The sequence below is a fragment of the Schistocerca nitens genome, chromosome 2, assembly GCF_023898315.1.
Source record: "Schistocerca nitens isolate TAMUIC-IGC-003100 chromosome 2, iqSchNite1.1, whole genome shotgun sequence".
NCBI lineage: Eukaryota > Metazoa > Arthropoda > Insecta > Orthoptera > Acrididae > Schistocerca > Schistocerca nitens.
In genome coordinates this window covers 494,109,450-494,654,813 of record NC_064615.1, presented here as the reverse complement: position 1 = coordinate 494,654,813, position 545,364 = coordinate 494,109,450, and the positions used below count along the sequence as shown (strand labels likewise).

Sequence of the window (545,364 nt, the reverse complement as noted above, 5' to 3'; positions counted from 1 at the left end):
GTCAACAGCATTCCCGCATCTGTGGCTTCATGTTCTGCCAGTAGTCACCACATCAAAACTGTGAGACATCCGTCGGTACTCAATCAAGATTTCGCCTCTCATCATGGACGGCCATGTACACATGCTCCAGATCTTCCACTTCAGTTTTCTCCCATCCAACAGATGCCTTTTGGTAGGTTCCCTAAATTACCCCCACTGTCGAAAGAAAACCGTCAGACCTGGGTCGCCCCGACTGACAACCTCTCCAACCTTCACAATATTATGAACAATGACTCATGCTTCATCTGTTTGTAGCCATCCTCACGAACATATGGACTCAATCAGTGATTTAGTTCTGTCCCCACTCACTCAGCGCAACTACTGTATTGCAAACTCCACCATCACTGAACGTTTATCACACTCTCCATCTGAGGTGTTACATCATATCATACATGAAGAGAACTTGGTATCATGGAACCAGTCTCAGTTATGGCGATGCTTATGTGCATTTTTCGATCTAAAATTCATGCCAGACATTATACTGTGGACCTCGTGGCTTGTCAAACTTTCATAGTAACTACAACAGCAATTGCTATCTCATGCCTCAGATCCATTGGAGGCTAAGCTGTGGCTCGCCAGCCAAGCTTAGAGCATTCTTTGGCACTACACCTACTCACTAACAAGGGCGCCAGTGAGTAGAGCAGGGTTGATACTGGTGACTACCCCTCCCCGCCACCTCCATTTCAACTGGCCAACAAAGGTCATGTGAGAACACACATTCAACTTCAAGATGACATACAGCCACTTGGTGGCAGCCTCTGCGCACTACCTGCACTGAGCACCTGACCCCCATTGACCTTGGTCAAAGTTTCTTCTGGCCACATGGCAGAGTCCACTCATACTCCAACAGATGACATACAGGCAGCACAGAATATACCTCATCCTGTGTGTTCAATGTGCTTGTTGACAATGCAGCAAAAAACTGCTGACCTCCATGCAAATTTCCAAAACTCTTCCCATGGACTGTTTTAGGTGCACTGGCCCATGCTGCCTCCTCATCAGGCCTCACAAAGCAACAGTCAGTGTATGCAACATCTGTGTCATGTGGTTGTCTGTGTGTTGGGGCTGTACCTCAGGCCTTAAATATCTGACACTGGCGCAAAGGCCAGTATCATTTCCATTGCATTGGCCTTTTGTCACATATCACTGACCAAACTGACTTTATATGCTGTGAACAACTTCAGTACCAACATTCAGGGCTCTACAGACATTCAAGTGTAACTCATACCTGGCCTCAGTTTTACATGGAGCTTCCACAGCGCAGAAGTCGATGAACCCATGTTAGATATTGATTTCTTTAAACATTTTGGATTTTTCCCTAACATCTATGATGCAACATTACTAAGTCACGCTTCCAGCTTCCTGATCCTACACTCATTCTGCCCTTCTACACCATTTTCCCCCTTAAACGACTCTCTCCTCAGCTCTCTTCCTGAACGCTCCTCGCTAGGCATGACCCAAGAATGACCTTGGAGCCCAGACGACAGGCATCATGTATGCTAATGGCTAAATCCACCACTGCACTGGTCGAGGTTACACTTGAGCATTCTGCTTATCATGATTTACGGGTTCTTAATGACGCTCTTTGCCAGTGGATTGATGTAGCATCCATGAAATTGGCACGGGTTCATCTGATATTTTGCCAGTTGTCCAATGCAGTTTCAGCAAGCCCAGCAATGATTCGACAGCTGACCCCTCACCCCCTGTGGCATTGTCATCTACACATCTGTCTCAGGTCATTGACATTGTGCCTCCCGCTTTGCTAACGGACAGTATCGTTCCTACCACAGTCTCGAATGATGCCCTGGTAGCTGTCATTAGTGATGGTACTGGTCACAACATCAACACTACAGAGGGTCCCTCCTTTCAACACAAGGCTCTGTGCCTCAACCCAAGCAAACAGAGCCATACTAAAGCTAATGTCAGTGAGCTATCAAATAAAGGCATCATTCGACTATCAGCTAGTAATTGGTCTTCTCCCATACACTATGTCCAAAAGAAACGCAAGTCGTTCCCCCTCTCAAGGGATTACAGGGTCCTCAACGCCCACACTGTCATCGACAGTTATCCAATACCTAACATTCAGGACTTTGGTCAACACCTCAATGGTGCATGAGTGTTTAGCATACTCAATTGCCATAAGATGTGCCCTCAAACACTTATTTTCAAAGACGACATTCCTGAAACTGCTATAATCAATCCTTTCGGACTGTTTGAGTGCTGTTTCATGCCACATGACCTCAAAAATGCGGCTTAGATATGGCAATGCTTCATCAGTTCGATATTGTTTACGCTTCCATTTGCATATGCATGTCTGGACAACATTCTAATTTTTCCCTCTGCTGTTGAGGAATATGAACAGTACCTGACTCACATCATGAACATACTTCATAACAGTGTTGAAATCAGCCATGGTAAATTCCAGCTAAGTAGTCTATTATAGCATATAAGCCAAAGATATTCGACCAACATCCAACCACGCTGAATTTATTTGTAACCTCTCTCTACCCATGGACTACCGCAAGCTGTGCAGATTCCTAAGCATTAAAAACTTCTACCATTGAGGCCACCCCCCCCCCCCCCTTGCTGCCTCCATGCAAACCCACTCACTGACACTCTGATAAGGGAAAACACATTGTGTGTGAGGAAAGTTTTATGGACAGACAAGATGCTTCAAGTCTTCGACAACCTTAAGACCTCCCTGTCCTGTACTATCACCATAGCTCACCCAATACCTGATGCCCACATCTCAATCACTGCCCACATGAGTGATATATCAATAAGCATGATGCTGCAACAGTATGTCTGTGACACCACTGAATCTCTCAGCTTCTTTCCCAAAAGACTCTCACCTGCCCAGTGTAAATGGTCAATGTTTGACCATGAACTCGCTGCAGGGCCCAATGCCAGTATTCTATGGACATTAGCTACGTACTAGGCTCTGACAATGTGTTCACACACTATCCATCCAGGATGAACATTATTATACCTCCTATTGAGATGGAAGAACTAGTGTGTGTACAAACAAGTGACACCATGTTGTCAGATGTGCTCAAGGGCATGAATGGCTCATTGACTCTCGATCCTCGCCCCCTACCCATTTTCCCCATCCCTATCATGTGTAACACCTCGATGGGTAGCCTCTGTCTAGTAGTACTCCCACCTCTTTGGCAGGCAGCATTTACAAAACTACACAGTCTGGCACCCCCTGGCATCAAAGCCACTACCAAACCGCTCACTGAACGATTCGTCTGGCCAGGAGTCAAGAATGCCTGCCGCAAATGAAAGCATGCTTGCATCTCTTACCAGTGGACTAAAGTCAGCAGACATGCACAGCCTCGTCTTGGGACGTCTGAAATCCCAAAAGGGTACCTGCAACATGTACGCATCGACATGATTGGCCCACTTCTTCCTTCTGAAGGCTTCTGCTATATACTCTCCATAATCGCTCGGGTTACGAGATGGATCGAAGCCATCACACTAACTGATACCACAGCTGATACAGCCACCCATGCTTTCGTCTATTTCTGGATTTCTCCTCCATTACCACTGACCAGGGCTGTCAATTTTAGTCTTCACTGTTTGCCACACTTCGGAAACTTTCTGATATTGACAAATTACACACCACTGCCTATCACCCACGGACCAGAGCATTGGCACTGCATCCTCAAAGCGGCACTCTAGTCCCATGGTAGTTCTGGTCAGAGGCACTTCCATAGATCCTCCTCAGAGTATGGATGCCACCCACAAAGAAGATTTACAAGCTTCACTTGCCAACATATTCTATGGCGAGCCCCTAATCATTCCCACTGAGTTTGTTGAACACAGTCACCTCCAAAATGATGACGTGCTCCCCACACTGCTCGAGTGTGTACACGATCGTATTTCCCATATCCACACCCTTCCATCAAGACCTTATTCCATACCATGAGTCTTCATACAGAAATATCTCGCACACTGTGACTTTGTCAGCCTATGTGATGACTATGTCTATGTCTCTCTCCAGCCATCATACTCGTGTGCTCACAAGGTCCTCAGCTGAAGTCAGAATACGTTTGACATTTGCTTCAATGACAAATGTCAAACAGTTTCTGTGAATAGATTGAAATTCCCCTCATCATTGGGGTGGATGCCCCCTCCCAAAAATACCTACAGAGGCATCTGCCACAGTCAAGGACTCTCTTTCCTCTGACGATTCGATCATTACCTCTCTACAAAATACAGCATCACGGATATACTATGATGTTGCACCTCCATGTGATTCCTTGCTCTCCAGGTCACCTACTCCTAAACCCATTGTGTTTACCATCAACATCACTGGCATCAGTCTGGATGACCTCTCTGTTGAGGTTCAAGACCATGCCATCTTCATTTTCGCAGTCTCTTCATCAGCGCATCAAGATGCCTAAGCAACAACTAATTGGTGGCTATTGAGCTCCTTCAAGCTCCCTGCAGATGCTGACCTTGACCTCCTTGCAGCAAAAGGCCTTGGAAAATGGAACACTCTCAGTCACCATCGCCCACTGATGGCAGTTTCTGATCTTCTGTTCTGATCCTTCACTACTGGAAGGAAGGTGGGGGGCTCTGTGGTGACTATCGATCATAAGAACATTAACTATGTTGTTTAACTCATATGCTCTTTTACCAATGTTCTTTGCTTCACTTCTGTTCACAGATTTTCGCATATTTGTTCATTGTGTTATTGCTTTTAGTGAATAAAAGTTTTCTATGCTTAATCGAGTGTTGGTGATTTCTGACTCCCTCATCAGATGACTAAGGGACTGAATTTGCCACAACTTCTCTGTTAGCACTTGGTGTATGACATTAAACTCTCATATTTTTCTAGGTATCTGTACGACAGGTAAATGTAGTTCATTGACATCTTCGTTGTGGCCGAGCGGTTCTAGGTGCTTGAGTCCGGAACCGTGCTGCTGCTGCGGTCGCAGGTTCGAATCCTGCCTCGGCTATGGATGTGTGTGATGTCTTTAGGTTAGTTAGGTTTAAGTAGTTCTAAGTCTAGGGGACTGATGACCTCAGATGTTAAGTCCCATAGTGCTTAGAGCCATTTGAACCATTTGAACCATTGACATCTTCATACCATTGAAGTTAAACCTACACATATCAAAAAAAGTTTTGCATCGCCCCAAATCCCAGAACTCATGAAGACAGACGTTGACTGTGGATATTGTATCACACACTGTTCAAAGATGTCACTAAACCCGCCCAAACATGTAAACAACCATGAATGAGCAGCGCCCAACGGAGGCGGTCTTGACAGCCGATCAGTTCCAATCATTCCACCAGGAAGGAGGTACACAGCTCGTGTTGTCTGGAGTTCAACCATGCCTAGACGGTTAATACCGCGGCTCGATCGCGTCCACATTGTTACTTTGCATCAGGATGGGCTCTCAGTAAGGGAAGTGTCCAGGCATCTCGGAGTGAACCAAAAGGATGTTGTTCGGACATGGAGGAGATACAGAGAGACAAGAACTGTCAATGGCAGCCTCGTTCAAGCTGCCCAAGAGCTACTACTGCAGTGGATGACCGCTACCTACGGATTATGGGTCGGACGAACCCTGACAGCAACGCCACCATGTTGAATAATGCTTTTCGTGCAGCCACAGGACGTCTTGGTACGACTCAAACTGTGCACAATAGGCTGCATGATGCACAACTTCACTCCTGACGTCCATGGTGGGGTCCATCTTCGCAACCACGACACCATGTAGCGCAGTATAGATGGGCCCAACAACACGGATTGGTATCACATTCTCTTCACCGATGAGTGTCGCATATGCCTTCAACCAGACAATCGTCAGAGACGTGTTTGGAGGCAATCCGGTCAGGCTGAACGCCTTAGACGCACTGTCCAGCGAGTGCAGCAAGGTGGAGGTTCCCTGCTGTTTTGGTATGGCATTATATGGGGCCACTGGTGGACATGGAAGACGCCGTAATGGCTGTACGATACGTGAATGCCATCCTCCAACCAATAGAGCAACCATATCGGCAGCATATTGGCGAGGCATTCGTCTTCATGGACGACAATTCGCGCTCCCATCGTGCACATCTTGTGAATGACCTCTTTCAATATAACGACATCACTCGACTAGTGTGGCCAGCATGTTCTCAGACATGAACCCTATCGTACATTGTAACCTCCCCCTCACTTATCGACCTTAATGACAGTGAAAAATTAAACCGCATGTACCTAATATAAATTTGGGAAAAGCAATCGCCACCGAAGTTAATCTGTCGGTAAAGAGGGAGGAAGAGTTACATCTAAATGAAAGGAAAAATGCAAATGAAATTGGTGGAAATTAATTTTGAAAAAGGGTAAAGTTAATAAAGAAAGTAAATGTGCAGTCGTTACATTAACAATTAACTGGCGTTAATTAGATATTTGAGATTTGGGGAAAATTACGGTCGCCAGTCCTATGGACAACTGCTATAATAACTGAAAAAGAAAGGTTAATGCACATAGAATTAGCACTAAAAGCGTGGCAAATGAAGGTTGACACGTGTTGTGTGAAAACTGAATGTTTGTCAGAAGTAATAAATTTCGCTAACTCTGATTTAATTTAAAAAAAGGATGAATAAAACCGGAAAATTGAAAGCTAATTTAGTGAATGAAATTAATAGTGAACTTTGTTTCTGAAGCATTAAGAAATTAAATTAAATAAGGTTAGTCTTGGGCTACCTCAACAATCATCTCAAAAGCAACTTGAATCTATGCAATTTAGAAATAAGAGATTTAACTTTGAACTTGAATTAAATGATTTTGAACAATTAACAATAGTAAAATTTAGTACATACCAAGCTGAGCTGCAGTCACAAGTAAGCTAAAATATGGTAACAAAACTCGCACTCTCAATTTTTGCTTGTGTAATCTAAATATAGTTCTCAGAATGAGATTTTCACTCTGCAGCGGAGTGTGCACTGATATGAAACTTCCTGGCAGATTAAAACTGTCTGCCCAACCGCGACTCGAACTCGGGACCTTTGCTTTTCGCGGGCAAGTGCTCTACCATCTGAGCTACCGAAGCACGACTCACGCCCGGTCCTCACAGCTTTACTTCTGCCAGTATCTCGTCTCCTACCTTCCAAACTTTACAGAAGCTCTCCTGCGAAACTTGCAGAAGTAGTACTCCTGAAAGCAAAGATACTGCGGAGACATGGCTTAGCCACAGCCTGGGGGATGTTTCCAGAATGAGATTTTCACTCTGCAGCGGAGTGTGCGCTGATATGAAACTTCCTGGCAGATTAAAACTGTGTGCCCGACCGAGACTCGAACTCTGGACCTTTGCCTTTTGCGGGCAAGTGCTCTACCAACTGAGCTACCGAAGCACGTCTCACGCCTGGTCCTCACAGCTTTACTTCTGCCAATATCTCGTCTCCTACCTTCCAAACTTTACAGAAGCTCTCCTGCGAACCTTGCAGAACTAGCACTCCTGAAAGAAAGGATAATGTGGAGACATGGCTTAGCCACAGCCTGGGGGATGTTTCCAGAATGAGATTTTCACTCTGCAGCGGAGTGTGCGCTGATACGAAACTTCCTGGCAGATTAAAATTGTGTGCCTTGGAAGGTAGGAGACGAGATACTGGCAGAAGTAAAGCTGTGAAGACCGGGCGTGAGTCATGCTTCGGTTGCTCAGATGGTAGAGCACTTGCCCGCGAATGGCAAAGGTCCCGAGTTCGAGTCTCGGTCAGGCACACAGTTTTAATCTGCCAGGAAGTTTCATATCAGCGCACACTCCGCTGCAGAGTGAAAATCTCATTCTGGAAACATCCCCCAGGCTGTGGCTAGGCCATGTCTCCGCAGTATCCTTTCTTTCAGGAGTGCTAGTCCTGCAAGGTTCGCAGGAGAGCTTTCGTAAAGTTTGGAAGGTAGGAGACGAGATACTGGCAGAAGTAAAGCTGTGAGGACCGGGCGTGAGTCGTGCTTCGGTAGCTCAGATGGTAGAGCACTTGCCTGCGAAAGGCAAAGGTCCCGAGTTCGAGTCTCGGAACAGAGGTGATGCAACACTTTATTTGATATTTGTATTAAGATTTAATCCATAAAAGAGAAATCTAAATTACTACCATGTGTGGGGACTTGTCTGTGTACATCACGTCTTTGTGATAATGACTCACCAAACATTTGTTTGATTTTGAATAGGGCATTTTTTTAGGATAATGTTGTAAGTCACTGAGAAGGATGGCCAATATGTTTCAGTACTATTCTCAATACTCCATTGTTAGCTCTGGTTATCTCCTTTTGTCACAGACATATTATTAGTGTGAAGCATAGTTTCCACAGAGATTAATACAAAGAACGAAATTTTAACAGAAGAACAGTAACACATAAGCAACTGTTTCTCACTTACAATGATTCCTAATTTGTGAATGATGAAACCACTTTTAATAGCTTGCTATATACCTGCTGAGTGTGTGGCTACCATGTCAGTTTGGGATCTAGCTGTATGACGAGCTGTGTGAGAAAGCATGCAGAGAATCACTGAGCTAAGAAGGCGGCGGCTTTCCGTTTGTGGAATAAATTGGGATTGTCACGTGATGATGCTGCATCTTATCAGATATCGAATTAGGCATACAGCTGGTACTGAAGGTGTCCACATTGTTGTTTTCCCACTTTCCGAATTACTGGGTGGAGATCACGAATACACAATTGTACATACAAATGAAGCACTTTATTCGCAAATACACCATACAGCTACAGCAGGTACTCATTCAATAGCGAGTGAGACCAGAATGAGCCAAAGATCATCAAATCATACACCACAGTAGTTCTTGTCAAAGTCGATAACCATGTGTTTGATATTGGTAGTCGGCACAATTACATCACTGAGTGTGTGATAGAAAATATAGCATCAGCTTCAAAGATATTTAAAATATGGATGTCATGTGAAAAAAATTAAAAGTACCCATTATGCGTACTTTCTTTCCCACCTCAAATATGGTGACATATTCTGGGGTAGTTTGGCAGCAGTTAAGCTAGTTTTCAGAATACAAAAACATGCCATTAGAATCATAAAGGATGTAAACCTAGAAACTAGTGTAGGCCCCTGTTTGAATATTCTACTATATCTGTGTAAGTCTCGTTTCTTAAAACTTTAATACTGGGCAAAGAATAGCAGACTATTTAAACAGTGACAGCCATCACCCCAGCAATTTTGATGTTATTGTTCTAGTTACTATGATCTTCAGTCCAAAGGCTGAGTTGATGCATCTGTCCACACTACTCTATTTTGTGCAAAACTCTTCATCTCCGAATAACTACTGCAACCTACACCATTCTGAATCTGCTTACTGTATTCATCTAGCATAAACTATATAAAAATAAGTAAATTCCAACAGGTAATATAAAACAACAAACACAAAATAACAAAGAAATAAAGCAAAATGAGAATAAGCAAGTAATACGGGAGTATGCAAGTGTAGCATACATATTAGCAGGTGTTTCAGAATGGTACAGCATGAGCAGCCGGGTGTTCTCTGAAGCTGGCTGGGTATGGTCATGTGATGTCAATTACCGGACCGAGATCTCTGCATAGCCAGGTGTTTACTCTTCCACAGACATACAGTACTGTACTGGCAAAGGCGCATCTGATGTCTGATGACCCCATATTATCTCAAAAATTGCCAAGTAGTTTGTGTGTGGTAACACAACGATTTTCTGAAAACGAAATGACATTGTAAGCTTTACAAGGTAATCTAAAAAAGTTCTGCACTTGAAGTAATATTTGCATACTAGTTTAGTTTAACATGTAAATTGTACAATCTTGTTATGAGAAGAACATCAAGTTACACAGAGACACTTCTAGAGCAGACTGTAGTTTTGATGAGAACACTCAACACTCTTGTTTTCTCCTTATTTATATAAAAAAATAACTGCCTAAAACCAGACTCATAATTTACTTTCGTGTACCAAGATCTGATTGTTCTAGGAGATGGTAAATCATTATTAAACTTCAATCTAACAAAGTCTTAGCAGACCGGTAATGTAAATTATAGCAAATGAACTCAGATCGGAATCGCTTGCTTACATGGTTATCAACAGTCTGTGCTGATTTTTCGAGCAAAAATAAACGTATGACAATAAAGAATTTTTGACGTTTCAGGACTATTTCCGTTAAGGACCTTATCTTCGACAAGTACATCAATAATTTCTTTGTCCACCTGTATTCACTTGTCATTTCGCCTAACCTTCTGCTGTAACAGTTTTATTTTTTTTTCTTTGCACCCAGTAACTCTGTGCCCCCCCCCCCTTTTGCATGGTGATGGACCTGCTACATCAGGCCCATCACAACTTGATAATAAACTGTAAAGTTTTGTAACCAGCACCTTCATGAACAGGAGGTTACCTTGAGGTGACCATTTTCTGAAAATATAACAGATACTAAGAAAGTACAGAGGGACAGCTCCTTCTCGAAGTCTCCTTGTCCGTCCAGTTATATCCAAGTCTTCTGGACGAAAGTGCTGTAACAAACCATCTGAAGCATTTGTAAGTGACCAGCTGGCCCCCGAACTGTTTTTACCCAGGTAACCTTCAGAGATTTCCTTTTTGAAATCTGAAATATCTTAGCAATTGCGAGATAAGAATCAATAATAACATAATTATTAGCAAGGTACCATTGGTTAAAAATACATCACTAAGTGACATTTGTCAATACTAGATTCTTAGAACTTTTTGAAATATATATAAACTATTGAAACACTGCTGATACTTCAGGTAAGACAAATTTTAGTGTACTTATTTAGGCTTACATTCAGTACAAAATAAAATATACATTTGGTATCATCCGCAGAGTGAGGGCTCATGCAGTAGTTGGCATCTCACAATGGCACGACAAACTGCTGCCAGAAACATCAATAAATCGGGGATGTTGGTGTGGGCATGCCCCTTTATGTTTCGTTATACCATTGCAGCTGGAAAGCTATTTACGTATGAGGTCAGTGCCATGCAGCTACAGTCTCTGTGCAATCAGCAACCACTTGTAATCTTCACTTACTACGACAGTATCATCTTAACACAGATATGACGGCATACTAATAGAAGAGTTATTCAGAACTTTGTATAGTAGGACTTCACTGGACTTGCTGGACTGCTAAATTGATTTTGCCCTTCACTGTGTTTTTGGTTACTGTGGATTAGAAGTTAACACATTTAACAGAATCTAAATGGACTTGAATGCTGCAATAATTTAATTAAATATTGGCCCTGTCGTTATTGTAGTCAATTGTTGATGGGTGATTAGTATATCATCGTGGAACTGATCTTTTATAAAAATTGTGGCACAAGTTTATCGAACATAAATAGGACAAACAACACAAGTAAAGCATGATGACAAATAAATCATGATCTGTTGGCAACACAAATACACTGAAGAGCCATAGAAACTGCTACATCTGCCAAATATTGTGTAGGACCTCTGCGAGCACACAGAAGTGTGGCAACATGACAGGGCATGGACTCGATTAATGTCTGAAGTAGTGCTGGAGGGAAATGGCACAATGAATCCTGCAGAGCTGTCCATAAATCCGTAACACTACGAGGGGGTGGAGATCTCTTTTGAACAGCACACTGCAAGACATCCCAGATATGTTCAGTAATGTTCATGTCTGGGGACTTTGGTGGCCAGCAGAAGAGTTTCGACTCAGAAGAGTGTTCCTGGAGCAACTGTGTAGCAATTCTGGACGTGTGGGGTGTCACATTGTCCTGCTGGAATTGCCCAAGTCCGTCGAAATGCACAATCGACATGAATGGGTGCAGGTGATCACACAGGATGCTTACGTATGTGTCACCTGTCAGAGCCGTATCTAGACGTATTGGGGGTCTCCCATATCACTCGAACTGCACACACCTCACACCATTACAGAGCGTCCACTAGCTTGAACAGTCCCCTGCTGGCATGCAGGGTCCATGGAGTCATGAGGTTGTCTCATCCGACGAGGCAACATGTTTACAGTCATCAACAGTCCAATGTCGCTGTTGACGGGCCCAGGCGAGGTGTAAAGCTTTGTTTTATGCACTCAGCAAGGGTACACGAGTGGGCCTTCTGCATATTGATTATGTTTCCTGACACTTAGCATTGAAATGCGCAGCAATTTCCAGAAGGGTTGCACTTCTATCACGTTGAATGATTCTCTTCAGTCGTCATTGGTATCATTCTTGCAGAATCTTTTTCCAGCCACAGCAATATCGGAGATTTGATGTTTTATCAGATTCCTTATATTCATGGTACACTTGTGAACAGGTCATATGGGAAAATCCCCACTTCATCGCTACATTGGAGAAGCTGTCCCCCATCGCTCATGCACCGACTATAACACCACATTCAAACTCACTTAAATCTTGATAACCTACCATTGTAGCAGCAGACCCGTTCTAACAACTGCACCAGACACTTGTTGTCTTATATAGGTATTGCCGATCTCAGCGCTGTATTCTGCCTGCTTACATATCTCTGAATTTGAATACGCATACTTATACCAGTTTCTTTGACACTTCAGTGTGGATGCAACAAATAGTTAACACTCCACTGGGTGGTGATTGGTTGACAAAGACTAAAGTTTGCCTGATTAAACTGTTTACTCTGGCGCAAAATATGGATAACGCAATCTGAAATTATGTAACACTGAATACAAGTCCTCAGCTAAACTAAGTGACGTGCTTTTGTATCCTAACATAGACCATCTCAGAGCCACCATAAATGTTACATTCCACTCTAAAATTCTTTTGAGAGCCTAAGACTTCCAAAAACCTCAGCAGGCAGAGTGACGACACCACCAAGTGGCTCCCTCGATACTGTTCTGCCCATGGTGAACATGGAAACTAGTAGATAAATTCAGTAGGTGCTAGCTCAGTTTTGCATAAACTAGCTCACTCACACATTTCACTCACTCCTTCAATAGCTCACAAAAGCTTACCCAGAACCTACTGAATTTATCTACTATAATTCAATCTTCAGGTCTAACTCACATAATTTCATTTAAAAAAGCCTATTTTATATTAAATTACCTAGAAAAATTAGTAAAAATTAATATTTTTTCATATCACATTCACAAATTATAATATTATTTTTATAAAATGTAAGGATAAGAAAAAAAAATAAAACGAATTTTGGTGAATGTAAATAAGTAAATAAATAAATAAATTCGTTATCAAAAAGACCAAAATTTTCACAGAAGGAATTCCAGATCATGAAATTCATTAAAAAATTCATTCTCAAAAAGTGCAAAACGTTTCCTGTCAAACGCCTTTCACTTGGTTATTCCTATAGACCGAGCATCCAGTCTCTGACCGTCTGTACGTCAGCCCATCATGGAGACCTGACTCTGTGTTAACAGAGTGCTCCTTTATCCTGGGCTGAAACACACCATCCACTCTTTAGGACATACCTTAAACCAGCCTGTGGGATGGTGATGAATCATAAAGAAGCAAGAATGGAAAACGCTTTGTCAAATGCCTAGCTCGTCCCACACCACTGACACACTGATTACTTCGTGAGATAATGTCCAAAATCCTTAGTCTACATACTTGGTTAAGAGGTTTGACAGAGTATAGAAGCTTGAAGATTCGAGTGACAAGTACATTCGAATAAACACTACTTTCATCAGTTTACTGCAGATGTAAATAAATTATTTTCTTTACATTTTCGTATTTTATTTGAAGTGGTGAAATTGAAATAATATGTAAAGCTCCTCAAAATAAGATCTAAAAAGAATATTATATGTTAAAATTGAAATATATTCCCATATTGTTTTAAAGGGCGAGTGCTCTGAATGAAGTTATGAACTGCTTAGGTAATGGTGCAAGAGAATGTGTATGCAAGATTAAGACAAGTCAGTTAGCAAGCGGCCTTATCTCTGATGCCAGCACTGATGGAAGCATTGCACTAGGTCTGTATTACCTTACTGCCAGATAAAAAATGTGCTCTAAACTCTCAAAGCTGTCAGTTACCTGAGAAGACTCACACAGGCAAGACGTATATTGTTTTGTATGGTTGCATGAAGGACAAGCATCGATCTCATGCAAATATTAACCCTTTTTGAAAATTCAGAATGCTAACATATTCTAACTGATGCACTATATTTTTTCAGTTTGTATTTTTTCTATCTTTCTGAAAATATTGCAAAATGAATTGCAAACATGAAGTTAAGAGTTCTATACCTTTTTCCAAATTTCTAGTCATTTATATAGTTAAAAATTTTCAGTAAGTGTTCTGTGTTGTGCATTGTAAGTTAAATTTTTCTTACCATACATTGTTACATACACTAAAGTATCTGTGGGAATTTTTTCATTAAAAGTTCCACAAAATTTCATAGTCTTTTCTATGAAGATACAATATTCTTTCTACGAGTTGTGTTATTCAAATAGATAGACTATTTCGTTCTTAAATTATGTGAAATTATGTAAGTGTCTGATTTGAGTAGTGTCTCTCGTTTAAAATCGAGAAATGCATAGTATGATTTGATAAAATTATTTGGTGGATTAATATTCCACATCTCCAATGGGAAAATTTCATTTCTTCCATTTTTCAAGTATATATTCTGTAGATTAACTTAGTCGAATAATGAAGAATCAAGTAATTTCTATTTTTAAGATTTTTCTGAAATGTGACAAATATGAAATATGGTATATCAGATTCTGCAGAGTTATATAATTTTTTTCATATCAAGTTCGAAATTAGTCTTCCAATTCAATCCTGCAACTTCCACAGTTTGTAGTTCATAAAAAGATATTTGAATTTTTTATAATATTTTCTCGTTTTTTTAACTTCTAAGGTGATTCATATTGAACACCTTATACATAAATTTCCATCTATTCCATTACAAGGTTTCCTTCCCTAGGAAATGTATCTTCAATTTCAATACTAGCATTGCATCTCCATAACTAGAAGACCTAGGAAAAATAACTGTTAAATATGCTTCCCACATAATTGCTTCATAACCTCTAAAAATCCACCAAGTAGTCAAAGTGGATAAAGTACTTCGTTTTTCTTACTCCTAATTTTTCCATTACTAAGAATATGTCCTTCCAAGCTTATTTTACCAGTAACAGATGAAGTCAAATATGACATAGCTCTTGATGAAATGCAAGAATGTTCGGTCCCAGATAAAATATTATTTCCTTTCTTTATAGTCAGAAAACAAAACAGTTTGAAACATAATTACTGACTAATGTTTTTGTTGGATTTTCTCTCGTACATTGGATAATCTGATTCTGATCCATTTGGATTAGCTACAATAATTCTAAGCCATCTATCACAAATATTTAGTTCAATATCTCCGTCCTTATTGCGATCATTTAAATTATTTTTTGGTTTCTCATTCACAGAGAATGAGTAAAATTGATAACTCTCGATTTTGGTCATTATTTATGAATGATAAATTTATTAAATTTATTAAAACATTTATAAAACAACTCTTACACAAGCACCATTAAAGTCAACCAGATTGTCATATTCAGCAGTTATAGTAATCTCTAAATACTGAATAGGATAAAAAATAGAAATATCTATGGGATAATGTGGTTCATAAATTATTGGTCTTCCACATTCAGCATTTGGTTTAAAAGAAACAACAATATTAGTTTCTCTATAAAAATGATCAGTTTGTTTAACAGACAATCCATTAGCAAAATTAATATTTATATTAATCAGTTCAAATGGAATAATTTTAGCAACATCTTCAGCAACAGTGTTTCCTTAGCTTCAACAACCTGGTAACTAAATCATACTATACTAGCAATACTATCTTTGATATCCATGTATAATTTTACATCATTTTTGATAACAGTTCTATTTAAAATCTCATCTGCTTTAATATGAATATTGGGATTTTTCGAATGAATAATTTTTTCTAAATTTTTTAAAACCATACTGCCTATAGGTATTTCTGTCGTTTTTCATTGCAATATAGTTTATTATTTTTCAGTGTAATATTTGGAGTTGAGAAAGTTGAATAAAAGCCAACTAATGTAACATTTTATAAGTTTCTCTTCTTGGGGTGGTTAATCTTTTTTTGAGAATTGATGACTTACCACTTTGTTAAAATAATTTACTAATTTTTAACAATAAAAATTTACTTAAATAAATGACAGATTGGGAACCAAAAATAAGAATTTCAGAGAAGAAATTAAAAAATGAAAGTGGTAAAATGTTAACAAATTCTATTCGATGTACAATCATAGGACCAAGTGGTTGTTGAAAAAATACATTATTTATCCACAGTTATATTCTACCTCCAGGATGGTTGAACAGAAATAAAATTAATAACTTGTATATTTATTGAAAAAAGCTTAGATCAGTGAAAATACCAAGAATTTATAAACAATTGTAAAAAATTTGAAAATAAAATTAATGAAAAAATTACTACTATAATGATGTAATTATTCCATTAGACCAATAACTTCATAATTCAGTAGAAGATTTTGATGACTTCATTCTTGACACTTAGGATATACTTAGAGAATATTTTACTAGAGGAAGACATGAAGGAAGTGATTGTCATCATTTAGCCCTAACTTATTCAACAATACCAAAACAATTACAGATAATCTTAGTAGATGTCATAATCTTAGTAGATGACACAGATTTAAACCATACGTATCATGAGTTCATTGGAGGTGATTTAAAATTTGATGATTTTAAAGAAATATGTAGTAAATGTTAGAATCATCAATTCATGTTTTTTATGATTGACATGACTATAAAACCGAATGAAGTTAAGCTAAGAAATAAGATACAGAATTTCACAACAACATAAACAAAAAAAAATTGGCTAAAGCCAGCTCTTGCTAGTGTATGAAAATTAAAAATAAACTTAAACATTTAAAATGTTGAATTAATGTTTTTTCATCTGTATTAAATGTATGCAAAATACGACACAGAAGTTGTTAAAAAACTAAACGAAATAAAAAGAAAGCTGAAGAACTGAAAGAAAATTTAGAGAAAACAACCATAAACAGAGTATGAAAAATATAAGAAAGAAGATCAATCAGTTATTCATGGTATTGAAAAGTAAAACAAGGAACCAATGGACTAGGTGATAACATTTTACGAGCTATTGAAGAAAAAAGCCAAGGTGAAAAACAGAATCCATACCATCATCATATAGATTTTGGAAACATACCAGAAATTATATCTTATGAAAGTTCACGAGATGATTATACACTAAGTGAATCTGAAATACAGGACCTGTTGGAGAAGTATGAAGAAGAGACTAAATGTAAAAGAAAGAAAGGTACTGCTAAAATAATAATGGATAGTGATATTATAAAAATAAATGTTTGTTGAAGAATATTAAATTATATTAATTATAGTAAAGATGAAGATTCTGGATTGAAACCTGTTGGTATATTTAAATATGTCAGTAAATTACCAGTTGAATTCAATGGAGATAAATTAATTATTGGCAAAAGCACACATGAAGGAACAGATACATCATTGAGCCTTTTAACTGAAAAACAGATGATTCAGGTGAAAAATTAGATTTGGCTAACTATGCAGATATAATATTCAGAGGCATTATATTCTGAAAGTAACACAAATAAAATAAAATCGAGTAGTGCTAATAAATACAAATTTTTGCTAAAAAGAATTGTTGATGGCTTTTTGTCAAACTAAAGAAGATCAACTATTAATCAGATTATTCAGAAATTAGTTCACCAGAGAAAAAGGGTAAATATCTAGTAAAAAAAATTTCAGAAGAACCCATCATATATGTTTCAAAGAATAAGGTTAGAGATTTAATCGATAGATTAACAGTAATTCATGAAGAAGAATTACCTGGAAATAAAAATTATCATAATGAAAAAATTGGAATAACACAGATTTTATTATTAATAATACAAAAGGAATTTCATATTTGATTAGATTTTTCATCTTCCAGGCTACTTATACTGTGGACCTGAGACCAAATTAAAAGAAAGACTAGCAAGTGGGGATCCACGAATTAATCAATTAGATGACGCTTGCAAAAAACATGATATTGCCTATAGAGATAATAAAGATTTAGAAAAACGACATCAAGCATATGAAGAACTTCAGTTAACTGCAAAAGAAAGAATGCATGCAAGTAATGTCAGTAGGAGAAAAAATAGCTGCAATTGCAATTAGAGGAATAATTTATGGTACGAGAAAATTAGGTATGGGCTTAGGTGTAGATGAAAGTGGTTGGGGACTATAAAATTAATATTTTTTTCTTCTAATAAAATTTATTGCATTTTAAATGAATGTAATAAATGGCACAAATACAAACAACATTGACAATAAAATATATATTGGAAGTACAGCTATAATGTTATACAGAAGAAAGGCTATTTATCGTGATAAGGAATAGAAAAACTATTTTCGCCCATAGGAGAAATTTGAGAATTGAGAATTCTACAACTGAATCTGTAAGGTATGTTGTTGTTTCATCAAGGAAAGAACTTAGAACTAAAGAGCATAATGAGATGGAAAAGTATGATAATTCAACTTTATTGAATGTACTTTTGGCATATTCTTACAACTGTCAGAAGACACAAGACCGAGATAAAAGTCGTAAATTTAGAAGAGATTATCATCATAGACATATGCAAGATTCAGAGTGGTATGAAAATGAAGAAAATAAAAATAACTGAGAATGAGAATATATTGTACTAAGCAAAGCTACTGAAAGAACTTTTTCTTGAGCTATGTAGAATAAAAGTACAAAAATTAGTAATCCTTATAAATTTTATATATATATAAACGAATAAGTTTTCAATCATTATACTTTGCTAGCAAATGACAAAACTAAACCAAAGTCAATTAAATTTAAACTGAATACTGAACATTTTTACCTGATGTTGAAAAAACAAAGAAAGAGAAAAAAACTGGTGGAAATTAACGTGTTACATTAGGTTTTCCTGTTGTGAAAAAGATTATCGAGTATCTAACAAAAAAGAACGAATGTTCTGGACTAACACAACATGGAGGCGGATTTCTTCCATTACTATTAGCTGCATTACCATACTAGCAACATTTGGTTCACTTGGTGATGGTTCTGCAGCAAACGCAAATGCAAGTAATAAATAAATACAAGCTGGTGAAGAATTAAAAGAATAAAGGCATAATCTTGCAGTGGAAAAGAAAGGTGTTGGATTTAGAAAAAAATTTCAAAAATATATGATAATCCTTTCTCTAATTTATAAATAGGAATATTTGCTAAGGAATTAAAAATTAAATATTTAAAAGGTTTTATTATGACTGATGAACTTCCTAATAAAGCAAAAAATTTAGAATGTGGAATAGTTAATATAAACACATCTGATCATCATGGTACTCATTGAACTTGTTACTGTACAAATAATTATAAAAAATTGTATTTGATTCATTTTGTGGAAATATTCTAAAAGAATTGGATAAATATTTCGATACAAGTTAGCTGTACTGTAATGGGCAACGAATTCAGAATTTTGATGAAGTAATATGTGGTCATTTGCGTCTAGTTGTCTTAAAATTGCTGTCCAGCAATTATAAGTTTCATGGTATTTAAATTTAATGAATGTACATTTTTGGAAATAAGGCACAGCCTAAAGGTAACATGATTAATTGTCACATATATTAAGAAAACATAAACAATGAATTAGAACCAATAAATTGAAAATTTAATTGAACAATGTCGTGATGTTTAACATAACGTTTTTAGAGCAACTAAAGGGTTTATTGTTTATAAAGGTAGTTGAATTGTAGGTATAAAGTTTCCAGTAAATGGTTAGGATGCTGTTACGAATAATGCTTAGAAACAGAATATGTTACAGAAGCTGAATATACATGTATTCTAACACAATTCGAAAAATATGTCACTTAAACACATTTTAATCAAAAATTACTCAGATTTATCAAGATAATTTTACCAATATTCGAAGTATTGATGAAAAAATGTAATGCACGCATACAGATGTTACATTTGATTTAGATAGGTGTAATAGAATAGAAAATAAAATATATGTTAGATAAATAACTGAATTTACTTTTAAGACTAGAAATTTACAAGCCATACACAATTTTTAATATGATTTAATGCTTAAAAGAATTAGTGTTATTGGTAATACTACAATCAAACATTCGGACTTTGATGATTTTAATATTACAGAAAGTGAATCTGATAAACTATGTCAAATAAATAGTAATTATCAGGCATTAATGGTACACTTTCTAACTGAAAGATTAAAGTATAAAGTAGACACTGTTGAAGTTGATGTAAAATTAATTGTATTTGGGGAATTATATTACATTTAATTAAATTTTTCTTCTGTATAAACGGAAAACGATATCCACTGTTCAAAGTATAAAAAATTTAGTGAAACACATAATCCTCACAGAGTTACAACTAAAAATGGAAGAAAAAGAACCGAAGGTCTTTGTACAGTGTGCAAATTAAAAAGAGTACATTCATTAAAAAATTAGTAGATGAAGTAGTTTTCTCTGAGACAGCCCACTCGGGTATTCGTGAAGAAATTATTAATGAATTACATAACAGATGGAGAAAATATCTTGAAAGGAGAAACATAATTTTTGTCGGTATAGACAATTTAGAGCACGTAGGTCTAGTCGAAATGGATTCAGGTAATTGGAAAGGAATTACAAAAATAAATAAAGGATATAAATATTTATTAACTGTTATAGATTTTTTTTCAAAATTTGATTGGGCTATTCCAGTTACAGATAAAACTGGTCAGAATGTTGTTGATGCTTTCGGAAAAATATTGACGTCTAGGAAGCTAAAAAATTTACAAACAGGTAATGGTAAAGAATTTTTATAACAAAGATTTTAAAGGAGTGACGAAAAAATAAAGTAATTATCAGTATTCAACTTTTACAGAAATATAAGCACCTGTTCTTGAAAGACTTAACAGAACACTTAAAGAGAAGACGTGGAAAAATTTTTACTTACTAGGACTGAACTAGTTTCGAAATTACTTTATGAATACAAAAACACAAAACATAATACAACTATTGTTGCAGCTAAGGATAAAAATAAATTTAAAAAAGAAGATAAAGTTAGAACCCATAAACCTAAAGGACTTTTTGAATAAAATATACAGCGAATTGGTGCAGAGAGATTTATGAAACTGTATATGTTTTTCATTCTAATCCAGTAATATATAAATTAAAAGATTTGAATGCAAAAGAAGAAAAGGAAATTTTTATGTATATGAATTACAGGAAACAAAATATCATAATGTATCTCTTGTTGAAAAAGTATTGAAAAAGAAAGCACACAAAGTATATGTTAAATGGGTGTGTTTTGATAGTTCACTAATAGTTGAGTAAATAAAAACAGTATTATCTTATAAAAATTTTGTATAAATGGCTACACTAAGAATGACAAAAGGTGCACTTTTATTGTTTCTCACTATATGTTATCCTAATGCAGATACAACAATATTTATGAATCATTTAGCCGATCAGAAGTTGTATTACTTATATTATATGAAAGATAATGAAATTTTTATTGAACATGAATGCTTTAGAAAACTAATAGCAGGCTGAAGCCTGCTTTAGCTGGTACTAATTATCAATCATTAAAATTATTTAAAAATTCAGTTCTGTCATTCCTTATAATAACACCTACAAAAAATTGAATTTTTGTAAAGGGGATGAACAGGAGGGGTTTGTTTCTTAAATGATCCATCATCGAAGTTAAGTATAATAATCTCTTAAGCCTTTCCTCTTGTTGCAATATTAATTTTGTTAATTCTAATTATCGAAAACTCTTACTATAATTAATATAAGATTATGCACGAATTTTATATCAGTCTGCTATTTGTTTTAATTCAACAACTTTCTCTTCCTCTAAATCTTTCAGAAATAGTTTTCGTAATACCAGTTTACAGTTTTTTATTAAATCTACTACTTCCTCTCTATGATAGTTATAGTATTTTTCTATTTTTAAAGTCTTTGTAAAAGCCAGATGTTTTATATTTAACGATTCTATTTCCGAATGTTTAGGATACACGAGTTTCTTCAAATCGATACGATTGTTTTATATTTTACCAATACATTCTATTAAATCTAGAGTAAGAATAACCTCTTATGTTTAAGTCTATTGCTATTTCACATAATTATAAACATTCCATCTTTAAAAGTTCTTTATTCTGTACTTCGTATTGTTTATGTGTCTTACAGAAGTTGTTATAACTATCTGCTAATTCTGTTAAATTGTTGCCCATTTATATTAATAAATTTTAATTAAAAATTGAATTACAGTGGGAGAACTGAAGTGGGGTACCACTGCTCTTATTTATTAAAAAGTTGAATTTTGGGAGGCAGACGAATAGACAGGTTTAAAAGTACAAATCAATTTGATGAAGATTTCTAGTGTCATTGACCAATTATTTTTGTGTATATTTATCCACAATACTGAAATATTTCAGACAGTAGATAATCCTCAAATTTTCTTTCATTCTTTGGTATAAATTTATTGAGTTAAGATAATATTCAAGTCTTAACAATTCTTTACAGTTTAGATGTCTGTCTCCAGTTCTATATTACTATCTTCTCCTTTCTATTCTAATGACATAATAATCATATTCACTATAACTGTCGAATAATTTTAGAGGAACAAACATATGTCTCAAATTAATATCTTGAGTTGGTGTAACTACATGTGGTTGTATTTCTCTAATTATTTAATTTTTCTCATTAATTTGTAGTTTTAGTTGTTAACATTGTTGTTCTTCTTTTTTTATTTATTTTCAAATTCTGTAGCTAGTTGTTAAGATTGAAAGACTTTATATTTTTTGTATAGTTAGAATAATCAAGAAATATTTCCTCAGGAAGATGGTGACGATAATTAATTTCCTTGGCTACATTAGTTCTTAAACTCATTATAAGAGCCTTGAAGTTTTTAACAGGTAATAAAATCCAGATTTTTTTGTGTACATTATTTGATTTTATTTGTTTAGCTTCGTTTTGAATATATTCAAATTCTAAAGCTAATTGGGCATTATATTTTGTTTCAGTATAATCAATATAATAATTTTTAAGTATTTTTATCAAATATCTTTGAAAACTCCTATAATTTTCGGCAAGGATGCTTATCCTGGCTGCAATTCCATAATAAATAAAACACACAGTATCATTAGTTATTAATAGATTCTTTTTCTCAGACAATGGCACCAAAGTATATTTAAACCAACTAACTGAATTTCATTCATAATTCTCTTTCTGAATAAATTCGAATATATTCATCATATATCTTCCTGAACTAGTGACAGCTGCATTAGATGTACTTGGAACAGCAGTCATTTAAGAAAAATAATATTTATTATCATTTTAATTTTTTCCAATACAAATTTTGGTTTTTCTCATTCTTCTTTCAGTTGTCATAATATTCGATCCTTCACATTTTATGTAAATTATTTGGTGTTATTTTTTATAGATTGTCAAACTTATGACAAACTGGAAATCAATATTATCCCTGGGCTGTAAATCTTTACATACCGAAAATATTTATAAATAATGCTTAAAATTTCGAGAGGGGAAATTTTCCCCCTCCAGACTACCATACAAAAAAGATTATATGAAATTAGTCCTGTATTTCTCGATTTTTCAGAGTTTGGCTTTTTGTATCTGGAAATTATCTGCAAAGAGCATCTTGGATTTCATAACTAAAGTATATAGACCTGGTTCAGTGATAAATTTTGTAGAACTTGTAAATATTTTGTAGCGTTGTTTCACCACTACTGAATTTTTTCTTTTTTACAATATTTTCTTTAATTGTTTTAATTGCTTTTCGAGGTCGATTATATCCTAAAGGATCAGCAACTTGATTGGCATAAAACTATAGATTATTGTATTTATCAGTAATCATAAACACGTGCCTATTATTAAATGTAAGCTTGTTGTTGATTTGATCTATAATCGACTCAATTTAAGAGAGAAAATTTTTATTAAATTTTTAATTTTTTAGATTTAAAAATTACTGAATACAATCTTGGTTCATTAATAAACTTCATATCTGAATGTAAATATAGTTGCTGGCTAAGTAATCAACATAATCACAATGTGGCAGGAAGTTTTTCCTATCTGGAATTCGTTACAGAAAATATAAAATGTCATTTGTATTTAATATAATCTTTTTTATTTTCGTTTAATGAAATATAAAATATCACGTGTCCAAAATTTGCACATGGTAAATATTTACCACCTGGAATTTCATACAGATGAGATAAAATAACATTAGTAATCAATATAATGTTTTTCCATTTGTTTAAATTTTTCAGGGGCTACATATTTAGAACCTGGAATTCCATACAGAAAAATTAAAATATTATTTATAGTCAACATATTTTATACAACTTCCGACAGGTCAATAATTTGCCCTGTGAAAATTTAAAAAACACCATGTTAAATTTTATATAATTATAGACCTGGAGTTTATCTGCATCTGAAATATTATAAAATCTACGTCATTGGAAGATTAATAAAAATTATTTCTAATAAATCTTGAGTCTAAATGGTCTGAAAGTATACAAATTTAAAGCTCGAGCGAAACAATTAGCATTGAAAGCTTATTCACAAACGAGGAAACAACAACTTATTGATCGCCTTTCTGAGACTAATGCAACTTTGCTGCATGATCTTATTGAAATAAATAACAAAAGCAGTGAAGGGAAAAATGGTACTGTAAAAGAATTAAAAGATAATGAAAAAGAATAAGAAATTAAAGGATATTCTAATATGTAAAAAGAAAAAGTATTGCACTGATTAATTTTAATTTTGATAATTTACATCTTGAGGAATTGTATGAAATGCATTCAACAACAACTGAAAGATATAACAATAAATTTGATGAGTATATTAAAATATATGATCCATTTGGTGAATTTGGATCAAAGTATATATCAGGACATTATGGATTATCTGTATATTTTATGACAGAATTTCAAGATAAATTAGATTCGAACCTTATATTAGCACTACAACACAATTTTCCTGAAGATTTTATTAGTGAAATTCAAGATAAAATTAACCCTTTGAGTGCTGTACCAGCACGTGTGATTGGCTGTGTCAATCTGTGTATCTGCACTGGTAGCCACTTACACAGACTACTGTGTGTGCCTGAGCTCTTTACTCGGCTGTCTTCGCTCTGGCCTGAGTATTTCTGGAACCACAGCAGTCGTGACAGTCTTGCAGTTAGTGTGATAGCCGACATTACAAATAAATGCAGGATATCTCGATACTTATTCCATAGCTTTGAATCTGGAGATGAATTGCTTGACAGACCTAATGTACACTGAAACTGCTTACGCTGCTAACATGTAACTCCACATCAAAGGCTTTGTTTCCTTTGTAATTAGTTCTTGAGAATCGTTATAAGGTCTCGCTACACATCTGTGTTTTATTTGGCATGTTAATACTTAATTATTAGAATTTTGTACGCAACTTACGATGTAAGCGCTGTAGAATCCGTAACGACCTAACATTGACATTCTTCTGTACTAGCGCAATAATTCTTTTTATATGGGTCGCAATTGTTATCGTACAGGCGAAATAAACAATGATTTATAACTTTTGTTTAGGAATTAGATAAGGAAATACTCAAGTTCCTAAACTACCTAATTGAATGTCACCTTTAATTCCTAATGAACTTTTGTGCTTCAGAAACAGGTGAGTGTGTGCAACTGACCAACATGTGCTGAGATGGCCTTTCCAAGTGTAGGCCTAGAATTTTTTCATAAATCCAGTCTCCTGGAAAAATAGGACAGCAATCCGTTACTGAATATTACTAGAAAATTGGAGCCTGGGTTACGATAAAAGATATTTATTTAAGTGGCGACTAGTTTCGGGGAAACCCATTTTCAAACAATCATGCCAAAAAGGAATGTGATAAACACATTATAGCTGTTAATAAAACTAGAATATCGATAGCTATCCATCTTCTATGGTTTTATTAACAGCTACAAAGTGGTTGTCACAGTCTTTGTTTTAGATGGTGGTTTGAAAATGGGATTCGCTCGAAACTAGTGGCTGCTTAAATAAATATCTTTTACCACAACCCAGGCTACAATTTTGTAGTAATAATAATTCTAGAAGTTTTTGTTTAATTAATGATATTTGCACTAAGTTTAAGGTTTAACTTCTACCTAGGAGTTATGAAAGAATTCATAAATTTGTACTTAGTTTTCATTTTTGCACGTTTTGTATGAACATTTGAAGCATCCAGTCTGTGTTTGTCAGCACAGACTGAATGTTTCCCATGTTCGTGCATAAGTTGTTTGTCAGCAATGTATTTCATCTGGAGAGGCTCTTCAAGCTCAGATAATTCGCTGACTTTTTTTTTGCGCACTTATATTTCCCATCCTTTCTCATCCAGACTTTGGACCAGCAATGGCGAAGTTAAAAATACTTTTTTTAATTTTTGTAACTATTTTAATTTTTTTAATTTTTAAGTAATTTTTTCAGAAGTATGGGCTTCATTTCATCTTCCAGCTGTAGCAACTTGGCTAAAAGTTCATCTTTGTGTGGCATGTTTCAACACATGGGTCAACATTGCATGTTTTGCATTCATATTCCGTTTCTCAACACACATTGTGTTTCGAGCAAACTGCACATATAAGCCATAGCCCGCGTTTCTTGGACTGCTCACTTGGAATGACATGTGGAAAGTGCTTCCCAGCAAAGTGAAGAGGATTCTCGTCATCAGAGCATATTCCTTTCCTACCTCTTCTTCGTTCTGTAGCAAATTTTTCCACAAGTTCGCGTACCAGACATAAATGAAAATCTGCTAATAATGTTTTGCTCCCTGTCACCGATCTGTGAAGAGTGTGAGCATTCAAAATACAAAGTTACACAACATGAAAATTTTTTTGTAACATTTAATATACAGGGTGATTCAAAAAGAATACCACAACTTTAAAAATGTGTATTTAATGAAAGAAACATAATATAACCTTCTGTTATAAATCATTACAAAGAGTATTTAAAAAGGTTTTTTTCACTCAAAAACAAGTTCAGAGATGTTCAATATGGCCCCCTCCAGACACTCGAGCAATATCAACCCGATACTCCAACTCGTTCCACACTCTCTGTAGCATATCAGGCGTAACAGTTAGGATAGCTGCTGTTATTTCTCGTTTCCAATCATCAATGGTGGCTGGGAGAGGTGGCCGAAACACCATATCCTTAACATACCCCCATAAGAAAAAATCGCAGGGGGTAAGATCAGGGCTTCTTGGAGGCCAGTGATGAAGTGCTCTGTCATGGGCTGCCTGGCGGCCGATCCATCGCCTCGGGTAGTTGACGTTCAGGTAGTTACGGACAGATAAGTGCCAATGTGGTGGCGCTCCATCCTGCTGAAATATGAATTGTTGTGCTTCTTGTTCGAGCTGAGGGAACAGCCAATTCTCTAACATCTCCAGATACTGTAGTCCAGTTACAGTAGCACCTTCGAAGAAAAAGGGACCAAAAACTTTATTGGCTGAAATGGCACAGAAAACGTTCACCTTAGTCGAGTCACGTTCATACTGAGTTGTTTCCCGCGGATTCTCAGTGCCCCATATACAGACATTGTGACGGTTGACTTTCCCGTTAGTGTGGAAAGTTGCTTCATCACTAAACACAATCTTTGAAACGAAAGATTCATCTGTTTCCATTTGAGCAAGGATAAAATCACAGAAATCGATTCTTTTAATCTTATCAGCTGCAGACAGTGCTTGAACTATTTCAGACGATAAGGTTTCATAACTAACCTTTTTCGTAGGACTCTCCATACAGTTGATTGTGGAATTTGCAGCTCTCCGCTAGCTCTGCGAGTCGATTTTCCTGGGCTGCGAACAAATGCTTGCTGGATGCGTGCTACATTTTCATCACTCGTTCACGGCCGTCCAGAACTTTTCCCTTTGCACAAACACCCATTCTGTGTAAACTGTTTATACCAACGTTTAATACACCACCTATCAGGAGGTTTAACTCCATACTTCGTTCGAAATGCACGCTGAACAACTGTCGTCGATTCACTTCTGCCGTACTCAATAACACAAAAAGCTTTCTGTTGAGCGGTCGCCATCTTAGCATCAACTGACGCTGACGCCTAGTCAACAGCACCTCAAGCGAACAAATGTACAACTAAATGAAACTTTATAGCTCCCTTAATTCGCCGACAGATAGTGCTTAGCTCTGCCTTTTGTCGTTGCAGACTTTTAAATTCCTAAAGTTGTGGTATTCTTTTTGAATCACCCTGTATTTGTGCACAGATGCAACAGAGCTTAATAGCATATCGGAGCAGTCTATTGCTCCCATGTTTGCATTGTAATCAACAAAACATTGCTGCTTCATTACTTTTTCGCCAGTCTCCTGTTTGTCTTTCCCGTGTCACGCATTTCTGTAGTGTTGCAGGTAGTCAGCATGAACACTTCTCTCCTGTCACACCACTTGATGGCAAGCATTGTGTCGTTGACATGAACTCAACTTCTCCTTGTTTCAGTTCGGAAAGTTGCGCCTCTTCCTACATACAGTACCGCATGCTGCTGTTCTCTGGTTGTGAAGTCAGAGGAACAAAGTTGGACTTGTATACCAATTGTCGACATACAGAGTATGTCCACGTTCAAGGTATGGCTTCATTAGTGTTGCCACAATATCACCAGATTTCCCCAAATTATGGACTTCAATTTCTGTCGTGCATGTGTATATAATGAAATCCAAGACGTACCCAGTTTTACAGTCACACAACACGAATGTTTTGATTACAAATCTACTTCGTTTCGAAGGAATGTATTGTTTAAAAGATAAGAGACCTTAGAACAATAATAGGCTCTCATCGACACAGAGCTTTCTGTATCGATTAAATGCATTGCGGAACGCCACACGAACTGTATCAATTATTTTCCTAATTCTAAACAAAATGTCATCTCCACAATTGGCTGAGTTGTCACTAAAATGGAACATTCTCAAAAGTAACGTAAAACGGTCACAGGACATAACTTCGCCAAAAATTGGAGTATTCAGAAGTACATCGCTGGACCAATATTTCTTTATTCTCAGCTTTTTAACACGAGCCATGAGAAGCCAAATACCAATGAAGTTATACATTTCCTCAAAACCTGTATCTTTCCAGGTGGAAAGTCGAGAACGTACTGATTCCGACGTATTTGCAATGGTGAAAATGAAAAATCGGTTTGTTTCAAGTGCTATAAATTTCAACAGATCTTCTGATAGAAGTAGCATGAAAAAAAGACAGAACGCTTGAATCAGGCGCTAGTTGGCAATTATGTCCTGAAGATGAGTAATCAAATGCATGTAGTGCTGGACTGAAATCACGTCTTTGCCAATCAGATTTCTCATTCTCACTATGGCATGGCCTTTTACGAATCGATTTGTCTTCACTTTCAGAATCGGAAGAAGAACTGTCCTGGCGAGCTCTACTAGGTGAAGTACATGGAGGTGTTTTACTACAACATTCTTCTGATGAATCTTCGTCTTCACTACATTCATTGAAGATGCCACACCCACTGTCACTGTCACTCCTTGTCAGTATCTCTTCGTCAGAGCAATGACGACGATGTACCATTTGTCTGTGGAACTCAAAAGTGACAGCACTCTAAAAATCCTTATGACACAGCAGATAGCTAAACGACACGGCACAAGCAGAATACAGAAGATCACACGAACCAGCTAGCACGAATGTCTAACAGCAACTGCAAAATTCGTAGCAGAGTGTTTCCCAGATAGCAGGGACAGTGGCAGAGAACAGTAAATAGGGTACATCCATCCCAGGTAGTGCAAGGGACAAAATAACTTGCGACAGGCTGGAATGCAGCCCTGAGTGGCTATTGACGTCCGCAGGCCCACAGGCAGTGGAACCGGCTGTGGTATAAGCCACATTAGGACTCAAGTAAGGGCCAGGCCACGTGGCGAATGCTGTCTGCAGGGCCCACGGGAAAGCCCACTTCAGCTGCAAACAACATCTGCAGGCCCCACGGAAAGATGGAGTGCCGCAGCATATCACGTCTGCAGTACTCAAAGGGTTAATTGGGAACTTTTATAAAGATATACAACATTATTTGAAAATTTATGAGAGAATTTAAAGACAGATTAAACTGGACTTTAATATCATATTGTAGTTTAAACATTTACTTCATGAGAAACTTTCAAGACAAATTAGTTTCTGTAGTTATCACAGATTAAAAAAACGATCTCTAGATTTTGTAAGAGTATTTCGAGATAGAATAGATTGGGAGGTAATATCATAATGTAAAATGCCTAAAAATTTTACCAGAGAATTTCAAAACAAATCCGATTGGACTTTTACATAAAGAAAAGAAAACTTATCTAAAAAATTTATAAATGAATACCAGAATAAAGTAAACTGAGAAGAAATATCAAGCTGACAAAAATTATCTGACAAATTTATGACACATTTTCAAGATTAAATAGGGATGAAATATCATGTAAACAAAAATTTTCTGAAGATTTTATTTGAGATTTTCAAGATAATGTAGATAGGGATTATATATATCTGATGTTTTTATGAGAGAATTTCAAGACAGTTTAAATTGGGATGACATATCACCTTTACTAAATTCATCAGGCGATTTTATAATTGAATTTAAAGATAAAGTTAACTGGATACATATTTTAAAATATAAAGGACCATCTGAATCTTTTAAACAAAAAATATTAAAATCATACTAAAGGCTGATGGAACAATCTGAAGATTACAAGTGTTCTATATGCTCAAGTAATGAAAATTATCAATTTGTAAAAACGGGCTGTAATCAGTTTTTTCATAAAGAGTCTATCGATGAATAGTTAAAAAACAAATTAAACTCCAATGTGTAGAAATTTTATTAAAAGAGATAATGAAAAGTTTATTAAAATTCAAATTGATGAAGATTTATTATATGTTGATGATGTTTATGGAGATGGTGATGATGATACTTGGGATTAAATTAGTCTTATAACATTTTACTTTCTCACAAATCTAATAAAATTCTTCTATATAAGTGGAGCATGTTCAAATAAAAGTTTTGTAAATATTTTACTGCTGAGAAATCAATTAATAATTTTAATTCACAGAAATACACAAAAGATGGATATAGAAAAATGTGTAGACATTGTGTAAATGAATACCATGTAAAAAATTACAACAATAATCGAATTTCTTGTGTATGTGAAAATAATATTTCTAAATATAATTATAAAAATCATTTTCAACAAATTCCAAGTGAAAAACATTCAAAAGTATGGTTGCCAATGAAAAATGTAATGATTTTCAAGAAATTAGAAATTTAAGTTGTTTTTACGTAAATCCTCCACATAAAAATAAATATAATATTAAATATAAAAATGTACTTTAGAATATATTAAAAATGAGACACGACATTCATCTTGTACTTAATATTTGAATATATGTTAAATAGGAAATCTCAGAACTATAAAGAATTTGATATCTTATTTTTTACAAACCAATTAATTTTTAGAATGAGATTTTCACTCTGCAGCGGAATGTGCGCTGATACGAAACTTCCTGGCAGATTAAAACTGTGTGCCCGACCGGGACCTTTGCCTTTCGCGGGCAAGTGCTCTACCATCTGAGCCACCGAAGCACGACTCACGCCTGGTACTCACAGCTTTACTTCTGCCAGTAATCTGCCAATTAATTTTTGTTTTCTATAAATAAGAGGACCAAAATGGAGCATTTCATGGTTATTCAACTTTGTGATCATTGTAGAAGAAATAATTTGAATGGATATAGCAAATTAAATAAAGCCTATCTAATTAGATTTATTAAAAGACTTCAAGTCACCTTATTGTAACATTAAAAATGATAAATAATGAAGGTAAACTACTGAAAAAGAATTTTCACTTTCTAATGACAGCTTTGACAAAAAAATTAGAACTAACAATGAAGATAAAGCATTAACAAATATTTGCATTTTCTAATGACATGTTTGAGAAACAAAAAACTAAAACTACTAATAAAATATTGTTTCCTTTTTATACTAATTTATTTGAGAGACAGAAATACAGTTCGATATTATGTAGTTTATACTGAATGTGCAAACAAATTACAAACTCTAAATTTTGAAAATAATATAAACTCTATTGAACCTAATCATTTCTTGACTTCAGTAAATTAGCAGAAATTATGAAAGTTGTAATGGATAATCTAAAATACATCGTGAATCGAAAATATTTTTAAAGCTTTTTTGTGAGTACCAAATGCAAACAAACAGAAATATTATGGAATTTCGGTTCCTGACAGAAAACTATAGGATTACAAATAAAAGAGAGTTAAATACAAATTTAAGATTGGTAAACAAAATATTTTATCAAACGCGGACGTTTTTCTAGCAGGTGGATCAGGATGGACATTAAATAGAACTATTGATTTACAACTAGGCATTAACAGATATGTTCCACTGAGAGGATTATCATGCATCAAATTATCAGCAAAATAAAACATAAAAAAGTAATAAGAAAAAATATTAAAATCAAAAATGTTTTCTATGGGGTATAAAATGTGCATTGCATCCTGTAAATAAAAAATCAGAAAGTCACGAAATATAAAAATGTTGGTCTTGATCTTGATCAGAAACTTGAAAGTTTTGAGTTTCCTGTAGTGGTTCATCAAATTGCAAACATTGAAAATAAAATTAACTTATATATAAATGTTTTTTGTTTGATGAAAAATATCAAATGTATTCATTAAAAATTACGAAACGTAAGGGCGAGATATAAATAACCTTCTTTATTTCAAGAAAGTAAATAACTCATACTATTGTGGTATAAAAAATGTATGTACGCTTGTTTTGAGTCAAATTAACAATCATGAAGAAGTAAAACTTGTGATATTCACTAGTAAATAAAAATTAGATAATCACACTTCAAGCTGCTTAGTTAACAAACTATTAAAAGGAAAAATACCAAGGAAAGGTTCCTACATAAGTTTTAAAAATTATCGACATACACAGAAAGTTTCATTCATTATTTATGATGATTTTGAAAGTTTACTATTGAAGGTGGATAACTTTCAACCGAATCCTGAAAATTCAATTATAATGAAATATCAAATACATGAACCAAGCGGATTCTCTTATTATATTAAATATGTAAATGGACAGATCTGGATTAAGATCCTGTTGTTTATAGAGGGCCAAAATATCATAAAAATTTTATTCAATGTATAAAAAAAGGGGTTCAGGAAATTGGAAGAATTTATTCTGAAATTGAAGAAATGAAACCATTAACTCTTGAAGAACAATCAAGATATAATAAATCAAAAGTTTTTACATTGTGTAAATAGAAAAGTAACGACATATTTTGTTTTGCCACTGCCAAATAATTGATTAAAATGAGTCTTCCATAACATGTACACATCGAGCTAAAAATATAACATTGAAGTATTTTAATTTTTAGGTGTCGTGACAGTAAAAGGACATCATCATCAACAACATCTAAGTTAGTATTACTTCCCCAGCAGATAAGTAGTGATAAACATACACAGGGTGTCTACGTGGACAAGGAAAAAAAATTCCCGGATTTTCCCCAGATTCTCCAGCCAAAAACACAGTTTCTCCTGGATGAAAACACACTTTTTCCGTGTTATTGACAGTATATTTTCCCCCGGAACTGTAAAACTTATCAATCCTTTTGAATGGTTATGTTTTTATACACGGGCAAAGAATTTTCTGGCACTTTAGAAATTTAAAGTCAGGGAAGAAAACCCCCTTTGGAAAGATTTTTGATGTGCAGCAACATGTACGCTGTATGTTTTCGTTTTACGAAAGTATAAATTCGAATTCCACCGAACACCGCATGTTACTTTCCGAACCATTGTAATCGCTTTAGTAACCCAGTCACAGCTCATGTCACGTGATCTCGCCAGCCCATGCAGCGAATATTCAGACTCCAGCACACGTGATGTAGTCAGCTAATAGTAACAACATTGTTAAATAGCGCAGAAACAGGAAAAGTTAATGTTTTAAATTAATATACATAGTGTTGCTACAAGAAAAGCAAAGCTTTCACACATAACATTGGTCTCTAAGGTTAATAAGTTGCAAGAGAAGCTATGCTTTCACATATAATGTTGACATTTTTTGTGCGAGTTACAGTTTAAGATATATCACACAAATGTGCCAGTAAAAATTTTAACCGAGTCCAGTGAATTGTCCTTAAAGTATTCCACAAATAAATTAGCTACCGCAGAGGAGAGAGAGATTCCCATACCACTACATCAATTTGCTCATAATAACGACATGAATGTCTGACCTTCTGGGCTCGAAATACTTCTAAATGGTTCGTCATCAAACGCTCTATGATTTAAGAAATTCATCATACATTCTCGCATATAGTTCACCTTGCGTAAAAGGAAATTTACTTTTTTCAAACCATCATTCGCAATATTTTCCCGCGACCTGTTAGAAATAGGTTCGTTTCAGTAGTTGTCAGAGAGCGGCAGATAACAGGCGCCACCGCGCTTTGGCAGCTGCTATGATGCAGGAAGCCCATATGTTCTTACGTGTAAATCATTAAAAGAAGTTACATTATGTCATAAAAGAAAAAAGACATCAGAGGATACTCCAAAAGCATCGGAATTTCGTGAACGATACTAAAATGGCACATTTAAAGTGCATACTTAAGGAGCACATTCACATATCCAGATTCTCAATGAAGTAGGCCTCGACCTGATATTAAGTTTTTCAGTGTGGGTTTCGTCATGTAAATTTTCTTGGAGTACCAGTACTGTATTAACTCATTTTTGATTCTTTATTATGGCGTAATGCCACAAGTGCTACAAGATGAAAACGTGAACTTGAAATGGAGTGAGCAGTTGAAATTAGCCAATAGTGTGGAACCAAACACTTCGTTTCAAACATATTGACTGCCTCAGCGTAAAAGGTTGATAAAAACTAAATTTCTTTAGCAAACCGACAAAAATAACTACATTGTTCTACACGGCGATTAACGCATGACTGTCAGAAAAGAGGAAAAAAATAAAATCTGAAACTAATAACATATATTTGCCTTCCGTAATTATGTGAACGTATTTTAATTCACTTGATAGCTCCCAGTTACAGAAATCCATTTTGTTTTCATTTGACGTAAGAGCAGTAAACGAAGAGGAAACAGCAAAATCACTAAATGTAAACACGGGTCACGTGGAGACTACACAATTCCTCACTGTAACTCTATCTGCTCAGCGCACCAGCCCCCGATCTACGATATTTCCGAACCAGGGCATTACTAAGACCCCCGCCCCCCTCCCTCGAGCGTTTGAGATACGACGTCGAAACTAATTTTCAAAAAATATGTTCATTTTGTAGCGGACATCTTTCTGAAGAGTCTGATACATATGTCTGAGGAAATGTAAGACACGTTATTTGGTCTTAAGTGTGCCAGAGTGCAGTGCCACCTCTCTTCATACAGCATTCTTCTATCGCACGTCACTGTATTTCGCTCCCTGGAATTGAAGCATGTATATTTTGTACTGATGCCAGCAAACTATAATCAGGACAGTGGAAATGAAAATGTCCTGTGGTGCCTCTCCTGCTCCCAGTCGCCCAGTTTGATATCCTGCCCCCTTTTTTTTTAAAAAAAAAAACTCGCAATTAATACTGGATGGAATTATTTGTAATCGGGAGAACAATAACTCTTTAGAAAATTTGCACTCTTTATTGCCTGTTAGCTAAGAACTTTCTGTTTTAAGTGACATAAAATTAAATATAGGATACATAAAACCAGTAAAGACAATAGACGAGCAAGACACTACACATTTCTTCAATCCTTAGCTCCTAGCATTGTTTTCTCTCTAATATTGTTACAGCTTTACATGGCGTGCTTTCCTTTCTGCGAAAGAATCTATTACCTCATCAAAGTTCGGCAACGTTTAGCTACATGAAAAATTGAAATATCGTTCTCTAATACAGAGTAAGCTATTAATACAAGTAGTATCCAAGACTAGTGTTGTTTCTCGAACTGATTACGTCTATTTTGTCAGTGTCTGCTTGATAAAACAAAATAGGCCTTTCTAACACTGCAGAAATTGTAACACACACCAAATAAACGAGACTGTTTTTGCACAAACGGTAATTTTTATAACACGACAGAATATAATTCATGAAGACCAGCATAAAATGCCTATTATGCCTACTACAAGCAAAAAGCTTTATATTAGAAAATAGTTTCACATTTCATGCATACGCTACAGTTTCTCAAGCATGAGATCAAAAAGCAGCAGTATGACATTTTTATGTAAATTTGTAATCGTCATTATCTTTCCTAATTTGTGTGGCGTCCCTGTTTCTTCTCCTTCCTCTTTCTATCAAACAATTTTGTCATGACTAATTCTTGAACTATTCTTGCCTTTGTCAAAACTTTACGCCGATTAACTCCACTAACCCTGCCAGAATCACCGGTTTAGTTATTCCTGATCAGGTTAGGCGTTTATATTTTCGTACAAACCTACTTCCAGGATAGAACTTAAGCGGCTGCTAGACGGGGACTTTACAACTGGCCTTTACTAGTGTAGCGATCTCGCCAAAAATTTTCTGACAAAATTTCATTTTCTTGGATACACCGAGAAGATAGTACGTAACCTTTCTTACCTGTTATTCCTGTTAGTCGTTTATTTCCACTCTGGTAGTCTGACTATGGATCGCTTGTCATTCGCAAACCCAATCAACAACATAATCAGACAGCGATTGGCGTTCACTCGTTCGGCTTTACTCCGCTCAGCTCGTATAGCCCGGTCCCCTTTTGCCTGCAGGAAAGTTTAGTTCTAGATGTGACGAGGATTCCCCTGGCAGACATCACGTACACTGTGCACGCATTAAAAAATCAACTTATGATTCATTCAGAAATCAACGTACAGAATGTGTTCAGAAACCAACAGGGATGCGTTTCAAAATCATATGAGTAATCAATAGTCCAACGTGGGCTGGATGCTAGGCACTTTGTGAAACATGGTTTTTTCTCCCGATGAATATGAACGTGGCGCTCCCCTCCCCCCCCCCCCCCCCACGCAATTGTCTCACGGGTCAGATACCTCGGTTAGCCGCCGCCGCCCCCCCGTACTCTCACAGATCCGTGCCTGATGCGCATATGTGAATCTGGCAGCTTGGGCGCGGCAGTAAAATTTTTCCCGGTTGCATCTAGCTGCCTGCTGCGACTGCTTACACAGCCAACAGCCACATTTCTGTAGCCAGAAGGGGGAGAAGGTACAACTGTACCTCATGCGCCACTCAACTGTGCATGCGCATAAGCCCACTCATGACTGCTAAAACGCATCTAATGTAAACAGTTGTGACGTCACGCTCATCGGAAGCAATTTGTTGTTATGAAGCATTGCATAGTCTTCCTAAAGCCTTTGACGCATTTTGCTGTTGGCAAACAGCTTATATGAGCACTGTGTTTTGTTGATGTATATGGCACATTTCCTTTGCAATTTATGTTTTATTTTCCTATTTTTTTCTCGTTCTCGTTTTATTGTTGCAGTATTATTGTGCAGTAGAAGGATAGAGTAATATCCTTTGTTAGAGTATCGATTCTTCAAAATTACAAAAATTTAACTCAAAACTAAAACAACATAAATTCTCGGAATTCTAAAAAATTCCCGGGTTTTTCCCGGTTTCTTCCCGGATGAATAAATTCCCGGGTTTTTCCCGGATCTCCCGGTTGTCCCGGGTCGTATACACCCTGATACACGACAACTTTAATAGCGAATGGTCTAGTTCCGCATGACAAACAATTCCTCCTCTACATATCACAAAGCCATAATTTGCTCTACACCGTTACCAGCAAGACAACTAGGAGTCACCTTTGCAGTCTCAGAATTACTATTATTAGATTTTTCCATGTTCTTAAAATACTAATAAAAATCTCTGAGGTGAGTTGTGTGTTTGACAACCGTGGTAACTACACATAACAAACATATTTCCAACACCACTAACATGGCTGATGAAACAACTAGATGAATCGACAGTCATATCCTTTCTGCCATTAGCAGATCATTATAGGACCTAATACCCTATTTTTTAAAGTAGAGGATCGAGGTTTTGCATCCTACCATTACTAAATAATCCATTGAAACTTCCGCCTTTCACAACATGTACACATCTAGCTAAAAAATATATCTTAGTATTCGAATTTTTGGAGCCAACCAGAAAAGACATCATGATCAGCACCAACTGCACTAGTATTACTCCCTCAGTGTAGTAGCAAAAAACCATCAGACAAAGACCATGATGGCAATACTTCCTCTCACATGATCTTCGAAGTGTGATAGGTATTGCACTACATTGTGTGCCCTGTGATGTGGATACCAAAGCTTCATGCTGTAGGAGGAGGGCAGGGGGTGCGTTCCAGCAATGACAAGCAACATGCATAGTGTTAGTCTGCACACCAAAAACGCATACTTAGCCGTGTATGTTTGTTAAAGTATCAACCCTGATGTGAGATGCAGCTCCAAAAGCTGATATGGTAGATTGAGGCCTTGCAACCTCGCATGGAGGGGCATCATAATAAATGAAAGACTTTGATACCAAGAACTAAAATGTGTGTGTTGATAAATTATTACTTGTAATCAACACCTAAGTCCTCACTGCCACTCTTATGCATCCATTGTAACAGTAGTAAATGGCTCAGAATACATTATTATTTATATGAGCACTCACCAACAGTGCGAGTTTAGATAATTGATTCCCATATTAAACAACTGAAATTATAGACAGGTGGATAATATTCTAGATATGTCAAACATAATTGCTTTGGGCAACCACTGGTGAAGTATCAGTGCAGCAGTACTGCAGCAGCAGTGCAGTAGGGAGTCGCATATTTAGCTTTCATATTTGTTTTGTAGTTTGATTCTTAATTTCTTTCCGAGTATTTATGGGCTTGCATATTTAAATACATAAAGTCCTTGCGTATTCTCGTATTTGAGAGGAGTAATATTGCTTATTAATAACTGTTAAGTATAAATTCATGGAGTCGTTAGTCAGTTGTTTGTTTTGGACAGCCAGTGCTTTCTGTTTATTTCGTAGAGTCAGTTAGCAGCAGAGGCCAGTGCAGTTTCATCTGTGCTTGCGGAGTGACGTGTGCGAGCAGCAGTAGCAGAAACTAGTCGTTTATTCAGTTTTTCGTATTAGTTCCGCAGGTTTAATTCAAATTACAGTGTGTGTTTGTGTGCTTGCGTGTTGAAATTTTTCGGATCTTTGCGTATTTCCGAATTAGAAAGGGGTAGTATCAAATTTTAATAACGGTAGTGTAACATAGCGTAGGCGGTTGTCATTTGTACTAAGACAGGGGTAGGATCGCATTGTAATATCTGTATAGTGGCGTAGTCATGGTCATTCGATTGCTTAGTTCGTAAGTAATTGTTCATATATTGCAGCTCAATCTGGCGCTGGTGACGCAACTGTGCAGTCGCATATTGTTGCTTTATTTGTCGCAACTCTATACGTCCAGATATTAGCAGTAGGATGGATAGGGTGTGTGCGTGCTGTGTGCGGGCGCAGGAGGAACTGGTCGCGGTTCGCGAGCAGCTGAGCGTGATGTTGGCCACGGTCAGCGGCCTTCAGGCTGCTGCCTCGAGGTGCAGCGACGGCGGAGGGTCTGGCGCGTCGCTTGAGACACCCCAGGTGTCGCTTGCTGCGTCCGCTGACTCAGCCGCCGAGGCACCTTCTAGTGTACCCGGCGCAATGGGGCCGCCCTCACCTCAAGGTGAGTGGCGGACTGCAACGCGTTCGCGTCGCTCGAGGCGGAGGGTCAATGTGGAGGTTGGCCAGCTGGCCCCACCCATTCATCCTGTCAGTGGGCAGGTGGCCGCTCCTTCAGCAGGGCCCGAGCAGGCACACGGGGGTAAAGGTTTGTTGCTTATTGGGAGCTCCAACGTTAGGCGGGTGATGGAGCCCCTAAGGAAATAGTGTACAAGACTGGAAAGAATTCCAATGTGCACTCGGTATGTCTGCCGGGGGGCCTCATCCAAGATGTGGAGGTGGCCTTGCCTGCGGCTATCGAGTGTATGGGGTGAAGTCGTCTGCAAGTAGTTGCTCACGTCGGCACCAGTGATGCCTGTCGCTTGGGTTCTGAGGCGATCCTCAGTTCATATGGGTGGCTGGTGGATTTGGTGAAGACCGCTGGCCTCGCACGCGGAGTGCAAGCAGAGCTCTCTATTTGCAGCATCGTTCCCAGAGTGGATTGGGGTCCTTTGGTTTGGAGCCGAGTGGAGGGTCTCAACCAGAGGCTTCGTTGACTCTGTGACGGTCTTGGCTGCAGATTTCTAGACTTACACTATTGGGTGGGGAATTGTAGGACGCCCCTAGATAGGTCAGGGGTGCACTACACAAAGGAAGCAGCTACTCGGGTTGCAGAGTGCCTGTGGCGTGCACATGGGGGTTTTTTAGGCTAGGCAGTAGTGCGAGGTTTCCTGATGAACACTCACCAGTCGACGTGCAGGGAGGGAAATCAGGACACGATCAGTGTAATGATACTTCAGCTATTAAGATATTAGCAGTAAATTTTCAGAGTGGTCGGATAATGTTCCTGAATTTACTGCCCTCCAGGAAGCATGTGGTGCGCAAATTATTCTCAGGACTGAGACCTGGCTGAACCCTGAGATACGAAGTTCTGAAATATTTAGTGAGGGTTGAAAAGTGTATCGGAAAGACAGATTAGACACCATAGGAGGTGGTGTCTTCATTGCAGTTGACAAAAATATTGTGTCTACTGAGGTTGAAGTAGAGTGTGATTGTGAAGTTATCTGGACACGTTTAACAGGGCTAGGAGAAATAAAGTTAATTGTTGTATGTTATTACCGGCCACCAGGTGCTACAGAAGAATGCTGAAGATTAGACTGGTAGATCACATAACTAATGAGGAGGTATTGAATAGAATTGGGGAGAAGAGGAGCTTGTGGCACAACTTGACTAGAAGAAGGGATCGGTTAGTAGGACATGTTCTGAGGCATCAAGGGATCACCAATTTAGTTTTGGAGGGCAGCATGGAGGGTAAAAATCGTAGAGGGAGACCAAAAGATGAATAGACTAAACAGATTCAGAAGGATGTAGGCTGCAGTAGGTACTGGGAGATGAAGAGGCTTGCACAGGATAGAGTAGCATGGAGAGCTGCATCAAACCAGTCTCAGGACTGAAGACCACAACAACAACAGGTTCCACCATGACAGTTCTAGAATCATTCAAAGGGAGTCTACACTCTGTATCGCAGAGGTACCCAGATCATGCTATATTAGTTGGAGGGACTTCAGCCTACCTAGTATAGACTGGGATGTCTATGGATTCATTACAGGTGGTACAGAGAAGCTGTCGTGTGAATTACTTTTGAACACATTATCCGAAAACTGTCTTGAGCAGCTAAATCGACAGCCAACGCGTAATGGAAATATTGTGGACCTGGTAGCCACGAACAGACCAGACCTCATCGACAGTGTCAGTGTTGAGACAGGGATTAGTGATCATGATGTTGTCATGACGACTATGGTTGCGGAAGTTAAAAAGTCGGTCAAGAAGGCTAGGAGAGTATTCTTACTAGAAAGAGCAGATAAGCAGTTGTTAGCATCCCACTTAATAAGTGAATCGACTTCATTTACTTCCGGTACGATGGACATGAAAGAATTATGGGCAAATTTTAAACACATTGTAAATCACGCATTGGAGTAGTATGTGCCGAAAAAGTGGGTTACGGACGGAAAAGACCCACCGTGGTTTAACAGCGCAATTCGGAGAATGCTCAGGAAGCAAAGACAGTTGCACTCGCGGTACAAGAAAGATCGGGAGAATGAGGACAGGGATAAGTTAGTAGAGATTCGTGCTGCTGTAAAAAGAGCGATGCGCGAAGCATACAACCACTACCACCGTCATACCTTAGCGAAAGATATTCCTGAAAACCCAAGGAAATTCTGTTCTTACGTAAAAGCGGTAAGCGGGTCGAAGGCTTCCATCCAGTCACTCTCTGATCAGTCTGGCCTGGCAACGGAAGACAGCAAAACGAAAGCTGAAATTTTAAATTTAGCATTTGAGAAATCTTTCACGCAGGAGGATCGTACAATCATACCGCCGTTTGAGTATCGTTCAGATTCCCGTATGGGAGACATAGTGATAGACATCCCTGGGATTGTGAAGCAGCTGAATGGGTTGAAAATAAATAAATCACCAGGTCCTGATGGGATTCCAATTCGATTTTACAGGGAGTACTCTACTGCATTGGCCGGCCGGTGTGGCCGAGCGGTTCTAGGCGCTTCAGTCTGGAACCGCGCGACCGCTACGGTCGCAGGTTCGAATCCTGCCTCGGGCATGGATGTGTGTGGTGTCGTTAGGTTGGTTAGGTTTAAGTAGTTCTAAGTTCTAGGGGACTGATGACCTCAGATGTTGAGTCCCATAGTGCTCAGAGCCATTTGAACCATCTACTGCATTGGCTCCCCACTTAGCTTGCATTTATCGCGAATCTCTTGCCCAACGTAAAGTTCCGAGCGACTGGAAAAAAGGGCAGTTGACGCCTGTATATAAGAAGGGTAGAAGGACGGATCTTCAAAATTACAGACCAATATCCTTAACATCGGTTTGTTGCAGGTTCGAATATAATGAATTTCCTTGAGACAGAGAATTTGCTATACATGCATCAGCACGGCTTTAGAAAGCATTGTTCCTGTGAAACGCAACTCGCCCTTTTTTCACATGATATCTTGCGAACCATGGATGAAGGGTATCAGACGGATGCCATATTCCTTGACTTCCGGAAAGCGTTTGACTCGGTGCTCCACTGCAGACTCCTAACTAAGGTACGAGCATATGGGATTGGTTCCCAAATATGTGAGTGGCTCGAAGACTTCTTAATTAATAGAACCCAGTACGTTGTCCTCGATGGTGAGTGTTCATCGGAGGTGAGAGTATCATCTGGAGTGCCCCAGGGAAGTGTGGTAGGTCTGCTGTTGTTTTCTATCTACATAAATGATCTGTTGGATAGGATGGATAGCAATGTGCGGCTGTTTCCTGATGTTGCTGTGGTGTACGGGAAGGTGTCGTTGAGTGACTGTAAGAGGATACAAGATGACTTGGACAGGATTTGTGATTGGTGTAAAGAATGGCAGCTAACTCTAAATATACACTCCACTCCTGGAAATTGAAATAAGAACACCGTGAATTCATTGTCCCAGGAAGGGGAAACTTTATTGACACATTCCTGGGGTCAGATGCATCACATGATCACACTGACAGAACCACAGGCACATAGACACAGGCAACAGAGCATGCACAATGTCGGCACTAGTACAGTGTATATCCACCTTTCGCAGCAATGCAGGCTGCTATTCTCCCATGGAGACGATCGTAGAGATGCTGGATGTAGTCCTGTGGAACGGCTTGCCATGCCATTTCCACCTGGCGCCTCAGTTGGACCAGCGTTCGTGCTGGACGTGCAGACCGCGTGAGACGACGCTTCATCCAGTCCCAAACATGCTCAATGGGGGACAGATCCGGAGATCTTGCTGGCCATGGTAGTTGACTTACACCTTCTAGAGCACGTTGGGTGGCACGGGATACATGCGGACGTGCATTGTCCTGTTGGAACAGCAAGTTCCCTTGCCGGTCTAGGAATGGTAGAACGATGGGTTCGATGACGGTTTGGATGTACCGTGCACTATTCAGTGTCCCCTCGACGATCACCAGTGGTGTACGGCCAGTGTAGGAGATCGCTCCCCACACCATGATGCCGGGTGTTGGCCCTGTGTGCCTCGGTCGTATGCAGTCCTGATTGTGGCGCTCACCTGCACGGCGCCAAACACGCATACGACCATCATTGGCACCAAGGCAGAAGCGACTCTCATCGCTGAAGACGACACGTCTCCATTCGTCCCTCCATTCACGCCTGTCGCGACACCACTGGAGGCGGGCTGCACGATGTTGGGGCGTGAGCGGAAGACGGCCTAACGGTGTGCGGGACCGTAGCCCAGCTTCATGGAGACGGTTGCGAATGGTCCTCGCCGATACCCTAGGAGCAACAGTGTCCCTAATTTGCTGGGAAGTGGCGGTGCGGTCCCCTACGGCACTGCGTAGGATCCTACGGTCTTGGCGTGCATCCGTGCGTCGCTGCGGTCCGGTCCCAGGTCGACGGGCACGTGCACCTTCCGCCGACCACTGGCGACAACATCGATGTACTGTGGAGACCTCACGCCCCACGTGTTGAGCAATTCGGCGGTACGTCCACCCGGCCTCCCGCATGCCCACTATACGCCCTCGCTCAAAGTCCGTCAACTGCACATACGGTTCACGTTCACGCTGTCGCGGCATGCTACCAGTGTTAAAGTCTGCGATGGAGCTCCGTATGCCACGGCAAACTGGCTGACACTGACGGCGGCGGTGCACAAATGCTGCGCAGCTAGCGCCATTCGACGGCCAACACCGCGGTTCCTGGTGTGTCCGCTGTGCCGTGCGTGTGATCATTGCTTGTACAGCCCTCTCGCAGTGTCCGGAGCAAGTATAGTGGGTCTGACACACCGGTGTCAATGTGTTCTTTTTTCCATTTCCAGGAGTCTAGATAAATGCAAATTAATGCAGATGAATAGGGAAAAGAATCCCATAATGTTCGAATACTCCATTAGTAGTGTAGCGCTTGACACAGTCACGTCGATTAAATATTTGGGGGTAACATTGCAGAGCGATATGAAGTGGGACAAGCATCTAATGGCAGTTGTGGGGAAGGTTGATAGTCGTCTTCGGTTCATTGGTAGAATTTTGGGAAGATGTGGTTCATCTGTAAAGGGGACCGCTTATAAAACACTAATACGACCTATTCTTGAGTACTGCTCGAGCGTTTGGGATCCCTATCAGGTCGGATTGAGGGAGGACATAGAAGCAATTCAGAGGCGGGCTGCTAGATTTGTTACTGTTAGGTTTGATCATCACGAGAGTGTTACGGAAATGCTTCAGGAACTCGGATGGGAGTCTCTGGGGGAAAGAGGCATATAGGCAGTCATTTTTCCCTCGTTCTGTTTGGGAGTGGAACAGGGAGAGAAGATGCTAGTTGTGGTACGAGGTACCCTCCGCCACGCACCGTATGGTGGATTGCGGAGTATGTATGTAGATGTAGAACACCATCAGTTGATTATCCATTTTGATAACAAAAACATGTGATTAAACACTCCAGATGACCGCACTTTCGGTCATAACCTCTAAGTGTGGTTGCTAATACAGCCTTTTATGTGAACAGCACAAAATCTGTGGTAGTGTGGATACAATTTTATTTTCTGCCTGGATGAGAGCTTACTAATGGAAGGAATATCATTAAAAGACACTTTACCACTTTATAGCAACAGAATAATTGCCGAAAGTTTTAAATAATAATATATGACAGTAAAATACATAACAGCAAATGGGTACAAAAGTTTGCAGGCAGGCAGATATAACTACAGGGTGGCGCATGATAAGTCACCTGATTTGTTTTATGAATACCACACTTGTTGTTGGCGGCATTTGTATTTTATTGATGGAAAAGTAAAGAATACAGCTTGGAAATACAACCTAATGAATCACATGTTCAGCATGACTGCCATTTTGGTTTACAACTTCTTCAAGTCATACAAGTGCACTTGTGACGACTCCCTGACACAGATCTTCTGGAATGGCGCGGCATAACTCCACAAAGATGGCCCTAAGGTGCACTGCATTTTCGGGTTTTCTGTAGTACACCTTCTCTTTAAGGAACCCCCAAGGGAAGACGTTAGATGGGTAAATGTCTGGGCTGTGGGGTCTGGAAATCTGTTTTACAATACCCTAAGGCCAAGTCTTCCATGTAGGAAATCAAGCACAACGTAGACAGTATGGGGACGTGCTCCATCTTGCATGAACTATTGTGTCTTCAATGGAAGACATGAGGTTCAAAATGGCTCTGAGTACTATGGGACTCAACTGCTGTGGTTATCAGTCCCCTAGAACTTAGAACTACTTAAACCTAACTAACCTAAGGACATCACACACATCCATGCCCGAGGCAGGATTCGAACCTGCGACCGTAGCAGTCCCACGGTTCCGGACTGTGCGCCTAGGGAAGACATGAGGCCATGAGTTGGGGAGTGAACTGGTTCCGGAGCACGTATAAATAGCTTCACCAGTTACTGTAGCATCAAAGAAGAATGGACCGATGATTCCATGGCTTGATATCGTGAACCACACGCACACTTTCTCCCCATAGGTGTCTTTTGTATGCATTATTCGTGGAGGTTCACCTGCCCAGAATTGAACGTTCTGTTTGCTCACAACACCATTAACGTAAAAATAAGCTTCGTCAGAAAACTATGTGTTGTGTAGGTATGCCTCTAGGGCTTGCTCGATTGCTCACCTTGCAAACTGCAGTGTCTGCTCCTTATCTCTCACAGTTAGCTTATGCGCCATGGTCATCTTGTATGGATAGAGTAGAGTCAGCACCCCCGTGCTGGTAGAGTGGGGTAAGATTGCGCTGTAGGTAAGACTGCGCGAAGCTTGTATTTCAGTTTTAGTAATGCAGCAATTGGCTACTCTGCAGGGCACGAAGTAGCCTCTGTGGCTGACCCTTTATTGCCGTAGTTTGATTTTTGTCCTGGTGTTAACGGCTGCGCAATGCGGTAAGAACTGTTTTACGTTATTTTCATATAACATTTTATGTTCCGGAAATAAGCTATAACTCAGGCAAAAATGGGATTATCAATTTTAACTTTATTTCATTGTGTACTACGATGCATTGTCAGTCTTGTGGTATATTCCTACAAAGCGTTTCCATGTGCAATCAAAAGCTGCAGTGTCGTAGTGCGGGGCAAGTTTACGCGTTATAGGTGGGCAAAACTGCGCAGTGCGTAATCTTACCCCATGCATTATAATTATCAGATTTTTCATAGACCTAGAAATATTTATGAACGTTGAGGTGCATATTATACATCGACAGTAGTCCTCTAAGAATCCTTTTTTATATTTTAGCGTCTACAAAAGGCAAACCGAATGGAAACTATGCTCTCCAGAAATGCTGGAAGCTGCAAAAGAGGGCGTGAAAAATGACAAGTCTATACGACAAATAGCGAGGGAATTTGGAATAAGTGAAGCTGCCCCCAGAAATCGCCTTAAAGAGGGAGGAGGCCCTTGCAAATTTACTTTTACCTCTATGTTTTTTATTTTGAAAACTTTTGCCTATGTAGGGATAAGCTTAAAATTAATACTCCCACCCCTACCTTTTTCAGGATTTTGGAGTAAATAAACTGGGAAGATTCAGAAGAACTTTTAATGATGAACAGGAACTGGAACTTGCCAAACACTGCAGATCTTTGGACAAATGTTATTATGGTATGACTCTGAAAGATTTCAGAAGATTAGTTCATGACTACTCTGAAAGGAAAAACATAAAAACAAAATTTGACAAAAACACTAAGATGGCTGAAAAGGACTGGGCTTAGCCTTCGGATCCCACAGAAAACTAGTCTCGGACGTATGATGGGGTTCAACAAACAGCAAGCGAGCATCATCTTTGATAATCTTTCGTCGCTGATGGAGAGATATAAATTTGAACCTCGTCGCATATATAACATGGATGAGTCAGGAATTACAACTGTTCCTAACAAAGTTCCGAAAGTGATTGCAACATGCGGCAAGAAGCACATAGGCAAAATAGCATCTGCAGAAAGAGGTCAGCTGATAACGGTTGTATGTTGTATGGGAGCTGGGGGGAGTTACATCCCTCCAGAAATAATATTTCCTCGGAAAAGGATGAAGGAGAGTTTGAAGAACGGTGCCCCTCCTGGGTCACTAATGATGTATTCGGACACTGGATACATCAACTCATATTTGTATCTCACATGGCTACAACATTTTGAAAAACATACACAGCCAACAGAAGATAATCCAGTCTTGTTAATTTTGGACAATCACTCGTCACATTTGAGTCTGAACGCCGTTCTTTACCGTAGGGACCATGACATTCAAGTGCTTACCATTCCTGCACACAGCAGCCACAAAATGCAGCCACTGGAATGCTGCTTTTTCAAGCCACTGAAGGACTTTTATTCACAGGACTGCGACCAGTGTCTCATTAACCACCCTGGGTATGTAATGACGCAAGAATGTATCACTGAATTGTTTGGAAACGCTTATCAAAGGACGGTCACAATGACGGTGGCAACAAAGGCGTTCAAGATATGTGGCATTTATCCAATCGATCGTCACATATTCACCGAGGAAGATTTCCTGCCTTCGACTGTTACAAACCAAAGTGACAAATTTAATGATGCATCCACAGTTGAAACTGCATCTCTCCAGAGCCAAAGTTCAGAGACATCTACAAATGAACCACAACCAGGACCAAGTACCTACGTTTTCCCGAAAGAAACAATTCCTTTGCCAAGAAGAAAAGAGTGCAAAAAAAAACAGTAGTAAGGAAAGAAGTCAGAAATAGTATCTGGGACCCCATTCAAGAAGCAACTGGAATCCTAATCAACAGAACAAGAAATAAAGGAACCAAAGAGGAAAGTGTTTGATTCTGATCAGCAAACAAAAAGAAAGCAAAGCAAAACTTAAATACGTCTAGGGAAAATTGACAAACTTTTCACTGTCCAGGCTGTACTGAAAAATACAATAAACCACCAACAGAAGACTGGATTCAATGTCTCAAGTGCGAGGAGTGGTGGTATGAATCCTGCTCTTGTTATGAAGATTCTGGACACTTCATTTGGGATCTCTGTTAAAAAGGTTTTCGTCCGACTGGAATATTTTTGCCTGTTTTTGATGAAAGGCCTAGATTTGTTCATTAGGTCAAATATTGTATCAACAGTAACTGTTATATGCTGAGAAACAAGGTATATTACGTTTATGTACGCTATAAATTAAATAAAAGACGAAGAACTACATGACACATATGTTTTTCTCATTTGATAATAATGCGCAAATTTATCCCATTAGAAACGCACTCTTACCCCACGGTCGGGTAAGATTGCGCATTTGCATTACTTTTTTTACTACTAAGTGCGAATTGCAGTTTAAATTGTTTCTATGACTTTCGGACTCTGTCATATAACAAGCAAAATTCAGGTGAAATGCCACTTAAAATATACTTGTAATTTGTGACGTTTCCTTCAGTATATCGCTATTTAAACCTTAAGTGCGCAATCTTGCCCCACTTTACTCTACAGGCGAAGGTTGGATTGAATAATTTTTTTGTACAGATCAGCGTGAAATTCCCAACTCGGCACTGGCTCTTCTTGTTTATTTACTCGGACTACGAGTCAGAGCCATTCGAACTGCTTCAGTGATTCACGGCTAATGTATGGGGTACATGCATGTGGCCACTGACACTCCAAAACAGATCCAGTACCTTCAAAGTTTTGGTGTAATCTGCGTATTGTCTGAGGGCTGGGAGCCCACTGTGTGCCAAAATGAGCATGAAACCTTCTCTGTGTCAATGTGAAGCTGTTCGTCGCTGTGAACAGTAACACAATCTTCGTCTTTTGTGGGAGGGTAAATCGTCCTTCGTCCGCCATCGCGGCAAACTGAAATGGCGGATTAACAACTGAAATGATGAACTAGCAACGACTTCTGGCGTAATTTCCATGAACTGCAAGAAGTTGAACGCACAATTGGAAAGCTATTGCCCCAATAGTATACTTGTATGATCAAAATTCAATCCGCTGACATATCATGAGCCACCATCAAGAGCGGCCCTGCTTGTGGGTGCTGCACAGTTGCGGTGCTCTCATTGGTGCTACCTGTGGATCCAGTGTGGGGGCCGGGCGACGCCTCTGGTAGCAGAGAGCTGACAGCAGAGCAGTATCTGGATGTCCCTGACGATTCAGCAGCAAAATAGTCGTGACCTAGTGTACAGCATTGTACCAAGGACACTATGCTGGTATTATGAGTGCTGGTGCCGTAAGGAGATGCGAATCATACGGATTATTTCAAGATGTGTGGCGGTGGATACTTTAACCAGCAGCGATTCGCTCATCTAAGTTCGTCCCTGCAGTCTCTCACTATAATTACCACTGTATCTATATTAATTGATTGATGTATTAACTCTCCTTTGAACAGAGTGATATTTAACTCTTCTTTCTTCAAGGAGAAGATGCAGCATCCAGCTCTGTGATAAAGAATGCAGTATAAATATAATCATAAATAATGTCACTGTTTGTTCCAAAGTTAGTGGGTTATCATTTTCTGGATGAAGCAATTAAGAAATGAAAGAAACAGCCTCTCTTCATAGAAGTCATATTGTAAACATTTTAAACAACTATGTGTTGTTGTATGACATACATGCAATATGTCCATCCAAAATCAAGGACAGGAGAAGACAGATAGTTCAGGAATGGAAAATCTGATATCAGCTTAGGGAAACAGTAGAATACAGATATATGTTCATCCTTCTTTTTGTACATATCTCTTTTTGGTGCATGGATGTTTATATTGCATTTTTGCCTCACACAGTGTTTCAATACTTATTAAATGACAAATACTATGTTAAACCAAAATAAGATTTATCACTACTGCTCTCGACTGTTTACTGGCATTGTCCATGATTAGTGGACAATAGTATATAGTAGTGATGCATTTTACAAATATACATAACATAGATAATCAAATTTAACATGGAAGTACCACCTAAACCACTCTTTGGCATAGTTGGGAATCAAATTTCTTTATGTGGCCAAGTTTATATCGTACTTATTCTTTGAATCCGTCGGCTTTATTATATTAGAATTAATTTACATGAAATTTACATTATTCAGATTCTGAGAGATCATGTCTCGACTAAGGGCATGACTGAAATAGTCCTCTTTGCTCTGTGATTGAGGTTTAATCGCCAACCTTAGTTTGTATGGCTAAATCTCCACATGTCAAGCGGTGTTCATTGTGTATGTGCCTTGCGGTATCATAGGTGCAACTATGGATAACAGTTCAGTCTTGGGTCTATAACTTTGTAGATGATGACAAACTGCACATCATTACAACATGCAGAGGGGTTGCCAAGTAGGATAAGTACACATTGATGTGTGTTTAGCTGAAAAGTTCGATGCCACAGTGGAGAAGCCATAATGTTCTGACCATGGTTATGTAGACTACATGGTCCATTACGTATTTCAGTGTCCAAAAGACCATCCCATATCTTTGGCATCAAGTCGAGAGCTCACCATATTCCAGGTAAATTCCATAAAGTACCTGCTTAAATGCCTCCTACATAGTGACGTTGGGCATCAAACGCCACTACAAAGGGACTTAGAACGTTTTTGACATTGTAGGCGCGCGCAAGTTTGATCGCTACTTCAGGCGAGAGCGTATGCCTCATTCAACACATGCTAAACATATGATATATGGACAGTTTTTCTTGAAGTCCCTTTTCAGTTCACATATGTTAAACAACCTTTTCTTATACAGTTTTCTTTATATGTATTTGGCCAAGTCTGTAACATTTTTTTGACTTACATAAAGAAATTAAAACATGACTTAAATCTGCTCCTTATAACTACACAAATGTCATTTTAATATTAGCTGACATGCAGGATCCAATACATTTTCTTATATACAGGTTTACACATGCATCTGTCACATCATTTTCGATGTTTGCACAAAAATACTAAAATACAACTGCATAACATTTAAGAAGTCGTTTTCGCCTTCAAAATTACTCAGGCAATATTTCTGTGACAAGCTATTTCAGATTAATTAATTAATTACCCATTTACGTTTATGAGTTTTATGATGAGCTAGTACTCCCTTTAACTCTGAAGCTCATGATGTAATATTTGTTTACACAACTAATTTGCAAAACATGTTACATGTCAGGACTGAAAAAACAACATAGAGATATGCAATCTGATGCTATCCATGAACTATTAACTCAACCGTTTCCAACAGAAGAAACATAACTCTTAGCTACACCTCTAACAAATTTACCTGATGGTGGTCTACAAATCTACAGGGAGTTGTGAAAAGGAATGGAAAGAAGCATTTAACATCTGTCGAAATCCTTCGTTTGTCAAATAACGCCTCCCGTAACCCAGTAGAAATAATTAATTACTTATGTCTAAAGGAAAAATATATTTTGCATTAACTGCAGTGATCATGTAACACTGATTGTCTTAGTGTTAATGCCAAGCTTACTGTGATCGGCGTGGCATTAACATCTCTGTTACTACTACAAATTACGATGCGTGACCGATTTTGCGCTCTCTATTGTTTTAGTTCCTTTCTGTTAGCCTCTCGAACTATCAGATTCTATCTTGTCAGACATTTTAGTTCTAGTGAGTTCTGTTTCTTAATATTGTAATTATTCCTTGTGCCTTATGACATATCGTGCATCGCAATTACTGCGATATTATTATTTCCACCATGATTTCCTCTGCTGATGAACATTCTAATTTCTAAACAGGACTAAACTTTGTAAACAATAACTAATTTTCACCATAAGTTGTTAAATTCCATTGTGTTTTCTTTACAGAAAATGTCTGCCATGAAACTTATTAATGTACGAAACAGTTTTTCTAAATAATAATCTGAATTATTGTATAATAAAACGGGGATGGTTTTCACAAAATTATTTATTAGTTAGATTTCCAGAGTTTCAGATATTCTATATTTCATCGTTAGTCGACCCCACTTCTGGACACTAATAAGAAAAAATATTTTTCTTAGCAAAGCTCTACCCTGCTCTTTAAAAGCTAGCCGGTATACCAGCCAAAAAACAATATATTTACCGCTGAATGACTTCTTCCAGAACTTCGCTACAGAAATTACAAAAGGTAAATTACATGTTACTAACTTAACTTATAAAAGTTATTATTTACTGTCAATACAAGTCGTCTCAATTGTAAAATATTCTCTCTATTTAACAAGATTTAACATTCTTTTAAGTAAAATATAAACAGCAAGTTATATTTTATTGGTGCACAAGTGAGTGGCCATGATTTAGTATATCTTGCAATTTTGTGAAAACCGGATTTCTCTTGATCTCATACGAAAATTTTATTCTTTTTCGTACTACAATCTGATGTACTCCATTATGAGCTGCTGCAATCATCAACTCCATGTATTCGAAACCAGAAAGCAACTAATAAGGTAAAGTCACACAAATGAATTTTTTATTTTTTGCTCTGTCAAGTTCGTAGTTTTTTCTCCAGAAAAAATTTCTTTTGATTCTCAGAAGTCAAATCGTAGTTAGAAATAATATTAATCAGTGAATTTTGGAAGAAAGTGCTACGGAAAATCAAAATTGTCAAAAGCGACGCAAGATTGTTTTTTCGTGTGCAAAAGGGAACGCGAAATGGCCGACTTGGCCAAGCACTGATAAATGAACGTCGCATCGAGGAAAATTGATTTATTCATTCTTGTGAATTATTATTGCTGTGATTATTTTGTGTTAATTTTAAAAGCATATTTCCGTGTGAAAATTTTTTTTGCTTTGAATAATTTTTAGTTATGGTAAAAGTAGGAAAGACAGATAACTTTACATCGGTAAATATTGATAGCGAAGCAGAAAACAATAATGATTCTTTAATAGATATGATCTTTGAGCCATTAGAAAACCCACTACTTGATTCGAACGTGGCAGCGAATTTAGAAAACGCACAGCCAAATGCCGACGCTAATATAGGCGCCGAGCAGAGCGAACGAGAGACAGAAAAAGATGCCATCTCAGCCGTAACGGATGCAAGCATTTCTCTAGACCCGCTTACCGCTTTCTTACAAAAACTTGAAATACGCGATCGACAGCGTGATCGCAAGCAGGAAGAGCACGATCGCAAGCAGGAAAAATGCGTTCGCGAAATTAGAGTCGAACTAGGCACAATTAAATCCGAGCTAATTACAATGAAGGCAGCTTACCCTCCAATTTTAAATCAACTCAAGAAACTTGAAACTGATGTTAGCTAGTTGAAAACCTCTCACGATGAGGTAAAGACGAACGTGGAAACTTAACTTCTACAGTCGTCAACATTAAGCTCAACAACCAGAAAATCCTGGACGAACAATAGATAGTCACAGAAAACAAGTAAATAGAGGTATATCCAATTGGATAGCGGACAAGGAATCTGAAATTGATTCTAAAATAACTGTAGCAGTCAACAATGCTGTGCAGTGTGTACGCGCAGAGATGTGTTCCGGCGCGGAAGCAAATTACGATGAAGTACGTAATGTACATTCCGATAAAAAAGACACCAACAAAGAAAATCCTACGTGGAAGCAAGAGATAAACACCCGCATAAGGAACCTGGAAAGGGTTATGTCAAATGATACCAGATCGGAAGCCGGCCGAAGTGGCCGTGCGGTTAAAGGCGCTGCAGTCTGGAACCGCAAGACCGCTACGGTCGCAGGTTCGAATCCTGCCTCGGGCATGGATGTTTGTGATGTCCTTAGGTTAGTTAGGTTTAACTAGTTCTAAGTTCTAGGGGACTAATAACCTCAGCAGTTGAGTCCCATAGTGCTCAGAGCCATTTGAACCAGATCGGAAAATAATTTTCCATCACATTGTGAAAATCCTATCATTGACATTAAACCCACTTATAGGAATAAAAAGTATTTCAATCACCCGATATAACGCCCGTCCAAGCTAAAAACGAAGATGAACCGTCTGCTAGAACCACCAAGATAGAACAAAGTTTGTTGAAACATCGTCGTTTCCAAACTTTTTCCGAAGACAAGAAGTCAGTCCACCCCATTGTCTTCATATGAGCGTTCAAGAACATTTTACCCCGATGTTGGACGGAGTATCAGAAGATACAGTTCGTTATGTCGCACATCACACGTGATGCAACTCTGTGGGCGAGCGAAACGTCAGAAGTATGTGACACATTAGCAGACTCTGAAAGAGCGTTTCTTTCTAAATACTGGTCCGCAGATATTCAGGAGCGATTGCCCATAGAAGTGTATTCGCCCGAATTATACAAGCCGCGGAAGGGAAGCTTGCGGAAATACTTTGAAAGATATATTGCGAAGGCGAGGTATTGGTCGGATCCAATTTCTCACAAAGAAGTGCTCAGCATACTAAAGGCAAAACTCCCTATCCACCTAAGAGAAAAGCTTTTTAATGTACCGGATGAGGACTTGGAACAGTTTCTGCCCGTGATCGACTCGCTCGATCTCATCCAAGAAGACGTTAAGTCGTATCAGGCTTATACCAACAACTGCAATAGCTATCACAATAGTGATAACACTAACGTCAATGGCGGTAACAAGCAACACCAGAGTGGAAAGAACCAGTACGCAAAAGTGAACGCAGCTGCCTATAATTAAAATAACCACCCAGCAAATGAACCAAACACAAATTACGAAAATAATAATTGGAATCATAACAACGGTAATCCGGCAAACGGAAGAATGGTAACGGAATTGGTTACAATGATCCCACCCACAAAAGGAAAACACCATGGAAAAAAACAATCGGGAAATTCCTGTGATAATAGCAGTAATGTACCGCTCCAGCAAGGGGCAGAGACAGGAACAAACGTAGCGAAATCCTAATCATGGAAATGGTTGGCCTAACTAACAGCCAATTTTATGGTTTGGGAATCCAACGCAACACATGATGCAACCCATGCCTGTTATTCCGAACCCGAATAGCTACAATAACCGTGACAACAGCTGCCCTAAAACGAATCGCGTATGCGAAGTCGTAGAGCAGGATACCAATCCACAACAGTTAAACTATAACCGACCGTTCTAAACAGCCTTCCTAGTGCGGTCGTATTCTAAAGTGGAGGCAACTTCAAATCTGACCAGAACACATTGAGGCACAACGACGGTGTGGATATCAGGGGAAAACTTTTTACGAGAAAAAAAAAAAAGGTTCAAATGGCTCTGAGCACTATGGGACTCAACTGCTGTGGTCATAAGTCCCCTAGAACTTAGAACCACTTAAACCTAACTAACCTAAGGACAGCACACAACACCCAGCCATCACGAGGCAGAGAAAATCCCTGACCCCGCCGGGAATCGAACCCGGGAACCCGGGCGTGGGAAGCGAGAACGCTACCGCACGACCACGAGATGCGGGCTTTTACAAGAGCCGAATGCATGCAACATACGGAAGATTATGCTGTGCAAGCTGCAACGGAAGTTTCAATAAATGGTATCAGTATGGAAGCTATAATAAATACAGGAGCAACAACCAGTGTCATGAATTACGCATTATACAACGGAGTAAATCGCATAAGGAGACTTCCCGTTTTGCCCGTGCAAAACTGCCGCGTTTCGGGGCATTAGGCGCATCTATACAATGTGTGAAGCAACAGGTGCAGGCCGATTTGGTAGTAGAAGACGAGCATATACAATGCCACAATCATAAAAAAATTTGTCGGTTTCCTGCATTCTTGGCTGGGATTTTCTGCGCAGTAGGGACGAAATGATCCACCTACGGGCGGGAAAATGTGTAGTTACAAATAATCGTAAAAGAATTGCACTGCAGCTCATCAAAACTCTGAGCGTGCACGACAGATACTGCCGTAACTTTGCTGTAAAATTAGTAGGTCCACGCATACTACACTTTGCGGAACAATTTGAGAAGACAGAATTCCTGCATTCGAATGATTCAGAATCAGCCATACGCAGTAATCTTGCCACTATCAAAGCGAAAGTATCAGAATCATCCTATCTGGAAAACCTACAGAAGGAAGAGTTGGCGAATCTCAATTCAGGAGTACGCTAATATTTTTGAGTAGAAACCCGGCGTAACAAAACACTTTTGAGTATGACAAGGAAGTTGCCCCACATCAGACATTTTGCAGACAATAGTAAGCCGAACCATGGACTAAAAAGGAGGCTGTAAAGGCGGAAATTCGTCAAATGTTAGGATGGGGAATCATAAACCCTCATACTCACCGTACAGCAGTCAGTCCCATTTTAGCGGTTTCTATACCGGGGAGCAAAATAAGATTAGTACTAGACGCACTGATAAGGTGTACATAGGAATACAAACACTTCCTACACTTCTTGAAGTGAACTTTATTACTGAAATGTGATTCAGTTTTGATGTGTATATAGTGTACATAGCTAACGACCAGGATGTTACTAATGCATTCTATTTTTCAGTACTTAGATTTTAAGTTTGTATTTTTTGAATAGAGTGAAATATGTACTACTTAGAGAAGTGATTAATCATTTAACAAGCCAAGTCATTTTATTCATTTTCTTGGCGAGATTTGCGTAGGCATTACTTGTTTGTTTTTCATTAAGATAAACTTATAAGTTACAGAAAGAAATTCATAGATCTTCTGCTCTTCTTTTAAAATCAATTATTAGTACTTAAAGAGTTTTGATGGCTCTGATGAACGTTTTCATTTTCTATAGTCATTTAACAGTAGATTCTCAATTTATGGTGATGTATAGTTCTAAGTATGTTTTATATTTGTCTTAGCGTAGGAAAGTCTCTAAGGAGAATCAAAGGAAATGACTTCCTTTTTTTTTACTTATCAGAACATACATGATTCATATGTGTAAGTGATAGCCAATTGGCTTTTCCTTTCTTTGCTTTTGCTTTCCACCAGTAGGTATAAAGCCGCGAGTTTTTTATCTCTTGGCTGAGCAAGGCTTCATTCGTGTGAGTACAGTTATGCTTTTTGCGTAAATATGTAAATGAGTGTAATCCTCAAATGACTGAATGTTGTAAACTTCTTGTGTGAAATTCGTGTTAGTTCTGGACGGTAATGATGGTCTAATGATCAGCATTTGTTACTGTGAAACTTAACGATGAGACCTCCATCGCGTGGGTAAATTTTGTGCACAGCAAGGGACTTTCACATGGACTGTGTTAACTAAACTTTCAGTGGAACTTATATGGGACAATCCACGATGAATGCGTCAATAGAGACTTCCACCATAAAGCATGTTAGTGTATTTTCCTATGGACAAATGTTGTCATTCCATGAGAACTTTACAATAAGGCATAGTTTATCACAACTAACTGTGTGTTGTGTTATAAAAGTTTAGGACTTGTGAACAGTGTAATCACGTTTGGTTTTGTGTGGTGACATTTCTCCATACATTGCTACGTGTAAACTGCATGAAGTGCTTGTTTCAGCGAGCAAGGACTGTGTGAAGACCAGATATTGATCTCCGAACCATGTACGTTAGTCTGGTGAACCGAAGACAAGTATGATCTTTGGACAGAATCCGTACCGGAACTGCAATTTCGATCTACTTGTGAAAGACTGTGTTTCGTAAGTGCATCGGAACACTGAGTCGACGTTTTTGCTTCGGCATGAACATTCAAATATCAGCCGCGGTCTGCGTCGAGATAACCATTATTGACAACTTACCGCAAGGTGGGCGGAGCAACCCAGTATCCGCCGAACCACTTATAGTGCAGCTCCGTGCGTAACGGTAGTCTGTCGCGCCCAGCATAACTTAAAATGCACCGCGAGGATGACAAACTTAAGGATTCTGGATTTGTATAACCACCTGACTTACCTTACAGGACACTAACATCTGAAAATACAATTTTTATAATATGTACCCGACCTATTTCATGTACATCGCCACCGACCTGACATCCCTCCTTAATAGGCAGCGACGCAGGGAACTGCAAGAGTTCCAGTCCATTCCGAAGGAAGGAAGGGAGGAAAGTTGCATCCGGGGGCCGAGGGTGGATTGCAGCCGATTCATCACCACCTATCCAGCATCCGGGGGGTAAATCCATCTTTAGTACCTTTATATGTAGGCCCCTGGACGACGATTCTATACTTCATAACCTTTGTATCAGCACTGCAATCAACATCCTACAATCAACCAACGCCATGAAGACATCGAGTATGCTTTGCACTATATAGAGTCATTCTAAAAATCAGACTACATCTGACCAAAAATCTGTCTGTAAAGTAAACTAACACCTAACTCAAATTATTCAGTACACTCACAGTAAAATTCACGAACGCATTTATTTGACAAAAAAATATTCTGTAACAAGTATCTTGTGTAACAGTAACATCGCTTCTAATAATGTTTTTGCATTGTATAAAATACCTGAAATATTTAAATTTTCTTTCTTGAGCCATAATAAACTATCACATATATTACTATTTCACAGTACTAAATTGAAATACTTAAGAAGTTTACCTAAGTTATCTTCAAATTTAACCGAGATATTTTTCGAGGACAAAAATGTATTTCACAATTTATACAGTTTTATCGTAATGAAATATTTACTATAAAGATTTTCTCTTTTGCAATAACAATTCGATTATCCTAATGTGACGTGTATATGATTCATCTATAAGATAGAAAATACTTGAATTATTTAACTCACTCGCATATACAGCTGTAACCAAACTAAGAATGTTGTATCATTAAGCGATAGGAAAATGTTTAAATTTGTTGAGAAAACATAACGTTGTATATGACACCTATGCTTCCAAAATATTATGTAACTATTATAACTACTGTACTAGAGAACCTTTTGATTTTCTTTGAAATAACTAAGTAAATTATTGAATTATATAATTTTTTAACCAAGATGGAATCCATAATAAAAAATGTAAACTATCTTTGTGAGATGTGTGTTCCTCGGCTCACAGGGACGGTTTTTTTCTCTCATATTGGGTTTTGTTTTTCCCGGTTCCCCCTCTGCAAAATGGGTGAGCCCATCCTGATAACAAAACTGGCAAGTTAATATGAGGACACACAAAGCAGGAATGAGCAGCCAATGAAGGCTTGTACAAATAAGTGACTAAAGACATGTAAACCCGAAAAGGATTGTAATCGTCTACACCAGGAAATGTTATTTTAAAATTTCAATTACAAATATCATTTTAAAATACCAGTCCAGGGGGCGATGTGAAATAATGCGTCCTGTGACCTGGTAGAAATAATAAATTAGTGATGTCTAAGAAAAGATATATTTTGCGTTAACTGCAGTGATCATGTAACGCTGATTGTCTGAGTGTTAATCCCAAATTTACTATGATCGGTGCGGCATTAACATCTCTGTTACTACTTTAAATTACGATGTGTGACAGATTTTGGGCTCTCTATTGTTCTAGCGCCTTTCTGTTAGCCTCTCGAACTGTCATATTCTATCTTGTCAGACATTTTAGTTCTAGTGAGTTCTATTTCTTAATATTGTAATTATTCCTTGTGTCTTATGACATATCGTGCATCGAAATTACTGCGATATTATTATTTTTCACGATGATTTCCTCTGCTGGTGAGCATTCTAATTTCTAAACAGGACTAAACTTTGTAAACGATAACTAATTTTCGCCATAAGTTGGCAACTTCCATTGTGTTTTCTTTACAGAAAATGTCTGCCATGAAACTTGCAAATGCACGAAACAGTTTTTCTAAATAATAATCTGAATTATTGTATAATAAAACGGGGATGGTTTTCACAAAATTATTTATTAGTTAGATTTGCAGAGTCTCAGATATTCTATATTTGATCGTTAGTCGACCCCACTTCTGGACATTAATAAGAAACAATATTTTTCTTGGCAAAGTTTTACCCTGCTCTTTAAAAGCTAGCCGGTATACCAGCCAAAAAACAATATATTTACCACTGAATGGCTTCTTTCAGAACTTTGCTACAGAAACTACAAAAGGTAAATTTCGTGTTACTAACTTATAAAAGTTACTATGTACTGTCAATACAAGTCGTCTCAACTGTAAAATATTCTCTGTATTTAACGAGATTTAACGTTCTTTCAAGTAAAATATAAATAGTAAGTTATATTTTACTTCTACACATCATACAATAATTGAGCAAAATCTTTGTGAATGCTTTCTTTAGTTTTCCAACAAATTTTTTACTCAGTGTTTGCAGCACTATAGGTAAAGTTCTAACATGATTGTGTCATAGAACTTTATTAATGTCATTTGCTTAAAAATGCCTGTAATGATTATACTTCAGTTTACTTCATTTATACTGTTCACTGTGGGCTGCAGCTGCTGTGTACTATTATATATATATATATATAACTCAAAACTTACAGTTCGACTGTAGGAGACTACTTCTGCAGCTGTAAGTGCTGCCACATGTGTATGTAATTCTATTTTTAAAACAACCACAAAAACATTGATTACTAAACAAAAAAAAATTTCATGGACATATCTCATCAAAGCATGATGAAGCGTCTTGCTGTGGAGTCTCACTTCATCATGTAGTTTTATTTTACAATACTCAATCAATACATTTTTTCAGTTGAGTACATGATTATAAAGTGGAGGACTGTTTGACACGTGTTTATTCAGCTCAAGGTAAACATCATCCCTTATATTCTGTAAAACTGAGGTAACTAATTTCTTAAAAAGGATTTTTCACGTTTAGAATGGACATTTGTCTAATACTTTCTTGCCCATTTTGCAAAGATAAACATGACCAGTGGATATAATAGATAAGCCACCTCTGTTTTTTCTGTTCGAGATACCAGTACCTGTACTATAAATTTTAGACCGTGGAGAAATTTTTCAAATGCACCACTCCAGTTTTTTGTTCAGTTTCATAGCGAAATACAAAGTGTAAGAAACTGGATGACTTATGTAAACACAATACATTTAATCCATGTAAGGGCTGAGCAGTTTTGTACTGCAGCTACTGCTCTCACCATAGCTCTTTCTAAAGTCATTAGCAAAATCTTCACGTATTTATCGACAGAACTGAACTACGTTATTCATTAACACTTTTTCATCTGAGCATTCTCTCCGATAACGTATATTTCCGCGATAACTATACATTTCAGCAGACTCAAAGAATACACATTTGTTGTAATACACTGCAATATCAGTATGACTTGACTGTACAGCACCATTTGGGTATTGTTTAGTATTATCGGACGCCTTCGGTTACATGTCCACATAAACGAGGCTTAGTTCCGCATTTTTCCATCGGGATTTGTAAAATAAACAAGTAATACGTAAAATTTCCTGGCAGATTAAAACTGTGTGCCTGACCGAGATTCGAACTCGGGACCTTGCCTTTCGCGGGCAAGTGCTCTACCATCTGAGCTACCCAAGCACGAGTCACGCCCTGTCCTCACAGCTTTACTTCTGCTAGTATCTCGTCTCCTACCTCCAGAGTTCGTGTCTCGGTCCGGCACACAGTTTTAATCTGCCAGGAAGTTTCATATCCGCGCACACTCCTCTGCAGAGTGAAAATCTCATTGTGGAGGTAATACGAAGTTTGTAAATCCAATGAATGTGTTCTAAGTTATAATAAAAATCACATTATAATCTTAAATTTTTAAAACTAATATCTAATATTAATAAATAAACAGACTCATCAGTCAGCAAAGTTTACGACTGGCTTTGAGGGCAGAAAACTCGTTGATCATATCTTCATATATCAGATGGCTTCAGTTAGGAGGTCGGCTTCGATGTGTGGAATGGACAAGGCGTTCCCTCTCTCCTCAGACAACGTAGAACGTAGGTAAGTACGATTTCAGTCTTTTAAGAGCCGAAAACGAGTGTTCTGCTGAACTAGTTTGTAAGAGCCTTTCATAGAAATATTCTAAGAACAATGTCAACATTCGGAAACACGGACTGTAACCTCTCTCTTTGCAAAAAGTTTTGCTCATTTCGACTGGTATATCACTAACCTCAGAAGATTTCAAAATTTCCACGAAATGTACATATTCACTAGTGAAGGAAGGCTCTAAATTTGTGTCGTATGACGCTTAGAGGTTTGCTGCACGTTCAGCAAAATCGTCAGGTGAACCGTTCTTAAGGTTACTGAAAACTTTAAAGGAGTCCAACAGTGATCTATAGCTTTCCCTCCTACTCACTAATTCGGTGTACAAGTTGTCGAGTACTGGGAGAAATGTTTAGAATCTAAATTTTTCCCTTCCTGTCAGAAAAACATCTTCAGAGTCCGATTCTTCATCATCATGAAGTTTGAGTTTTCGTGATCTTTTATACATGCACTCATACTCTATATCAGCCACAATCTCAATTGATTTATTTTCACTATAGTCAAATATGCCGCGAATAGATGCAATAAATCCTACAAGTGATTGATATAAATCGTGCACTATTTTAGCTTCAATATTTACACTATTAAATCTCTGGAGTATGTCCTTCCAAACTGTCATCATGAATACTGTTTCTAGTCTGCTGAGTTGAGTCAATAAAGCTGAAGCCTCATTTCACACAAGTGGTTTTTAAAACGCATTATTGGCAATATGCGTGAGGACATCGATAACGCCCTCCCAGTTTTCATATAGACTTACACACGTTTCCTCTCTTGCTGACCAATGTGTTTTTGATAAACTTTTTACTGTTTTGCTTCCTGGTTTCATGAAAGAAAGAAGTTTATCCCAGCACTGTGTAGATGCAGAGAAAGAATTATGAAGGTTTTTCATAAACTGAAAAATTAACATGCTTCCCGACAACAGCTTGCAGCACTAGTGCCGACTAAATTCAAAGAATGTGCTGCACAAGCCACAAAATACGCTTTCGGATTTCGTTCTTTAATGTGTGCCTCCAAAACCAGTGTAGCTTCCTTACATATTGCTTGCGTTGTCATATGACTGGCTCTACAGTCAGTAATATCAATGGAATTTGTAGACAGGACTTTTAGTACGGCTCCAGCTAAGTTTTCGGACTTGTGTCCTGGGTTTGGTAAAAACAGAAGGAAACGTTCAACAGGTTCACCATTCTCGTTCACATATCTTAATATGAAAGAGAATTGATCAATATGTGAAGAAATATTTGGCCTGTTTTATTTCACTTATGATAATTCTTTTTATTCGTTCAGAAAGAAGCTCCATTATTTCATCACAGATTGTTGAAGAAAGATAACTTGTATGTCTCTGCCCTTGATTTCCATATCGTTCAATGTGCTCTGTGAGAAAAGGATCAAATTCGGCTATAAGTTCAAGAGACATCATAAATTGACCGTTATGTAATGAATGTAATTTTTCAGTGTGTGTATGTAGGGGAATTCCACGACTTGTTCGCTTCTTCACTACTGCAAGCACACTTTTCTACACACTGCGCCAGTACATTTTTTTATGTCTCAACAGATTACTCTAAATGGTTATCTATTGTCCCAAGTGACTTTTTTCTCGTTAAGAGTGATTCTGCTATAACATTAGTAGCAATCGCGGCCTTACCTCCAAACAATTTACATGGCGCAAAAAAAAAAAAAAAAGCACCAGTGCTAAAGGTGTATCCTAGAAAACCATGCAAAGTTGATTCACCATTTAAAAGTTTATGGTAAAATACATTTTTGTTCAAGTATCTGGTTTTATCTCCTATTGATCTTGATTTAGTAAAATCAGCGTTACAATTTTGATTAATACCACGTGTTAAGAGAATGTCGATTTTTGATTCATTGACACACCATTCTGCAGGATCGCCATCAACGAGGTTATTTCTTTTTGTAATATCTGACTCGGCACTTAGTTTTTCGTGAAACTCGAAATCAGGAACAATTTGCTTTTCTTCATTTTTAACTTTTGTTTCGTCTGTATTTATTTCTTTTACAACAGCTGCAGTGCCAGATGGATCATTCATATTACTTGAACTCGACGTCGAACTAGCAACATTTTTTGCGAAAAATTTATCTGCTCTGCCAAGCGTCTTTAGAACGTTGGCTTCTCGTTCTAACCTTTCCTTCGATAAATTCCGAAATGCCGCCCCACTTAATTTTGCACGTTTGCTTTTTTCATTGTTATTCATGTTAAGGTACTTAGAAAGTTGTCAACCAACAGTCGAAACAAAGGAAAAAAACTGTAAAAGGAAAGAAAGAAATAAAGACGGTATCCAGTTCCAATCGTACTACACCGCACATGAACACAAAGCTTTTTACTTTAAACACGGCACACGAGCACAAAGACTTTTCCTGTAAACACGGAGCGATGAAATGAACAACTCGGATACTCGACTTAACTGTGCTATTAAAGAACGGCAATTCAGAATTATTTATTTTCATTGTCGCCTGTTTCTCTGTTGTCAGTGAACAGTAGAAGCACACCTGTTGGCTGGAATTCGTCCTGTAAAGAAAACGGGACAGTCCCTCTTTTGACTTCTGTTTCCCGCGTCGCCGGAATGTTAGCTGGGACGCAAATATGTTCTGAATATTCTTGACACTGTCCGTCTAATTTAAAAAGCAAATAATTTTTGCAGTTTCTTACAGTGCGGTGTTCTGGATCGACTCTTATCCCACTTATTCTTATAACATTTTAGTGGTTTATGTGGACAGAGAAGACAGGCTACAAACAAAGTCTAACATATGAGTCACGAAACTCGGAGAGATTTTCTGCAACTTCGCTACTGCAGCGCTTCCAAGCGGCAAGGCTGTATAAACAAAGTACTGCCACAGCAGAGTCTAACATTTTAGCACAGGTCACAGTCTTAGGCTCTGGTACTGCGAAACGATTTGTGTATTTTGTGTGTATACGGACTTAAGAAGGGTGTTCAAAATGCGGTCGTATTTTGGCTCTTGTTGTGGCGCTGTAAATTGTAACACCAACAAAAATATAATGCGAATCTCTCTCTCTCTTCCGATTTCCAGAGGATGCTGAGAGGTAAGTAAATAATGTTACGAATAATATACTCATTTTAGGATGGCTAGTTATACTTTTAAGCATGGGAGAAAATGTTTAACATTTCCATTCACTCATAATCAGAACTTCGGCTCTTATAATAATTGTGAAATCTTTACCGCCACTTCATGATGTCATTATTGTATGAAAATAATACCTGGAAGTTTTCCCATTGGAGGTAAGCAATTGGCAACTTTTCAGTAGGGCCTACTTAGTTTCGTACTTCAATTTTAGACAAAATTTTTAGGGCTACATATCGGTCTATTTTTACGGTTATATATCAGGTTAAGTACGGAAGCGTTTCGTTGCAAGTAATTAATGTAAGTGATATATTTTATTTCATGAAGTAATCTTTTATTTTCACTGCACAGGAGCAAGAAGTGGCTAATTAATACGAGAAAGGCCGACCTTATGAAGAAGGATACACAATACCTGTATAAGAACATTAGAATTTGTGCTCTTCATTTTGAGGCAAGCCAGTTCATGAATTCACACAAGAAGAAATTAGTGTGGAATGCAGTACCACCATTGTTTGATGTTCCAAACCAGCCCCCAGCTGTTTCACTCAAGTGTAAATTGCCAAATAGATTCACTGTGTCAGTGTAGAAAGATCAAAAAGCCACATGCTCTGCAGATGCCAGTAACGAAGGTGAATCAATTGCATCAGTGAGTGGCGTCAGACTCCAATACAGAGGCTGCACTAGTTGTTTCAAGTGTGCCAGTAAGTTCATGAGAAGAAGAAGTAGGTATATTAAATGCAACAACTGATCAGCTGAAGAAGCAAATTAAAGCTGCTGAGAGTGATCGTGCAGACAGTTTAAAAAGTACATGTACCACCCAAGAACTACAGGAAGAAATGTGACAGCAGCAAATGTGGCTAGAGACAGGCAGATACTTGAAACCATAGGCTATCGATATCTCACAAAGAAAGCCTTACATCTTGTCTTAAACCAAGTTAGGGTGCCTGTTAAAGGAAAATGTGAGCTTCGTTTTGATGACAAAATAAAGGTGTTTGCTCTGAATCTGCTGTATTGCACTACTCTTGCATACAAATATCTGTCAGAATATTTTCATCTTCCATCAGTTAGATCTCTGCAGAAATATGTGGAAAGTATAAAACTAAAATGTGGAAGTCATGAAAAATTTTTTTCGTTTATTAAAGGAGAAAATTAAGCACTTTTCTGAAAGTGAAAAACTTGTAAATCTATGTATGGACGAAATGACATTAATGTCAAATTTACCATACAACATTTCATCAAATGTTGTCACTTGATTTGAAGACTTTGGTGACACAGAAACCCCACAAATTGCCAACAGTGTTTTAGTTGTCATGATAAATAGTTTGTTTTCCAAATTTAGGCAGCCATTGTCATATTATTTTTGTAATGAATGTGTGACAGCTGATGTATTAAGTAAAATATTTTTTACAATTGTATGTAGTTTAAGAGAGGTTGGTATTACATTTAAAAGCTGTGTGACTGACCAAGAGTCAAATTTCATTGAGTGGAGAAAATGTCTGGGTGTGACCTTTCGTTACTTACGAGGCAGAAAAGATTTAATTCTTTTATCACACTCCTCACCTCTTGAAGAGTATCAGAAATAACTTATTTGAGTACAATATTTTCCATGAAATGGACAATGGCAACCTTGGTACAGCTTTTTGGGAAGACATACATTTGATGTATGACAGTGACAGTAGATGCAATTTCAGGTTAGTGTCTAAGTTTGAAAGGGTACTGTACCGCCCGACATTGAAAACAGGTACAACATTCTTCGTTATTCTTGTCAGAACAACATATTTTTTCTAATAATAACTCAATTTCAATTAATACAGTGATGCCGGATACCAGTGTGGGAAAGAATGACAATTTATTTATTTAATTGATCACATGTGCACTGCCACAAAATAAATCCCTACATCCAGTTTGGTGAGATCTGTGAAATGAATGAATGACTGTATGGTCGTCTGCTAACTGCAGATAGTGAATGTGAATATATGATCATCTTTGAGATGGTACTTGGGTCACCTTTGGTGGGACCAAAGAGATGAAATTTACCTGAGCTCTGAGCACCTGAAATGTGGCTGACCAATACGGTAGCAAGGTGCTCCCCCACTTCGGCAGAGGTGCGAGAGGACCTGAAGAACGGCCATGTTGCAGCACTCTGCCGCTGGATCTAGTGTTGGTAAGACCTGTCTTAGGTGTGCGCCATAAGGACGAAAGAGTGGAGACATGGTATGCATGTGAAATACTTAAGAGTAGTTTAGAATTATCATTTCTCTATTTCAGGAACTTTTGTGGGGAGAATTAAATGTCAGGCAGGTAATATTAATGGTATCGTAGTAATCTTCAGAAGTGACCAACTGTCACAATGAAACCACATGTAGCAATAAGTTGAAATACTTCCGAGTGCTTAAGTTAAGCTGAATTACTAATGTGTGTACTATAAGTTGGAAATATTTAAGAAATGGCGTGTGCAGGACTTGAAATTAGAGACGAGCACTTCCACGTGGTGAGTACTGTGTGAGTCTCAATCTGTGTATGAGACAAAGGATAAAGAGAAGTACTCGTCCATGGTATCAGTTGAGGACTCGCGTGTGTGATGAATATGTTCTTAATATTACTTTACGTGTTATGTTTCCGTGTGACGCTTGATTCAAACTATAATACTCTAAGAGAGAAGCAAGGTGGGTCAGCCGTCTATCCAGCAACGCCACTTGGCTTGCATTGCATAGGAAGACGTGCATATAACGTCCAGAGTTCGTAGCAGGAAAGAAAAGTTACGAAGTGGGGCAGTGTCGTATGGAACTGGGATGAATACTAATTGAAGTGGGAAAGCTGAAAGTGATGTGATTATAATGTTGTGGCTATTCCTTATGTTGTATTCCATGTTGCAGTGTGGTGTATGTCATGTAATTTAAGTATGTGTGGTTTGCATGGGAGAGTAGCAAGGTAGTTTAGAGGTAGTGGGTTATGCATGTTCCTTTTGTACCGCTCGGTCTGGAGGAAAGTTTCGTGATGATGGTTGTGAGAGTCGAAGTGTGAGATATAGCAAAAGATCCACCATCCTATCCAGAAAGTGCACTGTAGCGTTAAAGAATTGCGAGACCATAAGATAGAGAATCACCAATGTAAAGCCATGCCCTCTGGGCGGAATTTCTCATGTGTTATTGTTGTAGGTTATAGAATTTGTGTGTTTAGGTTATAGAATTTATCGGAATAAGTAAGATAGTGAAAAGAAAAAGATTGGTGGCATTTTCCTTCGAATTGTATGTTGCCATGATACCCAGAATTTATAATGTGTACGCCATTCATATTCAGTGCGATGGCCATGTGTTGATCAAAGCCGTTAAATAAAAAAGAAAATGTGGTATTGCCAGTGCATAGTGAACAGTCAGAGTTGTGTAAATTACTAATAGTCAGATGTGCGTTTCCGTTGCGTAATATTCATACAGAAGAATAATTTGTAACTTAATTGTGAGTACTAGAGTTCATGTTACTCGATAAATAAGAATGAATCCACTCGCTTGGCAGACCACTCATCTTGCAGGCCTGACTGCTTGATGCCACAGTATGAGCAAGGCATGTGGGTGCCTCTCAAGTTAACTAAGATAGCTGTAGAGTTGCCATCATTTTCAAAGATGAAAATTAGCACTGCTGCATGTGTGCTCAGTCATACAGTAGCAGCTACAACCGCTTATGCTACTGAAGACTGTTGTAAAAAACAGAGCTAAGTGTTTGACATTTTTAATTGTTGCAATTTCAGAGGACCTGTAACTCTGAAAAATGGCATTAAAAGTGATTCAGAGCATTTGACAATCTTACTGAGATTGAAACCGTGGATTAAATCCCGGAAATTTGTTGACAACAGTGCTAAAGATTGTACTGAAAGAATCAAATGCAAAAAAGGTTTGCTGATAAATGTCTCTTCACTGCAGTTGATGGTGAATGAGCTCACTGCAGGAAATGACAAGTACCTGTTAATGAACAAAGTAAATCAAGATGGGTTGGAGAACTTTTTTGCAACTATCAGGCATAGAGGAGGGTCCTGTAGCAATACCTCTCCAAAGGAATTTACAGCTGCATTTAATAATGCCACTCTGGGTAAGTTAATGACATGTCCATCCGTCATCAGTAATTGTGAAGGATTGGATAGGGGAAAAGCAATTTTAGATGTAAAGGCTGTGCAGAGTATTGAATCTCCTGTGTGCTACAATTTTGAGAAATCTGGCATCCCAGTCCTGCCGTCTGTAGGCAAACCAGTAGACTAAGGAGAAGAAAACAGTCATAGGTATGTTTGTGGCTTTATCGTGAAAAAAATCTTGTTAATCCATCAATGTAAAGTATGTTCTGCCCTTCTAACTGATGGTAGCAATGCTTTGGATAGCAGTAATAAACTCTAGGAACTACAAAGATGATACTTTTGACACTTTAACTATGTGCGGTGAAGAGCTGTTCAATTTTTTGGCAAAGTGTGAAGCTGTGTTCGCTAGAAACTTTGAGATGTATGCTCATCAATATCAATGTGGAACCATGATAGTAAAGCATGTAATGGAAGTTGTAGGTTTTCCTGAAGGCTGCTGTGAGGGAACAAATTTGCTGGTTGTAAAATACTTTGTAAGATTCATTCTGAAATTCAGTAATGATGAGCTGTCACAAAACAAGAAGAAAAATATAAAATACTTACAGCTCAGGCATTTAGGATGCTAATTGATATCACAAATGTTTTGAGAGCAAAATTAAATCTGTTTGCTCTGCAAATTATGTAGTTGTTTATTTGTACCCATATGTCCTATTCCTGTCCTTTTAATGCTGCTGATTTTTTAAAAATAGAAATGAGGTATGTCAGTGGATAGCCAAGTTTTAAACGCTGTGTCAGATTACATGTGGTCTGTACCTAAATTTTTCTTAAATACAAGGGAATAATAGAAGTTGGGATTAAGTGAAGGATAAATTTATTTAATGTCTTTTGTCCAAGTTTGTAAAATAGCATAAATCTCACAGGAAGTCGCTTCACACTTTTCTGGTGATTTTCATTTGGTGCACATATTTTTCCAACGTTTATGTATCTGCTTTGTGTCTGGGTTCTACAGGTAGTGGGCAGGAAATGAGATTTATGATAAACTTACGGAAACAAGTGCTAGCTCTAGGTTAAGAAATGCACATAAATAGATCGTGTCTAGTTATGAATGTATTAAAATAAATCTGAAATCTGTTAAAAAAACTTGTGAAACGAATTACAATCGGCGCACAGCATCGTAAAGTAAGCGAAGTATATGGATATAAGCATAATCAAATCCTTTTAAACGTAAACACGTCCGGTTACATCTCATTTCCCGCCTTCAACGATTTTAGACGATACAATTAACGACTATGCTGCTACTGTGAAACCTATGTATTACACTGCAATGACATTTTATTAGTATAGACTGACAGTAAGAAGAGATGGAATATTACTTTATTATTTTAATTACGTTTTCCTATTCATATTGGAAAATTCACCACTACGTTAACTGACAAGGAAATATGGAATTAACAGCATTAAAAATCTCAAGTTCTCCGTTTATAACATGCCATTCTTCTGTTACTGCATTTCCGCCGCTTGGAGTCCTTCAGCTGTCAAAAGGTTGCACACTCTGCCTATAGAGTTTCGCGACTGTTTATTTTAGACTGTGCTACAAAGTTTAAGTAGTCTTGTTGGCAGTTGATGCGGTGTGTTGTCATTTGTGTGAACACTGCTGTTGTGTCTACACACAAATGCACCTTTTGTTCCAACATAAAATAAAAATAACCTTTCCTCGAAGGAAAAAAGTTTAGTCACGAAATTTAATATACAATTTGCAATATCTATACAAGATATTACATTACACAAAATATTACATGACACTTAATTTTTTTTCAGGGGGGATGGGGAAATTACCCACTTACTATATCCCAAAATTCATCTAATAAGTAGAAGGAGCTGCCATTCAGAAATTCTTTTAATTCCCTTTTAAATGGCTATTAGGTAAGTGACCAAAGACTTTGTGGCAGCAAATTTACCCCTTTCTGTGCCAAAGTTAGATTTAACCTTGAGTAGTGAAGATCATCCTTTCTCCTAGTGTTTTAACCATGTACATTGCTATTACTTTTGAATTCGTTCAGACTGTTGATAATAAATTTCATAAGTGAATATACATGTTGTGAGGCTACAGTGAAGATCCCTAGCTCTTTAAATAAGTGTCTGCAGGACGACCTTGGGTGAGCACCAGCAATTATTCTGATTACACACTTTTGTCTAATGAACACTCTTTCACTCAATGATGAGTTACCCCCGAATATGATGCCATACGAAAGCAGGGAATGAAAATAGTGATGGTAAGTTAATTTACTGAGATGTATATCACCAAAATTTGCAATGACCCTAATAGCATAAGCAGCAGATCTTCAGTGTGTTTTTCCCAGTTCAACCCCTCATCAATGCATACACCTAAAAATTTTGAATATTCTACCTTAGCTACCGAATTCTGATCGAAGTCTATATTTATTAATTGTGTCATTCCATTTACTGTGTGGAACTGTACTTACTGTGTGGAACTGTACATACTGTGTTTTGTCAAAGTTTAATGAGAGCCCATTTGCAGAGAGCCACTTAATGCTTTTCTGAAAAACATCATTTACAATTTCATCAGTTAATTCTTATCTGTTGGGTGTGATAGTTATACTTGTATCATCGGCAAAAAATACCAGATTTGCATTTTGTGAATATAGAATGGCAAGTCATTAATATATATTAAGAACAGCAGAGGACCCAAGACTGAACCTTGTGGCACCCCATTCTTGATGTTCCCCAGTTCGAGAAATCACCAGTTGTTTGTATATTATGTGAAATGCTTATTTCAACTTTCTGCACTCTTCCAGTTAGGTATGATTTAAACCATTTGAACGCTCTCCCATTCATACCACAATACTTTAGCTTATCTAGAAATATTCCGTGATTTACACCATCAAAAGACTTTCAGAGACCACAAAAATCCCAATGGGTAACTTCCAGTTACTCAGAGCATTTAATATTTCATTGGTGAAAGTATATATAGCATTTTGCGTTGAAAAACCTTTCTGGAAACCAAACTGACATTTTGTTAAAACTTTATTTTTACAAAGGTGTGAAGCAACTGTACAGTACATTAATTTCTCAAGAATTTTGGATAACGCAGTCAGAAGACAGATTGAACGGTAGTTTTTGACATCAGACGTATCCCCTTTTTTATGCTGTGGTTTAACAATGGCATACTTCAGTCTATCTGGGAAAATACCCTGCTTCATTGAGATATTACATATGTGGCTAAGAATCCCACTTATCTCTTTGGAACAAGCTTTTATTATCCTGCTGGAAATGCCATCAATTCCATGTGAGCTTATATTCTTGAGAGAGTTTATTTTCTTCCTAACTGCAGAAGGAGCAGTGGGTGGAATTTCAATTGTATCAAATTGTGTGGGTAAGGCCTCTTCCATTAACTGCCTTGCTTCTTCTAATGAAAATTTAGATCCTATTTTCTCTACAACGTTTAAAAAATGATTATTCAAAATGTTTTCGACTTCCGGTTTGTAGTTTTTCAGCTTTCCATTCATTTTGATGGTAATGCTGTCATCCTGTACTCTTGGTTGCCCTGTCTCCCTTGTAATAATATTCCAAATTGTTTTGATTTTCTTATCAGAGGTATTAATCTCAGACATGATGCACATGCTTCTGGACTTTTTAATAACCTTTCTTAATGTAGCGCAGTAGTTTTTATAATATTTGGCTGTTTCTGGGTCATTACTCTTTCTAGTTGTTAGATACAGTTCCCTTTTGTGGTTACAAGATATTTTTATTCCTTTAGTAAGCCAAGGTTTTTTGCATGGTTTCTTATAACTAGATTTAACTACTTTCTTGGGGAAACAGTTTTCAAATTCTCTTACAAGTGTATCATGAAATAAGTTATATTTTAAATTAGCATCGGGTTCCTTGTACACCTCATCCCAGTCTAACTGCTGAAGATTTTCCCTAAAATTTCTAATTGTTGAGTCATTAATTGAATGCACATCTTTGGAGGGTAGTTTTGAATTACTGAATGGAGCTATGTCACATACTGCAACTAGTTGAGCACCATGATCAGAAAGGCCATTCTCAACAGGACAAGAATTTATGTTTTTAAACTTATCTTGGTCTATAAAAGTGTTATCTACCAATGTGCTGCTGTCCTTTATTACCCAAGTAGGAAAATTAATGACAGATGTCAAACTGAAAGAATGGAGGTACTGTGCAGGCTGCAGCACAATAAATGAGACATATGAAGTTGGTTTTTTCTTCCTTTTTCAAACTAAGTAAATAAATAAATAAAATTTTTAAACTGTTGAGAAGTGTATTTCACACATTATTAGATATTCTGCTTATGTTCTTTCCGTATAAACATGTGTTTAAAAATATAAAACATTCCCAGTATCAACATGTTTTTTTAAACAGATGTCATTAAATCAAAGCTCAGATACTGAAGACCACAGAGCTTTCACATTAATTGCAATAATGGAGGGTTGACTTGATACTTCCCCATAATTTCTACAAGAAATTTAAGTACAGTCGGGGTTTACTTACTGAGGCCCACACATGTTATAGTATTAAAGAAACTGCTGATTAGTTTATCACAGCTTTTTGGGGGTCCCGGTATTTTCACGGGGAAAATATTTTATGGTTAAATAGAAGCCAACAATATTCTTGGAATAATAATGTTTCAAACATTGTATTGCAGATTACCATCCTGACAGCTTACTTCAAAATATTTTGAACAATCATGAAGATGATACCAGACAGAAACCCAGTATTAAATTTCAATTCAGTCACCAAGTAAACTATGTATATTTCCAAGCTTGTATTGTGGAATTTCGTTCAAAAGACTCATTTAAACTAGCAAGTTGTTTAACAATATTAAAAAATTTTGTCGTCTGTAAGCTCAATTATTTTGAAACGTAATAGGTTAAAATGAGTACAGAGCAAAAAATGCCGCCCCCCTTAACGTACTGGCCCTAGGCCTGTGCCTAGTGGGCCTATTTGCAAATCCGCCACTGTGTTTGAGAAGAGGAGGATAGGACAGGCTTCACACATGTGCAAGGTGAGGTGCTTCTTACGTAACTTTCATTTAGAGCAGATTCGTGTTGTAAGTTTAACGCCTTGTAAGGAGAAGAACAACGAAGCTTATTTGTTTCGACTGTAGGATCATGAAATCCTACTCTAACAACGAAAGGAAATATGTCAGTGAGTCAAGTGTGTGAAAAACTCGTAATTATTATTATTTATTTTCATAATATTTTACAAAATAATGCGATTTTCGACGTAGCAAATGTTGTTTTTATTTAACTAAAATAAAGTCAGGCTATTTTTATTCCACTGTTATAGGTGCCTGCAACAAAAAAGTTCAGATCACACAACATTTACAAGCATTTGCTCAGAAATATAAAAGTGTCTAAAAGTATCTCAAAGATCGAAACAACTTCTCTATTAGCATTCTCTGTAAGCGGAAGTGGAAATGATGCCAATGATAATTCCTTGAAAGATGTCTGAAAAGCATAGTTTCAGCCAACATCCCTTCGAACACTACTGGAAAAATATTCCGAACTAAAAGTTCCTGATCAGAAAACACAACAGACCTCCACCCTGACGTCCAATGAGCTCTCATTTGACACTATTGATGTCGAAAATGGCGGCTGTTTGGAGCCAGTGATATGCAAGCTACAGGGCGTCAGTCTTGGATCTGTCCTTGAAGCAATCGATTTGTAACAGTCGTTGTGTCACTGTGGTGCCAACTGCTACTAAAATTGCTGCTGCCGATGAAGTAGGCTGCACTGGAGCCACACGCCGAACACGATGGTTTTCCCTCTCAGTAGTACCAATGCCTATATGGAGCCCAGTCTTCTAGCGACTGTACATCCTTGTGACCACCACTGCCAGCAATCATGTGCAGTGGCTCTATTCCTCCCAAGTCTTTCTGCAACGTTGCAGGAGGAACAGCCACCTTCATGTAGTCCTAACGACCTTGTTGAAACTCAGTGAGGTGTTGACAATGATACCTTTGTCGCCTTAAAGGCACTGACTAACATCAACTCAGCAATTCCTATCTCAAAGTTTTTTTGAACGCTCATTGCATCTGCAGGATCTCCACATCTCGGTGATGGGGTAAGGTTTAGTTTTCACCACTTTATCACACTCGTAAGTGCTACAGGTCCGTAAGTCTCTCCTGCAAGGGTTTGTTTCTTTGTTTGTAGTGTTTCATTTCTAATTTCCTGTTCAGCTAATCCTCTAGTGACCCCACATCCATGTCAGGATTTTGCTCTGGTAGTACCTACTTCTCGCACATGACACATGACATGTTGGAGTTGGTCTAATTTTTCATAATTTTTTTTTAGACCTGAGTTTATTTCTACAGGAGGATCCACATTGAGCTAATCATGCAGTGTCTGGAAACGCTTGTACTGTGAATCCCTAAGTATCCACTAAGGGACTTTATTTTGTAGTATCTGGATTGTTGTATTTGGTTCTTGCTAGCGAGGCCCCATGACTTGCTCCCATATCGGATTTTCGATAGTACATGGCCTTGTAGAGCCTAACTTTCGTTTAGATGTTGAGCTACCTGCTGCAGGACAGTGGCATTAGTTCCCTCGCCGTGCCAGAAGCTTTAAGCTTTAGGTCCATTGTGCCTCCCAGTCCATTGTGACTCCCAGATACTTGGCAACTGAGTTCTATGGCACCTCATGTTCCTGGACAGTAAGGTTTCTGTCTAGTTTGCTGAAGTATATTGCCATTGTTTTGATTGGGTTAATTTTTTTCTTGTCTGCAGCACTCTGCATTGAAGTTTAACTGTGTCTGTAGTCTCTTGTTATTGGCATTATGTGGGTTTCCACTCATGTAGTACGCAACGTCATCAGCAAACTTACCAGTTGAACGTTTGCAGTCGTTGGCATGTCGTTGACGTAGATTGTAAACGAGTGGTGATAAGACCGGGCCTTGTGGGATCCTGGACTCTACGAGTCTGACGTTCGATCTGATGCCTTCAGTTTGCACTCGCATTTTTTTGTTTGAGAGAAATCTCGCTATAAGTTTAATATAGTTGTCTAGGAACGTTGTTTGGTCTCATCTTACGTAACAAGTTCTCAAGCCATACCTTATAATAGGTCTGTGCCACGTCTAGGAAAACAGAATTGGTCGAGCTTGTGGTATTGAAATTCATCATGACATGTTCCATAATTCTTAACACTTGGAGCTCCGCTGAAATCCTCCGCTGGAACGCATGTTGCTCTTGTCAGATCGTCTCATCTTCAGTTAAAGTGTCCTGTAGTCTGTCCTTAATGATTCTTTCGAAAGTTTTTCCAGAGCTGCTCAGTAAACAGTCAGTCTGTGATTGGTAGGTTGAGTTAAGTCTATCATTAGATTTGGAATAGGAATGACGTGTGCCAGCCCCCTTTTTTCCGAAAAGGTGCAGTTGAGCCAGCAGCTGTCCCCGGCAGTCTCTTCATTTGTTCATTTGATATTGCCTCCAGACCAAATGCTTTGTTTTTCGCAAGATTCTTTAATTTGTTCCGTACTTCGCTGGATGTTGTTAGTCGAGGTGCGTTCCTGGTCTATTGTATGGCTTTCTATTGTGCTGTTCGGTTAGTTATTATTTCGTACTCTCTTTCCCGGATGTCCAGGTCTTCCTGTATCAGTCGATTTTGTGTTGCAAAAGCGTTAGCAAAGGTTTGTGCTTTTTTGAATGGGTCTTTCGTGAGTCTGTTGCCAGTCTCCAGCGGATGTTTTGGGTTTTTTCTCCGTCAGTCTTCTGACAAGCTGCCACTCACAACTGGTTTGTGGCAGATAGTTCGACATCTTGTCTTCCTATTTCTCAGTTTTCAATTCCAACAGTCCCTCCTGTAGTTCATGTTGTAATCTACTGATGTTCCATCTGACACTGAGGTCTCGAAATTATTGTCACCTCTTCCTGATTCTATTTTCCCAGTATCTGAATTCTTGTAGTAGTGGAAGCAAGCCTCTTCTCGCAGTCTCTCGCGTATAATCGTAGTATTGGCCTCCTTGGTCGCCTTTAATATCTTTTTGGTGAGGTAGTCGATAGCCATACCTATATCTTCTTTAGATGCGACGTTTACAGATGGTCTGACGTTGTTGTTCATGTATCTGCTGAGTCTATTCGAATCACTATCAGTCGCCTTCCAGCGCTCTGGGTGATTTACAGGTCTTTGGATTTTCCCAATTGCTGTGTGGTGATCAGAAATAACGTCCACCACTGTCATCACTCGAGGTCACCGTCTAAGCCTTTAAGTATCGCTAGTCCAGTACATCAGGTCGATGACTGGTTGCATTCGACTATTTATAGGCTTGAGAGGTCCCCATACAATGGCGTCAAAGTTTTTCCTTCGGATTAGCTGGGCATTTCGTCTTAAATAAGCTACTACCAATGTTACGTGTCCTGTTGTTGTCCAGGTGGTTGTTGCCATTGCCTCAAGTTGTTGCAATGGTTGCAGCCTTTTTTCCTGATGCTTGATGTTGTTGCAAAGGAAAACTGCCGTTCCACTTCCTCTTACATTTTGTTTACCGTTCTATAACTGTCATTTTCGGTAGTCGGGAAGTTTCATACATGCAGAGATGTGTTTCTGTTAATAACAGAGCGTCAACATTGTTAGTGGAGAGGAAGCCCTGTAGTTCTCCTTTCTTGTTTCTAGCTCCACTCGCATTCCAGATGCAGATCTTAAATCCTCCGTTCATCTTCATTCCATGGCGTGTGGTACTTTTAGTCAGCAATGTTCACTAGTTCTTCAACTAAGATAATAGTGGCAGCTACTTTCCTCAGCCTCCTGTTGCCCGATTTTTGGAACAAGATGCCGTTTTTAAGCGAGGTTAACAGTTTATCCCTGATAAGGCTTCACCAACTTCCAGTTTTTCTGTGTTGTTGTCTCGAGCTGTTGCCATCTCTTCTTCCCAGTTGCTAAGTACACTTGAATACAATCTTCCTCTAGAGAGCTTTCTCCTTGATGTACACTCCTGGAAATTGAAATAAGAACACCGTGAATTCATTGTCCCAGGAAGGGGAAACTTTATTGACACATTCCTGGGATCAGATACATCACATGATCACACTGACAGAACCACAGGCACATAGACACAGGCAACAGAGCATGCACAATGTCGGCACTAGTACAGTGTATATCCACCTTTCGCAGCAATGCAGGCTGCTATTCTCCCATGGAGACGATCGTAGAGATGCTGGATGTAGTCCTGTGGAACGGCTTGCCATGCCATTTCCACCTGGCGCCTCAGTTGGACCAGCGTTCGTGCTGGACGTGCAGACCGCGTGAGACGACGCTTCATCCAGTCCCAAACATGCTCAATGGGGGACAGATCCGGAGATCTTGCTGGCCATGGTAGTTGACTTACACCTTCTAGAGCACGTTGGGTGGCACGGGATACATGCGGACGTGCATTGTCCTGTTGGAACAGCAAGTTCCCTTGCCGGTCTAGGAATGGTAGAACGATGGGTTCGATGACGGTTTGGATGTACCGTGCACTATTCAGTGTCCCCTCGTCGATCACCAGTGGTGTACGGCCAGTGTAGGAGATCGCTCCCCACACCATGATGCCGGGTGTTGGCCCTGTGTGCCTCGGTCGTATGCAGTCCTGATTGTGGCGCTCACCTGCACGGCGCCAAACACGCATACGACCATCATTGGCACCAAGGCAGAAGCGACTCTCATCGCTGAAGACGACACGTCTCCATTCGTCCCTCCATTCACGCCTGTCGCGACACCACTGGAGGCGGGCTGCACGATGTTGGGGCGTGAGCGAAAGACGGCCTAACGGTGTGTGGGACCGTAGCCCAGCTTCATGGAGACGGTTGCGAATGGTCCTCGCCGATACCCCAGGAGCCACAGTGTCCCCAATTTGCTGGGAAGTGGCGGTGCGGCCCCCTACGGCACTGCGTAGGATCCTACGGTCTTGGCGTGCATCCGTGCGTCGCTGCGGTCCGGTCCCAGGTCGACGGGCACGTGCACCTTCCGCCGACCACTGGCGACAACATCGATGTACTGTGGAGACCTCACGCCCCACGTGTTGAGCAATTCGGCGGTACGTCCACCCGGCCTCCCGCATGCCCACTATACGCCCTCACTCAAAGTCCGTCAACTGCACATACGGTTCACGTCCACGCTGTCGCGGCATGCTACCAGTGTTAAAGACTGCGATGGAGCTCCGTATGCCACGGCAAACTGGCTGACACTTGACGGCGGCGGTGCACAAATGCTGCGCAGCTAGCGCCATTCGACGGCCAACACCGCGGTTCCTGGTGTGTCCGCTGTGCCGTGCGTGTGATCATTGCTTGTACAGCCCTCTCGCAGTGTCCGGAGCAAGTATGGTGGGTCTGACACACCGGTGTCAATGTGTTCTTTTTTCCATTTCCAGGAGTGTATCTTGGTGTTCGGTTTCACTCATTATCGATGTGCTGGCGTTTGTCGTCACAGTTGGTTCTGTCGCCTTTGTTGGTATCATTATTTTCACTGCAGGCGAAGTTATAGCTTTTGGTTTAAATTGGTTCATGCCTTGTGGCCTCGGATGCCCTCCCGAGCTTTCTTCCATCCTCTCCAATTTCCTGGATGACCATCCTCTTTGCACTTTACACATTTGGCTTGTTTATCCATTGGTTGGGTACAAGCTTCACTATTATGTGATCCTCAGCAGTAGTTTCCTGCGTCCGTCTATCTCTGGCAATTTTTACACCGAAAGAGGATCTCTCTATTGTGACTTTCATGCAACTTACATATTTGACATCGTACGTGACATCTAGTTTCTGACATTTTTGTAGAATAGCCGTAAATACAGGTTGCGGAACCAGTTGTCCAGCTTTGGAAACCTTTTTGTGATACTGGTGCACTTCTCGAACCATGTAACCTTTGTTTTCTACTTCCTGTAGGGTTCATGTTTCTTCTGTATCTGGTAGCAGTTATTTAATGACCACTTTCAATTCCATTTTGTATGGTTGTTGGTGGGCATAGAATGGTATTTTGTTGACTCGGCAAAAATTGAATCCTCCTGCATAGTCTTCCGTGCTATCGAAATTGTACGATATGTTGTCTCCTCTGAACATCGCTCTGTGGTGCCCTTCCATCACGTTTTTGATGGCCTTTGGAAGTTTTGTATGGTTTGCGTCGTAGTGGATGACCAGTGGCGGTACGCATTGTTTCTTCTCAGCGCTGTCTTGTGGCTCTGTGGTTCAGTTGGCTCGTTTGAGGCTGTTGCCAAGGCGTCGTATTTGTTCGCTGATTCGCTGTTTATCTTCCTTTATTTCGATTTTTGTGTCCTTCGTGCTGTCTTGCGATATATGGCTCTCCGAGGAGAAACTTTGATGAATTTGGTTGGCATCTTCTTGCTCTTCCATTTATTCATGTGAGTGTGAAACGTCGCTCGACTTTCCTTCGCTGCATTCCCCTGAACTGCTTTTGTCCTGTAGAAGGTCTTATTAGATTCTTCTAATTTCATCTAAGGCAGTTTTTATTCGTCGCCGTCTCGCTTCTTCTGCTTCAGGTTTGTTTTTTTCCTTGTGTAGGTGTTAGTCCCTAATGGTCTTTGACATAGTTTCACCTACAGGCCACGGACTGACCCCACCATAGCAGGGGCCCTGGACCTGAGCTTTCCCCGTAGCTACGTGACTAAGTTCTAGCTAATCAGGAAAAATCTCTCGTTTGTCACATCCTAACGTTCTACAACACGTCGTAAAAGTAGAATCACGACAGTTGTTGTGCTGTATGTGCTGCTCTATGTGCTGGCAGGACTACAACCTGACTGATGCGCTCACGACCGTTACAACGTGTACTTGAAGCAAACCTGAGTTGCATCTTCATAGTGATGCTAGTCATGTGTACTGGTATAAAATTGGAATAGACAACATCTTTCAGATTTAGAAACATGCCTACCGACTTTCGTTTATGGCGCAGCGTCTTGGTGCCGCGATCTTTTTTTTTTTTTTTTCCTTCTGTCTGTGCAGTAACTCATTCCAGCGTTTTCTTAAAATGTATTTTATATTAGTAGTGAGATGTCACTAAAGTGAGAATGCACCGTGATAAGCAGATGGTCTGATGAATCAACACTGCCCCAGACAACAGATCTCTGTCAAATGGTAGTTAGTTCAGCCCTGTCGCTAGGAGTGTTCGCCAAATGAGAGGATATAAACCTGAGGGGCCTATTTTCTTGTGATGTACTATAGGAAAACTGATTTCTTTAACTGTGGAAAGAACAATATACCCGTGTGTATATCAAGATATAAACATAAGTACAGCCCCATTAAAATAATTTCGTACCTTTTAGTTTAATAATAATGGGTAGAGACAAGCAATTTTCCTATTGGCATGCTCTGTTGGAGTACACACATCAGAAGGTTTACCACTCTACCCAATTACTCACGACAATAGCAAGGCATTTGTTTTGTAAACGAAAAACGCCTTCTCTTGCTGCACTGTATTTTATTTTCCCAGACACGTTTCGCTTTTTTTCACTTTAAGGCATTATCAGTTGGATCTACTTTTTCCTTTTGTTTTTCTATTCAACTCCATTTCAACTACTGAGGAAAGAGCCATTCACTACGTAAGACCGTGATCCAATATTTACTTCTGCATCGACAGCTGACCGTCCTTTGTCATTTGCTGTGCAAGGTTTGGTTTCAGTTATAACCTGAAGAATCCATATTTACACAACTGACTTCTCCGTGACAAGGCCAAAGATTTTTAACTTCAGGAAAGAAAATTTTATGTTGAGTGCTTTCGTTGTGTCGTTCGTACTGGAGGCGTTGTATTAAAAGAGTAGAAAATAAATTTTCTACTAGCGTCAGAAGATCAGTGCCATTTACGAACGCTAGCAATCGATTGACCGCTCAAAAAATGGAAATGAACATATGGCATCGTTGGCCAGGAGGCCCCATTCTGGGAAGTTCGGTTGCCAAGTGCAAGTCTTGCTTCATTCGACGCCAAATTGGGCGACTTGTGCGCCAGTGATGAGGATGCAATGATGATGAGAAAACAGAACACACAGTCGCCGAGTGGAGAAAATCTGCAGCACGGTCGGGAATCGAACCCGGGGTCGCTTCCATGGGAGGCCATGACGTTACCACCCAGCTAAGCACGCTCAAAAACCTATTTATACGTCTGTTGAGTTTCGGTACAATATTTGCAGAGTTTTAGGTGTTCTTTATATAATCGAATGTTGACAGACTGCCTCTATGATAGCATTGTTGGAGACTACACAGAGTTTTAACGGCTGCAGTGATTAATTTTAGACACACGCCAGTACATATATTGTGGAACAGTGTGTAGGATATCAATGGAGGCAGATTAATTGTCCAAAGTCTACTATATTATTCTGCAGTAGTATAAAGTTATGACACCATCAATGTTATGTTTTTTCTTGTCCGAATTCGTAAATCAATTGCATGAGAATGTACACTTAAATTTTTCGTAAATTACTTTTCAAATTGTCTCCCTGCAGTGCAATTTCTTCGAATTAATGCCATGTACTAAGCATTGGTCTAAATGTCTAAACTATTATGTATTTTATTGTTATTAAAATCACAGGCCTCTGTGACACTTTAAAAATGGGAGAAACTGCAACTCAAATTGTACCCTCGATGAGCACCTGTTCTGACACTCTCGTAGGGTCATTTCACATGGTCCGGCTACCAAGTAGCCAGTTTTCACATCAACGCGCCGTAGCATGTCCCAACACTACATGACAGGGTGTACCGACAGCAGCATATGAGACTTCCCCAAATTTGACAGAGCTAAACAAAAGGACCAAAATAAATTAGTTGCGTGGGTATTCCTTTATAGATGCCCGAAGAAAAGAAGAAATAGAATGCAGAGGCTTCATCCAATACGATACTGGGACATTCTTTATTCTTTTTGAGGACATGAGAAAATGTGGTGATAAATTTTTCAACTATCTTGAGAAGAATATGGAAACTTTTCATGCTCTGCGTGTAAAAGTAAAGGATTAAATCCAAAGGCACAACACATTCAGAAAATGTTATCTATACACATTTTGGCAGTCACAATCAGAGGAAACGAATCATTTTAAATTTTATTGTAATTTCTATTCACATTCCAAAGGACTTTATTATATTAGAAAGGATCATGTAGCTCAAAGATATTTAAGAATGAAAGACATATGCATTAAAATATAGACTAAAATTGTAATAGCCAAAATTAGTAAATACAAAACAACTTTTAAGAAAAAACTAGAAATAACTTTTTAGGTATTGAATGAATTAAGTGATGAGGTTTCAGAGTGGTATGAAACAGCAGACGACATGTAAAATGTTCCTGTGAGGACTTTGTAATGGACTGTAGTGTATGGCGGTGGCCTCCCTGTGCTGGTGGTGTCCATGGGATGTGCATTTACTGGCTTTGTGTTTAATGTCAGGAACGATTTGTAACACCATCAGGTGGAATGTTATTACTTCATCGTCGGCAGAGCAGTCTAATGACGGAATAACCTCACTGAAAAAAGTATGTCGATCTGGATTTTTCATCAACATCTTAATTAATTCAAGTTCAACTGGGTCGAGTTTGCTTTCTTTCATTTTAAGTAATTTTGGTTTCTTAAATGTATCTAGATCCATTACGTCAAAACCGTGTAACAAGTATAACTTCACACGAAAGTACACTCAGATTGTGAAGACTACGACAACGAACTTCTACGGATGTGAACGCCAACAATGCTCTGTAGCAGCAGCACGGCAACTGTGTGCCATTTAGCCGGCACCAGGCAAGAATGAAATGTCTCATACAATGTACCTCCCGACAAAACCATGTACTGGCGCCGTTTAGATGGTAGCAGTGCTGCTAAATCAGCTTTTCTGTGCTAATTCTGGCTTTTTATTTCTTCAGCAGGCAAGTGAGTGATTTAATGTGGGGTCCAGAAAATTGTCGTTTTTAACAATCACTTTTCCAGCTTTCTATTCTTTGACTATAGGAAAGCACTGAAATCCATGTTGATTAAAGAAAAATTATTTGCACTGAACTGAGATTTCAAAATATGCTTCAGTATCTCATGAAAATTTATTACAATGTTGAATTAAAAAGCACAACAAAGCAAACTAAGACTGTGTTGATATGTGTTGTGGGCATGTCAGCATACACATACATAAGACCAGACACGTAACTATGAAATACAAACATGTGATAGTCATTCTGGAAATGCTGTTGCAGTACTGATGTCATCAGCAAAATTTCCCAACTTCACGATAATGAAATAAATTGTTCTAAGCAAAGTAGAATTTGATTTATGCAGAATGAATCAGAAGTGAAAAGAAACCCCCTAGGCCATTAATAATATTGCACAATTTTACCTGAAGCGTAGTAGCCCTAATGTTGAGTGTCTGGGGACAAAATTGAAAGATTGTACCATAATATTGACAACATCAAAAACTTTTGAAACACTTTGCGCTGCCCAGAGATATTGTGCTGTCTGTGGACAGCATTGACAATATCCTTGACACTGTCTTGCGCACTAGTATTTGGCGGTGAGTGTGGGAAATTTAAAATGACTGCAAAACAAGGGGGGAGAACATTTTTATTAGAATGCATAGAGCTCTACAAATCGGTGCTGCACAGACTCAATGTTATTGTACAACATTACTGTGCACTCTAGAGAGAATTTCAATAACATTGAGCAATATAATTGCACGTTATTACTGCAGGTCTAGGAGCCTCTACACTCTTCACAGCTACAATAAACGATGTGCTAGCGACTGAACTGGAGAAGAATATTGAACTTCTATTCAGTGCAATATAGTTAGATAAGTGCAAGAAATAATCTAATATTACAGTGCAGGTATTATGAAGTTTGTCCTGTAAGTCCCTAGCAGAAGCATTATTTGTATTTTTACTGTGAGAAAAAAGCCATATGAAAGAAGCCAATACGACTGTGTTTATTTACACACATTTTTGCATCAAAATATTAAGGTTTTAAAAATAGGATAATATTTTATATGCATATAGAAATAAAATGTCAGAATGTTGTATCTCCATTTTCATCCAGAAATCCTTTCTCTAGTGAGATGCACAAGGCCCACAGGTGAATTTTTATTCTTTTGTGCTTTCCAAAAGCACTGCGTTTTTAAATATCTGCACATTAGTCATAGGGCAAAGAGGACGCCAGCGCGTTTTGTTAGTGTGGGTTGCCTACATCAGGGGCAGGTATGTACCCAGGGGCAAACCTATTATTCTCCTTTGATTGACAGGTTAGTAACCTACGTTTATCTTTGATTGACAGGTTTTTAAAATATTGTTCTGCTAAAAGGATCCTACCTTTTGATTGATAGGTCCTTAATCTATTGTGCCCCTGCCTCCTCCCACTCCCACCTGAGGAAACCTCCAACCCAACCCCCTCCCCCTCACTGCTACTGGCATACTTCCAGTTCTGAGTTATTGGAACAGCCCCTCTCACTCTTATCAATTTTATTGACTACTTAATTAAACTGATCAATTAATTAACCCCTCCCCCTCTTGTAAGCTCTCTCACACCTTCCCACCCGTAAATTGGCGGGAAAAAGACTCAGTTGATCGGACATTTGGAGGGAATTCGATTACAGTGTATGGAATATTGTTTAAACAATTTAGACAATTTATGGAATATTGTTTGATTATTTATGGCAGTGTATGGAATATAGTTTATTTAGTTAAAGAATTTGTCTGGAAATCGGTTGCAGTGTATGGAATATTGTTTAAACAATTTAGACAATGTGTGGAATATTGTTTATTTAAACGATTTATGGGATTCGAATTAGTTTTCGGGGGTTGGATTTCTCATACTCGTCATTCACTGCTGTTTGGAAAGATGCTGGTCTTGTAAGAGGTAATTAAATCGATCGCCTTTCTTTTTATTCCGACCTCACAAGGAATACCATCATGAAACACACATCACACGTAATTACACAGTAAAAAACATTTCGTACACGAAGCACACACCACCCGTCATCCCCTGTTCACTGGACTGCACAGAATGCCACCGCACACGCTGCCAGGAGTCAGAATGCACCGGTGGCCCCCACGAAGTGACGACGCGGCCATCAGCTGCCGAATAACGCATAGCCGTCAGTTCGGGTCTCGCAAGGATGAGACAGCTGCATCCCTTTCATAATTGACACCTCGAAATACCTGTTGTAACACGTGTTCACCTAGGCACCGTTGATGGCGCGATGACGCGTAGCCTTTGTACCTGCAGTCCAGCGAAATGTTTGCATAGCGGATCACTCTCAGCGAAATATCTGCATAGCACCTGACGCTTGCAGGTACAGGTAAAAGGCTATCAGTGTTGTACTGACATCACACGTCTATGTAACTAATAGCTAAGTCTCCCTCTGGCTGCACGGTAGAAACCTTTTGCAATGCTCCCTAGAATAAAATAGGATGCATTCTTCCTAGCAATCCTAATGGGACAGCCCATCCATTACATATCAGCCCCTTCCTGGAAATCTTAAAGTGACACAGAAATAGTTAATGATCGCTTTTGTTGTTGTTTTAGGAGCTTTTGTATGTCTCAGCTTGTCTGTGTGGAGATTCTTGTCCTAACAGGACCTGTTCACGAAAATAGCCCAGAATAACACCAATTACTTTCTTCCTGGTGGTCCTAATGAGACCTCACGTGTTCCCTTCGTGGTAATCGTGACATCCATACTTTCAACATACGTTTCCGAAACGGTAAACGTTCTTACCACTAAAAGCCTTCATCATGTCTGTGCACACTCATAAAAACACTGTTAATCATAAAAGCATTCTTGTTGTTTGGAACAAGAGCACTGTGTAAGCACAGTCGGGGGAAATCAGAACGATTACACAAACAGAATTCGCAGCACTGTCCTGCAGAAGAGAAAAATGGCGGGAATTTTCGATGTCCTACAGCTACTGTTCTGGAGATGTCCTAATGTCACAGTGGCGGATGAGTGACATCATCCCAGAACTTTCCATAGATACCTGGCCTCCATCTTGTTCGAACCAGTTTGTAGAGGCTGCTATGCCCCAGCACAAAGGACGTCTTGTGAATGAATGGAGTATTCTGATTGGCTCTTACTGAATTTACTGATGCTACTTGTGTGGTAGCACTGTCCGCCACTTTCTTCTGCAAACAATACTTTCAGCGACAAAACTATTTTGTACAGATAGCCATATTGCACCGACAGTTAAACCTCGCAAAAGTGGCCTACAGATTCTTAAATACACTCCTGGAAATGGAAAAAAGAACACATTGACACCGGTGTGTCAGACCCACCATACTTGCTCCGGACACTGCGAGAGGGCTGTACAAGCAATGATCACACGCACGGCACAGCGGACACACCAGGAACCGTGGTGTTGGCCTCGAATGGCGCTAGCTGCGCAGCATTTGTGCACCGCCGCCGTCAGTGTCAGCCAGTTTGCCGTGGCATACGGAACTCCATCGCAGTCTTTAACACTGGTAGCATGCCGCGACAGCGTGGACGTGAACCGTATGTGCAGTTGACGGACTTTGAGTGAGGGCGTATAGTGGGCATGCGGGAGGCCGGGTGGACGTACCGCCGAATTGCTCAACACGTGGGGCGTGAGGTCTCCACAGTACATCGATGTTGTCGCCAGTGGTCGGCGGAAGGTGCACGTGCCCGTCGACCTGGGACCGGACCGCAGCGACGCACGGATGCACGCCAAGACCGTAGGATCCTATGAAGTGCCGTAGGGTACCGCACCGCCACTTCCCAGCAAATTAGGGACACTGTTGCTCCTGGGGTATCGGCGAGGACCATTCGCAACCGTCTCCATGAAGCTGGGCTACGCTCCCGCACACCGTTAGGCCGTCTTTCGCTCACGCCCCAACATCGTGCAGCCCGCCTCCAGTGGTATCGCGACAGGCGTGAATGGAGGGACGAATGGAGACGTGTCGTCTTCAGCGATGAGAGTCGCTTCTGCCTTGGTGCCAATGATGGTCGTATGCGTGTTTGGCGCCGTGCAGGTGAGCGCCACAATCAGGACTGCATACGACCGAGGCACACAGGGCCAACACCCGGCATCATGGTGTGGGGAGCGATCTCCTACACTGGCTGTACACCACTGGTGATCGTCGAGGGGACACTGAATAGTGCACGGTACATCCAAACCGTCATCGAGCCCATCGTTCTACCATTCCTAGACCGGCAAGGGAACTTGCTGTTCCAACAGGACAATGCACGTCCGCATGTATCCCGTGCCACCCAACGTGCTCTAGAAGGTGTAAGTCAACTACCCTGGCCAGCAAGATCTCCGGATCTGTCCCCCATTGAGCATGTTTGGGACTGGATGAAGCGTCGTCTCACGCGGTCTGCACGTCCAGCACGAACGCTGGTCCAACTGAGGCGCCAGGTGGAAATGGCATGGCAAGCCGTTCCACAGGACTACATCCAGCATCTCTACGATCGTCTCCATGGGAGAATAGCAGCCTGCATTGCTGCGAAAGGTGGATATACACTGTACTAGTGCCGACATTGTGCATGCTCTGTTGCCTTGCCTGTGTCTATGTGCCTGTGGTTCTGTCAGTGTGATCATGTGATGTATCTGACCCCAGGAATGTGTCAATAAAGTTTCCCCTTCCTGGAACAATGAATTCACGGTGTTCTTATTTCAATTTCCAGGAGTGTACATCTCACATTCTGACCATCCTGCTGTGTAACGCCGACGGAGGAAACTGCCGCCGTAATCGCGGTCCATGACTGCAGCTGCGAAAGAGCATCTCAGTCAGAGAGAGGCCTACGGGGCATGCACGACCCCACACCCCAGGAGGATATGAGTGGTAGAAGTTCGAACGCTATTAATACTCCCAGCGCAAACATACGTCGTATTGAATTTTCTCAAATTTCCACACAGTATACACACGACTCACACGGTCCTGTTGGCGATTCAGCACAAACTTGGTATTAATTCACTATTCACCTGTCCAGGGGGAGCCACGAGCCAAATTATCATCACCCAGAGGCTTTCTTAGACTCTTGGAACCGGTCTACGAAGGATGGGCAATTCCTAGCTCGAAACAAAGGCGTCCGCTGAGATGCTGTTGCTGGCTCCAAACTGCTTGCTTGCTGCTGTGCTGTCCACTGCCATCTCCAGACTCACAAGAATATTGGGAACCAGGCACATATTTATCAGTGTAACTATAATTAAATATTAGGATTGCTGCCGAAGTTTGACACCAAGCAATATACTGGAAATGTCTCCTCTTGATGGACATGGTTCTGGAACGAATCACAATTTCTATAGCACACACGTATTTCCACGTAACAAAAAATATTTCATTCCTCTTATGGCTATCGAAATGGTGAATCTATACCTCCCTCACGATAGGACAGACTGTAGCGACTACCAGATACTTGTACGTACACTTCGAAGACTGTTGTACAAAGGCGTCACTGTTTCTGGCCCTGACCTGCTTGCTTGCCTGCTTTCTACGCCCATATCCAGACTCTGGAATTACAAGGACACATGTACTTTCACATGGTTTGCCGGAATATTATACCATTTATGCGACACTTCTGGATATCAAGCACATAGCAATATCGCTTTCATAGCAGTATCGTTTGCGCCATATCATTCCGAAGATATAGACTGGAAATTATTTATCTAAAAATCCGAAACTTTATCAAGGTGTTGCATGCTGTAAACAACTGAGTATTTGGAAACTTATCCCATCTGCGAAGATCTTGTGAAAACTCGAAAGCAATAGAGCGAATTGATTTTTCCACTTGCAAATATCGGTGTCAGTGATGTAGCAGATTCCAAATCATCCTTATAATTTACAAAGTTAACTAACGTGTTCCTCAGGTCTATAGAACCTGTAACCTCCCCGTGATAATATTACAATAAAAAATGTAAATTCAAATGTAGCCATATATCGTTAAATTGAAATGAAGCCAAACGTAACCTCCTTGCAAAATTAAAGAATAATAATGGCCCAAATGTAAACTCCCCACAAAATTAACGTTAAGATGATTGCTCATTAAACCCACAATAATATTAATTAAATAATGAACCATGAACTGAATGTAACAACTCAACAGCAATAATTAAACCTGACAAATTTTATAAGGGCAGCAGCGCTGACCTTCGGCCCTGTGAAACAATTAAATCTGATAATTTCTTACCTCAGTAAAACTGCATCTATATCTGCTCTTATTTTTCGGCACAGCTCCGTGCAATGCTGGCCTATATTTAATTTTGATTCTTGGAGGGAATGCTTAGGAAATACACTCCTGGAAATTGAAATAAGAACACCGTGAATTCATTGTCCCAGGAAGGGGAAACTTTATTGAGACGTTCCTGGTGTCAGATACATCACATGATCACACTGACAGAACCACAGGCACATAGACACAGGCAACAGAGCATGCACAATGTCGGCACTAGTACAGTGTATATCCACCTTTCGCAGCAATGCAGGCTGCTATTCTCCCATGGAGAAGATCGTAGAGATGCTGGATGTAGTCCTGTGGAACGGCTTGCCATGCCATTTCCACCTGGCGCCTCAGCTGGACCAGCGTTCGTGCTGGACGTGCAGACCGCGTGAGACGACGTTTCATCCAGTCCCAAACATGCTCAATGGGGGACAGATCCGGAGATCTTGCTGGCCAGGGTAGTTGACTTACACCTTCTAGAGCACGTTGGGTGGCACGGGATACATGCGGACGTGCATTGTCCTGTTGGAACAGCAAGTTCCCCTGCCGGTCTAGGAATGGTAGAACGATGGGTTCGATGACGGTTTGGATGTACCGTGCACTATTCAGTGTCCCCTCGACGATGACCAGTGGTGTACGGCCAGTGTAGGAGATCGCTCCCCACACCATGATGCCAGGTGTTGGCCCTGTGTGCCTCGGTCGTATGCAGTCCTGATTGTGGCGCTCACCTGCACGGCGCCAAACACGCATACGGCCATCATTGGCACCAAGGCAGAAGCGACTCTCATCGCTGAAGACGACACGTCTCCATTCGTCCCTCCATTCACGCCTGTCGCGACACCACTGGAGGCGGGCTGCACGATGTTGGGGCGTGAGCGGAAGATGGCCTAACGGTGTGCGGGACCGTAGCCCAGCTTCATGGAGACGGTTGCGAATGGTCCTCGCCGATACCCCAGGAGCAACAGTGTCCCTAATTTGCTGGGAAGTGGCGGTGCGGTCCCCTACGGCACTGCGTAGGATCCTACGGTCTTGGCGTGCATCCGTGCGTCGCTGCGGTCCGGTCCCAGGTCGACGGGCCCGTGCACCTTCCGCCGACCACTGGCAACAACATCGATGTACTGTGGAGACCTCACGCCCCACGTGTTGAGCAATTCGGCGGTACGTCCACCCGGCCTCCCGCATGCCCACTATACGCCCTCGCTCAAAGTCCGTCAACTGCACATACAGTTCACGTCCACGCTGTTGCGGCATGCTACCAGTGTTAAAGACTGCGATGGAGCTCCGTATGCCACGGCAAACTGGCTGACACTGACGGCGGCGGTGCACAAATGCTGCGCAGCTAGCGCCATTCGACGGCCAACACCGCGGTTCCTGGTGTGTCTGCTGTGCCGTGCGTGTGATCATTGCTTGTACAGCCCTCTCGCAGTGTCAGGAGCAAGTATGGTGGGTCTGACACACCGGTGTCAATGTGTTCTGTTTTCCATTTCCAGGAGTGTATTATTTAACTTGCAATGAATCTTTTTCTTTAAATTAGTTACTTTATAAAAGGTTATTATTGGGGCATTTTTTTAACAAATTAATTACAATTAACATACGTTATTAGCTGAGCGCAATGCTGCTTCATTACCTTCTACAATAATACACATCGTCCACCACAATCCTGACCAGATTCGGAAGAACAGCACGCCGTCGACGCATGCTGACGCCCGCTCAGTACAACCGTCCACTCGCTACATGCAACTGCACCAGACTGCTACTACTATCCAACCGTCTACTCTCTCTGCCCACTCGCCACACACTACTGCTGACTGATTACTACTGCAGACAGAGTGCAACTCGCAACTGAACACTCGCGCGGTCAAGTGCAGACTAGCAACGATAAATAACTCTCTGGTCAGAGATTCTGTCATGCCTCGCCATCGCTGGTAATGAATACATATGAAATGTACGCGTTTCATAACCCTCCACTGGGGGGGCAAAAATTTGGCAGCGATGGTGAGTCATTTGGACTTGCCATGAGCAACAAATTTTTTCTTAACTAACTAATTTTACAGTCACAAAATATACAGATACATAGGTGTAGAACATGAAGTAAATATAGTGCACATGCACTAAGTACAGAACATATCAGGTAATGACAAAATATATATACAATGAGTACAGAACATATCAGCAAATCACAAAAAAAATGTATATGCAATGAGTAGAAATCATGTTAACAAAATGACAAAAGTGCACATGCACTGTAGTTCAGAACATATTTGCAAATCACAAAAATGTATAGGCCATAAATACAAATCATGATAACAAAATGATTTTTTTTTTACTATGTCACAAGAATTAGGATAGGAAAGGGAAGGATTGCGTCATGGTTGTAGCACTTTAGGTTGCAAGCAGCTGCACTGAAAGTCCATATCTTTCTACAGAAGCACAACACCAAGTGAGGCAATCTAAAGTTCTTTTCCCAGAAGTATTAATCAGCGTAGCCAAGACACTGAAATGCCGTAGTAATATTCCATGTTATCCTTTTGGTAGTACATTAGGTACACCAAACAGTGGGACCATAATAGCATCTCATCGCTCATTGTGGTGGACAGCATGTCGTATCAACACCACGTTCTTGTCTGTTACAGCAACGTAGAATTAGTGCAAAAACCAAATATAGTGCTCCATGATCATGAGGATATACAGGACAAACGGATATTGCAGTAATTCCAGGTAATTAGGTTAGAAGGTGAAGGACATTAAGTCACATACTAGTCTTCATTGAGAATTACACTAGTAATGGGTGGCACTCATTGCCCGGTCATTGAACATTTCTGTACCATGTACGGAGTATTACAGAATAATGTTCATGAGTAACTTTACAGAGAACATTGGCACTCACTGCCTAATTACAAACCATCAGAAGTCATTTACAGAGAACATTGGCACTCATTGCCTAATTACAAACCATCAGAAGTCATTTACAGAGAATATTGGCATTCATTGCCTAATTACAAACCATCAGAAGTCATTTACAGAGAACATTGGCACTCATTGCCTAATTACCATCAGAAGTCATTTACAGAGAACATTGGCATTCATTGCCTAATTACAAACCATCAGAAGTCATCATTGAAAATGAGTTAATAAATGGCATAATTAATCTAATTATAGTAAACATTGTCCTCATAGTTCATCTTATTACATTAATCAGTGGCATTCATTTGCCAGTTACAAAGCATTTTTTTGTGCTAGCAATGCATTGCGTTGGGTTCGATAATTAATAACAATATTTGCTTTTGAGTTATTGCTGCAAATGAAGATGTGTAACGTCATTAGTCATGAGTCAGCTCTATCAAGATTATGAAACAAGTAGAGTATATGTAATCACATTCATAAATGACATGGGTTTAATGAACAACTGCTTACAGTACATTAATTTCATGAATAATTTCTCCTGAAAAATATACAAAAATGGATTATTAGACTGAAAGAAGAAACGCATTTTATGCTGAAAAGTAGTGAACTTCGAATTAACAGGTAGTGAAATGTGTAAAAAATATGTTCCCTAGCTGTCCTTTCCAAAACCTTCAGTCATCATACTATGCAATGCAACACATACTGACAAAACGAACTGCAACAAATACTTAAATAACTACAGAGCATAAATACATAAACTTCAACATCATCCTCATCTGTAAAGAAAAAACTTCATTATCCATCACTTCATTATCATAACTCCATTATTATCATCACCAGTAAAGAAAAACTTCATTATTCATAGTAGCATATTCTTCATCATTATTCATCATCATTCATTATCATCTGCAAAAAAGTCACTTCATTATTCATTATACAATTATTCCTTATTTCTATCATATTTCATCACTAAAACTAAGATGTGAAGTTCCGTCTGACAGCCTGCATCAATCGCTTCGTATTCTGAAAGAAAAAATTAGTTAAGACTGCTATTCTACGATGTGTATAGTATATTCTTGTTAATCTTGATCCATTTACTCTTCCTCATAAGGTTTTTGCATCTTCTTTCGTTCATTCCGAAGGTGAAATTCCCATTCCTGTTTAATTTATTTCTTTTACACATTATTTCTTTCTGAAAATGATGAACAAAGATTAACGTCTTGCATTTAAATCATATACACATTAAATAAAAACTGGTTTATAGTAACATAATTGAGCATACAGCATACCATGACAGAAAACATAATATGTCAAAAATATAGATAGTGTGCAGGTGCAAAAAATGTACACAGAGTATCACAATGTAGCAGCAAAAAAAAAAGTGTAAAATAATCACGATGTTAAGATATCATAAGGCAAAAATGTCAAAGTCAACTAGTGTTTGTTATATCGTAAATATTTCATAGTGCATACAAACAAAACAGGAAAACAATCATACATACATGAAAAATGGAAAATGTGCACGGTCTGATGTGTAACGACAAGAAAAGCGACCTACTAACCTTACCTTGCCGGGCACTTGCCAAAAAAAAAATACAACAATCGTCAGTAAGTAGTCACATAAATATAATTACATAAGTGGTCATAAAAATGTGTAAGTTCATCTGGAAAATAAGCACGGTCTGATGTGTAACGACAAGAAAAGCGACCTGCTAACCTTACCTTGCCGGGCACTTGCCAAGAAAAATACGACAATCATCAGTAAGTATTCACACGAATATAATTGTATAAGTGGTCATAAAAATTAGGAAATGGCACTACAGCATGTTAAATCATAAAGTATCTTCATTCAATAAAAGGTTTAATATTCGATATGTGGTGGTTTCCTTTGGATTTTCTGGTTCTCAAAGTTTCGACGTGTACAACATTGGGGTGAGGAATGCTGCGAATCCGATATGGACCTGCGTATAGAAGTTCAAATTTACTGCACCTACCTTTTATTTTGTTGGATAAATAGTGTGTACGTACTAATATCTTCTGTCCAACGTGAAAGTCACGGCGTGTACAAACCTGTTTTTGTTGTCTTCTCCGGCGCTCTGCGGCACGTTTGATGTTGTTCGGCGCAATGTCAATTATTTCATGGTGTCGTAGTCGACGAGATGTAGGAAAGTTTACTAATTCTTTAATTTTGTTATGTGGTTCAACATTTTTCAGTATAACAGACGGAGATAGCGTAGTCGATTCATTCGGTATGGAATTAATTACATCCTGGAATGAGTGTATGTGTGTGTCCCAATCAATATGTCTTTTATGGCAGTAGCGGCGAAACAGAATGTCATTGCCCGCATCTCGTGGTCGTGCGGTAGCGTTCTCGCTTCCCACGCCAGGGTTCCCGGGTTCGATTCCCGGCGGGGTCAGGGATTTTCTCTGCCTCGTGATGGCTGGGTGTTGTGTGCTGTCCTTAGGTTAGTTAGGTTTAAGTAGTTCTAAGTTCTAGGGGACTGATGACCACAGAAGTTAAGTCCCATAGTGCTCAGAGCCATTTGAACCATTTGAACCAGAATGTCATTGCGTACAGTGTAATGGTTTCTAATCGTAACATTATTCCTATCTTGCCAAAGGTGTTTAATTTCTTTCCACGCGTTGTCTTTATTCTGCTCTTGTGCTATGTCCTGTAATGACGACGAAATGAAATTTTCAAATGCAACTTGTTGAATGTACATGACGCTGAAATTTGCTTTGCAGGAGTTGGTTGCGATGTCTTGCTGATTGTTGCTGAGAGAACGGGATAGTGCATCTGCTACAACATTTTGTGTGCCGGGAATGTGAACTATTGTAAAATTAAATTCCTGCAAATAAAGTTTCCATCTGCTTAATCTGTCGTGTGTAAATTTAGCCGAAAGTAAAAAATTGTATCGCTCTGTGGTCTGTGTAAACGGTAGTGTGTCTTCCATAAAGAAATTGCCGAAATCTCGTAAAAGCCCAAACAACACATAATGTTTCCAGTTCTGTAACAGAATAATTTCGTTCAGCAGGTGACAAAATGCGACTCGCAAAAGCGATGTTTTTAATTACTGTAGAACCATCTTCTTCAATTTCCTGAAAAATATGAACGCCTAAAGCGGTGTTAGAACTGTCGGTGGCAATGGAAAAATTTCTACAAAGATCTGGGTACGATAAAAGTAGTGCATTCAACAAAGCATGTTTCAGATAACGTTATCGTGAAGAAGATTCTGCGTGTCAAAATTATTGCTTGCGTTACTGGAATATACAACCTGTACTGTATTTAATCAAATTCCATCTGACGTGCTATTATTTTCAGGAGAATTCTGTGGCATTTCGACTATTTGAACTGTTCTGTTATTTCTTCCAGACGTATTACGTTCTGGATGATACCTACTGTCTGGTTCATTCATGAGAGTATGTTGTTCCTGATCATTTTGCTGCTGGTAAGACCGACTGTTATTAAATGTACGCTGAAAATTGTGCTCATTATTTTTACGTCTGTCATGATAGTCATTTCTATACGGTGCATTGCGATAGGAATTGAAGTACTGTGTTTTCTGCACGTAGTTATTTCCTTGCTGCTGTGCGTTACTATTTGTTGGAGCTGAGACTATACGTGCACGCGGCGAAACATTAAAGCTAGGTTGACCTTGTACATTACATTGTTGGTTAGGTATGCTAACCGGTTGGTTTTGTTGCTATTGCGGTGAAAAACCTGTATTGTTACCAAAATGCGTTCGCTATTGCTGATAATTTTACACATACTGATGATTAAAATTTTTTTCTGTTATTAAAGTTCTCGTGTTTGTCATTTCTGAAGCGTCTAATGAAAAATTGTCACTTTCGGTATAATTTGTCGTATAAGGTTTTCTTTACTCATTTTTAATCCTAGATAGAGCAATAGTTAAAGAGCTGTTTTGATAGATATAAAGGATAGTAGAAGAGAAGGCAGCAGTGCAGAAAACTAAAGATGAAACAGCACTACTACAGCTCAGGGCCCTGTGCACGCTACGGCACATACTCATTAAAGCGTAATGAATTCCTTGAGGTCTATTACGTGCTGCAAATAAATTTTAGCTTTTGCGTTACATGCAATGGCGGTAAAAATTCAGAAGCAAATTGTTGTATCCATGCTAATTGTAGTTTCTGCATTACACGCAATGCTGTTGAAAATACAAAAGCAAATTGTCGTATCCAGTTCAAAGCGTGTACCTGTGCTCTGTCATTTTCAAATACCTTAGATTTTTTTACACATACAAATTGCTTATAATCAACGTTCTCATCACTGAATGTGTGAACAGGTTCACGATTGTGTGAGAATCTGTTTGTCTGTGTCATTTCAGATTTTAAGTCACGTAGCTTTTCAGATTTTAATCGCGTATTTTCTGTAAATTACTTTAAGTTATACTGGCTGTCTGAGTGCGACAAACGTTCAGAACGTGCCGCACGCTGTGACGCGTTAGTAACTGAAACATTTTTCATTTCTGTTACTTTAATACGTTCGTCAATGTAGCTGATCTGTTGCTCAAATTTCTTATCGACTTCCGTATTCAGAGTGTGTGAAACTTCTGGTGACTTTAAATTAAACTTGCCGCGTAACTGTGTGGCGTTTTTAGGACATTGTTCAGCGACTGCACTAATTTCGTCTCTATGTGATTCTGTTGTAGCTGCATGTTTATTATCTAATTCTTGAGCAACAGATCTAGTTTTTTCACTACTATTACTAGCACAAGCCTTAATTTCGTCACGTAATTGTCTTTTAGTATCATAATATTGCGCGGCAATGGCTGTAATCTGCTCATTAAGCTGTTTATTCCGTTCACTAAGTTGTTTGATTTTTTTTATTAATGTTGTCTTGTTCTTCATTCGACTGTTTATAACTTTCATTAATTAGATCATGTTGTTTGAAACGGTTTTCCTGTATTTCATTCATTAGTAGTAATATTGCCCCAATTTGATCCCAGCCAAAATTATCGGCTCTATTCTCTGTGCTGTTTGATGGCGTACCTGCAATTGTCACGTTTTGTGTACCCATTCGGTCATTTTGTGATTCTTGAAAATGTTTGCTAATCGGATGTGCACTGTTAGTCACTACACCAGAATTAAATAAATCTGCTGTACTTTGAGTACACTGTTCATTTTCATTAGAAAAATTTGTCTGTTCATTACGTAAATTATGCAAACCGGTTGTGTTGAGCTGGGCAGCGCTCATTGCAACAGAACGCCACGCGTCATCAATTGTCGTTAAATTAACAGACGACACAATAGAATTTGTCTGTTCATCACTAGGATAAAAATCAACATTAGTGGTCGGTACACACTGATTGCTGTAAATGGAGGATTGTCATCATTACACTGCGTGTCGCAAGTACTATGGGTCAAGTTGTTTAAGTCGGTTATTTCACTCATTATACCTCGCGATGTACTATTAACAGTTTTTCGCGGCATTTTTACACAAATCACAATTATTCACAAATGAAACAAAGACAATACAAAAATCCAACAAACACTATTACAACAAAGAGCAACAAATTGCCGATGATCTGTGAAATGCGTTGCGCCAAGTGCTAATTATATTTAAGTAAATAAGAGCAGATATCTGACTACTTGTCAGAAGATTCACAAAGAAATACGATCCTGGTCCGGATGTCGCCAAGTTTAACCTCCCCACAAAAATTTTAAAAGTCAATAATAGTGAAATTGTAACCTCCCAGCAAGAATATGAAAGTCAATGTTAAGTGAAATGTTGTCTTCCCACAAAACTGGATAATAAAAATGAGCAAAGCGTAACCTCCTTGCAAAATTAAAGAATAATAATGGCCCAAATGTAAACTCCCCACAAAATTAACATTAAGATGATTGCTCATTAAACCCACAATAATATTAATTAAATAATGAACCATGAACTGAATGTAACAACTCAACAGCAATAATTAAACCTGACAAATTTTATAAGGGCAGCAGCGCTGACCCTCGGCCCTGTGAAATAATTAAATCTGATAATTTCTTACCTCAGTAAAACTGCATCTATATCTGCTCTTATTTTTCGGCACAGCTCCATGCAATGCTGGCCTATATTTAATTTTGATTCTTGGAGGGAATGCTTAGGAAATATTATTTAACTTGCAATGAATCTTTTTCTTTAAATTAGTTACTTTATAAAAGGTTATTATTGGGGCATTTTTTGAACAAATTAATTACAATTAACATACGTTATTAGCTGAGCGCAATGCTGCTTCATTACCTTCTACAATAATACACATCGTCCACCACAATCCTGACCAGATTCGGAAGAACAGCACGCCGTCGACGCATGCCGACGCCCGCTCAGTACAACCGTCCACTCGCTACATGCAACTGAACCAGATTGCTACTACTATCCAACCGTCTACTCTCTCTGCCCACTCGCCACACACTACTGCCGACTGACTACTACCGCAGACAGAGTGCAACTCGCAACTGAACACTCGCGCGGTCAAGCGCAGACTAGCAACGATAAATAACTCTCTGGTCAGAGATTCTGTCATGCCTCGCCATCGCTGGTAATGGATACATATACCAGCAAACGTGTCTTCCACCTGTCTTTCCCTGTTAGATGCACACACCACAATCGATGTTTTTTCAACCAAATAAAGGAAGGAAATGTGCAGAAGCAGTTAGTCAGACAATTTACGTGGGAGAGAATAATGGTCCAGCGCAAACAAACATCCGTACTGAATCTTCTCAAATATCCATGGAGAACACACGCAATCACGAAGGATACTGAGTATTAGTTCGCCGTCTGGAGGGCGACACGGTTAGGTCAGCTACATTACCGTACCCCATCCGGTCTTTCCATTAGGATGGCTCCTGCTGTTAGTGGGAAAGGTGAATTATTCCCACCACAGGCCACCAACTCCGCGCACCATGCACCCCCAGACAGAATCGTCCAAGGAAACTGGCTACGTATATATTTGATCACTGTACTTACAATTAAATATTACGATCCCAGTCTCTTATATTACATTTGACAATGAGCAAAGTATCAGAAATACCCCCTGCTGCTGGCAGTGGCTCTGGAGACAGAGATATCTGTACTATTGTTGTGACTTGTCGTACTTTTCCAACTAAAAAAAAAAAAATCTTTCATTCCCTTTGCTATCGCACTATACCATATCACATCCTAACCTTCCTTATGACTGGACATAGTCATTTCCTTTACACATGTCCGAACACACATCCTGATGCTCAAGGCGAACCTATCATGCATCCCCTACTACTAATTATAATAATTCGCCAATAACTGATTGCTGGCGATACGAAACAATGCTGAGTGAAAATCAGCGATGGGTGGACATGTCTCATAAGTTTTTCCTGCGAGTGGTACCACTGTGTCTTACAAAGAGAGGTGTAATCGTCTTACAAGCCGCCAGACGTTAAAACACGATCGCGACGACCATATTACTGTCAAAAGTGGTCTTTAATCTACAGCTGCTCACCATTATCCATGTTAAAAGCTGGACTTGCTTCATAAATGGAGGTAGTGCAATACCTCCAAATGAAGTGGTTTTTTCAGACAAATACCGAGACACTGAACATAGACAGTGAGAGCCGGAGTATATATTATCAGACCAACGGTGCAACTTCGTAATAAAATTACCTAATGTAGAAAGTAATTTGGCTAAGGAATGTTGTATGAAGCCGGTATTTGCAACTTCCTCATACTACCACTGGATATTTCTCTAGTATTTGTAACGAAAAAAAAAATGGTTCAAATGGATCTGAGCACTATGGGACTTAGCATCTGAGGTCATCAGTCCACTAGAACTTAGAACTACTTAAGCCTAAGTAACCTAAGGACATCACACACATCCATGCCCAAGGCAGGATTCGAACCTACGACCATAGCGGTCACGCGATTCCAGACTGAAGCGCCTAGAACTGCTCTGCCACACCAGCTGGCTATTTGTAATGCATTCAGTCTCTATGCCACATCAGAGGTTCGGTGATATATCCACTGGATTATAGGCGATGGTTGACTGAGAAGGATCACAAGCAGTAAATAGTGTGCTGATTGAGGTCGTAAGAAATGTATACTAGCTTTTCAGATCTCTAGTGCTACATCTTCTTGTAGAAATGATATCTGTGATTTGGAATCAAGTCTTTCCATTCAACCACATACCTACATTATATCCAATGGAGAAGTCTTTTAATTATTACAGCCACTAGTATATCATAGTTCTGGCACTCTCATGTCTCGAAACAAGTCACCCTTTTCGTACCTATCTGCTACAGTAAAATTTTAGATGGTTCCTATGCCTCTTGCAACTGCTGCTATTTCTGCACCTTTGCACATGTGATCGTTCCAATTTAAGTCAGAACTGAGAAGAAGTCAGAGAGAGCTATATCTACCACCTTCTGCAAACTGTGTAGAAACAGAGTGACCTGGGTTAGTGTGACAGGACCGTATTTTGACCATTCGTTGGAAATGCAAACATGTTGTCGTAGCACTGCCAACAGTGCACGATGTGCAAGGTCAGCACCAAACAAAGTCCACTTCTGCAACACGAGGTAGTGTAAAAGACAGTACAGAACTGAGTGAAGTATGAGTACTTTGCTACTGCATTATGGTGCACTCCCAAACTACATACAGGTTCCGCAGTCCAAAGCAGATCCACGTCCCTCAGAGCCCATTCACTTCTATCACCCCAACATGTCATCATCATTATTCTGTACCGTCAAACAGAGAATAATTACAAACTATAAGAGCTCCCAGAATGAGATTTTCACTCTGCAGCGGAGTGTGCGCTGATATGAAACTTCCTGGCAGATTAAAACTGTGTGCCCGACCGAGACTCGAACTCGGGACCTTTGCCTTTCGCGGGCAAGTGCTCTACCAACTGAGCTACCGAAGCACGACTCACGCCCGGCCCTCACAGCTTTACTTCTGCCAGTATCTCGTCTCCTACCTTCCAAACTTTACAGAAGCTCTCCTGCGAACCTGGAGAGCTTCTGTAAAGTTTGGAAGGTAGGAGACGAGATACTGGCAGAAGTAAAGCTGTGAGGGCCGGGCGTGAGTCATGCTTCGGTAGCTCAGTTGGTAGAGCACTTGCCCGCTAAAGGCAAAGGTCCCGAGTTCGAGTCTCGGTCGGGCACACAGTTTTAATCTGCCAGGAAGTTTTATAAGGGCTCCACTAAATTCATCTGACAGAAAATTCAGTAAGATTTTTACTGGATCTCTCTCCTCTCATGTATCAAAAACAAATACCGTCTGTGTGCCAGCATCGAGCACATGTGATGATCCTATTAAATATACAGGTCTTGACCTATTGCACAGACCAGAGTAAAGTTGCATTGCCTGTACTGTAGGAGGATGACCATATCCCACAAACTATACCATAAATCGCAAGAGATGCTCCCTGCAAACCTGTGTTATTGTTTGAAACATTGTTTTTTTCTGCTGTAACACGCTTTCTACACTGCCATACATTTTGTTTTTACTGCCATGACTTCGAGGTCTGTATCAGGTTCTAAACTGACATTAACATTGCCTCTCACAGAAAACTAGACGTCAGTCGGTATAAATCATGTTGTTGTTGCTGCTACCATAACACACCACACACACTGGATGATTTTAAATAAAAGACAGTTACAAAATAAGCGAACAGGAAAAGTATGGTGGGGTTCTGGAGCGTTCCCAAACTGCTGTCCGAAGGTGATTGATGACCTCTACATTTAAACTCACCTGTCACAGTGATGGTATAGCTGATGACTCTGTGTTCCATTTCGATTGATTCCTCATATTGCAGTCATGTACACAATCACTGTCATTGTGCTAGCCATCCCTGGAAGGTGTTACCCCTCCACCAAAACTCCTTCTCCATCTCAAATAAGTGATGTCAGTCAATCATTATGAGGTAACCAACAGCGTACCAGTGGATGGATGGGATGGAAAAGACGCCATTGATGTACTGTAATAAAAAGCATCACAGTTGATAGTGAGTACAATTTTAGCAATTTTACAGTAATTTCAAGACCGACCAATGATGCGAAAGCATGCTTCCCAATTTCAGTATCATTGGAAACCCTCCTTCTCTACTTTGCGATTGTCATTGCGAATGTAGATAGATAACTGTGCAGTATGTCCATTCATTGTTAATTCTCGAATATATACATCATCAAAGTATACCAGACAGTGATCTACATATTTCTAGCACCTCGAGCATAGTGCATAATGTATGGTCAGTCTCTATGGAGATGGGAGTCACAGGGCATTCTCGCAGTCTGAGGATAAATCTAGAGGGGAGGTGTGTTTACTGGAGGGGGAGAGGTTATTTAATTGATCATTTTAATTAAGTAGTCAATCAACTGATAGTAGTGGCAGGATGTATTCCAATAACTCAGACCTGAAAAGCCTTGAATCCCCTAAAACAATGTTCCATACACAGCAATCGATTTCCCTCCAAATGACCAATCAATTGAGTAATTTCCACGAAATTTTCTGGGGGAGGAGGAGAAGGTGGGAGGGGAGGGGTTTACCAGAGGGGGAGAGGTTATTTAAGTAGTCAATCAGATTAATAATAGTGACAGTGGCTATTCCCATAACTCACACCTGAAAGTGTACCTGTAGCACTGAAGAGGGGTGGGGGTGGGGGGAGGGGGAACAATAGGTTAAGTGCCTGTCAATCAAAGGGAAATGGGGGTGACATGGAAAAGCACTTAACAGAACAATAGGTTAACTCAGACCTGAAAGTGTACCTGTAGCAGAGAGGAGGGGGGGTTTCCTGAGGGGGAAGGGAGTGGGAGGTGGTGGGAGAACAATGGGTTAAGTGCAGTGACATGGAAAACCACTTAACAGAACAATAAGTTAAGGACCTGAAAATCATGTTTTTAACATCTGGCGGCTCGTAAGACGATTACGCCTCTGAAACTTCCTGGCAGATTAAAACTGCGTGCCCGACCGAGACTCGAACTTGGGACCTTTGCCTTTCGCGGGCAAGTGCTCTACCATCTGAGCTACCGAAGCACGACTCACGGCCGGTCCTCACAGCTTTACTTCTGCCAGTATCTCGTCTCCTATCTTCCAAACCTTACAGAAGCTCTTCTGCGAACCTTGCAGAACTAGCACTCCTGAAAGAAAGGATACTGCGGAGACATGGCTTAGCCACAGGCTGGGGGATGTTTCCAGAATGAGATTTTCACTCTGCAGCGGAGTGTGCGCTGATATGAAACTTCCTGGCAGATTAAAATTGTGTGCCCGACCGAGACTCGAACTCGGGACCTTTGCCTTTCGCGGGCAATTGCTCGACCATCTGAGCTACCGAAGCACGACTCACGGCCGGTCCTCACAGCTTTACTTCTGCCAGGAGAGCTTCTGTAAGGTTTGGAAGGTAGGAGACGAGATACTAGCAGAAGTAAAGCTGTGAGGACCGGCCGTGAGTCGTGCTTCGGTAGCTCAGATGGTAGAGCACTTGCCCGCGAAAGGCAAAGGTCCCGAGTTCGAGTCTCGGTCGGGCACGTAGTTTTAATCTGCCAGGAAGTTTCATATCAGCGCACACTCCGCTGCAGAGTGAAAATCTCATTCTGGATTACGCCTCTCTTTCTAAGACACAGTGGTACCACTTGCAGGAAAAACTTATGACACATGTCCACCAGTCGCTCATTTTCGCTCAGGATTATTTCGTTTCGCCAGAAATAAGTTATTGGCAGTGGCAGTGGCCTGTGGGAGCAATGATTCACGTTTCTCGATAACGGCAGGAGCCATCCTAATGGAAACACTGATTGGGGTACAGGATTGTAGCTGACCTAACCGTGTCGCCCTCCAGAAGGCTGAATAGCAAACTAATACTCAGTATGTGTTGGATATCCTTCGTGATCCTGTGTGTTCTCACGGTAGCCAGAAACAGTGACACCTTTTTGCTGAGGGGAACCGACCCAGCCTTTGTACAACAGTCTTCGCAGTGTATGTACAAGTGTCAGGTGGTCGCTACAGTGTGTCCCTCCCGCCATTTTTCTCTATGGAAAGTTCTGGGATGCTGTCACTCATCCCCCCCCCCCCCCCCCCCTGTGGCATTAGGACATCTGCAGAACAGTAGATGTAGGATATCGAAAATTCCCGCCATTTTTCTCTTCTGTAGGACAGTGCTTCGAATTCTGTTTGTGTAATTGTTGTGATTTCCCCCATCTGTGCTTAGACATGCTCTCTTTCCAAACAACAGAATGCTTTTATGATTGACAGTGTTTTCACGAGCGTGAACCGACATGATGAGGCTTTTAGCAGTGAGAATGTTTACCGTTTCTGAGGCATTTGTTGAAACAAAGACGTCAAGATTTCCACGAAGGGAACACGTGATGTCTCGTTAGGACCATCTGTAATATTGCAATTGGTGTTATTCCGGGCTATTTTCGTAAACAGATCCTGTTAAGAGAATAATTTCCATGCAGACAAGCTGAGATATCACGAAAGCTCCTAGAACAACAACAAAAGCGAGCGTTAACTATTTCTATAACACTTTAAAATTTCTGGAAGGGACTGATATGTAATGGACTGGCTGTCCTATTATAGTCACTAGGAAGAAGGCATCCTGTATTACTCTGGGGAGCATTGCAAAAGGTTTTTATAGTGCATCCACAGGGAGTCTTCACTGTTATTTACATAGAGGTGTGACATCAGTACAACACTGACAACCTTTTGGCTGCACCTGCGAGTGTCAGCCACTATGCAAACATCTCACTGAGAGTGATCCGTTATGCAAACATTTCAGTGGACTGCACGTACAAAGGCTATGCGTCATCACATCAGCAACGGTGCCTAGGTGAACAGGTGTTTCGACAGATATTTCTCAGGTGTCAAGTATGAAAGGGATGCAGCCATCTCATCCTTGTGGGAAGTGAACTGACACTTGTGCATGGTTCGGCAGCTGACTGCCGCGTCGTTACTTCGCGTGGGCCGCCGGTACATCCCAACTTCTGGCAGCATGTGCGGTGGCTTTCTCTGTGGTCCAGTGGGCAGGGGACAGTGCATGGTGTGTGCTTTCTGACCGAAAGATTTTTAACTGTGTAATTATGTGTGATATGTGTTTCATGACAGTATTCCTTGTGTGACTGAAAAAAAAAGAAAGGCGATCGATTTAATTACTTCTTACAAGTCTTGCATCTTTCCAAACAGCAGAGAATGATGAGAAAGAGAAATCCAACCCCCGAAAACTGACTTTTTACTAATAAACAATATACCTTTGAATTTCCCTTTGTGAGATCCATCCTCACAACAGCAGAGCCCCCAATTTCCAGGTTGTGAAGAGAGGGGGAGAGGGGAGGGGGGTCGATTTTCTGAAATTTTTTTAAAATAAATAAATAAACTATATTCCATACACTACCTTGAATTCCGTAAATCATTTAAATAAACATTATTCCACACATTTTCTAAATTGTTTAAGGAATATTCCAGACACTGCAATCGATTTCTGGACAAATTCTTTAACTAAATAAATAAACTATATTCCATATACTGCCATAAATAATTTAACAATATCCCATAAATTGTCTAAATTGATTACACAATATTCCATACATTGCAATCGAATTCCCTCCAAATGAGCAATCATCTGAGTCTTTTTCCCGCCAATTTCCGGGTGGGAGGGTGTTTACCAGACTGGGAGGTGTTAAATAATTGCTCAATTTAATCAACAGTCAATCACATTGGTAAGAGTGAGAGGGGCTATTCCTATAACTCAGACCTGAAAGTGTACCAGTAGTAGCGAGGGGGAGGGGGTTGGGTTGGGGGTTTCGTGAGGGGGGGGAGGGGGGGAGGGGGAACAATAGATTAAGGACCTGTCAATCAAAAGGAAGGATCCTTCCTGCAGAACAATAGGTTAAGGACCTGTCAATAAAAGGAGAACAATAAGTTTGCCCCGAGTGCATACCTGCCCCTTGATGTAGGCAACCCACACTAACAAAACGTGCTGGCGTTCTTGTTGCCTTACTACTTACATTTTCTCTCCAGTTACTAAATCCATTAAATTGAAACGCTGAATGTGCACTTAAGATATGATGCAAAATCCTGTGGAAGAATTATTTTCTGAAGTTGTCTTAAACTGATTAACAATGCTGATGTGAGTAAATCTGAGACAATTATTTCTTGAGGACTTGATTCCAATGTAAAAATAGAATTCCATCAATATAATGTCAGTGTAGATTATATTTTGGCTTTATAAAATTTGATCAACTTGTTCTTCATACAGTTGGAGTTGTGTAACAATTGTACCTTGCTGCATTTTCGTATACAACCTTCTCCTCAAATACCTTACAGAGTATTATTATCGCAAAATATTACCACATTTGATTTCATCTCTGTTTGTGCACACATTTAGCTTATTTCCTTTTGGAGAGGAATGAAGTATTAATGCAGGCTGCAGTTCTCTCGGTGTTATTTTATAATAATGTGCATTTAGCAAGTAATAACCGAATTAAAAAAACGTGAACTAAAGTCAGGAGCTTCTTAAGAGTGTAGTTTTCCTGCTCACCAACAAAAAACTATACCGGTACTTACAAGAGAATGGTCCAATACGACATGTCGAAGCCTACACAGGAAGAGCACAACAAAAGAAATGCACTGCCAAAATTTTAGCTGCTAATAGGCACTGCAAGTATTTTGCAAAAAATGTTGAAGTTAACACTTTTTGCAGCACAAAGAAGCGCTTATAATAGCGGTTTGCACAGCCCTACCCGCCGAGCGCGTGACACAACGAATCACTCACGCAGCGCCCCGTAGTGAAATTATCCAGAGTTCACAGATACCATTTTTAAGAACCTAAAGCCTGGTTTACAATGGAGCGAATGGAAGGGAACATGTGCGAATGAGCATTTGCAGAAAATTCACTACCATTCACTTGTATATGGGTAGAATCGTTTATACTAGAGGGAACAGAAAAGAACATGAGGTAGCAAACATTGCCTATGAGCACAGTGTTATTAGTTTTTAGTTTTTGGAGCTAATATTTGGTATACAGCTCTATCTTGTTAGAGCCACAGTGTGGAACTTTGCTATTCAGTGAGGATTATTTTGCATGGCGAGCGCACTGTACTTGACAGAGTATGCAAAATGGCGCAGGGACGGAAGAATTTAAGTGTCTCAATTTGTATAGAAGCGTGACACGTGTGGAGATCGTGCACTTTCCATGGAATTGGATCTCCATTTCTCCTTAGTACTGGTGCAAAATTTTCCTTGTATGTTGGCTGCCATTTTTTCCTGGCTTCTCATTACCACTGAGGGGAAATTTATAAACAGAACACTAATTACCAACTACTCGTGTAAGGTCTAATGGCAAATCGCGCACTTCATGATACAGAGAGTGCAGGATCATATCCTGTTCAGACCATAACTTTTTCACTATGGTTTTTAACCAAGCATTCACTTCTCACAGATGTTGGAGTGGGGACGAAAAACCTGTGCTTAGGATTCTGCATTAAACTGCAGGTCTCCGTTTCCCGATTAGGCAATTGAGAAAGGTTAGTGACACGTAAGTAGCTGCAGTGGCATCCAGTTGAAAGACCTGCAAGAGGCCTACCAGGTACACCAGACAGAATTCTCTTTTGCTCTTGCTTGTTGGCCTGCTTACTCCAGTGAAAACCTTGCTTGAACTATACAAACATGTTTTTGAATAACTTCATATCGACAGTTCAATCCTTGCACATGTAATTCTAATAAAAGTGGCTAGCAGAGAAAATAAAATCATGCTAGTGTTTGATGTCACAGACGACTTCCATCAATGAGGACTTGTAATTTATTGAAATGAAATGTGTCTTGGAGCACTAGACTTACTAACAATACCTGCAAGCCATTCTTTATAGTAATATTTTAATGTCGTACATTTGACTATCGGTCTTTGTTTATTCCCTATAATCGTCACAAAAATGCTAAGTGGCTATTGAAGGACAAAAACTAACATTTTTCTTGTACCAGGCACACTGGACACAGGAAAAATCGATGCCGCTAGGCACTTCACAGTAACCATATGACCCCGGCCGTTGTCCAGCATACCAGGCTCACTTGATCAAATTAGTGAAATGTGGCGAAGAAAACTAGTAATGCACAAATGACTTGAGCTTAAGAATACTGTTCCGCTGATAAACCTGATAATTTCCTGAAACATGCTATCCACTATCGAAAAAATTCTTTATCGAGAGGTTCCAGGCGGAATCCATATTACATCTACAGACTTTTTGTCGTCCTCCACAAAAACAAAGACGTCTCTTTGTCCGGACCATAAATCCAGCAGAAGCAAAGAATTAGTTTCTGCAGCTGGTAGGAAAACGTTTCGAACGAAACGTAATTATTCTTTCCCATTTTTCCAGATTTTGATATTTCTATTACAAGATTTTTGCAACTAAGCTGCCCATTATTTTTATTTTTGGTCCTAATCTGTCTTGCGGATCTTGAAGACAGATATACAGCTGCTGAAAAACTGAAATACTAATCACTAGCATTCTCGTAAAAATGAAATGTCGTGTGACTAGGGCCTCCCGTCGTGTAGACTAGTCGCCTGGGGTAAGTCTTTAGATGACGCCACGTGGTTGACTTGCGTGTCGATGTGGATGTGATGTTGGATGAGGAGGACAACATAACACCCCGCCGGTAATGGGGCCATTTTGCACGGCATTCCGTCGCGCTGACCTCTCAACTATCGGGGCGGACGGCATTCTCGTCTATGAATGTGTCATTCCATTCATTGATTGGGCAACCGACTCCGTCATTTTTCACCCCGCATTGATAAAGTGCGGTGTGCGTGCAGTTCATTCAAGAAACCTGACTGATCAGCATTATAAACAGCAGTTGCGGGTATAACAGCAAGAAGTTTCGTCTTTATGTCAGCTATGAAATTCTCTATAGCATTGTGTATCACTGGCAGCTGCTCTACAAGTTTACGTGACGTAAACGTGGTAATTTTGCGACTTCCTATTCTGTACGATTTCTTGAACCTGCATAGTCAGGTTCACGAAGCTTGGAAATTGCCAATGTTCATGTCAGATGCAATTCAGAGGGGCCCCTCTCGTAGATCTCGGTAACGGTGCATAGCCTCTCACAAGCAGTTTTAAATTTTTCGAACAGTTTTTCATTCAGATGGTTTCGAGTTTCCGTTTGGCGCATATTTCTTAGTTTGTGTATCTCATTTTTCCATTAGTATAGTTCACGCTCCGATTTTACGAAACAAAAACGCCTTTGCACACTGCGTAACTTCAAGCGTTTTTCCCTGCCTTCGTTTAACCAATATTTCACTGCCTTTTCTTTGTCGCTGAAAGCTGTTGCAGTGCGTGATTTTCTTTTCTTCTAACCATTCTTCTAATGCATTCACAATTTTAAACGAAATGTCGATATCATTCGAATGAACGTAGAGCAAATCAACTAACAATTGACACATATGTACGTTCTCAGGAGAAGCAGGTGACTTCGGCAGGAAACCACGTTCTTCATATTTCACCATTGCTAAATTGAGAACGTTAATTGGATTCCACATTACTGTGAAACTGGAAGAAAAAAAAGGTGCTACTTAGAGGCATGCCTTACGAGAGCACAATAAATATTAATTCAGCTTTATCTGTATTGTCAGTACTTACCAGTTCTGCAAAAAGCAACTGATAATTTGTAATAGATGGTACTTGAGTGGCTAATTCGAGAGAATACTAATGTGTCCTGTAGTCTCAGAAACGAACGGTGAAACACGCGCCCGCGCGCGCGCCTTGATGCGCATGCGTAGTTGCTAAACCGCCACTAGGGGTGTACATTTCTACAGCCGCCTGGTGCGCTACGAATTTGGCAATTTTCAGCTATTTTTCTTTGTAACACTTGTAGTGCCTCTTAATAGCTAAATTTTTGACAGTGCATTTCTTTCAATGTCTTCTTCCTCTATAAAAAATTTCAGTGTAGGTTTCGACATGTCTTGTTGGGTTGGGTCATTCCCTTATTATAGCGACAGTAATATTTTAAGATGCGCTTAATTTTAATTGACGTCGGCGAATTCCGCCATGAGCAAGTTGGCTGTTTACCTCAGGCGCAGAGGGAGAAGTAGCACGGCCACTGCGGCATTAGAGGATGTGCAGTGGAATGTTTTATTGTCTTACACTTTTGACAATTCTAGGGCATGCGCGACTCTTAGCGATCAAGTGCTAAGGTATAATTTATGAACAGAAACAACTGAGTGTGGCAGCAATATGAAGCAGAGAACACTCGACACGAAGTGTTCCGAATGGTGCCGATATTCAACACGTACTTCGGGGCCGGCGCCAACTTTTCGCGCCTTTACTGTAGTTAGTCTATTAGGGCTCATAACATACTAATTTACGTAGGTTACCAATTAATCATAAGATCGTTACATACGCTGCCGGAAGTGACTCCCACAATATCAATATTGGTTCTTGAGCAATGAAGTCTGACGACCACTACATCCAATTTCGCAAACTTCAGAAATACTACTGGTTTTTCGGTGATCTTATTTTCTGAATGTTTGATAAACAAACATTTATACTTTCGCGATGCAGAATTTTGCCGCTGCTGTCAGCAGTTATGGTAGGAACATACAAGGGATAGGCAAAATAATTTGCACAGTGGTAGTAATGGAATGGTTGTGTTTGACGGTCAACAACGCAGGTAAGGCACGTGTCCCGTTGGACTGTGCATGTTCAGTACGGACCAGGCATCAGTGCAGGTTGTTTACGAGTAAAGCACACTTTGTATTTGCATTCGGTGGCCGAGGTCAACGTGCAATGAAAGACCAACATAGTTCCAAAGAGGGCAGATTGTGGGGGCCCGAGTAGTTGGGGCACCAGCAACCGAGACAGCCAACTTATTGAAATGTTTCAAGAGCAACTGTTTCAACTGTCATAACAGCCTACACAAAACATGGAAAGACATCGTTGTGTAAACGCAATGGCGGGCACAAATCAAAACTAAATGACAGACGTCATTGTACACTAACACGAATTGTGTCAAACTAACACAAAACAATGGCGGCTAAAATGACTGCAGAGCTCAATAGCCATCTTCGAGACCCTGTATCTATCGACACTGTCTGCTGAAAACTTCATAAAGCGAATACTCATGGTCGAACTGCTACACCGAAACCATTAGTAACGACAAACAACGCAAAGAAGAGTAAATCATGGTGTCAGAAGCATAAATCGTGGAACGCTGTTCAGTGGAAACACGTCATTTGGACCGACGAGTCAACGTTTTCGTTATTTCTAACGTCGAGCCGGGTTTAGTCTGGAGAACGCCAAAAGAAGCCTACAATCCTGATTGCTTGATTCCAGCGGTTAAGCACAGACATGGATGTGTGACGGTGTGGGCAGCCAGATCACGGTATTCAACTGATTGCATCATTACTCTCAAGGGCCGTGTTATAGCCCGCAATTATGTGAACATTTGAGGTGATCAGGTGCACCCCATGATTCAAATGTTGTCTCCCAACAATGATGCCATATTTCAGGACGATAATGCAACCATTCATACAGCCAGGACAGTACAATCATGGAATGAGGAGCATCCAATTGAACTTCAGCATCTTCCCTGGCCAGCATAGTCACCGGACTTGAACATTATCGAACCCTTTGGGCAGTATTGGAGTGCAGACACTGGAACAGATTTCCGCCTCCCCTGTCACTACAGGAGTTAGTAGAGGTTCTGATCGAAGAGTGGCATAACATTCCACTGGGGACTATACAATCGCCACATGCCAGTATTCCAAGAAGAATCACAGCTCTATTATGGGCAAATGAGAGTCCAACCCCTTACTCCATTCCCAACTAAGTAAAGGCATTAACATTATTTTGCCTATCCCCTGTAAGTTGTGCCCATCCCACATCCAGTTTTTTTTTTGCGCTGATCTATCATGTATCAGAGGTCTGACTATAGATTGACATCATAGCCATTCCACATAACTATCTCGCTCTTCTTAAAAATTATCACTCATTTGTTACACTTGTTGCCAGCACACTAAAAACTGCCTGCTTTGTGCAGGATGATGGTGAATATCCGCATAAGGTATCTTCTGGAATCAGTAGGTTATCTGTGTACATCGTTTGTCTATAAATCAGGACACTGAGGAAAGTCAAACAGCAAGTATTCACTCCTTCCACAGTGAATATTTTAGGACGATAGTTGAGATACAAGGGGAAATCCAACAGCTCTCCTCATGTTGCCAGACAATGGAAGTATTACCCACACCACGAAGGCTATTTGACAATTCTGCAAAACATTCCTCTGAGACCTTTCGCAAACCTCCATTAAGATATTTGAAGCCAAAGAATAATCCATTTACTCCGCCTCTTTACCATAGCTTTCTTTCAATTGAAACAAATTCAGCTGTTGAAATTGTCTCACAACTCTGCTGTCTGGTGGTAACTGCTATTCTAGAGCCGCAATTTCTGTATAGCGAAATAATAAGATATCAAAAGTCACCAATAGATCTGTTGAAGAAATTATTATATTTGGAAAAGTTCCATAAATTGTGCGCAGTCCTTCAAGAGTGGGTCTTTCCTAAAATGTGTTGTAATTTCTTAGACAACTGTGCCGATATATCGGTTGGTGACCCACGGTGGCACCGACAACGGTCGGCTGACACCATCGCCAGAATCACCCAATAACATCGGCCATCAGCTTGGTCATAGAGCGTCCGATCTCTCTCGTCAGTTTTGGCAGGGTCAAGGAGGTTAGGTCAGAATCTATTCCATATATGAAGCAGGTTAGATTTTAACCTCTTAGGGTGGGGTGGGTACCACAACGCCTCTGTGCTTGGATACGAGTGCTACAAAGCGTCTTCTGTTATTAAAGAGAAGCCGTATGCATGTGAATGAGCTTTCCCGTCTCATAAAGAACGTGGCGAGTATTACATACACTGTCCTCAGTTATCGGATTAACTAGACAAGTTTTACGAATATATGATATGACGGCAGAAACGTTCTGTTATATACTTGGGATAATTCGTGGTGACTCTGAAAAGCAAGTTATAAACACACTGTTTCGGCGTATTTATTTAAAGTTGTGCAGATGTGGTCAGTTAACCTGTCCTTTAGCACACGAGTGAAAGACAAGCATGAAGTGTGACGTAAGATATTCTGAAAACGCAAGCACTTAAAAGTGAAAATACGAGCGTTGACTGATAAGTAATGCCTCCACCCTCGTACCTTTTCAACAGTTGGCAGCATTGGTATGCGGCAGGTAGTGGCGTGTTCCGTAGCCTCTTCTCTACAGCTCCAGTTGGCGAGAAGCCTTAGCATCGAACGGTTGTGTCGTTACAGTGTAAAGTACGGAACCCTGTGCTGACCGTCAGTCAGTGCGTTTTGAGCAACGTGCAGGTATTGAATACTTGACAGCAGAACGTGTCACCCCAAAGGATATTCATCGGGAATGAAAGCAGTGTATGGTGATTGTGTTGATGTGAGACTGTGCGTCGTTGGGCGAATAAGTTTAAAGGTGTTGAGGCGGGAACATCTGACCTGCGTGACAAACCAAGAATTGGACGTCCTGTGACAGCAACCACCAACTTTCACAAGCAAAATGTTGACAGATTGATTCAGGACGATCGTCATATCACTCAGAGAGAAACTGAAAGCACACTCGAGCATTTAACAACAACGTTTGGGTCACATTATTGCTTTGCTTGCCTATAGGAAGATCTGTACACGATGGCTATCCCGGATGTTGACTCCTGGCCGGCCGGGGTGGCCGAGCGGTTCTAGGTGCTTCAGTCTGGAACCGCGCGACTGCTACAGTCGCAGGTTCGAATCCTGCCTCGGGCATGGATGTGTGTGATGTCCTTAGGTTAGTTAGGTTTAAGTAGTTCTAAGTTCTAGGGGACTGATGACCTCAGACGTTAAGTCCCATAGTGCTCAGAGCCATTTGAACCATTTTTTTGTTGACTCCTGAAATGAAAGCACACAGACTTGAAATTTGGAATTGTTCTCGCGTGCCGAGAACTAAGGTGACACCTTTCTCCATTCTGCTTTCACTCTTTGATGAATCTCCTTTGGGGTGACACCTTCTGCTCCCAAGAATTCAATGACCCCACGTTGCTTAAATCGCATTGACCGACCGTCTGCGCAGGGTTCCATAATTTACACAATAACAACACAACCGTTCAATGCTAAGGGTTCCCACCAACTAGAGTTGTAGAGAAGAGGCTACGGAACAAGCCAATACCTGCTGCATACCAATTGTTGAAGAGTTAACGAAGGTGGAGGCATTACTTTTCAGTCGACCCTCATACATACCGTAGACCACTTCATATTGACAGAATCACAACCCTACTGGCCTAAAACGCCTTTATGCAGTAATAATAATTTGTAGACAACTAATAACAACCTACCACATAAAAGCTCCAGTACAGTAGCTGTAAGCCTATAAGATAGGCCGCCTGTTTCACTTGAACAAATTTATTTATGCCTAAAATTTCCAATAAAGATTTTGTCTATTTGAAGTTTCGAATAAACCTGTGATATCAGTCCATACATCCCAAACTATATTTTCACAATCAGGATCCCACAAACTCCCTTTCTTGGACTATACTTACCAGTTTCTCATGCTAGATATTTTGTGTTCGAGAATGTCGGTCGATTTGACTGAAGAAAACAAACTGATCTGAATTTCACCGACTGTTGGCTGATGTTTGTACACTCGGGAGATACGATCAGCTAGAGTGTGATTGCGCACTTAGTGGGATTTAAAAAGATCGGCCATCTCTGGAATACACCAATATCAGAGCTACTCTGACTACAACCTAATGGATCCTTGGTAGGCCAGAAATTATGTGGTAAAGGCATTATTGGACTCAGTTAGTTTGAGTTCCTAAGCTGTGAAGAAATTCGTTTCACAGTTTTCTAGGTGGACCCGGTAAACTATGGTGGTGTTCCACTCTTGATTAATCTTGGCGCTTTCAAGGAGAGGTCCCCAGCGGTGGGTTCGACATTTGAAACCCATCTATATATAGGTGATATAGGTTAAGATACCTTGCAGCCATTCACCCCGTTGGTCCCTCGTTTGCGAGTAATCAACCAACAAAATTCGGTATTTTACGTGATGCTCAATAGCTTTAAGGAAGTAGAATTTTCTAGACTGTTTGCGTGTTGCGATAGATACAGTAAGACCTTCCCGTGCAGTAGCTTGTGGGTTCGGATCTTGTCAGGTGCATTAATTTTTTAAAGTGTACCGAAATGGCTTTGATCATTAATTCTATTCGATTGACTGGCTTAAATGTAATGTTTTATTTCTATTCCTTTCACATCGTTTTACAGGGTGTATAAGCGGACAAGTAAAAAAATTCCTGGGTTTTTCCCGGTTAAAAATAACTTTCTCCCGGGTGAAAACACACTTCTTCCATCTTAAGTGGCAGTATATTTTTCCCCGGAACTGCAAAACTTATCACTCCTTTGAATGGTTATGGTTTTGGACACGGGTGTAGAATTTCCCGGCACTTTAGAAAACGTAACTCAGGGGAAAAGACGTTTTGGAAATATCTTTGATATGCAGCAACATGTATGCTGCGTATTTTCATATTACGAAAGTACACATTGGAATTCCACCAAACACCGCATGTTACTTTCCGAATCACTGAAATCGAGATTGCGATGCGCTTTTGTAAGGCAGTCATAGCTCATGTCACGTGATCTCGTCAGCCGACGACAGCGAATATTTAGAGCATAGGACATGTGATGAGTCGGCCAATAGCAACATCATTGTTAAGTAGCGGAAACATACAAGCTAATGGTTTAAATATACAGTGTTGCTACAAGGAAATCAAAGCTTTCACATATAATATTGGCCTCTAAGGTTAATAAGCTTCAAGAGAAGCTAATCTTTCACATATGATGTTGATTTTTTTGCGTGTGGTACACTAAGATATATCACACAAATGTGCCAGTAAAATTTTTAATAATGACATAAATGTCTGATCTTCAGGGTTCGAAATTCTTCTAAATGGCTCGTCATCAAGAGTTGATTTTTAAATGAGAGAAATTCATGGTACATTCTCGCACATAGTCCAACTTAAGTTAAAGGATAATTACTTTGAAAGTAAGGCTTTTCACACCAGCATTCGCAATATTTTTCCGCGACCTGTTAGAAATAGGTTCGTTTCAGCAGTTGCCAGAGAGCACCAGGTAACAGGCAACACAACGCGCAGCTACCATGACGTAGGAAGCCCGTATGTATGTACATGTAAAACATTAAAAGATCTTACATTATGTTGTAAAAGAAGGAAGACATCACAAAGTACTCTAAGAGCATCAGAATTTCGTGAACCATACTAAAATATGCACATTTAAACTGCAACTTAAAGTACACATTCGTATGTCCAGATTCCCAATGAAGTAGACCTCGACCTGATATTAAGCTTTTCAGTGTGGTTTTCGGGGTGTACATTTTCATGGAGCACCAGTACTGTATTACATCATGTTTGGTTCTTTATTATGGCATAATGCAATACTTGTTAGAAGATGAAAACGTCACATAAAACGCAGCGAACAGCCAGTACTGTCGAATTAAAAATTTCGTTTCAAATACATTGACTGCCTCTATGAAAAAGGTTAGTAAAAGCCAAATTTGTTTAGCAAACAGACAAAAATAACTTCATTGTTCTGGAAGGCGATTAATGCTTGACTGTCAGAAAAGTGGAAATAAAATAAAATCTGAAACTAATAATGTATTTTAGCCTTCCGTAATTATGTGAATGTATTTTAATTCACTTGTACCTCCCGGCCACAGATATCCGTTTTGTTTTCATTTGCGTGAAAGTAAACGATGAGGAAACAGCAAAATCACTAAATGAAAAATGGGTCACGTGCAAACTACCCTGAGTTATACTCAGGTTGCTCTGCGCATCAGCCCCATATCTGCGATATTTGCGTACCGAGTCCATACTAAACAAAGTCGAATTTTCAAAAATATGTCCATCTTGTAGGGCACATCATTCTGAAAGGTTTGAAACATAAAACATATGTGTTCGAGAAAATGTAAGACATGTCAATTGGTCTTAAGTGTGCCAAAGTGCAGTGCCACACCTCTTCATGCAGTATTCTTCTATCGCACGTCACCGTATTTTGCTCTGTTGAATTGAAACATGTTTATTTTGTAAGCGATGCCATCAAACTATATTCAGGACAGTGGAAATTGAAATGTTCTCCGAGTCGGTCGGTTTGACAGTCTGGCAGGCAATTCCATATCAAATCAACAATTGCTAAAACCGGACCCTCTCAGATTTTTTTGAAATTAAGTATGCATATATTACTCATAAATCATGACACAAATTAATTTTTTCACATTTTTCTGACGAAAAGTTCCTGAGTAATGGACCTTCAAAAATTGAAAAGATGACAAATTTTTGATTCGCGGAGCAATGTTGTTTTCTTTACAACTCGTGTTCTAATTAAGCTAGAACAATAAAATTTACTTCATTGGAAAGCTCTTTTAAGGAGCTTTTATATGATACCAAATATCATTAGTTTAATACATATACACAAATTGTTAAAAAAAACATTCTTGAAATTTCCCAAATTTTGAAAAACTGTATTTTTAAAATTCTCAAAAAAATATATGTGAAAGATACACTTTACATCTACATATTCTGAAAGTTTCAACTTGGGATGAGCATGGGATCACAATCAAAAGCAATTTTACGTTAAGGGTGGTGCTTTCAAAATTCGTAAAAACTAATTTATTTTAGATATTAGGCCTACTTCTCACCAACTGTATGTTGTTGTAAAATGTGGAAATTATAAATAACTTATAATTGACAAAACAACATATGTTTTATGCTTCTGTAATTAATATATACAAAATGAAAACTTAAAAAAATAAATAAACAAACACAGAAAGATGAATACCTGAGATCAGACCTAAATTCAGTTAGTAATTACTATTATTTACAAATAGGCGTCCTATTAGTGCACTTCTTCATACTTCGAACTGATCAGTCTGTTGCACATCAACATTTTTGCAGTGGAGAACTTATATGTTCGCCAAATAGCAGTTTGAGGGTTCACGATTGCCACTACTTCCCTACTGCTTATGGAAAGAATGTCTGGATGACTCGGAAATGTAAAAGATGGTGACGGTCCATGTGGATGTAAGAAACTAACTGTGATTTCATCCTTCTCCTGATTTTTTTCAAGTACACAAGTTAACCACCAGTGTCCATTATAATCACAAGCAACATATCCTTTTATGTCTTTGAACGGTATTGTATCACGGTCAGAAACTGTCACCAGTTCAATTTTACTATCATCAGAGTTTGAATACACTTTTGTTATTATTTTGCCCTTGTTAAAAGGAATAAAAGTGTTAAGTTTTTGTGTCCCTACAATTTTGCAGCATTTCTCAAATCTCTCCATAAGTTTCATTTCTTCATTTTTGTGATCTTCTTTAGTAGCATACTTGAAGTTCATCCCTTCTATGTTATCCTTGACAAACATATAAAGTTGTTTTGATGTCATTATTTGATCACTGTATGGCCGTTGCAGACTTGCTCGAGCTGCAAGTCATTTAACTGTTCCACCAACACCATCACTAGCTCCCTTCCCATGTGAGGTGGCTGAAAAATGCCATTCAGCTTCAGTTTGGAAATCTTCTTCATGATGGCACAGGTTGATGAAGTTCTTCCTATTTTTATAATGAGCTGCTTCTCCATCAGAGAAATAATATATTTTTCTTGGTTTTTTAGAGAATTTAACATTCAGGAAGTCCATCAAGTACGATTGGAAGAAATGCACAGCAACAGTGTCATGTGTTAGGCATTCTGATATGATTACAAGACTTGTGTGGTCGAGTTTGTTCCCATCCTTGTAATAAGCAACAATGGGATGAATCGTTGCTTGCATGTTTGTCCAGTGATAGCCTTGAACTTCCTCCTGGATGACAAAGGAGTAATTCTCAGAAAAGTCACAGATCGCTAAGACCTCGCCTTCTTTAAGTTCATTTCTTAGTCTCTTTTGGAAGGTTGATTGTTGACTAGCAACAAATGAATATCGTGTAAGGAATTTTAATTTATCAAAAAACAATCAATAAAGTGGTCAGATGATTTTATGATTGTTTCTAGAGATGTGTGATCAACAGAACTCCATTGCTGATAAGTTATATTATCAATATCATTAGTATTCAACAAATCTTGTAAATATGTCTTAAATGTTTCTGGGCCAGGGCAAAATTTACATTCACCAAAATGACAAGCGGGTAATGACAGATTACATACAACTCTTGCGATGCAGTCTTTGTAAGTTTTTATTGGATTATCTTCATCCTTTGTCAGCTGTGGAATGTTACATCCAGTCAGCATGAGTTTGAAGTTTTGATGGGTAGTACACACACAGACACTACGTGTACCACTACTTCCAGCTAAAATACAATTTTTGGGACGTAGGTCTGCAAACTTCGAAAATCCAATGTGGAGCTCTGGACGGTTGTCTTTAAAGTTCGGGTAAATTTCTTTCAAATTACTTAAAACAAGCCGTTTTTGTAATTGCAGTTTTTCTCTGTTATCTTTCACAAGCACAAAATCTTTTTTCTGAGGCATTGTACTGCTTATCTCATCAGGACAATAAAAGTTTCTAACAAAATCAGCAGTTGTTTGATCAAGAATTTTGCCAGGTTTTGAGTTTGGTGAAGACAAAATTCCCTTGGCCTTCACCAAACCTTTTACTCTTCGAGCCATGTGATTTGTTGCGTTAAATTCATCCTGGAGCCTCTTAACACTCCAGCTTTTAGGTAAAATGGTAAGAATTTCCATCTGTTTACTTCGAGATGTACATGTATGAAATTTATCTTTTAGCTGACTGATCATCTCAGATTCTGCATGATCATGTACCTCTTATTCTTTTTCGGAAGCAAGCTGTAATACTTTTGTTTGAATTGTTGAAGTTAATTTAATTAGTTTTTCCTTAGGATATTTTGCTTCACACAGTCGTTTCTTCTTAATTGGCGATTCACCAACGGACTGCAAAGGAGCATTCAACCTTTCTGAGACCTCACTTGCTGCAATGTATTGTACGTCACTATTACATAAAACCTTTTCACTTAATTGTTTCACGACAGAATACAGTAGATCATCATCATTTTCTGTGCTAGACGTATCACAAATTTCTACTCGTGCAATTTTTTTATGGCAGTTGTCACACACTTTTTGATTTAAAGTTAAGAAAGGTTTTCTTGTTGTCATCCATTGTGAAACAGGCCGTAAGTTTTTCTTGTGGTTATTGTGGCCCTTTTCATCAAATGGATTACAGCACAAAGCTGAAATTTTAGGCTTTTTATATTTCTCAAGTGAACAAACTAATTTAAAAAAATGTTTTTCAAGTTGAATGCTCCAGCTTTCTATATTCAATACTACACAATATTACTTCTCTATTCTTTCACTTCCTGTAAAAAAATATTTCATTATGTTAACAGTATGCAAACATTAACTGGTTGTAGGCATACAATCTTACAGACCCTTGTGATGTTTGTACAAAAGTACCTGTAAGCTAAATTCAAAACACATTTCAGAGTTAATCACATACTTTCACTACAGCTGCCTCACAACAAAAGAATGTGTGGGTCACTTTCAACAATAGGTGAAAATTGATGACAATATTAACCAGAGATAAAATACTGATTAGATTGCAGATAGTAACACCAAAGAATCATTTTATATCTAATCTTTAAAATGAGAGATAGCTTCCTTTATTTCTTTTCTTCCCATGGTTTTACAGCTATTAATAAATAGTTAGCACTAAAATGTAATAAGCAGTTATTCATTTCAAAAGTACAATTTGTGGACCATGTAAACAAAATCTAACACTGTAATATTTTCATGTGTAGCAAAATAGTCACCTATCTGACTGTGATTTTGGAGAATTGTGGTAAACATAAAATTGCTTTTGATGGTGATCCCATGCTCATCCCAAGTTGAAACTTTCAGAATATGTAGATGTAAAGTGTATCTTTCACCTATATTTTTTTGATAATTTTAAAAATACAGTTTTTCAAAATTCGATTAATTCAACAATGTTGTTTTTATAAACAATGTGTATATTATATTAAACTAATGAAGTTTGGTATCATATAAAAGGTCTTTAAAAGAGCTTTCCAATGAAGTAAATTTTATTGTTCTAGCTTAATTAGAACACGAGTTATAAAGAAAAGAACATTGTTTCGAGTCCAAAAATTGTAATTTTTTCAATTTTTGAAAGTCCATTACTCGGTAACTTTTTATCAGAAAAATGTGAAAAAATTAAATTGTGGTACTATTTATGAATATTATAGGCATACTTAATTTCATTTAAGTTCAAGAGGGTAAGGTTGAAAACGATGGTTTCATTTGTTGATCTGACGTGGAATGACCCTGGCCCTCTTTTTTATTTTTTTTAAACTCGCCATTAATAGCGGATGGGATTATTTGTAATCGGGAGAACAAGAACTCTTCAGAAAATTTGCACTCTTTACTGTCTATTAGCTAATAACTTGCCATTTTGTGTGACATAAAATTATATATAGGATACATAAAACCAATATAGACAAGAGACAAGCAAGAAAATACACAATTCTTCAATCCTTACCTCTGTAGTGTCCCTTCTGCAATATTCACCATTAGCAAGGTGAAACATAAATAAAAATGACTGTATGTGACTCAAAATGAATTGCAAACATTGATTTATCCGCGAAAGGTAATAACACTAACTGTAAAAATATACAATATAGATAGATAGATGCAGAAAATACATTATTTTTATTGTATGAGATTATAATGTGTAACTAATTAAAAGAAGTATTATCATCTTTGTAAGAGTTAAAACACAATGCAATGTTCATTCTGGTGTTAACTGGAATAAGGTACGCAAGCTATTGTGCTGCGCTAGAATTTGTTTCTGTCGTAACGTAATTGCAAATATCTAATGGTGTAAACTGTGTCCTAGTAAGAATATATTAGTATAAAGTGATCTCCGTGTGTTATTTCAAGAACCTACGCCACATTTATCTTATGAAAAGAATATTTAATGAAAATTATTTAGCATGTTTCCAGCTGCTGCGGAGCGAGTAACAGTGATCTCTGACTGTTAACAATTAGCCGCCATTATGCGGTACATTTAAAAATATTTTTTCACAGCACAATGTCTGATAGCCGGAGTGGAAGAAATTATGTTAAAATATTCAGTGAGATTAATTGAAGGAATCCAGTGAAATAATTTTATTAAAACTTGTCTATTTTCTGTGATAGTAATAATTTCAGAGCTTAATACTACACTATTGCATTTACAGTAGTAATTTGTAGGGAGCCAGGCGCTCGGTAACACCAGATACAATCCGTAATTGGCAACCTACGAAATTCATTATTTTGCTTATTATCTCTCTTGCATTTTTTTTTTGAAAGCTAAATGTACAAACTAACTTAACTAAAAATCAGTAACAGATCACGATAAATCAAAGGACAAACAAATTTACTAGAAGAGTGTTTCCTCTAAATAAATAGTTACTTTATTTTTTTATAAGATATAATACGTCCTAACCTTTTTTTTTCTCTCTAATCTTGCTACAGCTTTACATGGCATGCTTTCCTTTCTGCGCAAGAATCTATCGAGGCGAAGTGTCGCGACTGTGATGTTAGACTGTGGCGATACTGGTAATTTGTATCTTGCTTCGCTTTTTTCACCTGGGTTACAAATAATCCTGCATAATAATATTAGGTTTTGTTCGCTACATTTCGAACAAAACCAGTTCATGAATGCAGACAACAACAAACTCGTGTGGAATGCAGCATCCACACTGATTGACATTCCAAATAAGCCACCACAACTGACGATGAAGAGGAAACTGCCACAAAGATTCGACAGTTTTTATTGCCATTTCAAAAGTTATGAAGACAAATTTGGAAGCTTGGTTATTTGCATTGAAACTGTTTGTTTATTTTAAGGGATTGTGAAAATCAGATGGCTTCAGTTTTTGATGAACATTCTCACAAGAAAAACTGTTATGAATTATATGTGGACTTGTTGATGGCTATCCCAAGTTTTCCTCCTGGATGTTGTAAAGAAACTAAGCTGCTGTTGATCAAGATATTTGTTAAAGTGAGACTCGTTTACCGGCTCAAATATTGGAATCAAGACTTAGTTTCTAACAACAAGAAAGCAAATAAGAAACTGAAGAAGTTGGCTCATTTGGTCTGCTGATTTCTTTGGTATGTATTTCATTCACTTCTCTTGTTAGTTACTTAATTGTCCTTGCTTCTTTCGTGTCATGACACTATTTTGTTAGCATCTTGTTCACTGACAGATTGTTTGAAAATTATTCAAATATTTGGTTTTTCATGAAATTTAATATAATCAGCTCATTATGTTTTCAGCATATTTCTCCCACTATTTTGCAGCTGCTTGTCCCACATAGAATAATATAAAGATGAAGCTCGTACTTGTGGCAACAGGCGACAATGACAAACACAGTAGGCCCACAGAACGATAAACGAGCTGTCGATAGCTTTTGCATGTAGAGGTGCATGTCTGTGCTTCTTACATGTGAATCTGTGTGTTTATATTCTTTTGATATCAACATGGTAAGCTGCAATTCTGTCCAATGTCACAAGTGTTTCTTCACGAATGTGTTGTAGCTTGCCACTCTATTCATGGTTTTTGTCCACACTTGCGCTTATTTTAGAATCATTTTAGAAACATATATGCCTTCTGATACTACACAAACCCTTGGAGGGAAGAAAATAACTCAAATAATTAGGAAATTACGTAGGAAATGGATGCAAACAAACATTATGCTTACGACGCGTCTGACGTTCACGTTACCTGCCGCTTGGAGCGCTAGTGTCGCTCCATCAGTCACACGGCAACAAATTTTACAGCAGTGAGTGTCGCGACTGTTATGTTAGACTGTGGTATCGCTGTGGCAGCAAGAAATGACACACAGAATTGCTGAACTCTAGCGTGCTCATTTGCAAATGCTTACAACAACTGTGGCACGCCTGTTAGGAACGTGTACGGTAATGAGAACATTACGTTCAGTTCATATCAACAAAACAGCGATTCGGAAAGAGAAAACATACAATTTACAGAAAGCATTCCTATTCATAATCCCGTGGGGGCAGCTTCTACTTCCACAAGCAATAACATTGATGAAAGCTTAATAAAACACAGACAATTCGAAGTATTTAATGCGGAAAAGAAGACAGTGCATCCGGTAATCTTCATAAAAGGATTCCGAAATGTATTACCGAGTGCCTGGAATGAACGCCAAAAAATTCAGTTCATAATCGCACAGATACAAGGCGACGCTGCCTTATGGGCAAATGAAGTCATAGAAAATTGCCATAGCCTGGCACAATTTGAAAAATCTTTTGTAGACAGATACTGGTCTAAGACTATTCAAGAACGCCTGAGGACTGAAGTATACAGCCCGCAAATGTACAATCACAAACAGGGTACACTACGTAAATATTTTGAAAAATATATCAACAAAACTAGATATTGGGATGACCCTATATCAGCCCGTGATGTGATCAGAATCTTAAAATTACGATTGCCCGGTTATATACGAGACAAATTAATAAATGTACCCGAAAATGACCTGGAACGGTACTTGTCTGTGCTGGACGAAATCGATCTCTCCCAGGAAGAAAATAGGATAAATAAAGACCGGGAGAACAGTAATGGTTCACCACGCAAGTTTAAAAATGGCAACAACAATTCCAATTTTGGAAGCCACGGAAATGGAAAGGAAGATCAATCCCCACAACAAAACAGGAAGAACGGAAACGGTCAACCATCGTACAATCAAAAACATAGATGGGAAGATAGAGGACATCCCGGCTACAGTAACAGTAATATTAACTACAATAACAAACGTCGAAATGAAGGTCAATGGCCGCAACAACGCAGTAGTGCCAACCGCACTTACCCGGTGCAGTGGATGCAAACTTCTATGCCACCACCACCGCCTCCTAACGGTAATCAGTACCAGTGTGACAAAAGGAATTCTATGCAGAATACTAATGCAATACCACAAACATGGACAGACTCGAATAGCAGCGTAAGGATAGTAGAAATGCCCACTGACGGAAACCACCATAGTGCAAGACTGCCAAATGAACAACGGCCACAATAAGCTCCCAATTGATGGTCGGCGAAAAAACAGGGGGCACACCTATAAACAATACCCAAGATAATATATTATTACTGAGGTACCAAGATGGAAACAGTACACAACATGATTTACTTATGGAACCAAAACAATGTAACAAAAAAGAAATAACTGAAGTACAAACCATCATAAAAGCTAGAATTAATGAATTGCCAGTAAAAATATACATAGATACAGGTGCCACTACTATGTTATGAGCTATGATCTATTCAAAACCTTGAGCCAAAACCGCAACTTACCGACATTTCCTGTACAAAACTGCTGTGTCATTGGAGCCATGGCAGCATAAGCACAAAACGTTCAGTATCAGGTGCTGGTAGATTTATGCCTAGGGGAAGATAACGTAAAATGTATCTTTCTCGTAGTCAAAGGATTGAGAATAACCTGCATCCTGGGGGGGGAGGTTTCCTGAGCGAGAAGAAAGCAAAAATTGATTTCTCCAGCGGGAAGATCTTCCTACTGAATGAAAATAAGCAGATTTTACTGGATTTAATATGAACAGTAAGTACACCCGGTAAAGATTACCTGAGCGCACGAGTAAAAAGCGACGAGATGCCCATATTTCAATTAAGCAGCAATTTAAGGGGCCAGGGAGAATATTATTCGGACGTAGCTCACAGCGAAACGCTTCGCTGGACCGAAACCCTTAACAACAAAGCACAAGAATCATGTTGTCTAACTGAATCCCAACGAAAGCAGCTCACACTGTTATTGAATAACTACAGTGATGTTTTCTCTGAAAAACCTGGAATCATCAAAGGGTATATGTACAATATAGATGTGTTTCCCCATGCGATATTCTGCCAAGCATCATATGCAGTACCGTGGACGAAAAGGGAGGCAGTTAACAAAGAAATACAAAAAATACTGCAATGGGGTATAATAGAATCATCCCTTTCGCCGTACAGCAGTCCGCTGGTAGTTGTAGCCAAGCCAGATGGAAAAACCAGACTTGTCCTAGACGCCAGGAACATTAATAAAATTATAGTACCCGTTAGGACGAGACCGGTGAATTTAGAAGAACAAGTACAGAAATTCTATGGAGTCAAATATCTCACCTCGATAGATATGCGAAGTAGTTACTGGCAAATCCCGCTAACCAAGGAATCTAGAAAATTCACCGCCTTCATTTTCAATAGAAGGAGTTATCACTTCAAAGTGTTACCTTTTGGACTCAACGTAAGCGCAGGCGTATTCATTGCGGCATTGGACCAAGCGCTAGGTGCAGACTTATTAGAAAAAGTTACTCTTTACGTGGATGACCTTCTAGAGGCCACAAGCACATGGGAAGAACATATATAAATCCTGGAAAGTGTGTTAAAAAAGCTAGCAGAAGCAGGAATAACTGCAAATCTTGAAAAATCAAAATTTGGGAGGGCTCAGCTTAAATTCCTTGAACACATCATATCACCTTCCGGAATAATGCCTCATACCAAGAAGATACAAGCGATCAAAGAATTCCCACAGCCCACAAACAAAAAACAGTTAAAATCATTTATCGGACTAGTCTCCTTTTTCCGACGTTTTGTGCCGAATCAGCTGCTCAACAATGAAGCCTTGCTCAACTTATTGCAAAAAAAGTCACATGGAACTGGTCCGCAGACTGTCAGCAAGCTTATGAAGAGATCAAAGGAGCCTTAGTGAATGCACAAATGCTCTATCATCCTGATATGACCCGGGATTTTTGTATAGCCACCGACTCTTCACCCTATGGTTTAGGAGCATGTCTGTTTCAAGTATAAAAAACCAATGGGAAGAGGGAAATAAGAGTTATAGCTTTTGCCAGCCGAGTGCTTACTCATGTGAAAGAGCATATTCGGTGACTGAAATGGAAGCACTCAGTGTTGTATGAGCTCTGCAAAAATTTCATTATTATGTTTATGGCAAGTCAATTAAATTGTTCTGTGATCACCAAGCCTTACGCTTCCTATTAACCTGAAAACTATTACATGCCAGACTAGCCCGTTGGGCATTAATACTATAGGAATATAATTTAAAAATTATGTACATAAAAGGGAAAGATAATGTCATTGCGCACGCTTTATCACGTCTACCAGTAGGCATGTCACAGCTAAATGAAATGATCGAGCGAGCATCAGAATATAAAGTTTTATTAATGACGCCGCAACCATACCGTCGCGAATATTTGCACCTGTGCAATAATGTAGGACAGCTGCAAGACGAAGATCATACCTGGACGAAAGTGAAACGATCACTAATATCAGAGCAAGCTAACAGCGAAAATTCGCGGTACAAAGTGGAGAACAACATATTGGAGCACAGAAATGACACTGCCTCAGAAAACTGGTGCGTGTGTATCCCGTACAAATACATACAAAATTTTATCTGGTACACGCATTACGCATGGGGACATGTAGAAATACAGAAGTGTGTAGCAATAATACAAAAGTATTGTTACATCCCGAATAGTAAACGTGTGGTCCACAAGATATTACGAACGTCTGACGTTTGTCAGAAAGCTAAAGCCAACAATAGAAGCAACAAAACAGAACTGCATCCAATTATTCCGATACAGCCACTTCAAATTGTGTCAATGGACATCGCAGGACCATTACCTACGGCTCGCAGTGGAATGAAATATGTATTAGCTGTTTACGATACCTTTACTAAGTATGTGAAATTGTTTCCAATGAAAACCACTACTGCCAAACAGATGATACAACGCATATCAAAAGAATTCATACCGAAAACAGGAAACCCACTAAACGTTCTAACAGACAATGCTTGATAATTCACTGGTCAACTGTTGAAGGAGTTTCTACGTGACCAAAACATAAAGCATATATTAGTTGCACATTTCCATCCGGAAGCAAGTCCCGTAGAGAGAATTTTTTGGGAACTCAACAGATTTATCCAAACATATACTCATCAGCAACATACAAAGTGGCCGGAATTGTTACCCATCTTTGAAAATATAAACAACAATCCAACTCATCCAGCTACCGGATACACAGCCAATGAGTTATTTAGTACTGCAGAACTAAATGAATGGATCATGCCGCTACCAAAATTGCCGCGCACAGATAAAAGGCAAGAGGATAAACTGAAGGACGCCATCAGCAACATGACGAGCTGCGCTAGTCAACGGAAGAGTCGATATGACAATTCAATAAAACGGACAGTCCCATATCAGATAAACGACTTAGTTTTGATAAGAAACCATCCTAAGTCATCACTCATAACAAAGAAGAACAAGAAATGGCAAATGCTGTATAATGGAACTTTTAAAATTGTACAAATACCACACGGTTGTAGCTACCTTATAGCTGATGTGATAAGCGGGAAGATAAAAGGATTGTAGCCCTATAAGGACTTGAAGAAATTTGTGGTACCTGACAATAGGACGTGAATGGTTTACCGTATTTTTGTGTAATATGTAGGTTTTGCGCAGACTTCAATATATATTTTTGTGTAGTTGTAAGAATCAGATGTTTTGTTTGTGCTTAGTATGTAAGATGTTTTGTCTTTATGTCAAGGAATGATTTACACATCAGCCTTCAAAAATGAGTAAAAAGAAGCTAAAGGACCATCAGTCCAATGACAGAATTTGTTTAGAAACATAATCAGTAAGTGTAAGATGTTTTTCAGTGGTTATTAGAGTTAGTAACTATAAATTTTATTATGCTGTGTGATAAATGTTTATTTAAAGAATGCACTAAATATTCTAATCTGTCACATGAAAAATGAACAGAAAGGTGTATGCAAAAGACTGTGCACATGCCATGTGACATCTGTGATGCTGTGCTTTGACCATAAATGAGGAAGTATAAGCATCTAGCCACAATATTTGAGATTAAATGAGAGCTCCACTTTAGAGCCTGTTTTTGACAGTTGCAAACCTTTTATAGGATACGCGATTACGCTGACAACTTATGGATCAAGCACATGCGCAGTGGTCCTAATCCCCGAATGAATATACCCTATGACAAATTTATTAATGCTCAAATATAAAAGTATTCCAAGTCAGGCCAGAATCCGTTGCGTGTATGATGTAACATTTAATTGTATGCAATAACAGAACAAAAGTGCTTTTGATCTGTGAAATTTCATTGTAACATATTGTGTAAACGAACAGACGTCTGTGTCACTATGTGATATAAAAAAAAACCAGTAATCATGTAATACAATTGTATCAAAGTCATGCTGTAAGCAGTACTAACAGGGACTATAATAGTGTGTTGGTATTCGTGGAGGAAGTGTGAACTTTGAGAACTGTATTAGTGATCAACTTGGACAGTGAACACTTATGTGCTGTACAACTGAAAAAACGCGAGGTACGAACATTAACAAAACATATCTGTGTGCAGTGACCGAAAACACAAAACTGTGATCAGTGTGTGTTCGAAACTGTACAGACAGCGTTTTTAGTTTGGACGCTGCCACCTGTGCACCAACAATTAATATAACGTCACGGACCACGTAGTAGGACGTTACTGCAACGGCAACTATGGTGGAACGCTGTAAAACAAAATCTGTGAAACATAAATATTCCATACGAAGTGATGACAACAGGGATGTGCAGTGCTTACTTCAGCATCATATCTCCTGCATCATTCAGCACCAGTACGTGCAAACGAACACGAAAATACCAAGTAACTGAGCCTGTACCTCAATGATGCAATAATGTTCACTAATCAATTCTTCCCCAGCCATAACATCTTACAATATCCGTCTATAACGTCTGTGCATTTGTTTCATGATTTGCACGAGTCAACATCCTCTCCCGTGCTGAAAACTTTAACGAGCGGTGCGCAACAATGCAGACGCACCACGCAGACAAAATAACGTCGATCCGTACTCCACATCCTGACCGCCGGCTACGGACAAGAAAGAAGACAACAGTTTCCAGCCAACGCTCCATGGCAACGGGCACAAGGCATCGCGGTAGCGACATACAGCGTCATCCACACCACACGACGAGAAATGCGCCGACAAAAATTAAAAAAAAAAACTCAAAATATTACCAACACAATATAAAAAATTTGATGAACACTTTCATATAAAAACTATATGTTTGTTTCTTTTTCAGAAAATTTTATATTTGATGTAATACCAAAAAATGGTTCAAATGGCTCTGAGCACTATGGGACTTAACTTCTGAGGTCATCAGTCCCCTAGAACTTAGAACTACTTAAACCTAACCTAAAGACATCACACACATCCATGCCCGAGGCAGGATTCGAACCTGCGACCGTAGCGGTCGCGCGGCTCCAGACTGCAGCGCCTAGAACCACTCGGCCATTCCGGCCGGCTTGTAATACCAAAACATGTAGAACCAACTTATGTAAGTAACACAAAGGATTAAATCTATCAGCTCTGCCGACGTTTTTCTGGGTTTTCCTGCGGCCCTCGTCCAAATGGAAGAGCTTGTTATATTGTAACTGTCCCCAGCCATGTTATGTAAAAAGACTCAAAATGAATGTGTACCAATGACCTAATAGACGGTAAAGTGAACGGAAAGTGACACTCGTGGTCTACAAGGAACAAACATTAAGTAGTGTGTGCCTTGTAGCCCAGGGGGCCGTGTAGTGTCCCTTTTGCAATATTCACCATTATCGAGGTGAAACAAATAAAAATGACTGTATGTGACTCAAAATGAATTGCAAACATCGATTTATCCGCGAAAGGTAATAACACTAACCGTAAAAATATACAATATAGATAGATAGATGCAGAAAATACATTATTTTTATTGTATGAGATTGTAATGTGTAACTAATTAAAAGAAGTATTATCATCTTTGTAAGAGTTAAAACACAGTGCAATGTTCATTCTGGTGTTAACTGGAATAAGGTACGCAAGCTATTGTGCTGCGCTAGCATTTGTTTCTGTCGTAACGTAATTGCAAATATTTAATGGTGTAAACTGTGTCCTAGTAAGAATATACACTCCTGGAAATGGAAAAAAGAACACATGTTATAATAAAATTATTTCACTGGATTCCTTCAATTAATCTCACTGAATATTTTAACATAATTTCTTCCGCTCCGGCTATCAGACATTGTGCTGTGCAAAAATATTTTTAAATGTACCGCGTAATGGCGGCTAATTGTTAACAGAGATCACTGTTACTCGCTCCGCAGCAGCTGGAAACATGCTAAATAATTTTCATTAAATATTCTTTTCATAAGATAAATGTGGCGTAGGTTCTTGAAATAACACACGGAGATCACTTTATACTAATACACTCCTGGAAATTGAAATAAGAACACCGTGAATTCATTGTCCCAGGAAGGGGAAACTTTATTGACACATTCCTGGGGTCAGATACATCACATGATCACACTGACAGAACCACAAGCACATAGACACAGGCAACAGAGCATGCACAATGTCGGCACTAGTACAGTGTATATCCACCTTTCGCAGCAATGCAGGCTGCTATTCTCCCATGGAGACGATCATAGAGATGCTGGATGTAGTCCTGTGGAACGGCTTGCCATGCCATTTCCACCTGGCGCCTCAGTTGGACCAGCGTTCGTGCTGGACGTGCAGACCGCGTGAGACGACGCTTCATCCAGTCCCAAACATGCTCAATGGGGGGACAGATCCGGAGATCTTGCTGGCCAGGGTAGTTGACTTACACCTTCTAGAGCACGTTGGGTGGCACGGGATACATGCGGACGTGCATTGTCCTGTTGGAACAGCAAGTTCCCTTGCCAATCTAGAAATGGTAGAACGATGGGTTCGATGACGGTTTGGATGTACCGTGCACTATTCAGTGTCCCCTCGACGATCACCAGTGGTGTACGGCCAGTGTAGGAGATCGCTCCCCACACCATGATGCCGGGTGTTGGCCCCGTGTGCCTCGGTCGTATGCAGTCCTGATTGTGGCGCTCACTTGCACGGCGCCAAACACGCATACGACCATCATTGGCACCAAGGCAGAAGCGACTCTCATCGCTGAAGACGACACGTCTCCATTCGTCCCTCCATTCACGCCTGTCGCGACACCACTGGAGGCGGGCTGCACGATGTTGGGGCGTGAGCGGAAGACGGCCTAACGGTGCGCTGGACCGTAGCCCAGCTTCATGGATACGGTTGCGAATGGTCCTCGCCGATACCCCAGGAGCAATAGTGTCCCTAATTTGCTGGGAAGTGGCGGTGCGATCCCCTACGGCACTGCGTAGGATCCTACGGTCTTGGCGTGCATCCGTGCGTCGCTGCGGTCCGGTCCCAGGTCGACGGGCACGTGCACCTTCCGCCGACCACTGGCGACAACATCGATGTACTGTGGAGACCTCACGACCCACGTGTTGAGCAATTCGGCGGTACGTCCACCCGGCATCCCGCATGCCCACTATACGCCCTCGCTCAAAGTCCGTCAACTGCACATACGGTTCACGTCCACGCTGTCGCGGCATGCTACCAGTGTTAAAGACTGCGATGGAGCTCCGTATGCCACGGCAAACTGGCTGACACTTGACGGCGGCGGTGCACAAATGCTGCGCAGCTAGCGCCATTCGACGGCCAACACCGCGGTTCCTGGTGTGTCCGCTGTGCCGTGCGTGTGATCATTGCTTGTACAGCCCTCTCGCAGTGTCCGGAGCAAGTATGGTGGGTCTGACACACCGGTGTCAATGTGTTCTTCTTTCCATTTCCAGGAGTGTATTAACAAAGTAACGTTGTGAAGATGTAAACAAAAGGTGGGACTATAATTGAAACGAAATTCAAGCAAAATGAATACAAATAGCGAATACAGTAACATGGACGAAAAAAATAGCACGATGAAACGAAAGAAATTAAATCAAAATTAAAATCACATGAACAAAGATTTCAAGAATGACAGGATGAAAAACGAGAGCAAATGAAGTTGATATGGTGATTAAAGTGATGTGACAAAGGAACAGAAATAAAAAAAATACCTTTACACCAATTAATTGAATATAAACTCACGGACTTTTGAACGTGAAGGTCTTGCCCTAACCATTACACCCTTAACCAGTCAATGAAATTCTGCTCTTTTTAATGCCGTCGAGCGTCACGCAGAATTCAGACCTTTTTGTTTATGACTCTCAAACGAGAACCCAGCATGCTGTGAGGCGTTTGATCCTACTACATCACCGGATGGAAGGTCTCAAAAAGACGATCCCACTGCTATGGACCTCTCCGTGTTTTAATTGATTATTCTATTATATTTTAATTAATTGTGGTGAAAGGTCGTACATCAGTTAAACTAAAACACTACCTTGTTTCCCAAAGTTTTAAAATGTTTATACAATTGAAAATAAACTATATTGTTATGTATTGTATTTTAAACTAAGGACTATTAAATTCACTTTTCTGACAGCCACTGGGTATGTCTCAGACAGCTGGTGCAGCACCCCGAGCAGTGTGTTGAAGTACCACTGCGATAAGTGTTGGTTTCTTGTTCTATTCCTAAGCAATTTACAAAACAGCTGTTATATTTTTACCTCTAAGGCGCCTGTCTTACATTTTAGGCACCTGAATGATTGTAGATAACTGTACATAGAGGAAAAGCTCTGGAAGCAAATTACTATATTCCTTAGGGAAAAAGGCACAAAATCCACAGTAACTGTGAGATACTCTGTTGAAACAAAGAGAATATAAACACAATACTTTATGTGCAGCAAGCATTGACATGCCCCTCCGTGTGTAATAAATAATGACACCATACTGATTTTGTTCCGATTCATTATTACAGAACTACAACTTTCATCTTTATTGGTACATTATGTGGTGTGAGGTGCTTCAAATTAATGGTAGAAATGTGATTGTAAACTTTTATTACAGTATGCAGATTACATTACATTTCACTTAACTGCACATGACAAAGATTCTCAGCAATTTCTATGTCACTGAAAAGGTACCAGGCAATATAATCAAATTAGTGAACCAAAATCTATCAATAGACATATTTATATGCATTAGTAAGGTCCATTCGTAAAAGCAAACCAATTTCAAGACATATAAATCAGCTGTTGGGGACAAGAAGAATGTGTGTGAAAGCTGAAACCAGTTAAAGACAGATGCCATTGTGATCACAACAACAAAAATATTAAATTAAAATACAAGATAGTTTATTCAGCAGTTGTCGATGAAGTATGGGGTTAGGCCAAAACGAGATCCATAAAATGACAATATCTAGTTTTCACGATAAATAAGTACAACAAATGACAGATTATTACCATAAGAGTAAACAAACTACTGTTATAAGATCTGTGTTCTTACTGTGCTTTTAAACGTCACCTGGAACCTATGGTGAATGTAACTAGCTCTACATGCCCTGCTAAATTAAAACTGAAAGTGGTGACAAATGGACAGAGTTGTTTGTTTTTATGACAGTATGAATAGCAGGTCCGGATTCCTGGATAAACAGTTGCAATTTTGTTTTTGCACATCATAATGGATTTTTATGTATATGCAGCTATTTGGTTCTGCTGATAATGATTACGTACCACCCTAAAGCTGGTGACCACTTTAGCAAACACAAAAATGACCACCATTATGTTCATCTTTTTGTCATTTCTACAATTTTTTGCATTACACAAGCTTTCATATTGAGAAACAATTATGGCAGACTAACACTGCACATCAACAGAACACAATGTCAAACACAGGTGTGTTCACACTACATAGTCAAAAATGGTTCAAATGGCTCTGAGCACTATGGGACTTAACATCTCTGGTCATCAGTCCCCTAGAACGTAGAACTACTTAAACCTAACTAACCTAAGGACATCACACACATCCATGCCCGAGGCAGGATTCGAACCTGCGACCGTAGCAGTCACGCGGTTCCGGCCTGAGCGCCTAGAACCGCTAGACCACCGTGGCCGGCACTACATAGTCAATGTATCTAACTTTGATTTCCTAGTACTTTACGATGGAAGTGAGGTTATGGCACATCATCCATGACACAAAAAGTCAGAATGTTTAATTTTCCACACTATAGAGCAGTGAAAAAACAGGGAAAAGTGTCATCCAAGTACTGATCTGCTCCACGCAATATGCAAGGGGGTCAGAAACAACTTGAAAAGCTTGTAAGGATGTGCTAAGAAATAACTAATAAGAAAAAGAAAATGTTGCAGTGTTTCAGACTTAATTAGCATTTCTGTTAACCAATCAGGCCATTACCACCATAGATGCATTGCCAAACATGTTCTTAGTTTGGCTTCCTAAAATCGATACAAAAATTGAGACGGTAACATGATGGTACCCGAGCCAAAGGCTTGGCAGTCTAATGTGCTATTATTTACACTATGAGAAACACTTGACATCATATTTGCTGAGCCACTTTAATTTGCAGACACAACAGCCTGATTGGTTAATTTCAATGCTAATTAACTTGGAAATGGTGCAACATACTGAATTTTTCTCAGCACAAACTATCCTACAACCCTAGTACAAGATTTTCATACCACCCTCTATAAACATACAATCTCATCAAATGCTATTTAGAAAACGATATATAGCACTTGTTTGATAATACATTCTCTCTTCAGCTGAATCATAAGCACAGCCAATTACTACATGGGGGGGGGGGGGGGGGGGGGGGAGGGGAGGGAGAATTGGGTTCAGTTTCTGGCTAAGCTGGAGATTTTATCCCATGTGACTGGGTGTCATATTATCATCAGTGACGTCCCCTCCCTCCCCCCCCCCCCCCCCCACCAAAAAAAAAGGACTTGCACTAGGTGGCGGAACAACCCGAGGAGGTGGGGCTTCCAACCAGTAATGCCATATGATCATTTTATTTCATTTTTCTTTGTTTCTTCAAATATATTAGTAAACATAACGTTTAAAAACACCAAACAATGGAAAATCCAGAATGGAATACAACAGATTTATGAAAACGATACTTGTACTCACCTTGTAGCAAAGAGGCTGGCGTCGCAGATAGGCACAACAAAAAGAATGTTACAAAATAAGCTTTCGGTTAACAAGGCCATCGTGAAAAATAGACGACGAACACGAACGAACGCGCGCGCCCACACACACACACACACACACACACACACACACACACACACACACACACACACACACACAATACGGTGAGTAGAAACTATCCTTTTCATAATATTATTTTTTTTTAAATCACTATTTTTCGCCATCAATGAAGCTAACTTTCAATTATTAATGAGAATTGTTTCATTTGTTTATGCTGCATAAAATTTATTTGCCCAGAGATTTTAAAACCTAATTTCTTTTTCCTTTCAGGTATGTAGGTTCATAGAACTATTGTAAGGAAAATGACTTCCACACGGACACAAAAACAAAACTGAAAGATTAAAATTATATAAAAGCCCAATGTCCACCACTTTAACATGGATGTGCAACATGAATAGTTTTCATGTTAGCAAACAACACCTCTACTTACCCATCAACTTTAAAGTTGCTTCCCAAGAATTCTTTTTGTTATTGGGGGGGGGGGGGGATACTATATCGCTAAAATGCATTGCAGTATTGTCACATTATGTGAGATCCCATGCAAACTTACATTCATCATTTCAAAAATCACCTGTTTCTGAAGTTGGGGGACACTACCAAATTTTCTTCCTGCTGCATTCTTTTATTTTTTTTTTTGCAGTCATGTTCTCTAAGAGCCATTACTGGCATTTTCCATTCATTAGTAATACCGAACATCTTTTGTGACTAACTTTGAAGACATGTGGGAGGTGCATTTAAACAGAATTTACACTGTATCTGAAAGAATATCATACATATATGTCACAATAAATGTTACTAGATATGCTGATGCACAGGTGCCAGTATGATACTTCTTACATTTCTTTAAGCTTTCCCCACTGATAGAAAACTCCCTCACCTTCCAGGTTTCCATCTGGTACAGCGTTACACATTTTTTCTTTCAATATTTTATCTGATAACCGTACTGCCATGTTGAAGGTGCCAGGTGACAAAATTAAAACCACTTGACACAAAACTGTCAAGTGTACATGCATGCGCATCAGAGAACTTTAAGCATCTAAGAATAAAACATAGCAAGCAGTCAACTGATCCACAGACGCAAAGTTTAATCTATGACTGACACTGTTTACGCTGACTGTGTTATGTGCGATGTACACACATTTACTTCATAGTATTGTAGAAAACTGTTTTAATTCTGTCGCCTGTCTAACCTTGACTGTCGCATGATTATCTGCTGAAATGTCTTCAGAAATAACACGTCTGGTTGCACACCCCAATAATGATAGAATCTGACACACTTCGTTTAATGATTTCTATACATTCCTTAAGGTCTTTGATTGCTGGCCACAAAAGTGGTTCAAATGGTTCTGAGCACTATGTGACTTAACAACGGAGGTCATCAGTCCCCTATAACTTAGAACTACTTAAACCTAACTAACCTAAGGACAGACCCTATAACTTAGAACTACTTAAACCTAACTAACCTAAGGACATCACACACATCCATGTCCGAGGCAGGATTTGAACCTGCGACCGTAGCAGTCGCGCGGTTCCAGACTGTAGCGCCTAGAACCGTTTGGCCCCTCCGGCCGGCAGCATTGTGTATAGCCCGTTGCCAGCGATGAGGAAGTCGTAGGGCACTCTTAGCAGTGCCAGTTGTGTTGACAGTTCGAGTAGTGCAGTCTATTGCTTGACATATTTGTAGCAGTTCTGAAGCGAATGATGTGAAGTGTTTTCTTCAGTTTAGAAACTGAGTTGTTTTGTAGGTGGCATAGCATTTAGCAGCCCAATCAGTCAAACAAATCAGTAACAGCTTGCACTGTATGTGCTTGAGCACTGTCCTGCAAAATGATGGTCAAGTCCTGCAGAAAGTGTCATCACTTCTGTCTCTAAGCTGGTCGTAGGTTGTGTTCCAAAAATGAAAAGCATACACAATGCTTGTGACTACTTTGAAGGTCAATAAAACTTGGAAAAACGCATCTGTTTTGTACAAGCTGTAAATAAATAGTTATCACTATTAAAGTTCCAACCCTCTTATTAATAGCATATACTTTCAGATGTAAATATTATTGTATTTACGTTTATCAGCACTTGGAAATGTCGCATCAAAAAAGATTTATGTAAACTATCAAAACAGGACACTTTTCCAGCGTCAAACTTATTGAATCTTCTCATCTTTTTAGAATTGTGTTCAAATGTTATAAATGCCAAAACACCCTAGGGCCAAGCTGGGAAACAACATGTAAAAAAATTACTGCAATACTGTTCTTCTGTGGTCAGTGTGGGGGAAAAAAACACCTGAAAGGCATTATATTCCATTTAGAACCTCTGCAAATAAAATGCCTCCATTCAAAGCCACCAAGTTGCCAGACTAAACTGAGCAATGACGACATGAGACTCAATCTTTTCAGCTCTATGGAGACAGAGTTCATGCCAACACATCTTCAAAGTTACAGTGAACAGTTTTTCCTTCCCAAAGATGCTGATGATAAATTAACTAAATGTAGATGATTTTAAACGTATAATTGACACCCTTAAAATGAAATCTGACGAACACTTCAGAATTTTCAGTCACAAGTATTTAAATTAATGCCGCCATTTTCATGTTCTGAATATTAATGATAAAAATTTGTATTTGTGTATTCGCCTTCAATGCATTCCTATACCACTAACCAAATTGCGACGAAACTTTGGTGTGAGATGTGAACACAGACATGAAGTTTTCTGTGGATATAAGAACCACCTACCCACCAGCGCTTGATTTGTGATTGTATGTTAATTTCTATGTACCAGTACCTCTGATGAAAACATATTTCAACGACGAAAGTGTTAAAATGTTTTAAGAAGCATAACGTTTCTCCCCCCCCCTCCCCTTGCTCCTAAGAAAGTCACAGTACCAGAACTTTTTCTTACAAATCAAGCACTGCTGAACTCCCATAGGGGTGCGGGCTAAAAATGGAGTGAATACGAACTTTAACTCAGGAACATCTGCAGCAATTTCAATCACATATTTCACATACGACATTTGTACAAATTTTTTTTTGTGGGGTGTAATATATCCCACCCAGCGTTAGTGTTAAGGATGAGAAGACGTGATATTTAAAAATAAATAAATTCAATAAATACCAATAATATCGAATCCGCCGTTTTTGGGGTGATTCAAACTTCTGCGTGACAGACAAGACACCATTTCATCACATAGAACTAGGGTGGTGCTGCAAAGACAGTGGCATATCGCTGAAACTTGAAGGAATTTCTACCACCATTAGCACATGTTATTACTTGCTGCCTGGAAACATTTACTGACAGTAAAACATCCCTACGACTGAGGGTTTGTGGGGACAACGAGCGATGAAAGCTATATACAAAAGCACAACCTGCAGCATTTTCATCCAAATTTGGTATACAAATAACTCCTTCAATTTATAAAAATACTTGACAAGTCTGGTAAATTTCTGTGAAAGAATAGAAATTGCACCTTCATGGGTGGTAGGATTGATTATTGCAATGCCTGTATAAAGAATTGCAACAATGTACAACTTACATTCACTGTTGACAGTCACCTGAATTGGGTCAGTGTATCGATTGTGATTGAAAATTGAGAGAACCGAGTTTCGTACTGATATTGTACATTTTCATTTGAGGCTGGACTGCCACACAAATCCGTACACAATTGGATAAAGTTCACAGGGCGTCTGCACCCTCATTGAAGACCATTTACTCTTGGATTAACAAATCTAAACATGGTCAGACATGGTCGTCCAACTGTGATCATCACAAAGGAAACCACCATGCTTCGGTAATGCAACGCGGCCAAATAAAAATTTCAGAAATTGCAGAGACTTTAGGTATCTCTATTAGTGAGTGCGTAATATCCAGCGTGGAGAATTGGCTATGAAGGTGTGTATAAGGTGGGTGCTGCAATTGCTCAGTTGACCAAATGCACATCCAGAACAACACTTCAACACACTATCTGGCAATGTTCAAATACAATACATGAGACTTTTTGCACCAATTTGTGACTGTTGATAAAACATGGATCCATCATTACACACCAGAGAAAAAATTATAGTCAAAGGCTGGTGAAAGTACACTGAGGAAGGTGTCAGATGGTGACATGATGGCCAATGTTTTTTGGGATTCCCAAGGAACAATCCTCACAGACCACTTCGAAAAACGCAGAACCACAACTTGACTCTACTATGCTTCATTGCCGGTCACGATATCTGACCACTGTGGGATCAGTGGTGTGCTGACCATATGCCCTTCCATATCCATTTCCAGTGATGCCTTAGAGCTTATGATGACACAGTGGCCGGTTAGTACTGTTGGGCCTTCAAGGCCTGTCTGCACATGTTTCTTTTTTTTATTATGCTTCATTGCTGAATTGTTTGGAACTTGCATTAGCTGGAAAAAGACGAAGGTTGGCATGCAAAAAGTGCTCTTTCAAAAGGATAATGCACCATTCTGCACATCTGCGATAACAATAACAAAAGTACATGAATTGGTTGTTCATCCATACTATTCATCAAATTTAGCCCCAAGTGTCTTCTCACGGTTCCTGAACTTGAAACTTAAGACTGCTGGGAGATGAAGTGATAGTTGCAGTCAATGAGTATTTTGCAAAGTTTGACAGACCCTATTTTTCGATGGGATGCCGGAGGAGCACTGGACCAAGTGTATATCCCTCAAAGAAGACTGTCAAGAAGTAAGGTTAGTTATTTACAAAAGCAAACATTTTTTTCCCTTTTTTAACCATAGAAAATAGCAACAAGCTGTTTTGGACTTACACACTTGTCAAATCCTCTCACTAAAACAGCTAACCTATTTGTAGTAAGAGTACAAGCTTGGTTTGGCATGTGGGGGGGGGGGGGGGGGAAGAGGATATAAGGGTGATGCACTGCTCATTTTCGACCATTTTAAAAATTTTCAGCCAAGTTCACTGGGCTCAATTGGCACTACTTTGAAGACTACCCAATTTCTAAATAATTATTGATATGAATTTGTAATAGAATAATCCAAATTATTTGTGGGTCCATGTCTTAAGTGATGGCGTTCTGTGAGGACCCATTCCATTGTAAACAAACCCACTTCATTACACAAGACACTAGACACAGCTGCGAAATTAATGACATGATTAAAAGTTATAATTTTCTAGAAGATTTCACTTGATATTAATCACTAGTCAGTCAACTTGCTTACAGCACAACTCCAGAATGTGATGCTGTTACAACATATGATGGTAGTAGTAGGCACAGTCAGTCAAAATGTTGGTATGTCATGGAACCACCTACTGACAGTATGTCATGAGCAGGGAAGGTGCATTGCATGTCACAGTGTCTGGCATTAGCACAATAGTGCAGGGCAATCCAATATTCTCTGGACATACATCTGTGTTGATCTTCCACAACAAGACTTGACACCTTGCTTGATGTCACAATCACTCAAGTTTGAAGCAACACTTAACAGGTGCCCCCACCTCAAATTCTACTACATACATTATGTTCCCACCAAGATGTATTCTATGGTAATGCACACAAGACAGGACTTGGGGTAATGGCTTTTAGCGCATGGGGCAGTGTACCAAGTCACACTCCAATGCAGTGTTACCTACAGCACACACTTGGGTGGGGAGGGGGGGTGGGGGGGGACAAAGTGCACTAGGGGTTTATTTCCATTTTACTGTAGGTACAGTGTTTAGCAATTGAAGTGCTCATAGTGTAAAAAAAAAAAAAAAAGATAAGCATTACATTAGTAAGCAACAGCTGTAGCTTTTAGAGTACATAAATTTTTCAAGGCAGTAGCAGAAAAATATTCTCACTAAATGCTGGGGTAGTATAATTATGACTCGCACCAGATCCATACAGTTATCTTGTATACTGGATCTATGGAACATGAATGAATGAACAAAGTAGAAAACAGCTTTCCTGCACGTGCCGTTCCACCTGCCCATTTGCACCACCATAATCAAAATACTAGCAACAATTTTGGTTTATTAATGATCAATGAAAAATTCTGTCTGTGTGTGTGTTCCTGAAAACTATATGGAATATTTCCACACCATTGCCAACACATGGATTAGAAGTTGTATCTGAAGCATTTAAAAACTTATGGTATCAGATAATGTGCTTCTCTCCTCACCAAATCAAACCAAAGTAGCCACTTTCAAACAATGGAAAATCCAGGATGGAATGTAACTCTTGTTGTTACCTGTTCGTCAGTCCACTTAATCACCTGAAGAATGAATGCTTTCCTCATCAGGCTGATTATAGATGAGCCAGTTATTTACTGCTGTCACGTCTACGATACTGTAAACGACATGCATCAGCCACCTCCTGCAAGCGTCCATAGTTGCATGTTAAAGAATAATTTGATCAATGTCTACACCACACTTTGGGACTTTGTAGAAGGTAAGAATTTCTGATTTCTTCTTCACTGTTACACTGAGCAGTAGTGTGCCGAGAATGACTTTTATGCTTAGTCCCTTGGTACATTATCCAATTATGGGTTCCCAGTCTTTTTCAAGATGGAATATCAGAATTTTTGTTTGTGCAGATGGAATTTGTCAGATTTTGTTCACTGTTCTCACAACCAACATTTTCCTCTACTTAAGTTCCTTGGCAAGCTGAAGGAATGTGAAGATGATTATCTCCACATTCGTCCTTAGTTTAGAAATGGTTCCATGAGGTGATGAATAACACTATCCCAATGACTGCTCAGCCTTCCTCCTCATGAAGCTACAGGAAATATTACAAATATATGTCTGCAGCTATCCAAAACTTTAGAGTGCATCAGGTTGGTTTGGTATAAACTGAGTAAACCTATGCCTTGTTTTACTTTCAAGTAACTGCCCATGAACAGCAATATTTTCACCAGGGTGTACCAGCAGGGGAAATTTTGAACAAATTGGATGCATGTCTCAGAAATAAGTGGAACTTGTTAGCTAGAGTGCATACAGAGCTCAGGATGACTGCTCATCAAAGTGGAGGAATCTTTTCTGTTCATTTCAACTGTTTAATTTCATCCCTGGTAAAATTAGGCCCCAAAGAAAGAAACTAAGGCAACAAAAAGAAAAACCTTTAGCAAATCTATCAAAAGTGAAGTCCAACTAGCATTAATTTCATTCCAAGTCTTTGATTCTGTGTGCTCATACTTTACAGAACATATGTTCATTAAAGTCAGGTGTTGGCGAGTCATCCACACAGTTGCAGGCATACACTATTGGCCTGCTCCCCCTTCCAGAAATTAAGTTGCCCTCCTTCCATATGATACCTGAGATGGGGAGAACCCTACAGACAGTAACTGCTCTTCAGCCTCACTACTTTTACTGTCAGTTGACAAGTACAATCATCTGAATTCAGTAAAACACTTTTTAATTTAATTTCCATTCTTCTTCAGAGTACACAAAATCCCTTCATTAAAAGACCATGCAGTCCAGTGTGGACACCTTTCCAACAAAGTGCCTATCATTTGAGGCACAGACTTAACCTTAGCAAAATGTAGTGCAAGCACCTCTAATTCTGAGAACAATACTTGGAGGGAGGGAGGGAGGGAGGGGGGGATGGATGGATGGGGGAGGGAAAGGGGGATGGATGGATGGGGGAGGGAAAGGGGGATGGATGGATGGGGGAGGGAAAGGGGGATGGATGGATGGGGGAGGGAAAGGGGGATGGATGGATGGGTGAGGGAAAGGGGGATGGATGGATGGGTGAGGGAAAGGGGGATGGATGGATGGGTGAGGGAAAGGGGGATGGATGGATGGGTGAGGGAAAGGGGGATGGATGGATGGGTGAGGGAAAGGGGGATGGATGGATGGGTGAGGGAAAGGGGGATGGATGGATGGGTGAGGGAAAGGGGGATGGATGGTTGGGGAGGGAGGAAGGGAGGGAGCCGCCAGGGGTCAACTGACCCTTCTATTCTACGTCAGGGTGTATACATAGAGAAGAAATAAAAGTTGCCAGACTTTCCAGTTAAACACACACTTCTTCCTTGTTAAATAACACTATATTTTCCTCAGAGCTGTAAAATTTATCAATCCTTTAAATGGTAAAAGTTTTATGCATTTGTGATGCACGTTTGTCAATCATAGCGCATCACATGACCTTGCCAGCCCATGAGAGCAGATATTCAGAGCATAGGGCACGTGTTGTAGTCAGCCAACAGCAACATCACTTAAGTAACATGAACAACAATAGGAAAAATTCATGCTTTAAATCAATATACAAATAGTACAGCTACAAGAAAGGCTAATGTTTCACATGTAATATTGGTCTTCTTTGTGTGTTGTCCTTTAAGATATGTCAAACACAAACGTGCCAGTAAAATTTTAATGACATATGGCTGGTCTCCTCGGTCCAAAATTGTTCCAAGTGGCTGGTCCTCAAACTGCTATGTTGAGTTAAAACATTCTGCGATGTAAGAAATCCATCACACATTCTCACATGTATCATAATTAATCTTGCATGAAAGAAAATTTACTTTTAAAGTAACACTCCAAACCAACATTCGCAATATAGGTTCATTTGAGCAGTTACTAGAGAGCACCAGAAAACAAGTGTTACTGCATAATGGCATCTATAACGATGTCCTCTGCTCATAACACCTTTTGTTGCATTCCTGTTTGGAATTTCGCGTGTACTATGTCGTCATGTTGTGTGCAGCACTGTCTCATGTTGTTCTGAGGGGACATACACACAGTCATTGTATTGAATGGCAATTGTTTTTACTTGGGAAATTTATCATATCCTACTCAGATAAGGAATGCAAAATAAGAAGAGTCCTTGGCATAACATTCATTTCAAAACTAGACTCTACGACTCACAAGTACCCTAATACTTTGCCAAGTGGTGCCTTTATCATAGATTTTTTTAAATTCATGCAATACTCTTACGTAGCTTTTCCAATCAGGTTTACATCCACAAAGCGTTGCAGAAAGCTAGTAATAAGTAATACAAAACTTCTGCAAAAATAAAGACAGACATTTGTATAAACCAGAACTAAAAACAATAAGTTTTTCATGACTTGTTCAAACTGCATAAAGAATTAACAAGGTTATCTGTGGAGCCAAGAAACTGACAGCTCTTATTCGACTTGACAAGTAAATATAAAGCCTTATGGGCAGATAAAATAATAAAACATGGTATGCTGCCAGCTTATAATTTACTGAAAAATGGCATTCTGTAAATATATGGGGGCAAACAACAGAAATTATGACAGTGTCAAGCCTAATGGAAGTGTCTAAATAGCGTTGAAACATGTCTTGAGAACAAAAACATTGTGTTTCAGGTATGACACATTTGTAAAATTCTGCTGAAACTGTTAGTATATTTGAAATGAAACATCTTATTCCATACTACTGACCAAATTTGCCAGCTTTGTCATCTTCAAGTGAACATTTACTAGTTTGTAAATATATGGCATTAAAAGAGACAAACCAGGACATCAATGAATACTCCCCAAAAGCGATGGAATTTCATAAACCATACATTGACAGCCTCAGCAGAAAAGATTAATAAAAGCCATATTTCTTTAGCGACTGGCTAAAATAAAATAACTATTCTGCAACACAATTAAGGCTCGATTGCCAATAATGTGGAAATAAAACAAGAAAGCAAACTAGCAACATTTGTCTTTAGTAATAGTAGTAGTTGTTTTTGATCTCCCACACTTCCCTTCAACACTAAATTGGCAATCCCGTGATGTCTCAGTGTGTCTATCAACTGAACCCTTATTCAGGTTTTGCCACAATTTCTCTCCCCCAACCCCATCTCTCCAATTCCGTTCAGTACCTACTCAATAGTTACATTATCTACCTATCTAATCTTCAGCATTCATCTGCGGCACCACATTTCAAACTTTCTATTCTCTTCTTGTCTAAACTGTTTATCACCCATGTCTCACTTCCATACAAATACCTTCAGAGAAGACTTCCTGACACTTAAATCTGTACTTGATGTTAACTTTCTCTCCTATCAAATGCTTTTCTTGCCTTTGCCAATCTACATTTTATATCCCCTCTAATTTGACCATCATCCTTATTTTACCAGCCAAATAGCAAAATTCATCTACTGCTTTAAGTGTCATTTCCTAATCTAATTCCCTCAGCTTCATTTCATTTGATTCAACTACATTCCATTATCCTTGTTTAGCTTTTGTTTATGTTAAATCTTATATTACCTTTCAGCACACTACCCATTCCGTCGCCACTGCTTTTCCAAGTCCTTTGCTATCTAACAGAATTACAATGTCACTGGCATACCCCAAAGCTTTTAATTCTTCTCCCTCAAGTTTCCTTCTCAAAAATTTTTCTTTGGTTTCTTTATTGATTGCTCAATGCATAAATTTAACATTGGGGATACGCTACAACCCCTTGTCAACCACTATTTCCCTTTCATGTTCATCTACTCTTGCAACTGTCATCTGGCTTCTGTACAAGTTGTAAATAACCTTTCCCTCACAGTATTTTACCCCTGCTACCTCCAGAACTTCCGAGATTATGCAAGTCAACAATATCAAAAGCTTTCTCTAAGTCTGCAAGTACTTTAAATGTGAAGTTTATCTTTCCTTTACATATCTACTATAAGTCGTACGGTAAGCAATGCTTCGTGTGTTCCCACATCTCTCCAGATTCCAAATTTATTTTCCCTGCAGTCAGCTATCAGTGTTTACATTCTTCTGTAAAGAACTTGGGAGCATTTTTGGAACCATGATGTAAACCGACAGTTCAGTGATATTTGCACCTGCCATCAACTACTTTCTTTGGAACTGGAATTATTACATTCGTCAAAGTCTTAGGGTATTTTGTCTGCCTCATACATCTTGAGCACCAGATGGACAGGTTTTGTTATGGCTGGCTCTCCCAAAGCTATCAGTAGTTCTGGCAGAATGTCATCTACTCCCAGGGCCTTGTTTCAACATATGTCTCAATGCTCTGACAAATTATTCTCTCAGTGTGTCTCCCATCTCATCTACATACTCTTCCATTTCTGTAACACTGACTGCGAGTTCACCTCCCCCTTCTTCAGATCCTTCTATATATTTCCTTCCCTTTCCCCTCTTTGCACAGGATTGGTTTTACATCTTAGCTCTTGATATTCACGACACCACTTCTTTTTTCTCTAAATGCCTCTAATTTTCCTATAGGGTTTATCTATCTTTCCCAAGTGATATTTGCTTCTTAACCTTTACCTAACACAGTGACAAACATGGGACACTATAACACCATAGTGCGGTCCATCTGACCTCTTAATTATAGGTGGGTGCAATGTTAACAATTTGAATCTCTTTGAAATTCTGTTTTGCATATGTCAGTCTTTAATACAATGTAAATAAACATGAAAATACAATACATTAACATCAAATAATTATTGATAAACTGGCATTCAGATATGTTTACTCCACATCTCGTAAACTAATACATTTACGTGTTTTTCATAAGCTATTAATGAAATTAATGCTTCAATAGATTTTGCATTTCTTGAACTAATTGAACAAAAAAAGTAACTTTTTTACCTGAAAAAATACCTCATGAAAAATCAGAGCCTTCCATATCACAACAGTGCTTGCAGGGCTGGGAATACATGTAGCAAATATGCGAAGTCTTCCTTTTCTTGCTGGCTGGGAAGATTCTGCAAGTTTTCCTATTCCTGGGTCATTCTGCTTCTTCTGTTGGAGCATCAGGGCCTAAAATCCAACGGGTCATTAGTCTTAACTCCTGCGGAAGTTGTGGGTTCTGAGCTCGTTTTTGCGTATGTTTCAGCACAAGACTACGGGTCGGCTCTTTCAGGAAGATACCTCTGTCGACAGGAGCTTCATCTGATCCACTCTTCTGAAGAACATATGCATTTACTGTGCTGGTGTCCAATAAACAGTAGAATAAACACATCGACCAACGTCGAGTTCTTCGACAGCAGGAGTATATGGGAGCAGTTTTTGTCCAGTTCAACACCTTTAGTGCCGTTGTAGTATGATATTATTTCTGGTTTCTGAGAAGTCAAGTACTCAGTGGGGCTATGAAGCAGGGAAGAGAAGAACGGCTTTGTCTGTCTGTCTGCCACTTGTGGCAACAGAGTGGTGCCTTGCGCAAAACTGTACAAAGACTAACCAACTGGACTATGCTTATTTGGTTGGAAGGCTTGAGGAATCTCATTCTTTTTAAGTGTTCCAACAAAAAATCCTGTTTTCCTTAACTCTTCTACAGCCTGTATTGAGCTGAACCAACTGTCAGCAGTAATGTTGCTATATCAGTTTCTTATCATTGTCTGGAAAAGTATCGCCATCAGAGCCTTTTCCAGGGTACATACACCCATTATGAAAGCAACTGGTCCTTGCATCACACAAGGAAATTATTTTTAAACCGTATTTAGCGGGCTTCTTAGGCATGTAGACCACAACTGAGCATTTTCCACAGAAGGAAACTACTTGCTCATTTACAGTAGCTCAAGTGCCTAAATTGAAATAATTTTTTTGGGAATTTACACAATTTTTCTAAAGAGAAAAGAGGCTGCTGCCATTTTGTTAACTTGGAGACAATGTTTTCTAGTTCATGAAGTCAGGAAACGGTTCCTAGACACAACGTTTGAAAATTTACCGACCTGAAACATCAGTTGCAAACATATAATTTACATTTTCGTGGTTGGATTTAAAGACAGATAAACTTCAACCAAATCCAGGTTCTAAAGTTCAACTTTGCTTTTGTCAGAGTAGTTCTGCCTGACGCAATCTATTTTAGCATTCGTCCATAGTAGGATGTGATTCGAGAACTTCGTCATCAACATAGAGATGCCATAATGAAAATGGTTCTTTTAGATCTCCAGTAGTCAATGTGGAAATTAAAGATATGGCAAAGAGTTCCAACAGCTCGTCATCACATGGATCATTACTTTCATCAGAGTAATTTTCTGTTGCTCTTTGTTCTCACAAAGTATCATGCTCACATGGATCATTACTTTCCTCAGAGTAATTTTCTGTTGCTCTTTGTTCTCACAAAGTATCATGCTCACAATGGGTTCAGATTCTTCAGGATTATTGTCACAGTCACTATTGTCTGATTCCTCCAACCACTTGCTCACAGTTTCAGTCTGGAGTGTTCAAATGTTGTCTGCTACTTGCATCAGATCCTTCCCCTCTAAAATTACTAGGTTTTGCCATATTTCAAAAGCTGTGAAATGGAAAATATCGAGAATATGTAAGGAAAGTAATTGCAGAAAAAATTACACAAACAACGTAGTGCAATCAAAATGACTGCGAGCAAAGAAGCTCTCGAGTAACACCACATGCATTGCTGGTCCACTCACAACTAAACTCTAAGATAACTAGCCGACAGTCACAATAATAAGTAGGGATCTGGCTAATTCACAACTACTGACGAAAGCGCGCAGTCAAATAGACTGCACCACGTTAGTTAAAAGTTAATCATAACATTTGCGATCTAGCCGTTCCCACTTGGCCATTTTGCAATTCCCATCAGTCTCATTTAGAAATTTGTATTCCCTTTCAGCTGCTTCATTAACTGATTATATTTTCTCCTTTAACTGAAATTCAACATATATTGTATTATACCATGAATTTTTACTACCCATCATCTTTTTACCTACTTGATCTGCTGCCTTCTATTTCATCTCTCAAAGCTACCCATTTGTCTACTACTGTATTCCTTTCCCATTCCTAGTCAGTTGTTCCCTAATGCTCCCTCTGCAACTCTAAACAACATCCGGTTCTTTCAAATTATCTAGGTTCCATCTCCTTAATTTCCTATCTGTGCAGTTTCTTTAGTTCTGATCTACAATTCATAACCAATGAACTGTTGAGTTCATGTGCCCCTGGAACTGTTTTAAATTTTAAAATATTACCCTCATATAATCCATGCAGAATCATCCACTGTCTCCAGAACTCTGAACATATAAAACTTTCTTTCACGATTGCTGAACCAAGTGTCAGCAATTTAAATTGTGCTCTATGCAAAATTCTCTTCTTTCATTCCTTTCCCCCAGTTCATATTCACCTATTTTCCTTCTCTACTTTCCATCAAATTCCAGTCCATCACAAACTTTCATGTTCCGTAACTACCTGAATAATTTATATTATCTGATCATACATTTCTTCTACCACTTCAACTGTGGAGCTAGTTGTTATAAAAACTTACTATTGTAGAGGGAGAGGACTATCTTGGCTATGGTAATGTGTTCACTTCTTGTTCATAGTAATTACCTTGCATTCCTATTTTCTAATTAATTATTAAATCTCCTCCTGCATAACCCCTATTAGACTTTATATTTATAAGCTTGCATTTGCCAACAGAAATCTTATTCCTCCTGCCACTTAACTTCACTAATTTCCACTACAACTTCAACTGATCCATTTCCCTTTTCAAATTTTCTAACCTTCCCGCCGCATTATGGGAATGCCATTTTTGTTTCTCTCAAAGACATCATCCTCCTACGTAGTCCAGACCCAGAGATCCGAATGTGGGACTATTTTACGCAAGGGGACACCATAGATTTAAGCATGTAGCAGAGCTGCAAGCCCTCGGGAAAAGTTTCAGCTGTAGTTTCCTCTTGATTTCAGCCATTTGCAGTACCAGCACAGCAAGGCCATTCTGCTTGACATTACAGGATCAGATCAGATCAAACACACACACTGTTCGCTCTGAAGCTACTGAGAAGGCTGCTGCCTCTCCTCAGGAACCACATTTGTCTTGCTTCTCAACAGGCACCCCTCCAATGTGATTGCACTTGTGGTATGGCTATCTGTATCACTGTCTCAGCCACCCCACCATTGGCAAGATTCACAGAGGGACGGAAGTGTAATCATCTGAATATATTCTGATTCACTTGATAGCTCCCACCCACCACAGAAATCAGTTTAGTTTTCATTTGACATGAGAGCTATAAACTAGGGCAGCAGAATCATGAAATTTAAACTAGGGACATGTGGACACTAACCTCACTACCCCTCCTCCCCCAATTGAGAATGTTCTGCACATACACGAGTCTAGCTGCTTCGACACAAGAAAAATTTTTCTAGGGAGCATCTGGCTACTTATACAGCTAACACACACACTTCAAGCAGCCAAAAGAGGGAAAAGGTGCCAAACACACATTAACTTCAGCTCTGTCCAAGAGCCCACTGCCAACTGCTCAAACAAACCCGATGTAAACAGTTGTGTTGTCAAGCATATCAAAAGTAGTTTGTAGGTATGAAGTACTGCGTAGTGTCCATCTTAATGCCTCTGATACACTTTGCTGTTGGCAGATCCTTTGTTGTAAATGGCACATTTTCTTGGCAATTAAATTTATATCTTACTGTTATTATTTCACTTAGGTTTTATTGCTCCAGTATTATTATGCAGGACAAAGTAAAATTCTTTTCTAGCGTATCAGTCCATACCATTCAAAATTATGAAAAATTCTGAAATACAAAAATCCCGCTTTTCTCCCAGATGAAAAAATTCCCAGTTTTCCCCATTGTCTAGGTGCTTAAACACCCTGTTTCTGTACATAATGAAATAGTTTAAAATCAGTACAATGTATTGTCAAGTCAAAGTTTTGTGAAAAAGGATCGAAACTTGTTTAACTGAAAGTTAGAAAATGTGTCAACGTCTTTTGTTGTTAAATCACATTGTTAGCACACTAGCAGAAGTGCAAAGCTTATCTTACAAATAAGGCTGCCAGGAGTATAATTAATTGTGCAATACAGACCTTGCAACATTAGACTTTTCTGTTTCACCCATCTACACAATTCCCGTAATGGGCCAAAGTTAAACTTCAATGGACTGGAATACTGTGTTCAGGTTGATATTCTTCCAAATAAATGAATCTCAAACTTAACAGACATGCCACAACACAAGAAATTTAATACCACTTTCCACAAACTGAGTAACTTTTGGTCAGTTGTTAGAAATTTGTTTTTAAATGTGTTCAAACCATAATGAAAAGTGTGGAACAAACATGCAGTTTGGATGGGAAAATAGTTGTTCAAAAATCGCAGTTAAGTGTTCATTCTTAAAAGTGTGTTGAGCCCCTATGGAGCCATCAAATGATAATTTCAAAACTTTTCTCCATAAATTTAAAAAGGAAAATGGTTCTTAAACCTGAAACTACATCCAAAGTTAAAATACAGAACAGGGAGAAGTCTGTTGGAGCACAGACATTAAATTACTGGACTTGTAATGCTTTCCAAGTACACAATGACAGTTTTTTTCACTCATACCCTCAACACTTAAATGTAACTTATCTAAAGCATGAAACAAAGTGGATGTATGGTGACTCGTCATTCATAGAAATTTATAGATTCTACAATAAAACACTAATGAACTTAAACAATTAGGTGATGCACCAGAACTTTGACTTTTTTTTTTGAAGATATTGGACTGTCATCAATTTAAATGGAAATCATTATTGCCACTAATCACAAAGTAGTAGTTCTACAGTAACAGCAAGTGTGGATACTACATCACCTTCCATCTCACTCCATGCAATGTCAAAAATGCAAAGCAAATAGCAGCCCTTAAAACAGAATTTAAACATTATTCAGAAAATCCAATATGTTAGTAGTGAAACAAGAATGTGCTCTCAAATTTTTGCATTGTGCCAGGGAGTGGCCTAAACATACTAAAAATTGCAGATTATTAAAATTATTGTTCTAACAGTGTAAAATTATTGTTTACCTTTAAATGAAGTGGATTAGAAACAATATTAAATGTTCAAATAACTTGCGGGGAATCCAGCTGAGTTACGTTGCCAACAATTGCACCAAATATTTTGGAGCAAACCCTGCCATTTTCAAGGGAAAAGTAAGCTTAGATGCTGCAGTGTTGCCTTGAAAATGGTGGTGTGTGCTGCTCCTGAAAGATTGACAGTTGTCGACATTACCACCCAGCTGCATTCCTGTACGTTATTTGAACACTGTATACGTCAGTAGAAACTAAGGTCTCTCAAATACTAGATCTGCTACCACATTTAAGTGCAGTAGAATTGTGTTAAGGGATGAAGTAAGTTCCCAGCGTGGAGGCAGATGTGTGGGGGTAGATGGCTTCCTCCATGTGCACCACTCAATTTTCAGTGTACAAACCATTGCTCCCACAGCATTTCCTGTCCAGTTCTCTAACACAAATAGAAAAAGTAATTTCACTGAGCATGTTCATATTGGGGAGTTATTTTCTGTTCATTAAATGACTTGACTTGCAGTTGTTACATGAATGTTTAGGTAAAATTTGTTCCTGATGTCTGTGTGGCATTGTCAGTGATCTACATATAGTGCTGGTGCGAAAAATATTGATACTGTGGTGGCACTTGGCTGCTTCCTAATGTTGACACCATAGTCTAAAGCTGTGTAATTCTTTTTGTCCTTTGGCTGATAAAATAATGATTGCTCAGAAAGACACTGAACTTCTAAACATTGTTAAAAGGAAACTGCACAAATCTATTCAGGAATTGCTGGCCATGTTAGTAATACATTTTCCAAGATGGCAGTGAATATATCTGATGCAATGGGACTGATCATGTTCAAGACATTAACAGTAATCTGTTGTACTGCATTGCTTGATTAATGTTGAAAGTTCTTTAACACCTTGATGACCCAATTCTGTTGCAGAGAGAGACTAAGCCTTTTTCAGATTATGGGAGAGCTGAGGTGCTGCATTTGTTCTATCCTTATGCTGTGGAAAGCATTCTAGACAGCTGTAGTGGAGACAATGGAACGACATTATTCAATACATAATGACAGCACATTACATTCCAATAGGTCATTTAACCACACACACACACACACACACACACACACACACACACCTCAGTGACGTTATCTGCTCATAGGAAGAGAACTGTTCAAAAAATGCTGGGGATGTACAACTTGAGAACTGATAAGCAACTCATGGTGGAGGAAGTTTTATTTACCAGAAGAATACTAAATTTGTAATACAAAATGACTAAGAAACAATTTTCCCTCTAGCAGTGTAGAACATTATTGAAATTTACATAAATTCTGCCTACATGTATAACCTGTGTGTGTGAACAACTTTTATCTGCATTCAATGCAATGGTAAGCATTTTGTGCAAAATGAGCACTTCCCTGGCATGTTTACACAGTGCATCCCAGTGGACATCTCTCAACTTCGTGGGACACCCTGTTGCTGCTTCTCACAACACAGTGGGGCATATGTAAAGAAATCACCTGCCTGACCTTCAGTCTGCAGACCTTTGATAGCAAGAGCAAGAAGTCTCTAAGCATGGAAAAATACAGGAGCACCTGACCAGCCCGAAAATCCGACGCCTGCAATTTTATGGGTGTGCGCGCTCGATCTTCCATTTTGTTCCTTTATGTGTTCATAGGGCTCCCAATGGTCTGGGAGCCACGGCAGAGGCTATAGTTGAAGTATCAGACACTACATGGTGCGGCATGCTGGACAAGGGAGAACCACTCTTTTTGTGAGGCTTTGCAAGAAGGAATATTCTGCCACGCACGAGCTCAAGTGCATCATCATGGTAAAGCGTGGTTTGACAGATGATGAAATCGCTCGACTTATCGCGCAAATTTGAAGGAAGTGATGTTTACTTTTCTGAGGATGATGAGTTGCTTGATTCTGATGATGCAGACTATATTCAAGAAGAAGATTTCGAGTCTTCAGGTAAGGAATGCAGATACAATACACAATATTTTCATTCAGGTTTCAACTGAAAGAGCTTTCAATACTACTACTGTAGTAAGAGATTTTATTTGCAAATATTACTTTTATGGTAGACTCAGACGAGGAGAGCGAGTGTCAAAGTTCTTCAGAAGCACGTATTGCCATTGTTCCTGTTGATACCACACTTTAAGTGCGTGGGCGACCAAGATAGAGTGCGAGACCAAGAGCTTCGTGCCATACCGATTCTGAGGAAGGCTGGATGATTACTGACCATCTGACAAATATCTATCCATTCTCAGGACACTCTGGAAAGTGCAACCTTACCAGTTTAGACCAGAATAGCACACCTATAGACTTCTTTGTGTGTTTACTTACAGACAGTACGGTGAATCATATAAACAAGCAAACAAATCAGTATGCACAACAAAGCATAAGGAAATTACGAAGCACAAATTCCCTTTCCCCTACCTGCTCACTATCAAAAGTGGAAAGGAGTTACTCTCATAGAAATAAAGTTTCTGGCAATTGTAGTCCATCTGTGTGTTAAGTGTGAGGCCCCATATACGAAAGCACTGGTCCTAGAATCCCGTTGTGTCATGGAATTTCTGTCCATACATCCTGAGCCATGACAGGTTTCTTTCTATTTTGAGAAACTTTCACATCAGTGATAATTCAGTTGCTAAGAAAAAAGGAAAAGCTGGCTATGACCCACTGCACAAGATGAGACCCCTCCTGGATAGTGTCTGCTAATTTCTAGCGAGCATATACACCCTCTCAAAACAATTAATGAAGGCAAGTGCAAATTTCGTGGCAATTTGTATTTCAAGCAGTACATGCCACAGACAGGTTATGTCTGGAATTTTTCTGTCTATGCAGGTGAGAAGTCTGACACAATGACACTCTTAAAGACATTGCTTGGAAATCTGTCAGGAAAAGGTTACACTTTGTTTATAGACAGATTCTACAGCAGTCCAGTCCTTGCTTCAGAACTGGAAGCTGCAAAAACTGCTCTTATGGGAACAACAAGAAAATCTAGACAGGGATTACCTTTGCTATAAAACATCTGAAACTTCAGCGAGGTGAACTAACTTTCAGATGTAAAGAAGATATCTTGGCATTCTGTTGGAAGGACAAAAGAAATGTGCACATGATAAGTACAAGGCACACTGCTGAGATTGTGATGTATATTGGTAAGAGTCAGGCAGAAATCAAAACCAGCCTGTGTGGTGGGCTATAATAAAAACAAGTTGGGTGTTGACTTTCAGACCAAGAACTATCATACGAGGCTTGGGAGCATCGAACTGTGAGGTGGTGGAGAAAGTTGTCATTCCACATAATACTAATGGTGGTGATAAATTTAAGTATATTGTACAATAAGGTAATTGGAAAATGCCTCAAAACATCACAGATTATGACAACTATCTGTGCAGGTCTTTCAGGCAGCTGAGATCCGAACCACAACCTGGTACACTGGGACTCCCCGGACTATCAACTGGAAACCATTTTCTGGAAAAGATTGAGACAGAAATAGGCAAGAAACAGAAGGAGAAACAATGTGTAGTGTGTTCTGTGAGGGGCAAAAAGCTTACTGGGAAAGTGTGGCCAAAGACACAAGCTACCAGTGTAGTGAATGCAAAGTGGCATTGTGCAAACAACTGTTTCAAAATTTATCATACAAAGACCAAACCTGCATCTTAAAATAAAGCTAAAGGAGGTTACTGTATATAAAACAAGCAGTATAGATTATTAAAATTCTTGTTTAAAATAATGTATTCCTTCTGGGCATGAAGTGCATATATCCTTGACCAATTTTTCCTCTTTTCAAAAACAATGCTATAATCTAAAGGTCCATGAAAGCAAATATTAATTAAAAGAACAAAGTATTATACACAGCTTCAAACTAGAAAGTTCAGGCTTTTCAATAAGGGTAATCTCATTACTATAACAAAAATCATTTAGAGTTGTTGTAAATTAAGAAACACTAAAACACAGCTAGGCCTTGTGGCAGAGCATCAGGCACTATGGCTCAGGGCCCAAAGCATTAACTGAATGTCAGTCACTTCTACCATATGCATCTCCCCTTCACCCTGTTACATCTCTGGAACAATTTATTACTCAATATGGCTCTACTGCACTTCAATGAGGTACTAATTTCAGTTTTAACCCAATTCATTCAAAAATAAACAATTTTATGCCATCACAACAATTTTTAATAATTGATTTTTCCACCCCCTGAACACAGAAACTATTAGTTCTACATGAAAAGAACTTACTTGCAGAAAATTTGTTAATGTTTGGACTGGGTAAACATTTTCATTAAGAAAAACAATTTTTAGAGTTATTCAATAAAAACTGAAAAATTACCTTACCCCTCTCCCTACTTGAATGCAAACATGCACACGTCAGGCTTTATATGTTGTTAATGACACTCCCTCATAACTGAAAAAATATGCAACTACACAATCTTTCCTCATAATTGTCCTTTGCTGATTGTACTATAAAGTGTTTTTTCAATACCACCATTCAAACTCTGAACTACAATTGATCAAGAGCACTCCCACAATCAGGATACGAGGCACAATTTGCAATAGATGCACAATGGATTTCATAATAATGGTTGTGTACACATTCTGCAAAAGTCTCAAAACTCTTGTTAGAAGATGAAGGGACGTACTTCGCCTCTCTTGCCCCTTGCTAGATACACACTTTGAACTGTAGGATGTTCCCATGGACTTGTACCTTTGTCCTCCAAAATACAATTCCAGTGACTGTAAAATTGTTATCATTCACAATGATTAAAAAATTGCTAAGATGCAAGTTCAGAGTTGGACGACTATTGCCAACACCAGGTGTTACATGTAGTTAAAATTTCATTTAAAGTAGCCAAAGACCACAAATTAACTGAAGAGTAAAATCCCATAACACCCGCTACCTTTGAACATACTTAGATTGACAAGTAACATTAAAACTTTCTAACCATATGATTCCAATGTGGCTTTAGGAGCCAATATCAGATGGTGAGTATTCTCAAATGGAATCCTACAATGTATTCTGTCTTCTGCAAATGGATTGCAACAGCACCTCACTGGTCAATAGTGATTGACTGTTAGGGTGGTTGTTCTGTTCACGGCACATTCCTATTTTGAACACCTTCAACTTTATAAAATAACAACATGTAATTACTATAAACAAGAAAATAAGGACTTACATATTATTAGAATATATTTCCTAAATTAGAATTTTCATCATTATCAAACAGTGAGTCTCTCTGTAGTTCTTTTCCATGTGCATAATTAGTTCCTAATATCCACATTTCACTTTCAAATGCAGTAACAACCATAAGTGTAATGTAAAGTATGTATCATTTGAATAGATACTGCTGTTTTTTTTTTTAAGGTAATGGATTAAAATTTGCAGCTTATCGGTCACAATGTAAGAATTAGTTTGATTTTATTTATTTATAGAAGTCATGGCCACTGACAAATTGTTAAAATTTTAGGTGACATATCTGACTTTGAAGGTAGCTGCTCCAATGCCACTGTGAGGCTACAGAATGAACTATGTTACAAAAGTTATTTTACACAGGGATTTATTCATAGGCAAACAATAACATGGTTCCTATAGACTACAACCACTGTTCAAAATCAAATATTTTTGATCCTCGAAGAATTTTTTGTTTTTGCAGTATCTAGAGTACACCCTATCAATTTAGAATGAAGGTATTTACACAACACAGAGCATCTGCTGTTAAGTATATCAAAATTTATGTGTATAAAGGGATGAAAAAGATGGCCCTTTAAATATGAGTGGCAATGTCATCTTGAGGCTTGCAGATTTGCCTGACATCAGAATAAGATATTTGTTGAAATTTGGTTTGCTTCTACAATCTGGTTCCAGGCCTAAAAAGTTGAGGATATATATGATGGGAACCCTGAGAAACACCTGACTGGCACAGTGCTCTTTGCAGACATATGGTCCATTTAAAGTGATGAGGGACCTATCATGGTGTTAAATTTGTTTGACAATACAGGAGTGCATCTAACTTCTTTATATAAAAGTCAAAAGCTTATTGAAGATCAGACGAGGGTCATCTGCTGCTAGGCAATAAATGAAGTCCCTTAGCCTGCATAGCAAAGGGGTGCAACACTTACGAGATGTTCATGACATCTTAGTCCACCTATGGAACAAATATCAATAAAATGTTTGCATTTAAAGGCGTCAGTTGTATCTCAGAACAATATTTCATTCAGCCAACATGCCTTGTATCAACACCTGGCTACTGTATAGGAAGTCTTCCAGAAAAACGTAATGCAAAAATACAGACCACTACTTGATTTTGTCCATTGCAGGATGTACTTTGAAGAGGGGGGAAAACTCTTGTTCAGTTGCTGATTTACACTACGATGGTACAGGCCATTGCCTAGAACACACCTCTGACATTGCGAGATACTAATTGTGTCTATCATTAAGTTTATTTATCCAAATTAGTACAAAATGATCACGTGGATAAAATCTTTTTATATTATTGGTTACTATTTTGGCAGATTAATGTGTTGAATTTATGATAAGAACTGTTCAGGATTTTTACATTAATATAAAATGCCTATTACGTGTTAACTACAAAAAATTAAAATTTCCACAATTTAATGTGTATTCAGTAAAATATGCTCTTGATTTAAATAAAATTGTCAAAAGACAAAATGTTTATTTTTGTTTCAAACTGCCACACTGGTATTCCAATGATTCTAATTGAAATCTTACACTACAGCATTTTTCAAAAATATATTTACAATTCTTTGATGTGATTTGAAGTCATTATAATGTAAGACAAAAATTTTTCATTGTTCCAATAAATTCACCCCAGAGAGGATTAAACCAAGTTACAGAGTTTGCCAAAAATCCTGTTACTAGTACTCAATGTTTTAACCCTAAAGTATTACACTAATAAAGGAACTTTACTTACCTGCCACCAGAATACCACACACAGACAGAGAGAGAGAGAGAGAGAGAGAGAGAGAGAGAGAGAGAGAGATATTAAACTTACCTGAAAACTTCCCATTACATATTCAGGACACACAGATAATAACAATGTTAGTATCTGTTCATGTTGCTTAACAAACCTTTTGAAAGCTAGTAATCAGTGTAGAATATCTTACCTACTTTTAATTAACACAATACCTTATTTAAAGATTCTGTGGAGCTACCAGAGCAATTTTACACTCCTACGGATAGTATCTGTCACAACAATACGGCAGGACAATCTGTAACATTTTGAACTCGTTCAACAATGAGACACCATTTACTGGTTTTTGCTACCTACTTATGCCGTGTAAGTAAATCAAAATTTCCATATCTTGTATTCCTCAGAAACCAGAGACTTCACTTGATATAAACTGATCCCATACTGGCAGTGGCACCAAGGAACTTGCATTACACTTCATCTTCAGAAAGTGTCGTCACACAGATTCAACGGCAAACAGCCGTATGAACAACCTGCTAGTATTAAGTGGTGGTATAAAGAACTAGCAATTGTAGATTGACAAAAGAAACTTACCTTCCATTAACTAAATAAATAACATGTACTAGGGAAAAAATGTAGCAGTCCAAGTGATGGACCCTAATGTGTAACATGTAACACACGCTACACGTAAAATTGTTTCTACTACAACTTTCTTCCATTTTACAACCAACAGGATGAAAGCCTGAAGAGTTCCATAAAATATTTAGCTACTGAAGTAATAAATGCGTTCGTGGCTCACATGCCCAAACATTCACAGATCAATTACTTATCGATGCTGTATCATCCCTCTGATAAAAATTGCAGTAATTGTTATTAACACCGCCATGTCACATTAGACCACCATATGAACTAATACGCATACTAATTATATAGAATCTATCAGGGTAATAATGGCATCCCAAATATCAAGTGAACACCAAATTTCAAAACAGAAAAATATTTTACACATTCAACACCACTGAGTTAGCTATTGATTTGTGTGAAAGGAAGTGGTACACCTGGAATATAGTACTTCTGGTATACACCAATGAACCACTACTTGCATGTACTGGATCATTATTAAAAAATAAATGTAATACGTATGAAATCAGTAGAGTTATGCAGCTGAATTAAATGTATCACTTGTTAGCAGTGATTTTAAACTAGAACTCAAGAGTAGAAAGTACAAATGAAGCAAAATCCACTGGACAATACTTCAAAAGAAGAGAATGAAATGAACAGTTAGAAATGGAAGGAGGCATTATCACCACTACTATTACACATTTGATATGTTCAATAGTTTGTAGGTGGCAATACAGAGAATTTTCGCTTTGAAAATTATTTTAGTAACTGCAGCATCCAGAACTTCACATGAAAGAGCTGTGCAGCAGAACCTCACCTCTAAATGAAACCAGAATGAACAAAACACAGTTCCATGCCTTGCACTTTAACAGAACAAAATGGTGCAACAAGTGAAACTGGTCATATTTTCAATATTTCACAACACCAGTAAAAGGTTTGGTCCTTCATTGCCCACCTGCAAAAATTTGCACATTTCTATGAAATCCTACACAGAACAATTGAACTATGAGAAACCACAGGAAGTCCTAATCTCCTGCCATTAGATCAACACCTTTACGAACATATTAACTCAAATCATTAACTACATAACCTGTAAGTTTAACTACCTACGCATAGCAAATTCTCTATCGAGACATAGATGTTTCTTACTTAATAATATAGTAAACAGCTTCGTAATGTAACTGATCTCTGCAGACAAATTAAAAAACTGTATAAAAACCAGCAGTTTGGAAACCTACCTTTTCAAACTTATTTTCTTAAATGTTAACTTTATTCCCGATAAACAGAAAAATTCATTTCACACCCACCCTCCTCAGCAGACTAACATAAATTTACGCTCATCTCCTTAAGTAAGAAATATTTTCTGAACAAAAATAGTATATACCATACTTTCGATGTTCGCCAAAATTGCTGTATCAGCAGCAAGTGTACCACATGGCTCAGCTTCTGCAGACAACACGTGCGGCGGCTGCAGCTGCCAATCCCAGTACAGCACGCTCCAGGTGTCAGGTAAATGGGACAGTTAGGAGTGATGCTTCTTAAAAAATTTGAGATCCAGCAAAGTGAAAGTCTGGCAACAACATTCCACCAAATATTTCAGCTTGTAGCCAGTGTGATTTGGTGGAGTAATAAATCAGCATCAGTGTAGGAATGGTTCAAGTCCGGAGAGGAAAAAATGGATGGAAGGTTTAACTGCAACACTGCCATCAGCTACCCGCAACAGCTAACCCGCAACACCGCTTACTCAGCCACCGAACGACCCCAACACAGCCTCTGCCACTCTCACTGGCTTGGCAGCACTCTCAGCCACCCGCCCTGCGGTAGCGGAAAAACATCGTTAGATCTCATATCTGAGCTCTGTGGCAACTTTTAGTCACCAAACAGTATTTCATCAGTGATATGTCCAAAATTTAGTCTTGTAACTAATAAACTCCCTCATGATAAAACTCAAATTAATGTTTATAAATACTGGAAGGAGTACACAAGATGAAATACTGTGAGGTTAAGTAGAAAGGGAGACAAGGAGTCATTATGAAGCATATGCAACTACACTTCTTATACAATGAGTGTATTAATGCAGTAAGGTATTAACCTCCAAATCCATGCTCTTGCCTTAAACAAAAATTCAAGTTATGTGATACACAGAGGTGACAATCAGACTAACACTGACATTCCAGATTATGTAATATTGAAAACTCTTATGCTGTTACTACAGGACGTTACAAAAATTACAGAGTAGTACGCTGTATAATGAAAAATGAAAAACTTGAGAGAACTACTGTATGTATATATATACTGTCACTCAGACCTACATTTAAATAGCATGTTTTGTTACACTGAACACAAATGCTTTGCAATTCCTAAAAGCACTAGAAGTAATCTGAAAAATAAGATATTCCTTAATGTTTCCTTGGAAATATGAATTTTCCTTAAGCACCTACCATCTGAAAATTTATGAAATGAAGCACTTTTACACAATAACACTCACTTCCTATAATTTACACAAAGGGTGGGACAATAGTGGAAAATTTGTTAACTGATCAAAGTAGCTTAATGTTTAATGCACAAACATTTACCAGTTACACAAATAAATTCACAATTCCTGTGAGATTGTTACAAATAAGAAATTCAAAACATTTTTAAAAATGCTACAGGAGATACATTACTACAGGCAATTCAGATTTCATTCCTACTCAGAACAATAAAAAAATTTAACAATATGTATGAAACCTATAAGAAAAACTTTTCTTGTGATTTAACCAGAAAAACTTTTCTTGTGATTTAACTGTTTCCCAATTGATAAAAACAAAAGTTTCAGCTCTGGCATTAAAATATTGAAGGGGGCCTCAACAATCAATGCATATGTAGCATTTCTGTCCATGACAAGCAAATAACCACCACAACTTCAGCCAGAAAAAGAAAGTCATGTCCATTCAACTTTTTTATATCTATGTAGTTCTTTTGAAGATGAAAACTCAAAGTTTCAGTTACAAACACTTAACGCTTTCATCATGACAAATCATCAATACCTTTCCTTGCAGAAGACTGCTTCCACCACTAATCCACTAAAATGTGCAGAAACAATCCAACTGCAGCAAGTAACCTGGAAGCAGAAGCAATGAAGGAAAATATGAAATACAATTTGCAACGGGGAAGCGGGAAAGTAAAAAAATGCATGGTTCATCAAAACTTACCTATTATTCACTTTGATCTTGATCGAGATTTGCTCCTGCTGTCGCGAGCAGATTTGCTACGTGAGCGTGATTTGCCACGTGAACTCTTGCTATCAGAACGTGATCTGGAGCGTGATCGAGATCTTGTGTACGAACGACGGCGGGATCTTGAGCGAGAGTAACGTGATCGTGAGCGCGAACGGCTCCTTGAGCGGGATCGGCGCCTGGAGCGTGATCTCGACCTGCATAATATGGAAGAAGGGCACAAACAAAATAAAAAGCATAAACGAATCATAAAGATCTCATATGTGAGCTATAACCAATGCCCACATGAAATGAATCACTTCCTGATTTATCACAGAAAGCAGTTACGGAAAGTGATAGCCATGTGTCAACAATGAAATAGTTTTGGAATAAATCAGCAAGTGGTGCACTGATCTATACTTACCTCCTGCTACGGCGACTATGCCGACGATATGGCGATGATGGTCTTCCATAACGTGCCATCTGCACTCTGAGCTCCCTACCATCCAAGAGACGTCCATCCATGGCATCAAGTGCATCCTCTGCATCTCTCTTGTCATAGAATCTGAGAGAGCAAAAACTTTAGTTAGCAATAAGCATACTTATAACTTCAAAAATTAAGTTACACTGCCACTAATGCACTGCTTATTATTGCACCATGTTTGAAATAAAGAGGTACATCACACGTCAAGAACCCTCAGGGCTGCAATTAATATCTAAGCCTGTGTTAATCCAGCAGCAATGTGTTAATTGAAAAAACACTGCTGCTGGATATTGCACAAAGCCCAAAAACTGAACAGGCAAGAGGAAGGTCAAGTCAGAATTAATCAAAGAGCAATGAAACCACACTTCTAATGACTTCAGAATTAATCAAAGGGCAATGAAACCACACTTCTAATGACTTCATCTCACAAGGATAGCATTTGAAGTTTGTATCGATTTTTTTTATACATTTGGACAAAATGGAACTGACAAATTGCAATGGCATTGTCACCGTAAGCTAGAAGGTGCAATCACACCAAGTGATCTATTTTACAAACATTGGTGCAGTTAAAATGCTGAGTACATTAGAAGTTGAGTCACATGCACGGCCTAGCAACAAAGTTACAGCAGATATTCTGGAATCTCTGAATAAACTTACACTGAAAATGTGTGCCAATACGAAAAATTTATACTGCAGTACTTGATAAGGAGTTCAGAAGGACCCAGAACTAAAAAAGGAATACAAAAAACAACAAAAAATCAAATGTACTTCTTTCCTTACAATCGCAATCAGATTTAGCTGACATTCTCGAAATGGTAATTTAAGACTTCTGTTGAGGCGGCTTTCACAAGAAAGTGTACCTGCACATGAAGTCAAATCAACTCAACTCAACAAACACACAATATGAGGAAAGCCGTAAATTAGCATATTTCCATATCACACTTAATAGCTAGCAATTGAGCTTACTCCCAGGTATTTAATACATCATTTCCGGGTAAGCCATGAACTAAAGGCCGAACAACAATTTTTACAAAAATTTAATCCAAAGGCAAATAGATTATTCCCATAAAAACAAAAATTGGCAGTCAAAACGTTGAAAAGGAGTGTCAGGAAATTCAGGAACGTTATATACCCTGATTACATTACTAACATCGAGAATTTCCCAAGGGGAAAAAACTGAAATAATTTGACGGCTGAAATTCACACTTCAAAATATTACCTTCGCGTAACTGTATTCGTCTTAGAATCAGGAATTCAGCTGAATGATGTAATTATACAACTGAGGAAAATACTTAAACTACTCATAAATACACATAAAATTCATATAACGTTTATATAAGAAAGGGAATTTGTTAACATTTTATATGCGTAGCTAAGGTGAAAACGAGAGAAACTACGTAGTATTTATGTCAAATAGCTCACGACTGTTTAACGTTTCAATTTCAACCGCCAGACAATAAAACATAGATTCAACAGTGATAAACAGTATAACTCTTCAAAAGTATCATAATCTTGTAAATGAAATGTGTTATCTGCAAGATGGCCGAAGTGCACAAAAGGGGTCCTTCTGACGCCATATTGCTTTCAGGAATATCACACTTTGATTAGTATTCCATTTCATCTCTCTTACCTTACAAATGCGAAACCTCTGCTCTCTCTTGAAAATCTATCACGCGGTATGTAAATATCACCCACTTCTCCACATCTTTCAAATACGCGACGCAAATCTTCAGGTGTTGTTCGGTAAGTGAGATTGTCTACTTTCAAAGAAACCATTCCCTCTATACGAGGGGGCGGCCTACCGTAACTCATTTTATTTTTCTCTTGCAAAGAGCAATCACTATTACTGACAAGTCTACCTCACAGCAAACTCCTGCAGCAACAACGGCTACAAGCCTTTTCCTCCTACCAGCCCTACTGCCCGCAACAGATCAATCTCCACAATGGCGAACCCTCTAGCAAGATCGTGATACCGGAAGTAACAAATATGGCGACTAGTCAACACAACAACTTACTATGTTGTTTCCATTATAAGAGGTCGCCTGAGACATAATATTTAAAAATTGAAAGCAAGAAAAGCCGTTTCCTTATGATTAATATAAGAAAAAACTACTTTAAATGTAAGAAGTACTCTCAACATTTTATTTACTTTTTACAACTACGATTGCATGTCTTGAGAGACTACGATAGTCAAAACGAAAATAAAATTTACTCACCTCACAAATGCAAAACCTCGACTTTCTCTAGAAAATCTGTCTTTTGGGATATAAATATCCCCGAGCGTTCCAAATTTTTCAAAAACTCGCCTTAAATCTTCAGGTGTCGTTCTATAGGTTAAATTGCCCACTTTCAAAGAAATCATGCCATCTATTCTTGGTGGCGGCCTCCCGTAACTCATTTTGATGCTTAATCGTAACAACAGCCGTTTCAGGAAACAAATATTACCTGTTTCTTATTCGCGTGGGTGCTAACAACATTGATATCAACTTAAACACACAGATATTGTCTCAAACGCAGTAGATAATCACTCGCTTTACAAAATGGCCTCCGTTAGAATACGTATGACGTCAGTTGCTATGGTGATGTACAGCGTCGTAAGACTACGGTCGTCGTGTAAGCACATCCTTTTTAGTTGTTTCTATTTTTGTGGATTACTTTTGTAAACTGAAATTGTATCAACCATAATTTTTATTAATATTTAGAATTAATTTATTTAGCAATGCTGTGAGTAATATCTAATATTTTTAGACAGAAATCTATTAGGTCGGTATACTTGATTTATCATATTTTGGTACTGCGCCATAGATTGCATTGAAGCATTTTTAACTGCCGTGTATGATCGAAGTAATAAGATATTATTTTGTACTACAATCATAAATATCTCTCTCTCTCTCTCGATGGGAGGCTCTTGGCGTTCAAACAAAATAACAACAGTACGAAACTACGAATGGATAAGTTCTGCAATCTGCAAACGCTAAGAATAAACAATGACAGGTGAAAGACTTGTCGTTGTAAAGAGCGCTAGCCAGGTGTATGTTTGATTACATAAGTGATGTACCGCACTTAGGAAATGAAGTGTCCGACAACACTTCCGATTGACAAAACGTGCTGTTCTATAGTTTCAGGTAATACCTGCGCGCGCTCGTTTTTGCATCGGTTCAGCTATGTAATGCCCTCAAATCTTTTGTCTAATCCAATGAAATACTTTCCTACGACATTGCCATTAGATTTATTTTCCCTCGCGTATTTTGATATATAAGGCGTTCTCTCCAATCGACAGGACGGTCTTTCTCCTTTCCGGAACCTTGTTGAAGATTATATGCGCAAAGTTGCTGTGATCAGAATGAAACCTTAAGGTCTCTCTCTCTCTCTCTCTCTCTCTCTCCTCGATGTTATAATGCAGAATTTAACCACAAACAACTATGACAGTTGCTGAGAAAGCCTTTATTGTGTAAATGGCAGTGAATTATTAGTAGCTGCACATCCACTCTTGCGACAAACCGTCAAGTGGTCAGTTTGCGAATGGCTGGTGGTTCACTACAGAAAACCGATTTAATTTTCTCTTGGTCCATCTTAACATTAGCATTACGCACGTGATTCGTGAGACACATTTACACGTAAGGATGTACGAGTATGTAGTTTTGAGTTAATACTGACAACCGTACAGTAATAGTTGATTTTTAACAATATACAGGTAATTGGAAAATTGTCATGAAAACTTTCGGTGGGTGATTGTGATGTTCACCAGACAGAAGGAAGGAATTATTAATTTTTGTCGATTTTAGTGTAAATTTCGTAAAGGGGTCTGACGTACTCGTGAGTTTTCCTAGCAAAGTATCTCAAGATAGTACCCTTATAATTATATAACAAGAGGAAGTTAAGGAACCCCATGCCTCTCCTTTGGTAAATAGGTTGTTAATCAAGATACACAGCTACATTAAATAACTTAGTTCCCTGTACAGTTCAGAAATGTACAGGGAATCACGAATGTGATTAATGACAGAACGATTGAAGATTTAAGAACCAGGAAACGCACAGCTGCACAGGATTTTTGGTACACAGTTTCAGTTGCAGGACTGACTTGAGTCTAAAATCTGCAGGTACACTGACTATGATCTCTAACTTCAATTTACAACAAAGTGTGACATCAGACCAAATAGTTTAGGCAATGACAAACTTTATATTTTTCATCAGAATGTATGTAATGGATCTAAGTAACAAACTGGACCAGTTGTCTGTCTGCATTAATGACACTGATGCAATATACAATGCCCATATATTATGTTTGACTGAACATCATTTGACAGAAAGGATTGAAATGGTGCAACTATATATGTACAACCCAGCCAGCGATTTATTTTACTAGAAATACAATAGATGAAGGTGGAGTAATAATGCATGTTAAAAATAATATAATGTACAAGTCTGTAGGTGTAAAAAAAGGTGTTGAACATTTCGAGGCTTGTTGAATTAAACTCCACATTAATGCTCTGCCTGTTATGTGATTACTGTTTACAGAGCACCTCAGGAAAGCTTAGTCTATTCCTCAAGCAAATAGAATCACTTTTAACTCGCCTGTTCTCGGAAAACAAAGAAATAATAATGATTGGCGATTTTAATGTAATTTTTCTTACTTGTAATAATGATAGAACAGATTTTGAGAATGTAGTGAGTTGTTTCAGTCTGAGGGCAGTTGTTGGCTTTCCCACAAGTACTGCACAAATCTGATTGACAATATTTTTGTAGACAATAACACACTTGATAACATGTGTAACAAAAATCTTAAATGGCCTTTTCGACCATGATGGGCACTTGTTAAAAATGCATGATGCAATACTCCGGCAGACAAGAGTAGTTTTACCAATCGAGCTTCTATACTAATCAATAGTGAGAACCTGGAAACCTTCAGCAGACATTGGCAGCAGTTGGAATGAGACACACTATATCAGGCTAAAGACGCCAGTGATAAATTTAACACATTGCTGAATGAATTTGTTACCATTATTGAAGCTGTAATTCCCAAGAGAATTTCAGAAAGCACCAATCTGAGTGCTTACAGGAGACAATGCATTGCTAAGGGAATCAAAACAGCCAGTAAAACAAAGAGAATGCTTTATATGTCTCACTCAGAAACTGTAACAAACCTCAGGATAGGGAGCACTACAAATTATACTGTAGCATCCTAAAAAGTGTAGCCTAATAAAAATTCAAGAGCATGTTTATTAATTCTGAAGTTAACAATAAAAATATTTGGAAGGTGGTCAAAAGGGAGACAGGAAAAACTGCAGAAGATACAGACAGTATCGAAGTGTGTCGTAATGGAAGCTTGGTAGGTGAAGGCATTATAGTTGCCAATATCTTCAACAACAATTTTTTGACAAAGCAGATCAAATTGGTTGTAAAGGGTGTAGAGTTGAAGCCACGAATCTTCTACAAAAAGCAATGCAGAACAAAATTAGTCTGATGCCTGTACCTTGTATTACAACTGAAGAGATTGTGAAGGTAATAAGGCAAATGAAAAATAAAAATTCTACAGGTGTGGATAATATATCTATCAAAGTAGTATAGCACTGCTGCAAATTTATTTTTGAAGTTCTCCGTCACATATTTAACGAGTCCATAAATCAAGGTACCGGAACTGGCCCTAATAGACTCAAATATGTAATTGCGAAACCACTGTTCAAAAAAAGGTGATAAAGCTGATTTTTCCAACTACTGGCCAATTCCATTGTTAATAAGTATCTCTAAAGCCCTCAGAAACTAATGTTCAAAAGAATCATGGACCGTCTGAATAAAAATATAATCCGTAATAAAAATCAGTTTGGATTCCAAAAACGGTACTTCAACTGAACTCGCCATTTTCTCATTTGTTAACCAACTCCTTGAATCTAAACAATAAAATGTCTGCAGCTGGAATCTTCTTTGGTCTGTCTAAAGCATTCAGCTGCGTAGATCACAAAATTCTACTTACGAAGGCTGACCACTACGGATTAAATGGTAAAGTAAGGATGTGACTCGAGTCATATCTAGAAGGCAGAAGGTAGTTCTGAACAATTCTGCAATGTAATCTGCCTGCTCTGACAGAGGCACAAGAAAGCGTGGGGTGCCACAGAGCTTGGTGCTTGGTCCCTTACTTTTCTGCATCTTTAGTAATGATCTTCCATGCTGTATAACACAAAAAGCACACTTCACCCTGTTTGATGATGACACAACCATTATGATGGACAAAACACCCAACTGTAGTCTAGAGAACACTGCGACCATTGTATTCAAGGAGGCTCTAGATTGGTTCACTTCAAATGGTCTGTCACTCAATGTTAACAAGACTCGGTTCATTCAGTTTCAAACGGGCAAAAAAAAAAAAAAAAAAAAAAAAAAGGGGGGGGGGGGAAATATTGAAATAAAATGTGGTGACAAAGAAATATTGGTAGTTGATCCTTCCAAATTCCTGGAATTAACACATAAACAACAATCTAAACTGGTCAGTTCACATTAACAACATATGTGTAAGATTGAATTCAGCAGCATGTGCCATTCGCTCTATTTCATCTGTTTGTGATTTGGAAACAAGGCTGTGTACCTAGGATATTTCCTTTCACTCATGACATATGACATCATGTGCTTCATGAACAATAACCATAAAAGTTTACAAATCAAACAGTGAATATCATGATCATGATACAAGAAGTAAACACAATCTTCACAAAAATATAAAAAAAATCCCAGCATGGTAGAGAAAGGAGTACATTATTCAAGCATAAAAGTATACAATAAACTTCCGTCTCATGTTATATCAGTCATTTGGGACATGACTAAATTTAAAAAGTAGCTGAAACTTTATATTTTGAATAGTTGTTTTTATTCTTTACAGGCATTTTTTGACTGTGTGTAAAGTTAGTACAGTGTGTTTAATTTTAAGCATTCCTATAAGAACTGACTATGTAGCTCTGGCATATCAATTGGTGACAGAATGTTTTTTATATGTATTAGAAGGTAAGACTAATAATTTGTTTGCTTATCGTTATTACTACTGTAATCTGTATTGTTGTTTTAACACTTGAACCTCCTGTATCTTTTTATATATGATTTATTTTGTAATCCTCATGAATGTTTAGATATGGTTATGGCTAATAATCTGACACATTCTACATCCTAGTGATACACTTGCTGCAAGGATCTATGGAACACGAAAATAATTAAATAAATAAAATAAAATAAATAATGGGTGAGTCTTACAGTGAGCCTAATGCTAGCTCTAATTTAATGTATTCTGTAGTTTGAAGTAATTTGTAATGAGTTTGTATTCACTTTTAAAAGAAGTTTTTCTGAAAAGATATCAAATGCAAGACTTAGAAGTCATTAAAAATACATTGGGTCACTTCATGTGTTGTAGTCTCCTCACAATGAAAAAGTGAGGCAGTTGAAGGCATTTGATTGTGCCGGTCAAAAATATATTGGAGAAGTTAAATTTTTATGGAATATGTAATTCGGTACACATCTGCTTTACTTTATATTTGAGAAACAGAATGCAGAAAATAATCCTGGGCTGTTCGAGTAGTACAAAGAGAGACCCCACACAACATCTAGACGGAGAGAAATCACAGTGGGAGTCTGACAATATGTGATTATTGGTTCTTTATTATTCTTGCTTTATGTTAGTAATCTACCATCTCATTTGAATCATGAGGCAGAATTAGTACTGTTGGCTGAGTATACAAACATTGTTGGGAAGTCAAGAAAGAACCATCAAGAGAGAAAATAATAAATGATGATTTTGTAAAGTTACTGACTGTTTTTGCGCAAAGGGACTAGCTTTAGACTTTGAAAGAATGCAGCTCATTCAGTTTTGTACTATCAAAAATATCCCCCCCCCCCTCCTCCTCCTCCTATTAACATACCAGTGGTATACTAACAATAAACAGGGTAGGAATTTTTAAGTTCTTACAGGTGTGAATTGATGAAAATTTAACTGGAAGAAGATGGAGATGGAGATTGAGAATCAATAACCTACCGATTAAAAGTATCATTGTTACACTGCAAAAACATTTCTGTTCGACTACTTTTGTTATAAGAACAAATATTAACGTTGAGGACATAAGAGTTAACATATTTTACTCCACCTTAGACAGAAAGTATTCCTTGCAAAATAGAAAGCAATTAAAATTCTATGTGGGACCCACACACATCTTAGTGGCACCTCTTTAAGGAGCTGGGGATATTAGCCATAGCCATGAACTAAATTTATTCACAATTAGTTGTCAGTATTCTACCTGAACTTAAGGGTAACAGAGATATCTGCATTACCATATTATCATTTAATGAATTTAACTTTTACGCAGAAATAAAATGTATGATCGGTAGAAGTGTTTTCATATTTAGCTTGGAACTTTTTTTTAACACCATAGAGGAATTATTGACTAAAAAAATTGAAATAGCAAGCATGTTACCTTTAAATATTTTTTCATTTCCTTTTTTTAAAATTTGTGTTTCATCTTTGTTCAGTTGACAGAAGTTCTTAACAACGTGAATAACCAACTACAACCTTGAATACAAAGTACAAGCTCAGACTGCAACTAGAATGAGGCAGCAGCATCGGTAAGTCAACCATTACCTCAACAGAGGAACCATTTTAGCATTTGCCCTGAGTGATTTGTGAAACCAAGAAAAATCTGATCATGATGACTGGCAGATGGAGAATCAATAACATCCAGATTAAAAGTATCATTGTTACACTTACTTTGCTCAGTATATAGTAACCATGTTATATTTGCAGTATCAATTTATATTATAAATGTATCATCATAAAAGAGCACTACAACAGGGTCATTCCATGTCAGCCCCCCACCCCCTCCCTGTGGGTCTGGGGGTTAGAATAGGCCCGAGTTATTCCTACCTGTCATAAGATGGGACTAAAAGGAGTCTCACACTTTTCAGCCCTTTGAGTTCGGGTCCCATTCTATGGTTTGACCTGCCACTTTCAAAATTCTGTGGAAGTGCGGGCCATATCGGGAAGGACGCCTTACGTGGTGCACAAGTTATCCATAGTGCTCTTAGTTTCGATCTCCTGAATGTCTTGTCATGGCTTTGCATCTCCACCTGCGATTCAACTATTTGGGCGAGGACAGTTTCCGAGGTATGTCATCTTCTTCCGTTGTCTCCAGTCTTCTTTCGCCCCCATGACGATAATGGATTTCTCTGTGCCCAATATCCAGCACAGTAGCCAGTCCGTTGTGGTGGGGCAATCATGTACCCATTTGGTGGTAGCCCCCTGACAACACAGAGATTGCACTGCTGATGCCCAAGATGTAAACTCCCCACATATGCCAAGGAGTAGATGCCTGTCTTCCTGGGGCATCAGGACCCTCAGCAATGACCATCATGCCAGGTGGCCTTTGCTGTGCCTGGGTGGTGCCCATGGGGAGAGCCCCTGATCGGAGTGGTTGGTATCAGGGCAGATGATCCACAAAGAAGCAAACTAAGTCATCTCTTGCTGGTGACTGTACGGCACCAGCAGTCCCTAGGAAGGGTAAGATCGAATACAGTGCCAACAGGTATGACCCTAAATCATTTCCCTCCCTCACTACAACGTGGGAGGAACGTAGAGCTACAGAACAGAGAGAGCCATATTTGCCTCAGTTTTTAGAATGCAGCAGAACTGATGGTGACTCCTTTCTACCTATTAAGCCTCAGTTTTTTGTTGAACACCTTGAGGATAAGTTTGGAGAAGTGACAGCACTGTCCAAGATGCTAAATGGTGCAGTCATGATTCAGACAGCATTCGCAGCCCAATACCAAGTGTTACTTGCCTGTGACAAGCTGGGTGATACTCCTGTTTCCGGCACTCCCCATAAAAGCCTCAACATGTTCTGGGGCGTCATTTTCCATCGCAAGCTCCTCTTGCAGTCTGATGACGAGCTTTGCATCAACTTAGAATGGCGGGGTGTTCATTTCGTCTGGCGCATTTACAGAGGACCCAAAGACAACAGGGTTGCTACCGCTGCCTTCATCTTGGCCTTTGAGGGAGATTCATTGCCAGAAAAGTCAAGATGATGGTTTACCACTGTAACGTTAAACCATACATGCTGTAAGTGCTGGCACATGTCTTCCCACTGCACTTCCAGCGCCGCATGTTGAGACTGCGAATGTTCACTGCACCCATATACTCTATGTGCACCTTCTCTGACTTGCATCAACTGTGGAGAGCACCACTCCCCCTTCCCCCTGCGGGTCTAGGGGTTATAATAGGCCGAAGGTATTCCTGCCTGTCGTACAAGGCGACTAAAACGAGTTTCACACGTTTCGGCCTTTATTTGATGGTCCCCTGTAGGGTTTGACTTCCATTCTTCAAAATTTTCCCCAAGAGCGAGCCAATTGGGGAAGAGCGCATTAGAAGGTGTGTCGTGTCCATTGTGCATTGAGATCTTATGCCTACTTTCTCGTTGTCGCATTGCAGTACTGCCCATTCTCCATCTCTTGGGCGAGGACACCTTCCTGGGTGTGTTTTCCACCATGCACTATGCAGTGTCGATTTCTGCGTCGACGATGACCATGAACTTCTTTGCACCTGATATCCAGCACGGTAGCCAGTCTATTGTGGTGGAGCCGCCATGTACCCTGTTGGTTGTAGCCCCCTGACCACACAGGGATCGCTCTGCTGATGCCTGCGCCATTAACTCCCGACGAATGCCAAGGGGTAGATGCCCATCCCCCTGGGACATCGGGACTCCTGGCAATGGCCATCCTGCCAGATGGCCTTTGCTGTGGCTAGGTGGTGCCCGTGGGGAGGTCCCCTGGTCGGAGTGGGTGGCATCAGGGTGGATGACACGCGATGACGCGTAGTCCATCTTTCTTGCTGGTGGTGAAACACCAGCAGTCTCTAAGTGATCACGAGCTCAATTCAACGTACAGAAGTACAACCCCAAATCGATCCCCTCCCTGGCCACACCATGGGCGGAACATCAGGCTAAGAATGCCAGCGGATCTTATTCGCCCCAGTACCTTGTATGTTCGAGAGCTGATGGGGAATCTTTCATGATGATGAAGCCTCAGTTTTTTCTTGAGCATTTAGAGGACAAGTTCGGGGAGGTGGAGGGCTTGTCCAAAATGAGATCTGTGTCAGTCTTGATCAAAACAGCATCCTCTGCCCAGTCATGGGAGTTACTCGCTTGTGACAAGCTGGGGAATGTTTCTGTAACCATCATGCCCTATAAGAGCTTAAATATGGTCCAGGGTATCATATTTCACAGAGACCTTCTTTTGCAGTCCGACGATGAACTGTGTGCCAGTTTAGAGCGGCGAGGTTTACATTTCGTCTGGGGTGTCCACCAGGGTCCGAGGGTAATCAGGTTGCCACCAGTGCCTTCATCTTGGCCTTTGAGGGTGATACATTGCCTGAGAAGGTCAAGGTGATGGTCTACTGGTCTGATGTAAAGCCCTATATCTCTCTCCCGATATGGTGCTTTAAGTGGTGGAAGTTCGGCCATATGTCTTCCCGCTGTACTTCCAGCATCACATGCTGAGATTGCAGACACCTATCACATCCCAATACTCCATGTGCCCAGCCTCCCATCTGTGTGAACTGCGGAGAGCACCATTCGCCTTGCTCGCCTGATTGCAGGATTCTCCAGAAAGAAAGGAAAGTCATGGAGCCCAAGACCCTGGACCAACTGACCTACACGGGGGCTAAGAGAAAATTTGGACGCCTGCATCCTGTGCGTGTGATATTGTCTTACGCCGCCACTACTACAGTTCTGGCACCATCAGCTCTGCCAACCCAGGTCACCTCTCAGAGCCGGAAGACAACACTTGCCCCTTTGACAATGGGGGGCATTTCCCTCCCTGTTGCTCCTGAGCCACCTAATTCGGAAGCACCCCCCCCCCCCCCCCTTCAACCATCGTGGATGTCCGTCCCCTCTTAAGTCTCCTTCGGCTTCTCTCACTAGAAAGGGGTCCCTTGGGTCATTCCCTTCCCAGGTTCTTTCTAGTGGGAAAGACGACACACCCGCCAGTGGCTGAAGAGCCCAAGAGCAGCTGGTCGTAGGACTTCACGGTCATCCTCAGTCTTGGAGCCTGAGCCAATGAAGTCCTCTAGGCCAGGGAAACTCGACGAGCAGCGAGGGAAATCCAAAAAGAAAACCTTAAGACCAAGGAAATTGTGGTGGCACCCACACCACTGCTACTTACAAGCTCTGCAGCTGAGGATGGGGTGGAGATTTTGGCGTCCGCTGAGGACCAAGATCTCGCCAGACCCTCAGACACAATGGATATAGAGTGCTCAGGCAATAAACTGGTGGCAACATGTGACTCTGAGGTGTAAACTGCCTCATTTAATGTTCCCCAGCTTCCCAGTGTCTCAATGTCATCCTCCAGTGCAGTTGCGGTGGTTTTTTCCACCACCTGGCTGAGCTACGGCAACTGTTAAGCATTACAACTACTATCTGCATTGCCCTCCAGGAAACCTGGTTCCCAGCAATGCAGAAAGCTGCCCTGCACGGATATAAGGGATATTACAGGAACCGTAGCGACTATAATCGAGTGTCAGATGAAGTTTGCATTTATGTCCTAAATGCAGCCTGTAGTGAACATGTGCCCCTTCAAACCCCTCTTGAAGCTGTGGCTGTCAGAATAAGGATGACACAGGAAATATTTGTTTGCAATGTATATTTTCCTCCAGATTGTGCAGTACCCCTGAATGTATTAGCTGCACTGAGTGATCAACTCCCTAAACCTTTCCTACTTCTGGGAGATATTAATGTGCATAACCCTTTATGGGGTGGTACCATGGTTACTGGCTGAGGCAGAGATGTCGAAACTTTACTGTCGCAGTTCGACCTCTGCCTCTTAAATACTGGGGCCGCCATACATTTCAGCGTGGCTCATGGTAGTTACTCGGCCATTGATTTATCAATTTGCAGCCCAGGACTTCTCCCATCTATCCACTGGAGAGCACCTGGTGATCTGTGTGGTAGTGACCACTTCCCCATCTTCCTGTCACTGACCCAGCATCAGGCTTATGGACGCCTGCTCAGATGGGGTTTGAACAAGGCAGACTGGGGAACTTTCACCTCTGCTGTCACCTCGGAATCTCCCCCACGCAGTAACATCAATTGATGGTTGAGCAGGTGACCAGCACAATTGTTTCTGCAGCAGAAATCATGATCCCTCGCTCTTTAGGGTGCCCGGGGGGTAAGGCAGTCCCTTGGTGGTCGCTGGAAGTCACTGAAGCAATTAAAGAGTGTTGGCGAGCTCTACAGTGGCATAAGCAGCACCCTTCCTGGAGCACCTCATAGCCTTTAAATGGCTCCGTGCCCGTGTTCGCTAGCATATCAGACAATGGAAGAAGACGTGTTGGGAGAGATACATCTTCACCATTGTTTGCCACACGTCACCTTCCCAAGTCTGGGCAAAGATTAAACATGTTTTCGGGTACCAGGCCCCAACAGGTGTCCCCGGTGTTACCATAAATGGCGAGTTATATACCGAGGCAAATCGATTGCCGAGCCCTTTTCTGAGCACTTTGCTCGAGCCTCTGCGTCGGAGAATTACCGCCCGCCTTTCGCACACTCAAACGGCGGCTGGAAGGGAACGTCCTCTCATTCACTACATGCTGCAGTGAATCCTATAACACCCCATTTACAGAGTGGGAGCTCCTCATTGCCCTTGTACATTGCCCCGACACAGCTCCTGGGCTTGATCGCATCCACAGCCAAATGATTAAACATCTCTCATCTGACTACAAGCGACATATTCTCGTCGTCTTCAACTGGATCTGGTGCGATGGCGTCTTTCCATCACAATGGCGGAAGAGCACCATCATTCCAGTGCTCAAACCTGGTAAAAACCTGCTTGATTTGGATACCTGTCAGCCCATCAGCCTCACCAACATTCTTTGTAAGCTGCTGGAACGTATAGTATGTTGGCGGTTGGGTTGTGTCCTGGAGTCACAAGGCTTGCTGGCTTCATGTCAGGGCGGCTTCCACCAGGGTCGGTCTACCACTGATAACCTTGTGTCCATCGAGTCTGCCATCTGAACAGTCGTTTCCATACGGCGACACTGGATTGCCATCTTTTTTGACTTATGTAAAGCATACGACACAACTTGGCGACTTCGTATCCTTGCCACATTGTATGAGTGGGGTCCCTCGGGATCACTCCCGATTTTGATCCAAAACTTTCAGTCACTCCGTACTTTCCGTGTCCAAGTTGGTCGCTCCCTTAGTTCCATTCATTTCCAGGAGAATGGAGTCCCACAGGGCTCTGTATTGAGTGTCGCTCTATTTTTAATGGCCATTAATGGTCTAGTAGCAGCTGTTGGACCCTCCGTCTCACCTTCTCTGTATGCAGACGACTTCTACATTTCATACTGCTGCTCCAGTACTGTTGTTGCTGAGCAGCACCTAGAGGGAGCCATCCACAAGGCACAGTCATGGGCTCTAGCCCACGACTTCCAGTTTTCAGCCACAAAGTCATGTGTCGTGCACTTCTGTTGACGTCATACCATTCATCCGCAACCCGCACTTTACCTTAATAACGATCCACTCACTGTAGTGGAGACATGTCAGTTCCTAGAGCTGGTTTTCGACACGCGATTGAGTTGGCTCCCTCATCTTCGTCAGCTTAAGCAGAAGTGCTGGCAGCACCTCAATTCCCTCCATTCCCTGAGCAACACCAATTGGGGTGCAAATCGCTCTCTGCTGCTGCAGCTCTACAGAGCCCTTGTGCAAACCCTAATTGCCTACGGGAGTGTGGTTTATGGTTCGGCAGCACCTTCAGCATTGCATTTACTCAACCCTGTGCACCACTGTGGGGTCTGATTAGCGACAGGAGCTTTTAGGACGAGTCCAGTGACCAGCGTACTGGTGGGGGCTGGTGTACCTCCGCTGCAGATCAGATGTGAGCAACTGCTCGCCAGTTACGCAGCACATATTCGTAGTTGCCCTGAGCATCCAAATTACTGTCTCCCACATCGGCAGCCCAGATCGGGGCTAACGATGGCGGTTCGCGTGCGGTCCCTTCTCTCCGAACTGCAGTCCTTCCCTTTATCACCTCTACTTGCGGTGCATTCACATCCGCCTCCATGGTGAACGCTTCGGCCGCAGCTTCATCTGGACCTTTTGCATGGCCTTAAGGACTCCATTAATCCCCCTACTCTCCGCTGTCACTTCCTCTCGATTCTTGACGTGTTCCGGGGCTCTTTAGTCGTTTACACCAATGGCTCAATGGCTTACGGTCACATAGGCTTTGCATATGTTCATGGAGGACATACTGAGCAGCACTCCTTGGCAGTTGGCCACAGTGTTTTCACTGCAGAGCTGGTGGCCGTATCTCGTGCTGTTGAGTACATCCGCTCCTGCCCTGGTGAGTTACTTCTCCTGTGTACTGACTCATTGAGCAGCCTACAAGCTATCGACCAGTGCTACCCTCGCCACCCTCTGGTAGTGTCCATTTAGGAGCCCATCTATGCCCTGGAACAGTCCCGCCGTTCCGTGGTGTTTGTGTGGACCCCGGGATATGTCAGAATCCCCAGCAACGAACTTGCCGATAAGCTGGCCAAACAGGTGATGCGGAAACTGCTTCTGGAGATAGGCATCTCCAAAGCTGACCTGCATTCTGTCTTACAACGCATGGTTTTCCGGCTTTGGGAGACAGAATGGCGTAACAGCACACACAACAAGCTGCGTGTCATTAAGGTTCAAATGGCTCTGAGCATGCATGTCATTAAGGAGACTATGAATGTGTGGAAGTCTTCCATGCAGGCCTCTCGCAGGGAATCAGTTGTCCTCTGCTGGCTCGGCATTGGCCATACGTGGCTAACGCATGGTTACCTACTCCGTCGCGAGTACCACCTCTGTGTTTCTGTGGCTCCCAAATGACAGTCGTCCACCTCTTGCTGGACTGCCTACTTTTAGCTGCTCTGCAGCAGACTTTTAACTTTCCCAGCACCCTGCCTTCGGTGTTGCGCAGCAATACCCTCACAGCAGCTTTAGTTTTATGTTTTATCCGCGAGAGTGGATTTTATACTTCTGTGCAGGTTTTAGCGCATGTTCTTTGTCCCTCTGTGTCCTCCACCCTAGTGCTTTTAGGGTGGAGGTTTTAATGTGTAGCAGAGTGGCTGGCTTTCCCTTTTTATTCTCGTGGTTGGCCAGCCGCTGTAATCTGCTTTCATGTTTTACTCTCTTCTGTTTCTTGCGTCTGTCTTTTGTTGTCTTGTCCTCTTTTGTTTGTCTTAGTGTTCTTTGCCTTCCCTTCGTTGTTGTGGCTTTCTCTTTCTTTCCGTTTTATTCTCACACTTGTGGCATTGTTTTATTAGGAACAAGGGATCGATGACCTTGTAGATTGGTCCCTTCTTCCACCTTTAAACCAACCAACCAACCACTCCCCCTTCTCGTCAGAATACCCAGTATTCGAAAAGGAGTGGAATGTCATGGAGTACAAGACCCTTGACCGGTTGACTTACACAGAGGCTAAACGTAAATTTGAAAGATTACACCCCATTTGGTTGAGATCGACATATGCTGCAGCTACATCACCATCTCCGTCCCAATTGCCAGTGGTTCCTCACTCTGTGCCACGGATAGTGGGCCCTCCAAGCCACCAGAATACAACTGCTTTCTTGGTGGTAGGGGGCAAATCTTCCTCCGTTGCTCCCAAAGCACCTACTTTGGGAGCAAGGCGCCCCCAAACATAGGGCACATCGGTCCCCTCCCCACTGCTGGAGAAGCAACTGCCTCCTCCAGCTTCTCTCATGTGGGAGGGGTCCCTTGAGGTCCTCTCTCCCAAGGTCTCCAATGATGCCATGGCGGACACTCACCAGTGGCTCATAGAGCCAAAAGCTGCTGGACGAAGAGCTTTATGGTCTTCCTCTGTGCCTGAAGCTGCTTCGGAGTAGTCTTCCCAGCAAGCCCCCAAGTGAAGCGAGAGAGCAAGCAAACTAAGAAGAAGTCTGCTAAGAAACAGGACCCTCTGGTGGCCCCAACACCACCACTCCCTATCAATTCTGCATCTGAGGATGTGGTGGAGATCTTAGCATCCCCTGTGGACCTGGATCTCACTGATGCCTCATCCACCATAGAAATGGCTACAAATACTTAATCGGTGGCAGCAGGTGACCCGGAGACATAACTTGGCTCTTTGCGCGCTTCATGCATTCGCAGCCTCATGATAATGTCATCCTCAAGTGGAGTTGCGGTGGATTTTTCCACCACTTGGCTGAGCTACAGCAACTGCTTTCTGCATTGGCCTTCAGGAAACCTGGTTCGCGGATATGCGGACCCCTGCCCTCCGGGGTTATAGGGGATATTACAAGAATCATAGTGACTATAATAGAGTGTCAGGTGGAGTTAGTGTCTATGTCCTGAACCTGTGCCCCTTCAAACCCCTATTGAAGTTGTGACTGGCAGAATAAGGACGATGCAGGAAATATCTGTCTGCAACGTATATCTTCCTCCAGATGGTGCAGTACCCCTGAACACATTGGCTGCACTGATTGATCAATAGCCTAAACCTTTCCTACTTTTGTGAGATTTTAATGCTCATAACCCCTTGGGGGGTGGCACCGTGCTTACTGGTCGAGGCAGAGATGTTGAAAATGTACTGTCACAACTCTACCTCTGCGTCTTAAATACAGGTGCCCCCACACATTTCAGTGTGGCACATGGCACATATTTGGCCATTGATCTCTCAGTTTGCAGTCCTGGCCTTCTCCCATCTATCCACTGGAGAACACATGACGACCTGTGTGGTAGTGACCCCTTCTCCATCTTCCTGCCACTGCCCCGGTATCTGGCCCATGGACGCTTGTCCGGACGGGATTTAAACAAGGCCGACTGGGAAGCCTCCACCTCTGCTGTCACCATTGAATCTCCCCCACATGGTAACATCAATGTGGTTTCAAATAACTTCCGGGAATTCAGCCAGGTAACACTTTCAGCGACCGCCAATATTTCGGCCTGTTTCTTTAGATACGTTGACGATACCTTCGTTGTTTGGCCTCACGGTAGGGAGAATTTGAATGTCTTTCTAGAACATCTGAACTCGATCCACCCGAACATTCGTTTTATGATGGAGCACTTTTGAGTTCCGTTAAGGATGATCTTGGACTGCGTAAGGCGGGTGTATATCGTATTCCTTGTAGCTGCGGCGTGGCATATATTGGTCAAACTATCAGGACCGTGGAGGACAGATGTACTGAGCATAAACGGCACACATGATTACAGCAGCCAAATAGATCTGCTATTGCCGAACATTGCTTGGATACTGGTCACCCCATGTTATATAATAACACCGAGATATTGGCATGCACGTCCAGCTATTGGGACAGTGTCATTAGGGAGGCAGTTGAGATTAAATTAGTGAGCAACCTCGTTAACAGGGATGGAGGTTTCTGTTTAAACTCTGTTTGGAATCCGGCTCTCTCCCTTGTCAAAAAACAGAGGAACAGAGTCAATGCTGCCTCACCTGCGAATTCGTAGTCTCACTATCGATAGCTCTGACTTTGGTCATCTTTGGTGGGACTAGTGTTCAGTGTGTGTGTGTGTGTGTATGTGTGTGTGTGTGTGTGTGTGTGTGTGTGTGTGTGTGTGCGCGCGCGCACGCGCGTGTTATCTTTCCTGCTTCTGTCGGAGAACCGAGGTATTAAATTTGCATGTACGCCGCCTGTCCGTTGCAGTTTGCCTTGAAAATGGCGGGGTGTTCTCCCGCCGAAATATCGGCGGTCGCTGAAAGTGTTACCTGGCTGAATTTCCAGAAGTTATTTGAAAGTTGTATACGCCAGGAGAAACTTAGGTCTCACATCAATGTGGTGGTTGAGCAGGTAACTACAACGATCATATCTGCGGTGGAAAATGCGATCCCTCATTCTTTAGGCTGCCCCTGGAAACAGTCTCTTAGTGGTTGCCGGAAGTTGCTGAGGCAATTAAGGAGTGTCGGTGAGCTCTACAGCGGCACCCTTCCCTAGAGCACCTCATAGCTTTTAAACAGCTCTGTGCCTGCGTTCGCCAGCTTATCAAAAGACAGAAACAGGAGTGTTGGAAGAGATAAGTCTCGACCATTGGGTACCATATGTCACCTTCGCAAGTCTGGGCAAAGCTCAAATGAGTTTTTGGGTACCAGACCCCAACAGGTGTTCCCGGTGTTAACATAAATGGCGTGTTATCTACTGCCGCAAACACGATTGCCGAGCACTTTGCTGAGCACTATGCTTGTGCCTCTGCATCGGACAATTACCCCCCCAGTCTTTCACACTCTCACAAATCGGATGGAAGGGAAAGTCCTCTTGTTCATGTTCACTACATACCACAGTGAATCCTTTAACGCCCCATTCACAGAGTGGAAGCTCCTCAGTGCCCTTGCCCCAACACAGCTCCTGGGCCAGATCGGATCCACGGTCAGATGATAAAACATCTTTCATCTGACTACAAGCGACATCTCCTCATGATCTTCAACCGGATATGATACAATGGCTTCTTTCCATCGCAGTGATGGAAGAGCACCGTCGTACCAGTGCTCAAACCTGGCAAAAACCCACTTGATGTGGATACCTATCGGCCCATCAGCCTCACCAACATTCTTTGTAAGCTGCTGGAACATATGGTCTGTCGGCTGTAGGGTTGGGTCATGGAGTCATGTTGCTCCAGATTTTTATCTAGCATTTCTTGTTGCTTCCCTTAGTTCCCCCATATCCAGGAGAATGGGGTCCCACAGGGCTCTGTATTGAGTGTATCTCTGATTTTAGAGGCCATTAACTGTCTAGCAGCAGCTGTTGGGCCGTCCATCTCATCCTCTCTGTATGCAGACACATCTGCATCTTGTACTGCCCCAGCAGTACTGGTATTGCTGAGCGGCACGTACAGGGAGCCATACACAAGGCGCAGTCATGGGCTCTAGCCCACTGCTTCCTGTTTTCGCCCTCAGTCATGTGTCATGCAATTTTGTCGGCATCGTATTGTTCATCCGGAACCAGAACTTCACCTTACTGTCGATCCCCTCACTGTAGTGGAGACATATCCATTTTTAGGACTGGTTTCCGAAGCCCAATTGACTTGGCTTCCTCACCTTCACCAGTTTAAGCGGAAGTGCTGGCAGCACCTCAATGCCCTCCGCTGCCTGAGCAACATCAACTGGGGTGTAGATCGCTATACGCTGCTGCAGCTCTACATAGCCCTTGTTCAATCCTGCCTTGACTATGGGAGTCTGGTTTATGGTTCAGCGGCACCCTCAGTGTTGCATTTACTCGACCCAGCGCACCACTGTGGCCATTGACTAGCGACGAGAGCTTTTAGGACGAGTGCGATGACCAGCGTCCTGGCAGAGGCTGGAGTCCCTCCATTGCAGGTCAGGCATGCGCAACTGCTCGCCAGTTACGTTGCACACGTTCGTAGTTCTCCTGCACATCCAAGCTACCGTCTCCTTTTCTCACCCATGGCAGCTCATTTCCCGCATCAGTGGCCCAGGTCAGGGCTTACAGTTGCAGTTTGCGTCCGATCCCTTCTATCTGAACTGGAGACCTTGCCTTTACCACCTATACTCTAGGTCCATTTGCATACAACTTCATGGTGTGCACCTATGCTGCGGCTTCGCCTGGACCTTGCACATGGCCCAAAGGACTCAGTTAACACTGTGGCTCTCCGCTGCCACTTCCTCTCAATCCTTGACATGTACTGAGGCCATGAAGTGGTTTACACTGACGGCTCTATGGCTGAAGCTCACATTGGTTTCTCAGATGTCCATGGAGTACATATTGAACAGCATTCCTTGTCTGATGGCAGCAGTGTTTTCACTGCAGAGCTGGTAGCTGTATCTCATGCCCTTGAGCACATCCGTCCATGCCATGGGGAGCAGCCTACAACCTATCGATCAGTACTACCCTTTTCATCCTTTGGTAGCGACCGTCCAGGAGTCCATCTATGCCCTGGAACGGTCTGGTCATTAAGTGGTGTTTCTGTGGACCCTAGGATACGTCAGAATCCCAGCCAATGAACTTGCTGACAGGCTGACCAAACAGGCTACATGGAAACCACTTATGAAGATCGGCATTCCAATAACTGACCTGCGTTTTTTTTTTTTTTCCTGGTTGACAATGGCCCATATTCTGATGCACTGTCCCACTTTGACTGCCCTGTGATGAAATCTTCGATTACTGGACTCGTTGCCACTGTTTTATCTGACAACACCTCATCGGCTGATTTAGTTTTACGTTTTGTTCGTGAGGGTGGGTTTTATCATTTGATCTAAGTTTTAGCACATGTCCTATGTCCCACAGTGTCCGCCACCCTAGTGCTTTTAGGGTGGAGGTTTTAATGTGTTGCAGAGTGGCTGGCTTCTCCCTTTTATTCTCATGGTCAGCGAGCCATGGTAATCTGTTTTGTCACTTTAATCTCTTCTACCTGTTTCTTGCGTTTCTTCTTCCCTTTTGTTCATTTAAGTGTATGTTGCCTTTTCGTCATTCTTGTGGTTTTTCCTTTCCTTCCGTTTTGTGTTTTCAGTCTAACTTGTTTTTTTTTTTCTCATCCTTGTGGCATTGTTTTATTTGGAACAAGGGACCGATGACCTAGCAGTTTGGTCCATTCCCCCCCCCCCCCCCCCCCCCTCTTTTAAACCAACTATGTCAGGGGAACTAGGTGTCCCCAGTTGACCACCTCCAAATGTAATGAAATTTAGTGTGAATCTACATGGTCTCTGATGGTTAAATATGAAATTTCAGTCCAGTATCTTCTGTGGTTGAATTTTTAGGGGCTTTTAAAGAGAGGCTTTTCATCTTTGCATCACATACATAGGTGCATATATGCCAAATTTGCTAGTCTGTCTTAAAAGTTCTGGAATACATTTTGTCATTTGCTGTAATATATATAGACAGCTTTTTAAGCTGAATCACACCATGCCAAAGCTAAAAAATTCATTGCACTATTCTGAGAGCCAAAGGGTGACCGACTACTGCTACTTTTCATATGAACCAATCACACCAAAACTTCAGAGGATGCTTCCTACCTGTGATGACATATGGTTCAAATTTAATTAACACTGGATGCCTAGATGAAAAGATATACATCTGCAAAGTAGGCCAAAATTTCCTATGTGCAATTTTTAGGGGGCAGTATCTCAACTGTGTCTTGTTCAATCCTTTTTTCTTGCACAGCTAGGAAGAACATGCTTTAAGATTTTCAGAGCTATATTAGACCTATTTAATTTCTGTATCCCGCATTTTGATGAGCAGGAATACGTTTCAAAAGTTATTATTTTAGCACTTCGAGAAGATTGAAAAGTGAAATATTTTGCTCATTAAATCCTATAATTAATTTTTATTTAAGTATATAAATCAGTTTCAAGCATTAATTTAACACATCCCATAAAAACAAGTATAATACATGACACAGCAAATTTACAAAACGAAAATACTAAATTGTCAGTTCCAGTTTTGATTAGACAGTTCTACAAATTTGTGAAGGCAGATTGTTGATAGCTGTATTGTCTTCCTGATGATGATGTTGATGGTTCTTCTGAAGTCGTGAAAATATGTTGCTCAGGAGTCCAGCAGGTGTCTTTAGCAGTTGGCCAGTGGAAGGAACGAGCAGAAATGTGTAGGTGCATAAAGCTGAAGAGGACATCTTGTTGTTCATGTGAAACATCACACGTTTCCAGCCCACCAAAAATTGTCATATACAGGGTGTTACAAAAAGGTACGGCCAAACTTTCAGGAAGCATTCCTCACACACAAATAAAGAAAAGATGTTATGTGGACATGTGTCCGGAAACGCTTAATTTCCATGTTAGAGCTCATTTTAGTTTCGTTCTTCCACCTACGCTCAATGGAGCACGTGATCATGATTTCATACGGGATACCCTACCTGTGCTGCTAGAACATGTGCTTTTACAAGTATGACACAACATGTGGTTCATGCATGATGGAGCTCCTGTACATTTCAGTCGAAGTGTTCGTACGCTTCTTAACAACAGATTCGGTGACCGATGGATTGGTAGAGGCGGACCAATTCCATGGCCTCCACGCTCTCCTGACCTCAACCCTCTTGACTTTCATTTATGGGGGCATTTGAAGCTCTTGTCTATGCAACCCCGGTACCAAATGTAGAGATTCTTCGTGCTCGTATTGTGGACGGCTGTGATACAATACGCCATTCTCCAGGGCTGCATCAGCGCATCAGGGATTCCATGCGACGGAGGGTGGATGCATGTATCTGCGACGGAGGGTGGATGCATGTATCCTCGCTAACGGAGGACACTTTGAACATTTCCTGTAACAAAGTGTTTGAAGTCACGCTGGTACGTTCTGTTGCTGTGTGTTTCCATTCCATGATTAATGTGATTTGAAGAGAAGTAATAAAATGAGCTCGAACATGGAAAGTAAGCGTTTCCGGACACATGTCCACATAACATATTTTCTTTCTTTGTGTGTGAGGAATGTTTCCTGAAAGTTTGGCCGTACCTTTTTGTAACACCCTGTATACATGCAACATATTGTCCTGATTGTAAACTGTAGCATCATTGTAAAATCTGCTTACTCTGAGCTGATTACAATTAATTGGCTTGAATTGATGATTTTCTCTTGTTGCGGATATTGTATGTTCCATGGCAAACCTTGTTTTATGATCAGGCTGAATTTTTTAAATTTCTTCTATTGGTACATAAAAGAACTTTATGGCTGGAATACTATCATCACAGAATTTGAACAAATCATATGGAGTCACTATTTGGTTATCTTAGGGCCTCAGCAGACTAGCATGGGCTGCTAGTCTTTTTGCTGTCCCCCAATGCTATCACAAGGCGATTTACTGTGGCTTGTTCCAAAAAAAAAAATCCATTCGGCAGTGATGCCAAAATCCTTTTCGTGCAGACATAAATCGATGAAATTTTTGAAATTCTTGTATTGAGTAGCTGTACCATTATTAAAGTAAGAAATGTTCGTACTGTTTTCAATCTTTGTCTTTAAATAAGCTATTAAATTTATTTGAAAAGCATGGACAGCAATGGTATCGTGACAGAGACAGTTGCTATCGTACAAATGCTAATACTTTGACATTCTTTGCGACCAGAATAAACAACAAATGGATGTAATGTGACCCGACTATTCCTCCACTCAAATCCTTGCACAGCATCATGAACATCAAATGAATAATTCTCAGCAAAGTCCATAAATATAATTAATTCATTTTATGCAAGGTTTCTTTTTAGCTGCTTAGGGTATAAACTTTGGTGTTCTGACAGAATGTGATGGCTTCTTAAACATGTAATTTTCAGCATCAGAGTGTCCATGAAATTTTCAACAGTTATCTGACATGTCTCTAATGTGTCTGTCAGTATGGACCCATTGCTTGTATTCCATTGTTTCTTTGGGGTCATAGTCGTTAAAAGCATCTCCAAGAAAAGCCTGTTGTTGCACTTTTCCTGGATGTTCCTCACAATGTTGCAGTATACAATCTATTGTTTTCAAACTGCATGCAGTTTCTTTTTTCATCAAATCCTTGTAGTCATCTTGGATGGATGTTGCTGAAGCCAGCATTAATTTGTCATTTTGATGAATTGCACATACATATACTGAATGTGATCCAGAAGCATCAACTGTAGTACACCATTTCAGCCTGAGCTCACAAGCACAGTTGATTTCCATATTGCTTACAATAAGCAATGAACGCTCTTTCAGGTTACAAAGCAGCAGGCATTTTCTGCTTGTGATTTTTTTCCCTTTTATTCTTACTGTAACACAATCCTTTTTACCTGGGCATAAACAAGAAAACTCACCATCTTCAAAAATGTGAGGACATTTTGTTTTACTTAACATCATTGAGCTTTTCCCCTTTTCAGTTTACAGTTCTTTAGTTTCCTAGCCTTCTTCACCATTTTAGCTGATACAGCAAATTCTTTAGCTGTTTTTTCAGTAGTCCAACTGTTTTGGGCTAGGGTCAAAATTTAAATTTTACTGCAGTTGCTTGAAGTCTGAATCTTAATCTGAAGTTCTTCAATTAATATGTCCTTATCTTTACATTTTTGGCACTCTTCTGTTTGTGTTTCAGTAATATCTACTTGGCGCGTTCCAGCAGCTGTGGCAGTTACCTTAGTAATACTGCCTTGGGCTCTTAGAACTTTGCACTTTATGTATCCCATTGAATCCCTTTTGCTGATCTGTTGAAGCTTTAATGGTGACTCTCCAAATGATGATAATGAAGTATTAGCAGTAAGCATCAGCAACATCAGTGTCTTCAGTAGGTGGTGATTCTTGCTTATCACGGTGCGATGATTCTTTATGGGCCGCTTCATGTCTACATTTGGTACAAATTTTCTGACCAGGTTTAAAAACTTCATTAGTCAGTAAATTCAACCTCTCAAATATTGCATTGGTTACTGGTGTTAAAGCCTTACTGATTACTTGTTTTTCTTTACTAAAAGGGGTTGCAGCAAGTCTTCTGCAGGAATTGAAATTGTGTCATCAACAAGGCATTATGGTATGAACAAATTTGGGCATCTTCAGTAAAACCAAGCACTGACCTACATCAGAGAAGCTCCTTGTTCACTGGTGACATTCCCGTAACTGATTGTAGTTGACTTTTGCCATAGAGGAATGGTAAGACTTATGACAGTCAGCTCCATCAGATCCAACAAAGTAGCAAGGTGCAAGGGTCTCATGGTTCATTTTATAAATAGTTTATTAACCTATAACGAGCAATTTTGAAGGCTCATGAATGTCCTAGTTTGAAGCATAGCAGATTCAACCCACCAGGGTAGCTGAGAACGCTAATGCGCTGCTTCGTGGATTCAGGGAGGTGCACCAGCCTCGGATCGAATCCACCCAGTGGATTAACGAGGGATGGTGTGCCGCCGAGTTTGGATGTGGTTTTTAGGCGGTTTTCCACATCCCGCTAGGTGAATACTGGCATGGTCCCCAAGTTAAATTCACAAAGGCTTTCTGGTACCCCAAATGGAAATAGATATCTTGCTTATTAAACAAGAATTGACATCAAAGGGAATAGTTCATGTGAAACAAATAACACAATAAAATAACAGAAAGCTGGCAAAAACTGCCACCTCATTGTGACTTTCAGTAGTCTATTGCTACCTGAATATATCACGACAGGCTTCCTTGAGCATCAAGATTATGTTTTTCATACCTAACTCTTTGAGGTGTTTTAAGTGCTGTTTTGGCCCTATGAACAATTAGTTTTAAAGGAGAAGCAACAAGCAGAATGGTACCCCTGAACTCAGCACTAACTGCCCATCTCCAGCTGTATGCATCAGCTGCTCTGAGAGCCATCCCTTATGGAGTCGAGCTGCCCCAGAGTGCCCGATGTTCACTTAGTTAACTGCATATTTTCGTTATATAAAAGTATAAATACGAATTCCATCAAATACAGCTTCTGAAGCACTGAAGTTGAAATTACATTGCGCAATGCACTTTTGTTAATCGATCATAACTCATGCCACGTGATCTCACCAGCCAATGGCAGCAGATAAGTGGAGCATAAGACATGTGATATAGTCAGCCAACAGTAACACTGTTCAGTAGCACAAACTCACAAATACAAAAAGTTAATGTTTTCAATTAATATGCACACCCTACAGTTGCAAAAAAGTGAAGCTTTTGCATATAATATTGGTCTTCAAAAATTTTTTGCTGTTTCTCTCGGCATGTGGTTACACCGGATCCTAAGAGCACAGCTTAAATTGCAGCAGCTGAATATTTTTGACATGTTTGCTCAACAGCAATCGTGTCTGGTTGCTGCATCTGCCAGTTTATTTCCCCTAATTCTCATATGGCCTGGTATGCTGGGGTCCAAAGGATAATCAGGTTGCTACCGGTGCCTTCAAGAGTGATACATTGCTCAAGAATGTGAAGGTGATGGTCTACTGGTGTGATGTAAAGCCCTATATCCCTCCCCCGATGCGGTGCTTAAAGTGCTGGAAGTTCAGCCATATGTCTTCCCGCTGTACTTCCACCGGCACATGCCGAGACTGCGGACACCTATCACATCCCAATACACCATGTGCCCAGCCTCCCATCTGTGTCAACTGCGGAGAGCACCATTCGCCTTGCTCGCCTGACTGCAGGATTCTCCAGAAAGAAAGGAAAATCATGGAGTACAAGATCCTGGACCGACTGACCTACACGGAGGCTAAGAGAAAATTTGAACGCCGGCATCCTGTGCGCATGACATCGTCTTATTCCGCTGCTACAACAGTTATAGCACCGTCAGCTCCGCCAACCCAGGTCACCTCTGAGCTGGAAGACTACACATGCCCCTTTGACAGTGGGGAATTTCCCTCCCTGTTACTCCTGCACCACCTGCTTCGGGAGTGACACGCCCCCCACCCCCATCGGGGATGTCCGTCCCCACCTGTAAGGTCTTCTTCAGCTTCTCTTGCTAGGAAGGGGTCGCTTGGGTCACTCCCTTCTCAGGTTTCTTCTACTGGGAAAGACGACACCTGCCAGTTTCTTTCTAGTGTGAAAGACGACACCCGCCAGTTTCTTTCTAGTGTGAAAGACGACACCCGCCAGTGGCTGAAGAGCCCAAAAGCAGCTGGTCGTAGGGCTTAACACTCATCCTCAGTCCCGGAGCCCGAGCCAGTGAAGTCCTCCTGGCCAGGGAAACTCAAGGAGCAGCGAGAGAAATCCAAAAGAAAACCCTAACACCAAGGAAATTGTGGTGGCACCCACACCGCTGCTACCTACAAGCTCTGCAGCTGAGGATGGGGTGGAGATTTTGGCGTCCACTAAGGACCAAAATCTCGCAAGACCCTCACACACAATGGATATAGAGTGCTCAGGAAATAATTTGGTGGCAACATGTGACTCTGAGGTGTAAACTGCCTCATTGAATGTTCCATGCCTTCCCAGTCTCATGATGTCATCCTCCTGTGGAATTTGCGGTGGTTTTTTCCACCGCCTGGCTGAGCTACGGCAACTGTTAAGCATTACACCTACCATCTGCATTGCCCTCCAGGAAACCTGGTCCCCAACAATGCAGAACGCTGCCCTCCACGGCTGTAAGGGATATTACAGGAACCATAGTGACTATAATCGAGTGTCAGATGAAGTTTGTGTATATGTCCCAAAATCGGTCTGTAGTGAACATGCGCCCCTTCAAACCCCTCTTGAAGCTGTGGCTGTCAGAATAAGGATGACACAGGAAGTAACTGCCTGCAATCTATATTTTCCTCCAAATGGTGCAGTACCCCTGAATGCATTAGCTGCACCGATTGATCAACTCCCTAAAACTTTCCTACTTCTGGGAGGTTTTAATGTGCATAACCCCTTGTGGGGTGGTACCATGCTTACTGGCCGAGGCAGAGATGTCAGAACTTTACTGTTGCAATTCGTCCTCTGCCTCTTAAATACTGGGGCTGCCACACATTTCAGTGTGGCTCATGGTAGTTACTCGGCCATTGATTTATCAGTTTGCAGCCCAGGACTTCTCCCATCTATCCACTGGAGAGCACCTGATGACTTGTGTGGTAGTGACCACTTCCCCATCTTCCTGTCACTGCCCCAGCGTCAGGCACACGGACGCCTGCCCAGATGGGCTTTGGACAAGGCAGACTAGGGAACTTTCACCTTTGCTGTCACCACTGAATCTCCCCCACGCAGTAATATCGATGGATGGCTGAGCAGGTGACTAGCACAATTGTTTCTGCAGCATAAAATGCTATCCCACGCTCTTTAGGGTGCCCAAAATGCGATCCCTCCATCTTTAGGGTGCCCGAGAGGTAAGGCAGTCCCTTGGTGGTCGCCGGAAGTCACTGAAGGAATTAAGGAGCATCGGCGAGCTCTACAGTAGCATAAGCGGCACCCTTCCCTGGAGGACCTCATAGCCTTTAAATGGCTCCGTGCCCGTGTTCACTAGCTTATCAGACAACGGAAGAAGGCGTGTTGGGAGAGATAAATCTCCACCATTGGTTGCCAGACGTCACCTTCCCAAGTCTGAGCAAAGATTAAACGTCTTTTTGGGTACCAAGCCCCAACAGCTGTCCCCGGTGTTACCATAAATGGTGAGTTATGTACCGACGCAAACGCGACTGCTGGTCCTTTGCTGAGCACTTTGCTCGAGCCTCTGCGTCGGAGAATTACCCCCCAGCCTTTCACACATTCAAACAGCGGCTGGAAGGGAACATCCTCTTATTCACTACACACTGCAGTGAATCATATAATGCCCCATTTACAGAGTGGGAGCTCCTCAGTACCCTTGTACATTGCCCCGACACAGCTCCTGGGCTTGATCGCATCCACAGCCAAATGATTAAACATCTCTCATCTGACTACAAGTGACATCTTCTCGTCATCTTCAACCGGATTTGGTGCGATGGCATCTTTCCATCACAATGGCCGAAGAGCACCATCATTCCAGTGCTCAAACCTGGTAAAAACCTGCTTGATTTGGATACCTGTCAGCCCATCAGCCTCACCAACATTCTTTGTAAGATGCTGGAAGGTATAGTATGTCGGCAGTTGGGTTGTGTCCTGGAGTCACAAGGCTTGCTGGCTCCATGTCAGGGCGGCTTCCGCCAGGGTCACTCTACCACTGACATTCTTGTGTCCATCGAGTCTGCCATCTGAACAGCTGCTTACAGACAGCAACACCTGATTGCTGTCTTTTTTGTCTTATGTAAAGCATACGACACCACTTAGTGACATCATATCCTTGCCACATTGTATGAGTGGTGTCTCCGGGGACCACTCCCAATTTTTATCCAAAACTCCGTACTTTCCATGTCCAAGTTGGTGACTCCCATACTTCCATCCATATCCAGGAGAATGGAGTCCCGCAGTGCTCTGTATTGAGGGTATCTCTGTTTTTAGTGGCCATTGATGGTCTAGCAGCAGCTGTCGGGCCCTCCGTCTCACCGTCTCTGTATGCACACAACTTCCGCATTTCTTACTGCTGCTCCAATACTGTTGTAGCTGAGCGGTGCCTAGAGGGAGCCATCCACAAGGCGCAATCATTGGCTCTAGCCCATGGCTTCCAGTTTCCAGTCGCAGAGGCGTGTGTCATGCACTTCTGTTGGCGTCGTACCGTTCATCTGGAACCCGCACTTTACCTTAATGATAATCCACTCACTATAGTGGAGACATGTCAGTTCCTAGGACTGGTTTTCGCTGCTCGATTGACTTGGCTCCCTCATCTTCGTCAGCTTAAGCAGAAGTGCTGGCAGCACCTCAATTTTCTAAGCAACACCAATTGGGGGTACAAACCGCTCTACGCTGCTGCAGCTCTACAGAGCCCTTTTACAATCCTGAATTGACTATGGGAGTGTGGTTTATGGTTCAGCAGCACCTTCAGCATTGCATTTACTCGACCCTGTGCACCACTGTGGGGCTTGATTAGTGACAGGAGCTTTTAGGATGAGTCCGGTGACCAGCATACTGGTGGAGGGTGGTGTCCCTCCACTGCATATCAGACGTGCGCAATTATTCGCCCGCTACGCAGCACACATTCATAGTTCCCCTGAGCATTCGAATTACAGTCTCCTTTTCCCGCCCGCGGCAGTCCATCTCTGCATCTGTGGCCCAGATCGGGGCTAATGATTGCAGTTCGCAGATTGGGGCTAACGACTGCAGTTCGCATGAGGTCCCTTCTCTCCGAACTGTAGTCCTTGCCTTTACCACCTCTACTTGCAGTCCATTCACGTACGCCTCCATGGTGTACGCCTCGGCTGCAGATTTGTCTGGACCTCTTGCATGGCTTTAAGGACTCCGTTAGCCCCGCTGCTGTCTGCTGTCACTTCCTCTCGATTCTTGTCATGTTCTGGGGCTCTGAAGTGGTTTACGCTGACGGCTCAATGGCTGATGGTCACATAGGCTTTGCATATGTTCATGGAGGACACATTGAGCAGCACTCCTTGGCAGTCGGCCGCAGTGTTTTCACTGCAGAGCTGGTGGCTATATCTCGTGCTCTCGAGTACATCCGCTCATGCCCTGGCGAGCTATTTCTCCTATGTACCGACTCATCGAGCAGCCTACAAGCTATCGACTAGTGCTACCCTCGCCACCCTCTGGTAGCGTCCATTTAGGAGTCCACCTATGCGCTGGAACAGTCCCGCCATTCCATGGTGTTTGTGTGGAACCCAAGACACATCGGAATCCCCGGTAACGAACTTGCCGATAAGCTGGCCAAACAGGTGACGCGGAAACCACTTCTGGAGGTAGGCATCTCCGAAGCTGACCTGCATTCTGTCTTACACCACAAGGTTTTCCGGCTTTGGGAGACAGAATGGCATAACAGCACGCACAACAAAATGTGTGCCATTAAGGAGACTATGAATGTGTGGAAGTCTTCCATGCAGGCCTCTCGCAGGGAATCAGTTGTCCTCTGCCGGCTCCGCATTGGCCATACATGGCTAATGCATGATTACCTACTCCATAGCAAGGATCCACCTCAGTGTCGCTGTGGCTCCCAAATGACAGTTGTCCACCTCTTGCTGGACTGTCCACTTAAGCCGCTCTGCAGCAGACTTTTAACTTTCTCAGCACCCTGCCTTCGGCGTTGGGCGACAATACCTCCACAGCAGCTTTAGTTTCACGTTTTATCCGTGAGAGTGGGTTGTATACTTCTATGTAGGTTTTAGCGCATGTCCTTTGTCCCTCTGTGTTCTTGACCCTAGTGCTTTTAGGGTGGAGGTTTTAAAGTGTTGCAGAGTCTTGTGGTTGGTCAGCCACTGTAATCTGCTTTCATGTTTAACTCTCTTCTGTTTCTAGCATCTCTGTTGTTTTCTTGTCCTCTTTTGTTCCTTTTAGTGTTCTTTGTCTTCCCTTCGTTGTTGTGGCTTTTCCTTTCTTTCTGTTTTGTGTTATATGTTTTGTCCGTTTTATTCTCAGACTTGTGGCATTGTTTTATTAGGAACAAGGGACCGATGACCTCGTGGTTTGGTCCCTTTGCCCGCCTTTAAACCAACCAACCAACCAACCAAGTGCAACTCACACATACATGACCAGTGACCACAGTCTGTGGCAGCTGAAGCCACACTACGTTGTTGGCTAAAAGCTTATTTTGTGACCGTCTTTTTGTTGTGCTTATCTGTGACTGAGCATCTCTGCTATATGGTGAGTAGCAGCTATCCTTTTCACTATGTTATTACATTCCATTTAGGATTTTCCATTGTTTGAATTTAACATTCGAAAGGTCGCTAAGTTTTACTGCTCTAATGGAAAGTATATTGTCACTTAACATGGAAAAAAAATGTTCTTCCACCCTGATGAGTGTAATTTTTCCTCCTATCTATGTAATTATGTAGTTCTCAATCATTCATAATAGGAAACACAGTCATAACTCAGTCACTCAAAATGATTCAGAAATTTTACTTGCTAGAATGAAATCAGGCGATGATTCTTCTTCTCTGCAGGCTCGTGCTGTGCAGCAGTCTGCTAATCTGTACAAATAAAATGCCTCTTATTTTTGGGAGCATTGTACAATCAGTCGGGAAACCTCAGATCCAGCGGATATTTGGCTTTGATGAAGTTTAACCTTCCGAAGATGTAATGGAGGTCTTGGATTATTAAATCCAGGTTCGTATCCAGTCTTTCGGAAGTTCCCTTCTGATTAACAATTACGCAATATATCGATGAATAGCACTAATTCTCTCTCTCTCTCTCTCTCTCTCTCTCTCTCTCTCTCTCTCTCTCTCTCTATATATATATATATATATATATATATATATATATATATATATGGCAGGTCGATAGACACACAAACACACACACAAAATTCAAGCTTTCGCAACAAACTGTTGCCTCATCAGGAAAGAGGGAAGGAGAGGGAAAGACGAAAGGATGTGGGTTTTAAGGGAGATGGTAAGGAGTCATTCCAATCCCGGGAGCGGAAAGACTTACCTTAGGGGGAAAAAAGGACGGGTATACACTCGCGCACACAAACATATCCATCCACACATATACAGACACAAGCAGACATATATATGTGTGGATGGATATGTGTGTGTGTGCGCGAGTGTATACCCGTCCTTTTTTCCCCCTAAGGTAAGTCTTTCCGCTCCCGGGATTGGAATGACTCCTTACCCTCTCCCTTAAAACCCACATCCTTTCGTCTTTCCCTCTCCTTCCCTCTTTCCTGATGAGGCAACAGTTTGTTGCGAAAGCTTGAATTTTGTATGTATGTTTGTGTGTCTATCGACCTGCCAGCGCTTTCGTTTGGTAAGTCACATCATCTTTGTTTATATATATATCCCTTTTAATCGTACAATTTCGTATCAGTTATATTTTGTCATAAATCTCAATATTCAGATTACAGTTCTTCAAACAATGCTCAGGCTAATCGGCACGAAGACAATCTCGGAAGCTTTTTTCTAACAACCACCAGAGAGAGGACTACAAAAAATAATTATGCGCTCATGGCATAGCTATTGCATGAAACTACTTTGCGCATGGGTTCTGCGAGTATGAAGATAGAAAATTAGTAAACGTCATTCAAGGGTAGAATTGTATCAGAATAATTCATCGAATATAAAGAGATATTACATGAGCCATAAGGCAAGGGGGTTGGGAGAAATGGTGGAGTAGGAATGGACAAGGATATCGTGTAGGTTTCGTGGTTGGTGAAATAGCACTTTTGGAGTGGTGGGGAGAATAGTGGGAAGGATATTCCTCATTTCGGGGCATGAGAGGTATCAAAACCCCAGCAGAGAAGATAATTCATTTGCTCCAGTCTGGAGTGGTACTGAATCATCAGAGGAACGCTCCATTATAGGTGGACATTGGGTATGTAATAAGTTACTGGAGAGACAAAGCAATGGGGATCTATTTCTGGACAAGGTTGGGAGGCCTGTGAGGGTCTCAGTGAGATACTTGGCCAATTTGGAGAGGACTGCTCATCACTAAGATGCGATGACCACAGGTGGCGGGTCTGTACCAAAGGGATGGCAGCAGTTGAATTATGGGTATTGTTGATGGTTGGTAGGTGTGATGTGGATGGAGGTAATGCTGTAGCCATTCTAGACATGGAGGTCAACATCAAAGAAAATGGTTTGTTGTTGAGGAAGACCATGTGAAATGAATGGGTCAGATGTTGATGTTCAGGAGGAATGTGGATTGAGTCTCCGCAATCCTATGTTCAGATCATGAAGGTGTCAACAGTGAATTTGGACCATGTGAGAGGTTTGGGATTCTGAGTGATTATGAAGTACTCTTCTAGATGGCCCATGAGCAGATTGACATTGAAGGGTACCATGTGGGTGTCCTTTGTTTTATCATGGATTTGTTTGTAGGTGATGATTTCGAAGCAGAAGTAACTGTGGGTGAGGATATAGTTAGTCTTGGTGACCTGGAAGAAAGCAACAAGGCCATGGGCATTGGGGATTTTAATGTAGAGGGAGGTGGTATCGACAGTAGTGAACAGGGTGCTGGGTGGTAAACCAACAGGGACAGTGGAGAGTCATTGGAGGGAATGGTTAGTGTTATTTACAATCGAGGGTAGGGTAAGGGTAATAGGCTGAATGTGTTGGACCATGAGAACAGTGATTTTCACTGTGCGGGCACAGTAACCAACCACAATGGGGTGTCTGGATGGTTGGGTTTATGGACTTAGGAAGCATGCTGAAGGTAGGAGAGCAGGGAATGTGAAGATAATGGGAGAGAGAGAGAGAGAGGGGGGGGGGGGGTGGTGTGCTTATTGCAGCAGATGTTCTATGTTCTGGGATGGGCCTAAGGATTTGGGAAGTGACAGGAAGTCCTGCTGGATTAACAAGGAGTGATTTAGGGGCAGCGAGGGAGGAATGAACTGAGTCAGTACGATTGGTGGCAAGAAAGGAGGAGGAGGAGAGAATGTGCCTATTTAGCTCAGTGTGATTGAATATGGGGTGGGGCAAAAGGTAAGGCCTTTGGAAAGAACTGACACTTCTGTGGAACTGAGGCTTTTGGAGGACAGTTTCAGGACTGTGTTTCCGGTCTGTTTAAGTTCTGGATAGTGTATGGTTTTGGTAGGGAGTTTCTGAGATGGCAAATGTAGTAGATCTGCAAGGCAGGGTTTGGCAGCTATTAGAGAATACAAGAGAGGTTTGATGGAAGTTCTTGTGGTGATTGTGGATAGTGGTAGTCAAGGTGGGAGTAGAAGGTAAACAGGTAGTAGAGCTTTTGAGGTTGTGTTGTGCATGCTGCTCTAGGTCCTGGAGGAAAGAGTTTCAATCTGGGAAATTGGCTGCAGAAATTTGGGATTGCAGAGAGGAGAATTTTATGGATGGAGATAATGTAGTGCACGGTGGTTTGGTCCTGATTTTTAGGGGTTTCCAGGGCTAAGATGGTGAGGGCTATGTACTGACAAAATCTGAATGGACAGAGGTCATTGTAGGAGATCAGTTGGAGATGCATAATTTGATGAATCCATTTTGAGAGATTCTAGGAGATAGGCAACACAGGAGAAACAGTATGTGGGACTGGATTCTGGCCAAGGATAGGAAAACTTCCCTGTACTAGCACAGATGAAAGGGGCAAGGACCATAGTGAAGAGTAAAAAGATGCATAAAAATATGTGGGAGAAACGGAAGTGACAAAACACATGAAGTGAAGGGAAAGAGCTGCAAACTGAGGGAGTAGGGCCTATACTGAAAGATCAAAGTGAACTAAAATCAATGTGACGGCACAATAAGATCAAGGAGGAAAAAAATAAGAAGACAATAATAGTGAGATGCAGGTCAGTGGATGGATGTGTGTGAATGAAGAGAGGAGGCAGTGTAACTGGCTTCCGTGACATCAGTACGTGTGTGTTCGAATAAGGGAAAAAGGGGGGAGGGGGTGTTTGTTAGGTTTGGGGTTCAATGAAATACATGTGGCACAGGAAGGTACAGAAAAACACATGAAAATATATAAGGAAGAGGGAGGAAGTGTGATCAGTTTGTAGATCCACAATAATTCTATCAGCAGGAAGAATATATGGCATGAGACACTACACCAGCAATCCATGCTAGCTATCTGTTGTGTGTGGAAAAATATGACATCTTTCTGATCTGGTCTGAGAATGAGGACACCCTATTAACGTTTCTCCAGGTCATCATCATCTTCCCCATTTGCTTCAGCTGGTCTTCCTCAACGCAACAAGCCATGTCCACATCAAATGTACTAACCACCAACAACATTTCTACTTTGACAACTGCCACACATTCCATATCAAAAAGTCTTTTGCATCTGCAGTGATGAGCAGTCACACTAAAAATATAGCAAGGATTTCACTAGGGTCTCCAAAGAGTGAAATTACCTTCACAACCTTCTCCAGAAACAGATCACCCATGCCTTCTCTCTCATCACATACCACACAGTTCCACCTATGACTGAAGCAGCTGAATCACATTCTCTGCCAGGGTTTTGACTACTACTTCTCATGCCTGGAAATGAGTACTTTTTCCTTCCCACCCATCCCAAAGGAGTATTCTGCTGCCCACCGAATCTACACAATATCCTTGTGTATCCCTATTTCACCATTACTCGAAACACCCCTTGCCTTGTAACTCGTATCCCTGCAATGGACCTAGATGCAAAAGCTATCCCATACATCCTCCCACTTGTCCATAGTTGCCAGCTGACTTGTTGAATACATAGTTCATTATTTGTAATTCTAAATTTGTGTGCACTGTATGTAAAGCATGTTGTTTTGATATATATTTTTAAAAGTAATATATCATGAAAATGTTTTTGCAAAATAAATAATTAAATGGTTTGGAGTTGAAAAGTGTAACAGTGCATTTGTTGTCTTCACTGTCTGTGCAATGATTAACTTTGAATCCTTGATTTATGTATCACAATAGCACTGCAGTTCCTCCTAGTAAGATCATATTACATACAGGTATATAATTAAATGCTAAGGCAAAGTTGTGTGCCAACAGAATTACTGTTCATGTTTACCCTTGCCATGAGTGAAGTCATTTCAAATGTGGGCAACCACAGAAATTAAACTAAGAGGGGGCAAGATTCGAAAACTGTGATTATTGTTATAGTTGATTTGGTTAGTCTGATGACATGTCCTATCCCAGGAACTAAATAGTACAAGAGAAATACTAAACTTATTTATACAATGAAGGCCTTCACAGCCAGTATTTACATTATTGGTGAGTTTAGTTGTACAGGCATTAGGCCATGGTCTAAGGTATGTGTCTGTGTCTAATGTTTTGTCTCATAATGATAAGCCTACTGGAGTTTCAGTAACAACTCATGCGGCCTCAGAAAGTGTGGCCATCATTGGGAGACTAAATATTAGGCACAGAAACATCCCTTAGACCATGACCTAACAACTAAAATCAGCAAGAAACTAAACTTATTGTATTTCCAAGGAGTGACAGACGTCTAGTCAATATTTTTTGGAGGTAGGTTACTTTGATACCTAATGGGTGAACATATTTCATTATAGATTCTGGTTGCCACTTTTTTGAAAATGCTGATCCTGAATGACATCTATGCATGACTAAATAAAAAATATCCAACGAGTTAGGAAATAAAGCTAGAAGCCAGTCACAAAAGATATTACCTTTATTTACAAGTAACATTAAGTTGACACTGAACATTTAAAAAAAGATATTTTTGAAAGGAGGGGGGGGGGGGCTGAGAAATTTATGTTGAATATTAACAGGTATTACTAACAAAAGCTACCATTGAGCAATATTCCTCAAAATGGAGATACAGAAATAAATTAAAAAAAAAAAAACTGATTTAATTCTGATGCTATCTACAACACCGTTTGTTTACGTAACTTCTCATCTGATCAAGTTAGTTGGGTTTTTGCTTATTTTGATGTATTCTGTTTCTTAATGGTCTGACTTCATTAAACCTTAAGCAAATGTGTTTTGGAAACAGTATTTTTTGAGTTGCTTGACCCATAGGAGTGTGTCACTGGGATGCTAAAGAAATTGCATTGGCAGACTCTTTGAAGATAGATGTAAACTATCCTGAGATAGTCTACTAACAAGCTTTCAGAACAGGCTTTAAGTGGTCACTCTAGGAGTGTACTACAATCCCCTTTGTATCACTCACACTGTGAGGACAAGATTAGAATAATTACAGCATGCACAGACGCATTCAAATAATCATTCTTTCCACGCTCCATACATGAATGGAACGGGAAGAAACCCTAATGACTGGTACAATAGGATGTACCATCTGCCATGCATCTCACAGTGGTTAACAAGAATGTTTAGACATTGATGTAGATGTAGAACTGCATGCCAGGCCCAACATACAATTAGAAGAAAGTGGTAAACCTTCCAAAATCACTTTCACATGGGCATGTAGAATCAGGTTATAAAAGCTTAGGACTGAGCGAAAACTGTATTTGCCTCCCTGCTTTACACCGTATTATGAAGCCATGATCAGTGAATTTACGTCTCTTTGACTGCATGTTGGACTGTGCCACAGCCTGTAGAGATCGAAAAATGTATATGGAGGGGACATCTCTTTGTCTGTAAAATTTCACACTTTTCTTTCATTTTCCTAATGCAGAAAATTGCATCTCTCTGAGTGTTGTATTTTGGCTTGTCCACAAATGAAGCTGAAATGAGAGGTGAGTGAGGTTTCTTCCACTGATAGTTTACGTCAATCAAACTTGAAGTAAATTTTGAATGCTATCTATATCAGTGGTTCTCACAACGTTTTTCCTCAGCCCCCCCCCCCAGCCTATTGTTATTAAGAAAAATAGTCATGTTATATTTTTTCCTTATTCTGTTTACTAAACTCAATTTAAAAGGATATTATGCAGCAGAAACCAAAAATGACTCATTATAACAAAAATATGGAACAATTTTTTATCTACCACATTTTCATTTATTCATAAACTATGAAATGAATATTATTGACACTTCAGCAAACAAGAATTACAAGAGAAATAAAAATTTAAATTAAAAAGTTCATAGTGATGGATGAGCTTGCTTTTGAGAATAAGCTTTCTCAAGATGTGGGGGATTAGCAGAAAGAGCCACTGGAAGTTCTTTGTTTACATTTAGCTTTGATTGGTAGTTCGAATTCATAGCTGACAAAACTGAAAATCCAGTCTTGCACAAGTACATTGCTACAAAAGGAATCAGAATCTTTATTGCATTTTGGTTTAGCATTGGGAAGTCCTTTCTAACATGTATCCAAAACACCAACAAAGCCATTTAATTAAATTTACTCTTCAGTGAAGTATCACAAATGAGTTCAATAATTGTTCTTGCTCTTCTATGTTTAGAAATGATGACCCAGGAGCATTTATGAATGGGTTTTTAATCCAATTAAATTTATCAAAATTGTTGCTGAAATATTTCTCAAAGTGAACTTTTAATGTTGCAAGATGATGATGAAAGCAAGCTTTTATCGCCATTGGAAGTATCGGATTATCTGTATCCTCTACCAGTGACATAGTAGGGAACATATCTAGTACGCTAATCTCCATTCGGTTTTTGCGACAGCTCTAATTTCTATTTGAACGCCTTCACCTTTTCATTCCAAGATAGTACAGTTGCCTGATTACCTGGAAGTGAAGTGTTAAGAATATTTGGTTTCTCAAAAATATCAGTGAGGTAAGCCATTTTACATAAAAAATCTCAATTGTTGAAACAGTCAGCCAAAGAGTGGCTTCTCTCCAATAAAAAACAGAATACCTCATTCCTCAGTTCAAACCTTCTTATCAGTGCTTTAGCCCTTGAAAGCCATCGAGCATTACTAAAAAAAGAGCAACTGAATTTGTTCAGCACCAATCTCCTCACATTTATAGATTTTGTCTTAATAATATTAACTGTTTGTATAATGGTTTTGAGGACTTCATGAAGATTTGGACTAAGTTTTTTAGTGGCCACAGTGTCCCAATGTATCATGCAGTGAGTCCATATAGCAGCAGGAGCTACAGCTTTAGCTTTAACTTTGCTGGCAATCCACCATGAATTCTGGACATTGAGCGAACTCCATATGTGCATACTCCAATGCACCTATTTCGTGATATACTGTTTTGATTTAAGAAAGTATTGAGCATGTCAAAAATGTTTCAGCTGTAGCTGTTTTCAGTAACAGCTCACAGAAAATAAATTCCTCTCTAATGTTAAATTCATCAACGAAACAAACATAAGTAGTCAAATGAGCATCTTTATAAATGCCAGTTGCTTCGTCCACTTCAAGTTCAAATAGTTTTGTGCAATTTACAGATTAACTGCTTGAGTAAATCGTCAGAAATGCCTAAAATTCTTCTATGCACTGTGCCATTAGAGACAGGAATACTTTCCAACTGTTGAGCAAATGAATTGCCAAAAATTGTTGATACTATATCAATTGCTGCTGGTAAAACCAGAGTTTTTGCAACTGTATATGGTTTCTTGCATTTAGCAATTCTACGAGAAATTTGGTAAGAGGTTAAAAGGGCTTTAAATGTTACATTTGTCGTTGTGGCAAAGTTCTTCTGGGTAGATAATAAAACATTTAGTTTCCAGACAAAAAATGTTTTGGTTTTTCTGTCAACTCAGGATGTTTGGCTTCAAGATGTCTCTTAACTTGTCAGGTTTCATGCTATCAGCAGCTAAAATAGTTAAACAACTGTACACTGCCAACGCTCTTCTTCATTGATTGCAGTTTTAGTAAAACCTAGCAATAAATAGTTCTCATTATACCTCCTCATTGTTGCCTTTGGGGTATCTCCCTCTCCTCCACCAGTTGACAGACCACTGCTGTCTTGATGTTTGTCACTAATCAGGAACTGCTTCATACTGCAGTCAAGTCTTCCTCGCAAAGTCTTATTATTATAGACTATAATTATAGTCGCCACTATAAGGATGCTTTGAGATACATGAGCCAAACCTTGCACTGCACAGGAGACAAAGGGTGTTCCGCCGACTATTGAAGGAAGCAATGCCACCTAGGAACAAAGCCTACTCAGCTTGTGCGTGCAGGCTTTGTTCCTAGGTGGAAAGAAGTCACCTGAAGCGTGACAATCATTTCAGACAGTGCTGAAAATGTGACAGCGTTTTCATTGTTGTCTACCACTTCTGGCGTTAACACTGGCATTGGGCAAAATTTAAACCAGATCAGTGGCATGTTGTTTGTTAGATGAAAGATAAGGCTAATCCAGTTCACGATGCACAGTCCTAGTTACAGGTCGCCTATCTAATGGGTTTCAGTGGCAACAAATTTGAATTTCAATATTTCATTTAATTGCTAGATTTAAAAATGCTAATCATTAAGAAGTTTAATATTACGTTTAAGGTCCAACACCGTAAGTCTAATATTAGAGTTAGAAATTGTGTCTCTTGAGGGAGTATAGCTCATGGTACACAAATTATCCAGACTATATTCATCCAGTATTTGAGAATGAGAGCAATTAGTAACTTTCAAAAATTTTAAACATAATTTCAAACCTATTTGAAACTTTTGTCACTTACATGCTTACTGTCAAATATTTAAGACATTAACTCATTTATAAAGAAACCAGACATTTGAAGCTGTTTCATTCACAGAGTTTGATTCCTTAAAGAATCAAGAGGTTACTGCTTTATTAATATAACTTAATTTTCAGACTATCTCATCATCCCCCCCCCCCCCAACTCTGTAAAAGTGGAGCTGTCTTTGCGTCCTAACTGGCCTGTGACACACATACAGAAGTGGCCATTTGGCCCCCTTAGTTTTTCAAGCCCTCCAAAAAGCATTGTTGGCTTCAGCCATAATACTACCCTCGTATGTAAGAGTTCTGTAGCCTTATTAACTCATGTGGAGTTCACAGCAGTGCAAATGTTAATTCTTATACGTCTTCACTGCCTTTAGTTTCAATCAACTGAATGATCATAGTTTGTTGGCAATCATTAGAATTTTGCTGCTGGACTTATTTTAGACTTACAGATGGTTTTCCTTACAGATAAGCTGTTTCCTATTATCAAGATATCCAGGAAATACAAATGAAAACTTTTTTATTTGGCTGTTGCCTGATCCCATGATACTCTTTAGTCGGAATTTCAGGGAGTTGACAGCTTTTTTAGTGGTGTCTTGTGTGCAAAACTCATTAACATATTTGAAGACCAATTACTTTCTTAACCAACAACACCCAGAGATTATAACATCCACCTTCAAACATTCTACACTGGAAGAACTGAATTGTTCTCATATTTTCTGACCCATATCCAGATTCCAGGAATTTAAACTGTCACTTGACGTTTGTCATTTGTGGCTGCTTACAGATGGCATAAGCCAGTATGGAATGTATGTACGACAGACAGACAGTAAATAGTGTGGCCATTAAGACTCAAGTTTATAATTAATGAAGGGGATCTTCACGGTGAATCACCGAATACATTTCTTCCATTAATACCATACCCACATTTACAACTGCTCTATAGAACTAGAAAATTTCTGGCCTTTAACTCAGCAAATTAAAGTATACTGTACTTCTGATTTATATATATATATATATATATATATATATATATATATATATATATATATATATATATATATATATTGTTGCGAAAGCTTGAATTCTGTGTGTATGTTTGTGTGTCTATCGACCTGCCAGCACTTTCGTTTGGTAAGTCACATCATCTTTGTTTTATATATATATATATATATATATATATATATATATATATATATATATATGTGTGTGTGTGTGTATTTTTCACAGTTAACATGGCAAAAAGAAATTTTATGAAGATTATTCAAAGCAATATATCTGATACAATTTTTGTACTTCCCTTTCATGTAGTGTGATGCCGAGACCACACATATACCTGAAAGGAATAAGGCTGGCTGCCTTGTCGTAATACTTTTCGATGTAGAGTAAGTCACCTAGTGTGACACTTATACACTAGGGTTTTGTATATCTAATAAGACTGCTACACAGCTGGGGTGTTTGCATGACAGGGTTTTAGTGGAAAATTGCATATTTATTTTAATATTAGATAATTTATTGGTCATACAATGCTTGTTTAAAAAAGTATATAAAATATATTTACATACACTTGATAAATAAATATACTTCACAGCCATAAACACACATTACCACTCAAAGATTAAGAAATTCACAATATGTCAATGCATCATTGTACGTAGCATAAACTCCATAAAAATACTTGTGCATCGAAACATACAGCATAGTGCATTAAATGGTATAGATAAAAGACCACACTCAGGTTGAGAACGTGGCTTGTAAGAATTGTTATTGTCTTTTAGTTTCATGCAGCAACAGCAAATTTTGCTTCCATTGCTTTACAAAGTTGTTACTATAAAAATGTTTCATACTGGAATCTTATTTTTGTTTTGTTGTTTGGCTTACAGGTGCAGTATTCACACAGACATATAGGTGATGGAAAGCGATGGAGCAAACATTAACAGATGGAGAATATTACTTCCTGGTACTGCTGATTACACTTCCTGTCAATTTGTTTTTCTGTCTGTGGGCTTGGCTTGGATGGGAGCTTTTTAAAAATAATTAGGGCTACATTGAAATTAAACTGCTATCATGCCATTCAAATTTTTTCCGATATTACAAGTTCGTCAAGTCCCATATTTCCTCTGTGCTTCCAGACTCTGTATCGTGCCAAGTCTTTCCGTGTAACCATACCAACCACCTGAAATCATTCCATATTAAGTCCAGATAATGGTCCTACTCATTATAGTATCAAATACAGATAATTTTTCAACTTAAATTTATGAACAGATACAACTAATGTGCAAACAAAAGTTTCACTTGTGACCCTAGAAGATGCAGTTTTATATTATATGAAATGTATTACTGTAGTAGAGTAGCATGTGACACACACACACACACACACACACACACACACACACACACACACACACACACACACACACACAGAGAGAGAGAGAGAGAGAGAGAGAGAGAGAGAGAGAGAGAGAGAGAGAGATATCCAACTTAAAACAACAACTTACTTCATTGGCGTCATTAACAACAGGCAAATGTCTGAGCCCCAGAGCACGAAAGAGTCTGAAGACACGAGGGAGTGAAGCTGACTGCAAGAGGTAGAAATTCTGAGTTATACAATTTGTAGCAACTGTTCATATTTGTCATTATTTTATTATGTAGTATGAGATGCACACATTTTAAGAGTTGCTGTACTGTTGCACACAACATAGCAGTAATAGATGGTTATATAAATGATGATGAGCCAAGCAGGTTGACAGAATTGTCAGTAACAGAATTTACACCAGGCTTCCTTTTTTAATTCTCGTTGTTCCAGACGGTTAATGCATAGTGCTTAAGCACGAACAGCAGGTGATTTGAAACTGTACACCACTCGACTAAACAATGAACTGTGGAGCAGAGTCAAATACAGGAAAATGTGTTTTAACCATTTCAAGCTGGGCTCAGGCAATCACAGTACTGCCTGTGACCTACAAGAAAGCTCAACTCATTTGACCCATACTGTATACTTTAATTATACTAGCTCTCCCATTGTTATTAACTATATGAACTACTAACAAAGAACAAATGTTTAAAAATCCTGCAGCTAAACTAGTTTTATTGTTTCTAATTATGTATCCACAAATCGGCTATGGCACAAAAAGCTGTCTTGAAAAACGGGAGTTTGTTAACATCCAATATAAATTGTTGGAAAGTTTTTTCTGAAGGTATTTGTCAGGGGGCGTAGATTTGTATGGATATAAAATGTGGACAACAGACAGGTCAAAAGATAGAAAAGCTTTTGAAATGTGGTGCTACAGAAAAATACTGAAGATTAAATTGGTACATTGAGCAACTGATGAAGAGGTACTGTATTGAACTAGGGAAAAAGAAATTTATGGCACAACTTGACTAAAAGAAGTGATTGACTGTTACGATACACCCTGAGGTAACAGTCTGGTTGTGTGTGGTGGGGGGGGGGGGGGGGGGGAGGTAAAATTGTAGAGGGATGACAACAACAAGCAACTTCAAATGGATGCAGGTTGCAGCAGCTATTCAGAGATAAGGTGACTTGTACAGGATAGAGTAACGGGGGAGCTGCATCACACCATTCTTCTAAGCGAAGAGCACAACTATGGTGTCTAGTAATTAAGTTTATTTAAATATGTTAAAAGCTTTGACAAGCTGGTATATGAATCAACAGGACATTCTAACTGCAAGGAAGTTTTATAATGAAATACTAGTAACAATTTCAGTTTTGTCCAGGTATGTGCAGTCAAGTGTGTTATTTTGCTATCAGAGTGAAGAAGAAATTTTCTTTTCCAAAATATGCTTTAATCTGCAAGAATGATGATGAAAATGGTATGTTAAAAACAGATAGATGCCTAGGATTTTGTGATGTGCAAGCTTCAATGTGCCAGGAAGTCAAACTGTAACCATTGTTGTATAAGGGGCAATTGAATGAAAATGAGACAGATTGGGGGAAAAAAAAGTAAGTAAATTATTTGTTTCAAAAAGTAATCACCATTATTGTTCTTACATTTATCCCACAGTGAGGCAAGACTGTTATTGCCTTCATGGAAAAATGTTTGCAGTTGCCTATGGGACCATAATTGTACCCAGACATGCACTACTTCGTCCACAGCAAATTGGTGGCCATCAGTGTCTTTCCTCAGGCCTCAAAAAATATGAGAATCACGTGGGGGGAGATCTGACTGTATGGGCTTTCCAGTGAAACTTTTTCAGTGAACTGGCTCTGAGCACTATGGGACTTAACTTGTAAGGTCATCAGTCCCCTAGAACTTAGAGCTACTTAAACCTAACTAACCTAAGGACATCACACACATCCATGCCCGAAGCAGGATTCGAACCTGCGACCGTAGCGGTCGCGCTGTTTTCAGTGAACTCTAAACTACCTTGGCAACATGTGGGTGGGCATTATCCTGCAACAAAATGAATGGCGCAAGTTTGTTTAAAGTATGCTGCAGAAGTTTCGCTGGGAAGCCATTACACATCCTCCATACAGTCCTGATCTTCCCCATGCAATTTTGTATTTACTGAGCTCTGGAGAAAGACGTTCATGGCCACTGATTTGCTTAGGACAAAGAGGTGTATGCATGGGTACAATCTTTGTTTCATAGGCAATGGCAAACTTTTTCCATGAAGGTGCTGGCTGTCTTGTCTCAGTGGGATAAATGCATTAACAGCTGTGGCAATTAATTTTGAAATAATAACTAGTTTACTTTTTTCTGTTTGTCTTTTACTTGACTGGTCCTTATATGTAGATACTAATTGTAAAGAGTATTCATCAATGTTAGTAAAAAATGGGAATAATAGTCACAAAAAAAAGTCCTACAAGAAATGTTAACCCACACTTGGTACAATGCAGATTTTGTGGATGAGGAATTGGAGGTCATAAAATCAAGTTACAAGTTTTATCTGAACAATGTAAATGGGATTTGTGAAAACTGACTGGCCAATACTGACCAAGTATCCCCTGCAGTTTTATGAGTAGTGTGGCTGCTCAGTGTTTCAACTAAATGGTTTTTCTGTTTTATAAAGTATTTCAACCTTCTTGTTCACTCATCCCAGTCCCTCTCTCTCCTTTCATGTCATACTCTCTATTTCATATCTTTGAGAAATTTTATAACAAACTAAAGAATGCATATACCACTGATACTGGATGGAAAAACAAACCCATTTTGATTTTTCTGTGAGACTGAAAAATTTAAGTTAAAGATCATATTTCTGTATTTAATAAATGGCTCTTGAGACACTTAATTATAACTGTTCCTGGCTGAAGTTCTAGATTCTTGTCTGCTTTGTTACAGCTCAAGGACTTCAAGAATGCTACTATCACTGTGGAACTTTTCAGAAGCAAGCAGAATACAGCCTCATCTGAATGTGGAATGTGATTCTGAACATGGTTATCTGTCATATCTCTGAATTTACTCTTTTTCAGTTATTTATTATCTGCTATCTGTCCGTCTGTCTACCTATGGCAGAGCTACTTGGTCATGGAACAAGTTAGTAGACAGTATACAAAATGCCAATTAGAAAATTTGTAAAATAAAAGAATTAATAAAAACACAAATTTGAGAAGTATACGAATAAATAATACAAAACAGAGAAACATTCTCAACACTGCAAGGAATTTTTTTGCAGAATAGGAGTGGTGTGTCACAAGGAAACTTTGCAACTTTGATTTAAATACATAGGGTTTATAACTCAGGTCTCTCTTCCCTCCCCTCCCCTCCCCCTCTGTTGGAAGCCTATTAAAAATGAAACTTGCTGAACAATTCATACATTTCTGGACAATGCTCAAGGAAGAGTTACTGAGTGCAAATCTTTTTTCCATCAAATGTTCACTGTGAGGAGGAGTCAATGTTGTTGTTGTTGTTGTTGTTGTTGTGCTCTTCAGTCCTGAGACTGGTTTGATGCAGCTCTCCATGCTACTCTATCCTGTGCAAGGTTCTTCATCTCCCAGTACCTACTGCAACCTACATCCTTCTGAATCTGCTTAGTGTATTCATCTCTTGGTCTCCCTCTACGATTTTTACCCTCCACGCTGCCCTCCAATACTAAATTGGTGATCCCTTGATGCCTCATAACATGTCCTACCAACCGATCCCTTCTTCTGGTCAAGTTGTGCCACAAACTCCTCTTCTCCCCAATCCTATTCAGTACCTCCTCATTAGTTATGTGAACTACCCATCTGATCTTCAGCATTCTTCTGTAGCACCACATTTCGAAAGCTTCTATTCTCTTCTTGTCCAAACTATTTACCGTCCATGTTTCACTTCCATACATGGCTACACTCCATACAAATACTTTCAGAAATGACTTCCTGACACTTAAATCTATACTCGATGTTAACAAATTTCTCTTCTTCAGAAACGATTTCCTTGCCATTGCCAGTCTACATTTTATATCCTCTCTACTTCGACCATCATCAGTTATTTTGCTCCCCAAATAGCAAAACTCCTTTACTACTTTAAGTGTCTCATTTCCTAATATAATACCCTCAACATCACCTGACTTAATTCGACTACATTCCATTATCCTCGTTTTGCTTTTGTTGATGTTCATCTTATATCCTCCCTTCAAGACACCATCCATTCCGTTCAACTGCTCTTCCAAGTCCTTTGCTGTCTCTGACAGAATTACAATGTCATCGGCTAACCTCAAAGTTTTTATTTCTTCTCCATGGACTTTAATACCTACTCCGAATTTTTCTTTTGTTTCCTTCACTGCTTGCTCAATATACAGATTGAATAACATCGGGGAGAGGCTACAACCCTGTCTCACTCCCTTCCCAACCACTGCTTCCCTTTCATGCCCCTCGACTCTTATAACTGCCATCTGGTTTCTGTACAAATTGTAAATAGCCTTTCGCTCCCTGCATTTTACCCCTGCCACCTCTAGAATTTGAAAGAGAGTATTCCAGTCAACATTGTCAAAAGCTTTCTCTAAGTCCACAAATGCTAGAAACGTAGGTTTGCCTTTCCTTAATCTTTCTTCTAAGATAAGTCGTAAGGTCAGTATTGCCTCACGTGTTCCAGTATTTCTACGGAATCCAAACTGATCTTCCCAGAGGTCGGCTTCTACTAGTTTTTCCATTCGTCTGTAAAGAATTCGTGTTAGTATTTTGCAGCTGTGGCTTATTAAACTGATCGTTCGGTAATTCTCACATTTGTCAACACCTGCTTTCTTTGGGATTGGAATTATTATATTCTTCTTGAAGTCTGAGGGTATTTCGCCTGTTTCATACATCTTGCTCACCAGATGGTAGAGTTTTGTCAGGACTGGCTCTCCCAAGGCCGTCAGTAGTTCCAATGGAATGTTGTCTACTCCAGGGGCCTTGTTTCGACTCAGGTCTTTCAGTGCTCTGTCAAACTCTTCATGCAGTATCGTATCTCCCATTTCATCTTCATCTACATCCTCTTCCATTTCCATAATATTGTCCTCAAGTACATCACCCTTGTATAGACCCTCTATATACTCCTTCCACCTTTCTGCTTTACCTTCTTTGCTTAGAACTGGGTTTCCATCTGAACTCTTGATGTTCATACAAGTGGTTCTCTTATCTCCAAAGGTCTCTCTAATTTTCCTGTAGGCAGTATCTATCTTACCCCTAGTGAGATAAGCCTCTACATCCTTACATTTGTCCTCTAGCCATCCCTGCTTAGCCATTTTGCACTTCCTGTCGATCTCATTTTTGAGACATTTGTATTCCTTTTTGCCTGCTTCATTTACTGCATTTTTATATTTTCTCCTTTCATCAATTAAATTCAATATTTCTTCTGTTACCCAAGGATTTCTACTAGCCCTCGTCTTTTTACCTACTTGATCCTCTGCTGCCTTCACTACTTCATCCCTCAAAGCTACCCATTCTTCTTCTACTGTATTTCTTTCCCCCATTCTTGTCAATTGTTCCCTTATGCTCTCCCTGAAACTCTGTACAACCTCTGGTTCTTTTAGTTTATCCAGGTCCCATCTCCTTAAATTCCCACCTTTTTGCAGTTTCTTCAGTTTTAATCTACAGGTCATAACCAATAGATTGTGGTCAGAGTCCACATCTGCCCCTGGAAATGTCTTACAATTTAAAACCTGGTTCCTAAATCTCTGTCTTATCATTATATAATCTATCTGATACCTTTTAGTATCTCCAGGGTTCTTCCATGTATACAACCTTCTATCATGATTCTTAAACCAAGTGTTAGCTATGATTAAGTTGTGCTCTGCACAAAATTCTACCAGGCGGCTTCCTCTTTCATTTCTTAGCCCCAATCCATATTCACCTACTACGTTTCCTTCTCTCCCTTTTCCTTCACTCGAATTCCAGTCACCCATGACTATTAAATTTTCGTCTCCCTTCACTATCTGAATAATTTCTTTTATTTCCTCATACATTTCTTCAATTTCTTCGTCATCTGCAGAGCTAGTTGGCATATAAACTTGTACTACTGTAGTAGGTGTGGGCTTCGTATCTATCTTGGCCACAATAATGTGTTCACTATGCTGTTTGTAGTAGCTTACCCGCATTCCTATTTTCCTATTCATTATTAAACCTACTCCTGCATTACCCCTATTTGACTTTGTGTTTATAACCCTGTAGTCACCTGACCAGAAGTCTTGTTCCTCCTGCCACCGAACTTCACTAATTCCCACTATATCTAACTTTAACCTATCCATTTCCCTTTTCAAATTTTCTAACCTACCTGCCCGGTTAAGGGACCTGACATTCCACGCTCCGATCCGTAGAACGCCAGTTTTCTTTCTCCTGATAACGACATCCTCTTGAGTAGTCCCCACCCGGAGATCCATATGGGGGACTATTTTACCTCCGGAATATTTTACCCAAGAGGACGCCATCATCATTTAATCATACAGTAAAGCTGCATGCCCTCGGGAAAAATTACGGCCGTAGTTTCCCCTTGCTTTCAGCCGTTCACAGTACCAGCACAGCAAGGCCGTTTTGGTTATTGTTACAAGGCCAGATCAGTCAATCATCCAGACTGTTGCCCTTGCAACTACTGAAAAGGCTGCTGCCCCTCTTCAGGAACCACACGTTTGTCTGGCCTCTCAACAGATACCCCTCCGTTGTGGTTGTACCTACGGTACGGCTATCTGTATCGCTGAGGCCCGCAAGCCTCCCCACCAATGGCAAGGTCCATAGTTCATGGGGGGGGGGGGAGTCAATACTGTCAACAAATCCCATCATGAATTATATGTACAAGGACAGCAGAGTCAGAATTCCAAGACACCTCAACAACGGCCTACGCAAAGTTCGCAGACAGACACCCATATCAATCTGGCCACCATTTTCTAAGCTAAGAAAATTCTTGCACATGCACAGAGTTATCCCAAAATATAACTCTTAACAAGGTTATACCGGTAGAGTGTAAAATACAGCAAGCTGAAATTACTCCATCTGCTATGATTAAAACTCCTGATAACTTTTTTCTCTTTCTCTGATCTTTAGTGTAATTTGATACAGTTATCATAAGTGGCATGTATGAGGGGCAGTCGAAAAGTTTCTTACCTGAGACAGTTACCGTAATGTCTCGCACAAACACCACCACCTACTTTTATAGTGACCCTTTGAGGGTGTGCAAATCAAATTTCGTGGCTCCAGCTTCATTAATTTTGCTGCTAAGATGCATTGTACGAGGTGTGGCTGGAAAAAAACCGGACTAGTACTGGTGAAACAATAAAACGAATGCAATAAGGCTGAAAGTCGCGTGGCCTGTCACGTGACTCTCGCTCCGCCTACTGCTCGAGTTTCATCTGCCTCCTGCACTCAGTCTGCCCGTGGCCTCGTATACCATAGTGTACACAAAATGGTGTATATGGAGAGAACCAGGAACCGTGCTGTGATTAAATATCTTCAATTGGAGGGAATGACGCCCACGAAAATTGCAGAGGACATGCAGAATACACTTAAGGACACTGGTTTGTTGTATGCAACAGTGAAAAACTGGGTATCCAACTTCAAACGTGGAAGGAGTGTGGAAGATGCGGCAAGGAGCAGAAGGCCTGTCACCATTGATGAAACAGTGACTGCAATTCATGATATGATTTTGCAGGATCGTCTTTAGTAGTCTTCAACTGGTGTTCTTGGTGTTTTCCGGTGAAATAACTTCAGAAGAAATTTTGCGAACTGCTTTCAGTTTCGTTACTGTCATTAGACGTTTGATTTTCTTTCTGTGTTAGTATTTTGTTATATTCTTCAGCATTCTTCTGTAGCACCACATTTCAAAAGCTTCTATTCCCTTCCTGTCCAAACTATTTACCGTCCATGTTTCACTTCCATACATGGCTATACTTTCAGAAATGACTTCCTGATTTCTGAAATCTGTGGTGCCACACTGAAGATCCACTCATACAACATGGGCAGACACCACAGGGGAACCTCTGTCTGCAGAGTAGACAGGCAAAAAAGCTCCCTGTCATTGTTACCCTCTTGTTTTCAGGAAGACCAGTTCTGTAAAAGAATCATGTTGTGGTGATTTTCTGCCTTCTGATGAATCTTAATTGTGTAATTAGCAGAAAATGTTTACAGCTTACTTTAAAAGATGAATACCTTCTGCTTACACAAGGAGACTATCAACTGTGCTACTAGTGCGGACAGCTCAAGCCACAAGGCAGGCCAGAGTCCAGTAGGCCTGGAACAGATGGACTGATGCATTGGTATTCTAATAGAGTTAAAATCAGTGAATGGAAAAAACTGTTAGAACCTGTCAATCTGCCCCAAGGAGGTGTGGTGTTGCCACATTGCATCACATGCCCTTTGTATGTAAATGTCAATGTGTAAAGGTTCTTGACAGTGACTCCAATAGCAGAGGGTGCTTTCTTGTCAATGTAGGCTTTTAAAATCTGCAGTTAAACAGTGGAAGCACATTTCATGTTTCCAGAACCTGGAAACTCTTATAGGCTATCTGTTCCAAGAATTTGTTTAGGTTCATTGTTAAACATGCCAGTCTGCTGCCTGGGGTTTTTACCAGGTTTCAGAAATGGTAATGTGATACTTTCTGTCTTTTGTATTGAAGAGACTCCCTTTTGCCAGATCCTGTTAATCATCAGGATACTCTGTTTGGTATTCCCAGTAAGGTGATTCAGCATTTGATTGTGCGCGACATCTGTTCCTGGGGAATTATCTTAGCATTGCACTAGTGCAATGTTGAATTCTGAATCTGTAAAAGGGACATAGGATACAACATTTTAAAGTTTGGTGCTGAATACAATCAGAGAAAAAAATTATTTGAGGCCAGCATTCCAGCAATAATGTGTCACCAGTAATTTGGCTACATTGAAAATATCATTGTTAAGAACTTTGTTTAAAATTGCAGGTATTCCAGTCAACAAAGACTGGTTGTTTATGTTTTACAGTTTGACCCACACTTTGCCTTCTATTATACATGTAAAACTGAAGCAACATACGAACAGTCTCACTTCTGCTGTGTGATTAAATAACATGCTTTTACTTGTAGTCATGTGTGTAAAGTATAGACTATTATCAGAGAGGTGACTTGTTTGGCATGACAATGTTCCTTAGATTCCTGATGGCTCAGTTATCTTGACTCCACACGACTAACTCCCATCATGGTATTGCATTACATGGTGTGTGGGTATTCACATTTGTTTTTAGTAAAAGTGTTTTCAGTAAAAGTTATGCCATCAAGGAGATAACGCAGTGATCTGTATATTCAAATGGTCTGAGTAAACACTGTCTAGATCACAATCAGACAACCCCAGATCATTTAAAGATTCTAACTACCATGTACAAAATAACCTCAAATCTCTGATTACAAATGAGTTAATTTCTTAAATATTTGCCTTTAAGAATGTTAAATGAGAAAAACTTTAGGAAAGATTTAGAATAATGCTTAAGGTATGTTGGAAGCCACAAAGTGCTTTAATTGTGAAACAGTGAATGAATATAAACTGGGTAATTTGTACTCCAGTTTAAGCAAAACCTAGTTTTTCATGCATCTCAACATTTATGACATCATATGTCCTCAACTATTCATCATAAAGTGACAGAATTTTGTATGTACCTTCAGTGATATATGTGGAAACTATTTGTGAACAGTTTTGCAAATAGAGTTAGTAGTAAAGAAGAAATAAATTGTCACCCCTGATGCTGACATTTGACAGCATGAACAATGAAAATGTAGTAAGCGTTAAATGTTTTTCCTTTCATCATTTTGTGTAGAGTGTTAGTTTCAAACCTTTTATGAAACTTTTTGTTGCTGTGTGTAAACTATGTTGCTCTCATTTTCTCAAATACTGGATTAATGAAGTCCATTTATTTGTGTACCGTAAGTTATGCTGCCTCGAGACAAACTCACATTCTCTGACTGTAATACCTCTCTTATTGTGTTATACTTTTAACATACCTCTTAATGTGAGTAAATTGTGACAGAATTTTAAATGTGGTCAATAATTGTGTGAAATACTGAATATTGAATTTTTGTTGCCCCTACACTGCATCTGGCATCAGGTTCTGGGATAGCATTTAAGTAATATTAATGTTATTTATTTTTGAAGACCAGTTTTAGCTGTATAGGCCATCTTCAGATCTAGTTGCCTAAAAGCTCTTTACTGCAACTGTTGCACATTAACTTTTTTAGGTAACCACATCTGAAGACAACCTAAACTGGCTGACATTGGTCATTGAAAACAAACAATATTGTGGTCTAGGTTGTGTTAATGTGACTCAGACATTCACTCCCCCCCACACACAAACAAAACAAAAAATCCTCAATATTCTTTCTTGGGATAGTAAAGTAGGGTTAAGGGGAGTGTGTATCCCAACTGGGTTTTTGTAGAGCCACTGCATTCAGTGGGTGTTGAATGTGGTGCCATTAAAATGATTTGGTAATAGTGGACATGTAATTGTATCACAGATGCGATACTAAGCCTGTAGGTGATATGTCGATTGAAGAATATGTGCCAAGGGTGATACTAAAATGTGTTGCGTTTCCTGTTTTCATTAGTCAAAAATTAATTTTTAAAGAGGAACCAGTTGTATAGTTGATGCATACTATTTGTATTCTCACTGTTCCACAGATGATTGTCAGCACTTACGTCACCTAGCTGTATAATAGGAGAGTCGGGGGGGGGGGGGGGTGGGGGGGGATTAAATAGATCTTCGATGTCTTGATAGGCTATATTTCTGTTTGGGAGGGGGCGATTTATAAGTTGCCAATCATCATCAAGTCAGTCACTTCGGTTCTACCAGCTACAGCTTGGAGTGTCATGTTCAGTGATACCTGCTCACTAAAAACACACAATTGAACCAATGTGTAAATGACTAGAATCCTCTGTTAAGTTGACTGTTATTAAAAACATGGTAGTTTTGGATTGCAGGAAGGTTATCTTCCAATAATCCTAATTCTTTTAGTGCATGAAATAAGGTAGATATGAGTGACATCACCTACTCAAGTTCAGTCTGGCACTAATAACAATCATTACAATCTGCTGGTACCACAGGTAGGTGCTAATTTTAACCACTGGAAGATTCATAATTGTGTCAACTGGATGAAAGGCTTTGAGATAGGACAGGCAATTTAATTTTTTAAATTCCTATTTTTTTCCTTTTTAAAAACTAGGCTAGCCTGTGAATGATGAATGTGATGGTCTAGGTAGTTTCTGCACAGCTGTGTTCATATGGGCGCCATGTGGAGTTATGCCACAGTTTCTACTGGCAGCTTCTGTAGTACAGCGAGGTGAGCCAAACATATTATAAATTAAAGTTCCTTGCTGAATTTTTCTTTTTTATGTGAAGGCTAATCTAAGGGGCTGTTGCAGGGACTTTTAATAGTTTTCACTTACTGACAGACTGATTCACAAGGACAGTTTGTTTATATTGGTTTGTTATCAAAATGAAGAATATCAAAAGTCCTTCATGGTCGGTGGATAGTGCCATTTACTTGAGTTGAAGGCTCTCACCATTTCAGCCACACAACTGTAGCCAATTCCACATGGTTTGATAGCCATTGCTCAAACTCCCAGTGTGCCAAAAGGAATAGACTTGTACTCTTTGGTTAACACTTGGGAGGCAACAGCTCAGACATCTGCCGTGCGACCCCTGCTTTCTCAGGAACTGGTCAACAGGGTACATAACCACCACACCATATCAGATAGGCCACCACATTGGCTCTTTGGCAAGAGTAGTTGACCTAGTGAGAATGGTCATTATTTAGATTTTCAAGTCATGAATATTGTGTTATTTAAAATGTCCTTCACCAAATGAGCCACACTATTGAGAAAATCTGGGAATGAGAGATGGAGTAGTCATACTCAGAAGAGGAAACTTGACTTTAATTTGCCAAAAATGGTAATAGAGTGAAGAAAGTAAGAGTATAGATATATATTTTAATGGTTTTTGTGATAATATTTACTATATAAGTGCCTTATTAGTGGTTTCTTCATTCACCTCTGCCTTTCTTGTGTTGTGACCTGATATTTGTGAGTGTTTCGTATCGAGCAACTTAACCTCTTACCCGTGTTTACATTCCGCGCTGACCAGTTGCAGCTGTAGCGGCGTATCGAAAGCTAAGTACTAATTAATTGTTTGTGTATAGTAGTTTATTTAGGAACTTTAGTAGTCTTCAACTGGTGTTCTTGGTGTTTTCCGGTGAAATAATTTCAGAAGAAATTTTGCGAACTGCTTTCAGTTTCGTTACTGTCATTAGACGTTTGATTTTCTTTCTGTGTTAGTATTTTGTTATATTCTCATTTGTTGTTGATTAATACTGTCAATAATAGTAGTTACTTTCCTTGTGGAGCAAGTTTGTGATTATTGTAGTCAGTTTTTAACATCTTCTTATTGTGGTAGCGGAACTTAGATAAAGTTGTTTTCTTGTTTCAATAACTGTAAAATTTTGTCACGAGTGAGAAGTGTGGGCTTTGCCGTAGGTTCGTGAGTGGTGGATTGCGGTGTGAGACTTGTTCGAAGTATTTTCACTGGAGGGAATGCAGTGGGGAAGCCAGTGGGCATTCTGGTGAGATCCTCTCCTGGAACTGCAGGTTATGTAGCAAGAGTAAGTTCATAGAGGAGCAGGAGCGTAAGATCTGTGCCCTTCAGGTGCAGTTGAAAAACGCACAGGAGGAGCTAGATAGGATGAGGAGGGAAAAGGGGGTTGGGGAATGGGAGCTGGCTGTTGGCAAGAGATCTGCTAGGAGGACGAGATTTTCCGGTAGTTTTACTATTGGTGTTTGTAATAGATTTGACTAACTGTCAGAGTCTAGTGGAGAGGAATCTCTAGTAGCTATAGATGTAGGAAGTATGCAGCAGACCTCAGCAGTTACGGTGGCTAGGACAGTTGCAAAGTCTAAGAGAAAGAAGAAGGTTCTGCTGTTAGGTAGTTCTCATGGTAGAGGTGTAGGCCAGCAGTTGCAGGAAGTTTTGGGGAGTGAGTACCAGGTCACCAGCATTGTGAATCCTAATGCAGGATTGGCTCAGGTGACTTAACATAGGGGGATTATGTAGGGATTTTACAAAAGAGGATCAGGTAGTGATTGTGGGTGGGGCTGGTAATAGTATTGATATGGATGGGGAGTATGACATAGATGGTGACCTGGAAAAGATAGCCACTCAGACTGGCAACACGAATGTGCATTTCGTGGAACTGTTTCAGCGTCATGATCGGCCTCATCTTAATACAGCCGTCAGGCGTAATAACATGAGACTTGGGGGTGGGCTAATGACAGAAGGCATGAGTCACATTTCAGTGGTGTCGGTGGAGTCTATCAGCAGGACGGGTTTCACTAGACATGGCCTGCACCTCAACAGGTATGGAAAGGGGAGGTTGGCAAAGCTTATAGGTGACAGCATAGGTGGGGGTGGGGGGATCACTCATGGGAAAATTCCAGTAGTTGTGGGTGTTAGAGCTGTACCTTTTTTAGATTGAAGTCAGCTGACAGGTATTCCTGCTTAAGGGAAGTCTCTCTAACAAAGAAACCACTTTCGACAAAGCTTAGGTATCCGATTAATGAGGGAATTAGTATATTTCATCAAAACATACAAGGCATTAGAGATAAAGTTAGTGAACTACTTATAGATGTTGACTCTGAAATTATTGGTATATCTGAACACTTCTTAAATAAGGAGATAATTCAGAGGCTTCCTTTACCAGGATACAGGTTGGCTGGCAGCTTTTCTAGGAGCTCTTTGCGGTGTGGGGGAGTAGCCATGTATGTGAAAAATGGTATCCCATTTGAGTCAATTGATGTTTCAAAGTACTGCACTGAAAAGGTGTTTGAATGTTGTGCAGGTGTGGTTAAATTTAGTGGAGCTAAACTTCTTACTGTTGTTATTTATAGATCCCCAGACTCCGATTTCACAACATTTTTGCTAAAGCTAGAGGAGGTTCTTGGTTCACTTTATAGGAAATACAAAAAGTTAGTTATATGTGGTGACTTCAATATAAATTGTATAAGTGATTGTGCCAGGAAAAGGATGCTGGTAGACCTCCTTAATTCATATAATCTTATGCAAACCGTATTCTTTCCAATGAGAGTGCAGGGGAACAGTAGAACAACCATAGACAATATTTTTGTTCATTCGTCATTACTAGAAGGGCATTCTGTTAGCAAAATGGTGAATGGCCTTTCAGATCATGATGCACAAATTTTAAGTCTAAAAGATTTTTGTGCTGCAACACATGTTAAATATAGTTACCAACTTTTTAGGAAAGCTGATCCAGTTGCTGTAGAGACTTTTGTAAACCTTTTTGATGGTCGATGTAGAGAGGATATAAAATGTAGACTGGTAATGGCAAGGCAATCTTTTCTGAAGAAGAGAAATCTGTTAACATCGAGTATAGATTTATGTGTCAGGAAGTCGTTTCTGAAAGTATTTGTATGGAGTGTAGCCATGTATGGAAGTGAAACATGGACGATAACTAGTATGGACAAGAAGAGAATAGAAGCTTTCGAAATGTGGTGCTACAGAAGAATGCTGAAGATTAGATGGGTAGATCACATAACTAATGAGGAAGTATTGAATAGCATTGGGGAGAAGAGAAGTTTGTGGCACAACTTGACCAGAAGAAGGGATCGGTTGGTAGGACATGTTCTGAGGCATCAAGGGATCACCAATTTAGTATTGGAGGGCAGCGTGGAGGGTAAAACTCGTAGAGGGAGACCAAGAGATGAATACACTAAGCAGATTCAGAAGGATGTAGGTTGCAGTAGGTACTGGGAGATGAAGAAGCTTGCACAGGATAGAGTAGCATGGAGAGCTGCATCAAACCAGTCTCAGGACTGAAGACCACAACACACAACACATCAAGGAACAAGAGTGGCAAGATGTTTATAGTGCTGATACAGTAGACGATAAATATAATGCTTTCCTCAATACTTTTCTCGTGCTCTTTGAAAGTTGCTTTCCGTTAGAACGTTCAAAACAGGGTACTAGCACAAACAGGCAGCCTGGGTGGCTGACTAAAGGTATAAGAATATCTTGTAGAACAAAGTGGCAATTATATCAAAACGTTAGAAACAGTCACAATCTCATTGCAGTAGCCCATTACAAACAGTATTGTAAGGTGCTTAAAAAAGTTATTAGGAAGGCAAAAAGTATGTGGTATGCAGATAGAATAGCTAAGTCTCAGGATAAAATTAAAACCATATGGTCAGTCGTAAAGGAAGTGGCTGGTCTGCAGAGACAGGTCGAGGATATAGAATCATTGCGTAGTGGGAATGTCCGTGTTACTGATAAGTCACATATATGTACAGTATTTAGTAATCACTTTCTGAATATAGCAGGTGAACTAAATAGAAACCTAGTCCCATCAGGGAATCATATAGCGCTCGTAGAAAAAAGTGTTCCGAGACTGTTACCTGAAATGCTCCTCCATGATACTGACAAGAGGGAGATTGAGTTAATAATTAAATCACTAAAGACCAAGAACTCTCATGGATATGACGGGATATCTAGCAGAATACTGAAGTATTGTTCCATGTATGTTAGCCCAGTACTTAGCCATATCTGTAACTTTTCCTTTAGGAGTGGTCAGTTTCCTGACCGATTAAAGTACTCGGTAGTGAAGCCACTTTATAAAAAGGGAGACAGGGATAATGTTGATAATTATAGACCTATTTCTATGCCATCGGTGTTTGCTAAAGATATCGAGAGGGTTGTATATACAAGGTTACCGGAGCATTTAAATTCACATAATTTGCTGTCAAATGTACAGTTTGGTTTTAGAAATGGCTTAACAACTGAAAATGCTATAGTCTCTTTTCTCTGTGAGGTTTTGGACGGATTAAATAAAAGGTTGCGAACGTTAGGTGTTTTCTTTGATTTAACGAAGGCTTTTGACTGTGTTGACCACAAAATATTACTGCAGAAGTTGGAACATTATGGAGTAAGGGGAGTAGCTTACAATTGGTTCGCCTCTTACTTTAAGAACAGAAAGCAGAAGGTAATTCTCCGCAATATTGAGAGTGGTAATGATGTTCAGTCCCAATGGGGCACTGTTAAATGGGGCGTTCCCCAAGGATCGGTGCTGGGGCCACTGCTGTTTCTTATTTATATAAATGATATGCCTTCTAGTATTACAGGTGATTCAAAAATATTTCTGTTTGCTGATGACACCAGCTTGGTAGTGAAGGATCTTGTGTGTAATATCAAAACATTATCAAATAATGTAGTTCATGAAATAAGTTCGTGGCTTGTGGAAAATAATTTGATGCTAAATCACAGTAAGACTCAGTTTTTACAGTTTCTAACTCACAATTCAACAAGAATTGATATTTTTATCAGACAGAATGGGCATGTTATAAGCGAGACGGAACAGTTCAAGTTCCTAGGCGTACGGATAGGTAGTAAGCTGTTGTGGAAAGCCCATGTTCAGGATCTTGTTCAGAAACTAAATGCCGCTTTATTTACCATTAGAACAGTATCTGAAATAAGTGACATTTCAACACGAAAAGTAGTCTACTTCGCATATTTTCATACGCTTATGTCATATGGTATTATTTTTTGGGGTAATTCTTCCGATTCAAAAAGGGTATTTTTGGCTCAAAAACGGGCTGTTCGAGCTATGTGTGGTGTAAGTGCGAGAACCTCTTGTCGACCCCTATTCAATAGTCTGGGAATTCTGACATTGCCCTCACAGTATATATTTTCTTTAATGTCGTTTGCTGTTAGCAATATTAGCTTATTCCAAAGAGTTATCAGCTTTCACTCAGTTAATACTAGGCAGAAATCAAATCTGCATGTGGAATGCACTTCCTTGACTCTTGTGCAGAAACGAGTGCAGTATTCTGCTGCATCCATTTTCAATAAGCTACCACAAGAACTCAAAAATCTTAGCAGTAGCCCAAACGCTTTTAAGTCCAAACTGAAGAGTTTCCTCATGGCTCACTCCTTCTATTCTGTTGAGGAGCTCCTGGAAGAGCTAAAAAATTAAGCAAATTCTAGTGTTACATTCTTGATTTTCTTTATTTAAACTAACGACGTGTCACCTGAATATGTTTCTTATATTTCATTTTATCTGTTTCTACAATCGTGTTATAATTTCATGTATTGACTCGTTCCATGACCATGGAGACTTCTCCTTAATGTGGTCCCACGGAACAATAAATAAGTAATAATGAATGACCAGGTCCTTGTCAAGATGTAACACTGGGTCAAAAGAGCCTGAGAAGAGAGTTGGAGGAGGAGGCATTTGCATCATAACAAAGGGAGAAAAAAAATGCTGCAGTGGTTTAGGTCCCCATTCTCTGGTGCATGTACCCATGAAACAGTTGTGGGCCATATGGCTGGACTGAGGAGGGAGACATGTTCTGACATTACTTACAGAAGAGATCTTTGTCTACTACTAAGATAGCTCACTTTCCTTGCATTTGTATTATTGCATATAACATTTCTCGAGTCTCCTGCTTATGGGCATTCCAATTCCATTATTTATAGCTATATGAATTCACAGCATTGCACTATTTACGTAAACCAAAGTATAAAAAACTTATTTCCAAGACTTTAACTTGCAAGCAGTTAGCTGCTTTCTTTACTCAACACACTGCTCCAGCTCTGCACACTCTCAGTGGAAGCCATTTTATGTGGTTTACAATAATTCAAACAGAGTATAAGAAGTGTTTATCACTTACATGCTGAACAGTGTAAGGTGACTGATTCATAAATGGCCGCAAATCCACACTGTATGTCCTTTCTGTTTCTGATAACGAAACCTCCTGCAATTCATAAAAGATTTATTTGTTTAATAAATTATTACATGAGGCATTATATGTGTATAAATATGATGTAGAGCTCTGACTTACATCAATACTTTCATAACGTGGATAAGCATCTCTAAATAGTTTAATTGGAAGCTCTTTAAAATTCCATATTTCACTAGATTCATTAAAAAGCTTATTTTTTAAAATGACTATTAACTGAGACCTCAGGATCATCCCTCTGAGTGTGCCACACGATCTTGAGTTTCCCTGTGAAAAAAATTCTCATTAAAGTTGAAAAATACAGATTTTTAACTAGTATAATCAAGTGAGTAAATGTCATTAAGATATATGGAAAGCATTATGTTTACTAACTTCTTTGCTGAACTCTGGATCCACAACAGGAAAACCATTATGTTCTTCCGATTTTAATACATCAACTATATGACCCACATTTTCAATGGTCTTGAGTGTCACAACAGGGTGACTCATAACTTCACTGGCATAAATGTTGTTAGATAAAGGAGGTGGTTCCCAAGGCAAAATAGGCACTCCACAGATCTGAATATGTATGTCATAAATTCCCTAAAAATATATATAGATGCAGCACAGTATTAATGATTAAAAGTTTACTAAAGGCTAGGCAGATTATTTCCTATATAGATAACCTATGCACAAAAGTGTTAGAAATACAGTACTTCTAGTCTATTACCTCATTGAAGAAGTCTCCAAACCATTTGGCAGTAATTAATGTCAGCATCAGAGGTAGGCCAAATGTGATATTTCCTGTAGCTTCGATTAATATGACTGTCAAGCTGATTGTCATTCGCACAACTCCACCAAGCTGAGCTGCAGCCCCTATTACAGCATACTTTCCAGGGTCAATGGTGCCCTTCAGAAGATAAATCACAGCTAGTGAATGGTAGAAAGTTTAAACATATGAAATTCATAAGAAAGCAAAATTAAATGATTAGTGCAGCGGCATTTCTGAACTTGTGACTGTTACTGACTTGCAGAAGCTTTGAATGGAAACTGCATTTACACATACTTTCAGTATGACAATGCTGTTTCAGTTGGGGATTTTTATTGTAATCAATTGACTAAAAAATAATTTTACAAGTATAAATGTATGGATACCCACTCTTGGAAACTTGTCTTTAGATTTACCCACAAATTCCCAGAATCTAATAGAAAATAAAATTAATTTCAAACACAAACTGAAAACACATAATTTTGACAACTCTTACACATTTAAAAATTATTCTCTAGAGTGGAAAAATACAGCCAGGTAAATGGTCAGCATATTGTCGAGTTTTTCATTGTCAAAGTGTATTATGATAACTGTCAACTGGCATGTACCACACCACAGAGAGAGATCCATTCAACATTTAAATAACTAGCTGTGCACAACTACAAACTGCTCAGTGGCAGGTAATCTTGCGTTAACTAGTGGTAGGATCTCGTTCTGAATAATGATGATGAAAATTGATTCTACATCTGCATCTACAGAGGGTCTCACCTAAAACTTGCACCACAAATATTACACAAATAGAAAATGCTATTGCTGTGTGGTTTTCACGGTATGCATTGGTAGTCAGGGGCTCATATTGTTAGCCAATAAACAGATTGTACTAATTCTTTAGAAAGTGTATTTTCTGTGCAAATGTACACTTTTTAAAATGGAGCAACACTTATTGACATTATCAAACTAAAAGCGGAGAAGATTAGGATGTCAGTGATGTTTGTTACAGGATTCTAGTGCAAGTTACGAGATACCATATTTTGGAAAGTTCCCACACCAACACTTGCACAGTACCTATGGTACTACACACTAAAGAACAACATAAGTGCATACACTAGTTATGTGGATTATAACCAGTGATGGTACTATTGACCATCGCAGGTTGTGTTCAAAATGACTACCGGCACCGGCAATACACACTTCCAATCTGGTATGGAACAATTGCTGCACATGTGTTAGCATTTCAGCAGGCCGCATATCATTGGGTGCAGTTGGTGTGTCCTTGTAGACAGCATCTTTCAGCTTTCCGCACAGAATCAAAGTCCACAGGAGTCAAATCTGGGAATGGGCTGGCCAAGGTACAGGTCCCGTGTCCTATCCAATGATTTGGAAACAATTCATGAACACATGCTGTAGAACTTTGTACACTGGACATTCATTATGTTGGTACCACGGGTTCCTCCTAGTCTGCAGAGGAACGTCTTCTAGCACCCGCGTGAAGCATGGACAACTCACTCAATTTTATGTAAATTTAACATCACAAAACCCAAGGAAAGCACAAAAAAGTGCATTTATCTGTTAAATAACTTCAAATCTAAATAACTTACGTCAATTAATCGTGTAAAATTTAATTATAATTCTGCAATTAACATTTCAGAGAGAGAGCGGCAGTCAGTTTGTGGCTGATTGCAACTGATTATGACACTTGTTTTTGTTTTAGAAAATAAGCGAAGAGCGTTCCTGCTCAGATCTCTCTCTCTTGTCTGTTAACCTTTGTACTGATAGAATGCACTATAACCGCATTCCTTGCATACTAGTATCTAATCTTTCTTTCGTGTAGACAGATCCGATATTCTGCCACTTTCTCATCTGCAACTCCCTACAGTGTCCCTGAGATTAACTGCTGATCATCACTAAGCATTTTGCAAACTTGAATGCAAGCACGGAACCTTAAATGATCTGGCCACCGTCTCCAAGCTATGATTCCATTTTGCCCTAAATAACAGATATTGGCCCTGCAAAATTGACGGTGGTATTATAAGGTGTAATCTTCTTTAAATTTACACCATTTCTCTAGGAGTCAATTTGGCCACTAACAAAAATGCATCCATCATTAACAATGGCCATCTGCTCCGGTTATTTTTAACAGTTTTCCAGGAGACTGTGATAGTTGTGCGTGTTCAGTGTTCAGTCTATGAAAAATGGGCATATGAGCTGATAGTTCTCTATCCTACACCACACATTTACACTCCTTGGACACTGACCTTCCACCCGACAAAGCCAATGTGGATTGTCAATGGGCACATTTCCGTGGTTTGCCGGGCCACAATTAATAAATGTGGCTTTATCACTAAACAAGATACATGATACACCTGGAGTGTTCTGTCTTAATGCCCATATAGAGAAGTTAACACAATTCTCAATCATTTCCATACAGCTTTTGATGGAGAGCGATGTGACAGGGATGGAACTTGTGTCAACTGAGAATGTGCAGGTCACTTACTTGACTCATGCCGCTTCCTCGTGCAACTGTGCATGATCTGACGTGTGGATCCACTGTAAAAACAGCAGGAACATTAATTTTTCCCTCTTCTGTCATCACTTGTTTGTTTCTGTTACATTGTCTGTGTGTTGCACTACTACTTTTGTGTAACTAGTTGAACAGATTGATAAATAATTGCTGAGATGGTTGACATCTATTAGGATATCTTGCCACATACAAGATACATGAATGAACTCCATTCTTCCTACTCTCTCCCTACATCATGACAGGGTGTATACGACCCGGGACAACCGGGAATTTTTTCATCCGGGAGAAAACCGGGAAAAACCTGGGATTTTTTCAGAATTCCGGGAATTTTTCATTGTTTTAGTTTTCAGTTAAATTTTTGTGATTTTGGCTGGTAAGAACCAATACTCTAACAAAGGATATTACTGTATCCCACTTCTGCAGAATAATGCTGCAGCAACAAAACATGAATGACAGAAAAAAAAAAAAAAAAAAAACGAAAATAAAACTTAAGTCTCTAAGGAAATATGCCGTATACAACAATAAAACACAGTGCTCATACAAGTGTCTGCCAACAGCAAAGTGTGTCAAAGACTTTAGGAAGACTATGCAATGCTTCCTAACAACAAATTGCCTCCGATGATCGTGACGTGACAGCTGTTTATATTAGATTAGTTTGAGCAGTTGCCGGCGGGCTCTTGAGCATGTGCAGTTGAGTCGCATATGACTAGGACCTTCTCCCGCTTCTGGCTACAGATGTGTGGCTGGGCTAGTATTGCCCCGGTTCGGAAATATCGGAGATCTGAGGCTGATCCACAGAGCAATCAGAGTTTTAGTGGGGAGGCGGGTAGTCTCCACGTGACCTGTGTTTACATTTAGTGATTTTGCTGTTTCCTCTTAATTTATTGCTCTCACATTAAATGAAAACAAAACGGATTTCTGTGGCCGGGAGCTATCAAATGAATTAAAATACTTTCACATAATTACAGAAGGCTAAAATATGTTATTAGTTTCAGGTTTTATTTCCACCTTTCTGACAGTCAAGCATTAATCACCTTGCAAAACAATGAAGTTATTTTTGTCAATTTGCTAAAGAGGTTTGGCTTTTATCAATCTTTTTGGGCTGAGGCAGTTAATTTATCTGAAACGAAGTGTTTAATTTCACACTGTTGGCTAGTTTCAACTGTTCACTGCATTTCAATTGCACGTTTTCCATCTTCTAGCTCATATGGCATTATGCCATAATAAAGAACCAAACATGAGATAATACAATACTGGTACTCGAGAAAATGTACACCCGATTCTGGATATACGAATGTGCACTTTAAGCCGAATTATGCATTTTAGTATGGTTCATGAAATTCCGATGCTCTTGAAATATCCTCTCAGTCTTGTTTCTTTTATGACATAATGCAAGATCTTTTAATGTTGTACTAGTATGAACATGCGGGCTTCCTGTGTCATTGTACCTGCGTAAGCACAGTGACGCCTGTTACCTGATGCTCTCTGGCAACTGCTGAAATGAACCTATTTCTAACAGGTTACGGGGAAAATATTGCGAATGGTTGTTTGAAAAGTGTTACTTTCAAAGTAAATTTCCTTTTACACAAGATGAACTATGTGTGAGAATGTACGATCAATTTCTTAAATCACAGAGTGTTTGATTCTCATTTAAAAATAACTCTTTGAGGACGACCATCTAGAAGAATTTCGAGCCCAGAAGATCAGACATTTACGTCGCTATTAAAAATTTTACTGGCACATTTGTGTGATGTACCTTAAAGTGTAACACGCGCAAAAAAGATCAATACTATATATGGAAGCTTAGCTTCTTTTGTAGCGTATTAATCTTAGAGACCAATATTATATGTGAAAGCTTTGTTTTTCTTGTAGCAACACTATGTATATTAATTTAAACCATTAACTTTTCTTATTTGTGTGTTCGCGCTTCTTAAGAGTGATCTTACTATTAGCTGACTACACCATGTGTCCTATGCTGTCATGAGCTGGCGAGATCACGTGACATGAGCTTTGACTGGCTTACAAAAGCGCATCGCAATCTCAATTTCTATGTAACATGCGGTGTTTAGTGGAATTCGAATTTATACCTTCGAAACCGAAAATAACCAGCGTACATGCTGCTGCACATCAAAGATCTTTCCAAGGTGTGTTTTATCCCCCCTGAGTTTAGTTTTCTAAAGTGCTCGGAAATTCCATGTCGGTGTATAAAACCATAAACATTCAAACGATTGATAAGTTTTACAGTGCTGAGGAAAAGTATACTGTCACTTAACACGGAAAAACAGTATTTTCACCCGGGAGAAAGTGTATTTTCAAACGGGGCAATCCGGGGATTTCTTTTCCTTGTCCATGTCCACCTTTCTGACAGTCAAGCATTAATCACCTTGCAAAACAATGCATGAGCATATTGGGTTTTTCTGCAGTGGTAAAAAACCCACTGTCCATTGACAACAGCTGCTTGGACTGTCAAACACTGAATGACCAGCAAGTTGCAAAGCACTCAAGGAACACACAAGCACACTGTAAGCAAACATAACTACATGGTACCTAACAACTATGCAGGCTGAATGGTGCAAACAAGTGTCAGTGTGAGAACTTTTCAAAATACTGTAACTCTTAAACAACTCGCACTAGAATCCTGCAACAAACATCACTGACATTCCAATTTACCCTACTTTTAGTCTGTCAATGTCAATAAGCATTGTTCCATTTAAAAAGTGCATGTTTGCACATAAAAATACATTTTCTAAGTATTAGTACAATATGTTTATTTGCTAACAATATGAGACGCTGACTATCAATCCATTCTGTGAAAACCATACATCAATAGCACATTCCATTTCCACAATATATTTGTGGTACAAGTTTTAGGCAATTCACCATGTATATGCTAGAAACCATTATGAAGTGATGGCACAGGGTACTACCTTTAGTACCATGTTACAGTTTCTCTGTGTTACATCTGAGTATTTAATGTGAGAAGGGTAACTACTTAAATGTCTCTTTGCATACTGTAATTAGTGTAATCTTATCTTTATGATCGCTTAGGAGTAATACTTACGGGATGGTTGTGTATTTCTATTTTCCTGACTTAATACTCTTCCTTTAAACTCTGCAAGTGGACTTTTGTGGGTCCTGGTGGATCAAAGAAATCTGTGACCATTTACGCTGTCCTATTTAGTACATGTTCAGTGTCAACTGTTAGTATTATCTGGTGTATCCCACACTAACATATTCTCGGATGGAGCATATGAGTTCTTTTTTAAACGATATCCTTTACAGACTGACTCCATTCTTCCAGTACGTGTCTTTAAATAGTCTGCGTCAGCAATATGGAACCTCTCAACTCTTATCCATTAATCTCCTGAGCCCTGCTGGTTTCCACTTTTTGTCCCCAAGTGATTCTTGTATTCCTGTACACTACTGTTTGATCAACTTGCCTCTTTATAAAAAAGGAGACAAATTCACTCGAAAATTATAAGCCTATCACAATAATGCCAATAGTACCAAAATTACTGAAGCAATAGTAAAAGCCAACTGAATGATTGATTTGAAATTAAACATCTGTTAAAGGAGTCTAAATGGACTGTATCCAATTAAGGCAGTTCAAGATGATGTGTTCTGTGCCTTACATGGCTTTTAAAATAGACAACACACAATGTCACTCTAATGGAGCTTAGCAAGACCTTCGACACTGTTTCACATAATAGCTTAACAAACAAAATAGAGTGTTGTGGAATAAAAGGCAATGAATTAGCTTTTTCAAGATCATAAATCCAAGCAAAGACTGAATGTAAGTTATGAAGCTCCACAACACACTGTGCTGGGACCTACCTTGTTTGCTATGTGTAAATGACTTGCTAAGTCTTTCACCATGTAAAACAGATGACACCACTTTCATCGCATCTCATGCAGATGAAAATATTACAGTAAAAATAAATGACTTCTTGATGAAAGAGACAATTCAGTGGTTGAAGGATAACAGAATACAGTTAAATGATGATGCACAACAATCTCAAGGAAAGGTCAGTGAAATTGTGAGGCATCCATCTTGACAGTAAGTTATGCTGGAATATCCAGAAAGCAAAAGTTTTCGAAGAGTTATCTAGGGTAGTGTACCTGATAAGAAAATTAAAAAGCTGTGTTAATCAAGACAATCTCCTGATGGACCTATTATGAATTTTTCCATGCACACTTGAACTATGGGCTAATGCTCAGGGGAAGCACTGATGGGGCTAAAAATGTCTTCCTGTGGCAGAAGAAAGCAATAAGACGCATTTTTGGTGAATAAAACAACTTCTTGCAAAAAGATACTTCACTGTATGCAAAACACTGTTCCCAGTTTCTACATACTACAAGTTCTTGTGTATGCACATATATCCATAAAATCAGGGCTAATGTCCATACTTACTAAACCAGGAACAGAAACCTGATAAAAGTTCCCTGGACTAAATTATCCAAGGCTGAAAATAATTATGCACACATTGGCATGATGTTCCTGAATAAGATACCTCAAAGTGTTAAGGAACTGCCACACAATAAATTTTAGAAGGTTATAGAATCATGGGTAAAATGAAAGGCCTTATATAATGTTGAGGAATTCATAGGTGATAGTCTAAACAATTTAATTATAATGTGAACTAAATGCTGTACATTATATTCTGTGTAATATAAAAGTGTGTACTGACATTTATATGAATTAAATAAGTAATACTATATTATGTTGTAACATTATATTGTGTAAAGTAATAACTTGTACCAGACAATGTCTCATGCAATAGCATTGTTGTCCTCAGACATATAAAAGGATTTAATTTGATTCAACCACATAAATGACCTCCCTTAGACTTTAAAGGGTGGTTGAAAAGCTAATGCTTGATTATGGCATATCAATGGTCCAAACTCAATTAAAGCAGAGATAGATCAGGCAGTTGCCTATAATTGGTTGACACCAAACAATTTAAGTCTTAAGACTCTTATTATGCTGTTTCAAACAAGCAGAAATGGCCTGGCATTAATGGTCATATGTTAAGAAACATTGTATGCAAAATGCCTTGTGATCCAGCTGGATAACAAGTTAGAATGAGTCAACACTGATAATCTAATCATGCAGCTCAATTCATGTTTTGTCCTTAGAAAAATCTCTAATTTTGTTGGCCTGCAGACAAGAGTGTGGGATAATTTTGCATGTTTTCACTCCTCGCTGTCTCAGGGAATTATATGGCCACTTCTAATACTTAAACCAGTATCCACAGAAATATCTTCCAAAACATTTATTATGGCATGATATTCCTTGTCTAAGGCTGAAGACACTTCTGTGCGAGTGCTCCAGCTACTATCAGACAATCTTTTCAGCAGAGGTAGGTAATATTCACACTATGACAGTTTGTTTGGTGGAAGCCCTCATTGATGGATGGAAGCAGAGAAGAATGTATGAAGATTTTCCACAGATTTCTCAGCAGTATTTGAAAGTGCATCTATAAAGTTAGGTGCATATTCAGCAAACCGACACTTCTTTTTAACAACCATCTAAACCCTATTATATTCACTTATATTACTGACATTACCGTTACTTAAGCCTTTACAATGCAGACAAACATTATTGGTCTCTGAGCCCTTCAAACTTTCTCTGACAAAGACAGATGTCTCTTAGAGACCCATAACTTTGCAAGGAAGCATAGATTAGTACATGATCTTTATTTTGTGAATACCAAAGCCAACTACTTTCCTGTTACGCATTTGTAAATTCAATTAGGCTTAATAAAATAGGAATTCTGACGCTGAACCCGTTTGATTTTCATTTTTGTAGTACTTTTTGCTGGAAATGAAATCATTATTAATGTTCTGACTGTCACAACTTTGTTTCACAATCCAATAATGTTTAGCATTTTAATCTCATTATGAAAGTCATTTTCCTATATAGGATGAAAAACTGTTGCTATTCTTGTTCATATAAGAAATACAATATGTGTGTCTCGGCATTGCTATATATGATTAATTAATGTGTTTTTTGAATTGGTAGTCTCTGGATGATTATGGCATGTCTAGAATCATCATCATTTTTAGAGATAATGAAATGCCATTTCATTATAATTTTTGACTGAGAATGGCTAACCATTAATTTTATCCTGATAACCTAGAAGTGTAGCTACAGAACCTGTATCTTGTGCTACGTGAATAAAATGCCTCTGCTTCTGGGGTCTACACAACATTTACATCACTTGTTTGTGAATTTTCTGCATCACAGAGTTCAGTCAAACTAAGGACTATTGCTGGTTCTTTACATGGACCTGAAAAACACTGTGACACATTTCTAGTTGTTATAATTGCGCGTATCTCTACTTTTAGAAATCTTAATGATTTGTCATTTCTTTTAGTTTAAGGACACTGCATAATCCTATCACATTTAGACAAATGGAAAAAGGGAAGATATAGGGCAGGGATGTCAAACCAAGCCCACACACCACATGAAGTCCAAAGAAAGTATCAATGTGGCCTAAGTAAAGAGCATATTTTACAAGAAAGGTTAAAAAATGCATGAAATTCCATTTATGTGAAGTTATTATTTGAAACTCTTGCCACACGATACTTTTCTCTAATTGGACCATTCCGTTTTTCCTTCCCTGCTGAATGGTTATTGTTAGATTGTTAGCATTAAGTAAACTCTGTGCAGCCCAAAAATATTTGTCTTCTTCCATTTTGGTCCAAGTAAGCTATAAGGTTGGCAACTCCTGATCTAGGATCATGTGAAGTCCAGTAACAAGCATTTGGTAAGCTGAAAAAACACATGTTCTGCACTGGAGAACAACTGAATGATAAACACGGGGGATGAACAGAAATGTTCTTTAACAAATAAGTCTAAAATAAGTCACTGACTGCTCATAAAGATCTGAAACACTCGTGACAGTGTATTTCAAGATTAGAACAAAATACATAATAGAGCAAACATCTAGCCAAATAATTTACAAAAACCTGCAATAAATTAAAAATTGGGAGAGAGAAATGACAATGACAGATTTAAAAGAGAAAATTGGAGCAATAAATGAAGAAATTCTACAGTTGATGGGCAGTATTAGTACGAGAGACTGAAAAAAATGATATTAGGTTGCTCAAAAGCTTGGTCATCAGCAAGAGTCCTACATACGAGCAAGTGCATTTAGTGAAATAAACGAAGAATCTTTTGCTTTCTTTCCTTAGAATGCCCTGCTATTGTAAATACTCTAAACCTGCATGTGCTAAAGTTGTCTCAGTTTGAGAACATAATACATTCCCACTACAATGTCCACAGTGATGGGTTAATGACAAAGAGAGAAGAACAGTGCAAGCTACCATAATATGAAACAGCTTTCATGTTGCAGTATTTATTTCAGAAAACTTAATGCTGACAGGAAAGTTATCATCACTCCTCCTATGAGCTGCATTTACAGGCATAGTGGACTTGTCAAACACTGCTGAAAGTTTGGGTCATTCCACATCACTCTCCCTCATCTCTGAGAATCTAGCAGTGAGAGAACAGTGACAATATGAGTAATGATAAATAGACAGAATTGTCCTACCAATAATCGTTTATAAAGGGCCTAAGTATGGTAAATCTTAAAATTAAATGACAATGAAAATCAATTTTTGACAATATAATGTAGTTGCACAGATAAGAAATCTACTCACCAAGAGGTGGCAGAACACTGACATAAAAGAAGGTTATAAGTAGGCATCTTTTTGGAGCCAGTGGCTCCTACTCCAGGCAGAAGGGTCAAAGGGGAAGGAAGACGGGTGAAGGAAAAACACTGGAGACGTCTAGGAAGAAGGGTGGATTTTGGAAAAGTCACCCAATTCATTAACAAATGGGGAATACAGATCAGAAAGTTTGGTGATCTTGTTTTGTCAAATGAGGGGAATTAACAGAAAAGTAAATGAACTGCAAATACATCTTAACTATGACATAATTTTATCTCTCTGAATCATTTACACTGAGAAGTTATGTGGTTTCTTTTCAAGGGGTAAATCTTGTCTGATGGCTATATGAGAAGTGAGCACTAATATCTAATGTAATGTTTCAGTCAAAAGTGCTGCCGTATCGAACCACTGAATAGAATACATATTTCTAGGTTGTGAAGCAGTGGTTTTCCTCAAATTCACTTTTAATTATAATTTTCCACAGATTACATATTAAAACTTTTCTTCTCCAGGCTTCACACTCTACTAAGCTTTCTGTCCTTAAGAAAGGAAGTCAGTTTTGAGTGGGAATATCAATATTTACTTTTTGAGTGATTCTGACACAACCTGATGCAGACAGTGTAATTTCCAATAAAAGATGGTCTTTTTTCCAAAACTTGATTTCTGTAAAAATGGCCAAAACAAGTTTTTTGTGGCATATAGTATTTGACATTGTTTTCTGAGTAAGAAAGGCAAATATTTTTTCAAAAACCAATTACTTCAATGGTTAGAAGCTATCAAATGTCCTCCGTTATTCCAAAACACTCTTTCTGCCACAAAACTGATACAGTAACATTCACTTTCTGCACTTAATTTTTGTAGGGCGAATAGTCTTTTGATTTTAATAATGCTATTTTCAATGAGAGCTCCAAGACTTTTCTCTGATTTATGCATTTCGCAAAAGAAGAAAAGTATTTTAATGGCAAATTTATAGAGATGCTTGGAAAAGTCCAAAGTTTTTATGAGTACTGACCATTACTTTCCAGTATGGGAACACAGCCATATACCTCCTGATTGGGTGTTCAGTAATGTGCAAAAAAGTAGATCGATAAAGAAGAAATTACATCATGTAAGCAGTAGCATGGCATCTTTAGAAACAGTGGTGAGATCAGAATATTGCTAGATGAATGGAATATGTATGATCTCAAACAAAAGTCTAGCAGTATTTTGAAGTTGAAACTGCTTTTCATATCAACAAAGCCCTAGTTATTCAGTATGAAAAGCATTGCAGCTTCAAGATTAAGATTTTTGTTACATGTACATATTATGGAAGTCAACTGTAGTAGAGATCCTGAAGAAAGAACAGAAATCCTTAAGACCCATAGATGAGTAAAGAAGTGTGTCAAGATATGGCAAAGTAGAAGTTCATTGAGACACCCAATGATGCCAGGGAGGTCTCTGAAAATACACTCCTGGAAATTGAAATAAGAACACCGTGAATTAATTGTCCCAGGAAGGGGAAACTTTATTGACACATTCCTGGGGTCAGATACATCACATGATCACACTGACAGAACCACAGGCACATAGACACAGGCAACAGAGCATGCACAATGTCAGCACTAGTACAGTGTATATCCACCTTTCGCAGCAATGCAGGCTGCTATTCTCCCATGGAGACGATCGTAGAGATGCTGGATGTAGTCTTGTGGAACGGCTTGCCATGCCATTTCCACCTGGCGCCTCAGTTGGACCAGCGTTCGTGCTGGACGTGCAGACCGAGTGAGACGACGCTTCATCCAGTCCCAAACATGCTCAATGGGGGACAGATCCGGAGATCTTGCTGGCCAGGGTAGTTGACTTACACCTTCTAGAGCACGTTGGGTGGCACGGGATACATGCGGACGTGCATTGTCCTGTTGAACAGCAAGTTCCCTTGCCGGTCTAGGAATGGTAGAACGATGGGTTCGATGACGGTTTGGATGTACCATGCCCTATTCAGTGTCCCCTCGACGATCACCAGTGGTGTACGGCCAGTGTAGGAGATCGCTCCCCACACCATGATGCCGGGTGTTGGGCCTGTGTGCCTCAGTCGTATGCAGTCCTGATTGTGGCGCTCACCTGCACGGCGCCAAACACGCATACGACCATCATTGGCACCAAGGCAGAAGCGACTCTCATCGCTGAAGACGACACGTCTCCATTCGTCCCTCCATTCACGCCTGTCGCGACACCACTGGAGGCGGGCTGCACGATGTTGGGGCGTGAGCGGAAGATGGCCTAATGGTGTGCGGGACCGTAGCCCAGCTTCATGGAGACGGTTGCGAATGGTCCTCGCCGATACCCCAGGAGCAACAGTGTCCCTAATTTGCTGGGAAGTGGCGGTGCGGTCCCCTACGGCACTGCGTAGGATCCTACGGTCTTGGCGTGCATCCGTGCATCGCTGCGGTCCGGTCCCAGGTCGACGGGCACGTGCACCTTCCGCCGACCACTGGCGACAACATCGATGTACTGTGGAGACCTCACGCCCCACGTGTTGAGCAATTAGGCGGTACGTCCACCCGGCCTCCCGCATGCCCACTATACGCCCTCGCTCAAAGTCCGTCAACTGCACATACGGTTCACGTCCACGCTGTCGCGGCATGCTACCAGTGTTAAAGACTGCGATGGAGCTCCGTATGCCACGGCAAACTGGCTGACACTGATGGCGGCGGTGCACAAATGCTGCGCAGCTAGCGCCATTCGACGGCCAACACCGCGGTTCCTGGTGTGTCCGCTGTGCCGTGCGTGTGATCATTGCTTGTACAGCCCTCTCGCAGTGTCCGGAGCAAGTATGGTGGGTCTGACACACCGGTGTCAATGTGTTCTTTTTTCCATTTCCAGGAGTGTACATCTAAGGGAATAGTGTTGTGGATAGCGCAAATGTAAGTGGTGTCATGGAAAATATGCTGGGGAAACAGAGTGAGACACTGGACTATAAACATGTTAATTGGATTGACTTAAAATGTTTGAATGTTTGTCTCAATGCTTACTTCTACATCAGTAGTACTTAAAAAAGTTATATTACGTATACACATTCATTGTCTTTCCTTGGTAAATGGATGGTAAAACTAAATCCAACAATGGAAAATCCAGGATGGAATAATGAAAATATTATGAAAAGGGCAGACTGATGCTCACCATATAGCAGAGATGATGTGTTGTCGATAGGCACAAGAAAAAAACACTGTCAAATAAGTAAACTTTTGGGCGAAGAGGCCTTCATTTGAATTACTCAAAACATGCATGCTGCATGCACGCACGCACGCCCCCCCCCCCCCCCCCCCCCACACACACACACCACACGCCACAATCTCTCACTACCGAGGCAAAGTTGTGGATTAATATGTTATGCAGAAAGGAAGTTTTGAAATAATTTTATATTTTCATGGTCTTTTTTTCTTTTCTTTCTAAATATACCCATAAATCAAAAGAACAATCCACATACTTATAACAATTGCTGTTTAGAAATTACCACATTACATGCCAAGTTTGCAAAATTTTCATCCACATACAAACTCCAAAACATTCTTTTGTTTTTCCTGAAAAATTACAATTTTGTAGAAAGTGAGTTTTAAAAACATGTTCCCCTATTAAAATACATAAAGACATGAACATAATTATAAATAATGCCTTCAACAGTTGTTCATCAGTCTGCCAGATCATAATTAACGAACAGGAACACTGAAATGCATTAAGGTTTAGATATGTGAATCCACTAGAATGCAGGCCTTTGAAGCCAGTATCAAAGGGCACACAAGGCAAGAAGTCTACAATACAGACTACTCTAATGGCAAGTATAATACAAATCCTCTTCAGTATGACAGTTCTCTCCCATTAAAAGAGTGTCCAGGCAGAAACGCAGTACCAAGTACCAACATGTTCTCATACCTAACAAAATTGTAATCTTACATAGGATGAAATGGATAGTTCGTACTCACCAACAGCAAGAGAGACTGAGACACAGATGTACAGCAAAAAAGACTGTCAGAAAGTGAGCTTTCAGCCAACAACGTCTTTGTCGGAATAGAAAACACACACACACACACACACACACACACACACACACACACACACACACACACACACACACACAAATCAAAACGCAAACACAAGTTATTTTCGATGAAGACCTCGTTGACTGAAAGCTCACTTTCTGACAGTCTTTTTCTTGTGCCTATCTGCGACCCAGCATCTCTTCTCTTTGGCAAGTAACAACTATCCTCCTCATAATATTGTTACATTCCATCCTGGATTTTCCCACTGTTTAATAGGACGAAATGGGAGTTATATTAAGGATAATTTAGCCCAGTTGCTGAATTTCACTACAAACAATACTACAGCATGCTGAACTGCCACCAGCAGGCTAAAGCAATGCACTACGCCAAGAGAATAGAGTGCTCTCAAAACGTAAAAAATTAAAACAATGTGGTCACTTTTTAAAGAATTGCAAGGACACAATGTGGGTGCTCAATGTATCTCATCTTTTCTGTCAGAGGCTGATACTGTTAGTTATCCACCAGATTCACACAAAAATATTGGGTATCCATTTCCTGTTAATATTTGGTAAGTTAAAATTTTATTGATACTGACAAACAGCAGCACTTTTAATAACTGATGTTTTGAGATTATGCCTTATACAACTACAAGAGACAAGGAAGGAAAAAAATAAATCAGTGGCGAGGCAAGTGCAGTAGGTTACCAAACAGATTATAATATTTATGAAACCATTTTATCAAAAGGAAGACAAATGTAGAAAATTAAAGGCCAGTACCCTTGCTGTCAGTATTTTCGAAAGTTTTTGAGTAACACATCTCAGTACACGGAACTTGTTTTCAGACTTGCAGTCTGGCTTCAGGAAAGGAGCATCAACAGAGAAAGCAGTTTGATTCTTTATGTGAGAGGTACTTGCAGTGCTAAATGATATCAGGTAGCTCCTTTGATTGAAAAAAAGTTTTTGATCATGTGAACCATGCTCTGCTTCTGCACAAGTTGCAAAATTACAGAATTTGAGAAAAAGCTGAACGATAGTTCACTTTATACCTAGAAAACAGCAAACAGAAGGTTGTCCCCTGTGCCTCAAAACAAGTAACACATCTGGTTTGACTGGAGTGCTGTAAAGTGCACGAGGAATAGGATTCTGTTCTACATACATTGCATTTTTAATATATACTGATGACCTGCCACTAAACATGGCAAGTGTCAGAAATTTTTTTTTCCTATTTGCAGATGGGCATCATTTGGCAAATAGTGTAGTGGACAACATTAGCTCATGGTTTCCAGGTAAAAGACTGACATTCGACTATGATCAAACAGCAGGTACAGTTTTATGCTGGACCTCTTTTTTTTTCTTGTGTCTTTGTGCTGCATATACACAGCATTGGCATGGTTCATATAATGGGTGGCTAGATGTCCTCATTGTCACCACCCTGGTTTAGATAATTGCATCATCACCATCACCTTCTTCTTCTTCTTCTTCTTCAGCCCACGAACTGGTTCGCTCTTGTGCTCTTGTGTTTCCTCAAACCATCTATTCTTTTAGCTGCGTTGTGCCACAATTTTCTTTTTCTCCAATTCAATACAATTCCACCTCATTAGTTAATCTACCTAACTAACTTTCAGCATTCTACTGTAGTGCCACATTTTGTTTCAAAAGTTTCTTCTCTCTTCTTGTATTAACCGATTATCGTTTACATTTCACGTCTGTACAAGGCTGCACTCCTTCCAAGACCTTCATAAAAGACTTCCTATGACTTAAATTTATATCAGCTATTAAAATGTTTGTTTTTCAGAAACACTTTTCCTGTTATAGCCTGACTGTCTTTTATATCCTCTCTATTTAAGCCATTGCCAATTATGTTGTGCCCCATTGCAAAACTCCATTTACTACTAGCAGTGTGTCATTTCCTAAAGTAATTCCTTTGCATTAATCAATGCAATTTGACAACATTTATTCACTTTAGAAGGTATTCATTTTATAACTTCTTTTCAAGACACTATCCATTCCACTCAACTGCTCCTCCAAGCCCATTTCTGTTTGTTACAGAATTAAAATGTCACGGGCAAACCACGAAGAGTTTTTACTTCTTCTCCTTTACATTTAATTATCTTCCCAAATTTCTCCTTGGTTTCCTTTACTGCTTGCTCAATGTACAGATCAAATAACATCAGGGATAGGCCGCAACCCTGTCTCTCAACTTTCTCAACTACTGCTCCCTTTCATGTCTGTTCATTCTTAACTGCAGTCTAGCTTCTGTACAAGTTGTAAGTAACATTTTGCTCCCTGTATTTAATCTCTGTTACCTTCAGAATTTCAGAGAGTGAAATCTGTTCAACATTGCTGAAAGCTTTCTCTGAATGAACAAATGTTATATATCCACAGATTGTTTAGTATATCTTTGAAGATAAATGGTAGGGTCAGTGCTGCCTCGTGTTCCTACATTTCTATCGAACTCAATCTGATCTTACCTAATGTTAGCTACCAATTTTTCCATTCTTCTGTACATTATTCATGTCAGTATTTTGCAATAATGACTTATTAAACTGATAGCCCAATAATATTCACGTATTAGTCATTGTAAATATAGCAGAAATACATAGTATTTAAAGGGAAGAGGAGATGGGTCAAATTGACTTTGAACGTTGAGTCTCAAGATTGAGGCTGTACTTGCACCAATTGCCACCAGCACTGCAAGTGACATGTTTGGTGGGCAGTCAAAATAACAGGGGCCACCATCATCTAATTGCATCAATGTAGTGTTTACTTTTCATTTCTGATCATCATTTTGTTTACCACACACACCGGCTTCTGCTTATCAGATCACAGTTTCTGTTCGGCTTGCACTACAGACTGCTTATGACATTGTGTGTTCCACCTTCAGTTATAGACACAAAACTTGGGAGTGGCTTTGTGAATAAATATTCACTAGGTAGAGTCTCTGTCTGTTCACTGTAATAAAGTAGAGTCTGTGTGAACTCAAAGTAGCAACAAGGACTACTATGCACAAACTGTGATATATGGGTTGCATTCACAGAAAGGTCAAAATTCAGCATGGAAATTATGGCAGGAAAGTCCATTGCAACAGCAAATGTTTTAGGACTTCTGTTGGTGTAACAACTGCAAAACTAACAATTTTTAATGATGTTTGGAACAGTTAATACAGAAGACTATCTGGATAAGTTGTCACATTATGGATAACTTGTGAATATCATATGGCTACACTATGAAAATCATTCAGCACCCAACAATAGATCAGTCTTAAAAGTGATCTACAGATGTACAATCTTTCTACCAATGCTGGAATACTCAAGGCCACATCCTGAGCAAACGTAGGCTTAATCCAACTCAAAAGCATGTTTTGGCAGAAATTAAACTCACTCCTCCATAAAAACACAAATAGCTGTAATCATTTTGAGAAAGTGAACTACACTGTTGGCTCTTAAAACCCTCTGTAAGGGTGACATGGAACAAAGATTAGATTGGCAGTGTAATTCATGCTTGAATAATCAAATGATTAGCATTTCAGCACAGCCATAAAAATCAAGTAGTAGTGGCATATACAGATATCACATTCAAATTTTAGTTTTTTTAGAGAGATCGGGTTATGCATCTTGTAGGAAGGAAAAACATCCATTAGCATGTCTCAGAATTTGACAACAGCAGGATCGTGGCTTATCAAGACTTTGATTTATTGTTCTGCAATATTGCTGGGCACATCAGTTGGGATCCCATGACTGTCACGCGAATATGCTGTCTTCAAGATGAGCATGCTAAATGCCATGCCGGATATCAACTGCCGGATGCAATTAGTGTCCGAGAGGACAGAAATTGTTCACTCAGCTATGCAGGGTTGTACAGCTGTGCAACATACCATGAGTCAATAAATGGGCTTGTTTTCAGTAAGACAAGTATCCACATAGACACTGAGACAATATCTGTAGTATCACAGACTGTCAAAATGGCTACCATAGTTGCTACTTCCCTTGATGCAGCACCAACGAGGTGTGCCAACAGTGGTGCACCCGCCGCCGCCGCCGCCGCCGCCGCCGCCACCACCACCACACACACAGAAAGGGACCATGTCATCTTTTCAGATGATTCCCAGTTCTGCATACTCCATCCAATACTACCAGGCCTGATCACATAACCAGTAATTTGAGTAGCAGCTGTTGCATTTCTGACACGTTAAAGCCAGTGGTTTTGATCAAACATTTCCTATGCTATCCTGACCTACCTCAATGCAGAGAATGTTCAACTGATGCCATGCTAATACTTTATCCAGATCTCTCAACCACTGGAAACATCTAGCTACATCTTGTCAAGTTAATGGCTTGCCATCACTCACCAGCCACTACCACTCACTACAACTAATGAACTATGATATAGACCTGAGGCAGCTGAGGAGGGAATACTCGCATCTGTCATTTAAACTCTATTTGAATTGATGTCCAGCCAGGTTAGAGCTGTTATTTCTGCCTGATGTGGCAGCTCTGTGTACTAAATTTCACATGCAGTATACCCACAGATAACCTATGCAATCTGTATATTGAGCAAGCAGTAAAGGAAACAAAAGAAAAATTCGGAGTAGGTATTAAAATTCATGGAGAAGAAGTAAAAACTTTGAGGTTCGCCGATGACATTGTAATTCTGTCAGAGACAGCAAAGGACTTGGAAGAGCAGTTGAACGGAATGGACAGTGTCTTGAAAGGAGGATATAAGATGAACATCAACAAAAGCAAAACGAGGACAATGGAACGTAGTCGAATTAAGTCGGGTGATGCTGAGGGAATTAGATTAGGAAATGAGACACTTAAATTAGTAAAGGAGTTTTGTTATCTAGGGAGTAAAATAAGTGATGATGGTCGAAGTAGAGAGGATATAAAATGTAGACTGGCAATGGCAAGGAAATCGTTTCTGAAGAAGAGAAATTTGTTAACATCGAGTATAGATTTAAGTGTCAGGAAGTCGTTTCTGAAAGTATTTGTATGGAGTGTAGCCATGTATGGAAGTGAAACATGGACGATAACCAGTTTGGACAAGAAGAGAATAGAAGCTTTCGAAATGTGGTGCTACAGAAGAATGCTGAAGATAAGGTGGGTAGATCACGTAACTAATGAGGAGGTATTGAATTGGATTGGGGAGAAGAGAAGTTTGTGGCACAACTTGACTAGAAGAAGGGATCGGTTGGTAGGACATGTTTTGAGGCATCAAGGGATCACAAATTTAGCATTGGAGGGCAGCATGGAGGGTAAAAATCGTAGAGGGAGACCAAGAGATCAATACACTAAGCAGATTCAGAAGGATGTAGGTTGCAGTAGGTACTGGGAGATGAAGAAGCTTGCACAGGATAGAGTAGCATGGAGAGCTGCATCAAACCAGTCTCAGGACTGAAGACCACAACAACAACAACAACAACAACAACCTATGCTATGTAATTAAAAGTATCGGAGCACCTTTTGTAATACAAAATTGATCACTAGATAGTGACAGAAGCAAACCCACCAGTGTAGGAGCAGGCGACTAAAAAAGCAGCAGTAACAGGACGGGTTAGTCGGAGAGCAGCTCAGTGACTTCAAATGTAGACTAGACATCGGATGCCACCCCAGTAATCAATCCATCAGAGACATTTCAACCCTTCTAAAGCTGTTGATGATGTGACTATGAAGTGGAAATGCAAAGGAACAACCACAGCTAAACCAAGACCAGGCAGTCCTGTAATCACAGACATGGACTATTTAGCACTGCAGATGGTGGTTGCAGAAAACAGCATGAAATAAGAAAAAGGAGTCACTCATGAGTTCCAGAGTGCTACCTGTTGTCCAGCTTCACAGTGACTGTGCATGGTGAGTTAAAAAGAATGGGGTACAATGGTTGTGTAGCTCTACATGAGGCATCCATTTCAGTAGACAGTGGTACATGATGCACAAGATGATGTAAAGAGCAATGCCACTGGACAGTGGATAACTGGAAATGAGTGGTTTGGAGTGATGGATCATGTTACACATTGTGACAACTAGATGGATCAGTGAATTTGGTGAATGCCAAGAGAACATTACCTGCCATCACGTGTATTGTTAACACTGAAGTACAGAGGAGATTGTGTTAAGATAGGGGTGTTTTTCCTGGTTAGGGCATGGTTCCTTACTGCAATTAGGAAAATGCTAAATGTGAGAGGATATGAGCACATTTTGCAGCATTGTGTACGGAATACACTAGAGGAAGAGTTCAGAGCTGATGCTAATCAGCATGACGATGAACCCTGCCACAAAGCAAAATATGTAAGGCAAAGTTTTATGGCCAGTGACATTCTTGAAATGGACTGGTCTGCCCAGAGTCACAAACTGAACCCCAGTGTTAACACCTTTGGGATGAGCTGCAATGTCGACTTTAGTCCAGCATCCAACATCATTACCTTGTCTGGTTTCAGCTCTTTAAGAATGGGTCACTATTCCTCCACAGACTTTCAGACACACCACTGAAAGTCTCCCTAGCAGAGTTCAAGCCATCATAAAGGCAAAGTGTGCCCACACCAAATTTTACAGTTGACTAATAGGTGTTTGGATACTTTTGTTAAGATAGTGTATAACTTGAATCACGTATTATTTCAACTATACTGTGTACACACAGTAAGCAAAATTTTGTTGTATTTTAATTCTTTCCAGTGTTTCAATTTTTAATGGTCAGCACTGTATTATGGAAGATTTATTCCAGAAATAGTTGGCATCTGGTAAACTAATTAAAAAGAAAATGTGTGAAGTTAGTTTGGTTTGAGTTCTATTTTTTAACCCTTTTTAACCTTAAGAGTCTGTCTAGAATCTGCCACATCTGCTTGGCTATATTCAATCTAAATAACCATTTATTGGCATAGGAGCAATGCTATCCCATAAACAATTATGGTTCACAGCAACCCACCACTTTTGCATCAAATACCTTAAAGTCAGCCCATAGAAGCTATATACAAATAAAGCAGGAAGCCTTGTATGATATTTACAGAGATCAAAAATTTAGTCTTCATGTATAGAAAAAATAAGTTTTATCCGGTTACAGACCTCACTCCTTGGTCTTTGCACTTGTTTCCCCTGACAAAACAGCTCAGCAACTGCAGAGAGGGGCACTACACCTTAGCAATTTTCAATACATTACAGCCCCATGGCACAGCACAGGAACAGTGATGCTCTTCCACATCTTTCATTGGCCCTGGATGTGAAGTTTGACTTAAAAGAAACTTTTTTTCCCAACAAGATCCTAGTTAGCAGAAAACAATACAGTAGTAGTATCAGCAGCAACAGCAGCAGCAGCAATGCCAATACCAGTAGTTGGCACTGTCCTCTGTCACAACAGGGGTGGTCACACTGACAGCTTGCAGACACCTCTTCTGCATTATGCACTTTTCATACAGTACCCAAGGACCTCAACACTCTGCAACACATTCTGCTGCTAGCCACTGAGCCATTGCAGTTGAGGATTATATTTCCTAAAGCACTTCATCTGCTGACCAAACTGCTACACCAAGGACAGTATCTAAATGGAAATAAAGATCATCATCTGGCAATGCTGCACCTACCGGGAAAAACAGTCACTGTCACTGCAGACACAGAAGGCACTCTACACCACATCATGGGATAATGCCTGAACAAATGTCCTGATCACATATTTGTCCAGATCGGTCAACAGACAACAGCCAAGCCATGATCCTAATTGGCCACCTTCAGCAGCAGCACAAGGGCAGCATCTGCACTTTGTAGGGCTCGACTGTGGGCCCACATATTCATGTGTACTCCCGGCTGCATACTGGGCACAATTATAGGTCATCAAGGATGGCAAATGTTCTCAGTCACAGCTCAAAATGCATACCTGACACTCCACAGGAACTAGTTGAGGCTGTGGTATCCAGAGGATAGCTCACCATCTAGTTTCAATTCAGTTAGTAATAGTTCTCAGGCATGTTAAGGGTTTATACTGAGGGCAGCATGATCACATAATAGAATATATAAAATCGAATGACACACATTGGCCCATGTCATCCAGTTTTGTACCTTCTACTATGTGATTGTTCTGCCCTTTGTATAACTACTTACCACACTTGAGAATGATTCATAACTTAAATTGTAACTTTGTTGTTGTAACTTTATTAGCATAACTGGTTTCGATTAATTAACAATTGGAGGAGTTCTTTCCAGAAAAATGGAATCAATGGTTACATAAAAACTCCATTGCTTCTAGGAGTCATAACTCAACTGCCTTCTCATGAGTGTGGTAATATGCAACCTTCCTTTTTAGTGAAATTAACTTACAGCTCTTGGAAAGCTCTAATGAGGGCATTGTGCATTTTTCAGTCTGATTGATGGGACCCTGTAATAATATCTTATGCTGCCTCTTCACAAGACACTGTTCTGAAGTTTGAAATTTAATTCAGGAAACTGGTACATTATGTGGTGTACAGTACTTGTATAATGCCCACATTCTCTTCTTTGTTCTCTCTACTTGCTGATAAAGACCCCTTCCTCCATTGACACTAATACTGGCTTGCTCCAGGGCAAAGTTACCAGTGACCATGACCAAAGAAGTATGTGATGGTATGTGGACTTCAACACTTCTGCCTTTGGCTTTGCTTTTCAGTTTTCCCATATATACTGAGAAATGTTGGCCAAGTGACTGCATACAGTTCCATGACATGGATCATCTATCAAATGTTGGATGTAAATTTAAACCAAGTAAATGACTGGTAGACACTGTAGAATATTGTGCAATCTTTACGTGACAAAGGGTGTCTATATATAGCTGTCATTTGTTACTTGCTATTTTTTTCTGTACTCTGTGTGCCTGCTGATCCTGGGTTAGAGCAACTTTTCCATCATCTATGCATACAATTTTCTTACTGTTACCATCATTATCCAGTTTGCCAAATTTGAGAGGTACAACCATATTTTTAAATGTTTTTCAGTATCTACTTTTCTTCCATGTTTCTCTTATGCCATCATCGTAATCGTCATCATCATTAACTCAAATAAGACACTGACAATACCATACCACGAGTACAGGTACCACGAAGGAAAATTAGTACATAATCCCAAGAATGTAAGAACACTGAAGTAATTTGCATTAACTTGATTCTAAAATATGTACGACATTTGCACATGTCATACTAAATTAGTTGTACAGCCCTTTTTAAAACAGACTGTTAAAGTAATGTGTGTGACACACTGTGATGTTCACTTTTTTCATTAAATTCATAAAAGAACATTTACCACCACCATTAGCAACCATCAGCAGGCAGTAATCTATTAAGAATTATCATGCTTCCAATTTTTATGCTTCTGGCTTAAAAACTCCTCATGACAGTGATGACAGTCAGTAATGTCTTTCACCTTATCCTGAAAATTAAGAAACTTTGGTCTGAGTGCTTCAGTGTCTCCATGCAAACATTCATATAATAAACTTTCACAATTCAGGTCTTTCTTTACAAACTGTAATGAAACACTGGTGGCCTTATATCTGTTTACTATCTTATCCAACTGTAATATTGTAAGTTCCAGCATAATGTTTTCAATAACTGGAAAGGTCATTTAGTCTGTTGTCTGATCTTTGCTATAAAATCAGTGTTCATGGAAATATCTTCCAAAAATTGATCTTGACAGAATATCTCTTGCTGAGGCTGAAGACACTTCCCCTTGAGTACTCCATCTACACGGTGTTAAAAAAAAGTACCATGTTTTGAGAGGTGATAGAATGGTCCAAAACAGCAAAAAGTGTCCAGTAAACATGGGCTCTAAAATGCATGCCTTAAGAGCTATGAACACTTTCATCTTCACTACTGTGAAACCCATCTCTCCTACTGCATGCTCTTTGCTATTAAGAATGGCTTGCAGAATGCAGCAAATAGACGAAAACACTATTCTGTCACTATGAAACAGAAGAGCTTCCTTCTGTAATTTAGGAAACAAAGACGGGTTTGATTTGAGACAGTGAATTATGAAATGAATAGGACCACGATATGCTATATTAATGGGAATAATAACTGCTGTTTTATAGAGACAACAGTAAAGAGCAGAGGGAAGAAACAATTTGTAAGATGGATGCTATTTTGGTAAACAGGAAGTTTTGGGCAGGTTGGTTATAGTGATAGAAGAAAGTTAAATGAGGGTAAAATGCTTATAACTGCTGAATAATTGTGCAAATGGCTGGATATTCTTCAGCATACAGGAAATGGGCTTGAAGGCTGCTTGCATTTACCAGACCATAACAGAAGATATCATCTTCATTTTCAGTGTGGAATAATAGGCTTCTATTATGCTGGTAAATGCAAAAATAAAACGATGCGAAAGCATTCCAGAAACTATTCAAAACATAAATTGGTTCAATTAGCACTAATGTGTGCACTGCACTGAACAGAACTGAACTGTGATTAATATTTACAGTACAATCACTTACAGATGTTTACTAAATTCTGTATCCATAGGCAATAACAGATGAATGCGTCATTTGTTTAACACACTGTGTACGTCATTCGTAACAACAAAGAGCTTGCAGTAAATGAGAAGTGTTACACAGTAGTGAAGATGAACAGGCACTCATAGCTCTTAAGGTATTCATTTTAGAGATCATGTTTACTGGACATTTTTGTAACATCCTGCATGTGAGAATTTTTTGGCCACACAAAGGCGATATTCACAATTTGACAGTTTGCTTACTCACCAGTGGGTGGAAACAGAAAACTGTATAAAGACTTCACATAAAAAAATAAAGCAGACAGCATATATTTGACTATGCATTTTCTCATCAAATTCAAAGAAAGTGCAAAGGGAGAGTATGATTCAGTACATTATCATTTGTCTTGGATTACGGCCCAAACATTATATTCACCACCAATTTTACTGGCATTATCATCATTCTTACCTCTACAATCTATTATGATGACACACTTTCTTTTTTAAAACTCCAGCACCCAGTGGGCAAATTGGACAGAACTGTGTTCTTCCATGTCTAAGAAAGAAGTAAAACATGTTGCACATTCAAAGTTAGTTGTTATACCCAGTGCTGAGTTTAATGGGATTTAAAAATATTTACACTTTTCAATTTAATCCATTATTCTGTTACTCATGTTGGCCCCAATAAGTGGGATAAATTCAAGTGCACATTTGTGGACAGATTTGAAATGAAACTTTTCTCCTTTGTTTCTATAAATGCTTATTTATGTCTTCCTTTTCCTTGGCCTTATCCAGTATCTGCACGCAGTTAGCGTACTATTTTGGGAGCTGGCAATGTTATTGGTAGAGGGTAGCTGGACATCATTCTTGTTATCTCCCTTTCTTCCCTGGGACCGAATTTGTGTCTCTTCTGTCTGCAGCTAGTGTTATCCCATGTGAAAGTGTGAGAACATTTTTCAAGTGCTTGTGAAACACTTAACTGAGATGGAACATTGGTACCGGCTCAGTATTCACTTAATTGAAACCATCTAAAAAAATCTAGGATGGCTAGCACACCAGTCCTCTTTGCTACTCCACCAGGCAGATTTGATCCAGGACTGGTCACCATCACAACCACAGAAGCAGATTGCTAACATGCACAGCTATCTGGATGGGTCCCTATGAATGCTTATATCATCCACTAATAAAGGATTCAAATTTGTAAATAGTTCTAGAAGTACAAGATCCTTAGTATTTTATAGATAACAAGTTTCATCTCTTCTATTCAAAGAAGACAATGTCCTAGCATAAATTTAATAACTTCTACTAGACACTCAAGAACTTTTTATCAGTGTTGTTTTTTCTATCCACCTATCTGACAATTTTAGAATGATTTTTTCACCTTTCTTGTTCAGAGATGGCAATACAAACTCGTTTTTCTTCTCTCAGTACTATCATCAAGTTAAACCAATTTACTATTCTTACAGTTGTTGAAACCTGCTCCAAAAATACTCTGGTATTCAAGATCGAAATTAGATGACTTACTTTGCGAATATCAGAGCCAACTCTGTACCTGTTTGTTACTCTTGGTAAAGTACCGTATTTACTCGAATCTAAGCCGCACCTGAAAAATGAGACTCGAAATCAAGGAAAAAAATTTTTCCCGAATCTAAGCCGCACCTGAAATTTGAGACTCGAAATTCAAGGGGAGAGAAAAGTTTTAGGTCGCACCTCCAAATCGAAACAAAGTTCGTCTAGTTGTAATATGAGACACAATTTAGGTTGAATGAATGACGATACAGCTGCAGTAGTTTGGTTCGAGTCGTAAGCTTCGCAGTTACGGTTTACCAGAGGCTCGTATGAGCAGTTGCCAGCGGGCTCGTGCGCATGCGCAGAGCTGAATTCGCGTATGAGCAGCGCCTTCCTCCCGCTTCTGGCTACTTGGAGCGTGGCTGTTTGGTGTACGAGCAGTAGCAGCAAGTAGCCAGAAGCTACCCGGAAAAATTTTCCTGGCGCGCCCAAGCTGCCAGATTCGCGCATGCGCAGAGCAAGCTGACTTATAGTGGGGGAGTCCTTCCTCACGTGACCCGTGGCCGTGTCTTCGTTTACAGCTCCCACGTCACATGAAAACAAAACAGATTTCTGTGGCCGGGAGGGATAAGTGAATTAATATACATTCTCATAACCATGAAAGACCAAAATAAGTTAGTAGTTTCAATTTTCTGATTTTATATTATTTCCAGGTTATTAGTAATCAACCATTAATGTCGTAATGAAGCTATTTCTGTCTGTTTTATAGAGAAATTTGCTTCAGTTAAATTTTTTTTTCCGCTGAGGCAGTTAGTTTATTTGAAACGAAACGAAGTGTTTCATTCCGCGCTATTGGCTACTTTCAACCTCGTTCAATTTAAAGTGCAAATTTTCATTTTCTGGGACGAATGACGTTATACCATAATAAAGAACCAAATATGAGAATACAGTACTGGACCTCCAAGAAAATTTGTATCTTGAGAACCACATGAAAAGCTGAATATCAGGAACTTCCGCGTGCATCTGGACATAGAAATGTGCAATTAGAGCGGAATGAAGCATGGTTTATGGAATTCCGATGCTGCTGGAGTAGTCTCTGATGTCTTGTTCCTTGTATGACACTGTAAGATCTCTTAATGCTATATACGTACGAACATACTTAAACATTGACTTGAAGCTAAGTAGGCAAATTTGGTCAGTGGTTTGGACTAAATATTTTTTTTTCAAATATAATGACAGCTGTAGCAGAATTTTATAGATCTGCCTTCTGTGAAAGTGTTTTTCGATCACAAGGCACTTGTCTCGGACTTCCTCTGGGCCTGAAGTTATTTCTTAATTTGTGTTTACGTCTTAAATTTATAGAATGCCATTCTATGCTAAATTTTAGACTGGCAGCATACCATGTTTTATCGTTTTAACTCCCCACATGGCTTCATATTTATTCCTAGAGTAGAATATAAACTGTCAGTTGTACAGTTTCTTTGCCTCATAGACAACCATGTTAATTTTTTGACATTTTGAAATAGTCATGAAATTTATTGACCTTCATTCCGGTGTAACCTACACAAGAAACTCTCTCTTTTTTGTTGCAAGTAATTTGTATTCCATCCTAGTAGCTTTTTGCAGTGATGTGTAGATGTAAACGTGTTGGAAATGCTACATAACATTGCAGAGCACGAATTAAAAAAAAAGAAAAAATCTGTCAAAAATTTTATGGTACTTCGAGCTGTGGAGTCTAATTTTGAAATGACTCAAAAGCCAAGAACTGCTTCCTTATTTGCATCCTTTATCTGTGTGGGATATGATAAAACAATTGCTGTAAGTACAATTCAGTATATCCTCTCAACAACATGCCGCACGGGCGGCACGGCTACACATGGTCACGTGATGCCCCACCAGAAATACGACGAAAAGCGTATGAGCAGAGCAAGCACCAAGCACGGGCTGCCTACGTCATCGTAGCTGCGCATGCGCAGTGCAGCCTGTTGTCTGGCGCATTCTGGTAACTGCTCAAACGAACCTCAGGTAGCCATTGCTACGCGTCACGCGCTCCGTCCGTATTTATACGGATATCCTTCCTTTTTCACATGCTTCGTCTGGTTTGAATTGATTGCTTATTTTTCTTTGATCTGATAAGTGCCGTTCTCTTTGTTATACGTGTTTACGTCACTCCAAGCTGAAAATGCATTACTGCACTGTGTCATGCATTGTTTGTCGCATTCTGATAGTGTGTGTTTACGGCCTGTCGCCGCTCCCGGCGTGGCTTGCTTTTGTGCGTACTACCGCCGCTTACAAATAAAAAATAGAGAGGAGTCGTCTCATTAGCGAAACATTTGTTGTTACTTACACTACTGCTTTCTTTGATAATGATCAACAAGAACCAAATAAGAGACTGCGTATGATACAGATGATGTTCTGAACAAAATTTTAGCGAAAATTTTTTTCCGTTCCAAAATCTTTGCAGGCGCCTCTTTAGTTCATTACATTCTGCACAGAAATTAGAGTCATCTTAGATTTAAAAATCTAGTCAGTTGCCGTGCTTCATTTCTGACTATCACTATCAGGCATAAGAATAATACGAATATAAACATGACATGATATGTATATTCTTGCGCGTTTGCTGTTGTCTCACTCTAGTTTCGTAGTTTATTAGGCAGACATGATTTAAATGAGATTGTAGCAAACACGAAACAATACATGGCAAAATGTTTATATTCGTATTAATCTTATGGCGAAGAGAATACTACATGTGATTCACAATTCATAAAAGCTCCTAATAGCAACCATCTCTTCTCACAGGTAGGAAAAAATTCAGAACGTAGAGTTGGCCATATTGACAAACATCCCAAACAGTCTTGCCAGTCGGATTTTCGTAGTACATTGAAATGCCGCTACATTCGAAGATCAATACAGAATTTGTATTTATTCGTTGGATAATGTACCCAAATGCAGTGGTCGAAACTCTGGGCGGAGGAAAAAGGCTCGTCTTCCACTTTTTTTAAAAAATTATTTACTGACGCAGAGATTTTGGTGCCAGTATTTATTTTTGTGCCTACAAAGCATGCCTGTGTGGCGCTACATATATTCGACGGCAGAAGTTAGTTGTGGCGGCACCCACCAACATTTTTGAGAACTCCCGCTTGCTTTGCACTCGATTCTAGGCCGCAGGCGGTTTTTTGGATTACAAAAACCGGAAAAAAGTGCGGCTTAGATTCGAGTAAATACGGTAAGATTTCTTACAATGCCTGTTTTATTTTCATTTATCCAGTACCTTCTGGAGGTACAGTTAGTTAACTCACAGTTATTATTCTAAGTGATTACTTCATTTTGCAATCAAATATTATTTTGCATTTGCATCTAATTTTCAAGACCATTCTCTTATATCAGATGAAGAGCTGTCTTTTACTTGTTTTCTGCTCAGCCACACACAATTTATTTCATTTTTTTAATGAATTGTCTCTCACTGGATAATTAGTTCTATTTTTTGACCAGAGAATTTGTCAATTTTAGTTATACTGAAAGCAGTGTTTACAACAAGTGAACACTCAGCAGCAAATGTGGATGGATGACAAGATCCATATAGAGGTTCAGATATCTGGTTAGATCATATCCAGGGAAAAAATGTCCAATTTGTTATTTTGCATATGATTACTTCTTTCCTTAACTACTAACTTTTTTTTTTATTTTTAGACAGCACCAGAAGAATTTATTAAAAAGTACATCCACACATGCTCTAATGACATTCACCATAAATAAATTTACAACTGAAGACGATTAGATGTCCACAGCTACAACAGTAGAAGAAAATATGACTATTACTTGTTACTAAAGCTGTCAGTGACTCTGAAAGAAGTTCAATAAGCAGCCACAAAAATCTTTGATCTTTTACCAGGTGACGTAAAATGTCTGCCAAGTAAGAAAGCAAATTTTAAACCTAGACTGACCCAACTTCTCCTGGGAAACTACTACTGTCCCATAATGTATTACTAGTTACATGATCTGTGTCAGAGATTGGTATGGTAATTCTTATCACAGGTGACCAGTGTGCTATATAGTAATCTGTAAATGTCTAGCAAGCAGCCAAATTCACAAACAAATCATGTACATGTAACCTGTAAACTGACTCATTCCGTATCATTGTGATAAAAATTACACAAATGTTCTACAGATCATGAAGAGAATGAACTATAAGTTGTTAAAAAGAGTGGAGGACGAGGAGGAGTAGCGAGGGAAGAAATGAAGAAAGACTCACCCATTCTGGCCACATAGCTTCTAAAGCCATGCCCATTAGTCGACCCCATGCTGCTCCTGTCAGGAGAGAGGGAATAAACAGGCCACTGGAAACGCTCAGCCCATATGTCCAGCAAGACAGGAAAAAGTAGCATGTGAAGAACACTGCAACGGAAAGTGGCTTGTGGGAACCTGAAACAAACATTGCTGAACAGGATGGTAAAAGGGCGAAGGTGAAAGACAGAATCACATTTTAACTACATTTATTGTGGGAGGGAAGGATGCTACAAGTTTTGCCCATTTTTTTCACGGTTTATTACATTACACAGCATATGTTATTTCTTATTTCACTACCCATATGAGGAACAGCTGTCTGCAGCAATATCTAACTTATATTGTAAAAATCTTGAAGGCTGAGAAAATTTCTCAAGGAGATAGACACTGAACCACAGGAGGGATATGAGAGGAAGTGAACTGAAGAGGATCAAGAACAAATATCAGTTTGATTAAATATGGCTCACAGGTGAACAAACTGTAATTATAAGAACAAGAGCAACACAGGATTAAAGCAAAATTAATGCTGCCACAATGACGTCCATGATTAAGTAGATCTGGATGATGCTAATAAAGGAAAGAAGGTTGAAAAGCTAAGGGATTGTTGTTGTCAGTCTTGTGGGAAGGTTAAAACTGCATGCTTTAATTTCTGAGGTGGAAAGTCAGGCTGTGAGTAATGATCACAATTTACAGAGGAGATATGAACGGAAAAGACTTTTACTTGAAACAATGATAACTTTCTGTACGTAATTCTACTTTAGGAAGTGGGAATTAGTTAAAGTTACCCTCAGACAAAAGAAGTGTAATGAGATGAAAGGCTACACTTACATACATGATGCTGCATTGTGAGGGGACATCTGAAATATGGGCAGGCATCATAGATTAGTTTGATTGAGAACAACTTCTTAAATTTCGCAAAATAAAATTAAAAAAAAAATAATTGAAAGAAGTGTTTATTCTCTGGATTAATTGAGAACTGGCTCCACCCCAAAGGTGTAGATTAATACCTTAATGGCATTACAGTTATCAGAAGCAGATTAGTGTCTCTGCCTGGACAAGGGGACCAAAAGGTGCCTGGGGCTCCACATGTGATTGGCACATGCATTTCAGTGGTTTCAAAACAATTTATGTAGCTGTAGATGTTAAAGGAACCAGCTCAGTTTTCTGTTAAAGTAGTTTAAGGTAACCACAAATAAGCTACATATGGATGGTAGGATTTGAATCCTATTCTGAATCCGAGTTTAATTGCTTAACCACTGTGGTACCTAACTCAATGAAATTACAATTCCTAAAGCTGCTGCATTCAGATTACAATGTACACTCCTGGAAATGGAAAAAAGAACACATTGACACCGGTGTGTCAGACCCACCATACTTGCTCCGGACACTGCGAGAGGGCTGTACAAGCAATGATCACACGCACGGCACAGCGGACACACCAGGAACCGCGGTGTTGGCCGTCGAATGGCGCTAGCTGCGCAGCATTTGTGCACCGCCGCCGTCAGTGTCAGCCAGTTTGCTGTGGCATACGGAGCTCCATCGCAGTCTTTAACACTGGTAGCATGCCGCGACAGCGTGGACGTGAACCGTATGTGCAGTTGACAGACTTTGAGCGAGGGCGTATAGTGGGCATGCGGGAGGCCGGGTGGACGTACCGCCGAATTGCTCAACACGTGGGGCGTGAGGTCTCCACAGTACATCGATGTTGTCGCCAGTGGTCGGCGGAAGGTGCACGTGCCCGTCGACCTGGGACCGGACCGCAGCGACGCACGGATGCACGCCAAGACCGTAGGATCCTACGCAGTGCCGTAGGGGACCGCACCGCCACTTCCCAGCAAATTAGGGACACTGTTGCTCCTGGGGTATCGGCGAGGACCATTCGCAACCGTCTCCATGAAGCTGGGCTACGGTCGCGCACACCGTTAGGCCGTCTTCCGCTCACGCCCCAACATCGTGCAGCCCGCCTCCATTGGTGTCGCGACAGGCGTGAATGGAGGGACGAATGGAGACGTGTCGTCTTCAGCGATGAGAGTCGCTTCTGCCTTGGTGCCAATGATGGTCGTATGCGTGTTTGGCGCCGTGCAGGTGAGCGCCACAATCAGGACTGCATACGACCGAGGCACACAGAGCCAACACCCGGCATCATGGTGTGGGGAGCGATCTCCTACACTGGCCGTACACCACTGGTGATCGTCGAGGGGACACTGAATAGTGCGCGGTACATCCAAACCGTCATCGAACCCATCGTTCTACCATTCCTAGACCGGCAAGGGAACTTGCTGTTCCAACAGGACAATGCACGTCCGCATGTATCCCGTGCCACCCAACGGGCTCTAGAAGGTGTAAGTCAACTACCCTGGCCAGCAAGATCTCCGGATCTGTCCCCCATTGAGCATGTTTGGGACTGGATGAAGCGTCGTCTCACGCGGTCTGCACGTCCAGCACGAACGCTGGTCCAACTGAGGCGCCAGGTGGAAATGGCATGGCAAGCCGTTCCACAGGACTACATCCAGCATCTCTACGATCGTCTCCATGGGAGAACAGCAGCCTGCATTGCTACGAAAGGTGGATATACACTGTATACACTGTACTAGTGCCGACATTGTGGATGCTCTGTTGCCTGTGTCTATGTGCCTGTGGTTCTGTCAGTGTGATCATGTGATGTATCTGACCCCAGAAATGTGTCAATAAAGTTTCCCCTTCCTGGGACAATGAATTCACGGTGTTCTTATTTCAATTTCCAGGAGTGTATATCCAATTCATATGAATTATTTCTCTTTCCAAAGAAGGGAAAAAACTACCTCCAGGTTGCACATTGTTATAGATGTAGTATTGAATAAAGAGCAAAACATTGGTAGATCAAAACAGTCCACAAACAGAAAGGCTTAAACTGACCTTGTTAATGAACATGATACTTCGACACCAAAAGTGGGAATACTTAGCACGCTTCCTTGAAAGAGACTGCCTCCTACTCAGACCTGTTAGAAAGAGTCAGTAAGAAAAGTGGGGCATTATGAAGATACGAGTATGTACTCATAGGCCCAATGGTGAACCTGTCCAATAGCATTTATGCCTCAACATGGAATAAAAGTTCTTGTTATTTTAAAATGGTACCATTGAGGTCTTACTTATGCAAGAAAGCCTTAACCACTCAAGCAGAACCACATTATCAATTGTGAAATGATACCTTGTGGTCCATTACAGGAAAGTTATTTAGGAGTTACACGAATTAGAGAAAATGGAAGTAACAGTTCTTTATCAATTTCTCCAATATCTAAGCAGTTGGCAAGGGCCACAAAACAATAACCACTTAGTTAGTGTGTGAACTATAATCCAGCTGATCCTCTGAGCAATGGCTCTGAGGTACCAGAAGACTAGATCCCTGGTTGGTGGTGACAAACTACAGTGATATGTCCCATCATTGCCTTTACTGTGTATGTAAATCCGAATACAACCCCAACACATTACACCACAAACTGAGCAGTTCCTGCCACACACATTCATTTGATGGCTTCCAACACTATTGCAGATTTTGTGGAATGAGTTACAGATGTCACAGATTTGTTTCTTGTACCCTTATTACTCTCCTTCATGACAGCAATGTGTGATCCCTGATATTTGAAATACATGGGGGTTCTCAGCAGATGGTCACCATTTGACACTGCAGGGCAACATATCTGCCCCTGGTTGCTGGGTCGCATTCCTCACTTGTGAAACAATGTCCTTAAAGGTTGTCTGTATAATATACCCATTCCTAAGTGCTGCTCAGATGTATAAATACAGGATTTTGATTGTGCAGCTGCCCCAGTGAATTTTAAAACTCTCTGGGTAAATGTAGTACATCGTTCAATTTCTTCTCACTTGGATCAGGTAGTAATACTGAATGTACTAGTCCAGAAAAACCAATGAAAGTAACTACCAGCACATCCCACTGTGAATCTATACACAAATTTCAAGTACAATTTAGCTGCATTTTGTACCTAAGCATCTCAGTTTAAATTGTGTAGGTCTGATTATGACTGCCACTTTGCATCACAGTTGTTTGCATTGTTTTCACAGCAATATTGCTACAAAAACGTGTATGGATGTGGAAGGCATACATGGAGAAGAATGTGTGGGTAAACAGGCTATTTCAGTTCTGGTTCTTAAGCTCTGAGGTACGGTTTCATTGTGAAGAAGCCAGCTCATTACAGACTTACGAAGGACACACATCAGTACAAAACTGTTTAGGCTTCCACCCCAATCATTTACTGATGTACTGCTTGCAGGCTTTTTTATCGGAGTCTGAAGCAGATGTTTGGTTAATGCTTTTTCTGAGATTTCATCAGCATGAGCAGCTGCTAGTCAAAGGTTCACCCTCCTCTACCAGTTGCAAAGATCCTGAGACAAAAGCCAACTGGCAATAAGAATTACTGTAGATCACAAAGCCCCCCTTTTGTATGGTGTGTGCCATTAAAATTACGAGACATATCCAATTTTAAAGTTGGTCTGGTAAAAAACTTTAGTACTATTGCGAAAATAAATTTTTCATGCCTCGTTGTTGTTGTGGTCTTCAGTCCTGAGACTGGTTTGATGCAGTTCTCCATGCTACCCTATCCTGTGCAAGCTTCATCTCCCAGTACTTACTGCAACCCACATCCATCTGAATCTGCTTAGTGTATTCACCTCTTGGTCTCCCTCTACGATTTTTACCCTCCACGCTGCCCTCCAATGCTAAACTTGTGATCCCTTGATGCCTCAGAACATGTACTACTAACCGGTCCCTTCTTTTTGTCAAGTTGTGCCACATACTCCTCTTCTCCCCAATTCTATTCGGTCCCTTCTTTTTGTCAAGTTGTGCCACATACTCCTCTTCTCCCCAATTCTATTCAATACCTCCTCATTAGTTATGTTATCTACCCATCTAATCTTCAGCATTCTTCTGTAGCACCACATTTCAAAAGCTTCTATTCTCTTCTTGTCTGAACTATGTATCGTCCATATTTCACTTCCATACATGGCTACACTCCGTACAAATACTTTCAGAAACAACTTCCTGACACTTAAATCTATACTCGATGTTAACAAATTTCTCTTCTTCAGAAACGCTTTCCTTGCCGTTGCCAGTCTACATTTTATATCTTCTATACTTCGACCATCATCAGTTATTTTGCTCCCCAAATAGCAAAACTCCTTTACTACTTTAAGCGACTCATTTCCTAATCTAATTCCCTCAGCATCACCCGACTTAATTCGACTACGTTCCATTATCCTCGTTTTGCTTTTGTTGATGTTCATCTTATATCCTCCTTTCAAGACACTGTCCATTCCGTTCAACTGCTCTTCCAAGTCCTTTGCTGTCTCTGACAGAATTACAATGTCATCGGCGAACCTCAATGTTTTTATTTCTTCTCCATGGATTTTAATACCTACTCCTAACTTTTCTTTCGTTTCCTTTATTGCTTGCTCAATATACAGATTGAATAACATCGGGGAGAGGCTACAACCCTGTCTCACTCCCTTCCCAACCACTGCTTCCCTTTCATGTCCCTCGACTCATAACTGCCATCTTGTTTCTGGACAAGTTGTAAATAGCCTTTCGATCCCTGTATTTTACCCCTGCCACCTTTAGAATTTGAAAGAGAGTATTCCAGTCAACATTGTCAAAAGCTTTCTCTAAGTCTACAAATGCTAGAAACGTAGGTTTGCCGTTCCTTAATCTTTCTTCTAAGATAAGTTGTAAGGTCAGTATTGCCTCACGTGTTCCAATATTTCTACGGAATCCAAACTGATCTTCCCCAAGGTCAGATTCTACCAGTTTTTCCATTCGTCACTAAAGAATTCGCGTTAGTATTTTGCAGCCGTGACTTATTAAACTGATAGTTCGATAATTTTCACATCTGTCAACACCTGCTTTCTTTGGGATCGGAATTATTATATTCTTCTTGACGTCTGAGGGTATTTCGCCTGTCTCATACATCTTGCTCACCAGATGGTAGAGTTTTGTCAGCACTGGCTCTCCCAAGGCCGCCAGTAGTTCCAATGGAATGTTGTCTACTCCCGGGGCCTTGTTTCGACTCAGGTCTTTCAGTGCTCTGTCAAACTCTTCACGCAGTATCTTATCTCCCATTTCATCTTCATCTACATCCTCTTCCATTTCCATAATATTGTCCTCAAGCACATCGCCCTTGTATAAACCCTCTATATACTCCTTCCACCTTCCTGCTTTCCCTTCTTTGCTTAGAACTGGGTTTCCATCTGAGCTCTTGATATTCATACAAGTGGTTCTCTTTTCTCCAAAGGTCTCTTTAATTTTCCTGTAGGAAACATCTATCTTACCCCTGGTGAGATAAGCCTCAACATCCTTACATTTGTCCTCTAGCCATCCCTGCTTAGCCATTTTGCACTTCCTGTCGATCTCATTTTTGTCTTCTTCATTTACTGCATTTTTATATTTTCTCCTTTCATAGATTAAATTCAATATTTCTTCTGTTATCCAAGGAGTTCTACTAGCCCTCATCTTTTTACCTACTTGATCCTCTGCTGCCTACACTACTTCATCCCTCAGAGCTACCCATTCTTCTTCCACTGTACTTCTTTCCCCCCATTCCTGTCAATTGTTCCCTTATGCTCTCTCTGAAACTCTGTACAACTTCTGGTTCTTTCAGTTTATCCTGGTCCCATCTCCTTAAATTCCCACCTTTTTGCAGTTTCTTCAGTTTTAATATACAGTTCATAACCAATAGATTGTGGTCAGAGTCCACATCTGCCCCTGGAAATGTCTTACAATTTAGAACATGGTTCCTAAATCTCTGTCTTACCATTATATAATCTGTCGGATACCTTCTAGTATCTCTAGGATTCTTCCATGTATACAAACTTCTTTCATGATTCTTGAACCAAGTGTTAGCTATGATTAAGTTATGCTCTGTGCAAAACTCTCCCAGGCAGCTTCCTCTTTCATTTCTTAGCTCCAATCCATATTCACCTACTATGTTTCCTTCTCTCTCTTTTCCTACTCTCGAATTCCAGTCACCCATGACTATTAAATTTTTATCTCCCTTTACTACCTGAATAATTTCTTTTATCTCATCATACATTTCTTCATCATCTGCAGAGCTAGTTGGCATATAAACTTGTACTATTGTAGTAGGTGTGGGCTTCATATTTATCTTGGCCACAATAATGCGTTCACTATGCTGTTTGTAGTAGCTAACCCGCACTCCTATTTTTTTTATTCATTATTAAACCTACTCCTGCATTACCCCTATTTGACTTTGTGTTTATAACCCTGTATTCACCAGACCAAAAGTCTTGTTCCTCCTGCCACCGAACTTTACTAATTCCCACTACATCTAACTTTAACCTATCCATTTCCCTTTTTAAATTTTCTAACCTACCTGCCCGGTTAAGGGATCTGACATTCCACGCTCCGATCCGTAGAACGCCAGTTTTCTTTCTCCTGATAACAACGTCCTCTTGAGTAGTCCCCACCCGGAGATCCAAATGGGGGACTATTTTACCTCCGGAATATTTTACCCAAGAGGACGCCATCGTCATTTAAACATACAGTAAAGCTGCACGTCCTCGGGAAAAATTACGGCTGTAGTTTCCCCTTGCTTTCAGCCATTCACAGTACCAGCACAGCAGGCCGTTTTGGTTAGTGTTACAAGGCCAGATCAGTCAATCATCCAGACTGTTGCCCCTGCAACTACTGAAAAGGCTGCTGCCCCTCTTCAGGAACCACACATTTGACTTTGTCATCGGGTGTCAGGACTTGTAGCAATTGTAAACGGTAAGGCTTCTGCTTTAGCCTTTTCCGTAAGATTTTTCAAACTGTCGGCTGTGGTACGTTTAGCTCCCTGCTTGCTTTATTCGTCGACTTCCGCGGGCTACGCATGAAACTTGCCCGCACGCGTTCAACCGTTTCTTCGCTCACTGCAGGCCGACCCGTTGATTTCCCCATACAGAGGCATCCAGAAGCTTTAAACTGTGCGTACCATCGCCGAATGGAGTTAGCAGTTGGTGGATCTTTGTTGAACTTCGTCCTGAAGTGTCGTTGCACTGTTATGACTGACTGATGTGAGGGCATTTCAAGCACGACATACGCTTTCTCGGCTCATGTCGCCATTTTGTCTCACTGCACTCTCGAGCGCTCTGGTGGCAGAAACCTGAAGTGCGGCTTTAGCCGAACAAAACTTTATGAGTTTTTCTACGTATCTGTAGTGTGTCGTGACCACATGTCAATGAATGGAGCTACAGTGAATTTATGAAATCGCTTCAATCATTTGTAATAGCCCTGTAGTATAAAGATAAACACAACTATGTAGGAGAAAAGATGCGTGAATGGCTAAAGAGGAGAGGGAAAAAGGAGAAGACTGCAGAGTAAATGGGAGTGAGGTTGGTTAACGTAGGTTCAGTCCAGGGGGATGGCGGGATGAAAGGATGTGTTGGAGTGCAAGTTCCCATCTCTGCAGTTCCGAGGGACTGGTGTTGGGTGGGAGAAGCCAAATGGCACGTACGGTGTAGCAGGTTCCGGGGTCCCTAGAATAATGCTGGAGAGTATGCTCTGCTACTGGGTATTGGACATCTCTTAGGCGGACAGTTCGTCTGTGCCCGTTCATGCGCTCAGCCAGTTTAGTTGTCGTCATACCGATGTAAAAGGCTGTGCAGTGCAGGCATGTCAGCTGATAAATTACGTGTGTTGTTTTGCATGTGGCCCTGCCTTGAATTGTGTATGTTTTACCAATAGCGGGGCTGGAGTAGGTGATTGTAGGGGGATGCATGGGGCAGGTTTTGCAGTGGGGTCGGTTACAGGGATAGGAACTGCTGTTTAGAGAAGGTGGTCTGGGAATATTGTAGGGTTTGACAAGGATGTTACGGAGGTTAGGGTGGCGACAAATGGCAACTCTGGGTGGTGTGGGGAGAATATTGTCAAGGAATGATCTCATTTCAGGGCTTGACTTGAGAAAGTCATATCCCTGGCGGAGTAATTTGTTGATGTATTCGAGGCTGTTCCATGCCACACACCACCTGAAAAAATTATCCACAGTCCTAGTGCAACACCTAAGAAGTGGGGTCCCTCTCCCTATCCCTCACAAACACCAACCACAACAGCACCTTCAACAACCCCCCCCCCCCCCCCCCATAGCCAACAAACCCAGCCTGGCCACCCTACTCAGTCTCCCAATCCCAGCACATACCCCACACAGACCAAATCTCAACTATAACCACAGTCACATGCCACATATCACCAGTCCCAATTCAGTTCTAAACCTCTCATCCAGATCCCTCTCTCCTCCAGAGATATCTGTTCTATCAAAAGGCTTAACCTTTAGCCCTACGCCTAAATTCAACCACACTGCCCTGGTTAAAGATCTTCTCTCATTCACCCAGAACCTCAACTGGAAATATCACTTCACCACCCAAACACAGCCCCCAAATACTAAACCAAGTGTTGAACCCTGTCTAGAACAGTTCCGACTGCCTTCTCAAAGGGATCCTCCTCCCCTCCCCAAAAACCATTCCTTGCAGACATTTCAGGAATTCCTCAGTCCTCCTTGAAGAACATCCCGACAACCCCCAACATCACCCCAGCTGAATCCCATGCCATTAAGGAGCTGAAAACAGACCGCTCTATTGTCATCCTCCTGGCGGATAAAGGCTCCACAACTGTGGTACTTGACCATGTGGAGTATGTGGCAGAAGGACTGTGTCAACTCTCCAATACCTCAACCAACAAAGCTGTTACCCAGGATCCCATTCCCTCTATTCAGACTGAGCTGCAGAAAATCCTAAAAATCCAAGGTCCCTCACAAGGCCTCACAACGGCTTCCATAGACCTACTCACTCCACCTGAGCCACGTACCCCTACCTTCTACCTATTACCCAAAATCCACAAAGAGAACCATCCTGGCCGTCCAATTGTGGCAGGCTTCAAAGCCCCAACAGAATGTATCTCAGCTCTGGTAGACCAACACCTCCAACCTATCACCTGCAGACTCCCATTCTACATCAAAGACACAAACCACTTCCTAGAACGCCTCAACTCCATTCCCATTCCCCTCCCACCTGAAACCTTTCTTGTCACCATAGATGCTACATCCCTCTACACAAACATCCCCCATACCCATGGTGTATCTGCCCTTGAACACTACCTCTCCCAGCGCCCACCCGAAGATATTCCAAAAACCTCATTCCTTATCACACTTACCAACTTCATCCTCACCCATAATTACGTCACTTTTGAAGGCCAGACCTACAAACAAATCAGGAGAACGGCCATGGGAACCAGGATGGCTCCGTCCTATGCCAACCTCTTCATGGGGCTCATGGAGGAGGCTTTCCTGAAGACCCAACAGGTGCTTTCCCTGGCCTGGTATAGGTTTATAGATGACATCTTTGTGGTCTGGACTCATGGTGAAGAAACACTCCTTAATTTCCTCAATAACCTCAACTCCTTTGCGAATCTGAATTTCACCTGGTTCTTCTCCAAAACCCAAGCCACCTTCCTGGATGTTGACCTTCATTTTGTTGAAGCTCACATCCACACCTCTGTCCACATCAAACCCACAAACAAACAACAGTACCTTCACTTTGACAGCTGCCATCCATTTCACATCAAACGCTCCATTCCCTACAGTGTAGGTATTCGTGGCAAACGTATCTGCTCCAGTGACAAATCCCTCAACAATTACACCAGTAACCTGACCAGTGCTTTCCTCTCCCGCAACTATCCTGCAGACCTTGTCCATAAACAGATCTCCCGAGCAATACATTCCTCCCCGTCCAACAACAATGTTCCTATCCCCAGACCACACAGAAGCATCCCCCTTGTCACCCAATATTATCCTGGCCTCTAAAACATCAACAAATTACTCCGCCAGGGATATGACTTTCTCAAGTCAAGCCCTGAAATGATATCATCCCATGACAATACTCTCCCCACTGCACAGCCTTTTACATCGGTATGACGACAACTAAACTGACTGAGCGCATGAATGGGCACAGACGAACTGTCCGCCTAGGAGATGTCCAATACCCAGTAGCAGAGCATGCTCTCCAGCATTATTCTAGGGACCTAGGAACCTGCTACACCGTACGTGCCATTTGGCTTCTCCCACCCAACACCAGTCCCTCGGAACTGCGGAGATGGGAACTTGCACTCCAACACATCCTTTCATCCCGCCATCCCCCTGGACTGAACCTACGTTAACCAACCTCACTCCCATTTACTCTTCAGTCTTCTCCTTTTTCCCTCTCCTCTTTAGCCATTCACGCATCTTTTTTTCCTACATAGTTGTGTATCTTTATACTATATACCTCTTTACTTCTGTATGTATCCTCTTTGGTTTGAAGCTGGCACAGTACTTACAGTAGAATACCTTTGGCCTCCCTCTGACGACGATGCCTCCATCCTTACTACCCTCCCTGTTTACTTTTCCCTATTGCTTCATAACCTGGGTTGTAACTGAATCCACTCTCCCTTCTTCCCTCCCCCCTCCCTCCTCTCCTCCCTGATGAAGGAACAAAGTTCCGAAAGCTAGGAATGTAAAGTTTCTGTTCTGTTTTGTGTATCTATCGGCTGTACTGAGCTGAGGTAAGTACTGGCCAGCCCCTCTATCTCTTTGTTAGTGTTTGTTTCACGGCAGTATGAGTATTCTTGTTTAGTATCTGTTTTATACTATGTGTTGCAATATTATTGAATTCTGATCTTTTATATTTAAATACTTCTGCTCATTTTATACATTTTTTTTATAAATCCAACAGAAACAGTTATGTATCTGTTTTAGAAAAATGCAAGACCTCATAACATACTATGAATTGTTGATAATGAAGAGCAGTGTAGAAATTCATTGTGCAATTACATATGATTACTAGTTCTGGGACATCATCTCACCTGGTGGATCATGAAAAAATGAACGTACACTTGCTTCTGGAGTTTGAAACCAGATGGCTGCTAGTGCATTGTATTCTCCATCTCCACAGTACATCTGTAAGCAAAACTAAAATATTAATTTGTCAAAAAAGTTTTTAAGATATGTTACCATTAATCTTCAACCTGAAACAAAATTTTAACCTGTTACTTCAATAGCAGTAATATACATGATAAATCTTCCAATGAGGGCCACTGAAAAATGATGACGAGTATGAGATTACTCACCAGTTTTCTTTATTCTTTATTGCAGCCACTATATAAGGGTAAGGCAATTATTATCCACGATTTAGTTATATTTTTGTTTATTTTCGTAGTACTGTCATTTTACGTTGATGACACATGCTTTGTTTATTTGTTGTTATATCTTTGCAATTTTCAAGCTGCTAGGTTAGTTTCGTTATCGCTGCCATGCTGTTAATCATGGCTGCTCCGCTGACTATTTGCACCAAAGAAGAGCAACTTCCAATGATCAGTTTTTTTGTGGTCGGAAGGCGTATCAGGGGCTGAAATTCATTGAAGACTTTTGGTACAGTACGGGAACACTGTTTTGCCACAACAGAGTGTCTACAAATGGATTGAAAAATTCTGAAATGGTTGCAGAAGTGTTATGCATGATGAAGGAGCCGGACGACCGTTAACCACCACAAATGAAGAAACCACTGAGCATTCACGTGTAATGATTCTCTTAGAAATACGATTTACTATTGACGAAGTGGCAATCGTTGGCAAATTAGTCATGGTTCTGCCTACAAAAATCACCCACAACAGACTTGGGTTTCATAAAGTTTGTGCAAGATGGGTCCCAAAACAACCCACACAGTTGCATAAACAAACACACTTGGACATATGAAAAAAATATTTGGATCGCTATGGTAACAAAGGGGACTTCTTAGACAGGATCATTACTGGTGACGAAACATGGATCCACCATTATGAGCCGGAGAGTAAATGGCAGAGTATGGAACGGAAACATTCAAATTCGCCGTGCCAGAAAAAGTTCAAGACCCAACTGTCCACAGGAAAACTGATGCTTACAGTTGTTTTGAGACGCACGAGATCCAGTACTGAAACACTGTGGGGAAAGGGCACAACAATAAACAGTGTGCATTATGTGAGATGCTTACTGCCAGGCTAAAGCCTGCAATTCGAAGAAAACACCGAGGAATGCTGTCAAAAGGTGTTGTGTTGTTACACGACAATGCCCGTCCACATACTGCTGCCCACACTGCTGAAACGCTCCAGAATCTCAAATTTGAAGTACTGGATCATCCTCCATATAGTCACAATCTTGCCCCTTCTGACTATTACTTGTTTGGTCCACTCAAACACGCATTAAGGGGCCGTCGATTTGCTTCACATGAAGGAGTGAAAGAAGCGGTACATTCCTGGCTCGCAGCTCAACAGAGAACTTCCTTTTGTGAGGGCATCAGGAAACTTGTACAATGATGGACCAAGTGTGTTGAAACACAAGGAGACTACATAAAAAAAATGATATTCTTGTAAGTTTCCTATTTGATTACAAAAAAAATTTATAACTAATTTGTGGATAATAATTGACTTATCCTCATAATTTTCTTTGAGCACTGGTTGTCTGAGTCAGTAGTTAGGCAGCTAACATTACTAGCACCATTGTAGAAGCCATTACATAGTGGATACCAATTTATGCTGTCAGTGTGCTGGTTTTGAAATGAGTCACAATTTACTAGGAGGCCCATAGGAAGCATTGGCTTTGACTCTTCACATTCCAAAAACCTTTAAATGTCCATGGCTTTTGCTTGTAGCTACTGCTTTCATAGGATTTCAGTACAAAGCAAATGTGTAAAACAACACAAGAAGAACACAGAGTTTGTTCCTACCAGAAATAAAATGTGCTATCAGAAAAAACACAAGTGCGGTCATCAGTTTACACAAGGGAACATCTTACAACATGGAAAACATGTCACCAGCACTGCACAAGGACCACTGCTACTCTTATTATACAAATTGTATTTTTCTATTAATACTATAAACTGCCAAGAAAGAAATCCTTTTTCCTAATGATTAAAGTGTCAAGCCATTAATCAAAAGATACAAAAACAGAATGTCTAGTAAATGTAATTTCTACAGAAATGGATTATGCTTCTGTTAATAAAGTATGTTATTGCTTTTAGGTAGTATTTAGGTTTCATATAGAGACATTTTCTTCTTACACAGGATATTTGTAACCTGATGCCACTGTAACAAAGCAAGCAGCATCCTTCGACACCCATTATGTTTCTTTCCTTCCCAAAATTATTATTTTTTTCAGATATCTTCAATATCATTTACATGATATACACAGTACCCAAAATCTTGACTCTTAACTCAGGACTTAGCCAACCTAAATTTAATATCTATTACAGTCTTGGTTACTTAGTATAATTAGTTTACCTAAAAACCATGCTAATTACAAACACCAGTAATACCATATTTCGTTGTCACTGTTCACTTGTAAGCACATATCTAATTACTGACCTCCTGATAAAGTAGACAATAGATGAAAAATATATATAAATAAGAGAAGTATCCCTACAGCTAATGACAAAATATGTCAGTCATTTGTACTCATTTAATTCTGGAGTAATTAAGATCATTATTTAAAACATAGTTACAGAAACAGAATACGATATTTTGGCAAACTAGTCAGCAGTGCTCAATAGAAATTAACATTGCATCTAAAAGTCCTTTTCAAAACGAATTTCACTTAACTATTAAGTTGCTTGGAAACATAAATCTTTAATTGCAATTTACAAAACTCCAGCAAGACAACAATAGCTAAATTCAATTCTAATTATTGTAAATCTACATAAGAAGCTTATTGGAAGCCATTTTAAGTAAATTTGTGGTGTGTTTGAAAGCAGCAAGACCTATGTCCACCAATACAGGGAAATGCACTGAAGACAGTGTAGTACAAATTACAAGTCAGAAAATGTACCAGAATTTATGTAGATTTCTTGTCCACGAGTTTGTTTAATAATTCAGAGACTGTTGTAAGCTGGGCTTACATTAGTGGATTTCTGTAATGAGCCAGAACCATGGGTCAGCTCTGCAAGTATCTCTGATGGAGCTGGCCTTCCAATCTGAGGTCCATTATTTCCTACTAACAGATCCTACTGTCAGATCTAGCACTCTGCTCTGCCCACAGGCCACGTCCATTCGTGTGTTGGGGCAAATCAGTGGGTTTTCACGGCTTGTCATGGACCCAGGATTGCCATGCATGCACAACAGGCCAGAGGCCATGGATGATAGATTTCAGGAGTTGTGACTGTATCTCATGGTAAGTATGTTGTACAGTATGACATTTTATAGGCATTTTATTTATTGTAGCACATTTTCATATTTTGAAAGTAGTTTGTATCTTGGAGAGAAAGTGTGGGCACTGCTAGCAAGAAAACTGTGGCAGTTGCTGGTTGTTCAAGCCTTTGTAGAGTATAGTACAAGGGAAGAGTGGAAAGTAATGCACAATAATTTTATTACCGAAAAGTTTAATAGGTAACAAAACAAAAAGAAATCACAAATGAGCTTACATCTTTTACCTACTTTTCTATAGAGCTACCAATGTTCTCAACACACTTCTCCTATCGTGGTACCAGTTTCAATATGTCTTGTTTGAAGAAATCTGTTTGGCTGGAGTATAGCCATTTGCGGACTGCTGATTTCACTTCTGCGTCTGCCGCAAAGCATTGGCCAGCCGGCAGTTTCTTCATGTGAACAAATAGATGAAAGTCCGATGGTGCAATGTCTGGACCGTATGGTGAATGCTGGAGTACCTCCCACCCAAATTTGACAATTTTCTCACGAACAGGAGCAGCAAGATGAGGTGAGCATTGTCATGAAGTTTGATACCATCAGCATTAATGTTGTGGCATTTGAAATGAGTCACAATTTACTAGGAGGCCCATAGGAAGCATTGGCTTTGACTCTTCACATTCCAACAACCTTTAAATGTCCATGGCCTTTGCTTGTAGCTACTGCTAATTGGATTGGGCATATATTAAGAAAGAATGACGGACTGATAAAAACAGTTTTAGAAGGTTATGTAGAAGGGAAGATTCCAGATACTGGATGACATGATGGACGGTACAACATACAGCAGCCTTAAGAAGGAAGCAATGGATCACAGAAAATGGAGAGGCAAAGGACCTGCTAATATAGCAGATAACTGATGATGATGATGATTTGTCATGAAGGGCACGATACAACTTATCCAAAGTTTTAATTTAGGCTGCAGCCTTCACAGTGGTCCGGTGTTCAGCAAAGTCCACCGGTAATACACCACGCGTATCCCAGAACACTGTCACAAGCCCTTTCCTAGCAGACTGAGTCACCTTAAGTTTTGTTTGTACTGGGAAACCAGCATGTTTCCATTCCATAGGGCCTACTTTGTTTAGGGCATGTAGTGGTATGCCCACAACTCATCACCAGTGACATCCCTGTCAGGAAGTCACGCATTTCTGCAGTGTAATGTATCAAGTGATCCATGCTTATCATCATTTGCTGGCTTTTGTGGCCGTCTGTCAGGTTCTTAGGCACTCAGCGAGCACTAACTTTATGAAATTTCTATGTTACGTGAAAAATATTGTCCACTGCACCATAGGAAATGTTGAACTGCTGCGATGAGGTTTCGAGTTGCACACACCGTCATTCAAAGTTGCTGCCTCAATTGCTCCAACATTGTACGGTGTTGCAGCTGTTACCAGCTGCCCGGAGCATGGCTGTGGATTCACATAGAAGAATGCACACCATCTAGAGATGTTGCTATGGCCCATACATGCCATGCATGTCCTTGTGTATTTCACTCAGTTTATGCCCCTTGGCCCACAGATACTGAACTAGACTTTGCTGCTCTTTACAAGCTGATGACAGTAACAAGCGTGCCATGCTTGTTTTGTAGTTCAGACGTCTCTCGCCAGAGCTGCTCATGAAAACAAAATACCCTCTGTAGTGCAAACTTCATTATATACTGTCATAAAATTTCAACATTCCAACTGCAATATCAGGGGAGAAAAAATTATTGTGGATTATCTTCCAATCCTCCCCCATAATTTGTATACCATGCCTGTTAAATAATGGATGCAACACGCTTACGGGAAATAGCCTACAATAATGAAAATAAAGCAACATTTTATTGGCATTCACTATATGTCGCTTTATACAGCTCTTTCCCAGAGAGAGAGAGAGAGAGAGAGAGAGAGAGAGAGAGAGAGAGAGAGAGAGAGAGAGAGAGAGAAAAAAAAAAAGTCCTTAATCCTCTGTAAGAGCCCACATTTCTCTCACATTATCCTCGTGGTCCTTACACGAAATGTACATTGATAGCAGTAGAATCTATCTGCCGTCAGCCTCAAATGCCGGTTCTCTATAGTTTTGCAATAGTGCCTTGTGAAAAGAATGTCATCTTCCCTACACTGATTCCCATTTGAGTTCACAAAGAATCTCTGCAATATTTGCATGCTGATTGAACCTACTAGTAACAAATCTGGCTGCACACCTCTGAATTGCTTCGATGTCTTCCTTTAATTTACCTCATGGGGATCCCACAACCTAACAGTACTCAAGAATGGGTTGCCCTAGCATTCTATATGCTGTCTCCTTTATGGATGAGCTGCATTTTCCAAAAATTCTCCCAATAAAACAAAGTCTAGCATTTGCCTTCCATACTACCAATCTGATGTGCTCATTTGATTTCATATCACTTGCAACATTATGCCTGGATATTTAATCAATGTGACTTTGTCAAGCAGCGCCCTTCAAATACTGTACTTGAAGGTTACATGATTTTTTTCCCTACTCATCCATATCAACTTACATTTATTTCTACATTTAGAACCAGTTGCTATTCATCATACCAAATATATATTCTGTCAAAGCCATCCTGTATCATCCTACTGTCACTTGACAACATCCTCCCATACAATACAGCGTCATCGCCAAACAGCTATAAATTGCTGCTCACTCTGTCCATCACAACATTTATGCATATAGAGAATAAGAGTGGGATACTCTGAAGTCACCATGGAGGACAAAATACTGGGTTCTATTACTTAAGATGTCTTCAAGCTGCACACACATTGTGAAACTCAATCGTATGCTCAGATCTTCGTCAGCAGTCTGCATCAAGGCACTTCGTCAACTGCTTTCCGTAAATCAAGGAATATGGAACCTGCTTGTTGCCTTTCATCCATGATGTGTAGAATATCATGTGAGCAACCTGATTTTCACACAAGATACACTTTCTAAATCAGTGCTGATTTGTGGACGTAAGCTTTTCTGTCTCAGAGAACTCGGCATCCATTAAAGAAGTTCCCAGATACTGATCTGTTATTATGTGGGTCCGTTCTTTTACTTTTCTTATATACAGGACTTTCTTGTACACAGGAGTCATCTGTGAACTTTTCGAGTTGCTTGGAACTTCATGCTGGGTAAGAGATTTACGAGAAATGCAAGCTAAGTAAGGGACCAGTGCTGCAGAGTACACACTATAAAACCGAAATGGAATTTTGTCTAGACCTGGCGACTTATTTTCAACTCTCTCAGTTGCTTTTCTATGGCATGTATGCATATTTCTACATCCTCTTTGCAGGAGTCTGTACGACAGTTAAACAAAGCTCTTTATGATCCTCATGTTTGAATGATTTCTTAAATGTGACATTTAAAAACCTCAGCTTTACTTCTGCTATCTTCTGTTGCCACCCGAGACTGGTCGACGAATGACTGGATCGAAACCTTTGAAAGGCTTTGTGATTTTACACATGACCAGAACTTTCTTGGGTTCTCGAGAACTTTTACTAGCATATGATGGTGGGAGTAGTTGTTTGTTTCATGCACTGATCTTCTTACGGACACACAAATTTCTACTTGCTTTTGCCTGTCAACATTTGCATTTTAATTTGTTTCCTCAGCATTTTCCAAATTTGACTGTTAAACCATGGTAGATCCTTTTCATTCCTAATACACTTACTTGGCACATACATCTCCAGAGCATGATCTGCAATCAGTTTAAACTATGCCCATAATTCATATTGGGGCTAAATGAAATCTATTCATTGTCTATGTGGGATATTAACAACTGCTTCTCTGCTTTTTCCAACACAAATACTCTCCTAGCTGTCATGACCAATTTATTTGCTTTAGTGACCACTGTCACTATGACATCATCATGTCAATGTCAATAAGGCCAGTCCTGTTTTCAGCTACAAAGTCTACAATATTTCTAATGTGTGTGCGTTGGTTAACTAGTTGCTCAAGGCAGTTTTCGGAAAAGACTGACTGTCTGTACCACCTGCAGTGAATCCATTGATGTGCCAGCCTATACTCAGTAGATTAAAGTTGGCTCCAATTAATACTGCATGATCTGGGTATTTCTGCACTACTGATCAGAGAAGTTCCTTGAATGAGTCTACAACTGTTTCAGCAGAAACAGGTGACCAGCAAAATCATACAATAATTAACTCGAGTTCACCTAGGCCTGCTACTCATGTCCAGATAACTTCTCTGTCTGTAATGGAACTGCAATGTTTTTTTGTATGGCATCAGTGTTACACTTTCTGTGTGCAATCTGTAACTCTCTTACGTTTGGTTCAAATGTGTGTGAATTCCTAAGGGGCTAAACTGTGCACGTCATCGTCCATAGACTTAAACACTACTTAAACTAACTTATGCTAAGAACAACACACACACCCATGCCCGAAGGAGGACTCAAATCTCTGGTGGGAGGGGCCGCGCAATCCGTGACATGGTGACTCAAATCGCGCGGCCACTCTGCACAGTTCATGTCTGGTGCCAGTAGATTTATTTAATAAAGTTTCTTTAGGTCGCCTTTCTCGATGTTCACTGATGTGGTCCTGCTATTCAGTGCCACCTAACCATGTTTCTGCAGTCTTCACAGAAATACTTCACCTTATGCATGGATGGATGCTGAAAGAGCATTGATTTTCTTTCAAGCTACTTGAATCATGTACGCAACTGCACTTTAAACACGTTTTTACAACAGTAGCATCTTTCAAAATAACCTTGTATACTAGGCGGGTTGTCAGATCACCTTATACAGATGGCGCTTGTGTAAGATAAAGACGAGAAGTATATTTTAACATAAACCAATTCTACTGTCACTTGTCATGTAATCCATTTTTTGCCAGGATCTTTTTCTTTTTATCATTGTCTTCTAAAAAATTTTCAAAGCCTGATGCCAAGGCACCCAGCAGCCCCACACAGCAGGTGGAGACGCTCACTCACCATCTTCCTTTGCAGAAGTGATAGGTTCAAGCAGTTCTCCAATCCAGACATATCTTAATAATATCTCCTGCAGTGGGATGGCCCGATCCTCACTCACTATTAAATATCACAGCCTTTTTCATCATCACAGGAGCTTGCTTGGAAGTGAGACATGCCATCATAAAATGTCACGTAAAACTTCAAGTCGGACACAATTTTGACCTTGATACAGACAAAAATTTTTGTTGACAGCGATGAACACACCCCCTCCAATGGCATCTAAATATGTCTTTTTTGATATACAGTCCATGCCTCGCTAAATCCTTTGGTGCTTTCTACTTTGGGTGTCCGTCAACTCTCAATTCTGAGAATAGGTTGAGTGCAATAACTTTCCTGGAGGGTAGTAAATTCAGAATATTGTTTTGACAGTCAAAATGTCTTTACTTTGCAGGCAGTCTGATTTCACACACTGCGTATCGAGAGATCATTCAGGTGATGTCAAAAAAAACAAAAACCCATGCTCACTCTACAAGTACTCCACACCACCACCTATCTAGGGCCGACCTACAAATCTCCACCGTATAATTCAGGTCCAGAAATCTGCAACCTTGACTGTCACAGAATCGATGGAGCCTCTGGCTAAGACCCTTCACTTTACTTCCTACCAAAGGATCCTGATCGACTTAGGGTGCAATACTGAAAATTGTGAGCCCTGCTTGCATCCCACAAGGGAGGTCAGTCTTCACCATTTCCACCAGCCACCCGAAGGAGCTGAGGATGTCCTCAGAACCCAAGCAACAGGTGTCACTGGTGCCAACATGAGCAACAACTTGCAGACTACAGCACTATCACCCTCAATAGCTGCAGGCAGTGCTGCCTCCACATCCCTGATAAGGCCCCCATGGCAGACACACTGAGTGCACATTGGAGTTATTTTCAGACCTGGATGTTTTTTCTGTAAAGAGCTACAAATAGTGCATAACACTGGTGCTCCCAGTAACTAATAAGCCCACCCTTTCATGAGCCTGTTCAGACCCTGCTAAAGGAGCAGCCATCTGTCCATTCACGAAGTGAATGGGTAAGGTCAAATGGCCAGCCTCCAGACTGACTCCCCACCTTGAGGCCATGACTATGTAAAAACTTGCCACTCGCCTTACAGTGAGCATGAATCACCCGCATCAGGTGTGGTGGAAGGTGCCTCGAAAGCAGAACCTTTGAACAAAACAAGCAACACCTGAGGTGTTGCATGTGACACCCCAATTATTCCGCTACCACTACACCCTGAGGCAGCAGCCTGCAGATGGCTGACCATGGCCATAAGCATCTTCAGCTGTTTTCAAACTGCCACAAGCTCCTCTTGGATCCACACACATACTAACCATAATACTACTACAGGGTGGTGCACAATAAGTCTCCTGATTTGTTTTATGAATAACACATTTGTTGTTGACAAGATTTGAAATTTATTGATGTAGAAGTAAAGAATATAGCTTGGAAATACAACCTACTGAATCACCTGTTCAATATGACTGCTGTTTTGGTTTACAACTTATTCACGTTGCACACGTGCATTTGTGATGACTATCCGACACAAATCTTCTGGTAGTTTGGTTTAAAAGAGGGGGGAAGGGACTAAACTGCTTGGTCATTGGTCCCTTGTTCTGAATAAAATAATACACAAAAGGGAGAATAAAACAAACGAGATGTACAACACAAAACAGAAAGAAAGGAAAAAACCACAAGAACGAAGGAAAGGTAACAAACACTAAAAGGAACAAAAGAGGACAAGAAAACAACAGAGACACGCAAGCAACAGTTAGAAGAGAGTAAAACAAGAAAGCAGATTACAGCGGGTGGCTGCCCACGAGAATAAAAAGGAGAAGCCAGCCACTCTGCAACACATTAAAACCTCCACCCCAAAAGCACTAAGGTGGAGGGCACAGAGGGACAAAGGACATGCGCGAAAACTTAGATCAAATGATAAAACCCACCCTCAAAAAGAAAACGTACAACTAAAGCTGCTGTTGAGGCACTGTTGCCCAACAACAAAGGTAGGGTGCTGGGAAAGTTGAAGTACAGCGCAGAGCGGCTAAAAGTGGGCAGTCCAGCAAGAGATGGACAACTGTCATTTGTGAGCCACAGCGACATCGAGGTGGGTCCTCACAGCGGAGGAGGTAACTGTGCGTTGGCCACGTATGGCCAATGTGGAGCCAGCAGAGGACAACTGATTCCCTGCATGACGCCTGCATGGAAGACTTCCACACATTCGTAGTCTCCTTAATGACATGCATTTTGTTGTGCATACTGTTATGCTATTCCGTCTCCCAAAGCTGAAAAACCTTGCAGCGCAAGACAGAATGCAGGTCAGTTTCAGAGAAGCCAATCTCCATAAGCGGTTTCCACGTAGCCTGTCAGTAAGTTTGTTGCCTGGGATTCCGACATGACCTGGGGTCCAGACAAACACCACTAAACGACTGGACCGTTCCAGGGCATTGATGGACTCCTGGATGGTTGTTACTAAGGGATGATGAGGGTAGCACTGATCGATAGTTGTAGGCTACTCAAGGAGTCAGTACACGGAAGAATCAACTCCCCAGATGTGCTCAAGAGCACAAGATATAAGCCACCAGCTCGGCAGTGAAAACACTGCAGCCATCGGGCAAGGAATGCTGTTCAATATGTCCTCCATGGACATACAAGAAGCCGACGTGACCATCAACCATCAAGCCGTTGGTGAAAAATCACTTCATGGCCTCAGTACATGTCAAGAATCGACAGGAAGTGGCAGCAGAGAGCCGTGGGCTCATTAACTGAGTCCTTAAGGGCATATGATAAGTCCAAGTGAAACCACAGCCTAGGTGTACACCATGGAGGTGTACGGGAATGGACATCAAGTATAGGTGGTAAAGGCAAAGACTCCAGTTCGAATAGAAGGGATCGGATGCAAACTGCAATTTTAAGCCTTGACCTGGGCCACTGATGTGGAAGATGAACCACCGTGGGTGGGAAAAGGAGATTGCAATTCAGATGCGCAGGAGAACTACGAACACGCGCAACGTAACTGGCGAGCAGTTGTGCATGCCTAACCTTCAATGGAGGGACCCCAGCCTCCACCAGGACACTGGTCACCGGACTCGTCCTAAAAACTCCCGTTGCTAGTCTAACGCCACAGTGGTGCACTGGGTCGAGTAAATGCAATGCTGAGGGCACCGCCAAACCATATACCACACTCCCATAGTCAAGGTGGAACTGAACAAGGGCTCTGTAGAACTGCAGTAACGTAGAGTGATCTCCACCCCAGTTGGTGTTGCTCAGGCAGCGGAGAGCATTTAAGTGCTGCCAACACTTCCGCTTAAGCTGACAAAGGTGAGGAAGCCCAGTCAATCGGGCATCAAAAACAAGTCCTAAGAATCTATATGTCTCCACTACAGTGAGTGGATCATCATTAAGGTAAAGTTCTGGTTCTGGATGAACAGTACGATGCCGACAGAAGTGCATAACGCACGACTTTGCGGCTGAAAACTGGAAACCGTGGGCTAGAGCCCATGACTGCACCTTGTGGATGGCTCCCTGTGGGTGCTACTCAGCAACCACAATACTGATGGAGTAGTACGAAATACATAAGTCGTCTGCAAACAGAGAAGGTGCAGTGGATGGCCCTACAGCTGCTGCTAGACCGTTAATGGCCACTAAAAACAGAGAGACCCTCAATACAGAGCCCTGCGGGACCTCATTCTCCTCAGTATGAGGGGAACTATGGGAGGCACCAATTTGGACACAGAAAGTACAAAGCGACAGGAAATTTTGGATAAAAATCAGAAGCGGGCCTACAAATCTTCTGGAATGGCATAGCATAACTCCACAATGATGCCCTAAGTTGCACTGAATTTTCGGGTTTTCTGTGTTACACCTTCTCTTTTAGTAACACCCCAAAGAAAGAAGTCACATGGGTTAACGTCCGGGCTGTGAGGCAGCCACATTCCTACTCCTGCATAACATTCTGAAAATCTATTTGACAATACCCTAAGGCCAAGCCTTTCATGTATGAAATCAAGCACAACGTGGGCAGTATGTTAACAACCTGCAGGAGTCACTTATGACGTAGGGCGGGGGCGGGGTCGAGAGGGCGGGGGCGGGGGCGGGGTCGAGAGCGAGAGGGCGGGGTCGAGAGGGCGGGGGCGGGGTCGAGAGCGAGAGGGCGGGGTCGAGAGGGCGGGGGCGGGGTCGAGAGGGCGGGGGCGGGGGCGAGAGGGCGGGGGCGAGAGGGCGGGGGCGAGAGGGCGGGGGCGAGAGGGCGGGGGCGAGAGGGCGGGGGCGAGAGGGCGGGGGCGAGAGGGCGGGGGCGAGAGGGCGGGGGCGAGAGGGCGGGGGCGAGAGGGCGGGGGCGAGAGGGCGGGGGCGAGAGGGCGGGGGCGAGAGGGCGGGGGCGAGAGGGCGGGGGCGAGAGGGCGGGGGCGAGAGGGCGGGGGCGAGAGGGCGGGGGCGAGAGGGCGGGGGCGAGAGGGAGAGGGCGGGGGCGAGAGGGAGAGGGCGGGGGCGAGAGGGAGAGGGCGGGGGCGAGAGGGAGAGGGCGGGGGCGAGAGGGAGAGGGCGGGGGCGAGAGGGAGAGGGCGGGGGCGAGAGGGAGAGGGCGGGGGCGAGAGGGAGAGGGCGGGGGCGAGAGGGAGAGGGCGGGGGCGAGAGGGAGAGGGCGGGGGCGAGAGGGAGAGGGCGGGGGCGAGAGGGAGAGGGCGGGGGCGAGAGGGAGGGGGCGGGGGCGAGAGGGAGGGGGCGGGGGCGAGAGGGAGAGGGAGGGGGCGAGAGGGAGAGGGAGGGGGCGAGAGGGAGAGGGAGGGGGCGAGAGGGAGAGGGAGGGGGCGAGAGGGAGAGGGAGGGGGCGAGAGGGAGAGGGAGGGGGCGAGAGGGAGAGGGAGGGGGCGAGAGGGAGAGGGAGGGGGCGAGAGGGAGAGGGAGGGGGCGAGAGGGAGAGGGAGGGGGCGAGAGGGAGAGGGAGAGGGAGGGTGCGAGAGGGAGAGGGAGAGGGAGGGTGCGAGAGGGAGAGGGAGGGGGAGGGGGCGAGAGGGAGGGGGCGAGAGGGAGAGGGAAAGGGAGGGGGCGAGAGGGGGAGGGAGAGGGAGGGGGCGAGAGGGGGAGGGAGAGGGAGGGGGCGAGAGGGAGAGGGAGAGGGAGGGGGCGAGAGGGAGAGGGAGAGGGAGGGGGCGAGAGGGAGAGGGCGGGGGCGAGAGGGAGAGGGAGAGGGCGGGGGCGAGAGGGAGAGGGCGGGGGCGAGAGGGAGAGGGCAGGGGCGAGAGGGAGAGGGCAGGGGCGAGAGGGAGAGGGCGGGGGCGAGAGGGAGAGGGCGGGGGCGAGAGGGAGAGGGAGGGGGCGGGGCGAGAGGGAGAGGGCGGGGGCGAGAGGGAGAGGGCGGGGGCGAGAGGGAGAGGGAGAGGGCGGGGGCGAGAGGGAGAGGGAGAGGGCGGGGGCGAGAGGGAGAGGGAGAGGGCGGGGGCGAGAGGGAGAGGGAGAGGGCGGGGGCGAGAGGGAGAGGGAGAGGGCGGGGGCGAGAGGGAGAGGGAGAGGGCTGGGGCGAGAGGGAGACGGCGGGGGCGAGAGGGAGAGGGAGGGGGCGAGAGGGAGAGGGAGGGGGCGAGAGGGAGAGGGAGGGGGCGAGAGGGAGAGGGAGGGGGCGAGAGGGAGAGGGAGGGGGCGAGAGGCAGAGGGAGGGGGCGAGAGGCAGAGGGAGGGTGCGAGAGGGAGAGGGAGGGGGAGAGGGAGGGGGGGAGAGGGAGGGGGCGAGAGGGAGAGGGAGGGGGCGAGAGGGAGAGGGAGGGGGCGAGAGGGAGAGGGAGGGGGCGAGAGGGAGAGGGAGGGGGGAGAGGGAGAGGGAGGGGGGAGAGGGAGAGGGAGGGGGGAGAGGGAGAGGGAGGGGGGAGAGGGAGAGGGAGGGGGAGAGGGAGGGGGGAGGGGGAGAGGGAGAGGGAGGGGGAGAGGGAGGGGGGAGGGGGAGAGGGAGGGGGCGAGAGGGAGAGGGAGGGGGCGAGAGGGAGGGGGAGGGGGCGAGAGGGAGGGGGAGGGGCGAGAGGGAGAGGGCGGGGGCGGGGGCGAGAGGGCGGGGGCGGGGGCGAGAGGGAGAGGGAGAGGGCGGGGGCGAGAGGGAGAGGGAGAGGGCGGGGGCGAGAGGGAGAGGGAGAGGGCGGGGGCGAGAGGGAGAGGGAGAGGGCGGGGGCGAGAGGGAGAGGGCGGGGGCGAGAGGGAGAGGGCGGGGGCGAGAGGGAGAGGGAGAGGGCGAGAGGGAGAGGGAGAGGGCGGGGGCGAGAGGGAGAGGGAGAGGGCGAGAGGGAGAGGGAGAGGGCGGGGGCGAGAGGGAGAGGGCGGGGGCGAGAGGGAGAGGGAGAGGGCGGGGGCGAGAGGGAGAGGGCGGGGGCGAGAGGGAGAGGGCGGGGGCGAGAGGGAGAGGGCGGGGGCGAGAGGGAGAGGGCGGGGGCGAGAGGGAGAGGGAGAGGGCGGGGGCGAGAGGGAGAGGGCGGGGGCGAGAGGGAGAGGGCGGGGGCGAGAGGGAGAGGGCGGGGGCGAGAGGGAGAGGGCGGGGGCGGGGGCGAGAGGGAGAGGGCGGGGGCGAGAGGGAGAGGGAGAGGGCGGGGGCGAGAGGGAGAGGGCGGGGGCGAGAGGGAGAGGGAGAGGGCGGGGGCGAGAGGGAGAGGGCGGGGGCGAGAGGGAGAGGGAGAGGGCGGGGGCGAGAGGGAGAGGGCGGGGGCGAGAGGGAGAGGGAGAGGGCGGGGGCGAGAGGGAGAGGGCGGGGGCGAGAGGGAGAGGGAGAGGGCGGGGGCGAGAGGGAGAGGGCGGGGGCGAGAGGGAGAGGGAGAGGGCGGGGGCGAGAGGGAGAGGGCGGGGGCGAGAGGGAGAGGGCGGGGGCGAGAGGGAGAGGGCGGGGGCGAGAGGGAGAGGGCGGGGGCGAGAGGGAGAGGGCGGGGGCGAGAGGGAGAGGGCGGGGGCGAGAGGGAGAGGGCGGGGGCGAGAGGGAGAGGGCGGGGGCGAGAGGGAGAGGGCGGGGGCGAGAGGGAGAGGGCGGGGGCGAGAGGGAGAGGGCGGGGGCGAGAGGGAGAGGGCGGGGGCGAGAGGGAGAGGGCGGGGGCGAGAGGGAGAGGGCGGGGGCGAGAGGGAGAGGGCGGGGGCGAGAGGGAGAGGGCGGGGGCGAGAGGGAGAGGGCGGGGGCGAGAGGGAGAGGGCGGGGGCGAGAGGGAGAGGGCGCACCTGCTTGCTCTTCAGTTTGCAGACACACTATACAGAACAAGCATGTTAGAAACATCAATAGGTGCCATTTGGATGAAAATTAAAATGAAAGTCAGAGTAAGAAACAAGAATGAAAGTGAACACAAAACTATGTCTACCAAGTCAGTGGTTAGCGACTAGTCTGCAAGCCAAGCTTGGTAAATATGCGTCTCTTATGGCCACTGATGCTTAACACTACAACAATGGCAGTTTCCTAGAATACATGCTGTATCCAGGTTTATGGTAGCAGGTAACAGCCAGATCAGAATCCGAAAAAGTAAGCTCTGAGTAGGAGGAATCAAATTGCTTGCTAGCTGTTTCTTGCCTGAATGTTCGGAGCCCTAGCCACATGCACCATCTGCATTATGCATTGGTACAAGTGCTCTCAGATACAACACCAAACCAAAGAAACTTTAGAAATCCATTAGGTATGCCATATTGTATTTATCTGCTGACACTGGGCAAGTGATTTTCAATTAAGATGTCTCCCCTGTATGGAAATACATATAATGAATGTACGAGTGCAGGCCGTAAACGCATGGTTGACAACATATGGAACTTTGGCTCTCGCCATGAGTCGTGCTGTGATAGAGTAATGGTACGGCGATTGCTCGTGATAAGCAGGACATCCACGTGCGGCACGAATTTTCATTGTTGTCATTCCATTATATAGCTGATGGTTGTCCATACTTGCAAATGTGAATACATTTCAAATACTTATAATTCAACTACCTTTGTAACCAAATATTCTCCACCACCACCACATTAACAGGCCTTTTAGGCCCATAGCAGAAAACAATGCTACAAGAATAAAGTAAAAAATTGCAGACAATAAAAAAATTAATAAGGAACACAATACAAAAATCACAATAAAAAAGAGAAGTTAATCAGTTACAATGGTCTACTGCAGATGGTAATCCATTGTTGCCCGTCTCTGGCTTCATCTTCCACTGCTGTTGGCTCTACTAGTTTAAGTGTTGTTAGTACTATGTCCTATATCTAGATACATACTCCGGAAGCCACCATATGGTCATGGCGGAGGGTATCTTGGCCACTACTAGCAATTTCCTTTTATGTTCCATTCACTAATGAAGCGAGGGAAAAATTACTATCTATTTGACTCCGTGCAAGCCCTACTGCCTCTTATTTTCAAGGTCCTTATGCAAGATGCATCTTGATGACAGTAGAACTGTTGTGCAGCCAGCTTTAAATGCTGGTTCTCTGAATTTTCCCAATAGTACCTTGCAAAATGAATGTCATCTTCCTTACAAGGATTCCCATTTGAGTTTACCAATGATCTCCACAATTCTTGTGTACTTACTGAACATTCTGCTAACAAACCTTGGAGCATGCCTTTGAATTACACAATCTAGCAGTACTCAGCAGCAGTGGGTCACACTGGTGTTCTATACGCTGTCTCCTTTACCAATTAACTACAATTCTCTAAAATTCTCCCAATAAACCAAAGTCGACCATTTGTCCTCTCAATGCCATCCTGACATGCTCATTCAATTTCATATCACTTCCTTGGACATTTTACAGTAGGTTGAAACTGGGGAACTGTCCGGGAAGGATTTATCAGCTTGAAAGACATGTCCAAACCACTCTTGCTTGTCCTGCCCTAATATTTGCCTAATATTTACCTTTCCAGACTGTTGGTATAGGTTTTCTTTCATTCTTCATTCCCATTTACCTCCCACACTTCTGTAGACAGGTCCATTGATCTTTTGAAGTAACTTTCCCTTGAAGGTAAATATTGCTTCTTTAGTTGTTGTTTATGTCACCCAGGTTTTACAACCCTATAAAAGTACCAGCAATTAACAACATGGGTATGCCGTAGTGCTTATAGTACTGGTAATGCAGAGTGTTGAATTTGAATTTTATTAGTAAAAGTGATGGGGTGCAGGGTTCTTTTTTTCATCATCTCATCTTCAAAGAAGAAACTATCAGGGGATGTAAGAGAGCAATATCTGTTACATTAAAGTTTTTTAGTTTCATCATTAGTTGCTAATGTATAGGGGAAAAAAAAAAATAAACTGACTTGGACTTGAGAACAGTAATTTTTAGTAATAATGAACACATATTGAGATTGAACTATAGGGAGGAAGCTACAATGAAATAATTAAAAATAATTCCTTAGCCTGTACTGCTATGGCTTTTAAGAGAGGTGAATGTTCATTTGATGTAGGGCATTGCTGAACTAGTCAGTTTCTACGTGAGAAATTAACTGTGGGGTGTCACATGAGAGCAGTCACGCTGTTTGGCTGCATCAGTTTATACATTGACAAGTTGGTTCCAAGCCCACATACAAATTATTTACTTGTGAAGAGTGAAACTATTATGATAGTACAAGGTGGCACAGATAAAAGTAGTCTGCCTCCCCTTTAAATGCAAATGCAATATTTCAACTTCTGAAAGAGTAAACAGCTACAACAATGGACAGTTTTTGTGCAATAATCAATTGTTAGCATTCTTCTGTCAGCATTTCAGTTTATTTCATCAGTGAAGTTAGACACTTCTGTTTTCGCTCTGCAAAATGATTTTCTCGATGGAAGAAAGAATTTAAATTGTGGAAGTATACATGAAAACACATTCAATTAAGGAAACTCAGGAAATTTTTGAAGTCAAGCATCCAGATAGGGGACTATCAGCAAAAAGAGCAATACAGAGATCGTATAAAAACTGGCGCACCAACGGATCTGTGCAAAATGTAAAACGACAATGAATTCCTTCAGTTTGCACACCAGAAGTTATTGCCGACATTCGTCAAAGAATTATTCAGAGCCCAAGAAAGTCTACTTGTAAAATGGCCCCAACAAGCATATGTAAGGAAGAGAAGTTGCCAGTGGAAGCTATTCATGTGTAATCTGTGCAGAATTACAGGAGGATGACTGACAGTAACATGTAGGTTACTGCACATTGCTTCTGAATAACATGAAATGATGGTCTGTTAGGACCTTTCCATTACATCATGAAAGATGAAGCATGGTTTCATCTTTCCGGTCATGTTAATTCAGAGAACACCAGGTACTGGACAATAGAGAACCCTAACATTGTGCCAGCAACCACTCCATGATGTAAACATGAGCACTTGCTGCAGTGTTACCGCAGTGTGCATCTTGGATCGATATTTTTTGACACTACCCTCAATACGGTTTCAGTATATGTAAATTTCTGATATATTTTGTGCTCAGCTCATTGAATATGAAACACAATATTACTTCTTTCAGCAAGATGGAGCAACATGCCACACACCTAAAGTATTTATGGAATGTGTCCATGAAGTCTTCACCGAGGAACGACCTGTCAGCGAACAGTAATGGCCACTTTCACCAGCTCTAACAATATGCAATTTTTTCCTGTGGGGACACACTAAGAACAAGGTCTATGAAAAATTCACACACAATACAGGAACTGAAAGACAGCATCATCCATGAAGTTACCACCATTGATATCAAAACTTTACACCGATTGTATTTGAATATGCTTAGACGTGCACAGTGTGTACTGCTGTGACAAGAGGTCACTTTCAGCATCATCTATAAATATATTTTTCTTTCTTTTATTGCAAATAAATGGTAAGTCAATTTCAGCTCTTCATTTCAGTAATTTCACTGCATCGCCTTTATGCATGGGCTATTTTTACCGGCACCATCCTGGATCACTGAAGAAACACGATTCTGGAAATTCATTAGCAGTAGAATGTGTTTACTTGATTTACTCATATTTCAGAAATGACCACACCTGACCACTGTTGAACAGAATTAAATTAGAAGACAAAGTACCATAATGGTGCCTCTTATATTTCTTATTCCAACCAGGGAATGCAAATTAAAGCAGTGGCTGTGTCAGAAATGAATGTTAGATATTCTCCTGTCAAGCTCTAGTCACATAATGCATAGTTTCTACAGGGTGTTTCAAAAATGACCGGTATATTTGAAACGGTAATAAAAACTAAACGAGCAGCGATAGAAATACACCGTTTGTTGCAATATGCTTGGGACAACAGTACATTTTCAGGCGGACAAACTTTCGAAATTACAGTAGTTACAATTTTCAACAACAGATGGCGCTGCAAGTGATGTGAATGATATAGAAGACAACGCAGTCTGTGGGTGCGCCATTCTGTACGTCGTCTTTCTGCTGTAAGCGTGTGCTGTTCACAACGTGCAAGTGTGCTGTGGACAACATGGTTTATTCCTTAGAACAGAGGATTTTTCTGGTGTTGGAATTCCACCGCCTAGAACACAGTGTTGTTGCAACAAGACGAAGTTTTCAACGGAGGTTTAATGTAACCAAAGGACCGAAAAGCGATACAATAAAGGATCTGTTTGAAAAATTTCAACAGACTGGGAACGTGACGGATGAACGTGCTGGAAAGGTAGAGCGACCGCGTACGGCAACCACAGAGGGCAACGCGCAGCTAGTGCAGCAGGTGATCCAACAGCGGCCTCGGGTTTCCGTTCGCCGTGTTGCAGCTGCGGTCCAAATGACGCCAACGTCCACGTATCGTCTCATGCGCCAGAGTTTACACCTCTATCCATACAAAATTCAAACGCGGCAACCCCTCAGCGCCGCTACCATTGCTGCACGAGAGACATTCGCTAACGATATAGTGCACAGGATTGATGACGGCGATATGCATGTGGGCAGCATTTGGTTTACTGACTAAGCTTATTTTTACCTGGACGGCTTCGTCAATAAACAGAACTGGCGCATATGGGGAACCGAAAAGCCCCATGTTGCAGTCCCATCGTCCCTGCATCCTCAAAAAGTACTGGTCTGGGCCGCCATGTCTTCCAAAGGAATCATTGGCCCATTTTTCAGATCCGAAACGATTACTGCATCACGCTATCTGGACATTCTTCGTGAATTTGTGGCGGTACAAACTGCCTTAGACGACACTGCGAACACCTCGTGGTTTATGCAAGATGGTGCCCGGCCACATCGCACGGCCGACGTCTTTAATTTCCTGAATGAATATTTCGATGATCATGTGATTGCTTTGGGCTATCCGAAACATACAGAAGGCGGCGTGGATTGGCCTCCCTATTCGCCAGACATGAACCCCTGTGACTTCTTTCTGTGGGGACACTTGAAAGACCAGGTGTACCGCCAGAATCCAGAAACAATTGAACAGCTGAAGCAGTACATCTCATCTGCATGTGAAGCCATTCCGCCAGACACGTTGTCAAAGGTTTCGGTTAATTTCATTCAGAGACTACGCCATATTATTGCTACGCATGGTGGATATGTGGAAAATATCGTACTATAGAGTTTCCCAGACCGCAGCGCCATCTGTTGTTGAAAATTGTAACTACTGTAATTTCGAAAGTTTGTCTGCCTGAAAATGTACTGTTGTCCCAAGCATATTGCAACAAACGGTGTATTTCTATCGCTGCTCGTTTAGTTTGTATTGCCGTTTCAAATATACCGGTCATTTTTGAAACACCCTGTATGTTATGGTCATAGAATACTACTTTTTTTCTATTTTGTGAAGTGCACAATTTTACATTTCTGAACAATTAAAGCAAGCTGCCAATCTTTGTACCACTTTGAAATCTTATCAAGATCTGACTGGATATTTATGCAGCTTCTTTCAGATAGTACTTCATTATAGATACATGTATCAGATGCAAAAAGCCTGAGGTTACTATTAATATTGTCTGCAAGGTCCTCCATATACAACATGAACAACAAGGTTTCCAACACTTCCCCAGGGCACATCTGGAGTTACGTTTCACATGATCGATGTTTTTGGAATCCATGTTGGTTGGCATGGAGGAGGTCATTCTGTTCAAGACATCTCATTATCTTTGAGCTCAGAATAAGTTCTAAGATCCTACAACAAATCAATAGTTTTGCAGATCACTTTTACTACCCTTTTTGTAGATGGGTCTGACTTGTGCTGTTTTCCAACTGGGCACAGATTTTTGTTTGATGGATTTATGATATATTATAGTTAGAGGAGGGACTACCTAAGCCACAAATACACTATAGAATCTGATAGGGATTCTAGTGGGGTCTGTACCTCCACTTTTAACAATTTCAGCTATTTCTCAACAACACTGACATTAACACTAATTTTATTCATCTCTTTGGTGATACAAGGCTTAAATTGAGGCAAGTATCCCAGGTGTTCCTTTTTAAAGAAACATTTGAAAACTGAGTTAAGTGTCTCAACTTTTGCTATGCTAACCTCAATTTCAAGTCCTATCTCATTCACTAGGGACTCGAAACTAACTCTGGGTATTATGGAAGGTCATTGAATAATATTTTTCTGCGATAGTCAATGAAGGCTTCGTGCATAATTCTCTTGACAGCCTGTGTTTAATGTGTAACTGCCAGAAGTTTCATTGTTGTATGTGTGTTAGTTGTTGCTAGGCTTTACTAAGTAGAATATTGTGTCACTCAGTTTGCGAATTTTGAGATGACAGAGTTAGAGGAGCAATGCGTCTGCATTAAATTGTGTGTGAAACAAAAGAAAATCTTACAAATGTGTAGGAAGCCTATGCTGATGAGTGCTTTAGCTGTACTCAGTGTTATGATGCTTCACATGGTTTAAAAATGGCTGAACTGAAGTTAAAGATGCCCTTCGTCTACCAATGACACTCATGTCAGGAACATCAATGAAGTTGTGCATGCCAATCAAAGACTGACTGTCAGGGAGATTGCAAAAGAGTGTAACATTTCAGCTGGATCATGTGAGGAAGAAATGGACTGAAATATGGCTCTTGCATTACGATAGTGCACCCACACATTCATCCCTGTTGGTGCATGACCATTGCTCAAAAAATGAAATCTCTGTGCTACCTCATCCTCTGTACTCTCCAGACCTGACCCCTGCGGACTTTTTTTTTTATTATTTCCTTGCCACAACCACATCATGTTCACTGATACCAGTTTTGATGCAGACATAATCAACTAGGTCAGGCCCATTTGTAGCCATTAGATCCAATTATTTCCATCATGAGTGGGGTTCCGAACTATTTGTTCTAGCACCAAGATTTTAAACATGGCTGCAACAGCAACTGTTGAAATTCTTCACGATATTTGTTCTAGGTAGTTTTCAGGGAAGGCATTTAGTACTGTTTCACAGAATGTCTTATCATGCCCTTGACTGACAAAACTGTAATTTTCCCAATTGATCGTTGGATGATTAAAGTCTCCACCAATGATTACAATATGACTTGGGAACTTGCGTACAAGTGAACTGAGGTTCTCTCTTAAGTTTTCAGTTACATTAGGAGATGAGTCTGGTGGGAAACAGAAGGATCAAATTTTAATTTTATGCCCACCCCTGATACTGAGTCTTGCCAAAATAATCCTCTCTGTGGATTTGAGTTTCTTGTCTACTGTGACAAATACACCACTTTCATTTCCCATTCACCTATTCTTACTATATACACTTAAATTTTCCCCAAAAATACCACTGCTATCAATTTCAGTGTGTTTCATTGCTTCTCAGGAGTACTTCTAAATATGGCACTTTGTTGCTTATGCTCCAACAGCTAACAATTAGGGTTTTAATCCTCCCACTTATGGGAGGCATTTCTTTCCCTCTTACAGTGATACTTCTGGATTTCCTACAGCTATCATTATCAGCATTGGAGGGAGAGTTGTCTAATCCATAAAGCCCTTGTGCGCACTCCACACAGCTACCTAAGTAGCAGCCTCTGATGTGTAGTGCACACCTGACTCATTTAGTGGAACCCTACAATTTTCAGCCCTAGGGTGCAAGTTCAGGAAGTTGCATCTAGTTTCTCACAGAATCTTAAGTCTCTGGTTCAGTCCTTCCACTCAACTCAGAACCAAAGGACCACAACCAATTCTGGCAATGCTGCTGCAATTGTAAGCTTGGTTGAGACTCCATGCACAAGGCCGATCTCCTCAACCTTCTCTGCCTGTCACTGGAATGACCCAACTATGATCTCTGATCCCAGATGACAGGCATCATTTGTTACAACATGTGCCACAAAATGAAGTTGGTTGAACCTGTTCCCTCAATGGGCCTCGATGGCTGCTGGAATAGCCTCTTCAAGATGCTGAGTGAGCCTCCCAGGCATACACATTGAGTGCACCTGGTGTCCTTTCATGTCCCTTGCGGACATTTCCCTAAGGGGTACTATCATGTGCTGTATGTTTGAATTGCTGATGATTAATAGACCCCTACCCTTTTGAGTTTGCCTCCTCTCAACACTGCTAAAACAGGTTTCCCCAAAACAAGCAAAATGAGCCCCATTGGCTCAGTTTCAGTTTCATTGGATGACAGTACCTCAAACTTGTTGGTTAGGGGGATCGGTACAACACCTAGTCTTCTATGAGTCCTCCCTGATCCCCAGCCACCATTTACCACTGACATGGCACTTGCAGTCAAGTGGAGAAGCAGTGACATATCCCTTACTTTTTGCAGAGGACCAAAGTTCCACAGGAGTGGATAATACTTGAGGTACTTTACCTCTGGTATCGGTACCACAGGTACGCAGCTATCAGGAACACTTCCAACACAACAACTCACAGCAGCTGCCAACTGTTTGACAGTAGACAAGGCGATTTACAGCCGCTTACGAATGTCAACCAACTCATTTCGTGTTCAAGAAGAGCATTCAGTGTGGCTGCAATTTAGATTGTGTGAGGTATTGCAGGACAGTGAACAAACTACTTTAAATTAAGTCCTCTGATTATCTTACGATTTCAGAGGGTTTGAAGTTGTTAATTTCCTATAAGAATTTATGCAAATACACAAAATGAGATTTATATCAAAGCAACAGAAAAACCTGTAGTAAAAACTACTAATTTCCTAAAACTTTTTGAGGTTAATTATAGTTCGTTGGTTAATTAATTTGGAGGAGGGGACCAAACAGCAAGGCCATCTTTCCCATGATCCAGGCTGGCAGAAATCAAGGGATGAACAATACAAACAGCACAGTCCAGTGAAGGGAAAGGGATAATGTGCAAGCAGAGAGGGAAAACAAGACATCAGTGCAGAAGGAAGAGGAGAGAGAACAGGAGAGGAATGGTTGGAAACAGGGAGAGCAGAGGTGCAGTGGGGCACCAGCACAGCTACCAAACTGTCCTAACACCCACATTATGCCATACCATTATTAAAATACAATGGGGACAACAACAGAGGAAGAAGCTACAAGGAAAGGGGGAAAAAAATAGCACAGCAGAATAAACAAAAATGTAGGGAAAAGACGGGGAGAACCTGGCCGGTGTGAAGGCAGGATCAAGGCCTCAATAACCAACACCTACACTAACTGAGGGTCTCAAATGCCAGAGGAAAATTCAAGGATGTATTCCTGAGAGTACAAACCACTTTCAAGAAGAAAACTGAGGAGAGGTGTAACCATGTGAGGGTCGTCAAATACCACTCGAGACAGGGAAGGTGTGAGGGCATATTAATTGCGTAGTGTGAAGAACCAAAACGCAGGGGCAGTCCAGCAAAATAAAGATCACCTTGAGTGATGAAGAGGGGGGGGGGGGAGGGGGGGTGGCGAGGCTTGGCTCATTGCAGCTTATAACCCCTTTGGTCAACCTAGTATGGTCAATACTAAAATGGCACAGGATGGTAGATTCCCATCAGGAGAAACAGAGAGAAGAATGGTAGGAGTCTCCTTGATAGCTTCATTAGACAGGGGGTAGCCTTCCATAAGTCAGCCTATGATTGAGCAAAAAGGGATTGATGTAAAACCTCAAACCTGTCCCCAAAGGGGTCACAGGTAACAGAGGGTAGTTCCAATGTTCCAGAATCACAAGCAACCTCTCCTAGGTATACAGGGAGAGGCAACAGCTCACGTATCAGAAGGGTGATCCCTGTGCTGTCAGAGGGCTCAGCCAGATGGGTATATAATGGCCTCACCAAACGGACTGGCTCCACGTGCTGGTGACTTAGCAGGGCAGAGGGGGCTATGGCAGGCAAGGAAGAGGTGAAGGAATGGGGATGAGGAAGCCATGCCTAGATGCTAGGGAGGGAATTCTTTCCGAAATGTCTCACACTACAGTGAGAGAATTTAGAAGTGAAGGTCAAATCCCCAGGGGGACCAAAAATGCCAAAAAGGAAGGATGCCAGAGAAAAAACAAGGGGAACAAATCCATAAGGAATAAAGGAAACCAGTCAGATAGCCAAGGAACACCGAGAGAGGGAAAGGAGGTGTCGGAGAGGGAGGAATGAGGACAAAGAGGGAGAGGCACAGGGAAGGAAATGCAGCCCAGGAGCAATGAATGGGCTGCAATCGCTTGGAGGCCCCTTGTGTGCCATACACAAACTCACAAAAGAACCGTGAGCCCCCTGGGGGAGAGGTTAATTATAGTTATTAGCAAACTCGAAAATAGATTTAATTTATGATAAATGTAAACATTATATACCCCTCTTTAAGGGAAAGCTAGATGTAATATCTGCTACAGTAACTAAATTACAAATACGAATTTACTAAAAATTAGATTATGCACAGAACAATGACAACTTCTGAAAATTCTCAAAACTACAAGTTTATTTGCATTGATATACAATAAAATTCAGGAGTGGTCTATTCTTTGGCAGTAAGTGTGAATGACAAACTGATACATTTTTTAAGAAAACTGCTGGCATTATTTAACTCAGAGAATTTACTCAAATTTTCTAGCAGTTATCACAAAGCAGTAATTGAAATCTGGAAGGTGTGAAGCCTCTAAATCAAAAAGGAATGTGTTTCTACTGGTGTGATGTGTACCTGACGGGGGGATGTGCAAGAGAACTGGATGAAGAAACTAACAGGGGGGCAACAGAAATTCAGTGACTATTCTCTAGATGTGGGCAGCAATTCACCCACAGGCAGAACAGAGGTCAAGCTCATTAGCTGAACAATTGTTTCCAATATTTCTGATTCACAATATGCCAGTTTACATTTTCATCTTCTGGTAATGGTATCATTTGCAGACAACTACTATGTAATGAAACCAGGTTTATCCAGTCACTTATCCTCTTTATCAATTACATACCGTCATTGGATGTTTTGTAGGATCTTGACCCAATGGTTTGCAATCATTTATAAGATAAATCATTAAGAAGCCCATAGTTGCAGTGAACATGGCAACTATTGCTGCTTCTACGACCTTCAGTGATTTGTATGGTAAGTACCTGTAAATTTTTGCAGGTTTTGTTTTAATGAGGACATTTAGAATACAACGAAACAAACACAAATAATTTTTAAAAATTGTTTTTTAAATACATTTCATATTCAAAAATTGTTATTGCAGAATGAAAATGTTGATCCAATTTAGCTAGAGCTATAAAGATTATTGGAACATTACATTCCCTCATTCAGCCTTTACCATTTTCTATGCAGTTTAAATTCAGTAGAAAATATGCTGTTATATAAGCTAGAATTATGTTATCATAAATATTTGCATCATCCACTACTTCAGTGAGGGGTAGTAGTAAGAGCAGTATTCATCTGTTGGTTACCTTTACAAGGATATTAGACATATTGTGGTATTACACTTCAAGAGAAAAAAAAACAATTATTTTAATTTACCTGTACTCTTACAGGTCCAGTATAAAATGAGTGAAATAGGTAGTAAGCTATAGCCTTACAGTAGGAACAATACCAGTATTTGCCCAAGGTAATTTGGGGAAACCACATAAAACATCAGGATGACAGATGCTCCCGCAGTCAGTCTCCTTAATACAGTTCAACCTCATTATTTATCCATAGTGTACAATATTACTTTCTTTACACAGTCTTCCAAGTAAGTTATTTCACAGACAAACAACTAAAGATGCCTACTGAATTTTGAATGTACCAAGACAATCGCAAGACACACGAATAACTATTGTTATATTGATCTGATGTAGAAAAATATGTAATCTGAAGGGTGAACTTTACAAATATAGGTAAGGGTTTGAAAATGAATGAAAGTGTTTGAAACTAGTCACTAATAAAAATATTATATGCAACTCTGATGGAAATCCTAATTAATAAATTGCAAATATATTGAGTTGCTGACCCTGATGCTAACACAATGTTGGAATTACTTAAATTTTGCATCTGACTTTTAATAAAAGCCATTTTCAGGTCTGTAGTTTGGGGATTTATTTTCCATGTCTAATTTTACTGTTGTTTGGCATAAATGATCTACAAGTCCAAGATTTTTTTTACTGTTAAGTTTATCTCTGTCTTTGTTGCTACACAGCCTGTCCACATATGACCCATATCTCTACAAACTGTGTATATGATACTGAGATACTTCCACAGTTAGCAATACCTGCAGATCTGTCCTGACAGAACATGTGTGAGACCAGCTCAGTGTCAACTCTACCTCAGTGTCAGTATCTTGGATATCCAGCACCAGTTACAACAGACTTGCTTCAGGAGTGGATACAATGAATTTATGATAACCTCCCCAACTGAATCAGTGCAAGTGTTCAGGCCAGAGGTGAGGTAACATTATACTGATAAGTGGGCACATACTGGTAAGTTCTTTGTAAATTTCACTCAATTTTCCAATCACTGAAATAATGTTACATATCCTCTCAACCCCTGAAGTTTTAATTTTGTTTCCTCCTTCCCTACTCGGTGCCCTATTCTTTTTGTCAGTCTGTGTTTTTTTGTATATGAACAAATCTTTCAGAGGTGAAAGATTTCCAGATGAATCCTCTATATATGCCGCAGGAGTTCTCCAGCAGATAATCTATTCCTGCAATTGTCCTTGCCGAAACCTCCACTAGACCCTTTCCCACTTCTGTAGACTTACTCTCACTTTTGTTGCTCTCCTATCATTTTCCATATCACCAGTCCCCTGCTCAAACCATCCTGGTAATTATTATCTACCCTTCACCTACATGTCCTCACCAAGTGGCTCCTCCTTCAGGCAGAGGGGCTGAAGAGGAAGGAAGAAGGGTGAAGCAAAAGGACTGGAGAGGTCTACGAAAAGAGGTAGATGTTGAGAAAGTCACCCAGAACCGCAGGTCAGGGGAGACTTACCGTACGGGATGAGAAGGAAAGACTGATTGTTGGGGACTTCCTGGGTTCAGAGGATACGTAAAACTATTTCAGTGATTGGAAAATACACACACACAACACGCACGCACGCACGCACGCACGCACACAGCAGTAGCTAGTAATGTGTGTGTGTGTGTGTGTGTGTGTGTGTGTGTGTGTGTGACGATATTTGTTAATAAGCACCATATATCAATCATCACTACATCAGTGGTTGCCTTTCTCCCTGTTAGTTTATAATAGATAACAAGCTCTACACAACTGATTACAGACACACTTACCTCATGCGAAAAACTGTGAGTTTGTAATTGATGTGGTTGAAGAGAGATCCCAGCAAACCACCAATAATTCCCATAACAACAAAAATCAGTAGTTCAGTCATTTCATACGAAATATTTTCAAACTTCCCAAAATTCAGAAGACCAGAATATGTCAGTTCACCTGTAATAAAGTTTACAATTAGTAACAGCACAAGAATTTTACATTTTCTGAGTCTCTGTCATATTAAGCTGTGTCAATAAGCAAAACTTCAACAATTTTGGCATAAATATGAATTTCCAGAATAGAAGAAAAAGACTGAATTATCCATTAACAATATGGAAGGAACTATTCTCTGGCAGGAATCATCCTAACATTTGCTGTAAAATATTTATGCAAATCACAAAAAAATCTAAATCTTGACTGCTATATTTGTACCTCCCTCCTCTCATACAAATTACAGTTACTTTTTTACTTAGAATGAAACTATTGTCTGAATGAAACTACAATATGCCCCATAAGAGACACACATGTACAAAAAAGTGATAGAGGTAAGCAGTCGAGGAATCAGGACTGTCAACAGCAATGGAACCCTACATATTTGTGTATGCTTACTGTTTGGATGGAGTAAAAAAAATTGTAGAGCTGCATGTGTAATACCTTTGAAGGGGACTAATATTTTCAACTTTTTTCTCATTTCTTTGAATGGTGGAGATGTGGTGATGGTGACAGGCATGAGCAGATATGTCCAAGAGCTGAGAGACTCTCCTTTCACTTACTCCTGCCAGTCAAGTCCTACAGAAGAGGACCCACCTTTGTTGGGAGGATAATGATAGAGTAAAGAACCATTGATTTAGCAATGGGTAATTGGATAATTGTTCAAGGCATTTGAAAATTGTGCTGGAGCTACAAAATTCCTGAATGCCCAATAAGGCAATGGCAAACCACCTCCACTAGTACCTTGCCTAGACAGTGGTGCGCGTTTCCAGCATCATCTCCTACACTCCTCGGAGTATGAGACATCATCATCATCATCATCATCATCATCATCGTCATCATCATCTTGGTGTGTGCATGTGTGTGTGTGTGGGGGGGGGGGGGGGGGTTATATGTCAAGTTTGGTTTATGCTTGAAAATGTGAGCATGGTTCACTGTAATTCTTAACATTAGTATACTACAATGCAATCTCAGATTCTGTCAGAGTAATTAACAGTCTCTTATAAATGACTGATCTGACAGACACTGAAGGTATCTAAGGAGGAAGAGGGTTCACTTACTGGATAAGCCTTTTCACTTCTAAAAAGGTGCAGTTGACAAAACAAAACTGTTCGGCACATCTAAATATGCTCGGGTCCTTCAGCTGTGTACAGCTTGCACCAGTGGGAATGCAATGCACACTGGCAACAGCAGCAGCATTTCACAGTATTTGTTCCCTTCTTACTGAAATGATTTGGCTTATAGACTTTTTTTATTTTCTGTACTTCAATATAATTACCACATTTTTATACCTACACCATAACACTGTAAACTGTTTGAAATGCCAAGACATTTCTGCCTTGAATATACAAATAAGAGCAGAGCTTTACAGTTATGTTGTCGTCGGGTGCCAGTGTTTGAAGATCTGGATTTCCGTGGACACAATTAAGGTTTGTGTCATCTCAATACCATTTTATTTTTTACACTGTACTGTTGATCAGCTGCAAGAATAACATGAAGATAGCCGAGGTATGCCAAAATGTATGTTTCATCATACAAAGGTCCCAAGAGAGAGCGTCCTGGCACTTGTCCAGCATAATTGTTTCAGTGCACTGTCCCAGTGAAATGATCAAGTTCCAGCAGGACCACTCACCGGTTCACACAAGTCTAATCATTCAGCAACAGTAATCAACAGTCTGACATTTACCTGATCAAGTGCCAGACTTTATCCCATTGAAAATGGTCCAAAATGAAGTGTCCCTTGAGCTTACAGTGGTCCTGGTACTATTGTTTGATACATGGGAGGGTCTCACAAATGATGAAGCACATTTTCAGAGGCTGACCTCCTCCATGTCTCATTGGATGAGGCAGGTAACTGATGCTAGTGGTGCGTAGACCTCATAGTAGTCTCATCCATGATGTGAAACTTTCATCTCACTAATCCATTTTACGTTACAACATTTGGTAATACTGTATGTTTGTTAATTGTAAATCTTCATATCATCACTGTACTTAACATTTTATTTATTAAATTCATGCTACTTAACATGCGTAAATCTGAAAAAAATCATAAACAAACAATTTTGAATTGAAATAGAAATGGTGTTGTAATAGGCGACAGTGAGAGGAAACACTTGATATCATCCAAAATCACACAGGTAAACCCCAAAATAAGATTATTCACTTCCTTACTACCTCTCCAACATTTCCCATATTCGTTGTGCAAAATAAATGCAGTCAGAGCACACAAAAGATGGAGAGAGAGAGAGAGAGAGAGAGAGAGAGAGAGAGAGAGAGAGAGAGAGAGAGAGAGAGAGAGAAAGGGGGGGGGGGAAGGTTCAAATTCTTCAAGAATAGCATTCTGTGCACTATTTTTCTATGTTAGTCTTCACGTAAATGACCCCTGTAGAATATGTATCCATTATCATCATCTTCTTCTTCTTCTTCTTCTTCAGACTGCACATCTGAAGCTCTGTCCTCAATTAAATTTGTAGAACTGGAAGAGTGTTCTTATGTCTTGTCTTTTTCAAGAACAAAACTTCCGCTTCTGTTTCCTTTGATTCTGCTGCAGTTTTCTCCTCTTTCAATTGTTTCAAATGTTCCCTGTATGGAGACAATGTTACCTACTTAACAGATTCAAAACATGCTGATTTTACTAGATCTAGTGGCTTTTGATGTGGCTTGCTGATTTTGACAGCTGGTCATATACCATCAGGGCTTACATTTACTGCGTTGTTTGCATCTTGCATGTCAAACTCCTGGTGTATTGCAAATTCATTGAATCTAAGTAAATGCCTGTTACATAGGAAGAGTCATTTCCCGGAGGCCACTTATAACATTTTGCACTGTTATTGCTCTCAAATAGGCACTCTAAATAACCTCATAATAAAAAATGAGGTTGATACTGGACCTGAATTATTTGCCGACCTGGATTATTTGCCCACCAGGTTTCCATTTCTTTGAGATAATGTGTTTTAAATGTCTCATGAACTCCACACAAGAGGCTGTATTTTATACATGGGATGGGTCGATAAAGATGTGATGTGTGGACAGGGGTATCTCTTGCTTTCTGTGTTGCACAAATGTAATATCATGCTCATCAAGTGTTAGCACAACAAGATCACCACCAGATGGCTTCACAAAATTGTCAAACCACTTAGTAAAAATATGAGCCTGAATCCAGCAGTTAGTGTGGAAATATGAAATGACCCCCTCCCTCCAATATGAGATACTGTGTCCCAAAGTTCAGTATTGTCACTTATTAGGATACCCATGGTTGTCGCATAACAGGAACAAACCATCTTACTCTAAAATACTAACCAACCTCATAGCTACGCGGTTCAGAGAGAGAGAGAGAGAGAGAGAGAGAGAGAGAGAGAGAGAGAGAGAGAGAGAGAGAGAGAGTGGGGGGGGGGGGGGGGGAGATCACATGAAAATCAAACATTAAAGCCCTACAAGCACATACACTCCAAAAATTTTAAATTCAACACTTTTAAATGAATCAAGGATTCTGGACCTAATCCAGCACTGTAATGGTCTTATGGCTTAGACAATGCGAGAACAAAGTTCTTAGACTTGCCAACAGAACTGAGCATTTACTTTAGTCAGAGTCTAGCTTTCTCATATTAGCAAACTCTCTTGTAATACTCAAAATCATTTTCAGTAATGATAGTGTCTTTTGGGTAAGTTAAAAACAATGTCAAATCAGAACATAAATATTCATTTTCTCAAATTAATTTTTAATTGCAGTGAAACAAGAGAACTGCATCGCATCATATGGTATCTGTAGTTTCATAACCAGAGATGAACGACAAATGAGTTGTCTTTTCCCCCCAGAGCTACAGAGAAACAAGCAATAAACCATATTCTACACTTGTCCTGGCAAGTGTAGGGTCATTCAGTTTCATACCCGCTTATCTCTTTCTGATCATTATACACATCTGACCAGTGGGGTTTCAGATGCCTGAGACTGCAGGTGTGTGTGTGTGTGTGTGTGTGTGTGTGTGTGTTGCATTTGTGTGAGTGAGTTGCATTTGTATGGGTTAGCGAGTGAGTGCGCGCGCACGCATGTGTGTGTTTATTGTTGACGAAGGCCATTGGCCGAAAGCTTTAAGTGTGAATTTCTCTTCGTTGTGCCTATCTGCAACTCAGCATCTCTGCTATATGGTGAGTAGCAACTTCCCTTTTCATAATATTGTTACATTCTATCCTGGATTTTTGATTGTTTGATTTTCATCTTGAACCTTGTTATACTGATATTAAATGCATATAAGGTACTACTGCTTCAGGATTTGCAGGGGGGAGGGGGTTGGGGTGAAAGAGCAGTAGTAATACCGAATATTGGAGAGGTTTCTTTGAAGCTACTTTCTTCCTGATTTTAATGATCACTTTAAACCCCCTTTACAATGAAGAGGACAATAGCATATATGCAACAGCAAATGAGAATTCTCTCTGGTGTAAAGCTAGATGCTCATGAGTGAATAACATTCATTATATTCGGTTTGTATTTGCTTGTGTTTGCTCATGCTCTGCTGGTTGTCTGTCTTTCAGTAAACCAATCAAACACTGAAAAAGTTTGACTCTTCTCCACTTCAATGCTAGTAGTACAGAAAACTTTAGTCTGCTATCTTGCCTACTTTCATTGTCATTGTAGTCATCATCAAGTTGTGTGATGATGGATGGTCCAAAGAGAATTTAATGTAGCTGAAGAAAAAAATAGATACCATTGTGCTTCTAGGATCCAAGAGATCCATAGCACAAATGCTGAAGGAAAATAAATATGACTGGCAGAAAATGGTTGAAGCACTCAAAGGTCCTATTGGTGACACGAAAAAGACGAATTCATTTTATGCTTGCGTAAGGCGGGAAAAGAGTGAATAAGCACAGGCTTTGTAATTCCTTTTATTAAAAAAGAAAAAGCACAACTGATTTCCCCTAAAGTAAATAGCGCATATATGTGATGTCTTGTTCTTTTGGACATGTCATAAAGGGCAGCCACCATTTTCATCCAGTAGTCATTAGGAATTAAGACACACAGGAATTACAGATATTGGCTGCAAGTGAGCATTGATTGAAACCATTGGGGAAAGGTGAAAATCTGTGCTGGACTGGGATTCGAACCCCAGAATCCTGCTTACTAGGCTGATGCCCTGACCACTGAGTGATCCAGATACAGTGGTCATTGCTACTGCATGGACTACCCTAGCACACCTCTAGTCAGATGCAAATTCCCAACTTATCCATTCTCTACTAATACAGAGAATGAATATATAAGGTGAGACGGACAATGATCTCTTCAGTGCAGATGCACAACAGGCTAGAACTGTTACAGGATTGCGCAAAATGCCATGAGTAATGAGGATAATGGGTAAACGGCATTACATTAGTGGTGTGTGAATAGGTTGAGAACTTTTGTCTGACAGGAGGCGTGCTAGGATAATCCTTGCAGTTGCAGTGACCACTGTGTTGGGGTGGCTAAATGGTCAGAGCATCTGCCTAGTAAGCAGGAGGCCCAGGTTTGAATCCCAGTCCAACACAAATTTTCAACTTCCCCATTGATTTCAACCAATGCCCTCTCACAGCCAATGTCAGTAATTCCTTTGTCTTCGTGCATATATGTACCTATTACGTTGATAAAAATTAAAACTATACAAAAGACCTGACCATTCTTGTTGCCTGCATTGATGGTATCTGTAATGACATAGCTGATACATCACGGTTATGTTAGAAATTTCTGATGATAAATAAAAATGATTTACCTGAGAGTACATTAGTTGTCCTCTAAGAAATTAAATGGCAGATTTTATCAATAGCGCAAGTTACAGGTAGTATGTGTAGTTCATATATCAGCCATATTTTACTAGCATTATCTTCCTTGTGCATACTTCAATAATATTCTGGAAGTGCTTTGGATATGTCACTGCAGACATCATAAACTATCTGTTATATAGCAACTATTGAAATTTAAACAATCACCAACATAAATGCCACCAGTTACTAAAAGCCGGAGTGTAAATGCTGGTCTTTTTTCAGGTTATGTTGGTTGTCAGTAATTAATGTTGGGCTTTTAAATTCCCTCCTCAGTTGTCATGAGAAGGCAGTGAAAAGCATCAGCCTACATGTGTGGAAAGTTTTGGACTAATGCTAAGGAACATTGTAGCCACAATTCAGTGTCAAATGCACAACCTCCATGCATTTCACATTTATTACAGATTGAAGCATCTAAATTCTTTCTTTCCTATGTAGTTTTGCTTACTATGTCAAAAACAGTGTCTCACTTTGCAAAATAATCCTCTCTGAATCTCAGAGCTTTGTATCGTTGCTCTAAGTATATAGTGTTGCATCCCATGTGCTGATCATTAGCACCAAACAACAATAAAGTAGCATTCATAGGCTACGTTTGTTACCTCGTGTTCTCTTTCATTCCCTCAAGTGTAACCGCTAGCTCACAGATAAAGTAAAAGTAGTGAACATGTAAATTGTCTGCAAATGTGCATTCGCTTGTGTTTGCTTACATTTGTTGCTTTGTAAAAGGGGGCTGAACACTTGTTTTAGGAGCTGTTACATAATGACACCATACACCGAGTATTCATGGACTTACTCTGAAAATAACTTAATTATTCATCTCTAGTTCTATTACTGCAATCTGGTGCTCACTATTAATGTCAAACTAATGGGTGTATTCAACAACATTCATCAGTTTATTGCTCAGGTAAGTGCTGATATGTCTTAACTTGAAATGAGAAAGCCTTCTTGAAGACCAAGGTAGAATTGATCTTTTGTCATCATTAGAACTTGATTCCATCATATTCACAAAGTTTCATCATAATGGGATACAGCTATTTTAGTGTACATTATTATTATTATTGTTATTATTATCATCTCAGACGTTATGTCTGGTTAAAAATGGAAAGTGACACGGACCTTGATCAAGCATGACTTCCTTTTAACTGTACGGTATATGTTACAACATTTAGGAACTTTCGGGTAATTGAACAAGTATCAATAATTATAGATTTCTGTAGTTGTATATATAAGTTTGGATGTAGCTGTATTGCTTTGATATACTGGTGGATATTGTGTGGTATGACTCCTGTAGTTGATAGTATAATCGGTATAATGTCAACTTTATCCTGATGCCATATGTCCTTGACTTCCTCAGCCAGTTGGATGTATTTTTCAATTTTTTCTCCTGTTTTCTTCTGTATATTTGTTGTATTGGGTATTGATATTTCGATTAGTTGTGTTAATTTCTTCTTTTTATTGGTGAGTATGATGTCAGGTTTGTTATGTGGTGTTGTTTTATCTGTTATAATGGTTCTGTTCCAGTATAATTTGTATTCATCATTCTCCAGTACATTTTGTGGTGCATACGTGTATGTGGGAAAGTGTTGTTTTATTAGTTTATGTTGTATGGCAAGTTGTTGATGTATTATTTTTGCTACATTGCCATGTCTTCTGGCGTATTCTGTATTTGCTAGTATTTTACATCCGCTTGTGATCTACTGTTTCTATTTGTTGTTTGCAAAGTCTGCATTTATCTGTTGTGGTATTGGGATCTTTAATAATATGCTTGCTGTAATATCTGGTGTTTATTGTTTGATCCTGTATTGCAATCATGAATCCTTCCGTCTCACTGTATATATTGCCTTTTCTTAGCCATGTGTTGGATGCGTCTTGATCGATGTGTGGCTGTGTTAGATGATATGGGTGCTTGCCATGTAGTGTTTTCTTTTTCGAATTTACTTTCTTCGTATCTGTTGATGTTATGTGATCTAAAGGGTTGTAGAAGTGGTTATGAAATTGCAGTGGTGTAGCAGATGTATTTATATGAGTGATTGCTTTGTGTATTTTGCTGATTTCTGCTCGTTCTATAAAGAATTTTCTTAAATTGTCTACCTGTCCATAATGTAGTTTTTTTATGTCGATAAATCCCCTTCCTCCTTCCTTTCTGCTTAATGTGAATCTTTCTGTTGCTGAATGTATGTGATGTATTCTATATTTGTGGCATTGTGATCGTGTAAGTGTATTGAGTGCTTCTAGGTCTGTGTCACTCCATTTCACTACTCCAAATGAGTAGGTCAGTATTGGTATGGCATAAGTATTTATAGCTTTTGTCTTGTTTCTTGCTGTCAATTCTGTTTTCAGTATTTTTGTTACTCTGTCTATATTTTTCTTTTAGTTCTTCTTTAATATTTGTATTATCTATTCCCATTTTTTGTCTGTATCCTAGATATTTATAGGCATCTGTTTTTTCCATCGCTTCTATGCAGTCGCTGTGGTTATCGAATATGCAATCTTCTTGTTTAGTTTATTTTTCCCTTGACTATGCTATTTTTCTTACATTTGTCTGTTCCAAAAGCCATATTTATATCATTGCTGAATACTTCTGTTATCTTCAGTAATTTGTTGAGTTGTTTATTTGTTGCTGCCAGAAGTTTTGGATCATCCATGTATAGCAAATGTGTGATTTTGTGTTGGTACGTTCCAGTAATATTGTATCCATAATTTGTATTGTTTAGCATGTTGGATAGTGGGTTCAGAGCAAGGCAGAACCAGAAAGGACTTAATGAGTCTCCTTGGTATATTCCACGCTTAATCTGTATTGGCTGTGATGTAATATTATTTGAATTTGTTTGGATATTAAGTGTGGTTTTCCAGTTTTTCATTACTATGTTTAGGAACTGTATCACTTTTAGGATCTACTTTGTATATTTCCAATATTTGTAGTAACTGCGAGTGGGGTACACTATCAAAAGCTTTTTGGTAATCAATGTATGCGTAGTGTAGTGACCTTTGTTTAGTTTTAGCTTGATATGTCACCTCTGCATCTATTATCAGTTGCTCTTTACATCCTCGTGCTCCTTTGCAACAGCCTTTTTGTTCTTCATTTATAATTGTGTTCTGTGTTGTATGTGTCATTAATTTCTGTGTAATGACTGATGTTAATATTTTGTATATTGTTGGTAGGCATGTTATGGGGCGATATTTTGCTGGGTTTGCTGTGTCTGCTTGATCTTTAGGTTTCAAATAAGTTATTCCATGTGTAAGTGTATCAGGGAATGTGTATGGGTCTGCAATGTAACTGTTAAATAATTTATATATCTAAAAACAAAGACGGTGTGACTTACTGAACGAAAGTGCTGGCAGGTCGATAGACACACAAACAAACACAAACATACACAAAAAATTCAAGCTTTCGCAACAAACTGTTGCCTCATCAGGAAAGAGGGAAGGAGAGGGAAAGACGAAAGGACGTGGGTTTTAAGGGAGAGGATAAGGAGTCATTCCAATCCCGGGAGCGGAAAGACTTACCTTAGGGGGAAAAAAGGACGGGTATACACTCGCGCACACACACACACATATCCATCCACACATATACAGACACAAGCAGACATATTTAAAGACAAAGAGTTTGGGCAGAGATGTCAGTCGAGGTGGAAGTGCAGAGGCAAAGATGATGTTGAATGACAGGTGAGGTATGAGTGGCGGCAACTTGAAATTAGCGGAGATTGAGGCCTGGTGGGTAACGGGAAGAGAGGATATATTGAAGAGCAAGTTCCCATCTCCGGAGTTCGGATAGGTTGGTGTTGGTGGGAAGTACCCAGATAACCCGGACGGTGTAACACTGTGCCAAGATGTGCTGGCCGTGCACCAAGGCATGTTTAGCCACAGGGTGATCCTCATTACCAACAAACACTGTCTGCCTGTGTCCATTCATGCGAATGGACAGTTTGTTGCTGGTCATTCCCACATAGAATGCATCACAGTGTAGGCAGGTCAGTTGGTAAATCACATGGTTGCTTTCACACGTGGCTCTGCCTTTGATCGTGTACACCTTCCGGGTTACAGGACTGGAGTAGGTGGTGGTGGGAGGGTGCATGGGACAGGTTTTACACCGAGGGTGTGTGTGTGGGGGGGGGGGGGGGCGCGCGAGCGAGAGAGTGTATACCCGTCCTTTTTTCCCCCCTAAGGTAAGTCTTTCCGCTCCCGGGATTGGAATGACTCCTTACCCTCTCCCTTAAAACCCACATCCTTTCGTCTTCCCCTCTTTCCTGATGAGGCAACAGTTTGTTGCGAAAGCTTGAATTGTGTGTGTACGTTTGTGTGTCTATCGACCTGCCAGCGCTTTCGTTCGGTAAGTCACTTTGTCTTTGTTTTTAGATATATTTTTCCCACGTGGAATGTTTCCCTCTGTTATGTTAAATAATTTAGTTAGATGTGAATGTGTTGAGGTGAACTTCGTTAGCCAGAAATTTGCTTTTTTATCTTTTCCAGGGGCTTTCCAATTGTGCGTAGAATTAATTGTTTGGGTGACTTCATGTTGCAAAATTATCACTTCGAGCATTTGTGGTATCATCTTGTATGTGTATGTTTCTGCTTGTATCCACCGTGCATGCCTGTTATGTTGTACCGGGTTTGACCATATGTTGCTCCAGAAGTGTTCCATGTCTGTTATGTTTGGTGGATTGTCTATTTTAATGTGTGTGTTATCTATTGTCTGATAAAATTTCTTTTGGTTTGTGTTGAATGTTTGGTTTTGTTTCCTTCTATTTTCACTTTTTTTTGCATCTTCTAAGTAGTTTGGCCAATGCTTGTAATTTCTGCTTCTTTTCATCTAATTGCTCTATCGCTTCTTGTTGTGAGATTTTACCTAACCTTTTTCGTTTTTTGTCTGATATTTCATTTGTTATAAATTGTGTTAGCTGTCCGATGTCTTTTCTCAGTTTTTCTATTCTGATCTGTAGCCTGTGTTGCCATGCTGGTTTTGTGGGTTTGTTCTGTGTGTTGGTTTGTTCTGATCTCTGCCTAGTGTGTATATTTAGTGTAGTGAGTGCTCCTACATAAACCAGTAGTTGTAACTCTTCCATAGTTGTGTTTTCATGCATTTTGTTGTGTATGATTGTGTTGATAGTTGTTATTGTTGTTTCGACTTGTGGGTTATTTGGTGGTCTATGCAAGAATGGTCTAATGTCTGTATTTGTGTCTTTGTATTCTATATATGTCAGCTGAAATTTTTCTTCTATATCTAACATGTGTGTCACTTCATGTTCTATTTGTGCTTGTTCTGGTGGCTGTCTTAAGATTTCGTTTTCCTCTGATTGTTTAATTGATGCATGTTGTTCTTTGTTTGTTTGCTCTGTGATGTTTGAGTCCATTACTGTATTTTCTTTTTCTTCTGATTGCACATTATTTTGTTCCAGTATATGTTGTACTACTTGTTTGATGTTTTCTAATTCTGACTGGGGTATCCTGTTATTTTTTATTATTACACAGATCTGATCGGCTAGTCGTTGTTCTGTTAAAAATTATAATTCTGGGTATCTGATAATAAATGTTGTGGATACTTGTGATCTGTATCCAGTTGTGTTGGTTCCTAAGTTTGTTGCTTGGTAATAACAGAACAAGAGGTGTCGGTTAACTTCATCTGACCATCTCATCCTCTGTCTTTGTTTTCCTTCTAGGGCGGTTGCAGGAAGCATATCCTGCAAAACACCTCTATTTGGATTTAAATCATTTTCCAGTTGGCTAGCAGTGTCGTTACCATTGTGGGCAGGCATAGGGTTCAAGTGTCGTCCCCGACCATGACAGCGCTTGTCCGAGGCTTCATTAGTTCTGTCCTGAATCAACTAATCACACTAAAAGGGGGGGGGAGGGGGGGTTTAGCCCTATTAGTGGTTTGTTCTTTTCGTCGCCTTTTACGACTGGCAGAACATACCGGAGGCCTATTCTATTCCCGGGCCTCCACGGGATTTATTATTATTATTATTTACTTTTAATAAGCTTATGAGAGACTAATTACATTCATTCCCAGAGATTTTCACTACTATTTACCTGGGTGCCCATGATATGTACTCAACACAACATTGAGAGTAAATGCAGACACCATTGAAGCAAAAAAAATTCTCCATGTAAGACTCTGATTCCAGAAACTGCTTCCTTCCTCTAAACTGAAGAGCACACCACCTGTAAAGTATCTCAATTAGGAAATCAAATTGCGTATAGACTAGTGACATAAAATATTTCAACTTTTAAAAACTACTCAGAAACTTTATTAAAAATCAGAAAAAATAATTACCACACTTAAAAGATGAATGCTTCTTTTAAAATATTGAAGTGTGTTTCCACCAAATCAATTACAACATTGTACACTTTGCACTACTTTACTAGTTTTTGTGCTGAATTCAGTATGAATTATAGCATATTTATTATATAAGACAAATGTATTTTTGTTAGTCACAATAAATTTACACAACCTATCATGGAAATAAAACAACAATACATAAACAACATCTGATGAGAGGTGACCACACATTGTAAACAAATATACAAAGGGAAAACAAAAATACCATAGTATTCCAAATTCTGAAAATACAAAAATACACCACTGGGCAGAAGCTGCGCACTAGCGAGTCAACAGAAAAATGCAAAAGATTTATTTTGTCTCTCAGATGCTCACTGGACTACGAGGCAAACAAGGAGTTATTATAATAACATCATGATTAGTAGTAGAAGATGCTGCAGCAGGTCTGCAGATGGTGCCATTTGTGATGCAGCACACTTGATCAAGTAGCAATGATGTTCTGATGATTTGAGTAAAGGATCCATGGGTGGCGGGATGTGGATCTGTCTACAAAACTTCACATCGGTACTGTAGTTCAGCTTTGCTCAATTGCAATTAATCCATTTTAATTTCGAAGTAAACACATACATGTTATATAAAGAAATATGAATAATTTGCAAAACCAGACAGACTAACTAAAAAAAATAATTTGCTGTAACATAATAATAGGATTGTATTGAGGGTGGCTGCATAAATTTAAATCTCTAAATTAAGGACCCAGGAGAAATCAGTGATGGATCATGAACAATGAAGTTTGACGTAATCAATCATGCAAGGTACTTGTTTTACGAATTTTGTTCTGCTTTCCATTCTAAAGTACAATTTTTTTTACATAAACTGCATCAAATCTGCTAAAGTTTGCAATAATGCAATGAATTTGCTATTTACACAGTCAGAGAACAGAGGAGTTACAAGGTGCGTGCTGTAAGTCAGAATATTTTTATAATTTTCAAGCACTGATTTTGGTTTTAATATTTTTCAAATTAGTCATTGTTGTAATGAAGTTACTGACTAGCAAAGAAATAATATGAGGGTGGCATCCAAAAGTACCCAAATTTGGATTTTACATGTAAACTGTTGTAAGTACACTGAAATATCCCAAGGTGTCTCCTCATACATCCTTCTCGAATCAGTGTGTCAAGTGGCTGCGAGTTGAGTGGGTTGGTTAGTAGTTACTGCTTTTCTATGATTTGATGATTTTGCAATGGTTGGCTGAAAGAGCAGTGTGTTTGTATATATTTTGTTTTAAATTTGGAAACATCTTGTTAGACACGCTTTAGATGTAAAAGTAAAATTTTGGAGACTAAGCTTGACGTCAGACGAAGATGACTCATATAAGCATTTCCGAAATGGACAAACTTCAACTTCTGACCATTCCAGTCAGCTGTCAACTGGTAACAAACCATAAAATCTTCAGCAAAGTGGAATCTGATTTTACAAGATTGTAAGAAGGCCATCCAAGACCGTTGGAACATGTTTGGAATAAAAGTAAGGAAGTGTCGAGTTACGTATTCCATCAACAGCAAGGTCATTCAAGGTCATTGGGGCACTAGCTCTTATCACAAAACGATAGGGAAGGAAATCACCCATGGCAGTTATTCAAAGGAACCCTGGACAGGTTTGTTTGACTTTGTTGCGATGATGACAGATGCCTCACCAAATGACTCACCATGCTTTTTTTCACTGCCAGGCCTCCATAGACATTCTGCAAGCACCTATGAATATCTGCGATGCCCTGGTTTTCTGCCAAAAGAAACTCAATGACAACTCTCTGCTTCCACAATGAAATTTTCAGTCCGTAGCAGAGTGTATGTTGATATGTAACTTAGTTAGTTAACTATTTATATGTTCCAAAGATCACTTGAAGGATTCTTCTATCAAAATGATGTGGAATGAGTCAGTTTACAGAATATGTACACATGATCAGTCTTAACATTGATAAACACATTATCGTTTTGTCCTGTCTCATTCAGCCTCCGTTACAAACACCATTTTGAAGGCTATGTATAGTACCATCACCTGTCTGAACTTCATGAAACTATATGAAATGAAGTGGGAATATTCTACCACATTCCACAACAAATTCTGCATTCTTTTAACCGAAATGGGATAAACAGAGTGTTGCATTACTTACTGAACACCTCTTGTATTTTGTCAAAAGAACTGAACATGAGATGGACTGCAGCAAAGATTTAGCCACAACTGCTTCAAGTCAGAGGCAGCTTCACATGGAAGTCAGAAGGGAACTTAACTACTTCGAGGCAATATAAATTTAGTTTCAAAGGTTGTAAATGATGACAGAAGATGAACTTGGGTTTATGGCCATGGTCCCGAAACCAAGAGACATTTATAATAATGGAATAGTCCTTCACTTCAGTCAAAAAAGTTTAAGAAGCCAAAAACAACATTAACTCCTTATTGATTGAAAGAATTTGTTCCTCCTCACAAGATGGGTTGATAATGAATTCTATTGCAATACTCTACAGTGTTTGAAGAAGGACATGAGAAAAGTGCACGAAAGTGGTGAATGAACAATTTGACACTCACCGACGAAAAAGCATGAAAGTATTCAGCCTACATGATTCAGAGATTTTACTAAAAACAACATGACAGTGTTCCCACCATGACATTTATTCCCCAGCCACCACACTCGCCAGACTTAGCTGTGTGTGACTTCCTTTTTTTCCAAACTCAAAATCAAGTTGTTGGGGTGAAGAATTGATATAGTGGAGGATATTCAATCAGAATCGCAGAGATTACTAAACAACCTAAGAAAGAAAGTGTTTCAAAACACATTTAGAAAGTTGTGAAAATACTGAGGTCAATGTATCTGCTTCTAAATGGACTACTACTATGGAGGCGATGGCACAGAATAAGATCTAGGTACAACATCTTTAATTAATAGACACGACACTGCCTGTCAATAAAAATCAAGCAAATTAAGCACCCAGAAGCTGAAGAGCAAACAAAATTAATCTTCACAGAATGAGAGCACAAGTGATGTTATTCCAGCAATTACAATGAGTGAAACTTGAATACGAGAATACTAATAAGTGTGGCGTTGCACTCCCTCTGGCCTAGACATATGCACTAATTTAGTTGGAAATGACATCAAAAGCCATTGTGTCCTCTCCTTAAATATGTTGGTCCACAACTGATTTAACTGGTCCTTGATATCCCGGATACTGGCCCCGGGACACGGTTGACTTCTAAGCTGGTCCTACATGTGTAACAAGTCAAATCTGGAGATCTTTCTGGCCACAGGATACCCCAACATTACACACACAGCTCACACACATGCAGCATATGAGAATGAGCACTGTTCTGCTGAAAAATGACACTACGATAGTGTCATAAGAGAGATAACACACGAGGACATAGGTTGTCCATGACATCCTGTTGTGCTGTCAGAGAATCCTTGCTCACTGTCAGCCATGATCCGAAGTCATATCTGATGGCTTCTCACACCATGACAACAGGAGTAAGATTGCTGTACCTCTCCAAAGACCAAATGAGGTGGCACAGTGGTTAGCACACTGGAACCACATTCAGGAGGACGATGGTTCAATCCTGCGTCCAGCCATCCTGATTTAGGTTTTCCATGATTTCCCTAAATCATTTCAGGCAAATGCTGGGATGGTTCCTTTGAAGGGGCACGGACGACTTCCTTCCCCATCCTTCCCTAATCCGATGTGACTGTTGACCTCTCAGTTTGTTCTCTTCTCCCAAATCAACCCAAACACTCTCCAAAGCATTGAAAGAGTGGAACCACTCCCCAGGTCGCCATCATGCTCACTAACAATGGTCATCCGATCAGTAAATTCTTCTCGGTCAGGGCAACACTCCCAATTCAACCATTTGTGTTTTAGCGTTAAACAGATGTAATTCCATAGCCTAGCAGCTGTCAGTCAACAATCAATGTGCAGCACGGCACAGAATGTTGCAGGGAGTCATTTACTTGTCTCCAATGGCTGGCACAAAGGTGAAGTGGTTACGATGTGCTTGGTGTGATCCTTCCTTGAGGTCCTCAGACATGGTTCACCAAAACATTGACAGCAAGTAACTTGCCCTCATGCTCCCATGAAGTCCAATACCACTGCACTGTCACATACAAGAGCCCCACAAATTTGGATATAGTGTGATTTGATCACTGGCCAAATGGAGACACACAATGAAGCCCCCTTTCAAACTCTGACACAAGTTGATAACATTGACTTAGACAAGTACAAGAACACGCCGCACAGTGATAATTCAACATATGGTGCAGTTCACACCCCCTTATATACCCTTACCAGTCCTGGTAAAACACTGAAAACAAACAAAATTTTACAAACATGCCAATGGCGCATACGAGTATGCACGAGCGTGTAAGGATTGTAACAGGGAAGACTTTGGTTTATTGGGAAAATTTTTAGTAAAGTGCTATTCATCAGTACAGGGGACTGCATGTAGGACACTAGCGCAACCCATTGTTGAGTACTGTTAGTGTGTTTGGGATCTGCACCAGGTCGGATTAAAGAAAGACATCGAAGCAATTCAGACACAAGCTGCTCGATTTGTTACTGGTAGATTCGAACAACACGTGAGTATTATGGAGATGCTTCAGGAACTCAAATGAGGCTCAGTGGAGGGAGATGACATTCTTTTCGAGGAGCATTACTGAGACAATTTAGAGAACTGGAATTTGATGCTGAGTGTAGAATGATTCTACAGCCGCCAAGTACTTTACATGTAAGGACCATGAAGATAAGATTGGGGAGATTAGGGCTTGTACAGAGGCACACTGATCGTACCGTACAATGGCTTGTATGTAGATGCAGAAGAGGTTACATTAACACCTGACTGTGTCTTCTGGGTGCTTCACTTTTTTGTCCAGCAATGTATTTCACAAACTTTTGGATACAATCTTGTATATATTAAAAGGGCAATTCATATCCAAATGACAAGATTACTGCAACTTAGTATCGGCAAGTACAAGGTGTTTTGGCAAAACGGGGGGTGGGGTGGGGTGGGGTGGGGTAGGGGTGTGGGGGAGGGGGGGGGGGGGGGGAAGAAGTTAAATTACTTTTTTATTTTTTTCTGTTTTGTGCCATTAAAAGAATTGTGTGTGATTTTTCTGGGGCTTTGAACTTCGACTTTTTAACCTGATAATTACTGATTTAAAATCTGACCTGGGACCGTAAACAATTGGAGTTGGTGATGATTCATGATAAGATAAAATTAATTTGTATTCAGCAGGAAATTCTGTAGTGGAAAAAATGTTTAGAGATATATAAAGTAGAATCAAAAAGTAAACTGTTTAGTCAGACAGCAGAAACAAAGAAGAATTAAATGACAAGGTAACACAACTGAGCTGACATTGAAGAAATGGAAAAATGAGTAAAGTTGATAAACTGCTTTGGAGAATAATAATGCAGAAAATTAAATAGATACAGTAAGCGATAGAAATGACAGAGTGGCCAACATAGAATCCATTTGGATGAGGTGACCGAGGTACAATTTGGTTGGAAAGGTGAGTTGAATACAGTATCTCACGTCAGAAACGTTGATGTGTACAATATGGACACAATAAAAAAAGGGAGCAAGTAATTATGGTAAAAATTGTGTAATTATAAAGAGGAAACTATGATTAAAGTACAGAATTTTTATGAAGATGTAACATGGTTTGTTGATTTGGCAGAGAGGTTTTGTCATAAAAAGGAGATGATGATATGAAGCTGTCAGAAGTGAATGGGTTTCCAAATTGGAGGTCTGAAAGTAACTGAAAATGTGTTTTATCAGAGGAATTAGTGTGACAGATACGCTAAATTTTGCAAACAACTATATATAGAGTGGTGGAAGAAGTATATGAGTAAATTTAGTAAACAATTTAAAGATTATTGATTTAACTAAAATCTTTGCTTTTGTTGTAAAGTTTCTTAACTTTTGTAAATTTTAGCATGGCTGCCCCATACACAAGAGTCCTGTAAATATTGTCCAGATAAAACACCCACAGGCCACACGCGACTTAATTTTATACCTGGGTTAGGTCTGTTTGGAATGTAAGTCTCCCCATCTTTTCCTGTCCTCCCACAACATTTCTCTCCCCTCTCTGTTCCAGTATTTTCCTCTCTTCTTCACACGTTCCTTCACTCAAACAATCCTCTATCTGTCTTCCTCTACGTATCTTACCTCCTACTGTAATTTCACAAGCCTGTCTCAGTATCCTGACAACTCTCATTCTTTTAACTTGCTCATACCATTTTAATCTTTTCTTTTCTATGGCCTCTTGTGTGGGCTTGTCTTTTACAATTTCTCTAACATCTTGTTTCTTCTCATTCCATTCAATAAGTCCCATCCTGCTTCCGTGAAATTTTGTCTTGCACGCTTGTGCCCTTCTCACCTGCCTGTTCTTCATTTCCCAAGTTTCTGATATATATGTAAGTACTAAAACATAATATACTCGGTACAACATTTGCTTACTTTTTGGTGGTACATCCGTACTCCATATCAGGCTTCTTACACTTTGCAGGAATCCACAGGCTTGCTTTCCCTTTCATTAATCTCAATCATTCCTCCTGCTGTCTTACATTGTGCACCTAATTACTTGAAATTTCTCACTTTCTTCAGTACTTGCCCCATAAACTTTTATCTCACTTAGGCAGTGAATCGGTATCACTTAGTTCCTGTAAGATGGATGTAAATTACTTATGGGCAAATTTTAAGCAGACTGTTAATCGTGGTCTGGAGAGTTATGTGCCTAGTAAGTTGATAAAGAATGGAAAAGACCCACCATGGTTTGATAACCAAATTTGGCAGATGCTGCAGAAGCACAGGCTGTTGATCTCTAGGTTCAAAAGGGAATGCACAAATGACAACAAGTGAAGGTTAGTAGAGATTTGTGCGTTGTGTGTCAGTGAAAAGATCTCTGCACGAAGCATATTAGTACCACTGTCACACCTTATCAAAGGATCTGGCAAAGAACCCAAGAAAATTCTGGTCTTACGTAGAATTGCCAAGCGGATCTAAAGCTTTCATTCAGTCACTTATTGACCAGTCTGGTGTGGCAGTTGAAGATAGCAAAATGAAAGCCAAAGTTTTAAATTTCACATTTAAGAAATCATTCACCCAGAAGAATAGTACAAACATACCATCATTTGACCATCAGACAGACTCCCGTATGGACAACATAGTAATAAGCATACCTGGCTTAGGGAAACAACTGAAAGATTTGAAAGCAAATAAATCACCAGGTCCCGATGGAATTATAGTTCAGTTTTACAAAGAGTACTCTACGGCACCAGCCCCTTACCTAGCTTGCATTTAACATGAATCTCTCACTCAGCAAGAAGTCACAAGCAACTGAATATATAAGAAGGGTAAAGTAATGGACCCACAAAATTACAGACCTATATACCTAACTTCTGTTTGCTGCAGAGTCCCTGAACATATTCCAAGTTTGAAATAACAAACTTTCTTGAGACTGAGAAGCTTATGGGCATGAATCGGCATGGTTTTAGAAAGCATCACTCGCACAAAACTCCGCTTGTCCTTTTCACGTAATACATTGCAAACAGTGAATGAAGGGCAACACGCAGATTCCATATTTCTAGATTTCCAGGAATCATTTGACAAGGTGCCCCATTGCACGCTGTTAACGAAGGTATGAGTGTATGGAGTAAGTTCATGGACGTGAGTGGCTTGAAGACTTCTTAGCTAATAGAACCCAGTATCTTGTCCTCTATGGCCTGTTTCATCATATACAAGGGTATCATCAGCAGTGCCCTAGGGAAGTGTGATAGAACCACTGTTGTTCTCTATATAAATAAATGATTTAGCAGACAGAGAGGACAGCAATATGATGCTGTTTGCTGATGATGCCATGGTGTATGGTAATGTGAGTGAAAGTTGAAAGACACAAGACGTCTTAAACAAAATTTCCAGTTGGTGTGATGAATGGCAGCTAGCCCTAAATGTGGAAAAATGTAAGGTAATGCTGATGAGTAGGATGGTCAAACCTGTAATGTCCTGTTTGACATGGTCAAGTCATTTAAATATATGGGCATAATGCTGCAAAGCGATAGGAGGTGGAACGAGCATGTGAGAACTGTGTAGGGAGGGCGAATGGTTGGTTGGTTTGTGGGATTAAAGGGACCAGACTGCTATGGTCATCGGTCCCTTTTTCCAAATACTAAAAACACCCACAGAGAATAAAAATGAGGAACAGAATAGATCACAAACGACACAGAACAAGAGAAACTTAGACAAAGACCAGACAAGACGAACTAAAATCACACAGAGGGTGACGGTGGTTGGCCGACCATAGAAACAAAAAAGGAAAAGCCAACCACCGAGAAATGCATTAAAAAACTCAGATTAAAATCGTAGGCCAATGGCCAGAATCAACACAAGAGAACATAACAAACACTCTGAGTAAACGATAAAAACCCCCTGCCCGAATAAAACGTAAGACTAAGCCAGCCATAGCAGGGCCATCAGATAAAAGGGCAGGGAGCGTATCAGGCAGCGCAAATGTCTGCCTGACCACAGCTAAAAGGGGGCAGGCCCACAAAATGTGGGCCACTGTCAAAGCCGCCCCGCAACGACAGAGGAGGGTCCTCCCGGCGCAGTAAATAACTGTGTGTCAGCCGGGAGTGGCCAATGCGGAGCCGGCAAAGGACTACTGAGTCCCTGCGAGTGGCTCGCAGGGATGACCGCCACACAGCTGTCGTCTCCTTGACAGCACGGAGTTTATTACGCGTTGTCAGTTCGCGCCATTCATCGTCCCATAGCGCAAAAACTTTGCAGCGTAAGACTGCCCGCAAATCAGTCTCTGGGAGGCCAACGTCCAGAGGTGGCTGACTGGTGGCCTCTTTCGCCAGGCGGTCAACATGTTCATTGCCCGGGATACCGACATGACTGGGGGTCCACACAAAGACCACAGAGCGGCCGCAACGGGCAAGAGTATGCAGGGACTCATGGATAGCCATCACCAGACGAGAACGAGGGAAACACTGGTCGAGAGCTCGTAAACCGCCCAGGGAATCGCTACAGATAACGAAGGACTCACCTGAACAGGAGCGGATATACTCTAGGGCACGAAAGATGGCGACCAGCTCAGTAGTGTGAAAGCTGCAGCCATCCTACAAGGAACGTTGTTCGGAATGGTCCCCTAGAGTTAGCGCATACCCGACACGACCAGCAACCATCGAACCGTCAGTGTAAACAATGCCAGAGCCCTGATACGTGGCCAGGATGGAATAAAAGCGGCGGTGGAAGGCCTCTGGAGGGACTGAGTACTTCAGGCCCTGTGCCAAGTCGAGCCGAAGGCAAGGGCGAGGAACACACCATGGCGGTGTACGCAAAGTGGCCCGGAAAGGAGGTGGAACAGTGAAAACCCTAAGCCCGGAGAGAAGCTCTTTGACGCGGACCGCGATCGTACAACCAGACCGGGGCCGACGTTCTGGCAGATGGACGACCGATTGCGGGAACAGGAGACGATAGTTTGGATGCCCGGGCAAGCTAAAAACATGGGCAGCATAAGCGGCCATCAAACGGTAGCGCCGTAACCGCAGGGGAGGGACACCTGCCTCCACTAGTATGCTGTCCACAGGGCTGGCGTGGAAGGCACCAGTGGCAAGTCGTATCCCGCTGTTTAGTATTGGGTCCAGTACCCGCAACGCAGATGGGGAAGCGGAGCCATAAGCCAGGCTCCCATAATCCAATTGGGACTGGATTAACGCCTGGTAGAGCCGTAACAAGGTAGATCGGTCGGCGCCCCAGCTGGTGTGGCTCAAGCATCGCAGAGCATTGACATGCCGCCAACACGCCTGTTTAAGCTGCCAAATATGAGGCATCCAAGTCAACCGGGCATCAAAAAGTACATCCAAAAACCTGTGGGTCTCCACCACAGCAAGAAGTTCGCCGTCAAGATAAAGCCGCGGCGCAGGATGGACCGTTTGGCGCCGGCAGAAGTGCATAACGCGTGTCTTGGCAGCCGAAAACTGAAAACCACGCGCTACAGCCCAAGACTGCGCCATGCGGATTGCGCCCTGTAGCTGACGTTCAGCAGCCGGCAATGCCAATAGAGCTATAGTAAAGGCAGAAGTCGTCAGCATACAGGGAAGCGGAGACAGAATTTCCCACGGCCGCAGCGAGCCCGTTAATGGCTATTAAAAACAGGCAGACACTTGAAACAGAACCCTGTGGCACACCGTTCTCCTGGACGTGGGAGGAACTATATGAGGCCACGACCTGCACGCGGAAGGTACGATACGACAGAAAATTGCGGATGAAAATCGCCAGAGGACTCCGAAGACCCCATCCATGAAGCACAGAAAGGATGTGATGACGCCAAGTCGTATCGTACGCCTTCCGCATGTCGAAAAAGACAGCGACCAGGTGCTGATGGCGGGCAAAGGCAGTACGGATGGCCGACTCCAGACTCACCAGATTGTCGGTGGCGGAGCGGCCTTTACGGAACCCACCCTGAGACAGAGCCAGAAGGCCCCAAGACTCCAGTACCCAATTCAAGCACCGGCTCACCATCCGTTCAAGCAACTTGCAAAGAACGTTGGTGAGGCTAATGGGACGGTAGCTGTCCACCTCCAGAGGGTTCTTTCCAGGTTTCAAAACAGGGATAACAATGCTTTCCCGCCATTGCGACGGAAACTCCCCCTCGACCCAAAGACGGTTGTAAAGGTCGAGGAGGCGTCGCTGGCAGTCCACTGAAAGGTGTTTCAGCATCTGACAGTGGATGCCATCTGGCCCAGGAGTGGTATCAGGGCAAGCGGCTAGGGCACTGCGAAATTCCCACTCACTGAATGGAGCATTGTAAGATTCCAGGTGGTGGGTATGAAACAAAAGGCTCCGACGTTCCATCCGCTCCTTAATGGAGCGGCAGGCCAGTGGGTAATTGGAAGAAGCGGAACTAAGAGCAAAATGCTCTGCCAAGCTGTTGGCAATTTCGTCGGAGTCGGTACAAACTGCTCCATTCAGTGAGAGCGCAGGGACGCTGACAGGGGTCCGATAGCCGTAGACGCGTCGAATCTTGGCCCAGACCTGCGATGGAGTGACATGGAGGCCAATGGTGGACACACATCGCTCCCAGCACTCCTGCTTGCCTTGGCGGATAAGGAGGCGGGCTCGTGCACGCAGCCATTTGAAGGTGATAAGGTGGTCTATGGATGGATGTCGCTTGTGACGCTGTAGCGCCCGCCGACGATCTTTAATCGCTTCAGCAATCTCAGGCGACCACCAAGGCACAGTCCGCCGCCGAGGGGACCCAGAAGAACGGGGAATGGCAGATTCGTCAGCAGTAACGATGCCGGTGGTGACCGATTGAACCACCGCATCAATGTCATCATTAGAGAGAGGCTCAATAGCGGAGGGCAGTGGAGGAGAACAAGTCCCAGTCAGCCTTATTCATAGCCCCTCTGCTAGGGCACCCAGAAGAGCAACGCTGTGGTAGTGACAGAAAGATCGGAAAGTGGTCACTACCACACAGGTCGTCATGCACACTCCATTGGACAGGCGGGAAGAGGCTAGGGCTACAGATCGAAAGGTCAATGGCGGAGTATGTGCCATGCCCCACACTGAAGTGTGTGAAGGCACCATCATTTAAAATCGAGAGATCGAACTGCGACAATAAATGCTCAACAGTGGCGCCTCGATCTGTTGCCACCGACCCACCCCACCGAGGGTTATGGGCGTTGAAGTCGCCCAGTAACAAGAAAGGTGGCGGCAATTGGGCTATCAGCGCAGCCAGGACATGCTGCGAGACATCACCATCCGGTGGAAGGTAAAGACTGCAGACGGTAACAGCCTGTGGCGTCCACACCCGAACAGCGACAGCCTCTAAAGGTGTTTGGAGAAGGACAGACTCGCTGTGCAGAGTGTGAAGGACAGAGGCAGACGCCACCAGACACCCTTTCATAAGCTGCCCGGTTTTTATAATAACCCCGATAGCCACGGAGGACGGGGGTTTGCATTGCTGGAAACCAAGTTTCCTGAAGAGCAATGCAGAAGAAAGGGTGAAGGCTGATAAGTTGTCGGAGCTCAGCTAGATGGTGGAAGAAACCGCTGCAGTTCCACTGGAGGATGATATTGTCCATGGCTGAGAAAGGCGTGAAGGGACTGGGAAGGCAATTTACGCCGCTTGTTCACTCACTGCCACCGATTCAGGACCCGTGCGAGTGACATCCATGGCGTCTGAGGGATCGGCGAGATCAAGGTCCTCAGCGGACGCCAGAATCTCGACCTCATCCTCAGACGCAGAGCTCGAAGGGTGCGGTGGGGTCGGTGCCACCGCAAGTTCTTTGGCCTTAGAGGTCTTTCTCTTGGACTTCTCTCGCTGAACCTTGGGATTCACCGGCTGGGAAGGCCTCACCGATTCAGTCTCCGGGACAGAGGAGGCTCGTGAAGCCCTACGCCCGGCTGCTGGTGGGGACTTACACCACTGTCGGCCGTCATCCTTCTCGCTGGTGGAAGCCTGGGAAGGGAGGGACCCAAGGGAACCCTTACGGGCGAGAGTAGCCGAAGAAGTTAGACGCTTCTCCAGCTGAGAAGCGGGGACGGACGTCCCCTATGGGTGGGAGGATGTTGCTCCTGAGGTAGGTGGTGCAGGAGCAACCGGTTGGGTAGAGCCCCCCCACGGGCAAGGGGCAGGAGGAGTTGTACTGCTCATCGAGCTGGCTGGAAGTCTCGAAACTGATGGGGCTAGCACAGTAGTTGTAGCAGCTGCTTAAGAAGATGTCATTCTCACAGGATGGAGTCTGTCATATTTCCTTTTGGCCTCAGTATAGGTCAGCCGGTCCAGGGTCTTATATTCCATGATTTTGCACTCTTTCTGAAAGACTTTGCAGTCAGGCGAGCAAGGTGAATGATGCTCTCCACAGTTGACACAAATGGGAGGTGGGGCACATGGTGTATTGGGATGTGATGGGCGTCCGCAATCTCGACATGTGAGGCTGGAAGTGCAGCGGGAAGACATATGGCCGAACTTCCAGCACCTAAAGCACCGCATCGGGGGAGGGATATAGGGCTTGACGTCACAACGGTAGACCATCACCTTGACCTTCTCCGGTAATGTATCACCCTCGAAGGCCAAGATGAAGGCACCGGTAGCAACCTGATTGTCCTTCGGACCCTGATGAACGTGCCGGACGAAATGAACACCTCTACGCTCTAAGTTGGCGTGCAGCTCGTCATCAGACTGCAAAAGTAGGTCCCTATGGAAAATAACACCCTGGACCATATTTAAACTCTTATGTGGTGTAATGGTAACGTTAACATCCCCCAACTTGTCACAAGCAAGTAACCTGCGTGACTGGGCGGAGGATGCCGTTTGTATCAGTACTGACCCAGAGCGAATTTTGGACAAGCCCTCCACCTCCCCAAACTTGTCCCCTAAATGCTCGACGAAGAACTGAGGCTTTGTGGATAGAAAAGATTCCCCATCAGCTCTCGTGCAAACTAAGAATCGGGGCGAATAACTGTTACCTCCATCCTGAGACTTACGCTCCTCCCATGGCGTGGCCAGAGAGGGGAACGTTTTCGGATCGTACTTCTGAGCATTAAATTGAGCCCGAGAATGCTTAGAGACTGCTGGCGGCTGGCCGCCAGCGAGAGATGATGTACCACACTTCATTGCGGGTCATCCACCCTGGTGCCACCTACTCCGACCAAGGGCCCTCCCCACGGGCGCCACCCAGCCGCAGCAATAGCCACCTGGCAGGATGGCCATTGCCGGGAGTCCTGATGCCCCAAGGAGACGGGCATCTACTCCTTGGCATACGTGGGGAGTTAACGGCGCAGGAATCAGTAGAGCGATCCCTGTGTTGTCAGGGGGCTACAACCAACAGGATACATGGTGGCCCCACCACAACGGACTGGCTACCGTGCTTCAGGGGACCATCACATACGGCCGAAAAGTTTGAGACTCCTTGTAGTCGCCTCTCACGACAGGCAGGAATACCACAGGCCTATTCTAACCCCCCAACCCACAGGGGGAGAGGGCGAATGGTCGACTTTGGTTTATTGGGAGAATTTTAGGAAAGAATGGTTCACCTTTAAAGGAGACCACATGTAGGGTGCTGGTGTGACTTATTCTTGAGTACTGCTCGAGTGTTTTGGATCCGTTCCAGGTGGGACTAAAGGAAGACATCGAAGCAATTCAGAGGCAGGCTGCTAGATTCATTACTGATATTTTCGAACAACATGTAAGATTTACGGAGATGTTCTAGGAACTCAAATGGGACTCATGGTGTGAAGGACACATTCTTTTCGAGAAACAGTATTGAGAAAATTTAGAGAACTGGCATTTTCAGCTGACTCCCACGCGATTCTGTTGCTGCCACCATACATTGTGCTGAGGACAACAAAGATAAGACACGAGAAATTAGGGCTCATATGGAGGCATACAGGCAGTCGTTTTTCCCTCACTGTATTTGCAAGTGGAATAGGAAGGAAATGACAAGTACTGGTACAGGGCACCATCTACCACGTACCATATGGTGGCTTGCGGAGTATCTCTGTAGATGCAGATGTAGATCCATTGCTACTCCCCTCTTACTCCTCATTGTCATAATCATTAAGTTTCAATCCATATGGTCCCACCATTTACTTCCATACATTGAGCCCTTCTTTTGTCTCTCCTCCTCAATTCTGCCAGACCATTGAATCATTTTCAAATACCACTGCTTCAATATTTTCATCTTCTATTCATGCCACGACTCCTGCCATTACCTCATCCATAACAGTCATGAAAAATAATGTGGATAGCATTTCTAAATGGTCTATCTTCTCTCCTCCAACATTTACACAACACAAACTTCCTTGATTCATTTCCTTTGTTATTCTCATAGTCAGCCTTCAAATTACATAATTGTTGCCTTGATGACATACCACTGTGCTTCACTGTTGTAGTAAATGGTAATTTTAAACTAAACAGTACTATTAAACCTCTAACATGATGCCAACAGTCCAATAATTATGTGATGATACTCTCATCTCACAGGTGAAAGCAATTTTACAGTAAGAGGATGTGCGACCGGTAGATGTTCTATGTGATTATTCTTAATTTTAATTTTTCTATTACAAAGAGGACCAGAGAGACTGCATTATGTGCTAGGCTTAGAAGAAAAGGTACCACAGCACATTTTAGACCAGAGGTCAAAACACCATGTGAAATATTAGACTAAGGCAGTTAATAACAAAAATGAAGTAAACTTTTGTTATGTAAGAGACTTTTCGACCGTATAATTTGTTAATTATGTTGTTTTGAGTCTTAAACTTGAATTTGGGTTAAACCCCCAGCAAGTTTTTGTGGTTATATGGTGTTTTATTTTCATAGGATTTTGTAGTACAACAAACTGATATGTAGGATTATAAATTTGAATTAGTAAAGATGATAACCTTCAAGGCAATGACTATCTGTGAGCTATGTAAATAGCAAGCACAGGATTCTGAGTCATTTAGTATTATTTCCCAGTTTTCACTCTTCTGCACTACATCATCTCTTCAACCTCTCTCTATCGACATGTAGACATCTTATTCAATCTATGCTACCCAGTTTGTGCAGGGATGCAATTATGATTATGAGAATCATATAACTTAAATACATACGAGGTTATTACTGACTAATGCAAAATACTTTTCCATTTACGGACACGTGATGTTATTCAGTATTGCTGCTATTACGTATTTTCCTTTTAATATCAATGTTGTGAGTCAATTATTTTGACTATTTGTTTTTCATTCTGGAAGAATCAGGAAACCTCAAAATATTCAAAAAGATTGAAGAGAGTATTTTATTTAACATTACTTTTATGACTGATCAGATTATTTAAACTGGAGGATGAAAAATTCCAATTAACAGTAATGTTTATACATAACAAGTTTTAATTTTTACAGAAATGGTTAAAGTAGGAGTGGATGGAGCCAATGGCAATGGCAACACTGGTTCTGGTTCCCGTCAGATCACCAAAGTTAAGCATTGTTGGGCTTGGTTAGCACTTGGATGGGTGACCAAGTCTGCCAAGGGATGTTGGCAAGCAAGGGTGCCCTCAGCCCTTGTGAGGCCAACTGATAAGCTACTTGATTGAGAAGGGCAGTTCCAGCCTCCCAAGCTGACAACTGCCAAGACACTGGTGTGCCAATCATATGCACCACACTATGTTGTATGCCAAATGTAGGTCAAAGAAGACAGTGACAAGGTGCAGGCAATTAGTAAAAGCCTGTCACGACTGTTGTTTCCAATCTGAGTAAATGATCAGTTTTAGATCACCCTTCCCAGAAGCCACACTACTATGGGGGGAAAAGCTCTGAGATTTGAGTACCAGCATGAACTGAAGATAACCATCCTCCGGAGCAGTTTACAAAGTATGTTGGTCAAGATATGTTGGTTCTTCTCGGGTTTAAGGATGGGGATAACTATGCTGTCACGCCACTGCAGTGAGCAAAATGTGGTTGAAGACCCTGAGTAGATGTTGCCTCTGGGTAGTGTTTAGGTGCTGAAGCATCTGGTTGTGGATTGAATCCAGGCCTGGGGACTTTTCATATGAAGAGGTAAGAGTCTGCAAGAAACCCCATTCAGTGAAGGCTTCATTTTAGGCTTCAGCTTGGTGGGACTTGAAATGGGGGATTTCTTCAACTCCCCGTTTCTGTCAGAGGAAGGTAGTAGGGTACAAAGATGACACCGATGCTGTCGCAAAGTGTGTCATGAAGTGTTCTGCAAGGACAGATGGATCAGTAGACAACACAGAGCAGTCTGTAGGACAAGACCCTGGACAGTTGATTGTCACTGACAGCCCAGAAAGCTAGGAATCTTAGATCAGACCTATGATAAAGAGGCATATGTCCCAAAGGAGGAAACATAGCACTCCCAGCATTCCTTTTTGCTTTCCTTGAGCCTTAGTATGGCGATGGTTAAAAGTGATAAGGTTGATCTGTGAAGGGTGTTGTTTACATCACTGCAATGCTTGTCTGTAGTCCTGCATAGTGACTGCTATGTCCACCACAGTACTGGTCAACGACGAGGAGAACCTGTGGATAGGGGGATAGCAGTGCCAGCTGCATGAAGAACAGTGTCAGATATGTCTTGCATAACCACATCAATGCAGTCCGAGAGAGAGAGGTGTCGAAGTGCACAACAGATGTATATAAAGGCCAACTGGCCATGTGGACTGTCCTTTGTGGGCACCGTCTGCTTGTTTGTGGCAGGGGAAGGCTAGCATCACTGGAAAGCTGTCACTGTCACAAAGATCATCCTGGGGTGACCAATGTAGTGAAGCCATGAGAGGAGGTCATGAGATCAATAACAGAAAAGGTGCCATGAGCAGCACTGAAGTGGGTAGGTGACCCGTGATTGAGAACATACAAATAAATTTCCGTAAAAAGTTGGGCAATACAGTGGTAGAACTTCGCTTTATTAAGGTAGGCAGTTCAGCATAAGGAAGTGGCCTACCTGGAGAGAGGTGGACATTGCAAACCGTGATTGCTGGGGTCATTTGCACTGTTACTGCTATTGCTTCCAGGGTAGTATGAAGGGTGATCCAGTCACTAATGACATCTAATGACATCTGTGTGAACTAAACTGCAGACCCCTCTAGATGCTATCTCAGGGCCTGCATGGTTCCTACAGTTTCCCCGACAGCCAAGAATCATTGGAGAGTGCTCATCCTAGGAATTTTAGTGCTTCGAGATTTCTGCATAAATTCTAGAACCACTTTGCCTTCCTCCATCTCGAACTCACGATATTTTAAATAGAAGTGTGAGAGAGACTAATCTGACCTACTGTGCACTGCATGTGTGTGTGTGTGTGTGTGTGTGTGTGTGTGTGTGTGTGTGTGTGTGTGTGTGTGTGTGCAGGTCTGAAAACAGTCACGAGCAAATTGTGGACGCAGCGGCCAAACGGCAGCCGACAAGTACCTTCTGTACAATCCATACAGTTTCAGTGTATGTGTAGAGAGGAACAAAGAGTTTTTATGAATTATTCTTTGCTTTTAGTGACTGTGATGAAGAAATGAGGTTAGACTTTCAAGTAATCCATGTGTTGGACTTTCTAGAAGCAAGACATGTTCATAAATTATGAGTGGTTCTTAAACCAACTCGCTTACGAATGTTAATTTAACGCATTTCTGAAGATCCAAATATGAGTGAAATACATGAGATATTTACATGTGAAATGCGAGAATGTTATTCTGCATAATCCAATACATTGTGAATTGGTGAAACCATAAAGTTTGTATATTTACTCCACACGTTCTACCGTCTAAAGCATTAGAGCATGGCAACCAGTGGAAAAGTCTCGAAAAACTGGAATTTTGAGAAGAAATCGAAGAAGAAGTTATGACGTGTTGCCATAGCAACCAGATATAACAAGACAAGAGAACTGTTTCGTGTAATTGGATTAAGTCCAAAAATCAAATGGAAAAATTTGCAGATGCAACAAAAGGGAAGATGTACGGAAGTAATAACAATAACATTAAAAGAACAGAAAGAAGACCTCGATGTATTAGACTAAGAACAGATATAACGAGAATAATTCAACTATGAAGGTGCAGTGGAGAGAGTATACAGCTGTCGCACACATCACGGCAACACTGATGCGGAAACATCACCCAATGCCACCAGCACCAGTTGCGGTTCACCGGTGCTGACCTGCTTCCACAGCTGCCTACTGATGCCGACGTCGACGCCAACATCTGACAACGCCAGCTTGCTGTTCACCGGTGATGACTTGCCGTCACATCCACTTACTCACATTGCGAGAATTCTATGTCGGGTGAGAGCAAAATAGAACTACAGTACCTTACCAGGAAGTGATACTAACAGTAGAGTTAATTCGTTAAATGATTACTAGATCAACAACTAATAGGAATATGGATAATACACAGAGAATTGGGGAAGCATTAGAACCAGCCATAGCTATGAAAGTGAGTAAGGAAGTACCAGACTGATCCGAATTAGTAAATTTAATCAAAGCCCACAGTGCAGATTCAGCGGCTTTAAGAAAGGTAGAAGCCCAGGGTTTACAGTTAAATGAAACTTTAAAAGCTCAAAATGCTTTGAGTGCAGCTTCAACTGCTCAAAATGCTACTTTAAGTAAAGAACTACGCTCAGTAAATTCTCAATTAAATTTGTTAAATGCCAAAGAAGAATCGCAAAGCAAAGAATTTGGTAGTCTGTGCGAAATCGTGGGGGGCTTTTAAGATTGAATTTGGTGATTTAAATAATAAAGTGTTGTTGTTGTTGTTGTTGTGGTCTTCAGTCATGAGACTGGTTTGATGCAGCTCTCCATGCTACTCTATCCTGTGCAAGCTGCTTCATCTCCCAGTATATACTGCAGCCTACATCCTTCTGAATCTGCTTAGTGCATTCATCTCTTGATCTCCCTCTACGATTTTAACCCTACAAGCTGCCCTCCAATACTAAATTGGTGATCCCTTGATGCCTCAGAACATGTCCTACCAACTGGTCCCTTCTTGTCAAGTTGTGCCACAAACTCCTCTTCTCCCCAATTCTATTCAATACATCCTCATTAGTTATGTGATCTACCCATTTTCTATTCTCTTCTTGTCTAAACTATTTATCGTCCATGTTTCACTTTCATACATGGCTAAACTCCATACAAATACTTTCAGAAACGATTTCCTGACACTTAATACTCGATGTTAACAAATTTCTCTTCTTTAGAAATGCTTTCCTTGCCATTGCCAGTCTACATTTTATATCCTCTCTACTTCGACGATCATCCGTTATTTTTCTCCCCAAATAGCAAAACTTCTTTACTACTTTAAGTGTCTCATTTCCTAATGTAATTCCCTCAGCATCACCCGACTTAATTCGACTACATTCCATTATCCTTGTTTTGCTTTTGTTGATGTTCATCTTATACCCTCCTTTCAAGACACTGTCCATTCCGTTCAACTGCTCTTCCAAGTCCTTTGCTGTCTCTGACAGAATTACAATGTCATTGGCGAACCTCAAAGTTTTTATTTCTTCTTCATGGATTTTAATACTTATTCCGAATTTTTCTTTTGTTTCCTTTACTGCTTGCTAAATATACAGATTGAATAACATCAGGGAGAGGCTACAACCCTGTCTCACTCCCTTCCCAACCGCTGCTTCCCTTTCGTACCCCTCGACTATTATAACTGCCATCTTGTTTCTGGACAAGTTGTAAATAGCCTTTCGATCCCTGTATTTTACCCCGCCACCTTCAGAATTTGAAAGAGAGTATTCCAGTCAACACTGTCAAAAGCTTTCTCTAAGACTACAAATGCTAGAAATGTAGGTTTGCCTTTCCTTAATCTTTCTTCTAAGATAAGTCGTAGGGTCAGTATTGCCTCACGTGTTCCAACATTTCTACGGAATCCAAACCGATCTTCCCCGAGGTCGGCTTCTACCAGCTTTTCCATTCGTCTGTAAAGAATACGTGTTAGTATTTTGCAGCTGTGACTTATTAAACTGATAGTTCAGTAATTTTCACATCTGTCAACATCTGCTTTCTTTGAGATTGGAATTATTATATTCTTCTTGAAGTCTGAGGGAATTGCTCACCAGATGGTAGAGTTTTGTCAGGACTGGCTCTCCCAAGGCTGTCAGTAGTTCTAATGGAATGTTGTCTACTCCCGGGGCCTTGTTTCGACTTAGGTCTTTCAGTGCTCTGTCAAACTCTTCACGCAGTATCGTATCTCCGTTTCATCTTCATCTACCTCCTCTTCCATTTCCATAATATTGTCCTCAAAAACATAGCCCCTGTGTAGACCGTCTATATACTCCTTCCACCTTTCTGCTTTCCCTTCTTTGCTTGGAACTGGGTTTCCATCTGAGCTCTTGATATTCATACAAGTGGTTCTCTTTTCTCCAAAGGTCTCTTTAATTTTCCTGTAGGCAGTATCTATCTTACCCCTCATGAGATAAGCCTCTACAATCTTACATTTGTCCTCTAGCCATCCCTGCTTAGCCATTTTGCACTTCCTGTCGATCTCATTTTTGAGACGTTTGTATTACTTTTTGCCTGCTTCCCTTACAGCATTTTTGTATTGTCTCCTTTCATTGATTAAATTCAATATTTCTTCTGTTACCCAAGGAGTTCTACTAGCCCTCATCTTTTTACCTACTTGATCCTCTGCTGCCTTCACTACTTCATCCCTCAGAGCTACCCATTCTTCTTCCACTGTACTTCTTTCCCCCCATTCCTGTCAATTGTTCCCTTATGCTATCTCTGAAACTCTGTACAACCACTGGTTCTTTCAGTTTATACTGGTCCCATCTCCTTAAATTCCCACCTTTTTGCAGTTTCTTCAGTTTTTATCTACAGTTCATAAGCAATAGACTGTGGTCAGAATCCACATCTGCCCCTGGAAATGTGTTACAATTTAAAACCTGGTTCCTAAATCTCTGTCTTACCATTATATAATCTTTCTGATACCTTGTAGTATCTCCAGGATTCTTCCATGTATACAAACTTTTTTTCATGATTCTAGAACCAAGTGTTAGCTATGATTAAGTTATGCTCTGTGCAAAATTCTACCAGGCAGCTTCCTCTTTCGTTTCTTAGCCCCAATCTATATTCACCTACTATGTTTCCTTCTCTCCCTTTTCCTACTCTTGAATTCCAGTCACCCATGACTATTAAATTTTCGTCTCCTTTCACTACCTGAATAATTTCTTTTATCTCATCATACATTTCTTCATCATCTGCAGAGCTAGTTGGCATATAAACTTGTAATACTGTAGTAGGCGTGGGCTTCGTGTCTATCTTGGCCACAATAATGCTTTCACTATGCTGTTTGTAGCGGCTTACCCGCACCCCTATTTTTTTATTCATTATTAAACCTACTCCTGCATTACCCCTATTTGATTTTGTATTTATAACCCTGTATTCACCTGACCAAAAGTCTTGTTCCTCCTGCCACCGAACTTCACTAATTCCCACTATATCTAACTTTAACCTATCCATTTCCCTTTTTAAATTTTCTAACCTACCTGCGCGATGAAGGGATCTGACATTCCACGCTCCGATCCGTAGAACGCCAGTTTTCCTTCTCCTGATAACAACGTCCTCTTGAGTAGTCCCCGCCCGGAGATCCGAATGGGGGACTATTTTACCTCCGGAATATTTTACACAAGAGGACGCCATCATCATTTAATCATACAGTAAAGCTGCATGCCCTTGGGAAAAATTAAGGCTGTAGTTTCCCCTTGCTTTCAGCCATTCGCAGTACCAGCACAGCAAGGCCGTTTTGGTTAGTGTTACAAGGCCAGATCAGTCAATCATCCAGACTGTTGCCCCTGCAACTACTGAAAAGGCTGCTGCCCCTCTTCAGGAACCACGCATTTGTCTGGCCTCTCAACAGATACCCATCCATTGTGGTTGCACCTACGGTACGCCTATCTGTATCATATAGGCACGCAAGCCTCCCCACCAACGGCAAGGTTCGTGGTTCATTGGGGGGGGGGGGGGGATAATAAAGTAGAGGATTAGAAATTAGAATTAAAGAATGAAGTAACTAACTCTTTAAACTTCCATGTAAATCAAATGTTCACTGACTTTAATCAGAAACAGAATGATCAAATTCAGGCTTCGGTAAAGAAGTTAAGAGTTTGATATTGAAGATAAATGTAATAATGTAGAATCAGAACCTATTGAAAACTTAGCATCTTTGGAAGACGGGTACAATAGTGAGTACAATAATGTAAGACAGGGAATGAATACTTTGGAGTGTATATCAGCCTAAGGAATTGATGTCTATTATTCAATCGCAAATTACAGTTGTCAGTGCACAAGTGGATGATGTCAATAAATACTTCAAAGAGACCTTATCTAACTTTGATATTATAAATGTATGTAGTTTGTAGGAACCATTTGAACAAATTTTAGATCGAAAAGTTACCAAGAGTATAACCTCCAGAAACATTTCTATTATTGCTTCTTCCAAACTTATACTAGCAAGGTTATAGATGACATGTGGAAAGAATTCAAGCTTATCCAAAACAAAGTAAAAAAACAATGTATCATCACCTAATGTTGTGTTACCTAGGGAAGTGGTGATTGTGTCACCTAGGGAAGTGGTGATTGTGTCACCTAGGGAAGTGGTGATTGTGTCACCTAGGGAAGTGGTGATTGTGTCACCTAGGGAAGTGGTGATTGTGTCACCTAGGGAAGTGGTGATTGTGTCACCTAGGGAAGTGGTGATTGTGTCACCTAGGGAAGTGGTGATTGTGTCACCTAGGGAAGTGGTGATTGTGTCACCTAGGGAAGTGGTGATTGTGTCACCTAGGGAAGTGGTGATTGTGTCACCTAGGGAAGTGGTGATTGTGTCACCTAGGGAAGTGGTGATTGTGTCACCTAGGGAAGTGGTGATTGTGTCACCTAGGGAAGTGGTGATTGTGTCACCTAGGGAAGTGGTGATTGTGTCACCTAGGGAAGTGGTGATTGTGTCACCTAGGGAAGTGGTGATTGTGTCACCTAGGGAAGTGGTGATTGTGTCACCTAGGGAAGTGGTGATTGTGTCACCTAGGGAAGTGGTGATTGTGTCACCTAGGGAAGTGGTGATTGTGTCACCTAGGGAAGTGGTGATTGTGTCACCTAGGGAAGTGGTGATTGTGTCACCTAGGGAAGTGGTGATTGTGTCACCTAGGGAAGTGGTGATTGTGTCACCTAGGGAAGTGGTGATTGTGTCACCTAGGGAAGTGGTGATTGTGTCACCTAGGGAAGTGGTGATTGTGTCACCTAGGGAAGTGGTGATTGTGTCACCTAGGGAAGTGGTGATTGTGTCACCTAGGGAAGTGGTGATTGTGTCACCTAGGGAAGTGGTGATTGTGTCACCTAGGGAAGTGGTGATTGTGTCACCTAGGGAAGTGGTGATTGTGTCACCTAGGGAAGTGGTGATTGTGTCACCTAGGGAAGTGGTGATTGTGTCACCTAGGGAAGTGGTGATTGTGTCACCTAGGGAAGTGGTGATTGTGTCACCTAGGGAAGTGGTGATTGTGTCACCTAGGGAAGTGGTGATTGTGTCACCTAGGGAAGTGGTGATTGTGTCACCTAGGGAAGTGGTGATTGTGTCACCTAGGGAAGTGGTGATTGTGTCACCTAGGGAAGTGGTGATTGTGTCACCTAGGGAAGTGGTGATTGTGTCACCTAGGGAAGTGGTGATTGTGTCACCTAGGGAAGTGGTGATTGTGTCACCTAGGGAAGTGGTGATTGTGTCACCTAGGGAAGTGGTGATTGTGTCACCTAGGGAAGTGGTGATTGTGTCACCTAGGGAAGTGGTGATTGTGTCACCTAGGGAAGTGGTGATTGTGTCACCTAGGGAAGTGGTGATTGTGTCACCTAGGGAAGTGGTGATTGTGTCACCTAGGGAAGTGGTGATTGTGTCACCTAGGGAAGTGGTGATTGTGTCACCTAGGGAAGTGGTGATTGTGTCACCTAGGGAAGTGGTGATTGTGTCACCTAGGGAAGTGGTGATTGTGTCACCTAGGGAAGTGGTGATTGTGTCACCTAGGGAAGTGGTGATTGTGTCACCTAGGGAAGTGGTGATTGTGTCACCTAGGGAAGTGGTGATTGTGTCACCTAGGGAAGTGGTGATTGTGTCACCTAGGGAAGTGGTGATTGTGTCACCTAGGGAAGTGGTGATTGTGTCACCTAGGGAAGTGGTGATTGTGTCACCTAGGGAAGTGGTGATTGTGTCACCTAGGGAAGTGGTGATTGTGTCACCTAGGGAAGTGGTGATTGTGTCACCTAGGGAAGTGGTGATTGTGTCACCTAGGGAAGTGGTGATTGTGTCACCTAGGGAAGTGGTGATTGTGTCACCTAGGGAAGTGGTGATTGTGTCACCTAGGGAAGTGGTGATTGTGTCACCTAGGGAAGTGGTGATTGTGTCACCTAGGGAAGTGGTGATTGTGTCACCTAGGGAAGTGGTGATTGTGTCACCTAGGGAAGTGGTGATTGTGTCACCTAGGGAAGTGGTGATTGTGTCACCTAGGGAAGTGGTGATTGTGTCACCTAGGGAAGTGGTGATTGTGTCACCTAGGGAAGTGGTGATTGTGTCACCTAGGGAAGTGGTGATTGTGTCACCTAGGGAAGTGGTGATTGTGTCACCTAGGGAAGTGGTGATTGTGTCACCTAGGGAAGTGGTGATTGTGTCACCTAGGGAAGTGGTGATTGTGTCACCTAGGGAAGTGGTGATTGTGTCACCTAGGGAAGTGGTGATTGTGTCACCTAGGGAAGTGGTGATTGTGTCACCTAGGGAAGTGGTGATTGTGTTACCTAGGGAAGTGGTGATACTTTCAAACAAAATTTAATGAGAAGTACTGGTCTGCACTTGCTCAAGTGAAGTTAATATCAGATCCATGGGACCCGGGCGGAGTCACATATCCCCCAGAGACGTTAATGTTCTGTGTTAACGGGCGGAGTGACGACCGTCTGATCCCGAGAGTGGTTTTCGGTGTTTCTTCCAAAATAGTTTACTGCACCGAATTCCCTTCAAATCTTAAACTATTCTGTAATCTATTCTTGAATTTTTAAACTATCCTATAATTTTAGTACTGAGAAAACTGGATATGACAACAAAATAGAATACAATTTAAGAGAATCACACATAAACAGTGATCTCTAGACGAAATGAACAGAATAGAATATTATATTTGTGGAAAAAGGTAATATCGTATAACTAACTGAACAATCGTTATACTGCAGTGTATGGATTTTATATTTTGTATATAATATTTTATACCTTTTATGAGATGTGATGTAGATGGGAATGCTTGTATTGATTTTGAAAGGGGTGGACAGTGTAAATAAGAGCACGATTTACACCAACAGATAAATCATGGCTAAAACAGAGCACACATCACACCTTTCAAACAACCCTCACAAACAAGTGTAACTGGTTCTTCACCATTTGCCATTTCCATAGGGTTGCTAAGATTTTCTTCGGGGACCTCAAGGGTTAAGGTGGGAATGTCTGTTCTGTAGGAGACGATTTAACACCACATCTCCTCTGGCTTCCCACTCAAGTACTGGCAAGGTAGGGATCCTGGGGAAGGTGGAAGAGGGGGGGGGGGGGGGAGGAGTGTTTGGAAGGGTTTCTTCCTGTCTTTGGGGCTATCTTCTTTCACTTCTTCAATCTTAGCAACCATTTCTATTTTTTCCTTTCTTACTTCTCTTTGGAGGACCTAACTGTTTTTTCCCTCTTTGCATATTCATATACTTCTATCGCAGAAGTCCTTCTTAGTCTCCATGGTTTCCTATAACCTACAACTTATTTTCACATAAGAAGGCTGAAGAATCAGAACACACAAACACACTTACACATACCCACAAAGAAATACGAATACACAAACAATGAAGTTACAGATTAGAAGGGTGTAAGAACCGCCAAGGGTTGTAGGGGAAAAGATATACGTACATCTAGAAAGACGCACACATTGTTTTTATTATGATGGTTCTACATTGCCTATTTACATGAAAAGGTATCATATAAGAACAACGAAGATTCCATATCGCAAATGTCCATAAGTATAGAAAAACTATGATGATCTTACAACGAGTATACATAAGCAGGAAGCATGAGTAATGTAAGTCAGTGTAGCGAATACTCATATAAATTGATGAATATTAGGCTAGTGCGGCTTGAACAGAATAGGTAGACGTAGTATCTACCATGAGTCGAACAATGTGTGTAGACATAGTATCTACTAAGACCATAGAAGTTGAAAAGTAGAGGAGAACTCTAGGGTAAATAAGGTACTAAGAAGAGAGAGTGAAGTGTAAAATAGATTTTTATTTTACCAGGAAATATTTAATTATAGTGTACCTAAAGATGTATACTAGGGCAATGAACCGTGAGGCCTACTCATAGAGGATAAGTGGGGCGTACCCGGAATTTGCTAAGGATATAGGGCAGGCGTACCTACATAGAGATAGGACGACCTGTGGCCTCATGAATAGGAATGTTTTATAAAGGTGCGTACCTACCAGAACAGAAGGAGGAAGTGAACTCATAGGGTCCACCCACATGTAAGGTATAGGCACTGATCCTAGGGCAACATAAGTCACACATTTAATAGGAATTATTCTGGTAAGTTTGAATTCTATATACCACTAGCTTTATTATGTTTTATGCGAGTTTACAAGTGTCGAAAAATTCAGTTGCCCAGAGTTCCTCCGGACTACAAATTACTATAAATAATGATACTAGTACGTACTAAGGGAAAAATAGTACAAGGAATTAGAATAAAGAATAAAGTACTCAAGTGTCATGAACACCTGTAGCTTATAATGGAAACTAAAGGTTTATTCCTCACAATTCCTAGATATACGAAAACGAACTCCAACATTGATTGAAATATTCACATTTTATAATTAAAGTAAAATGAAAAAAAATAAGAGCTAAATAATAACAAAAAGAGTATTCCCGGTTATGAAAAGAACAAGGTATACTGTTGAAATATGAATTGTTGTTATATGTGATATAGATGTACATAAAATATTGCATGTCCAATCCAGGGGGGGGGGGGGGGGGGGGGGGGATATGTAGAGCTTCAAGAATTTCTGTGTAAATTCTAGAACCACTTGGCCTTCCTCCATCTCGAACACACAATATTTTAAATATAAGTGTGAGAGAGATGAATCCAACCTACTGCGCATTGCATGTTTGTGTGTGTAGGTCTAAAAACAGTCACGAGTGAATTGCGGACGCAGCGGCCGAATGGTGGACAGCAAGTACCTGTTGTACAATCCATAAAGTTTCAGTGTATGTGTAGAGAAGAACAAGGAGTGTTTATGTATTATTCTGTGCTTTTAGTGACTGTGATGATTTTTAAGGACAAAGGAAGAAATGAGGTTAGACTTTCAAGTAATTCATGTGTTGGACTTGCTAGAAGCAAGACATTTTCATAAATTATATGGTTGTTAGACCAACGCTATTGTAAATGTATTTAATCGAGTCTAATGTGAGACGAATTGGTCAACTTACAAACTTCCGAATACATATGTGAGAAACTGTGAATTTGTTCTTTGTGGAAGCTGAAATACACCAAGACTAAACTAAAAGTGTTCTGCAAGTATCCACTTATTTCATTGGGTGGGGGGGGGGGGGAGGGAGGGAGGGAGGGAGGGAGGGAGAGAGAGAGAGAGAGAGAGAGAGAGAGAGAGAGAGAGAGAGAGAGAGAGAGACTTTGATAAATTCCATTAACCAGCAGTATTCTTCGGAGAAGGAGTTTTAGGAGATCGACGTGGCCGACTATCCAGAGAAGAAGCTTGGCAGTGCTTACCAAGTAAGTCAACTGATGTGAGAGAGGTGTGCAGTTGGCAAATCAGCTCCAAATTGATTCTTGTCATCTAAAGCATTAGAGAGTGTGTTTCTTGAAGAGGAAGACAGACTGCAGAATAAGAGGAAGTAAGTTGTTCTATCACTGGTAGGTGACAGTAATATCCTTTGCAATTCCACTGGATTATCATGTGGATAGATTCCAGGTTAGACATAAAGAAACCAACAGCAGGTCATGTCACTGGGTCAGTGGTCGTAACTGATGAGGACGAATTGACATCCATAAAAACTGGAGCTTATTCAAAGTGAGAAGGAAGGGGTGAAGCCCCTCCAGGATGGCTGGGAAGCCTCGTCCTTGGACTTGTGCTGCTGCTTCTTCTTCCTTGGAAGGAGAGAGGATGTGTTATCAGAAACGGAACAAACGGTAGCGATGTTCAGATTGGACAGAGAGCAAGTGGCTTTGGGGCCCTCGGAGTGTGGGGCCATCATCCGACCCGACGTAGCAGACTTCCTATCTTGAGAATGTCGTGGAAACGTATTCCAAGAGGGAGCTCCATCCCAGCAGGAGCCAGAGAGGAGGATTTCTTCTCTGGCTGAAGAGGAAGAGGAGCAACAGCAATTCCTTGAGGAGAAAGTGCGGGAGATTCCATGGGGGGAGGGGGGGGCAGGGAAGAGGGGCAGGAGAGGGAATAAGGTGGGGGGAGGGGGGGAGGAGGCGAAGATGTAACTGAGGCAAGGATAGATTAGAGATTCACAGGTTGAAGTCTGTCAAACTACTTCTGGGCCTCAAAGTAGCTGAGACAGTCAAGGATATTTATTTCCTGGATTCTTTTTTCCTTTGTATACACTGGACATTCCAATGAGTGGGAAGAATGTAGACCAGAGCAGTTTAGTGTCTACATAATTGGCTTTAGAGCATCTCAGGACATGCTGGACGAAATGAAGGCTTCATCATTCCAGATTGGCCCTAAGTTCATCCCTGGACTGGAGGAGAAGGTGGAAAATTACACCCTGTGTCATATTGAGAGATTCGTGAGGAGTGATATTCACTGGGATGCCTCCAATATGTTTGTAGGCATGGAGGAAGGCCGACTTGCTGGCAAAAGTTGACTTTATAAGGAGGGGACCAGATCTCATCTTGATTAAGGACTCTGTTTCACCAAACTTGTACTCATGTGATCCACAAAAGAAAGGGAGTCTGGTGGCCACAGAAGTCTCCCCGTCACTCCTGAAACAGACCAGGAACCATGGAAAGGGTTCACCCACACTGGCAGGCTTGGCCCTCCTCCCAGAGGGAAGCCAAGGAGAGAAAGCCTGAGAAGGCAGAATCAGGAATTGAGACAGAACTATTCCTAGGAAGAGACACGGCCACGGAAGAGCAGCCAGGGAATATAACATGTTCCATGTGCCAATCGTCCACCCTGGTACCATCCACTCCAATCAGGGGTTCACCTCAAGGGTATCACCCATCCCTGCAGTTGTTTTCCACAGTTTTGATGCCCCAAAAAGATGGGCAACCACTCTTAGGCTTTCAAGGTGTTCACAGCGAAAGTACCAGCAGTGAGATCCCTGTAGTGTCAGGGGGCACAGCCAAATGGGTGCATAAGAGTTCCACCATGCAACAAAACGGTGGGGGAGGTGGGGGGGGGGGGGGGGAGGAAGAACCCTCACCAAAGATGCTAGGGAGGGAGTTCTTCCCCATCTGGCTCACACTACAGATGTTAAATTTAGATATGGAGGTCAAATCCCTAAGGGGCCCCGAAAAAGAAAAGCGAAAAATGAGGAGCAAAAGCAAAGAAACCAAAACAGCAGAGCAAAAGCAAAGAAACCATAACAGCAAGACAAAATTAAGTCAGTAGGATACCTGGGCCTACATAAATATGAACACCAAGAGAGGGAAAGGTAGGGGTAATGGGAGAGGAATAAGGACTGGGAGGAAAAAGGAAGTGGAAGATAAAGCAACCTGGAAAAGAAGAAAGGCTGCAATAACTCGGGCACCAGTGCAGACCACACACTTATTGCGGGAGGAACATGCAAAATGACAAAAGCAAGAAAACCATTTCTGAAAAGAAATAACATCAAATACAAATTTGAACATTAGTAAGTCTTTTCTGAAGGTATTATTGTCTGGAGTGCAGCCTTTTATGTTGTGAAATGGGCACCAAACAATTCAGACAAGAAGAGAAGTGAAGCTTTTGAAACATATTGCTACAGAAGAATACTGTAGACTTGATGGGTAGATCAAAGAACTAATGAGGAAAGACAATGAGTCTACTTAAAGAAAAAAAAATATGGCACAGCCCACTGAAAGAGGTCTCAGTTGATAGGAAACATCCTGAGGCAACAAGAAATTGTCAATTTGGCATTGGGGGGAAGTGTATGGGGGTAGAACTTATAGAGGGACACCAAGAGATGTAAACACCAAGCAGTATTTATTCAGAGAGGAAGGCTTACAGAATACACTGGCATGGTGAGCTGCAACAAACCAGTCTTGGGACTGAAGATGACTATGACAACAACAACAACAACAACAACAAAACTACAACAACGATAACGATAAGAACAAGGGTAGATAGCATTAAGCAGGACAATAATAATTTATAGTTAATACAGCATGTAAATTATGTCTCTGTGATGTCTTTCTGTTATGTTCGTGTATACCTTGACTCGTTCCACATCCCTGAAGGTTCTCCTTGAAGCGATCTATTACATGAAACTAACATACATATGTAGTGTAAAGAAAAAGAACAGAAAGAGATGAGGGAAAATCCAACAGAAAGTAGAAGAAGAAAATTGTCATTAGACAGCAAGAAATTTTTTTAAGAAGCATCAGAAGGGACAAAATACAGGACACAGAAGACAATAGAACGCAATAAACAAGAATTGTTGAACAGTTGTGAACTTTTTACTGTTCATGTCTGTATTACACATACATACCTGATGAAGACTGAAATAATTATAATCATAACGTACCACTAACATTTTGCAAGACACTCAGTCACACGAGATGACTATGTGAAAGTAGAATGATTTAAATTTAAGTCACAAAAAAAACTTCATCACAGCAACACATTATTTACAGCTTGTTACATATCAAAAATTAATGAATCAAGAAGTTGGAAACTATATTGAAAGTAACAACAAAACCAAATTGAAGTAGCATACAATGGTAGTCTTCAACGAGATGGAATGCCATAGGGGGCACTGTCTGCACACATGAAAGCAGACGATCTTTTCATCATAAAGCTGGTGACATTCTGCTCCCCATAGGACTTTTAGTTATTTTCTATCACAGAAAGAGACTCGTACAAGGAGGCCAAATGAGAAGGGGAAAAAGCATCAACCTAATAAAGTGTGAAAGATTATCAGAGGTGTAAACTTACCAACAGGTGCACCAAAGGCTGCAGCAACACCTGCTGCTGCACCTCCACAGACAAAGTCTCGTTTCTCATGGTCCTCCCTGAAGTACTGTAATATGTTGAAGTCTTGACGCAATGTTGTGCTCTTTCCTTGTGAAATGCCTGCAGCCACAACAGCTCCTGAGTGTATCATGGGACCTTCCTAATTAATGTGTAAAATTAGACAAATGAAAACAACTGACTTCTTCACAGATAGAAAATGTACAAAGATTGGCCGAGATTTTTATTATAAGGATACTGTGTGAAAGTACTGACGCTTGCAAAAAGATGGGTGAGAGCACCTTGGGAGAGGAGGTGTGGGAGTTGGGAGGATTGAAGGGAGTGGGGTGGGGGGAGTTGGGAGGATTGAAGGGAGTGGGGTGGGGGGAGTTGGGAGGATTGAAGGGAGTGGGGTGGGGGGAGTTGGGAGGATTGAAGGGAGTGGGGTGGGGGGAGTTGGGAGGATTGAAGGGAGTGGGGTGGGGGGAGTTGGGAGGATTGAAGGGAGTGGGGTGGGGGGAGTTGGGAGGATTGAAGGGAGTGGGGTGGGGGGAGTTGGGAGGATTGAACGGAGTTGGGTTGTGGGGGGGAGTTGGGAGGATTGAAGGGAATGGGGTGGGGGGGGGAGTTGGGAAGATTGAAGAGAGTGGGGTGGGGGGAGTTGGGGACGGGGCATTACGAGTGTTTGTGTGTGTGGGGGGGGAGTAGGGTGTGTGTGTGGGGGGGGGGGGAGTGAGGTGTGTGTGTGGGGGGGGGGAGTGAGGTGTGTGTGTGGGTGGGGAGTGAGGTGTGTGTGTGTGGGGGGGGGGGGGAGTGAGGTGTGTGTGGGGGGGGGGGGGGAGTGAGGTGTGTGTGGGGGGAGTGAGGTGTGTGTGGGGGGAGTGAGGTGTGTGGGGGGGGGGAGTGAGGTGTGTGTGGGGGGGAGTGAGGTGTGTGTGGGGGGGAGTGAGGTGTGTGTGGGGGGGAGTGAGATGTGTGTGTGGGGGGGGAGTGAGATGTGTGTGTGGGGGGGGGGAGTGAGATGTGTGTGTGGGGGGGGGGGGGGGGAGTGAGATGTGTGGGGGGGGGGTGTGAGGGGTGTGTGTTATTGGGGGGGGCGTGAGGGGTTTGTGTTATTGGGGGGGGAGGTGTGTGTGTGTGGGGGGAGGGGGGCGGCGGCGTGAGGTATGTGTGTGGGGGGGGGGCGTGAGGTATGTGTGTGTGGGGGGGGCGTGAGGGGTGTGTGTGTGTGTGTGTGTGTGTGTGTGTGTGTGTGTGTGTGTGTGTGTGTGTGTGTGTGGAGGGGGGAGTGAGGTGTGTGGAGGGGGGGAGTGAGGTGTGTGGAGGGGGGGAGTGAGGTGTGTGGAGGGGGGGAGTGAGGTGTGTGGAGGGGGGGAGTGAGGTGTGTGGAGGGGGGGAGTGAGGTGTTTGGAGGAGGGGAGTGAGGTGTTTGGAGGGGGGGAGTGAGGTGTTTGGAGGGGGGGAGTGAGGTGTGTGGAGGGGGGGAGTGAGGTGTGTGGAGGGGGGGAGTGAGGTGTTTGGAGGGGGGGAGTGAGGTGTTTGGAGGGGGGGGAGTGAGGTGTTTGGAGGGGGGGGAGTGAGGTGTTTGTGTGGGGGGGAGTGAGGTGTTTGTGTGGGGGGGAGTGAGGTGTTTGTGTGGGGGGGAGTGAGGTGTGGGGGGGAGTGAGGTGTGTGTGTGGGGGGTGGGGGGAGTGAGGTGTGTGTGGGGGGGGTGGGGGTGGGGGGGAGTGAGGTGTGTGTGGGATACAGAAATTTCTGTTGTATTTCTACCTCGCTCACCCAAGTATATTTTGTAATCCACTAGGTTATAACTTCATTTTTAGCAGTCCAAGGAACACCACATGCACTAGTCCCATTCTAAATCAAAATACCATGAGAGCCATACATACCTTGCCAGCAGCCAAGCCTCCAACAACAGAGCACACTACACCTATCACCTTTACTAGTAGTGTCTTTATGCGTACCACTCGAGGAATCTTTATGCCATTTAAATAACATTTCACTTGGGGTATCCCACTCCCTGCAGCTGTGGGCTGCAAAGCATAAGTTTATATTTCAGTACATATGACAATAAAAAGGAATTTCCTTGCAAGTCATTTCACATTAGAATTCATCTCTTGCACACATATCATTGCATGCATAATTATCATTTTGCATATTAATTTAATTAGAACTACATTTACTACCCAATAATCCATATTAATGTAAGTTTTGACAGTACAAAATAAATAACATGAAATCTAATAGAATATATGGATATCTAGTAGTTTCTATTTAGGGAAATATCAACTTTGCTCACGTATATAAAAATTCATACATTGTCAGTTTTATACATTTAAGAAGAAATTTCTAAAGCAAGTGGAATGTTCTCGTAGTTGTACATCATAGACATTAAAATGACAAATGTTGATTTTCAATACGTATTGCTGAAATTAGAATTCTAGAGCTTTTTAAGAGAAATGTGGGCCGACTCTTTAAAACGGTGTTTCACAATGCATACAGTCCCAATGCTCAATGTTCATGCAAATGTGGATTGGTTGGTTGGTTTAAAAGAGGGGGGAAGGGACCAAACTACGAGGTCATCATTCCCTTGTTGCTAATAAAAAAATGTCACAAGTGTGAGAAAAAAAAACGGATGAGACATATAACACAAAATGGAAAGAGAGGAAAAACCACAAAACAAAGGAAAGGTAACGAACACTAAAAGGAACAAGAGGACAAGAAAACAACAGAGAGATGCTAGAAAGACCCTAAAAGCACTACGGTGGAGGACACAGAGGGACAAAGGACATTCACTAAAACCTATATAGAAGTATAAAACCCACTCTCACAATTATACGTAAAACTAAAGATGCTGCTGAGGCATCGAAGCCCAACACCAAAGGTAGGAAACTGGGAAAGTTAAAAGTCCGCCAAAGAGCGGCTAAAAGTGGGCAGTCCAGCAAGAGGTGAACAACTGTCATTTGGGAGCCACAGCGACACACAGGTTGGTCCTCACGAAAGAGTAGGTAACCATGCGTTAGCCATGTATGGCCAATGCAGAGCCGGCAGAGGACAACTGATTCCCTGCAAGAGAACCACATGGAAGACTTCCACGCATTCATAGTCTCCTTAATGACACACAGTTTGTTGTGCATACTGTTACGACATTTCGTCTCCCAAAGCCAGAAAACCCTGCGGCGTAAGACGCAGGTCAGCTTCGGACATGCCTATCTCCAGAAGCAGTTTCTGCGTTGCCTGTTTGGACAGCCTGTCGGCAAGTTTGTAGCCCGGGACTCCGACGTGTCATGGGGTCCACACAAACGCCACTGAACGACGAAACCGTTCCAGGGCATAGATGCACTTCTGGATGGACGCTACCAGAGTATGGCGAGGGTAGCACTGGTCCGTAGCTTGTAGACTACTCAATGAGTCAGTACACAGGAGAAATGACATGCTAGAGCACGAGTGGATGTGCTCAAGAGCATGAGATATGGCCGCCAGCTCTGCAGTGAACACACTGCAGCCATTTGGTAAGGAGTGCTGTTCAATATGTCCTCCATGAACATACGCAAAGCCTATGTGACCATAAGCCATCAAGCCGTCTGTGTAAACCACGTCAGAGCCCCGGAACACGACAAGAATCTAGAGGAAGTGACAGCGGAGAGCGGCGGGGTTAACAGAGTCCTTAGGGCCATGCAAAAGGTCCAGACGAAGCTGTGGCCGAGGCATACACCATGAAGGCGTACGTGAACGGACCACAAGTAGAGGTGGTAAAGGGAAGGACTCCAGTTCGGAGGGAAGGAACTGCAGTCGTTAGCCCCGACATGGGCCGCCAATCTGGGAGATGGACTTCTGCGGGCAGGGAAACAGAGACTGTAATTCAGATGCTCAGAGGAACTATGAATGTGTGCTGCGTAACTGGCAAGCAGTTGCGCACGTCTGATCTGCAGTGGAGAGACACCAGCCTCCATCAGTATGCTGGTCACCGGACTTGTCCTAAAACTTCCTGTAGCTATTCGAACCCCGCAGTGGTGCACAAAGTCGAGTAAACGTAATGCTGAGGGCACTGCCGAACAATAAACCACACTCTCATAGTCAATTCGGGATTGGACCAGGGCTCTGTAGAGCTGCAGAAGCGTAGAGCGATCTACACCCCAATTGGTGTTGCTCAGGCAACAGAGGGCATTGAGGTACTGCCAGCACTTTCGATTAAGCTGACGAAGACGAGGAAGCAAAGTCAATGGAGTCCTAGGAATCGATATATCTCCACTACAGTGAGTGGATCGTCAGGAAGGTAAAGTTCTGGGTCCGGATGAACGGTATGACGCCGACAGAAGTGCACGACATACGACTTTGTGGTTGAAAACTGTAAACCATGGGCTAGAACCCATGACTGCGCCTTGTGGATGGCTCCCTATAGGTGCCGCTCACCAACACCAGTACTGGAGCACCAGTACGAAATGCAGAAATCGTCTGCACACAGAGATAGTGAGACTGAAGCCCCTACAGCTGCTGCTAGACCATTAATGGCCACTAAAAAGAAATAGACACTCAATACAGAGCCCTGCAGGATGCCATTCTCCTGCTTATTTGGGGGGGGGGGGGGGGGGAGAAGGACTATGGGAGGCACCAACTTGGACAAAGTATGAAGCGACAGGAAGTTTTGGATAAAAATTGGGAGCGGTCCCCAGAGACCCCGCTCATACAGTGTAGCAAGGATATGATGTCACCAGGTTGTGTTGTATGCTTTATGTAAGTCAAAAAAAGACGGCAACCAGGTGTTTGCACCTCAAAAAGGCTGTTCAGATGGCAGACTCGAGGGATTCCAGATTATCAGTGGTAGAGCGACCCTGGCAGAAGCCGCACTGACATGGGGCCAGGAGGCTACCTGACTCCAGGACCCAACTCAACCGCCAACACACCATATGTTTCAGAAGCTTACAAACAATATTGGTGAGGCTAATGGGCTGATAGCTATCCATGTCAAGCGGGTTGTTACCAGATTTGAGCACCGGAATGACGGTGCTCTCAGGCCACTGGGATGGGAAGACGACGACATCGCACCACATCTGGTTGAAGGCAATGAGGAGATGTCGCTTGTAGTCAGGCAAGAGAGGTTTAATTATCTGACTGTGGATTCGATATGGCCCAGGAGCTTGTAATGGATCTGGGAGATGTTATTTTTTTTACTGTATTTGTCAATACCAAACTGTAAATGTTTTTTTTTATACTTTTTGTCAGAATTTATTGTAATTTGCCTTATTATATGTTAATTTACTTATGTTTTTGAGAGTGAAAGCATATTGATTACTATTAGTAAATGTATCGAAGAATAGCAAAGAGACTGATTACAAGTGGAAGCTTGTGTGATGTGTAAAATATCTTTAACGCTGGAGTCGTCTTTGACTATAGTCAGTCGGCAGCTAACTCTTGGTGTGTGTTGACGGAAGAACAATGTGAAGGTCGCCGTCATAAATAATTTTGAATTATGTTACTATTTTTTTGTATTAACCATAAAAAAAGAAACTACATTTGAAGAACTGGTATTTGAAACACCAAAATGAGACAAACACGTTGAACCATGTCCTTTCTGCAGCCGACAAAGATGCATTGTGGAATCATACTTAGACAACTGAAGCCAAGACTAATATCGCCTTGCAAACGTCTAACGGAAAAGGTACTGTCACGAAATATGGCAAATATAAGTAAATAAAAAATAGTGACCATATTTTCAACTTGTGTCTTAGCCGGGATACAATATTTCAACTGGGGACTGTAGCCGGGATATTGTGTTCACGAGATCTTCAACAGTGCTACGAGGAAGAAAATTTTTTGTGTGTTAATACCAGTTTCTTCAGAATGTGTGTTACAGTATTTGTGTTCATCGGGAAGTAAAAGTTTTGAGAAGAAATGTTTCGGCAAAAAATATAATTTTCGACAGATGAAAATACTTCAAGAATTTTGGTCAACAATCACATGGATGGAAAACGTGGAATTGCAACAGTAGAAGAGTGTTCCAGATAAGTCACGAAACCCTCGTATTTTGTTAAAACAATATTTTTATCTTGTTTTGTATTGTTGAGTATAAATTTTTGTTCTTCACAATGACTTATGAGATTTTCGAGAGTATTGTGCCTAAAGTAGAAAGTAGTAATTTAATAGACTTCGGAAATCAGGACAGGTCAAATGAAACAGAAAGAACCGATCAATTTGATTTAAAAAGTTTTCTTGTAAATTTCACGAAAGAAATTAAACAATCAGTTGACGACAGTAAGACTTACTAGGATGAAAAAATTGATAACATTTTGTTGCAAGTCCAAGCAGTCAATACCCAAGTGGGTGATCTTTCGAACAGAGTTGGCAGTGTTGAGGAAAATATTGAATCTGTGGAAGCAAAAGTAAATGAAATTGATGCTAAATTGAGCGGTGAAATTAATACTGTAAAAAATGAGTTACTGGTAGATAGGGAAAGAAATTTAATTGAATTTAATGAGATAAAAGGGGAAATTAAAAATTTGGATGAGAACACAAAAGTTTTAGTAAAAAATGTACAACAGGAAACTGACAATCGTTTGGTTACTCTAGAAAAAAAAATAGAGTGCAATGATTTAGAAAACAAAAAATCTGTCAGAGAACTTAGCGAAAAACTTGAAAGTTTTGACATTGAATTTCAAAGTAAAAATCACAATGTCAACACATGCAATCTTGTATCTAATATTCCAGTGACGCACTTTTCGGTAGATGGACCCTTACATCCTGTTGATTTTATACAGTATTGTAAGGATTGTTTTTTACCTCACTCACCAGATGATATGAAAATTAAATTTGTGAAAAAATTCTTGGAAGGGGAAGCTTTGACTTGGGCAAACCAGATTGTAACTTTGGGGATGACCTTTTCAGAATTTGAATCAAAATTTCTGGAAAAATTTTGGGATGATCTTAAACAAACTAGAATCAAAAGTGAATTTTTGAATGGGAGAAACTATAGAGAATCAGATGGGAACATGAAACAATTTTGCAAACGTGAACTTCAAAAACTTATTCATTTAACAAAACCTTTGGATGACTTGATCAAAATTGATACCTTAATGAGAAGATTGCCATCAGCAATGCAGTTGAGTTTAGTTCATTGTCCTGATAGTAATGTAGAGCAGTTTCTCAATTATATTGAAAAGTTGGATAGGGTAACAACAAGAACACACAGTGGGTTTACTCAGAAAGGTAATGGTCAAAATTGGGGAAATGACAACTTTCAAAAAAGGGAACAAAACAATTATCATGGTGTCAGTCAAAATTCATGCGGATATAACAATTTTCAAAAGAGGGACCATAATTTTTATCCAAAACAAGAACAACAAAATAGAGAACACTTTGGGGATCAAAATCACAGAAATTTTGTTAGAGATCAGTACAATAGAAACTACCAACAATCAGGTAATGTTTGGCATATTATGGGAACAGAAATGTTGATCAGAGACATTGGCAGAACCACAATCAGCAGTTCAAACAGGAACCGGAAATAAAAAACGAGTAGACGCCCCCTTGAAGGTCCGCAAGGTTGAGGCAGAAGGTGAGCATGATGAAAGGACCAATGGATGTGACTATCATAAACCAAAACATGACAGTTCCAAACCTAAGCTATCACATGAGGTCATTAGTTGTTACTTATTGAAGAAATTTCAAGAGGAAAATAATGATGATAAAGATAACATTTTCAGTACACAAGAACATACAGTAGATAAAAGTAATTGTGATTCATTTAATTTAACGGAGTTTTACACTTGGGCAGAAAAGAACAACACTTTGTCAGATGATGTAATTTGTAGTAGTTCAGAGATGTGTGTGAATGAAAGAGAGAATGCATGCTGTGAGAATGAAAATGTTGGTGAAAGGGATCTGGTAACTTTAGAAAGGGGAAATAATATTTTGAGGGATAATTTGAATGTGTATGACCTGAATATGTGTAATGATAATGATGTTGATGATAAAGTTGATAATGATGGTAATGGTATTGATGATGATGTTGAGGAAAGGTATTTCATTAGTTTAAATAGGGAGTTGGGTATACACATGGTTGAAAATGGATTAAATAGTGAGAATATTATAGAAATTCCCAGGGATGTTACCAGGATGAATAAAGCTCACAAGCTGGATGTATGTGAAAGTGTGAATTTTGATGTTGTCGGTAAAGAATCTGACTACACAAATAACGATGACACATGTCTAACTTCTAGCCTAAGTGAAACTTTTACAGATACTAATGATGCACACACATTTCTTATGAATATATGGCTGAACAGTGAAACTATTTCTTTTGACAAGAACTTTAGAAAGATGCTTATTAATGTATGTGAAACTGTATGTCCTGAGTGGTGGAAAAAGATGAGATATTTTATTTTTGAAAAGCTGAAGGATACTTCAATAGTATACAATGTGATTTGGATGAAAATTCTTGGCTATTTGAGATAATAGAGAGTACTAATAACAATTTTGTATCTTGTGCAAATTTTATAACTTTGACAAATAATACATGTAATGATATACCATATGATTCTGATAAGTATAGGTTTGGGGAAATTGAAAGTGATTTATTACATGAGGATACAGGTTCTGAGAAAAGTGATCAATTTTGCAGTCCTTATATAAAAGTTCAAATTGGGTCATGGATTGGTAAATGTTTAATTGATACAGGAAGTGAGATCTCGGGAATATCTGAAAGGTTAAGCAAGAAATTGAAAGTGGGGAAAGATTATGTTGAAATGCCAGTTGTTGGGGTAAAGATAAAAGGTGCCAGGCTTTAGTGACATTTTTAATTGAAGGCAAGTTGTTCACACATGGATGTTTTGTAATTCAGGAATTTAATGAGGATTTTCTTTTGGGTATGAATTGGATAGTAAAAGTAAATACAGCATTTGATTGGGTTGGAAGAAAACTTTTGATAGAAACTAGTGAAACGGAATACATTCAGACAAATTTCGTGAACACACTTGGTGATCAGAGTAATGGAAATTTTGACAGTATCAATTTACTAAAAGAAAATAGATTGGAGAATATTGAAACTCATAGATTTGATACTGATGAAGTTGAATTTGGGAATTTAGTAAATTTGAAAATTTCAGAAACACAAAATTTATCTGGGGAGCAAAAACAACAGTTAGAAAATCTGCTGTGGGAATACAGTGATGTTTTCAGTGACATACCTGGTAGGATACAGGGTTATCAGTGTGAGCTTCAGGTAAAATCTCATGAAAAATCAAAAATGTTAACTTCAGAAATTAAAAAATTCTTTGATATCTATATTGGGCCTTTTGAAGTCATAGAAAATCCACACCCTAATGCTTATTGTTTGGTGTATCCTAAGTCAAAGAAATTATTTGGTCTCAGGAATGTTGTCTCTTTAAAACTGTATAAACGGGAAATCATAATTTCAAAATTAAATAACCTATTATTATCTAAAACAAAAGTCCTCCACTGGAATACGCTTGTTAGAACGAAACTGCCTGTACAACCAAGTATGTATATTTGCATGTATAAATTAATAATTTGAAGTCACATGTTAATTGAAAGTGATGAAAAAACTCTGTTGTAACAAAGAATGAGAGAAAGATTTATTTTTACTTTTTTACAAAAAAAGTCTCCATAGTGAGCATTTCTGAATTTTTCTAATTTTTGGAAGCTAAGTCTTCCCTGTGGGTGAAGGCATGCATGTGAGGATATGCATGCAAAGGTATAAGTTTCAAAACCAATTGTAGATAAAGCCTCATGATATATGAGCAGTTTATTGTTGTTTATACTGATGTTGTGGGGAGCAAAAGTACTCTTCACAAGAATGTGACTTTTAGTAATATTGTAGTAGAGAGGCAAGTGTACATAAATAATTGCAAAAAATTTAGATAATACTGTTGTATCTTTAGCTGTACTAAAAGAAGAAAACCATAAGCAAGGGAAAAAAATACAAAATAATAAAAAAACCATGAGTAAAAAAAATTTAAAAAGAAAATCATAAGCAAAAAAATATATACAAAAGAAAAAAAAACATGAATAAAAAAATAATAAAAAAATCAAAATTATATATATATATATATATATATATATATATATATATATATATATAAGGCAAATATTAAAAAAAAATTAAATCTTATTCTAGGAAATGAGTTTTACCTTCCTATTATTTTCAATCTGTATGCTGTATGTTAGAATATTTCTCATGTATGTTTTATACCACATATATTTGTCATGACAAATAATTTCTTTACTTGAATTTTTTTGTGTATGGGATTAATGGGGAAGTATCATTGCAACAACAGCCAGTAACAAGTCCACAGATTCGAAGAGTCCAAATTTGGAAGAGGTTATCAGACTGCATCATTAATGTACTAATTGTGTAATACAGATCCATCAGTGAGTGTGGTCGAGATTTTGTTGTATATGTCCATAACAACAAAAGCCCTGGGGAGCAGTTGTAATGGATCTGGGAGATGTTATTTTTTTTACTGTATTTGTCAATACCAAACTGTAAATGTTTTTTTTATACTTTCTGTCAGAATTTATTGTAATTTGCCTTATTATATGTTAATTTACTTATGTTTTTGAGAGTGAAAGCATATTGATTACTATTAGTAAATGTATCGAAGAATAGCAAAGAGACTGATTACAAGTGGAAGCTTGTGTGATGTGTAAAATATCTTTAATGCTGGAGTCGTCTTTGACTATAGTCAGTCGGCAGCTAACTCTTGGTGTGTGTTGATGGAAGAACAATGTGAAGGTCGCCGTCATAAATAATTTTGAATTATGTTACTATTTTTTTTGTATTAACCATAAAAAAAGAAACTACATTTGAAGAAATGGTATTTGAAACACCAAAATGAGACAAACACGTTGAACCACGTCTTTTCTGCAGCCGACAAAGATGCATTGTGGAATCATACTTAGACAACTGAAGCCAAGACTAATATCGCCTTGCAAATGTCTAACGGAAAAGGTACTGTCACGAAATATGGCAAATATAAGTAAATAAAAAATAGTGACCATATTTTCAACTTGAGTCTTAGCCGGGATATAATATTTCAAGCTGTGTCGGGGCAAAATGCAAGGGCACTGAGGAACTTCCACTCTGTAAATGGGGCATTATAGGGCTCACTGTGGCGTGTAGTTAACGAGAGAATCCTCCCTTCCATCTGCCGTTTGGGGACGCGAAAGGCTTGGAGATAATTCTCTGACTCAGAGGTAAGGGGAAAGTGCACAGCAAAGTGCTCAGCAATTGCGTTTGCGTTGGTATAAAACACGCAATTGGTGTGAACACCAGGGACACCCGCTGGGGTCTTGAACCCTAAAAGACATTTGATCTTGGTCCAGACTTGGGAAGGTGCCGTATAGCACCCAATGGTTGAGACATTTCTCTTCCAGCACTCCTGCTTTTGTCTTTGTATAAGCTTGCGAACCCAGGCACGGAGCCGTTTAATGACTATGAGCTGCTGCAGGTAAGGGTGCACTTTATGTCACTCTAGAGCTCTCTGACGCTCTTTAATGGCCTCAGCGACTACTGGCGATCACCATGGGACTGTCTTTCGCTGGGGCCACCCTTCAGAATGAGGGATCGCGTTTTCCACTACAGAAACGACTGTTGTGGTGACCTGGTCAACTACAACATCAATGGCACCATGTGGGGGAGATTCTACAGTGACAGCAGAGGTGAAGGCTTCCCCATCTGCCTATCTCAAGCCCATCTGGGTAGGCGTCCATGGACATGATGCCGGGGAAGTAACGGGAAGATGGGTAAGCAGTCACTACCACACAGGTTGTCATGTGCTCTCCTGTGGATATATGGGAGGAGTCCTGGGCTGGAGATTGATAAATCAAGGACCGAGTAACTACCATGGGCCATATTGAAATGTTTTACGGCCCCAGTATTTAAGAGGCAGAGGTCGAGTTGGGACAGTAAATTTCTGCCTCCTCTGCCTCGGGAAGTAAGCATGGGACTACCCCACAAGGGGTTATGGGCGTTAAAATCTCCCAGAAATAGGAAAAGTTTAGGGAGTTGATCAAGCAGGGCAGACAAGACGTTCAGAGGTACCACACCATCTGGAGGAAGATATACGTTGCAGACAGTTATTTCCTGCATCGTCCTTATCCTGACAGCCACAACTTCAAGAGGAGTTTGAAGGGATACAGGTTCACTACACACCGAGTTCAGGACATAGACACAAACTCCACCTGACTCCCTATTATATCCACTACAGTTCTTGTAATATCCCCTATAGCTGCGAAGGACAGGGGTTCGCATTGCCAGGAACCAGGTTTCCTGGAGAGCAATGCAGAAAGCAGGTATAAGGCCTAACAACTGCCATAGCTCAGCCAGGTGGTGGAAAAAACCACCACAATTCCACTGGAGGATGACGTCATTGTTAGGCTAGGTAGGCATGAAGCGCTCAAGGGTTTATGCCTCAGGGTCACCTGCTGCCACTGATTCAGTACCTGTGCGATCGACATCCACTGTGTCTGAGGGTCCGGCGAGATCTAGGTCCTCAGCGGATGCCAAAATCTCCATCACATCCTCAGATGCAGAGCTTGTAGGGAGTGGTTGTACGGGTGCCACCGCAAGGTCTGGATTCTTGGGTGCCGCCTTTTTTTTTTGGTTTCTCTCGTTGTTCCTTTGCTGTTTCTGGCTGGGAGGGCTTCACTGGGTCAGTCTCAGAGACTGAGGAGGACCATGAAGCCCTACGACCGGCTACCTGTGGTTGCTTCCACTACTGGCGGGTATCTACTTTTCCACTGGTCGGAACCTGGGAAGGGAGTGACCCAAGGGACCACTTCCTGGCAAGAGGAGCCAAAGAACACTTATGCTTCTCCAGCTGAGAAGTGGGGACTCATGTCCCCGATGGTTTGGGGGGAGAGGGGGTGGTATTGCTCCCGAAGTAGGTGGTGCAGGAGCAACAGGGAGGGAAGTGCCACCCACAATCATGGGAACAGGTGAAGTCCGACGGCTCTGAGAGCCAACTGTGAAACAGGAGATGGTAGAACCGTTGTCGTAGCAGCGGCGTAGGTTGATGTCATACACACAGGACGTAGCCTCTCATATTTTCGCTTAGCCTCAGTGTAGGTCAGTCGGTCCATGGTCTTATTCTATTATCTTCCATTCTTTCTGTAGAATCCTACAGTCTAGCAAGCAAGGGTAATTGTGCTCTCTGCAGTTGACACAGATGGGAAGTGGGGCACATGGAGTATTGGGATGGGAAGGACCCCACAATCTCGACATGTAACACTTTTTTTTTTTTTTTTTTTTTTTTTTTTTTTTTTTTTGTGGTTTTAGGGCGCACAACTTCAATGGTCATTAGCGCCCAGACTAAGTTAGGAATGCACTGCGAGGCACAAGGTTAAAACAGCAACTAAAAGGGACAACACTATAAAAGACATATTAACAGGCATAGGATTAAAAAACAGCATAATTAAATGTCCTTAGACAGGTTTGTCAAGTGGATAAAGCGAAGAACACGAGCAGCTGCTCCTGGGTCATCCGCTAAAATGGCATCCAGAGTACATGGCAGGCGAAGATCAACGCGCAGTGTATTAAAATTCGGACAGGACGTTAAAATGTGGCGTACTGTCAGCAATTGCCCACATGGGCAGAACGGCGCCGGCGCAGCCATCAGCAGATGGCGATGGCTGAACTGGCAGTGTCCAATTCATAAACGGGCCAAAACGACCTCCTCCCTCTGAGAAGGGCGTGAAGAGGTCGTCCAAACTGTGGGAAGAGGTTTCAAGGCCCGAAGCTTGTTGTCCGTAAGTGTAGCCCAATCGGCATGCCACAGCGATAAAATGTGCTGACAAATGACCCTGCTACAATGTGATGAAGGGACACAACAAGAAGCTGTCCGAGGCTGGAGGACCGCAGCCTTGGCCGCGGCATCTGCAGCTTCGTTCCCAAGGATACCGACGTGGCCAGGAACCCACATAAAGGTAACCGGAGAACCAAGTCGTCCGCCAGCTGCTGAAGAGAGCGTTGGATCCGGTGCACGAAAGGGTGAACCGGATACGGATCACTGAGGCTCTGGATAGCGCTCAGAGAATCGGAGCAGATGACATAAGCAGAATGTCAGTCGTAGCAGATGTAAAGAACAGCCTGGTAGAGGGCAAATAGCTCAGCTGTGAAGACCGAACAATGGCCATGGAACTGGTATTTGAAACTGTGTGCCCAGACAATAAAAGAACACCCGACACCGTCATTGGTCTTAGAGCCATCTGTATAAATGAAGATCACATTAATTAACTTCGAATGAAGTTCAACAAAACAGGAGCGGTATACTGAAGCTGGGGTAACCTCCTATGGGAGCGAGCTGAGGTCAAGGTGAACGCGAACCTGAGCCTGGAGCCAAGGTGACGTTTGGCTCTTGCCCATTCGAAAGGTTGTAGGGAGTGAAAAATTAAGGTGCTGAAGGAGGCAATGAAAGCGAACTCCAGGGGGTAGCAGGGCAGAGAGATACAACCCGTATTGACGGTTGAGAGAGTCGTCAAAAAAGGAACGATAAGACGGGTGGTCGGGCATTGACAATAGCCGACAGGCATACCGACAAAGCAGTATATCGCGCCGGTAGGTTAGTGGCAATTCACCGGCTTCAGCATGAAGACTCTCGACGGGACTAGTATAGAACGCTCCGATCACAAGACATAAACCCCGATGTTGTATAGAATTGAGGCGGCGTAAGATGGACGGCCGTGCAGAGCAGTATACGAAGCTCCCATAATCCAGCTTCGAGCTGACGATAGACCGATATAGGCGAAGTAGGACGGTTCGATCTGCTCCCCACGACATACCGCTGAGAACACGGAGGACATTTAGAGAATGGGCAGCCAAATATGACACATGTGGAGACCAGCTAAGTTTCCTGTCAAATGTAAGACCTAAAAATTTTGTTGTCTCCACGAATGGGAGAGCAACGGGACCAAGTCGTAAGGACAGTGGGAGAAACTCTTTGTAGCGCCAGAAGTTAACACAGACCGTCATCTCGGCAGAAAAATGGAAGCCATTGGCGACACTCCAGGAGTAAAGACGGTCAAGACAACGCTGAAGACAGCGCTCCAGGAAACATGTACGCTGCACGCTGCAATAGGTGGTAAAATCGTCCACGAAAAGGGAGCCTGATACATCAGCTGGGAGGCAATCCATTATTGGATTGATCGCTATGGCGAAGAGAGCGATGCTCAAAACTGAGCCCTGTGGCACCCCATTCTCCTGGTGAAAGGCGTCGGACAGGACAGAACCCACACGTACCCTGAACTGTCGATCCATTAAAAAGGCACGAATAAAAAGAGGGAGGCAATCGCGAAGGCCCCATGTATGCATGGTGCGGAGAATGTCCGCCCTCCAACAGGTGTCTTAAGCCTTCTCCAAATCAAAGAACACAGCTGCGGTTGGGCACTTCCGCAACAAGTTATTCATAATGAAGGTCGACAAGGTAACCAGATGCTCAACAGCAGAGCAGCGCCTACGAAATCCACATTGTACATTGGTAAGTAGGCGTCGAGATTTGAGCAGCCAAACCAAACGAGAGTTAACCATTCGCTCCATCACCTTACAGACACAGCTGGTAAGGGAGATGGAAGGCAAGTGCTTGTCCTTCCCCGGCTTAGGAATCGGGACAATAATAGACTCGTGCCAGCATATGGGAACAAGACCCTCAATCCAGATGCGATTATAAGTACGAAGAAGAAAACCTTTACCCGCAGGAGAGAGGTTCTTTAGCATCTCAATATGAATAGAATCAGGCCCTGGAGCGGAGGACCGTGACCGGGCAAGTGCATTTTTGAGTTCCCGCATGGTGAATGGGGCATTATAACTTTCACGATTCGAGGAGCAGAAGGTAGGTGGCCTTGCCGCCTCTGCCTGTTTGCGGGGGAGGAAGGCAGGGTGGTAATGAGCAGAGCTCGAAACCTCTGCAAAAAAGCGGCCGAAGGCATTGGAGACATCCTCAGGGGCCACAAGGACGTCATTCGCGACCGTCAAGCCAGAAACTGGTGAGTGGACCTTAGTGCCAGATAGCCGGTGCAGGCTACCCCAGACAACAGAAGGAGTAAAACTGTTGAAGGTGCTTGTGAAGCAGCCCAGCTGGCTTTCTTGCTTTCTTTAATAACACGACGACACTGAGCACGTAATCGTTTATAATTGATACAATTCGCCATTGTAGGGTGGCATTTAAAAGTGCATAAAGTACGTCAACGAGCATGTAAAGCGTCTCTACATGCTACGGTCCACCAGGGGACCGGTACGCGACGTGGAGAAGAAGTAGTATGAGGGATGGAATATTCAGCAGCAGTGAGAATCACTTGCGTGAGGTGTGCGACCTGACTATCGCAGCTTGCGAAGGTTTGATCCTGAAAGGTCGCCCTGGAAGAGAAGAGCCCCCAGTCTGCTTTGGAGATGTTCCAACTAGCTGAGCACGGAGAGGGGGTATGATGCAGGAGATGGATAACACAAGGGAAGTGGTCGCTCGAATATGTATCAGAAAGTGCGAACCACTCAAACCGGCGTGCAAGTTAGGTAGTACATATAGAGAGGTCTAAATGGGAATAGATGTGAGTTCTGTCCGAAAGAAAAGTAGGGGCGCCAGTATTGAGGCAGACAAGATTGAGGTGGTTGAAAAGGTCTGCTAACAGGGAGCCTCTCGGGCAGGATGCTGGAGAGCCCCAAAGGGGATGGTGGGCATTGAAGTCTCCAGTTAACAAAAATGGTGCAGGTAGCTGAGCAATAATTTGCATCATGTCTGCCCTGGTAACGGCAGACGACAATGGAGTGTAAACGGTACAAATGTAAAAGTGGGGAGAGTAATTCGGACGGCAACTGCCTGCAGGCCGGTGTGCAATGTGATGGGATCATAGTAAATATCATACCGGACCAGCAACATAACCCGTCCATGAGCTGGAATACCTGCCACAGGGGGTAGGTCACAGAGGTGTAGTGTGCCAAGTCAATTTGATCGCATGGGCGTAGCTTCGTTTCCTGGAGAGCTACGATGAGCAGACAGTGCAAGCGTAGCAGCAACTTTAAGTCCTCTCGGTTGGAGTGAATGCCGCGAATATTCCAATGAAGAAGTGCCATCGTGAGAAGAAAAAGGAGAAGCAAGAAGGGGTCACCTCGAAGGCCGCTGAGGGCCTGGCTTCGAGTGAGCACTGCCGCCGCTATCAATAGGCGGAGAGTCATCGTCCATTGGTTCAATAGGTTTGTCAGTCATCTTGTTAAGAGGGCCAGGAGGGGGAGCTTCCTCCACCCGTGAATGGCCAGATGTTCGGCTACCAGCGGTGCGGCCAGGCGAAACGAATGACGGCCTGGAGCAGCAACCGCTGGGTGGCAGAGGAGAAGAAATGCGCCGTGGCGGAGAAGGAGAACATTTCTTCCTATAAGCCTTCTTCGAAGGTCGTTTAGTGGAACTACTGGTCGATGGCTGGGAGTTCGAGGTACGTAGGAAGTCTGCATGAGACGGTTCCTTCTTGAAGGCCTGTGCATCTGACTTCTGGGTCTTAGTCTTGGCAGAAGCTGATGAAGGCGCTTGCGTCTTAGGGGTGACGGGAGGAAGAGGAGACGTTGACCGGGCGATCTTAGCACTGGCCGAACGGACGACCGTAGTGCTGAAGGTCAGATCGCATGTCTGCGTCGCCACCTCCCTGGTAGTCCGAGAAGAGGCGAGGACAGTACTGTATTTCCCTGCTGGGAGCAGCGTGGGCTTCCTACTAGCAAATAGCATGCGAGCAGCCGAGGCGGAGACTTTCTCTTTTACCCGAATTTCCTGTATACAGCGTTTATCCTTGTAGATGGGCAAGTCGCGGGAGGACGCTGCATGGTCACCCTGACAGTTCACGCAACAAGGAGACGGAGGTGGACAGTCACCCTCATGGGCGTCCCTGCCACAATGACACATTTAGCCACATTAGAACAAGACTGGCGAGTGTGATTAAAATGCTGACACTGGTAGCAGCGCATAGGTGTCGGGACATAGGGGCGAACAGAAATAAACTCTTTGTCCGCTTTGATGTGCGACAGCAGCTGAAAACTATCAAAGGTCAAGAAAAGTGTCCAGGTCAGTACAAGGTCATTGTTGACCTTTTTCATGACCCTATGGACAGCCGTCACGCCCTGCTCAGCGAGGAAAGACAATCTCCTCGTCAGTCCATCCGTCGAGTGATCTAGTATATACCACACCACGCGACAAATTCAAAGTGCGGTGAGCCTCCACCCGGACAGGGAATGTGTACAGGAGTGTGGCCCGAAGCAGTTTTTGTGCCTGAAAGGCACTCTCAGTTTCTAACAAGGTACCGTTACGCATCCTGGTACAAGACTTGACACATCCGGCTATGGCATCTACGCCCTTCTGGATAACAAAAGGGTTGACAGATGAAAAATCCTTTCCGTCCTCAGATCGAGAAACTACGAGGAACTTTGGGGCAGGCAGTAGTACTTTTGTCACTGGTGGCTGGTCAAGTTTCCGTTTTTGGGCAGAAGTCGAAAGAGAAATCCATTGTGGAGGAATCCCCCATGATTGCCAGCGTCTCCGATGGCGCGCTCCTTCCTTGTGGGGACCCTCTCAGAGGGCACTCCCGCCTTAGGTGAATGTTTACACCTCAGGTCACACCTCCCGAGAAACAGACAGAACGACCAATCGGCATGGTCGGAAGGTGTCAGCTCAGGCAGTCACCCCTCCCTGGGCCTGGCCTTTACCAGGGGGTACGTGCATGCCTTACTTGTCTACCCAGGGCGGGAAATTACGCGTTACCCCGTCAGTGGCTATGCATGCCAACCCGTGGGTCAGCCTTCAGGCACGCACAGGGAGGAAAGAAGAAGAGGAAAAAAAAAGGGAGAGAGGGAGAGAAAGGACAGACTGTCTCAAACGCCGAGGCGGAGACCAGAGGGTGGACAAGAAGGCAAGGAGAAGAAGTCAAGGTAAAAAGTAAGGAAGACAGTGAGAGGGAGAAGGACAAAGTAAGGAACCAAACAAAGGAAGGAAGAAACCAGAATAAGTGAAAAACCAAAATGACCACAAATATAAGTCGTGGAACCATCCGTCTCCAGATGCAGGCACAAACTATCCCCTTGAGGGGGAGGGACTCCTTTTAGTCGCCTCTTACGACAGGCAGGAATACCTCAGGCCAATTCTAACCCCCCGGACCTGCAGGGGGGATGTAACACTGGAAGTACAGTGGGAAGACATATGACCGAATTTCCAGCACTTAAAGCACTGCATCAGGGAAGGGATATATGGCTTGACATCACAGCAGTAGACTATCACCTTGACCTTCTTGGGTAATGTGTCACCCTCGAAGGCCAAGATGAAGGCACTGGTGGAAGCCTGATTAGCCCTCTGACCCCAATAGACGCGCCGGACAAAGTACACACCTCGCAGCTCTAAATTGGTGTGCAGCTCATCATCAGACTGTAAAAGAAGGTCCCTATGGAATATAATACCCTGGACCATATTTAAGCTCTTACGGAGTGTGATGGAAACAGAAACATCCCCCAGCTTGTCACAGGCAAGTAATGCCCTTGACTGGGCAGAAGATGCTGTTTTTATTAAGACTGACCCAGTGTGAGCTTTGGAAAGACCTCCACCTCCCCAAACTTGTCCTCTAAATGTTCCACAAAAAACTGAGACTTCATGGACATGAAAGATTCCCCATCAACTCTCATACAAACGAGGTACCGGGGCGAATAAGCTTCACTGCCATCCTTAGCCTGGCATTCCTCCCGTGGTGTGGCCAGGGAGGGGAATGATTTGGGGTCATTGCTTAGCATTGAAGTTAGACTTTGCCCACTTAGAGTGCTGGGGGCAGACCACCAGCAAGAGATGACTTACTATGCTTCAAGGCATGTCATCCGCCCTGATGCCACCCACTCCAACCAGGGGCCCTCCCCACGGGCACTACCCAGCCTCAGCAAGAGCCACCTGGCAGGATGGCCATTGCCGGAAGTCCCGATGCCCCAGGGAGACAGGCATATGTGGTGAGTTAACGGTGCAGGCATCAGCAGACCGATCCCTGTGTTCTCAGGGGGCTACAACCAACAGGGTACATTGCAGCCCCACCACAATGGACTGGCTACCGTGCTGGATATCAGGTGCAAAGAAGTTCATGGTCGTCATCGGCACAGAAAGCGGCACTGCATAGTGCATGGTGGAAAATGCCCAAAAGATGGAGAATGAGTGGGACTGCAGTGCAACGACGAGAACGTGGGCTGATGATCTCAGTGCACGATGGACACAATGCACTATGTAAGGTGCCCTACCCCAATTGGCTCGCTCTTTGGAAAAATTTTGAAGAATATAGGTCAAACCCTACAGGGGACCAACACAAAGGCCAAGACATATGAAACTCCTGTCCGTCACCTCTTACGACAGGTAGGAATACCTCGGACCTATTCTTATCCCTGGACCCACAGGGGGAAATGTGGAAGATCTGCAAATCAACAGCACCAGTAAAAAATAAAATAAAATCACCTCCCTGTCTGTCTGATGAAGACAGAAATGAGCTTTGATTCTGAAAACAATAGTTACATGAAACTGGACCTGCATTCTTTGTATGTGGCATCTCAGAAGTCAAGAATTTAATTAAATATTCTTGAGTCCCTGACTTTTCTCCAGCAATTTATTTAGCCAAACACTGTTTTCCCCTAGAATAGTACCACAAATCAAGAACTGCCAGTGCAGAAGGTAATTTCACGGGTGTCTATGCACGAGGCAGTAAGAATGTTATTTACAATCTGCCTCACAGATCTACTGGGCAACACCACTTGGGCCATCACACCATCGGATATTGATCTGATGTCCACATTCTCAATTCATTGTACATATGGAAAAACAAAGCTCTGCACATCAATAAATGCCCAAAAGAAATGCCTTGATTGTAGTATTAAGTCCCAACTAAAGCATCTCATATCTTACTGAAAAGTAAAAACATGTGGCATTGCAAGCTGAACCAATCATGCAACCTCATTAGTGGATAAAGCCATTGGCAGGTAAAGATTGTGTTTTAGTTCTCTGAAGAATGTTTTTGCTGTATGCTAACAACTACATATAGGACACATGTATTAGCAGTTACACAATATTAATGTGTCTGGAGTCTCTCATAATTTTGTAGCAATACTGAATATGTGATACACATGTGGTTTATTTGTTAAAAAATGGAAAATAAAGACTAGTCTATTTGTCAATATTATAGGAATCTTGAACAAAGTAAATTGATAAATACTCAGCTGCCTTTCCTTTCACACTGTTGGAACTAAATGGGCACTTAAATGTACATTATAGTATTCTGTGTCATTCATTATCTCCTGATACGGACAGCAAATATGTGAAAATTCAAATGCTCCACATGTCCTCATTCAGATTTAGCCATATCTGACTAAGCACAGTGGCATCTATCATTTACAGTTTATGACATCAGCAGTGATACTAATACTGAGCATGGAATGTAAATGTACACTTACTTTGACAGGTTATCAAATGTGATGGATCATTGAAAATTTAAGTATTTACTCAACTGCCCATCCATCCATGAATCACCTCACTGTCTAAATCTACACGATTACCCTACAATTTGCAACCAAGTACCTGGGACAGGATTCATCAAACCACTTCATGCTATTTCTCTACTGTTATACCCTCGAACAAGGAGTGGAAAAACGAACACTTAAATCTTTCTGTGCAACCTCTGATTTCTCTTAATTTGTTATGACTATGAAAGTTTGTGATCAAAATTTCATGAGAAGATCCTGCCGAAATGAAAAATTCCTCTGTTTTAAACATTGACACCCCGATTCACGTATCATATCTGGCAAAGTCTCAACAACCATTCCTTAACACCTTGATTCAATGATTCACAGTTTCTACAATCTGCTATTCCTTCGGTATGAGCACCAAGCAGCATCATTGTTCAGATTCCATGTCAAACTATACGTCTCACTATAATTGGCTGAGTACGTCAGTTCAGAAGGTCAGAGGAAGGCACTGAAGATACTGTAAATGTTGTGAGATAGTTCCCTCTTTGAAATTCTGAGGCTATCAAGGATAAAACACAGGGACCTATTTTCTCTTTTTCAGAAACGCTTTTTTGCTATTGCTAGTTTGCAATTTCCCATCCCCTTTATTTTGGACATAGTTATTTTGCTGCCCAAATACTAAAACTTCTCTACTACTTTTAATGTCTCATTTCCCAATTTAATTCCCTCGGCAGTACTTGATTTCATTGGATTACATACACTACCATTGTTTTAGATTTGATGAATTCATCATACAACCTCCTTTCAAGATACTGTTCATCTCAGGACCATTGTCATCTCTGACAGAATCACAATAAGATCAGCAAATCTCCCAGTTTTTGTTTCTTCCCCTTTAACTTTAATTTTCTTTTCAAATTTGTCCTTAGTGTCCTTCACACCTTGTTCATTATACAACTAACAGGTTGTAACCTATTCCCCGTTCCATATGCATGTACAGCAGGTAGTAAAAGAAACAAGGAGAAATCAAGAAACAATGTATGTTCAAGGGAAAGAAATAAAGAAATACAAATGACAATGACATTCTAGTTTTGTGAGAGATGGACAATGCATTGGGAGACCAGTTAAACAAAATGAACAGAGACTTGCAAATTGGTCATAAGATTAACAGAGACAAAAGTATAGCAGCTGATGCAGAGGGAATCAGATTAGGACCTTAGAGAGAGAGAGAGAGAGAGAGAGAGAGAGAGAGAGAGAGAGAGAGAGAGAGAGAGAGAGAGAGAGAGATAAGAAGAAGAAGAAGAAGAAGAAGAAAACAAAACAACAAACTTGCATAATTTCGGATCTAGAAACACCAGACCCATACTAACACACCCAAGAAAACATTTCCTGTGTGTTGCAAAATATGACTAGATGAGAAATTGCATTTTAAAGCATTTAGTGACAAAACCCTTCAAGATGAATTTACAGAATGTTTTGAGGAAACATCTCAAATATACCTCCCACATGCCCGAGTAGGGATGTTTCACTGCTTTAGTACATTGACAAGCTGCTTGGAGGGGCAGATAACTAGGATGCTACAGTATGTATCATTTTCTGTAGTCTCACATAAAATAAGCGACAACATCAGAATTTAAGATGTTTAAAAAAATCCCTTGCATAAATAATGTGACCTATAAATCAGAGCATTCATAGAGCACTGAATATTATAACACAGTAAATAAAGAAATTTGACATATGTCGCTAGAGAAGACAGCCTCACCAATATGCCAAAAACAGATTTAAATACTGGAAGATGCACTAGATGAATACAAGTAACTAAAATAATTATGTATTCTTATTTCAGTATACAGGAACTGTGAAGCCTCTAATGGACGTCATTTCTTCTCTGCACCATGACTCCTCATCTAAAGTGTGTGTAGTACCATAACTTGTCTCTTATCAATTGATACGTACAAATGAAGAGAAAAATTAAAATTTAACAGACTAAGGTAATGTCCACTTGAGGAGACACCTGAGATGTTTTAGTCATTTACTGGAATCTAGAGATATTATTATAAATGTGCAGAATAGCTCCTATTCATAATAAAAGGAATCTACGAATGATGTGTCTTAACTTACCTCTACATACGCTACTAAGATTGATCCAATAACAACTGGTATTATGTTTGATGCTATCCAAATCAAGAATGGTATGTAGAGACAATAGTTCCACACACATTTGTCAACATCTGACACAAAAGTTAAGAAAAGTACTTTAATTTAACCAATTCTCCAACTAAGAACAAATTATTCAAGAGTTTCAGAAAGTGGCAGTAAAACCATAACATTACACAAAATAAATAAATAAGATACAATAATATACCAGGAATTTCAAACCACAAAACAAGAAACCTAAATTTTTTCAACAGATATAATGAAATTAACAAACAGCACTTCAAGAACATTTATTTTGAAACATTTCAAATGTATGATAGTTGCTGTATTAGTGAAAGACTAATGGACAAGTGAATACATTCATTTAAAAAAGTAAGACACATTATTATGAGAAGGAAAGTTGCTACTCACCATACAGCAGAGATGCTGAGTTGCAGATAGGCACAACAAAAAGATTCTCACAACTGTAGCTTTCAGCCATTAAGAGGCCTTCGTCAACAATAGACAGACATGCGCACCCATGCACACAGTCTCAGGCAATTGAAACCAGTGGTTGCAGTTGCCTGAGACTGTGTGTGTGTGTGTGTGTGGGGGGGGGGGGGGGGAGGGGGGGGGTATATGGTGAGTAGCAACTTTACTTCTCATAATATTGTTACAGTCCATCCTGGATTTTCCAAAGTAATAGACGTTACTGATAAGCTGTGCTTCCGGTCACCACAGCACATCATTTCTGATGATAAGGTGGAATGAACTGATATTAAGACTTGTGACAACTGGCACATTTCTTAAAATTTTTATTAGTATTAGATACACTTACGCTATGGTTCCACAGGTTCTCAAGAGTCACAAATTGGATGGGGGCTGACGGATGTCTAGTAAGCTCAATGACAAGTTGTGCATACAGACTAGCACATCCATTTAGGCATGACATAACATTGAAATGTACAGTTATCTGCTGTGTTTTATTCCATGAAATTGAACCTGGTTGCAACATTACACTACAGAAAACAAAACGCAATCTATGGAGTGGCAATGTATGTCCTTGTGTGCCAAGAGAAAGTTCAAGCCTCAAGCCTCCACCAATCATGACTTTTTCACTCTAATCTCTACAATTCCATACTCATTCACATTCACAAACAAAATAGCCCCAAAGATTTCATAGAGGCATAGTTTCACAGTATTCTCTTGGTGTTCCACTGTACAACATTTAGGTAGAAACTCAACCTTTCAAAGCTTGTACCATATAATCAGATGAGTAACTGTGGAGATCAATGTGCTGTAGTGAGCCACAAAACACTAAATAAGTTACATATGGATACCTCTCTCATTGAAGTTGGTGCAAATCTTTAAAAGGACAGTTTATACTTAAATGTGATGTTGTGTGAGCACTGAAATAATTTTATCATATAACAAACTGATGTAAACAATGCCACATATGTCTCATAGTCGCCTAAAATAGAGAGCAGCTGTAAACTGAATAGTCCTGTTTTCTCACATCATAGAACAGGGTCCTAACGAGAGGCACAGTGAAGGATCTTCATCTCTCAATTGTAGACAAAAGTAAACTCACATCTGAATTGTTGGTGCCAAGACTACAGCTTTATAATCGGCAGTGTTCACTGAAGCATAGTACGCCCACAATGTGTGGGCAGTGTCCCCAGTGTAGATTGGAGATGCCCCAGCAGCAGTACAGCAGCTATCCCAACCGAACACTTATCATACATTCTCTTTGTGCGTCTCAGACCTTTTTAAAGCTGAGACAATTGTTTATGAAGTCCAGCAACTCATTCCATGATCGTTTCTGAGCTTAAATGCATCTTACGACTGACAAGCATGGCTTGAAAATTTCTCAGCTTCACTCAAAGACAGCAGCACCACAGACAATTTTTTTTCCCTGGCTTCAACAGGCTCCATGTGAGACTGTAGAAGAATGTGTGTACTACAATTTGCATGAAGAGTTGCAAACAGAAATCTTTGTGAAAGATTGTTGTATTGCTTGCTCACAAAGGATGAGAAACAAATTCACTTGAGAATTTCTGAACTGTGTTTAGCACATTTTCTTAAAAACATGTGATTTTCTGACTGACTGATTAAGTAATTGAGATGGGTTATGGGACCAAACAGCGAGGTCATCATTCCAGTGATTCCACAGTTACTCACCGAAGAAAGAGGGTCCGCTAGAAATGGACGGATCCAGCCAGAGGAGTTAAATTATAAAATAATGATGATTAAACACACACAATAAAAGGCATAAAAGGTGAGACCAAATCTAAAAACTGGATAAAGGGCAGTCTTCCCATGGAGGAGTGGTCATGGGGTCCCAGACCGAGAAGACATGTAGGAGGTCCCAACCACAATCACACTGCCCCTGCTCCAAGAGTAAAGCAAAGCCTCATATCTGGAAGTAAAAACCACTTTCACGGAGGAAACTGAGGACCAGTTCAAGCATCCATAAATTGTCTACTAACAGTAAATTTAAAGAATCAGGGAGACTATACTTAGAATAAAGGGCCAAAGAAGGGAACATTCCACCAATATGTGGGATACCATCAGTCTGGCTCCACAACCACACTGGGAGACGGTCGTTATGTAGGAGGAAACAATGGGCAAGCCTGGTATGACCAATGCATAGATGGCATAGAACAGTGGACTCCGTCTGGGAGGAGCAGAAGGAAGAGCAGCAAACTGCAGTAGATTCCTTGATTGTGTGGAGTTTATTATTATGAGCAGTAGCACACCATACGTCATTCCAGTTTTGAGCAAAGATCCTCATATCTGCAACTGGAATCATGAAAGGGAAACGGTCATCCAGTTCATTCCCTGGGATGCCCACTTGGGACTTAGAGAAAGACAACAGAACAGGTAGCACGGCCAAGGGCAGCGAGAAGGCCATGGATAGCAGAGATCAAAGGGTGGCGAGAGTAGCAATAGTCGATAGCCTGCAGGCTGCTCATTGAGTATGAACAAATTAAAACACTGTGGATGGTGGCCTGAGAAACAAAAAGGAGGGCTCTGTGAATGGCTAGAAGCTCTGCTGTGAACACACTACATGATCCCAGCAATAAATGGAGTTGTAAGCCAACAGGATGGCTGCTCAGACAAAAATGTTTAAATTTCTTCTTAGTCAAATTCTATAACTAAAACAACAACAAAATATTCTGAGACGTGAGATAATTTCCAGAGACTACATTAAAGTTGGAACTGGCTCAAGTCATCATAATGCTACTGGTTCACCTTGTATAATGATGAACCAGTGATGAGAGACATTAAACTGTATTTTTGTAATGTAACTATTTGACTTTAGTGAAGATGAGAAGCTTTGACACTCATGTATGTAGATTGTGCTTACATGTGGGGACTGTGATTATTATGAAACTCTGAATTATTTGGGGCACACAACATAGATGTCTTTAGGGTCATACTGAAGCCTGATTAAATTATTGTGGTTCAGTCGAGTAAATACATTAAAAATTGCACTAAAATAAAAGACGTGAAGGAGACATTCACATGCATGCACATGAAGTGATGTGCAATAAAAGTTTGCCCCATATCAGCTCTTAGAAAAATAGAACTAAAAATGGATGTGCCAGCTTCTCTCAAACACTGTAAACCCTCCAACGACTTGTTTAAGATGGAGTTTTGACAACTGGCAGACTTTTAAAATGCATACCAAACTTGTCAGCAGCTACTAGAGGGCAGGTCTCCACTGAAATTAACTGTCTGTCTCTCAGAATGTAACACACACTCAGTTAAAATTTGATGTATTGAAATACATACTTCACAAGTTCCATATACTGATAAGCCCTCTCAATGGAGTAAAAAGCATGTTTTAGAGGGCAATGGCTTGTACAGTGATACCACTTCATCCTCTCTCCATGACTGGAAAGAGGAGTGTCACAACCGAACAGCTGGTTTCACAGATGACAGCTTATTTCCTGACACTTCCAGCCACTCGTCCTCCCAATAATTTACATCCCAGTTAAACTGCAAAAGAATGGCTCACAGGGTTACAGCACATGTTATGGCAATATGTCCTCGACATGTTCCCTTGGCTGCAGAGACAGCTTTCTCCTATCCCTGGAATCACTGTCGTCTTAGTATCCTACAGAATACTACTTGCTGGGCTTGGTCACCAACATGCATAAAGGGGGTCCTGAAGCATCAGTATCATTTTATGGCTACATCTGTGAAATAATTGAGGGCACTGGAATAGATGAGAAAATTCTTCCTTCTACCTTATCTGCCCCAGCACCTCCACACAGCAAGAACAGCAATGAAATTTTATTTATTGTGTGTATTCAGTACAATCAGAAGAATACATTATTAAATTTGTATGTGATTTGCAGCCCTGCAACCAAAATCAGACCACAACTACCAGCCAATGCCCTGCCAGCTCAGCAGCATCAGCAAACATGGCTCTTACAACTGGCGCTTCCGCATTAGGAATGTCACATTGACTTCTGTTGCATGAGCGACCGACTGACCGACCTACCTATTATGCCACACCAGACCATCACCGCGCTCCAGATGTTTCGATGAGTCCTCGATACAGGGGGCCTTCTGCAGCTGTCAGCAAGTGGAAACAGGATTTAAACCAGCAGGACCAGCCCACCAGTAAATTGTCACAGCTGGGCCATCCAGTCATGCATATCTGAGTTGATCATTGTCTCATCTATGACTCTGCCTCCACTGGGCTGTGAACCAATGACTGCTGCCTGAGTATCCAACCAGGGCACCGTAACTCTGCCTCGCTGCCACACCACCACAACACAGCCACAAGCTGCCTGTGTGCTGTGGTAGCCGGGCTGCCGCTGCCGCTGCCACCTGTGGAAATTGCCTGCATCAGCATGGCCGTATCAATGTGATGGGGCCTGAGTATCACTTCCTGTCCTGTCCTAAAGCCTGGCTGTTTCAGATGTGCTGAACCATGTCTGTTCATTTTCATCAAAAAAATGTTCTATTACCTGACTGCCTTCTTTGCCCATTCTCTCCCCAACCTCCATACAGAACCACTCACCCACTACTACCCTGCAGTAAAAGCCTGTTACGGATGACTCTTGAGGTGGAAAAGACCTGGAGACATTGGAAGGTTTCTGCGTGATTATATAATTGTAAGACAGATTTTGGAAACATTTTAAGCTTTAAGACATTTCCAGGGGCAGATGTGGACCACAATTTATTGGTCATGAACTGCAGATTAAAACTAAAGAAATTGCAGAAAGGTAAGAAATTTAAGAGACAAGGCCTGGATAAGTTGAAAGAACCAGAGGTGTTTGAGAATTTTAGCGGGAACATTAGGTAACGACTGACTGAAACAGAGGGAAGGAATACAGTAGAAGACAAATGGGTAGCTTTTAGAAATGAAAGAGTGAAGGCATCAAATAGGTAAAAAAACAAAATCAAGATCAGGTAGTAACACAGGAGACACTGAATTTAACTGGTGAAAGGAGAAAATATAAAAATGTAGCAAATGAAGCAGGTGAAAGGAAATATAAGCATCTAAAAATGATACTGACAGAAAATGAAAAATGGCTTAGCAGGAATGACTAAAGTACAAATGGAAGGATATAGAACGACACATAACTAAGGAAAAGATAGATACCACCTACAGCAAAATTAAAGAGGCCTTTCTAGAAAAGAGAAGCAGTTATATGAACGTCAAGAGCTCAATTGGGAAACCAGAACCAAGCGAAGAAGAGAAAGCTGAAAGGAGAATGTAGAGCAACTATATACGGGAAATAAATTTGAAGGTAAAACTATAGAAAGGAAATATGAAGTAGATGAAGCTGAGATGACAGATGATAATGCGAGAAGAATTTGACAGAATCGAAAGAACTAATTCAAAACGAGGCCCCTGGAGTAGACGATATTCCTTCAGAACTACTGATGTCCTTAGGACAGCCAGCCATGACAAAACAATTCTATCTAGTATGCAAGCTGTATGAGACAGACCAACTACCCTCAGACTTCAAATAGAATGTAATTACAAAGAAAGTAGTTGCCGACAGGTGTGGATAACTATTAGTTTAATAGGTCATGTTTGCAAAATACTAATACGAATTCCTTACATAAGGATGGAAAGCATGGTACATGCTGATCTCTGAGAAGTTCAGTTCTGATTTCGGAGAAATGTAGGATCACATGAGGCAATACTGACCCTATGACTTATCTTAGAAGACAGGTTAAGGAAAAGCATACCTACATTTATGCATTAGTATATTTGGAGAAACCTTTTTACAATACACTCTTTGAAATGTTGAAGGTAGCAGGGAACACATGATTAATTATAACTTTTACAAAAACCAGGCAGTAGTTATAACAGTAAAAAGACATGAAAAGGAAGCAATGGTTAAGAGGAGAGTGAGACATGGTTATAGCCTATCCCTGATGTTACTCAATCTGTACACTGAACAAGCAGTAAAGAGAAGCAAAGGAAAATTCTGAGTAAGAATTAAAGTACAAGGAGAAGAAACAAACATTTTGAGGTTTGTCGATGACATCGTAACTCCATCAGAGACAGCAATTTGGAAGAGCACCTGAACGGGATGGACAGTGCCTTGTAAGAAGGTTATAAGGTTAACATAAACAAAAGGAAAGCAAGGATAATGAAATGGACTAGAGTTACATCAGATGATGCTGTGGGAATTAGATTCTAAAATGAGACAAAGTAGTAAAGTTTTGTTAATTGGGCAGCAGCACAACTGACAATGGCTGAAGTAGAGGATATAAAATGTGCACTGACAATGTCAAGGAAAGTATTTCCGAGACAAATTTGCTGACATCAAATATAGATTTAAGTGTTAGGAAGTCTTTTCTGAATTTGTCTGGAATATAGCTTTGTATGCAAGTGAAATGTGGGCAACAAAAGATTCAGACCAGAAGAGAACAGAAGCTTTCAAGACGTAGTAGTACAGAGAAGACCGTAAGGTAGATAATTTAACTATTGAGGAGATGCCAAATATAATTGGGGAGCAAAGAAATTTGTGGTGCAACCTGGCCAACATAGCTATTTGGTTTATAGAGCACATTCAGAGACATCAAGGGATTACAACTTTAGTACTGCATGGGAGTGTTGGAGTAAAAATTGTAGAGGGAGATAAAGAGATGAATACAATAAGCAGTTTCAAAAGGATATCAGTGGGTGGGTGGGTGGGGGGAGGGGAGGGATAAGAGGGGGGCCAAACAGTGAGGTCATTGGTCCCATGATCCTAGGTAGCAGAAACTAAGGGAACAACAACAACAACAACAACAACAACAACAACAGCAGCAGCAGCAGCAGCAGCAGCAGCACAACTCTGTCACTGGGAAAGGAAAATGGGTTGGTTGGTTGATTGATTGATTTAAATGAGGGGGGGGAGGGGAGGGGAGAAGGGACCAAACTGTGAGGTCATCGGTCCCTTGTTCCCTGTAAAATAATTACACAAGGGAAAGAAGAAAAGAAAGGAGACATACAGCACAACAACAGGAGAAAGAAGGAACCAGAAGAACGACAGAAGGACAACCAACACTACCATGGACAAAACAGCAAAAGAAACCCACAGAGAGAAGTAAAAAACAGGTAGAAGGGGTAAAAACAAGAGAGCAGATTGATGATCGTGGCTAGCTGACCACGAGAATAAAAAGGAAAAGCCAGCCACTCTGCGACATATTAAAACACCCACCCTAAAAACATTAGAGTGGAGAAAACAAAGGGACAAAGGACAAGCACTAAAACTTATACAGAATGATAAAACCCACAGTCACATATAAAATGTAAAACTAAATTAGCCGATGAGGCATTGTCAGCTAAAAATTAATGGCAACGAGTCCGGTAACTCAAGAGTCTATTGCAGGGCAGTCAAAGAAGGACAGCTCACTAAGATATGGGCCACCGTCATCCGGGCGCCACACTGACACTAAGGTGGGTCATCAACGCACAGGAGGTAGCCGTGTGACACCCAAGTGTCACTGATGCAGAGCTGGCAGAGGACCACAGAGTCCCTGCGACAGGCCCGCATGGAGGACTGTCACACATTCATAGTCTCCTTAATGGCACGCAGTTTGTTGTGCAAGCTGAATTAATGCCATTTCGTCTCCCAAAACCACAAAACCTTGCAGCGTAGTACTGAATGCAGGTCAGCTGCACAGAAGCTGATCCCCATAAGCGGTTTCCGCATAGCCTCTTTGGCCAGCCTGTCGGCAAGTTCGTTGCCTGAGATTCTGACATGACCTGGCGTCCAGACAAACACCACTGAAAGACTGGACTGTTCCTCCTGGATGGTCGCTACCAAAGAACGATGAGGTTAGCACTGGTCACTAGCTTGTAGGCTGCTCATGGAGTCAGTACACAGAGGAAACGACTCCCCAGGGCATGAACGGATGTGCTCAAGAGCACGAGATATAGCCACCAGCTCTGCAGTGAAAAAACTGCAGCCATCAGACAAGGACTGCTGTTCAATACATCCTCCGTGAACATATGAGAAGCCAACATGACCATCAGCCATCGAGCTGTCGGTGTAAACCACTTCGTGGCCTCGGTACATGTCAAGAATCAAAAGGAAGTGGCAGCAGAGAGCCACGGGATTAACTGAGTCCTCAGGGCCATGTGAAAGGTCCAGGCAAAGCTGCGGCCTGGGTGTACACCATGGAGGTGTATGTGAATGGACTTCTAGTATGGGTGGTAAAGGCAAGGACTCTAGTTTGGAAAGAAGGGATCGGACATGAATTGCAATTGGAAGCTCTGACCGGGGCTGCCAATGTGGGAGATGAACCGCCATGGGTGGAAAAAGGAGACGGTGATTCGGATGTGCAGGAGAACTACGAACGTGTGCAACATAACTGGCCAGCACTTTTGCATGCCTAACATGCAGTGGAGGAACTCCAGCCTCCACAAGGACGCTGGTCACTGGACTCGTCCTAAAAGCTCCTGTCGCTAGGTGAACACCACAGCGGTGCACTGGGTCGAGTAAATGCAACTCTGAGGGTGCCGCCGAACCATAAACCAGACTCCCATAGTCAAGGTGGGATTGAACAAGGGCTCTGTAGAATTACAGCAGCGTAGAGCAACCTGCAACCCAGTGGTGTTGCTCAGGCAGTGGAGGGCATTGAGATGCTGCAAGCATTTCCACTTAAGCTGACGAAGGTGAGGAAGCCAAGTCAATTAGGCATTGAAAACCAGTACTAAGAATTGATATGTCTTGAGTGGATCATCATTGAGGTAAAGTTCTGGTTCTGGACGAACGGTACGATGCCGACGGAAGTGCATAACACACAATTTGTGGCCAAAAACTGGAAAACGTGGGCTAGAGCCCATGACTGCACCTTGTGGATGGCTCCCTGTAGGCACGGCTCAGCAACACCAGTACTGGTGGAGCAGTACAAAATGCAGAAGTCGTCTGCATACATAGAAGGTGAGACAGACAGCCCTACAGCTGCTGCTAGACCATTAATGGCCACTAAAAGTAGACACACAATCAATACAGAGCCTGCGGGACCCCATTCTCCTGGATATAGGGGAACTATAGGAAGCACCAACTTAGATGCACAAAGTATGAAGCAAGAGGAAATGCTGGATAAAAATCACGAGTCGGCCTTGGAGACCCCACTCATATAATGTGGCAAGGATATGATGCTGCCAGGTCATGTCATACGTTTTTCGCAAATAAAAAAAGACAACAACCAGGTGTTGGCATCTTGAAAAGGCTGTTCAGATGAGACACTAGGGACAAAAGATTATCAGTGGTAGAGCGACCCTGGCGAAAGCTGCCCTGACATGGAGCCAGTAGGCCACGTGACTCCAGGATCCAACCCAACCACCAACACACCATATGTTCCAGCAGCTTACAAACAATGTTGGTGAAGCTGACGGGCCAATAGCTATCCCCATCAAGCGGGTTTTTACTGGGTTTGAGCACCGGAATGACGGTGTTCTCCCGCCATTGCGATGGAAATACACCATCGCAGCAGATCTGGTTGAAGATGACGAGGAGACATCGCTTGCAGTCAGATGAGAGATGTTTAATCATCTGACTGTGGATCCGATCTGGCCCAGGAGCCGTGTCGGGGCAATGTGCATGGGCACTGAGGAGGTCCCACTCTATGAATGGGGCATTATAGGGCTCACTGTGCCATGTAGTGAACAAGAGGACTTTCCCTTCCATCCGCTGTTTTAGAGTGCGAAAGGCTGGGGGGTAATTCTCCGACACAGAGGCTCGAGCATAGTGCTCAGCAAAGTGCTCGGCAATCGCGTTTGCGTCGGTAGATAACACGCCATTTATGGTAACACCGGGGACAGCTGTTGGGGCCTAGTACCCGAAAAGACATTTAATCTTTGCCCAGACTTGGTAAGGTGACGTGTGGCAACCAATGGTGGAGATTATCTCTCCCAACACGCCTTCTTCTATTGTCTGATAAGCTGGCGAACATGGGCACAGAACCGTTTAAAGGCTATGAGGTGCTCTAGGGAAGGGTGCTGCTTATGCCACTGTAGAGCTCGCCGACGCTCCTTAATTGCTTCAGCGACTTCCAGTGACCACCAAGGGACTGCCTTACCTCTTGGGCACCCTAAATAGCGAGGGATCGCGTTTTCTGCCGCAGACACAATTGTGCTGGTCACCTGCTCAACCATCAATCGATGTTACCGTGTGGGGGGAGATTCAGCGGTGACAGAAGAGGTGAAAGTTCCCCGGTCCGCCTTGTTTATATCCCATCTGGTCAGACGTCCGTGGACCTGATGCCGGGGCAGTGACAGGAAGATGGGGCAACGGTCACTACCATACAGGTCATCATGTGCTCTGCAGTAGATAGATGGGAGAAGTCCTGAGCTGCAGATTAATAAATCAATGGCCAAGTAACCACCATGAGCCACACTGAAATGTGTGGCGGCTCCAGTATTTAAGAGGCAGAGATCCAACTGAGACAGTAAGGTTTCGACATCTCTGCCAGCAAGCACGGTGCCACCCCACAAGGGGTTATGGGAGTTAAAATTTCCCAAACGTAGGAAAGGTTTAGGGAGTTGATCAATCAGTGCAATTAATACATTCACGTGTACTGCACCGTCTGGAGGAAGATATACATTGCAGACAGTTATTTCCTGCATCAGGCTTATTCTGACAGCCACAACTTCAATAGGAGTTTGAAGGGGCACAGGTACACTGCATACTGAGTTCAGAACATAGATACAAACTCCACCTGACACACTATTATAGTCACTACGCTTCTTGTAATATCACCTATAGCCGTGGAGGGCAGGGGCCCACATTGCCATGAACCAGGTTACCTGGAGAGAGATGCAGAAAGCAGGTGCACAGCTTAACACATGACATAGCTCAGCCAGGCAGTGGAAAAAACTGCCGCAAATCCACTGGAGGATGATGACATCATGAGACTGGGAATACATGGAACATTCAATGAGGCAGTTTACACTGCACGGTCACCTGCAGCCACTGGCTTTTTGCCTGAGCATTCTATATCCATTGTGTCTGAAGGTCCAGTGAAATCTAAGTCCTCAGCGGACGCCAGAATCTCCACCTCATCTGCAGACAATTTCCACCTCATCTGCAGACACAGAGGTTGTAGGTAGCGGTAATGTGGGGGCCACCACAATTCCCTTGGTCTTTACAACCTTCTTTTTGGATTTCTCTCACTTGTCCTTGGGTTTCCCTGGATGGGAGGACTTCACTGATTCAGTCTCTGGGACTGACAATGAGCGTGAAGCTGTACGACCAGCTGCTCTTGGGCTCTTCAGCCACTCGGGGTGTCGTCTTTCTCACTAGCAGGAAACTGAGAATGTAGTGATCCAAGGGACCCCTTCCTAGACAGAGGAGCTGAGGAAGACTTACGTTTCTCCAGCTCAGAAGGGGGGGGGGGGATGGGGGGAGGGGGGGGGGACTGATATCCCCAATGGTTCGGGGGAGAGTTGCTCCTGAAGTAGGTGGTGCGGAAGCAACATGGGGGGGAAGTGCCCCCCACCATCAAGAGGGCAGCTGTAGTCTTCTGGTTCCGATAGGTGACAGGAATGTGAGGAACTGATGGGGCGACAACTGCTCTTGTAGCTGCGGCATAAGAGCTCGTAGCCACAGGATGTCAGCGCTCAAATTTCCTCTTAGCCTCAGCATAGGTCAGTCGGTCGAATGTCTTGTACTCCATGATTTTCCTTTCTTTCTGGAGAATCCTACAGTCAGGCGAGCAAGGCTAATGGTGCTCTCTGCAGTTGACACAGATGGGAGGCAGAGTACATGGAGTATTGGGATGTGATGGACGTCCACAATTTTGACATGTAACACTGGAAGTACAGCGGGAAGACATATGGCCGAACTTCCAGCACTTAAAGCACTGCATCAGGGGATGGATATATGGCTTTACATCACAGCGGTAGACCATCACCTTTACCTTCTCGGGTAATGTGTCACCCTCGAAGGCCAAGACGAAAGCACCAGTGGCAACTTAATTATCCCTCTGACTGCGATGGACACGCCGGACGAAATGATCTCCTCATCACTCTAAACTGGCATACAGCTCGTCATCAGACTGCAAAAGAAGGTCCCTGTGGAATATGATACCCTGTACCATATTTAAGCTCTTATGGGGCGTGATGATAACAAACATCCCGCAACTTGTCACAAGTGAGTAATGCCCATGACTGGGCGGAGGATGCTGTTTTTATCAAGACTGACCCAGAGCGCATTTTGGAAAAGTCCTTCACCTCCCCAAACTTGTCCTCCACATGCTCCACAAAAAACTGAGACTTCATGGACATGAAAGATTCCCCATCAACTCTCGTACAAACGAGGTACTGGGGCGAATAAGCTTCACTGTCATCCTTAGCCTGGCATTCCTCCCATGGTGTGGCCAGGGAGGGGAATGATTTGGGGTCATTTCTTAGCACTGAAGTTAGACATTGCCCACTTAGAGACTACTGGGGGCAGACCACCAGCATGAGATGACGTATTATGCTTCAAGGCATGTCATCCGCCCTGGTACCACCCACTCCGACTAGGGGCACTCCCCACAGGCGCCACCTAGCCTCAGCAAGGGCCACCTGGCAGGATGGCCATTGCCGGGAGTCCCGATGCCCCAGGGAGATGGGCATCTACTCCTTGGCATATGTGGGGCGTCAACGTCGCAGGCATCAGCAGAGCAATCCCAGTGTTGTCAGGGGCCTACAACCAACTGGGTACATGACGGCCCCACCACACAGTCATCATCGGTGCAGAAAGCGACACTGCATAGTGCATGGTGGAAATCGCACCCAGGAAGATGTCCTCACACAACAGATGGAGAATGAGTGGGACTGCAATGCGACAACGAAGGGTGGGGGAGAGATGAGAGTAAGGGTGGGAGGTGGGGGGTGTTCTCAGAGCATACGCTCACAAGGCACCAGCACTGTTCCTGACCCATCCCAGTGCCCACACTGTACCTTACTCAGGCACAACAGGGACAACACTGGAGTAAGAAGGCACAAGGAAAGAGGAAATAAAATGTCACAAAAAAGCGGACAAAATGTAGTGAGAGGCGGGGGGGGGGGGGGGGGGGGGGGGGAGGGCAGGGGACCTGGCCAGCATGGAGGTAAGGCTGAAAGCCTCCAAAACCCCTAAATCTGGGAGAACAAACCACTTTTGTGAAGAAGAAGAGTGACAAGGAGAGTGGGAGCACATATTTAGTTTTAATGGCAGTCCAACAAAATATGGATCATTGTGAGTGGGGACCTCGCAAATACAAAGGCAGGTGGGGGGCAGCTCATTATGTAGTAAAAAGCCGTGGGCCAATCTGGTATGGCTGATACAAAGACGGCAGAGGATGGCAGTTTCCCACTGGTAGAGGTGGAAGGAAGAATGCCATGTGCTGAGAGTCCCCTTAATTGCACAAAATTCATTGTATACCCCACCTTTGAAGAGTCAGGCGATGACTCAGCAAAAGGAATTTGAAACAGACACAAATCCACACCTGGAGGGGTCACAGAGAACCGAGGAAGGGGTTTGGGGAATAGATGGATGGGTGGTTGGATGGTTAAAGGGACCTAACTACTACATCACCAGTCCCTTTTTTCTCAGACAGGCATGTCTATATGACTGTATAATACAGATAGTCTGCCACACGAAACCCAGGAGAAGAAAACCCCAAGGTCTATATCAAAGGTCAACAAAGCTGAGATACAGGACAAAAAGAAGAAAAAGAGACAGAGGATGAAAGTCACGCAAGGTGCCCAATCTAGGAAGCAAGAGGGAGCCACTGAAAGCAGGGTGCAGTGAGGGGACATACACCCCTAACCCCACCGCTTACCAGAGGTATTCCACTCAGAAATTGCATAGGGTAGACTAGCAACACAGACTGGGCATGAGAAGCACACAGAGAGAGAGAAGATAAAGAAGACTAACAAATAACAGAAGAGAAAATAAGAAGAGTAAAAGCACAGATAGGGTGACGACTGGGCTGGACCACCAAGCTCAGACAGCTACAGCCCAATCTGGGCGGAGGATGCAACAAAAGTGTTCTACCAATGGCAGTGGGGTGAGTCCTTGTGACAGAGCAGATGACCAATGTGGAGCTGGCAAAGGACGGTAGCTTCCTTGCAAAAGTAAACTGATTGTTGTGAATATCAAGAGTACCAACCAACAAGAAACAATCTTGCATTGTTGTAGAGATGAGAAATACGAAATCCTACTAAGGGAAATTTTCTATAGCTTGGAAGCCTAAGGGGGGGGGGGGGGGGGGGGGTGTTTGTTGGACCCATAATAAGTTTATTTATTTTTTCTTTCAAAGCAGGAATTTTCTATAAAATATATTGACACTAACATTTCATAAAATAGCCTACAAATAACAACTCAAAAGGAATATGTAGTATGAAAGTTACTGAAAGTTACTTGGGCAAAATCAGGGGACAAAAAAATTGTGGGTTCAACGAACCTCCCCCCCTCCCCCCTTAGGCGTCCTAGGGTTAACAGAGAAAAATGGTGTGACTTACTGAGTGATAACTGTCCACCTCTAGAGAGTGCTTACCTGGTTTCAGTACTGGGACAATGATGCTTTATCACCATTACCATGGGAACTCACCCTCACTCCAAATGCAGTTAAAGATGGCAAGGATAGGACTGACAATCCACCGGTAGGTGCTTGGTCATTTGGTTGGGGATGTGGTCCAGTCCTAGGGCTAGGCAGAGAAGAGTTGAACGATCTGCGTCCCAAGAGGTGTGGTCAAGGAAGCAAAGGACAGAGTTTATGCAAACAGCCATTCTTCATAAAGCAGATATGGGGGCAATCAAGTAAGCTTGTTGTCAAAAAGGAGACCCAAGAAATGAGACTGGGGGGGGGGGGGGCATGGTCAGGTGTTGGGCATAGAGAGAGAGCTCCAGGTCAGGATGAACCATACTGCAGCGACACATGCACCACCTGCAATTTAAGAGAGAACAGAAAAACGTGTGATAGAATCCATGCAGAAGCAAGCTGGATGGCACCCTGGAGCTGTTGCTCTGCAGAGGCCACCAAGTGGGGACTAGCCGAGACACATATCATCCACATACAGAGCCGGGGTGACCAATAGAGAGAAGGAAAACGAAAGGACACTTAATATGAAAACCTGTGGAATGCCATTCTTCTGGTCCGAGGAGAGTTCACAATGGTCCCAGTCTGAACTTGTAATGACCATGGATACAGGAACTGGGGAATGAAAATTGGGAGGTGGCCCCCAAACACGTCACTTGTGGAGTGTAAGGAAGACGTGATTGCATTAAGCTCTGTCTTCGGCTGTACAAAGCTCGAAGAAAGCTGCAACGAGATGATGGCACTAAATAAAGACCTGCTGAACAGTGATTTCCACCTGAAGCAGATGATCAATCAGAGACCATCCTTTAGGAAAGCAACACTCGCAGGACAACAGGTCCGGTAATTTGAGGACCGAACAAGAGCCCTGAAGCCACCACCCCTTCAAATAACTTGCAGGGCACATTGATCAGACTAACTGGTCGATAATTATCAAGGGACAACAGACTTTTACCGGGCTTACGGACAGGTACCACAATATTTACCCTCCACTGAGAGGGAAAAACACCTAGGAGCCATAGTTAAACACCCAGAGGAGGTACTGTTGTCATGGAGGATTGTGACGTTGAAACAAATGATTATGAATATGATCAGGGCCATGGGTTGAACTATGGGAAGAGGGTAGGGCCAGAAGTAGTTCACATTCAGTAGAAAGTTTATTGTAGGATTCCACATAACAAGTGTAAAAACATAAATGGAAGCTTTAGCCCACTGTTTCCAGAGGAAGAAGCTGGCCAGTAAAGAGGATGATACAGATGTCATCACAAAATGGGTTGCAAAGTGTTCTGTGAGAACCAATTGATCTGCACAAAGGCCAACCTGGGGGCCCAGACCCAGGATGGAGGAAAGACACTGGCAACCTCAGAGGGCGTGCAGCATGGCTCACGCCCATGACAAGGGGACAGAAAAAACTTAGTGAGAAGACAAAGCATTGCTCTGTTAAAGGTAATATGACCAGCCAAGGACAGGTAAGACTAAAGGCATTGCAAGGCTCGACAGCCATCACAGTTGGTGATGACAATTTCCGTGCACCACCACGAAACTGGGAGGGGGCGAAAGGGGCCAACTGAGTGGCAGACAGCAATGCTGGCAGCATGAACAATCTTATTGCACCCATCACAAATGACTTCAATACAACCTGACAAAGAAGGTGTGAACATGAACTGAGTGGTATATAGAGGCCAATCGGCACAATGGGAAGCCTAGTGGGGTGACTTGGTTATCGGGAGATGGGTAGGGAATGAGAGAAACAATGGGAAGTGGCCCCTATTGCAGAGTTCATCATGCAGTGACCAGTGTAATGATTGGAGAAGGGGAGGGCAAGTGAGTGAAAGATTAATGGCATACAACCCACACAGGGTGAAGGGCATTAAAATCTGCAAGAGGAGGAAGGGAGGGAGCGGCGAGTTCCTGAAAGAAGGCAATCGGGGCAGTGGGCTTAGGTGGCTTCTCAGGAGGGAGACAGATCTACAAAAGGGGGATCCATGCACTAACAACATCTGTATGGACAAACATGCAAATGCCACCAGGAGCCCTAGGTTCTGACAGAAAGCTCTAAACCCACAAAGGGTCAGTGAGTGAGCATCAGTAAAACGAGATCCCTGTAGAATGATACAAGCTGCAGAAACAAAAGACTGCTACTCCAGAAGGTAATGGTAGAATGGTAGTATCTGTTACAATTCTATTGCATAAGCACGGAATGGGGATCGAAATGGAAGGTGAATGGGCCAAAGTCAGTCCTGCCGGCAGGTCATTATCAATCACCAAGGTCAGAGCATCACCCAAAAATGAGAGGTCAAAATCAGGTTGTGTGTGGAAGGGGGTGGGGTGGTGGTGGGGGGGGAGAGGGAGAGGGAGAGAGAGGGGGAGGGGGAGAGAGGGGGGAGGGGGAGGGGGAGGGGGAGGGGGAGAGAGAGAGAGAGAGAGAGAGAGAGAGAGAGAGAGAGAGAGAGAGAGAGCACGCTTCAGCAAGATCTGGAACGGAGAAAGCTGGTGACTTTGGGGGGGCACAGACTGTGGGAGGAGGGTTCCATCATTGACAGATGCTTAGAAGGAGGACACTTCCTGACCAGGTAGGGGGAGCGGCACACAGAGGAGAGGATGTGGGACTGTAGGGAAGGGGGAGAGGAAGGACATAATAGAGACAAAGTCAAACATCATAGACACAGGGTGAAGACAGTCATATTTCTGACAAGCCTCGATGTAGGATAAATGATCAAGGGACTTGTACTCCTCCATGTTCTTTTCCTTCGTATAAACTGGGCAATCCGGCAAGTGTGGGGAGTGATTGTGGTGGTGATTGATGTACATGGGCTGCAGAACACAGAGGTTCACCTCATGGACTGGGCATCCACATTCACAGGACATTGTACAACAGGGAGACATGTGCCCGAAACACAAATACCAAAAATACCTCAAAGGTACCTGGGTGTACAATGTACAGCAATAAACTGTAACCTTGACATGTAGGTTCTCCTCAGAACCTCTATACACTGATTCACCCATCATGATGCTGTACGCAGAATCTGAACTCACCTCTAAAAAGACTACATGGTGCCATTGCTGTGACCAGTTTTGTTGTTGTTGTTTTTGTTGTTGTTTATGGGTATGCCACTGTTTACACCCCTACCACTACTGTTGTCTGAAGGGAAGCTGTGAAATGGCGGCTGTGCTTACAGTCCACAATACTCCAGACTTCACCACTGTCCGTGTGGATGTCTGTCTTGCTCCAAACAGGCCCAGTTTGTGATTCGAGCAAAGCATGTGCCATGGTCGTATACTCCTGCTCAGCCGAGTGCACAATATGTCTGTCACACTGGGCGCTAGGTGCATGGGGTCTTCGAGATACTAGATGATGCTGAGTATGGCCCTCCTGAACCTATTGATTCCATATTCACATAACAGACACACGATTTTTAATATACCTGCAGTAATATCACTGAGTGTCAAACAACATTCTCAATATGTCACAATCCTACAGCAATATAGTTCTGAAACATTTTTATGTTTCTCCTTCTTACATGAGATCTAACATGAGCTTCTCAAAAACAACCAACTTTCCTACCTAACTTACATGGTTGCACTGAAATCCTGATAATCTGCCTATCCAAATATGCAGTACATTTCTTGCCAATTTGAATGTCGTCTTCATGGTGATGCATTTTAAAGGCCAGCACCACATTTTCAACACCAGTTTCTAAAAGACAGCCCTTTGCACAAATCACAATGGGTCTCGTTGCTCTCAAGTAGTAATTAGAGATTTGTTCCATAGGTGAGTGAGCAGTAGTATGGTGTACAAGTAACTGCGGAACTGTAAAGCCTTTTATGCTTGCCACACCATGAGGATTTGCCACCTGACAGAGTAGCGGTTCCCGAGCTTTAGCACAGATTCTGTGAATGGACTGATCCTAAAGGCTCCACTGCCCAGCCTGATTCCCTAATGGTGAATCACATCCAGAATCTGCAAGTATGGAGGTCGAGCAGACACACACTATTTAACAAGCAAGCTACGGTTGAAAAAAAATGCTCCATAAAATTGGAGCAGACATACTGTCTTCTCCACATACTTGGTGGCTTATACTTTCAAAATACTGAGTGCTTTGAGAGACAAATCGGATGCCTCCCGTGTTCCAACCGGCATAATTTTTCAACAAATATGAGTCTTAGGAACCTGACATAATTTTTTAAATTTAAACCAAAGTCAAACTCTATGAAATTTCCAAATCTCAAGGTTTGTACATCAACTACAATTCTTGTTGTAATCTCTGTCCAGTGTAACCACCTATGACCACCTACCCCCACCTAACTTCTGCTAATTCATACTGTTTTGAAGGTATGGCTAAATGCAAAAATGGATGAATTTTTGGAGTGGGGAAAGGGACTAACCATTGAGGCCATTATCCTTTTTTCTTCCTTTAATAATCAAAGCCTGAACGTTTCCAGAGAGGGAAAGAAAAAGAATGGCCTGCCAATTTTATGTTTTTGGTGTCATCTGCGGCACACATATTGGCTGAAGGTGCACGCCACAGAATGTGGAAAAAGGACGTAGGACTATGGTAACAAGTTTAAAAGTACTGTCTACAGACCACTCTCTCTAATAGAACTTAAGACCATATTTACCACTTGGATTCTGCAGTGTAACAGTGTAGAAAGGGTTGCCAAGCTTCAGTGTTTGTTGCCAAGCAGTGAAATTGGGCCTACCAGGACATGGGCCACCAATAAAGGAGTGTAACTAGACAATGGAGTGCAATCTCTTGCCTGAGGATGTGACCATGATTCAACCACTTATGGCTGATACATAATCAGCAAACATGATGTATTCCCACTGAGAAGGGCAAAGGGAAGATCACTGTGTGGCTATGGATCTCTTTATGGTATGCTGCTTTCCAAAAACTACTCAAATGTTTTACCGGTTAATTTGTGTTCGTTCTCCATCATCCTCCTGAACTTAACATACATTAGCTTATCATTCTGTTCTTCCCCAATTAGCATCCTTTATATTCTTATTTTGTCTAAACAGCAACAGTAACCGAAGCAGGGAACTATCAGAATTACACAAGATAGCAATACTATATTAGGCTCCTACTAATGTTACTTTGATGTTCAATAAAAGAGAGAGAACCACAGTACACTTCAGCTCTCAAGATCATAACAGTGAGAGTATGTGAATGATCTCCTCTACCATCCCCCCCCCCCCCCCCTCCACCCATTATTTGTGTGGAAATTTAAAAAGCAGAGCTAACAACGCTACCAGCATGACGACAAATTACTTCCAGTTTAACTTTACTCATAACAGTTTTCTATATTAGTGATGAACTAAGATCCATCTAAAACAATAAAATGATTTGTCATTTTATTAGTTATCCCATATCAGATTTGTTCATGAATCAATGAACTCCAACAGTTTTATCCAAAACCATGTGCACCAACAACAGGGAAAGCACAGTGTATTAATACATTCCTACTCAAAAGTTTAATAGTTTTCCAAATGAAATTACATTCATTCTTGAAGTAAGAAACTTAAGTAAAAATGTAAATAAACACTAAATTTTCAAATGAACATAATTAGCATCAGAAAAGGATACAGGACTTCATGTAGCTGTATTTTATGTCTGAAAGTTCTTCAACTGCAACATCAACTGAACAACCAATAAAAGCTGTAAGTATGCCAATTAGAAAGAATATTATCCATCTAGCCACATTTTTTTTCACAACAAACTTATATCCTTTTCTTCTTTCTTCATCAAGAAGCAGATAGTTTTCACAGATATCATAGTCAAGACTCTAAAAATAAATGAATAAAATAAGTAACTAGAACACAAACATCAGGGATTGTTTACACACAGACAGACAGAAGGTCAAAATATTTAGGATTATTTGTGGATGTTAGAATCTCTTTAATCATATGATAAATAAAATATCAAGACAAGATCTAGTGAGCATCTTACAATGCCAGTTATGGCTACTAGGACTGAGAAATAACTGTTTTAAACATTATGATGCACACAGATTTTATATCTAATTGTGAAACCAAACTTGTCTTATGAAACGTATTCATAAAAATCAACCAACTGTCATTTAATTTTCAAATTAATTATTGAACATACACTGATCAAACTTCAATAATGGAAAGTCCTGATAAAACGTTAACAGCATCGCATTCCTATCCCATGCACCTACTGACTCCTCCTCCTCCTCCTCCTCCTCCTCCTCCTCTCCTCCTCCTCCTCCTCCTCCTCCTCCCCCCCCCCCTTCCCCAACAGTCCCTCCCACTCTCCACCACCTTTCTCTGCTTGCCAGGCATTAACCTGAACAAAACACTTCATACCAACTGGGCAAATTATCCATCTTGCTGGTCAAAGACCTCAAACCTGATGTCCTTCACATCCTGTCACACAACCAGAAACCCACCTCTACCAACCTGATTTTCACACTTTGTTTCCCACTTCCAGCATATTTCCTATTCAAAGCAAACAGTAGACACTATCAGACTCCAGCAACTCACAATCCCAGTCTCCATCCTGTCCTAAATCTCTCATCCACTTCCCTCACTGATCCAGAGACCGCCATTCCTTCAAAAGACGTAGCCTTCAGTCCCTATATCCAAATTCAATCACAATGCCATAATAAAAAATCTTTCACTCACCTGTAACCTAAATTCGAAATACAATTTAGCTGCCCATCTGAAAATCACAACCAACAGAGCAAGCATCACACCCAGCCTAGAACTGTTCCAACACAAATCTCAACCTCTATCTTTCCCCAAGACTGGACACAATAGCCCCATTAGGAATTCCTCACTTATAGCACCCTTACCAAATCTCCCTTGGAAGCACTACCAAAACTCCAAACCTTACTCAAACTAAGTCGCTATCTACCTGTGACCTGAAGGTAGGCTGCTCAATCATCAACCTCTCTGTGGACAAATGTTCTATTACTGTTGCGCTTTACCACAGAGGGTACGTGGCAGAGGAACTTCGTCAGTTCTTTTATACATCAACACACAAAACTACTTTAATGACCCAATCCTATTCAGACTGATCTGCAGAAAACCCCCCACAACCTAATTCAGGGATGCTCAATCTTTTTAGGCTTGAGATCAATTATATGCAGTTTATTCAATTTACAGATCTACAGACTTAAAAATTCATAAAATTTTAAGCACAAAACAACACTGTAGCCAAAATTAATATTTTTTGTTACACAGAATACATAAAATGTAATTTCTCTCCATAAAACTTGTAGGCTTACTACTCAATTTTTAGGATATTACAAACATGAAAAAAATTAAAATATACAGTACCATAAATGCTAACAAAAAGTTTAGTGAGCTACATGGCTTTGCATATCTTTGACAAGCTTTTATAATCTAGTGAATAGTTTGTCAGAGCCAACCGTACAAAGACAAAGACGAGGATCACTTAACTATTTCTACACTTAGATTTCACCATATCCACCATTGAAATCACTGTCTCAAAATAGATAAGGTGATCCACAGATGATAAAACATATGACACTTTTACAATTTTAGGGTAAATTTTTACACACACTGATTTCCAAAAGTTGTCTTCATTGTTTTCTGACTTATTGAAATGTCATTTTGACATTAATTATTTCAAGTTCAGCCTCACTACAAGAGAAAACAGTACTCATTTTACTTTAAATACCTTCCACATTCAATTTATAGAAAGGCCGAGCAACGAAAGCTACAACAGGTTCCACTGAACTGAAATCTGAAAACTGGTTTTCAAACATTGTCTTCAGTGGTGTCAGGTTGGTCATATACTTCCTTGCAGCTTCTTGATCCAATGATGTTTGCTGATCTGACTGTATTTGAGGAAAGTGTTTCATGTTGGATTTCTGTTATTGTGGTATTCAAAGATCAAGTTTTTTGATAAACACTTAACAGAAGATTTAATACTTATGACAGTTTGATTTTTTCCTTCAACTTTTTTGTTTAACTCATGTAGTTAACTGTCACATCAGTTACAAATGCCAGATCCAAAAACTAGCTCAAATCATACAGTTGTGAGTAATCTTCCTCCATTTTGACACAAAAAATTTTATCACTTGCAGAAGTTTCCTAAATCTTTTTATAACCATGCCCTACTGAGCCACTGAACTTTGGTGTGGAACAGCAAGTATCCATACTGGCTATTCAATTATTCTAATAGCACTCTACACTTTATTCTCTGTTGTGACTGTGAGCAAACTGAATTCACATTTTTGTGACAATACTCTTAACATCGGTCATTTTGAAAATACAGCCACAAAGCATTTGTTCATGATAAATAAAATGATACTTAAAGGAAGGCGGAAAGAGATTTGTCACTCGCACACAAGATAATAAACCCTTTGTGTTCACCTACCATGCAATGTGCTCCAGCAGTAGTAATAGACACAAGTTCCTGAATTGGCAAATCATATTCAGAAATGGGGGATTGTAAAAATCTTCTCCTCATCTAGTGTCTTTCTAGGTCAAAATTCTAAGTAAGTCATCTTTTACAGTGAAATCAGAAAATATCAATCTCTCAAAAATCATAACTTGAGGTGAATCTGCTACATCTACTGACTCATCTAACTGCAATGAGAACCACCTCCGGAAAGGCAACTCACTCACCCTTCACAACCTTTCCAGCAAACCTCAACCACCTCTCATTGCACACAAACCCAGTCTCTCCCATCTACTCAGTCTCCCACTTCCAGCTCCACTCCCTCCAAAACCTCAAAATTCCAATCAACACAATCTGGCACCACAACACCCTAATTCAATAGTTAACCTTTCCTCCAAACCTCTCTCCCAATCCGAAACCTCTGTCCTATCCAAAGGCCTCACCTTCAGCCCCACTCCCAGATTCAACCAAACAGCCCTCGTCAAAGATTTACTGTCCTACACTCGGACTCTCTGCTGGAAGTATCACTTTGCCACGAAGAAAAATGATCCTAATCCTACCCCTAATGATCCAACTCCCCAAGACACTATCCAAATTGAACCCTGCCTGGAACAGTTCCGTCCTCCGTCACAGCGGGACCCACCTCCTCTTCCTCAAAATCACCCTCTCCAAACCTTCCAGGAATTTCTGACTTCCAGCCTTGCCTCTCAATCCTCCTTAAAAAACCTTAATCCTACTCCCAACATCACCACTGCTGAAGCCCAGGCTATCCGTGATCTGAAGGCTGACCGGTCCATCGTCATTCTTCCGGCGGACAAGGGTTCCACGACCGTGGTACTTGATCGTCGGGAGTATGTGGCTGAGGGACTGCGTCAGCTTTCAGACAACACCACATACAAAGTTTGCCAAGGTAATCCCATTCCTGATGTCCAGGCGGAGCTTCAAGGAATCCTCAGAACCTTAGGCCCCCTACAAAACCTTTCACCTGACTCCATCAACCTCCTGACCCCACCGACACTCCGCACCCCTACCTTCTACCTTCTTCCTAAAATTCTCAAACCCAATCATCCCGGCCGCCCCATTGTAGCTGGTTACCAAGCCCCCACAGAACGTATCTCTGCCTACGTAGATCAACACCTTCAACCCATTACGTGCAGTCTCCCATCCTTCATCTAAGACACCAACCACTTTCTCGAACGCCTGGAATCCTTACCCAATCCGTTACCCCCAGAAACCATCCTTGTAACCATTGATGCCACTTCCTTATACACAAATATCCCACACGTCCAGGGCCTCGCTGCGATGGAGCACTTCCTTTCACGCCGATCACCTGCCACCCTACCTAAAACCTCCTTCCTCATTACCTTAGCCAGCTTCATCCTGACCCACAACTTCTTCAGTTTTGAAGGCCAGACATACCAACAATTAAAGGGAACAGCCATGGGTACCAGGATGGCCCCTTCGTACGCCAACCTATTCATGGGTCGCTTAGAGGAAGCCTTCTTGGTTACCCAGGCCTGCCAACCCAAAGTTTGGTACAGATTTATTGATGACATCTTCATGATCTGGACTCACAGTGAAGAAGAACTCCAGAATTTCCTCTCCAACCTCAACTCCTTTGGTTCCATCAGATTCACCTGGTCCTACTCCAAATCCCATGCCACTTTCCTTGATGTTGACCTCCACCTGTCCAATGGCCAGCTTCACACGTCCGTCCACATCAAACCCACCAACAAGCAACAGTACCTCCATTACGACAGCTGCCACCCATTCCACATCAAACGGTCCCTTCCCTACAGCCTAGGTCTTCGTGGCAAACGAATCTGCTCCAGTCCGGAATCCCTGAAGCATTACACCAACAACCTGACAACAGCTTTCGCATCCCGCAACTACCCTCCCGACCTGGTAGAGAAACAAATAACCAGAGCCACTTCCTCATCCTCTCAAACCCAGAACCTCCCACAGAAGAACCACAAAAGTGCCCCACTTGTGACAGGATACTTTCCGGGACTGGATCAGATTCTGAATGTGGCCCTCCAGCAGGGATACGACTTCCTCAAATCCTGCCCTGAAATGAGATCCATCCTTCATGAAATCCTCCCCACTCCACCAAGAGTGTCTTTCCGCCGTCCACCTAACCTTCGTAACCTCTTAGTTCATCCCTATGAAATCACCAAACCACCTTCCCTACCCTCTGGCTCCTACCCTTGTAACCGCCCCCGGTGTAAAACCTGTCCCATGCACCCTCCCACCACCACCTACTCCAGTCCTGTAACCCGGAAGGTGTACATGATCAAAGGCAGAGCCACGTGTGAAAGCACCCACGTGATCTACCAACTGACCTGCCTACACTGTGACGCATTCTATGTGGGAATGACCAGCAACAAACTGTCCATTCGCATGAAAGTGTGACAGTCCCAAATCTCTATTATACACTTCAGAGACATGTATAGTACGGTAAGATATTACATCTCTTGCATTAAACATTTCCAAACCAGTAACATTTTTTACAGCCACAAAGCATTTGTTCATGATAAATAAAATGATACTTAAAGGAAGGCGGAAAGAGATTTGTCACTCGCACACAAGATAATAAACCCTTTGTGTTCACCTACCATGCAATGTGCTCCAGCAGTAGTAATAGACACAAGTTCCTGAATTGGCAAATCATATTCAGAAATGGGGGATTGTAAAAATCTTCTCCTCATCTAGTGTCTTTCTAGGTCAAAATTCTAAGTAAGTCATCTTTTACAGTGAAATCAGAAAATATCAATCTCTCAAAAATCATAACTTGAGGTGAATCTGCTACATCTACTGACTCATCTAACTGCAATGAGAACCACCTCCGGAAAGGCAACTCACTCACCCTTCACAACCTTTCCAGCAAACCTCAACCACCTCTCATTGCACACAAACCCAGTCTCTCCCATCTACTCAGTCTCCCACTTCCAGCTCCACTCCCTCCAAAACCTCAAAATTCCAATCAACACAATCTGGCACCACAACACCCTAATTCAATAGTTAACCTTTCCTCCAAACCTCTCTCCCAATCCGAAACCTCTGTCCTATCCAAAGGCCTCACCTTCAGCCCCACTCCCAGATTCAACCAAACAGCCCTCGTCAAAGATTTACTGTCCTACACTCGGACTCTCTGCTGGAAGTATCACTTTGCCACGAAGAAAAATGATCCTAATCCTACCCCTAATGATCCAACTCCCCAAGACACTATCCAAATTGAACCCTGCCTGGAACAGTTCCGTCCTCCGTCACAGCGGGACCCACCTCCTCTTCCTCAAAATCACCCTCTCCAAACCTTCCAGGAATTTCTGACTTCCAGCCTTGCCTCTCAATCCTTCTTAAAAAACCTTAATCCTACTCCCAACATCACCACTGCTGAAGCCCAGGCTATCCGTGATCTGAAGGCTGACCGGTCCATCGTCATTCTTCCGGCGGACAAGGGTTCCACGACCGTGGTACTTGATCGTCGGGAGTATGTGGCTGAGGGACTGCGTCAGCTTTCAGACAACACCACATACAAAGTTTGCCAAGGTAATCCCATTCCTGATGTCCAGGCGGAGCTTCAAGGAATCCTCAGAACCTTAGGCCCCCTACAAAACCTTTCACCTGACTCCATCAACCTCCTGACCCCACCGACACTCCGCACCCCTACCTTCTACCTTCTTCCTAAAATTCTCAAACCCAATCATCCCGGCCGCCCCATTGTAGCTGGTTACCAAGCCCCCACAGAACGTATCTCTGCCTACGTAGATCAACACCTTCAACCCATTACGTGCAGTCTCCCATCCTTCATCTAAGACACCAACCACTTTCTCGAACGCCTGGAATCCTTACCCAATCCGTTACCCCCAGAAACCATCCTTGTAACCATTGATGCCACTTCCTTATACACAAATATCCCACACGTCCAGGGCCTCGCTGCGATGGAGCACTTCCTTTCACGCCGATCACCTGCCACCCTACCTAAAACCTCCTTCCTCATTACCTTAGCCAGCTTCATCCTGACCCACAACTTCTTCAGTTTTGAAGGCCAGACATACCAACAATTAAAGGGAACAGCCATGGGTACCAGGATGGCCCCTTCGTACGCCAACCTATTCATGGGTCGCTTAGAGGAAGCCTTCTTGGTTACCCAGGCCTGCCAACCCAAAGTTTGGTACAGATTTATTGATGACATCTTCATGATCTGGACTCACAGTGAAGAAGAACTCCAGAATTTCCTCTCCAACCTCAACTCCTTTGGTTCCATCAGATTCACCTGGTCCTACTCCAAATCCCATGCCACTTTCCTTGATGTTGACCTCCACCTGTCCAATGGCCAGCTTCACACGTCCGTCCACATCAAACCCACCAACAAGCAACAGTACCTCCATTACGACAGCTGCCACCCATTCCACATCAAACGGTCCCTTCCCTACAGCCTAGGTCTTCGTGGCAAACGAATCTGCTCCAGTCCGGAATCCCTGAAGCATTACACCAACAACCTGACAACAGCTTTCGCATCCCGCAACTACCCTCCCGACCTGGTAGAGAAACAAATAACCAGAGCCACTTCCTCATCCTCTCAAACCCAGAACCTCCCACAGAAGAACCACAAAAGTGCCCCACTTGTGACAGGATACTTTCCGGGACTGGATCAGATTCTGAATGTGGCCCTCCAGCAGGGATACGACTTCCTCAAATCCTGCCCTGAAATGAGATCCATCCTTCATGAAATCCTCCCCACTCCACCAAGAGTGTCTTTCCGCCGTCCACCTAACCTTCGTAACCTCTTAGTTCATCCCTATGAAATCACCAAACCACCTTCCCTACCCTCTGGCTCCTACCCTTGTAACCGCCCCCGGTGTAAAACCTGTCCCATGCACCCTCCCACCACCACCTACTCCAGTCCTGTAACCCGGAAGGTGTACATGATCAAAGGCAGAGCCACGTGTGAAAGCACCCACGTGATCTACCAACTGACCTGCCTACACTGTGACGCATTCTATGTGGGAATGACCAGCAACAAACTGTCCATTCGCATGAATGGACACAGGCAGACAGTGTTTGTTGGTAATGAGGATCACCCTGTGGCTAAACATGCCTTGGTGCACGGCCAGCACATCTTGGCACAGTGTTACACCGTCCGGGTTATCTGGATACTTCCCACTAACACCAACCTGTCAGAACTCCGGAGATGGGAACTTGCTCTTCAATATATCCTCTCTTCCCGTTATCCACCAGGCCTCAATATCCGCTAATTTCAAGTTGCCGCCACTCACACCTCACCCATCATTCAACAACATCTTTGCCTCTGCACTTCTGCCTCGACTGACATCTCTGCCCAAACTCTGTCTTTAAATGTGTCTGCTTGTGTCTGTATATGTGTGTGTGTGTGTGTGTGTGTGTGTGTGTGTGTGTGTGTGTGTGTGTGTGTGTGTGTATACCAGTCCTTTTTTCCCCCCTAAGGTAAGTCTTTCCGCTCCCGGGATTGGAATGACTCCTTACCCTCTCCCTTAAAACCCACATCCTTCCGTCTTTCCCTCTCCTTCCCCTCTTTCCTGATGAGGCAACAGTTTGTTGCGAAAGCTTGAATTTTGTGTGTGTGTTTGTGTGTCTATCGACCTGCCAGCGCTTTCGTTCGGTAAGTTACATCATCTTTTGTATATATATATATATATATATATATATATATATATATATATATATATATATATATATAAAGATGATGTGACTTACCAAATGAAAGTCCTGGCAGGTCGACAGACACACAAACACACACACAAAATTCAAGCTTTCGCAACAAACTGTTGCCTCATCAGGAAAGAGGGGAAGGAGAGGGAAAGACGGAAGGATGTGGGTTTTAAGGGAGAGGGTAAGGAGTCATTCCAATCCCGGGAGCGGAAAGACTTACCTTAGGGGGAAAAAAGGACAGGTATACACACACACACACACACACACACACACACATATCCATCCACACATATACATATCCACAGACACAAGCAGACATGTCTGCTTGTGTCTGTATATATGTGGATGGATGTGTGTGTGTGCGCGAGTGTATACCTGTCCTTTTTTCCCCCTAAGGTAAGTCTTTCCGCTCCCGGGATTGGAATGACTCCTTACCCTCTCCCTTAAAACCCACATCCTTCCGTCTTTCCCTCTCCTTCCCCTCTTTCCTGATGAGGCAACAGTTTGTTGCGAAAGCTTGAATTTTGTGTGTGTGTGTGTGTGTCTATCGACCTGCCAGCGCTTTCGTTCGGTAAGTCACATCATCTTTGTTTTTAGATATATTTTTCCCACATGGAATGTTTCCATATATATATATATATATATATATATATATATATATATATGAGAGAGAGAGAGAGAGAGAGAGAGAGAGAGAGAGAGAGAGAGCCTGTAAATAGTCTTTCATCAAACATAGCATCGTTTCATGTACCAGAAATACTGATGACGTGCAAAACCATTTGATGATAGCACTGTTATAAAGGAGTGCTTTCTGGCAGCTAGTGAGTCCTTATTTTCCATGTTTAGGGAAACATTCCACGCGGGAAAAATATATTTAAAAACAAAGATGATGTGACTTACCATACGAAAGCACTGGCAGGTCGATAGAAACACAAACAAACCCATTCATACACACAAAATTCTAGCTTTCGCAACCAATGGTCGCTTCGTCAGGAAAGAGGGAAGGAGAGGGAAAGATGATATAAAAGACTGTTGTAATAGTAATTTACTTTTAAGATTAGAAAGTTTCTTCCTCCTCAACTCACTACCAACAGTTTCTTCCAATTCAAAGTCTTCGTAACTGTTCTAAAACAGTATTCAATATTTCCCTTTTCAGATATGGCTAAAGTAGCATTACACATCAAAAATATACACCTATCTTTAAGCATTAAACACAAAACTGTTCTTCCCACTCACCATGGAACCAGTATGTTTTCCTGTGTTTAGCTGCACTCATTTTTCAGTTTTCACAAACATGTTACTAAGTGAGAATTATAACTTGGCATGTTGACTGTCTAGTTCTGATTGGTAGCACATGGCAGCAGTCAGGAGACGACACGCCCTAGTGGTCTGGAGATGTTCTACGTCAACTGTACAGATACTATTTGCACTGTCATTGAGCTGTGCTATCGCTGTGTTGTGTACTGTTGTGTTGTACTGATCGGTATTGTTCCAAAAATGAGTGATGAGATAGTTATTGGACATATCAATACAAACATCAACCTCATTTTAAGTAACACAAAGTATTTAACAGAGAACTACCTCCATCACGCACATTATTGTCTCATGGAAGCTCTAAAACATTGGCTTCTGTTCCCTAATAGAGGCAGAGCTGTTTATTTTTGAACACCAGACCTCCAAAAAATCAGGGGACTGATTTGGAAATCAAGATGGCCCCAACCTACACTAACCTTTTCACCAGTCACATGGAAGAGGCGTTCATCAATGCACAACCTGGCTCCCTGCACTGGTACAGATTTATTAATGACTTTTCATGGTTGGGATTTATAATGAAAAAGAAATTGTCCCCTACTTAAAATAACTAAACTCTCTTCCGCACTCTAGAAGACCTGGTCCTTTTCCAAATCTGAAGACACCTTCCTTGATACGGACTGTAGCGGGACTTTGAATTTCGCCGCGCTACGCTCGTTCCCTCGGATAAAAAATATCCCGTCGCAGCGGTATGAGCGCTCGACGGCAGAGAAAATACCAAAATTGTAACCTTTTTTGTTTTCTATCCGTTTTCAATTGTCTCTTGATAGCCGAAGCTTAAGGCAGACGTGATCTGGAAGACGTAAAAACAAAATACTTATTAGCTAGTCTTTATCTGATTTTAATGTGTAGACATATTGTGAAAGTTGTTAAGGAATTCGGAGGATGGAAGTAGCAAAGTAAATTAAATTGCATACAGTATCAAGATGATTTTAATTGGTATAAATTAGTGATTCCTGGACGATTTCAAGATTTCGGAGCAGACTTTTCACGCAGAATTGAAGGAGATTTTTGAAGACCTGGACGCCGCACGAAAGAAGACAAGTTAACCTGGTAAAGGATGAACTCTTATCTACGTCATTTCCCCCTGTCAGTTACATTTTGTTATTCTCTGTTCTTTTTCAATACCTTTTGTAGTGGAAATTGGTTTAACTTTTTCTCAAAAACGCCACAAGGACCACCCCAACAATAGCTTTTCTGTAATACGAAGTCCGATTTGCTTTTCATTCTTTCCCTTTTTTCACGGTCATTTACGATTTTAAAATCCCCTTTTTATTCACGATTTCTTCCCACATTTTCAACCTTTTTCTTTTCTTCTCTCTTATTTTTCTTTTTTTTTTATGAACCACTACAGGACATCCAAATCATTGATGCTCACATTCAAAATTTAGTCCACATAAAACCAAATAATAGATAATACCTCCACACCAGATAGCTGTCTCCACTTCCACATAAAACACTCCTCCATTTACAGCCTGAACATTCGAGGTAAGTTTATTTGTTTAATCGCCGAATCTCCAGATGCCTACACCAACAATTTCTCCCAGGTTTTGCTCTCTCATAACCACCTCAGATATCCTGTCCTTTTCCAGAAACATATACCCCCAGCAATCCCTTGCTCTCACCCTCTGGTACAGGGCAGTTCCCACATCCAAAATAGAAGCACCCCATCAACACTCAGAACCACTCACACCTCAAATGCTTCAATTCAGGAGGGGAGAGGGAGGGGGTGAGGCAGGGAGAGGGATGGGATGGGGGGGGGGGAGAGAGAGAGAGAGAGAGAGAGAGAGAGAGAGAGAGAGAGAGAGAGAGAGAGAGAGGAGAGAGAGGAGGGGCAGAAGGAAGAGGGGGAGGACGACGACGGGGCACAGGAGGAGGAGGAGGAGGAGGAGGAGGAGGAGGAGGAGGAGGAGGACGACGACGAAGACAGGGCGGAGGAGGAAGCTGAAGACGAAGACAGGGCGGAGGAGGAAGCTGAAGAGGCTTGAGGAGGAAGTGGAAGAAGAGGAGGTAAAAGAAGAGAGGGAGGGGGAGAAGGAAGAGGTAGGAGGAGGAGGAGGAGGAGAAGGAGGAGGAGGAGGAGGAGGACAGAGGGAGAAATTCTGTGCAATGTGTGTGCCGTACACGTACAGAGTCACCAGTTAAAGTGTAGTGATTTTAATTAATATTAGTTACGCATTTTGTTTCCTATAACAGATATCAACACACCTGAAACTGCTTGATATTTTCAGTGTAATTTTCAGAAACTGTTTTCCAGTTTCATTCCCTACTAATAATCCAAGAAAATCCATTACACTTTCCATCATTGTCTTTAATAGTGACAGATATTACAGATTCTTCCAGATGCCAATAGTTTATTGACATCCAAAGAGATTTGTTTTGTAGTTTCTTCCTGAAACTTCTAAGAAATCTTCAGATATTATCACTGCGAAACAGTTATCAATCATTGTCCAAAGTATCAATATGTTCCTCATGATGAATTAGCTATACACAAGCACCTCTATTCACCAACAAACGACAGTCAAATAATGTCTGGAAAGGAAACAGAATAGCTTTCATCATTTGCTGCAAATGACGTGGTGCGTCTTTGTATCTGAAAAGACCACTTAGTAATGATAGCAGAGATGTCTGCTATGTGCAGCAACCGCCACATTACTTGGCCAATATGAGGCACCAATAGAAAGTAGTAAGTATCACTAGTGGCTATGCAAGACGAATTGTGTTGGAAATACAAGGCCTTTCACACATGACACAAACATTGGTCCAGACTTGTGTAGGAATCAATAGTAGGATGGTAAGCTTTAATCATCACATACACCCCAATCCATTCCCTAGACACTGGCAGGTGGTATATTGGTCTCAGAATTAACTAAATGGATTAGAAGTAGCCTTGGAAAGCTACAACTGATCATCCTTGCATCATTTAGCTGAATTAAATTAATATTCATACAAAGTGACATGGTCATGAATAGACTAGTGAGCCAGAGAGTGTAGAATAAATTTCTCTTAATTTTTGTGTATTGTCACTAGATTGTTAGGCCCTTAGACACCAATTTCGCTCAGCTATGACCATCTTCAGATCTCCAGTAAAATACGAGAAGATACTAAATGCAACTGGTGGATTGTCTCCTCCTTAAAACAATAAAATAGGCCTCAATAAAAATTACTACTGACATACATGCGGAAAACATGCTTGAAACATGACAAGATGTACCAGTTTTAAAACATCTCCTAATGTACGTTAGGCATATTACTCTCGTGTTGACTGGCCCCTCTCAGTTTTATAACACATTTCATTAACTAGGTATTCTTATTAATTGACTGGTACAGTGTTTTATCATTCTTTTCCTGCAACAGCATGTCGCAATGTACGAGACGTCCTGTAGCAGTTGGTTGGTTTGGAGATTGAAAGGACTAAATTGCAAGGTTATCAGTCCCTTTGGCCTTAGTCTCACAGCTCTACGATTAAAACCATACACCAAAAGAATCTCATCGCCCGAAATCCAGAGAAAGAACACAATGCATAAAACTGTATATGGAACCAAACAAGTGCAAAACGAAAGTACCAAGCCAAAAGTGAAAACATTAACCAAAAGGAAAAAAAGTGGTAGCAGATTTTAAAACAATAGAGAAGATGGCTTGGGTAGCTGATCACGATACTAAGAAACCTCTACCGTTAAGTACCTCTGACAATTTCTTGCCTATGCGGTATTCTGGCAGTAACTCCAACAAAGGGCACTGACTGCTTGCTACAGAGTCATTTCATTCATTTGGCTTTTTCCTCTACTTATTTTTTTCCATTTTTATATTGTTCTGTTAGTTCTGCAAATTTGTCCTTACGTTTGTTGTCATATTTTTATCTAAATCTCCTCAAGAGAAGCTCAGAATTATGTATCTGTCTTATCACTATTGCCTTTTAACAATCTAAATCCATTCTTGAGTCATTTATTTATTGCATTTTATCACTGTAATGACAAACACTTGGTAAGACCAACACACACTACAACTACTGTATTCTTCTTTTATTATGAGGTTCATTCAAATAAAACCTGGTCAGTGTGTGTAGCTTTGCCTTACACATAAGGTGGCACCACATAACTGCGGGTATGGTGGCGACAGCTATTGGTAGAGAGACTGACACGTGCACACAGTTTGATGTTGCGCAGCGCCAGTGCGGTTTCATGCCAAAGAGAACGTGGTCTCACAAGTTATTGCCACTACCAAACATGCAGACGAGTAAGCAGGAATAACAAGAAGTGATTCTATTTTTGACAGCGGAGAGAGTTGAAGGGAGTACAGTCTGAGTCGATCAAGTGTTGTGTAATGGCACAAATTATTCCTTGAGGGGTGTGAGTCACTGGAATATGATGCTCGTCCTGGACAGGCTCAACATGTCTTCACACCGGAAATGGTTTGCAGAAGTGAATGTTTTAGTCTTGGACAACCGCAGAATCACCATAGATGAGATCCGTCGGTTACTGGGTATTAGCGAGGGCACCACCCACACCATAATGCATCAACAACACTTTAACTTTCAAAAAATCTGTGCGCAGTGGGTTCCCCACCAACTGACCGCCAAACAACACAATACTTAAACGGTGCTGTCTTTTAGTCATCTGCAGTGTTATCATGAGGAGGAATATGACTTTTTGTTGCGTACTGTCAGAGGTGACAAAACAGTGCCACCATTTTGAACTGGAAAGCAAGCATCAGAACAATCACTGGAAACATGCAACTTCACCACCTCTAAAGAAATCAAAGGCCATGCACACCAGTTCTGGTAAGGTCATGATGTCCTTTTTTTATCACAAGGACCCTCTGCTTGTCGAGTTCCTGGAATGGGGAACCACCATCAACGCCCAGCGTTATCAAGCTGCTTTACAGAACCTTAGACGAGCCATCACGCTGGGGCATGTTGCTCAATGGCAGTATCCTCCTGCATGATAATGCCCACCCACAGACAGCCAATGCAGTGAACACGACATAGCAGCAGTTTCGATGGGAAATGCTGGAACATCCACCATACAGTCCCGACCTTTCACCATGTGACTTTCACGTGTTTGGACCTCTAAAAGAAGCTATTAACAGACATCGATTCACAATGGACGACGAAGTCTGTGACTGGGTTCAGGTCTGGATCTGACAGCAACCTACTAGCTTCTTCAAGGATGGAATCGACCAGCTAGTGTCGCAATGGGGTAAATGTGCCAACAGTTTCGACAACTATTTTCGAGTATGTTAATTGTGCATAACTACATTTTTCAGTTAATAAAATCGTCACCATTACTTTACACTAGCGACCAGGTTTCATTTGAATGCCCCTTATACATTTGCCCAATTATATAATTGAGGAGTATTTGTAGGCTTAAAATAGCGACATTTAGTGACCCTATGGCACAAACATATAGTGGTTATTGTAGAGCATTTTGTTATGAACAATAGCACTGTTGACAAGATGACTCCGCCAACACTGTGGCCTAGTATACACAATATTTTAAGTGTGTGACAATGCTATGCCGATTTGTGTGTATCTTTTAATGATACCACTATGGCTTCATTATATTATGACATGTTTTAAAAGAGGTATGTCTCTAAGCAGTTGTTTTCCACATGCATGTCAGTAACGTTTTTCACTATGGCCTATTTTATTGTTTTAAGATTTAGAGGTCCACTAGTTGTATTTGGTTTCTATCATGTTTTACTGTCATCTGAAGAAGGCCTTCGCTGACCAAAACTGGTAGACTAGGGACCTAACAGTTTTGTGATCAGACGGAAATAAAAGAATTTTAAATTTAAATTTTAGAGCCGCCACAAGTTGCATGTAACTTTTTCTTTATTTCACATGTTTCACTTGACCAATGCGAGCACATTCAGATATTACATAGCTGAGGCCACACATTAAAAATATGGGGCTGTATATAGCATTGCTCTCATACATTTATGGCTGTGACGCTACTCACAGCCTGAAATTTGTAACATGTGGCCCTCAGCTGTATGAAATTTCTGAAGATGTTTGTGTTGGTCAAATGAAACCTGTAAAATAAAGAGAAAGTTACATGGGACTTGTGGTGGCTCTCTTACTTTAATTTATAACAGTTTCCCTACAGGAAAATGCTTGTACTTGCTAAATTTAGCAACTATTGTGTCAGTCACACTTGTTGACAGAGCTATACACAAACTCCAACTGAAACCTTTAAAGTAACATTAGTGTATCATCTAATTCAGATACTGTTGCTCAACATCAGTAATTTCCCAGCTCTGTAGTCTGTGCAAGATGTAGAGTTTGATCTGAAATGCTCTTCTCGATCACGCACAACTGCATTTATGAACTCGCAGAACAATCAACACTGGAGTTCTGGGAAGTGTCATCAGTGCCTATGCATGACATGGAAACAGGTGTGTGATGTGCAATTAGTGCAACATGAATTACTGGGCCAACTTTCTCAACCAATCTGAGATCTGACATATGAAAACAATACACTGCAACCTTTTCTCAGAGAAATAACAACTAAAGTACCTACAATTATTTTATGTGGTATAACATCAAGAGCACCAGCTCCAGCACATCTACAACAGCAATATGAGGCTTTCTTTCACATTGGATTTTGTCAGTTGATACACAACTGGTACATTGTAAGTCTTTGAACAGTGTTAGTTATGCTAAAATTAATACACTGTCAGCCACTCTCAGATGAATAGACCACAACATATGTACCGGTAGCAACTGGAGCCTTTTACCTGGTATCAGTTCCCATGTAACAGCACTTACTTTGTGCATCAAAGAGTTTGTATTACAAATAACACTTTTCATGTTTATCAGGGTGTTCTGTGTTGCCTGATGAACAGAAATATGAAGAAGATGTTTAAACTTTTAAGACAGTAGGTGGTAAAATACTTTCAACAATGTGCTGGTTCCAGTCACAAACTTAAGCACAATGTGATGCACAATAATGGAAAATTTTATCTATGAAGATGCAAAAATTTTTTTTTTTTTATCACTGAAGTCCATAGCTCTGAAGTGCAATCAGTCAGAAGACTGAGCCACTAATGGGAACCTTAGCAACCTAACACTGCTGGGTGTAGCACTGTATTATCCATTATGCAATGAAAGTAATGTAGCATCGGCACTATCACAGGATTGAACACTTTATTCATTGTTCCACACCTACGAAAATCCTTTCATTTTTTTGAGTCTATGGAACAAAAACTGAATCTAATCTAATCTCTGCTCCTCAGCAGTCTGCGTTCCTCAGACATTTTGCAGCAACACCCCTCCCCCCACCCCCACCCCCCCCACCCCCCACCCCCGACACTAATATCCTACTGACCATGAAAGTTTACAAATTTACAGCACTGAAATAGTAGAAAGTAAAACAAATATTTTTGATTTAATGAGGATACATTCAATTTGGTAAATTAATAAGCATTACCAATCAGGTATCTCACCTCAAATTTCGCTGACAGCACTTTCAATGTTCCAATCTCCAGCCCCCCAGTTGGACGACATTTCCTCCAACATGTCCGTCCTTCAGTTTCACGTGATTCAGAAATATCAGCATTAATCGATAGAGGCTCCTTTAAAAAAAAAAAAATGTTACACACTTGTCCTGTGTATAGACTGCAAATTTAATGCAGCGTATCACACAAAATGCATACAAATTAAAACTGTCATTTAAGTTTCTGTACACTCACTACATGTCATCTGCCAAGATATAAATTTTTATACTGACAATATTAAGTCTCGTACCTCTTAAATTTTAATACATTTATCAGGATGCACATTACAGCTCTCTATGCAGTTTTAGTGTTAGTGTTTCTTATGGCAAGTACATGGTGCAAAAATAATCTCTAAATGACAGCTGATCTTTTTCTCAAAAAATAATAAGTTACAAATTTTATTCTTGTAACATGTGGTTGTTATTACTCTTTTAATCATTCTAAAATGTAACTTCTTCTGATATAAAAATTATTATCTTCAATATTCTATTGTGGACTAGGTTCCAACATACTTCAAACACACAAACGCAACTCCCAATGAGCTACACATACACTAAAGTTAAAGGAAGGAAATAGCTATGAAAATAATAATAATAATAATAATAATAATAATAAGCCCGTGTGGTGTTGATAGTCTCCCATCGGGCGCCTCCCCAGGTGGCGGATAGGAGAATGCTCTCCAGATATGGAGGGTACCGGGGAAATAAAATACCCGGGGTGAACCAAAACTATCAACCGAAATCCACTAACGTCTGCCTGGTATCCAGCGGTTAGGGGTCAGCGTCTGTTCGCCTAGATGGTGCGGCTGCAGCAAACTTCTTGATCTCAACAATCAAGTGGTATTCCTCGTGATCTTTCCTCGGAAGGACCACCATCAAGTTAGTTTTCAACTTGAAAACCAAACATTATGATAACACAAGGAATGAATCCATTACCCCGGGCACCAGTCGCAAGGCTGGCTTTACCTGGTCATCGGATTCCGGGGGACCAGGAGCATCACGTTATGCCTAAGGTTGAGAACCAGACGACGTCCAAATTATTACACACAAAACAAAGACACTTCATCGGTACACTTAATACTAATACTGTTTTCAAACTGGGCAAGATCAAACAACTTACAGACGTGCTGCAAAAATTCTAGATCAAAATCCTTGCAATCCAGGAAACACAATTTACGGACGAAAACCATTTTGATACAGACAACTACAGGATCTACAAAGGAAAACCAGCAGTTAAAACTAATGAGAAAGGACTCAAACAGTTTGGCACAGCATTTGCAGTCCACAAATCTATCAGTGACTCTGTCATTGACTTCCAGTCTGCCTCAGAATGTATATCAACGCTCTCCGTCAAATCGGCCAACAAAGCATATACCTTGATCAACGCACACGCACCCACAAATAACTATAACAAGAAGAACCGACAGAAAGTGGATGACTTCTGGAATGACCTTGAAGAGATGACAAACAAAATTGCCAAACACCATGTAATAATCTTGTTAGGTGACTTTAACGCACAATTAGGTAAAGAGAAAAAATACAGGAAAATCACCGGAATCCATACAGCTCACAAGAGAACTAACAAGAATGCGGAAAGATTGATAAGCTTTTGCGAAAATTTTGGCCTCGTAATTATGTCAACACAATTCGAAAAACCCAACAAGAAACTGTATACTTCGAAGTCGCCCAACACAATGTTGGGTGAATTCCAGATAGACCATGTGGCCATCTCCAAGAGTAACACAGCAGAAATTCTGAATGTGAAAACGAGAAGACGATTTTTTGACTCAGACCACATCTTCTACAGATAAAGACCAGATTACAACACAATAGAAAAAAGCCAAAACTAAACAAAGTGCTGAGACCAGACCCCGAATACATAAACTCAACAAGGAAAACATCTTACAGGAAATTAGTCAGACTAACACCACAAACTGGACAGAACTTGTGGACGTCCTCAAATCCACAATGAAATTGGGTCAACCCCCGAGAAGGAGAAAACACAGGTGGTGGAATATAATATGTGACCAAGCAATAGAAGAAAGGGCCAATGCCTGGAAAAACTTCAATAGTCACGAAACATCAGAAAAATGGCAACAATTTCTAGTAATCCGAAAACAAACATCGAAAACTATTCGGAGGGAAAAAAGAAATTATGACAAACGGCGACTAGATGAGATAGAACAAGACTTTAAGAAGAACAACACCAGGAATTTTTATAAGACGTTTAAAGAACATATTGCAGGATACCAGCCACCCAATCTTTGCTTCAAGAAACTGGATGGTTCACTAGAAACTAACACGAAGAATAACTGCCAAATCCTTGCAGATTATTTCAACAAACTTCTCAACTGCGAAAGACCTACAGAGGACATTCATTACGAGACGTCTACACCAAATCCTGACGCTAAACCACCAACCATCAACAAAATAGTAGAAATCATCAAGACACTGAAAAACAATAGAGCCCCAGGAGAAGATGGAATTATTGCAGAACTATGGAAACTAAATGATGAAAGATTAACAGGAAAAATTCACAAAATCATATTAAACATTTGGGAAACAGAACAGATCTCATCTGAATGGAAATGCGCACTCATCCATCCAATCCACTCCACAAAAAAGGGGACAAAACTGAACCAAATAATTACAGGGGTATCTCACTCGTACCGGTCACATATAAAATCCTATCAAAAGTTCTCATGAATAGATTAGAAGAACAAGCTGACCCACAAATAGGAGAATACCAGGCTGGTTTTCGCAAGGGACGATCATGCATAGAGCAGATCTGGAATCTGAAAATGATTCTCCAGATGAGAAACACCCGAAACACAGTGGTTACTTTTGTAGATTTTAAAAAGGCCTACGACTCAATAGACAGAGTAGTGCTCTGCAAGACGCTGGAAGAATTCAGCATTGACAGAAAGACAAGAGAAATCATTCAGGAAACATTAACTGACACAGTCTCCAAGGTTAAATTTATGGGGGATATCTCGGAACCATTTGTAATCCGAACTGGAGTGCGACAGGGTGATGGACTTTCACCATTACTCTTTAATATCATTCTTGAAAAAATCATCAGGACATGGAAAAAAGAAGTCAAAGGAATCCAAATTGGCATTAGAAAAGATAATAGATTCAATGTGAAGTGTTTAGCTTTTGCAGATGACCTTGCAATCCTCACAAATAATAGAAAAGAAGCCACTAACGCCATAGAGAAGTTACACGAAATTGCACAAAGAACTGGCCTGCAAATCTCATACGAGAAAACCCAGTACATAGAAAGAGTGCCACAAGACAAATTGCCTATTGTGACAACCCATGGAAAAATCGTACAAGTACCACATTTTAAGTAGCTGGGAGAAATCGTCCAGCCATCAGGGATCAACCTGAAGGCCAATGAGGAAAGAATAAAAAAACTACAGAAAGCATATAAACTCACGTGGAACTATTATAACAAAAAGTCCATATCCATTAACGCAAAATTGAGGCACTACAACATTGTCATACTTCCGGAGGCACTGTATGCATCTGAAACAACACAAATAGGTGGGCAAACTAAAATCAAAGAAATAGAGAAACAAGAAAGGAAAATTCTCAGGAAAATTTTTGGCCCGATACAAGAGCAAGGAATCTGGAAGAAGAGACCAACATCAGAATTATATAAATACACAGACAAGATTACAGATACAATAAGGAAAAGAAGAATGCAGTTCTGTGGACATATCCACAGGATGAATGAAAATAGAATTTCAAAGCGAATTCTTAAAGTCATCAACTCAGGCAGGGGAAAAACAAAATGGATAAAAGAAGTTGAAGAGGACCTCAGACAAGCACACATAACAGTAAACGATGCAGAAAATAGAACTGAATTCAGGAACATCATCAAAAAACATAAATTTGACACCACAACACAGAAGAGACCAGGATGCAAATGTACAGCAGAGCGAAAGAAACAACACAGTGAACACATGAAGAAAATTTGGGCTCAGAAAAAACATAAACAAACAATCATCATAAAGGAATTCAAGTTCAAACACTCTCTTAAATGGAAATAATCGAAAATAATAATAATAATAACAATAATAATAATAAGATATATATCTAAAAACAAAGATGATGTGACTTACCAAATGAAAGTGCTGGCAGGTCGACAGACACAGAAACAAACACAAACATACACACAAAGTTCAAGCTTTCGCAACAAACTGTTGCCTCATCAGGAAAGAGGGAAGGAGAGGGAAAGACGAAAGGATGTGGGTTTTAAGGGAGAGGGTAAGGAGTCATTCCAATCCCGGGAGCGGAAGGACTTACCTTAGGGGGAAAAAAGGACGGGTATACACTCGCGCACACACACACATATCCATCCACACATATACAGACACAAGCAGACATGGTAAAAAGGGGAAGGTGAATACAAAGTTAGACTACTGGTAAAAACAGAAAGAGAAAATAAAACGACAGGAAAGATTTCGAAATGCAACAGCGACAATAACAAACTGCTCACAGAAAAGAAATGTTTCAAAGAATTACACACTGTGATTGTTGAATAACTAGCACTCTGAATACAAAACCAAGGATGATGCCACTGATTTAAGCTCCGAGAAGGATCTTTGATAAATCTGTCATAGTTACTGGAAGTGCAAGTAATAGATTTGTCTCCAAGACACCCAATTACAGACCTAACAAGGGAACTACCCAATCTGATAAGTCAAAACCTGCCCTGAGGTTTTTTATGTAGGAAGAAAACACCCAAAGAAACAACGTCAAAATTTTAGCTGTAACAGCACACTGCAAGTTTTAAGTACTGAAAATTTCCAAATTTTTAGTGCACCATGTGGCTAGAGAAATGTACACACTTGCTGTAGCTGTAGTGGACTGCATGCACAACATGGCACTTGTATATCCTTGATTGATGACATATCATAAAGAGTTAACATGGCGCAATGCCATCTTAATTCGTAAAGTGAATTTCAGTCATCACTGATAGTTTTTCCAAGAATTTTTCACAGTTCCTATTCACTCAATTCTGTGACTTCTTTAATATCCATAATAATTAACAGTTGTGTCTGCAATATTTTTAAATGTTAACAATGGAGATAAATCCCAATAATAGCAGTCTGTGCAGTTTCCATAGTTTCACAGTAATGTGGAATCAAATTACGGTATTCAACCTTGCAAAGATGAATTATGAGGAACATGGTATGCAATAGAAATCACCTACTTCTCCTACACATATTATTAATTTCTTGGAATGCATTAAAATGATGTCGACATTTTGTTAGATACTGTGGAAACATTACAAGAAACAGAAAATATGTATGTGTAACCTTACTTGGGCTTTTGTCACAGCTAAAGCTGAAAGAGTATGCGTAGAAGAGGCAAATAAACAAGTCTTCTCCATTACAATTTTATCAAAAACACGTCCATTAAAAAATGGTTGCTCGCAAACTGATAACAGACTAACAACTATTATTTAGAAATGTTGGCATTATGTAAGTTTGACTGCAAATTTAAATGTATATTAAAAGTGACACGTTGTTATTGTATATATGTTAATAAATTAAATCCATCATAAAATGAGTTAAAGCTAAAGTGAGATGGATGAAACTGTGCTACAGATTAATCTGACTGGCTGATCACTTATTAAGGAGAAATGGGTAAGCCCCTGTCTCTGTTACACATTAAAATCACCGCCCCGCCCCCCCCCCTCCCTAATCCATTAACTTATGGAGGAGGTTCAACTCACCACAAATACTTTTTTAAGCTTCTGTAACACATATGTTGTCAGATAAAATTGAGGAAAAATCTGAGAACTGCAGTTCTGTTAGAAAAGTGACTGGTCGGAGGTTAGGCGATTAATTAGTTACATTCACCAAAAATTTGATCAAATTATGAAAGTACATAGCAATGGTAAAAGTGAGACACTTAAAGCAACATTGATGTTACAGCTGAGAAATGATTTAAGGACAAGTAAAAGTAGATGGGTCAGGTCAGCATGTAGATCAGAGAAGACGAGGGGTCCCCAGGGCTCACCTATAGTGAAAGAACCCCCCCCTCCACCCTGCATCCCGTCCTCTGCTAACCAAATTAAGGGCAAAACCATTTACGAGGTAAAGAGTCCCAACCAGCTGAGAGATCTGTGAGAGTAAAAGTGAGAATGCTAAGAATCTAATTGTCATCATAAAGAAGTTGAGATAAATCATCAGGTCAGTAGGTGAGCAGTACTGGTTGAGCTTCTGTTGTGTACATAGTTCCGCGTAGTCAGTGCGTACACAACTTTCCCACTAGAGTGTGCCCTGCTAAGCACAACAGCGCAGGCGCAGCGCTCGTCCGTCTCCGTACTACGAGATGGCGCTGCCATAGAGACGGACCTAGAGAGCCTGTATACAGAGAGAGTGGCCATAGGTGAAGTTGCCCGTGATTGGTTGATTAGCTTTGGCAGAAAAATGGCGCTAAGCGTCTCTCGCGCTTCCTATGTTTGCCGTGCTTTTGAGTTGAATTGAAGTTCGGAGGACTTTTGGAAATGATTAAAAGGTATTTGGATTATCAAGAGACTTGCTATGCATTGTGCATGCATGTTTGATTTAGTTGTGTATCGTTTTTAGTATGTAATTAGCGTTTACGATCTTAAATACGAGTTGAAATAATGAAGCGTTTTGTGATGAAGTCGGTAGGCCTACATGTTTGAAGTAAACACGTTAGTAACTGTACAGTATTGTTTTTGGCATCTGTAATCCGTTCTGTAGATGTTCGTAAACTAGGCCAGGTTGTGCTGCATTTGGTTGTTCCAATAGAGGTGAAGGTGGATTTCGCATGTTAGCATTTCCACGCAATGAAGAAAGACGAAAGCAGTGGGCAGTCGCAGTCAACAGGGCTGACAAATCAAACAGGAGCCTTGTGGAAACCAACCAAGTACTCTTATCTATGCGAAGTAAGTCGGTTTTACTTTTTACTACATATAAAACAACTTGCAATATACATAGTTAAATTTGAAAACAGACCTGTAAATTGGCTGTGTGAAAATTAATATAACACATTATTCTTATAAACAAAGGCATTTAAGGAATGATTTCGCCATATTGTCTTGTGCTTTTGATTCGGTGGGCATGTACTTCACTACTCAACTACTGCCCATTCAAAAGTCTCGCCCGCAGTTTGTCAGAAAAATGGCCGCCATATCGTCCAGTTGGCCACTCTCTCCCTATACAGGCTCTCTAGACGGACCAAATTCTACTTCCGCTGATCCACGTATTAATACGTAATGCAGCCAATGAGATTGCTGCTAACGTAGAGCCTTTTCTCCTCGCGGATCACACTCGCGCAGTGATACATGAATGCGCGAGGTATTTTAACGAGTGTACAGACCTCCGATTAGTCAGTCTGCATTTGTCTGTACCAGTCTATAGTCAAGTTTCAGTCTGCGCCTAATAAGATTACCATATGCCTGTACATAGCCATGAAGATAAATGTATAGACACTTTTGTCAAGTATCAGATATATATGTGAGAATAAGATTAACATACCAATACCAAAGGAACTTCAGATTGTCAATTGTAAATAGCATCCAGAACCAAGTTAAGTAATTTTTATGCTTGTTATTATTTTAATAAATGTGTGTGAAAATTGATCAAGTTCTGTTTAAAGTTGGTCACCATCAATCTGCTACTCTAAGTGTGCAAGTGGCATTTCTATCGTCTGACCTAACGGCAGAAGATAAACACGCCACGATAAGACCACGAGACATATTGCTGACACTTGCCTACTTCGTTAGAGCGACAAGTCACATAATCTGATGTTGTGTGTACTGAAGGTCTTACAGTACACACACCACAGCTTCCCCATGCTCTGCATGTGATGTGGGTGAGCCATCCCTTCCATAGTTGTCCCACCCCAACCCATTATAATCAAAGTGCCTAGGAGGGGAACAACAATCCACTACTCAGAGTGCTACCCCTGAAAAAAGGAAAAAAAAGTTGCAGTAGACAAAAGAGCTAACTGTATTTAAAAGCAATTACAATACAGTAAAAAGGGGATGACCAAGGCAGTTGGCAGAGGAGGAGACTGAGCACAAGACGAGAGATGCCCCAACCACCTTCTCCTCAGCCCAAAGGCAGTTTAAAACATTATATATGAGAATAAAAACTACTTTCATGCAGAAAATGGAAAACCAAAGCTGCCCCACGCACCAAAATTAGAGACAAATAATCTAAAAGGTCATGCTTAGCCTGGAGAGCCTGAAGAAGAGAGAGAAGCTTCTGTCTGTCAGGTTCCGCAGTGACAATATGGGAGTTGCTCGACACCTGAGACAAAACTACGAGTTAATCTGGTATGACTGATGAGGAGACAATGTAAGATGGTGGATACCTTTTGGGAGGAAGGAAGGAGCAGCATCATGCTATAGTAGTCTCCTCAGTACAGTGAGTTTGCTAGAGGGGACATTCACCCACAAGACAACATTCCATATCTTAGTGAGGAGATGTTTAATTTGCACCTGCAAATCCGCACCTGGTATTGTCAAAGCAAATGCTGGGCAAGTAATTGCTTTTCTAGCCAAACGGGCAGTCAGTCCATTCTCTGGGATACCCAAATGACTTGCAGCCCAGAGAAAGACATCTAAGCAGGCAGGATGAGTAGGGTAAGAAAGCCATAAACAGCAGCTATCACAGGATGACAAGATTAACATTAATAGCTGGGAGACTGATCATTGAGTCATTAAAAATTAAAACACGGTCCAAGGAGAGCTATCAATAAAATGTAGGGTCTGTTAATGGCTTTTAGCTCTACTGTATAAAAACAACTAATCCTGTCAACAAACGTTGTTCCTGACTGTTGGGAGATGTAAAAGCATATCCTATTCAATCCATGTTTTTAAAGCCGTAATTGCAAATGATGATAGCACTGTGATACTCCTGAAGAACTATGAGGTTCAGGTACCTAACGGTTACTGAGACAACAAACTTCATGACCTTGAGAAAGATTGCTCCTAATTGGCAGTCTGGATACTAACTGATGGGGGAGACAGGCAGCATATTCTGAAGAAGTTAGGCCAAGGTCATGGCAGAGGGACTAAGTCTTATTCCATTTGGTAATCCTGTCAGAGCAGGGTCAGGGGGCTGATGTTCATTGTATGCAAAAAGAATTTGACAAATTGGAAGACTAGTGAACTGTAGGATGATGATAGCCTAAGAGAGCAAGAGTGATCAGTCTTACTCTACAACAATGGGCTGGGTCCAACAATTCCAAAGCTGAAGATGCCACTAAGCCATAAACCTGGCAACCACAGTCCAATCAGGATGAGACCAAGGCCCAGTAAATATGGGGGAGGGTTGCACGATTCACTCCCCAAGAGGGCAAGGAAGCAGAGTGTGTTATACTTTCACATATATCTACTCTCTAGCTGATGAATATGGAGCAGCTACATCGGCTTTTCAACAAAGAGAGGTCTCAGATATTCAGATATCAGGACTGTAACAACATCCAGTTGCTGGGTGAGCAAACAGAATTCTGGGTCAGGATGGACCACGGTATGAACAGATGACAGAAATGCACAATCTGAATTTCCATGGGAGAGAACTGGAAGCCATGGGAAAGCATGCTACTGTAGGCCCTTTGGATCATGCCTTGGAGCTGGCATTCAGTTAAGGCAACAGATTGGGAGGTATATCAAACTTAAAATTCATCAGCATACAGTGATGGGGCAACCAGTGGCCCGTCAGGGGTCCCTAGTTCATTGATAGTGATGAGAAAAAGTAACAATCAGCTTGGTGTCCTTTGGGACACCATTCTCTTGAACCATGGGGAACTGAGTGATGTACCAACTCTAACCAAAAGCAACCAGTAGCATAAAAAGTGACAAAAATCTTTAGCGAGCCCCAGAAGTCCCAGCCATGGAGGATAAACGAAATGGGGATGGCACCAAGCAGTGTCTTAGGTACAAAAATGTTGCAATGAGGTGCTGGCATTTAGAGAAATGCTTGTCAGATTGCTGTTTCCCCGACCTAGTCAGATGGTCGGTTGTGCATTGATTCTCATGGAAACTCTACTGATAGGATGACAGAAGGACATGCGAATCAGAACCTAGCAGTCATCAAGTTATCATCCTTTCAAGCAGTCTGCAGAGCATGTTTGTGAAGCTAGCCAGTCAGTAACTGTAGATGGATGTTGGGTTTTTGCCTGGTTTAAGGAGTAGGATGATATAATCTCGCCATTGCTAAGAAAAAACACCTTGTAGCCAAATATGGTTGAAGACCTGTGTAGATTGAGTCTGAGCAATGTTTGTATATTCTGGATTTTTTGTATTTGTATAAACAGCTGAACCTTCTGCCTAGGATATCAGTTCTGTTATAGCTGTACATCTGTGTCAGTAACTAATATGCTTTCAACGTAAAGTGTTGCACTTCACTGATGACCCTGTCCTCTAATTTGGGCTGGATTCTAGTTACAACATGAAAATACGATAAAGCGAGAAGAATTTGACAGAGCACTGAAAGACCTCAGTAAACCAAGGCCCTTGGAGTAAATGACACAGAATTATTGAGTTCTTTGAGAGAGCAAGCCATGAGAACTATTTGCAAGATGTATGAAGTGGGGAAAAACTTAGACGTCAAGAAGAATGTAATAATTTGCATTCCAAAGATGATGATGAAGATGGTGGTGGTTCATGTTTTAGCATACTAAACAGTAAGGTCATCAGAACCCTAAATCCAAAGAAGCCAGCTGCTGAAAGGTATGAATTCTACCCAACCACCAGATTAGTAAATCACAGTTGCAAAATTTTGACACAAATTATTTTACAGAACAATGGAAAATATAATAGAAGCTGTTTTCAGATGAATATAGAAACATGCAATACAATCTGACTTTACATCTTGTCTTAGAAGACATGTTGCACAAAAGCAAATCTGCACTTACAGCATCTACAGATTTAGAGAAAGCATTTGACAGTGTTGACTGGAATACTCTCTTTGAAACTCTGAAGATGGCAAGAATAACATACAGAGTGAAAGATTATTTACAACTTGTAAAGTAACCATATTGCACTTGCGAGAGTCATGACACAAAACGGAAGCAGTAGTCGTCAAGAGGCTGAAACAGCAGTGTACCCCTTTCCAGTGTTATTTCATCTGTACAGTGAACAAGCAGTAAATGAAACCAAGTTGAAATCTGGAATGTCAGAAACAGCAAAAGACTTTGAAGAGCTGTTGAACTATATGGATAGCATCTTGAAATAAGGTTATAAGATGAATGTCAGCAAAGTAATACAAAGGAAATGGAATGCAGTCAAATTAAATGACAAGATGCTGAGAGATTTAGGTTAGGAAATAAGACACTAGAAGTAGAAGAGTTTTGCTGACTGGGCAGTAGAGAGACTGATGATGGCCTCAGTACAGGGGATATAAAACGCAAATTGGCTATAGCAAGAAAAGTATTTCCAAAAACAGTAATTTGCTAATATGTTATGTAAACTGAACTCTTAGAAAATCATTTCCAGAGGTATTCATCTGGAGTGTAGCCTTGCATGGAACTGAAACATGGACAACAAACAATTCAATAAGAAAACAGCAGCTTTCAAAATGTGGTTCTATGGAAAAATGCTGCAGATTAGATGGGAAGACTGACCAACTAATGAGGATGTAGTTGTCTGGTTTAGGTGCCTGAGGATGTAGGCTCTTTACCACACTATCTTCCAGTGAATAGCACTTAACTAGCTCAGTTGTATTTTTTATTATTCTCAGTGTTAGATTGCTTGGAAGCTTCCAATAAGTATCTTTGTCCAGTAGCGTGCAGACTATGCAGACCACCTACTACATACCAAAGACTGACAAGGGCGAGACATCATTTTGCCTCACCATATTCACCGCTAGTTCACCAACATAGAAGCTGGTTAAATACTTGTCCAACCTCGTCACTCAATACGTGGTTCACTACTATCATCTTATTAAAAACTCAGCCAATTTTATCAGCTGAATTACCTTTCTTTGACTCAGCGAGAATGATACGGTCAGCTTTGATGTTGTGGCAGTTAACACACATGCCTCAAAAAGACTCTTTGGACCTAGTGCCTACTCCTTTAAAAGTTACATGTCTGAGCTATTTAGGCACATTCTTACTTCATCTTATTTTCTGTACAATGGCTAATTGAGATCAGACAGATGGTGTTACAATGGGAAGCCCATTAACTCCAGCTGTTGGAAACCTCCTTATGGGGAATTTCTACAATATTGCCTTACACACAGCACCATTAGAACCTAGTTGTTTCTTCCAATACACTGACGACATGTTCATCATTTGGCCACATGGAAGTTCTTGGAATATCTCAACAATGTTAACAATAACATACAATACACTATGGAAGTATAAAAGACTGTGCATTGCCCATTCTCAACATCCTTTTTTCACTGCAAATGAAATGAATGCCCCTTGGTCATGCAAACTTATGAAAACCAATGCACACCGATCTCTACCTGAATTCCATAAGCCATCGTCACTCGGTACAGAAGCGCACTCTATTACAAACACTGGTACATTGCGCAAGAATGATATCACATGGCAATAACTTACCCCACGAGCTGAGCAAGGTCTTCAGAACTACTGGATACAATGCTCACCAAACTAACAAAGTGTTTAAAATGAAGAAAATCAACTACCTTCATACCTCTGACAAAAATTTGACAATTATTGAGACAAGTCAAAGATGTGACTGGTCTCTGAACACCTTGCATCTACAACTTGTCTCGTGAACATGGCCAGTGTTAAGTCCTACAACCAGTATGCACTGTAAAACCATGTAGGAACGAACTTGAGAGATTTTATTGCCTACGCCACCCCAAAAAATCCACTTTAGCTGAGCATACTCTGAAAAAAAGGCGCTGGATCAAATTTTGATGAAATTTGCATCATGGTTGCACTGATGGCTTCTGGGATTTTGTAATTAATAATTAAAATAAACATGACCAATAACACCCTTAATAGATATGGCACCCTGTAGCTCAGTGTGCCATGGGACCAGAAATTGTGAGGACGAGACAGGCGCAACAAACACTAAGTCAACATGTGCCCATATATGGCACTGCCATGAGCACCAATGATATCATAGCTGGTAGTTAGATTACATAACGACATACCAGCAATCCATCAGCAGTCATTCAATTGAGAAAGGCTAATGAGTGCTTGGTCAAAATATCGTGGCAGATAACCATGTGATGCGGCTGGGACCCAGATGACTTTTTATTCAATTCATTCTTGCAGTCAAGTTTTGCCATAATTTTTTTTCTCTCCCCAATTTGATTCAGTACCTCTGTGATTTATCTATTTAATCTTCAGCATTCTACTATAACTCCACATTCTGAAAACTTCTACTCTCATCTTGTCTGGACTGTTTATCATTTGATGTACTAAAACGAACTGACAAAGAGAAATTTATGGCACAACTTGACTAAAGAAGATTTCAGTTGATAAGGAATCACAAAGCATCAAGTAATAGGAAGACAGACAGACAGACAGACAGACAGAGAGAGAGAGAGAGAGAGAGAGAGAGAGAGGAGGGAGATGGAAATCTAGAAATGGACAAGTAGTCTTTGACTGACTGACTGACTGACTGACTGAGAGGGTTTATGGGACCAAATGGCGAGGTCATCAGTCCCATGATTCCGAAGTGACTCAACAGAAGAAAGAGTGTCCCCTAAAAGTGGACGGATCCAGTCAGGAGAGTCAAATAATAAAATAATGAAGTTAAAAAACACACAATAAAAGGCATAAAACATGAGACCAAATCTAAAAACTGGAAAAAAGGGCAGTCTTTCCATGGGGGAGTGATCATGGGGTCCCAGACCGAGAAGACAAGGAGGAGATCCCAACCACAACCACCCTGCCCCTGCTCCAAGAGTAAAGCAAAACCTTAGATCTGTAAATAAAAACCACTTTCATGGAGGAAACTGAGGACCAGTTCAACCATCCAATGAATCATCTGCTAATGTTAAAATTAAGGTATTGAGAAGAGTTTACTTAGCACAAAGGGCCAAAAGAAAGGCACATTCCACCAATATGTGTGGGGTACCATCAGTCTGGCTCCGCAACCACATTGTGGACTCCTTCCGAAAGAAGCGGAAGGAAGAGCACCAAACTGCAGCAGACTCCTTGATTGTTACCATGAGCAATAGTGCACCAGATGTCATTCCACTTTTGGCAAAGAGAGATTTTGTGTACATCACCATATCTGCAGCTGGAATCATGAAAGGTAATGTGGGCATAAGTACCTGCTTCTCTAGCCAAATGGTCAGCCAGTTCATTCCCCTGGGATGTCCACATGACTTGGGACCTAGACAAAGACAACTGAGCAGGCAGCTTGGCCAAGGGCAGAGAGGGGATCATAGATAGCAGCGATCAAAGGGTGACGAGAGTAGTGTCTGTCTACAGCCTGCCGGCTGCTCATTGAGTCTGAACAAATTAAAACACTGTGGAGGGAGGCCTGAGAAACAAATGGAGGGCTCTGAATGGCTAGAAGCTCTGCTGTGAACACACTGCAGGATCCTGCCAACAAATGGTGTTCTAAGCCAGTAGGAGATGTGAAAACGTATCCCACCTTATCAACTGTCTTAGAACCATCACTGTAAAAGATAGTAGCACCCTGTAACTCTGCAAGGATGGCACGTACAAGACTCCAGAAAACCATATGGGTGACAGACCTTAGGACCCTGGAGTAGGTCGGTCCTAATCTGTGGTCTAGGAATCATCCAAGGGCAGGGATGGGAAGAAATACACAGGGTGCATTCCAGTGAGTGGACTTGGAGATCCCGAGAGGGGGAAATGAGACACACACAAACCGGCAATCTCGTTCATGGGTGGTTGTCAGTAGGGTGACATCCATTGTTTGCAAAGAGGAAATTGTACATGGGATGGTCAGGGAATTGGCGAATGGCAATTCTGTAATAAACCGAAGAAACCAGGAGCTGGTCCCGTCAGGTACGAGGGGAAAGGATATAACAGACGCAAAAGCTGAGGACAGTGACACTGGATGCAATCTCTTATACTTTTGGTGAGCCTCACATAAGGCAGGAAATCCAGGGACTTTTACTCTTGGATCTTCTTTTCTCTCCTGTAAGCTGGGTAGTATGGTGAGCGAGGGGAGTGGTAGTGATGACAATTGACACACACAAACAGATGGCAGAATACAGGGATTTCCCTAGTGGGGTGTATGTTCACTGTCATCACACAGAGAGTCCGCTGTACAGTGGGGAGACATATGCCCAAAACGCAAGCACCGAAACCAGCTCATAGGTGGTGGGACCTACAGCTTCACGTCACATCTTTAGCACATAACCTTGACCTTCTCTGGGACAGTATCCCTCTCAAAAGCTAGAATGAAGGCAGCGGTATTGGTGTGGTTGTCTTTGTGACCCTTCTGCACACGTCAAACAAAATGAACAGTGCACTGCTCCAGATTAGCCTGGAGTTTAGTTTACAGGTTGAGGTCCCTATGAAAAATCACTCCCTGGACCATATTCAGAGACTGGTGAGGAGCAATAGACACTGGGACATTGCCAATATGATCACAAGCATGAGGAGCTGCAGACTGGGTGGCAGAAGATGCATCTTACTAAGAGACTCCACTGCACCAAACTTGTCCTCGATATTCTCCACAAAAAACGATGGCTTTGTAGTGGTGAACGTGTCCCCATGCATCCTAGTACAGACGAGGTAGCAAGGAAAGTGTTTCATCCCAAGACATCCAGCCTGGCCCTCCTCCCATGGTGTAGCCAGGGAAGGGAAGGCTGCCAGGTCGTACAAAGCAGCATTCAATGATCCTTCACCATTCGAAGAGACAGCCGTTTGAGAATGGCCAGATTTTTTTGGAGCTTGATATGCTTCATGCACCAAGGTATCTGTCCTGATACCACCCACTCCGATCAAGGGCTCTCCCCATGGGCGCTACCCAGCCACAGCAAGGGCCACCTGGCATGACAGCCATTGCCGGGAATTACGATGCTCCAAGGAGACAAGCAACCACTCCCTGGCATACATGGGGAAGGAACAGCTCAGGTATCAGTAGTGTGATCCCTGTGTTGTCAGAGGGCTCAGCCAGATGGGTAAACAACAGTCCCACCACACCGACTGGCTACAAGTGTTGGTGACCAAGCATGATGAAAGGTGGCTACAGAGGGGAAGGGAGAGGGGAACATAGGTGGGGAGGAATCCACACCGTACACACTAGTGAGGGAGTTCATCCCCAAAGAATTCACTAAAAATGAAAATTTAGAAATGGAGGTCAAACTTCAAGCGGGAACCTAAATGTCAAACAGGACGAAAGAACAGGCAGAAGGGACAAAATTGCAAGCAATATATGTAACCAGGTGGATAACCAGGTCGATATAATTCAGAACACGGGGAGAGGGGAGGGATGGGGCAACTGGGAAAGATCAAGAATAGGGAGGACAGCAGGGTGAAGGAAATGCAGCCAGAGAAAGAAAAATGGGTTGCAATAGATCGGGGCCCGTGTGCGCCATGCACGAACTCACGAAAGAACCGTGAGCCCCCTGGGGAGAAACTAGTCATTGAACTGAAGACCATAACTACTTAAAATATGGTGTGTACATAACGTTACATTGCAACCATTACAGATTAGTGGGTGCTCTTGTGTAGTAATGTAGCTGTGAGTTAGGAAGCCCTGACCTATTCAGGGTCTGGTAAGCACCACTTACCTCTGTAACTAGAAGGATGTGAGTCATTGTGAAATCTGAGCCACTTGGTTGTAGTGTATTTTTCATCACTTGCAACCACTTTTCTTCCCATTAACTTACGGCACACAACAAAAAGATATTTCCAGCCCTCATTTCTGAATGATCAGTAGGGTGTTCTCAGTCAGTCTCTATGCAGTACTGGTAGAATCTGAGGAGATGAGACATTTCCCACTACAGTGAATTCCCACCCACTCAAAGGCATTTAAGATATTATTAATGTCAACAATATATACAATATAATGTTAATGACATAGAACTCCCACTCATTTGCCTATTTGGACCCATCAAACTATTAAGCATTTAAATCAGGATATTCATCTAAAACAGAGTTAAAAACATAAAGGAGCGTGCACTGCTCCTTTTTCTTTTTCTAAAATTAGATTGGGGCCTTCATGTAACTACGGTGGGCAGGCTGCGCCAACCTGATTTGTAATCTTAATCTCACAAGCCATCCTTGTGCGCTAATCCTACATTGATTTGTTACATGCTGCTTTTCATATCCAAGTGTAGTGCAATTTTATTCAAGTTGAAGCCAAATATACTCATTGCAAAACTGCACAAGTCGAGACCTGTCATCATCTTAGATTTGTTTGCTAAGACATTTCAGGACGTTAAGTGCTTGCTGGTATATGTCGTCAGCTCCTTGAGTTGCAACTGCCAAGTCAATTTATCATCAAAATGGAGACCTAAAAATTTCATTAAGTTGTTAAGTTTACCATTCTTGCAGATGTCGGATACATTAAGAAGATAATGTGAAGATTAAAGTCTACAAAAGGAGTTTTTCTGATGAAAATTTCAAAACCTACTTCTACTGCCCTTGTTCAAACCTTTTGTCAACTGAAGTTGACATGCTGTCATGGAGAGATTGGATGAAGAACAGAAAATTGAGAAATCATCCAAGTGGTTGTGGAGGGGGGAAGGAAAACTGAACTGGATTCACTGTGGATGTAATGCTGTTGATACTAATGGTAAGAAGAACAACATCAAATACATTTCCCTGAAGTAAACCATTCTCTCTAAGGAAGTTACCAGGTACTATGTCTCCAGTTCTGCAACAAATACCTTTGTTTGTTCAGAAAGGATTGTAAAAGGCTGTATGTCCAATGCTATCATAGGCTTTCTGTATATCCAAGAGGACTCCCACAGAGTAGGTGTGGAGGCAGGTTTGACGTACTCCCAAACTTCTGGAGGGTGATACTTCCAATCCCTGGTTTTAGAAAAGGTATTATGACTGCTTCCCTGCACGACTCAGGGAAACGACAATCAGGCCAAATTTAGCTATAAGCACCAAAGAAGCTGAGATTACGTAGCACGAATGCTGTATTGAATCTTATCTGCCCCAAGTGAAATATCACTGGCCAACGACAGAGCAGACTCCAGTTTTCCTCATTGTGAATGGACCCTTTTATACCATTATTTTGTTGGCTTAAGATTCAGCCTCTTTCTGTACATTTACAGTACAGAAGGAATGTGGGACTTTGTCTAACTGAGCTAGTGATTTGGGAGAAGTGTTCTGCCATTGTCTGGGCTATATATCCGGAGTGGGAATGAGGATGATGATATTCAATGAGTGGACATATTCTACTTCCAGAATTCTACGAGCCTCAAACTTCTGTTGTGGAAGTGGAGCAGATTATATCCCATAGGAACTTGTGCTTCTCATTTTGCTCTCCTTAAACATTCTTGAATTTGATCCAAGCTATCCAAAGTGCTGGTACATTTCCTGGAGACCGCTTTTGAATCTTCAGTGTGCAACCATCCTGTTCCTCTATGCTTACTGACCATCCATTGGAGAACAGACAAATCTCCTACAATGAAAGGCAGATTTCAGCATCTTCAACTTTGTTGATGTTCTCTGCCACATGCTCCACCCACTCTTTGTCACTGACATGATGTTCTATTGTAACCAGCTGTCTGTACAACACAGACATCTTTATAAATCACCATTTTTTTTGCAGTTCTCATTCAGATCTCTCTCTCTCTCTCTCTCTCTCTCTCTCTCTCTCTCTCTCTCTCCCCCCCCTAGGTGGAGCCAAATGAGAAAGTGGCCACTGGAAAGTGGAACGTTTACCACACCCCATAAAGTAATATGTGCAAGGGCAGGAAAGCATATTGTGAGGTCTATGGTGGAGAATAACTCTGAAGCAGTGCTTTTGTGGAGTTTTACCAGTAAATAGAAAATTTAAGTCCTGTGACAAAAGGAGACACTTTAAAAGTCAACCACAGAAGCAAGTGTTGGATGAGCCTGAAAGAAAATTGCTTGCACACTACCACCTCAAAAAAAAAAAAAAAAAAAAAAAAAAAAAAAAAAAAAAAAAAAAGTAAAGGCAAGTTCCTGAATAAGTTTGAAGGTTCTATCAGTGCTATAATGGACACTATAAAAATACGTGGAAGATGAATAAATCTAAATGTGTCACTGAAGAAAGTAGCCTTCACAAAACCTGTGACTTCCAGGTACTTTTTATAGATACCATCATAGCACCTACATAAAATGGGTGCATACCTCTTATGTGACATCACACCACGCCTGTTACTACTGAATAAGGTCTTTGAGAACTTTACCGTAGATGTGTTTATGAGGAGGAAAGTAAAAATAGCACCCTTACTGCACGCTAAGCATGAACTGAAACAACTACAGCTTGCAGTCAAGTACTAAGTTGATGTGTGAGGACTGACAAATACAGTTCCATTCATTCACTTAGTGTAGATCCCACCGAGCAAGAAAACTTTGTGATATTAGTATTTTTCAAACAAAATACTTTATATCTGTAAACACAGTAGTGCTAGTTGTGGAGCTTTGTGAGATTTTAATTGGAGCCCATTGTAGTGTTTCGAGAATTTCCGCGTAAACTCTAGAACTACTCGGCTTTCAACTATCTCGAACACACTATATTTTAAATAGAAGTGTGAGAGAGCTTAGTTACTGTGCACCACCTGTCTGTGTGTGCAGGTTTGAAGTTTATCATGAGACGACTATAGACGTGGCAGTCGAACAGCAATGACAAGTGTTTGCCGTTCACACCATGGAAGCCGTAGTGAAAGAACAAGGAGTGTTTATGTATCCTGTGCTGTTTTTTTAACTTTGATGATTGTAGTGGGAAAAGAAAGAACAGTTGAGATATTGTTAATTAACGCTCGTTTCAGACTTGGAAAGAATAAGACGTATATTCAGATTCATATTGAAAAAGGACATGGTTATCAAGCCAACCTTACTTTATGTGTAAACAAACTTTGTTTCTAACCTTTACTTACCTGATAGTGTTTGTTTATGTGGAGAATGAGATTTGTAAAAGTTTGATGTTCAAATATACATCGTGAAGTGAAGCAAAAGGAACTGCATCTGTCTGCTTATTCTTGTAAGCAGAAAGAGTACTAGCAAACATACTTCGGAGAAGAAGAGAAAAGGAGGTTGCAGCAGCAAGCTAACCAGCAAGGGGAATCAGCTGACCATCTCAAATAAGTCTCATCATTAAAGGAGTGGGAGTTTACACACATACTTCACCACTTTAAGTTGTCCAAAGCATTAGAATGTGGCGACCTGTGTGAAAGAACAGAACAAAACAGGAATTTTGAGACAAAAATGAGATAAGAAGATATTATGTGTTGCCACAGCAACCGAGCATAACAAGACAAAAGAAACAGTTCACAGAACTGGATTCTGTCTAAAAATTCAAATGGTGAAAATTAATAAATGCAAAGGAAAGGGAATACATAAGAAAATCATAACGTTAAAAGAAAGAAGCTGTCGACGTATTAGACTAAGAAGAGATACGCTGAGAACAATTTGAGTAAGAAGATCTGGTGTGCGGAGTATACAGCTCTCACACATCGTGGGTATTCAGACGCAGAAACCAGCAACCGATGCCGCCGGCACCAGTTGCTGTCCACCGGTGCTCACCTGCTTCCACTTCCACTCACTGACGCCAACATGGAAACCAACAACCGACGTCACTAGTACCAGTTGTTGTTCACCGGTGCTGGTTACACACCAGCTCACCAACGGATGAGCATAAAACAGAACTTTATTGTTTTAGTACAAACTAGTAAGAACTCTTAAGGGAACTGTATTACTGTAGTTATTATACTCAGAGTTGAATTTTTTTAATGATTATTAGGTCTAAAGCTAATAAGAATATGTCTTGTGACAGCCAGAGCGAGAGCACCAGCAGCAGCGAGTACTGTTTGTATAAAGCGTTTATTTGGCATTTTGTTTACGACCTTCCACTAAGGAAGGGATTCTATTTGTGTTTATCTGCTCTGCATAGAAACTAACAGTTCTTGATCGTTAGGAGAGAAATTTATTTTGTACTTATTTGCTGCGCTTAGCTTTTAAATAGTTTTTCTGGGAAAACCTAGCGTAGTTTTCGCGTCTCGTATTTCAGTGAGTGTTTCTTGATTATCAGAGTAGCTCATCAGAAGATTATCTTGGGAATTTGTCACCGTATAGAGTAGGGTAAACATAGTCATGTGTAGGGACTGTGGTTGTTGTGAGCAGACGCAAGGAGAATTGGCCACTCTTCGGGGGCAGGTGGAGGCTTTGTCTGTTAGGCTCATCGAGCTCGAGGCGCAGGCGTCGGCTCGTAGTGGCGTTGGGGTAACTGTGGTGAGACCTATGCCTACTTCGGTGGCCTTGGAATCACATGGAACCCCTGATGTCGCTGCGTCTTCCGGCAGTGAGCATCTTACCGGTCAGCCATCACTCCAGGGTGAATGGCGGACAGTGGTGGGCTCGCGCGTGCCTGGCCGAAAGGCGAAGGTGGGATCTGGCCGCGTGGCAGCTGCCTTACCCCTTTCCAACAGGTACGGGGTGCTTCCTAGTGGTGATGACATCGTTTCCGAGCCACCACAGGATGCCTCGCCTGTTGGGCCAGTGGCCGATTCTCCGGCAAGGTCCCGACAGTCACAGAGGGCGGGCCTATTAGTTATAGGGAGCTCCAACGTTAGGCGGGTTATGGAGCCCCTCAGGAAAATAGCGGGTAGGTCGGGGAAGAATGCCAGTGTGCACTCGGTGTGCTTGCCGGGGGGTCTCGTCCGTAATGTGGAGGAGGCCCTTCCGGCAGCTATTGAACGCACTGGGTGTGACCGGCTGCAGATAGTAGCACATGTCGGAACGAATGACGCCTGCCACTTGGGTTCTGAGGCCATCCTTGGTTCCTTCCGGCGGCTGGCCGATTTGGTGAAGACAACCAGCATCGCACGCGGAGTGCAAGCTGAGCTCAGAGTCGATCGCGGTCCTCTGGTTTGGAGCCGTGTGGAGGGTCTAAACCAGAGGCTCAGACGACTCTGCGACTATAATGGTTGCAAATTCATCGACCTCCGTTATTGGGTGGAGAACTGTAGGGCCCCCCCTAGACAGGTCAGGCTTGCACTACACACCGGAAGCAGCTACTAGGGTAGCAGAGTACGTGTGGCGTGCACACGGGGGTTTTTTAGGTTAGAGGGACCCCCCCTTGGGCGAAACAATAAAATACCTGACGGCTTACCAGAGAGAACATCAGCATCGTTGATAAAGAACGTCCGTCCTCAGAGACCAAAAACAGGAAAAGTTAACGTAATATTGGTAAACTGCAGGAGTATCCAGGGCAAGGTTCCTGAATTAGTATCGCTTATTGAAGGAAATAGTGCGCATATAGTATTAGGAACGGAAAGTTGGTTAAAACCGGAAGTGAACAGTAACGAAATCCTAGACACAGAATGGAATATATACCGCAAGGATAGGATAAACGCCAATGGTGGAGGAGTATTTATAGCAGTAAAGAATTCAATAATATCCAGTGAAGTTATTAGCGAATGCGAATGTGAAATAATCTGGGTTAAGTTAAGTATCAAAGGTGGGTCAGATATGATAGTCGGATGCTTCTATAGACCACCTGCATCAGCAACCGTAGTAGTTGAGCGCCTCAGAGAGAACCTGCAGAACGTCGTGAAGAAGTTTCGTGATCATACTATTGTAATAGGGGGAGACTTCAATCTACCAGGTATAGAATGGGATAGTCACACAATCAGAACTGGAGCCAGGGACAGAGACTCTTGTGACATTATCCTGACTGCCTTGTCCGAGAATTACTTCGAGCAGATAGTTAGAGAACCAACTCGTGAAGCTAACGTTTTAGACCTCATAGCAACAAATAGACCGGAACTTTTCGACTCCGTGAATGTAGAAGAGGGTATCAGTGATCATAAGTCAGTGGTTGCATCAATGACTACAAGTGTAATAAGAAATGCCAAGAAAGGAAGGAAAATATATTTGCTTAACAAGAGTGATAGGGCACAAATCGCAGAATACCTGAGTGACCACCATCAAACGTTCATTTCTGAGGAAGAGGATGTGGAACAAAAATGGAAAAAATTCAGAAACATCGTCCAGTACGCCTTAGATAAGTTCGTACCGACTAAGGTCCAAAGCGAGGGGAAAGATCCACCGTGGTATAACAATCATGTACGAAAGGTACTACGGAAACAAAGAAAGCGTCATCATAGGTTTAAGAGTAGTCGAATCATAGCTGATAAGGAAAAGCTGAACGAAGCGAAAAAGAGCGTAAAGAGAGCAATGAGAGAAGCATTCAACGAATTCGAACATAAAACATTGGCAAACAATCTAAACAAGAACCCTAAAAAGTTTTGGTCATATGTAAAATCGGTAAGCGGATCTAAATCCCCTATTCAGTCACTCGTTGACCACGATGGCACCGAAACAGAGGACGACCGAAGAAAGGCAGAAATACTGAATTCAGTGTTCCGAAACTGTTTCACTGCGGAAAATCGTAACACGGTCCCTGACTTCAGCCGTCGCACGGACGCCAAAATGGAAAATATTGAAATAAACGATATCGGAATTGAAAAACAACTGCTATCACTTAGTAGCGGAAAAGCATCCGGACCAGACGAGATACCCGTAAGATTCTACAGTGATTATGCTAAAGAACTTGCCCCCTTTCTATCAGCAATTTATCGTAGATCTCTGGAAGAACGTAAAGTACCTAGTGACTGGAAGAAAGCGCAGGTCGTTCCCATTTTCAAGAAGGGTCATAAATCAGATGCGAATAATTATAGGCCTATTTCGCTTACGTCAATCTGTTGTAGAATAATGGAACATGTTTTATGTTCTCGTATTATGACGTTCTTAGATAATACAAATCTCCTTCATCATAACCAACATGGATTCCGCAAACAGAGATCATGTGAAACTCAGCTCGCCCTATTTGTCCAAGAAATTCACAGTGCCGTAGACACTGGCGAGCAGATTGATGCCGTATTCCTGGACTTCAGGAAGGCATTTGATACGGTTCCGCACTTACGTTTAGTGAAAAAAATACGAGCTTACGGAATATCGGACCAGGTTTGTGATTGGATTCAGGATTTCCTAGAAGAAAGAACACAACATGTCATTCTTAACGGTTCAAAATCTGCAGATGTAGAGGTAATTTCGGGAGTACCGCAAGGAAGCGTGATAGGACCTTTATTGTTTACAATATACATAAATGACTTAGTTGACAACATCGGTAGCTCCGTGAGGCTATTTGCAGATGACACGGTTGTCTACAAGAAAGTAGCAACATCAGAAGACTCGTACGTACTCCAGGAAGACCTGCAGAGGATTAATGAATGGTGCGACAGCTGGCAGCTTTCCCTAAACGTAGATAAATGTAATATAATGCGCATACATAGGGGCAGAAATCCATTCCAGTACGATTATGCCATAGGTGGTAAATCATTGGAAGCGGTAACGACCGTAAAATACTTAGGAGTTACTATCCGGAGCGATCTGAAGTGGAATGATCACATAAAACAAATAGTGGGAAAAGCAGGCGCCAGGTTGAGATTCATAGGAAGAATTCTAAGAAAATGTGACTCATCGACGAAAGAAGTAGCTTACAAAACGCTTGTTCGTCCGATTCTTGAGTATTGCTCATCAGTATGGGACCCTTACCAGGTTGGATTAATAGAAGAGATAGACATGATCCAGCGAAAAGCAGCGCGATTCGTCATGGGGACATTTAGTCAGCGCGAGAGCGTTACGGAGATGCTGAACAAGCTCCAGTGGCGGACACTTCAAGAAAGGCGTTACGCAATACGGAGAGGTTTATTATCGAAATTACGAGAGAGCACATTCCGGGAAGAGATGGGCAACATATTACTACCGCCCACATATATCTCGCGTAATGATCACAACGAAAAGATCCGAGAAATTAGAGCAAATACGGAGACTTACAAGCAGTCGTTCTTCCCACGCACAATTCGTGAATGGAACAGGGAAGGGGGGATCAGATAGTGGTACAATAAGTACCCTCCGCCACACACCGTAAGGTGGCTCGCGGAGTATAGATGTAGATGTAGATGTAGAAGACAAATGGAAGAAACTCAAGAACCACCTATGGCTATGAGAATCAGTAGAGAAATGCCAGAGTTAGCAAATTTAATTAAAGCACAAAGTGCAGCTTCAAATGCTCAAATTGTGACTTTAAGTGAAAAACTAGATGCCTCGAGGACAGGTTCAGTGGCTTTAAGAAAGGAATTAAATGAAACTTTAAATTCTAGATTAAATGCTCAGAATGAAACTCTAAGGAAAGAAATAGGTTTGATACATTCTATTTTAAATGCTCAAAGTGAAGTTCTAAATGACCAGAGTGAAACCTTGAGAAGTCAAGCAACAAATATAGGTTTACTAAAGACTGAATTTCACACACTAAACAGTAAAGTTGAAAATTTGAAATTAGATCTAAAGAACAAATTAACGAGTTCTTTAAACCTTCATGTAAATCAAGTATTCACTGACTTTAGTCAGAAACAGAATGATCAAATCCAAGATTTAGCAAAAAGGTTCGAATTTGGTATTGAGGAAAAATGTAATGAGGTAGAAACTGAAATCGATGAAAAATTAGGATCATTTGAAGATGTATGTAATGTTAAGTTCAATGCTCTAAAGCAGAGATTACATACTGTAAGAGATAGCATTGATAAGCAAGAGATGTTGATACCAATTATCCAGTCGCAAATTACAGGCATGAATACACGAGTAGATACCGTGGAAAGAAATTTCAGGGAGAAACTAGCAAACTCCGACATTATAAATAGTTTGGAGGAGCAGGTGGAAGAACTTATAGATCAAATACTTTCTGAGAAAGTAACATCCGGAAACATATCTACTATTTTATCTTCTGCACTTAGTGATAACAAGAGAGGTATGGATGACGTACGGAGAGAATTCAAACTTATCTAAGAAAAGTAGACAGGAGGATGACTTCTCCTAATGTGGTATTGACTAGTGAAGTGATGACTGATCTACAATGAGGGGCCAATTCAGGATTATCCAGGCAATTCCCCAAGTTTAAGCCAAACGGGGATGTACATCTAACTCATTTTTTGAAAAGATTCAATCAAGCTTTGCTGAAGAACTGGGAAAATGCTAAGAAAATTGAATTTCCTGTGGAGTACCTTTTAGGGGAAGCCTCAGAATGGGGTACTGTAAATATTGAGAACTTTTCTTCTTGGGAAGACTTCCAGAGGAAATTTAGAGAAATACTGGTCGGCTAGTGCACAAGAGAAGTTAATATCAGATTTGTGGGACCAGAAATATTACAATAATACGTGAGGTACTATGAGAAAATATTTTGACTGGCATTTAACACAGGTGAAGTATTTAGATTAACCAATAGAGGAAGAGGGATTGGTTAGAATTTTAATTAGGCATTTACCCATTTACGCAAGGCAAGACATCTGGTGTAGTGGCTGGAAAATGGTTGAAGAGTTGTTATCTTTCGTTTATGTTCTAGATGCAATAAAGACCGTAATGAAACTCTACATCAAGGGGAAAATCCGAACTACAAAAGGAATAGTGGTAATAATTTTAGAAAACATGAGGCTAACCTAGGTAGAGTACACCAATGCAACAGAAAAAATGGTAATGACAGTTATCAAAAGAAACATCCACCTTCGAATTTAGGTCCCATAACTTTGTAGAAATTTGTACCAAGTAGTAGTAAAACACAAAGTGGTAATGTATTATCTCAATTCGGTAACCAGCCAGCAATTACTGATAATGAGGAAAACTTAGTGTGATCTGGACCCAGGGCTGGGGCCCAGGTCATAGAGATACACTAGGAGGCCTGGTTCATAATAAGTATGTTAATTTCACGCACAAAACACCGTCTAAGGAATGGTTGCTGCTGGAGAACCAAGCTTGACTAACAACAACCTACAATAGCAGAGACCATGGAAAATTCCAAGGTTAACATACTTATAGACCCAGGGAGTGAAGTGTCACTCATATCTAGCGCATTCTTTAACTCGTTACAGACTAAACAACACTTACTGTTGTTACCAGTAACTGGAATTTACATAGTTGGTATAACAGGAATGAAAAGTAAGGTTGTGAAACACGAAACAAGTGAATTGCAGCACTGGAAATGTATTATTTCGTCAAACGCTGTTTATAGTAGAAAATAGGGATGTTTTATTCGGTTTAGATTGGTTATTGGAATTTCAAGTCATCTTAAACTTTGAGGAAAATCTTCTTTGTTTTGGTAATGGGAACAAGTGATGTTGGATACCATTCATGACAGATAACCACATTGCAAAACAAACAACTGAGTGTCGATGTTTACGATTAACTGCTACAGCACAACTGTCAACAGAGATTGATAGTGCAGATCATGTATCACATTGAACCGACATACAAGACAAAGTAAATGAGTCTTTAATACTGATCGATCAACAAAGACAAGATTTATATAATATTCTAATGGAATACAAAGTAGTGGTTTCCGATAGTCCAGGCAATATCAGCGACTACACACGCAAGTTTAAAATCAAAGATGACACTCCATTTTTCTGTAAGCCATATCCGATGCCTATGAGTTTGAAAGAAGCAGTTAGGGAGGAAATCAACAAGAAGATTGATAACAATATAATAGAACATAGTTCTAACATAATGAATAACCCATTGGTCATGGTGAAAAAAGCTACAGGCGGGGTACGATTAGTGTTAGATGCACAGACATTAAATAGGCATATAGAGACAGAAAGAGACAGACCCATTAACATCGATGAATTGTTATCCAAATTTGAGAAAGCAAGTTTTTTTTTAGCAAGATGGACCTGACTTCGGGATATTGGCAAATTAGGTTACATCCAGAATCAAAATGGTATACAGCATTTCTGTTTGATGGTTAATCATATCATTTCAATGTATTGCCTTTTGGACTTAATATTTCTGTAGCCGTACTTGTACGTGCACTGGATGGAGCATTAGGGAGAGATCTATTGAAGGATTTAATAATATATGTAGATGATATCCTGATAATATCAGCTTCTTGGGAATAACATTTTCTAACACTGCGTAAGACCCTGAGAAAATTTAAAGAGAAAGGTATTACAGTGAAACTATCGACATCATATTTTGCACGTCAAGAGCTTAAGTTTTTAGGGCATATTGTAGGAATGCAGAGAATTAGACCGGACACTGAATGCATCAAAGCTGTTAAAAAGAATGTCCACACCCTAGAAACGTAACACAGTTGAAGATATTTATAGGAACGGCTGGATACTATCGACGGTACATACAATGGCAAGAACTGAATGATACGAAAATTTTACGCTTATTAAGGAAGGGAGTACCGTGGATTTGGGATCAAGAGGTAAATGAAGCATTTGAAAATATCAGAAGAGCACTTGTTGAATCACCCATATTACACCATCCAGTTATGGGCGAACCATTTAAAATTTCAACAGATGTAGCCGATTATGGTATTGTGGCAGAACTTTTCCAAGGAGAGTGGGATCTAAACCATGTACAACACCGAACCATAGCTTTTGCTAGTTGTAGTCTGAATAAACATTAATTAAATAACACGGCTACTGAAAAATAACTGTTAGCAATTGTATGGACTATCCAAAAATTTCAAACACTAGTATGGGGCTCAGAAATCCATGTTTATACAGACCACCAAGCTTCATCTTTTCTAATGAATAGTCATTTATTACATGTATATTAATGAGCTGGATGCTTTTTCTACAGGAATATGATATTAGGATACAATATGTAAAAGGTTTGAAGAATATTGTACTGAATGCTTTGCCTGGGTTACCCATAGGCATGGAAGAATTAAAACGTACGGAAGGACCTGACATTATATTTGCAATTAATTTTATGTCATTAGAAAGTCCGAACATCAGAGTACAAGAGATGGCTCAAAGAATAATAGAATATCCATCATGATTCCTATTTTACAGAAATGTTTTCTATGTGTATCCAAAATTCCTTACCTCCTAATCAAGTGGGAAAATGGAAAATTATGGGTCCTAATTTGTTTTGGAGAGACAGTGTAACATTGCAACGTTGGCACTTGTGCATTCCGAAGGTAATGGAAGACACAATAGTGTGGTATGTTCATACGGGATATGGACACTTTGGAATAAAAAAGTGTATAGCTCATATGAATAAGTTTTACTATTTTAAGAAGTTAGGGCATAAAGTAGCATCTTTAATTAGATGCCTGTGAGATCTGTCTGGAGGTAAATGAGAGTCATACTCACGTAAAACAGAAAATGTATCCGATTACATTACATGATCACACAGCAGCAGAGTTTTTGGACCAGTTCCAAAAGGAAAGGAGGAGTGTCATACATTTTGGTCATCATTGAGTGGTGGTCAAAGTATGTTAAGCTATATGCCATCATATCTTTCTGGAGGTAGGTAAACCAAACCAGTGTCTTACCGATAATGGTCCACAGTTTGAGAGTAGTGAATTTAAAGAATTTCTAGCATGGCAAGGTATTCATGAAGTGTTAATATCCAAGTATGACCTGTCCTCGAATCCATGTGAAAGAGTTATGAAAGAAATTGGGAAATTGTGCCGTGCTTACTGCTATGAAAAACATACTTGAACATAGGTGACAAAAGTTAAGAACTTTGAACTTATTCTAAATGAATTACCACATTTGTCAACTGGTTTAACACCTTTAGGAGTAACAGGCAAACCTTTTGTAGGAGAACCCCTCATTAAATGGTTGCTGAGATCAAAGAAGAGAAAGAAGATAGCCCCAAAGACAGGAAGCCCTTCCCATCCCCCTTTCCCCAGGATTCCTACGTTGCAGGTACTTGAGTAAGCCGGAGTTGGCCTGAACAACCGAGTGTCAATTATGAAATGAACCAGGAAATAGTTTCAAAGAATTTAGTTGAAAAGGCCCAACAAAGGGTGTGTAAGCATAATGAGAAAGCTGTAGAACCTCAATACAAGGTCGATGACCTAGTTTTAGTAAAACACCATCTTCGAAGCTCTGCCCTGAAGAAAGAGAGACAGAAGTTTTTCCAAACATATGAAGGACCATACCGCGTACAAACGGTAATCCATCCCAAGACATTATGTTTAGTGGATCCTACAACTGGATCAGAAAAGGGAAAGTACAATGTGAAAGACGTGAAATTGTGTATCTCCCAGGGACGTTAACATTCTTAGTTAACGAGCGGAGTGACAACAGTCGGGTCCTGAGTTGTTTTCGGTGTTTCTTCAGTAATAATTTTCCTTCACCAAATTCCCCCAAAACTCAAACTATTCTATCATCGCACACTTAGAGGTACTGGAAAAAACCATACCAGTCAGAATTTGTGATTACGTCATCCAAAATTGCTCCTGCTAAGAGATTTTCTTGTTCCAGTCAGTTAGATGTCCTGACTTTGCTCGGCTGCAGCATGAGGTGGAAATTTGTACACATGATGTCTCTGATCTCAGTCATTTGGCCCAGCCTTGGAACAGAATATATTAGGTGCCTGGTCCGTTCTTATCTCTCTTGATCATGGGAATACTATTCTCAGACTGAGTAATATAGTCAAGCCAGCTTTTGCCTTTTTTTGCTCTACACGAGGTTTCCATCCTCTCTGAACTGGCCTTAAGACAATTGCGTTATTCTTTGACAGATGTATCGCCGTAGTCGCCTAACACATATGTGTCTTACTGAATGGAAGTGAATGTTACATTAGCAGAACATATAATATTGGATGACTAATTAAATTATGATGATAATATAGAATATAATTTTCTACTTTGTACAAAATATTTTATACCTTTTATGAGATGTGATGTAAATGGGAGGGCTTGTACCAGTTTGAAAGGGGTGGGTATTGTGGATAACAGCATGGTTTACAAGAACACATAAATCATGACTAACACAAAACACACACCACACCTTTCAAATAACCCTCGCGAACAAGTGTGACTGATTCTTCATCACTTGCCATTTCCACAGTGTTGCTAAGATTTCCTATCGGGACCTCAAGGTTGAAGGTGGGAATGTCCGTTCTGTGGGAGACGATTTAACACCAAACCACCTCCAGCTTACTCAAGTACCTGCAACGTAGGGATCCTGGGGAAAGGGGGGTGGGAAGGGTTTCCTGTCTTTGAGGCTATCTTCTTTCTCTTCTTTGATCTCAGCAACCATTTCTATTTATTTCCATTCTTACTTCTCATTTGAGTACCTATCTATTTCTCCCTCTTTCCATATTCATCTACTTCTATCGCAGAAGTCCTTCCTAGTTTCCGTGGTTTCCAATAACCTACATCTTATCTTCATACAAGAAGGCCGAAGAATCAGACTACACGAACACACATCCGCATACACACATAGAGAGACAGATACATCAACAACGAGGTAACAGGTTAGAAAGATGTGAGAACCGCCAAGTGTGGTAGAGGAAAAGAAAGGTGTACATTGGGAGATATGCAAGCATCTTTTTATTATTATTATTATTATTATTATTATTATTGTTCTACATTGCCTATTTATATAAAAAGTATCACACACACACACACACACACACACACACACACACACACACACAAGAACTATGAACTATGATGATTCTACAATGAATGTATATAAGGAGGAGGCAAGAGCAATGAAAGAGATCATAAGCCAAAGAATCGTAGGATAGTGGGACTCTTATAGCCTAAGTAAACAAACTATCTACTGAATAGTACATCCAGACATGGTATCTATTACAGGTATACAAATTTATGAGCAGACGAGGACTCTGGAGAGTTGATGATGTATTATTAAAAAAAATGTGAAGTGTAAAATAGATTTATAATTTTACCAGAGAATATTTAATTATAGTATACATACAAACATATACGAGGGTAATGAACCGTGAGGCCTACTCAGACAGGATGGGGAGGGGGGAGGGGGGGGGGGGCATACCCAGCATTTGCTAAATATATAGGGCAGGCATATCTACATGGAAATAGCATAACCTGTGGCCTGAAAAATAGGGATCTTTTATATAGGAAAGAGGAAGTGCACTCATACAGTCAACCCACAAGTAAGGTATGGGTACTGATCCTAGCAGGAGGGGACAGTATCATGGCAGCAGTCACATGTCTTATACGATTATTCTGGTAAGTTTGAATTCTATGTAACACTAGCATTATCATGTTTTAAGTAAGTTTACAAGTGTCAAAAGGGAACACTTTTATTTTGCCCAGAGTTCCTCCAAACTACAGTCTATAAATAATGAGACTATTACGTACTAAAGAAGTAGTGCCAAAGATTTAGAATAAAGAATAAAGTACTCAAGTGTCATGAACACCTGAAGTTTGCAATTGGAGTTAAAGAAAGAGTCCTCACAATTCCTAAGTAATATTAATGCGGAATGAAATCCTAAATAAATGCTTATGTTCTAAAAAACAAGGTAGAGCAAGGAATCAGTAGAAAGACAACAAGCAGAAGCTTGCTCTATAGAGTACAAAGATTTATGGGTAAAAAAAAAGGTATATAAATCTATGTAATAAATGAATACTTTTAAAATGTGAATTGTTTTTATGTATGATATTAATGTACATAATGATTATGTATAAAATATCGCATGTTCGATCTGAGGAGGGGGATATGTAGTGTTTCAAGAACTTATGCGTAAATTCTAGAACTACTCGGCCTTCTAACGGCTTTAACACACGATATTTTAAATAGAAGTATGAGAGAGCCTATTTACTGTGCATCACCTGTCTGTGTGTGCAGGTTTGAAGTTTATCCTGAGATGACTATAGACGTGGCGGTCGAACAGCATCAACAAGTGTGTGCCGTTCGCGCCATGGAAGCCATAGTGAAAGAACAAGGAGTGTTTATGTATCCTGTGCTGTTTTTTTAACTTTGGTGATTGTAATGGGAAAAAAAAGAACAGTTGAGATATTGTTAATTAATGCTTGTTTCAGACTTGGAAAGGATACGACGTTCAAAATGGCTCTGAGCACTATGGGACTCAACATCTTAGGTCATAAGTCCCCTAGAACTTAGAACTACTTAAACCTAACTAACCTAAGGACATCACACACACCCATGCCCGAGGCAGGATTCGAACCTGCGACCGTAGCAGTCCCGCAGTTCCGGACTGCAGCGCCAGAACCGCTAGACCACCGCGGCCGGCCAGGATACGACGTGTATTCAGATTCATATTGAGAAAGGACATGGTTATCAAGCCAACTGTACCTCATGTGTAAATGAACTTTGTTACTAACCTTTAGAGCCGAGAAGAAACTGACTTGATAAGTGTTTGTTTATGTGGAGAATGAGATTTGTAAAAGTTTGATGTTCAAACATACGTCCTGAAGTAATGCAAAGGAAACTGCTTATGCCTGCTTATTTTTACAAGTAGAAAGAGTCTTCAGAAATTCCTGTTACTAGCAAACATACTTCGGAGAAGAAGAGAAAAGGAAGGTTGAAGCAAGGGAAGTTGGCTGACTGAGGTAAGTCTCATTGTTAAAGGAGTAGGAATTTACACACATACTTTGCCACTTTAAGTCGTCCAAAGTGTTAGATGGTGTGTAGGGAGTGAAAGAATTTTGAACAGCTGTCCTCTGTGATATCAAGGTACTGTTCCTTTCCCCAAATACCCACATACAGGGTAAAGTATATATGTCACATTAGATACTTTTTGATATGCAGAAGACACTGATAATCTATTTTCACTTTGGCAAATATTCACTATTGCCTCGAAGTAGTAAACAGCATATTATCAGAACCTTACAAAGCAACAGGAGGCAGGCTTCAAATTAGTTCCTTTTCTGATGAATATGCAGTATTTTGGTTCCACGGTGGTTGTTCTAGAGGAGTTCTGATGCTCTCATGCATTCTTCATAAATTTGCACATTTTTAGTGAATTCTTATTCTTCTGTACTTCAAGACTTAGGCGCTTGTGCCTGTTCATTCTTCACTTTTTACTGCCACCTTCATCTGGGTTTTCCTATGTCCCTTCCTCCTCTTGGCTTGGCTGGTACAGCATGTCCAGACCTGGGATTCTCTATGCACTCATCATTTGTATGTGATATTTCTTTTCTTCAATCTTTTCATTACTGTCATAAATACCTAGATCATTCGTAATATCTTTATATCTTATACTGTCTTCTCTCATAACACCTCACTCTCCTAAGAAATCTCATATCTGCTGCTTGTAGTTTACTTTTATCACATTTTTAGGGATCCATTACTCACTTCCATACAGCAATATAGTTGTAGTCAAAGTTTTATAATGTTTTTATTTTGTTTCCTTCCATATTTTGTTCTGGAATGTTTTGTTTATCATTCTGCATATTGATTGATATTTATTAACATTATTTTTTATGTCCTTGTCCACGTCATGGACAATGTCACATTGTAAAAAATTACAGTGGGAGATCTGCTCAGCTGGTGTATTATCTATTATTGTTGATCATGTGGGGTATTTCATATGAGGAGATATGACTTCAGTCTTCTTTGTCGGTACGGGTAGGTTATGTTCCTTTTATCCTCTTTGGCGTAATTTGTACAATGCTTTCTGTAACTCATCTTCACTTTCTTCCAAAAGTGGTATCATCTGCATACATAAGGACATTAACATACTTATTTTTATTAATATGTATAACCAGCTTTATTTCTTGTCTCCAGTTCTTACTCAAATCTTTTATAAGGAGTGACCAAAAGTTTCCGTTCAAATGCTGTTTAGTCCAGAATCATTACGCAAATAAGGCAAAATCACCGTGAGCATTAAGGCAATCATCCCACAACAGCACCAGGTTGAAAATAACTGTCTGGTAAAATACCATGTCCCACTGCGTGGAAAGGAGGATGTAACTGCCTGCTGCAAGTCCTCGGGCGACAGGAATTGTCGAACCTCTAGGGCCTTTGCAAGTGATGGAATGTGTGATAATCAAATGGAGAGAGATCATGACTACAGTGAAGGTGCTCGAGTGTGTCTCCCACTTGTGTAGGCATATCTTCTGGCTGGCCTCCCAGCCTTTGTCAAAGCATGAAACTTCATGCACCATTTCACAATGGCAGTTTTTGACAGACATGCTGCCCCATACACTTTCTTCATTACCTGATTTATGTCTACCAGTGTGTCCTTACGCAGGCAAGGAAAGAGTAACAGCATTTTGAACCTCCCTGTTTGAATCCCTTATTGATAGCGATTTCTTCAGTTTTATAATTACCAATTTTTATTATTATTTTGTGTCTATGTAGAAGCTTTTTATAGCTTCAATAAGATGTGCAGGACATCCAACTTTAATGATTGTGCCCCATTTCTGTTCACACTGTAGAAAGCTTTTTCGAAGCCAATGAAAGCTACATGTGTGTCTAAATTGGACTCTCATTGTTTCTGCAAAATTCTTTTTATGATAAATATATTACCACTGCATAACTGCCTTTCCAGAACCCACTTTATTCTTCTAACAAGGGAACTTTCCCATCGCACCCCCCTCAGATTTAGTTATAAGTTGGCACAATGGATAGGTCTTGAAAAATTGAACACAGATCAATCGAGAAAGCAGGATGAAGTTGTGTGGAACTATGAAAAAAATAAGCAAAATATACAAACTGAGTAGTCCATGCGCAAGATAGGCAACATCAAGGATAGTATAAGCACAGGAGCGTCGTGGTCTCAAGGTTAGCGTCAGTGGCTGCGGAACTTTCAAGGTCCTTGGTTCAAGTCTTCCCTCGAGTGTAAAATTTAATTTTTTATTTTCAGACAATTATCAAAGTTCAGGCACTCACACATAACTTCGCTCTCCGAAATTCCAGGACATATTCATATTTGCTTGGACATATGCAGGATTTGACGGTCTATACACCGAAAAATTTGAATACGTTAAAAACATATGTTTTGGCAGAGCACAGGGAAAACCGTGCGACTGTGAAACTGTTTCATTCATTTGTTGCAGTTTATGTGACAAACTTTTATGTTTTCATCACGTTTTTGGGAGTGATTATCACATCCACAAGAAAACCTAAATCGTGCAAGGTAGAAGAATCTTTTTACCCAATCGCCATGTGTACAAGTTAGGTGGGTCGACAACACATTCCAGTCATGTGATGCACATGCCGTCACCAGTGTCTTATAGAATATATCAGACGTGTTTTCTTCTGGAGGAATCGGTTGACCTATGACCTTGCGATCAAATGTTTTCGGTTCCCATAGGAGAGACACGTCCTTTCGTCTACCAAATGCACGGTTTTGCGGTGCGGTCACAGTGAACAGAGACGTCAATGATCAAACGGACAGATCATAACTTGGCGAAAATAAAGAAAGCAAACTTTTCACTCAAGGAAAGACTTCAACCAAGAACCTTTCGGTCCGCAGCTACTCACGCTAACCACGGGACCACGGCGCTCCTGATGTCACACTCTCCTTGATTTTGCCTATCTTGCGCATGGACTACTCAGTTTGTATATTTCGGTTATTTTTTTCATAGTTCCACACAACTTCTTCCTGTTTTCTCGATAGATCTGTGTTCAGTTTTTCCAAGGCCTGTCCACTGTGCCAACTTATAACTAAATCTGAGGGGGGTGCGATGGGGAGGTTCCCTTTTAAGAGGAAATCTCTGTTATAGTTATTAAATGATTACTGATTATTTGTCAAGTATATCATAGACTGCATTTAGGAAGCCAATTCCTCTATAATTTTCACAATTGATTCTTTGACCTTTTTAAAAACTGATTTGACTTCTGATATTTTCTAGGAGTTTGCAATTTTTCGCCAGTGCCAACATTCATTAAACAATCATTTATTTTTTATATTCTTCATTATTAATAATCACTGTCATTGTGGACCTTAAAAAACTTTAAAAATCACACACACACACACACACACACACACACACACACACACACACACTCTCTGTACATAAGTATCTTCACAAATTTCCATATACATGTTTTCCTTTTCATACTTAGAAACTCTGTATTATTGGCTCTTATTGTTACAGCCCTCCAATCAAAGGCAAGCTGATTATCCAGAAAATTCTGAGTTTAGCCTAGGAGAAGTTGTTACTGAAAGAGAAAAAATATAAAACTGTTCAGGAATTTTGTTGGAATGCTACAGTCAATCAAGGAAAGCCAAAGCCAACTCAATTTATCACACATATCTGTTATGGTTGTGAGATCAGGAGAACTGGAACCTATCAATAAAATGAAATGGAAACAACTCTGAAGCAACTCAAGAATTGTAAGGCACCAGGAGAAGATCAGGGCATAAGAGAGATGCTTAAATTGAATTAAATAAATGTTTTGAGGAATGGAAGATTCCAGAGCCATGGAAGTATGCAGAAGCCATTCTCCTCTTCAAAAAAGAGGTCAACATAAACATCAAGAATTATAAGCCCATTAGTATTTTATCTACCTTTTACAAGCATCTAACAAATAACATTACAGAACACCTGAGTCAGTAATATGAATTTTACCAGCCAGTAGGACAGGAGGGATTCAGAAAAGGTTTCATTACAACAGACCATATTAAAGCAGTATGCAGACAGAGAAATGTACAGCATATAATATCCCACTTCATGCAGCCTTCAGCAGGCATTCAACATGATTGAAACCTGGGCAGTATTGAGGGTGGTTAGAAATGCCCACAATGACTGCAGATTTATCTACTTAACCCACTGTATTTATGAGAAAGCCAACCTGTATGTGAAAATAAGGGAAGACTCAATCACTGGAAAGGTTCTTGTGAAAAAAGGCATCAGATAAGGAAACACAATCTCACCTAAGACACTTCCCTTGGCTCTGGAGGATACATTCAAGAATGTATCCTGGGGAAATAAAGTTATATTTTATAGATGGAAAATGTCTCAACAATCTTCATATTGCAGATGGTATCATCCTCTTTAGCAGTGGCATAGTGAACAGTGATCCGAGACCTCATAGATGCTTCTCAAGCTATAGGTCTCAAAATAAACCTATAGTATTATGGTCTCTATCAAAAACCATGCTCTGGAATCAGTACATCTACGTGATTACTCTTCTATTCACAATAAAGTGCCTGGCAGATGGTTCAATGAACCACCTTCAAGCTGTCTCTCAACCGTTGCACTCTCGAACGGCACGTGGGAAAAACAAGTTCTTAAATTTTTCTGTGTGAGCCCTGATTTCTCTTATTTTATTGTGATGATCATTCCTCCCTATGTAGGTGGGTGCCAAGATAATGTTTCCGCAATCGGAGGAGAAAACTGGTAATTGAAATTTCGTGAGAAGATCTCGTCGCAACGAAAAACGCCTTTGTTTGAATGATTTCCACTCCAATTCACGTATCATGTCTGTGTCACGTATCATGTCTGCGATAATACAAAACGAGCTGCCCTTCTTTGTACTTTTTTGATGTCATCCGTCAGTCCTGCCTGATGTGGATCCCACACTGCACAGCAATACTCCAGAATAGGGCGGACAAGTGTGGTGTAAGCAGTCTCTTTAGTAGACCTGTCACACCTTCTAAGTTTTCTGCCAATGAATCGCAGTCTTTGGTTTGATTTACCCACGATATTATCTATGTCATCATTCCAATTTAGGCTATTTTTAATTGTAATCCCTAAGTATTTAGTTGAATTTACAGCCTTCAGTTTTGTGTGACTTATCGCGTAATCGAAATTTAGCTGATTTCTTTTAGTACTCATGTGAATAACTTCACACTTTTCCTTATTCAGAGTCAATTGCCACTTTTCGCACCATACAGATATCTTATCTAAATCATTTTGCAAGTCGTTTTGATCATCTGATGACTTTAAAAGACGGTAAATGACAGCATCATCTGCAAACAATCCAAGACGGATACTCAGATTGTCTCCCATGTCGTTAATATAGATCAGGAACAATAGAGGGCCTACAACACTTCCTTGGGGGACGCAGATTATTACTGCTGTTTTACTCGAAGACTTTCCATCTATTACTATGAACTGTGACCTTTCTGACAGGAAATCATGAATCCAGTCGCACAACTGAGGCAATACTCCTTAGGCACACAGTTCCATTAGAAGACTGCTTGTGAGGAACGGTCGAAAGCCTTCTGGAAATCTAAAATTATGGAATCAATTTGACATCCCCTGTCAATAGCACTTATTACTTCACGAGAATAAAGAGCTAGTTGTGTTTCACAAGAACGATATTTTCTGAAACCGTGCTGACTATATGTCAATAAATGTTTTCTTTGAGGTACTTCATTATGTTGGAATACAGTATATGTTCCAAAACCCTACTGCAAATCAACATTAGTGATATAGGCCTGTAATTCAGCAGATTACTCCTACTTCCATTTTTTGGGTAATGGTGTGACTTGAGCAATTTTCCAGTTTTTAGGTACAGATCTTTCTGTGAGTGAGTGGTTGTATATAATTGCTAAATATGGAGCTATTTTATCAGCATACTCTGAGAGGATCCTGACTGGTATACAATCTGGACCTGAGGCCTTGCCTTTATTAAGTGATTTAAGCTGCTTCATTACACCGAGGATATCTACTTCTATGTTTTCATCTTGGCAGCTGTTCTTGATTGGAATTCAGGAATATTTACTTCATCTTCTTTGGTGAAGGAGTTTGAGAAAACCCTGTTTAATAACTCTGCTTTAGTGGCACTGTCATCAGTGACTTCACCGTTGTTATCGCCCAGTGAAGGTATTGATTGCGTCTTGCCACTGGTGTATGTATGATTTGGGATTTCTGCCAGATTTCGAGACAGAATTTCGTTGTGGATATTATTAAAAGCATCTCGCATTGAAGTATGCGCTATATTTCGAGCTTCTGTAAAACTTTGCCAGTACTGGGGGTTTTGCGTTCTTTTAGATTTGGCATGCTTTTTTCGTTGCTTCTGCAACAAGTATCTGACCCATTTTGTGTACCATGGGGGATCAGTACCATCACTTATTAATTTACGTGGTATATATCTCTCAATTGCTGTCGATACTATCTCTTTGAAAACATTCCACAACTTTTCTACACTTACATGATCAGATCGGAAGGAGTGAAGACTGTCTCTTAAAAGGGTGTTAAGAGCATTTTTATCAGCTTTTTTAATTAGATATACTTCGTGTTTCTTTTTGATGGTTGTAGGTATTACAGTATTCAACCTAGCAGCAACTGCCTTGTGGTCGCTAATCCCTGTATTCGTCACAACACTCACTATTTGTCCAGGATTATTTGTTGCTAAAAAGTAAAGTATGCTTTCGCAACCATTTACACTTCGAGTGGGCTCATGAACTAATTGTTCAAAATAATTTTCTGAGAAAGCATTTAGTACAATTTCAGATAACATTTTATGCCTGCTGCCAGCCTTAAACGTGTAATTTTTCCAGCATATCGAGGGTAAATTGAAGTCGCCATCGACTATAATTGTATGAGTAGGGTACTTATTTGAAATAAGACTTCAAGTTTTCTTTGAACTGCTCAGCAACTATATCTTCTGAGTCAGGGGGACGGTAGAACGATTCAATTAATAGTTTAGTCTGATTGTCAGGTATAACCTCTACCCACACTATTTCACATGAACTACCTACTTCAGTTTCGCTACAAGGCAAACTACCTCTGACAGCAATAAATACTCCACCACCAACTGTATTTAATCTATACTTTCTCAACAATTAATACATTTATTCCTCTGCTTATTCCTTAATGAATATATTTATCTGGGCTATAAAATCAAACTTGAAAAAGATTGTTGGTTGGTTGGAGGGGACCAAACAGTGAGGGCACTGGTTCCATGATCTAAGGTGGCAGAAACTGCACAAACATCACAGTCCAGTCAAGGAGAAGGGGGAATGGGCAAACAAAGAGAGAAAAGGAACGCTGGGGCAGGACGAAGAATAATGAACAGGGGAGGGCGGGGGGGGGGGGGGGGGGGGGGGCATGGGTGCCCCAGACATAGACATACTATGTGCATTGGGGCACCAGCATTGCCACTGAACCTTCCCAGCCACCATGATCAAGACAACAGGAATAACACCAGAGGAAGAAGACACAAAGGTACAAAAGACCAGACAAAATGTAGGGAAAGATTGGGGGGAGGGGGGGGGAGGGAGAATCTAGCCAGTGTGGAGGTGAGGCCAAGGCCTCCATAACCAGCACCATCGCTAACCGAGCGACTACAATCCTAGAGAGAAATTCAGGTACTTAAACCAGAAAGGACAGACCACTTTCATGAAGAAAATCAAGGACAGATGTAACTATGCAAGTGTTGTCCACAAACACCTGGAACACGAAAGGTGGGAGGAGATATTTAGTGCTCAGGATGAAAAGGGGGGGCGGCGGCAGTCCAGCAAAATATGGAACACTGTGAGGTGAATCCCACAACTGCAAGAGGAGGGGGAAGGGGGGGGAGGGGGGGGAAGTTACTTGAGGAGTACAAACCCATGGGTCAACTTAATATGGCCAATACAATGATGGCAGAGAATGATAGATTCCTACCGGGAGAGGCGGAGGAAAGAACAATGTTTATTAGACAGTGGGGGTAGCTCCCCCAAGATTTGGCCCACGGTCGAGCAAAAAAGGGATTTGATGTAAAGCCGCATATCCAACCCCAGAGAATTCATGTAGAACGGGTTTAGATGGCTGCCCCCCCCCCCCTTCCCAGCCAGATGATCAGCAAGTTCCAGGAACCCAAAGGAAATCAACCGAACAAGCAGCAGCACAAAGATTGACAAGAAAGTTGTGAATTGCAGATACAGAGGGGTGGTGGCAGAAATGCCAAATGATAGCCTGAAAGCCACCCAGAGTCTATACATAATAAAACTCGGGTGAGTGAGGACTGTTTAATAAAGCACAGGAACCAACAGATGGCCATCAGTTCCAAAGTGAGCACCTCACACATGGCACGCAAGAGACGGTGTTCCATGTCAACAGAAGACATGAAGGCATATCCCATAGGAACAGTGAATTTAGCCTCAGCAATGTAAAAAAAAAAAAAAACCAGCATCCTGAAACGCTCTTAAGAGTAGGCAGAACAAACAATGGAACACCATTGGAGTTAGGGAGGCTTCAGACTTCTGAAGAAATCCATCTGAATCCAGAACTGAGGAACTAAGAGAAGGGGGGAGGGAAGATGATCAGGAGAGAACATGGAGAAGAGGACAAGGAGGGGAGATGCAAATCGTGGTGGACAGAAGTGAGACACAGCCCAACCAGTACACTCATCCAGGGATGGGCAGCAGGTGGGCAATGTCCTGAGGCTACAAAAAGAATAGAATAGGAAGGGTCAGCAGATAGTGAAAGCAGAGGAAACCAGGAGCTGAGACCTCTGAACCAAAAGTGGACGGATCCCAACGTCAACCAGAAGTCTATCGACAGGGCTAGTGCGAAAGGCACGGGTGGCTAAAAGAATACCATGATGGTGTGAACTAGTTCCAAGAGGAACCTATTTGGTACGGAGATGCAAGATCCCGGGATTCAAGGACCTAACTGAGCCAAAGAGCCACCATCCTTTCAAATAACTTGCAGAGGACAGCGGTCAGATTGATTGGCCGGTAACTACCAACGGATGACAGATTCTCAAATGGTTTAAGGACAGGAACCACAATAGTGTATCACCAGTGAGAGGGGAAAATGCCTTTGAGTCAAATACAGCAACACACCTGAAGTATATTTTGTCGTTATGGAGGAGTGGGGGGCCCAGCAGTTGGTTACGAATGACATTAGGGCCAGGGGCATAATCTTGGGTATGAGGAAGAGCCAAAAATGTTCCCATTCAATAAATGATTCATTGTAGGATTCCGCCTAAAAAAGGGTAAAACTCGAGTGAGAAGCTTCAGCCTGCTGTTTCTGAAGGAGGAAGGCAGCTGGATAGGAGATTGACACTGATGCCGTAGCAAAATGGGTCATGGGCATACTGCAAGAACTGACAGATCCATACATAGGCCACCTGGTAGGGGATGGATGGAAATGGAAGACTGCTGATAACAACCAAGGAGGGTGGGGAGTAGCACACACCCATGACAAAGGTACAGAAGAATCTAGGGAGGAGACAAAGCATTTCCAACACACCTGCATGGGCTTTGGCGCGAAAACATTTAAAGGTAGTAAGAAAAGTGCCCCCCCCCCCCCCACCAAGGAACCATGGACCTTGCTGTTGGTGGGGAGGCTTGCATGCCTCAGCGATACAGATGGCCGTACCGTAGGTGCAACCACAACGGAGGGGTATCTATTGAGAGGCCAGACAAATGTGTGGTTCCTGAAGAGGGGCAGCAGCCTTTTCAGTAGTTGCAGGGGCAACAGTCTGCATGATTGACTGATCTGGCCTTGTAACACTAACCAAAACGGCCTTGCTGTGCTGGTACTGCAAACGACTGAAAGCAAGGGGAAACTACAGCCATAATTTTTCCCGAGGGCATGCAGCTTTACTGTATGGTTAAATGATGATGACGTCCTCTTAGGTAAAATACTCTGGAGGTAAAATAGTCCCCCATTCGGACCTCCGGGCGGGGACTACTCAAGAGGACATCGTTATCAGGAGAAAGAAAACTGGCATTCTGCGGATCGGAGCGTGGAATGTCAGATCCCTTAATCGGGCAGGTAGATTAGAAAACTTAAAAAGGGAAATGGATAGGTTAAAGTTAGATATAGAGGGAATTAGTGAAGTTCGGTGGCAGGAGGAACAAGACTTCTGGTCAGGTGAATACAGGGTTATAAATACAAAATCAAATAGGGGTAATGCAGGAGTAGGTTTAATAATGAATAAAGAAATAGGAGTGCGGGTAAGCTACTACAAACAGCATAGTGAACGCATTATTGAGGCCAAGATTAATACGAAGCCCATGCCTACTACAGTAGTACAAGTTTATATGCCAACTAGCTCTGCAGATGACGAACAAATTGATGAAATGTATGATGAGATAAAAGAAATTATTCAGATACTGAAGGGAGACGAAAATTTAATAGTCATGGGTGACTGGAATTCGATAGTAGGAAAAGGGAGAGAAGGAAACGTAGTAGGTGAATATGGATTGGGCATAAGAAATGAAAGAGGAAGCCATCTGGTAGAACTTTGCACAGAGCATAACTTAATCATAGCTAACACTTGGTTCAAGAATCATAAAAGAAGGTTGTATACATGGAAGAAGCCTGGAGATACTAAAAGGTATCAGATAGATTATATAATGGCAAGACAGAGATTCAGGAACCAGGTTCTAAATTGTAAGACATTTCCAGGGGCAGATGTGGACTATGACCACAATCTATTGGTTATGAAATTTAGATTAAAACTGAAGAAAATGCAAAAAGGTGGGAATTTAAGGAGAGGGACCTGGATAAACTGACTAAACCAGAGGTTGTACAGAGTTTCATGGAGAGCGTAAGGGAACAATTGTCACAAATGGGGGAAAGAAATACAGTAGAAGAAGAATGGGTAGCTATGAGATATGAAATAATGAAGGCAGCAGAGGATCAAATAGGTAAAAATACAAGAGCTAGAAGAAATTCTTGGGTAACAGAAGAAATATTGAATTTAATTGATGAAAGGAGAAAATATAAAAATGCAGTAAATGAAGCAACCAAAAAGGAATACAAACGTCTCAAAAATGAGATCGACAGGAAGTGCAAAATGGCTAAGCCGGGATGGCTAGAGGACAAATGTAAGGGTGTAGAGGCTTATCTCAAGAGGGGTCAGATAGATACTGCCTACAGGAAAATTAGAGAGACCTTTGGAGAAAAGAGAATCACTTGTATGAATATCAAGAGCTCAGATGGAAACCCAGTTCTAAGCAAAGAAGGGAAAGCAGAAAGGTGAAAGGAGTATATAGAGGGTCTATACAATATTATGGAAATGGAAGAGAATGTAGATGAAGACGAAATGGGAGATAAGATACTGCATGAAGAGTTTGACAGAGCACTGAAAGACCTGAGTCTAAACAAGGCCCCGGGAGTAGACAACATTCCATTAGAACTACTGACGGCCTTGGGAGAGCTAGTCCTGACACAACTCTACCATCTGGTGAGCAAGATGTATGAGACAGGCGAAATACCCTCAGACTTCAAGAAGAATATAATAATTCCAATCCCAAAGAAAGCAGGTGTTGACAGATGTGAAAATTACTGAACAATCAGTTTAATAAGCCACAGCTGCAAAATACTAATGCGAATTCTTTACAGACGAATGGAAAAACTAATAGAAGCCAACCTTGGGGAAGATCAGTTTGGATTCTGTAGAAATGTTGGAACACGTGAGGCAATACCGACCTTACGACTTATCTTAGAAGAAAGATTAAGGAAAGGCAAACCTATGTTTCTAGCATCTGTAGACTTAGAGAAAGCTTTTGACAATGTTGACTGGAATACTCTCTTTCAAATTCTAAAGGTGGCAGGGGTAAAATACAGGGAACGAAAGGCTATTTACAATTTGTACAGAAACCAGATGGCAGTTATAAGGGTCGAGGGACATGAAAGGGAAGCAGCGGTTGGGAAGGGAGTGAGACAGGGTTGTAGCTTCTCCCCGATGTTATTCAATCTGTATATTGAGCAAGCAGTGAAGGAAATGAAAGAAAAATTCGGAGTAGGAATTAAAATCCATGGAGAAAAAATAAAAACTTTAAGGTTCGCAGATGACATTGTAATTCTGTCAGAGACAGCAAAGGACTTGGAAGAGCAGTTGAATGGAACCCGACAAGAAGAAGGGACCGGTTGGTAGGACATGTTCTGAGGCATCAAGGGATCACAAATTTATCATTGGAGGGCAGTTTGGAGGGTAAAAATCATAGAGGGAGACCAAGAGATGAATACACTAAGCAGATTCAGAAGGACGTCGGTTGCAGTAAGTACTGGGAGATGAAGAAGCTCGCACAGGATAGAGTAGCATAGAGCTGCATCAGACCAATCTCAGGACTCAAGACCACAACAACAACAACAACAACAGTTCCTCCCCGGCTTATGCTCAATAGTTCTTCCATAGTTTCTACTCTCCTTCATTTCTCACACTTCCTTGTGCGATATAGAACCATCTCTGTTCTTATACCTATGTATAAATATATAAGAAAAAAAAGGGACGATGCAGAACTGTCATATACCAACCATACAATATGTGCATCTACCCAGATGTACACATGTCTTTATTCCCCTTCAATCCTTGGCAGTTCTGACATCGCTTTAGGTTTCTAGTCCATAATTTTCATGTTTGTGTCTAAATGTAATTTTTTGTGTATGTCTATGTGTGTTCGTGCAGCCTGATTCTTCGGCCTACTTATTTGAAATAAGTTGAAGGTTACAGGAAACCAGGGAGAATGAGAAGGACTTCATCGATATAAGTATATGCATATGGAAAGAGGGAAAGATAGACTGATACTCAGATGGGAAGTAAGAAAGGAAAGGAATAGAGATGGTTGCTAAGATTGAAGGAGAAAAAGAAGACAGCCCCAAAGACGGGAAAACCCTTACCAACTCCCTTCCCCAGGATCCCTACCTCGCCGGTACTTTAGTGCGAAGTCTGAGGACGTATGATGTTAAACGTCTCCTGCAGAACAGACATTCTCACCTTCACCTTTGAAGACCCCGAAGAAAAATCTCAGCAACACGTATGGAACGGCAAATGGTGAAGAATCAGTCACACTTGTTTGCGAGGATTGTCTGAAAGGCGTGTGTGCGCGTGTAGTGTTAGTCATGTCTTTACCTACACTACCCACCCCTTTCAAGATCAATACAAACGCTCCCAACTACATCACATCTCATAAAAGGTATAAATGTTCTATAAAAATAGAAAATTATACACTACAATAAGATTTCATTAGTCACCCCATATTATATTATTCTTAAATATAATATTCTATTCTGTTCATTCCATCTTAAAGTCAGTGTGTTTACATAGTACCATCATATTATACCTTCTACCAGAATATTATTCTGTACGTTCCATTTTATGTTTAGAGATCACTGTTTATTCATGATTCTCTTAAATCATTCACAAACTTTTAGTCATATTCAGCCACTTAAATACTAACATGATAGGATAGTTTAAGAGGTTACAAATAGATTACAGAATAGCTGAAGATTTGAAGGGAATTTGGTGTAGAAAAACTAATGTGGAAGTAACTCGGGAACCTATGGTCATCACTCCACCCGTTAACACAGAATGTTAACGTCCCTGGGGAATATACAACTTTAGGTCCTTTATGTTTTATTTACCCTTTTCCGATCCAGCTACTAAAAACAGTGTCTTGGGATGGATTACTGTTTGTACCCAGAAAGGTCCATCATATTTCCGAAAAAATTTGTGTATCTCTTTCTTCAGGGCCGAGCTCTGAAGATGCTGCTTTACAATAACTAGATCATCAACTTTATATTGTGGTTTGATAGCCTTCTCATTATATTTGCTCACTTGTTGTTGTGCTCTGTTAAGTATGTTCTTACAGACTATTTCTTGTTTAAGAAGGAAGTTGTCTATAGGTTGCTCCAGCCACACGAAACATCTAATAAGGTGTTTCCCTACAAAGGGTTTACCTATTGCCTCCAAAGGTGTTAGTCCAGTTGATAGATGTGGTAATTCATTTAAAATAAGTTCAAAGTTTAACTTTCGTCGCCCATGACATGTTTTTCGTGGCAGTAGGTGCAGCATAGTTTTCCAATTTCTTTCACAATCCTCTCACACAGATTTGAAGATAGGTTATAGTTCGATATTAATATTTGACGAATACCTTCCCAAACTAAAAATTGCTTAAACTCTTTATTAATAAATTGAGGATCATTATCGGTGAGGAACTGCCTCGGTTTTTGTACTTCCACAAAATATTGTTGCATATGCTGAGTTACAGTTGGTGTATTTGCTTTCTTAATATGATATAACTTAACATACTTAGACCAACACTTTATGAGGACAAAAATATGGGCCACTCCTCCTTTTCCTTTTGGAACTGGTCCAAATAAATCTGCAGCTGTTAGATCGTGTAACACTTCAGGAATAATTGGATACATTTTGTACTTAACGTCAGTGTTACTCTCTTTCACCTTTTGACAAATTTCACAAGTTTTAATGACAGATGTTATTCTATGTCCTAGCTTTTTAAAGTAATAGAACTTATTCATGTGAGCAATACATTTCTTTATTCTGAAGTGTCCATACCCCTTATGAATGTACCACACTAACTCATCTTCTACTAAATTCAGTATGCATAAACGCCAATGTTGGGTTGTCTTACCATCTCTCCAGAACAAATGATGTCCTATAATCTTCCACTTTCCATCTTGATTATGAGCAACGACTTCCTAACACATATAGTGAATATATCTGTAAAATTAGAATCATGTTGGATGTTATTTGTTATTTTCTGAGCCAATTCTTGAACCTTGTTAAGTGGATATTCTAGTGTTAAAAGATTAGTTGCAAAAATTACACCAGGTCCTTCCATATGCTTTAGTTCTTTCATGCCTACTGGTAGCAGAGGCAAAGTGTCGGGTACAATATTCTCCGAACCCTTTATATACTGGATTTTAATGTCATATTCTTGAAGAAACAACATCCACCCCATCAATCTACTATGTAGTAATCGACTATTCATTAAAAATGACAGAGCTCAGTGATCTGTATAGACATATATTTCAGACCCTATTTATGGCATCAAGTGCATCTGCAAAGGGTAATCATTCTTCTACCATTTTCACATCCACTACACAATATATCCTTTCTGGTATAAATGGTTAAACGTCTTCTAAGAATCCTAACCAACCCTTCTTCTTCCCTCATTCAATGCCAATCAAAATATCTTCTCATTGTACCCCAGGAACTATTGTAATATTTTGGGTCCCAAAAATCCTATAGTAGTTTCTCCTGGGCATTGGCTGACCAATACTTTTCTTTGAACTACTTCTGAAAGTCTGCCCAAGAAGAAAAGTTTTCAATGTTTACGGTACCCCACTCTGAGGCTTCCCCCAAAAGATACCCCACTGCAAATTCAATATCTTTTGTGTCTTCCCAAGACTTGGGTAATGCTTGGTTAAATCGCTTCAGGAAGTGAGATGGGTGTACCTCCCTATCCGACTTAAACTTAGAGAACTGCCTTGTTAACCCAGAATTCATTCCCCACTCTAAATCAGTCATGACTTCACAGGTTAATTCTTTCCATAACTCATCAACATTTCTCTTAGTGTCATCAAGTTCATAGGATAGCTTTGTAGACACATTGTCAGAGTTTACTTTCGCGGCAACTTTTCTGTCTATTATCTCCTCTACCTGTTCCTCCAGATCACCGATATTTATTATATCTGATGTGTCTAGTTTTTCTTTAACATTTCTTTCTATGTTATCCACACGAGTGTTGATTTCTGCAATTTGCAATCGGACAATAGGGATCATCTTATCCTGTTTCTCTATGCTGGCTTTTTCGACAAGTCCCATTTCTACATTAGTACATTTATCTCCAATGTCAAATTTAATTTTTTAGTTAAATCCTGAAATCGCTCATTCTGTCTTTGGTCAAACTCAGTAAATAGTTGTTCCAACATGAATATTCAAAGAACTGGTGAGTTCCCTCTTTAAATCTAATTTCACATTTTCTACCTTATTACTTAAAGAGTCAAATTCAGTCTTTAACAAAACCATATTAGCTGCTTGACTGTTCAAGGTTTCGCTTTGGCTACTTAAAACCCCACTCTGAGCATTTAATTTGATGTTCTATTGTGTATTTACTGAATCTAACTTAAGACTTTCATCACTTAGTTTTTGTCTTAAAAAGGCATTTCGAGTGTTTAAATCTGTTATTTGAGCATCTAACTTAACATTTAGTTCTTTTCTTAAAGAAGCATTTTGATCACTTAGTTCTTTTCTTAAAGCCGCTGAATCTGCTCTCTCGGCTTTAAGTAAATTCACTACCTCAGACCAGTCTGGCACCTCCTTACACACTGTCATAGCCATGGCTGGTTCTGAAGTTTCCCCTGATTTTTGAATGCTATCCCTATTGATTTTCGACCTAGTGATCATCTAACACAACTTCACCGCTAAATGTACTAACTTCAGTACTAAAGTCTTTGAACAGTTTCCTCTTTCTTTTTATTTTCTACTCTAACAATTATTGTTGTTCGCTCACCCGGCGTAGAGCTTTATGCTGTGTCGGTGAGCAAGCACCGGTGAATAGCACAGGTGCCGGCAGCATTGAACATTGGTTGCGGCATCAGCATGCGGACGTGAAGTTAGCAGCAGTGAACATCAGCCGTTGCAGTCAGCAACGGTGGCGGGTTACTGCGTCGGCATCGGCGGCTGGTTACTGCGTGTGTGAGAATTGCTTCCTCCTCACACGTAAATCATCTTAATTGAAAAGTTGAGATCTTCCCTATGTTCTTTTGACGTTATTACCTTCTCCCCTCTTATATTGTGTTGCGTTCACAACTTTCTTCTTTGGTTCAGTAGATACAATGCAATTACTAGAAACAGTTTCTCAATCTTGTTATGCCTGGTTGCTATGGCAACTCCAATACCTTCTTCCCGTTTTTGGCTTACAATTTCCCTTTTTCTTCGAGTCCTGTCATGGTTGCCACATTCTAACGCTTTCTTGGACGACAAGAGACAGTGCTCAGTTGGGTTGCACGTCTCGCATGTCTCTTCCAGTTGACTCATACGTTGTGCGTGCAGCCGATTCTCTTCTTTGGGTCATCAGCTACGTCGCTCTCACCGTTTAATTCTTCTCCGAATACTTTATCAGGTTAAAGGGAATAATATTAACCAACTCTCTATTCTTGAAATAAATCATGTTCTCGTAGAATCTTTTCAGTTCAACAACAATATATTTTTAGCTCTCATCCCCAAAGTAACAATTATTCTATACAAGCTCCAGCTAGCCAACTGGTTCCAAGATAAATGTCAGAATCGACAAAACACCCATACAATTACATATGTGTTGCCCCATGCAGAGCCAAGACATGAAGTAAGAATCTCAATACATGCTTCATCTGTCTCTGTGACTTTTTTATATAAATTCCAAGGCGCTGCTCATCTGACGCAGCTCCTGGCTTCTCATGACAGCTGTCCCTCCTGTGCACACAAATGTGTGTGGCACAGTAAAACAACTCTCTCACCTTCGTCATTAAAATATCGGGTGTTCGAGACGGAGAGCCTAGTGTTTCTAGAACTTATCCCAAATTCTCGAAGCACTACAAGTTCTTATTTCTGTCCTAGTTTCTTTTGGAAATTCACAGTAGGGTTTGAACACAGTAGGATGGCTCAGAAGCTTCGTAAGTTTGTCAACAACTGTTTTAGATGATTGTGGAAACTAAACAGTAATCTGCCAGTGGTACAGCATCACTCAAAAGTTCCGCTCTTTCAAATGACTGTTACACATCCAATCTCTGTTTTGACGTACCTACAAATGTTTAATTTCTCACTATATATGTATAAAACTTACTTTTGGATGAGGAATCTGCAAGTTTCTATAAACTTAAATGCATCAGCAAAAACAATTGACATGTTGACAATACTTCCCTAACCATTGCACAGGAAACTGTGCACTGTTAACAGATTTCATTTTCAATAGGCTCTCAGCAAAACTGGGAAAGAAGAAGAATAAGAAGAACAAGAAGAAGAAGAAGAAGAAGAAGACGATGGAGACGAAGATTGATAAACACCAGGTCTTCAAATGTAAGTTGAGTGGTTTCCTTGTGGCACACTTCTGTCCAGTACGATAATTTCTCACAATAGTTGAGAACTTCTCTCTGTAACATATTATTTATTCATATACTCTCAATTTTTCCTGTTTTATTGATTATTTACTTTCTTTTATTCATAACTTCTCTAAATCAGCATTTTGTAAACAGTATTGACATGTTCCACGGTTGAGTAACCTTGGCACACACGGCACCAACAAACCAAACAAATAAATATTAGAAAATACAGTTCTAAAGGCCTACCTCCATCTTTAGCCAATTTTTTTTTTTTTTTGTTTTATTTTAGGACACAAAAATAACTAACGTCGTATGCACCCATGTCAGAATCTTAGAACACTAATATGAAAAAGGAGTTAAAAATGACTACATATTAAGCCTAATCAATGGGTGGAAAGAGAGGTAAGAACAAGGAGTTCCTCTTGGAAAAAGGTCCATAAAATAAGCCATGGAGACAACAGAGGTTCCAAACTAAAGATTAAGCTCCTTTCACCATATTGTTACAACAGATAAATAGTAAAATACAGGTTTGCTAAAATGGACAATACCTCAGACAGCAAACATACATTAGAACATACATTGTTAAAAAAAAGGGCATTTGATCAGGAAATGGTGAACTGTCAAAGGTTGATGACGATTAGCACAAAGTGGCGGGGAGTTACCACCTAACAAATGGTGATGGCTAAAACAGTGCCCAATATGCAACCTAGCTAAAATGGTCTTCTTGCAGTTAGAGAGCCGAGAGGAGGTTGGCCAAACTGCTGAGAGAGGTTTAATTCCCCCGGAGCTTGTTTCTGAGAGGGGAAGACCAGTGGTTATGCCAAAGTGACACCATCTGCTGACAGACAGCAACACAGATATCAGAAGCAATGGAAGAACTAGCAACCTTGACAGCACCATCAGCAGCCTCATTTCCTGTCAGATCAAACTAGCCAGGATCCCACATAAATGTCACAGTGATTCCCTTAAGATGGAGCAAGTGGAAGCTTTCTTGGAGCCATTGCACAAACGGATGGAATGTGTACAGCACTCAGAGGCTCTGAAGGGTACTGAGAGAGTCGGAGCTGGAGCCGATAACACAACTGAAAAGCCTGTGTCACTGGCTGTACTGCGTGGCCTGATACAGGGCGAAGAGCTCTGCTGTAAATATAGAGCAGTGTTCCAGAAGCTGATACCAAAAATTATCTGTGCCAATGGCGAAGGCATACCACTACCACAGTCAGAGAGCCATCAGTGCACACAACGGTACTATCACTATGTTCTGTGCAAAGGTTGAGAAACTTGCAGTGATAGATCTTATCTGGAGTAGGTTCCTTAGGAAGTGAATAAAGTCCTAGGTGAACACAGGCAACTGCACGAAGCCAAGGTGGTGAAGGGTTCACACCAATTGGGAAAGTGGCAGATAGCATGAAGTTAAGCTGCCAGAGCAATAGCCGAAAGTGAACTCCACAAGGTAACAGAGAAGAGTGACATGCCCTATATTGGTGGTCAAGGGAGTCACTGAAGAGGGAGGCATAGGACAAGTGGCCAGGCATAGCAGACAAACAGCATGCCTATCTGCTGAGTAGAATATCACACCAGTATGACAGCTGTAGTTCAGCAGCTTCTGCCTAGACACTCTCAACCGGGCTAGTGTAGAAAGCACCAATTGTCAAATGGATTCCATGTTGGTGGATTGTATTTAGATAGCACAAGATGGACAGAAGCACTCTCTGGGACCAAGGTCCATTCTCCAATTTCTGGCCTGACTGTAGTGGACCATGTCAACGTGTCACTGTGGAGCTCATTGCAATCTCCAACACATTAGACCGCTATTTTGCATAGATTTTGATCTCTACCCACTATCACCCTGCCGTCCTCCACTGGAAACAAGTGGGGGTGGCTTTGGTGACATCCTTCTCCCCTGAGAATCATGAATTCTACAATGTTGCATTTACTATGAGGGAGCTAGGTCATGCTCTCACTTCATTCTGATTTTCCACCCCAGGGCTGGACAATGATGTCATTCAGATGTTGCAGCACATTTCTCTTGCAGACAAGCACTTTCTGCTTCATACATACAATCTTATCTGGGCAGGTGGCACGTTTCCCAGATGCTGGCAAGAAGCCACTGTTATACCCATACCTAAGCCCAGTAAGGACAAGCACCTTACTTCCAGCTAATGCCCCATTTCTCTCAACAGCTGCAATTACATGGTGATTGAACATATGATTCATGCCCGGTTGGTATGGTGGCTCAAGTTCCGCAATTTACTAACCGCAGCACAATGAGAATTCAGAGAGCAACATTCTGCAGTTTACCATCTCGTCAAATTACTATCCCATGTCATGAATGATTTTCTGCAGAAATTCCAGACTAAGGCTGTGCTATTAGATTTGGAGAAAGCCTGTAATCTGGAGAAAGCCTGCCGGACTGGTATCCTCCATACTCTATACAAGTGGAGCTTCCACAGCCACCTACCTCGTTTCCTTCTAGATTTTTTCATGGTCCTTGTCAGTTCTGCCATTAAGAAAAGCTTCAAGGCCACCATAGTCAGCATGGTTCCCCCATATTACAGCCAAGGTCAGCCACATACTGCCTCCAAACACAGCTTGTACATCACACATGAACTGCATTCGTAGTCCACGAAAAACATTTGGACCACCCATTAGCTGCTGCTTCTTAAACTGACCAACCAAGTCAATCTCTATTGCTCTCAATTACTTGTACAGAGGAACACTGCACCACAAACGGCAACGATATGCACGTCGCACAGGCATTGCAGAAGCATGTTAACACAAGTGAACATAGCAAACAAACACCCAGCTTCCGCACTCATCGACATTCGCAGAATGAATGACGCTCCGTGCTGCGGCGCAGGTCACTCCTGGCAGGCTGGAAGTGTGATGATTATTGCTCCCCTCCACCGAGCCACAGGCGCTCCCGAGTCCTTATCGCTGACATCATGTCCATGTTATAGCACGGCCGGGAACAAGAAAAACTAGAGGCCCTGGCCCGCCAGGTGGCCAATAAAGCTAACATACCTTTAAAAAAAAAAAAAAAAAAAAAGAGATAAGAAGAATAAGAAGAAGATTGAATGCGAAGACATTTTCTTGTATTGAAATTTCATGAATCCAACCATACTTAAAAGTAACAATTATTCCAGTTCTGTGATTCCATGCACACTCTGATTACTGTTATTGTTTCCAAGTCACATTGTGCCCCATCACTAAGTAACATACTGTTTATTGGATCCGTAGACAATGGTACAGCACATGAGTGGAGTCAAATTTATATCACAAACATGGAAAACTATACCTATGTATAACAAATAGAATTTAGCAAATTATAATTTTATATTTCAGTATTGTTGGTCTTTGCCACATTAAATTACGATTTCAGAGTTTATTTCTCTCTTATTCAAGAACATACTTTGTGGCTTACATATGCTAAATCTCATTGTGTATGCAGTATTCCATTGCAACTTGCCTTACACTGCAGTAGACATAAAATCATTTACACTATAGAAAGTTTTAAATCAAAAATTTAAGATTTTTTAAAAATCTTTATATTGCTTCTCTCTCAAGTTTGTAAAGCGTTTTTCCTAGAGGTCACGGTCCTATGTATGATGGCATTTATTTGAATTTCATGCTGTTGTGTGAACTCACATTAGAAGTTGGAAATACGGAAGCGTCCGATCCCGCCCGTCTGCTTTGACCCATGACGTCACAAATATGGCGGAAAAAAACAAACAAACACACACACACGCACACTTTCCACAAGAAGCCTAATGACACTAACGGGACAAGTGCGGGAAATGGGGTGTTTTGGGTGGGGGGGGGGGGCGGCAAACTAAATATAAACAAATTTAGACACCTTGCGTAGCTACAACGTGTAAGTGAAGACAGCCATGCATGAATACCCACCCAGCTCTCCAGGGGTCGTAACCCCTGCAACCCATAGAGGATAAAGATGCTTCAGTAGCTGATTAGTGTTTGTCTATTTAAAAAAAAAAAAAAAAAAAAAAAAAATCTCACGGGATAGAACGAACAGATCAGAAAGATAAATATAATAAACTAAAACAGAAATTGGAGGAAACAGATAATTAAAATAAGTAATAAGTGTTTTTAAATTTAAAAAAAAAAAATCCTCACGAGATAGAACGAACAGATCAGAAAAGTAAATAAAATAAGATAAAACAGAACTGGAGACAGCCACACTCAAACCAAACTCTGCGCCGTCATGACGTCACACACGACAACACCCTTACGTCACGGGTCAAAGCCGACGCGTGGGATCGGACACTTCTGTCGACCCTAGAAGTTCTCTTTCCTTATGTTGTGGTTCAGCCTCGTCTCGATACCTTGAGTATCGAGTACATATTTGAATTGTGTGTGGCATAGTTCATTTAGGTATACATTTCAAAATGTTAATATTTTAAGTGCTGTAAATGTGGGCCAACATGATTCTCTCCATTTAAGGCTGCCTATCATTCTTATGCCTCTTTTCTATATTTTCGTTTGGAAGTGTCTCCCCACAGAATTATGCCACACCTTAATGTGGAATGAATTAATGCACAGTACATCATTCTGACAATATCCCTGTGTTTCAGATAGTTTAATCTGAGCAGGACATACAGACTTTAGTCTTCCATTTTATATATTCTAGGTGGCTATTTCAATTTACGTTTTCATCAACTATTATAATCCAAAGAATTTTTTTGCATATGGAGGTTTCTGCTATAAACCCATCTATGTAAACATTTATAGTTAAACTGCATTAGTTATTTAGTATGAACAGAAACAAACACACACACTTTCCACAAGAAGCCTAATGACACTAACAGGACAAGCACGTGAAATGGGTTGTTTTGGGTGGGGGGCAAACTAAATATAAACAAATTTAGACGCCTTGCGTAGCTACAACGTGTAAGTGAAGACAGCCATGCATGAATACCCACCCACCTTCCCAGGGGTCGTAACCCCTGCAACCCATAGAAGATAAAGATGCTTCAGTAGCTGATTAGTTTTTTTTGTCTTTAAAAAAAAAAAAAAAAAAAATCTCACGGGATAGAACAAACAGATCAGAAAGATAAATATAATAAACTAAAACAGAAATTGTAGGAAACAGATAATTAAAATAAGTAATAAGTGTTTTTAAATTAAAAAAAAAATCCTCACGAGATAGAACGAACAGATCAGAAAAGTAAATAAAATAAGATAAAACAGAACTGGAGAGAGCCACACTCAAACCAAACTCCGCGCCGTCATGACGTCACACATGACAACACCCTTACGTCACGGGTCAAAGCCGACACGTGGGATCGGACACTTCTGTTGACCCTTCTTTCCTATCATTTCGGTAACTTTTACACACAGTCTTCTGTTTTTGTATATGACTGGATCTAATCTCCTGCCTGCCCTCTTGTATCATATACATCTAACATTGAAATTGTTATGGTGTCAACAGTCAAAAGTCTTTATGTTTACACATTTATTTTTAGAGTAAGTTGATTATTACATTCTCAAACATATATATGACTGCATTTATAGTAAGCATATATTCATCTTCCTGGAAGCCAAACTGCTCTTTATTAGTTACCTCGTATTTCATCAGAAATGCATAATCTCATTTAAATATATATCACGTGACTCATAGAATAGCTATGAGCATCTATAATTTTCCCTCTTTATATATTTGTTTCATCAGGGCTATCTTAAAGCAATCTGGAAGTACTGATTCTGTGAATGATGTTTCGATTAGTTGCATATGAGGCTTCTTGAATTCCTGCATAAAATACATAATTTCCAGAGATAGTATTCCATTTTGTTTTAAGTTTTTATTATCTGTAGCATTTCTTCTTCTTGTCACTGGAAATAATGCCACAGTTTCTTCATGATTACTTGTAAATGATTTCCAAGTGTTATTGTATCTAGAATTTTTCCTCTTAGTCCTCTTGGTCTATTGTGGCAAAACAATCATTGTTGAGACCCACGATGCAACAATTTTTGGTGATTCTAGTATTAGTGTTTGTCACTAGTCATAGTATATGAAGGTAGTAAGAAAAGGTATATGTGTGTTATTTTATGAGCCAGTGAAAAAAATTTTTTTTCAACATTTCCCATCCTTCATTCTTAACTTTCAGCCTACGTGCTGTCAGTTTTTGTTTCTCCTTTGTTGCACCTTTTTTTCTTGTGTTAAAATAATTTAGGCTTATTTTTACTGCACTGCTGTTCTACAGCTGGTTTGAAAACTCCGCTGTTGCAATGAAAATCAAACAGCTTCCAGTCACCTCAGAACGGACAATACAGATCCTTTATGGTTCTCTAGTGAATCTTATACCATTCTTCCTGCAAAAACAATGGCAACTCCAGGTAACAAAGATGGAGGTCGAAAGTGATCATGCACTATTCTCTATACAGAGACCACAAAGGTTCAATAATCTTGAGATCTAGTGATAGTCATGGTGACTCATCCTCATGTTCAAAAAACCAGTCCTTGATGTGAGCTGTGTGAACAGGGGCCCTGTCGTCTTTGAACATATGTGAAACAAACATTTTACCCCAGGATGGATCTGATCAGTTACAATGATCACACAATCCTTGACAAAGTGTCCTTGCAGAGTAACCATGGGGGCCATGGTGATATGGCTGCCCAAATCACCAACGCCGTCCCCTCGCTTCAGTCTTGGGATGTAAACTTGACCAGAAGTTGAGAACAGTGTGACAAGACTCATCTGACCATGTGACAATCTTCCATTGCCCCCATAGTCCTGATTTTATGGCTTCAGCACTACGATTTCCCTTTACGGGAATATGCATCGTTGACCAGTGGTTCTGGAATTCCAGCTCACCTGCAATTCCCTGCTTACTGAGCTCCCTTTGCGTGCACACACAGCCTTTTTTTTTGCTAGTCGAGTTCACAAGTTGATATTTACTTATGCAATGACTTCTCCAACTGTCAATATTTTAGTTTTTCCTCTTCAATGGCTGTCACAAACACACTTTCTTCATTGAGTTCACCTTGTAACACAGTGGATGATGTTTTCCTGCTTTCCCTGTATACAGTTCATATCTTCTATATACAGCCTCTGTTATTACCAAACACTTGGGATACTTTGATTACAATACATGTACCAAACAGTTGCCCATGTTCTAATTCACTTAGCTCTGGCATAATGCACTCACTGCTACAGAGAACACTGCTCTAACCATGACTGACACTTGCAACATATTGGGAACATTGTACAGCTAGTGTTTGTGGTCAAATACAACAGTGCAACCCACAGGCTTGGCTAGCAACTGCATTTATGTTCAAGAATGTAGGCCTATGTCTTGCAGTATTTTCATATATTTGTACAAGTCCTGTAGGTGTTTAATATGTACATATAATTTGCTACTGTAAGACATCTAGGAAAAGTTAGTCAATTCCACAATCAGCACATCACAGAACTGAGTCACCAACCACACCACAAGTCAACACTACACTGTCCTGGCCTGCTGCGAGAATAGTTTCTCCCCCACAGCAACCTGAGGAAAACTGGCCTTCACATCACCACAGGCCAGTCCTGCTGCGACAATTTTCTGCGCAGCAGCTTGAGGACGAGCATCTTCACATTGCCTGAGGCCAATCCAGCAAGTCAGGTAAAAATAACACCACACAGAGAGCTACAACAGGTATAACATTTTAATGTTTAACCTGCATACATGGCAAGTAAGGAATGCTCGATAGATAACAGTAGCTACACTAAGATCTAAAATTTCGAGCTCATTTGGTACACAAACAGATTGTTTGTTACAACGGCAAAGCGTATAACGTTAATGAAGTATATGTATTATTCTTTAAGATCTTCCATAAATGAATTATTGTCTATCTCTTAGTAACATTAAAAGCATTCTGGCAATGTAACTACTGCGTTTCTATTATTAATGGGAAAGTCACGAGAAAAACAGATTTTCATAACTGTAATTGATGAAGTTTACGTACAGTCGATTTCTTCTTCTTAAATTGTCTAACATATTTACGTTAAGTTATGAATGAGTACAGACATTGATGAACGTATATCACACGCATAACTAACCTCACTACTTTCGGCGACTGCACCGTAAGACGCTGATCCATTGTCACACAATAACCTTCTTCGCTCCATTGTATTTCCAGCCACTGCCACAATTTACTGTGGTGTCCACATCTAGCTCACCACCTTGCCTACAAGTTGACGGCACATGACAACTGAATCAGCTGCTTACAGTAGCGCGGGTATTTTGAAAGACGCAAAAACAATCGCTGATGTAACACGTGACCTTGTACGAGCATCATAAATGTCGATACATACTCGGTGCTACTTATTTATTCTAATTGCTTTTAGGCGCAACTGACATACTTTGGCTTCTTTCTGAAATATGTACTCGTCATCCTGACAATTAACGACTTGACATCCACATACAAAAAGGAGACCCTCCATGCCCGTACGCCGCATTTGCATGGTGAAAATCACAGAAAGTTCAACTGCCACCTATGCGAGGTGATTTATTCTAACTGCTTTTAGACGCTACTGGCATACTTTGGATTCCTTCTAAATATGTATTCCTCGTCCTGACAATCATCTATTTCACAGCCACTCCTCTTTTATATGCATTAAAAGAAAGAAATAGACCCCCCCATGCCAATACACCATACTTGTGGCATCGTGAACACCATAGAAAGTTCTACTGTCACCTATGAGAGGTGGTTAGTATCTCTAACGAGGAATATCACAAGATGCAGGACTTCGGTGTTGTCTGGACGTCTTGTTGCGATCGCCAACTAGTGTGGCTCCATCGCCAAGGTAATAGAAAGCGATTAAAGAATAGCGATTGTTGGTCAGAGGGAAAAAGCGGCACTGCAAGTATCGTCGGGGAGAAAACCTCTGCGACAGTCTGTACGGATAGTACGTAGAGCTAATGGCTGGTTTATGCTCCCAGCAGCAATAGTTCATGCATGGGTGTAAGGGTATGTTCATACTGGGCAGATTATCGTTGTTGCTGGGCACTGACGATATCTCACGGGTATAATTCATCTTTCTCTATCATTAGAGGACTAAAGGTTGATTACATTTCATTTCTAGCAAGAAGAGACAGCGGAATCATCATAATAATGTGAGAAAAGGGAGAAATCGACACAATCAGGACCACTGACTCGTTGCTTACAGGATCGTGCATGACCATGAATCGATATTTCAATGCCTGTATGGGCTTTGCAATGCAATGATCCTTTATAAGGCATCGGATTTTGTGTGATAAATATAGGATAAATGCAGGTTCTATAATTGACGATGTGATATATACTTAAGGCTGCTGCAGTGGCAGCCAGTTAATAGCATCACCATATCAGCAACATCCAGCTTAACTCATTGCTCACTATCACAAGAAGCTGCAAAATTATTTAAAAATCAATGTTAAGACAAGGAATTATGATACTATTAAATAAAAACATCATCTCCATCAAGTTCATAATATTAATCTAAGTACGAAAGCCAGAATGTAATCACCTTACGCTAGTGTTTCAGACAGAAGACGCGCTACAAAGAGAGTGTTATAGAAAGATGAGTTTGATTCCCCAGTTGTATACACACACACACACACACATATATATATATATATATATATATATATATATATATATATATATATATATATATATATATATAATGTGTCTCGTGGGTTTTGTTTGCAGCTGTGTGTGTGCAGCTTCCTTGCTGTTGTCAGTTTGTGGGCTGCATGAGCACAACTACAACTGGCGTGCCATTCAGATTTACTGCGATATATGAGATCGCTGATGTTGTATTGTCTGTGTGCTTAGTTTAAGCTTGCCATGGGTGTTGTAGGGTGTATAATAATTAGGTGTTATTTACTGTTGTTCAAAGGAGAAAGGCTTATTATAGGTTAAGTGAACATTTTAGAGACTTTAATACTTTAAGCCACAGTATTCGGAAGCGGCAGCAGCCGAACAAGGAAGGCCGACATGTGTGTGACATTGGTCACGTTTCTGCTCACAAGGGAACCTCCCCATCGCACCCCCTTCAGATTTAGTTATAAGTTGGATTTGGCACAGCAGCTGTCAGCACTTCGACAGATCAAAGACCGAGCAGATGGGCAATGCTTCCTTGGAGAACAACGACCAGCGCTGTTTGCACATTGATGGTCAATGCTCCATGAACTGCCAGCTTAATGAACTCACGTGCATGACATATCTGGCGATGCAGAGGAGATTACAGGGCAATGCCCGACCACACCAACATAGAGGTAAGACAATGGAAAGCCAGCACGTGTGTCGACATCGATCATGTTTCTGCCCAATGTGAAAAGCGTAGATCAACGACCAAAGAGTCAGTCGCCACCCTAGAAACTTGGCGACATTAGCAAAAACACCAAATAAATACCTCCAACAAATGGGCTTGAGGTGGTGCTTTGAAGAACTCCTTCGAGGGGAGAAAGAAGACTCAAAGAAATGGCTAGTCAGCGAACGTCGTACTTCGCTACAACGACTTAGCCGCTATGCTGCACCAATAAGTCAACGCAGATAATGCCATTCCAGATGTTACCAGAAATAAGTTCCTGTGGTACTTACCCAGGTGGCTGGTGAGGGCGAAGGGACTGCGGCCTCAACAAATGGGTCACCTGTGAACTTAAAGATTGATGAACTCCGCCAGAAGACGCCGAACCTGAGGGACACTGGTTTGATACCGGGTTGGAGCACCCCACGCCATCCCGTAGCCACTTGTTAATAACGCAACGAGCGAATTCACAAGAAGGCAGCCACCGCTGCAGTGAGTCATAGGCGCTCTACTGAATGGTGGAATACACAGTCACCGTTGGCGTGCCACTGCAACACGAGCTGTCACAGCATCAGCTGTTACCAAAGTCTGCATGCCACGCCGCTCGGCCACCATGAGGAACTGAGCGAGTTAAAATACAATGTATTAGTCTGTTTGTATAAAGGGACTTATGTCTCAATAAATGACTGTTATTAGATCCACCAATGTTTTACTTACACCTCACCAAACGAGCCCACTCCGCCGCGCACAATGTGTCGCTTTCCTACCTACCATCCCTGACAAAATAATGACCTTTGTTCCCATCTGTCACTGACGCTCAATATCTAGTGTCACTTAACCCCGACCTGCTACAGTGGTTAATAATCACTAAGGCATAGTGGTTTTGGGCAATTATGCTTCCAATTATGGTTATGACCACAGTTATCCACATCTGTGAGTAAGGGATTGTTTGAATGTCTCTAGTTCCTGTACAATTGTGTGGCGAATTTCTTGAATATCTCCATCAGGGCCTCAAGGAAGAAGTCATTGTGCATTTCCATGGCGTGTGTATATGAAGAAGCAGCGTTTATGATTCGTCGAACCTTGGTTCCATATGACCTCTAGATGGCGCAGATGTGTTGGAGATGCATAACTTCAGACTGGAGCTGCGAATGTCATCATTGGTTTAATAGGGGTAGTGTACATGGCCCGTGATACCCTTCTGTTTAGTGTACTTTTGCTGTTAAGCATTATACAGAATTGATTAAGCCCTGCAAGTGCTCTGTTGGCAACATATTTTATGTGGTCCATTCAAGCCATTTTCTGATCCAGCCACACACCAAAATACTTCCCTGTGTCGGGGCTGTACGCCTCTTTACATAATAGTCAGTTATACATCAGCGTCAAGTGGGTGACCTACATAGCAAAATTACAGGAGGCACTCCAGCAGACTACAGCCATAAGGTTTTTGCAGTAGTAGCTCATAACATTCCATTGTATTGCAATCCTAAACACAGCTCAACAGTGCGTTTAAAGAGACAAAGCTCTCATCATCAGGTTGTAAAACTTAGCTCAGAAGGTTTTACACACCTGCTGAGCCAGCAGGTGGCAGTGTGGTCACCACAAGAGGTCACTGGTCCTGTCAACTGCATTGTGATTTGTGACATCCCAACATTGACATGTCATCGCCACAAGGTCACTACTTAACACTGCCTACTCACAGCCAACAAATCAAATGCACATCTGTTGTTTGCAGTTAGTAGTTCAAGCTGCCAGCATAGTTACTGCACTGAAACAGCTTAAACATCATGAATAAAATCAGTCTCGCAACTTTTAGGACAAACAGCGGATGAAATAAACGAGTCCATACTAGAAACCAGTGTCTCTCAGTTTACTGATGAGGCCATTCCACCTGAAATGGTTGAAGGCCTTTTCGACGTGCAGGAACACAGCCCCCATTGCCTCGATAATGTTGTAGCCATCTGTTATACGTCAACTACACTGAGGGGTTGTTGTGTTATCGAGTTGTGATTTCTGAAGCCGAATTGCTCTGGCATCAGTGTGTCATTGTTAGTGCAATGCCTAGTCATTTTAGAATCACCTTCTCAACAATGTAGCTCAGCAATCTGAGAAAGCTAATGGTCGATAATTTGTGGGGGGTAGTGGTTTTTCTCTGGCTGGCTAAACAACAGTGACATTGCTCTCCTTCCAAAGGGCAGGCAAGTGTTGGTTTCAGAGGATGATATTCGCAATATGTGTTAAGTATTCGACAGCTTTATTCGTGGACTCCTTGATGACAGGGTTTTTTATGGCATCTGGACCAAGAGCTTTCATATGTGAGGCGAGCTCAATAGCCGATGTTCTCTTGTGTATGGTAGCACATCCAATTTTGTTGTCCGCTGGCTGAGCTAGAATTCATGACATATAACGGTCCATTTCAAGTGTGAATACAGAATCTGAGGGATTCAGGTTCAGCATGAAAAACGCTGCTAGTGTTCTGGCCATTATTTTCGCCTTCTGCTTAGTAGATCAGGTAGGTCCGTGCTCTTATAGCGTCGGTGTGTAGTGTATGTCCGCGATGAAGTGTTGAGCTGGATTCCACACACCTGACCACATGGTACACAGCTCAGCGAGCTTCTTGTACCATGTGCGTTTCTGAATCTTCATAAAATAAAGCCTAAAAAGACCACTAAGTACTACCATAAAATGAACGAGCGTGGCAATAATAGGATATTAGCAGACAAAGCTACTGTTCCCTTCCACCACCGTCAAAACTTTCTTCTCAAGAAACCGTGATGGTCTCGTGCCGTTTTGTTCCTTTGAGAGCCTGTGTGAATGCCACGATTTGAAATGCATTCTGGAATGTTTTGACATTTCGTTCTGTAAAGGATGAATATACCTACAAACTGCAATGGTGTCGTGAGCAGCCACTTGCTTAAAACTTGGAGCTGGAGTTTGAGCAAAATTATAAAATCTGTAGCTGTAGATCACATCTGCTTAGGCACATTGTTGCATGTGGATCAGAAAACACCAAAAATTTGAAATGTGAAACATATAACTGTTTACTTGGTCCAATATTTCTCCTCTTTGTATGCACACAGAGTCCTAAAATGGTTGATGTGCATGAGTTCTCTAGAAAGTTCATTGCTGAATTTATCAAGATATATTGAAATCACAAATGTTTGTTGAAAGTTAAGAAAAATGAATATATCGATCAGCACAAGGAGGTGGCTTGTTATAATTTTAAAAGTCTTTAAAGATTTTGTGGCGAATTTTGAGACAGGGAACTGAAAATATCCAGATACTCGTAAACAAAGTAAAATATGACTCACAGGCCATTCCAATAATTTATTTGAGTATTTGGAGTTCCAAACACTCCTAAATTTTAAAAATATTATCAGTGACTTGTCACACTCGATAGATCATATAAATGAATTACTTTAGTTGACATAATGAAATGCTTCTTCAGAAAAGTGTATACAGTTTCGTATGTTGGGTGTTATTTTCGTCACTGCTTACATACACATTACAATCAAATAGTCAAAATCTTTAAAATTTCATTCAATTGGCAGGAATTGTTCATTTGCATCCAATCAGTTGGTGAATCTACTATTATATTTTGCAGCATTGTGTGAGGAGCTACAAGTGTCAGTAGATATTTGACCGTCTCCATGTATATTAACAAATAATTCTGCCAGTCGTTGGGTTTGCCCAACAACACACAAAAATAAAATAATATGTAAAAACTGGCTTCTATTAAGAAACCACTATTTTAAGCATTTAGGTAATTCTTTCTGCCTGTGAGATTTTTCACTTTTTTAAAAAAAATTGCAAACACTGGTCACAGGACAGTTTTATCCATTACAGGTCAGTGTACTGAACTGAAATGTCCTTTACTAGAATGTAGCTGCTTGTAGTCCAAGACATGGTGGGTAAATGCAGACTGAAACTACGAGATGTAAATCCATGAAATTTGCGGTGATTTATTTTATGGACAAACATTTGTGCAGATATATTCACAGACAGAATGTTGCATATGTATTGACTTTAATACACTAAAGTCAAATTTCTGTTGGCACAACTTTGAAAATGCCACCAGCTGAAATCTAATGAATGAGCAGGAATGCAACTGCATAGTCTACAATAATAAAATTGCACAGCAGCTAAGTAAAAGGAATTCATAATGAGAAGGTATTTGAAGATTTGCAGAGAGAGAAGATGCCGATGTCATGAAATAACATTTTTATATTTACAAAGGAATTCATAATGAGAAGGTATTTGAAGATTTGCAGAGAGAGAAGATGCCAATGTCATGAAATAACATTTTTATATTTACAAAGGAATTCATAATGAGAAGGTATTTGAGAATTGCAGAGAGAGAAGATGCCGATGTCATGAAATAACATTTTTATATTTACTAAATGACTAGATTATTTGAGTATAGTACCTTCCTTAACAATCGTTGACTTAAGGCTAACTACATAACTTTTTGAGTAGCTCCCTCCGATTTTCTTTATACTGTCATGATCAGGCACTGTAGTAATGATTTTACTGACAACATACAGTGCTCAAAGTTTTTATGTTAGTGGTAAGTTCACTAGTATATGTTTACTCTTTGGGACTGCAGTAGTTCACAAATACACTTTGGGGTCACCAATAACCCCAGTGTGATCGAAATACATAACATGATCGGAAGCAACCACATCACGCCGTTTCGACCGCCATGCCAACCATGCCAACTACATCATGCTATATGTCTGTTACAGGTCCCATTGTCATATCCCCATGACGGACATACCACCTAACATGGAGCCGTCTGCAGACACAATAATCAGCATAGTCGCGATTAAACCCCCACAGTTCTGGCAGCAAAGCCCTGTTTTATGGTTTACGCTGTTTAAAAGTCAGTTTGTGTCGGCGCAGCTCACAGTGGACGAGACTAAGTACAGTTATGTCGTTGCAGCACTGATTGAGGAAATGGCTATGGTGGTGCGAGACATTCTGACTGTGCCGCCAAGCACTGTTTGATATGTGACAGTCTTCTGCTCTAGACACCCACCTGTCACAATCCAAGGCAAAAAGGCTTGAGAAATTGTTGTGTACAGAGGAGCTGCGAAATCGCACACTCTCGCAGTGGCTTCGTCGCCTGAAGGTGTTTGCGAGTAATGCCATCAGCGATGGTCTACTATGGAACACTTGGTTTTGCGCCTACCACCTGAGGTGCAGGAAACATTACAGTATGCATTGATTTTCATTTTAGATCTATGACAAAAGTTCGATTGACAGTTCATAGCGGCAGACATGGAACACGCATTTCTCAGGTCCATTTTCTTGTCATTTGATAGTCTTTCACAAGACCTCAAGCATCACTATCTCCTCGACACTACTACCAGTTTAACCAGCCATGGAAGACTATACTGTATCACGAGTCCAACTGTATGTGCTACCACAGGTGAATCGCTTTATGTAGTGCTTCACAAGCAGTTCCCAGAACTTACTTGACATAAGCCCATGCTAATGCTAGTACAACGTAACACGTTGCACTATGTAATCACTACCCCAAGACTTGAACTCAGCCTCATCGATTAACATCTGAGAAATTAAAGTTAATGAACCAAGAGTTTTCATCCATGTTGGCATGAGGAATTAGTTGACACTCAAGCAGTAGCTTGGCCATGTCATTACTCGCCGTAGCAAAGAAGAAAAATGGCTGGCGTCCATGCAGTGACTAACGACAATTCAATTTGAGGAAAATCCCAGAGAGGAATTTAGTACCACACACTGAGAACTTTGCACAGCATACATGGCAAATGCATCTTTTCCACTGATGATATAGTGCATGCGTATCATTACATACACATTACACTCAGAGATGTAGACAAAACTACTGATATTACTCTGTTCAGCCTCTTTGAGTTTATAAAAATACCATTTGGACCATCCAACACTGCACAACATTCCAACATTTCATGGATGAAATAACATATGGTCATGATTTCTCCTACGTTTATGCTGACCACTTTTGGTGATGTCTGTTTCGAAATCAGAGCATGTGGAGGGTTTGTACGAAGTCTTTAACCGCCTTCGTTAACAGGGACCGTTTATTAACCCTTCAAAGTGTGTATTTGGAGCAACAAAAGCACAGTTCCTCAGATATGAGGAAGTGGAAGCCATACTCAAATGCCATCTGGTCACAGTCCAAGAATTGATTTCAAGCACTTTATATTTCTACTGCTATTTCACATATAACCACACACAGTTGGCAGCTCCATTAAACGACTTGTTGAGAGGTGTTCCGAAACTGAATGATGAAGTCTTGTGGACCATTCAGACTGTACCAACTTTTGCAAAACAGAATCGAAATCGCTGAAGCTGATGTTAGTGAACCTGGTCGCTTAGGTCCCCCTTGCCGATGATGTGTCAGCAGTAGTGGTATGTGCTGTACTACAGCAACAAATAGACCAGTCTTGGCACCTCCTGTGTTTTCAACCACAAAGCTTCCACCAGTACAATAAGTCTAGTCAACATATGATCGTGAGCTTTGTGGAGCATATGCTGCCATAAGTATTTATATTCATTGATAAGGTCAGTGATATACGTTTACTCTTTAGGTTTGTAGTAGTTATTCCTTGATCTTCAATAATAAATGTTGTATGATATCTGGATACATAGCTTTATCAGTACTACTGTCCTAATATAGCACAAGTATGCAACGACACTTGCAGGCTTTGAACGCTAGCGCCCACATAACAATTTCATAAAGCAGTTCAACACAGTTCTCAAATAGAAAATCGAAAAAAATTGCTTCAGATGATATCTGAGCCTTTTAAGTAGAAAAAAAATTGAAACTGAAAAAAGAAATGATTGGAAGCCAAACATGTAGTTTAATCGGATTTATAGAATTCCATATTTATTATTGAATGCAAATGATAATTCACAAAATATAGAATAACATTTTTAAAAATCGTTTATTTTTAGTTGCTATTTGTATGAGAGTATTCACAATAAAGTAGAATTTGATACAAAAATGCAAAACATCAAACAGAGAGCCAAATAAATTTTTATTTCTGGTGTTACTGGTGTGTCTCATTTTTTCATTTATCAGAAAGGCATTTTGCATGTCTTGATCAATTTTAATTTATTTTCATATGACAAAAAAGATGTTATTGTTATTACCAAATTATGATTTCATGTTAATAAATATGTAATTTAAAAAGTATGCTACTAGCAAAATTCAGACCAGTGATTTCAGGACTACAGTTCAGTTATGCTAGACGATAAGCTACTGACCAAATTATTAACATTTTTCCAAATCTTTGTACATAGCAGCACTTGGAACTCTAAACTTCAAAGCTGATTTCTTCGACTTTTTTTCGGTATTGTATTATACTGCTTTAGAAAATAGATGTCAGGACACTGACCTCGAAATTTTGTAAGTGTGAAGTAAAGTGAAGGGGGCCTGTTTATGAAGTCCCCTTGTATGGCCAAGATCAAAGTAGTGTTTTTCAAGATACTTTAGTCTTTTTTTCGTTAAAGTTATTTTTATGGTAAATGTTTTGGTTTACTCAAGATACACACGTGAATTCGTAACTGTGTATCGCAGTTTCCATGTGAGATAACTAGCTGAAGAGTATTTTTGGAAACTAGTTTGAATTTCTTGATGTTAAGTAGTTGAAGTTCATCTTGTGATAACTATTTCGATTTACTTCTAATAAGTCCATATATTTTCTTTTTAAGAGGTGGACCCCTCTATGTCCACCCTGGCATAATGGCCAACACAAAAGGTTTACTGTCATCTTTGCATAATGGTTAGTTTTCACTAAAGTGAGGTTTCGCAGGATGTGGGCACTGTGATGTTTGTGTACACCTGGTTAAGGTTAACCATTAATACATGATCATCTGGAGATAGATTGGGTCGAAAACTGAAAGAAGGGTAGTGGTTTAAAGGGCAGAAGGAGTGAAGTGCCAAGGCAAGTGCCAAGGGAAAAAAACCTATGCGATAGTTGGGTTGGGTAGTAAGAGCAGTAGCGGATATCTTGCTGACTGCGACATGTCAAGCAAGGATAGGTTAAGTTAATAGCAGGTAGCACGCAAGCGGATACTGTGTCAGGGTCACCTGTTCATCATAAGAGATCAATCAGTTACACTGCAGTCGCACAGTGTGCTGCTGTTTGAGCTGTGTAGGCCCCCTGCTGCACGACATCAGTAGTAACTGGGCATGGGGGAAGGTCCTGAGCGCCCATCGGTGACTGGTGGACGTGCTTTGTAGCCAAGTGACTAGATATGTATGGCCATATAGTGGCACCACTCCTCCTCTGTTGGATGCATTGACAGGCTCAATGAGGGTCGCCGCTGTGTCTCCCCTGTGTAGTGGACGGTGTAGCTGACACCCTTGAGAGTCCTGATCGCTGTAGCAACCCACTCATCAGAGCAGAGCTGCTTGGAGCCGATGTGTTTCAGTGCTTTTGTGTCAGCACACGTGTTCTCTTTTGATGTGTCTGTCGCACTGTGTTTCTTCACTAGCTGCTCCGTGGGTGTAGCGGTGGCAGATGTTGTCTCTCCTCCTGTGGCGTCTGCATGGAGGTCGTGTGCCAGCTGCAAGTGCAATTGTCGTAGCTGGCTGCATGCCTCCTGCCTCTCTGCAGACAGAGTGGCCTTAAGAGCTCTCTGTATCCATGGCGGCTTTGGAGGCCGCAATCGTCTCCTCTGCAGTGGCCCCCAGCATGGCGCGCACCTCCTGCACTTGTGGCGCCTGCTATGTTACCGCCGGCGGCCAGTCCCCAGCGTTACTCTCGTTTGCGTGGTATTCCGACCCCCTGTGGGCACTGGAAGCTGTCTTTTCGCCTGTCAGTTTCGTCTTCATTCGGCAGCGCTTAAGGCGCCATCGTCGTCTCATCTTGGCTTGTGTTTTATCTCCAGTGCAGCTGTCGTTGGCAGAGGCCGGGCAGCCACGCCACTTGGCCACATGTGGCCTGCTGCAGTGAACACAACTTTGCATCTCTTCTCGTCGTGTGTCGCAGACTCGGATGTCCCACCTGCCACACCGCGGTGAGTTGCGGCAGTATTTAGCCACGTGCCCCTCAGCCTGGCACCTAAAGCACTGGGGCTCAGGGTCCATGCCGAGGAGGAGAGCTTCAATGGTCACAGGAAAGCCTAAGAGTTTCCTTAACCAAAAGATGTCGCTGCCATACGTCGCAGTTTGCACGACGACGACGTATAGCGGCGGTCGCTTTTTGTTCGTCCGATTGTGTAATTTTGCAGTTGTACCCCGGAATCAGGCACGCAACAGCCCCTCTTGGACCGTCTTCTCGTCGCAGATCCAAGGCAGCCCCGTGAGCAGAGCCTTCGATGGCTTCTCGCGTTGTTTTGGCGGGGTCGTCTTCTTCCCGGTAGGTGGATCAACGATGTGGGCGGCCACAGCGCTCTTCAGCGTGCTGAGGTCGGGCACATTCGCTGCCTGCAGCTCAACGATGACGTCTGAGTCGACAGACTCCACACCGACTCCTTCTCTGCAGCAGTCGGCTATAACATCATATTGTTCTGTCCACGACACTCTACTGCACTGGATATACAGAGGTGGGACTGGCGCATGAGGATCGTCGCGCTTCCATACCACATTCCTAGTGGCGTGCCATGTCGAAAGCTTCTTCTTAGTATCTGCTTTCTTCTTCTGGACGTTTTGCTCATGCTATGTCGTAATGACGACGCACGACAGTTCGCTTTGCGTCACGCCACGGCTCGAGCACAGCATCACAGCTCCTCTTGCTTCAAATGGTTCAAATGGCTCTGAGCACTATGGGACTCAACTGCTGTGGTCATTAGTCCCCTAGACCTTAGAACTACTTAAACCTAACTAACCTAAGGACATCACACACACCCATGCCCGAGGCAGGATTCGAACCTGCGACCGTAGCAGCAGCGCGGCTCCGGACTGGAGCGCCTAGAACTGCACGGCCACTGTGGCCGGCAGCTCCTCTTCTGGTCAAGCTCAGGTAGCACACACGACCAGTGATGCACACAAATCCCCACTGCTAGAGTGCAACTCCATATACATGGACCTTTTTGTTACTTTAAGTTCTGTAAGGCAATCACGGTTTGCAGTAACATACAAGAATATACACAACATACATCTCTGAAACAAGAATAAGAACCATTGGTAGAATCAACCATAAGGATTATAAATATCATCTTAGGCATGTATTCTTTTTTATAACATTCCCATTAGAATGAGTGCCTATAGAAGCTTGATACTATCAGTCAAATTTCTTAATTATTTGTGAATTAGTCAACATATCAATGAGCAGCTCCTCTGCTGGGATTTGTTTTACTATAACCTGAGTGCAGCCTACTTTTCTTTAACAATATGGCGACTGATTCGATATGTTTGTAACATTGTTTTAGTTAAGTCAGCAACATCTTTGCTGGCCGGGGTGGCCGAGCGGTTCTAGGCGCTACAGTCTGGAACCGCACGACCACTACGGTCGCAGGTTCGAATCTTGCCTCGGGCATGGATGTGTGTGATATCCTTAAGTTAGTTAGGTTCAAATAGTTCTAAGTTCTAGGGGACTGATGACCTCAGAAGTTAAGTCCCATAGTGATCAGAGCAATCTGAACAATTTTTAGCAACATCTTTGTTATCACACTAAGGTTAAATTGGGCCACTTTCATGCCCTGGAGAGAATTTTTTTCTATCCTCTGTAGTGAGAGTGCTTTTGACAAGCTAAGGTCATGGTCGTGCACTCAGATTCAGTAGTTGATAGACCTACTGTGGGCTGTTTCTCCCTGCACTAGAAAATTACAGCTACTTGTGATTTAAACAGAAAACTAGTGACTGGCCTCCTGTCCTCTTTGTCCCCTGTCCAGTGTGCATCACCATATCAAGTGACATTGTGGTTCTCTCCCCTAGGAAACATCAGCTTCATATCCTGGATTTGTTTCCGGTATCTCAGGATTCTCTTAATTACCTGCCATTAAGGCATGCCTGGATCACTACTGAAGCGAATTACAACTGTGATTGCATGTGTGAGATCAGTTCTTGTTCCCAGTTCTGTATACGGTACGTAAAACTGCCTACAGCTTCTCTGCAGGGAATATTTCTCATGGGTATTTTCTCTTCCTCTTTCTTGGGAATCACAATGTGTGCAAGTACTTGACTGTTGTCCAAAGGTGTCGATGTCAGCTTTCACTTTGTGTTTGTTTAAGATTTGTTCTATATAATGAGATTCTCCTAGCTCTTTCATTTTAAACTGTCCTTTGACAGACTTTGAAGCTTTCCATTCTTGTAGCTTATTATTGAAAATTAATATATTACCAACATAAATTGTAACAATATGTTATAATTGCAATAATATGTTATTTCCATCGTTCTTCTGATAATCTCATGGATCTGTTGTACTTCTTTTAAAGTTAAAGTTTAAGAGTATTTCATTTAGCTCAATATTACAGTTGTGATTATCTTGTTTTGATCAATTAACTGCTTTCTTAAGTCTCATCATAAAATTGTCCTTAGCAGTCCTAGTGCCAGTACATGTCTCTGGGATTGTGACATAAATCTCCTCTTTCAAATCACCAGTAACACTGTCTAAGTGATCTATTTCTAGGTTATGTTTAATAGCTAAACCAAACATGTATCTTAATGAAATGTAGATGATTAATTGAGATATGTCTCTTTGTAGTTTAAAATCTTTGTTTGCAGCCTTTAACTACAAGCCATGCTTTGTATCTCAAAATGTATTCTTGGAGATCCTTTTTAGTTTTGAAAATTCATTTGGCGTCTTTTGGCTTTTTACATGAATGTAAAAGTGCCTTTTCACATCCAGAATGAAATTTTCACTCTGCAATGGAGTGTGCACTGATATGAAACTTCCTGGCAGACTGAAAATGTGTACCACACCAAGACTCGAACTTGTGACCTTTGCCTTTCACAGGTAAGTGCTCTACCAACTGAGCTACCCAAGCACGACTCACGACCCTTCCTCACAGCTTTAATTCCGTCAGTACGCGTCTCCTACATTCCAAACATCGCAGAAGCCGTCCTGCAGATCTTGCAGAACTAGCGCGCCTGCAAGAAAGGATAATGCAAAGGCATGGCTTAGCCACAGCCTTGGGGATGTTTACAGAATGAAATTTTCACTCTGCAGCGGAGGGTGCGCTGATATTAAAACTTCCTGGCAGATTAAAATTGTGTGTCGAAACTAGACTCGAAATCGGGACCTTTGCCTGCCAGGAAGATCCTTATCAGCGCACACTCCGCTGCAGAGTGAAAAATTTCATTCTGGAAACGTCCCCCAGGCTGTGGCTAAACCACGTCTCCGCAATATCCTTTCTTCTAGGCGTGCTAGTTCTGCAAGGTCTGCAGGGCAGCTTCTGTGATGTTTTGAATGTAGGAGACGACCTACTGACGGAATTAAAGCTGTGAGGAAGGGTCGTGAGTCGTGCTTGGGTAACTCAGTTGGAAGAGCACTTGTCCACGAAAGGCAAATGTCCTGCGTTTGAATCTCGGCCAGGCACACAGTTTTAATCTGCCAGGAACCATGTTTGACTTTGGCTGGTGACTGCAAATTTTCTTCAATTTTTATGCTTTCAAATTTTGTTGAAATGAAACCAGATACTTTATTAAATTTCTTAGAGTATTTACTAACGATTCTGTCAATATTTGCAGTATTTATATTAGCTGACTAGTTTCAAACCTTACAGGTTCATTTTCAAGCTGGCCTTCTGAGGCTGCGCTGATAATGCCTGCTCTTAATAATAAACAGCAAAGTCGCAACACATGCTTTGTATATGTTTGCAGGATGAATGTCACATGCACCAGTGCCTTGGAGGCACATGTGTATTGTCGCTGTCATTCTGCAAACATTTATAAAGTGTGTGTTGCCACTTTCATGTTTATTATTAAGATCAGATACACATGTGGATTGTGACATTCATTCTACAAACATGTATAAAGCATGTGTTGCCACTTTGATGTTTATTATTAAGATCAGACACAGTCAGTGCTGCCTCAGTATGTCTGGCTTGAAAAAGAACCTCTCACCTAATATACATACTGCAAGTGTTGATAGAATCCTTAATAAATCCTTTAAGACATTATTTAATTATCCTAAGCCATTTGTGTAATTCTTTATTTTTCAATGTTTCTTCTAATTGTAAGACCTGTTTGTGCACTAAACGCCCATAAATCTTTCTCAGAATAGTTTCTAATCCACGATCTTGTACAGCTTATGTGATCTTGCGATTCACCTGGGACTGCAACGAAAAATTAAACTGTTCTTGGATTACCTATGTGAGTCAATGTGTATGATTTTCTCCTATCTGTTCTGAACAGGACACTCATTGACATTCTACCCTGTGGCACATATTGTGGCGTATTGGAAACATTTCAAGCCACAGAAGTTCTGGTTTTGTGGCTATGATTGGATATGTGGGTAGCAAATCAACTTAAATACGGTACAGGATGTCATTACGGTGCGTTTATTGATAAACACCATTCAATAATACATAACTACTCAGTCTAAAAGTTTTAGACTAAGACCAAGAAATGGATGCAAAATTTGCACCCAGAAATGGATGCAAAACTCGTGTGCACTGCAAAAAATGGACTTTTTGCAGTCGGTGTTTTCTTTTTTTCCAAGTCAGAAACAAGAAATTAAACTATTGGGAATATAAGTATAAATCACACATATTTATTTTTACAGTTTTACGAAAAAATTACTTAGAATTTCTTCAGTGTATGATGCTTTTGAAAACAATTAGTAATACACAAACCGACATTGCTCTCTGAACTCTTACATCTTGTGTCCTTTCTTCTTTATGGTGCCAATCGTGTATTAAAACAAATGTAGTAGTTTATTAGAGGCTTTTGTTTACCACCAGGTGTTTCTGGAACAAACTGTGGAAAATTGGAGGGTGTCAGTCTCGAAGATGATTCAACAGAAGAAATCCTGCTGTTTCTTTTCTATTCAATTCGACGCCATACTTTCTGATGAGCTGTCTTATCAGTTTTAATTCGAATTTTGTTAAGGGTAACTTTGATCTTATTTTTTAATTTAAAAACAGCATGAGCTTTTGTAGTGGCAAAGTAAATGAGGTGAAAAAATATATTTTTGTACCACTTCGTGATTTTCTGCAAACATTCAGTTTAACGAACCTAATAGAGAACAGAACTAACGGGGCCAAAGCAATACAAGAAATCAATTTAAAATGAGCATAGGATATGAAACTAAAAAGTGAACACATATCTATGTAGACATAGCACCTGATATATATATATATATATATATATATATATATATATATATATATATATATATATATATATGTGTGTGTGTGTGTGTGTGTGTGTGTGTGTGTGTGAAAGGAATCTGGAATATGGCTGTCATGATGTTCAGACCATAAATTACGTCCTAATGTTGATAGACTTACTTGATGCCCAACAAGACTCACTAGAATAACATCAAGAGGACCTATGCTTTGTTGGTAGCATATTCACTGTCATTTTTTTCTCATTACACTTACTTTACTACATAATGCAATAACAGTAAAGAAGCTTTAAAGTTTCTTAGACTGCTAATAGCACTTACTACACGAATTCTGATAAGTGAATTCTGATAACTAATATTTGATACAGAAAAAGAAGTTGTTTCATGCCTATTTTGGGTATTTCGTGGCGTCTATGACTTTTTTGGTAGATACATACTCATGGAATGTAGTCGAATTAAGTCGGGTGATGCTGAGGGAATTAGATTAGGAAATGAGACACTTAAACTAGTAAAGGAGTTTTGCTATTTGGGGAGCAAAATAACTGATGATGGTCGAAGTAGAGAGGATATAAAATGTAGACTGGCAATTGCAAGAAAAGCGTTTCTGAAGAAGAGAAATTTGTTAACATCGAGTATAGATTTAAATGTCAGGAAGTCGTTTCTGAAAGTATTTGTATGGAATGTAGCCATGTATGGAAGTGAAACATGGACGATAAATAGTTTGGACAAGAAGAGAATAGAAGCTTTCGAAATGTGGTGCTACAGAAGAATGCTGAAGATTAGATGGGTAGATAACATAACTAATGAGGAGGTATTGAACAGAATTGGGGAGAAGACGAGTTTGTGGCACAACCTGACAAGAAGAAGGGACCGGTTGGTAGGACATGTTCTGAGGCATCGAGGGATCACCAATTTAGTATTGGAGGGCAGCGTGGAGGGTAAAAATCGTAGAGAGAGGCCGAGAGATGAATACACTAAGCAGATTCAGAAGGATGTAGGCTGCAGTAGGAACTGGGAGATGAAGAAGCTTGCACAGGATAGAGTAGCATGGAGAGCTGCATCAAACCAGTCCATGGCTGAAGACCACAACAACAACAACATACTCATACCTCATTCGATTCGTCAAGACACCAGATACCTACAGAATCATATGCTGTGACTGTACTCACTATCTGCTTTCCAACTGCGTGAATTGCTCTCTATGCACTGCAGTAGGGCCCTATTTTATGCCCACACAGCAATATATTCAACTTACATCTAACATTCAAATATGGAGCGATGAATGGTAAATAAATGCTGTCTGAAATAAAAGAAACGTCATACATCCCCATCGGTACTGTCTTTTCAAAATTGGGTTTCTGAAACAAAATCCAGTTTTGAAAACAAATAGGGCCATGGTACTATGGCACATTGCGACTTTACTGGTGTGTGCTGTAACTTCATGTAACCAAAAACCAAATGATAATCTGGATGAGATAACCAGATGTGATGTTCAAGTGAAACAACACATTTCACACACACACACACACACACACACACACACACACACACAGAGTTGGTCAAATACATGACTATGTTTGAAATATTAGCTCATATTATTAGGGTCGAGGTGTGCACCATCTGCCTTCATGCCCAGCTCCTAAACTCTCTGCAAAGTTGTTTTAACTCGTCATCATACAGTATAAATTACTGAAGTTCTGGTAAGCTATGCACAGTAAAATAAGATAACAGTTTTATCAATTATGGGTATGAAACACTGCGACTCTGATGAATAAAGGTTTCCAGAAATAACTACAATCAGTCGCCTTCTTTGATGATTTAAGTTTTATTCACCATTACCAGTTTGAAATCGCCTAGCGACTCAGCATCAGATGCTACACATATTCAATGGATGTTTGGAGCATTGTAGTGGTCATGTAGGGTCGTTAGGATCCATGGGTTTGTTCCTGGTGCACATACTACCCTGAAAAAATAACTTATCTTTTCCAGTTTGTTAAATCTATAGCACTATGTAAACAGTTCTGTGAAGCACATGGGAGTTGCTGCCTGTGGCCAAGTTCGGGTAGTGCAGTTGTTTTAACCAAATGGAAAACATAAATTATGTTTTCCAGAGTAATATGTGCTTGATGAATAAATTCATGGATGCTAATAATTATATATGATCTCCACAATGTCTTAAATATTCATTAAAAGCGTGTACAATTTGATGATGAGATGCTAGGCGATTAGAAACCTGTCATGACAAATGAACACTGATTCATCACAAAACACTTATTTCTGAAAACCTTTGAATAAAATAAAAGTTGAAATAAATTAAATATTCATAAAATCGTGTAGACGGTTGTATTCTTTTGAACAATTGATTATAGGCAACACCAAAGATTTGGATTGAATGAGCTGATTATTTATTCAGACATTAAAACACATAAATATTTGAAATGGTGGTGCTACAAATCTGAATATAAGCATGAAATAACATAATGAGATAATGTATTGCAGATTTAAGTTATATCAGATTCTCCAGATACTACCTGAGTACCAGTAATTCATGAAATACAAAATCACACTCTACTAATCTGTACAAAAAGTAATCATAAGCTTACAAATAAATAAAATTTAATGTACCAATTAACATATCTAATCTCTTTACTCATAAGTAGATTCCTATAGGCTAACCAGCCATCATTCCAAAATTGCTGCCAAAATAACCCAGAGTTCTAAGTTGCTCATAGCCTAACTCTCATGAAATATTAGATTCTGAACTGGCTGACAGAGTCTAACTTCTATTCAGCTCAGAATTCTTCAAACTAATTTAAGTTAAAGCATTTATGCGGCCACTTCTTGCCATAAATATATTACTTTACAATTTCTAAAACATGCTAACATGCTAACTTCAATGACTGCTCAGAGCACGATGTCCCCTCGAAGCAGAATGATCATGGGCATTCTTATAAGCACCTGATATTGCTACTAAATTCCACATTTATCACAAAAACACATAAAATGGACTACCATTTAAAGTACAGTTCATTAATACAACATACATGTTAAAAGAAGCATCTTTCCCTACCATTCCCCTTCAGACCATTCATAATGCCCCTCGCCTAATATTTTATATAAAATGTATTAAAAGATAAAATTTGCTCACACACAATCAATATCGGTAATAAGAAAAGTGTAATTATATATGATAAACAGAAAAGATAGCCTGCTTGATAGATGGTTCTCTTTATGCTCTATTTATTGATGATTTGTGTGCATATTACCACTTTGAATTATGAGTGTTTTTATTATAGGCCAAACTAATATTTAATTAATTAAACATTATTAATTAATAAAACATATGTAACATACACTCCTGGAAATGGAAAAAAGAACACATTGACACCGGTGTGTCAGACCCACCATACTTGCTCCGGACACTGCGAAAGGGCTGTACAAGCAATGATCACATGCACGGCACAGCGGACACACCAGGAACCGCGGTGTTGGCCGTCGAATGGCGCTAGCTGCGCAGCATTTGTGCACCGCCGCCGTCAGTGTCAGCCAGTTTGCCGTGGCATACGGAGCTCCATCGCAGTCTTTAACACTGGTAGCATGCCGCGACAGCGTGGACGTGAACCGTATGTGCAGTTGACGGACTTTGAGCGAGGGCGTATAGTGGGCATGCAGGAGGCCGGGTGGACGTACCGCCGAATTGCTCAACACGTGGGGCGTGAGGTCTCCACAGTACATCGATGTTGTCGCCAGTGGTCGGCGGAAGGTGCACGTGCCCGTCGACCTGGGACCGGACCGCAGCGACGCACGGATGCACGCCAAGACCGTAGGATCCTACGCAGTGCCGTAGGGGACCGCACCGCCACTTCCTAGCAAATTAGGGACACTGTTGCTCCTGGGGTATCGGCGAGGACCATTCGCAACCGTCTCCATGAATCTGGGCTACGGTCCCGCACACCGTTAGGCCGTCTTCCGCTCACGCCCCAACATCGTGCAGCCCGCCTCCAGTGGTGTCGCGACAGGCGTGAATGGAGGGACGAATGGAGACGTGTCGTCTTCAGCGATGAGAGTCGCTTCTGCCTTGGTGCCAATGATGGTCGTATGCGTGTTTGGCGCCGTGCAGGTGAGCGCCACCATCAGGACTGCATACGACCGAGGCACACAGGGCCAACACCCGGCATCATGGTGTGGGGAGCGATCTCCTACACTGGCCGTACACCACTGGTGATCGTCGAGGGGACACTGAATAGTGCACGGTACATCCAAACCGTCATCGAACCCATCGTTCTACCATTCCTAGACCGGCAAGGGAACTTGCTGTTCCAACAGGACAATGCACGTCCGCATGTATCCCGTGCCACCCAACGTGCTCTAGAAGGTGTAAGTCAACTACCCTGGCCAGCAAGGTCTCCGGATCTGTCCCCCATTGAGCATGTTTGGGACTGGATGAAGCGTCGTCTCACGCGGTCTGCACGTCCAGCACGAACGCTGGTCCAACTGAGGCGCCAGGTGGAAATGGCATGGCAAGCCGTTCCACAGGACTACATCCAGCATCTCTACGATCGTCTCCATGGGAGAATAGCAGCCTGCATTGCTGCGAAAGGTGGATATACACTGTACTAGTGCCGACATTGTGCATGCTCTGTTGCCTGTGTCTATGTGCCTGTGGTTCTGTCAGTGTGATCATGTGATGTATCTGACCCCAGGAATGTGTCAATAAAGTTTCCCCTTCCTGGGACAATGAATTCACGGTGTTCTTATTTCAATTTCCAGGAGTGTATATGGTTATGTGGGGAAAGATACAAGGGATGTCAGGCTGTGGTCATTTTCTCTGTAGGAGTAGAGAATGTGATATTCTGGCACATTTACATAATTAAAACCATATGAAGCAAGGAATTATTTAATAAATACAATATACATAGATGTGTGATTTTAAGTGATGATACTCTCCTCAGGTATCTTCTAACACTTTGATCATGAAGACTGCATGAAATGTTGAAAAGTTATTGATTTGTAATAATTGTGTAATATTATTCATCTATAGTACCATTTCATACCTTCTATAGTTCTGATAATGTACACTATGTGATCAAAAGTATTCGGACACCCCAAAAACATACATTTTTCATATTAGGTGCATTGTGCTGCCAAATACTGCCAGGTACTCCACGTCAGCGACCTCATGATTAAACATCAAGAGAGAGCAGACCGGGGCACTCTGCAGAACTCACGGACTTCGTAACGTGAACAAGTGATTGGACGTCGCTTGTGACATACATCTGTATTCAAGGTTTCCACACTCCTAAACATCCCTAGGTCCACTGTTTCCGATATGATAGTGAAGTGGAAACGTGAAGAGACATGTACAACACAAAAGCATACAGACTGAACTCGTCTGTTGACAGAAGAGGGTCGTAATGTGTAATCCAGACCATCATACAGGAATTCCAAACTGCATCAGGATGCACTGCAAGTACTATGACAGTTGCGTGGGAGGTGAGAAAACTTGGATTTCAAGGTCGAGCAGCTGCACATGCCACACATCACGCCGACAAATGCCAAACGATGCCTCGCTTGGCGTAAGGAGCGTAAACATTGGACGCCTGAAGAGTGGAAAAACATTGTGTGACAAATTACGGTACACATTGTGGCGATCCGATGATAGGGTGTGGGTATGGAGAATGCCGGTGAACGTCATCTGCCACCATATAGTGCCAACAGTAAAATTCGGAGGCAGTGGTGTTATGGTGTGGTCGTGTTTTTCATGGAGGGGTCTTGTACCCCTTATTGTTTAGCGTGGCATTATCACAGCGCAGATGTATATTGATGTTTTAAGCACCTTCTTGCTTCCCACTGTTGAAGAGCAGTTCGAGGATGGCGATTGCATCTTTCAACATGATCGAGCGGAGTGGCTGCATGACAATAACATCTCTGTAATGGATTGGTCTGCATAGAGTCCTGACCTGAATCTTACAGAACACGTTGGGTTGTTCTGGAACGCCAACTACACGCCAGGCCTCACCGACCGACATCAGTACCTCTCCTAAGTGCAGCACTCTGGGACGAATGGGCTGTCATTCCCCAGGACACCATCCAGCACCTGATTGAACGTATGCCTGCGAGAGTGGAAGCTGTCATCAAAGCTAAGGGTGGGTCAACACCATACATAATTCCAGCATTACCGATGGAGGGCGCCACGAACTTGTAAGTCATTTTCAGCCAGGTGTCTGGATAATTTCGATCACATAGCGTACTTTATATTTAAGTCTCAATACATGCACCTCAGTACTGTGATTACAGTAGGATAACAGTAAGATGAATCTGTGAATTACCATTTCATTTCAAGATATTCTTTAGCAGCCAAATGTGTCACATTGTGGATTCTGCGATTTTTGTCCACATCAGCCCCCTTCATGTCTGCTGCCCAAATAGCTATCTGGCTCCTCAACTCCTAGACACCTGGAGAAAACCACATGTTTACCTGCAGCAACTCACTTCTGTCCTCCTCTTGCTGGCAGCCATGACCACCTATCCCTGCCTGGCCCTGTACGGTCCACAAATCCCAAACTGACAGCTTGCCAGCTGCTAACTCGCAATGTATGAGTAACCTTTACATGTTATCATTTTTCTATGCTGCAAGTTTTGTAGTTTCCCTACATATCAAAGATGAAGCTTTCTGGTGATTTATTTGACTGTGGTAATCATGAAATACACATTCAATACAGGTTTCCCTAAATAAATATTCTTTATTAATTGACTTCTCTTCAGAAATTTACTGCAAACTGAAACTGCTTTATAAAAACGTATAATGAATCAAATGCACACTAATTTCCTTTTTCTTTAAATTATTGCAAAGTTACAATACTATTTGCAATGCTCTTGAAACACTAAGATTTAGTACAATTTTTAGACCAATAAACAATAATTATGTAAACATAAGTAAGCAATACTCTAAACAATTCTTTACGACCACAATACCCTCCCCAAAAATACTGCTTTAAACACTCAAAAAGAGTCCAGGTGATTATTAATAAGAATTTTTCACATTGTACAATACACACAATATTAACTGTTCACCCCCTTTCAATCTTTAAACGAAAATTGTTAATCATAACCACTATCGGGTTCTTTAAACAAACTTTTTATGGTAATTACCACTTACGCCTACAATTAATCTCTAAACTATCTTGATACACAATGAAAAATATTACATTTTACTGCAACCTGAGCACTGTCTTATATTTTTATCCTACCATTACACACACACAAAAATGCTGTTGGCGAAGCATTAAATTCTGATGCACTGCCATTCATAACATTTAGATACATATAATTCACATGCGGTTTTATCACTTCTGTTCAGTGCATTGCTGTACATCAGAACTTTAGTTTTTATGAAATGCTACGACTCTATGGCAGTTATTTCATTCAACATTGGTTGTCAGCATCACGCAACACAGAATAACATCTTTTTTGTAACTGACATGCCAGCTTTGACCTCAGCCTTTGATCACCTGAGCATCATGACTTCACAATTACCATTCTTCTTGGCAGCACTTCGTAACACGAGAAACATTATTTTAGGTAATGCATACACCCTATTTTTATCCTGACAATAATACATCATGAAATTGACCAAGTGGTACACAAACGTTATTAAAACCTCCAAATCATTTATGTATGCATTAAAATTTCTTTATTTTCTTAAAGTTAATCTCCTCATTTAAGTTACTTGGTAGCCAAATCATGTCACTCCATTGTGGGGTTACTGTTCACATTATGGCTTGACGAACTTCTCCCTCAAACTGTTAAAAGTGCATGCTTAAATCACTGCGACATCACTGCCTGTGGCAACACTCAATGAGCTGTCCTAGCACATTGCCCAGGGTCTTTGACCTATAGACCCACATTTGTTTGACACTATGCACTGGCTTTATAGAGGCGCCATGCCTATCTATTTGTTTACCATAATGTGCCTATTAACTACCTGCTTAACTTTGTATAGGGAAACACATTTTAAAAAACCATATGTTTCTTACAATTTAATAGCTTAAAAGGGCACCCATACCCAATGGCACAGGGGTTGGGGTCCCCTTGCTCTCAGTGAAAGGAAAAAATATAGTGTACTCAGATGTTTTTGTTTCAAGAAAATTATTTAAAAGTTGATATTATGCACGTTTTAACAGGATCAGAACTGGAACTTTTTTAATGAATCGCTATTTTGTCTTCCAAATATTAAAAATACTCTGTATCCCCAGGTGATGGCCATATCCTGCCCCCCCCCTACCCACCCACTACGAATTTTTATATGAATGCCTTGCTAGCTTAGCACACTTTTCATAATTCTAACAGGTTTCTCTACAGTTTATGGATGTTCAACCTATTGTATGGATGAGGGACTTCAGCTGATGGTATATATCAGAAAAAGTACCACCACAGCTGAATACTGAGAATGACTTTATTGTTTCACACTACTAGTTCCGGCGACACAGTACCACCATCCTCAGGCTCCCTGCCAAAAGAGTGATAGATTTCCTAGGTGCATATTTTGTGGAGTCATTGTTACTAGTACATATGGACTGACTTTCCTCAGGAGTCTCTACTTGATGGTGTTGAGTGGAGGCTCCTGAGGAAAGCTAGCCCACATGTACAAGTAACAAGGACTCCACAATAAATGCACCACGGAAATCAACACTCTTTTGGCAGTGGGCCTGAGGATGGCAGTAATGTGCTGCCACCGAAACTAGTCACATGAGACAATAAAGGCATTCTCAAGGTACAGCTGTGGTGATACTACTTCTCATATATTCTTTACAATTGTTTACTCAATTTACTCACATTCCTCAGACTCTATTATATTGCAGTATCTTTATAGATCCTAATGATATTCCGTTCATTAATAAAATTTCATGTTATCTTTGCTCTTAATTCCCTAAGTATCTTTTGATACCTGCTACATTATATATTCCTTTTACTGATTGGGACATAGGATGTGACACTTCAGCATTCAGATGAGGTATCGTACAGGGTGCAAATTTTAAGTTGACAAACCAGAATAACTCGAAAAATAAGCTTCACACGAAAAAATGTGTAGAATCAAAAGTTGATTATTTTCGAGGGGTACATTTACTGATGCTAAAATTAGCCCACCACCCCTGCCCCCAGGGAGTGGGGTGGGAGGCAACTTTGAAATTTTGAATGGGAAACGCAATTTTTTATTGCAGAATCAGATTCTACATAAAAAACTATGTACATTTTGTCTTAAACGTTTGTTTTGATTCTTGGTAGTTGGTGCTGTAATTCAAGAAAATCCATGTTCTGCTTTTTGCATGGAAAATGGTTACGTGTAAATAAAAAATACTTATTTACTTCGTAAATTTTGATTCTCTAAAATAAAAATTGTCCCTCTCTCCCCATAGGGTGGGGTTTGAGAGAGAGAAATTAGAGTTTTACAAATGTTGACCCAAATATTAACTTTTTCCACAGATTCAGATAAGTTTTGTTTGTTTCTTGGTAAGATTCTAATTCCTCTCTCTCACACCCCACCCTATGGGGAGAGAGGGAGAGTTTTAGTTTTAGTGAATCAAAATTTACGAAGTAAATAAGTATTTTTTATTTATCCATAACCATTTTCCACGCAAAAATTTTCTTGAATTACAGCTCCAACTACCAAGAATCAAAACAAATGTTTAAGAGAAAATGTATGTAGTTTTTTATGTTGAATCTGATTCTGCAACAAAAATGGGGGTTCCCATTCGAAATTTTAAAGTTGCCTCCCACCCCACTCCCAGGGGGCTGAGGTGGCAGGCTAATTTTAGCACCCGAAGATGTCCCCTTGAAAATAATCAACTTTGGATTCTACACATTTTTTCGTGTGAAGCTTATTTTTCGAGTTATTCCGGTTCCTCAACTTAAATTTTACACCCTGTATATACACACACACATACCTTCAAAAACTCATAAAATTTCCTTATCTTGGCATTAATCTTGGATGATTTCCCGTGTGTGTTTCCTTTCTCTAAGCATGGTTTGTTTGAGAACACATCAAAAGACGTGAATGGATGTTTGAAGTGGGAATTTGCTTGGATTCGTAAATCAACAAAGCAGACGGGAAAGGTTATGTTTCCTTTACAATAATCTTTCGTCGTAAAAGCTGATATTCAGGTGATGGATAAGGAAGCCTGTCTTCATAGAGTGATCTCAAGGAATGAACGCATAATTATAATATTCCAAAAAGAAGCACCCTCTTTCACAAGATCAAGTGCAATAAGACTTGATGCTTCCTGTACTAGAAGGAACGATATTCAGTTAGCCTGTTGCACATACAGTGATCGGGAAGGATCTTGAAATATAAAGCGCTAGGTTTAATTTTGCAAAACAGTAGCACAAAGGCAACACGAGATCTGTGACGACTGTACGAAAACTAAATGCTATTTTATGAATCTATTTGTTCCCCTTTCAGAGGCCATGACAGGTTCTTTGAAATTTCGTGCATTTCATCAACGGTTTTGTTGGGGCTGTATTTCACAAAACGAAGGACCTTCCAACAGTTGTTTATTACAGCAAATCTCAGTGTTGATTAAAAGTGGGACATGATCAGCTAATCACAATTTAACATTTTATCTGCATGAACACCTACTTCAGTTGTTAAGTTTTTCAATAAAGAATCGATTATCAAAAAGGAGAGAATGACGGAGCCCGATCGTTAATACGAGAAAATTACGTTAGTGGTTACAAAAAAATGGGGTAGGGTTAACACGCAGCCACCACTGAGGAGAGATAAACCGGGAAATAATTCGCTACAGGAAAAGAAAAACAGCAAAGCAGGATCCCTCCGGCATGTTAGGTAAATTACTAGTGCATTCATCAAACGACCTGTAGCCTACTACAGTGCAAATGATTGGTTCCTCAGCCACGAATTACTACTGCTGTGTTAACCAATACTAAAGCCAACTATGTGCCGCTTGGTCCTAGGATCAGGAACAAAGTAACAAGATCATGTCTCACGAAAATGGATGGTTCTAAAAATATTCGCTTCACTCGCGGGATGTTGAATCGAATATACAGCTCACTGAGGCGAAACAAATGCATAAGAAGCAAATGAATGTACTTAACAAGGAAATCAAGTGTTTCGCCACGTGGTCTTAAGACCAGTAACAAAGCAATAAGATCATCGTCGGTGAATGACGCAAATTTATGGATGATTGAGTCATTGACCGACTATCATTAACGGTCGCGCAGTTCAAAAGATCCAACATGGATAAAATAACATCAACAATAAAAATTAACGGCTCTAAAAATATTCATTTCACTCATGAAATACTGAATTGAATATAGTAAGACTCGCTAAAGGCGAAATAAATGCATGAAAAGCAGGTGAATTAACATGGTTATCAAGTGTGAGACCTAACGAATGGAAAAAAAGTTCGGGTGCTTTGTCCAACACAGCTCAGTATTCAATCAGTTTCACACATAACATTATTTAAAAAATGAGTTAAGGATAGATAGGAGGTCAAAAAGCGCTGATGCTTTGAAGTTTACTACATTCTGACTCACTAAACACATCGCGACTTAGTCTAAATCTGTCTCCAAAGGAAGACATGCTTACCCATCGATGGCAGGAACACCACTGCTCCTCAACCAAAGTCAGCCTCTCTCTCTTGTTCAAAGTGGAGACGCGACATTGTGTGGGTTGAAACTGTCGCTCGCCAATGTGACAAATGAGGCAGCGCAAAATTGACGGGTGAACTGTTTCCTGTATTGGAAAATAGCCCAAACGCAGCAGTATGGCTCGCGATTATCCAAAATTTTGGCAGAGGGATCTCTTTGCGTCACCAAACCTGCAGGAGAGGCAAGATTCCGGTTTGGAGAATAAATGAAGTGGCTTCTTTCGCCCCTACAAGGCATTCAAACGAACAAGCCACGCTTTCTACCAGAATAGTGTAGGCAGGGAAATAACTCCATTAATCGCTATTGGCGAAAGACTACAGTTTCTAAAAGAATAAAACAGAAATACCTTGCTCCCATTCTCTTTCAAGTATCAGTTTGGTTTTAGGTGCTGACAATTAAGGACCAGCAGGGTATGACATTACCATAAGAAAAATGATACGGATATGATTGCAGAATTGTTTTACAAAAATATGAAAGGAGTGCAAAATAACGCATACCTTCCCACGTTCTTACTTCAAAAGCAAATTCTCTACTTCCCGTTTTCCAGTTTTGATAATTTATTTAATTTTTGTCTACTTTAGCCCATGTTTCATTGTCTGATATTTTTTTTCAGTATCAGTCTAACCACTTCTTTCTTTCTGTGAGGTAATTTTCTTCTTTGGCTTCCCACTGAAAACGTTCACATGTCACTTTCAAGTAGTATCTACCCTGTTCTTCTTCAGTAATAAGTTCATTCTCGAAATCTATGACAGCATCATAGTTTCCTAACAAATCTGTTTCTATGCATAGATCTGGTATCATCATGGCACTAACGTCCAATAATGTCTCTTGAGTTCTTACTTCTAATAGCATTTGTTTCCTGACTATTTCGCTTTTACCTCCTGCAACATGTACCAGATTAATAACCTCTTGTATTGGCGAACCCCTTGTACTGACAACCCTGGTACTTTCTGCCTTTTTATTATTTGCCTGTAAAGTCCCTCTCTTATGGTACATACTTTACTACCTCTATCAAAGACTGCTGCTGCCTCGATATGATTAACTGCAACCCTCACTATGGACTGATAATCCTCTTTACTTATGGTCTCTTTTCTTCAAAAAGAGCTTCACTCACATCTCTTATCATTCATTTAATTCCTATCAAATCAGCAAATACTTGATTTCATGGTCAGATCTTACATGAACTCCCCTTCAGTTTTTCCACTCAGGACTTTTGTCTTAATTTCTCTGTCTTTCCTTCTGTCAGTGTTTTTTTTGTCATGGACATTAACTTGTCTACTACCACTAAAATGCAAACCATCTCGGTTCCATCTATATCTTCCTCACTTATGAAAGTCATTACTGTGCTGTTCGTTCTAGCTAGCTGGTTGTTGCTTGAAATGGAACTACCTTCTCATTCCTATCTGAAATTTCTTCCTCATGTCACCATCCTGTGAAGAGGTAATCTTAGTTCCAATTTTTAACTTTCTGAACTTTATACTGTTATGTCTATACCCAGTTCCAGTGGTAAGCTACCCATTAAAAAAGTAGAACAAATGAATTTACAATTTCAGATTAAATTTCACATTATGTTACCCGATTTATGTTACCAACTAAGGGGAGTAAGCTGTTCGTTAATAATCCAACTCTCAAATTTCGTGATATGAGCTGTGCAGCCATGTTGCATCACATATTGTTGAAAGTTTACATCTCCTCTGTTTCTGAAAAGCTATGACTTTTATTCATTATGATTACTTAAAATGATAGCTCTACTTGAGAGCTATTCAGAACACCAATAACAATATCTTATTCAAAGTGGTTTGTTTATAATTAACCTAAATGTAATTTAAAATTTTGTAGTGTAAAACTCATTGCAGATGTATATGAAATTAAGTAAACTCTTCAAAATTGCATATCAGAACGTGTAGGGCAATATTTGGGCCATTTTTTGGTGTGAGTAACTAATGGCTTTTAATTGTTATTTTATAAATCTTACATTTAACAATTCAATTGTTTAGTTTTATATAAAAAGAAGTGGCGCATGAGCCATGTGGGAGACAGTAAGAGACAGTCAGAGAGACATCAGACAGTCAGAGAGACAGTTAGTAAGGATGTAGTAGTAGTAATAGTCAATCAAAGATAGCCAGTGGCAGTGAGAGAGTCAGTCAAGCAGTCTGTATTACTGACTTTCGGAAGCTGTTTGTGTGAGTCTCTTTCGGAGGCTGTCAGACGATAAAACGTACCTATCATCAATGCATATACTAATTGCCCATCATGTAAAAGAAGAAAAGTGATGTACTCTGTGTTTTAGTTAAAAATTAGTACTTCAGCAAGATGGAATTCTGGAACTTTCTGAAGCAATAACCCTCGAGGATATCAAAGTTGATTATCTCATCATATGGAGCAGCTAAGTTATTAAGTGAATTTTTATTTATTGTGATTGAATTGTTTTAGTTTTCACTCGTCTTCATACTTATGAATGGTGGTGGCCCGAACTATTAAGTTGCTCCAGTGGTATGATTGAGAATTCACTATTACCACTGTCCAACGGTAGATAGAACTATAAAAACTGTACATTTTATCCTCACTCAGCACCAGTGGTAATTAAAATGCTTCCCTCCTCTCACACATGTATGGGTGGCATTTTATGTTTAGATTGTGATTACTTTCATTAACATTTAGCCTTGGTGACGAGTTTATGCCCCTACAACAAGTATTCGTCACTGTTTCCTCTGGCAAACCATCCAGCTGATCCAGAGCCTGAAAAATATCCTTAGATTTTTGTCTAGGAAACTCTAAGAATTTTTCTTGTACATATGTCGATAGTTTCGCCAATACTTCTTCAATAAGGCCTTCTTCACTTAAATTATAAATTCTTTTCACAAAAGCTTTGGAAAAATTTTTTTATTGCTACCATATCCGCTATTTAAGAAATTTCTCCCCAGAAAAATGTTATTCCTGACATTACGTTGCGCGCTATTCTACCAATATAAATGCAAGAATTTTTTCACAAATTCCTGATGTTACTGTAAAGTATCTCCTGCTCCCATTCCCCAAGATAGAGCGTCTCCTTCCAGCCTATTGGTGGCACAACCTGTTTTTCTTTTGTCATCTGTGTTCTGGTAATAGTTTATTAAATTGTTTGATAAAGGATTTAGGGTGTAATTTTGCCTTGGCAGCATTATTGTTGCTAGTACCATACATTCTTTCAAACAGTGTTCTTTATTGACAACATTTCCGTTAACATTAGTTACAGCCATATTCTTTTTTATTTAACTTCTTCTCTACATTTTCAGCAACAAGATATTATTAAAATCACTGATGGTGCACTGAATGTTGTCTACTTTCTCAAACTCTTCCCTTGTGTAATTGACAGCAGAGTTATGAACAGAATCTAATTTGATAATAGTGTAGACTGAACTTGTATGTTTTTTTATTCTTTCCTCATATTGAGCCAACTTATTATTTAAATCAGAGACTATTTTCAGTCTCCTCACAGAAACTCATTTGTAACTCTTATTCTCAATGACATCTTTACAGTGTTCAATCCAAAGAGCCTCAATTGTACCGATTTTATCTGCTATTAATTTTTCTTCTTGCCAGAGTCTAGTGATCTGTACTCTTAAATTTTTAGTTTCGTTTTTAGTATTTTTAATAACCTCTTCGATTTTGTTGTCAATATCCCTCACAGTATTCCCACTTTACTGTTAATGTTCCAAGCAGTTGCTTCTATTCTTTCAATGATACCTGCTTCTTTTTTGCATATATCTTGTTGGTATCTTTGATGCTACTGATGTACTCCTTATTTTGTCAAATGTGCTAAGTCCAATTTTTTTCCCTACTTAATTCCATAAAAGGTTGCCCATATCCCTCTTAACAGGGCTCACATTTTCATTTTCGGTAGTTGCATCATCGTATTTTCTGTTGAAACTGAAGTTCCTTGAACCATTTCCTGATATTCATTTTTCTCTAAATTATTCATCCTGAAAGTCAAGAATCTTTTAGACCCTTGGCTTGCGAACATAACTGCACAGTATTTAATAACTAATATTCAAATGTGAGCTGTGATTTACTTTTGGTAAGTTCCTGCACTCTACTGGTGGGCTATCTGGTTGAAGAAAGTCCAGGTGTCGATATCCAGACCACCACATTTGCACCCCAAGAACACCCATCGCTGCTCCTGCAGTGATTTGGACTATCTATGGCACACTCCATATTCACAGTGATTTGCTGCCACTATCTTCTGTGTTTTTCTTTGCTGCCCTCATGATGACTGTTTGTAATACTCCATTCATTAAATGTCGTAATCTGTGGATGAAAACTTAATCCTCTGCAATTTGAACTGAAAATACTCTGTGATAAGCACTTTTTACACTTCGTAATGTGCTCTATTATAACTTCACAGTCGTACCCAAAAGCAACATACTTATCTGCTTCCAATTCTGGTACATTTCTTGTTCAAATTCTAGCTTCCCAATTAAATGAGAAATTATTTGTACTCCTTACCCACAGCACAGGGAAGGCAAATTGCAAGGTCCATTCATGCGCTAAACCTCTATAAGTGTTTCTCATAATAACTAGGAGAAGGTGACAGCAAATGTACCATTAATCTAATCTTGCCTTTTCATCCAAGGCTGTAAGGAAAAATAAGTATTTCTTTGATTATCTTTGTAAATTAGTACACAACACTCTCTCCTGCCTGCTCTGTGCAGTACTCTCATGGATGTTGTCCATCAGAGTAGATACTGCAGCGCACTGGACGCTCTCAGAGCTGCAAAAGTTCTAATTGTATGGCTGTGACTGTATGTGCAGCTAGCAAATCTACTTTAATTAATAGTATGGAATACCATTGTGGTGCATTTCTTGATAAACGGCATAAAACAATACACAGCTACTCAGTTTAATACTCTTAATTTCGTATAATATTGAAAACTGAGAGCATGGCAGGCACAGGGTTGATACCAAGAGTACATCCACGCCAACTGACTTACCAGGCGCCCAATAAAATTCACTAGCAAACTTCATACGAAATCAGAAGGATTTGTGTGTACTTTGTTGGCTACACATTCATCATTGTTTTCTTTTTTACAATGACTTTACTGCAAAGCGTAGTAATAGTAAAGAACCTTCAATGACACATAGATTGCCTCTACCATTTATTATGTTAATAATTAATATCCGATGCAAAAAAAAATATGTGTTTCGCACCTAAATATTGGGTACTTCCCAATGTCTACAATGGCTAATGATACATTCTCACGCCTCATTCACTTCCTTACACCACTTGTATATCTGCAGCAACATATGGTGTTACAATACTATCTGCCTGTCAACCATGAGAACTGCGTCCCAATGCAGGGCTGTACCATTGTGTATTACCGCTCACAATAGGAATTTATCTGTCTTAGACATAGCAATCGAATATTAAGTAACAAATGGCAAATAAATGGTGTCTGAAATAATAAGAACCTCACACAGTGATAGAAATTTCAATTTTGTGTCTCTGTAGAGTAAAAGTACATGTAACCATTCATCCTTATTGGTTTCAGAATTCTTGACAGATTCTGGGCGTTTGACTTTGCTGTGCGGAAGTGGAATTTCTATTTACCTCTGATAAATTTAGACCTTCTGAGCTGCACTAATTGAGTACAACTAAGGTAGAGTTGTCGTTGTTTTTGTTACTACTAGGTTTAGACTCGCCTATTCCTGAGTCATCTTGCTTGATTTCATATGTTTCTCTACCTGTGAGTGGAATAAATCATCTTTCCTGCCCCTATATCTTATTAGGCACTGTTATATCACCATTATTCTGAATAGTTTTTCTCTAAATTTCACATCTCAGTCCTTTATTAATTTTCGAATGGGTTGTAATAGCTGATATGTTTTGCTCTGTCACAATATGCAACCAGTATGTATTCAGCGATCTTATTATCCCATTTTTACCTGCTTTCACAAGATAGGGAAAGAAACACCTTGCTACCAAATATTCATAAAAGGGGAATGTCCAGTTGTTTTTGCAGTAAAAACTTCTTCTGGGATCATACTTTTGGAAGATTTTGTTGGTGATCTATTAATGAGGTACACAGCTGTAAAGACTACTTCCCCCCAATAAGTCTTGAGTAATACAGAAACAAATAATTAGTTCTTTAGGAAGTTTGCTGATTCTTGACTCACACATTTCTTTCCATGGTTATTGTGCAAGACACGAATTTTACTACCAGTTTGTTTCTCCGCTACTTCTTAAAATCTCTGATAATATCTGGTACTTGAATTTTATCACTTAGTATGCACAAAAATATCTATCTCGAATAGTCATCTGTTAGTGTCAGGAAATATCTAGCACCTCAATCTGATCTTGTCTCTATCAGGTCGCACAAGTTACAGTCTGGTCTGGAAGACTTGTTTTTGTTAAATGATTTGAGCTGCTTTACTACTCCGAGGATATCTACTTCAATGTTGAACCAGATCGCTGGTCGATCTTCAGTGATCGGCTTGTTGTCTTTGGCGGACATGAGCATCTCTGCGTTTTCGGCTGGGGCGCGCGGGACGGCAAGAGGCAGTCGGTTTGGAGCGGCCGGTGAGACTGGCGGAGTTGTGGCTCGGGCATAAGCACATGTGTGATGTCTGTTACACTGGGGCTGTTTGCTAATCGTGAAACTCCTGCGGCGGTTAATGGTTGCCTGGAAGGCATTTCATATAAACTGTGCCAAGCCTCGTAGTGAGAGGGGAGTCCGGAGTTGGTGTTGGCCTAGATGTTTGTACAAATTGAGGTGCCTGTGTGAGAAGCACGGCGTGGGCCTGTTGGTTGCTTCGTCCTTCTGGCAGCCACCACAAGCGGAGCTTCGGCAAGAATGTCTACAGTTTGTGGTGAGCATAGTGTGAACAATATTCTTGTAGGATGTGCTCCCAGCCTGATTCTTAGCCTGTGTTATTTGTGGGTGCCGACACCTTGTCTGTAACTGCTTCCGGGTGTCCAGTAAGATTTCACAACAAAACTGTGTTTTTGTGGCATTCTGTGTTTCTGGCTCAGCCTCCGCCTAGAAAGGGGAAAGATTTGAGCCTCAACTGAAAGGGGGGGGGAGGTTCGATTGGACATCTTTTGGAGTTCCTTAATGCTGTAATTTAAACATATAAAAGAAATTGTTCTTTCAGAATAAGCGCCTGTTTTTTTGGGACACTGCAGTTCAAACAGGAGTGGTGTAACGTTAATTAGTATTTATTATTCGTCAAATGAAGTGTATTTAATGTCTTTCAACTCTCTGGGGCATGCAGCTGTGTTATTGAACTCATTCTGAAGTGTTCTGTCGGGTGAATGACTGCTCCCCACTTCAGTGTATTCTTTTGAGTAGTATTGTAAGGTTTTTTGGATATTTGTCAGTGGGGTGTATTGATTCAATTTTGTTTTTCTCTTTCTTTTGAATTATGGAGAACTGTTTATTTTATCTGGTTATTGGCTTAACTCAAGCTTCACGCACTAAATCAGCTGACATTGAAATGTCAGACAGATTCAAATGTAACTTCATTTATGTTATTTGAAATAAATGTGTTGGATTGACCTTAATGAATTATGTGCAATCGAAGTTAGGGACCCAGTCCTTCATTAGTGCTTAACAGTGGCGTGCGGTTCGGGTTGTGAGCCACATTCTCGGACCATATGTTACTCATGTTGGCAGCTGTTTCTGGAATATTTACTTCGTCTTCTTTGGTGCAGGTATTTCGGAAGGCTGCGTTTAGTAACTCTGCTTTGGCAGCACTGTCATCGACAGTATTCCCATTGCTATCGCGCAGAGAAGGCATTTTTGTGTCTTGCCACTAGCACACTTCATATACGACCAGAATCCCTTTAGATTTTCTGCCATGTTTCAGGAAAAAGTTTCGTTGTGGAAAGTATTATAAACATCTCACATTGATGTCCAGGCTAAATTTCGAGATTTTGTAGAAGATCGCCAATCTTGCAGATATTGCGTCCGTTTAAATTTGCCATGTTTATTTTCGTTGTTTCTGCAACAGTGTTTAGACCCATTTTGTGGACCAAGGAGGATCAGCTCTGTCGTTTGTTAATTTATTTGGTATAAATCTCTCAATTGCTGACGATCTATTTCTTTGAATTCACGCCACATCTGGGCTTCACTAACATTGTTAATTTGTGATTGTCTCTCAGAAACGGTCAAATGAATTTTTATCTGGTTTTTTGAATAGGTATAGTTTTCGTTTATCTTTGGAGGATTTCGGGATTACAATATTCAGTCTCTCTACGACAACCCTGAGTTCACTGATCACTGTATCCGTTTTGATGCTTGTTATTAGCTCAGGATTATTTGTTGCTAACAGTTCAAGTGTGTTGCCACAACCGTTTACTATTCGCTTAGGCTCATGAACTAACTGCTCGAAATAATTTTCAGAGAATGCATTTAGCACACTTTCGGATGATGTTTTATGCATACATCCGGATTTAAACGTGTATTTTCACCACCATATCGAGGGTAAATTAATGTCACCACCAACTATAATTATGTGAGTCGGGTATGTGCTTGAAATTAAACTCAACTTTTTTTTTGAACCTTTCTGCAGTTGTATCATCTGGATTGGGAGGTCGGTAAAAGGATACAATTATTATTTTATTTCGGTTGCCAAGAATGAGCTCTGGCCATACTAACTGACAGGAACTATCTACTTCAATTTCATGACGAGATAAACTACTTGTGACAGACAAACACGTCACCGCCAACTGTGTTTAGCCTATCCTTTCGGAACACTGTTAGATTTTGCGCAAAAATTTTGGCTGAACTAATATCCAGCTTTAGACAGCTTTCAGTGCCTACAACGATTCCTACAACGATTTGAGCAACATTGCTTTCTATTAGCTCTTGGAGCTCTGGTACCTTCCCAACACAGCTACGACAATTTACAACTGCTACACCGATGGTTCCTGTATCTATGTTCTTCCTATGTTCGGCCTGCACCCTTAGAGATGAAGCCCTTCTGCCTCTTAAGCAAGTAGCTCAGGGAGAATCAGTAGTTCCCTAATATTTTTACCGACTGGCCATTCCTCTATACAAAGCTCCTATTCTGTCAGGAGCTGAATGTCCTAACATCCTGTGTCACAAGGTTGTATCATTTGATAATGATATAGACTTGGCTTTAACTAGATAATGATCTGGTTGGCCCAGTTTATGTAAGCTATGATCAAGCATTGTTGTTGCAAACACACATATCAAAAAAAGTTTTGCATCACCTCAGTTCTGAGAGCTCCGGAACCTGTATAGAAAACTGGAATAGAGATCAACATAAACATCATTTCCGCCCTTTTTATTGCTCATGAAAACCACTCATTGCATGTTGTACCACCATACAGCGAGACCTTCAGATGTTGTGACCCAGATTGCTGTACACACCAGTATCTCCAATACCCAGTAGCACGTCCTCTTGCATCGATGAATGCCTGTGTTCATCGTGGCATGCTGTCCACAAGTTCATCAAGGCACTGTTGGTCCAGATTGTCCCACTCCTCAACGGCGATTCGGCGTAGATCCCTCAGAGTGGTTGGTGGGTCACGTCGTCCATAAATAGGCCTTTACGATCTATCCCAGGCATGTTCAATAGGGTTCATGTCTGGAGAACAGGCTGGCTACTCTAGTCGAGCGATGTCGTTATCCTCGAGGAAGTCATTCACAAGATGTGCGCAATGGGGGCGCGAACTATCGTCCATGAAGACGAATTCCTCGCCAATATGCTGCCGATATGGATGCACTATCGGTAGGAGGATAGCATTCACGTGTGGTACAGCCGTTATGGAGCCTTCCATGACCATCAGCGGCGTACGTTGGCCCCCACATAATACCACCCCAAAACAGTAGAAAACCTCCACCTTGCTGCACTCACTGGACAATGTATCTAAGGCGTTCAGCCTGACCAGGTTGCCTCCAAACACGTCTTCGACAATTGTCTGGTTGAAGGCATATACGACACTCATCGGTGAAGAGAACGTGATGCCAATCCTGAGCGGTCCATTCGGATTGTTGTTGGGCCTATCTGTTCCACGCTACATGGTGTCGTGGTTGCAAAGATGGACCTCTCCATGGACGTCTCGAGTGAAGTTGTGCATCATGCGGCCTATTGCGCACAGTTTGAGTCGTAACACGACGTTCTGTGGCTGCACAAATAGCCAAAAAGCATTATTCAACATGGTGGCGTTGCTTTCAGGGTTCCTCTGAGCCATAATTCGTAGGTAACAGTCATCCACTGCAGTAGTAGCCCTTGGGCGGCCTGAGCGAGGCATGTCATCGACAGTTCCTGTCTCTCTGTATCTCTTCCGTGTCCAAACAACATCGCTTTGGTTCACTCCGAGACGCCTGGACACTTCCCTTGTTGAGAGCCCTTCCTGGCACAAAGTAACAACAATGCGGACGCGATCGAACCGCGGTTTTGACCGTCTAGGCATGCTTGAACTACAGACAACACGAGCCTTGTACCTCCTCCTGGTGGAATGACTGGAAATGATCGGCTGTGGTACAGACTACACGGCCAATGGATCGCTCAGGATTGGCATCACATTCTCTTCACCGATGAGTGTCGCATATGCCTTCAACCAGACAATCGTCGGAGACATCTTTGGAGGCAACCCGGTCAGACTGAACGCCTTAGATACATTGTCCAGCGAGTGCAGCAAGGTGGAGGTTTCCTACTGTTTTGGTGTGGCGTCTGATAGTCGCTGCTCATGCATGGTTGTTCACATCTTTGTGCGGATTTATTGATATCTCTGAAGAGTCAAAGGGACTGTGTCTGTGATACAATATCCACAGCCAACGTCTATCTTCAGGAGTTCTGGGAACTGGGGTGATGCAAAACTTTTTTTGATGTGTGTAGATTTCTCTTCTTATTGTAAATTCAATGGCCACATTTACCAAAGATTACACAATGTCATTTTTCCACTATCTTATCTGTTGCTGTTGTGGTCTTCAGTGTGAAGACTGCTTTGATGCAGCTCTCCACACTACTCGATCTTTTGAAAACCTCTTCATCTCCAAATGACTACTGCAGCCTATGTCCATTTGAACCTGCTTACAGTGTTCCTACCTTGGTCTTCCTCCACAGCTTTTTGCCCCACCCTTGCCTTCATTACTAAATAGATGATTCCTTGATGTTTCAATGTGGTTATCCACCGTTTCCTTCTTTTAATCAAGTTGTGCCACAGATTTCTTTTCTCCCCAGTCCTCTTCATTATCTCCTCATTAGTTAAATATCTACCCTTCTGATTTGCAGTATTCTTCAGTGGCACCACATTTTAAAAGTTTCTATTCTCTTCTTGTCTGAACTGCTTATCATCCAAGTTTCACTCCCACACAAATCCACACTGGAGACAAAAGACTTCCTAACATTTAAATTCATATTTGATGTTAACAAATGTCTCGTCTTTCGAAACTTGCCATTGTCAGTCTACATACGTACAGGAAACAAATATGGACTTAAATGTGGTACGTAATGCACGCTGTTACTTTAATTTTTGATTTCTTTGCCAGCCATTACATGAACATGTGTATCACTGATTCTTTCGATGAGTAAATTCTCATCAGTGGCTAACTGCAAAAGATGGAAAATTCTGCTGTGATGACTGATTTTATCATATTAAATGATTCTTTCGTTGTTTCTTGCTAGAATAACTTCACAATTACAAATGAAAAGCTTAGTATTGTGTATGCAATATGTCAGAAGATATGCAGTATTGTGTTTCTCATTTGTAATTAGATTCTCATCATATACCACTACCGTTTGTGAAGTTAACATCGATTTACAGCAATTCTTTTCATACAGGAGCTTGGACAAGTGTGCTGAAGCGCAGAGTCAGTATAGCATCTGACATTCTCTGCTGTATTGAAAACTGCTTTGCAATTCGAAAGCCCTTCCCATGACTTGTTATATTCCTCGGTTAAATTGCGACAGCATCTTCCAGTGTGATCATTCTTGTCACAACTGTAACATCTTCGTCCTTTAGAAAATATATGTTCCAAGTTTCTGTTATCTTTCTTGTTCATTCGAAAAGCTACATAACTATTCATAGAGTGAAAGAACTTTTCGTCCTTCACAACCTGTAACAATTTTGCTTTAATAGTCTCCAGCTATTGGTGTATTCGAATTCTGTTCAACAAACAAACAAACACTGTCTAAACAGGCCTTGCATCACAATATGTCGGCTGTGGCATGCGCTGCAGATTACACCATCCATACTGTTCAATCAACAGTTGTGGTACTGTTAGTTAGGTAACCCCATCCGCAACGGAAAGTTTGTATCACATTGGATGAAAAAACTCTGAGGCCAAAAAACCGAATAAAAAACAAAATACCATGAGATTTTAATTGACCTGGGACCAAAAACCGCATAAAAAGCAAAGTAACATGGGATTTGAATTGTCCTGGGACCAAAAGCCGCATAAAAAGCGAAATGACAATAGTTTTTAATTGTCCTGGGACCAATAACCGCATAAAAAGCAAAATGACATCAGTCTCTAATTGTTGCGGGGACTGGCCCAAGACATGTTCAGTATGCTGTTCACTGTTTACTGCAAGTTGAAATCGAGAAACAACATTTTCACAACAGATCAGAGTGTCTCTGAGTTCACATTCAGGATGCGTTGTGCAGTGCATGCCTTCAATTCAGCTACGTTCGTAATTGGGGCACTGAACACAATATCCTTCAGAAAATTCCACAGGCACCTGCAGCAGCTTCTTTACTGGCTGTACAATGTGCAGGGGAGTTCCATCTTGCTCTCTATCCACACATCCATTCTATTTAAGGATTGGAATGATGTTGGTGTGCAAATAATCTCTCATAGGCGTTTACCCGTGACAGTACAGGTAACAGAACCTGCAAGATTCATCTGTTCGAAAAAATGCTGCTGTATGATAAATGACACCATCAACCCACTCCACACAATCCCCTTTGCAGAATGAAGTGGTACCAGTTGTCGTGTTTGCATATTTCCTGTTGCCCATTTATCTTCAATTCTGCATATTGACAAGTCCCTGGAGACGGCAATGGGCTTTGTCTGTCTATAGTATGTCTCATTATAACATTATTTGTTTATGGTTCATTTAAAATTTTATAATTTTTTTTCTTTAAAATTTTCGCAAAATTGGTACTATAATTTCTGTAGATGTAAAGTAAAGTGTGCTACACTGGAGTTTGACGTTCTTTGCATTGTATGTGTGTAATGTATGTAAAATACTATGTAAATTGTTTATTACATTAAATAATTTTCTGATGACATTTTGTATTTAAAAATATTTGTGTGTATAAACCGTTCATGATGTGTAAATTTGACATTTTAAGAAATGGTTACGCTTATGAACAATGTAAGAAATAGGTGTTGTGTAAAGGATAGAGTGCATTTGTTTGAAACTAAAGTGGCTCTGCAGAGCCCGTACAGTAAGATACTTGCCGTACTGTGGGTAGTGTAGCCGTCATAATTGTTCACCACACCCAAGCCTACAGCCGCCAAATAAGATGTTTTTGTATTTTACTTTTGTGGAAGGTGCGAAATGGTGCGCTACCTAGAGCAAGCACGGGAAGTAAGCCACACAGTCTGTAGGCAGCAGTGATTGAGGCAACACCCTTGTGGAGGAGGAGAATCTTTGCCTGCAAAAAGCACAAAAATTGCCTCGGATGAAGACTGCAAAAGACTTACGGCATACCTGCGAGTTGGTGGGCTACTGGGTGTAAAATTGAACGGCGCCAAGAAGAGACATTGAGCCCGTACAGTAAGATACTTGCCGTACTGTGGGTAGTGTAGCCGTCATAATTGTTCACCACACCCAAGCCTACAGCCGCCAAATAAGATTTTTTTGTATTTTACTTTTGTACAACGTGAACCATTAATTTAAACTGTGTTTCAAAAATCATTCTTGAACTTAAAAAAAAACTGGTTCACTCTGTTATTTCATCCTAATCATACACTTTAATAGGGTTCCTTCCTGGCGTTTGATCAATCCGAATATCCTGTTTTACAGACTTATGAAGTGCCAAGTTAATACAAAGAGGCACCATTTACATTGTTTTTGTGTTTTCTTAACTATTGCAAAGTGCTGTAGTAAAAGTTTGCTTACATAAAATTCAATCAGAGTGAAGCAAAGTTATCAGAATCTGTTAAATGGAAATAGAAATGAGCGTACGGCATTATGGGCCAGGAGTCCTCCATTCGGGGAAGTTCGGCGACTGAGAGCAAGTACTTATTGCATTCGACGCCACACTGGACGACTTGCGCGTCGGAGATGAGGATGAAATGATGATGAGGACAACACAACACCCAGTCCCTGAGCGGAGGATATCTCCTGCCCCAGCCGGAAATCGAGCCCGGACCCCTTGGCGTGGCATTTCGGCGTGCTGACCATTAAGCTGACGGGGGTGGACTGTTAAATGACTATACAGATTAAGTTCAGAGAATAATAGCTTTTGAAAGTAAATTCCAGGAAGAAAGAGGTTTTCTTGAAGTGAAATGTTCAGTATAAAAAGTGTTTGCTTTAGTGTCTAGGTATTTTAGTGTTTAAGTTTGTCTATTATGGAAAGTGCCTTTCTAAAGGTCCCCCCTGGCCAAATTTTTTTTCTTCCTTGAAGTTATCTACTGGGCTTTTTCTCTTTTAAAAACGTAATGTATAAGGGTTAAGTCAAACATTGCTTAAGTAGAGTAGTATCTATTTCAAGAAACAACTTAAACAGTAGCAAGGAAGTAGGAATATTCATACTTCTGCTTTTCCAGTACTTCACTGTTTCATTGCCTGGATAGGCTGGCAGCCATTAGTGCATGTTTTAAACCACTAAATGAAATTGAAAATGAGCTGTCCTAGCTTCAATATAATATTATTCATACTGCATTCCTATCTAAGCGCTGGGTAAGATCTTAGGAAAAGAATTGAATAGTCTGATTTACTTATGCATTAGACACAACACACGGTCAAATCCTGTAAAAAGGATAACTCTATTGATTAGTTTTTCCTGTTAACAGGACTATCCTGCCATAGTGTACTTTATTTGGAAACTAAGTTAAATTGTAGTAAGAGGGTTATATGTGGCAACATAGAGACAGGGGTTCAATTATTTAGGTAAAAGCATACTAAATTACAGTAGTAGTGGTAGGGTTATACTATGGCCATTCATTGCCCACCCCCATGTGATCAAGAAATTCCAGAGTGAACGTTTGTCTTGTTGGCAGGTAGCAACTCCTGACCACAGGTGATTTTGTATGAATAGCAATGCAGGATGTTTTATAGGACTTTATGCACCATGGTTGCAGGTGTGTCCAACATTTGGGCAATTCTCTGTACACTGCATTTTGTACACTACCACTTAACCCCTCCTGCAATGCTGTGGCCATATCTTTGACAGACATTGCATCAATTACTTTCCTCTCTCTGCAACACTGCGCTTCAAAGAAACCTGTCATTTCGAATTTTGTAATCATTTTCTCCAGACCCTTATGTTATGTTGGACCAATGCCTTTTTCTGTACCCTTGAGAGTCCGGAACTTCTTCAGGGCTGCTTTCAAACAGTCACCATTCATGTAAAAGAGGTTGACTAGCAACACACGATCCTTCATGGAGCCAGTCATGTTGGGCGTCTCTGACGCAAGCTGAAGGACAGCCATGTGCCGCATTCTGTTGGTGTGTGTATTTTGAGGTTTACAGCGCCATCTATTAGCCAATTTTTTTATTTTTGTGCCACGATATTTCTCCCTGCATCAATAATATGCTACGGAAACTTGATGTCATTCTGAACAGCGGTTCTCTTTTTACAGTGTTTCGAAACTGAACTTCAATTATGGACATCCTGCACATTTATTCATTTGGGTTGTGAAGACTGTACTCAGCAAACTAATTTTCTGTAAAGTCCTGGATCTTCATACACCTGTTTTAACTTCTCCCAGGTGTCATTTGCAGTTGTTTTGTTCTGCAAGTGCACGCAAATTGCTGGATCAGCTTGATGTGCCTGCTTGTGCGAAGGAACACTGCATAGTTCTTCTTAATAACAAAGGCACTGCAACATCGTATTTGCCTGTCAGTGCGAGACAGCGATTTTCAATTAAAATATCCTCCTCTGTATACGAATTACAGAATGTTTTTTACGAAAACAGGGTGTGTGATAGAATCGACGACATTGGATTTTGGGTCTGGCTGTGAGTGGTACACAGATAGCTAACGCGGTAAGTCTGCTCGTAGCTGTGGTACGAGGCAGACGTGCTCGGTGCTCTGAGCAGCACTCCTCAGTCGTGTTTTTGTTTACATGTTAGCGTACAGTGCTACATCACTATCTTCCTTCAAGCTATAACCTGCAATGGCGTTAACTTATCGCCATAAAGGTCACCTTTCTAGCAAAACATGCACGACCTCGAGCGCATGAAGTGGACCAGTTTATAAATGGCGAACTTCATCTCACATCTCAAAATGCTATAGGAATTCAATTCTCCATCACAAGGAGGATCGTGTACATCAAATTGCGAACTGGAGAAATTTGCGCTAATGTCATGCAACGTTTCCCCTCAGGGACTGAAATTCAACCATCCTGATGGCCACGATGGAACTATTTCCGTTGATCACGCAGGGTTTGGCCTCCGCAACCTGCGTATTTTCGATATTTCTTTTGATGTACTGCAAGATGTTGTCGTATCTGCCTTTTGATCTTACGGAAAAGCCATCAGTCATGCTGCAGAAAAATGGCACGTATTCGAAAGCCACCACGTCTTAAATGGTGTGATTCAGCTCAAACCTGTATTGACAAATCATGTGCCTTCTTATTTGATGATTGGAGGCGTGTGGGCGATCTTAATGTACGATGGTCAGCCGTGAACTTTTGCAGGGTTTAACCAGGAGGGCCAAATCTGGACGGATAGCCTCTGCAAACAACTGTTTCAAGCGCTGGTAAGAGATATCGCAACACCTGTGACACCTACAGTACTCCCTGTAACAGACATCACTATTTTGAAGGTGTTGAATGCACCGGTCCAGGTTCCTTCCGAACTGCCATTGTTGCCAGGCATTGACAGGGCAGCAAGTCTTCAGATTCCCTCTCCATTACATCTGGTGGAAACGACATTAGACGCCTGTAGAAGTGGGACAAGGTCACACAGATACGTTTTGTTAGTGCGGGTTGTCTATGTCAGGGGCAAGTATACATTCAGGGCCAAATCTATAGTTCTCCTTTCATTGACAGGTCTTTAATCTATTATTCTGCTAAGTGGATTAAAACCCCCTGGGGATAATCCTTCATTTTGATTGACAGGTCCTTAATCTATTGTTCCCACACCCCTCCTCCTCCTCCCCCTAACCCCTCAGGAAATCTTCAACCCTCCTCCAACCCCCTTGCTAATGGAGGTACACTTTCAGGCCTGAGTTAATCGAATACCCCCCTCCCACTCTATCCATCTGATTGACTACTTAATGAAATTGATCAATTAATTAACCACTCCCCCTCTAGTGAACCCCCAACTCTACCCTCTCCTATCCCCCTCCCCTACCTAGAAATTGACGGCGCTGTGCTGGAGAGGGAGGATATCACCATGGGAAATTCTGTTACATAGCAGGAGGTATATTATTTATTTATAAAAAATTCCTTTTTCAGGGGTTGGATTTCTCAAGCTCATCATTCTCTGCTGTTTGGGAAGATGCAAGTCTTGTAAAGAAGTAATTAAATCGATCGCTTTTTTCCATCCCAATTGCACAAAGAATACGGTCATGGCACACCCGTCACACGTAATTACACATCACCGCACATGCAGCTCGCTCAGGGTTCTGTAAAGCGACGAATCCATCAGCGGCGCCGGCCGCGGTGGTCTAGCGGTTCTGGCGCTGCAGTCCGGAACCGCGAGACTGCTACGGTCGCAGGTTCGAATCCTGCATCGGGCATGGGTGTGTGTGATGTCCTTAGGTTAGTTAGGTTTAAATAGTTCTAAGTTCTAGGGGACTTATGACCTAAGATGTTGAGTCCCATAGTGCTCAGAGCCATTTGAACCCTCAGCGGCTGTGCAACCCACCTCCCCGGTGACTGACAGACCGAATGTCACGCTAATCCCTGAACAAAAGCACCCAAGAAATTCCCATCAAAGCATGTGCTCTTCGTCTGTTTCTCCTCCTGCAGAGATGCACTGCTGAGCCTGCATTCACCATTAGTCATGATCAGACCAAACTGCAAACAAAGCAGCATTTACCCAGTAAACCTCTGCAGAATACCGATGCATGCGAGAACTTCTTCCCAGGCTAATGGCTGAGTGGGAATCATTCCAGGAATACTGGTGAACACAATAAATAATTAATTTCTGGTCACTTGAATGTGGTGCAGGGGATACAAGGTGAGTGCAATAGCTCACTGCTCCCAGTCATAGTTCATTTCTGGAAAAAGAAGAACCATGAAGCGTCGCCAGCAGTCGAGATCCTTGTCTGCCTATCCATCACAGAAGAAGCATAAAAGTACTCATTACATGTCGTTGCTACTATTATTGCATGTAGCAGTTCCCTTTCTTTGTTCAACTCTATGTCACTGTCTGTGGATTCTTAGTATTTCTTCCTCTTCTTTGTTCAGCGACCTCTGGGCGTCTGGACAAGCAACAGCCACCACATCTCTTTGGGACTTGCAGTGCACTTTGGACTGGTAGGATCAACACCATTAGCAGCATCGTGGGATTCTGTAGCGCATCTCATCAGCATGCTGGAGCAGGACAATGAGCTGCTGTTATCCATCCTATTCATTCGTTTAGACATCACCAACTCTCAGAAGAACTGTGCTGGAGGTCCTTCACCATCTGATGCGGCTCAGTACTGGTCTCCGACGTATGCACCATCCCAAAACATCCTGGTGTTACTGCAAGGACAGAGTGTTGATGTGGTGGATGAGAAGCTGTCGATTCCTCCCAGTGCTCTACTGGTTTTCACTTCAACTTACAATTTAACAGCTAGTGGTTCAAAACGCTTAAATATTGGTATAGCATCAAGGGACAGTGACTGGCATGTTGTGTTAGAGACTGAAAATGTATCGAGAAGTGTTAAAGTGCGGTTTGCAGAGCTGGAATGGTATGAACTGTGCTGTGCAGAACATTACATCTACCAACAGATGACCTCTGAGATTCTCCATTTCTAGACATTTGCTATGAAGGTCTGACGTATGGCCGGAAATCACTTGACCGGAAGTGCCGCCATCTTAGATCTTTAGAGTAAAAAGGAGGCCTGAGAACCGCAACTGATCAGTCTTTCGTGGTAATGGAAACTGTCAACATGGATTCCTCCAAAGTGCTTAACATCCCTCAGCTGTTAGGGATGAAGAAAAGACCAACAGACTAACGCTTTAGTTTGTGGTTACTACAACAGAACCTGTATAATCTGGTTACTGACACTGGCAACATAGATTATACCGATACTGATATACTACTTAGCAAGAAGAATGTAAATGTGCTTACACTTATTAGAATCGTTTGAGATAACATTATGGTAGTTAAAATCTGTGGTGGAGTGTACTGTCAAGAACAATTAGAGAGAGGAAGGTCAGTAATGTTAAACAAGGAGATGTGTGGCTCATTTAACTATTATCTACATAGTAAATTCTCCAGTTTCCTCACTGCGGGACGTGGCGTCAAGGCGAAGTTTCTCCTACACGGGAATGACAGTGTGACAGTAAGAGGGATAGGGGAAAAAATCGGCAAGGAAGCGCTGGAAACTATTTCGAGGAAATACAATAATCCTATTGTTATACTATTAGCTGTGGATTAGTTGACGTTCAAATTGATGTTCTAATGGAAGAGCTGCCTGGAATATTGCAGCAGCTACGTGTAGACGACTATCACCTTTTGGATTTGGACATAACGCAAGACTTTACCCGAATTTTTAACAAAATGGAGATGTGCGACTATTTAAAATCAACCCACGACTTCTGCGTAGAAGGAGATCACTGGGAAAACAGCAATGTGATTGTGGACAACGATAAGACAGTTGGAATAGACTGTCTAACGTGGTTAAGTTCTAACTTTAGAGTAAAGATATATAACAAATTTATATCTTAAATCACAAGTCCAGAGTGAATAAAGATATTTGTAACCACATTATAGATTTTATAAAGTGTCCAGACATGCGACTGCGAGAAACTTTTAGGTCTTCCTTGGCTAAGCAGCATGGCATTACCAGGTTGGAGGCTACAATATAAAACTACAGAGTGGATTTTGTATTCGACCCTGTGGAAGAGTGTTTAAAACGCTATTTACGATGTGCTCTATTTTACTCTGTTCCACTTGCTCCCATGTGGCTTCAATTAACGGATAACTTACAGAACAATCTTTGTGTTGTGTTTAATAACGTTCTTCAGTTTGCATACTGTGGTAATAAGAATACCCAAAAATTGACAAGTGTAGAAGTAAATCTTACAGATACTACAGACCGAGAAAAGCTCATCAGGTATGTTTTGTCTGCATACGGTTTTAACTATTTACCTACAAACTACATAGAGATTCTTAACTCTGACTTCAGTAAAGACTATATAGCTACTATACACAAGTGTTATTTTAAAGCAGGAGAAATTTATTTTTCTCAGTCTAGAACATTGTTCTTAATAATGCTGTACGATATAGATGTTGCAGAATTAGGGCTGGTTGACACAAGCAATATTATACCACAAGTTCTGAGAAAGAGAACTGATGTATCAAACAGACTTAAACCATTCTCAATTAAAGAAACTACATCTTTAAGTACAGTTAATGTGTTATGTTCACGGAAAAGGAAATTGGAAATAGAGGACATCGAAGTAAAGAAAAGGAAATTGGAGTGTTTGGAGAAGACAACTACCATAAAGGAAAAATATAAGATGCAAATGGAAAAGGAAGAAGCTATTTCGGGTGTGCAGTCCAGGTTTACATATGGCTTTAAATACACAATATGGAGAAATCTAGCTACGACTGGGGAAGACAAGATAATAGCATTTACCGTAAAGAGCAGTGCTAAGTGGCCATATATTGCAGTACTGGCCGAAAACGGCGTATTGGAGCACGGTTACTATGTTGAAGGACACACGAAAAATCTGTTTCTCAAACTCCATTCCTCCTCAGATCTGCTTAAAAAGGATAGATACGTTCTAGCAAAATGTGGTGGGCCTGGTGACGTATACCTAGCAACAGCACAACGGTCTGCAGAGCTTAAACCCGACAGAATAACAACCTTTCGTGGCAATTCGTTTGCAAAAGTTGTAAACTAAAAGTTCTATACGGAAATTCCACAAGAATGTGCAGCAGAAGAACTAGCAGTCTACACCCAAGAAGAGGTGGAATGTTATAACAGCAGCGTTATGCAGGAAATAAGAGGAACAATCAAAATCACTGAATGCTTTCGTCTAGAAAAGCTGTCAGAAGGAATAGAACAAATGTTAAAGCCATAAAAGACACAGGTTACAAGAAAAAAATTAGATGCATACAAATTTCTGGCTGGAGAAAGAAATAGATGATTCAGATGTGGAGTTAAGTTATAAGTTAAAAATTAAATTGGACATTATTAAAACTACACCTAACAAAATTAGGAAATAGTTGTTTTACGTATGTAAATGTATATGTAAAAGTTAATAAAGATTTAGTAGTACACTCAAGCGCCAAAGAAACTGGTATAGGCATGCGTACTCAAATACAGAGATATGTAAATAGAATACAGCGCTGCGGTCGGCAACCCCTATGTAAGACAACAAGTGTCTGGCGCAGTTGTTAGATCGGTTACTACTGCTGAAATGACAGGTTATCAAGAGTTAAGTGAGTCTGAACTTTGTGTTACAGTCGGCGCATGAGCGATGGGACACAGCATCTCCAAGGTAGAAGTGAAGTGGGGATTTTCCCGTACGACCCTTTCACAATGTACCGTGAATATCAGGAATTCGGTAAAACATCAAATCTCCGACACCGCTGTGGCCGGAAAAAATCCAGCAAGAACAGGACCAACGATGACTGAAGAGAATTGTTCAACGTGACAGAAATGCAACCCTTCCGCAAATTGCTTCAGGGTTCTAAAATGGGCCAACAAAAAGTGTCAGCATGTGAACCTTTCAACAAAACATCATTGACGAAGGCCCTTAGTGTACCCTTGGTGACTGCATGACACAAAGCTTTGTGCCTCACCTGGGCCTATCAACGACATTGGACTGTTGATGACTGGAAACACGTTGCCTGGTCGTATGACTCTCGTTTCAAATTGTATTGAGCGAATGGACGTGTATGGGAATGGAGACAACCTCATGAATCCATGGACCCTGCATATAAGCAGTGTAGCTGTTGGAGGCTCTCTAATGGTGTGGGGCGTGTGCAGCTGGAATAGTATGGGACCCCTGATACATCTAGACAGGTGACACATACGTAAGCATCCTGTCTGATCACCTGCTTCCATTCTTTTCCATTGTGTATTCCGACAGACTTTGGAAATTCCACCAGCATAACACGACACCCCACATGTCCTGAATTGTTACAGAGTGGCTTCTGAGTTTAAACACTTCCGCTGGCCACCAAACTCCCTAGACATGATTATTATTGAGCATATCTGGGATGCCTTGCAACGTGCTGTTCAGAAGAGATCTCCACCCCCTTGTACTCTTACAGATTTATGGACAGCCCTGCAGGATTCATGGTGTCGATTCCCTCCAGCACTACTTCAGAAAGTAGTCGAGTACATACCATGTCGTGTTGCTTCACTTCTGCATGCTCATGGGGGCCCTACATGATATTAGGTGGGCGTACCAGTTTCTTTAGCTCTTCATTGTAGAATATTTACTTGTCTTATTCGCTACCCAACTAAAATTCTGTGGTATTTCCTATACACGTTGAACCATGTGCATGTATTTCGGAGGGAGAAGTGAGTAGCTGGGCGACCTTGAAAAGTAGTTGAAACTAGGTAGTTGAAACTATAGTAACTCCCTTTTCTTACCTCTGTGAGGGATTAACAGAAGGCGGGAGAGGGGGAGGGCTGTGGGAGCAGTAGGTTAAGGACCTGTCAATCAAAATGAAGGAATATACAGAGGTAGTCATAACCTGTCAATCAAAAGGATGGATTATCCCCAGGGGGTCTTAATCCTCTTAGCAGAACAATATGTTAAGGACCTGTCAATCAAAAGAGAACAATAGTTTTACCCCTGAATGTATGCTTGCTCCTGATTTAGACAACCCGCAATGTGGGGTGACGCTCTCTTTGTCCCACTGCTTCCTGTCAGTACTCGAGAAGTGACGTTACAGTTGTGATGGACGTCGACTCGGCCATTGTACCAACCTCTTCTTTCCATCCGGATGGGGCGGCGTCGGACGATGGCCAATCCCCTATGATATGGAACAACACATCCAAAATAAGAATTGACTGAGGAAGTGCAAGAAACGCATTTCTGCACAATTGTCTACTCAGAACGCTTGTATGAGGTGACTAACTGACGTTGGCAGACATATCGGTCTCGGAAGACCTGCCATTGAGCACACCTCCTTCCTCACCTACCTCAACAGTTTGTCCTCTGCAGCATGTGACGCCTTCCTCTCTACCGCTGTTAACAAATCGTCGCTGGAGGTCATCGACATGAGACTGTATCCTGATGATTCTACCCCTGGACAACACAACGTTGCGTCTTCTGTTTCTTGGACAAATGCTGTTTTGAAGGAATTGGAATGGGCTGTGAATACCACGGGTGGGCACCTTCCACCACTTGTATCCCTCATTACCTTGTCACAATGACCACCGCAGCTTCGACAGTATTGTATGGTTTGTCCTGGCTGGATTGCCACTGGTAAACCTCATGTCTCGACAGGGGGAGTGCCAGAATAGACATATCGCCTAGCTACAATAAATAACAATCATTTTTATATTGCACAGTCACTGGTGGGAGGAGACCAACTGGCTGATATTTGGCCCATGTCGCCCTACTGGCGTCTCCCAGTTGTCAGCAGCTTATCGATGTGGCTTTGGATTCATGTCGCTGCTGTCATGGCACTTACTCAACTAGGTTGTCATGGAAACTGTCCTGTGTAAAACCTGTCCTTCGCTGGGCTATGATGGCATACAGCAAAGACTCATCAGCATGGAGAAGGCAATTCCTGAACTTTTATTACCAAGTGTTGAGGGACTGTTCTACGATATCTTTTTGGCCTGAACGATGTACAGTAGTGAACCACACCAAAACACAGATCACAGACCTCACTCGCTGCCACATTGAATGTCCACATTGAAGGTATGGTGGTGCAAGCTCGCAATTGTGACCATATGGCTTAGGAAGCTCTGTCAGTTTACCACATCCTAGTAGGCAGATGAGGACAGTGCTGGATCCCATCTGAGACCAACACCGATGATGTAGGCAGGCAACATGCCTGGACAAGCCCTTCACACCCATTATACTAAGTTGTATGCCAGCCACCCCCATTCACTGGCTGTCATTGAAGAAGTATTTTGGCTCACATTCAGCACAATATCAGAGTGCATGGCATGACATTAGAGGCACCAGTAACAGAAGAGAAAGTTCATGATGCTGTCCAAGTGGGTACTCCTAACACCTGGCCTTGATAGCAACTCCCTTGAATTTTATTGTACTTTCCAACATCTTTAGAGCCCAAGTGGACTGCTATCAGTGGAGAACTGATGCGCCCCATGATGAGGGTCCCTAACACCTTTCTAGAGGGTTTCATTGTCCCTGTTCGGAACCCCATGGTGGTCCATACTTCAGAGAATATCACCTCTTGAGCCTGCTAAATAGTGCCGTCAAGGTCTTTACATGCCTTTTGGCAGTGCGACTTAAGAAGACAGCTCACCATGTCATGTTCTATGATCAGGCATTTCTAGATGGAGCACACAATATTCGTACAGTGCTCTGCTGCTACAGAGTCTGATTGCCTTGGCTCAAGCCCAACATTTGCACATGGCTTTGGCTTCCTTAGCCTTCAGCCATGTGTTTGATTGGGTCAATAATTATTTCTTATAGCTGTCCTCTGTCATATGGAATACCCAGAAACTATTGCAAGGTGATCATATGTCTCCTGCATGGTGCGACATCCTGGGTGTTGTATAATGGTGGACTCATACAACTGATCCTGATCTGGCATTGGTGCGACAGGGGTGCCGCCCTCTTGGCGCTGCTTTATACCTTCCCCCTAGAACCATTGTTATGTGGACTACGACAGTGACTGATAGGTACATTGCTAGGTGCATATCGATTTTCCTGCACCACCTATGCCGACAATTTGGCCCTCTGCCTTCAAAGTGCCAATGATACTCAGGAGGCACTTTCATGGGTGGCGACATATGTCGAAGTGTCAGGCAGCTCACTTAAGGTAAGTAAAACATGAGCTATGTAAATTGGTACAGGCCTGCCTGAGGGAAGCATTGACCTGCTCGATGTGCGCAATACCTTATGCTGCCTTGGCATTGATTTTACGGCTGACCTGTGGCTCTCTGTGCCCCTCAGCTGCAGATGGCTGCTGCAACAGATCAGGTTTGGACTCGTTAAACATCGCTTCTGCTTTCTTCACCTCCTGCAACATATGTGCTGTGTCGACACCTACATAGCAGTGCGGATCCCTCATGTGGTGCAAACACTTCTGGTCCCACACACACTGGCTTGCTGGATGTTAGCTGTGATAGGTTCCTTTATTGACCAGGGGATGATCTTCAAATACTGCTATGAGTCTCTCACCCTCCCCAGGCGCGAGGGGTGTGGTACTTTTTTATGTTCTGGATAGCGCTCAGGTCCTTTCTATCAGTTCACTGTCTATGGAATGGTAGTGTTGCCCAATGTGCTTTACCAGCTTACTGCTTAGTGCATATGCTCTTGCCTTGTTGGTTTATCTGGTGATGTTAGCAGAAATTCCAGTGAGCTTCTAGCATATCAGACTCTTTTTTTTTCTGGATCACAGCTATCCTACTGTCTCTTTGCCGTCTGTGTGCTTGTTGTCGACGAAGGCGATCTACACTGAGATGCAACCTGTGCCCCAATGTGATAGAGAAAAAGTACCCACACTGCAGGTGTTGCAATTTATGACGGGAGGTGAGTGCCTCTTTTCTTGACTCTGCTGCATGCTCAGTGTGGTATGTCACTATCAACAGGAAACAACTGAATCGTTCTTATCTCCACTAAGTTCAAAGCGACAGCCAGCTCCCTGCTTCGCGTCACATGTCGGATGCCGGACATGGACGATCATCGCTTCGTTTGTGGTCTGGCAGTAGACGTCTGACGCCTGTTTCAGCCAGTTCTGTCATTCCTCACATGTGCTACTTCTGTTCGAATCAGAACGCAAACGATGTTGTTCTGGTATGAGTGTACTATCTGCAGACGAAGACTCACTCAGTGAATTTGTTCTTTGGCCTTGCTATTCGATATTTTTTTGTCACTGGGGGGAACAGTTTTCTCGATTTTTGGACTTACGTGAACGAACGACATTGCGTCAATAGGCAATAATTTTCCAACTTCAAAACGTTCAAATGTGTGTGAAATCCTATGGGACTTAACTGCTAAGGTCATCAGTCCCTAAGCTTATACACTACTTAACCTAAATTATCCTAAGGACAAACACACACACCCATGCCCGAGGAAGGAGTTGAACCTCCGCCAGGACCAGTTGCACAGTCCATGACTGTAGCGCCTTAGATTCCAACTTCCTTTGGCATACTTTCTACGATCTTCTGTGCAGTTGGAATGTCCCTGCAATGAGCAATTGATCTGATGTGCTAAGTTTTATATTTTGATACCAAGATTCCCAGTGGTATTCCCCTTTATTTCGAGAAGATGTGTATGGGTTTCTCCACAGGTATGGGCAGCTTCCATGGACTTCACTCCAAGGGCCCAAGGAAAACAAAAAATAAAATAAAAAATTAAAAAATAAAGTCCTCTGTTAAAAGTGGGAGATCCTGGTCCGAGTCCCGGTCTGGCACAGATTTTCACTGCCGTCATTCCCTTACATGTGTGATTCGTTGTTGTATTCACAACTGCAAATGCATTTCATGGATTTCATTTTAAATTTATCAAGTGCAAAAACATCTCTGTTCTGATTCAATTGCTACTAATCAACACTTAAACACAAATCATACACAATTCTGATTTTGAAATTCTAGAATACTTTTCACAAAAAACGAAACTAGCTTTTCGTTTGCAATTATGTAAGGAACATTTTCTTGATATAAGTGATTTTGTAAAACGTATTGTTTGCGAATGTATTTTGTAAATTTAGGTACTAAGAAACGAAGAACCAAGTAATACTTATTATTTCAACATAAAAAGAACAAATTACTGTTTAATACTCTGCTATCAGTTTGTGAATGCCAACTTGATTTTGATGGTAATCCTCAAATGTTCTGTCTTAATAATGGATGACGTCACCTGTAATTATTGAAACGACATGTAAGCAGTGGCGTATCAGCCATTGGGGAACCAGCTTTTTAACGCTTTATGTGCACGAAACCTGTACCATTCATAGCAATAAATATGTAATTGTAAAAGTGAAACTTCGTAATAACACGATTACTTAAAATATCTCTTGGTATACCCAATAGTTAACTATGCTGTGAAGAGCTCGTAAGTTGCAGCTCAATTCTTTTAGAGCCACTGCAGCATCGGAGTTCACCAAGAAACGAAGATGAGTATTTTGTACTAACCGTTACATCCACAAAAACAGTTTATTATTTTGGAATAATTCGGGATTGCACCCTGCTGACCCATTTTGTTTCAAACTGACTATTGCACTTTTTCTAGCGGTTCTGAAAACAACATAGTGGTCTATAAATATCCCCATGACGCTGTCTCAGCTCTAAAGGCTATATTACATGGAGTGTATTTGTTCGCTTCATTACCGCAAATTCGGTTGCTCGACATATAGGCAAATAACGAATGAATAAACTGACACAATAACACGCAGCGACTTCAAATGCTAGTGTCCATATATCAACTGAAACACAAAGAAATATATGATCTTTTGTTTTTGAAGTTAGGTGATTACCAACTGTAAAACATAAAGTGGAATTGTAACCAAATTTCTGGAAGTTTAAAGAAGTTTTCCGGTATTATGAAACATTAGAAATAAGGTTTATATAAATACAAACCTTAAAGATACTCAATTTAAACAAATGTTTGAAGAATTGAAGACTGAATGTCTCTTGGGGGATATGGATGCCAAACAGCTCAAAACCAAAAGCAAAACAATAATAGATGTTTACTGCAAGGAACTTGAAAAAATTGTTTGTTGCAAGAAAAGTGGTCAAGTAACAGACCCTGTTTATGTATCAAAACTTACTTGGTTTGAAAATGTGGAGTTCCTCAGAGAGGTGATATCTACACAGGAAACACAATCAAATGGCATGAATTCAAATTATTTATAAGCACAACTAAACTCCAATAACGTTGATATAATTTACACTAATTTTATTTATAAATAGATCTAGTTGTAAGAATGGATAGGCTCCATATTTTTGAGAGTTTAGATATCCACTAATTGTTTTTAGAACTTACGTAAAACCTGTTATTTAATTTCACCCATTTTCATGTCAAATGTTTAGGTCTACATTGTTAAAGTAGTTCGTTAATTCCAACTTTTTTCTACTGTCAAGTTAGAGATCCTTCCTGCATGAAATAGTGAGTGTATGACAGTCCTACATTTTGGGCTCTCTTTGATAAATGTTGCTTCCCAAGTGAGCCACTGACTGCAGACCTACTGTATACTCTCGCCATGTTCCTGTAATATCCACAGCTCTATTGAAATCTTCTTGGTCAATCAGCTGTACTTATAAATAGTTTGACGATGTCATTCTTATCCAGTTGTGTAGACTGGAAGCAGCTCATGTCACTTTACCAGTTGCAGAGAGTTTAAGTTCAACTGGACTAAAAAATATTCTAAACCGCCATACAAGTATACCGAAAGCATTCCGATAGTCAGTAAAAAAATATTTTTCCTGCATTTGATAATCGAGTTCTGCTGTAAGGTTTCATTATTTTTTTTCACAGGGATAGGTTGTTGTGTACTTGCTACATTATTTGAATTTGCTGACAGCTGTCTGTTGTCAGGCCAGACTTTCATTGGTAAGCCTATTTCATATACATTGAAATATTCATTACTACTTTCTTCAGGTTCTGAGCTGTCCGACAGAGGTGTATATGCAGGATCAATTTCATCTTCTGAAGCAATACTAGGTTCACATTCGTCCAACCATTCAGAGATAATCATTGAAGCTTCTGGATCATCTGCATTTACAGCAGAATTACGTTCTCTCTTTCTAGATGTACTGGGTGATTCCATACTGTAAAAAACGAACGTTCCATGACTAGAAAGGGAGTCTAAACAATTACTATGTCAGAGAAAGAGAGAAGAGTGGAAAACAGAATAACAAACACAATTACCTACATCAGCTATGAGAGCGACTTCTTTCACATCTGAGGTCAACTTCTACAACGAGTAGTAAATCCATTATTGTTGTCGCGGGATTCTGACCGATGCAAAAATTGCCAGTATAAAAATATCCCAGGTACCAACATTCTAAACTGGGAGAAAAGCGCTACATCAGGCCTGAAAGGCTCCTTTCATTCATTACGCGCACAGCACTAAGAAAACACTGATTTCATAAAAATCTTTGCGAATTTAATACAACTTCATTGTGTTTCTTAATCGTAAACGTATTTTTAAGGATTACATAGGATAAGATTCAATTATATGTGATTCTAATATAATTAAATGGGTGATTAATTCAGTTCTGGGCCTGAAAGGCCCCCATGATGCATCCATGGGTTAAGAATGACAGCATGTAGCTCTTACTTAATTTTTTTGCAATAATAGTTAAAAAGACAATTTTACATTAGTTCTGTAGTACTTTGCTCTGAGAAGACTAGTATCAACATGAACAGCAATTCAAAAACCACAAATTAAGGAAACTTTAAAATCAGCTGGTATACAAGTTTTCACAACACAATCAGTGTTCTCAAGCAGTTATTAAAGCTTTCATTCTGGAAAATACTAGCCCTGATGATCTTCTACATAGTCATCTGATGGTTAGTCTGGGAGGGCATGCCTGACACTATCTGTTAACACAAGATTAAAGTAACATGAGTGGAATACATTAGGAATGAGAGGTAGCAATTCCACAAGGTCTTTTTTCTTTTTTCTTTTGTCGTCTGACAAGGACAGGACCCCGATAATTCAATTATGGCTTCACTGCCTCACACCAAATTCTTTGCTTAACATGCCCATCTTTGAAAGTTTGATATCACATCCAAAGTTTCCTTGTAGAGAACTTCCCCACGGCCGGCCGGTGTGGCCGTGCGATTCTAGGCGCTTCAGTTTGGAACCGCGTGACCGCTACGGTCGCAGGTTCGAATCCTGCCTCGGGCATTGATGTGTGTGATGTCCTTAGGTTAGTTAGGTTTAAGTAGTTCTAAGTTCTAGGGGACGGATGACCTCAGATGTTGAGTCCCATAGTGCTCAGAGCCATTTGAACCATTTTTTGAACTTCCCCCACATTTTCTTTTGTGACTCTTATCCATTTCATATTTTTCTGTAAGAACCTTTCTCCTTGGTCATTAAATTTATTCATTTGTAATGGAAACTTTGGAAGTCCATAGAAAGCAAAAAAAAACTTCCTGTTTCATTTCAAGGACTTTGAGCGGCTTCTTTTCCCCATATGCCTTACCAGATGGACCCAGTCATGTGGGTGGAAAATGGGAACTTTTGACCTTCTCTCCGACTTTTTAATTAGTGATTCATCAGTGTTGCACTCCATATATGTGTGACCTGCCACGAAAAATTTGTGATCAATTATTTCCAATGGTGGGAGATCTATAATAACAGAAAACAGCTTGGCGACTAAGTGAAAGCTGACCACCACACGGGTCAGAATACATTATGCGCTGCTTCATATTTGAAGACAAACCAGCTACCCGATCAGTTCCTTGGCCAGATGTGTCTTCTCTCCACGTGTAACAGTACATTTTCCTTCCTTGAGATCATGGACAGTCAGATCAAAATTCGAATGGAGATGTCTGTAGAAGACCACAGAACTTTCGAGCTGAGGCGTAGGCAGACACTGCTGCATTTAAAAAATGACAGCTACTATACTGTTATCAATTAAAGCATTTTCCTTGTCCTTGGCTGTCACCTGGTATGTCATGTCAGCCAGTTCTTGGCGAATGATCAATTCGGTCTGAAGTTCCAACTTTTGTTGTTCTGAAGCATGAGAAATCTTCACACCCGTTATTGATTTTCCTACTCGGGTGGTAAAGGATAGCAGCTCACTGATAGATAACTTCTTTATAGACCAAGATAAGTTTAACCAGATAAATGCTCAGCCTGTTGAGAATGGTCTTTCTGATCATGGTGCCCAGCTAGTTACAATATATGACATAGCTCCATTCAGCAATACTAAACTGTCCTCCAAAGTAGTACGTCCAGTCAACGATTTAACAATTGCAAAATTCAGGGAAAGCCTACAGCAGTTAGACTGGGATGAGGTGTACCGTGAACCTGATGCCAATTTAAAATATAATTTATTTCATGACATTTTTGTAAATGCATTTGAAAACTGCTTCCCCAAGAAAATAGTTAAATATACTCGTAAGAAACCTTGTAACAAACCATGGCTTACTAAGGGTATAAAAATATCTTGTAACCGGAAAAGGGAAATGTATCTGACAGCAAGAAAGAGTAGTGACCCAGAAACTATCAAAAATTATAAAAACTACTGTGTTATATTAAGAAAAGTTATTAAAAAATCCAGGAGTATGTTTATCATGTCTGAAATCAGCAACTCTGATAATAAAATTAAAACAATTTGGAATATTATTAAAAGAGAAACAGGTCAACCAAGAGCAGAGGAAGACAGTATTACCATCAAATTGAATGAAAACTTTACGAACAAAAAGTCAGAAGTTGAAAATATTTTTAATAATCATTTTCTAAATGTTGTGGATATAGTAGGATCCAGGTGTTCATTAGAAGATGCTAGGCTGTTAATGGAAGAGGCCATACCTATGCAATTTGATACAATTGAAATCTCACCCACTTCTCCCTCTGAAATTAGGAAAATAATAAACTTGCTTAAAAGCAAAAACTCACATGGAATTGATGGCATTTCCAGCAAAATACTAAAAGCTTGTTCTCAACAGATAAGTAAGATTCTCAGCCACCTGTGTAATAGCTCTCTGGAACAGGGCATTTTCCCTGATAGACTGAAATATGCTATTGTTATACCTTTGCATAAAAAGGGGGATAGATCTGATGTCAACAATTACCGTCCAATCTCCCTTCTAACAGCTTTATCCAAAATTTTTGAGAAAGTAATGTATTCAAGAGTAGCTTCACATATCTGTAAAAATGAAGTACTAACAAAATGTCAGTTTGGTTTCCAGAAAGGTTTTTCAACAGAAAATGCCATATATGCTTTCACCAGTCAAATTTTGAATGATCTGAATAACAGAACACCACCCATTGGGATTTTTTGTGATCTCTCAAAGGCTTTTGATTGTGTAAATCATGAAATTCTGCTAGACAAGCTCAAGTATTGTGGCATGAGTGGGACAGTGCACATGAAGTTTATCAGATATGTGACGGTATCCTTATTTGGTTTCTTGATACGAATGTTTAACTGATGAAAAATTTTCTGGTAGCTCATTAAACATACACGGTGTTCTGTCTCACCACTTGTGTGGATGTACTTTCCACACATTTTTCAAATCGTGCAGTGAGATGGGACTTACCTTTTTGTTGGCGCTTTTCTTGTGTAGTAGCTTTTGTGTGATGGTATTGATAGTATGTGGTGGTTGGTTCGCTCTAATTTTGGATCAGCAAATTTGTTTTTAGGAGGATGTTTCCCTCTGTTATCCGTATCAATAATACTGGATCATGGAGCTTGCATTTTTGTAATAACAGTAGCTATAAATTTGTTACTGATATCAAGAGTCCTCATGAATCGTGCTTTACAAATAAGAATCATTTACCCATTGATCTACAATTGATATTTTCTGCTTGTTTGTATCTTCGGCTCTCTTTATTTCTATCTGCTTTTTTGTAGTTGTAATAAGGTTAGAATCACAAAAAAACACATGTAGAGAATCACCATATTCCAGAATTATTGAATTTTTTTCCTTTCATTGTTCACAAAACGTTCTCTACACTTATATCTACATTCACTCATTTAGCTTGCACTTGTTATCCACTAATTATAATGTATACGCCCCTTCGTTTCTACTCAGTTTTCCGTTAATCTTTGTCTCATGTGTTTTCTCCTTCATACTTAATTCTTTTCTTTCTTTGTATCACTATTGTATTTCTTCATGTCCTGCATATATAAATGTTTCTCAAGCTTCAGTTCTGTTGTTTCTGTGCTCCCTCTTCTTCGGAGTTCCTGTTACAGTATCACTGTCTGCTGAACTATCGGAATTGCATTCTTTGATTATATGTTAGATCTTCATCTAATCATCAGACTTGAACAAAATATTCAAGATGTCATCAGGCAACGATGGAGCTGGGCTTGAATTTAATAGAGAAAACGATGTATGTCTAAGTGCATTAAGACTGTCAAAATTTATGTGGAGTCATTTCAAAATATTGTTTCAGTGGGGATAGCATTTGTAATATCTGTAACGCATTGATTCCCCTGTGGATAACAGAAAAATGTTGCATTATATCCTTACCTCTGGAGCTGAATTTGCTTGTTTCTGCTCCTTCGAAGTTGACATCATTCTTTCTGCACAAGGAAACTATTCTGCGAATCCTTTCACTACTCACAATCACTCGTTATACACTTACGAATTGAAGAACCAGATACTGTATTCACTCAAGTAAAACCACTGCAAAGAACACATTCACGATGAATTCATTAACAGCAGGTCTTGATTTCCACTGAACGTCTCCCTCATCAAATAACATCAACAATCAATAGTATCAACAATCCTACACTGCCCAATGGTCCCTGGATTGTCATGGCTATCGAATACAACAATGAATTCAACAATGACACCAACAAACTGTGAAACACTGAATGTCTTGGGTAGCGACAGGAATAAGACACTGTGAAACACTATTATATTAGATCATGCAGAAGGGCATATTAAGACATACACCCCTCTGCCTGTATTAGAAAACGAATGGTTGTGTGAGTACAAGTCATTTATGTCCTTCTGCCTGATGGTTATTTACATTTATGAATATTAACCCCAAATGCACAAAAGCATCCTGGGTACAGGTTGTGAAAAAGCTTTGTACCCTTCCTCTCATACAGAACTGTCGCTGTCGAATAAAGGGAAGGGGAGTGTGGTATTATCTCTTTTTTGCATATTTCTGGACTTATGCCCTTTGTACAAAGAAGAGCTAAATTATTCTCTTACAAAATGTAGGCACTAGTCATGTAAAATAGACCTCCTGAAGTTGCTTAGACTGAACCCCTTCCTGTTTGGTTTAAGGTCTGCCAGTAATAGCACACACTCTTGTTCTCTCGGAATTTCCTTGCTGATTCCCAGAGGCTAATAGGGAGAGTTGATCGAAGAGAGTGTGGTCTGTCTAAAATGACTAAAGCTATTGATGCAGTTCAAAAACAAGGTGAATCTTACGAAAACAACTCTTATGAGGGTGTTCAACATGAAACAACTGAGGAAGCAGCAAAAACATAAAAGAGAGACCTTATAACGTCTCCAAATTTGAACATTAAAAACTGTGCGGTTTCTGTAAGTTATTAATAGAATGGCTGAAACAGTAATAATTTTTCTTCAGATACATTGTGTGAACCAGCTGTGAACCTACGATATTTCCGAGCCAGAGGAAAAACTCGAACATTTGAGATAGGGCGACAAAAATTTTAAAAATGCACTTTTCTGAAGAATCTGACATATAAAACACATATTTGAGGAAGTGTAAGACCTGTTGCTTGGTCTTAAGTGTGGAAAAGTGCAGTGCCATGCTTCTTCACACAGCAGTCTTCCATCGCATATCACTGCGTTTTGCTTTATGGAATTCAAATGTGTATATTTTGTAATGGAAGCCATCAATCCTATATTCATGACAATATAAATTAAAATTTCCTGTGAGTCCTCTCCTACTACCAGACAGCCGGTCTGTCATCCTATCCCTCTTAAAGAAGACCTCACGTTAATAATGGGTGGGGTTCTTTGTGAATGGGGAATAAGAACTCTTCAGAAAATATGTATTCTTTATTGCCTATTAGCTAATAATTTTCTCTTTCGTTTGATATATAGGACACACAAAACCAGTAAAGAAAAGAGACAAGAAAGCCAGTACACATTTCTTCAGTCTTTAGGTCCCAGCTGTTTTTTCACTAATCTCATACAGCTTTGCTCAGTGTGCTTTCCTTTCTGAGAAAAAATCTATTATCTCATCAAATTTCGTCAAAAGTTTTGCTACATGAAAAATTGAAGTGATATTGTCTAGTACTTAAAAAACTGTTAATGCATATAGCACCCAATAGTGGAGTGGTTTCTCGATTTGATTATGTCTATTTTGTATCTGTCTGCTAGAAAAACGAAAGAGACCTTTCTGATATTGCTGCAATTGTAACACACACCAAATACGTGAGAGTGTTTTGGCACAAATGGTCGTTTTCATCTGCCTCATTTACATAAACGACATGACAGAATACAGTTGACGGATTACAAATGTCAAACGCAAAAGCAGAAAGTATTATGTTAGGAAATAATTTCACATTTAATTCATAAGCCCCAATTTCTCAAGCATGAGATCGAAAAGTAGTAGTGGCACCGAATTTTTATATAAATTTGGAATCGTCATATTCTTCCACATAAATTGTGTGATGTCCCCTTTCTTCTCCTTCCTCATTGTAACAAACAATTTTGTCATCACTCATCCTGTATGTATCTCTGCCATTGTCAAAACTTATTCTCTAGTTAACTTCGCTAATCTTGCCAGAATCACTGGTTCAGTTATCCCAAGTTTATTCTCTGGTTAGGCAATATTACATATTCATACAACCCCTTTCCCGCCTATTCCGAGAATAGAACTAAGCGGCTGTAAACCGGGCACTGTATAATTGGCTGTTAGAAGTGTAGCGATAAGGCAAACATTTTCCGTCAAAATTTCATTTTCTTGGATACACCAAGAAGATAATATGTAATCTTTCTTACCAGTTATTCCTGTTAGTCGTTTATTCCTACTCTGGTAGTCTGAATCTATGGATTTTACTAACAATTATAATAACTCTTATCACTCACATACCTAATTTACTACATAAAAAACAGCAATTGGTATTCACCAATTCAGATTTATTTGGCTCAGATTCTATAGCCTCATCTGCTTTTGTCTGTGAGGAAGTTTTTTGTTTCTTGATGCAACAGGCATTTTCCTGGCAGGGACATCAGGTACACTATGTACACATTCAAAAATCCACTTATAATTCGTTCAAAAATAAACTTAGAATGTGTTCAAAAATGTTCAAAAACCATAGGGATATGTTTGAAAATCACATGAATAATCGATAGACCAACGTGCACTGGATGCTAGGAGCTTTGTGAAACAATATAAATTCGGCGCCCCCTGAAATTGCCAGCCGGAGCAGATACGCCAGTTTGACCCCTCTAGATCTGGGCCTGGTCTGAACAAAACAGCTACCATCCCTGAGAACTGCAAATGTGGATAATAATATCTTTTCTTGTTCTATAAAAGTAGTGATCGTAATAGCTTCTGCGTTTCTGTCTGTTTTACTTTGTTTTCACTGGTCTTGGAGATAAAGTCATTTATGTTTGGGGAGGTGTGTATGTTGTAATTGTTAATATGTGTATGAAAAGTTAGGCTTGTTATTATTGAAAGTAACCTTCCGATCCCCCATGTCAGTGTTTTGAACATTTAAACAATTTCTAGTAATTTATAGCTGCCGCGCCACTAGGAAACAGAACATCTCTGGTGTGCAACAGTTGACTGCCATTACGTGGCAGTTTCAAATATTACACGTACAAAATATTTCATGTCTTTCTGCACAGTAGCAGCTGCAAAACAGTTTAAAGTATTTCCTTTATTAATACCTTGCATAGCTAGTAGTTTATTTTATTACAGCGTCAGTATTTACAGTATTTTTTATCTAAGTTAGATAAAGCAGTTTTGACTTTGACTACGAACGAAGGAATCTTAAAATATATAAATTGTTTCAGCAGCTTGTATGATAAAAGTAAACCCACCAATAAAAAGTAAATGCAAAGCCAGTATTTTATTCTCTTTACATATTCTTATTTCTTTGCCTTGCTTGCACAAGTCTGACCTTTATTATATGCAAGTTTACATAATTTATAGAGAGGCTTGGTGTCGGAATATTAATTGATGCACCCACAAGCAAGATTAAAATGGAATAACCTACACTTCTAGGTAAAGATCTTGAAGAAGAGCTGGTTTACTATTGTATTGCTACAGAAACTTCTTCCTCCATGCTTACTCACAATGACTTGTGAAGAATGACCACACAACTGGCAGAGAGAAATAATATCAAACACCCTTTCGAAGATGAAAGCGCTGGGAAAATGTGAGGTAGTCCATAAAACACCACAAAACCAAACTGACATAAATAAAACCTACAAGGACATCCTATACCAGAGCTCTTTGGTTCAGTAAAGAAAACATAGAAATTCTGTAACCTTCTGGAAGACATTACATTACACCTGCTTCGAAACCAGATTATGTTTTCTCCGATTTAATAACTATTTCTAATTTTGTTTGTTGTTATTATGATTATTTTTTTACAAGGGATCCGATTTTGGCAGCTATTTTAAACTCTCTAAGTTAAAGCTCTTGAAAATAATTTTTTCATAACAACTTTTCGTTATATTTCCTATTACTAAAATGTAAATGGTTCATAACATTGTAAAGTAAATATTATATTCTTTCAAAACATAGTTTTTCACGATTTTCTGTTTTAAAATTGCTTTTAGCCATTTTCTTTTCTAAATGTCATTGCTTTCCATAGCCTTTCACGCTATTTGCTCAAATGTCGGAAAAAACACGATCAGTTTACGTTCGAGAACAACAAGCTATAATTCCTTAAGAACGTTTTTATTTTGTACACTATGACAGGTCTCATTTTACCAGTGTGATGCTATATTGCACTGGTGTTTACGAAACAAATTATTAGACTTGTCTTGTAATAGAACCTCCTAAAGTCATCTAGTAGAGAACCCTATAAAATTTCACCGATAAATCAAAAACAAATAGCATATGCGAGATGACATCTGAAATTTTTTTTTACTCAATAACACGACTCTAGCGACCTGTGTGTAATATTCCTGTCATCCAGCAGTACATTCTTGGATTCTAGTTTCCTGAGCAATTTGATCATCACTGAACAGTCTGTTTCAGGTAATGTTTTCACATGTCGGGAAAAACACTACCATCTCTAGGTTGCACAGCGAGCTATAATTCAGGTGGTGTCTGCTTTACAATTAGAGATTATGAAGTATGAAATAACACAGGACTTGCGGTAACCCCTATTTTTAAACACGCAATCGTGACGATAATAACAAAAACAGTCATGATTCCTCGAGAACAGATACAGACAATTTCCGTTAGCTTTATGAGCAAAATTGGTGTAGCTTGAGAGCATTCTGTGTTTTCAAATTACAAATTGTCATGCACAAGGGCATTACATTAATTTCAGACGTATGAAATACCGATACAGATCATACAGTCATTTAGTCCATTTGAGACCACTTCTCATCATTATTTTGCAACATCCAGAGTAGTTGAAAAACTATGAACTATGTGCATACAGGTTTTAACCAGTCGCATCGCTCCTTGTAAAAGAGCCTCCTATAAGTTTTTACCGTGTCTCTCTCTTCCGATATATCGAAAAACAAATACCGTCTGCGTGTTGACATCTAGGTTGTTACATATACACTGTAATAGGATGACCGGAGCGGGTGACGTGGTCGGGGTTGTAGGACGTGGCTGGGTAGAAGAAGGTGGCTGTTTTTAGCAATCTTCCTCTTTATTATTGGTTCTTCCAATACATTTTCTGGTAGCTCAGCCCCACCGCTCGTGTTGTAGTGGAGACGTGCTGATGCGCGCAACCTGGGGAACGCGATGCTGTTCTTGGTCAGCAGCTGCGCAGGCGGTAGGAGGTTAGCAGCATGAGGCCCGGCCTAGCTCGCCTCCTGCAGACGCCGTGGCTCGTGACGACGACAGGAGTCGCCGGTACAGCAGCGGGCAATGCCCTCCGCCAGCCGGTCCTCAGGGACAGCGTCACTGATGACGACGACGTAACAGCGACCGAACGCCCAATCGCTCGAATAGAATGCCGACCCCCACCTCTGATGCCCTTAAATAGTGCAGACCGCTGCTGAATCCGCCAGTTACGCGGCGCCGTGTTTATTAGAATGTTCTGGACGAGTTGGCTAACGCAACCACGCCACACGCGGCCCGCGCCTACGTACTTCGGCTAATGCTGCGTTCTGGCTGTTGATGGCTGCACGTACACACATACCGACGCTCGTTGCAAAACTGTGTCACCTGCATAACGCGCTGGCCAGCCTTAGTCCGCCATCTGCCGTGAGGCTTGCGCATCGCGCACTGAAACACACTAAATCACAATTTCGCACCATATTTCCTAAAAATCCCCTTGTCCTCTACACATCACTCCATCGTAAACTACGTTGGTTTTCGTAAAACATACTTCAACAAAGGCGATTAAATATTAGACAGAAGAGCTATATTAAAGCAGACGAAACGTGTATCCCCATTCTGCATTGTGTTCTCACACATGCATTTGAATATATATATTACTGAATTATGGTTGGTTCTCAAAAACAATGTTATTTCTCAAGTATTAAGGAGAAGAATCAATGCGTTTTTCAGACTTACGTCATTCGCTAGCGTGTTCTGTGGGAGATTGGACTAATGCCACATATATCAGCTTTAATCGTGTGATGAAGGTGTACTTGAGAGATGTGGTGTTGTAAAGAAAATTGCTATATGAGCCTGCACATGAGCAAAAACTACCTATCATCAGACCAGGACTTCTGTGTGCAAGAGGAGTGCTACCAGAGCTGTGGTGATGCTACTATAAACAGCATAAGTCTGTTACATCTCCTTTGGCTACTGATCATGGTGCTTACTACCTTGTAAGAAGTTACTATTTCATCATATGCATTGTCATGCAGCAGAGCGTGAGAGGTAACTAAATGTGTCAGCTGTCGAAAATATTCATGTCGTTTTTTCTTCTCCCTATTTCCTTGTGAGGCCTAGTCGCATCCATCAAAACTGCTACTACTACTGCTAATAATGAACATGACTGATGCAGGAAGTATGATTTTGGGTACATATGTTTCCGTTAAAAAGACATATAAAATTTAATTTCCTAAGAGACAGAATAGCAGTCTCCTGACTTTGTTCTAGTTGTTTCATAAGGAGCTTGAGCAGTGGATATACATCAACGATGCCTTCATAGTGAGGAACAGCTCGGCCACTTTCTAGGACACAGGAATAGTGTAGAAGGAAGTAGTTTTATCATTTTAAAGTTTTTCACTGTAGTGATTGGGGTAGGAAACTTGCAGGCTGGTTGTATGTTTGATAGTGAACATATATATCTTGAATTTAGTATTAAGAGCGTTGCATTCCATATGACATATACTTTGGAAACCATATAGCTTTAACAATATAACATTTTAGCTGCAGAACTGTGTAGCCATAGAAGTGTGCATTTATGTTCTATAATCATTTCTCTACTGCCAGAACCTTCTTGGTACTGACTCCAGACACTGTAACAGTACTTCAGAACTGATAGCACAGTTGATTTACATGAAATGATTCAATCTCTGTCCATCTGGAGCTTCGTCATGTATAAAACACGTTTCTTCTTAATCGTCTGTTATATCACTATGTCTCATGTGTACTGAACACAAACAGAGGATGCTACAGTCCTCGACATGCATGCATCTGGAGAGATCTTGTGTGCTTGGATGGGTGCCATGGGTAAGATTGGTGCAGAACACTCTTCACTGAACATCAGTTGAACACACAGCTCACTCTGTTCGTTCACGAGACTTGGAATCTAGTGGGTGTAGTACCCTCATACTTCTGGTCAGTTGCAGATTAAATTGGCGATCGTGTTATAGGGACGATTGGTCAGGGACAATGCAGGGTGATCTGTCGACCTCTGATTTCATCCTAAAAATACGAGAATATTCTGTGACTCCCATCCACACAGGGAAAGATGGCCACTCATAATCATACATTGTGCACTATGATAGATGTACTAGAAATATGTGCATAACCTAACTGCATCGGTATAGGACGCTGTCTGGTATACTTTGGTGTGTATGATCGAATGAATGTACTGCACAGTCATCTACTGGCATTCACAATCTAGTATATGGTACTTGCAGAGTACTGGAGGGGTGATTTAGCGACGATATGGAAATGGGTAAGCATTCTGCTGTGTCATTGGCTGGTATTTAAATTACGGAACAAATGGTAAATTGCTGAAACTGATTGCACAAGCAACTACTTTGCTTATAACAGTACATTGCCCCATATTGATGGTGTCTTTCCCATCCCAACTGTCTACTCATATACTGTTGATTACCACATAATGATTGACTGATGCCACTTGTTTGGGATGGAGAGAGCCTTGGAGGAACATAGGATATCTGCTACTTGTCATTGTGGTGCATGGGATTAAATATAGTGGTCATCGCCTTCAGACAGTTGTTTGGAAGTGTTTCTCAAAATCAAATGGCTCTGAGGACTATGGGACTTAATATCTGAGGTCATCAGTCCCCTAGAACTTAGATCTACTTAAACCTAACTAATCTAAGGACGTCACACACACCCATGCCCGAGGCAGGATTCGAACCTGCGACCGTAGCAGTCGCACGGTTCTGGACTGAAGCGCCTAGAACTGTTCGGCCGGCAAACGTTCCTTAATGCTGTAGATTCTCCTTATTTCCATATGCTGCGATGCATTCTACAGTTTGTTTTCAGCAATAACATAAAAGTAGCTCTTTTTATTTCCACTACCCTGCACGTGTTGTGAACAGCACCTTCTGTTCATGGTTAACACTGGAACAGTAATCATGTACATGGATGCAAAATGAGGAAACAATGCTCTTCAAAGTGGAACACTAAGACTTCTGTATCCCATCACTATGGGAGGTGAGGTTAGTTGCTATAGGTCACCACCTTCAAACAGCTAATTAGAAACGTTTCAAAATTCTGCAGACTCTTCCAGTTTCCATATGTTGGGATGTCTTTCACATTTTTGTCAATGACAAACATTGCATCTGCGTTTTGTTTCTACCATCCCGTGTGTTGTGAGAGCTGTGCAGTTTACATGATGTGATGTTTTCGGTGAGTTCCAATGGATTGAAACGTGTTAATGTCAGTTTAGCACCTGACACAGACCTCGAAGTCATGGTAGAAAAACAAAGTGTATGGTGTTACAAAACTGTAGTAACACATTGTTTGGATGTGTTACAGCTGAATAACAATGCATTAAACTGCCTTATGAAAGAACAACACAGTAACCCTTTCTTGTGATTGATAGTCTGTTGGATTTAGTCTTCCTCCAGTACAGGTGACAACACTAGACACAGATCTGTGCAAGCGAGTTCGGCCACTGGGCATCTGCAGCTGTGGAGCGATATGTGCGTATGTAATATGCTCAATGTCAACATGCAGACAGTATTTGTTTTTCGATATATCGAAAGAGAGAGAGACATGGTGAAAGTTTATAGGAGGCTCTGTTACCAGGAGTGGTATGACTGGTTAAAGTTTGGATGCAGATAGTGTGTAGATTTTTACCTACTCTGGATGTTGCAAAATCTGTATTGGTATTTCATAATTTGAAATGAATGTAATGTCCTTGTACACAATTTGGAATTTGAACACACAGAATGCTCTCAAGCTACACCACTTATGCTCATAAAACTAAAAGAAATCATCTGCATCTATGATCAAGGAATCATAATCGTTTTTGTCATTATCATCACGGTTGTGTGCTTAAACATAGGTGTTACTCCTAAGAAACGTTCCCCCTAGGATCTATTCGAAATCCCTGTATTTTTCCTTCAAACTGCCTAAAATTCCGAATAGGCATCTGTGTTTGAGAGAAACATTGAACTATTAATAAAGAAACATTTGGGTAGGAAGAAATGATGATTTTATTTACATAGTTGTATTTCATACAATGCAACTTATAATCTAAATACCTTATTATGATAAACAGACACTGGCGAATGTTTTCAACTAACTCTTAAGCAATGTGATGATGTTAATTGATATAAAAATAGACATTTTTATGTAAGAATGTTTGATTCATTATTTGAAAAGCTTAGTTATGCTGTTTGTTAACTAACTTCGAGGTTAGTAAATCTGAAAGTTAAAACAATAATGATAACGGGAAAAACTAATGCACAGTACGATTTTTTTTAATGAAACGAAAATATTTCGAGAATGATAAAAATGTGCTCCTATTTCGACTTACAAAACATCGAATATTTCGTGAAAGGCTTGAGTATCATGTTGCGTTTTACTATTGCCTGCGTGTTTGTGATCATACACATTGATGTTGAATACTTCGAGCATACGAGTGGATGGAACGAATTTCTCACACGAACCGCAGTCTCTTTGCAATGTAAATCTTAGCATGATGATACTTTGAGTACTTCAAGAGACAGATTATTCCATAATTTATTTTTAATTACACTGTACATCGGAATAGCATGTTCAACACATGCATTTGATATTGTTAGTGTGAGTAGTGGGATTGAAAATTTGGCTACATTTCCAAAGCGCGTTTCTCCAGCGGAATCGCCATCTTGAAATACCTCAGTATAAAATTCAATGGAGTTGGTTACATTCGACCACAAGTTATTTTGCTAGTGATTCCATTTCGATTCTGTTTCATTCTTGTCGCCGTATAATTAAGTTCTGTAAATTTTAGTGAAAAAGCCAGACACACTCGGTTTTATTTGAGACAATGTAACTTAAGGGTGAAGATTGGCCATCGTCTTCAGAATAGACAAATTACCTGGCAATGTTTTTTAAATTTCTCGTCCGAAAGTACAGAGAAATTTTTTGCACCGTTCTTTGACATCTGGTAAATCATTTTGTCGATATTTTTTGCAGTGAAATGAAAGTCATAGCCAAAATACATTGCAGATGTATGCATTAGATGGCACTTGAAATCAAAATCCGCTAATTCACTGCCACTCACTTTCTGTAGGCTAGATGGTACAACAAGTTTTTTCAGTAAACTTTTGAACATCAAAAATAGATCTTTGGGCAACGTAGTAGGTTCCACGTGGTCACTTTGGAAAAGTAAATCCAGTTGCGTTATACTTTTCAGTTCAAATTTTAGGAAGACCTGGAATGCTTTGAACTGTAATCTTGTCATAAAATCGTAATGCTATTCAGCCATAAAGCATTCATCTTCCGATTTAGCAGCTGAAAATAGCGTTGTAGATCTTCCCGCTGATCTAATATTGTGTTAATTGCCTCGGACCGTGCAAGACAACGTGTTCCACTAGTTTCGTACAGTATCTTATACTTTTCTGATCGTTTAGGGCTGTAGGAAGACCAATTATGCGTTTCTCGTACTAAGAAATCCAGTTGATGCAGTAATGTTTCTGATGCCTTTTCAGTGCACAGATGGAGTGAATGACAAACGCACCTCATAACATTTATGTCACTTGTTTCATTCCCTAACAGGGCTCTGACTGAGTTGTGCTTCCCATCCATGACACTCGCACCATCGACGCCAATCACCATATTTTCAACTCTTCTTCTAAATAAGCTTTAATGACACCGTGCATACTTTTTGCATCAGCATCAATTATTTTTATCAATCTGTAAAAAGTTGTGATCAGTGCCTTTTTCTTTGAACATAAAAATCGCAGCATAACACACAAAACTTTTTGCGTCGGAAGATCAGTGCTCTCATCGATTATGATCGAATACAGACCATCAACAATTGCTTCTACCAAATCCTGAAGCATTCACGGACCGAGCACATTTTTAATTAAAATCGAACATTTAGTACGATGGAGTTTTAGATCTAAAATCGCAGGCGACGATGGGTCTAGCGGTGGTGGTATCTCGATCATGTGGTCCACAGTCTGTAATGAACCGTGCTCTGTGATGAACGCAGCAATTTTCAATTCAGCGATTTTGTTTGTTTCTGACAAAACTGGTTTGAATGTTGAAGTAACTGCCATCTGCTTCACATATTCTGTGCAGCAAGCTACGTAAATTTTAGAATTAATTGTGTTTTTCTTATTTGTCACTTCTTTCTCCGTGTGCCTTTGCTTTTAGGAAGCTTTAACTTTCGAGTACTAGTAATAGTGTTCCATAGATTTCGTGTTTGTTTTGAATACAGTCCAGAGATAGTTAGTGCTTATTTTCATTGTTTCCAACAAGAAGTGTCTAGTAAACACAGTTTAGTCAGCTATCATCCACATTTAGTGAAATAGCAACCTAGTTAAAAGTTGATTACCTAACTCACTATAGTAAATTGTTGCTTTCTTAGGATGCGTGACTGCTGTGTACGGACGCGGGAGGAGCTGGACACTGTTCGCGGACAGCTGAACGTGCTGATGGTCACGGTCAGCCGTCTTCAGGCTACTGCCTCGGAGAGTAGCGGCAGTGGGGAGTCTGTTGCGTCGCATGGTACACCCCAGGTGTTACATGCTTCACCCACGGTCCCTGCTGTCGAGACATCTTCGCGGGTACCGAGCGCGGTTGGGCCACGCTCTCCCCAAGGTGAGTTGCGGGTTCAACGGCATTCGCGTCGCACGAGGCGGAGGGTCAATGTGGAGGCTGGCTGCGTGGCATCGCCCGCTCTGCTTGTGAGTGGACATGTGGCTGCTCCTTCAGGAGGTCCAAGCAGGCACAGGGGGGGAGGGGTTTATTAGTGATTGGGAGCTCCAATTTCAGGCGGGTGATGGAGCCCCTTAGGGAAATAGCGGAAAGGTCGGGGAACAAAGCCATTGTTCACTCTGGCTGCTATCCAGGGGGTCTCGTCTGAGATGTGGAGGAGGCCCTGCCGGCTGCGATAGATAGCACTGGGTGCACCAAACTGCAAATTGTTGCTCATGTCAGCACCAATGGCTCCTGCCGTCTGGGTTCAGAGATCAGCCACAGTTCATACAGGCGGTTGGCGGAGTTGGTGAAGGCGGAAAGCCTCGCTCGCAGGGTGGGATCAGAGCTAACTATTTGTAGTGTTGTTCCCAGAAGCGATCGCGGTCCTCTGGTTTGGAACCGAGTGGAAGGCTTAAACCAGAGGCTCAGACGATTCTGAGACCTGGATTGCAAATTTGTCGACCTGCGCTATCGGGTTGAGAAATGTAGGGTCCCCCTGAATAGATCAGGTGTGCACTACACGCAGGAAGCGGCTACAAGGGTAGCGGAGTACGTGTGGAGTGCACATGTGGGTTTTTTAGGTTAGGGAATTTCCTCCGTAGGCCCAACAAGACGCCTCCTGAGACGCGACAAGCTAGCAGTAGGCAAAACGCAACAGGGAATGACAATATTAATGTGGTTATAGTAAACTACAGAAGCGTCTATAGAAAGGTCAAAGAAATGCTCTCATTAATAAACGGTCACAATGTCCACATAGTACTAGGAACGGAAAGTTGGTTGAAACCAGATATAAACAATAATGAAATTCTAAACTCAGATTGGAATGTATACCGCAGAGACAGGCTGGACAGTGAAGGGAGAGGTGTGTTTATAGCGATAAGAAGTGCAATAGTATCGAAGGAAATTGACGGAGATCCGAAATGTGAAATAATTTGGGTGAAAGTCGTGGTTAAAGCAGGGTCAGACATGGTAATTGGATGTCTCTATAGGCCCCCTGGCTCAGCAGCTGTTGTGGCAGAACACCTGAAGAAAAATTTGGAAAATATTTCGAGTAGATTTCCCGACCATGTTATAGGTTTGGGTGGCGATTTTAATTTACCAGATATAGACTGGGAGACTCAAACGTTAATAACGGGTGGCAGGGACGAAGAATCCAGTGAAATTTTTTTAAGTGCATTATCTGAAAACTACCTTGAGCAGTTAAACAGAGAACCGACTCGTGGCGATAACATATTAGAACTTCTGGTGACAAACAGACCCGAACTATTTGAAACAGTTAACGCAGAACAGGGAATCAGCGATCATAAAGCGGTTACAGCATCGGTGATTTCAGCCGTAAATAGAAATATTAAAAAAAGTAGGAAGATTTTTCCGTTTATCAAAAGTGACAAAAAGCAGATTTCAGAGTACTTGACGGCTCAACACAAAAGTTTCACCTCAAGTACAGATAGTGTTGAGGATCAGTGGAGAAAATTCAAAACCATCGTACAATATGCATTAGATGAGTATGTGCCAAGCAAGATCGTAAGAAATGGAAAAGAGCCACCGTGGTACAACAACCGAGTTAGAAAACTGCTACGGAAGCAAAGGGAACTTCACAGCAAACATAAACATAGCCAAAGCCTTGCAGACAAACAAAAATTACGCGAAGTGAAATGTAGTGTGAGGAGGGCTATGCGAGAGGCGTTCAACGAATTCGAAAGTGAAGTCCCATGTACTGACTTGGCAGAAATCCTAAGAAATTTTGGTCTTGTCAAAGCGGTAGGTGGATCAAAACAAAATGTTCAGACACTCTGTGACCAGAATGGTTCTGAAACAGATAATGACAGACTAAATGCCGAAATACTAAATGTCTTCTTCCAAAGCTGTTTCACAGAGGAAGATTGCACTGTAGTTCCCTCTCTAGATTGTCGCACAGATGACAAAATGGTAGATATTGAAACAGATGACAGAGGGGCAGAAAAACAATTAAAATCGCTCAAAAGAGGAAAGGCCGCTACACCTGATGGGATAACAGTTCGATTTTACACAGAGTAAGCGAAGGGACTTGGCCCCCTTCTTGCAGCGGTGTACCTTAGGTCTCTAGAAGAGTGTTGCGTTCCAAAAGATTGGAAAAGGGCACAGGTCATCCCCGTTTTCAAGAAGGGACGTCGAACAGATGTGCAGAACTACAGACCTATTTCTCTAACGTCGATCAGTTGCAGAATTTTGGAACACGTATTACGTTCAAGTATAATGACTTTTGTGGAGACTAGAAATCTACTCTATAGAAATCAGCATGAGTTTCTAAAAAGACGAACGTGTGAAACCCAGCTCGCGCTATTCGTCCACGAGACTCAGAGGGCCATAGACACGGGTTCCCAGGTAGATGCCGTGTTTGTTGACTTCGGTAAGGCGTTTGACACAGTTCCCCACAGTCGTTTAATGAACAAAGTAAGAGCATATGGACTATCAGACCAGTTGTGTGATTGGATTGAAGAGTTCCTAGATAACAGTACGCAGCATGTCATTCTAAATGGAAAGAAGTCTTCCGAAGTAAGAGTGATTTCAGGTGTGCCGTAGGGGAGTGTCGTAGGACCGTTGTTATTCACAATATATATAAATGAGCTTGCGGAAAACATAGGCAGTTCACCGAGGCTTTTTGCGGATGATGCTGTAGTATATCGAGAGGTTGTAACAATGGAAAATTGTTCTGAAATGCAGGAGGATCTGCAACGAATTGACGCATGGTTCATGGAATGGCAATTGAATCTCAATGTAGACAAGTGTAACGTGCTGCGAATACATAGAAAGAAAGATCCTTTATTACTTAGCTACAATATAGCAGGTCAGCAACTGGAAGCAGTTAATTCCATAAATTATCTGGGAGTAGGCATTAGGAGTGATTTAAAATGGAATGACCACATAAAATTAATCATCAGTAAAGCAGAAGTCAGACTGAGATTCATTGGAAGAATCCTAAGGAAATGCAGTCCGAAAACAAAGGAAGTAGGTTACAGTACACTTGTTCGCCAACTGCTTGGATACTGCTGGATACTGTGGGATCCGTACCAGATAGGTTTGATAGAAGAGATAGAGAAGACCCAACAGAGAGCAGCGCACTTCGTTACCCGATAATTTAGTGATTGCGAAAGCGTTACAGAGATGATAGATAAACTCCAGTGGAAGACTCTATAAGAGAGACGTTCAGTAGCTCAGTACGGGCTTTTGTTGAAGTTTCGAGAACATACCTTCACCGAGGAGTCAAGCAGTATATTGCTCCCTTCTACGTATATCTCGCGAAGAGACCACGCGGATGAAATCAGAGAGATCAGAGCCCACACAGAGGCATACCGACGATCTTTCTTTCCACGAACAGTACGAGACTGGAATAGAAGGGAGAATCGATAGAGGTACTCAAGGTACCCTCCGCCACACACCGTCAGGTGGCTAGAGGAGTATGGATGTTGATGTAGATGAAGTCAAAGTTTTGCATGAATTTGCAGATTTGTCGAATGCTACAGCCTTATTTGTCGAATGCTACAGCCTTCTTATGTTTTTCAGTCCTTGAGTGACTCACGAGATCCTTTTAGTGCGCTTTTAACGTAATTCGACAGTACTTGCAAGTCGTGGAGCATGAATCAGTTGGATCAGGTCCTGTCAACCCGTAATATAAATAATACGATATTCAGTAATATATAATGGTATTTATCAATGCAAATTAAACCAGATTGATAAGTTTTAGACAATTTCTTAATGAGTTGCAAAGACCACCTCAACGCCTGGGGAACATAGTAAATGTAAAAATATTATAAAAGAACTTTCACACCACCTCCATATCAAACGTCATGAGTGCAAGAATGAAAATATTGAAAATGCCATGCTGACAGAAATATCCCCATGGTTCATTTGTATGGTAGACAGATTAACGAATTCATCTAGAAAAACAAGCAAGCAAGTACATGTGAATTGAACAAAATTAATGTGCAAGACCTGGAAGTAATAGTCGATCACTGCCAAATCAAGCTCCTCTTCAAAGACATTCCACAAACTGACCTGAAACACACTGACAATTGACATATTTAACCTATTTTACCTTTTTTAAGAAAATGTTGCGAAAATCTTGGCTGGCCTCCTGGTCTGGCAACTTTGAAGAAATTCTTGCATAATAAATATTTATCGAAAGAATCAACATTTACATGACTATTCATTACGTAATGCTGCAAAACAATGACCGATGGAAACAGTCTGACTGCAGAATATGGCTATCTCCCTAACCTCATTTTACTTTTCAGTTTAGATTTTCTATGATCACATTCGGTTATTCTTTCTCTCGGACAGAGTACGATAAGGAGAATATAATACACTCCTGGAAATTGAAATAAGAACACCGTGAATTCATTGTCCCAGGAAGGGGAAACTTTATTGACACATTCCTGGGGTCAGATACATCACATGATCATACTGACAGAACCACAGGCACATAGACACAGGCAACAGAGCATGCACAATGTCGGCACTAGTACAGTGTATATCCACCTTTCGCAGCAATGCAGGCTGCTATTCTCCCATGGAGACGATCGTAGAGATGCTGGATGTAGTCCTGTGGAACGGCTTGCCATGCCATTTCCACCTGGCGCCTCAGTTGGACCAGCGTTCGTGCTGGACGTGCAGACCGCGTGAGACGACGCTTCATCCAGTCCCAAACATGCTCAATGGGGGACAGATCCGGAGATCTTGCTGGCCAGGGTAGTTGACTTACACCTTCTAGAGCACGTTGGGTGGCACGGGATACATGCGGACGTGCATTGTCCTGTTGGAACAGCAAGTTCCCTTGCCGGTCTAGGAATGGTAGAACGATGGGTTCGATGACGGTTTGGATGTACCGTGCACTATTCAGTGTCCCCTCGACGATCACCAGTGGTGTACGGCCAGTGTAGGAGATCGCTCCCCACACCATGATGCCGGGTGTTGGCCCTGTGTGCCTCGGTCGTATGCAGTTCTGATTGTGGCGCTCACCTGCACGGCGCCAAACACGCATACGACCATCATTGGCACCAAGGCAGAAGCGACTCTCATCGCTGAAGACGACACGTCTCTATTCGTCCCTCCATTCACGCCTGTCGCGACACCACTGGAGGCGGGCTGCACGATGTTGGGGCGTGAGCGGAAGACGGCCTAACGGTGTGCGGGACCGTAGCCCAGCTTCATGGAGACGGTTGCGAATGGTCCTCGCCGATACCCCAGGAGCAACAGTGTCCCTAATTTGCTGGGAAGTGGCGGTGCGGTCCCCTACGGCGCTGCGTAGGATCCTACGGTCTTGGCGTGCATCCGTGCGTCGCTGCGGTCCGGTCCCAGGTCGACGGGCACGTGCACCTTCCGCCGACCACTGGCGACAACATCGATGTACTGTGGAGACCTCACGCCCCACGTGTTGAGCAATTCGGCGGTACGTCCACCCGGCCTCCCGCATGCCCACTATACGCCCTCGCTCAGTCCGTCAACTGCACATACGGTTCACGTCCACGCTGTCGGGGCATGCTACCAGTGTTAAAGACTGCGATGGAGCTCCGTATGCCACGGCAAACTGGCTGACACTGACGGCGGCGGCGCACAAATGCTGCGCAGCTAGCGCCATTCGACGGCCAACACCGCGGTTCCTGGTGTGTCCGCTGTGCCGTGCGTGTGATCATCGCTTGTACAGCCCTCTCGCAGTGTCCGGAGCAAGTATGGTGGGTCTGACACACCGGTGTCAATGTGTTCTTTTTTCCATTTCCAGGAGTGTATTTCGACTAGGATGCGATACATTATGTACAATTTTTATACCAAGTAAAAAAAGCTTCGCTACAAACCTTTGAGTTCTGGATCAGTCTCCCAGCATGTCGCATATTTTTGTTGATATCGTTTCGTGTTTACTTTTGGCATTCTAGAATGAATATAAGCACCAATCGTTATTCACTGATGTTCTTGTTCATTTCGTGGTTCTTTAGAAAGACAACTATAAGTTATTCTGTAATTTTAAAGAGTAGAATACGCTGCTACACAGGCCGTTAGGTATCTGACCACATTAGAATCTCAACCACGGAGAATAGAGTGAAGGAGTGTGCACAGGATAGGAGAATACGTAGTACCAGCGTACTGGAACTCCGTTCTTTCGATAGTTCTGTGTTCTACCACGAACGGCGCGAAGAAGCGCAAACATCCACCAATAGCAGTACAATACCGTTCAGCACTTGCGCGGTACGAAGCTCTTTCCTGTTGCCTTGGAGACTAGAGTTAACTATTCCCATCACAGCCCCGTCTACATATATATACGCCTTAGATGTTGCTGAAGCACGCTGTGGACGTTCCTTTGCTCTAGTCTCCATGATCTCAACCGCTGTCGTTCGCGCGCGCTTTCTGTCTTTCTCTCAGAGTTCCCCCAAAAATTCCACTGTAAAAATGAAGGCCTACAAAAAACCCTTTCCATCTATCTTCCCTCTAAATTGGAGGGGGGGAGGGGAAACCTCTAAGTTGGCAACAATGGGTGTTACCATAAGCCCTCTATTATTTCGTATTTCTAATATCTAATTATAAAGCAGACACTACTTCAATTATATAGCGCATTGTGCAAAGTCGAAATGATAGTGTTTTTCCTGATATGTGATAACATTGCCTGAAACAGGCTGTTTTGTAATGATCAAATTGTTTATGAGACTAGAATCCAAGAATGTACTGCTGGATGACAGAAACTTGATATACAGGTCGCTAGAGGCGCGTTGTTGAGGAAAAAAAAAAAAGTAAGATGTCATCTCGCATACGCAATTTGTTTTCGATGTATTGGAAGAATCTTAAAGGGTTCTACTAGGTGACATTAGCAGATTCTACTAAAGACAAGCTGTCACAATGCCGGAATGTGAAAGGCTGTGCAGCTGGCTTAAGATCTCGTGTCGCATTGTTAGTGGTATAAGCGGTCGAATTTTGTTGAGAGATATGTCGCACAGGATCGATATTCCACTGTTTGTGGTGACGCATCTTTCAGTTATGAGGCTGGTGTCGTTGGTGAGTGTTTAGCAATGTTTAGTGGCAGTTTGTTGTGCGGCAGCTAGTCTTCTTAGTCGGGGTGGAGGGAGATAGCATTATCCCTAGATAGGTAATCGGCAATGATGTAGTCTGCAGTGTCTAAGTGCCGTGTGTCTGTTGAGTACTGTGAGATGAAATCCAGGTATCGAAAACGTCGTGACTTCCATGGACGGGTGTTTGATAGCATCAACAAGTGGCCTGTAGTCCGTGAGTAGAATGACATCCCAAACTTCAATATCCTCGCAGAAGTACTTAATTGCCTCATAAAGTGTGAGAAGTTCCCTGTCGAATGCTGACCATTTGGACTGGGAAGCTGACAGTTTGTAAGACGAAAACCAGAGGCGTTGGACTTTACTGCCCACCAACTGTTGTAGCACTGCGCCTATAGCAGTGTCACTCATGTCAGTGGT

General features: G+C 40.9%; 2 protein-coding genes and 1 long non-coding RNA gene across 5 annotated transcripts; 1 reads left to right on the top strand and 2 right to left on the bottom strand.

The window, feature by feature from the left end:
* Nucleotides 1–163,915: 163,915 nt before the first annotated feature.
* LOC126236454 (serine/arginine-rich splicing factor 2) lies at nt 163,916–168,119 on the bottom strand. Of its 2 annotated transcripts, none has more exons than XM_049945774.1 (4): nt 167,761–168,119; nt 165,485–165,625; nt 165,058–165,278; nt 163,916–164,966 (listed from the first exon to the last, which is right to left on the bottom strand). In XM_049945774.1, the coding sequence occupies exons 1-3, from the start codon at nt 167,940–167,942 to the stop codon at nt 165,065–165,067; spliced, it is 537 nt and encodes a 178-aa protein (XP_049801731.1). In that variant the 5' UTR covers nt 167,943–168,119; the 3' UTR covers nt 163,916–164,966; nt 165,058–165,064. The 2 variants fall into 2 exon arrangements, with proteins under 2 accessions (XP_049801731.1, XP_049801730.1); XM_049945773.1 differs by lacking the exon at nt 167,761–168,119 and adding an exon at nt 167,175–167,507.
* A 411-nt stretch (nt 168,120–168,530) lies between these two features.
* Nucleotides 168,531–212,421, top strand: LOC126236455 (uncharacterized). 2 transcript variants are annotated; one of them, XR_007544919.1, is made up of 5 exons: nt 168,531–168,669; nt 174,047–174,139; nt 197,882–198,044; nt 208,755–208,831; nt 212,172–212,421. It is a non-coding gene; the product is annotated as an uncharacterized LOC126236455 (long non-coding RNA). The 2 variants fall into 2 exon arrangements; XR_007544918.1 differs by lacking the exon at nt 212,172–212,421 and having other exon boundaries at nt 208,755–208,944.
* Nucleotides 208,910–464,178, bottom strand: LOC126236453 (H(+)/Cl(-) exchange transporter 7). The gene is made up of 17 exons (XM_049945772.1): nt 463,996–464,178; nt 404,297–404,425; nt 387,041–387,239; nt 366,405–366,514; nt 344,713–344,856; nt 342,809–342,986; nt 310,878–311,009; nt 298,871–299,030; nt 296,590–296,728; nt 270,094–270,187; nt 258,184–258,353; nt 227,744–227,923; nt 227,407–227,616; nt 227,137–227,301; nt 226,966–227,049; nt 209,370–209,450; nt 208,910–209,047 (listed from the first exon to the last, which is right to left on the bottom strand). Exons 1-17 carry the CDS (start codon nt 464,062–464,064, stop codon nt 208,946–208,948), a joined length of 2,346 nt encoding a protein of 781 aa, XP_049801729.1. The 5' UTR covers nt 464,065–464,178; the 3' UTR covers nt 208,910–208,945.
* Between the last annotated feature and the right edge of the window lie 81,186 nt (nt 464,179–545,364).

What these genes read in the sequence shown, in the direction of transcription:
- LOC126236453 (XM_049945772.1), bottom strand. Translation starts at nt 464,064, where the DNA reads ATGGAGCGAAGAAGGTTATTGTGTGACAATGGATCAGCGTCTTACGGT. An exon ending in ATTTTTTCATGATCCACCAG is followed by an intron (nt 258,354 to 270,093) that starts GTGAGATGATGT and finishes TGTTTGTTTCAG; the next exon opens with GTTCCCACAAGCCACTTTCC. An exon ending in ATCCAGAGTTCAGCAAAGAA is followed by an intron (nt 227,302 to 227,406) that starts GTTAGTAAACAT and finishes TTTTTTTCACAG; the next exon opens with GGAAACTCAAGATCGTGTGG.
- LOC126236454 (XM_049945774.1), bottom strand. Translation starts at nt 167,942, where the DNA reads ATGAGTTACGGGAGGCCGCCACCAAGAATAGATGGCATGATTTCTTTG. An exon ending in CGAGGTTTTGCATTTGTGAG is followed by an intron (nt 165,626 to 167,760) that starts GTGAGTAAATTT and finishes TTGCTCTCTCAG; the next exon opens with ATTCTATGACAAGAGAGATG. An exon ending in CATAGTCGCCGTAGCAGGAG is followed by an intron (nt 165,279 to 165,484) that starts GTAAGTATAGAT and finishes CATATTATGCAG; the next exon opens with GTCGAGATCACGCTCCAGGC.